Genomic DNA, 567,555 nt, shown 5'->3' on the forward strand with positions numbered 1-567,555 from the left:
CATTTTCCTTCAATTCTCATGAAAGCTTCAGAAAACACCAGAAACTACTGGAAACCAGAACTTCATGATGATTTGTGCCTTTCCCTTTCTTAAAAGGTGATTTTATGAGTCCTTGAGGGAAAAACACTGCTTAAAAACTGCCAACTGTGTTTTAGGAAGAGGTAGGGAGGATTGCAGACCATGGCCTTGATCCCATTAGGACGAAATGTCAGACGGCAACGGTAACTGTATCTCTGGACTTAGTCAGTTGCTCAAGATTTCTTTACAGGCTATCTTAAATTACTCAGTTAATAGTGTATTGGTGCTATAAAAGCAAGCACCGCCAATGCTGCTGTTGCATGTGTACCAAACATCAAAGCCCTCCGTAGGCACGGTGCCTGGAGATAGCGAGAAGGCAGCGAGATAGTGAGGGACATAAATACTCTCTTTTTTCTTTTGCTTTCCAAAACAGTTTCATCATATCATTTGCACACGAGAGGCCATGGATGGTCCCTGGGCACCTTGAGGGTAATTGCCATGTTCAATTTGCCTCAAATGAATGGCTCAGGAATGATAAATGCTCTTTTACAATCAGCATGGTACTGCTGGTACGTAGTATGGGTAGGATACCCTAGACCTTGACCCTCTGCCAGAAAGTCATCCTTCCACCTTGTGTTTCCAGAGACAAGGAATTACAAGGGCAAAGGAGGTTTATTAGCAGGCACACACCCATCTGTGGGCTGCAGCCCCATGGGCATCTTGTGTTAATACCATGCCCTCACTGTTAACCTGCTCCCGTGGCGTGACACAGAGACCCAAAGCAAGAAATTATGTCAACAGGGAGGTCCTGTGGCTGGGAAGCCTACATGGGTCAGAAGGAAACACTGGTAATTGCTGGCACAATACAAAGCTTAAAGTGAATTAGAGCTTCATGACTTCTAATGCTGGTTCAGGGAGAGTGTGGGCGATGCTGGTTGCTCCTGTAAAGCTGTTCATGCCACTGACACTGGAGGCAAACTGCAGCCTGCAGCTACCCTGGAGCTGTATGCAGGTTGGCACAGCTGCCTAGCCTCAAACACACTGCCAAAACCCTCCCTCCTCCTGCCTGCAAGGGGAACCAGGGTCTGTCCTTTCCTCAAAATGGGATGAATTTATCATTTCTTCAGAGCGCAGGCTCATGCAGTGTTTGGAAGGCCTGGGGTGGCTTGCACCGTATTCCTTCATTAAAGGCCAAGCTCTGGTTTGCCTCCCTCTTCAACTGTGCTGTCTCAGTCCTGCAGAATGGAGGTGTGTGTGCCAGGCACTTGGGGAATCTGAGCAGTCCAACTGACCTTCATAATTTATCCTTTTCTTTCCTAGAAATAAAAGAGGGAGTCAGGCCCAATTTTCTTCACAGGTACGGTAAGTTCAAATCTAAGCCAGGAATGCCGGAATAGGTGTTGTCCATCCACCGACATTCAGGGACAGTGTGCAGTAACTCCACTAGAGATCCCTATTTTAAAATAGCCTAAACTCAGCAATCTTAACTGAGCTGGCTGAAGAGCCTGTACCTCACTTCTTGTTTGATACACTTTGTCATACCGGAAAAATGCCAGTGTGGAGTGACATGATGGGGAAAGGAAACAGACATATCCTCAGGTGTAGAAGTCGCTTCTGAAGCTTTTTAAGAGAGCCACACACAGCCACTCCCCAGCATCTTTGTTAGTGATGTGGAAATAAATACAAAATCACCACTGATAAAACACCCAAAGAAAGGCAGGAGGGTAAATAAAGCAGAAAGACTGGCTGAATCACACAGCCAGCTGCACCCAGACAAGCAAAATGTGTTTTACTGCAGGCAAATGGGAAGGAAAAGCATAGTCCTGAGGGTGATATCTGGGAATGAGGCAGAACAGCAGGAAACGCATCAACCTTGAAAAAATGCTGGAGGCCATGGTGGACCTAATAAAAATTTGGTAGACTTTTTCTAAACCATGGAGAATTTCTAAAAGCTGGGATTAAACTACACAGGACAATGATGGACTGATAATTGCGGACTTCTTCTAATTAAGACGGGATGCCTTGTAGTGCTTCCAACCAGGTTGTCCAGTCTGCCATATAGGGATAACTCAGTGACATTTATATGGGAGGGTGGCTTCAGTAGATCTGATGAGCTGTAGGCTTTATTCAACTATGAAATTGCCACACTGCTTTATAATCTATTATAAATAAATAAGCAACAGACAGGGTTGAGCTCCCATAGCAAAACCTCTGCCTGCTTTGCAGGCCTTCACAGCATGAATTTGTGTTTAAAGAAAAAAAATAGCAAGACAAAGGTGACAAAGCAGACTCAAACATCGCCATTACCATAGCAACAGTGGCATTAGCCTGACACAGCAGCAAAAACCAAAATACACCCTTGCACAGAACATCATGCAAGTTAGGAAATTGCTAGCCCTGTATGGCACACAATGTAAACAACTAAATATAAATGACCACAGATCGCTCAGTGAGGTGATTAATTGCTATTCAAAAAATAGGTTTTCTGCAAATAAATAGTATCTTTACAATCTGTAAAATCAATTTCCCTTGACACTAACAGCAGAATTAAAAACAATCTCCAGTTGTGTATATTCCAACAATATGGAAAAGCATCTTTGCTGGAATCTGAACCTACTAAGGCACCAATATTGTAGGGATTGCCCTTTCTCCTCAGTTCCTGCCAGCAGTGCATTTGGTGACGTGACTGACATCTGTCACATGTGGCTTGTTCTTTCTCTCCTCTGCTCTGTGGGGAAGAACTATGTGTGCAAGGGAGTATTTTGTGTTGCAGGTTTTTTTTACATTTTCTTCCTTTAATGTACTCACCAGGCTGTATTTAAAAGGGAAAAGTTCAGGTCAAAGAAACACATGATATGCATGAATTAAAAAAATATTTCTTAGTCCCCTGTGGGATTTGGTGCTGCAGCCTCAGACACAAAGGGACTGAGGAAAGTCTCTCTATTGCCCAGATGAGTTTGGAAGAGACAGCTCACTCAGTGCGGAGTGAGCACTTGCAGAGTTCATCATGTTTAGCAACTGTCCTGATCTTGGTGCTTTTTGGGTGGGTTGAGATGATGAGTGACAGCAGTGCCTCCCAGATGTATGGACAGGGTGGCAAAAGGGACTCAGAGGCAGGTGCTGAGCCCTGGTGTCTTCACCACACTGCAGCAGCAACTCTGCCTGGGAAGATCAGGGGACCAGCACCACTGGGTACCATTCCCACACAGGCACAGTGATGTTTTTGATATAGTGGGCCAAGGCTCTAAAGATAATTCTGGAGATCTTGAGACTGACTCTTTGGTCTTTGGGACACCAAGACAGAGAAGAGTCTGATGGGTTTGCAGCAGGATGGTTTCTGAAAAAATGCTAAGCTGCAGCCCTCCATCTAGAGAGCATCCTGCAATCCATTGCCACATCCAGATGGAAGCTGCATGTACAGGATGGGCACTTAGAAAAAAAAAGTAGAAAAAAATACCAACCCAATGTAAACCAGTATGAAATAAAACTGCTTTCCATTACCTCTTCTGGAGGCTGGAGGTAGACTTTGGGAGTTGCTGACGGATCCCTGGGCATGTGGTCCCCTCATCCCAGTAGGCAAGCCAAGGGCACTGCTGTCACTCAGTGCTGGCAGGGCAACCAGGAGCTGCTCCTGTCAGCCTATAGGGCCACTTGGCCTCCTACCTACATTCCCTCCCTGCCTGACTGCTCCTGAGCCCAGGAGCTGCCCACACTGCTGCAATCCAATGTTTTCTTGTGGCAGCAGCCAAGCACACACAGGCTGGGTGCTGCAAAGAGCATGGCAAGGCACTCCCAGGAGAACGCAGTGAGGGGGATGTACTGGGGAGAGAGAATGGGTCCTATCTCCCTGGAACATTGAATGAGCCGAGAGCTGGAGCAGGCAGCCAGTCAAAAAGCAGCAGTGACACCAATAAAACCTAGAAAAAGTGGCAGTAAAGGTGGATTTTTTCCCATTTCAAATTATAAATTTGTCAGCCATCTCTAGGTGCTATTAATCACACAGTGCACACCTGAGACGTTTTCAGATGTGGTGGAATAACTGCGGCTTGCTCTGCAGGGCAGCCAGCCACTAAGATCCCTGGGGACAGAGGGCTCTCCTAATTACTTTAGAGGGATGAATAACACTTGTGCTGGTCCTGAGCCAGAAAGCCAGACTCCCGAATTTGGGCAACTCCATCACGTTCACTATAATAATGCAGACAGTACTGGGATAAATCCAGATGGGAAGAGGAGATGCTATCCAGCTGTATCTGGCTGTTATACATCCTCTTTCACAGTAGCCTTTTTCCCCACATCATGCACATGTGTATTTAAATTGGTTATAAAACAACAAATGCCCTTTCTTTTTATTTAAGTTCGGCTTCATGACTAGAGATCATTCCACTTCATGTGTGTGGCAGAGGCAGATTAAATGGGATTCAGACCTCTTAGGGGTTTATGCTGCCAGAAAGTGATGCTGAGAACAAGCTTGGCAGTGTTTGATGGACACAACACACACAACTTCTGCAAAAGAAAATAAATTCCTAATGTATAAATACCAAAGATGTTTTTCTGAGATAGTTATTAACTTCCATATACATATTGGATTTTTATTTTCTGTAAAAGTGTTAGCTTGACGTGTATTTTTATTGTAATGAGATTGCAACGTATTATTTACTTTTGCAGTTACATCCCAGTGTTGGTCAGGTGTACTTAGAAACCAGCAGCAATCCAAAGAAAAGCAGGTCATGAAAGTTGACTTGTAATATTTGCAATAAGCTCCCATTGGTCACCAGACCTGACGTCTTCAACACTTTAAAAAATTTCCATAATCAATTAATGCTGTGAAATTACTTTAAAAAAAAATAGATAAACCAGAGGCATTTTCCCTCAGGGGATATAAGTTCTTTTAAAGACTCAGCTCTGCTCAGGGGCTTATTGCAGAGTGCTGCCTGCCCGAGGAAACAAATACCATGTCCTCTTGAAAGTTATATGAAGATAATTTCAGCTTTTGGTCAGGGAATTAGGAATCAGCCTATCATAGATGTTTAAGCTGTTTCCATCTTCTTTAAGAAACATTTGTTTCTCAAGCAGATTACCACACCTGATGGAAATGCTATTTTATTTTAATAATCTAGAAAAAAAAGGAACATGAGTTGCCAAGGAAGGGAAGACGGTTGCTCTTCCCCTCATCTGCATGAAGCACAGAAATGCCTGGAAGGGCCGCTTGTGAAAAGGCAGCCAGCCTTTCCCAGAGGAGCAAAATCTACTCAGCAGGGGTGCAGCTGTAGCACAAGCCAACCTGTCAGCCAGCAGCGGCCAAAGCCACTCAGAAGTGGAAAGACTTTCAAACGAAAAGTTATTTAAATCCATGACAATTACCTATTTACTCCTTTTCTCTCCTCTGTCATATCAGAAGTTTCCCACTTGTGAATTGCCCTTTTACAGCTGCAGAGAGCACCAGGTTGGTGCTGCAGGCAGGTGGAGGGGCAAGGAGCCAGAAGCCAGCCTCCCTGGAGAAGCAGATGATTTCCACCAGCAGCTGGTTAGCACTGAGTACCTCCTTGGGCCCCACAAGCTGAGGTCACCTGTTGGAAATATATTCATGAATGCACGACCTTCTGCATTGCCTTTCCAATTACCAGGCAAAAAAACTGACCAGGAAACCAAGGTTGATTTCTTTTCCAGTTTTGTAGACACGAGTGTTGAACAGTCCAAGAAAGCTGATACTATCATGTCAATTTGGAGGCCATGGCTTTACGCCCTCTGGAGCTGTGCACAAGGAAGGGGTGGATGAGAAATGCCATATTTTGATATTTCTGCAGCTGTTCCCAAGAGAGCCTGTGAAAACCAGAGCCCACATCGAGGTCCTCCAGACAGGGCAGTGGCGGGGAGCAGTGGCAGGAACACCTCGCAGACCTGTGTCCTGGGATGCCTTCAAGGGCCCCCAGGCACCACTAGAGTGGAGGAAATATTTTCCTATTTAGGCCTTGGGAAACCCTTTCTCCAGATTTCTCAAATCTAAACCAAAACAGTACCTTGCTTGAAAACTGGGAGCACAAAGGAAAGCCATGTGCACTGCTCTCCACTTTCTGGTACAGGAGTTCAAAATCACCTCTGATATGAGAGTTTAGATTAGGAAGTAGAAATCCACATGAAAGGCTTTCTACTGGTATTACATTGTGCTCCCTACCCATGGAATAGTTTATTTGACACTAAAATCAGCTTTTTTACTGATAAAGGGAATAAAAGGTATTTCTTGGGCTCCAGACAATGAAATGCAGGGGTTTGACACACTGGATATACAGCAGTGGCACAGTACCCAGCCTGCCTTGCAAAGAAATAGGTAGAGAATTTTCTAAGTATTCCTGTTTTCTCATTCATCTGCCAGAAATGATATAAAGGAAGGAGATACATAATTTATCCTTTATATACCTTTCCTATAAACCTTTCCTTGGGGTTTCTCTTCATCATCATCATCATCGTCATGGCAAGGCTTCAGGAACGAAGATTTGGGAAGGGCTCTACCCACATTTGCTACAAGTCCGCTGGTGGCTAAAGAGACCAATGCAAGATAGACAAGATCAGTTGCAAAAGGCACAGCAGAAAGACTCCTTGGATGGTATCTGCAAGACACGATTCTTTCTGCGTTGTCTTTTCGAGGGTGATCCTGCGTGCGTTCTCAAAGGAAGCAGCAGCAGCGTTATAGATGGTGTGTCTCCAGGCCTCCTGATGGGAGGCCAGATTAGACCAGCGATGGAGATCAGTGTGGCCAAGGCTGAGATGTTGCCTCAGGGAGTCCTTGTATCTCCTCTTTGGGGCTCCTCTCTTGCGGCAGCCAGTGGCAAGTTCACCATAAAGCAGGATCTTAGGGAGGCGATGGTCCTTCATCCTGGAGATGTGTCCTGCCCAGCGCAGCTGTGTTCTCAGCAACATGGCCTCAATACTCGTAACTGCTGCCTGTTCTAGAACAGACGTATTAGTCACATAACCTGACCAGTGGATGTTTAGGATTGTGGGGTTTCCCTTAGTCTAATATTTTTTTTTTAACATTTTCACATTAATGGGCTCAGAAGGGGGACGGGCGTTTGCCACACAGTTTATTTTTCAATTATTTTCTCCCTCTTTGTGGGTTTTCACAGCTTTTAAAATGTACAAAGGCGTACATTGAAAAGGTATACAGCCTCGTAGAAAAGCAACTGAAAAAGGAATAGACAAAAGGACATTCCTTCTTACCCACAAGCTACCACTACACCTTTCCTTCCCGCACTTTACAGAGAAGAGAGACAGGGGAGCGTTATCTTCTGTTTTTCACCCACAGCCGTCCCTGGGAAAGGTCTTTTTCAGTGTCATGGCAGTAAAGAAGCCAGTGGGGTTCAGCCACCCAGCCAAGGAGGTGTGGTCACATACCTCCAGGCATTTTCTGGTGTATGGTAACACAGTGCTGCCTTCTCATTCCCAGCTTGGGTACAGGGAGGCAAGGACCAAATTGATGCTGACAGAAGAGTGGCGCCTGGCTGCTCACTGCCCTTACCATCTCGAAACCACAGCAAGTCGCCTGCCTAGTGTCTGGATCCTAATTAAACCAAGTGTTTCATTTCTCATGGGGCCATGAGATAATAATTCAGTCTGGCAGGGATCTCCAGAAGTGTCTACCCCAAAGCCAAACCAGCTCTTGGATCACACCAGGCTGCTCAGGGCTTGGTCTTCAAAATCTTCAAGAATGGAGCCAGTACAACCTCATGGAGCAACCTGCTCCACTGCCTGGCTGTCCTCATGGGTGAAAGGCTTCTCTTCACACCCAGCCTGACCCTCTTGTTTCAACTCTTGCCCTCCTACCATGCCCCACCATAAAGAGACTATCTGCATCCTGATGACCTTCCTATAGGCACTGGGGAGCTGTTGGGTCTTCCCAAAGCTGTCTCTTCTCCAGACTGTACAAGCCCAACTCCATCAGTTTTCACTTAATGCGGGGATGCAGAATACCAGCAAAATTAAGATCCAACCTATCTACAGAAACCCAGTGGTTATCCTATAGCATCTTCATCAGTGTTTTCCTAAACTGTGACGGTTACAGGTATAGTTAAACAAATAATTTTAAGCTTTCCTTGATCTGAAAACCTATGCTTCACCTTTGGATCTGTATCCTCCAACTTTCCCACTGAGCTAAGAACCACTGGCCTTGGAGGCTGTACAGCAAAGGGAGTGCACTCCTGACTCTATTACTTTCCAGACCTCATGAAGTAAGAACAGCAGAGGAGATCATACAATGCAACACCTTAACAATTTTACATTTTTCATTGAGCAGAAGTGACACAAAACTCAATTTTAGCCTGGAAATTACCAAGGCAGCCTTAAAGGGTTGGCTTTTTGAACACATGAAATTTCAATCAATCAGTTCTTGACCCAGTCATTCCAATCTCACAGAGATAAGAGGATAACACACATAAGGAGGATGGAGTAAAGAAAGTATTTTGGAAATAATCTTTAATTAAAAAAATAACCAACAACAACAGAAGTCATGTCAAGTGAACCTTTGGAAATGTATGCAAATAGATGAAAGAAGGAAAATGAGACATAGCTCTGGTAAGTGAACGAAGGGAAGTCTTTAAATGGCTTAATAATAGGACCACGTTGAGAAGCAGTGAGGTTAATACAGAAATGACATAAAGCAGTGGGGGGTCTTGGACTAGATTTATTATGCATACTAATTGGAGGACACTGAACACCAGATAATAGCTGAAGGATGGGGCTTTGGCTCTGTCAACATCCTCTTGTTCACGAAGGATGATCCGGCAGAATTTAATAGCTTCACAATATCACTGAGAGTGACACTTTAATAGGTAACAAAATGCTGTATTTCCACACTGTGCAGAGGGAAACCACAAGAAAGCAAGGGTGAAAGGGGTTGTCAGTAGAGGCCTAGCTGGCAGCCTCCAGGTCTGAAAACAGTACAATTTCCCCAGCCTTTCTCAGCCTGAAAAGAGCCCAAGTGTTTATCTGAGGTGATATTAAAGCAAGCTTTAAAATAACAGCACCAAGAACTGAGACCACATATGTCTTGTAACTCTTTTAATCCTCATAATCTTCCACTGACTGAGCGAGCTCAAGCACTAGCTCATTAAAACCTGAGAGTTAATTGGAGCAGGAAAAGCAAGCAGCTCTTACCAGTCCTTACTGCCCAAGCTGAGGTAAGTGCAGAAATTACAAAGACAGGAAACAGGTTTGCTTTTTCTGTGGTAGGGCCTTATTAGCAAATCACACAAAAAATCACGTAGCAATCAGTGATGTAGGAGAAATCATGGTGTGCGAATGTAAGCCTCAACTCTGCAGTACTCAAGCTCTGAGTTACAAGGTAGACTTCTGAAGAGGGAAACCATTTCCTTGTGAAGAAGGAAAGACCCTTAATGAATATTTTTTTTCCCTGTAGCTTTTAACTTGCCAACACAAGAATACTGTTTATAGAGGTCAAGTGGGAGTCTCTGAACAAAAGCCTGATAGTCTTAGGAAATCTCTTTCCTTAAAATCAAAGTGTGGTGGCTGAGGCAATGCTTGCACATTTGAGGCCCGGCACTGGGATGTGAGGCAGGGTGTGTGGAGGAGCAACTGCTCCATTGCTGCCACTGAAGATGCTCAGTGGGCTCGGCTGGGCTTGCAGCTATGCCACAGTGTCAGAGGAGAGAAGTGTCCACGCGTACTTGGTGGGATGTCCTGCTGCATCTGCAGTCGCTCCAGGTGCCTGCAGACAGACAACAGACCATCACTGACCCCAGAAGCTTGTGCAGAAACACCCATATTTTACCAGCTGAGTATGCCACTGGGGTCCACAGTGGTATTCTGTGGAGTCAGATGTATGCTGACTGCCATGGGAGCTGAAACTCCAGGATCACTTGTAGCCACCCATACTGTGAGCAACTTCTGGATTTCTATGGATTTCTATGTCAGAAACTGAATCCCATCTTATCCTCTGCTCCTCTGCACTTTTGTCACCCTGGTACTGAATGAATGAAATAGATATTCTTTCTGCCACAGCTACCATTTCAGTGTCAAAGAACAAGGTATACAGTTTGCTGTGAAGTGTTTATTTTTTTGAGATGCAATGCAGGGAGGCATGAGAGCATGTGTGCCTGTTGGCCTGACCTCGACAGAGCTTGGAGGTGTGCAGGGTGAGGTGTCACGTAAGTCACCATAAATAAAGAGGTGGTACCAGCCACCACCTGTCTTAAAGAGGTCAAAGCACTTGCATCTCTCCCCATCTGCCTAAGAGGGAGAATAATTTTTAAGTGATTTTTCCAGACGGTCGCACATGGTGGATCAGAGGGAGGAAGGCAACTTGGGTGGCTAAGCACCACAAGCCTCTGGCCCCTCTCTCATCCTACCTCCTCTGTGCAGCGTCATCCTTGAACCTCTTATCCGCTGATTTTTAGGCATACCTTGTTAAATAGGTGCACAGTGTTTTTCTCCTGGGGGAATCTGCAAACTGGATGTGCTCGGGGCAGCAAAGAGGAATTTTAATACAAAGTAAATTTATTGGCAAAGGATGTGTCAGTATCATGTAAAACACATTTGATAAGGTAGTTTGCTGTGCAGCTAGAAGCCATCCAGCTAAAGATGATCAGATACTTATCTACCAAGGCACATTACTAGGATAAGCTGAGCATGCAATCTAAGCAGGTGACCCCACACAGTACTTGTTTAACGGGCTCCATTTGTGTGAAAGTGTTGGAGTCAGATAATATAAGAAATGTTTCCTCTTAACTGAGATGTAATTCCCTTGATGTTCAGAGTACATCACAAAAATGGGTTTTCCTGTCAGGTTTTTGAATGAACACTGACTGCTTAGGTAACTACAGCTGTGCCCAGACCTCTAAACACAAGTGGGGAGAACACAGTGAGCTGGGGACGAATTTCTTTTGAGGATACAGAAAAAACAAAACAACTACTAGAGGAGCAGACTGAATTAAACCCAAGCCCTCAGCTGTACTCTGCAGCCTGAGGAGCATTTCTGGGTTGTTTAGGACCAGAGTACTTGAGGCAGGTGAGCACTGGGTGGCCTCTGTTTGTGACACAGGTTTTGTTCTTCAGGTCTGATTTGTCTGGCCTCACCAGAATTTTCAGTTTGATGTAAATTTGGGGGTCCAGTGGCTCACAACCTCCAGGAAGCTGGACTGGATTTTTCAATAATTGCTTCAAGTCTTACACTCTCCCATGGTTGGAAAACATCCCATAAAATCCTTATCACAGGCTTGTTGTGAGCTGGTACACTTATTACTTATTATGGAAATGGCAGCACTGATTAAATTCGCTAGGCTTGGTCCCTGAAGCTGTCTTCTATCTGTGTCAAGATCTCAGTTGTATTTTCTGTAGCTGGGATCCATCCCAAGGGCTAGGCCCTGAGAGCCAAGAGCAATACAGAGAAGGAACTGGGCCCAAAGCTTGGCTTTTCTTCCCCAGTCTGAGATGCTGACACACTCTGCCTTTTACAAAGTGCCCAACCTTCTCATGTCTCAGTCAGCTCAGCTGCCAAACTGTGTAATAGCACGATCTCACTGGGAGCCATATGTTGCTGCTGGGCTGTTTTGGGGAAAATTAAATTAAAACAATCCACAACAGTTGTTTTAATGCCATTTCTTGTTTGCTCGAGGCCTTGGTCCCAAATTACCTTTACACAATGGGAAGGTAAAGCCTATGGTTTTCTGTAACTTGAGGGGCATGCTGGACACTCAGGAACTGCTGCTGAGGGGCAGCACCGAGAGTCCCACCACTAGGAGAACTCTTGAGAAGAAAATTGGAACAAGGCAGAAAAATTCAGGAAAAACAGCAGCTTTACTTGCTTCAAAATTCAGCTAAAAGCAAAAATTGCATTGCATTACATTACCGTAGTTCTTCTCTTTCCCCTGGAAAACATCTTCAAGCCAGTGGCTAACTTCATTCCACTTCATTTTTTGCTCCCTCCCTCCCACTCCCAGTATTTCTCTGCATGTGTGGTTATCACAATTTGGGTGCATTCGATCTACAGGACTAAGCCTTACACTCAGAAAGCCAAATGTGCAGGTTATCACTGCTGTAGGACATGGAGAGCTGTCAGATTAAGTATTGAATTGAAAGCACAGACCAAACTTTCCACAGAGAAACTGGTTTCTCTTCATAATGAGAAAGTGGGTAGAGCTCTGGTGTGTTTGTCAGTTTGAGCAACAGTGTGGATGAGACACCCAAAGTGTCCCGCAATGCCAACACCAGCAGCCTTGACCCCCTGATCCTGTACTTGGCACAGGTGAGGGGGACTGGCATGTTCAGTTTTTTGCTGACAGTTAAGGCTTCAGAGCAACAGTTATAAAAAAGTACATTTAAGACAAATGGAGAGAAAACATGTTTGTTTGTTTTACGGAGACTGTGAGAACCAGACTTTGTTAACATTGGGGAGTTCTGAGAGCGCAAAGCTCTTTCCACGCTGGGTAAGAGATCTTCACTTTTAAAGCAAACCTCACACATGGTTCCTCACACATACATTTCCCTCCCATGATTTTACACTTAATACTCAAGAGAGAATGGGAAGAACCCTACGGCACATGCAGAAGCAGCTAATATATCCAGAGAAAACCTTTCTCTCTAGCGCTGTTTTATGCTCAACATCAGTCGTTTGTTTGCATCCATTGGTATTAAGATCTCATTTGTATGACACTGTTTTGTCTCTTCCCATTTATTAGCACTGAAGCTGGATTTCTAAGCAAGAGCACTTTCCTCTCGTTATTCTTGCAAGGCCCAATAATGATAATGATTTAGGTGGTGGTGGATGCTCAGGGCCCCAGCAGTGGTGGTGAGGGTTCTGTGTGGAGCAGAGCAGAGCTGACAGTGCCCAAGACAACACTCTTCTGCCCCAGAGGTGATTAAATCTGTTGGGGTGGGTGTGCTTGCTTGCACTCTTCTGGGTCTGCCCTGGGCTGTCAGCACTGGAAGGGCACTCGGCAGCCTCAAAATCCCTGGTTCAATGAGGAACCATCTGCACATCTCTGGCACATCTCAGGGACACCGCAGAGGGGCAGGGGGGAGGCATTGCCTGGCTCCTCGCTTCCTTCCTGCCAGCCTGCAGACTGGGAGTGCTGGGGCTCCATGGGGGACCCCTACACTCCCCTCTCAGGGTGTCCATGGGTGAAGAGATGCCGCTTAGGTTTGGGTCGTGTTCAGTTAGCATCTGGGAAAGTTAGAAAGGTCATTCTTTCACTTTTTATTTCCTCCCCCCAAGATTTCATCCCCACTAGAAGCTCAAGGGAGGAGACACCTCTGCACTGTCTGGTTCATAGGCCCTTTGCCTCAGAGCTGTTTCCTCAACAGTGCTCTGTCAAGGGCAGCCTTTGTCTGGGCTGGGATAAAGGCACTTCCCTAATTAAGTTAGCTTAACCACCACTTGGGAAATACAATGTTCGCTAAACTCATCCACAGCCAGGCAGTGACGAGGATCGCAGCTATTCTGTGGGAATGGAGCACACATCAATTATCCCCAGAATTTCAAAGCTGCAAAACCCAATAGTTTCCTTGGCAAAATCTGCCAGGCATGACATGACTGCTGCTCGCACTCCACACATTTCCTAATGCAAAGGACTGGACAACCTCAAATACCATTTCCAAGAATAGCAAGGGCAAATGAACTGCAAATTACTAAATTCCTTTTATTGCTGGGAGCTACAAAGTAATTTAAATTAGTTTCAGTCTGAAATGAACTGTGGGGCAAACTGGGAAAATATAATAAGTGGTGACATTTTAGGAACACCTTTTATAATCATTTAAAGAAAATATTTAATCTCACACCAAGTTATTCAGTAGTTATAAGAAAGATATATTTGTAAAAAATCTCTGTTTTCTGTACATGCATACATGCAGCACATTTAAATGCTCATTTACACATATATGTGTGTTTTACCATATAATGTAAATTTAATATTTTTCATTCACTTAGCAACTAGCCTTTGCAGGGAAAGGGACAGCAACTGACTCCAAGAAAACATATGTTGTTACAGAAAACTGCTATGAACATTAGGTTTGATTAAAGAATGCTCCTTTCCTCTTTCCAGCGTTCTCTGATGTAGGTGGGTTTACTGAGTGCATAGGTAAAATAATGATCTTGTACACTCTTCGAACAGTTTCCTGTTCCAGGAACTACTTTTGGCTCCCCGCTGTGGTTTTGATTAACATCCTACCTGTGACTTCTGCAGACCTAAGCTGTTTTGCTTCTGCAGGCAAAGTAGAGAGGGGAGTAAGCTACAGCACCTGGCACTGTATCATTGCAGCTGGAGTGGAGAAGTCATAAAATGCTCTGCCTTTTAATGAAATAGGATAGCGGGAATAGGCACTTTCCCCTCTTGCAGCATCACTATGAAAATAACTCGGTCATGCTGAGTGGCGTTAGCTGCACAAGCTCTGCATGTCACAGCTAGAGCAGACAGATAAAGACAACAATAAGGAGATTAATAATAATAATAATAAATAAAAAAGAAAATGGTTGGAAATCTTTCACACTGTTATGTTTTCTTTCAGTACAGGAAGGTTAAATCTTCAGCCAGTCAAAAAGCAAAGGATAGGATTTGTCCCCCTTACAAATAATGGATCAGTGGCTGCAAACACTGGATGCAATATGTAGTTGCAGAAAGCTTTTAGTCAAGTGGAGATAACTTCTTCATGCTACAAGGCACTTTCTGTGACCTTAATGTCCTAAATGTAAAGCAACACGCTGCTAGTGTCCTAAAAATCAGACTCTGTGGGGTGAACGGGTGAAGGGAGCAAGGGGGTAATTTCAAAGGGAACATCTGGGGTGATGGAGGTGGCAAAGACCAGCCCATGCTTTGTTGGCAGATTTTGCATGCATGTGTGTGTTCATTAATTTTGTTTTCCCTGGAGTTTTAAACTGTACTATTTCTGTGCTGTTTGTCCCAGTGTAACTTGCATGCTCCCACTGTGTGGTATCTGGGTTGTGGGCAGGTGAAGATGGAGATGGGTGGGAGGAGGTGGACCAGTACCTCCAGGGACTCCTCCTGGGAGAGGAACTGGCACAACACCCCACTCTGGAAGCAAATCTGAAACAGGTAGAGGTGATACCAGGAATGAAATGTTAGCACCTGTGTAAGGCACAGGATGGCCTCCACAGCTGTCCGGAAAGGAGATGGTGGGCGTGTGGGGCAGCTTTTCCTAGGCCATCTCTTCTGAGAGGTTAGACAGAGCTCTGGATCCTGACATTAGGGAATATCCTAGTGGAGAGGGTCACAGCTTTGGCCCTTGTCACAGGTCTAGGGCTGCTGAGCATGAAGAGGAACTATGGACAGGGAGCTTCCTTCCAGCTAGTCCTTAGTTAGCCCAAAGAAAGCCCTGCAGATCTTAATGGCCTAGGCAGAGGGTTTGGAGCTCTGAAAAAACATCTTCCCACTGCAGGTACATTCCTGACAGACAGAGGTGCAAAGGGAGAATGGTATCATATAACAGCCCGACCATATCTCCTTTGCCAGCCCTCCCTTGTTGGGAGTAATCATTTCCAAACACAGGACTGAGTCTCCAACTCCTGCCTCTTCTCTGCCTGTGTCAGCTGGTTGGAAGACTGTTTCTTGATCTGTGTGCCTGAAGAAGCCTTACTATTAGTCTATGAGCACATCAGCAGTGCTTTAGATGGGCACGCCACGAGTGGAAAACAAATGGAGTCAGGAACTGGGCATCATAAAATATACAGCTGGAGAGCACAGAGGTATGGCATCTCCCCCTCTGGCTGAGGAACATGCTAAGAGTGTTAAGGGGGTACAGTGACCCTCAGGTGGGATGTTTTTTCTCTGACACCTCTAAGTGTGACTGACCCTATGAACACAGCAGCCACTGATGACTAGAGATAGACCAAGAGGGAGAGCTCTTACGATTTCTCTGTTTTCCCTGGCTAGTGCCTGGAGAGAGGCCAGGTATTGTCAAACAAGGGCATTTTGGGAAGAGGTAAGACTAGAACAGCACAGACTGTGTAGCAGTCTTCTGGTCAGGCAGGAGAAAGTTTGATTTCCCATAGCACCTTATACTGAGAAGCAACAAATTCAGAATCTTTCCAAGTTAAGATCAAATAAATGAAACCATCACAGGGCAATATGCTCTGGACTACTCTACAGGAGGCAGAGAGGGCCTTGGATCATTGCATTATTGTAATGTATTATTACTAAGTAGTAATAATGGTAATACGCAGAGGGTCAGAGCCTCAACTTTTGCTCAGGCATGTGTCTTGAGTGAGAAGTTCATAAGGAGGCACAGATGAAGAGATGAAAGAGCTACAGGACAGATTAATGGGGAGACTGGGAGAAAGTTATGAGGAACCAAGAATCCCAGGTGAAGATGACAAGTCACTGGGATTAGTTTTGGGGAAAGGAGCGTAACTTTATTTTAGATGGAAAGGAAAATAGGGATGTTTGGATAAGAGTACAATTTTTCAAGCATACATGAGTCTCGTGCACAAACTGCTATAGAGCTGGTGTGAGAGAGATAAAAAACAATATAAATGAGCATTTTTCCTTCTCTCTGAATGGGCCTGATGCACATTCAGAACATAGAATCATGGGATTATTTATGTTGGAAAATACCTCTAATCATAGAGTCCAACTGTTACCCAGCACTGCCAAGTCCACCACTAAAACTTCATCTGAGCTACCTGCACCATAGAGGGTAATGTGAACCCACCTGAGTTACTGGCAGTCTTCATGTCTGAAATGCAGCAGACAGTTGCTGCAATAAGAGATAAGCAAGAAAAACTGAAGAGAAACATACTGGAATGTCCTTAAGGCACTGCACATGTCCTAAACCTGCATTAATCTCCACCCTGATCCCAGAGTCACCATGTGTGATGCTGTACCTGCAGACAATACTCTGCTTGTGGGTTTGAAAAGCAGCAGCTTTATTCTGCTCATTTATTCTGCTGGCAAGGACACAGAAAGGAGAGAAAAACGTTATGTGCATTTTGTCTCAAAAATACTACTGGTACATAATGTAGACCAAAGTCCTTCTGATTTCTTACCAGACAAGTAGAAAACACAAATTCTTTATGTTTTCCTGCCAACCCTATCCAGAAACACAGAGCCTTTGAACTCGCCCAGAACTGACTGCCCAGACAATCTTGCCTCTAAAAGAGTCAAATTGCACCTTACAAAAGCTTGGGCTGAGCTCAATAACCTATGAAAAACTGGGCTGATTGGAGGGAGCTATTTCACAAAGCAGCCAGTTTTCACTAACTGTTAGCTGAATTTGTGGTCACAACAGCAGAGCTGGAAAATGTCACATTACAGCTTCAATGTTTAGATCTATCTCTCTGCTGCATGCTATATTATTTGAATTTAAGCTGTTGTTCTTTTTTAAAACCTGAGGATACAGGTTTTGTTTGCGAGTGTCTGTGCACGATACCCTTCATTGAAATTCTAGTACCAAAAGTCAATCAAGAGATATGGTGGAATGATGGTGTGTTTAGTGCTGAAGAATATTAATCTACGGAGGGTAAATCCAGCTGCATGTTGGAAGAGGATACAATCAGAAGAGCCACTTCCAGCCAAAACAGACCCTTTGGAGTTGAGAAGAACGGGTGGCTGGCAATGAGTCATCTGTCTGATTGATTGAGTCTCCTGTTACTACCTGTAGATAGTGAAAGAGTGGGCTGCAGGTCCTTCAGATATACTTGATTATCTGAATGACATTGCAAATCTTAAATTCAGAGGCTCCATTGATTCCAAATGCTGTTCTGCAGGTGCTCAATATTTAAAAGCTGCAAACTGGTCATTATTACGCAGAAATTGCAGGATACTCTTTCTGATCTTCTGATTCCTGCCACATTGATATTTCAGCAGGAATTCCTGCAAATATAAAATTAATTTTTCACTTCTCCTCAGGCACATTTTTGAAACTCAGTTTCAGTAAATGTCCATGCCGAAAAAACAGTGTTATATGAATATGGAACAGAGCAAGCACAAGACAAACCATGACTTTACGTAGTTCTGTTTGAAGCAGTTAGAGAGTTATTCCTGGAAATTTTTCTCATAGTACCCACAACATTTCACATTGAAACATCTTTATTATGTTTTTATACTATTGTCTGTTTTATTGCTGTGTAGTAATGTTTATGCACAGAGGACAAGTAATTTTAGAAAGCAAGAGAGCAAGGAAAAGTCAGACATCCTGGAAAAGGTTAATGCTCTCAATGTTCATTTATTGCTATTGTGCTTGATAGAAATGTTGTGGTTTTGCTTCCCCTAACCATTGCAGCACACTCATACCAATTTGGGGTTTTTGCACCTGCAGACCAGACAGAGGCTGATATTTGTGGTGCAGCTTGGTGACGTGATTAGTGGTTCAGGTGGATTTGGGAGGCTGAGCCTTCTGCCAACTGCCCTTTTTGATGAAATCTTACTCTTCCTATTCAGGATTTTATTTTCGTGCCCACTCTGTGCCCATGGAGGACTCAGATCAGCACAGGGAAACCTGTGTGACAGTCCCCAGGGCAAGAAGGGATGGTAGGGAGGGGATGCTTGGGCAGGTGGGCTGGGCTGGGGTCCCCACCACAGGGGCAAAGCCATGGTCTGGTCAGGCTGCTTCACATGCCTTGGTGAAGTTAGTTTGTATTAGACAAACCAAGAGATAGCAGTGAAAGGGCAGGCTCAAAAGGTTGCAAATGGAGGTCTGCCCTGCTGAGCTCCTGTGCTCTGCTTCTGAATTTGAATGTCATGATAAGATAAAAGCAAAAGCAGGTTTGTATTAGGCTGAGCAAACAAAAAGAGAGCTGGACTTTTCCATTTAAAATCTCAGCCAATGCAAAGTGTCTAATTTCCCCTACCCTTTTCAGGCTACAGAACAGACCAAGCTATCTCAGCATGGTTGTTGACACCTACTGAAATAAAAATGCATGAAGTAATCTTTGTGAAGGTCACAGTGACCTTACTGCTTAGCACAAAATTCTCACTTAAGCTGGGGCTTCTGGCACATCCTTGTTTGTAGCTAGGGAACCAGGCATTTTGCTCGATAGAGACATGATCTTCCGTTGGCTTTGCTCATTCCCAGCCTGGCTTGGCTGCGCCAGAAGTACAGTTGGACCGAAGAATGGCTGCTGATCAGACAAAGTGAATTCAAGGACATGGCTCAACACAAACGCCGAGAAACTGCCGCATCACTTTTGAATGAGGGGAACAACTCGCGCTTTCCTCTTTGCCAAATTAAATAAGGACCAGTTGCAAAGAAATGAATGAAATGAATTTTTGCTTGAGTGAAGACAGTGGGGCAGCAAATAAAGGGTGATTTCTAAAAGAATCTGGAGATTTTGAATCACAGCGAGACTCTGGGAACTTAAACTCTGCAGCTCATTTCAAAAACTTTGTTGTATTTCTCCAACTGTGGTAAAAGTGGGAACAGCTACAAAATTTGACATCTCAAAACTTGGCTTCAGAACGGATTTTCCTTTAAAAATAAAGATTCATTTGGAATGGAGTGTAATAACTCTAATATTAGAGTTACCAGTACACTTAGGGCTACTCTAAAATATAAAGTACTACATGACAAAGATTGAAGTGGGCCTCTCCACTGACATGTTTTTCCACTCTTCTGTACTACTATTAAGATCCAATACTTCCAAAAAAGCTCCCAACTTCCTTTGCAGTTCTTCAAAGCAATGTTTTAGGGCAAAAGGTGTGTGCTTATGTGCAGGTTATGAAATTGCCCTTTGCTGCCTCCCACCCACATCCCTGCTCTCAGCTGCCCAAGAGCAGAGAGTTCAGGGGAGAGGGCTGAAGGATGGCAAAAGATGTGCTCAGCCTTTCCTGCATACCAAACAACACGACCTGAGAGGTGAGGGAGAGCTTATCTATTGGATTTTTCCCCTTCAAAGCAGATGAAGTATTATGAAAAGCATGTGCAACAGCTTCTTCAAACTAATGTTGGGTATGTTTAACATATTTTAAAAAAATACTACATGAAAATTAGAAACAAATGTCCCCCCAAAATCTCCATCTCTTTTTGTATATTCTTTGAATAGTGACCCCTGAGTCACATCTGCAGCTCTTCACCTTAGAAAGGAAGCGTTTAACAAAGTCACATATAAAATATAGGATACTGTGAGGTGTTACTGATGGTGATAAACTCCCATTAGAGTGACAAGCCAATATAGTGTAACAAGAGAGATGTACAGTTATTTAACACAGCCAACTAACCCTGAAACAAAAGGAAAACAGGCTTGCAAAAGGGAGCATGGTACAAATGAATACAAACAACAAATGCAGTGACGAAAACCACACGCATCAGGAAAAGCATCTCTTTCCCAGGTGCAGCATAACATGGAGGCAGCAGAAATGCTGTGCTGCAGCAGCAAGCCAAGAGCCACCTCAGGAAGGGCACTGCATCTACCAGGACCCTGGGTCAAGGCAGGGGAGTCATGTCTAGCCAAGATGTTGATTCTGATAATCAAAATGTTATTTTCCAAGTCACCAGTGTCAGTGCAGAGAGATCTGCAAGTGCAAATACCACCTGACAGCACCTTGGGATCATCTTCATAAGGATGAAACAATTATCTTCTCTGACCAGGCAAGGTTTCCCCATTGAGCCTGATGAGCCCTAGTTAAGACATGAACATCCAGGAAAAAGTATGCCATACAGACTGATAACAAGGAGTGTCTTAGGAACAAAACCCCAGACATTTTCATAATGCATAACCTGGTGCTGAAGTGCTCAGAAGACCTGACTTTTTTTCATTCTGTGAATTACTTTATCAAACTGATCGTTAATGCAATTCATTGACCAAAGCCATTGCTTCTGGTGAATGTAGAGCTATACTGCTGAGGTGAACTAAATGTGTAAGATGACATTGTTTTCAGAGGAAAAGGAGACTTTCCACACTTACAGCCAAAACCTATATTGGAAAGGAACTGAGGCATCTTGTTAGCAAAATTATCCTTTTTAGGTTTTAAAAAAATAATCTTACCAGCTACACTAATTAACATGCAATGAAGCTTGAATGGGTGCCAAAGGATCTACAGTAGCACAGTGAATGGTCAGAAAACTCAGACAAGAACTTAGTGTTCCTGCCTTGTCACGCTTCTTTCCTCCACGTAGGTGGACAGACTGAAATGGGCTGTGTGACCTCCTTCTGTCAGAAACTATTATTCATGTTATGCCACTAATGCCCCTGGCTAGCTCGTCTGCCAAATCTTACATTAGGGAAAAAAAATCATTGGGTTGTTCCTTTCATCTCTCAGGACTGGCCACTGCCATGGGCCCTGCCAAGGCTGAGAGAAATCCCATGCTCAGTGATGGGCCAGAAGGGCCAGCCCTGAGGTCCTGCTGGGGATTGCAGTGGGAATTGCAAAGGGAATGACAGTGGGCAGTGCGCTGGAAAATGCAAGGGGAACTGCAGTGGGAGTCAGAGTGGAAATTGCACTGGGAATTGCAAAGGGAATCATGAAGTGAATTTCACTGGGAGTTGCAAAGTGAATTGCGATGGGCATCACAGTGGAAATTGAACTGGGAAATGCACTGGGAATCACATTGGAAATCACACTGAGAATTGCAAAGGGAATTGCAATGGGAATTCCCTGCCTACAGCAGGGGAGCCCATAAGATCTATTGACGTGGCTCTGACTCTTTGCCTCCTCAGGGAAGGGGGCAGCACATTACTTATTGCGGCACCTTTGGTCCCAGGCTGGTGAAATCGGAGGGTAGTGGGCACCATGATGAGCACCCCTTGTTGCCAGGGCTGGCAAGGCAGTGGGGTAGCTTTGTGCAGCACCAGAAAAGCCCTCTGAGCAGGCACCCCACAGATGCTGGAGGGCAGGTGGTGCTGGCCTGTGGCCAGGACCATGAGGAGGTGAGGGGGACCCCTCCGCACAGGGGCTGGCAGCCCTCTTAAGGGCGATGCTCATGGCCCTGCATGCCTGGGCCCACATTAGCTACTGCCTGGTCATCTGCCTAAGCAATAATAAATAATTTAAAATTCAAGCTGCATATGGCTAAGCCTCCCTTTAAGCACTGTAGGTGTGGGAAATGGGGCCAGGGCAGCCTTTCAGAAGGTAGTCAGGCTGGTTATGCTACCCCTTGGTGAAGGTACATAGTCTGAGCAGGAGTTAAAAGCAAACTTTTCTCAACAGTGAGGATGTTTATGGTCTTCTATGGCATCTTGTGAAATGAAATAGAGGCCTATGTGCAGGGAAGAGATAACTTCAGCTACCACATCTGTCTAGGATAGCAGAGGGTTCCCACCTGGAGAGGTTAACTTGCTCCCACTGTTCCCAGTAAGGACATGTTTATCTTGTTTTCGTTTGGAGTCTGAATCAGGAAGGTAGTAAAAAAATAACTCTTTTGAGTGTTCTTGCACTTTGTGTGTGTTTTTACAGGAATTTACAGACACCTGAAAAGGATATTTGTAAAATGACCTATGATCCTTAACCTGCGGTACACACAATAAATCTGCCACCCTAAGCATTGCCAGCCTTTTTGAATGAAAGGCTGCATTATAACAACACATGTGTATGGCTACAGGGCTGTATATCTTACTGGACCTCATACTCCAATCAACATCTAAAAAATAAAAGAAAGCCAATATAAAACTATCTACACATAAATTGTCTTGCAATGATTTGGCTCTCCCTCCTCCTTCTCCCCTTTCCATCCTGACTGATGGCTTTATTATACAAAGGACAGTAATAAACATCGTAGCTAAGCCAACGAACTTCTTCTCTCACATGTAAATATCTCCTTGGAGGATACTAGGTATGGCCAACAGAAGAATAATGACTTTTCCCCTTCATTTGTTCAGTGTTAAGGAAATAACTGTTCATCAAAATGTAGGCTTGGATGTGGTAGATTCCCATTTTGTATCTGGACAGCAAAACAGACTTTAAGTGGGAGAGGAAACCAGTTAGCAGATCTAAAGGGAAGGATGTTGCCAAGCACTGTGAGCTTAGAGTAGTGCTATATGAGTAACTTTTGGTTAACTTTTGATTAAGCCTTTTGGTTCATCAGATGACCCTTTGCTGAGCTGAAGTCCCTTTCATATCTCTCATTTCCTAGATCTGGCGATATATCTGATGATATATCACGCACAGCTATGCCCATACTCTTCTCATGCGTATGCAGTGATACACTGAATGCCTTGATATCAAGTGTTGTAAAACTACAGCAAAGAACATAAACAGGCAAAAAGAAGCCCTTACCATCTGATTTTGTTTGGCCTCACTTGGCTGTTATGCTGGTATTTTTTATTTGAGCACAATTTTCACATAACTTCTAAAAACTAATAAACCAATGAATATTATAAATAGCCTACAGAATTTTTTGAAACATTGAAACCATTTTCCTTGGAGACCACTGATGATTTTGTTTTGACTACCTAAATATTTTGCATACTTTAGTATTTGAAATAATCACCATGTAGAGGGAGTCTTTAGCACAGCAAAAGGAGTGAAAATAGACCACAAATGGTTGTAATTTCTCAAAACATCTCAACATTTCCCTCTTGAAAAACTTGGTGGCAACAGTCAATGTTTCCTATGAAACAGTCTGCTTTAGACAAAATCTGCAATTTGTGCCAAGAAACCATGCAACCAAATTTTTCAACCAGCTGTCAAGGTCAGGTAGACTATTTCCCAGAAAAGTAAGAGAAGGAAGAAATAAAAAGAAACCAATCGTACAAACAAATGCTGCCTATATTGAGCTGTACAATCAGAAGGTTTGGCCACAGAACTGAAAAGACATTCTCACGCCCTGTCTGGGCTTCTGGTGCAGCCAAGGGCTTGCTGGCCCACCAGTTCAAGGGGTTAGTGCAATTTCTGCTGTCATGTGGAGATGAAAGCTGACAGCTGCCCTGCCTGGCTTCAGGGGGCTGCCTCAGGTCCCTGTGCAGAGGGGATCCCAGGAGGGCTTCACACCCACTTCATCTCTAGCCTTTGTCCCCTGGTGCACCACTCTTACCCTGGCATTTGCAATAGTGGACAAACGCATAAAAGGGTGGATACAGTGAAACCGCTTCTCCCCCTGCCCCCCCCATCTTGATTTCGAAATACACACCTCCAGATGGGACAGATTTCATACCAGCCCTCCTTCCACACAGGGCCGGTTAAACTCTACTCTTAAGACATTCTCTGCAAATTTTAGGGGGGTGAAGAAGGAGAAAGCAAGAGAGGGGATGGATGGTCTTGCAGCGCTGGTTGGGGGAATGCAGTGGGGGGGCCAGGCTGAGCACAGGGATGCTCCCAGCCTTTGCCAGCACCTACCTCACTTTCCCACTTTCTTAAGAGAAGAGAAATGGCTGAAGAAACATTTGATGGGAAATAAGACAGATGAATTGATTTCCTGTCTTCTCTCAGCTTTCCTCCACGATGAGACACTGAATGCTGGGCCAAGAAGGCCAGCAGCGTGTGGGGGGCTGACTGTGTGCAGCCCCTAGGGAGGGAGCACTTCTGGGCTGGGTTTCCCAGCATGCGCTGCCCAGATGTGCTGCATCGGGCATGTCAGGATGGGGCTGATTTACTGCATCTGTACAGGCCATCTGTAGGGTAGGAGAGAGCCTGTGTGATAAACATCCCAGCCACGCTGGCCTCATGGCACGTGAACGGCAGAGATGATTTATTTGCAAGGCAGTAGCCCTCTGTCCAGCATTTCTGGATATCCAGCAGAGACCTAATGCCCAGCTGGGCTGCTGGAAAAATATCCAAAATCCTTAATCCAAAATATGCACCATTTCCAGGCAGAAAAACAGCCATATGCATGGAAAGCCACTACAGTACTGCTGTCACCCTCATGCCGAGGGTGTATTGCTGGGACTCATTCTGGCAGCTCTCACTTGCATAAATGGCTTGCTCAAATCACGGAGGAACCTCACTGGAGTGTCCCCGGCTGCCGGATTTACATCCCATGTGTTTTTCTTTCCCGGCTCAAGGCATGCATAACTCACTAGTGAATGTGGCTTGACAACGGCAGACAGAAGAAACTGCTATCGGCCAGCTGTTATTCACCGTGGCCTTTGCTTCCCTCCCTAATCAGGATGAGGTAGCACCCCAAAAGGTAATGGAGCAATCCAGAGGAGATGTAGCAGGCAGCATTGGCTGTACAGATGCCTCATCCCACCGCAACGCTGAAAGGCTTTTTAAAGCAAGTGTTTTAAAAGGCTGCAGGGTCTCGGCTCTGAGTGGCCAAGGATGTATTGCTATTTATAATCGTTGGGCGGATGATTCACGGCTTTGCACTTACACCATTAAAGGTAGCATTAGCACCAGGACCCTTTATGCAGCAACATTAGCAAACGCTGAAAAACACTCCTCTGGAAGGGCTTTGTCACCTTCCCTTGATTGTGAAACGGTCTCTTACACCAAGCCTGTACATTTCAATTACCATACACTGGTGTTTCTGCCTCTTTTCCCAACTCATAAAAATCACAGCCAATAAACACAAATCACCACCTGAAGGAGTTGGTGCTTTCCTCCCACTTTAATATACTTGCCCATACTTCAAAGAAACACGGAGAGATTCTCATATCGGCAGTGCCCAGGCTGCCTAGTCCTAGGCAAGGATTAGCCACGTGTTCACTTGGAACAATCTGCTCTTAGTTTGCTTTAACATGGTTTTTATCCCTCTAAATCACACTCAGCCATTTGACCTGACAGCAGGCTAATACATGACCTGTTTCAGGGAAGCAGGGTGGGGAAGGGCAGGAGATTTTGCTCTTTTCTTGTTGAAAACAGAAGAACCCAACCCTGCATCTTGTCAGGTAAGCAAAAGAGGTTTTGGTGGGGGTTTTTTTGCCTTTTTTTTTTTTTTTGCAAGGGGAGAAGTTTTCTTCATATTTTCCCCTTTCTTTCCCAATGGTAGCTATATTTTAAGATTCCAAGATAATGGCAATGACTTTAAGGCTCTGTAATAAGAAGCTTTACTGGGAACTACCAGGGGAGAGACAGATACCACTGAAAACACATGTAACCCTGCAAAACAGAGGGCAGGTAACTGGCAGGCACTAGTAACAGGAGAGGGAATGTAAATACCTCAGTGCCAGACCTATCATCAGCCTGTCCCTGTTTTTCAGGGGCCTCTGGCTGGGTTTCCTAGGAATTGATGCAGCATTGATTTCACCTGCCTGCTGTGCTAGCAGGTGGGGAGAGATGGCAGGGAGGAGGCAAGGGAGCTTGGCAGAAGTGCTGGCTTCCCAGCTGGATTTTTCTCACTCCCTCCCAGCACGTTCCTACTGGAGTGCTGGGATTTGGACAATGGCAGTGCTGTGGAGCAGGAAAACAACAGTAGCTTTTCATTCAGGGCTCTTGTGCAAAGCAGTGGCATTTTAAAACTTTCAAAGTGTTGCATGGGACTTTAGCATGTGACTCCCATTAAAGTCAGTATGAGTCATGTGGCAAACAACCCCTGAACACTTTGAAGATATACTGCAATTTATGTTGTTCTGATCTCCTCTTTAAAAAAAAAAAAAAGAAAGCTATTGTAGGCTGGGACTTCAAGAACAGCTTTTCCTGTTTGCTCTCTTTCCCTGTTTGCTCCTAGATATAAATCATAGCAGGAGAGAACACAATCAGTTAGGCTGTTATTTGGATGGCACAGCAATGCCTGGGCAGAGGGGTAAAATAGGTGTGGAAAAGAAATGTTGGTGAAAATTATATATTGATTACTCAAGCCTTGTACGGAAGTACTGAATGCAGAGAAACCAAGGTGGATTTCAATACAACATAAAAGCTTTCCATGGAAAAGCTAAAATGTTTCACAGAAACTGGCGGGAAAGGGTGCTTCTGGGTCTGTGTCAGTGCCAACATTCCTGCAAAGATGGGCAATAAGGGGAGCTGAAGACATGTGTGTCTCACTGTCCCCTTCCCACTGTCCCTGATTGTCTCTGATTGTGATTGTCCCTGATTGTGATCAGATTTAGCAGGGCCGATTAGCTTTGGTGCCAGGTTTGGAACTGGTGGCACCCACTGCATGTGCATCCCCCCAGTAAGGATGAAACCTAGACCACATTGTGTGGCTAACTGAGAGCTTTCCATAAGTCCAGGCTTGTGGTTCAACATGAAATTGTCAGAAATTTGTTCCTCCTGGCTCCCTACTGTCACCAGGGGACTGAGGGACAATGCCCTGGTCAGAAGAGTGCTTGGGACATCACCTACACATGTTCCATGCTGCAAGACCCTCCACCTGCCATAAATCCTGTCCTCCAGCTCTGCTGTTACAGGGTCTCAGGAGAGGCAGGCAGCCCACGGTGCTGTCCCAGCTGTGACACTGTGACACACTGCTACTGACCAACACTCCCAGGTGAACATCACCTATGTGACCTCAGCCTCCACTTCTTGGCACCCCTCAAGAAATTCACCTCATAGTGCTCCTTGAAAAAAAAGTTTTTGCATCTTGCTAGCCCCTAAGGAGCCACCATAAAAGGGGATGAGGGATTTATCACTGTAGAGGCAGAACGGCAGCTCAGTGACTACTAAATAACTACAATAGAGACAGGATTTGTTTTGATGGATAGTAAGTAGAACAAATGAAAAATTCACTTTCCAGTGAGAACTATGCACTGGCTGGTGCTAGATTATATGGATAAGTGGGGAAAAATGAAGGAGAGAGACATTTTTGATACTTACTTGATATGTTTTGACAGTTTCAGAATAAATTGTTTCAATGCATTATTTTAAGAGATGTTTTCTAAAATTCACCTGAATTGAGAAATAATGAAAAAACAATAATACGTTATCCTGAGCCAAAGTGTGGGGTTTTATCTTTTTTAATTTAGTTACTGAACTATTGAAAAAAAAAAAATCCATTCAGGTAAGGCCAAGCAAAATCAAGGTTGATAAGAGACCTGATAATGTGATTGCCATTCACTCTTGTCCCTGCCCGGCATATAAAATGTTTTCAGGAAATTAAAACCTCCATAATAGCGTAAATGGAATATTGCTTCTCTGTATCCACCTCCTCTAATGTTTATTCTTCATTTTATCTTTGTTTGTCCTCGTCTCACTTTTCATCATCTGTGGGATTTTTTTACAAAAGATATTTTGTTCCCAGGCAGAAAGCACAAGGCAGGTGAGAGACAACATCCAAGAGAAAATGTAGTGCTGTACTACAGTAAATTCATTGGAATTATGTTGGATGTAGAGAAATTAAGTTGGCTAGTGAAATGCATCTGTCCAGAAAGTAAGATGCATTGATGTAGTCTCTACCTTTGATCCCAGAGTAGAGGAATTCAAGAGGCAAAATCAAGATGGGCCCACTTGTATTTTACCACCCCAGTTACACATCCGTGCACATTGAACTTCCCAACTATTTCCATGACAACAGACTGACACTTTTTTCCTCCATTGGCAGTGAATTTATAAACCAGGGATTTATGAAGTATTTTTGTTAAGAGATGCATCAGGATCAGAGAGAGACAAGCCCCGTGTTTCTGAAATAACTCACGCCTGACTGTCAGGAGGGTTGGGACTCTTTGTGAAACACCAATGCTTAACATTCACTCCACTGCATCGCTGAACGTCGCCCGCTCGCGCTGAAGCGAGTAAGTGGCGAGCAGATACAGCAGGCCATAAATCACGCGCTATAGCCTTGCTTTTATGCTTTCGTAGTTTTATTGCTTTACTTTAGCTGCTAGCTGTTGTCTCCAAATCAATTAAAAGTTTACTTATCACTTATCACCTTTGGGTAGGGACATGTGGGTACTCCCCTCCTTCCCCAGTGCTGGGATGTGGGGTAGGATGTGGGATCATCTCCTCTCCCCATACCAGCAATTTAACATCATCCTCACCCTTGACTCTCCCGCCAATGCACGCCAGGTGCTGGGCTGACATATGGGCTCCTTGGGGCTACTTCAGAACCCAAATTAATCCCAGAGTTCCTTTCTAGCTCCTGCAACTGAAAGCATAGAATGATAGAATATCCTGAGTTTGAAGGGACCCACAAGGATCACTGAAGTCCAGCTCCTGGCACTCATAGGAGAGCCCGAAGAATCACACCATCTTCCTGAAAGCATTGTCCAGACTCTTCTTGAATTTTGTCAGGCTTGATGCCATGACCTGGGAAACCTGTTCCAGTGCCCAACTGTCCTCTGGTGGAAGAAACTTTTCCTCATATCCAACCCAAACCTCCTTCCCCTGACACAACTTCATGCCATTCCCTTGGGTCCTGTCACCGGTCACCAGAGAGAACAGTGCCTGAAGCAAGCAGGAGGCAAAGTGCAGCAAGCAAATAAGGAGCAGAAGCTGTAAATCAGCCCCAAAGGCCCCCACTGAGCTGAGTCATGGCCCCAACAGCAAAGCCCTGCCATGGCACAGGAGAGGGGGAATGAGAGACTTTTGCCTGGGACTTCTCCACAAGTCACCTTGGTCCCAGCTTGGTTATACAGAGAAGCAGTTCAAAGTATGAAGGGACAGTCAACAGACATCAAGAGGAGAGGAGCCTTCTTTAAAAGCCATTTGATTTGTAGTTCAGCAAGTTCACAGGAATGATTGTTCAAAGCCAAAGGAAAGGTTAACGTGCAAACGCTTCACCCCTGAAATCTCGGGTACAGCTCCTGATTATGTCACAAGTAAAAAATTAGATTTTTTCCAATATGGGGAAATACTACTAAGACCTTTAATGAGTCCATAAAAACATTAGGATAGCTTCAGTCACTTTCTTTCAGTAACTATTTTCTTAATGTACATTTTCTTAATGGAAGTATAGAGCAAGAAAAGTGCTTCCTTATGAAGAAAAATGAGGAAATGGCTGCTAGAAGTGGAATAGTCAAGGTTGTGGAAATGTTGCTGGCTCCTCCATCAATGTGAGGAAATGTGAGGGAGAGTCAGGGGAGAGTGAATGAGACTTGAACAGGAAGGCACAGCTGAGACAGATATAAGGTACTTCAGGGGGATTACTGGATGTTTCCTTTGAAAAACTACAAACCTAACTAATGCAAAGAAACTCCATTTTTGTGGGATTTTCTCTTGCCAATGAAATGCTTATCACTTTTTCTAGGTTTATTTCTGCCTCATTACATTAATGTTAGTAACGCAGATTCTGTCTTCAGTATGAAGAGGTAACGGTCTTACTGCTAAAATCAAAGAGGTTTTTTTAATACTGTCACAGCATCCCTTGGAAAGAGTACCTTAAGTCCAGAAATATCACACTAAGGGAGATCCTTTAAACTGATTTCTGCAGTTTTCCTCCTCCCTTTTATATTCATTTTAAAGTACTTTCAATAATGCTAACTAATAAGTGAGGATGCAATTCCTAGTGTTGACAGAGCACTCATCTATACGGTGGTTGATTTTTATTTGCTCGACACCCTCTGCCTCCTGCTGTCCCTGCTATCCGCTGACCTGTTCAACAGCATGTCTGCATGAAGTGTTTCCGAGGCTTATCCACTCTGCAGCGGAGCAGCCCTTACAGCTCACTCCCCATGCAAAGAGGGACACTGGCAAGCAAAGGCTGTCTGCCACAGAAGCCAGGGGCAGAGCATTGCACTCCTGAGATAGCTTGGATGGCAGTCGGGAGTACCCAGGCTGTCCAGGTCCCCGGAATGTCCATCTAGGAGGCAAACAGAAGGAGTGACATGACCTATGGGCAAACCACCACCTTCACCAGAAGTGCAGTAACATTGTAGGAGGAAACATCATCAGTTCTCTTCCCTGCACCTTAAGAAAGATGCTGAGAGCACTCTGGGACACAGTGATATTTTCAGATCTGCTATTCCATTGTCACCTGAGCTCTTTCCACAGGGGCCCAGATGCTTTCGCTGAGCATCACTGTCGTGTCTGAACTACACATCCACAGCAGAGGTGCCTGCCACTTTCCAGAGCATTTTCCCAGCCCAAAGCCTCCCTCAGTGGCCCAGTCAAACAAGGGGAGCTGCACAGTGCCCAGGAAGCATAGCACATCCCATGACAGCCATGACAGGGATATGCTGTCCATGGTCAGGGCTGGAGGGCTGCTCATGGTAGATGAGGAGGGATCAGGGAGTCTTAAGAAAGTAAGAAAAAAAGCAGAAGCAGAGCTAGTGAAAGCCACCCAGGCAGGACGGAAGAGGTGGAGAGCTGAATGTCCCTGCTGCTGTTCCCCAACCCAGCTATTCCTGTTCTCTGAGCACTTCAGTTCAGCTGCCCCCAGCCACAGGTCCCAGTGCCCTCTGGCCCAGCCTGCCAGAGGAACAGAAGTGGAGCCAGACAGGGCTCCAGGGGCATGCTGCATGAGAGAAGTGACCATGCTCAGGGCAAAAAAGGGCAGACATGGTAAAACAACTGCCCTGAGCATGCAGGCAACGTTTGGGGTCAATCTCACTGAGCACACATATGTGTGCTGGTGTACCTTGAGGTGTCAGGCACTATCCATGGCAGCAGTCTCGCCAGCCCTGGGGTGCAGGAGCCAGCAGTACCCAGCAGCAGCAAGAGCACCTCACATCTACAGAGCTCTCACTGTACATTTCCTAGAGAAAGCTGAAGTTTCACTGGCAAGGTTGACCAGCCTCTCCTCCAAAATTTTCACTGTTTCCATCCATTACAGGAGTTATTTAAGCAATAGGAGCACTGGCAGAGACATTCAGCCCTGCATAACACCCACAGTGCTACATGTGGCCCAGGATACTCTGGAAGCCAAGTTTCTGTATCAAATCTCATTTTCTGTGCAAATCCAGGAAACAGGGAAATGACATCTCTACATGCATTTATAGAGCACTCCCTTCCTTACACTCAGTCCCTGGGAATTACCAGGGTGGGCTGCCTAAAGAGTAGGGTGCAATAGTTCACTGTTGCTTTAGCCTGTGATTCGCACCTCCAGAGCTGACCATGTCTCACCCACTCCAACAGAAGTGGGTGGGAGGGCAATGTCCATCAGCAGACACCCAGCTCTGCCAACACTTTGAATCTTTGACTTCGCAGAGAGGGCAAAGCTTGGCACTGGGTGCTGCCAGTGGCACTCGGTTCACAAGTGCCACTCGCTATACACCAAAGTCACCTTTGCCTCCTCACACTTGCTGTGCAGAGGTCATGTTAGTCTGTAAGGCCCTACCATGTTCAAGACCCCAGCTATCAAAGCCTGTCTGCCCCTACAGCATCCTTTACCCCCTCAAGACAGACAGCCCACCACCCTGTGCCAAGGATTCCGGGCAGTGAGGCACTCAAGCCTTGCAAACACAGCACCTGCAGATCTTTTAAACTTTGGCCCTGGGTCCTTGCATTCCTGCAGAGAGGTGGGATAAGCTCAGCATGCCACAAACAATTACAGGGAGGTGGAGGAGAGACAAGCATTGCTCGGCTCTGTAGCAGTCAGCAAGCAGATGGCTCTCTCAGCTTGCTTTGAAACAGAGCTCCAAGGCACGAAGGAAGGCCAAAACCCCTCCGCTTTCCTGGGGGATGGGCTTTAAAAACCTGCACTTTATTCACTACTGTAGTATAAATATTAGACTTGCTCACTTTCCTGCTTCCAGACCCCCGAGCAGAGCCGAGGCAGGCCCCTGCACACCCCTGGTACACAGAGCCCAGCTAACATGTCCCATCTGCAGCAGTGAATCAGCAAAATCCATCAGTATTTCCCAGCAGGATTTTGGCACCTGCTCACAGAGTGAGTCGACAGCCGAACCTGTTATTCCCCACTGCAATAATAATAAGCCTGCATTTTCACAATGCTTTTCAGTGGAAAGTTTCCCAAAGCATTTCACAAACAGCATGAAGCATAGAAAAGGGGGCTGTTCCTGCCAAAACCTGAAGCGCAGCCATTCTGTTCTAGAAAACAGCAACTGCTAAATAACGAAGAGAAACAACACAGAGCTTTTTAGGAAGCAAAAACAAATGGCTGGAGGAGTGTGGAAAGACATCCTGGAAACTTAGCTAGAATTAATTAAAAAAGAAAAAACTGTGGATATGTAACTGTCTTGGCTTTAATTTTCATTTCAAAAGGCTTCCTTTTATTATTTGTATGCCAGTCATAACCGGGCTCCTGCTTCTTTGGAAGACAATCAGCGATCCAATTTCTGCCTTTACTGAAAAAAATCCCAATGCTGAAGAACATTTAGATCACTTAGATGTCCTCCAGTCAGCAGAGCAAGGCAGAGTCTGACAAAGGCTGCTAGAGGTACAGAAGGGAGGTGCTGGGGTAATTTCAGAAGCCATAGCAATTATCTTTGAATGCTCACACAGGAACAGGGAAATTCCAAAGGCACAACTGGGATTGGGTCCAGATGAAGGTCTCTGATGGTAGGTCTCCACATCAGAGCTGGGTGACTGTATTTCCATCAGTGGATACCCAGTCAATGAAGGTGGGGAGCAATGTGCCTCATCCTTAAGTCGATGCCAATGGGTAGCTCAGGTGAATTCCTTTCCAGGTTATGCACTAGGATCTAAACTTGCATACCTTCTATCATTTCAGATTCCTTGGGATGTCCAGAGTGTTCATATGGGGCTGACATAGGAGACATGGCCCAGGGTGTCTTTTTGGAGTTGCAGCTGGAGGGGAGGTTTACACCTCAGGCATCCCAGGAGTCATGGGACAGCCATGTTTTCCAAACTCCTTCCCACCATGGATCCCTCCCACCTGCAATGGGAGTGCAGAAGACTCATGCCCACACAAATACCAAGTCCTGCATACCTACAGTTCACTGCCTTTGGCTCCAACTGCCTTTGGCTCCAACTGCCTTCTGCCCCTCAGGGCTGTCACAGCTAGAAACAGAAGGACCTCAGAGGACTCTAAATGAGAGGCCCTACCAGCAGGAAAGGACAAGGAATATCCAAACTTCAAATTCCCATATGTGCTTGACAGCTTGAGCTCCAAGTAGTAGTCACAGTGGTCTGACACTGACACACTTGGTGCCTTCAGAATAGAGGCACCAATGAGACACGATGGAACAGTGATTGTTGAAAATACTGCTGGGTCTGCAAGCAGTGCCTTCAAATGCAGTACAAAGCATTCAATCAGTCTATCATTATATATTTTCCAGTGAATTTAATTTCCATAATATCTCACTGCACCTTGTAGGGATTGTTCTGGGGTTTTTTTTTTTGTTTTGTTTTGTTTTTTTTTAAATTTTAGAAAGAATACTGCACCTGGATCTGTAACACTCCAGGAAGAGCCATGTGAGAAGACATATTGAATGCATTTTTGCATTTCCTAGAGATTATCAGATTATGGTTATCAAATCATGGGTTATGATTTAATTACTTTTCATTATCTGAGCTGCAGAGTTCTTGAACCTGAGAAACCTACTCCTTCAAAGACTAAACAAAAATAAATTGCTAAAAATTGGTATCCTCTATAAGCATCTCTATAAGCCTTCTGAAAAAAGACTTTCTGAAAAAAAGTCCTTGCACATCCCCAGTGCTACAAAAGGAACAAGTTTTATTGTTCAAGAAAAAAACATTAGCTTTCTGAAATAAAATTCTAAGTTTCATTTGGAGGCAGGAGCTTTATCCTGAAATGCAGAAGGGAGTTTCCATACTTCTGTGTAAATCTTTCTTATTTTAACAAGACCTTGCCTTTAATACTGCAGTAGATAAAGAAGCTGGGAAAAGCTGTTTAATAACTGACAAAATGTCAAAGTACATTTCTGCAACACAAAGAGATTTATGATGAAATGTGTTCTAGCTTTTCTTTAAAATTCTTTATTAACATGTTCAAATATTTAAACTAATCCCAGGGAAGAAAGGGAACAGAGGTTAGGTGCCAAATTAATTGATTACTTTAAAACAAAGACTACACTGAAAAAAATCCCCCTCACGTGCCGCTTTGTATGTCTGCTTAACTTGTGTAAATAATTGCAGATGCAACTAATTGGCCTAAAATACTACCAACCAATATCAGCAGCGGAATAGCAGGATTCTTCAGAGATACTGGTTTGAGATGACATCTCTTTTGCAAACTGCCTGGTTTTGATTTTGCAGAATCATACAAATGTAGGCTTAGTTTAAACCTCAGGAGGTCAGCTAATTTTAATCCATTCTCCTGTCCTCAGGCAGGAGTGAACAGCCATTACTGAATTATGTCTTGTGCAGCCCTAAAACACTCCACAGTCAGTCTCAGTAGCCCCTGCCAATTCTTAACAGTCATTACATTTAACCTAAATCTCTCATGTTGCAATTTAAACTGATAATTTCTTGTCTTGCCTTCAGTCATGATGAAGAAATGAGCAACATCCTACTTATAACAAGTTTATACACATTTTAAGACATCCGAGATCCCTGTCTTCTCTTCACTATTCATTTTCAGGAAACAAATTACTCACCCCTTCTCTCCTTCCCTTTTACTCATCCCACCCTTTCATCCATCCATCTGCCTACCCATCCATGTGTGCTGAATTTCCCAGATGTCCTAAAACTTTCTTTTTGTTCTTTGTGTTCACTGTAATGTATCTGTATCTTTCTTTACCTCAGTATTCTAGGTCTGGATAATAGTAACCAGCTGAGGCCTTGCCACTGTCAGGTAAAAATTTATAATGGTCTCCTCTGTCATGTGTTAACAAGGCTCAAGACATGGATTGTCAGAGCTAAAGAGTTGTGTTCTGTGTTGTTTTTTTCACAACAGCATCACTTGTTAACGCACAGATCACTTATCAATAATTCAAATTGTTTTCATTTAATATAGAAAATGCAAGTTTCTCCTATATGTGTGATATTTTTCATTGTCTTTGTTCAGTGCTGTCTACTGATTTAAAGTAAGCTTATTAACCAGATAAGTATCCCCTTTTCAAGGGCACCATTTTACTCATCTCTCCCTAGTGTTCTTATGCGTGTAGAAAAACAGGAAAAACTGTAAATTCCACATCTACTACAGCTACTGTGCATTTGCTGTGCCAGTCACTCTGCCAAAGAAAGCTATCAAGTGGGTTTCACGTAGTTCATTTTGAAGAGATGCCACTGATCCAAAGGCTTGCCATTGATCCCCTAGTTTTCCTCTATTCTAGCATCATGAAGTGCTTCAGAGTGTTCCAGTGCTATCTGTGTGTTGGCTTTAAGGGCACTCATGAACGACGATGAAGAGTTGGGTTTGTTAAGTCTTTGTTCTCAATTCACAAGGTTGAGGATGTTAACTTTTTTTCCCTACATCCCAGCTAGGTACTTCCACTTGATGCCTTTGGCTGTTTTGGAGGGGAAAGTGACTGTTGTTCTCCTCTATGCTAACAGAAAGGTCAGGACTGGGCAAGGTGCAGTGAGGGTAGCCACCTTCCTTGTGTGCTGGCTGGAAGAAACATGTAGCTCCATCTTTTTCTTACTGTTCAGTGTATGTCTGGCTGCTCCCTTTGTAGCTCTAAAGTGTTTCCCTTTAGGATCCTTTGTACACCATTCACCTTTAAGAAAGGGTTTGGTACCCACTTCGTGGCTGAAGGTGTCCACTGGTTAGTATCTAGATACCTGACTTTATAATACTATAGGACTTGGTTGACAGTCTTGTGAGGTCCATTTCAAATCCCACTTCAAGTGCCTTGAAGAAATAAATGCTGGAAATTGAGAACTGTGAAAAAACTTAATCCAGAAACAGGCATACAATGATGCTTTGCCAAAGAATCACACAAGCGTATCTGGGAAAAAGCAAAGTCCTAGGCAAGATCAGTATTTGCACATTGTGTACCCACTGTCATTTCTAATGGTTTACAATGCTTTGACTCGGGTGGATTTTTGTAAAAGGGAGAGGTTTAAAAAGTGGTTCCTGAGGAGAGCCTGCTGGGTTATCTAGGCCAGTTTCTGCTGAGTTACGAAGCCTTGGACCTTGTAAGAATATCCAAAGTTCAGTGTATGTAGATCTGAGATGAGAGCTACAGTGAGCATCAGGAGGCAGGTTTGCATCTTTTGGGAAGCGTGCAAGTGATAAAATGAGTCTTTACCACAACTGTCTAAGGAAAAGTGTAATTCCTTTATCACCTTCTCAAGGTCAATGTGATTCCCAGAGTGTTCAGCTTGACCCATTAAATTTTGAATTAATCTTTCTTTGTTTTTTTTTCCACTCTTGTAGGAAGAAAACATTCACCAAGTAGTCAAAAACAGAGGCAAGCTCTAAAGCATAGTTTTGTATTGCAGTCTTGATGGACTCAAATCTGTCTCCTATCAAATTCAAGCAAGCATTGAATCCTAATCATACAAAATAAAGGATTGTGAAGTGTAGGCTGTTCAGTGTTGCTGAGCAGTTTGGCTTTAGCAGGCTCAAGGGCAGCTTCACTTGCACTGTAGTGGTGAGGCACTAGATGGAAGAGCTGTGGGCTTGCTGCTCTAGGAGGGCAGGGAATTCGCCTACCCAGTCCATTAGATATGTCTATTTCAAATGAACTTTCCCATCACCTGCCTTTTTACCCTCCCCTGAAGTAGATAGCCATTAAAGCTTAAAAAGTAATGTAAGAGAGAGAGAAAGATTATGATTTAACCCCTGGAGGCACTTTTCTTCCCATGTGGTATAAAGTGCCTTGATAGTCACTTAGCCTAGACAACCACTAAAAACAGACAATGTGAATCCTATTGTTTGTGCTTTCTTTTGCATTTCCAATTAAAAACCTGATGGCATTCCACAGCCTGATAAATTTTAACAGGTCCTTTTTGCTGACTCTAGAGGCTTGAGGCAAACAGACCTGTCCCACTGAGATGGCACACAACACCTTGAGCCTGAGCCGTCAGACAGTTGATCATTGTAGAAAGGCCAGTGGGGTTTAGGATCATACTTCCTGAGTGATAAAGGTGATTTCCCTCTCCAGAGAGCCTGCAGAAACAGAGATGTGATAGTGTGGGTAGTGCCTGGGATAAGGGAGCCCAAAGTTCAGGGCCTTGATTCACTTGATTCAAACAAGAGGCTTGAAACAAAAGGTGCATCTGTGCTGCACTGTGAAAAGTGGGGTGGAAAGCCCCAGCCCAACAGGATCTACCTCCCTTCCAGAATGGGCGGGTTTTACAGCTGTGTCAATAGAAAGCTGCACCCAAACTGCTGGCCCCACTGGGCAGCAGGGCTTGCCAAGGTAGGCACTTCAAACGGGCTTGTATTTGAGTGGAAGGTGTGCCCACGGCTGCATTTCAGGCTGCGATGGTCTAACTTTAAGCACCCTCATCAAAGTGTCTAAAAGGCAGCAAAAGGCTGCCTCTAATCTAAACAGTAGTGTTTATTATCAGCTGAAATGCCATAGGTGCAGTAGGACCCCAGCTGGTGGCCCAGAAGAGCACAGGTTACCCACAGATTTGTTGCTATATCTGCCAATCTCATGTGGATCTCATCACATCTACATCATGTGGATGTCTCAACCTATGATATCTAAATGTCTTTAGACATCCCTTATTAGGCAACTCTAGCAAGCCCTGGATTGCCATTGATAGCAAAGGGGAACTTAACTGTCCAGCTCACATAGATCTATGTGACAATTTCAAACCAAATCACACCTACTGTCTCCACAGGTACCCTGGATTAGTCCCTTAAGACTGGCTTTGGTACATTCTGTAGCTCACTCCATCCTGCCAGCTAGAAATTACCTCAGTCTCACAAGCCGTTGCTCTAAACAGGCCTCTGGCTATTCTGGAGCCCCTCCACAACTTGGGCAGAAATTCCATCTCAGAAGGGGCAGATTTTACCTCTATATCTTTTGTTTCAGCAAAGCAACATGTTAGAAAACTATCATCTGGATTTCCTTGAAGATGCTTGAGAACGGCATTGATTTTTTAGAGGTTACTGCCCATGTTGAGGTTGCCGTCAGGACCAGTACTCCATCCCTTGATTGCTCCCTTCACCATGTTGTTTCAGAAAGACACAGGAGTTGGTCATAGGCCTGAGTTTATTCTTTCCAGCATCCCCTTGGCATCCCCCATGGGAGTGGGGGTAGAGACAATAGGCAGAGACACTGGCTGCTTCAGTGGGCAGGGGCCTGCCAGAGAACTGGGATGGTGGTTTGGCGGGTGGAGGGCTCAGCCAAGGGATGTGTTTGGACAAGAGCTTCTCAGAAGGGATGACGCTCATACTGGCATCCTTACTGAAACACCCAAGAAGGGTGTCCTTTCAGCTGTAACCTGAGTGTTAACATTGTTGTCTGCTAATGAACTGTATCTTTTTTAATCTTGCAGATGCTCAGATATGTAAAGCTGCTCCTTAAACTGTTCCCGGATGAATAGGTCATAGGTGGTAACTTCCTTAGCACTTTACATTCCTGAGAAACCAATTATTTTTATTTCAGAAGCCGTGAATCCTACAAAGCCTGTTCCTAGCTCAGAAATGTAGCTGAAAGCATAAGTACGCTAAATTAGGAGCATGATCTAATCGATTAGCTTTACAAAAATATGAGTTCCAAATTGAAGCAAGGTAGAAGCTTTCATTGTCTTGACTGTTTTAAAGCATGAGTGTTTCCTTTTTAACATTGCTTCTCAATAAATATTCTTTTTAATGAATTCCAGCTATGTCTTGTGCATTGCTATAATTTTATCAGGCTACGCTGAGACTTTTTTGCTTTTTTTTCCTTGAGAGGCTTACATGGGTATGCAAGGTACTTGATCTTCGGGAAGGGTGATTTGGGAGGCCATCTGATCTAATGGGCTGGGCACAAGCCTGGGATGGTGAAGACCCAGGTGCTAATCTCCATCCTGTGACCTTGGGCAAATCATTTCATCTTCCTGCATTTCTTTCCTACCTTTTATCTTTCTTTAACACTCTTAATTAAACCAGAGTGCTACAGATAATACTGATAATAACCAATTCTTCTCTTTCATGAATTAGACATGCTCCTCTTAAAATGCCACAGAGGTTGGACTGTGGTGAATATGTGCAATTACTTTTAGTGAAGAAAGTGGCTGTTGCCCACAACCTCCCTGAATTTGTATGAGCATCTGGATTAATTATATCCTGTCTTCAGTAATCCTCTGGAGAATGAAAATAATGAAGGGTAAATACCTTTTATTAATACAATTACAAAGTGTAATATGAAAAAAGCTGAATGCATCATACGGAGGACACAACCAGAACAAACACCTTGTCCTGAGACATGTTCCATGCTGAGTTTCAGCTGATAGGTCTTCTTACAGGGAAGCAGGGCTTCCCACACCACGAGCAGCACATCACCAACACCCCCCTGGTTTTGATGTGGAGACACGGCCAGGTAGTAATTGATGGGCCCTGTGATACTGAGAATGTGCTACTTGAAGCTCAAATTGTGTGCCAAGAGATGTTGTCCCTCTCCTCCCCCAATGCTGCAGATGGGGGGAGGACTGGGATCCATGAAGTCAACATGAGCAGCCACAGCAGGCTGAGTATTTCGGAGGGGCAGAGGCAACTGTCAAGCTTCCAAGCCACCATTCAGTGGCTGAGGATGTCTCTGTGGAAGGCACTTAGCCATGATTAGGAAAGTAAAACTTTCAGCAGAAAATAATATCCTGGTTAAGCACTCTTAGTGCCTGAAGTAAACAGTGGCATCTTTGTACTGAAAAAAAATCAGCAGGAGAAATCTAACCTGTGAAAGCCATCTGGATGAACACAGTGGAAAATGGATCATGACAGTCTGAGTGCAAAGAGATGTGATGAAAGGTATATTTGCGTTCAAACAGATAACGTAGATGAAATGTAAAAAATCCAGAGTCCTCTTAATGCAGCTCCAGTGTGTTTAGTTGAAGGTCACAGCAGTGGGGCACTCAAGCACTCTGAGCCCCCCAGCAATGTTAATGCAGCCTCCTTGCAGAGCCACACCACAAATGGCCAGGGTGGTCTCTCGCTAATGCCAGCTCTCAGACAGACAATGCACAATGCATGGTTATTACTTGAGAATAGCTGTAGAAGCACTTTAAAGAGCCACTTACGTAGGACATTATTATCCAGGAAAGAATTGGAAAAAAGAGGCAGTGTCTGTATAAAAGCCTCTGGAGCAGAGAGACAGTTCTGCCCCCTGTCTTGAGTGTGGCACTGCTCTGCTCTTTCATTCATTGAACATTATTTGCTGCATACAGTTCACTAGGAATATGTACAGTTTACAATATCTTAAAGAATGGCTTGAATTTCACCCTCAGAGGAATCCTTAGGACATAATAAGTTTTTCAGATTACAAAATTGGCTGTCTGCTTCTCATCCTTCTGGTAGGAAGAGAGAAAAATTAATGTATTTTGCAAATTGGTGGGGTGTGTCTTTCTTTTCTCTCAGCTTATTTACTGCTAGAGCCTAAAACCCTGCGAGGAAAGAAATACACACTTAGTATCTGAGTGTATCTTAGTATCTATAGTTGAACAAGCAGGTTGGGCCAGACAAACTCAGAGGTGTTGTCAACCTCAACTCTCCTATGATCCCGTGTAGAAGTGCACAGTCTTGCTGCCGAAGAGGTCCTACAGCTTTGCTATCCAAACACCACTATTTCCATGCAAGTGTAGCACATCAGAACCCTAGTCTAGTTATCTCTGGGAAGATATGGTGCATCTCTACCACAGAACTTGTACTGTCTTTATTTTTTGGCTTCCTATTATCTGATCAGGAATTAGGGGAAAATGAATTCACTTCAAACCAGATTGAGCTTCAATTCTTTATAAGTGAATCAAACAGACCTTCAAAGTTATGCAGACGTTTATCTCCAGCTATTGCAATGTGTGCAATTACTTTACACCCTGAGAACAGGATGTAGCAATGGGACCGCTGGCTTTTATTTTCTAAGAAGCACATGTTGCCCCCATCTCTGCATTGTTATAAACCCTCCATGTCCGTGTAATTTTTATTTTCTGCTCAATTAAGTAAAACGTAGTCCCCAGTAAAATATTCAGAATGTTTGGACTGATAACACCTTACAGAGGCAATCACAGCCTTCTGAAGATGGGGAGGAGGGGTGTTGCCTGAACATGCTTCACCTCTCTTTGCAGCAGACAGGGCTGCTTAGCGGTAGTCCTCAACTGCCTGCTTCCCGGCCCACGCTGAGGCGTCCAGCCCCTTCCAGTTATCCCTCCTGGTCTCAGTAGCCGTTCAAAACAAAATTTCCAGGTATCTCACTCTCTAAATGCCTAAGGTTGACATGATCTTCAGGGGCAAGTCACTTCCCTGCTGGGAAGGTAATGCATGTTCACACACTATCATTTTCTCCCTTAGCCCATGCTGCTATCCTCGTCAAACTCACATGAGCACACACACACAGATGAGATGCTTTTAAAAGCACAGTCAAGAATAAACCCTGTGTTCACATCAAAGAATGTAAAATACCCCTGCTTTAAAAAAACTACCAAAATCATCAATAAACTAAACTGCATATGCATCAAGGAACAGTTAAGGTATCCAAATAATCCTAATTCTTACCCTGCTGAGAGACCAACCATCTGCCATCTCTTATTTCCTGTGCAGACTGCTGAAAATACACGCCACAAAATGCTAGGTCTGTTTTTGTTTACATATATACACGCATAATCTGTCTAGCCTACAGTACTAAATGTCATCATGCCAACCTTTATATTTTTCATGTCAGTACTATAATTTTATGATCTGGACCCATGAGATCAATACACAGAGAGTAGAGCTGGCAATGCATCTAATGGCACTGGGTAATTCCCGGGAATAAGCCAGGTGCTTGGCAGCCTGGAGCAGCATACGAGGAGGAGGAGAAAGTAGTACCTGCCTCCTGGGGGACGGGTGTGAGGTTTTAAGCCATTGTCTGGCCCTACAAATAAATGCCATGAGTCCATGATCCCTGATAATGTTTCTGAATTCTCCAACAACCTTCACCTTTTCGATCAGACCAACCAGAGCTCTGTGAACTGCACACACAGCTTCAATGAAGCCATGTCTGAAATGTTTTTCAGAGTCAAAGCACCAATGGCAGAGAGAACAGATCCAGAATGATAGACAGAGGAGATAAAGAAAAGGAATCTGAAGGATAAGGATGAGGTAATAGCATATTAGAGACTCAGGTTCAAACCCATGTCCTCCATATGAGTGAGGTGACATGTCTGAAGTCATCTGCCACTGTCCCTGAGGACAAGTGCACCTCCTGTCTTCAGTGCTAACCTCTACAAAGATTTTTTGGCCACATCCTCTAACAATGAAGTCCTGCTGGACTGGTGATGTGGAGTGTAAGAGGGCTATGCCCAGAGGTCCAGGTCCTTGGACCCCCAAGTGGTAAAGGCTTTCTACCAGTACGCAGCAGGTCTGACACTAGATACGCCTCACTGCCTGTGCAGCCTCTCATAGCTGATATGAAAGCACACAGGAAAACTTTATACCAAAGGCACAGGAAGAGTGGACTTGCCACATGTCCATGAGAAGGCTGCTCTTTGCATTGCAGCATTAGCTGGGGCCCTCCATCACTTCTAAAAAAACTCTGTGCAAGTATGCAGCTGGTGACTGCATGGACAGCCTCTGGACTCTCTGATGACCATTTCTTACCCAGGTTTGTCTTGCTGAAGAAAGACCAAAACCTCCTTCTCTTCTTTCCTAGCTCAGGACCAACTGAGCTGTGCTCATCCCATATTCAAACCCACCTCCTGGAGCAGATGAAGCCTTCACTAACCTTTATACAAGGCAAGCATCACCTCAGAACAGAGCCCTATCTCCCCAGGGAAGCAGAAATACTAACAAACCATGTTAGATGTGTGTGTTACAGCCCCTGCTGAGTGTACCGAGGTCATTTCCCTTCTAATCACCTTTTTTGTGGTTAATTTCTGTGGCATGCCAGACAGGGTTCAAAGAGCTGCCAGTGGGTGCAAGCCCTGCCATAAACTGACAGAGGGAAGCTTTCTGAGTCACAATCCACTTGTCCATCTGGGTTTAGCTACTTCAGTGAAAACAAGGTTACACAGGACACGGTTAGGAGCAGTCACAGGGTCTTGCTGGATTTCACTGCTGTGCTCAGCCTTTGCTGTAATGACCTTCCACACAGGTCCTCAGAGGTTCCCTCTGGCAGATAATACCCTTATTTGGCCTCATGGTGAATAGGAGTCTACTGTGACTGTCAGAAATACTGTTGTCATTGAAAAATCTAGTAAGTGCAGGCAAGTGCAACAGAACGTCAACAAGTGTCTTCCATACTCAAATCCCTTCTTCTTCTCAAAAACTACATACAATGCTCAAGCAACAGGGCCTAAAACCTGCCACATAGCCAGAACATCTGTGCTGAAGTTTGATATTTTGGAGTCACTGGGAAGTAGTAAGTAACACCAGAGTGAGTAAGGTAGATGATTAAACTAGCACCCACATCTTCAAAATAACTGTGAACTGTAGGCTGATGCTGTTGCAGCCACATGAAGCTGTTATAGCCCATCCTGAAAGGCAGAAGTAACTTTTGTTTTTCTGCTAATAAATCCCTTGGGGTGAATTAAAGTAAATTGATACTAGATGATCAGTGTTTACATATATATGTATATGATTTGTTTTAGAACAATTTGGTTGCAAAGGAAAACAGGTATGTAGCCCTTTTGATTGTTGTTATCTATAGTAATATGGCAATATAAAAACATAAAGATATTACCCAAGAAAATGTGTAAGGGAAAATAGAGAAAGAAAGAGAGAGAAAAAGTAAGAGTTTATAGTCACCACTTGGACCTCTCCAATGAACTTGGTTCTCACTGGTGTCACTAATGCCTTGCTCCACTGGGGAGTGGTGGGGGAAAGAAGACCATGAAACATAAATTCCAATGGATTTATATAGCCTCAGAACCCTCCTGGTGCCTCCTCTGCATGTGTGTGGGGGTGCTGTTTTTGCACAGTCATGCTGGTTTTGCAGAGGCTGTATGTGCTGGTTTTTGCAAAGCATTTTAGGCTTGGGTGAGGGCAGGGGTGTGCTTTGGAGGCAACCCTGCTAAAAGTGTGGCCTTCTCCAGTTTAGTGGTGGGTGTGTGCACAGAGGGCCTCCTTTGACATGGCCTAGCTCATAGGAAATAAGCATCACACCCCCTGGGAGTCACCACTTCCCTCCTTTAGATAAACATCATCCACCCAGAGACTCGTGCCCGGGCCTTCACAAATCTAACAGTTTGTGGGCTAGGGTTTCCTCCTCTGAGCCTTTATTTTTGAATCTCCTGACTAGAGGCTTCTTTGCACAGTAGCAATGTTTTAAGACAATTAAAAAATCCAATTTCTTTACAGTAGCCAGTGAAGTGTCATCTGTTGTCAGCAAAATATGAAACCCACTCACTCTTCTGCTGTGCCCAATGCATTGCCATATACCTGCCATTAATTTTCCATATCCAAACCAGTTAAACAAAATCCATGCCAGCTTCAAAACCACTTCAAAGACACCTTTATAACTTGCATTTAATCAGTTTATCAACAGGTTGCATGGCAAGGCACTCATAGACATGGCAGTGCTTTCAGGATATGTCTGGTGAGAAAGGAATAACCCCTGTCAGTAGGAACAAAGAAATATGTTGAGCTTCTTGTTTGTTCACCCGATTTTGGTCCACTCTGTATCATGTTGCTTTTGCTGAGCAGTCTGGACCACCTGAGGGCAATACTGGCAGCCCCCATGGAGGAAAAGAGACAGAAAGAGACACCTAAATATGTGCCCAATTGCAGATGCTGACATCTATCATCAGTAAATTGTTTCTGTCCAGATCCCAAAGGCCTGAAGACACACAACACAGCAAATATGGAAGTTACTCTCTTGCTCAGTGAAATTCATGTCTGATGGAAAAGAAGGCCTCAAGCAGTCAGCATAAATTGCAGCAGCCCTGCATCAGCTCACACCAGGGAATAAGACCAAAGCATCTCGGCGTAAATCTTCCCTAAGATACGCTCCATTGCTCTTTGCTCACCAACAAGGACGAGGGCATAACCGTTTTGTTATCTGTCATTATCTGTTTTCATGTTCTCACAAACAAATGGGTAATATTCCCTCAGCAGGTAGCACTCTCCAAGGCTGGCCCCTGGGAATACATGAATGCATTCATTGCAAGGACCTTTGCATTGAAACTGAACCCTGCTGATCTCTGTGGCGCTGGGCTGCAAAGGCAGGCTAACAAACAGAAAAGGGATCAGTGAAGTTATGCCAAACATACCCTCTGCAATTGATTTCCAGATCTGGTTCACTGTTTGTATTACCAAAGATCAAAGGAAGATAAAGACTTAAAATATGATGCATGATAAAAGTATTTCTCAGTGGGATATTTTTTTAAGTTTTCTGTAAGGCATCATCTGATCTTTAAGCCTTGACTAATATTCCATTTTCACAATTTATAGCACAAATAATAATCACATTTTCTTTCTTTTAGAAGTATCCGTGCTGGTTCTTAAATAGTTGGCTATCAGTTTGATGAACAAATACCTTCTAGATGGCTCTCCTAACCCAGGCCTCAAGAGATAAGGGGATACCAACATTATGCATTAGCCCTAAGTATTCTGTCCACAGACACAGTAACTTCCCAGCACAGAGTTAGTTCACTCCAGCAACTTGCGCAGTATTTCCTGCTGTCCCTTTCCCACTTTCTCAAGAAAACTGGGATGGAACAAAACAGCTTTTGAGGCCAGAGTTGATTACCATCCCCAGATGCTTTACGTTCAACGTGCCATCTGTGTTTTGTTTTCTTGTTAAGAGGGTTTTGTAACAGTTTTTATTATCTACTGTAACTAGAAATAGCAGCAGGAAATCATGTAGTGCAAAGCAAGTATAGCAAGTGATTTGGCTTCACAATCACTGGCCATCAATCCTCCACTTGAAACCTCTCCATTGCAGGCCTTTTCCATCCTCTCTTTCACATGTTTATGTGAGAGACAGACAGTGCAAGTGTGGGGCAAAAGCATGCATGTGGCAGAAAGGCAGGAGATAGGTAAAAAAAACCCCCAGAATAAGGCGTGGCAGGACTTGATGCTGTTGCAGATATCATTTGCAGACAGCATACAAACTGTTATCTCATTGCTCATTTTTCTGAGAGAGACACAAACTTTTCTGCAGCTTTGGTCAGCCCAAGAGATTATCTGACTGCCTAATTTCCTCGGTCCTGTGCTCTCAGCAATGTGATTAACAGCTTCATTGATTAATAGTGATTAGTTTAACCAACGGGCTTAACCTCAGAATTAATGTGTGGTTGGTAATTTAAGTGACTTGTAAAAAAAATTTCATCCTGATTGCTGTCTTGCAGTCCATTTTCCATTAAATCTTTCTTTTAATTTCTAATCTTCTGCTTTCCGTACAAACCTACCATCTCACACAACTCCAGATTCAGTGTTTGTAGTCCTCTGTATACACTAAGTGGAGAAAAAAGGAGGAAGCAACATGGATTATGATATCCTAGTACAGGGTTGTTGTACAATTGCACTTGCTGCATGCCAATGAATAGGAAATTTCATCTTCAAGGGCTCCCTGGGGGGCGGAGATAAACTACAAAAGTCACAACTTGTCATAATTAAACACTCATGCCATTACACACAAAGGAAATTATGCACATTTATCTAGGTCATCGAAAAATTCATATGGCAATACTATACATGAACGTCCATTAACATCCTGTAAGAATTTAGTGGAAGTGTTCTCCCAGAAGCGATGCAAGGCTGTCTTGGATGAAGGCGTTGTAATAGCATAGAAAAGAGAGTGGGGGAGGGATGGTTAATGTATTTCCAGCAGGAATGCAAAAGTGTTTAGATGGATATACCCACCATTCCTTCTCTGCCAAGTAAAGCAAAAATATGCTAATTGGATAAGCTTTTCAGATCATTATTCTATACAGTTATCAAGCAACAGCAATGGGACCAGTTTTAAAACTGATAAACAGCAAGTGTTGTGGAGTGAGTCTGTGATTCTGTGATTCTGTGATTTGGAAGTCAGCTTGGTTCATCTAGTGAAATTTGGTGTATTGGAAGTTGGTAGCTCAGAAAATATCTCCCACCTCAACTCTCAGATGTGTATTTTGAACATCTACTTGCTGTGGGAATGTGTGTGTGGGCTAATAAATAAGAAAATATTTTGCTATAGACATCACTGTAGTCATCCATATTCCCTTTATTCCTGTCATCTCCTCGATGGTATACTGTAGTAATCTCACCTGCCCTCTGGTATTTTTCAAAAGTCAAAATTATATTTTTCCCCATTAAAAACCCAGCAAGGACTGTTAGAAACAGCCCCGATGAGTTTGGCACTAGCATCTCTTGGGGAATTAATGGTCAGGTGTCACTAATGGCTCTCAGCTTTGCGTCAACACTCCAAGTTACTCTTAATCCCCAAGACAGGTTCTGCTCTTTATTGCTTAATTAGAACACAAACAGTTCTCTGAAAATAACATCGATGGTCTGACTCAAACCCACAAAAGAAGATAAAACGCAGGACTTAAGGGTTAAAAAAAAAAAAATCCCAGAAGAACTATCATACAGCCATCTGCATAAGCAGGTTTTGTTTTACAGCAAACACTGTTAATAGAAATGGCTGAAAATATATTTTTTTCGGAATATGATCTGTAGATGTTTTGCAGCTAAAAGACCTGCATTCACTTGCTTTTATTCCTAGATTATGGTTTATGCTGTTTGGACTACTGCCAAGTATGTGACAACTCTCCTGTGAGAAAGTGGCATGAATTTTAAGAATGCATGAGTAGTCCTCCAAGTGTTTGTGCCAGAGGCACCTCATTCACTAGTGGTGTTTGTTTTTTACTTATATAAGATGTTTTATTCAACTAATCAGAAAAATCTTACCATATGACCTCTGAAATTTGTGCAACACTAAGAGTCATCATGTAGAAGAACCCACAATGTTGATATTCTATCAAGATACTGGGTAAAACTCTAAGCCAATAAACATGTCCACAGGAAATCAGTAGTTAGTCATGAACCATTTTTTAATCCAAAAGGAAGGGAGCTTGTGATAACATTTGGGGAAATTCCATTTTCTTTTTCTTTCAAAATTCTTTTCAAGCTCTGACACGTTCAATAGTTTGGTGTTTGAAGAAGTGTTCTATCCCCAGCTCTAGAGGTAGTAAGGTCAGCCTAAAGAAGAAGGCTCCTAGAAAGCCAAATCAAATTAGCCACGAGAGTTTATTCTTCAAGATTCAAACTTTATTGGCGAACTGATCTAAAGATCATTTTTATGAATATCTATATTTTTTTTCTATATGGATAAAAAAATCCAAGTTAAGCCCAGTGCTCTGTTTAAAATATATGGTTTGCAATGTATGTCTGACTGTAGGAGAAATTTCCAAACCTGAACTAGTAAGACCCATGTCTGGATATAGATTCAAACACATGATTTTGCTTAAGAAACTTTATTCCAGCTGCCAAAGAAAGAATTTTTATTCTTTAGCTATTTGTGAATCTGGATATACACCAGATACAATCTGTTGGAACATGACCTTTAGACTTTTACAGAAAACCAATGCTAAAATGCAATTCAAATTATTGTTTTACAATGCATTAAAACAACCTTTCTCTTCCAAATTAGCAGATAACTCTAGACTAAGTCATATTTCCTTCAAGAGGATGTTAGTGAAAATAAACTATTATTTTGTAGGTTTTCATTGGTGTTTGTCACATGGAAAAAAAAAAAAAAGACAATGCAGCCATCGGTATTTTGAATACATTTGGAAGATGTGCCATACCTATTAGCAGCGCTATTATCCCTGTCAGCAGCGCTGCTGTGCTTCTGCTAAGCTGCCTCGGAAGGCTCACGTATATACAATGCATCCTGTTTCCTCTAAAAAAAAAAAAATCACTTAAACTGACTTCTGTTAATCCCCCTGGCCACACAGAGTGGGCTCAGCCAGGCTGAGGAGTAGAGCCAATTTATAATCGGATCTATAGTACCTCTTGCAAGACAGAAATTCAGCTTCACATTTGGAAAAAGCGAGAGGGGGGAGAAAAAATTGGAAGGTTTTCACAGCTATGCTGGTAACAAAATCTATATAAGCTCCATACCAACAATGACAGTAATAACACAGAGCATCTACTGAGCAATGTTAGTTACTCGTGTGTAGCGAACTGAAGTATAAGTTTTATCAGTGCATATATACTAGAGACTTATGACTTTGTACATGCAGATTGAGAACTTCTGAGAGAGGTGTTGCTTCATTTCTTTCAGGCAGTTCTAGTTTTAGCCTTTTTTTAGCATGAGGTATGAATTTTACATATTGTGAAATACACCTCACATTTGCACTGTAAATTATTTCCCTGGGGTTTTCCTGGGGTAGAAGGCTTGTTTTTAATCAGGTATCAATCCAAATGTGGCTGTGAGCATTTGTCAGTCATGTTCAATTAACTGGAAACTCTTAATAGCCATGTAGGACCTGAAACTTTTGTCCAGCTTAGTCTGTTTGGCTACACTTCATATGCTGGCAAACAATTACTCTTTTGCACATATGGTACTGTGTGAAGGAAATTTCCCCAAATGAGGGGAAATAAATTAGTACCCTCATTCTATGCACTGTATTTGCCACCATTTTCTAAACATGATGTGTTAGGTGTTGATCTTACAGTAAATTTCCAAGGCAAAATAAAATTATGAATGTAGCATGGCTTGACCTACCTATGCCTCATTGAATCTACTTAGTCCAGGTTATAAGAGGAGCGAAAGGATGGTGTATGGGAATCAGGACAGCTCAGCAACCCTCACAAGACTCACCAGTGAGGCCTGAGGCCTGTTCCACTGCACCTCTGCAGCTCTTGTACATTTTTATAAGCACACCTTCATCTTCTTATGGAGAGCAACTCCTAGAAATGGAGAGAAGGAATGATTTGTTTCTCTCCTAAGACATTAGGAAATGCCACTTCCTTCTTCTTGCCTTTCATTTAAATGGATATATGTATGGATAGTATTTCCTGGAAGAAATGTGACAGAAGCATGTCTTTAGGAAAGAAGGCATCAAATCAGATAAGTAGTAAGAGCATGGTAGCCTCCTGCAGGAACACTGCACCACATTCTAAGGGCCACTGAAGAAATTATGTAGGGTGACACCCAGGGAGCTGAGTTGGGATGTGCCTGCAGGGTGAAGGCCACAGATGGGTAACATAACTCAGAAAATACAACACATGGGAAAGGGCAGGGCTGTGCAGTGCTTCAAAAGTGAGTGTAAGGCAACTCCAGCTGAGAGGAGTCAAGAGAGAGTGGTGAGGGCTGAGGCAATAAGCAAAGAGAACAAGCTTCACCACAGCATGCTTCCCAGGCTGGAAGGTGCAATGCCCAAGCTGCAAGGCAGGTGGCACTGGAACTGGGATGACCCTGGGATGAGCTGGCAGCTCTTGAGCACAGATCTGTGGGTTGCTGAAGAAGTTGCTCCTGTGTATCTGTTTTACAACAGCATTCCCTGAGAGTTAATGTGCAGTTATAACACATACACATACACGCTTTCATACATCATCAGTTGTTTAAGTTATATCTGCATAAAATGAGTGTTCAAAATACCAAGCGGCTGTGTAACCAAGAGTTGAACAGACCTAAACACTTCATGAAATGCTAACAAAATAGCTATAAATCTAAAGCTTAAAATGCCCTGCTCAATACAAGCAGAATATTTAATCTTACTTTTTCCTCAGGACACACATCATTAACTGCTAATCAACTCAAGCTTCAGAAATCCCTGAGCACTCTTCTCAGTTTTCAAAAATGCGGGCAAGAAACAAAGTACTTTTTATCCCACCCTCAGCATTGGTAACAGGTCCCAGAGGTGTCCAGGTGCAGGCGACATCACTGCATTGCACACTGAACCACGCTGTGCTGGACATACTTTGCCTGTGTTTTATAGGACTTACACAAAGCCCTCCAGGTTGACAAAAATAACTGCTCCGTGGCACATAGTGTTGCCCTGCAATTAGGCAGGGCCTGGGAAGCTGAAGCCAGCAGAACTCGCCTGAAGTCTGGGCAGGCGGATACAGGCTCGGTGGGGGCAGTGTGCTGCGCAGCTGCTCGGGTGGGTGGGAGGTGGAGGAGGCCTTGCTTTGCCGAGCTAGCTGAGCTGTGGCATCAGGCGCAGAGCAGATCCCTGTTGCTGGAAGTCTTTATTTCACTGTTGGAATCGACCTGGGAACCGTCACCCTTTGTGCACAAGGACTGAGCTCAGGCACACCCAACTGCTGTGCCCTTATTTGTAAGGGAGGGGTTGTGATTTAATTAGCCTGGTGGGATGTGCTGTACGTTTCCACAGAATGAGAGAATGCTGCTTTGTTAAAAAGCATGCTTGCAGGTGCTAACAGGAGTAATTGGTGGATTCCCCCAGAATAATGTTTCTGCTGGAGAATTTCTGCCCTGGATCCTGGAGCCTCTCACATCCCTGAATAAGTGTCCTGTACGTGCCCCTGCAGACCCAATTCTGCAGGCTCTTGTTGCAGTATTTTCCCCATCTCACTGATTCACTGAGAATATTTATACAGCATGAACACAGTCAGGAAAGTAAGTTGCCTTCATTCGAGTTCATATTGTGTGCCAGAAAGCTTGGCCGCTTCCTTCCACTTCATCCTCCTCCTGCCTTTTGTCCTCTGACTTTTCATTCCACAAATGTTATAGCAGGAGACTGCTAATTAAGGTGAAGTCTCAGGAGTCAAAATATGGCAGAGTCTACCCCATCAGGTACAAGGAGCACCAAACTGTCTGTGTGGGAGATAGATGGACACAGGATTGGATATGCAGGAGGGGCACATGCAGGGGCACTCGTACTGGACTCCTCCCAGTTCAGAATCAAGTTTGAAGAAGTTGACTTCCCACTGACAATGTGTTAATAAATCCTTCCTACTGGGCTCAGCTGCCTGAGCAGTGTATGGGTCTGAGCTGGCACTGGTGAGGCTGTACCTCAAATACTGTGTTCAGTTTTGGGCCCTTCACTTCAAGAAACATATTGAGGTGCTGAAGTGCATCCAAAGAAGGGCAACAGAGCTGGTGAAGGGTCTGGAGCATAAGTCTGATGAGGAGTGGCTGAGGGAGCTGGGATTGTTTGGCCTGAAGAAAAAGAGACTGAAGGTGGACCTCTACAACTATCTGAAAGGAGGTCATAGCAAAGTAGAGATCTGTCTCTTCTCCTAGGTGACAAGGGACAGGGCAAGAGGAAGTGACCTCAAAGTGCACAGGCGGAAGTTTAAATTAGATATTGGGAAAAATTTCTTGGGAAAGTGTGGTCAGGCATTGGAATAGGCTGGCTGTGAAGGTGACAGAATCGCTGTTCCTGGAAGTTGTTCAAAAGGCATGTGGATGTGGCATGTGGGGACATGGTTTAGTGGTGAACTTGGCAGTGCTGGGTTAACTATTGGATTTGATCATCCTAGTGATCCTTTCCAACCTGATTCTATGATTAATAATAAACCTGTCCTTCACCATAGGGATGGACAAGCTCAGGTCTCCTTGACCTCAGATATCTGTCACCTCCTCACTCTCTGCCCATCATTTTCTGGAGGGATCTCCAGTTCCTGGTGTTCCACTCAGTATATCCTTTCTCCAAAACCATAACAAGGGTGATACTGCACTGCTAAGGGCACCTGCTCTGCCAGCAGCCCCTGGCCTCCAGACCAAGTATGATACAGCATCTTCTGCCCACACTGCTCCAAGTTGGCCCTATCTGCAACACAATGGCTGAATCCACACTGTGTGTCACACCAACCTGCTCATCACAGTGTCCTTGGCTCCTGGCTATCGGGTTCAAAACGAAGGACCTAGGCTATTGAATCAGCCACCTCTGCACCAAATACTTCCCTAGTAAGGACTGCCATGATGCTCAGTGTGGAGGGGGGAGCAGGTTTTGAGGCAAATTGGACCCAAAAAATTAGTGACCTCGATGATTAGTACCGGGTACGTGAACTGAAAATTCATCTGAAGAAGGAAGGAGTGGAGGACTCTGGAGAGCTGTGCTAGTTCTGCTAAAGAGAGCTGCCTGGAGTGTAGCTCATTTCTGTATTGGTCTGTGCCTCCTAGCTGCAGGCTAGAGGACATTACCATAGCTGGCTTTTATTTTTCCATTCTACAGGGACCTTTTAATGAGGAGGCTTTGCCTCACAGACGTCCCCTCCTCTGAGTCAGTCTGGTGTAAGAGAAATAAGGATATGGCCCAGAGGGACTAATCACATAAATAAGATTTTAGGATCTGACTCAAGTAATAAATGAAAGACTAGCAATTTGGTATTATGAAACCCCAGCTGCATGAACTCTCAACTTCAGCCTAGTGCCTGTGCCAGCTTCCAGCTGGCTATCAGAAATCATTTCCACTTCAGTGAGACCAATGTTGAAATGTCCCCTTTATCCTTTTCCAAACCATGCCTACACATTCTAGCTGTATTTATTTTTACTACAATTCGAGCAGAAAAGGTGGCCTGACGTCACTCCAAGAGAAGCATAGCATTTGTTTGAATGCTTCAGACTGATGCCTGCCCTCCTTCCCATCCCAAAAGGCTCAGGGCTCTGCCACGGCCCTGTCCCTGCAGTCTTGACCCGCTCAGGCATGGTGTACAGGGGCACACAGCCCAAAACATGAATAAAAAGTGAAAACAGAATGAAGAAAAAAAAAAAAAAAAGCCTATTTCACAGGTTTTTACCACAGTTTTGCCTAGGTTTGTGAGATATGGGCCTGGCTGGGCCTTCTCACCTTTTGAATGTGTTGCAGCTCATTCATCAAGAGGAAATGGCAGGGGGCCAGGGGGTGGGTTTTGCTGAGCAGCGTTGGGTCACATTTTCTGGCTGGCCTGGGCTTTCTGGAGAGGGGGAATGAAATTCTCCACTGCTCCATTTGTGAGCTCTGATCACGACATTTCAGCTTTCTCACTGAGTGTGGCTTGAAGTAAGGAATGTGGTGCAAGCTGGGTGCATGGGTACCCACGCTGCCATGGCCTCATAGCCCAGGCAAGTGCTGCTGGAAACAGCTTTTTGTGGGAATTTTTGGGTGACAGCAGCTGCAGGACAGCTGCTCCAGAGATGGCTGTATTTCGTTGTTTGTGGGAACCATATCTATACAGAGGTGTGGGGTGTGAAACCTTGGGGAAACCCTTCAGGGCGGGCAGTAGGGCAGCTCCTATGGCCACCATGGGTGGCTGCCCTTGTACCAGTAATAATTTAATGTGTCCTTTGGCAACTGGGGGAGACACTGCCATTGGCGGGATGTGGGGAGACGTTGGTGGCCAGGGAGCATGGGAAGGTTGGCTCTGCAGGCCCCCTTTCATGGCAACTGGCCGGACAGGGCGTCTGAGGAGGGGCAGGGAGAGGGCTGCCATAGGAACCTGCTGCTGGCTTTATTTTTAAACAAGCCCCCAAACCCCTAATTTCTGATGAGGGGAGGTTCAGTGCTGCAGGGAGCAGGCTACCACGGCTCCTGCTATTGGAGGGAGCAGCCAGGCTGAGTGGGTTTGAGTCAGACCCACTCTTTCTACAGTGAGGGCCAGGATGTTTCAGAGGGACAGAGGTCCAGACCAAGCTCGGCTTGGTGAGCACAGGGCCAGGAAAGACATGCCTGCAGAGGCTGCTGACCCAGTCTGTTGGTGGGCCAGAGCTTTCCAGAGAGGAGTATGGCTGAGCGTGGTGTACCTGTGGTTCATTAGAGCACCCCGGGCATGCAGCTCTCTGCAAGCCTGGCTCATTTCTCTCCCTGGGAACTGGGGCACCCGAAATCATTAACCACTACTAAGAAACTTGGCCATCATGCATGGTCACAAATCAGCATCAGCATATCCTCAAGTGCCAGCCCTTTCCTTCCCTAACACATAGGTCATCAACAGTAGGGCTTTTGAACTTGTTTTAGTTGGTCTATCTTTTCCTTCTTTTTCTTTCTTTTGTTCTTTTTAACACCTTCCTTCCTTCCTTTTTTTTCTTTTTTCTTTTCCTCCCTTCCTCTTTCCTTTCTCTTTCTCCCTTGCTTTCTTTCCTACTCCCTCCCCTCCCCCCTTATCTTTTATTTCTTTTCTTTTTTTTTTTTTTTGGTCAAAAGAAGCAGGGTTTCCTTCAGGGACAGCAAAACTGTAAATCTGGAAATCTATTTGCAAGCCAGAAGCGTGATACACTCACAAAGTTGCCTGTGGAGAAGAATAAATGGTGAACACTCATATCATTGCTGATCTCCTTTCAATGGCTATTAAAAAAAAATCCTTCAGATAGATAGTGCTTTTTAATAAACCAACAACCCTCTCCCAAAACAACCTGAAAATAATTCAGCCTCTTACTTCTGACATGCTATCACTGCTGCGCACAGAAACCCAAACACTTGCTGCTTGTGAATGCATGGCGATGGCAGCACAGTGGCAATGGCTGGATGGCCATGCCACCTGCAGGGGTTTCTGGACTGCTGCTCAGGTTGGCCTAACTTTGTAGTAAAGCTGCCAGCAAGTTCTCCTGCCAGCTGCAGCGCAGCCCAGTTCCAAAGCTGTGCTGCAGCTCTCCTTTGAGCACTGTGACAGCTTCTCCCAAACTCTATCAAAGAATCAATGGTGTTTTAGGAATGATATTGTTTCTGCTGAGGAGAGCAATCAGCTGTTCCCCAGCACTGAGAATAGGTTCTCCTTTGCCTCATTATCCATAACACCATTAGCTACAAAGCAGTGTCTCACTAATAACTGGCTTTCGCTTATTACTATGAAATTATTCTTCTGTGCCATATGCCATCTGTATTCCTCTTCCAAAAACGTGCTAGGGACTCCATTAGCGGCATCCACTGTTTATTGGGATCACAGCAAGCACATAGTGCTTGAAATGTTCCTATTCACATGGGCATAAATATGTTAGAATTCAAAATAAACTTCAAAACATACAAAGAAACAACAGAGGAGAAAGAACATTCCCTTTGTGCATTCACATCTTTATTGACAAATGCAAATTCATTCACGGTGAGCTGCCCTGAGAAAGCACAGCCACCAAACCAAGGGCACTAACACTAAACAGACATTTCCCCTACACTCGTGACTAAGCCCTGCTAAAATCTTTAAAGACCCATAACCAAAAGCAAACCTGTAGCCATTGCAGTGCTGTCAGAGTCAATATATACTGGGCAATAAGGAGCACAAAAACATTAAAGTGATTTCATGTGGGGAAATTTAAAGAGTCAGTGGTTGAAAGTTGTGGCTCAAAGACAGACTCAATAACTAGCAAGAGAATAGTGAAATCCAGGAAGGTTCTTCCTCCTGTAGAGGAGGGCAGAGTTAGGGTGATTTTACACTACACCCTCCTTTAAACCAAGAAACAGATTAATTCCACTACAACAGTGCACAGACAGAGCTCTTACCTGCCCTATTTTTTGCTGACAGATCTCCAGGAGGAAATTATTGCGGGGATCTTTGATGCTATGTGGCATCTATACACGCTCATGTATATGGGGAAAGCAAAAGGAGTGCAACCATTGAAGTGGGAACCAAAGCAGGACAATTCCTGAATAAACCAGGGGGGAGACTGGGAGGAGGATTTGGGTGGCAGACTAAAGTAGTATATGCACTTCTTTTTAAGGCGTATGCTCACAAGCAGAGAGACATACACACACATTTATGAAAAAAGCACACTGAAAAAAACTTCAAGCATAAGCTAATGAAGGTTAGGAGGATATGACACTCAAACATATACCCCAAGGAAGAGTTTCCTCTCCTCTAAGACCTGATGAGGTGATGAGGTGGGCACACACTTCCTGAATCTCTCTCATGCTCAGTACACGCCTCCCCACACTTGACACACACCTTTAGACACCATGCTTCCTTTGCAAACTTCTGCCTATCCAGGGGCAAGTATAGTCTTCTGATGGATGAGTGAAGGAGCAGTCTGGTCCTTGGGCTTCTCAAAAGTCTTTCTGCGCATCTCACACAGCTCATAGGCAAGGGCTGACAGTAGAGCTCTGGTGCCCAGCCTGCAGTTGCTGGCCCCTAAGTAAGTTCTGGCTACAGCAGAGCAACTTGACAGATGCTTAGCTGCTAACAGAGCCAGAGCAGACATTTTGGGAACTAAATAGGCACAGAAAAGTTTGGAATATGTCTCATTTCTCCCAAATGACTTGTATACCACCTCCCTATTCCCTTATTCCCAGAGACTAGAGGTCTGGTGATGAATGGCCAAAACCCTTCCAAGGATTCCATCGTCCTGAAAGAAAATCATGTTGTTGAGGAGCATGAATGTGGTCAGAATGGGGGTCAGAAAAGCAGCTCTGTTTTTTTTACTCATCAAGCATATGGTGGGGAATTTGCAAGTGCATTTTGTGCCTAGGGTGGTAAACTTTGTGTGAGCCTTTAATACACACCAGAATGGCAGATTACTTGCTGTGAATGAGTTGTCTGGGCTCACCACTGTGTTACTTGCTCGCAACTTCTATCATCCTGCACACATACATAGGAGTACCACTATCTAACTTAACCTGAAAACTAGGTATCTCATGAGAGTCTTAGTTCCCTCCCTAAACAGTGAACAGAAACAGACACCTCCAGTAGATGACACAGATCCCCTCAAACAGGTGTTCATCAAGGAGCTGCTTTCTCTCCTTACAGTAACAATAGAGGCTATTAAATATAAATAACCAGCCCAAGTACCCAGCTTTCAGATGGCTGAAGTGGCCAAACGGGTTGAATTCCACATACAATGTATAATATTTGTATTCATTTTCTTGCTTTGTATAAGTATGTGTATCTATTATAGTGGGGGCATGTGAAAGCACACACACACACACATACACACACACATGGAGAAGAGGAACAGACTTACTGTGCAAGGCTAAGGCATCTCAAGCCTCCCTCCTCCACATAGTGCTGGCCAGGGCATCCATCAGGCATTAAGGGGCTGTTACCACCCTGTACTGCGGTGCGGACTTGGCCATGGTGGTTGAGGTGTTTTCCTGATCTGCCTGAAATTAGCTCAGGGCCTACCACAGAGACTGTAGCACTCTCGTTTTGAAGTATTTTCTTTCTTCTCATGTCTTGGTTTTGCAATTAATCAAATTATTTGGCTGTTATCTCAATCCTTCAACATTAAACAATTCATTTTAGCATTAGGATTTTATGATCAATAGAAAGCTCTTAATCAGAGCTGCCAGCAGTGCTCTTTTTATTTAAGGCTCACAAAGATTAATGAAAATGTATATGATCTCAGTTGTGCTAATTTTTGCTAGCTATGCCAGGTACTCTGAACAGCCTGTAGGGGTAACTGGCTCTAAACCACTTTATGCATCACCATGGACATGCTGACTGACACCACCCCCCCAGGCAGGGATGTATTTCCACCTCCATACTCATTCACCATGTGGGTTCAAACACCCGCTGAGGACCATGGGCTGTAGGACATTAAGTGAATCCAGGATCTGCCTGCCCCTGAGGGAACACACATTACTGAGGGTAACTCAATAAACAAAAAAAAGGAAGCTCAGGCTGGCAAACAAAGCCCAGGATGAGTTGGCACATCTGGTGAACAGAGTGGGAGTAAAAAGGAATAAAAAGACATTTTAATTGAATTTATTCATATATTCCTATGGAAGCCAGTGAGAGCCTAGAAATGTGGGACACCATGTGAAAAAAAGCATATTGTGTGAGCCCATTTCTGCCAGCTTGTGGCATGTGGCACTACTAGTATTAACAAGTAGAGGGTTCACTTACTGTACCCCAAAGTAGCAATGACCAAGTAGCTCAGAATAACTTAATACCTCCTCACTAGATTCTTTTAAGCAAAAATTCCAATTCAAATTTGACCTGTTTCTTACTGTTTTGGGGAGCAATTTGGTGAGGTCACAACCAAGGACAGAGCGAAGATGACCTTAGCACTGAGTGAAGATAATGGTGAGCAGGGCTGGTCCTGCTAAGGAGAAATCCAAGATAGGTCAGACCACAAGTTCACATACATATACTGTAGCTGATTTCAACTCCTGATGGCGTTTAATGAATTCTGTCAAAATCTATTCTGCAAAGATGAAGAAATAATCCTGTGTCCTAAGAAGCTGGTGAGCTTCAGGGAAAAAAGCATGTCTGCAGCTAATGTGTTTGTGGCTACTCACAGGTCTTCTGAGGCATTGTCAGGTTGCCAAGTTAAATCTGAGCAATTTGGTGTGCCAGCACATGGTGTTATGTACTGCTGCTGCTGCATTTCCAAGGACGCAGACACTGCCATCCATTGGTATGAGTCTATCACTTCTGTGGAGTTCCAGCCTCATTAAAAAAATTGGAATTTAAAAGACGAAGACACAAGATCCATGAATGGAACAACAATCTGGTTTCCATTTAGACATAGTAATAATAATAATTGTCATCATTGTCATCTAAAAGTCCTACAAGAAATTGAGAAAAATCATGAGGCAAAAAGTTTTAGAAATAAATGTCTGGGTAGTTACAGGACATGAGCAGATGTCACGTGATCATTCAATGAAACCACCATATAGGCTGATCTGAAAAACTGGCAGGTCTTGAAGAAAAAAATCTTCTGAAGAGAGTAACACCAGGTCTGCTAAGTGAGAGAGAAGATGGGGCTGTATAATAGGCAATGATGACAATTTTTGTATTTTTGTTTGTGTCTAGGAAAATTCATTTGTTTAGCTTATTCGCTCCACTGACTTCATAGAACAAGGAGAAAAAAATTCCCTAGTAATTCCTAAGGAAGATTTTTTCTATCAGGAAAGGTGATGATCAAATATACCAGTAGAAGCAAACGTGGTATCCATCCCTTCTGAAAAAAGAGAAATAGTCTAATGCATATAAAGATACCTTGCAATAAAGTTGTTAAAGCAAAGAGACAGAAAAATTATTCTCTTTTAAAACAGCTGGGCCACTGAGTCATTGTGTGGCCATGGGCAAGTCCTGGGACTTCTTTGCATCTCAATCACTCCAGCAATTCAACTGGATGAAAGCAGAATGGATGGCAGCATGCTCCAACATTCAATATGCTGCAGATGTCGCTGCTGAGAGAAGCATTCCTGGCTAAATAAGCTCACAATGCAAACCCAAAGAAACCAGGGATAGCTGTGAGCACCAGTGTGAACAGCAGCATTTGTGTTGGCTCTTGAAGCTTTTGCACTGTCGTAGATCTTAATGGTCACACAGACCTATGGCTCGAAGTGTAATGGACTGGATTACATGAGATTGAAAATTGCTGCTAGCATGTCTTTCAGGTAATCTTTATAATAAATCCCATATATATATAGGTAAAACAATATGAAACTCTTATTTGTTTACTTTACATATAGCCCCAGAATGTTTTGATAGCCAAACCTGCATACACGCTGCTGTCTAGAATGGTCTTGAAGTGGCTCATCAAGAGATTAACCTATTTTTAAAAATCTTTATACTTAAAACTTTATTAATTATTTCAATCACAGGATAATTCTGAAAGCTGGAATCATTAAAACAGTACATATGACATATTTTAAAGTAAAACTCTCTTCATGGAAAAATATCCTCTCAAGTAATAATTATTCAATGCACAAAACTGAGGTACACAGTAGAGAGATACATAGATTAAAATCTTATACAACAATGTTGGCTTTAGACCCAGTTCAGCACAACATTCAATTGTATGTAGGTACTTAGATCCTAATGCAGCAGAGCACTAATGGACATATTTAATTGCCACTATGAATAAATACCTAAACAGGAATGGGATTACACATTTTTATCATTCTTACTAGTTCTTCATGTTCAGCAGATGTTTAATGCTTAATGTTTTACTGAGCTGGATCTAGCCTAAATTCATTAGCAGAAAGATTTAAAATTTTTTCAAGAAGTTTCATGTACCTTCCTGAGGTCAAAGCTTTTTAATTTTTGCAAATACTGGAGATTTTGTAAATCCTGGAGATACTCTGGACTATGACTGAAAACCAAACTGTTCCACTGGTTTTTTTGATGATGTTTTTGAGGCCAGCCTGCATTGTAGCATGTGGAATCACTGCCATCTAATCACCTTTTCAGTCATGTACCAGAATGAATTAAACATCCAGGGAATGTGTACCAACACTACAAACTTGAATTTTCTTCTAGTAACTTCAGTGAGTGAATGGACACTGGGGGACAGGCTATGCACTTGTCTCAGAAGGTTAGCTTTCAGCAGACAGGATGGGATACTAGCATTGCTCTTGTGCTGTACATGTGTAGGAGGAATAATGTAGGCAATACTGGTGCAGAAACCAATAGAGCACACATATCACGGTTACTGTATGCATTTCTGGTCAGCCTTTACCAAAACGGATATAGAGGAATTAGAGAGGATAAAGAGAAGGATGAAGGAGTTGATCAGAGGCACAGGACTTCTTACATGTGAAAAAAGACAAAAGAAATGAAGTTCCCCTACAGCAGTCGCAGAGGTGATAGAGGAAATTTATGCCTGAGGGCAATATAACCACAGCTGGCATGGGGAAGGTGGTCAGGGAGCAAATTTTGTTTTCTTACCGCAAGAGTTAGGAGGCATCCCATGAAACAAACAGGCAGTAGATTTGAAAACTAACACAAAGAAGAAGCTGGTTTCATACTGTGCATAATTACAGCTGTGCAACTCATTGCCATAAATGGCTCAAAGCAACTGAAAAGGGGATTAGAAAAATTCCCAAGGGAGAGCCTATCGGTGGTCTATTAAACTGGATCACAAACATAGCCTCTGGCTCAGTAAGTCTTGCAGTAGCTGACTGGTGGAGACAGAAAAGGTGGGTGAGGACAAGGGTGATGCTCTACGAGCCTTTCTTTGCATACTCTTCCTGGGTGTCAGCTTCTGGCCATTGTGTAAGATTAGTTCTTGAACTAGATAAGCCTTTGGTCTGATACAGTATTTCAGCGAGTTATGTTCTTATGCACCTCACAGGTGAAAAGGAACCCCACCTTCACTCCCCCATTGCATAACCTTGGGTAAGCTGCCCCAAGAAATAGCAAGAGGTGGGGTAAATCCCCACAATCTCCTCTTCTTTAATAAAGCTACTCTTAAACAAAGCACTGGTTCCTCAGGCAACAGTGTCTCCCCACAGGAAAAAACCCACTATTGTATGCTCTGTGGCTTCATTGTCTTGTCTTAAGATGGAGGAAAAAGGCAAGGCATGCCAACTCATTGCCTGTTTGATGGAAAAACTGAGTTTATACAGACGAAGAGCAATAAATTAGCATGTTGTAGTCACTAACTATGGTGACTTGAACGAGAAAGCTGGTGTCAGTGACAGAGGGTCCAAGCGTCAGTCTGTAGGGGACACAACAGGTCTTCTGCATACCTTTTCATGCACAATCAGGTCTCAGAAGGACATTATCATTGTAGATGCTTTCCACTCATTTTTCTCAAAAAAGTTACCATCTGCCAGTGTTTTTTTTATCTTGCCTCCAAAGCCGAGGACTTTTGTGTGTACTGAAGAGCATTTTTGTAAAGTTGCATCAGCAAGAGCAACCCAACTATTTGGGCTGGTGCAACTAAGAAACACCAGTAGGAAAGCATACTGTGAACTCAAAAGTTAAATTCTTGCCCAGGTAACAATGCAGTAATTTTGGAGGGGAGAGATGTGGCTTCAAGTTTTAAGTCAGGGCAGAATTGGGGCAGATGGGGCATGATGGTGGGACTTGCTTACTTGTGCATTGATTTATTTGCAAAGTGCTCAAACATCCGATGTGAAGTCCCCACTCCAGTCTGGTTTCCTGCTTCTGTAGCTGCTTTGTTACCCTTTTCCCTCATTGAAGAGATGGATATTTTGTGCTCCAATGACCTGCTAAAAGACAGGACAAGAACATCACGACTGAGCAGAGTCTTCTTCCCATTGCTCAGCTCTTCCCCAAAAGAGTGTTGTGCATTAAATCTGAACGCATTTTGCTGACTGTTGCAGAGTGCATGGGTGGCTGAAGCAGGCTCATAACTTCAATTTTCAAGAAAAAGCCTACAGGAAAACCTCCTTCCATCAAGAAAGGTAACTGCATACCCTGCATCTGATTCAAGCACATCACAGGTGATTTAGTGCATGGAGGATGAGACTACTCAAACAGCTCAGGACTCACAGAAGCACCCAAACAAGTAATGCTCACACTTTTGACAGCACAGGCTTTCACAGGGACTGAGTAGGAGGGGAGTCAGCTCCCCTGGCATTTTGCCCCCCGAAAGACCAAGCCAGGGCCTGAGAGAATTCTCTCATTTGTTCAAAGGCCTGGGACCAGGTCTGATGGATATGCCTAGAAGGGACCAGACATCTTGAATCTCTAGTGCTGGTCAGAAACTTCTGTTCTTGTCTAAACCATGTTCACTGGCAGTGCAGAGTGACAGAGGTGTCTCCAGCATCTGCTGTTGGCCCTCTTACTGTCATGTGTCCTACCCACAATGCTGGGGACACCCCAAGATCAACGCTTGTATAGTCCTCTCTGTGCTGCCATGAAAAAAAGCCATTTAAATCCCCTGAATGAATACCACAGGAGCTCACTGCAAATCTATCAGCTGTTCTTTGGCAATTATACTAACAGGGCTTGGCAACAGAAAATAAAAATGATGAAACATATTCTGATGAATTGCTCTGTCCCTATCTGTAAAGGCAACAACAAAACTTTTCCATGCTGTGGGGCTTGTGCTCCTCAGACTGTGACATTCCCAGACGATGCCACTTGCAATAGGGAAGAAGGGCCTTAACTTTGCTGGTGGGCCTGAAGAGAAAGCCGTGTTTCAGGCAGTGTTATGGCAGGCAGCCCATCTTGAGGAACACATGGTGAGGCTCTCAAGCTCATGACACTGTGTTTAACACTCTGCATTCTTTCCCAGCTTTGCCCTTCACTTTATGAAGAGATATTTTCTGTCCAAATTATATTGCTAAAGGCATAACAGATGAGAGAATTCTGTAGTGGTCTTGGGCTGAAATAAAGTGCAAATGGCTTAGAAACCAAAAAACAAATGGGAAAGAGGAACCTCCCTCTTCCACTTCAAATTGGTGCACACCAGCAGTGCCATGAAAAACCAGCAAGGTGAGGATCATCAGGAGAGAAAGAGGAAAGCCTTCCTACCCACAGATCTGAGGGTGATATGGAATCAGAGCTTATTGGTATTCCTCTATGGACACACATGATCAAGCAGAAAGGCGCTGCAGGGCTGGGGGGCTGGTGTGATCATGGGGCTCTGGAAGAGCTTGTTGTGAGCTAGCAAGTGGAAATGGGGAGGGAGCATGCATCAGCTCCTAGATCTAAATCTGTTTTCAGGCAATGGAGGATCTACCTGAGTCAGGCACAAGCTGCACAGCTCCCAGGAGGAGCAAACAGAGAGCAAAGCTTGGTGAAAGGCAGGATTTTGAAGCAGCCAGGCTGCAATTTTATCAGTGTTTTCTGCTCAGCTGGCCAAGTCCACCTCCATCACAGCCCTGGATGGCAATATTTATAAGCTAAGCATGAGAAGGGGATGATCATTGAAATGGCTGCTGTGCTGCATAGTGGTGTTGGTACCGGAGGTGCCAGGATGGCAGTGGGGCTTCTCCCTCAGGGACATCCATGTGTCCTTGTTGGCACTGGAACATCTCTTCTTGTGTGGCTGTGGTCACATCTCTCCCCTGCTGATTTGCCATAAGGCCATGTGCAAACCCCATGTCTTCTCTGGGCCCCCAAGAGCTTTTCAGCTGAGCGAAGCCTGCCCACTGCCGCCCACCACAATATATTGTGACTTAGTGGGTTGTTGCAATAAAAGTCTTCAGGCTGACAGCCCAATGTGCTGTCATTAGGCTTTGGCTCTCAAAGGCAAGGGATATAAATTCCAGAAGAGAAGGTGGCTGCCTTCTGCAGGACTGCTTTTATGGGTGAGCATAGCAATCAATGGGCCTTGGCTTAGCATGAAGTGCGGAGGCCCCCTCCAGCCCAACAGAGGCTTGTATAGTTGCAGTATTTCTCACCACAGAAGGTCAGGGAAGCCTTAAGGGTGGAAAATGTTTTTCCTCTTCAAAGCATTTACTTAATAACAGCCTCATCCCCTCACATACACCCCTTAAAAGGAATACACAAAGGGAATACACACCTTCCTGTTATTTGTCCTACATGTAAATCCCACACCCTTGTATGGCATTTTGTCTGTCTGATCTGGATAGACTGGCAGAGTTTTCATACAGGACCAACATATACCCTATACCCTGTAGTACCTAATTTGCTCATTCTCTGTGTAATGCTGTGATGAACATGGGTGCATCCCAGCCTTACTTTGAACTCTTCATTCTCTTGTAGAGCTACAAGTGATGTCAGGATCCACATAGGCACAAGAAATGTGGGTGGGGACTTCCCCATGGGACCACATCACCAAACTTTTGTTTGTTTGGATTTCATAAGGTCTAGGAAAAGCATAAACAGTAAAGCCATGAGAGAAATGCTCAGATAAACCCTGTCTTTTTTTGCCCCCCAAAAGGGAGGTGAGAGGCAGGCAGTGGTTCCTCCAAAAGTCTTTCCTCCCATGCCTACAGGCACCTTGATGCTAGGAGCTGTTCAGTGGCTGATGCTACACCTGATCTGACTCCATCTGACTCCTGATCTTCTCTTCACTGTCTGTATCATTCCCTCCCAAATCATGGCCAGAAGTGCTGGAATTGCCTTTGCAATGGGTTCTTGGGCAAAGCAGACTTTGAGCTGGAAGGATCATTTTTAAGCAGCTGTTCCTCTGTCCTTAAGACTGGGAACAGTGGCATTCCTGTCAGTCCATTACTGGTGTATCTTTCCCTGGCCCAGCTGCTGCATTCAGGTCCCTGTCCTTGACCTTGTTTGATTGCTTCAAACCCACTTCCCTCAAGGATGATATATGCTCCTCTTTGCATTTATGTTAATGTTAACATGACAATGTTAAAATTGGACACTCCACATCCAAGATGCCTTTTAGAAGTGCCAAATTGCCTTCTGAAGTCTGACCAGCCCTCCTTACTAGTGTCCTGCCCTGACAACATGAGAAGCTTTAATTCTGGCTGGTGTCACCAGGCACCTGTGGCCCTGTTTTTCATCTTAGCTTGGTAGCAACCAGAGAGGCTGCTCTTATACCATGAGAGTGTGCTACCCAGGCTCTAAAAGCCATTTGGGGATGGATCTCCATCACCCTCATTTTCTCCATCCACTAAAATCACTAGCTGGATTTCATGAAAAACACATGCCTGATGTTTTTGTGCCTGTTTGACACCTGGCAGTGCTATTCAAAGGTGGGAGGATGCCTGAGCTGAGAGTAAGGGGGCTGCAGCCAGGCAGGTGATGGGCAGGCCCAGCAGGGATACCCGAGAAGAAGCTGCTCCACATGGCTGTGCCTCATCCAAACTTTGTGTGTCTCTCCTTTTAGTGAGTTCCACATTCCAGTCTAGCTGGCTGCTGTTGGGCCTGCATACTTCTTTGTGTTTAATTTTTTCCTCTTACCAGCACATACAGCTTAGGCAAAACACTTGAACATTTTGTCTTTAAGTATTTACTTCCTCATAAGCAGCCATTGTGTTACCCAGTCAGATTCCCAAAATAATCCAGTTAGGATTTAAGTAAACTGCCTTCAGGTGTTGTCCAGCTGCTTCATTGTGAAGAAGCCATGTACTCTGGACCAGGCCCTTAAAGCCAAGGAGGGACAGTACAAGACTTTATTGCTGGCCTCATGCTCTGCCCCTGCTCTGGAACAGGGGGCTGGAACAAGGCTGCCCACCTCTTCTCTTCTGACTGCCTCCTGCTGCTGCTGCCTTTTTCCACTCACACTCTGAGATCATCTCTAGCAATACTGTTTCTAAGATATTTTGCCATCTCCCCCCACCACAGACAATGGAAGAGGAAAATGAAGCAATTCACAGAGAAACCACCCTAAGCAGAGGAAGGGGGTACAGGCACAGGGGACTACAACAGAAATGTGGGAAGTCCTGTTCCCATTCAAACCAAGAGGCCTGAAAAGGGTGGGGGGGTTCATTCCTTGACCAAAGGCCAGACTTGATGTAGCTGACACTGTACAGTTTAGCCCCAAGTCTGTGTTTTCTGTAACACACTCAGGGGGTACAGCTGTAGTGGTACTGGGGCACTAGTGGTACTAGTGGCACCTAGCTGGTCTTTGGCAGAGTGGTGCTGACACTGGCTCAGGTTCTGTGCAGCTGTACCAGCCTGACCTCTTCTTGGGCTTTATCTCACATAACCCAGCACCATTCCACCAGGACTGGCAGTGCAAATTAAATCCAGGTTAAAGGAGAGCTGTAATATACTGCAAACCTGCATTCAACTACAGCTGAGCTGTAAACCTGCTCCTGCTGATGCTCATGGTAGGAAGTTGGGCCAAGGGAATAGTTTTGAGAGGTCAATCTCCAAAGCCAGTGTTTAAAAGGAACTTTTCTACATCAAATTTTACACACGCCTGTTTGTGTGTGCCTGCTATTGAAATAACACTAACCCTTTGTATTTCTACTTGAAAAAAAATGATATTTGATTTCTGTGCCTGTGCACATACACATGTGCAGTCGCACACATGGACTGGATGAGGGGCACTAGATGAAGCTGACTGCAGGAAATGTAAGAAGTAGATTCAACAATGACCCCAAATATGGACCCAAATGTTCCTTCTTCTGCTACTAATTGATCTAATGGATTTCATATTTGTAATGAGGCAGTGGTTTGTATTGTAAGTTTCTTTTTGTTTGCTGCTTTAGAAAAAATGAGAACTAATAGAATACAACACGTACCATATTTGCACATTTAATTGCCATGAAATGCCCCCCCCCCCCCCCCCGCCCCCAAAGCAATTGCCAGTAGTGGATTACTAATAGTTTGGAGCAGTTGCACTGTAATTTATGATGGCAAAATATGGGGAAGAAATCCTCAGTCACTATGCACACAAATACAAGGAAATATATGCATATTAATCTATTTTAACAGCAACAGGATTTTCTAGATCCTCAAGTGCACTGTGATGTCAGAAGGGAAAGCACAATTTGCTTTTATTCAGGTGTGGAAAAACTAAGACAACAGATCAGTGTCTGAGGTGGGTGTAGATCTGCTGTGTCACTGTCACATGCAGCTCCTGTGGTGTCTGCTCCCTCTTTGGAGGCACATCCTTGCCTTCCTTGGTTATGCTGCGCTTCATCTCTGTCCATCCACACTTTCCCCCCTGCAACTGCTCTCCCTGGTACTCCTTGTTTTCTTTTCCCCTTGGTTCCACTCAACTTTCAGTGACTCTGCAATCCTTTCCACTTGAGAGTGAAATTTGATTGAATCCCTCTCTCTTTTTTTTGAGATTGCCAGGCACAGTGGGGAAGCTAATGACATATCTGCCTGTGCCACAGTAATTCTGGCCACTTCAGTAAAAAATAAAAGGAAAAAGAAAAAAAGAATTGTATGATCTACAGCTCTCAAACTGTCACCTTTCAGGAGTGCTAAATAGTCTTAATAAGTAAATAAAATGCAGGCTATTTATCAGGGATCAGAATGACACCTTTGCAGCTGTTCCTGTCTCTTGAGGAAAAATATATAATAAGGAAGGTAGGGTGTTTTTAATTAAAAAAACACTTAATTTGGAACCACTCTTGTCTACTGAGCAAGCATAACTTCAAAATACATTTTCTCTACTGGATAGAAGAAAATTTCAGAAGGAACCTCTCTGGTTTATTGGATGGGTGTGTATTGGGATAGGTTTAAAAACATTTTAGTGTAGCTGATGGACCATGACCTTTTAGTATCAGTTAAATCCAGATATAATTTTTTAAGAGGTATGCTATTGAAAGGCACTGGCAGCCAAGTTAGAGAAGTCTGCCATAGTATTTTCACAGGATCATTCCAAGGTACTCTGTTGTTCATGCCAAGCAATAAAACCTTTCTTTTTGTGTGCATTTCTTGACACTGTTGTGCTCTCAGCACAGGCAAATTATCTCCAGAAGGTGCTATTTCATAGAGAAAACTATATTTTAAACAATGAAATTTCACTTTTCTTCATTAAGATAATGAAACAAAAAAGAGGATGGATTTACATGCATTGTACATATAAGATGAGAGATGAGGCATGTACTTAAATATTGCTTTAATTATTTTGCACTTGTATTCCTCCATATGTTTGCACTGCAGTCAGTGCAAAAGAGCTCTCCTGGGGTTAATTTTACACCTGTGAAGTCCCCTGGATACACACCAAGATTACATGGCCAAGTGCATAAAGTATCCTGCTTATCTGGCCAGTGAATTCATATGCTCCAGGGAACTGGAGAAGATGGGGAGAATATGAGGAATTCTATTATTTGTAGTCTTTAGCAGATTTTCATTACTTTTACCCTTTCCATCTCCAACACCTGAGGAAAGAAATCCCCACAGCTTCAGGTTTTCAGTGCAAACATGGGAAGAAGTCTCTGCAGTGTCTGCTCCAAGCAGGCAACAGAGGAGGATTCTGGGGCTCCCTCTGTGGTTTTTCCCCATGCTCCATACCCCGTGTGCAGGATTAGGTGAATGTGTGTGAGTGATGCCCCGACAGAGCCTGCTCCCAGCACAGCCTGGCACACTGCAGTAGGGAAAGCTACACCACAGGGACACGTCTGATTTTCGTTCAGCCCTGCCCCATCCCTTTCACACTGCTTCTAATGATCTGCCATTTATCATCATCGTTTCAAAATCCATGGAGACACTAGCATTTTTTCCCTACCAGAGTACTGGATTTTCCAGCAGAGCCTTGCAACAGGTTTCAGAGAGACCTTGTGCCAGGCACAGCGCCTGTGTTTCGGCTGCAGGACAGCAAGGCTGCCTGGCACCTGCTTCTCACCCACCAGAACTGGCATTCTGGGTGTTTCTCACCTTCTTCAACAGGCTCATACCTCTGCTGCAGTCAGTCACCACACATTACCATAATAGAAATAATTAGTGCTTCACAATCATGCAGATTTAATAAGCCTGGGAGTCTGACATTAATATATCAATAGCATAGTTTACAGTACATCATTGGTATTCTTTGGGAACCACGACCTATATTCTGATACAAAGGATCTTCAACGTTCCTTTGGAAATAAATGTTAATTAAAGCACATTTCTTCAAAAGGCCTTCTTTAAAATGATCTACAATTCCAATATTTGTTTTATGGCACACGCAGATAGGAGGGCTCCCAGTCTCACAGGAAACATTGTAGGAATGTACGAAGGAAAAAGGAAAAAACCTGTAAGTAGATTAATTCCCTTCTACAGCACATTAGAATACAGGCTACAAGAAAGCTGAAGTGAGGAAGATACCTATTACAGATGGTTGAAACATTATGCTTTTAAATGCAGAAAAGGTTTGTATCAATTTTTCTTTATGTGAAAGGGATGGCTAACACATACAAAAATGAAATGTAATGTAATTGTAACATTTGCATTGCTTTCAAAATAGAGGCCTGGACATATTTTATTTTCCCTTTCACAATTTTTTCTCTCTTAAAGAAAACTCTTACATAGTTTATTTGAGGCTGTATCTTTCTACACAGTCCTCTGCAGTATATTTTCAGTTACATTTACAATACACTTCAGAAGATGAGATCACATTGAAAATGCAATGCCTTTTGCAGACACAAAAAACGTTGCTCTTTTTGCACTGAACAATTCTTTTTTATTTCTTTTTTGCAGTTCTTCCAGTTACAAGGCCTACTAAAGCTCAGTTAGAATATACGATCTCAGTGTAATATCCCAAGACATTCCAATCACCAACAAATGTTCTTGCTTTTATTAAAAACAAAACAAAAACCAAACCCGCAGAGTCCCCGGGGAGTCAGACTCTGCTATTGTTCTTCCATTTCTGATGCAAGTCAGGAGATACCAGACAATACAGATTACTGAGTCACCACTCACTAAGCTGTATTTGCTTAAACAACAGCTCTCCCAGCTGACCTTTCCAAGTCAGCAGAAAGAATATAAAGACAAAAAAAAGTGCTCAGTGTTCAAAAACCCAAGTGCTTTTATGTAGCTAGGTATGCTGTGAAGCTGGGAAAGAAGGGAATCAGATGGACATTTCAGTGGGGAACATCTTGAGTTGGAGCTGAGTTGGATGGGTTTGTTCTGTGACAAAGTGAGGACAGAGAAGGATGGCTCATGGCTACAGGGTGTAGGCAGAAAAGGAGGAGTCAGGCCGAGGAGGCACTAGATAAAGGAAATATCTACATTGTAGCATATAGGATACTTAATCCTAAAATAAGGATAAGCAGGGCTTCACCAGTTGACAGGCACACTAGACTTGGAAATTGATTCAGGACAAGGGGTTCAGCAGCAGTCTGCTTCTTTCAGCACTTTTTCTTTAAATACTCTAGAATTCATCAAACAGAAGATAGATTATGCTTTATAATATAAGCCTCCTGAGGGGATGCTGCTAAAAGGCTGTCAGCAGGAAGAAAAAAAAAGTGCTTAAAGTGTGCACATAGGGTTAGGGACTCCACATTTCAACTCATCTGCAGCTGGAGATGAGATGCATTTGCATTTGTTCCCCTGGCTGAGAACTAATATTCATTACAACAGCTATTTCAAAATCGTTCTAGCTTAAAATTTTTTATTCACACATAACCCATGTAAAATTAAAATTTATATATATTAAACAAACATATATATATGTAAAAATTTAAAAATTCTATACAGTTACACTTCAAACAATCTTGACTCCCTCCAGTAGGATCTGCAGAGAGTACTTTCAGTTTCATTTGTGTTTGTGTCAGACCTTCAAATAAAGGCCAGAATTTACTTAATTACTGGGCTTTCTGCTCAGAAACCCTTTTGCACAAAGCATTGTGTATAGAAGCAAAAATAAAGTGACCTCTGGCTCAGAAAGCTTACTTGTCATGGTTTCAGCATCCATCTACTCTGTAAATGCATGGTTTTTGTTAATGATCACTGTCATTTTCTTGACATTTAACTGAATAGACTTTCTTTGGAGAAATTAAGACAGACAGGAGAAACATCTCTGTAATTTAAAGTACTGAAGATTATGTTTCTGCATTTTTCAAAGCAGTTAGGATTCACTGGTTGCTATTGTGACCATGTTCTTAGATCCCTGTGACAGAAGGGAAGTTGGGGCTTTGGCTCACATTCCCCCAACAGAGATTTGTTGAAGCTTCAAGTATTGTCACTCCTCTTGGTCTTTCTTTCTGCCTTCACAGAAGTCAGCAGAAGAGTATTTGGGCAGGCACCTCAGCCACTGCTGTTCAGAGTCCAGGGTCCTTGTGCAAGCTCCCATGCCAAATTAGCAACTGGGCTGGGTTACTCACACAGTTGGGATGAGGTCAATAACCCCAAGAGGAGGGAATAGCTAAATTTGCAAAGCTTGTCTGAGTGCCCACAACACTCATTTCCTACACTTGTTCCTTGCAATCATTTGATGAGTTATTATACATTTTTTTATTATTTACATGATCTTTCAAGTGTGTTTCCAAATGTTCATCTTTCCTACCTTAAGAAGCCATAAATAGAAGTTACACTCTCAAAAGCTGTTTGCAGAACTGGGCCATAGGCTTAAGTGTAATAAAATCAAAGCCAAGCAAAAGTTTGACTAGATTTCTTCCAGACTAAGCAAGACTAGGTTTTGCCCACAGTATCTGAGAAAAGGCTTTCTTAAAACAAGTGCATATTTAAAATGAAATTGAGAAAAGCCACAAAAATATGAAAGATTTCAATAGTTGGGGTGTGGTGGGCTTTTTTCCCCTTTCGCAAAGATTATGTCTTTGTTATCTTGTCATAGGAAAGGTATCTTTTACTATTTTTACAGTTGTAAGAGAGGAAAAGAAATTACATTCAAAACCAAGTTCTCCATTGGATAAACATCTCACTGGATTTTAACAGATATTTGCTTTCATTTATCAGCGAACACTGATCTACCAATGAACACTGAAGGCATAGCTCTATAGAACTACACCCTTAAAAAAAAAAAAGTGGACAAAATGTGCTCAGCTAGCACCTCCACAAGATCACACAGCAGCAAAATAATCCTCAGTTATAATCCAAATACATGCAATGATGGAAAGAATGTTTTATGGAAAACTATCCTACTGGAATGTAAGAGTTCTGCAATGTGTGGAAAACAAATATGCTTTAATACGTTGCTGCTTTCAATGACTGAATTTATTTCCAAGAAGGTCATAACCATAAAGTAGAAATCTAATTCTTCTTTCAGAGCAGTGGCAAAAGGGGAATAGAAAATAGTGACACTGAAACGTTATCTTTGACCTCTTAGAGGAAGTGGCAGAATGCTGTTGGGTTTTTTATTGTTGTTTTGCTGCATCTGTTTTGGTTATATTTTTCTTAATGTTTCTTAAAGAAAAAAAATCTGTAGTTTTCTCACTTTTCTCAGTTTGGAGTCAATGAATTATCTGCAAATACATTTAAAGAAAACCAATTATGTCAGTAATGCATTACCACTAATTTCTCAGTGTTTTCATCCTTCTCTAACAATTAGGGGGAAAATGTGCCTACCAACTTCATGTCTCAAGCACCTGACTGCTCTGTTCACTCCTTTCCTATAGGCATTAAAATAGGCATATAGGCATAGCAGTATGCAAGTCAGGAATGTAAAATATGATTCTATTCTCTGCCCCCGCCCTCCTCAGTGTCAACTTAAACAGCTTTTCCCTTTCTTTCTAAAATTTCCTGCCTGTGTAACTGGTAAGGGAAAGGAATTCTCTTGCGGATCAGAAAACTAAGCCAATCCCTTTCAGCACATTTGTTGCCAAATCTGAGTGAAGATTGATGCTCTGGACAATAAGAACCAAAGTAGGATGTAATACAAAAACTCTCAAAATCCAGCTTACTTAGATCCATTGCTTGCAAACTCCTTAACAATCTCCATGGTAATGTAGACCTCAGAAAGCAAAGTGATGCTTACTGAAACAGGCCTGCCTTTCTCATCTGCTTGTCAGCCAAGCAGATAGGCCTGCCCTAGATGATGTTATTCCAGGTCCTTTCACCAAACCTTCAGCCAGCCTTCAAAGTCAAAGCCACAGGGAGCAACTCAAGATAACACTCTGGTTTCCTGTAGGCACTCAGGGTTTGTCTGTATGCAGTTTAAAAAGTATGACATAAGCAGGCATTAACTGGGCCAAAAAGAGCATACATCAAACAAGCCCTGTTTGCAGCAATCTGAGCTTTAACTCCTTTGGCGTGAACTAACTAAAAGCATGGACAGCCTTCTGCATACTGAAAGGCAGTAGTCAGCAAATATTGGACATCTGATTTTGTTAAAGTCCATACACCACCTAAGCTAAGCAATTCATGGCATCCAATTGAAAAGACACACAGCATCCTATTTGCAGTACAGTTTTTCATCTCTGGTTAGCAACTCCCCAAAAGATCCTGCAGAATTTCGTATCTGGTCAGATCTCTTCATTTCCCCAGATCTTTTTGGCACTTACTCAGTATGCTTTCACTACCACATCATTCTGGTCTTCCCAAAGCTAGAACACCAGTTTGTTTCAGTTTCACCTGCCCAAATACTTTGGGATATAACCACCTCCCACATTTACAAATCCTCTTATTTGTGCTGGTTAGTTACTCTCTGCCATGTAATTGGAAACTTTCCTATGTCCAGCTAGGTACCCAATGATATTTTTAAATGTCTTCTGGCCTACAGTATAGTTATGCTGCCTTCTGAAACCTGACACTACAGGCAGAATGATGTCCTTCTGTACAGTCTGTGGTCGCTTCACACAGTTCTGGGAGTTTTCCAAGCCTCTGCCTGCTTGCTGATGGCTCTGGAATTCTCTTCCTCAATGGGTGTGCTGGTTTTGGCTGGGTCAGAGTTTATTTTCTTCACAGTAGCTAGTAGGGGCCTGTTTCAGATTTGTGCTGGAAACAGGCCTGATAATGCAGGCACATTTTCCCTCTGGCTGAGCAGTGTTTGCATGGTCAAGGACTTTTCTGTTCCTCACTCCACTCCACTAGCAAGAGGGCTGGGAGTGCACAAGGAGTGAGGGGGGACAGAGCCAGGACAGTTGACCCCAACTACTACAGGGATATCCCACGCTATATGGTGTCATGCTCAGCATATAGAGCTGGAAGAACAAGGAAGGAAGGAGGGGACGTTCAGAGATACAGCCCCCTGTGTTAAAGACTTACAGATAATGCTAAAAGTAACTAAAACAAAAATAGCATCTCACTGAACAAACACTCCCAACTCAAATTAGATAATTTTTAAAAGGAAAGACTTAGCTTAAAAGAATAAAACTCAGCTAAAAGTGAAATTTCAAATTTTCAGTGAGAGCATCAATCAAAGTCTCAGCACTGCGTCAGTCTGTCAGGATATTTCCTGTTTGTTTCAGCCAGGGAGGTTTTTGGTTTCTCAGAAAAACTTTTGGCTCTCGGTAGGTGGTGCTATAGCCCTTCAATCCACCCGTGAGCAAATGCCCTGCTTCCACTGCTGAAGTGAATTTCATGGAGTAGTATGATCAATGTCACCTCACCACTTGAGGGCAAAGACTGGAGCGGTAATAAAAAACTAAAAAAATCTATGCTATAGTTTTAAGTTAAATACTTACATAAGCCTGTAGTTGAGGTGGCATTTAAAGTCAGCAGTTCTCATTGCACTTCACACGCAGACGTCACTGCACCACACACTGACAAAATGGTGATTGTACAAGAGAACTACAAAATTATCACATGTCCACATCTATATAAAATACAGATAAAGAATGGCACAAATATCTATTACTTCTACAGCCTATTCTAAAATTCTATGAACACTTCCATCAAATGATCCGAATAAACACGAAGAAAATAGCAAGTATTGATATTGTTCTAGGGGATGAGTTCTGGCTACAAAAGCTGAACACATCTGCAAGATGCATTGTTTACATCCATGCTGTGAAACCTGCAAAAATTTGGATCAGAGCCCAAAGGGGGCACCAAGAGGCCCCAGGTGCCTTTAGCAACCTGGCCCCGTCCCTCTTGGCCACCCGCGCCAAGACCTACCTGCCATCACATCCCTGCAGGGCTATGCTGTGGGCTGGCTGTGCCAGCCCCGTCACTTGAACCTCCCTTTCTGGGCAAGGGAACCAGGGCATCCTGCTCATAGTCATGTCTCCAGTCCTGCTCAGCCCTGGCTTCTGCATGAAACTCAAATACACATTGCAGTGATGGCTCTGCTGCTGCCAACTGGTCACCTTGTCTCCTCTGGCCCAGGCAGTGTCCCTGCCAGCCACCAGCCCAGCCCAGCCCAGAGCACTGTTTTGGACAGGGCATGGTGCTGCTGCTTGGCCCCAGCTTGCTCTCCCTCACATTAAGCTCTCCCTGACATGAAGTGCAGTGAACAACTGCATTAATTTGTGAGCCACAAACATGCAGTGACTCACCTCACCTGGATGTGAACTCTGTTTCAAATGAACAGTTCGCCTCCCAGCCCTGCTTTATTCCTTGAATAAGGACTAACACAGAAACTGATCCCACTGTATGAATAAGGCCTCATCTACTCAGAATTCATCAGTGCAGTTTAAAGGACTTTCTTAAAAATTTTACTGAACTCCTATGCTTTTGTGGAAATCTCTGTTTTAGAGAGCTCACACACAGCTGTAAATGAGATGTCAAGTCTAGAAGAGCTTGCTTTGGTTTACTGAATCAGTTAATGTTGTCTAAATTTGGAAATCACCTCACCTCAATCAGAAGATATCTCAAAGCCCTGGGTTTTTAAAGGAGATCAGAAGAATCTTTTCAGATGAAACTGTACTTGAACTGTAGATCTACAATAACAAGAAATACTCAAGACACACATATGTAGTCAAGGAGCTATATGTGATGGTTTTATTTGTAAAATACTTCATCCTAACAGCAAAATACTGTAATTTGATCTTATAAAACTTAGCAAAAATTGATACATTTGAAACAGAAATAAGAAAACTATTTCTACTTTGATTCAATTATTCAATTCTCTTTTCAATACGGAAGCGATAGGTATGCACCACACTTTACAGATTTCAGTGCCAAACAGATCATTCAATAAATATATCATTCTAGTGAAAAGAAGTCATAAAACTACTGAAAAAATATAAGCATTTTTGGCTTTTTCTAAGGTTTTGAACTAGTAATATCTACACACACCAAAGTTCTTGGCATATACTAACTGTATAGATCAGTAACAGAAAAATTTGTTAGTAGCACACCAGAACAATCAAATTTGCAGTACATTTCCAGTAAAAAAAGAAAATCAGAAATTCAGCCTACTTCTTGATTCATACAGAGGACTTCTGCAAGGAAGTGGCAGGGGGAACTTAAATTACTAATGTCATATCTGATAAGGCCATTGCATATCCTAATTTACAGTTAAAAAGCCAGTCCTACGCTATATATAATAAATACTGCGTGTTATGAACAGAAGTGAGAATAAATAAACTTCACTGTTTTATCCTATTGCTAACAAATAAACTATGAAATCTTTGCCTAGGAGAGGACAGTTCTGCTATGTACACAGCCATAACTTTGGAAGCCACCGTTGCCTCAAATTTCAGAGGTAAAATCGGTTCTCTGTGCCAGTCTTCTGAGCAGCTTCTTTCTGTGAAGAAGTTGGACCTCTGAGACTGTGCTCAGACACGATGCAAGTGGCAAGGCAAACTCACACACCAGTCTGCCAGTACATGGACACTGGCAGGACAGTGCCTGATGCTGGAAAAACACGTAACAGAGACCGTATGGTGGAGTTCAGGATACTGAAGAAGTATTACCTTTAAATTTCATCAAGGAAAAATAGTTTCCATTGAACAACAAACCATTGAACTGTTTGTTCTGTGTGCTTTTTTTGCCCTTTCGTAGAGCTAAATCAGAGCAAAGCACTAATCCAACTGTACTTACATGGTTGTCTGCCTCTTATCCTATGGAAAAGTCTGCTACAGGAGGCAAACAGAATCATTAAGGTTGGAAAACACCCCCAATATCAAGTCCAGATACAAGTTAACTAAATGCAATTAAAAATATTTTTCCTTTCCGATATTTTTGCTTGAAATATCCAATTGTCAAAGCAAATTTCATTCCTCACACATAATTAGATAACTTAGCTGGCTATGATTCATCCTCCAAGAAGGACCATTCTTTCCTCTCCTCTTTTCCATCTGCTTCTGCTGACCTGATGCACAGTGCATCTTTTCTAATCAGATTAATCTTTCAGATTCAATGAATAACGAGAAGATGCTTTTAAGATAGAGCACATTGCAAATGCAACAAAGAACAGTGAAAGGAATTTCTGAGGAGCACAAATGCTACTTATACAAGGAGATAGGGCTTCCAAGTCTTCTGCTAACTTTGGTCTCATGAAGTGATACTATTAAGCGCTGCTGACAATTTGGTTTAATGGGACAACTCGATTTTACAGGCTTCTACACAGAATTTATAAAAACCTGATGAATTAAGATTTGAGCCAGATGTAGAGGGCTTCAATCCATGACATGATAATGCTACTTTCCATTGGCTTTACTGAAGCGGGATTCCTTGGAGGACTCTGCACTCGATGACGGCACTGCCAAGGCTCTCTGGCGGATTCCAACCGTAGCCTTTTTAAGCTCATGTCTGAGACTGCGGATTGTGCTGTTTATGGCAGCCACACATGCCTTCCAATCAAATCCACTTTCATTTAGATCAAAGGATGGAAAATTCTCTTGAAGGAAGTCTAAGAATAAACAAGTACGTAATAGTGAGTTATCAATTATTTATGCAAGCTATGTACTCTCTTTTGATGTAATTAAGCCAAAACAAGTGTGTGCTACCAAAACAGGACAGCTTCATTTTATTAACCTTCAATGCTGTAGCCTGAGAGGCAGTCGTGCCAACCTGTGGAGCTCTTAGCATGCACTGTCTGGACCTTAACAACCCTTTCAACCTCCCTAGATTCCAGACATGGAGGACGAGCAGTTCCAAGATTTGTTAGGAAATCCACGTTGCAAAAAAGTGTGATGAATCACAGAACAAATCAGAAGAGACCCATATGGCTCAGAGTGCAACTCCCTGCTTCTTGCAAAACTACCAAAGACTAAATCATATCTCCATGGTATCCTAGTATCATGTTAAGAGTGTCTTCCAGATGAAGGTAACTAGTCAAATATGCAACCTTACTAACTCACATTTCTCTCCTATTAAACCGTCTTATCTCAACCCATAAATTTTGCTGTTTTTCTTTTTTTTTTCTTCCCCAGTTCTCTCCCCCATCCCAGTGGGATGGGGAGGGAGAACACGACAGGAGGGAAGAAGGTGGGCAAGCAGCTGTGTGGTGTTCAGCTACCTGACAGGTTAAATCACAACAGTTAAATAAGTTTCACTTCAAAAGCTCTCCTTGTTTCTAATCTCCATAAACAATTTTTTGCTCCAGAGGTCAGTTATAAATTCCCTGTTTAGTCAAACTTGTCTCCCCATAGCTCTACCAGTTCTCTTGTCAGGATGGACTCTCTTGTGCTTGCAGAATGCTGTCCTTAAAGACCTATCAACTTCCCTGAGCTTCTCTCCTATTTAAAGCTGTCTCTCACAAGCTTCCACCTGAGAGTTTCTCAAGTAAGGTGAAGTCTGCTCTCCAAACCTACTCAGACCTTTTACTCTACTCAGGATCTTGAGGTCCAGGATTTTGTAGTCTCTCCAGGCAATTATTATCCACCAATTATCACACATCAAACCTTTTTATGAAGGGTATATAACTTGCTATGCATGACACCTCTGCTTGATCTACCTAGCTCCTATACTAAGAAATCATCCCAGATGTCCTCCACTGCTTCCATCTCCCACTGCACTGCCCTTTTAAGCAGATGTCATGGAAATGGAGTTTTTTCACATGAACCAGCTTTGTGATCTGGAGAATTTCTTGAGCTACTAAAATATAACTCCATCTACATCCTCTCCATCTGTTTCACTGCTGGCACTAATACCTGTCAGAATGGTTTCACAGACTAATTTCTCAAGTTTCATGCTTTGTTTATAGACTATAAAGTTAATCACTCTTGTTAATTTCCCCATATTACCATTTGAACGGAGATTTTCTTACCTCTGAGAGCATTAATTTTGTTGGAATCCAGGGGGCTCATGCCACGATCAAGACTACCATATACATTGCTTTTTACCAGCACATCTTCAGTGAACATATGACGAATTAGGTAGCGAGCTGACAGCTCTGGCCGCGTCTTCCCCTTGGCTACATAAATGACTGAGAAAGGCAACTGGACGTTGCGCCGTGGGCTCCCAAGATGTTCTAGAAAAGATGATACGGAGGGAAGAGAGATATTTTACTCAGCCAACACTGACCATGGTTCAAAGTGGCTGTATTACACCAAAACTAACACCAGAAGTTTACCCTGAAGCTACTCTACTTGCTTGGAAAGAACAGAGCAGAACCATAACACTACAGCTAATGCTAAAATGAAACATACTGCAGACAAATGTCCAAGCAGCCAGAAAACCCTGCTTTACAACCATGTAACAGTATTTCTGATATGTCTTCAGCAATGCTAGCAATGTAACCTGCATTATTGATTGTTTTCTAACTTGTTTTCATCTCACATGAAAAGATTATGCTATTCCGATCACATGAGTAAAAAAAGTTCTGCTATTTCAGTGGTGTTTAGATTCTGTAAACAGAAACAGAAAAAGAGTGAATAACTACTTCAATCTGACTTCACTACGAACACTAAAAAAAAAAAAAAGGAGATCTGTGGGATCAGACTAACAAATGTTGGGTGCAGAAGCAGATCTGATATAGACCAAAAGTGATTCTAAGCAAACAAATTATTTCCAAGGGCAACTAATCTCAGCTCATTTTCCTTGAGACTTTCTACGCCATGCTGTACATGGATTTTTTTCACAATGCATTTGTATATCGTAAAAGTATATTTTACTTTCATTAAAAATATAAAGGCAGCTTTAAGATTTTTATTGTCCTACAGAGTCAGTTTTACAGAAAGGTGTGCTTTTCTTCTGAAATTGCAATACCATTTCATAGATGTTCTGAGCTAGCTTACTCCTTTAAAGTACAATACCTACTAAATAAAACAAAAAAGCTAGGACAACTGAACAGAGTATCTGAAGATGAATTTTCCAGTCTTACAGTGGATATGCATTACAGGACACTGGTAGATGCACACAGACAAATGTTCTATTAGCAAGATAATGTTTTTATTTGCTCCCTTGAAGACTTACTATACATATACCATATGACTGCCTTAAGAGGAAGAGTCACATAGTTCAGACGATCCCTTTATTACATAATTACACCTACAGTATCATCTTTTGCCTATCATTGACCACTTAAAACGTAACAAACAATTCCAGAAAATGGAAAGTTCTTAATTTACCCATAGGTTCCAAAGACTGTTGTTTCCTGACTGAAGATGTGTGGAAAGCTTCTGGAAACTTATCCAATCCCGAATTCTGTGATGTGTCAGTTGTGGAGCCGGTCATTTTCTGAGAGTTTTGTGAATTGCCTCCACTATCTTCATTATAACTTAAATCTACACATTGAGATGTATCTGGAGCATCAGCCACTTTTTCTTTCCCCTCAGTTGTCTCCTGAAACATTAAATGAGGTTAGCATATGCAGCGGGAGAAGTCTACCAGTTTTCTAATTAGTATAAATTAGATTTCAGATATTTACAATATAGTTACTCCTGAATTTCTATCATGAAAATAACAGGTGAAACAGATAATAAATATTCAGAGATATGCAAAGAGCATTTCAGAAGCAGAGGTAAATGGAGGTGTTTTGGGAGTTATTTTTCAGTCAACATAAAGGCATGGCTGGATATATCTGAAAGAAAAGCTTGTGAAAACAGTGCTATCAGCTACATGTTTAACCTCTCAATCAAATTTGACGCTACGTCTGGGCAACATTTGCAGTGCCTTCCTTTTCATATCCTCTGCTTAAACATCTCTTAACTGAACAGTGGACACAGGAGCAGGAAGAGGCAGAGCAAGAGAAAGGCACATGCTTCCAGTATTCCCACACGGAACCAGCGCTACAGTCAGCAGGCCTGTGCTGAGCAACACAGAGACAGAACCCAAGGAATTTCCAATTAGAGCACTTGTATGATGAGAAATTCAAATAATTAATCTGAGAAAATGCACAAACTTAGTACTTAAAAAATTATCACCTTAAGAGAACTTCCTGAGTTTCTTTTTGTTTCAGAGCGTAAACAGCGGATCATAGCGTTGACATTTGTGATACAGGTTTTCCAGTCTTTTCCATGCTCACTCAAATCATAGGTTGGAAAGTTAGTTACCAGAAATTCTACAAATAAAATATAGAAAATGTTTAAAGTTTCATGACATAAAATGGCATTTAGAAGTATTCTAATTTAGAAAGAGAACGCAAGCTAAGAAATGCTTCATGTTTACTGTTTTCCATTTACAAGCTTTAGATTTCCATCTACAAATAGCAACAGTAAGCTCATGTTTTGAAGCTAAACAGCACGATGAATTCAAGATGCTCAATGATACTTTTTTGAGGTGTTGTGAATGATGTTATTATATAAAATATTTCCTGGTAGAATTAGGGGAAATGTGTGATTTATCATACTAACTTCAAAAACAACAACAACAAAAAAAGCCCACAAAGAACAGAGACAGGGTAATGCTGCAACCATTTCACATCTTATATAATCTCACTCTTTTAACCCTTTAATACATACATACCATGGGATTTGTGTAAATGGCTTGACATTTAAAAAAAATAATACCCTCCCCATCTTTACCATTTCTCAATCCAGAGAACTGAACATAAGAGAAAGAGTATTTAAAAATCACAGGTTAATGTTTGTCCCAAGTATACCCTGACCATAAAAAAACCCCAACCTAACCAACCAAAAAAACCCATCCACAAAACCCATGCCACACACAAACACAAAATAAATTGCAATGAAAAATTTAGAGAGAGTGAGTATGACTGATGAACGTGGAGCACACAAAACCAAGAGAAATTCAAATTGTTTTATCTACACTGAAGAAACATGAACGATGAGAATTATGAAGTAGGACATGCAAAACAAAAAGACACTGCAGAGTGGAGCACATCTACTACGGCATTTATCTGTTCACCCGTTGCTAGACAATGCTAGAAACATACAGAAAAGGATTTCTTGTAAGTTAAAAACTTTGTTAAGTATTAAAGAAGTAAATCTGTGCATTTTGAAAGGCAACATACCTCTTATTGCAGCAATTTTGTTTGGATCCAGTGTCCTGCGCCCTCGTGCACTCGCTCCCATAACGCTGCACAACAGTGTTTTCTTGGGGAACAGGACACGAACCAGGTAGCGTGCGGCGTACTTCGGTTTAGTCTTTTGCCGAGCCTTCACCAAATCATTTCCAAGAACTTTTACATTTCTCGCTGGGTCACCGACAAACTCTTTTGTAAAACAAAAGCATTTAAAGAAAAAAAATTAAAACTCCCAAGCAACTTGTTAAAAACAGAACACTTTTTCAAACTCTTTCTCTTGATCTCCATGGTACTCTCAGAATATGTTCTTCGCTATGGTTAATTCTACTACATATTATTACTTATCCTTGCTCTTCCAAAAGAAGCTTTAAATTGGAAAGGTAATAGAAATATCTTTTTCATTTACATTAACCACCAACATAACAAACTGAAATCAAAACACCCAAGAAGATACATTAGACACCCAGGAATCCACAATGTTCAGACTGGCCTATTTTACACAGGTGCAGATACCTTGTATGTTTTCAAGACAATGACTCATGAAGAATGGCATATCCATACATAGTATTGCTAAAACATACATTGTTTACAAATTTGTAGATAGATATCCAAGTATTTCACCTACTATTCATGCAGTTCTTCAGCTGTATGAACTTATTTTTTAGACCAAAAGCAACAAAAACTCATAGCTCAGCCTTCCACATAATTCTGGGCATTTATACTTTATAAAGACATTAGTTTTTAAGACACCGTGCTATTTTTATATCTGCATATTTATTATAATGCAATGATCTATGGAATTATTGCTTTTCTGTGGAATTAGGTATTTTAAAATAAACCAAACACTGGAGGATTTGAGTATAGAAAGGATGTTTCACTGATAAAATCCTCCACGAGAAGAAAACAGGTATTTCCTTCACACAGATCAGGTAAATTGCTTTCTTAAAATGTGCCTACAGGCATATGCCTCACTGAGCTTTAGTGGCAATCTCTTTTGCCTTTTTAAACACATGCATACATTACTTATGAATTATACAGAGGTTAAAAAAGTTTACATCAAGTGTCTCAAGAGAGAAAAAAGAGGATCTAGTCTTAAAAGAACCCAAAGCACCTCCTGTAAATCACAGGCTTGTAGTACTCTAAACAACTGTATGTGCACTGCAGAGGTTTTTCAGTGATCTCTGGTATATTAAACATTCCTGTGATGTTTGTTTCAAGAGTTTTAAGCAGTATTTATAGAAATGTGTGTCAGTCAGCCAGTTCTGCTCCTTTATTTTTGCTAAATTATGATAATGAAATTTCTTTAGGCATATCTTTTTAATATTAGCAGCAGTTTTTTAGCCTTTGTTTCTGAATATTTATCACAAAGGAACTCACCAAAGCTAGGGTCGATGAAGACTGAGGAAGACGGTAGCTCTTCACTAATATTCACATCCCCAGATGCATTTCTGTAGTTCTCCACCACAGCATTTTCTTCTTGACTGGCCTCAGACGGTGTTGGCATCGATGATGATGCCACTGGTGAAGATGCAACGTTGACAGTACTTTCCACAATACTGGGTGCAAGATTTGATTGTGGTGAAAGGTCAGGCATCTCATTAGTTGCTGTGTATGATGAATGCAATGAATGCGTTGAAACTATAGTGGGGAGTGGTGGGCTCTGCCTACCAACAGGCTGCTGTGATTCAAACTGAAAACTCTGCTGAGCATGTTTTACTGTGGAATTGACTTGAGCATGGCCATTTTGTAAAGGAACCCTTACAACTGGACTACGCCTTCCCTGGCCTGGTGAAGAGAGATGAAGACTTAAGTCCCTTTCCATGGATTTTTGTACTCTTATTTTTCCTTGGGGCAAATGACTGGAACTTCTGTATGAAAATCCAACTGGTTTCTGGAAATGTGATTCAGAAAACAATTAAAAGATTAAATTAGACATAGCTGGTCATTTTTTATTTTCTTTTTAGCAAACCAGGAAAACTAAATTTTAGCAATTATGCTATTGGCAGTATACTCTCCCTTGAAGTAGTCAATGTCATTAACTCAGAGCTGTTACTTTTTAGCCTTCCCTCTGGTTTCCTCTATTCTCACTTGTAGCTGCAACACTAAGAAATTATCTGATAAGCTTCAATGTTTCTCAATTTTTTTCCATGTGAGGTGTTGGCATAATTGCTTTCTAGACAAATATATAATGAGAAAAACTTTGTAAAGGTTCTTAAAGATGTTCTATAAAAAGGTAAATAGGCAAAATAAAATCTAAAATTTTTCAGCCATTGACCCAGTCTGATGAATTTTCAAGGGATGCCTTCACTGCCACGCTAGCTTCCTTTCAAAGAAGAAAAAAAAAATTCACTTTCTCTTCTTTCTTTACTTGCTAGCTGAAAACATTAAACATGCAGATCTCATCTACAATGGAAGATTCCAAAGAAACTAAGACAAACTGAGAGATGGGCTAAGTTTTTCACCACTTTGAGTACTTTTATCAAAAAATATACGATCCCTAAAGCGTGTATTCTACTTCAAAACACAAGTCGGTAGCCACCAAATGTAGATGACACATGTGGGTTTGTTTTTCTTATTTTGTTTAATTTTTGGTGGGTTGGTTTGCTTGTTTACAGAAATCCCATTATATTTCACCCTTGTAATATTATAAAAATCTATGACCTGAAGAAAGGCTTATGTATCTGAAAGCTTGGCTCTTTTTCCAGCTTTTGGAATTCATATAATAAAAACCCATACCTTTAGCACAAACCTTTCCTTATTTATATGCTTAGCCCTTCACAGATACAACAATGGTACAGCTATAAAAAAACCCAACAGCATTCCTGTTGGTTTTAAAGAGTTGGCAGATTGCATCCTACAAGCTTATAGTGATAAAACCCTGGAGGAAAAAAAAAAAAAAGGCAGCACAGGTCACTTTCAAGCCAAACATTAAAGCAGCTGCCATCCCACATGATCAGAGAGGAGTGTGTAAGAGCACAGAGGTCTCATAGGGTTCATGTGTAGGTGAAAAGATCAGTTTATTCCCTAGATCTCATGGTTTTGGATGTGTGGACAGTAAAAGCTTGGAGTTGAAAAAAACCCCACATCCCAAATAAAACCTAGTATCCTCCTGATAGCTGAGATGGATGAGGAATTCATTGCTTTTACCCACCCTTACAGCAACTGGCCTTACTGCTGCCTTGACATCTCCTGACAGCAGGATCACATCTGCCACATTAAAAGCTTTGCAGTATTGTTGACAAAAAAGGTCATTATGGATTTTATGACCTTCTTCAAAAATTATCTGTTATGCTTTCCTTTTAAAGAGCATTGTTAGAAGTACTAACATTGTGTCTCCTTAGTTAACAGGAACAAAATGAATAGCATGTACTCAATATCAAACCTTATTAAAAACATTGAAAAAGGTGCTTTTATTAAGAAAAATAATAAATTCTAGACTGTAATGGATATGACAACACATTGTTGAGATCTAAAAATCAGTTAGTCAATTGAACCAGCCTGACCAATGCTTAAACTTTCTTTTAACTGCAGAAACCAGTAAGACAACACATCACGTTGCAAAGATACAAGAGCAATGTACTGAAGTTTAAGATGTACCTACACAATTAATTTCTGTTCATTCCAATGCAAACAGAATTTTACAGCATCTATCACAGCATCCTGGATTTGACGGGGGCCACTACCAATCTATGACCACCAGTCAATAATAACACAGGAGACAGAAGCTGGCAAATAGTAAGAAATCTCAAGTAATTTAACTGAAGTAGATTCTAAGTCTACTACTTTGCTACTAATTTTAATCTTAGTGAAGGAATTGTTTTTTTAAATAAGCATCAGAGGAAATGAGTGAATTAAAGAAAAAATAAATGTCTTAGGTCTTTAATACTCACAGGTTTGAGCAACAGTGGCTTTACACGAGTATGCTGCATTTCTGAGACCTTTCGATGAAGCACGTCAAATTTTTTATCCAATTTCTGAATGGCATCATACATGGCCTGTTGACAAGTAAGAGTGAAAACAGTACTGTTTCACAAGAACCCAAACTAAACCTAAAGAAACCAGAAAGTTCAATTAAAAGGTAAATTCCCTCCCTAAAACTGGCTAAGATCTGTAGATAATATACACATTCTGCAATCATATTAAAAATCAATTTAGGCAAAAAATGCAATAACAGTGGTAAATATTACAGTAAAAAGAATTCTCAGAGAAGTTTACTCTTGTGACTCTAAGGCAGCTGGCACTTGAAGGCTGCTCCTACTGCTTCCAGTAGATATTTTATTTGTACCTATTTTCATGTTTTATGATACACTGACAAGTTTCTGACAAGCTCTAAGGCACATTAGGTATTATTTTAAGTCCTAATAAGTTTCCAAACACACAGGTAAAAGCCTTACCGGCAGTCACTGAAATATTGATTTCTCTAACACCAATGGGAAATATTTAGAAAAATCCTGTCTGTAAAGTCAAGTCCCAACTGGAAGGAACTGAATGTAGCCAGGGATGCCACAGACAAGAAGGGCTTCTGTAGGTATGCAGGTGACAAAAAGAGGGATAGGGCAAGTGCAAGCCCGCTGCTGAATGAGAAAGGGGACCCAGTGATAAAAGAACAGAAAAGGCTGAGTGATTCAATGCCACCTTTGCCTCAGTCTTTACTACCAAGACCAGCCTTCCAGAATCCCAGGTTCCCGAGACCAGTGGTAAGGGCTGGACCAAGGAAGGCACACTGAGTGTAAGAGGATCTGGTCAGAGAATACTAAAGCAAACTGGACACACCTAGGTCCAAGGGGCCTGATGGCATGCACTGGCAAGTGCTCAAGGAGCTGGCTGATGACATTGCAAGGCCGTGCTCGACAGCCTTTGATTGACCAAGGTGAATGGGAGAAGCGTCCGAAGACTGGATGAAAGCAAATGCCACACCTACCTTGAAGAGCAGCAAAGAAAGGGACTGAGGGAACTACAGGCCAGTCAGCCTACCTCCATCTCTGGGAATGTAATGGAGCAGCTACCCTGGAAACCATTTCTGGACATATGAATGACAAGAATACCACCAACAGTCACAGCATGGCTTCACCAAGTGGAAGTTATGCTTGATCAACCTGATAAACTTCTACCTTGAAATGACTGGCCTGCTGGATCAGAGTAGAGATGTGGACATTGTCTACCTGGATCTGAGGAAGGCCTTGAACATTATCCCCTGTAAGATCCTCAGGGACAAGCTGATGATATACAGGCTGGATGAGCAGACAGCAACACGGATGAACAGCTTGGCCAAGAGGGGGATGACCAACAGCACAAAGTCTAAATGATGGTCAGTAACTAGCAGAGTACCCAGGGGTCAGTACTGGGTTCAATCCTGTTTAACATCTCCATGAACGATTTGGATGATGGGCAGAGTATACTGTCAGCAACTCTGCAGATGACACCACACTGGCAGAAGCAGCTCATACACCACAGGGTCATGCTGCTGTCCAGAGGGACATCAACAGGCAGAAGAAATGGGTTGACAGGAGACTCATGAAGCTCTACAAGGGGAAGTGCAAAGTCCTGCACCTGGGGAGGAACAACCCCAGGCACCAGTACATGCCAGGGACCACCCAGCTGAAAAGCAGCTTGGCAAAAAAGCATCTGGGATCTCCTCATCCTTTTATGGATCCTGATTAAGTTTAATGTGAGTCAGCAACGTGCCCTTGCAACAAAGGTGGAGAATGGTACCCTGGGCTGCATTAGGCAAAGTATTGCCAGCAAGATGAGGGAGGTGATCCTTCCACTCTGCTCAGCACTGGTGAAGCCACATGTCAAAGTGCTGAGTCCAGCTCTGGTCTCCTTAGTGCAAGAGAAACATGGGCGTACTAGAGAGAGACCAGTGAAAAGCCATGAAGGAGATGAAAGGATGGGAATGTCTCTCCTATGAGAACAGGCTGAGGGAGCTGGGACTGTTGAGTCTAAACAAGAGAAAGCTCAGGAGCTCAGTACAGGTATTATAAAAAGGCTTCATGTAGCCCTAGTGTAGAGCCACTGGGAGGAGGGGATAACAGTGGAGTGAAGGAGACGGAAAGGTGCCTGTAGGCAGCAAAAGAGGCTATAGTTTCTCTTAATGCTATTTATTACTGCACACATTCCCAGACTGGCAAGACTGTTACTCACACAGTCATAGTCAACCTCCATCCACCACATTCCTGAATGTATTGCTTAAGGAGACTTATAAGACATTCACACTTGGCTAAAAGCCACTCACAAATTGACTTCCCTAAAGCACAGCTGGAACGTCTTTCACTCTAAACTGTGACCCCGTCACACAAGCGCTCACCTGCATAAATATGGGGTGCTTTTAGCTTTCAGTGCAGTTATTTTCAATCTCACATGCTACTGCTTCAGAAGTTAAAAGGAAAGAACTCATAAAAACAACACTAGTAGAATTTTGGCACACCTTTGGCAAGCAATACATACTTTCAATAGCTGGGTGTGTATCATAGTCATATCTTTCCCATTACTGTGAAGGTCCTCCCAGTAAATCACTAGAATTTATATTTTGTTTAAAAGCTTAATATTTGTAAAGTATTCTTGCCAGCTATAGTGTGAAAAGTTCAGAGAATATGAAGGAGATTAGTTTTTCATTGAAAATATTGAAGTGGGCAACTAAAAAGTGAACAATTGGAAAAGATCAAGTCACAGGTTGTCACATAAAGAATACAAATCTTCCTGAAGTTTAACTGAAGTTGTTTAAATGACATTTCAGATATAAAGAAAAAAAATACCTGGCAATAACTGAGGACCTCCATAAGTGTAATCTGTTGATATCCAGCATAGGAAGCTTCAGATACAATACTCTCCTTTTTCATAGAAATAAAACAAAACAGAGTGTAAGCTACTAATATATACACAGGCTTAGGATATCACATTAAGAAAATAAATCCCAAATTGAAATCTCACATGTTACTTCAGCCTACCCCAAAACACACATCCCAAAGCAGCTTTTCAAAGTCAGTCAAACAAAACAAAATTAACTTACACATTCATAGTCTGGTTCATACTCATAAATGACACTGTCACTATCTTCATATTCTTCTTCCCTGGTTCTCATCTGGGAAATAACATAAAGAGCATGTAATGTTTTGAATAATGAAAGTATTCAAAATATAAATTGTGGGAAGAACTTCCTAGGAATCCAACTTGGAAACTTTCAGTTGTAGTTATATTCCCTCCCCTGGCTACAGGAGAGCCCAAGCAAACAAGACTTAACACAGTCTGCTTATTTATATACTGCTGTGTTAAGGAAACTTTCCTGTCTGACCATTTGGGAACCACTCTGGCAGTCACATTCCAACACCAGAGACTTTCACTGCTGGGACTGAAGCCCCTTTGCAGCAAGTGGTTCCAGTGAGCTGATGGGGCCCGGCTTGACTCCCTGTACACCCCACTTTCACAGCCAGACAAGGCTTCCTTACCGACTTGACAATGAGCTTGTCATAGCAGAGCCTCAGACCTCTGGCTCCTTTAAGTATTTTTGGCATGGTACAACAACAGAATAACTGGAACTTGGAACTCAGCTTGAGCTGAGTATCTTGGAGGGACTCTCTGTGTGTGTGTGTGTGTCTGTGTGTGTGTGTGTGTGTGTGTGTGTGTGTGTGTGTGTGTGTGTACCCCCCCCATATATATATATATATATACACATATATATATATACACATATATATATATATACACATATATATACATATAAAATAATACGTGTTTTTATTTGGCCAGAACTTTCTCATTTAACTATACCTACTATACAGCCAGACTTACGTAATCACAGAATCATTTAGACTGGGAAAGAACTCTAATATGAGTCTAAGTTATGAGACTTCATGTATATTTTTACACTGAACAAACCATTTAAAAAAAAGTGCTTATCTCAATGGGTATAACTGCAAGCAGAACCTGTAAAAAATGTCTAGAAGAGACAATTTTCTCACTGCTTGTAAACTGTTCTTATACAGGAAGAACGGCGCCACCACCTGGACAATCCTGACATTTTTCTTTTACTGGATGGGTGCCTTTCCCATCCACCATACACCGCAGGAGTAATGAGTCTGCTGGTGGTGTTTCTGGGTTTTTTCTTCTATTTTTTAAACTAATCAGGTCTTATTTTAAAAAAGAAAAGCTGGAGGGTGTTTCTTTTGTTTTGTTTACAACAGGTAGAACTTCAGTGACCGGTAAAATCATGGAGAAGACTATCTGGGAGTTACTGAAAAACACCTGAAGGACAAAGAAGTCATCAGTCACAGCCAGCATGAGGGGAAAGTCCTGCTTGTCAGAGTTAACTTCCTTTTATTACAAGATGACTCCACGTGGCTGATGAAGGGAAGGCAGTTGACGTAATCTATTTGGATTTCAGTAAAGCTTTTGATACTGTCTCTCGCAGGATCCTTCTGGACAAAATGTCCAGCACACAGATGGATAAACACATCCTGTGGTGGGTGAGCAATTGGCTCATGCATCGAGCACAGAGAGTAACAGTGAATGGGGGAATATCAGACTGGAGACCTGTCACTAATGGGGTTCCTCAGAGCTTTGTGTGACATGTATTGGTGTCATCCTGGTGTAGAACTGGCAGAAGGTGCCCTCAGAAGGATTTTTAATTTAAATACAGCATTGCCACAGGGTGTGGTTTAACAGCCTTGTTCCTAAGAAGCTTTGGAACATGAAAGTTGTTCAATCTATCAACTGTTTTCTGCTTTTGGGAAAGGGATGTAGGACTTTGGTTAACTTCATCTTCTACCTGATCAACAAGATTTTTATTTTTTTCATTGGGCCCTGTGCTCTTCAACATCTTCATAAATGACTTGGATGCAGGACTAGAAGGAATACTAAGTTTGTTGACGAGACTACGCTAGGAGGAGCTGCTGACTCTCTTGAAGGCAGAGAGATCTGGACAAATCAGAGAGCTGGGCAATCACTAACCATATGAAGGTTAACAAGGACAAGTGTTGGATCCTGCACCTGGGACAGGGCAACCCTGAATGTGCATACAGACTGCAGAATGAGAGGCTGGAGACTTGCTAGAAGCATTCAAGCACTGCACGGATATCCAGCTTATCTTCTTCGCTGGGATGTCATCCAATGATCATACAAGAGTGAAGGAAAAGTGACATTTCAAATAACACTGAAATTGGCCTCAAAACCAAGAGCTACTGTTTGGAGAAACATACCGTATTCTGTTCCACTACAGTAGGACAAATTCGTTTTCTTTTATTACGCAAAACCATAAAATCCACTTTTTCAGGGCTGTGACCATTTCCTCTCTGCATCATTGTAGAATGGCTCATTTGTGAAGCCATTTGATCAGTTAGCACGGGTAAGCCTTCGCCTCCTGGGAAAGTGAAGAGAAAGCAAAACACAACAGCAATTTTCCCACTGCATTTAGCATTTTACTACAGTAAAAACAGGCACAGTCACCCTCTTTTTTTTTTTTAACTTTCAAACTGCTTGGCTATTTCAAATTTCTTTAGCAGCATATTTTCAAACACTTATTAATCCAATTCATTTAGATCAGAAATGATAAATTCAATTTAATATTGTTTCTTCCAAAGTCTCTACAGCCTCCATTTCATTTTGCCTTGCTTTTCCCTTGATTCTCTGTTCTAATTTCCATGTCCAATTCAAAACCCAAACACAACCAGCTCCCTGAAAATTCAGGCAATACAGCCACGATATAAAACACAGTTCCCATTTATTCAGTCCTCAGCTGTCACCCCCCTACATTTATGGGGTTCCTTCCAGTTTTGATACTGAAACACTGGGCAACAGAAAAGACCTGTTCCAGGTCAGGGATTACCAAACACAAACTATTCATAAGTGATACACAGAATGCCTCCACCTCTCCACGTGTGGGTCCAGCACAGTTAAAAAGCCATTACCAGCGTGAATTAGCTCTGTGCTAATTCTTTTGAAGTCCACACAATTGCCAGACCTGCCAGAATTGAAGAATGTTAAAGGATTTTCACAATGAAGAGAAAGGGTTCTACTGCCAAATTTGTCCGTACATCAGTTACAGGCTTCTACCTCAGATTTTCAGGAAAGGGCTATAGCAGCTCTTTTAACAAGAAATAAAACCTTCTTATGAGTGGAGGAAGGAAAAACAGACAAAAGTAACTACTTTCCCTTGAATTCTATATATTTTAGCTAGAGATGGGCCAAGCACTATATAGATAACAAGATACAGAAAAGAGAATATATTAAAACACAAATAAAGAAGCTGAACAAGACCTTGGAAATAATAAGGAGAGCATCTGGCACAAAAAGGCAACACCAAGTCCCTACCATATTATTCTGCCATGATGAAGTTTTCAGATGGCATAGGCCAAGCTGAAAGGGTATGGTGAGGAAGTTTTGTGGACAGCTACAGTAAATTCCTCCCACATAAATGGGGCTGTATGAGAAAAGTTACAAGGGTACTTCTTACAACTTTAGCAAAATAATGGAACTAATTTCATGTCCCAGTTGGAAAATAGAGCTAGTATCTCAGAAGTGAAGAGAAAACTAATCCCAGGACACTGGGACAAGCTAAGAGAAATACTGAAAAGCAAAGACAACTGCATTTCTTCTACGCAGCAGAAGAGGAAGGGCCAGGGGCAGGACAGAAAAGTACAAATATATCCAGTATCATAAGCCAGAAAAAAATTTTCCTTGCTTTAAAAGCCCAGACAAATGCAGCAGAGCTGGCAGATACAACCTAGGCAAGATCTGTGGTAGATTTAACTAGTATAGTTAACCTAATTTTGAAATCATAAACCGGGTAATAAAAATACATAAAGTGAAGATTAAAACCTATCTATCCTCCCCCAACCAGCTCCAGAATTTGGTTCCTTTCCCAGACCACCTCATGCCTCCATGCCTGTCACATAGGCCAAGCCAGCACTCATCTCCTAGCACTCAGCACCTTCAGAACGGAGAGCTCAGGACACGACAGAGAGCACTCTGTGGGACCAACACCAACAGAGGCAAGAGGACATGTTGAAAGGAGAAGGGCTGCAGGATTAACACAATGGCACAGTACAGTCCCTCAGACTTCATACACTTTCTGCAGCCAAACCAGAATGCCACTTCACCTGGAGAAACATCAGATCCCTGAAATCACATTTTAAGCATATTATGTTTATGTTAAACTAATGGTCTGCATAATGAGGTTCCCAAATTTAGATATAGGCCTGAATACAGTGACCTAAAAAAAATTGCCAGCAAAAGTGATACTGAGTTTGTGGGCATAAATAGCTAAGAAAAAAAGTGAAATAGAAGTGTTCTGCAGCCGGTGGGGAGAAATAAAGACCTAGATCTGTGTCTTAGTGATATTGAGCTTGCTCTGCCAGATATGTATCCATAGGCAAGACCAAAAAGACTAAAGGTTCTCAGAAACACCCAACAACACTAGAAAACAGATGTAACTTGCCTTTGTGAAGATAAATACTGATGAGATTCTCTCTAGAGTCAACTGGCTGAATAATAAAAAAAATCCCCCAAACTAGTAAGTGCCATCACTTAGTTACAGTCATTTTCCTCACTGGTAATACTGCCACTGGAATTACTAAATGATCGTAACAGTTATGAATGATTTTTGTCTGGGCCAGTGAAGCATGGGCTAAGATTTTTGAGAGACTTTGATCTTGCATGTTAAAATAAATACAATGAATTAGAGACAATCACCAAAGGCTACATACAGCTAATAACTTATGACCTTAAATAATCTTACTATCATTACGCATCAGTATCTCCAGTACTAAATTACACTGGGCAGTTTATCTAAAATCCTAAATTTTTAGGTTAGCTTTTTCCATTACATTTATTTTCCAAATTACTTCCTAATTCATTCCTAGGTACGTTTACTTCATAAGTCAGTAAAAAGCTGTCTTTTTAAAATGTAATATATCATATATAACATAATACGAAATATTTCAGCGGGTTGACTATATATAAAGACCTGTAAAGTAATATCTAAAAGATACCTCTTTTAAATGCATTGCCAAGCAATTTGCCTGAAGTAGTTTTCTAATAGATCATGTTTTAAAGATATGGCCAATATAGAAAGCATTCAACAGAGCAGCACTGAACACACAGCCTTAAAACTAGCCATTAACTATTACATCACAATAAAAATTATCAGTAATTACCATAGGCAAGTTGACCCACGTGGTGAACAGCACTGTTTCCTTCACAGTTTTGTTCCACTGACATGCAGCTTTGTGTAGACAGTCCATGTTCTCCATGGTCCATTATCACTGCTTCAACATCATCTTCAGACTTCACACATATGTAATCTATTAGCATATTCAGAAAGAGAAACAGGTAAAATACACCATTCTGCATTTCAGATGACAACTGTAGTGCCTGTATCACATCTAGCATTACCTCAGTTGTACCAGGGTGTTTTAAATCCAGTTACACTTTAGTGACTAAATGCAAAGTCACTTTTAAAAATATACACTGAGGTTTTAACACTCACTAGAAGGGAAGCAGCTTACTATTGCTTAGTTGGTGGGATTCCTGAAACTACTTAGTATCCAATTCTTCCTACAGTGCCCAGCTTCAAAAGTAACAATTCTAAGGCAGCAGAACTTCTACAGAGTCCACTATTTACACTTTCAAGCACATGAAAAAAAATACTAAAACTTCCAGACCAAATTAATCTTTCATAAATAAGCCTTGCTTAACACACTTGAAACAAATCAGTCTACAAATCCTGTGTATTTGGTACTGAGGTCAAACCAAACATCAGTTGTCAAGGAGATGTCATACAGGAACACCAAATGGCAAATCTGCACTACCAGATTTTTTCCAGTTAAACACACTACATCAAGAGAAAAATGTCCTCGTTTCAGAATAACTGTATTACAGTTATTATTGTTAGATCCAGTGGTTTTGACAGGGTCAGGAAAGGAGTGGAATTTTTTCTTCATGAAACAAGTTAATGGAAGTAACCATACCATGAACCACTGAAGTTAGGAAATAAAACTTAAATTCAGCCAGCATACATGCATAATGTCACTCTAATTGTATGTAACACAGGATCTCTATCCTGTTCATTGCATAGGATGGACCGAGGTCCAGGAATGAATCGGAACTGTATGAGTGTAACAGTGGTCTGGGGTTTTACTCTCCAATTCACTCCAAATCCTGCTCTCTTCCCTCTTCAGTTTCAATTAAGCTGAATTCCCCAGTTCATTCAGTTTTCATTCTGGTCAATACTCCTGTCTAATCCAAAAGAAATAAGACAGGCAGGTTTTGGATTTGGCTGTCATCAGATTAGGAAAGACTTGCCCAAACTGAGGGTCTGTTCAGAAACACCCATCTACTGCCACACAGTCGACAGCATTGTTTGTAGTTGTGAAAGAAGCCAAAAATCTACCTGGGGCAGAGCTGACCAGCACAAAGGAGTTTAGCTGAGTGGACACAAAGCAGGATATGCTGCTGAGGCTGCAACTAAGAACAGTTTTTGGACAGTTTTCATCAGCTGCATAGAAAGTAAACAACAGGACTACTCACAAACTTAATTTAAGTGCAGTTTTTAGCAAAACACCTCAGTGATTCACTGACTGAAGTTCATTGCAGGCTCGCATGAGAAGTTATTAGCAGGTGTTGAATTAACTAACTGCCTCACAGGCACAATTTTTTTTGTTGACAATCATTTAGTATTCTACCTACTTAGGAAGAGAATTAATGAAGAGTCAGGAAAAGGGCATCTGCAATGAAGCAGGAGGGATCAGAATCCTCTCTGGCAACTTCCCCAACCAGTATGCCAGATTAGTGCACGGCCTGACAAACGTCCTACTTACAGCTGGGCCCCTGATGTCCTGCAATCATCTTTCTATCCCGAAATAGAGGAGGTGACACACGTTGTATGTTATTCATGCAACCCTACAAAGTACAGACTTTATCTGTATATTCATAATCTTTGCCACAAATCTCATGCCTCACTTTGGCCAACAGGAAATAAGGCAGCCAAACAAGCCTACCTGATTAGCAACTATGCCACTCAAATCTACAGCAGACAGAGCAATGGGTATAGAAGAGGGAAAAATTCTGTGGAACCAGAACACAGCAAAGAGACAGCAAAGTCACGTATTGGCACCAACGTGCCTGTAACAAATGTGGATAAAGCCTTCCCAAATCTTCGTTCGCGAAGCCCAGCCATGATGATGATGATGATGATGATGATCAGAAGTCAAGAGTTTCTACAACTGGTTTAAACTGAACACAAAGCCCAGTCTTCCCTCTACCACTCTCCCTGACATAAGTTTTAAAATCAGAATTTCAATGGTGCAGTGGACTATGAGCAGAAAGTGTTTCCAAAGTTGGTAGCTACAGCAACTCACAGCTGGAGGGTAAATATAAACCAAACAGGAAAATACAGAAAGGTAAGCCACCTCAACTAAAAAAAAGCAAAAATCCCCAACCACATCTAAGTAATTACAACACATTTCCACAATGATGCAGAAGCAATGCAGCCACAAGCATTAGTCCCTCAAAACTTTTGACCTCTCAGATGGTGGCCAAAATCCTCCTCATCCCCAGGTCTTTTAATTTCCATTACCCAGTGCTGAACATAGCTGTTCTCATACAGATAAAGGAAATGTTAGAATGAAAGATGAATACAAACTACAACAAAAAATTGGGACATAAACACAATGGCACTACACACAGGACACTGATGGTCACAGATAGAAAGAATGATTTTTTTCTCTAAAATAATTTAAAGATTGTATTAAACATATAGAAATAGTAAAACTAAGCAAACAAACAATAAAAAAACTTGGACTCTTTCAAAAGCAGTTAAAAACAAAAACATAAAAGTCCAAAAAACCTCTGTAGCAACTATGAATTACCTACCAAAATTAATAAATCAAAGCAACCCTATTCAAATAAATAAAGAATTTAGCTGGGTTTAAACTAACCCACAGAAGGAGAGACAGCTAGCATCAACTTGGATCACAATTAGATCCTGCTCTATTTTATCGTGTGAGACTTACACTAACACACACAAAAAAGCAAAGCAACACAACAGAGACCAGGGACACCAGTGCCTTTCAGGGTTGGTATCATCCCATCACAGCTTTAGGTAATCATTTGGCTATTAACTCAATCTCACTGCAGACATACCTGAGAGTTTTAAGCAAATTTCTGCACACCACGATAATGGAAGCTACAAGCACAGAAATACAACTGGATCTGATGCATCAGCTGAAGCCTGAAGACAAGTTGACAGACTATTTTTCTTTCTCCAGGTATGTTACTAATTAAATATCTCACGTAAGCCAGCGGGATAGGGAAGGACTTGTACTGGGTCAGACATTACCAGATGAATGCTCTCACTTATTGCAGAAACAGAAATGTAGGTGACCATCAAGTATGGGATGGTAAAAGGACATGAATCAGAGAGCTGAAAGCACCAACTTGTACTAAAACCTATCGAAACCTCTACTACAGAGTTCCTGGAGGGCTGCTTGCAAAATCACCATATCAAACTTTTCACAGAAATCCAGTGTTTTTTCTTCATTTTCTAAGAGTTCAGTTAGACACATTCCTGTATATATGCAATCATGATCTCAGTAGTCCCAGATGCAACAGCCAGCCATGGAAGCTATGTGTAAGACAAACTAGATTTTACAAAGATGCTCAAATATGGCACTCAGAAAAAAAATTGACTGCGCCTACTTCAAGTCACATCCTTGAATTTAGCATACTTCTGATAGTTTTGTCCTTAATCTAGATAGACTGTCAGGGATCAGAGACATCAGAATACTCTAGCACAGATAAAAATGCTTATGAACAGCCTCTGAACACTGAAACAACAGTTAATATAGAATGCTGTTGTCGAAATTTCCATGAGTGAAATCTGCAACAAACTAAGACAACAGAACCAAATGTTAAGCAAATACAAACCATTTACTATGGAGAGATATAATAATAAAACCATACTTTCTGTGGCTTTAGGTCTTGTATTTGGATCACTGTGATGCCAAAACCACCAAAACTCAAGGTAAAACAACTCTCTCTCAGGGACCTCTGATGTTTAACAAGATTTGAGCTCATACTGCAACTTCTGACTGAAGAAAAGTATTAACGGCACATCTTTTCTATTGCCAAGAATTGGTACAGACTCAATATTTGTTAAGATTATTGAGTTACAGACAAAGCCAATCAGGAGACCAAAGGGTTGAGGACAAAGGAGAAGGATCAACAACCATGTTTGTTTAACCAGGAGCGTATCATGATTGCTATGCTCCCACCCTGCTACACCTCAGTCCTACCCCTCTACTTTATGCTGGCACTCGCATGACTGCACGGTGAACTGGCTATTTCTTAGTCAGAGAAGTTCCTTGAACCATGAAGTTACACAAGGAAACTGGGCATCTGAGCAAGACACAACTGGAACTTCTTTAGTGGGGAGGTCTCTGACAGCAACCGCAAGCTAAATGAGCTTAAACTGACGTGAGTCTGTATAAACATCACTCCTCGGAAGGGCGAGGTGCAGCACGCAACTGACAGAAACGAATCTGTTTTGACGCAAAGTACAGGAAACCCATACACCTCTGAGCATTGCATTCCAACGGGAAGCTCATTAGGTCAGGCCTTTCACTTTAGGAGCATAACCCAGGATTTCGTCACTACGTTCACCAACCACTTGAAGACTAAGGAAAGCTAAACCTTCCCCCTCCCCCCCCAACACTGACCTACACCGTGAGGCAGCCAAACTGTGGCTGGACGACCCTACTCCTGAGCACCAACTTCCCTGAGGGTCCCCGGGGAACACCCGCTCGCCAGGGGCTCCTCGGGAGCGCGCCCGGGCCCCTCCGCCCAGCGCGTCCCGCGGCCGCGCGCCCCCGCCGGCCCTGACGCGGCGGCGACGGGCAGGAGTGACAGCCAATGGCAGCGCTCGGCGCGCGGGAACGGGCGAATCGCGACGGGCGCGGTGGGCGCGGCCCGGCCGGGTCGGCAGCGGCGTTGGGGCTGCTCCGAACCATGGGGGAGCGTCCACCGCGCCCTGGCGGCGCCGCGTCCCGCCCGCTTCCCGCTGCGGGGCGACTGGCCGCCCGGGGCCCTTACCCTCCTCGGACATGGCCTGGTGGGGCGGCAGAGCGCGGGGTCCTCCTCGGGCGGGTCGGACGGCGGAGCGAGCCGCGGTTCGGGCACGGGTAGGGGCAGGTGTGGCCGGAATGCGTCGTTGGAAACGGAAGCGGCTTCTCCGACGTGAGCAACAAACTGTTTTGGAGCAGTGCGGCTGCGCGCGGGGGCGCGCTCGGCAAACGGGAGCGCGGGGGCGGCGCCGCCACCGCCTTCTCTCTCAGTAGGCGCGGTGTGAGCGCAGCACTTGGTGTGTCTGCCTGGCAGCACCTAGTCCGTCCGCTACGACCCTCCTTCAGCAGCCAATCCATACAGCACCCAGTCCGTCTGTCCGCCCGCTCCCGCACAGCAGCCCATCAGTCCCTCCGCCCGTTCCCGCAGCAGTCCTGATTTCCATAGTCTTGTGGGGCAGTGGTATTTGGAGGAACTAAGAGAAGAAAGGCATTTAAAGTAGGTCTAAGAGGAGTACAATCTTTAGGAAGTGAAGCTAAATCAAAAGGAATGATCTGATACACTAGAGGCCATAACACCTGTTCTGAGTTAAAGCACGCTGTTTTACAAAGTTTTGTCTTGAAAATAGTTTCGGTGGCTTACTAATCATCTAGAAAGCAGGTTTAGAAAAGAAAACTGAAAGGAGTGGAAATAGGTGGGAGGTTGTTGTAGGGCAGAGTCAGCTGTTAATGCATTTGAATGCAGAACACACTTTCAGAAAGAGTGAGAAAACCTGACCTCATGGCTGGGCTTCGCGAGTGAAAGATTTAGGAAGGCTCTATCCACATTTGTTACAAGCACGCTGGTGGCTAATGAGGATAGTGTGGTGGTATATATTCACGGGGATATCCCTTGTACATACTCTTTAGGTCTGTGTGCATGTGAGTGTGAATATTCTATAGCAAATGTACTGTGAAATTTGCTCTCTGAGATTCTGAAGTACTTTAGATTTGTAAGTGAGGCCTGCGAGTTACTGTTGTGCTATAGTAAATTTTAGTAATCTTCTGTTGTTTAACTTTAGCTACTGATTAAGTGCTGTTAAACCTTTGAGCCTAAATTGTCAGTCCAGTCTGGGACTAAGTTTGGCAGAGGGGTCCACTCTGAACCTTGTGGCTCAGGAGGGGGTGTCTCCCTTTATTCCTTTTTATTCTTACCCTTTCCTATCCTTATCCTTACCCCTTCCCTCCAACCCTCCCCCAACCTCCATATAGATAATTTTGGGGTTGATTTGGGGTTTAGATTGATTGATTTTAGGTTTTAGTTTGCTTTTTCTCCGTGTACTTTAACCATCTAGTAAATAGCAGAGTGAACCTTATCAACAAACTTTGTCGTGCTTTCACTTTTATATTAAACCTGACTTTTCCAATACCTTTGCTAGTGATTCTTTCAGTGACCTTAAAATACTCATGTACAACACCTACAAAGAATTAATTTTTCCTGGATCAGTTTTCACAGAAAATTTCCTGAAGTTAATTTGTTGGCCATCTTTCCTGATTCTTAGAGTTATTAGATCCAGTAAAATAAAAATATACGTTTACCTGTTTATACGTTTATCTGTTTCTGTCATGTTTCATTTTGGGTTTTGTAGTGTATTTTGTAGTGTTGGACATTTCAAATGATAAGTGAAATTGTGCATTAATGCCAGTTACACACCAGTCTTCAGGAAGCCCAAAACTTTTTTGTGCATTGAGGACAGTAACAGAAATTATAGCTTAAATTTACATTACCAGGATTTGTTTGATGGTACAGCTGGCTTGGCAAAGTAAAATGCACAGAAACGGATCACAGTATTAGGATAAAATGATTGGGTATCAGTATTGAGAGGGTATGGTCTATGTTTCATTCACATTGCTTTGGGTCAGGTCTTAAATTATCTACCAAACCCAGAAAACAGTGAAATGTGAAGCCCTATCTAGAGGTTTCATTTTTGAGGCCCTCCCATTCTTAAATGGTCATAAACCCATTTTTTTTTAATTACCTGTAATGAAGGAACTATGTAAGGGGTGTGTGACTGCTGCATAGGAAGGCTTTATTGAACACCAAAAGAAGGTACTTTCTCAAAGAACATTAAAGGATGAACACTAAATACTAGTACTAACATAATAGTCCTGTGCCAGCCTTTTAAATACATAAATCAATTTAACTGCTTAGGCATTGAATGCCATATTCTTAGAGGTTCTGAAAGTCCTTTACTCATAAAAATGGGGTTTTAGCTGATAATTTACTTTTTTTCAGTTCTAGAGGCTTGTAATAGAACTAAACCACTTGACCTAGATTCAAAGTGAGTTGTTACAGGCTGACCAAGCCATGTAACAGTCATGTTACTTAAGTGTCTCAGAACCACAGTGTGAATTTCCACAGGAAACCCATTGGGTGATTGCTTGTTTTGTAGATGCGTGGGGTTTGAGTGATAGAAAAAGAAAGCAGCCTCATGTTAAACTATCACACAACCTTTATTAGAAAGCAAGGCTTCTTTTATTTGTTCAGGTGTCATTAGCAAAAAGGCTTATTTTTCTGCCTCATTAGCAGCACCTCACTGCTCTAGGAATGGAGAATGTTGCTGGACTATGGATAAAAAGTCTCATAAAAAATTGCAATGATATGGATGAAAAGTCTATGAGTTGCTCAAGAAATGACATTTCTTTGGCCTTGTTTCTTCATTTTTTGGGACTGTGGGGGCAGATCCTGCTTCTCCTCTCACCCCAGCTAAAGATGCCAGTAAACTAAAAAGGGAGCTGCAGGGGCAGTTGTTTCCTCACGGGAAGAGCTTACGGTTTGCAGCGTTTTTGTGGAATGGCAATAGTAAGAAGTATTTATGTCAGAGCTTGATAATTTTCTGTTAAAAAAAAATAAAATTGACCTATTTAGAGGGAAAGTGCACAAGAGCTACCCCTCATGCTCATGATGCTGTCACTGCCTTTGCTGTTTTGCACAGCTTTATATTTTATCTTCCAAGAAAACAGTAAACTTCACTGAGAATGCTGAAATTTCTGAGAAACTTCACTGGGAATGCTGATAAATTTCTTTTAACATTCAGAGTGGTTTTCTGATTTTTCCAACTCTGGGGAAATTCCAATGGCAATGCTAGTGAAGCTAATGGCAAAGTCTGTATTTAGCTGCTTACCTGTTATCCTGACCTTGACCTTACGTTGGAGGATATGTATTCCTTACGAATACATTTCCTCAGTACTCTCTTTGGGAAGTACAGGTGATATGATGTGAAACCTCTCTCCCATTCACACTGAAATAGTTAGAACAGGCATCTTCAATTGGCAGAGCTGGATTACTTGCATTCAAGAAGTTAGAATAATGTGTTAAGGGATTATTATGACCCATAATGTTGGGCACTAGAAACGTTTTGGGAGAATGCTAATATGCCAGGAGGTAAAAATACAAATGGGATAAACTGGGTAATTAAAAACCTGTCACCCTGACTTTAATCCCAGGAAAATACTGTAATGCTTAATACACACTTGTGGTACGAAGTAGAGAATTAAAGGAGGGAAAAATAGGTTTATAAAAAACAAAGTCTGTCAAGGAAGTGCCTATAGAAATCCAGTGATTGGACCCATATCTGGGGAGGATCCCTTGCTTCCCAGACTGTATCTGTCTTATGCAGAGCAATGGACAGACACAACCAGCGGTGCTTCCAAGAGCAGGCACCAACACTTAGTACTTGCAATGAACATCTGTACCAGTCCCCTCTCTGAAAAAGGATTTCTGTTGTGGATCAGAGCTTCTCCATATCTAGTAAAAGTTCCAGCAATAGATAGAGGTTAAACATGCCTCCTGCTTGCTGGCTCAAGGAGGACTCCCCTGTGTTGTGTGGCCAGAGCTGCCAAGCGTTTTGACAACACTATAGGAAGAGTGTATAGGAAGATTTGTTGTATGGGGGTTAAATTCCACCCCTGGGAGAAGATGCCAGTGTTTTTGATGTGTCATTCAAGTATTAACGCCCATGTGTTTTATTATCCTTTGAAAATTCTCAAAGCCATGAGTCTTCCCATGCATGATTATATATACATTCCTTATATATATGCGTGTGTATATATATCTACACAGCATGGTGGGATGCTTTGCTGAGAACCAGGATAGTACAGCCTGAAAAAAGCTTGTATTTGCAGTCATACTACTTATAGTATTGAGATTATAGTACCACTGGATGGGCCTGATGGTTGTATGCCGTACATGCATACCCAAAGGTACACAGTGACACCTGGATTTTACAAAGGCTTACAGAAGTCACTGACTTCACATATATTGTAAAGAGTTACAATGATTTCACCTTATGTGAGAGACCTAAAACCCGAAAGAGTTAATGTCTCAAACAGTCCGCAGAAAAGGAATGCCAATGAGGAAGGTTACAGTGGCTGTGTGTGCACCCATCTTCCAGAGGAACTGGACCAGAGGTGGTGCCGGTGGTGACCCAGATCCTTTTTCACTACCCCTGTTTCCCTATCTTTCCTTCCATTTTCTCCTGAAAGGTTCAATCCGTGGGCTGTTCAGGAATTGCTGTTGTCTTGTGCTGTTCAGAAATGTTTAAATTGCTGCTACCACAGGCCGTTCAACTTATCATAAATTGTTGCTGCCATAAATAAAACTTTTGGGATTGTTTCACCTTAATTTAGCCCAAGGGTATTCTGAAGGTCAGCTACCTCAGAGCAGGTGGTCCAGGACTGCCTTCTAGGGACCCAACATTTTAAATTTGCATCAAAGACAGAATACCCTTGTTTGTGCTAGCATGACCCCTTCTCTGAGAAGAGCCATATCCCGGGGAGGAACAGTACTTGTAGGTTTTGCTAGGACCTCCCTGGGAGGTTCCCTATACTTGTAGGTTTTGCAGCTAAGGATTGTACTCCTCTCCTGGAGTGGTTAGGAGGTTACAGTGCCCAACCTTCTCCCCCTTGCATGGCTTGGGCCCGTAGCAACTAGCGTGATCCACAGGCACTGGCAGATAGGATCATCATCTTAGAGACAGAGCAAAGGCTGAGACTGGGGAAAAGCATCAGTCTGTGTCGTACTGGGGGCTCAGTTGCTGCCGAGCAGAACAGGCACATGAGCCAACAGGCAGAAAATGAAATGACTGAGTTGTTGCAAGATTTGGTTAAAGTATTACAGGAAGAACTAGGAAGTAGAGGCACAGAGCTTTTCTAATTGGCTTGCTGCTGAATGGATAACTAATCAGACTGCTGCCATGGTAGAACCATTAGAAAGGAAAAAAATACCATGGGAGCAGTTGGAGAGGCCTCATTCCCTCACTGATGAGGAGGGTAGGGTGCCTGAGTCAGCATATCCCTCCAATGACTTACCAAATATGAAGAAATTATATGAGGAGGGCGCCCTAATGCGGCCCCTGATTAAAAGAGAGACTTGATAATGGCCTGGGGGGAGCTCAGCAGGTCACCACAGCCCCCATCCCTTATTCCCCTACGAATTAGGCTAAAATACTCCCGGGGTCCCCGGGAAACTGAATTTGAATACGTGTGGAGGGTGTCCATCATTGGAGGAGGCCGTATCCTACTGAGTGAGGCGAGGGCAGGGGATTAGACCCTTTGGAGAGAGGGGGACCCTTTTCCATTCAAACGCCCACGGATGCTGGAAAGCGTGCAAAAAGTGGATGCCTTCAGCTGATGCGTAACCGCCCCCGGATCGTGCCACAATACTCTCCCATGGAGAACGCCGCGGGCCCTACAGGATTATACCCCTTAGTCGGGGAGTGTCTGATGCTCTCACGCCGCACGCTGGGCAATGGCGAACAGTCCGCGGCGCTGCGGAGGAGGCGGAGGAAGGCTCGGCTGCGCGGGCCGCCGTTCTGGGCCTCCCCTTCCGCGGGGTGTTCGCCTACAGCCCCGCCAGCTGCGGCCCGGGGGAGCGAAGCGCCCACTCAGCGCAGGGCCCGCGGCCGCCGCGGCCCCGAGGGACGGAAGGACAGACAGACCACACCTCCCGGCCGAGCACGCGCAGGCGCGGCCGCCTTGGCCCGGCGGGAGGGCGCGGGAGAGGGAACAGCGGGATGGAGGGTGGTGAAGAGGCGGAGAATAAGGCCCCGTTATACACCCGCACAGGCCCTTACGCGGCGTTTGAAGAGTGTGCTGAATGGCTTCCCTTTTGGGAACAGGACCAGGGGGGAGTTATTCGAGTGTGAGCGGGGCAAAAGGATAAATGGGAAGAGATTTTGGACACTGGAAAGCATAAGCCCACCTTGGTGCAGCCCACCAGAAGGGAAGCAATCCAGCTCACCTATTTAATAACGAGTATAAATATCTAAAGAGGGGGTGCCAAGAAGATGGAGCCAGGCTCTTCCCGATGGTGCCAATCACAAGGACACGAGGCAATGGGCAGAAACTGATGGACAGGAAGTTCCACCTGAATACAGGGAAGAATTTCAGCATGTGGGTGACCATGCACTGAACAGATTGCCCAGAGAGGATGTGGAGTCACCTTCACTGGAGATTTTCAAGAACCATCTGGATGCAATCCTGATGCCATGTGCTCTAGGATGACCCTGCCTGAGCAGGGAGGTTGAACCGAATGACCCACTGTGGTCCCTTCCAGCCTGACCCATTCTGTGGTTCTGCAAATAACCAGATGGATTCCTTAACTCTCTTGGAGGTGATGATAACAGCAGGAGAGGAGGAAGAAAAATGGGAACCTTCACTAGAGTGGTTACATGTTAAATGCAGGCACTTGGGAGTTAAAAGATCTCTTCTGAGAAACTTGAGTTGAGGGTGGCTAGTGACTCATAAACTGTACAGTATATGTCTTGATCACCACCCCCTACAAGACCTCCCACTGAATCTGAGAGATAACAAGGCTCTATGGGAGACATGGCAAATAGATTCTATAGGTCCTTTCAAGAAATCAGAAGGAAAACAGTATGTGCTGGTCCGGGTAGAAGTAGTTTCAGGTCTCATTCAGGCTGAAGCAGTAGCACAGCCTGTTGGAGAATGTACGGTAAAAGTGCTGAAGTGATGGTTCAGTTACTTGTCTAAACCCGAGTCTGTCCAATATGACAACAGTAGTCATTTTACTGCCAGGGTGGTCTAAGAATGGGATAATTTGTAGGCACAAATTTGTTGTAACCTAATGAAAGAGATTTCCTTGAAAAAATCAAGGAAATTGTAACCAGGCATATAACAGGTTTTACTTGGACTATTCTATGATTGATTGGTGGTACCCACCACTCGAGAGTGACTGTTTTGAAACAGACAACAGAATACAGTAGAATCCAAAATGGTGCATCCCGATTCCCTACAATAAAGAAAAAAATAACTCAAATCTGAACCATATGTTGCTCCCCATGAGGCAGCTTGGTCACGGAGACAAGTACTGTTAATGGAAATTGACCTTGATGATAAGGATGTAAGCAAAGTAGAAATACAAGACCCAACCCTGAATAAATTGTTTAATTGCCCACAGGTTATAAATTGCTCCACAGGTATGGGAGATCCCTTGGAAACCTAGTATATTCCATTATTCCTCTCCTGAAAAGTTCAATCCATGGGCTGTTCAGAAATTGCTGTTGCCACATGCTGTTCAGAAACGTTTAAATCATTGTTGCTACAAACCATTCAACATATCATAAGGTTTAATCATTGGTGCCATAAATAAAACTTTCTAATTGATCATTTGGCATTATTTCACCATAATTTAGCTCAAGGGTATCCTGAACGTACCTCAGAGTAGGCAGTCCAGGACTACCCTCTACAATCCCGACATTTTGCGGCTCTCCCAGAGCAGGTAACCCATGATCACCCTCTTGGGACATGACACCTTGTATATATAAAAAGCACTGGCTATATTTTATGTAGTCTAATGTTTAATCTTCTCTTCCACTGGGCATAAAAAACTACAGGTGTACAGTGGGCAGAGGAAAAACAGCTTGTGCCTGCCTCTATGGCCTAAGCTTTCCCTACAGATCTTGCTTACCTGTATTTCTGGATTGGGAAAGGCACACAAGACAACAGGGAATGATCCACATAACCGTTAACTACTTGATCACTTGGTTAAAGTGAATGTTATGCAAACTGATTCCCACTTGGAGACATCTCTAAGGCTACTACATCATCGAGGCAATCCTCATGCCATTGCAAAATATCATTGCAGTTAGCCCAGCAGCATTCCCCAAAGCCCTTCTTTTTTCCACACTCTCTAGGACACCAGACTTGTGCATTTCAGCTTTTTTTTTCCATATTTGTTTTTTAAATACCAAGTACAGTGTTCCATTCATTTTCAAAGAGACTCAGCCTCTTTGCAGGGGCTGTTGTTTTAAACACTTGGTTTCCATGTCCTGACTTCTCAAGCTCCTCATAACCAAACTATTTTAAAATAAGGTAGTGTTAGCATTTCAAAGTTTGTGTTCATAATCTATGGCCTGCCTTATGCCCAAGGCTTCCTATCCTTCCTGATAGGACCCAGTCACTGGATTTCCTATGCCTTGAGTCTGAAGTGTTACAATTTGTTTTCTTTTCCGGGTGAAGATAAAGCAGTGGTCTTACCACCATTTTTCATCCCAGCTTTCTTTCTCTTAGCTTTTTCTTACATGTAAAAGACATGGGGCGAATTCAGCAGTCTTTATATTCTGGTAAAAATGTACTGGTGGGCACTTAAAGTCAATGACAGTTTGGATACAGATTTTCCCTTTTACGGTTTATGAAAAAAATTAGGTTGAAGAGAAAGCATGATTAAATGGGTTTGAAATGTGTAAAGCCCCGAGAGTGACCTCTGGAAATAGCATACTTGTAGTCTGTAGATTAGACTTCACATCTCATTACAAGAAAGTAAAAAGGAGGTGTGATTTAATTGCAGTCACGTTTATTTGCAGTTTCTATACACACTTTCTAGGTAATCAAACTTTTCCAACACATTTTTTGAGAGGGGTTCACAATGAAACTGTCACCGTTTTTACTAAAAATAAATACAAGACTTAAAGTGTTGCACAGCTCTAAAATATACAAAGGCTTGGATTTAATGTAAACTTTGAAAACATTTTACAAAAGAAACCATATTTGCAACAATTTAAAAAGTTCATATTTACAAATATTACAAAAATACAAAATGGATGCAAGTCCATAAACCATTGTCTTTTCTGCCAGCATGAACTGGTGCTAGTACCAAAATAGTTACACTGTAACCTTCTTAAATTTTTTTTAATTCTTTAAGTCATAACCTACAGTATTTCTCTATCTGCCACCATTGCAGCAAATGCACTCAATCACTGACCTTTGGCAAAAGCAAACATATGCTTTATTTGCTACAACTATCCCATGCCCTCTACGCTGCCACAACAACAATAACAAAATGAAAAAAAAAGGAACAAAGGAGAAAAGGGGAAAATGTTTTTTTTTTCAGAACACAGCTGTATAACTTAAGAAATCATTTTCATAACATCAGTGCAAGCAACAGAACAGTAGGTTGAAATGACGGTTCAGCAGTTACCTCATGCTCGTACTGTACCCTGTCTCAAGAGGTGAGTGATGTTCCCTTTGCTCTATGGCTTGTCCTCTGTGCCTTAGTGGCATTCCTGCAGTGCTACAGGGAACCCCGCCATTCATCTTCCTCTGACTCCCACGTTTGTTATGACTCTTTTCTTCTTAGAATCTCTCTATTTGGGTTTCAGTCTGCTAAATATAAACTAGGAAATTAAGCTAAAGAAGACTGTATTTTAATGGGATTTTTCTGTGTCCATTTTGTATGTGAAATATTGCCTCACCATTCTGGTAAAAAAAAAAAAGGTGTATATATATCTATTTTTGATCTCTATTAAATTATTGATTGATAAAAAAAGTGATATCATCAAAGTCAATTTAGCTGTATTCTCTTTACAGTTTTGAATGACTGTTTAACTCAGGGCTATTAAACATATTATAAAAGTGCTCCTGGTAAAATTTTAATGGAAAATGACTGAAGACGACAAACTAAAGATTTTCTGCCCAGTATCTAAACTTCCTTTACTCATATTCTCCAGAAAGCGGTTTGTTATATGCTGAACATTTCCTCTTAAAACATTCTCATTCATTCACTTCACTTGTATTCAGACTTATCTTCTTAACTAAGCTACTAATGTGATTAGCCTTTTGTTTCCAAAACCTTGCTCCCATTACCTTCTGAAAAACTATTTTAGATGATTTTGCAGCCCTTCAACTGATGGACCACCCCTCATCCCAACACACGTACCACATGCATAGTGACTCTATCTCACCACACAAATGCAACCAGGCTACGCAGGAGGACAGTGGGAAACCCTGAATAATACGTCTTGTGGTAAGCACTAGACAAAATCGAATGTCAACCTTCTGGGGAATAATTTGAGATTTGTTAAACTGTTCTGATTTGCTTTGACTATTTAAAATTGTAACAGTTTTAGGTAGAACCTTCCTCTATAAAACATGCTCTGTCCACTTTTAAAAACTCTCAGCTTTATGCATTACATGATTAAAAGAAAACTCAGTAAAAACTGAATTCACACATCCCGCTTCCCTATTATTTACTTATGCTTAAAGCCAGCTTTTAGGTGATTTCTTTAGTACCAAAGTATGCTCTTTCTGCCATCCTATTTGACCTGTCCTACTAAACACCTCATTCCTCCTTGCACTATTTTCTCTGCACTAGCCTTTCCTCTATTCCAAACCATATCCTACGGCAACCAACACCAACTGCATCAGTTTTGGATAAAGACAGCCTTGTCCTCCAAGTAGCATGGACGGGGCTACATCAATGGAAATTGCAGTGGCCCAAAGGAGGATCAGGCCTATTGTTTTTATTTTATTTAAAATTAAAAGTATAAAGCAACTCACAGGTTCTTGTGGTTTTAAGATGAGAATATTCAAGTAACTTCAAGTAATTCAGCTTTTATCTCCCTGCCTTCATTTGTATCAAAGCAGCTACTTTTTGATTTATCTCCTTTCCCACCCCACCCCAGTCCCCCACCCTGTTCTGTGCTTCTGGTAAACCCAGACAAGATCCTTACTGTATGTGGCTGGCACAATGAACCAGAGCTTTCCTCTTCCCAGCTCAGCAATGAATATAAATAATGCATACACATACCTATTTCCCAGCTACGTTTTCACAGTGTCATTTTCGTAAATATTTAGGTAGCATGAATCTCATCAGCACAAAGAGAAAGCTTCACTGAAAACTCATTGCGGATATTTACTGATAAATCAAAAGCGCTTCTTGCATGCTTACAATTTATTTGTTTCCTTTACGAATCAGAAACTAATCGTGTTTAAAGATTATAGTTACCAGGTTATGACTGTGTTATGTATCCCAATAGCCTAATAGGAATATGAAAGTTCAGTACTGTTTTCTCTCACATCTATCCTCTCCGAAGTGATCCCTGCAAGAATAAAGGCCCAGGGGAGGCTGTGGGATGGGACCCTTTGGGACTTTGCATCAGACACAGCTTTGTTCTGTCAGAAACCCACTCGTCTTTCCCACCAATCCTCAAGGTAACCTTCCCAGCTGCACTTTCCAGTTAGCTTCTTTGGAGCTGCCTTAGAAAGACAAATGGTTACTTTAATCCCCTCACAGTCAGCCTTTCCGTTTCCTTAGCTAAGGTGGAGAATTCCCCCTTTCCACTGCTCGATGTCATCCTTCAGGCCTGTCACACTGAAAGTGGTTATCGGTGGCCATGTGGATTTTTTATGTTTGATATGAAAATGGTATTCACAGAATACAGTTATTACATTTGAATTCTTTTGTCTTCTATAAACAAAGTTGTTACGCAGTAAATTGTTTGCCACGTCCACTTTTTGATAATTCTATTTACAAATTTTTATCAAAAATATGATATTTACATATGTTTTGTTAGTTTCTTCTAAATTTTGTTTCAGCTCATTTTAGTGTAGAAAAATACCAATTCTCAAGAGCATTTTCTTTTTTTTTTTCTCCCTAGGGAAGCACTACAGTGAGGGATTTGTATCTGATGGGCAGCTCAGCTTCTGGGATAAAAAAAATACCCAAGGTCATCTTTAACTCTATGGAAAGTGTATATCCTTGAAATCTACAGTGACAATGGAAATGAGAGTGTGATAAACCAAATGAAGTCAAAAGAGAACAGAACAGACATAGCATATCTTCCTCCTTTTAGAAAATGTAATGTAATAAATAGCTACAGCTGTAGTCCTCATTTCCCCAGCGTCTTTCAAACGCAAACACATCTGAGCATTGATACTGCCCTGCAATTTTCTTCTTTTTCTTCTTCTTTTTTTTTTTTTTTTTTGGAATTGCTACAGCACTGGCCTCTTATGTTGACATCCTTACAGAGCCCAGGTGGTGTTGGCAGCCTGGCACCCACACAGCCTATGTTGAGCTCTGAGAAGACCGATCGTCGTGGGGGCTGCCATCCGAGTTCTCCGTCTCTCCTTCCGAGATGGCCTGCATGGGTGTGTTGTACAGCCTGCAGCGCACGCTGTACCGGCTGCTGCTCGCTGCTGGAGGCGCCCGCGACCGCCCCACTCTCGACGATGCCGACATGGGAAAGTTCTTGGAGGAGAATCCTTCCGTGTTAACCCTGGGGGAGCAGGGGGAGAGCGGGGACAATGTGTCGGGGCTCGTCACAGGAGGAGACTCTTCCATGCTTTGAAGGGCATCTGCCATCAGCTCTCCGGGAGACTTGGGCAAAATAGGACTTTTCAGAATTTCTGTGGCGGACATCCTGTAGCTGGAATCAGATCGACTGCCCTTTTTAAGGAGCAGTAGTTTAAACTCCTCATTGGACGTGTTGGACTTTTTGGCATTCCTGTAAATGAGCCCAGGTGACCTCTGACTGCTAATGGGAGTGCCCATGCTGCCAGCTGATGGCATGTTGCTGGTGGGCAGCGTGCTGCTGGTGATAGGCTGGCTGCTGGTCCCAGATGAAGCTCTCAATCTGTTTCTTACAGAAAGGTCTCCAGAATCCTTTCTCCCAAGAACTTTCCTTTTCGATCTGTAAAAACACAAAGGAAGACTCTTTCATACGTTATCTTTGTAGTATAAAACTTAGGGCTGGTCTGGAGTTTTACAGATTGAGTGCTCTTTCATATTAGCTAGAGTTCTCATAATCCTTCTGTCAAATACCGAAGGCTAGCAGTGACTGATGGCACTTTAAGCTGTGGTAGCTTTTGTGTAATGGATGAGATACTGAGCCACAGAGTCCCTCTCAACATTACCCAGCTCTTCCAAAACAATGTATGCACAACCAGCTCTGTGTAAAGACAACAATGCCTACAGAGTCTTAGGTAATAATAAGACTAAGTGTAACCTATGCAATATCAGAAATCTTTAATTTCAGTTGTGGTCACAAATTTCAGCTGACTACAAAATACTCTAAAATTGAAGAGATGCCTTCTCATCATTTTTGCTTCAATAACTCACACACCAGAATAGAGCTGGTGAACTGGTGGACAGAAAGCAGGAACCACTGCTGGTACTTTTCTTTGAAGACATGTATGTTTGTTAGGTAGAATGGCCTGATGTTGTCATCTGTGAAGTATATACTGTGAAGTGTGCCATTAAGATACCCAGACTACACTGCACACCATAATAAAGCATCTTTTAAAAGCTGCCTTTTAGAAAACTAAAATGAGTTAACTAAAGAAGGCAGTTTCAGGACAAAACTTAAGCATGGAATAACCTGTAACTATTGTTAGTGGGCAACTGTGCAGGGATGCATGTTACCATTTCTGTTGCTGCAAGGTTAGGTCACCTGTGAATGACTGCAAACAGATCCTCGGTAGTGCGGGGTTTGTTTGGAGACACAAAGACATCCTCAGCATCAGCCTGTGACTCCTCGCTCAGTGGAGACATGATGGACTCATCGCTTGGAGAAGACTCTTAAACAAGGAAAGAAACCATGCTATGAGTCAGACCCCACTGCACTTTGCAACAGCACTGCCAGTGCAAGGCACCAGCTCTATTCACAGCCCAGTGGCTGATACCACCATACAGACCTTACACTCTAATCTAAACATGGTGAATGTTGCATATTGGAGCCCATAAAAGGGGCACTGCGAGGCACTGAACATGGGATCTCCCATTTACTGCACAGCTGTGATACTAAGGCTCCTCTGTACCCAGGGCCAATGCTCCTCCCTTTTCTCTTTTCAGCTGAAATGCAGCACAAGGGAGGAAATAAATATCAAAGAAAAAAGGTCTGAATACATTGAAAAGGTGTAAATATCTTTGGGTTGGCTGACCAGCTAACAGACTTGGAGGGCTCTGTGCTTAAACCCACAGAGATAAGCTGATGTGCAACTTCAGCCTGCTCTGACTCCACTACTAGTCACATCCAAAGTTGCATGATACAGAAAGAGTTCACAACCGACCTTTCAGTGAAGGCTCATCTGTGCTGCCCGCTGTCTCGTCTGCCCTGCTGTCTTCAGAGGCACTTTTGGTTGGGATACCTGATGCGATACCATTTTCCTGCTTGCAACCCACTTCACCAAGTGAATTAACTGCTGCCATCTCTGCTTCATAGCCGATATTCCCAGGCACATGGTGGCTTACATCGGGTTGGTGCTTAAACTGATAGCTGATGGTTGGTCCCTCAGCCTGAGCTGGGCTTTCACCCACAGGCCCAGCTTCCAGCCTCCCCTCGCTGCCTGTGGAGAGCTCTTGATGAGCCTGCACTTGCTGAAGGTCGCACACTATTTCTGGTCCCTGGATGGGTTTCTTTGCTTCGTCGTCACCTGTGGGGACAGCTGAGCCCTTCTGAAACCCATCCCCAGAGATGGCACACGTCTGATTCAGAGACCTTTCTGGTAAGCATTCAGCAACCAGGTGCGTTTGGTCCTTTCCAGGTTCAATTTCAACCAGACTCTCACTTGCTGAAGTTACAGCTTCTTGCTCAGAGCTATTCTGCCCGCCAAAAGAGGAGCTTTTCTCTAAAGGCGGCTTTCCAGGGCCTGCTTCTGCCGGGGAAGTGTCAATGTACAGCATTACAGCCTCATCTGTAGAGTACTGGCGTGCTACTGGTTTCTTAGCTAAGAGAGGCCTCATTTTGCCTGGAGAAACATCGGTCGGTATCAAGGCAGTCTCCTGTATGCACAGCAGGTCTGGGGTACTGCCTTTATCTTTCACTCCTTCAGGCTTGTTGACTGCCCGGAGGTGGACAGACTTGAGAACGGAGGGTGTGATGGCGAGGGCGGAGGGAGGGCTGGGCTGCAGGGCTTCCCCGACTGCGCTCTGCTTGTTGTGGCTGAAGGTATGCAGCTGGTGCCTGTGAGCAAAGGGCTTACTCAAGACATTGTGAAGAGCACTTAGGTCGAGGTGAGTAGGAGGTATAATTGGAAGTTCAAGGTCTTTGCTCACCGAGGCAGTGCTGTCTTTTGAGAGTGGCTGCTGCAGTGATGACTTCCTCTCTGGTACTTTTGGCTTCCTCTTGCTCCCCCCTGGAGACAAGGGTCCCGAAAAGAAAGCTGTTGGAAAAGAAGAGGTGGGCGTCTCCGACTGGCTGGAGTACCCACTGGAAGGTGAGGCTAACCCCGCCAGCTTCTCGGGAGAGGCCAGCTTAAACTCATTATCAACAGAGGGGAGGGATGGGGTAGTAGCTCGTGACCCAGACTGAGATGTCTGGGATTCAGAGCTCTCTGGTGACTTGATGCACTCTATGACTGTAGTACCCGTAGCGGTGCTTGAATTGGACAAGGACCTGTAAGGATCACTGGATTTCAAGTCGTTCAGAAGCCAGAGGTCTGCATAGTGAGGTTGTTCAGCACCTTCATCTTTAAAGGAGGGGATATCGGTGGTGTCAAACGCAGTGTCTTTTAACCCGCCATCACCCTGGTTTGCCCAGGGAAGCTCCTGCTTGGCTGGCAGGCTGGGGCCTTCCACTCGGGAAGGTGTGTTTGAAAATTCAAGGGGCAGCTTCATCTCCCTGGCAGTGTGAGAGACATGCTGTCCGCCACCGATCTTTGGTTCTTTCTTGTCAGCAAGGTCGGTGCTGCCCTCCGATTTCCTCAAAGACGAGCTGCGTTTTGGTGGGGCTGGCTTTGCCTTTGGTTTCTTCAGTGAGAAGCTCTGTCGTCCCTGCCTCCTGTGGCTCATGCACTCCTGCCAGGTGCAGTCAGCCAGGCTGGAAGTCACGCTCCCGGTCTGGCCACTCTCGGAGCCTGGGGCTGCATAGTTGCAAATATAGCTTTTATTACCCTTGAGACCGCAGTCAAAGTGCATGGAGGTATAGTATCCTTCAGTATCCACAGAAAAGTGTGAGCTAGTGTCTGCCTTGTCAGAGGGGGTCTTTTCGAGGAAACTGTCATAGGTGGCCATGCTGGTGAAGCTGGGGCATCCCAGGCTGTCTGCCTTTGGACGCTCAGGACTGAAGTCCTGCCGACAGGAGGCGTCGTGGTGATGGTGCAGGTAGTTCCACTCGCTGTCACTTGTGTTGCTGTTGTTGGGGTCATCCAGTAAATCTGCCACAGTGGAGGTGAACGAGCTCGCCCTGTGGCCCCTGACCTTGTCTGCATGGTCACCAAACTGCTCTGTGAAGACACTGGAGTCCTCGTTGGCATTGGGAGCGGTGTTGAGCGACAGCTCAGAGTCACAGTGCGAAGAGCCCGTTAGCGGAGGAGACGCAGCAGGAGGAATGGTTTCAGATGTCTGGGAGGGACATGTTGAGCTGCTCCCACTCCAGTTGCCACTGGAGGACTGGTGGTCATCTTTCTGGTCCATGTGGCTGCTGAGCAGGACTCCTGCTGTGGAGATGGAGTGAATTGGGCTCCCGAAGGTGTCTGAGTTGGACGAAATCTCACAGCTGCCTGAATCGACCATCCTCGACAGCCGCGATCTCCCCCTCTCGCCGATGCTGTGTTCGGGGCTGTGCAGGTGCTGAGGACAAGTTAAACCAATGGGCTGGCATTCCTGTGAACCCTGCTTGATCAAGACCTCCTTTCCCTTTTTCGGGATCCTCTCCTGACCAGCTAGGAAGTGCTCTGCTTCATAGCCTCCACTCTTGGTAGTGGCATCCTGATGGCCCTCACTGGCCCGGGCTCCCTCGCGAGGAAGGCTCCGCGAGCGGATGCGGTTGCTTACAGCGGCAGCGAAGACGGCATCCCCATTGTCTGCCAGCACCAAGATGTTGCCGGCAGAGTGGGAGAGGGAGGCAACAACGCTCTGCCCCCTCTGGGCACGGATCCGTCGCCGTGAGGGAGCAGCTATTAGGATTTCTTCCGTCTGGCACTCCGAGTCCCGGGTCCCCGACCTCCTGTTGCTGGAGCCAGAGAAGTCTGGGTTTGTGTGCACAATCACATTGCGCTCTCTCGCCACTGGTGACTCGTCTGAATCTAGGACACATGGAAAGCTGGGTGAGGGGGAGAGAGTTGCACATTTCCTGGCATGAGACAACCCGCGGAGCAACCCAAGAAGCATTATCTGCTGTATTCTTTATTTTTTTAATCTTGCTGAGTGTTGGACAAAATTTAAGTTGGCTATAAATGTATATAAGGCAGACCTCATGCCAGTGAGGTAGGGAAATTCTCCTAGTCCTGCAATGTGATCTCTGTTCTCCTATTTCTGCAATGTGATCTCTTGTGGAGCTGAGCTTACTGTGGTAAATATTAAGATAAATACTAGGTTTTCAGTTTTTGTCACTCTATTTGAACTAGTTAAAGACAGTTTTCAAGAGTGGCTGCTGGACAAAACACTCCATGAGCTTCTAAAAATAATTCTATTTTGACTACCTGTCTGTTCAGAACTTCTATTATCTACTTCTTTACTGCCAAGAATATTTGCAAGGCAATAGGATCTTTCTTTCATAGGTTCTCTAGTTCCTTATTCCCTATGATAAATACATTCCTTTTCCTTCCAATGAAGTTTCATGGCAACGGACCAAGATACCAGAGCCATCTTCAGGTGTACATGAACACTAAGAAATAACAATCCTGTTAGTTTCATTTTGGGTTAATAACAATTTTACACAGAATTCACCCTCAACAGAGTTGCTCCTAATTTACCTGTTACAAAAAGTGAGGTAAGTAGATAGATTTCAGGCAAATATTCTTGGTAATAAAGAATAAAAAGAAGGAACCAAGGAGTGTGATAAATAAAATAAAGGTTTAGCAAAGCTCCTGTAGGGTACCAGCAGCTGTTTCTAAGGCGGATATCCAACCGCTCGTCTGAGTTATCCAGCTGTTGTGACAACTCATCACCACTTTGCTGAGCAACATCTGTCAGTTCTTTACCTTAAGCTCCCCTCACGCAAGAAAAAACTTTCACTTAATCTAGTTACTTTTTATGCACATAACTATGGGTTCATAACAGAAATAAAATGAAAAAAAAAAGAACTGATTAACATTTACACAATAAGAGCTGAACACGTACATCTATATTACTCAGTAAGGCCCCCGGTCCTTCAAGGCCGTATGGAGTAATATAGCTTTGCTTACTGTCGTAAATCAAAAAAACAAAACATGTCATTCCCAAACTCCAGAAGCATTTACAATTTAAAGGTTTCGTTTCTTTGGAAGGCTAGCTACCAGCTCATATCCCTGCAATTTAAGTTTGTTAGAAAGCTATCTACGGAAGATTTGTATTTATACTACACCTATTTCTTGTTGCACTCTTCTGGGGATGCCAGAGATGGTTTTCCTCCTCCTCAACTTTCGTCTCCGCTGTAGTACAGATTGTGAATGAACAAGAGAGCAGCGTATACTAGCCTCTCTGTCAAAACCAACTCCTGCAACCCACAAATAGGTCTCATTAGCCTTTAGAAATAGTAAACAAATTTTCATGGCTGGAACACAGTGGAGGTATGTGAGCTTGGATTAAGCCTGTGAATAAACATAAGGGAGCCCTTATGTAGCTCTTATGTAAATTATATCACAGTATATCACAGTTTTACATCTAATTCCAGCTCCCCCTCAGCAGCCTGGTCTGCCAAAAATAACAGAAGGCATGAAAAGGAAAAGAAAAGGAAAAGAAAAGAAAATCAGGAAGGCAAATAGAGTTGAGAGCTCTTGGTAACAGGGCATCTTTCTTATAGCTATTTATCCATCTGTCATAGGGATAATGACAGTAACTTGTCTGCAAAGCATTATCTATTCAGCTATTGCCTGACTTACTTTAAGCAACTAAGCATAAGAAGACATTTTAAGGTTATAATGCCATATTGCAGTAATTGGGCGCTTCTTAGGAGACCAATATGCCAAGGGGGCTAACATTTCAAAAAGGAAGGAGACAGCTAAAATGGGGCCAAGTCACCGTGCAAGTTTAGAGAGCATTCTCTGTAACAATGACACAAGGCCAAGAGTGACATTAACGGGGAGCTGCTATTTCTTTACATCAGTAAGTGTGCTGATTTTCACATGTGCTCAGCACATAGTGGGAGTCCACTCAGGGAATCAGTTCATGCAATCAAGATCCTCAGTTTAGATTTAGAAGCCCAAGTTCACGAGCACATTTGTTTACGACCAGATAAACTAATGTGCATAGATAGGTGAGAATCCCCTATTTTCTTTATGTTTCCATGGCATTAGCACAGGAAAGTATCTTTCACTTTGTTTTTTACACTGTGTTGTCAAAATAGAGTTAAAAGGAGGCCAACCAGAAGACCAGTGCCCATCTGAGCTGGCTTTCTGCACAAGCATACACTCACTCACGCTCTCTAAAGTTGACGTGGGACAGGTTGGAAAAAATGTGCCAGGTCCATAAAGACACTAACATAAGGATTGCCGGTACAGTGGTTTGTAATCTTAAGAAAAACAAACAAACTAAACCAAACAAAAGGAAAATAAAAATCCTGATAAGAAGCTCTATTTTAATAGCGTATAATTATAAAAAACATAATTATACACAGACATACACATACATATTACATTACGTAACAATGTAAAACATTAAAAAGTAACTTTCTTGTAAAAGTTCTTCTTGAAATCTACTAGAGTGAAATAGAGGCTTCAGACAGATGTCCTGTAACCACCAATGCCCCTGGAATAAGCAGAGGAAGAACTTTCTTTAATATGGAACAAAGGTGCTATAAACTCCAACAACAATCATTTTCAAAAAAGTGAACATTTCTCAGGGTTGGGAGAAGCTTAAAAAACAAAAACAGAGAACTGAAAGCAAACTCTTTGAAACAAAAAATCAATCAGCATCATTGCTGGTTTTCCAGCAACTGTGAATTAGCCGAACATGCTCTGTGCGCCAGATGCACGGGGGTCATCTCCGAGAGGAAAGTGGAAGAGGATATATCCTCCCCGTGACGCATACAAATTATTCCCATTAGTGCTAATGAGAATGATACACATAAACATCCAGAAGATTACATACCATTCTTGATCTGTAAAACTGATCAGTGGAAATTTGGTTCCAATGTATGGCAGGTGGAGTCTAGGCAAAAATGGCTATTACTGGAAAAGTTAACATTGGTCCCAGACCTAACTCTCCTCTGACTGCATAAGGTGACATTAGCCTTCTCAGAAAACCTACACCCTTTAGGGTCCTATACTGAATCTAGAAAGAGCATAATTTTAACACCAGCTTTACCTCATGGAAATATGCCACATTATCTATGACTTTCCATGGGGATTTGCAGTAGCAGTGCCCAACCTGCAACCTTGACCAGCCGGGTCCCAACCTCCGGCCAGCAACGTCTATGCAGGCAGTTCTGCCGGCCAGCTGCCTGTCCTCCACTCGGGCCCTGACTGGCCAGAAGAACCATCCCAGTGACAGGGTCACCCACTCCTGGCTGCCACCTCCCTGGGCAAGCAGAGCTGGTGGCACTGCAGTGTCAGATCCACTGTTGGGGCAGAGGAGAACCAAGGCTGTGTTGCTGTCACTGGGAGGATTCATGCAGCTGACACTGGAGCAGATGGGGACTGGTCACCATGGTGCTGTAAGACAGATGTGCTGCAAGTCCAAAAGCCCAGAGCCCCTTGGCTGGGGGCTGAAGTTGAACTATGGGCATACAGCCCTCCCCAGCACCATGGTGAATCCTACAGCCTGTCTTGCAGGGAGGTTGGTGCACTGCTGATAGACACGGGAAAGAACAATGGGATGTGAGGGCTGTGACCTTAGCCCAACCTCCCAGTTACTGGGAAAATAGAATTAAATACAAATATTTTCTCTGGGGAATGAAGGCTAGCTGAAAGTTCCCTGCTTTTTTTCTGATTGTTTATATTGAAGTCTATAACTGTGGAAGTCAGTCCACTTTATGCTCTTACGTTAATCAAAACTTGGTACTTGGAAATACTATTGAGGAAAACTCAGATCAACTTTATGTTTACCATAGCCCTCTGGAATGAGAGAAAGAGAAAAAGAGAAAGAGAAAACATTCTGATTTTTGATTCTGGAAATAAGTCATCTATCACATTTAATAAGTGGTATACCTGATGCTTCTATAAACAAGTTCTCCTTCAAGTAAATCTAGTCAATTGTATCCAAATGTTATAGAAACAAAAGAAAATGCCATTACTATACCTTCAGCATAGCTGCATGTAAAGAGATCTCAGAGCGATGGTTTGCATGCTACACATTCATGCCTCGCATACTTAAAGCACTGCAAATAGTAGCCTACATTCTCTAGTTTCTCTTCTCCTGCTACACATGATAATCATATGATTAATTTTGGTGGTGTTCTGCATTATTTCAGTCAGCTACATTCAAAAAGTTATTTGAGGTCTTTGTAAATACAGACTGTAGGTTATATACACAACAAAAGTACATTGTTTATGCAGAGAACCCAGGGCTATGTTACACTACATAACATGACTCTGAAAATATGGGCCAAATTAATCCTAGATGCGGCTTCAGCGACTCCAGCAGTCACGCATAAGGGATGAAATTAGCCCACTGTCTTCCAGAAACTAAATCCTCAAGCTAGGGTCTTTGTCCCCAGACTGCACAATCCCGTGACTTCAAATAAATTAAACAAAATAAGTACTTGACCTCCCTTGAACCATGCAATAAATACAAAAAGAAATAGAAGAGATTTGTACCAGTGACATTGATGGGGATAATGCAAGAAGAAATCACTTGGGCATCTTGTTTCATTTTCTCCTCTGGAGTTGGGAGAGGTAGTGCTTTACTCCAATTGGTTTGTTTATCCAGTGTAGAAGGGATATTATGTATTGGATTTTTCGGCCTCTGCCCTAACATGACATCTGTATCTTCGTCCTCTGGTGGATGGGACTGCAAATGAATACATTCAAAATCAGTGTCTCCCACTCAGGCACACGAGGTTAATTTTGAAACAAAGCAGACACAGATCAGAAATCAATTACAGGGATGCAGGAAGGAATTGTTCTAGCTAAGTCACACAGCACCAGCTATTCTCCAATGGAAACTTATCCTGCTAATAGGAGAAAAAAACCTCAACATACTGGAAGTCAGCACATTTGCAGTGACATTTAGAGGCCATCTCCTCTGTCAGAAGGGTTACGTACTGCATTCCCAGGTAGCTGTTGCAAGCGTGCCCTCAGTCACCATCAGCGTTAGACACACGTGGGCCCTCATTTGCATCCGCAACCTTTTGAACTCCTGTGTCCAGTGATTACTAGCACGTACTGGCCCCAGATAACCATTCATTCAAGCATCAGAAGACCCAAAGTTTTAAAGAAGACACTCCCTCGCGCTCATACTTCAGAAAACCATTTGTACAAACTCAGACCATGAGCAGATCATAGTACACCACCCAACAGCTATGCAGTGCGAAGTGGCAGGTGTTAACAGTGCTGGAGCTGGGGGACAGCGACCAAAGAGAAGAGTAGCCACCACCAAAAGAAATTCAAAGGGTTGTTTAGAAACCGTGCATAGTTTTACAGCATACTACAAGAAGAACTAGATGATAAAGAGAGAAAAGTAAACTGCATAGAAGAAACATAGATGGTTTGTTTTCTTTTGAAGGAAATAACAAATTTCCCAACAACACTCCATCTTGCAAAGCCACTATAATTTAATCTAGTAAAAGAGAAATAAATTAAGGGCATTTTCATGTGGTGCTGGATACCAACTCAGATTTGGGTGTCTCATTGTTTGCAAAAAAAAAGTTTCTGTTTTGTTTAGAAAAGACAGAGGGGGAAAACACTTACCTTTACCTTTTTATGCCTAATTTTCCTCCCTTTTTGCATGAATACATTCTTCTAAAAGCTGTGAAAACTGTTCGGTCAGCTCAGGACACCTGTCTGCCTCTCGTTTTTTAAAAATGAAGTACAATCCCTTTCAGGGTGCCTTTCTCTTCAGTCCTGAATTCCCAGCTGCTTAACTACCAGCCTTCCCCCTCATGCCCGCAGTTTACACTTCATTTGCCAGTTTTAGTTTCGGTAGCAAACACGACAAAGATAAAATTGTTGCTCTGCATCTCCTTGGCAAGGCATTTAACAGGTGGGTGTGGGACACCACAGGATCATGCCCCGTCTTCCATTGTACTTCTGCCATTCCTCCGCCCAAGCTCCTCACAAATCCCGGGGGAATTAACCGTCTCAGGCTTGCTAAACAGCATTTACGCCCTGGCCCCAAAAGCATTAAAGATCTTAACTCAGCATCTACTATTTAAACTGTTGGAGGGCACGCACTTACCTCGTCAGTGTCACCTCCCGCAGCACCCCCAGACCCAAGACAACGCACACTTCCTCTTCTCCCGCCCGCAGAAAACCCCTTTTTTCCCACGTAGGATTTCAGTCAAACATTGCAGCCTTCTTTCTGCCTGCAGCTTTTGTGCCGATTCCCGGCAGACGTGAATAGCTCATATAAACTTCAAGCACAAAAGACTTTGTTTCCTAGGTAACTCCCCCCACCCCCCCCCGCCCAAAGTTTGATGCATGCATGCAAAAAAACCCACCCTTGCACACACACACAGGCACGGGGACACAGACACACGGACGCGGACGCGGACACACACACACACACACACACATACACACACACACACAGACTGCATTTGTTGCCGATTCCTCCCTCGGATGACAATAAGGTGCGGGACAAAGCGGGCGAAGTGACCCCAGCTGCCAGAGCTCCTCCTCTCCAAACAGTGGCATCACCAAATGGCCAGAGAATAAATACCTGCTGTCGGTCTGGCATTGTCCGGACAATTTCTTACCATTTAGGAAACAGAGCGGGGACAGTTGCAAAACATTGCGAGAGAATTAAATGCAATCACTAATGCTATCGAGTCAATCCCAGTTCAGGCCTTTTAAAGGAGATGATAGGAGGAGGCGGCCTTACGGCCATGAGCTTCTGAAACCCATCCAAAGTGAAGAATGAAAGAGGGTAAGAAAAATGTTATTATTGTGTCTTACTGACATGAGAAAAATAGAAATGGCTCCTTTTAGCGCAGTAAAGTTAGCAAGTGAAAAGCAAGCAAGAGAAAGGGTTAGGATCTAGAAGGGAGAAGAGTGAGACAGGACTGTTAATTGAGGATTGCTTGTTTTTCCAGTACCTTTCTACTCCAGGGGGTCATGTGGCAACACTCAATTGGGGAGGGCGAACGGGTGCTGTTAAACTATAAAGGTGAAATGTAAAAAAAAAAAAAATTAAAATTAAAATTAAAAACATACACAAAACATTTCTGGTAAAAGCACATCATTTTTGTCTGAATAGATTAGCATAAGAGCCAAAACAAGCAGAGATTTCCAGCGTTTCCTACCAATGGGTTTATTCCCCACAACAGAGTGGTTTGGATCCCTGTGAAGTCTGTGCTGATTTTGCTTATTCAGATTAGACAAAACTGCAGTGAAATGGGTTCAACCTCCTTGTACAGACATGCTTAAATTGTCCCAAGAATGCCTTGTATTGATTTGGTAACTCAAACTGTGTTCTGCCTGGAGCTGAAACAGTACAAGGTATGTATCCAATTACATTATAAAAGTAAATTATTTAATAATATAAAATATTTTCTTGCATTTTTTTTAAATTTTAAGCTATAAATATATATATAAATGATGATGCTGATGGGTGATTTGTCAAATACATTGATTGCTGTGTGCTTTTGATTATATCGTTACTTCTCTGCGGTTGTGACAACAGCCAATTGGCTTTTTGTCATTTTTTGTAACACTTGAAAGGACAGTGATGGCCACAAGTGCTGGGTCTTGCTGAATCCCTACACCTCCAAAATTCTCTTTTGGCAGAAACTCTGTTTGTTTGTTGCAATGTCCTGTTTTCGAAAGCAAGAAGTGAAGGAGGACTGATTTCTTTTGAAATAGGACATAAAACAAAAAAAGGAGATAAAGAAAACAGGTTTGTTGACCACACTGGAAATCTCTAGCACATGTTTCTTTGTGGGGATTATTATGTCCCCCTGCACTGGTTATCAGACTAATAATGCCGAATAATTCTATGAATGTTTCCTCTCAATCATTATCAATCATTAGCAACACTTCTGTGACAGATTAACCACAAGCCTCAGTTTGAAAGACTTGCATTATATGGTCTACTCTCAAGAAAAAAAAGCTGTAGTCAGTCTCAAAAGGCCTAATTCTCCATCTTGTCCTACTCTCTTCTTAGATACACACCACCTCTTGCTTTGCCCTAGTTCCCACGTGCAGGACTAAAACCATGGGAAGCCTCCAGATGAGCTGCCCATAAGCCTTACAGGAGAGCAGAGAGGAGAAATCAAAAGAGGGCTGTTCCCAGTTAATATTTCCAGCTGGTTAGTTTCTACCCAGGCCGGTGGAAAAATAGTTCTTCCAAGCTGGGAAAAGTCCTTATCATAGGATGTTGGAGGATCTCTGGGAAGGGTTGAGGTAGGGGGAGACTAATGCTGACGACGTGACAAGAGTTTGCAATGTCCATGGCCTGTGATGGTCCTAGTCAGTGCACAAGGAGAAGAAGACAAGAGGGACCCCCTGCTCTGACCTCTGAGCACAGGTACATGCTCAAGCCACTCAGGGGAAAACCTCTCCAGGAGAAACAGCAGGACCTCATTTTTGGCCTCAGAGATAGCAGTGTGGGCTACAGTCGAGACAAGCAAGATCTGGTTACTGTCTGCCTGTCCTATCGGTGCAGTGCTTCCCTATGCCCCCATGTGCTGCTCTGCCAGATGCCTCCAAGAAAACACTTGTCTGGTTCCACATATCTACAGGGATCAGTTGATGTGCCAAAGCCTCAGGTCCCTGCTTGAGCATGGCAGGACAAACTTCCTAGGTAGGTTTCTATCACTAAGAGTGAGGACAAAATAGAGGTGACTGGTGAATTTTCAGCTTCTGCTGTCACAGTAGTGCTCCTGAGAAAGCTGGTGCTACCACTGCCTTGCCAAGGGGTCCTGAGGTCACCTAGTGCCTGTTCCCATGTGGTGCCTGTCGTCAGACAACTGAGGCACACTGGCATAGAACAACAGCCTTAGCATTTCAACACCTCCATTCTGGGAGAGGGAGAGAACTGCTGCTTTTCAAAAGTTCTCATTCACTCAGAAGACCAGAATATCTCTAAACGTCCTGAGTAAATACATAATTAAGCAAGAAATTATTATTATATACCCAAGGCTGTTCTGGTCTGATGGGCAAATCTGCACTTAGGCAGTTTTCAAAGTGAACTTCTTTGTGTGGGTGTGCTTGGCAAACACCAACAGTGATAATCAATCCGTTAAATACAGAGCCAGAATACTTTAAATATGCATTTTTCTTTAATGGGCTAAGATTGCTTTGAAACTAAACTGCTGTGTAATTGCTTGAATAGGGATTTATTCTGCAGTCACTGACAAATGTGAACGTTTTTATTTACTGTTATCCCATCAACCTCACTTGCAGAAGTGCCATTGTGCTCATGAAACTACCTTGCAGAAAAATTCTTGGTTGCATATGCACATGATTTGATTTCTCAGTGCTCTGCATGTCTTCAGTGTGAACTCTGGTTTCTGTGCACTACAACAAAATAGTCAGATGTCCAAGTCTGAACTGATCAACAGAGCTTCCTCTATAGAGAGAGAAAGCAGCGCTGCTGCTGAGCAATTCAGCTCATCTTCCTTCAGCAATTAACTCAGGGTGAGATGAAGCACCCCTGAACACTCTCCCCCACTTTTAGGAAGACCTTAGCATAACTTCCAGGTACCTAAGTCAGGATTCATGATTCACCCTTTTGATGAATTAAAACCTTAGAATATCATCTGTACAGTGACAAAGAAGCAAATCAGCAATTGACAAACTTGCCAGCCGGGCAATTTATGGGTCTGCCCCATTTATTGTCCTGGAGCTGGGATCTGGAGGAGGAAATGAATTGGCCAATAACAGGACAAAAATGCCACTTCAGCCCCTTTACTGTTTTCCATCCCCCAAAGCTCTGAGATGCCACTGTTGTTCAGCATCTTCAACATACAGGGAAGACTAGTTCAAGAAGCATCATTTGTATTAAACCATGTACCTAGCCTGCCTTACCTATAGTGATATCATTACAGCAGATTCTGGGATTTCATAGTTAGTGAACAGGACATAAACACAAAAATAAACAACTCATTTTTCTGCAGGTAATTAAAAATGCCTTGGTAATGCTAAAGCCTCATCAGGAGCATTTATCCTCAACATGTTTGTTAACAATTTAGGCATGGCTGAGTTGATTCCTTCCCCCTCAGCTGTATTTGAGCAGGCAGGCAAGGTGTTCCTATTACCTTGTAGGAAATATAGGTGACTGAGTCACAGCCCCCAGCAGCACAGAGCTGGTGCTGGCAGTGCTGGCACAGCCTTGGCAAGGGCAGGAGGCGATTGCTATCAGTTGCTGCACAGTGCTATTCTCCAGAGCATTATTTTTGACTCCTGCTGCCTAAAAGTTGCAGCTAACAAAAAGCATAAGGGATCAATTCTGACTTCAGGATTCTATAGCACTAGGTGGGGGAAATTTCCCTCACAGGATAACCTTAGCTATAAAGCAAGAGCATCAGCATGTAGCTTCAGCATCTTCAAGATTTATATATGTCCAGTGAAAAGAACACACATACAGTATGCTTTCATCCTGTGTGAGCGCAGAAATAAGATGGACAGTACATCCTGAGTTCTCATTTGAAAGCAATAATTCACGCACTGAAAAAGTAACATGTAGAACTAGTGTTTAATCCCACATTCATGTGAGCACACTCCTGACTCCTTCTGGGGCTCTGGTTGAAACCTCTCTGTCTCCCTCTCTCTGCCTATGAAATGGACAGCCTGCTGTTTCCTTAACTCACAGGAGTTAAGGAAAATGGTATTGATTTACATATTGAAAAAACTAAAGGCCTGGTAAAAGGAGAAGAAATAGTAACAAAAGGCTAGCAGCTTTCCTGTGTTTTCAGAGCACAGTTGACTACTTAATTAGAAATGAATATTTGTACCTATACAGCAGCTTTCCTATACGGTCAAATGATGCTGAAGAGAAAATAATGGGAATATTTCTGATGGTGTTATTTTTGCTGCCAAACACAACCCTGCTCACCTGCCTGCTCCCAACATTTATATTTCTAGATATTTCATTCTCAAGTTTTTATTTTATCTGCCTGTGGGTGTTTTCTTTTCTTTTGGAACATCACAAATGCAATCAGTTAAAGTACTGACAATCCTTTAACAGTCAATGTACTGCTCCAATGTTTTGACAAGGTAAAGACAAAAATAAGACATGTTTTGTGACAGAAGTCATACCACATGTGGCATTCCAGCAGACAAAGGTATAAAATAAACATTCCATGATACAGGGTAGTAGGTATTAAGCTCATTGCACAAACAGTGCTATACAAGTGCAGTCTGACAAATAATGTCAGGTAGGTTTTATTTCTAAATAAAAGGGATGCAGGCACAATTTGCACATAGGAAGTGCATAGCCCAACTCATGCCTGGCCCTTAAGTCACTTGTTTTTTTACTGAGACTTCATGTGGCTTCAGCACAAAACTGTGTGAAAGTTAGTTCATTCAGTTGTGCCTTCTTCCCTGTGCTGTGCAAAGCATCCTAAAGCAGACTATAAGGAACATTTGTGAAATGGCAAGGAGATGAAATAAAACTACCTGATGGATTATTTTCTGTTCACATTTGCTCTGGCGGAGGCCTCAGGGAGAGGAAAAGCCTGTCTGAAAAATAACCTCCTGCTTCTTGTTCCTCAGATTTCTGATCAGATTATAATTATGAATAAACTGACACTGAAATCTGTGCAATTTTGAATGTAAATTTCCAAACACTGAATTCCTTGCTCCATCTCCTTTGTTTTATTGTAATAACTGTACCACATGGGAATTGAGAAACTATGTCCCATAACATTCTGAACTGGAATACTAAAATTTCATAGTCTAGCTGGTTGGAATTGGGGAAACTGGAGAAAGAAAAAATGCAGAGAAATTTAAAGAGAGAGCTGAAATGCAGTTGGAATGACACAGCATCTTCACACTCAGTGACTGGCCTCAGCAGTGCTACAGGCAGGGTTGTCATGGGAACATGTGTAAAAGGTATTTTCCTCATTTTAACAAGTCCATAACTTCCTCGTACTCTCCTCAGATTATTTTTGGTTTGGGCTGGGGTTTTTGGGTTTTTTTCTTCATTGGTAAAAATGCTTGAATGAGTGATACTTGTAAATGCGTTTGGTTGTATGGTTCTTTTGTCTAGGAAGAGACTAAGTGTGCTAAAGTTTTTCAGCTTTAAAAATGAATGACTGAAATGAATAGGAAAGTACAATCATGTCTGCAAAACCATGAGGGGCATGGAAAAGGGGAATGAGGAATCAAATGCTTACTGTTTCTCATAGTCTGAGAACCAGAAGGGATATGATGAAATGATGAGGTATCAGGTTTGAAACAAACAAAACCTACATTTTCATACAGATTTTTAAAGTCATTGTCACAGGATGCTGTTGATGGTAAAGATGTAAATTTACTAAAAAAATTGGACTAAATAAATCTCAAAGTCAACACAGACAAGTTACTTGGTGGCTATTATTCTGTATTTGCTCTCTGGCTCAGGAACTCTGTAACTATTTTCTATATGAAACTGTAAGGATAAATTATGGGACAATAAACAGCATAAACCATGCCCTGTTCTTATGCTCTTTCCTGAAGGATTCCCTTCTGGCCTTTGGGCTAAGTGAACCTTTCAAGAGACAAATCAGGGCATTTCCAGTAACAAGAGTAGACACTAAAGAGCCTATGCCATTTCTAGTTCTTTACTCCTTCTCCACAACAAAACAATCTTGTAATGGAACAGTCCAAAACATCCCTCCAGACCCATCTAGGTTGGCATTACTTTCTTTGGACTTGAATTCATTTAGCCTTGGTAGGAATTTGTGGTACTTTGACATCTTCCTCCTTGTAAACGTAGTTGCACTTAAAAGCTAATCTTCATCTGTTGTGACTGATTTTCTCTAACTTTATCATAAAATACGCAAGATCTTTGGAAGAGTTCATAGCCACCTAATTGGTAGCAATAAAAACAGCAGCCAGAAGGTACAAATATGGAAATCTTGACTGGTCTTAGATATAGGTGACCTGTTTTTTCAGTAGCTTTCAGTAGCAACAGTTTTCACAGGTCTCACAATAGTAATTTGAACATTTCTCAAAATCAAGTTTCTTATTTCAGTACTGTAATACATGCATTAAACTTAGATACTCAGTTTGGAAAAGTCAGATCTGTAACTTTTAAAAATTTCCCAGCTTCCTGTTGATCCCTTCCTAATTTAGAAGAAACACAAAAAGGGGTTTTTGTTGTTTAGTATTGCTTCCTTCAGCACCTTTCCAATGCATTAGAAGAATGGAATACACAACAGACTGCTATGCTATGAATAAACATTCTTGTACATTTAACATCTTTAGTTCATTGATGTCTAGATGATACAATCAACTGGAATCAGATATCAAACATTACCAACAATCTCTGAAGCAGATATACTTTTGCAGATGTCAAAAAGCTTATGCCAAAAAGGGTGAGCTAAGCAATTACAGCATTCTCAACTTTCTCTTGTAATGGTATCATTAAATCATGAAGGCTGGCACAATATCAATTAGCTATTCATTGTTGCAGTGTCTTGTAAAAATCTCTGATTAGCCTTCTGCCAGACAGAGCATCCATGTGCAGCTTCATCTTGTCTTATTCTCTTTAATTTTTAAGTTGCCTCATGAACAAGGAGTTTTCTCAGAAATGGCTCAAGGCACTTTGAAGTATTCTGGCCTTGGTGTATTTGCAATTACCAAAGCAGAACATTGCCAGATGCTTTGAAATCGATTGAACAACAGCCCTCCAAGCAGCTCGTTTACTTCTCCTCAGGGGAATACTGAACCTGGTTAGCTTCCAAAAAAAGTCCAATATGGGTGGGCACAAAGGTTAATATTTTCCTTCTTTAAAGGAAGAAGGTGGACTTTCTGATAAAACCAAGACATCTGCATTCAGCATGACTTAATTTTGCAAACTAATACAGGACTTAGAGGGTTAGTCTCACTATTTGTTATTATTTTGTGGTCCACAGATGGAAGTAATGTCTAAAACACACTGGTTGTTTTCCAAACACAGCAAAGATTCTGGCCTTTCATCACTGTGTGTGCAATTTCAAAAGAGATGCCTCATTCTCCATCTGATACTAAGAGAGCTTTATGCTCAATAGACTGTCCAAAATCTTATCTGTAACTGATCCATAACATGGCATCACCTCCCCTTTACCTTTTAATGATCCTACAACAGCAATAGCTTTGATGATGGCTTAGAAATAGGTAAATCTGTTTCTCCTTTCTGTCTTCTAACTCTTTTCTATGCTGTCCTTTAATATCAGGATATCTTCTTTTGGTTGAATAATGAGGCCTGCAAATATAACAAGTTCAAAGCCTCCTGCAGTGATGGTGATGCTTTCCTCAAAATTATCCAGATAAGCAGTCAAAAAGCCAGAATAGTCAAACTAATCAAAACCTTATCATGCATTTCATGCTTTTAAATGAGAAACAAAACTTTTCCTATGGGCTGATTAGCTATGTTTTGGCCCATGGGCAGCTGTGATTCCTTTACATTGACTCTTCTAAACTGTGACTCCTTTATCATTATAGTATTTAAATATGGTTAATACAGTGGATTAGGATGAATGTACTTGGACTTTTTAAGCTAAGTAAGTGATGATTTTGTAGCTACATGCTTATAATGTGCTCACATCTCTGGAGATGCCAATGTCTCTGTACTGGCACATGCAGGACAGATTTATCCCTATCCCACTGAGTCCTGGCATTAGACAAATGTATCACTTAAAAGTCAAATCCAGGTCTGACTTGTGGAATTTAACCAATACAATGGCTCTTAGCACAGGGCAAAATGTAGCTACTTTTGTGGGTCAAACACCCAGAGTCACAGAAGTACCAAAGTCCAGCTGAGGCCAGTGGGAGTTACAGACCCAGTCAAAGTTGTGGATCTGACGCATTTCCTTTAACAATGATAAATACCATATCATCAACACTAATATGATTTCGAATTAGTGCAGCAGTGTGGCAAGTCAGCACAGACATACAGGACCAGATCTTCAGCTAGACTTCCCGCTTGGCTGGCTGGAAGGACACATGTGAAACATGAAGCATCTGCAAAAACTGCATGGAGATGGACACTGCAGAACAGGACTATTGCCCGCACATACAAAGAAAGTGTAGCTCCTTGTAGCAGGAGATGTGCTGCTGAACCTATCTGCATACACACAAGCCTCAAGCCAGCACTCAAAGACCTTGAGTTCTCGGCTCCTGGCAATGCTAATGCCAGGGATGAAATTACAGCACTTCCTGAAATTACAGGAGGGTCCTCAAAGTGCTACCTATAAAGCACGAGTGGAGAATGTGAAGAACTGTGGAGGAGTGTGTGAATGAGAGTGTATGTCTGTTGACCACGGGTGAAAAAAAGAGGTTTCTCAATGGAAAGGGCCACCCTGGGGCTGGCTGCTGGAAGCTGTGACCTGAGTTGTGCTGCTGATAGTCTTTAAGGTCAGCTGTGTTGCACCTGCACAGGCTTGGGGAGGGGGCACTTGTGAAACACTGCCATACTTATGTCCCACCATGCTAATAACGTGTTTGTGTGTGACAGCTGTAGTGAAAGACTTACTGGTAGCAAGTGCCGGTCCTTTATTGCTTGCCTCTTTTGACTGCAAATTGCAGGGAAGGGAGGAAAGGGGGGAGCCACCACAGCAATGGGGCCTTGGACTTTTTGCTCTCTGTTATCACCTCGGCTTCGATGTTCTGTTTTGGATGAGAAAGAAGACACGAGTCTTTCAGAGTGTTAAAAACATACAAATATCTATATTAACAGCATAACAGAGACAGGAACAGGACAGTGGATTCCAAAGATGAAGGTTTTCCTCTTCCCTACTGAGTGGTGCCTATGATCCCTGTTGCAACTGAAGGGGACAAGCAGTTACTGGACATCCATGTGCCCAGAAGCACAATGTCCATACAACACACCCCAGCATGTTCACTGAAGCTGAATTGTCCCCAAATGAGATTTATACTCTTTATCCCAAGTGACAAAGGAGCTAGTTTCTAGGCACTAGGGACCCAAGGCCTCATTCCCAATGGGAACCTGCAGCTCCTATTGCCTTGAAATGTTGAGATGCAGTAATGCCTGCACTCTACCCATATAAAATATGCCCCTCTGAGAAGAAGGAAAGAAACACAGCCCCAGATATGATTTTCTTCCCTGGCTGCATGGCAGTGCTAGATTTGGAGCAGACTCAACATCATGAAAGTTGTTGCAGCGACAGGACTGTGTTCCATCATGAAGGACATCATCTGGGAAAAGTTAAGATATCTCCACTACAGGCCCACAGGAGTCTCCCTTCACCATAGGCACACAATATCCAGTCCTCTTCCAGCATCAGTTCTAAGTCTCTGAAACCTTCCAAGTGAACAGGACAACGCTCATGGACTTCCCATCTTTAATTTTAGGTGTCAGTCAGACAAGTGCTGTTTGCCTGGTGTGCTGCTGGAAGGAGATAATATATTCACCTGATACACATAGCTAATGTCCAGCCAACAATGTTTGCTGCTAGCATAGCTGTTTTACAACCTAATGTTTAGTTTTAATTGCTCCTGGTTAAACAGATAAAGATATAATGAAATTCTGTGTTGAGACACAATAAACATGTGTAGGGTAAATTTCAGATTATAATTTCATTCCCATACATGCAGTTATTTGGAAAACATGATAAAGCAGCTTCTGTTTAATGTGCAGGATGGGACGTTGCCAAAACCGAGGTTTGTACCTTTAAAATGATGAGACATTTTCTGACAGCTGCCTTCCTGTGCTGCTGTCAGAATTTCTCCTGCCCACAAGATGGCAGGCAGAGATCAGCCTGGTCGTGGGACAATTGCAAAGCAGAGCTGCTGAGAACAGAAAAGAATTTCTGCTCTACTCCAGCACTACTGTGGTTGCAGTTTGGCTATATTGTTATCTGCAGTGCTATGAAGACATACTGCACTCACAGTATGTTCTTGAGGAAAAATCTGCAGAGACAGTCAAATGTGGTAATTAATTGGAACATTTTATCCAGATAACAGATGCTCTGCAGATCTAAGTAATCGATTATTATTATAAGCTAATAACAATAATAAATGAGCAAGGCAATTAGAGCTGTTGGTGCAAAACACTTCCAACACAGGAGGCTGCTGCTGAACATTTTAAGGGTGACCTGCATGGATTTTCTCCTTCCTTATGGCACAGAAGAAAGACAGGCTTGTTTGCTTGCTTTGACTTGCGTCCTGGAAAGAATTTTCCCTTGGTTAGGTTCCCAGTGAAAACTGACCTTTTCCCATCTTTTACCTTCTTGTAGTCCTGCTGTAAGACCATCCCAATGTTTGCATCTAGTAAAATCCCTTTATGGCAAGGATGCAGGAGCCTGACTATGAGCCTGATTGCTCCTGCTTCCTCTCTGTGTTGCAGGATTCGGTTTTGAGGCTGTAGCTCTCCAGTTTGTTAGATGATGTCAGGAAGTGTTCCCCAGTCTGGGAACGGGACACCTGCCCAACTTTTCCAAGCTGTCCACCTGGCTTTCAGCTGCCACCCCTGAAGGACACAGGTATCCTCCAATATCATGCTTGGAAACCCTGAGCAGACAGCTCAGTTTTTTGAAGACTCTGTAATACTGCTGGACTCCACTTTCAGCCCTTGGGAAGAGGGGTTGGAACTGGATGATCTTTAAGGTCCCTTCCAACCCAAACCATTCTATGATCCTATGGTTCTATGATTTCTTAGCCTGAGTACTAAGACCCAGTGTAGACCAGTGCCCACAGTTCTGTGTGCTTGTGCCTGAGCACCCTTCTACTGCCTGGAGTGGACCATGGAGATGTGTTATGTGCCTGGAGCCAGAGAGTGTGTGAGCACCTACCTCTGCGCAAGGCTCGCAGGTGCTGCTTGGCGTGATGGTGCAACTCCTCCACACAAGGCGGTCTGGTGGAGGGGAGAAAGATGTTTCTTTGCTGATGCCAAGGTGCTCGGTAATAGACACTCAGTTTGCTCTCTGCATCAAGGTTGGAGACAGCTGTAGGATAAAAACAGAGTACAAGATAAGCCTTCTAGTCTCTCTTAACATCAACCTAGCTGAAAAGCAAAGGTTCTTGCTTGGAACAGCATTGTCAAGAACAAGCACTGGGGTTGTTACAGCACCTCTCCTCCCATCAAACAGCAGTGACCATTATCTTCTCTGTGTTGTCATGTTATAGCACTTAGCATTTAGACAATGGCCTTTTGCCATATTGCAAATGTCTTTGTGGAGGCAAGCAGGTGAAATGATACTGTATTGGTGTTAAATATATGGACCAAAGGGATAATAATTTTATAGACAGCAAAACGAAAACACAAAGAAGCTACGCAACATTTCCACAGTGACATTTTGAGCAAGTGCAGTGGGAAGAATAGGTCTTCCATTTAGCCATTCTTCTGCCAATATGCTCTTTAACTACATCATGTTATGCCCAACTAGTTTCTGACACAGGCTGCTACCTCGCTGCCTTTCAGGGCGTAACGGCTGAGATTCACTGCCCGCCCTGCTGAGCGACTTTAACTGTCACCTATCAACAGAGGTTCTCTTAACAGACAGGGGCTTCTGAGGGACAGGAACTCTTCAATTCCTCTAAAGAGAAATCCCAGAAGTCTGTCTCTGAAAGTTATATGAATCAAGTCCACTAAAGGTTTGAGAGAATTTCTCAGGAGTGCCGGTACTCTTGGGAGATGTGCCCAACCTCAGTGTACACAGCAGATAGCTTTCCAAGGGGCAAAGCAGGAGCAGAAGGCCATGGGAGATGCCAGCTCTCTGCCCCAGCCAGCCACAGGGAGCAGGCTCATCCCCAGCCCATGTAATGCAGCAGACCACATGGCACATGCTCAGGTATAGCACTGGGCTTGATCCTTCTACCACAGGCAATACATACAGTCTCTCCAGTCATCCTCTCTTTTAATGCCAAGGAGATGCTGCAAGTGTTTTGCTCACAGGACAACACAGTGTAACACAGGTGGGCTAGCCTCATGCACGGGAGGAAGGGTAGTGAAGGTACCTCCTGGGGTTCCCTTACCAATCAAGAGCCAAAGAGCCAGCATACCTTGGGTTGGTCCCCTCACCAGCCACACACTCCTCTCCTTCGCACATTTCAGGGCTGTCATCCACTTTTTGTGCTTTTGCACTCTTTTGCCCTTTTTTTGAGGGGTAGCTGGTGCATCGTGTCAGAGAACAGCTCTCTGGTGGACATGCTTTGCTCTTTCTGGTTTTGTTGCTTTCTTTAATGCAAAACAATATTCACCGAGACTGAAGGCATACCAGTGCTTTGAACAGAGAAAGGAACTGGAGAAGTACAGTAGGAGAAGAAGGAGGGAGCAGACGGAAGAGGAGAAACCTAAGAACCATGCTGGATGTGTGGGATGACGACAGACTGTATCAGTTTCTTTGATTAGAAAAAAACCCCCAGTTCACAGAACTTTGTAGGTGTCAGGATGGAAGTGGTGGTATAATATGATGAGAGACCTGCTGGAGTGCAGGTTCCCAGAGCTTCAATGACACTGAAGGGACCCCAAACTCTGCATCCAATAGGCACCCTTTATTTGCTTCTCAGTGGATTTTTGTAGGTGGGGTTTCTCTCAGTTTACAGCACGTTTGCAGTGCTGTTCCATGCAACTGGCTATGATGTCAGTGCAAAGGATGGTACCGGGGGGAGAAGAAACTGATTGATAGTGGAGGGAGGTTGTAGGATGAATGACCACAACTTGATGGTGTTTGTTTATCAAGAGGATTTACTAATGAAATTACTGACATTGTAATAACATAATGTTCCCAAATTGTGGGCAGAGCTTTTGATGGCTTCTCTGTCTGTCACCACTGTAGTAGGGGAACACCTCACTCATGTGAGCTGATTTTGTATCTCCTTTACCCATTACGGAGCACTATGTCTGTTTTACATACAAGGGACTGAGACACAAAGCAACTTGCCCTGATCCTGTTCTGAGCCACACCGCCTCCTTGGGAATCTCAAGTCAAGACGAAAATTTGTAAGCAACAGTAATGATACCCCACCCATTTTTTTTGTTGCTGAGGGCATGTGATATTCATGATCACAAATTGTACCCTGGAGGCTAATGAAACAACCGGCACAAGCAGTTCCTTCCTACTCCCAGAAAAATCTGTCTAGACTGAAGCACTAGTAGTTGCCTGTGACAGATATCATTAGATGAGTGGAAAGTTTTACCTACTTATGAAATGTTCAGACATTTCATCAGACTAGAATAGATTTTTCTGCAAAATTTAGCTTGCAGAAAGCTCTTCTGACTTCGGCAACAGTGTTTGACATATAAAAGTAGGAGTTGGGTTAGTTTACATACAATTCTGCTACCCATTTACTATTGTAGACACACATTGCTGTTCACAGATAAAATAACATAACCTCTTAGCCACCCAACAAGTCTCCCTTAGCCAGCAAACCGGGCAGAGCTGTGCATAGTGCTGTCCCAGAAGAAAAATAAAGCACAAATACATTGCTTATCTTCAAATAAGAAGCTTACAGTACCCTGTGCTACAGCCCAGCCAGTGCCTGTCCGCATCTCCGATTCACAGTATCAGGGAATATGCCCCCTGACACCAAGAAAGCAGAAATATTGCACAATACTCACTGAACTGAACAATTCTTTAAAATACTCAAAAGCTGTAGCGGATTTTCTAGGATGTCCAGAATAGAAACTAAAAGTGCTGGCAAAAACAAGCTGCAAGGGGATGAATGTTCTCAGCCTTCAGTGGGGATGAAGCCCAGAGGGAGGGAGCAGCATTGGTAGGGTAGAGGACAATGCTGGCCCAAGGACAAATAAGTATAAACCCACAACGAATGCAATTAGGCTGGATGTTTGAGGAACAGCATCCCAACCTCAGAGCAGCAAAGCTCTGAAAAAGACTCCTGGAAAGGGGAAAGAGGAAAAAAGCTAACGATTGAGTGAGAGTCTTCCAAAAAAGGGACCTGCTTTCATTTCATTCCTTGCACATTGTCTTTTGCACATGTCCTCCCATGTCCTTTGCAAATTGCTTGTGCTTCTGCAATGACATTTCGCCTGGCCTTCACTGTTTGCCCCTGGGAGCTGGGCACCATTGCTGCGAGTTGAAGCCAGAGGCTGCAACCACAGGAGTGGACTGTGAGCTTTCAGGACCACTGAACATCTAATTTTCTGCACAGGGTTGAATCTCTTACTTCCAGTAAAAGAAAAAAAGCCAACCCTGTGGCGGGGTAATCCAGCAGACAAAGACCACTGGCCTGAGATCTAAAAGAAATATGCAGTCAAAGTTTAGCCATATGTTTCTGCTAAGAGCCAGCGTTAAATATTAACACTCCCTATGCCTCTGTTCTGTGAAATGAGGATAAGGTATCTCTTTCAGCCAGCACTTCCTTTACTTGGTGTTTTACACTGCAGGCTGTTTTTGCAATGCTGAGCCTGCGTGTGACTGTAGCCCCTCAGCATCATCATAAGATGCATAATAAATAAAGCAATATAGAAACTGTAAAGCCACAGTCTTTAAATGATTAGCAGCTAGATACCACAGTGAATAAGAAAAAAGGCCAATACAGATATAGGAAATGCTACATTTCAAGTATCAGATATAGACTGTTAATATATTTTTAGTGTGCGCTTTGATCACTTTAGACTATACAAGTGAATCATATAAACTATCATTTCATTTCATTCCTGAGTTAAAGTAATTGGGTTTTTTTGTCTTGTGGGATGACAAGATGACAAGAGACCATTTAAATGGATTCTCCATTACATTCTGTGGATCCATTAATGTTGGCTGGTTTCCTAACAACCAATGTCAAACAGACATATATTAATGACTGCTCTCATGAGAAGATTTTTGAAGGTTTCCAAACAGCTGCTTTATCAAAGTTGATCGTATTTATCATTTATAGACCCTTCTCTTCTTCACATCCTCTCATTTACTCCGTCTCTCTCCTTTAGCAAAGCAGAAAAAGGATCCTGCCATAGCAGAGCTGGATGTGGATGCTTGAAGGTTGTGTGGCTTTAGTGCATTCAGGCGTGGTTGTTCTAATAATAACACCACAAAGGCCAAGCAAGAAAGATTTCTGCTCTATTTATTTGATAGATCCAGGGGTTCCCCCCCCAACTCCGTCTGCTTCTCTAGACACTTACCTCCCCCCTCCCCAGCTCCTTCTGTTTCTTAACTTTCTATTATTTCTTCCTATATTATAGTTGCCATTAGCTGTGAGGGGAAGAAAAAAAAGATAATTTCCCATGCTTCCTGGTTCAAAGCAAAAACATGATTTGGTATAAGGTGTGAAAAAGTGTGCAGCCTGGAGGGAATTTGAGCAGTGAGCGAGGAAGGTGCCTACATGTTAAGGGACAGAGGCCAGAGCTGTCAGCCCTGAATTCCTGCACGAGCAGCACCAAAGTGGCAGCTGCCAAATCCTTATTAAAATATCCAGATTCCAAAAGACAAAAACCAACATTAAAAAGGATCAGACTAGCGAATAAGACTATTCCAGAGCCCAGTTACTCTTCAGAGAGGCTGTAATGACCCAAGCCCTTTGCAGGAGACTGAGGTGCTGGGGGTGCACTTAGTGAAACTCTGCCTCTTCTCCCCACCCAGACTCAGAGTGCTCTCAAAGGCTGCTGTGGCCAGCAGCACCATGCCAGGCTCTGCTTGGGAAAGCCCTTCTTCTCCAGTGTTAAGGTGGTTGACCTGTCATTTTAGCATATGCCATTTTTCCAAGCTACTTCATGTAAAAATGGTGACTTTTTTTTCTTGTGTGATTCAATGTCATAAGAAAGCTGGATGTTCATCCAGCGTTGCATAAATAGGCCTATGCCAGCAACAGCAGCAGCAGAATTCAGCGTGATCAAACTCTTCCCCAGCTACTGCTCAGGCAGCAGTGAGTTACTGCCTGCTGCGTTTGTGTGCAAAACATTGCAAGAAAATTAATTCTGAGGAAGACCAGATTATTTCAAAGAGTAGGCAGTCTGGCAGCACATCCAACTTCATCATGCAATTTAGTGCATAAATGTTTCATTGAGGCAAGTGCTGAGTCTGATGTGAATTTTATTTATAGTCCTGCATGTCTCAAATGTGTGCTTCCCCCAAGTACTCATGTCTCCATTGAAACACCCAGGGGGTTTAAGCCTACAACACTGGTAAAAATCTACAGTCACTTCTCTGCTGTACAAGTCCCACATCCATCAGCAAGCTCAGTACTTTCAGAGGAGCTCTCTCTGCGCCTGCTGCTTCACCGTGACAGCACAGAGGGTGCTGGGGCTTACCCAGCAAGGACATTGGAGCCTGGAGCTCCTCAGAGGTGGGACAATCACTCTGTTTTCAACAATTGGGCTTGCTTTCAACCATGCATGCACCCAGACATTTCCCTATTTCCCAGTGGCAAACCCCACCAACTGGAATTGCAAGTAACTATTTGGATGAGCTGCTTTCCTCTCTTATCTTTATTAACGATTGAAAAATACCCATGCAAAGGGAGTGTGTTGGCAGGGCTGCTGTTCTTTGCAAATAAGGCTACTGGCTCTTCAGCTTTTCCATCACCCAGGTAAGCAATGGCAACCTTACCATAACTTCAATAACTATATCTACAAGTATGGGTATGCACACAATTTCCTTCACACCTCTAGATAAAAAATACCAAGTGACTGGAGCTAGAAAGTCAGACGTACCCCAATGCCTTCAGAAGCCCTGGTCATCCTGGCAGGGATAGGCTGCAATGCTCTTTCCCCACCAAGTCAGGGCCAGAGCAACACCTGACAGTAATGGGTTTCTCTTCTAAAGCCCTTTTGCCAGGGGGGACACGTCAGATGATGGCAATATGACAGTTGCTCTGGTCCCTTGGCACTGCAGAGGCTGCTGAGGGCCCTTCTGCACTTCCCCATCCTCCTCTTCCCTGAGAAACTCTCTGTGGTCCAGCTCCCCCAGGAGATGTGAAAACTGAGGCAGGTCTTCACAGAGCTTTCTAATCACACTTCTCACATAAGAGAAGAGATGCTCAACTCAATGAAAGAGAAAGCTGTGTTCCAACCCCCCTGTTGCCTTGTTGCTCTAGTGCATCCTCAGGATTTTTTCAGGATCTGGATGGGATGCCCCCATCTTTGGTCACATCTTTTGTTCCTGCTTTCCTGGTGTGTTCTGATATTTGTTGGGGTGCTGTTCATAACAGACGTTTCCCCTGCAGTCTTCCCAGTGCCCACTGTCACAGGGCCATGAGTGACCGATGACCCATTTTGGGTGGTTTTCTCCTCGGCTACTTTTCTCTGGGAGCCCATACTGGAAAATATGGTTTGTAATGGCTTTGCACATCATTATTTCTTATTATTGCTATTATCAGGGCAAAAATCCAAATTATTTCTGAGGAGTGTTTGCCCTGTGCAACCTAAGTCCAGGATGGATGTGAGGGGAAATCTCCAGAGGCACAGGCCCCAAGACATGGTTTGGGCAACCGATCTGGACCTGAAGCCTGAATCATCAGATCTGCCCTGCCACCGGCGCTCGTGCATGCAAATCAAAGCCAGTGCAACTGCGTCTACGTGGGCTGCAGCTGCCCTCCAGACAAACAGGAGGGGAGATATGACAAAACAAGTTAAATCTTTAGCTACATGTGAGCAACAGCATGAGTACTATTATTATTCTGTTCTGCTTTCATGGACAATTTAGCAAATTTTTCAAACTCAAGCAAAAAGGCAGAAACCTCACCAACAGCAGACTCTGTTGAGAAAGACCACAATCTTTTGTGCTCTTTGTATTGTTTTATTTCTTGCCAATACAGTGAAACCTCTCATGTTTCAATCATAGTTTCTTAGCACATCTCTGTGGCATTTTTCTGCCTCGTATTATGCTTCACATGGAAATAACAGCTATTCAGGAGAAAAATAGACAAGTGGACAAAATCCCGTCTGTATTTGGCATTCAGATAGCAGGAGAGATTATAATACTGAAAAGCATATGATTTGGATGTCATTTCCATGAGCAGATCCTTGAATTTTGAATTTTTTTGATATTTGGTTGACTGGCACAACAGGCATAATTCAAGAGGGCTGGGAAGTGTGTGGTTCTTATACAGGTAAGAAGATTAGGCTGTTAAGCAATATGCAGTTATGTGAAGAGTACCACATGCTAATCTCATTCTTGGCTTTGCTGCTTTCAATCACTGCTGGTGGTGTTTGAACATATTTTAAACTGCTTTTCCTAACTCTGTTAAATAAGTTACAGCAGCCAGAATGGAACTTGGTATTTCAAAGTATTTCAAAGCTGTCACTGCAGGATAGACAATAACCTCTTAGAAATACAGAATATTTTATATGTTCAATCCTTCATTCCTGTGAAGTTTCTCTATCCAGCAATATCTTTCTCTCCTTTTATTCCTATTCTCTGGTCTATGTTTTACATGGCCTCCAAGAGTGCCCTGCAGGGCAACGGTAGAAAAGGCAGACAACATGGGAGTCCTGCCTGGCAAGCTTAAGGCTTCCATTAGGCCAACTATTCTGCAGGAATATTAATTTCATATTCAATTCAGATTGCTACCATGCTCCATGAGAAAACAAAAAGCTAACCATCCAGTAAAAGAGTGGATGCATAAACAGTGTTAAAGAAAAACCCCAAAGCAAACTATTTTAAGGTTACTGGACCTAATGGTAAGGATGCATTACTGTAGCAGGGCTGATATGACATCTGCACATGAACACATGGCTATGTATTTGTGTACCCATACACACACTCCAGAGCATGTAACTGAAATCAGTGTCCCAAGAGAGCCCTTTCAATCTGACATGCTTAATTAGTTGAAAGCACTTCTTTCACTTTGACACACTTTCAGTGCTTGTCAACACAGATTTCTTCCCATGTTGACCCTTCACATTACTCCTGTTCTCAATACACAGCAAGATAAAGTCTCTTATCTCCAGCAGTGTAGTGTGTGGTCTCGATAAAACACTTTGTTAGCACACTTTCAGACATCCTTTGCAATTCTCTCTCACTGCTCTGCTATTTTTCTCTTGTACTCAGCCCAAATCACTACTAAGCTTGCCCGAGTCGCTCCAGCAGGTCACTGTAACGCTCTCCCTTTTATCCCGAAGAAGTGTGCTGTTCACTGTGATGTTGCTCTCAGATCACTCACCTTGATTTCACATGCCAGCACTCAAGAACAAAGCTTTACAAAATTCACTTACTGTTCCACCTTCCTTGGTTAATGCTTACCTTCAGGATCTCATGAAAAAAACACCTTCACATTCCCCAGCCTATAGACATTTTTGTGATAGGGCAAACCTTTTTTTGGCAGCAGTTTTAGAGTGTCTTGCCTGTTCTCCTACTCAAAACATTCAATTCCCTTGAATTCCATCTGAACATTCACACCTAAAGTGGTTGTTTTCAGTAATAGCCTTTTGAGTCTCTGCTGAGGATCCTCTTTTAAAGAAGAGCAGAGGCTTGCACATTGCAGCACCTATTTACACATCAGCATCCACAATACAAACAACCTCTCCACATTTATGAACATAGAGACCATCTGTAAAACATCATGAGCCTTGAAAAAGCACATTGGAAGATGACACTCATAAGAGAATATGCTGTGCTTGCCATATTGGAAGATAAGATTCAGATTACTTATTCCAAGTACTGCAAATATATTCCTGTTTTCCTTGAAATCTTCAAAAACTATAACCTTTCATCTAAGCTCCAAGAGTTAGTCTCCATCAATGTCTGTGCCTTCTCCATTTGGCTCTCAGAAGCACCATTTAGCATCAATTTACACAGAAAGGGAATGAGCAGGACCCCTCTTCCCTTCCACTGACACTGTATGTAGGCTGAGATATCAAGCCCCTAAAAGTCAGGAACAGCAAGCCGTGTATTAAGAGTAGAGATGGTGGCTTATATTTCACACTTCTTCCTCACATCAGTCTTTTTCAGTGTGCTTGCCTAGATGCCTTAACTGCAAGTCGAGGTAGTAGCAACAGTTAACAGTTTTTTCCAATTATATTTAGTAAATTCTATGCTACTATTACAACACATGTCCCTTCAAACTACTCGCAGCCAAACAGGGGAAGACAGAAAGTCAATCATCTCAGAGGGACCAAAGGCAACTCTTTTTTTCTTCCTCTGGAGAAATATTCTTGCTGTTCTTGCAGCTCCATTAGTCTTTTCTGCAGAGGGATTGAGGGACCTGGCTCTGTCTCAGGTCTCTCTATCCCTGTCTCTTGAGGTCATGCCTGTCCTGGGAAGCTTCCTCCCCCATAATGGTAAGGCAGTGTGTTTCTTGGGGCAGCCAACAAAAATCACATGCACTACTCCACAATGTTTCTCCGGAGCAACCCTGATGGTGGCCCAGAGCTGGCTGGGCACAGAGGTGCAGTTACAGATACAACCAGTTCACTGTGTAGCTCCTCTGTGTTCTTTCAGTACAACTCTTCTCCAGTCTCAGTGAATACCCAAGTTTTCCATCACTAGCCCTTTCAGATATTTGGTTTGGCTCTGGCCTCCCAAGCGATTTACTTGAAGCCCAGTTTCAGACCATCATCTATGAACTGGGCTTGCAGAGCACCCAGCCCACGAATCATAGACCCATAGAACCGGTTTGGGTTAGAAGAGACCTTAAAGATCACCTAGTTACAACTCCCTTCCATGGACAGGAACACCTTCCATTAGACCAGATTGCTCTGGGCCAGAAGGAGGGTCCTATTTCAACACAGTTTAGCAACATCCTTCTCCAGGCCCACTTCTGACAAGACACTTGTGTAAAACATTAGAGCAAAGTGGGCTGTAGGGGTCCAGAGAGGCACACTGAGAACATGGCCATCTGAATTGCTGAGTTTCATTTGTTGAAATAATACTGAACACAGTCCTTTTTGTTTTGTAAGGGGAAGGACAGCTGCTTGAAAATAAGGATTTCTGATCTTCTATACTTTCTCAAAGGAATTGTTTGTAACAAAGAAACCTGCTTAGGATTTAGGAAACCTTTAGAATTCTTGTGTGTGCCCTCCACCCTTCCCGTGCTGCCAAGGACATGTCCCAGCTCACTGCCAGAGCTTCAGCTCCTAGCCAGGGATTGCAACCTTTACCCTCCAGGCAGTTTGGGCTTGAAATTAGCCCTTCATCCCTAAAGCCTGGAGATGTTACAATGTATGAATGGACTGTATTACTTACAATACTTTCTATACACATGTATACAAAACCACCAAGATACACTGTATTACTTTTTAAAGGAACTCATCCAGATAACATTTGGAAACTCTGTCAGTGATATTGTGTATCTAGACTGCAGGATGAATAACTGTCAAGATAAATTATTTTCCCACTCTTGTTACTATTTGAATAACATGTTCTCAGCTTACTCACCTTAGGCACTAATATTTTTTTCTGTGCACTTGCACTGTTTTTTTTCTACTGTATTCCAAGTCCTTGCTTACCTAAAATGGTCCACAAGCCTAAATGCTAGCTTGCAAATTTAACCAGGAGGTGAGCATTGTTGGCTGTATCCCCACTGCATGTCATGCAGAGGGTGCAAACCTGTAACTGTGCCAGCTAGGGAGCCCCTACAGCTGATGTCAATCCACTAATCCTCACTTTGAATTGAGACACCATGGCCAATGGCAACTAGTACATAAAATGCGGCATGAAAACATTTAAGCTAAAATAAGTTTTAAAGCATTTGTTTCTTTTAAAGTGTCGTAGGGTGTTAATGAAGATCATAACGTTGGCTATCCTTTATTATTATGGCTAATATGGCTTTATGAGCCCAAACCATATCCTATTATTTTTACTCACATTTATGCTATTTAGCCACATACTCATGTGCAAAACCTAATTGAATTCTGATGGGGTTTCTGAAAAGCCACAACTGCTGAAGAGCTACAGGGTTTGTCAGATGCTGCAGGGGTGTGGACCACTCTCTGGTGAGAGTTGTCATCCAGAACGAAGCTGCGAACAGCTAATTCCTGCACATTTGTAAACTCATCTGTCTTTGTGCATGCATCAGACTGAGTACGAGGCAGTTTTCAACACATCAGCTTTAGCACAACAAATACACAGAGTGGCAAACAATTACCCACTTAATGCACATATAAAATGATTACCTGTTTAAGTGCGGGCAGACATTTTATTATGACTGTGCACCAAGGACTGCATACGAAGAAGAAAACCAGAAGGCATGGTGAAATGGCTACATTTCACTGCATCCAGTCAAAACCAGAGCAGAAACGTCAGGTGTCAACACCTGACAATACAATAATAGGCGTGACTGCACCGCCTGCAGCACTGGGCAGGAAGCCTTCAAACTCTTGACTATAAGCAGTGATGAAAATGAAATAGTACTAAACTGCAGGAAATAAGCTGTGCAAAAAAAAAAAAAAAATCACAGGAAAAGGAATTAAACTAGGAAATACTTTCAGGAAAGGAAAAAGGAAAGGAACAAAGGAGAGTGGGGAGAAGGGCATTGGGAAAAGAGAGAATTGTCATTAGAATTATCATGCAGAAAACATAAGTTAAAAATGGGGCCATTGAGTAGCAAACAGTGTTTGACCTTAATGTATCATGTATCAAGTGGAATGGTGAATCAGGGCAGAGAGCACTCCTGGGAACTCGAATTTATTCACGAGGAGCAAAGTTGACAATATTTCCAAGCATAAAGAAGCAGACAACGGAAAGTAATCACAAAAGTAACTTTCCCCAGGGGAGATTTGTCTCCGTGGAGAATTTCTGTAGCTAACAGATAGGCTCCTCACTGATTCTGAGTACAAATAAGCCTCAGAGAGCTCTGAAGAGTCCTCTAGCAGCACCTGTCCCCCTCTGTTCACTGTGGAAAGACCTCCAGTGTGAGGACCTTGGTGCCCTTTCACCACCAGGCACCAAGAGGGGAGATATCACCTTTACAGGGGAGTAGGGCTGCCTACTTGGAAACAAATGTAAGTTCACAAAGCTATGGATGGGTTCCCACATTCAGTTGTCGAATATATTTAATGACAAAGTAAAAAAAAATTGGGCCACAGACAGGCAAGCCACCAAGGCATAAGGGGAGTTTTATCTTAAAAGGTGAAGCATCACCTGAGAAACTGAACAAAATATATTAATTTTTATGAAGAGAGGCATAAACACACTCATAAACATGACACAATAAGCTGGACCAGGTGTCAAATTTTGTTGTCCTTGCTCTGTCCTTTCTGAGTCATGGATGTGCCTGACTTCTCTAGACCCTCCAGTTGTGCCAGGACTGGCCCTAATTACCTCCCTCCCACTTCACTGCTTTCTCATGTCTGCCTCTCTTCTTTCTGTATGGATTTTACAAGTGGTGTTGAAAAAATGAAGTGCTGGAAGAGGTGCCAGACTACTCTAGAGGCTGAGATGCTATACATGCTGAACAGCGGAAGGCAGACAACACCCACGGATATAGTGCAGCCCTGATCTGGCAGGATGGTGTCTGCAGGGGGGGGAAGGTGGCAATCAGTCTTCACATCTTATCAACTCCCATAGCATCTGCCAGCACAGGCAGAGGGGAAGCCACCCCAGCCAACATTTTTTTTTATTTTGTGGATATTGTTCATAAAGTCAGAGACATTTTACATAGAAATACAGATCAGTTCCCAGCCATCTGCTTATTTCTATGTAGTGTCTAAAGTATCATAAGGGTGTTACAGAGAATATGCAAACAAGGTCTTACCTCTGCTGCTGAGATTAACATATAACCAAAAAAAAAAAAAAAAGAAAATACAGGAGTTTGTATTTATATGCAGTGAAAAGCAAAGAACTGAGAGTATTTTCAAATGGTGGTTGCCTGGGCTGCTGTTGTTTGGAGATGGAGTTTGGCCTGGTAGATGGATATGCTAGCACATCTCCGCTCTAGCCTGGGGAAAGTTACCTGCTGGCCTTCAACAGCCATCTCTTGTCCTGCCAGGGACCTCCTCACCTTTTCTGTGTTCTTTCTACTTGTGTGTCTTAAGAGCAGAAATCACCTTTTTATGCTAAGCATTTGCACATACAATAATAGGCTGTGCATTTCATGTGCTACTCCAGTAATACCACATTGGTGAGTTTCTTTAGTGTTTTACAGATAAAAGTAAGCTTTCTTATTCCTGGTAGGGCATGCTACGAACCTTTGCGGGTGAGCTGTGGTTTGTATTCCCCAGGCTGCAGTTTTGGACCCACAGGCCCCTGCAGCACAACCAAGCTTTGCCATTTACAAGCAGCTCCAAAGCACTGCACTGGATAAATAATGGGTGGTTTATTACTCAGAATTAACCTGCCATGGTCAGTATAGAAAAAAGAGCCAGCCTGGTGTCCTCGTTGATTCTCAGCAGAATCCAGTCCCACATGGCACGGAAAGACACATGAATTCACCGATCATCTGCCAGATTCATTATTGCTCAAAGTTTTTTAACTACTGCATTTAAATACAGCTAATTCTGATAAATTAAGATTGTTTCACTGACTTGCCAGTTCAATAATTTCATCTTTGTGTTTATTCACATTAGTAAGTATTGATTTCCTGTGGGATGCAGTACATTTTCTCTCAGTGAGTGAGGGTGGGATCTACTTGGCAAAGTTTTTGTTACACAGTTATTTCTGAAGTTTGGGTATTGGCCTACTTAACATACTTCGATTGTAGCCAAAAAATGGGTTTCTGTGCAACAGAACAGAAGAAAAAAATATCTAAAAAGTGAAATCACCACTTAGCTAAGAAAATGGCATTAGGCAAAGATTCATTTGAATGTTTTTCATTTGGGTTATCCTTTTTTCCATCTCTTAACACCCCGATTCTTTTTGTCTTTATAATATTTGCACAATAGCAATAGTTTACAAATACTGCAATGCTTCTCCACTCTCCAAGGGCCAGAGCGGTCTCCATACAGTTAGTACAACTCGTCCTATTTTCAGCAAACTGTTACATGTATTTCTAGGATGGAAAAGCTACAGCCAAAATTGAGCCTATCAAAAGAAAATATCTAAACTTTGAAGATTCTCATTTAGATTCATAAAACAACTTGTTTTGCAGACACTTCTACAGGACAGTGCAATAATTTTCAAGGCTTTAAGAAATCCCAGTTCTATCACTACTTAAGTTACAGACACATCCATAATGAGTTATGACTAAGGGAAATATTTGCTAAAGGGATAGCTAGAAGACAATCATCTTCCTTCCCCTTTGATGCCCTTCTGTGGACACTCATTGAGTGTAGGATTATGTTGCTCCAAACGTACTGCATCCAGAACAAATCAATGATAAACGAAGTGCCACACATCACTCACAGAAATAAGTCTTGAAAGAGGATGGTGGGCAGAAAACCCTTTCTCACCCCATTCATGAACCACTGAGACAGATATGTGCCCAAAGCTGAGCTTATTCACATAATCCCCAAGATAATTTTTGTATTCAGAAACTCTTTATTTTGATGGCAAATGAAATCAATTTGTTGCCTACCACAGAAAGCACAGCTTCACAACAGAACTATCACTGCCTAGCTAGTGATGATTCATCCCAGCAAGAGAAAAATGTCTCTTTCTCCAGCCAACTCCATGCTCAGCCCAGGCTCCCCATGAGGTGAAGCCCCATCAAACTACAGCTCTAAATTTTCCAGACCTGCTTTTCAGATGTTATCATTCCCTACCATGTTGATGGGGGCACAGATTATCAGGTAATTAATTCTCTTTTAACGTCATGAAACCAGGAAGGCTTGGGGCTAGCTGTCCATCAAGTACATATCTCAGCAGTACCTGACATTTCCAGCCAGGTGCCTATGTAACATAACAATGGGTTTAAGATTACAGCTCATAATGACCAGAGTTCATAGAATCACAGAATCACAGAATCACAGAATACGCCAAGTTGCAAGGCACCCACAAGGATCATCGAGTCCAACTCCTGGCCCTGCATAGGATCCTCCCCAGGAGTCACACCACGTACCTCAGAGTATTGTCCAAATGCTTCTGGAACTCTGTCAGGCTTGGTGCTGTGAACACTTCCCTGGGGAGCCTGTTCCAGTGCCCAACCACCCTCTGGGTGAAGAACCTTTCTCTAATATCCAACCTAAACCTCCCCTGACACAACTTCAGGCCATTCCCTTGGGTCCTGTCACTGGTCACCACAGAGAAGAGATCAGTGCCTGCCCCTCCTTTTCCCCTCACGAGGAAGTTGTAGAATGCAATGAGGTCTCCCCTCAGTCTCCTCCTCTCCAGGCAGAACAGACCAAGTGCCCTCAGCTGCTCCCCATGCAGCTTCCCCTCAAGGCCCTTCACTATCTTTGTTGCCCTCCTTTGGATGCCCTCAGTTTAATATCTTTCTTATACTGTGGTGCCCAAAACTGCACACAGTATTCAAGGTGAAGCCTCACCAGTGCAGAGCAGAGGAGGACAATCCCCTCCCTCGACTGGCTGGCGATGCTTTACCTGATGCTCCCAGGACACGGTTGGCCCTCCTGGCTGCCAGGGCACTGCTGACTCATATTCAACTTTTCATCAATCAGGACCCCCAGGTGCCTTTCCATGGCACTGTTCTCCAGCATCTCATTCCCCAGTTTGCACATCTGGGGTTGCCTCATCCAAAGTGCAGAATCCAGCACTTTCCCTTGTGGTTGGTGATTGCCCAGTTCCCTAATTTGCTGAGGTCTTTCTGCAGGGCCTCCCTGCTTTCAAGGGAGTCAACAGTTCCTCCCAGTTTTGTGTCATCTGCAAACTTGCTTAGTATCCCTTCTGTGTCCTGTGTCCAAGTCCTGTGTCCAAGTCATTTATGAAGATGTTGAAGAGCACAGGGCCCAAGATGGAGCCCTGTGGAACCTCAGTAGTGAGAGATTACCAGTCTGTGTTACCTCAGTCAGTGTTACCCTCTATGGTCAACCCCTGAGCCAATTGCTTACCCACCACATGATGTGTTTATCCAGCTGTGGGCTGGACATTTTGTCCAGAAGGATCCTCTGAGAGACAATATCGAAAGTTTTACTGAAATAAAAAAAAATTATATCAGTTGACTTCCCTTGATCAACTAGGTGGGTTACCTTGTCATAAAAGGAAATCAGGTTTGATAGGCAGGACTTTTGTAAGAGTGGTTTAGGTGGGAAGAGACCTTAGAGATCATCTAGTTCCAAACCCCCTGCCATGGACAGGTTGCTCAGAGCTCCATTCAGCCTGGCCTTGAACACTTCCAGGGATGGGGCATCTCTGGGCAACCCGTTCCAGTGTCTCAGCACCTCACAGTAAAGAATTTCTTCCTAATATCTAATCTAAACCTGTCCTCTTTCCACTTAAAACAGTTGCCCCTTGTCCTGTCATGACAGACCTTGGTATTATAAGCCCCCTTTACATACTGAAAGGCCACTATAAAGGCTTCCTGGAGCCTTTTCTTATCTGGGCAGCACAACCCCAGCTCTCTCTGCCTGTCCTGTCACGGGAGCTGTCCCAGCCCTCCCAACAGCTCCATGCCTCCTCTGGACCCACTCCCACAGCTCCATGTCTGTTGTGCTGAGGGCCCCTGGGCTGGACTGCACCGCCACTGGGGTCTCACCAATGCAGAGGACAGGAGGAAGTGGTCTGTCCTCAAGATCCTGTGAAATGTGGGCAGCACTGTTAAGTCCCACAGAGGCCTTCCTCTCCTGAAGCTGTGCTGGCTGTGACCCATGACTGTGTTTCATACTAGCAATCTTCCACTTGGACTAGATGATCATGGTAGGTCTCTTCCAACTGAAAATATTCTATTCTATTCTATTCTATTCTATTCTATTCTATTCTATTCTATTCTATTCTATTCTATTCTATTCTATTCTATTCCATTCCATTCCATTCCATTCCATTCTATTCTATTCTATTCTATTCTATTCTATTCTATTCTATTCTATTCTATTCTATTCTATTCTATTCTATTCTATAGTCTAATTCTAACTCTAATTCTGTTCTGTTCTACCCTACCCTATTCTAAGCTATTCTTTCTACCAACATGAGACAGAATGGCCACATTTCATGCCTCTAATTTTATACCTAAGCTTCAAATTCATAATATCTCACAGTCTGACAACTCACTGCATGCAGGAACTCTTTAGATAGAGTTGGGAGGTCGTGAGCTGATACAAGGCAGTGCATTGTGCGCATGAGGTAATGAACCTATGAAAATAATTCAGGGTCTAGCTAACTCTGGCTGTGTTATTTGGGGTCATTCCCTGCTCGCAAACTACAAAGCTTCTTCAGGTTTTAATGCAACAAAATGACCTCTGTCTTTACACAGTATGTTATACTGGCAAAGTGGCTGCAGCTATGCTGACAGAACTGCATTTTAGCAGTCAGTCTCCTCCTTGCACTCCCATATTCTTCAAAAAGATTATGCTGATAAATGGCAGTAATGGCTTTGTGGCTGCACAGTTTTATGGGTCAAAGATAACACTCTTTTCAGATCTTTGTCCCATACCTTTGCACAAGCAGAAATGAGTAGTGAAGAAAATGAGCTTGTGTTCATTCAGACTTGTTATGGGCAACACAACCTTTTACATTCAGACTACATGAAAGAAATTTTAAAGTGTGGGGCACTACAGTTTTTACTCTTAGCTTCATTGACTGCAATTTCTCCACCTTGAGCTTCCTCACTTGACCTACTGAGTAAATGCTTCTTCACAGGAAATAGGAGTTTTCACCCAGCAAAGCTGAAACCCTTTTCATGGGATCACAAGCTCTTCAGGGTTGCTTTGTTTGCCAAATCCTATTCTGATAGCCCACAGACTACAATTTATAATAGAAATAAAGTTTATTGCATCTCTTGGAGGTACCACCAACTGCACAGTGCCTCTGTTTAAACAGCTACCAGAATATGAAGGCAGGGCTCTGCCTGACTCCAAAGAAGTTTCCAGTAATACCATGGAGACTTAACCATGATGCTGGTATGGGAAACAACCTGGGACTCGCAGGCTGACTAGGTCATGGAATCACCTTCCTTCAGAGAGGATCAGAGACTGCAGTGAGGCCAACCCCAGGGCAGGATGACTGGTTTGGAAAACAAGCAAGGCCGACAGAAAGGATCAGGGCAGAGAAGATGGATTCCTAAAAGTTACCAGTAGGTGTTATGAAGAGACACCATAGAAAATGCAGAAGAAAAACTGCATGAAATGTAAAAATCACACATGTAGTTCAGTAGAAATGCAGTGCAAACTCAGAGAATGGGCCTGGAGTAAACCAGACTCATACATCAGCCAGCCTTTGAATAGGCTAAACACTTTATGATACATTTATGCAGTGATGTACAACTTACAGGCTTATTTATTTTTTAATTTTGCCTCATATGAATAGACACCTGGCACTGCCAAGGCAGAAAGGGACAGTCATATATTGAAATAGAACAACTCAAGACGTAAGATTTTATCAAACCTGGGAGAACCAGTTTCCCCTCAGGTATTTGCTGAACTCCTTCAACATCAAAAGAGTGATAAACTATGAAATGCAGGTTAGGATGTAAGATAGGATAGTCCTGGATTGCTCCAAAGAACCAGAACTGGGCCTTCAATAAGTGCCAGACCTGGGGATCTGAAGACACATTTCCAGGATGAAATGTGTACAGCATCCTTTTCCCAAGGCACTGCTAGACCCAGACTGTAGACACTGATCCAGTGATTGAGCCTCTGCTCTGGCAAGTCTTGAAGCTTACAGCAAATCCAAAGGTTTGGACTGGACTATAGCCTTGCAGTTGTGGAGTTGTCTGACACCAACATCACATGTCCATGCACATTACAGGAAGAGAAAGAAAGCATATTACTGTTTGTGCAAGTTGAATTTGAGGAGTCTATCATTTAAGCACTGCACACCTTATGTTTAAGTCTATTCAAGGTATTACAGTAATTTTTCTCATATTACAGCTGCAGCATTTCCAATGTACTCTGCCTTCCCAAAATGCTCATTAACCTGGGCCTCCCAAATCACATCTGCTCTTCCCTGCCATTCAAACTGTGCTGGTGCAAGTCAAGTCCCTTTCTTACAGATAATGAAAGAATATCTTGAGAATAAAATTTAGTCACCAGAAACCTGGGAGGAATTCAGTTCAGCAGGGAAGTAAAACCATTTGTTTTGATGAAACTGACATACCACCAAATCTTTTTATGTTGTTATATGACACACTCACTGTTTCACAGTTAATTGAAAAAGCTATAAAGTCACAGAATTGTTCTGATCTGTAGTAAAAATACAACCATGTGCTACAATTAAGTTCCTAAACCACTGATGAACAGGCTATAATAATTATTGCAGGCTTGGCTCAGCATTTGGAGTTAGACATTGAAAATAAAAAGGCTTTGGTAGGATGGTGCTGAGAAGGAGTCTGGGACAAATTAAGTGCAAGGGAAAATTGATCCTTCCCTTACCATCCTGCCTTACCACGCTCATATTTGAAGCAGGAAGTCTGGAGCAGAGCTATAGCAAGGTGATAGCACAAAGCACTCACTGGCCTTGCTGCTGGCCAGTGACACAGCAGAAACCCTAGGAGACAGGTATGGGATATCAGCTGGGCCAGGGCAGGCTCAGGGCTGCAGGGTATCAGGAGCACAGTAGGCAAATCCCTTCAAGGTCTGCAAGTGCTACCACAGCACAGGCAGTGGATAACACCTTATCAGCAGGCCACATTATTGAATAGCAATAACGTTCCATAATAACTAATTAATGTTACATACAGACCAGACATTTAAAAGAGAGAAAGTGCTATAGCTTTTCCTTCATCAAACTGCAGCACTGAGGTTGAGTTTTACTCATCTGCTGGACTGGCACAAGAGCCAGGACCTTCCCTTTGGCAGCTATGGGTTGAATCAAGCTGTCACCTCCCCCAGCTCTATGGTGCCATTACTTTTGTGACCATCCTGCCTGGACAGCAAGCTCTGGTGCATTTGGATATCCCACACTCAACCCTGAGATGTTATCAGCTCTTGCTCCCCAGTGGGGACCCGTCTCTGCAAAAGGTCTCAGCAGCACCCACCTTGGGCAGGGTTCACACCTCCCAGGAAAGCACTCACTCCTCCCACAAAGGCTCCTTGGCATGCCCAAGACCCTGGGAAACCTCAGGAAAAGTTTATTTTGGAAGGTTCCATAACGTGGCCATGGTCAGATCTCTACCCCTCCCACTTTTCTTCTGTACCAACAAGGGGACATATCTGTGTCACTCCATGTCAAGCATGTCGCCTTTTCATTCATAAAAGGCAGCCTGTATCTTTAATCACTTTGCCAGATAATAGGAAAGAAACAAGCACTTGATTGTCTGTGTTATCAGACACTATTGGAAAAGTCTAGATAAGGATGCTGAACAACCTTGGCTTATTAGTATTCCACATGCAAACGCTTCCCCATAATCCAGAGTCATCTGTATCCCAGCAACCCTTTAAATTTCATTCTCACTGAATTGCCAGATCTTTATCAAAATATAATTACAGTCTTAATTTGGATGATAAATTTTGATTGCTTATGCTGTGCCAAAAAAAATAAAAATCGTCAGGTACATGAGAAATGAGGTACAACTGTGAGACATGAATCTGCATATTCTGACATTGGTGCATCACCTTTCCTCTTATCAGAAATTTGTTAGCTAGCAGTGAGGTTAGGTAGGGGTAAATAGGCAGGGACATGAAAAAAAGTCTTCTGATGCCATCAAATGAAATTTGCACTAAAAACAGGGAGGAATTTGAAATCTGCAGTTGCATACGAAGATTATCACAATTACGAAGATTATACACTATTATCATTATGAGGTGAATCATATGCAGCACTGCTGTTCAAATCTGGAAGAAAACACTAGTTCTTCCTGAAACATGAAGAGATTGTGCAGAAGTCACCTTTTCTCCCACTGCCTTCTCCTTGCTGCCTTCAATCGCTGGCAGAAAACAGCACAGTGCTTTATAGTTATATCCAGATTACATAGATTTTTCCAAAACAAGTAGCCTCAAAAAAGTATCCCAGCGGACTATAACCACTGCCTGCTCCACCAAGTGAGCCCAAAGGAAAGGAGACAGCCCTGCAAACAAGCCATGGAGGTTACCTAGTTTCTGACTTAACAGACTACAGCAGTCCAAACCTACTTCAGTTTTACCCTGTTGAAATGCCAGGGGGGAAATATAATTACTCAGAAGACAATGGTATAAATGCAATTAGACATCTGACCTTAGTGTTTCTTGGTCACATGCATAGAGTTGAACTCATTGCTAAATTTGGGAAGTTCTTCTTTTCCTCCTTTCCCACAAACACACTCACACTGAGCTATTAGTGCTTTCTCAGCATCCCTGATAAGGATTCTTTCCTAGGACAGATGTGATCTCATCCCTTGAAAATTATTTCCTTGCCTCCTGTGGGAGCTTTTAGCACCCAGCCTCAGTCCTCTTTATCTACTTCTGTAACTTTGATTACGATGGCATGCACCAGAAAATGCCTCTTTGACACACCTGTTAGCTTGAATTCACTCTCATGGAGTGTATGTTGTCCTCCCCTGAGAAGACCATGAAAGATGAGAACAGCGGAAACAGTAAGTAAATTCTACCACAAAAACATACAGAAGAATTACAATGTAGATTGAAAGTCTTACTGTATCACAGTTACAGTATGAAAAATGTGCTTCCTCGTGAGCAGTGGTCGACTACATCACTCAAGTGAAGTCTACTTCCCTGATGGTTCACTGCCCCAGCCCTCTCCAAGAGACCACTCCAAACCAAATGCAGTTTTGTTCAGAGCCTGGTGTAAGCAAACACGAAGCTGGTAAGACACAAAGTTCACTGAAGTCCAGAAAGATGCCGCAACATCTGCAATCATGTCTGTGCACTGGTTCCCACTCCCTAACAATCATGTCCATCCCTGACACATCAGTAGCACTTTTGCTGACAGTTAGCAGCACAAGGTTTTACAGCTGAATGGGCTCAGGCACTGAACCGTTCTTGTCCCTTTGGTGGTAGGAGCTCAATGGGGCTAACTAATATTGCAGTAGAAATGGAGGGCAGGAAGGAACCATGAGAGAATTGTCTGGTCCATGACTTTTCCAACTCTGAAACACAGCTAAAATTAATAGCAAATTCGGCAGCCATCTCCTGACACAGAAGATGCTTCCTATAGTGAATTTTGACTGATATGTGACTGAACCTGTCCTAAAAATGCCAAAATGCAAAGCCAAGCGTAATTCCACTGCTCTAAAGTGGACTAAGTATTTTTAGTTCACCCCAATTTTATTATTCTTATTAGGCTTTAAAAAGCCTATAAGAAGGGCATCCTATAAGCTCCATAGGAGCCTGTCCCAGTGCTTTATTCCTCTTTGCACTTGGAGAGGTCTTCCTAACCTTCCCTGCTGCAAAGTCAGCTGGCTCCTAAGGGGGAAAGCTGCAGAAGCGGGCATGCCCTCTGCAGTCACATGCAGCTCCCCTCTTCTTTGGGTATCAGACTCAATCTCTAGTGCCATAAATTTGCAACTTCTCACCTCAGATGAACTGAGCTGAGACAAAAAAGCCTATTGCCATGGCCCAAAAGCCAGAACTAGTTTTCACTCCAGGTTGGGCAGTGGGAATATCTGGGCCCCTAAAAGAGGAGGATGAGTTGCTCCTTACTCCAGATGCACATTTCTTTGCCCTCCTAAAAATGCATTAATTTCCTGCTGGTGAAGGGTGCCATGCTAAAATCACAGGAAAACAAAGTTGTCTATCCACAGCAGCAGATTCAGCCTGGCACTAGAGAGATGGAAAGCTTCCATATGCCATGGTGACTAGTTCAGTACAGCCTGTTAACCATTCCCTCCACCTGCCAGGCACACTGCTCCCACATAAGTACTATCAGTGAAGGCAAGCATACATCTGGATGAAAACCACAGTGATAAGAACATGCCATTTTTAAAGCCTAGCTTTTATCTCTGAGTTACATGTTCCAACACTAAGGCTAATGTTGAGAAGACTGGCAGAAGAGGTTGCCAGATTTACTCTTCCTCTGCACCATGGCATGTTGCAGGGGGAGGAGTTCAAAATGGCCCCTGTGACGGCTGCCAGCATCTTCACAATAGCTAGTAAAAGAGGGGCTTGTTCCTCCCAGCTATTCTTCAGTAAGAGCTTTCTCAAGGGGAGCAATGGATTCCTCAACCCTTCATCAACAGCAGGAACTTCCTGAAGGAACATTTCTTATTCAGAAGATATCAAAATGTTCCATTTCTATTCAGACTCTTTCATTCTTGAGCCCAGATCCCCCATATTTGAGCTCACAGTTGTCATGACAGACTACCAGAAGGTCTGTGGCTATCACATGCACATCCCAAGTTCCTAGTAAGCAAAATTGTGGTCTGGCTTCTTCAGCTATCTTGAGTGTTTTCCTGGGTGAAAATACAAGCAAGTCTCACCACTGGGAAATGGGAGCCCATACAGAAATATTATAAGCCTTCCATAGCCAAGTGGACTCTTGGCATTACACCCTCTGCCTTTGCACCAAGCAGCATCACAACAACCACAAACCCAAACTGTACCAGTGATACCGGTAGCTGAATACTTGAAACTATAAACTGCCATTTTGGCTAAGACATTTTACCCTTGACAACCTTATTTATCTAAAAATGGCTTGATTACTTCTGCTGATTCCAGGAACCAGAGACAGAATAACCCTCTGTGGTGCTGACTGTCCACAGTGCAGTCTGGCAGCCCACTGATTTCTATGGAAGACAGCAACAGGGCAAGTGCAGGGGAGGGAGCAGCACGCAAGTGGTTAATGCATGCCATGAAGAACTATACATACATATACTGTCTCATATAGCCAGAATCTCTTATGTTGACATTTTCCATTCACTTCCACTGGAACTAAAATGCTCATAATAAAAATCTGGCAATCAAAAGCATAGAATTTGTCACCAAAGAAAAATCATTTCTAGCTATATAGTTGACCAGAAGTCTTTCTGCCTCTTACAAGCAACATTAATGCCATCCATTATAGCAACAAATGCCAGCCAAGTCTCCTTCTTTCCACCTGTGATTTTAAAAGTACATTTCCCATGCAGAATGCTGTGTGCTTGGCAACCTCTGCATCTCCCCTCCCGATGAGTAGCAGAAATGCTACATGCTAAACTCTCTCATGGATTCCCACATTAGAGAAAAATTCTCAAACTACCCAGGAAAAACTTCAAAAAAGCTGCAAGGTATTTAACAAACCAGAGGCAATAGCAAAAGTCAAACCCTCAAAACAGAGAGAAAGAGAGAGAGAAAGAAAGAGAAAGAAAAGAAATGCCCTCTGCTTGACCCAAAATAACAGAACAGTTCTGCATAGGAAAGAAAATGAATTACCATCGTGGGGACCCTCAGTCATTTAGAGTCTCCAGTCAAGGCTGAGAGCCATTCTGAGACTGCAGGTTTTCCTCTAACTTCACTCCCCAGCTCTGCGAGGAACCAGTTAAAAATGACATCACTGCTCATACTACCCTCCTCCCCCTCCCCATTCACTTGCTAAAAAAGCTGAGGCTGCTCCTCTCCCCCTGCATTGGCTCCAGATTTGGTCCTCACTTCTCCTCGACAAGTTCTCTGTCTGCAGTTGACTGTGCAGATCCGTGTCAGTGCGGGACGGAGGATGAGTTTCTATGCGCTCTTAGAGCATCCCCACTGGCACCCACTTGAGAAATAAAATAGCCTTTCCATTAAGAAATCAGAAGAGGTCTAACCTCGCGATGTATAATGCATTACACAACCAGCTCTACAGAAGGCAGACAGTCTTCCTCTTTGAAGCAGGAGGGAGAGAGAGACCCCCCAAGGGGTTCTGCATTTTGTCTCATCTTCCTCAGAGGAGAAGACCCTCTCTGTGGTTTGCTGCTGCATCCTCCTTGCATTAGGACTGCAATCTATCTTTCTTTTTTATTTCCCTCCCCCCAAGTGTGACATCATCAGACACCAACTCCACTTCTGTAATAAAAAAGGATCCCAAGCAGAGCTACCTGGTACGAGGTCATCTGGAGGACCCAGGCGATGCTGTCTCCTGAACAACTGTCGCTTCTTACAAAATACTATGCTCTTACACAGTGTTATCTGGATTTAATAACCCTGCGCTTGCTGCAGACCAGGAGACCCAGCTGCAGGGTGAGATCAGTCTCGTTTCTATCCCCTCAGGCTCCACCGGCATCACCAGCAAGCAGGTCCCTCTGGAATGCTCCCCTGGTACACACTATTCACCTCTCAACTCCGTTATTCCCCTCCTCTGACTGCTGGGAAGGATGCTGCAGCAAAATTCCTCGGCCAGCACTCCCATCCGTACAGAGCAGCCAGGCTGAGAGCACCCAGCACACACGCTTCCCAACACTCCTCCACTCTCCTCAGCCTTATCAGCATCACTGAAGGGGGCCTTCTACAGACACCCCTGCCTGGTGGCTGCAGGAGCCGGCAGCTCATGGCCAGTCGCAGCGCAGGGCCTGTGCCTTGCCAAGGGCACCCGCCACCTTATTTTCCCTTACCTGCGTTTTCTCTCCTGGGATAGTGCGGGGGCTTGTGCTGTGCCTGACCATCCCCGGCGCAGCCAGTGGGTACCAGAGCGGCTGGGGTGAGCCCCACCGCGGCCGCTGGGGCGAGGGATGGACGGCACCTCTCGGGATCGGCAGCCTTCCCTGCGCGCTCCCATGCTTGCAGCGGCAGCCAGCAGCGGCGGCAGCCACAGCACTGGCAGGAGAGAGGAGTCTGTGTGCACATGCATATGTATAACATATGCCTTCGTGTACCTGTTATATAGACACAGAGCTACATGATGGTATAAACACAGACGTGCGTTTTGGATCTCTTGCTACCAGCAATGCCGCAGACATATAAGATATTTTAAAAAAGTGAAAGGACTGATGGGATATGGAATTTAAAAGACGTGTGGATGTGGTACCTAGGGACATAGTGTAGTGATGGACCTGGCAATGGCAGGATTCAATGGTCAATGATTTGGATTCAATGATCTTAGAGGTCTTTTATAACTTAAAAGATTCCATGATCGTATGATACAACTGTATTAGCAAATGTGCTCAGAGTGGTTTGTGTGCTACCTGTCTACACAGTCTGCACACAAATATAACCCTTGCTGCAGTGTCGATTAGAGATGAGTATCTGACACAGGGCTGTAAAGGCTTCACAAAACTCATAGAAGCTCCTCTAAAAGGTGTAGTGGCATGTCACACACATGTCATGTAATGGTACTTCTTTGTAAGTTAGAAATGTCTTACATGGAGGAAGACTGGAAAAGTCAGCCATGAAACCCCATCAGCCCTCTGAATTAGGAACATGCTGGTGCATCAGGTCCCAGAGAAAATCCGTGCTAGAGACAGGAAGTCAGTGGGAAGTCAAAAGAAGTCAGTAAAAATCCTGCTTCAGGTTTTATTCATAACTCCCTCCCCCTTATTTTTCAGAGCTGTGTTTTGCACGTGGGCTGGTAACACATTCTTATCAAACACCAGAGCCCTTCTGAATGAGCCAGGGTTAAAAGCCTGACATCTCCTGTCGTCTGGGACAGAACAACTTTATACACTCATCAAAGACAGGATTTCCACTAGAGTCTCCCTCTCCATCTTTTAGCAAGTAGCCATGCAGGTCTTCCTTTCCACAGCCCTGCCAGACTGCACTCATCCTCTCTGGGCATGCAGAAGGTGCAGGTCTCTGGCACAGGAAGGTGTGAGCCTAAGACTGAGTGGACACCTGACGACTGGTGGACAGAGGTGTGGGACCATCTTTGAAGCTCTACCAGTGTGAACCTTCAGATATAGAAGAGCATGTCCTCTGCCATCACTCATTAATCAAAGCTCAGTTTTCTAACTGCTGTGGTAGGGATATCACAGTTGTTAGCAAAGGGGGATCCTACATACACATAGCAGCATCAATAACATCTCTGCAGAAACATTGATTATACATCATATAGTAGATTAAAAGACAAAAAAGAAGTGTGCCAATTCACCAGATAAATCCCTGTATTTCATTTCCAAATGAAGTGTTTGTTTAACCCAGCTTCCTAAGGAAAAAAGGCAAACTTGCTGCCACCAGTTCCCTGCATCCAATTCCCATAATTTTTGAGTTCCCTGCCCAAATTTGCCAGAATAATTTGATTATGTTCTATTTAATTAAGTACCTACAAATTTAAGGTGAAAAAAAATAAAAAACTTAATCAGTGCCACTCTCATTTAGGACAGCCAGGAAAAATTTCCACTGGGAACTCACTGGCTGACTGGCTCTGTGCTAGTGGCGGTCCCCTTGCCCTGAGAAAGGGGAAGAGTGTCCTCTGGCTTTTCTGAAAAGGTAGAAAGTGTTTCAGAGAGTAAAGAACAAGTCTACAAATCTGCAAGAAGTCCTTACTTTTTCGTTTTCTTTGGTTAATGTGACAATTTTTTTAGTGTTTCTGTTTTCCTAAGTCTTCTTGTCATGGATCCGCACTTTGGAGCTCAAATGCCAGGGATTTCATCCCCTGAAGAAACCTTTTAACATGCCCTTCTCATTTTACTTTGGTTCTCCTAAGTAATGGCATTGTTTTAATCGGCCAGGAACATTCATAGACTGCTGGCTGGTTATAACAGCTCCCAGACCTGACAAGTTCCATTCTCATTCCTGGTTGTGAGATGTTTTTTCAGGAAAGCAAACAAACTCATTCCTGTAAGAAAGAACAGGCAAGCAAAGCGTGGGATTGGGGGGTGGTGGAAAGAACCCAACAGAAATAAATTAGGGCTGAAACTACATCCAGAGCTCCAAAAACTCCCAAAGAGGCAGAAATTCTTCTAGTCAGAAGAGAGAGAAGCTTGCCCAGCTCTCCCATCATTTTCCCTCCTATTATACTGATATTATCTAACCATTCTACTTGGTGATTGCAGATTGTTTTGAGTATTTGGGAGACCGAGCTGAAGATCATTGCTCAAATTAATGAGCACCAAGTAGCAGCATTGCCCTAATATATACATATAGCTTGGGGTACCTCCAAAGCAAATGGGGCAGAATATGCTCCATATTATATGAATTGACTTGACAAATGCACCTTGTTCAGAATTTCCACTATCTTCTCTAATCTAGTACTATGCCTCCCACAAGCACAGTTCAGCAAATGTATTTTATCATATAAATGGGTGTTTCCCATTTTGAGAATCCTTCAGAGATAAGATGAGAGTCCTGGACTACTTTCCTGCTCTGACCAGTCTTTAAATGCAGTGAAGTCTGACAACAGACATGAAGAAGTCAGCAGATGAATGTCACACATCTATATCCTCTGCTATTTTTAACATTACAGAGTGTACTGAAAGGAAGAACGAAAAGTCCTCCTCTTTAATGATGTCCCTGAAATTTTTGAAAAAAATCTAAATTTCAATACTCTTCCATTGCAACCCAAACTATTACAAAGTAAATCAAGGTCACGGTTGTCTGTCACTTTCCCAGATTACTCTTGAGTAAAGACAGCCCTCAGCCAAATAATATCAGTCTAAACAGGAACTCAGCCTCTTCTGTTTCATTATCCCAGAGAGGTTTCAATTTCAAAGCTGACTTGGACCACATAAAAGTTAGCTTTTAAGCAGGAGCAGTATGAATATTTCTCCCTCCCCTCTATTTTACCTTCTCAAGGAAAGAAAGAAGAAAATAAGACCCAGTGCTGGTTCTGCTGACCTGACACAAGAGGAGGAAGCAGAACACCATGGCATTCCTCTGAGAGGAAATCTCAGTGCCATTATTTCATCATCTATTTTCCTTCCTGCTCCACTTGACTGCATGGTATCCTAAAAACAGGCTGTTCCAGCCTACTTCACCCATTTCAGAGGAGCTGGCCATCCTTGGCAGGGGCAGCTCCAAGCACCCCACCATTTGGCAACAAGAGGTGACAACTCAACTGACCCTGGAGATCCTTACTGGCATTACCTTTCTTATTCATAAGGTGCAGCTGGAGCAGGTCAAGAGGAGGGCCATGAAGATGATCTGGGGGCTGAAGCACCTCTCCTGCGAGAACAGGCTTAGAGAGTTGGGGTTGTTCAGCCCAGAGAAGAAAGAAAAGGCTCCAGGGAAACCTTCTAGCAGCCTTCCAGTACCTAAAGGGGGCGTACAAGAAAGCAGGAGAGGGACTTTTTCCAAGGGCATGTAGTGACAAGACAAGGGGGAATGTCTTTAAACTGAAAGAGGGCAGGTTCAGACTAGAAATTATTTACTATGAGGGTGATGAGGTACTGGAACAGGTTGCCCAGAGAGGTTGTGGATGTGCCATCTCTGGAAGCCTTCAAGGCCAGATTGGATGGGGCTTTGAGCAATGTGGTATAGTGGAAGGTGTCCCTTCCCAGGGTAGGGGAGTTGGAACTAGATGACCTTTAAGATCCCTTCTAGCCCAGGACATTTTTTGGTTTTATGATGATTCTATGAAATGTGAGAAATGGAGAAAAAAAGGACGAAGGAAAGAGAAATTTGGAAGGGAAAGACAAGAAAGGTACATTGCTTCCCATATACCTGCCATACATTTCAAATGGCAGACATACACTGGGCACATGATACAGCTTGCGTGTTTATCATGTCACTTTTGCTGCACTTAATTCACCACAGCTGGGTTTCATGTCCTCAGCAGGCAGTGACCTCAATGACAGTCATACGCCAAATTCCAGCCTCGAAGTCTTCATGCCAGGCTCCTTGTAATGGCTGGTTTTGACTTTAACATTCACCTTTTATGCTTTAAAACTCTTAAGGGAATAGCTCTAGCATAGGTATTCCCTTTTTCTTTTACTTGCCTGCCTGAAAGGCTGGGCTGCATTGCTGGTCTGTCCCTGTTTTGGCCTTGACAGACAGACCAAGGGCACTGCAGCCCTTTGACAAAATCTGGAAACAGAAGCAGGACAAGGAAGGGCCTATCTTGCTCTTCCCAGTTCCTCTTAACCGCAGCTTTTCCTGCCTGTTACTGCACATCCTGGTCCATGCTGTGCTGCACACTCTGGGGCTATGAAGTCAATGTTGTAAATTTAAGTAGCTCTTGGCACCAGGAAAGGAGATGCAAACTGGGGAGAAAGAGCACTAAAAAATAATTATACAATAAAAAATAATTATACTCTGATACAGAAAATTGAGTATATTTTGGATGTGCAGGGCTGAACATTTTGGAGGAGGCAGAAGGGGAAGCATCAGAGTTGGAGCAGTGGGGAGGGACAATGAAAGGCAGCAAACACACTTCAAGGTAATAATATCATCCCGAAAGCCTTTCATTTGCAGTAACTGTACTCTGGGCTGGTTTTCTAGCTGCCACCCACGTGTGATGTGCATTGCTTTATCACAAGCAACGCAGAACATATTGCAGATGCTCATAGCAATGGAAAATAAAAAAAGTAAAGTTTAAAAAAATGCAAATGAGAGTAACTAATAGCACACTCATGCCTAGAAGTGAGATTGTCAAAGCCATTCTGAAGGCTTCAGATATGTACTGCCCATCATGAAAACCACTTGGCTTTGTGAATCACAACTCCCCTCCTACTACACTAGGGTAGAGGAAGGCCTCTTGGCATTTGGGAGGTAAGTAAATTGTATTTCTAAGAGACAAAGCAGGTCATGTATTATTAAAATAATTAATAACTAGAAAGGAATGCAATACAACAAAAACAAATCTTGAGGTTTTTGGGGATAGCACTCAGCAGATGTCGCCACACAATGGAATTGGATTTTGCTATCAGGTCTCAGACCATTTCCCACACCCAGCCTCATACATAGGTGCCTTCATATGGCCAAGGACCCCCATTCTCAGTGGGTCCTCACTGAATATGATATTTAAACCAGAAAGCATCAGACTGATTGTCTTCTCATTGTGATTCTGTTTCTTATAGGGCTGCATCAAATAGCAGGCATCTTTCTCACACATCATAAAAAATATTTTTTCAAGGCTAAAATATCATTGACTCAGGGCCCTTTCATAACATCAGCTCATGAAGCACAATAATTCTGCTTGCTACAAGCCAGGCCTTTCTTCTTCAATTATATGCCCCATATACTCTCATTTCTTAAACCAGAATTAATGAGTGTCTGCTAAAAGATAAGTGCTGTTCTTCCATCAGTTTTGAAGTGTGCCTGTCATCATGGCTGAGCTCTGCCACTGGGAGGTAACTTTTGGCTGAAGCAGCTGTGAGGTGTGCTGCAAGCCTTGAGGACAACGTCACAGCTGTTCTGTCCTTCTTGGTGTCTGCTCCTTTTCTCCCCCAACACCCTCCTTTCCAGAAACAGGGCCCTAGCACACAAACCAGACAGCAAGGCTGGTTTGGGCAACCATTCTCATTTTCCCATACTTTTAGTATTTATTTCATAGAATCACAGCTTCATAGAATCATGGAATTGTTAGGGTTGGAAGGGACATTAAATATCATCTAGTTCCAAACCGGTGCTGTGGACAGGGACACCTTTCACTACACCAGGTTGCTCAAAGCCCCATCCAGTCTGGCCTTGAATGCTTCCAGGGATGTGGAGTTCACAGTTTCACTGCAGCTGTAGCAACAAAGCATTTTGGAGCTAACACTGGAAAAGCTTCCACAGCTGTGTCAGAAGATTTAAAAAAATTCCCTGGTGCTCCTTAGGCCAGTTTGGCTGCTCCAGCCTGTTATGACATGCTCACCTGAGGGAGAAAGTGGACCCTTTCTCTATACACTGCCATCCAAGCATGGGGGAATTCCATGGCAGCAGCACCATGACAGCCAGTGTCTTTTTCTCACTGCACAGAGAAGTCTTCCTGGCCCCATTCCCCTGTGCCTCCAAGCTACCTGGGTGCACAGCCCCTGGGTGGCTAATGAGAAATGACTCTCCACTCTGCCCCAGGCTGCCTAGCCACACTGGAACCAGGGGACAGGTCCCAAGTAAAGGCCACCAGAGCTACATCTGCTTGCAACTTGTTTATAACAGAGTAGGTCCTAAATATGCAGTATGTAGCTACCAATTACCAAAGTACTTGCTGGTAAAGATTATTACAGGTTTCTGCTCTTCCTATTGTGATTACAGGGTGCTGCTCAGCCACATACACACCCCATACAAGCACCTTTTAGCCTCATTTCCTACAGAAACAAGTGGGATGGAGTTACACCACCTGCTGAGTGCATGGCTGCACCTTCCTCTACCACCAGCCACCACAGCCCCCCTGGCCAACCCTGGCCAGATCCACACAGTGTAGGTTACACCAGGGTGCAAAATAACAATTCAGGACATTTATTTTTCTCACAGCTTGAAGAAAGTATGGGATTTTCCATGTCACCCTTACCTGGGAAAAAATATTCCCCCACGTCTGCAGCAGTGCAGTGACTGTAACGCTTAACCAGGAGGACAGGAGACACAGATGCAACTTTCCTCTCCTCAGAGGGATATGAAGCTGTATTTTCTACCAATGAGAACAGTGTCACCCACTGTGCAATACAGTACTGTGGCACTGGTCTTCAATACTGATCCTGGTTTGGTTTGGAGTTTCATAAACAAAGAAGAGGAAGCAAAACTTTCTACTCATCAGGACATAAAGATTCTTCCTTCTAGATTAACTAATACATCAAGCTGCGAAATAGAACTTGGATTGCCATGGAACCAAAAAATAAAATCTTGAACTGAATTTTGGGTCCTGTCCTGGGTGACACAGAAACTTCTTAACTGTTTACTATTCCCACTATCCCCTATGCTGCCCTGGAGTGACAGGGTGTGCAATCGATGCTTTGGGAGAATTAGGATGTGGTTTACAAGTCTCATAATGATAAAATATGTTGGACAAGTATCAATATATTTGTCTCGTCTTTTGTCTCCGAAAGCAGAATGAAAATGTTTTTAAATAGGAATAGGAATTGTACTAGTATAAATATTTTGGATTCATAATGTAACTTTCACTCTCAACTCAATAATTAAGAGATTTGTATATGTGGCTCCATCCATTTCTACGTAATCCAATAGTGCCTCAGCTGCTTTGCTATTTGGGTGCCAGCTGTAAAATAAGAATTGCAGAAAAGGATCCTCCCACTCACACTTCTTTTGCCCAACAGTGCACCACTCCCTTCATTTGTCTGAAGCCTTTGCTTAGCCACAGGTGACAGTGCTGGGGCTCTTAGAAGAACAGAGTTACACAAGCTTTATATTGTAACTATATTACGTTTATTGTCTCTCATTAGTGTTTCCATCCTTCCTGATCCTTTTTCACAAGATTTTCTTCTTGTTTATTTCAGAAGAACTACTGACTGTGTCATAAATATTGATGTTTGATTTAATGTATTTTGCTTTTAGCCTGGCAACTCTATATTTCTGCTTGCCAGAACTTTGCTTTTCAGACAGCTAGACACAGTTGTTATAATACAGACTAATAACTGCTGGAAAAGGCTGCAAGGTTCTGTAATGCAAATAGAAATATAAGTCACATTCAAGTAACCCAGTGCCTAAAATAGCAACCATGTCATTGTCCTAGCACAACAGGTATCTGAAAAGCCCACAAACCATCCAGCAAGAACTGCCCTATTCTGACCTATTAAAACAGGGCAGAACTGCAACAATCTCATAGTATTCATTGTGCACTTTACAGCAAGCTCTACCCATAAACCCAAATAACAACCTAGGGAACTATCACTCTGTACTGACTGCATTGGTACAAATCATTATTATTTACCTAATAATTATCACTTGATGGAAAAGAGTTGAGGAATGTAATTTTCAGTGCTTTACTTTCAGCGCTGCCTTCTTGCTTTGATATTGAGTTAAACCCTGAAGATATATCTGCTGAATTTTACTGACAAATTACATTCATCATCTATTTGCCTGTCTTGTCAAGAATCTGAGATGTAATACATATTAAGATACTACACATGAATTTCCTGTTAGAGCACTTAGCACATACTGTGCTTGATTTCCAAAATCCAAACCAACACATTTAGTGACCCTCAGGGACCAGCCAAGCTACAGGATTAGTGACCTCTATAAGCAGTGGCCACAAAACCAAGAATCCAATGGGTATTATCCCCAAGTGGGCTTGCCATCTGCTGCTCCAGGAGAACCACCCCAATTCCTTTCAACGCACACGCAATTTAAGACAATCATGAGAATTCTATACTTATTCCTCCATATCCGTATGCTTCATCCATCAGCTGTGAAGGAACAGACCATCATTTGCTTTTTGACCAGAAAAAACACCAGCACATGGTGGCAGGGCTGAGCCATCCATCTGGAGCTTATGGCTCTGCTGCAGAGGGTGGCCAAGGAGGTGGTAGGTGGAGCAAGGATGGACATGGTCATGGCAAAGGTAGGGAGAAATGAGCCTGGAAAGGATACGTGTGACCCTGTGTTTCTCAGTCTTATTGCAGTTGGCTACGTGTCTCTAAAAGCTGTGTCTGCTACTGAAATTTTCCCTCAAGACTGAAAATGAGAGGAAGAAAGCACCTGAGCATGTGCCTTTGATTGAGGGACACGGCATCTCTTCTTAAAAACTTTGGCTATCCACTGCTTTTAGCTAAAAAACTCAGTGTCTGTTCTTGCCTTGGTGACAGTGTGATGGGAGAACAGTTGTATTTTATCCCTGTCTTCATTGCTGCAGTGGGAAAATGAAGAGAGGGGTATGCATAATCAAATGGGAGAGAGAAATGAGTTGAACTGATTCCACGTGCTGCCTGTGTCGGCCACAAACAGCTCAAGAAGGGAGGAAAAGCAGAAAACCTTGAGCCTTCACGTCCTGGAAAAAATGACCACTTATTTTAGAGATAAGCAGCCTTCATAGGAAAGGGAGGCCACAGTGATTACCTCTAGCTGGAAAGAGTGCAGTGGTGAAATCCTGTCCCAGACAGAGCCAATAGCAAGATGCCCAGCAAGGGCAAGGCTGTGGACACCCCAAATGCCTTCTATATGTCAAACATTTAAATTGATGCTAAAAATGCTTAGTCTGAACGACAGGAACCTATTTGGGCAGGCTGGTGACTGAAGTAGATGTGTGCAGCAGCAGTGACAGGGCTGCAGTGAGCAGCGATGATAATCCTCTTTGTGGATCAATCTTCAAAAAGCCAAAAAAAATATGTTTTCACAGAGCTATGTGACACCATGACAACATAGAAGGGAATGTCATTGTGCAACTATTTTCCCTGAGTTTCATTAGATAGCCTTGAATTTTGTGGAAATATTGACAGGCCAAGGGAAAATCCCAAGTGCCATTTAATTTTGACAGATGGAAAAAATAATGCCTTGTACAAAGCATGATAGCTTGATGGTCGGCTTTGTCCCTTTTCATCAAGGACCAGCTCCCAGGGGCAGAAGCCTGGATAAAGCACATGTCAAATACAAGGAACCAGAATGGTAGAGAGATTTTATGATTAAATATGCACAAGGGAGAGTGGAAGTGGGGGGAGGGAAGGATGCACATACAGTATATGAAGTAAATGGTGCAGAAGAGACGGATACGGCAATACAGAACTGCCTGATGTGAAACTGAAACCCAGGCTGTCGGGGAGGCATGACCTACCTCATTTACTCACCACAGTCTACAACTGGAAGTCATCCCAACAATTTATCTCAACTCATTACTCAACCACTTTGTTATTTGATAGGAAAATAGCTTTTCCCTGCTAGCATGTGTGAGACCTGGCTAAGCTATTCAGAGTAAATCTGGGACTAATTTTATTAGAGCCCTTTCTTGGTTGTTGCACTCTTTTTGAAAAAAATATTGTGCCAACAGCTACACAGACAGTATTATTTCATAGCGACCTAGTGTCTTTTTCATTTGATATTGACAACAGTGACTGAAGTTGGTTAGACAAATGTGGTTAGGCTTTGCTGTTTGTAAATGAGAAGTGCTGCTGACTACCTACTTGCTTGCCTGTTTCTACACTTCCTCCATTTGCAAACAGCCTTGTGTGCAGCCACTTTGGCTGACTTAACATGGGCTAACACAGGCCCTGGGCCAGAGCCCCGCCAAGCCGAACCAGTCTTTGGCAATGCTGCTCCAGCTGCCTTATTCTATCTACTGTGCAAGGTTATTGCACAGTGTCCACGAGGTAGGAACACAAGGTACCATGAACGGGAATTAGAAAAGGTAAAATCATTTCTCTTTGACAGCATTTAAAATCTGCTTCCCCAGCCCTTTGAAATATGCTTCTCACCAGAGCTCCCTGTTCAAACAAAACTAGTGCACTGTACAGTGGATTGGTCACAGGCATCTTTGTTCTGCACCCACACAAAATTAGAAGTGACACTTTACTTCCATTGCAGGCCAGACATCAAGCAGAGTCGTGTCCCCAGTTATAGTTTATTTAAAGCCATAGATGGTTTTTTAGGCATCAAAGAGAAAGGGGTCTAGGAGGGGGATGCTGCTCAGGGGAAGACTGGGAGCAAACCAGTACAGTTTAGTCATACGTGTCTTTGACTGCTCCATGTTTGCTTTTTAAATTGCTGAAATGTAATGTGGCAGTGAAGTTACATGAAGCACAAGACACTGAGTAGTGGGCTATGAAGCTTTTTCAGTTTGTTAGTATTTTAGCTCTGCCGTACCTATTGCAAAGGTAAGGGATTAGACTGGTGTAAATCAGTGCTGTTCCATGAAGGACAGCCACAGCAGGAAGCCAGGCTAAAGGCTCAGAGGGCTTCACAAGCTGAGAGTAAAAGCACCATTGGGATACAAAGCACGCTGTCAGCATCCAAGCCATGGGACAGGATGTTTGGAAAGGGCACGTAGTTTTTTTATCATAACTTGGACTCTCTTTCAAAGGAATCCCATTTAAACCAGAAACAGGGCTTTGTGCACAGTCAGGCTCTCCAGAGTCAGCAGCTCACCTCTTCCTAGATCAGTACATCTGTGTTACAACCAGCTGGATGCCCCAGCCCTCTGGGGTAGCTGGGTTTCAAGTTTACAAGTATCACAAATGAGTTCATTTCCCCTCATTAACTTTCACAAGTAGTTGCTGCTCCTCTGAACTTTGCATTTCTCTGCCCCTAGGTCCCTCAGGAATCTGGGGCTGAAAAAGCCCTTCTCGACAGGAGAGATTTCGGACAGCTGCCCAAATGAGGAGAATGAAGGGGGCCTCATTAGCCCGGACATAGCACTCACAAAACGGATGGGGAGCGGGATTAAATCAAAGGAGAAACTTATAAAGCAGAAATCTGAGCAGCTTCACTTTTTTTCAGATAGTTGTTTTCACCAGGTTTCTTATTCAATACAAGCCTCATCCAAAGTAGTATGACAAACTGTTGAGCTCATGCTTCCAAATTCAGTTTATTCCTCTCTCTCCATCCCAGACCTCTAATTTTCTTACTTCTCTCAGTGGCCCACTAATTTCTCAAACCAACAGGTGAGATCCCAGGCTCTCCTCACTGTCAGCTATTTCTCTAAATATGCAGCACGGCAATCTCTGAGACCCCAGAAAGCCCTGCACTAAACGGCTGGTTTGAAAACCTGCATGCCAGAGGAACTTATGGACTGTCTTATTGGCACTTCCATCAGGTCTTCTGTCACACATGAGGCTGCTTTCCTAAACTCCACCTCCCCATGTATTTTATTTCAATCAGGGATTTCTCTTCCTCCTTTTCTGTCTCCTATGATTTTCATACTGAAGGCTCACATGAATGTTTTCTTGAATAGCAGAACAAACAACCCAAAGCAGCCCACACAGTTAGGGTGAGAACTCGGCACACAGATATTAAAACAGTATGTGCATTTTCCTCCAAAACCCAGCACTGAAGACATAATAGCATTGAGGGCTGAAACAATACAGAAAGCATAATAAGGTTAGGTGAAAAGACTTTGACTTCTTCCCTGTACACGACACACACTGTGAAGAACTGTTTGTTATCCACTGCAAAACTTTAATGACCCTTGGCTAGTCAAATTATTTAAAAATGAGGAAAAGAAAAAAGAAATAAATCCAACCAAACCCACTATGTGGATATATTCATTCTTGAGAGAGGGTAAATTCCAGTGATGAAAATGGTGGATAGACCATGAAGAGGTCTGGGCTTGGGTCCTAGTTATCACAGAGGCTTTATATATATGATCTTGAGCAAACCACTTCGGGTGGGATTCAGTTGCTTCAACAAAAGTGTCCGGTACCATTTGAGATGCCCTAGGTTATCCAACACATCTTTACAGGGCTGGCTGGTTGACACAAAATAGGACCCCGGGGTAGCAGCCGTAGGCCAGGAAGGATTTAGACACCTGTACCTTACCCTGTGCTGTGTTTTGAGTGTCTGTTATAGATACCTCATGCAGCCTTCAAAGCCTAGCAGCTTCTAAGCTGAAGTGCCCACTACCCGCCTCTCCTGAACCCTCCAGCCAGGCTCTGCACTCCCAGACCCAGGGTACTGCCCCCAACAGGCTGTGCTTTCACTGGAGGGCAGCTGGCAGGAAACATCCTACACACCACAGCCCAAAGCCAGGGACTGCAGGCAGCAGGATTCCCTCTCCCCCAAGGGCAGTGCTGCCCACAGGGTTTGCCCAGGGATCGCACTAGCACTGGAATCACTGTACTGCCAAATTCACCTTGGTCTCCTAGTCTGTCCTGTACAATACCCCTGGAGAGGTCCATGGACCACTGTATTTCATCCAGTGCATTAATCCCTCGTGACAGAAAGAGCCTCCAGACTGCCCAACACGCTCAGCAAAGTTGGCATGTCTGTTCCTGGGTATCTTTACAATGTTGGGCATATCTCCTCCCAAAATATCAAGCCCTCATTCCTTTAGCAGTTTTCCAAACTCAGCAAGGCACACATGCATGGGTGCCACCAGTCCACTAGACATCTTGAGCATCAGTACCTTTGCTTCTCTGTGTGGTCAGGACCTGCTATCATCTCCAGCCATGGGCTGGCTAACTTTGTATTCTCTGAGCCAGCTTTACAGCACAATCACATTTCAAAAATTTATCACCCAAGCCCAAACTGCCAGTGAGTCTGTCAGAGACAGAAAACTTTGGCAGCTGGGTTGTTGGTGGCCAGAGGCCATTCCCAGTGAGTATAACATAGACAGGGCATGGGCTCTCACAGTGATTTACTGTGCACTCAAGACATAAATCACCATTGCTTCCTGACTACTTGTGGATGTAATCATGTAAGAAGGGGAATGAAGCATTTCCACTGAATCTTCTTTTCTCCCAGTTTGCAAAAACATTCATTTCCTCCATCTTATCCATGTCTGACATCTGCACTTGTGCTATTGAGAAATTGCAGCTGGGTTTCAGAGTCCTCAAGTCAGGGTGATTCCTGCACATCCCTCCACTTTTGTGCTTCTGCCTTACCATGAGATGCACATGGATACCATGTCCTTTTCTGAAAGCTTTGCAGGGGTGAAGAACATACGCACAAGTACTTGGGACATCTGCCCAGAGCCACCTCTTCCCAGGTCTGATGCCACTACTGTCCACACTTCAGCCTCAGGTTTGTGCCAATCTGCATCCCTGCTTTAAGTGAGTGAAGGCTTTCCCAAATTAGGGGCTATATGAGGCATCCAAAGACCGGATACAAAGTTTCTGACAGGGGAGAAGATGACTCCATTCCTCATTTACTGCTTGGTTATGAGAGTGAGCACAGATCTGCTGGGGGTAACACTGAGAGCATATCTAGTACTCACTGGCTGGGATGCCGCAAGCCACAAGCACCAGGACAGGCACCTGGCTTCCTATTCTGCCACCTAGCATTAAGAAAGCTCCAGAGGCCATTGGGTAAGGGATGAGGAAACTGCCCCAAAGCCCCAAGAGTAAGAGGACTGCAGCTTGGGCTTCTCCAGCACAAGGAGGGCTGTAGAGACCTTCTTCCACGCTTACCTTCTTCCTGGACACCAGCAGAGCAAAGTGGTCATTCCTTCGTCCTGCCCATGCCCTGCCAAGAGTTCCACAGGCAGCACAACTGCTGCCCTGCTACCTTGACTGCGCTAACACAAAACCCACCATTACACCAGCTGCTACTAGATCCCTGCTATCTCAAAATGACCAGCATAATTGGCAACAGCAGAGTAAAGTATCAAATCAACTGTGTTTTTGAGGAACTTCATAAGAGGCCAACAAAAGCAAGGACTTTCAGAGCTCTCAGCTACGCATAGCAAGAGGTCTCAGTGGAGCATCAGATGACGAGGAACAGATTTGCTGCATTACGCAGTCATGTCAAAGGGCTGTGCCAGAGCTTTAGTGGACAGCAAGCCTGAATTTCTTTGCACTTGCTGGCTTAAGCCAGACAGAGGCCTGCTGACTTGTGTTTCATATTGTGACTTCATTTCATTGATCAAAGTCTGATAGCTCTCTCACATATCTTACTCCAGACTGGCCCCACCACTTTTGCCGTGGGGATGACGCACAACTACTGGAGGAGTAAGGGATCTCTTATGATTAAGGGATGGTCCACAGATCAAATTCCACCAATTAACATAAAGATGCGCTCTTAAATGGTTGGTAGTCATGTTAAACTGGGATGCAGTTCTTGTTTGGTTTGGAGCAAACCAATTTCAAATGCCTTTTTTGATATGGGGAATTTGATGAGCACATGGTATTTCTTTCTGGCCACTTTGTGTAGCTTCCCGAGGATTGTTGACTCCATAACAAAAGTAGATTTATCTAAGAAGCACCATGTTAACAACTTCTAAAATCACTATTTGTTCTGGAAGACAGTTCACAACAGCAGGTACTCCAGAGGAGCTATTGTCAAAATGTGGCTGTGTTTGCTACACATCAGCTCCACTTCCCCAGGAGAATTGAACCTATCCCATTCCTGCTGAACCTAAAAATGAGCTGCTAAAGGAAAATAGGAAGGTTTGTCTGTCCCAGGAGTCTGCATCCCTTTAACTTAATTGTTTTATACTTAAACCTTTATTTAGCTGAGAATGTATTTTTGACATATACAAAGAGTTCGAATTGAGTCAGTTGAATGAAAACAGTCCCTATTATACAAAACAAAACCAGCTTCACAGGCTGTTTCTAGTTAAGGGCACACCCACAATGGGCTTGTAATAACTTAGCAAGTAATATCTGCAGAGATGCTCCAGTGTGTGCACTACCATACAAATACTCATCCGTATGGTAATTAGTGACATCTATAACTCAGTGAATTGATGGACAGTAAATTCCATCTGAATATGAGGAAGAACTTTACTGTGCAGGCGACCACACACTGAAACAGACTGCCCAGTGAGGTTGTGGAGTCTCCTTCACTGGAGCTATTCAAGAACTGTCTGGACATCATTCTGTTCAATGTGCTCTAGGATGACCCTGCTTGAGCAGGGAAGTTGCACCAGATGACCCACTGTGGTTTCTTCCAGCCTGACCCATTCTGTGATTCTGTGACAGCCACTAAAAGAGGAAAGTTTTAAGCTGATGTAAATGGAGAAATGGAGACCACTGAACACAGAGATGGGGAGAGGTAGCTTTGCTGATCGGGGGGGAACCTAGTCATTTACTATAATTAGACTGTATCTCAATCTGCCCAAATCCTTTTTTTCCCTGGTCTAAGAGAGTGAGACATGCTTAAGTTGTTTATTCCAGGTCTCTAGAGTACCTGGATGTTGCTGGCAGATGGTGCACACAGTTACACCAACAGACCAGAGAGATTGCTCTCACAACACAAACCCATTAATAACAGCAGGAACATCTGGAACAGGACATTGCATTCTTGAACCACAGGATGTCGCTCTGTTTGGAGAACTTGTATCATGATGCCAAATTGTTGAAGGCATAGCTAGAAAGTACTTATTTGCTTTTCATTCTTAATAGAAGGACCCAAATATTCAGGAGAGAGAGGAATGGGATGGTGTGAAGGAAGGCATCCACAAAGCTCGATGATTTTTATAAGGCTTCATTTGCACAAAGCAAGCACTCTCATAAACCTGTCAAGGAGAAGTTCTGTATGGACTTCAGTGAAATGTTGCAGAGTGCCACTGGGAGGTGTCACTATATAGCAATAGCGTCAGGCCAAAAAAAGAGCTCTGCTGAATAGAGCAGAAGGTACATGCCTTATTTCCAGGAGGACTTTAAAAATGGGGGGTGTGGGTGTGGTGGGGATTAAGTCATTAACACTTGGATGCCTGACATTTTTATCACTGAGTGCCATCCACCCACAGTGTTTTAAAATTGCCAACCCTGGCCACAGAGTTAAGTGATTACATGTTACTGACCTCCCCTGCAATCCATCAGCATTTGCTAGTAATACAGTCTCACGTGCATGCACACACACAGCCCCCAAAGGCTTACACATTAGCGTAATCTTTACCAGGCATCAATAGATTTGACACTAACGAGGCTTAACAACAAAACCAAACCCTATCCTACCGACCCTTCAAGTCATGGAAAAAAGTGCTGAAAGAGCTAACTGCCGAGCTAAACACATCAAGCCTCACCCTGCTACTTCCACTCTTACCCTCTCCCCTATCATCTCTCTCCCTCCCTCCAAGCATTTACTTGTATCTCCCTTATTAAACTGATCATGCATCTGATGCAAAAAAAAAGTTTGACTGATTCTGCATTTTGCCTGGAGTCTTATTCATTTATTTATTTAATTTGGTGTTTCATTTGGAAAAAAAAAAAATCCTGCCCAGTCTGCAATTTTTTTTTCTCTGCAAGGAACAGACAAATAGAGCTATTTCTCTGCAGTAGCAGAACCAAACAAATCAGAAAGAGTTTACAGCAGATTTTATCACTAAATCAATTAGGTGATATTGGCGCTGTCATTTAAAAAAAAAAATGACAGAGATCCCCAGCAAAAATAAGCACAAGTGCTATCAGGTGCCCCTGAAGGCTGGCTGAATTTCAGATGATATTTCACAAAGACCAGTCTCATCTTCTTAACCATCTCATGAAGCTCTCTGGAGTGGGTGAGAGGTGCTTGCTGAAGGGCTGACACCCATCACTGACCACCAGTCCTGGGTAGGAGGCTCAGGGCCAGCGCCAAGCCCGGTAGTGCCCAAGCTCCCTGCTCCTGCCCCGCAGCCCTCGCTGGCCCTTGGGGTGCTCTGGGTACTTAATGTGTTCTCCACTAAGTCTCAAATGAAAAATAAAATAATAAAATTAAATACGCGAGTAGGTTTGCCAGCTTGCAGAAGACGAGGAAAAACACTGAGAAGCCTGAACACTCTGTAAATCAGGTTTGATAAGAAGTACATATTAGTGGAAGTTTTACTGCATTCTTTGGCTGTGGGAATGGAAAAAAGGAAAGGGAGGAGGCATCTTTAAAACGAGATGCGACTCTGAGCAGGACAGCAAGTTCTGCAGCGCTCCGCAGGGGTTTGAGGAAAGCATCCTCATCTTTCCTCCTCCCGTGGCGCCCTGAGGAGACCCCGGCAGGGAAAGGGCGGCTCTGCTTGCGGCTCCGCCTGTCGGCAAAATGCCCCCTATCCCCGGGAGGTTCCTCTGTCCCTCGTGGCACCCACCGAGCCCCGGCCACGCCGGGGGAGGAAGGGGCGAAGTGAAGCAGCCGGCACGCAGATGGCCCGGCCCGGGGCTCCGACCGCCTAATCCCCCATCGACTCCGTCCCCGCCCGGAGTGGGGAGCAGTAATCCCCCCCTCCCGCCCTCTGTGCCGGAGTTAACTCTTTCCTACCCCGCAGCAGCTCAGCTTTCTCACTTGGCTTCTGCGCCGGCTAAAGCAAAGACACGGGGAAACATTCCTGCCATGGCTGGGAGAGGAGGGAGGAAAAAAAAGAGAAAAAACACAACTGATAAAATTTGCAAGGAAGCAAAAGGAAAAAAGTCCTCAGATGTGATTAAACCAGCCATTTCTAGGCCTCATGCCCCCAGCATCTTGTCCCTCCCCAGCCCGGTGACTGTGACTTCCTGGGCATCGGGCAGATCCCAGCGACAGATGAGACCAGCTGCGTCCCTGGCTGGGACAAGGCCAGGACAGAACATGGTCACACCTTGCACTGTGCTTACAAGCCTCGGCATTGCCATGCCAGAAACACAAACTGCAGCAGAGAGGCAACCAAACAGTGCCCCTCTGTTAACACTTCCTCAGGCTTCCTGGGAATTGTCAGCTGCGTACTTCCAGCCTCTCAGTTTCCGATCCCTGTGTCTGGATGTGATGCTGTGCAGAACTGCAAGGAGGACAAAGTCATTTTCAGCTAAGGACCAGTCCCTACCACAAACCCAATGTCTGTTCAACAGGCCGCTCTATCATGTAAAGACACCTCCAATGTTATTATCACAGTGTGGCAGAGAGATATTCTCTGGCAGCATTCCTATTTTCATTTTCTGTGGGTCTCCATTTCTTCTCTTAAAAGTATTTTTTAAATTAAAAAAAAAAAAAAGCCCAAACTGCCTCTTTTGGTACACTGCATTTGATGAGGGGTAATGGTAACCAGGTTATGAAACATTGAAACCAAAAAGAGAGAAAAGGCAGGAAAAGAGATTTAGAGGGAGATTTCAAAGATTTAAAAATAACAACAATGATGGTAAAATGAGAAATTTTCTTCTCCACCAGGGGAACCAGAAAGACTGTGATTAATACTCGAGCTCCCCTGGTCAGGTTACCCACCTCAGCGATTACATGAAGAGCTGAGCGATGCAGCTTGAGTTCAGAAGGGGAGCTGAAGCATAGCAGAGGCTCTTTGAGGCATTAAGACAGCCCAAGTCAACAGCAGGTCTGGCTGTAAGGGAGGCAGCAGTCTTGGAGATCGTGACCTACATAGAGGCTTCAGCCTCCCAAGCAGCAGTGAGGGGAATCAGCAGCTTATGCAGCCACGGATGTTTCCTAAAATACTTATAATTGTGATACTTGCTGGCTGCTCCATCCCCTCCCTTTGTGTGTAAGTCCTGGCATCAAGAGGGAGCAGACAGAAAAACAGATCAAGCATTTTTACAGGGTTTTATTGAGATATGACTTATGAATGAGTATTTTCATTAATAAGAAAAAGGACAAAAGGTAAATTAATCCATACATTTATTCAAATCACATGCTCTGATCCCAAGTCTGTCACAAAGCAGTGTTTCCTTCCCAAAGCCAGCAATTTTTCCATAAAAAAATCCTCACAAATGGAAGGAAGAGGTTCTTTACATTTTATTTTCTCTAGGAAGTAATAATAATTTTTAAAGGGGTGATATACCTCCAGCCCTGTTTTTCCCTTAAAATGACCCCAAGCTGCACAGGAAAAATATTTGCTCTCAGTGCTTGAACAAACCTCAGTGAATTAAGTTTTTGTTGTTAATGGCAAGGCTGCTGTTTATCTGCAGAGAATCAAACCAGATGTGGAAAATAACTGAGGGTTTAGCGGCTCAGCAGCTCGCCCTTCAACCTTGGGTAGGAAGCCCACTGCCTAGACCTGGTCAAGGTTGCAAACAGCCCTAAAGCCTTGGAGATGCCTGTGTTTGCCTGCCATGGCCACCAGTGCATAGCTGGTTCCCAGTGGGGACTGGGGGTGAGAAGTGGGAGCCTGGATAGGCTCCAGAGGCAGAGCTGGGTGCTTTTGCACCTCCGTGCCCTCCGCAGGGAAACTTTCACACAGTGCAGCCAGTTTTGAGCTTGTAACATTATTGAGGGCTACCTAAAATTTTAAAAATCTGTTATTTCTTTGCTATCCCAGAGAAAATCATGTGTTCAAGCCAGTAAGATCAGCTGTGAAAAGCTTTTCTGCCGTTGGAAAACTCCTCCGAACTGGAAGGATTCAGTACCTGGAGAGCACTAACACGGAAACACAGCAGTGGGATGGCCCACAGCTGAGATCAGGGTGGCCACCTCCGCCACCTCCCTCCCCGGGAATTGGGCCCCTTGGCCAGGCCACTGTGGAGAGCAGGACTCTTGGTAAGGAATGATGGAAACACCAGTACCTGCACAACTCCCAAGTGGCCCTGTAGTGGTACCTCCAAAAAAAAATTTAGCTGGAGATGCATGTCAGAAAATGTTTGCTTTGTGGGTTTTAGATTTGTGTTAAAACTTTTGCAGGAAGAAAAAAAAATAGTAAACTCCCACTTGTCACAATGTTTTCTGACCAATTCTATTAAAACCTTTTAATTGTTTTGTTGACCACAGAAGCAGGAGGAAGCTGCATTTTGCAAGTGTTTTCCTTATTTTGCATGTGAGCTTTTCATCCTGTCCCAGTGAATACCCCCAGCACTAACCAGAGTCATCTGACAGAGCATGTGCAGCACAACAGGCAAGCAGGGCAAGAGCCTGAAGAGGTGACCATGGGCAGCACGTGCTAAGGTGGGGTACACAAATTCCTGTCTGAATTTCCATTCCACCATGACCTGCCTTGCTTCACCTCACCAGGCACTCACATCTCCCTAAACCAAACTCAAGCTCTGTGAAGGAAGTACCTCAGTGGTGGGGAAAGGTGGCTCTGCAGATCCATTAGCTCTTCATTTCAGTAGCCCTGCTCCCTGCAGGAGATCTACTTGACGTAGCAAACCCCATCAGGTGGAAAGCTGTCTGCAGGCACACCCTGCGGGGTGCTGGGGAGGCACAAAGGCTCTCCAATAGGTCCAGTAGCTTATTTATATTTTTCACGACACACACCTTTGAATGGGATGATTGACTGCAAATTTAGCAAAGGGCTCATCCGTCTCCCACTCTCTTCTTGTGGCTCCTTACCTATGAAGAGGTTTTATTCCTCTGAGGTTTCAGTAAAAAGTTGGGTGAAAGCCTTTTCCTCTGTTTGTCTGTTAGTGCACCACCTTTGATGCCAATCCCTGGAACACAGTCTACAGTGCACACATAAATGACTTATTCAGAGCTACTGCTACTTACTTGCTCCATCAACACACTCCTGCAGAAACAGCTCTACATTTTTTTCATGGGACAGCCAACAGGTACTGATGGTTTAATTCCACTGTTCCTTCATCCTTAAATAACAAGGCTTGTACTAAAAATATGTGATTTCTTGAAAGAAATTTTATGTTTTGGGCAAACATTCAACATGCAGAAAATGGAGGTTGGTCCTTCAACACAGTATCTTTGTGGCTGTTAAGTAGTTTTCACTGGAGTCAGCCTTGCTAGGCTTCCACATGGATGAGACAAGGATGTGTACACTTTCCAGTGAGGGACCAATCCTATCGCATGCCTGGTGAGGCAAGGACAGCAAAGGCGCATTATGCCCCATTTGATATGGGCTGTACTGAGGGTCTTGCAAAACTGAATAAACACCCTGTTGATCTAGTCAGATTCATCAGAATATACAAATTGGCATAAAAAAAAGAGGTGGGTTAAATATTGCTCCAACATTGCAAGAAAAGTGTATGCAGCTGATATGTGGATTTGCACAGGGCTGTCTCTGTGCACATGGAAGAACTGCTGACTTACAAAATCCGAATGCCTTTGCAATGTCTTGCACAGACCTCCTTCTCTCCCTTCCCTGGAGAAATCAGGATGTGAAGAAGCAAAGCTTTCTTCCTTCTTGATGTTTCCTAACTGGGCCAGATTACTTTGGAAGATGGCCAAAAGTTAATTTAATATTCACCGCTGACCTGTTTTATTCCTCTGAGGTTTCAGTAAAAAGTTGGGTGAAAGCCTTTTCCTCTGTTTGTCTGTTAGTGCGCCACCGTTGATGCCAATCCCTGAAACACAGTCTGCAGTGCACACATAAATGATTTATTCAGAGCTACTGCTGCTTACTTGCTCCATCAACACACTCCTGCAGAAACTTGCTAGCTGCTGCTCAGGTAGTATTCACTGGCAATCTCAGCAGCATCAGGAGAAAAAAAAAATAAAAAAATAAAATGCTGCCTTTTTATTTTAACGCCTTTCTTCACGTCTCTTCAGAGTCATGAAAGAGATTTGGAAAACAGGTAAGAAATACCAAACTCCCAGCTCTCCTCCTGCTGACTGCATATCACCATGCTGCTTAGAGGGGAGATTATGCAGCTGTGTAATCTGCAATGCAAAGCTGAATCCCTCCTGCTAACCATCAGTACCTGTCTGCAGTACAAAGGTGCTGTTCTGGCTACTGGAAGTAAGAGAGGATAAGGAGAGGAAACTGCAGAGGCAGAAGAGACTTTTTTTCCCTATAATAGCACATGAAAATCCAAGTTTAAGTGAAATAACGAGTGCAAATAAATTTGAAGTGAGTGAAAATGGTGATTTTTTTACTTGCAGGAAGAAGGCATTGTGATTCAGTGTTGCCCCCACCTGCCACAGATCACACCTGCCCCCACAGAAGTAATTGTTAAACTGAATTAGGAATTTACGAATACTATACTCACTTGCACGTGTTCACATGCAGGATCACTGATTACCTATGCAGCAGATTCTGCTGGACAGACAGACATAAGCTGATGGCTGTAAGTCTACAAAAACCCTACTGACTTTGGAAATTGCCTTGAATATCAAGCATATGTTATATGTCACTAATCCTCTTGGTTTCCATTTTCTACAATAGTTGTGAGTGTTGAGCTCTTTCTCAGACTTGGCTATGGAAGAGAATATATTTCTGTGCTTGCTGCTTCTTGCTCAGATACCTAATTTAAATTACTAGTTGTGATAGGGACATTGAATTTAAACTATTCTGGATTTGGTCTTTCTTCAGCAGAGGGGCAAACTGCTGTGCTGTAAATGCTGATGTCCCAACCAGTAGTCGTCATTAAAGGTCTTTATGATATATCTGACTAAATGACTACAGGTCTTTTTCTTCAAATCAAACCACCTTGGAAGAACATACCCTTTTCATTTTAATTGGAAAAATGAACTGCTCAAGTTCCTAAACTAAAACATTGTGTTTCCAATGAGTCTTGGTACCTATGCTAAATGCCTGCACTGCTACTCCTGCCTTGATGGCTTTTCAGACACAGCAGTTTTAGGCAGTGGATCATGCTGAATAAAAGCTGCTGCAGAAGGTGAGGTGACATACATAATTTGATGCTTGCAAAACTGTATCAAAGGCAGATTTTCAAACGCTTTGGAGGTGCATGCTCAAGGCTTCTGATGGATCTTTTACAGGATACAAATATGTACACACACCTATGGATAAATTCCTCCCAAAGGACAGATATTCAGCTACCCATGATTTCAGTGATGCTTAGGTAACACAGCACCTCTGAAAACATCTCAGAGGTAGGTATACCTCTACGGGACTATACCCTGTTGAAAGCCTTCTGATGGGGTGAAATTCAGCTCATCTAACACCAGTTCTCTGCAGCTGAAATGCCTACTCTAATCCAGTTGTCCAGACTCCTCTGAATCAACAGAGAGAGACAGGCAGCTTTGGAGGGCAACTCCCACAGCTTACTTTGGACATTTCTGTCACGGTGGAGTGAATACCCTCCTGGAAGCATCCACAGCTCTGTCTTGACTCTGGATCAAGTCTGGAGAACCCTAGACCAGATAACTCACTTTCAGAGATCTGCTTTTAAACAAGGTCAGTTCCATCCATGGCAATTAGCTGGAGTCTTTTCCTCTTTCTCCTTGTTTCCTGGCAGAGAAGCCTGTTGAGTAGGCTCTTAAATCTGCAAGTCCCCAGTTTAGGCTTTAGGTATGGAAATATCTGTTCCGATAGCACTAGCACCATTCCTCCCACTCCTCCTAAATCCATTTTTCTCTTCAAAAGATGAATTCAAACAGAAACATTCAATACCCAGAAGTAGCCAGGCAGCACCTCTCTGCAGGTAGAGAAACTTTTAACTTTTTTGGGGGTCTTTCCTCACAATAAATAAATAAACAAACAAATGTGGCAGGCAATTTTTACAGAATAATTGACACTGCAAACTGATGATTTGTCCCTTTTTCCTCTTGTGAAAAGACTATTCTTGATTCTGCATGCCAAAGAACACTTACCAAATAGCTCCCCTGCTACCTGAATGAGCTCTGGTCCTTGAGTGAGGGCTCCCAGCGTACACAGCCTCAGCAGTGAACTTGCTGCTGACACAGAACTCAGCTCTCCTTTGATTTACAACCCCCTTATGCCGCTGCCATGCAAACATCCTGCAGCCCAGCATTGCTGAGTAACTCGTACAATATGTCTCCTATGATTTCCATCAAAAACACTCGGCCTAACAGATTTTCATAGATCATAAATCCAAGGTTTTATCAGGATTTTTCAAATGATAGTGAGCAAGATGTTTGCACCTATGGGAGCCCGTTGAAAACTTCCATCAGCAAAAGATGGCTTTTGAAAGGAATAAAGATTTTCTTGTGATTTCAAAATCAATACCATCACTTTGGAGGAACACTAAAGGGAACGTGTTTTGCTTCCATGGAAGAAATCTCTTACTAACAAAGACATTTTGCTTTGTTCCAAATCTTCCTTGGATGAAAATCAAATTAAAAATCTCTTATGTCATCATTAGCTCATGTTTAATTAAGTAAATGATCCTGCTTTTCCTGAAAGGTAGCAATCTATGCATTTTGGACAAAAAAAAAGGTAGACATTTCAACAAATACAAAGCCAAAGCAAGAAATGGCAAACACGCAACAGCAGCTAGTGTTTGGGGTTTTTTTGTCTGTGGTGGAAACACTTCCTTTCCAGTATAAAACACTGAATTCACTTCTTAAGGTGAATAGTTCAAGTGATAAAGGCACGTAAGATAAGAAAGCAGGACAGAGAATCACGCATGCACATGTTAACTGCAAATCATCTCATGTAGTGTGACTTATTTATACTGTACATCAATAAAATAACAACTTTCAACCCACTTAGTGACTTTCTGTGTAGCAAGAGAAAATGAGTACACCTAAGTAGGCAAGAAATATTCAGGTTAAATGTACAAATTATTTATACCTTGTAGTTATTTTGGACAAAGAAGGGTTGGGGGAGGAAAGGGGAAGAAGTAGAATGTACTTCAAATAGCATTATTTATCGTTTCCTGACTAAATATAGCATGTGTCTCAGGAAAAGATTGACTTGAGCTTCCCAGTCAGTAGCAGAGGGAATTAACCCATGCTGGGTTTGGAATAAACTGGTAAATCCTTCAAATATGATTCACTCCTCAAATTAAAGTCCAAGGTGAGCTGCTGGAACTGGATGTGAGGAGAAATGTTGCCCTTTCAATGACAGTTCACCTTGAAAAAAAATGGTTTTCCCTTAAAACTTGCTAACCTCTGAATGTGGTGGGATCTCTGTGGGATGGGGACACGACCCACCCATCTCCTCCTCAGTCATCAGCCAGCTGTAAGCAGGAAACCCACATCCACACTTGCCAAGGAAACTAGCCCTGGATGATCAGTCAGCAAGCTGCAAGTCTCCAAGTTCCAAGTGACCCAGACATGGAACAGCGTGAGTTCCAGGAAAGAAACTTAAAATTTCTGAAGCTGTGAAGCTCTGCATTTGTGTAAATCCTGGATTTCCCCATTTTGTTTTGGTGGTGTCTGACCTTTGCCTTGCCTGCCTCCACAGTCTGAGTGAACAAAGTTGGCAGCACAGTTTATGGGAAGGATTTAGCAGGAGCACTATTTTGGTGTTATGTTCCAGCACTTTCCTCAAAAGCTGTGCAAATGTGCAAAATAGTATGTTCTGTTAAGTGATGAAAATTCACATGAAAATTGAAATAATGACCTCTTTAAAAAAGCAACAAATATTTCAACAAGCAAAAGCACGCTCGCCTTTGCACTTCCAGCACCACACTTATTTTACAGCCCTCAGAATTGACTCTGTCATTTATATTTTATCAGCTATAGCACACTAGGGTACTATAAACATAATCCAAAAGAAGCTGACAGCTCAGCTTCTAGAAAGCAAAAAAATCCTGCAAAACACCCATCAAACTAAAGCCCTGTTTCAAAGGGAGACACAAAGCAACCACAGGGTCTCCTCCTAATAGCAGGAGTGGGTTCCTCCCTCCTGTTGGAGACTGCAACCCTTTCCAAGGACTTAGGGATGATCACAGTGGACACAAGGTCACAGTATGGAGATTGATATGTCTGTGCTGAAAAGAGAGATAGACAGACTTCTCAACTGCCTCAACCAAAGATACTTATCTCACTTTAATCCCAAATTTATTCCTGGTCCCAGAAATCAGTGCTGCTATCCCACATATGTTATTATGAGTTATATACATCAAGCATGCTGAAATGAAAGCCTAAGGCTCCAGACAGCGTTCTTTCCAGTGCAGAAGTTGCTGACATGTTATCTGAAATAATCTGTACATTTGGTTTTCTTTTTTCTCCCCACTACCTCTCTGCCCATAAGCACCATCCATGTTTGCATTGTCATAACTTGACAGATACACAAACAAGTAGTAAAAAAAGGTCTTAAGTATTTATTTATAGTCTTCCTGTTGTTATGGTGTTATATTATCTGATCTGCCTGCCTGGAGTAAAAGGAGGGAAGGAAGGTTGAATGCCTTGGCTTATCCTAAAGTGCTATCAAGCTTTTCCTCTAAATCACCAGTTCAGATGCAAAGTCAGCAGTGACTAACCATCCTTATGACTTGCTCCAGCTGCCTTGCAGAGCTCCTGAAATGATGTTAACTCTCACAAAACAAATCTACCTCTGCAGAAATCCTGTTGCAGTGTGACTTGCAGCCATAGGCCAGAGGCTGGGCACTGAACTAGCATTTGCTACTGCCTTACTTCTAGAAGAAGCAATGGCTATCCCCTGCATAGGGACGGGGGCCCTCAGAGAGCTTCCTCTTGGACTTTATGTTAGCAAGTGGTGCATGGCAATGGGAGCTGGTCTGCAGATCCAAACATTGCTGAGGACCTTGTGTCCACAAGACTTGAAGTTTGCGGCCAAAACTCAAAAGGGGACCATGAGGAGCACCCTCCTGGACAAACACCTGGAATCTGGGACATGGGTCAGGGAGGAGCATGGCATGTCCTTGTCCCTCCTGTGCAGTCCAGCCCACTACTCCTCCCTGCTAAGCATGGGGCACATCTGGAGACTGCCAGGACAGGCAGTCTCACTGCAGCCAAACACACACCAAATCCAGGCCATGTGTGTGGCAGGTAAGGGCGGGCAGGTCTCGCCACTGTCGCTGCAACTGAGGCTCCGCCTTGTCTACAGGACCGAAGGCAACTGTCTCATGCATCTCCCAATTTTCACATGGAAACACAGTCACATATACATGGATGCCACTGCTATCCAGAATTCAGGCATAAATAGCATGCAGGCTATGGAAGGTGTGGCAGGCTGTTTTGCCATAAATAGCAGGGAAAACGGGTCACGCTGTGACTCACATGTCTGCTCACACAGGGTTCTGTCCATTGAGCCTAGAGCTGCTCTACTATTTTCAGTGGGGTAAACCAGAGATAGTATGCACCTAAGAGGCTTTATACACACTGATTTCCTTCTGTTTAAAGTGAACTGCTCCAAAAGCCCCATCTTCACTATTCCTTCTGGAAATTATTGCACAGCACAGGAAAAATCAGGATGTTTTTCTCTTTGAAGAGTTGCTGGTTACTCCTGTGACTAATCTTCTTCTGCCTTGATCTTTACATGTTCTACAGGTGGAGACTATTGAGTCTCCTTGGCTGTGGCACTGCCAAGCAAGCTAGGTTAAATTCTTGCAAAGCACAGCTGGCAGTCTAGCACCCTTCCAGCTCAGTTTCTGTTGCCCTTTACTGAACTCTAATCAAATTACCTTTATTTTTCTGGCAGCCAACAGATCAGAACCAACTTCAAACTTCCAGTTACAAACCAAGTCTCATGGAGACAAGAATTACCTCCTTCCATGGGTCCTGAAATCTGTCCATAATGTTTTATATTTTAAATCTTCTTTGAAGCCAGTCAGTGAAGTGCTGCCCACCTTCCCACGTGCTCCTTTAGCGCAACTGTGTTCCACTTCAAAACATCAAAACCATGTTTCATGTTTTTCCCTAGAGCTTAAACTTGTGTTTTAACAAGTCAAATCTTACTTGTTTATTTTCTGTGCATTTTTCCAACCTGGCAAGGCCTGCCTGTCTCCCTGTTGAGTACTGCTTATGGTTCTCATTGCATTTTCCAATTCCTTCCAAGACAGTGTCACCTCCAAATTCCTCAACTGCTGTTTGAGAAAAAAGCCTCTTTAATAATGAGAAGAGAAGAGAAGAGAAGAGAAGAGAAGAGAAGAGAAGAGAAGAGAAGAGAAGAGAAGAGAAGAGAAGAGAAGAGAAGAGAAGAGAAGAGAAGAGAAGAGAAGAGAAGAGAAGAGAAGAGAAGAGAAGAGAAGAGAAGAGAAGAGAAGAGAAGAGAAGAGAAGAGAAATACCAGATGCAATAAGACAGCAAAGCAAGTTGCAGAGCCTGTCCAAAGTGGCAGACTTTGCCATCTATGGGAGCACCAACCAGATAGAGAATAATGTGAACACAAAAGGATTATTTTTTGCCTAGAGAAAGAAATTAAACAAAGATCTCAAAACAAATGATAATGTCTCTGCTCTTTACAACAGCAGGCATTATTCAATGATCTTCCAGGGAAAAGAAGGCACAGAGATTTAAAGGGATTTGCCCAAGTCAGCATGGGAAAAAAAATTCATGGAGAGATGTCTTGATTTTTGCTCTGTAAAAGCAAGCCCACATTTAATATATAGATGCATATAGTTTGATTCTAGACTCTGGTACCAGTGTTCTCAAGAGCGTATGGCAGTTTGATGATTTTCTGTTAAACGTTCAGGAAAAATTAGTATCTCTACAACATCAGCCATAGAGAATCAACAATCAAACTCAGTTTGGTTTCAGAGGCAAGACTTCACTTGCAATGTCTCATCTTGTATCAAGTTATTTCACTTCTCTTTCTAATTGCTCTCTAGTTACACAATCCCCCCTTGTGGTTCTGAGTCCTTAGCAAGTGTTTAATTAACAAAAACAAAAATTATGATCTTTCTTCCTTCTCAGATTGCTAGTGAAATCACTTCATTGACATATTTTCATAAAATTATCTATTTCTAGTTGTCTGTGAGTAATGAAATGAGTAACTGCAAAGAATGTAAAGCAATGCTTGAGAAAAGAAATGAGTTTTGAATTTAATTAAGAAAAAAACCCAAAACCCCAACATTTCTTTTAATGTATGAAAGTAAGAGCAAATCATTTAGTTCTGGTTACTAGGGTTTGACTTAAGCTACTCTATCAAAATGAGTATAGTGTATTTCAAAATAATGGAACCAGTTTAAAAGAAAGAAATAAAACAGCCACAAAGAAAGGTGGACTTCATTCTCTCTGGACAAAATAATCAAGAAGAATGACGGCAAGAGATGATTAATATTCCAGATGGTAGCACAGTCTGTAATTAAAACATGATATGCCAAAAGATTACAGCCAAACAAGAAGCCTGCCCTCATCTGCTTCTTAGTATTACTAATTGTACAGTTATTAGGCCAAACAGTGGCTTTTCCTCATTATATTAATTCCTTTATTTGCTGTGGAGCTCCTGTCTTAAAGCCCTAGACACCAGAAAACCACTTTATGCCACAAATAGCCCAGCAGAGGCAGAGAAGGGCCCTACTGAGTGGTGGGGACAAAGATGCATGGCTGGAGGAAGAGTGTGGTGTGAAGAGCCCCTCATCACCCTTCCATTCAAATCTCCTTCTTACAGCCAAGCCAATGCTTGGCCAAAAATTAATCTCTTGGTCTTTCTCCTACTCCAGGGTTGCTTCTTCATGTAGATGGGGGTCATGGATGCCAGGTGTCTGGGATCTCGTAGGGAGGTTCCTCCTGCGAGGAGCGTATGGTCCCAGAGGAGTCTGGGTGCACAGCTAAGGGGCTTGCAGTGCCAAAAGCGCTCCTGTCAGAGGACAGCCTGCACCCTACCATGCTGGTTATCTACTGTAGTGCTCCGCTGTAGTGCTGAACTGGGTTCCATTTTGCAGCCCTGGAGAAAGCTCTGCCCTGAAAGCACACCAAAGTCCCCCGTGCACTGCACAGCAACGTAAAGCTGAATAATTCCACTCCACCATGGCAGGCCTGACCCTTCACAGATGAACCAGCTGGGACCTGCTCACTAAACATCCTTCCTACATCTCCACAGATGCACATTTGGGTTTTCAACAGGCGTAAAATGCACAAGATGAAGGATGTGGGGCAGTTTGTCCATGTGGATATCATGCACACTATTTGAATACACATTAAAAACATTTCCCCACTGGAACTTGGTGTTTCTTAACTTTAAGCACATGCTGTACTTAATCTAAACAGAGTTAGAAGAGAACGTGAAGAATTGGATGTCTTTCTAAGTCCCAACAGCCTGGCTTTTCAAATCTCAGACCACCCTTCATCTGATTATTTGTGGGCCTAATGAAGTAATTGCAGAGTGGTGGCCTGATTTCCTTGAATCGAATGTCTACAATCACCAGTCTCCAGGAGAATACACAGCTTGGTAACACAGTGACTGTAGCATGGGGGCCTGTACATGTTTTTCATTTTAGGGAGCAGATGGAAGCTGTAATTCCCTCTAGAGTGGAGGGATGCCTTTCAGCAAACAGTAGTAGATGACAGGCTCATTTCTGGAAATGTTTTCCACTTCTATCCAACAGATCAATGTGTTGTGGTGGAGAAGGAGCTGAAACAGTCACACATGGTTGGACAAAATGCTGCAGAGTGGATAGGAAATACATCTTATAACCTCCAAGTTCCTTTTTATCTGGTGCTCAGCATGGGAACTCACTGCTCTGTGATGCCAACAAATCTGGTTATGGCACACAAGCAAAGAACTCTGCAAAGCTGCTTGGCTTTCAGAAACAGAGACCTCATTAGCACTGACAGCATCATGCTATTTCTCATGAAATATGCCATTTTTCACTAGGTGGGCTTTACAGGTGATCCAACCTTTCTGTAGAGAAAACAGCACAGCCACTGTGGTCTCTTTGAATGTTTGCCTGCACTAAGAAGATCCAGAATGTTTTTTCTTGAAGTCAGAGGTTTAGCAGTCCTGCCTGCAGTAGGGTCAAGCAGCCTGTCAGCTGTCTGATTAAGGGAGGTAAACTGTAAAATACAAACCCTGGTTACTTCTTTAAAATGAAAATACCCAGGCTTGCTGTTTTTCAGTCCTCTTTCAGGCACGTCTGTTTGTTCTGCCAGCAAGGCAGCCACTGGGGAAGGCAAAGAGTACAGGGGACTTAGAGCATCCTCTGAGCTTGACAAGGAGTCTCATGAAGAAAATGCTCAGGACTTTTAATTTCAGCCTTTGCAATGCAGTGCCTGCCAAGAGTATTCCCGCCCCCCTCCCCCCCCTCCCCCGTCTTTCCCTTTCTCCTAGTAAGGAGAGACCAAAGCCTGCCTTTGGGAAAATCCATGGGTAAAATTTAGAAGAACATGAACTAGCAAAGGGAGAATAACTGGAAGACTAAGAAAATACAGAATAATGTGGCTTACAGTGGGATCTACACTGCTGTACATTTTTAAAAGGTGTACAGGTTTCTCTTTCATGATGTTGATTATATGTTCCCAAACTCCAAGGGGCTGTTTAAAATCCCATCTACTGTGTAACTTGGATATTTCCACAGTCTGAGTTTTCTGGAGTATTAATTTTAGTGCTCATGCGTGCCAACAGCCCATTTCTGAGCCATACAAGATCCCTCTGGCAAACTCTGCCACTGCCTTAGCTCTGACCTACATCTTCTCAGTTGCCTAATTCAAAGCTTCTCCTGTCTGAAGATTGGCCATCAAAGTGTAGATGCCGGTGTATATACTAAGGCGCAGAGAAGCTCTCTGTGACAGATCGAGCTGCTGTTCTCAGAGGTGAAAGGCCACCAGCTGTGGTGGTGTCTTTCCTTCCTCTCTCCTGACTGACAACCCCCAACAACCAGCCCTCTAATTCATGCTGCACCACAGGAACTAAATAAACAACTGCATAAGGCAATTACTGCAATAAATGCTTTCTTTCTTCCCTTGCTTCTACTACCAATTTGCTGTTGGAAGCAAAAGACCACCTTGCTGGAGTGGCTTAATTTTTTTAATTGCAAAATAACTACCTCACTGACAGGTGGGTTATTGTACATGTGTAAAAATCCACTGAAATAAAGTCAGACAGGCTGTAATGGAATGAAAATTTGAAAGTCTTTGCTCTCAATTCTGCCAAGCTTTTGCCTAGTTCAGTCATCCTCTACAGCCAGCAAAAGATCCTCTACCATGATGCCAAAGAGTGTGTGGGGGGGTTCCCCATTTTTATCCCATTTTTATCCTCAAACATTTAAATTTTGAAATTGACCTTGCCCAGTGTATTTAAGCACTCAGGAGTTTGCTGCTGAGGTCAGTCCAGCCTGCCCAGTGGTGAATGCAAGGAGAGGAACCTGTGATGGCAGATGTGCTATTTAACTACAGCCAGCTATATGCTGTCTGTTTAGATAGAGATTTGCCTTGCATGCAGAGGTAGATCTTTTCCATGAATGGCATTATCTGATGATTTGCTTAGAGGAATTTCACTTGAAACTGCAAAATTAAATTCTCCTGGCAGTCAAAGGCAAAATAATTCAATAAGCTGACAACACATTCTGATTTTAGAAGAGATATCCTTTGGTAAAGTTGATTTTCCTACCAATAAACTGACTTTTTTTTTTAACCTCCAGCTCACTATTTATTGAGCAATAATAATTTCACAGGTCTGCAAATCTACTGAATGTTCTTGAAACAACTGAAACATTCAAATACATGAGAAAAATGTGCAGTGGTACTGATTTATTTAGCATGAAAACAGATTTGTATCAAAGTGGATGTCTACAGCTAAAAAGTAAAAAAAATCTGCAATTTTACACTCATTTCTCTTCAGTCACATTGTAGGCACATTTAAAAATGGACTTGTGCGTGCATTTTACCTATATTTAATATAGGTGTAGTTTCTCAGTGTAAAAGTTTGTTCAGCTGTTTTCTCGTATGTGTTGAGATATCCATGGCACCGAGTATTGACAACCCCCTGTTTCACAACCCAATCATTTCTACACCTGCCACCCTGAGCTGCAAACATCAGCATGCTCTCTGCTTGGCATCTTGAGGGAAGGGCATCCCCAAATGTGGCACCCAAGCTGTGCAATGCAGTGTGCCTGAGAGGCACAGCCCCAGTGAGGTGCCTTGGCGGCAGTCACAGAGTGCTGTTACCACAGCAAGGAGCGCTAACAAGAACAAAGAGACAGATGTTTAAAAGCTCATGTCGTATGGCCATGATCTGTAGGATTGTCAGTCATATCTGCAGTGACTGGATGGCCCCTCTCCAAAGTACTGGCCTCTGCAAGTGGGTGGGTGAAGATGCAAGGCTTGTCTTTACCTCCTATTGCAATTCTCTCTTAGTGTTTTCCACCAAGCTTCGTATATAATACATGCACACGTAGGAACACAGGCAAGTCATTCAAGGGAAAAAGCAACCCCTGGAGCAGACAGAGGTTTAAAAGTCTCTGGTTTTGAAAGGCACTGCAGCAAGAGCAGGTGCTTCCACTCACACAGACAGGAGCTAATTGTAGGATCGGCTCTGGCCTACAGGCTCTCTTTTTTATGGTTATGTCCACAAAGTCTTTGACTGTTCTCTGTAGTTAGTGACCGCACACACAAAGAGGTCTTTCATTAGCAGTGCTCTATAAGAAGCCAGGGCACGGAGTAAATGACACCTTAATGTTCCCTTTCAAAGCTAGAGTGGTTTGACAATGGCGCTTGTTAGCATACCGCTGTATGTTCCTCCTGCCCGCCTTCCTCCAGTTTGCAATTAAGCTTACAGACGGCTAAGATTTAGCTTGTCTCCAAAACTTAGGCAGTAATTGCCTATAAGTTTCTTCGGGAAGATGGAGCGGAAGAACTTTGTTTCAAGAGCATGGCTTCAACTCCGTGTTATAGCAGGCGCTGATTAACCCACTGCCGCCAAGAGAGGCTCCTGCACCCAGTGCCTCCAGGGGCCAAGCCCCGCGGCTGTGCAGTGAGCAGGCAGGAAAACTCACCAAGAATTCAGGGGTCCCGTTTATTTTTAGGGCAAATAATTAACTTTTTGTTTCTGGAAAGTCCAATGGGATTTTTAATGTCCAGTCTTAGGTGCAGTGCTGGTTTAAATCTGAGGCACAAGTCAGCTCTGGCTATAGTTCTCTGTTCGCACCTGCAATATCAACATGTGTGACTTTGTGGCCCAATGGAAACGGTGTTATTCTCTCCTGTTTAATTGGCTACTGCAGCTTGCTGATTCTGTTGCAGGGATTTCTGTGTCTTTCTTTGCTCATTAAATGCAAAGCAAAGAGAGGGAAACACAACCAGCAGCTGTCACAAAATCCAGGTTTTTCCATTAACTCTGTACACTAAACTGAACTACCTTACTGACAGTTGATGGTGGAGAAGTTACAGACATTACAGCTGAAAGTATCAGTAAGTATGAAACTCAGCATTGCCCATTCTTAAAAGCAGGGGCGGTTCTTCACCATATGACCTGCTTCCCTCAAGAAAGGAATCTCTGTCTTACCCATATTAGTTAGGGCAGAGTTGTGTTTCAGTAAGTCAGTCCTATTTTTATAAGGAAGTTCTGTTTTTATAAGCACTGCACTTTTCAGAGACTTCATATCAAAATCCATCTTCCTGGGGGAGTAGAAGCAATGGACTGCATGAAAAACAGAAGGCAAGACTAACAAAAACTACACTTGCTGAGTCATGTGCAAGGCATGTTTACAACAGCAGACCAAATATATCTTGATATTTTCATCATTATTCAATTTGAGGCTCTTGTGATACATTACAAAATGCTCCTAGTTTTGACAGCTTAGATTATTAAGGGGGATTTTATGTACCCAGCCTAGTTTGAATGATGTGACTACAAATGCTTGAAAAAAAATAGGAAAAAAAAAAAGAAAAAAAGGGAAAAAGCTCATGAGTGAATGTTAAATAAACATATTTAAGTGAATACTAATTAAACATATTTAGAATCATGGAAAAAGAATGTAATTCTTTATCACTTATTCCATGGATTTTAAGTTACAGTCTATATAACTGAAATACAGGCTGATGGAAATGTGATATAAATATTTTAATTTTAGTTCTGGGGGAAAATGGTGGGGGATTGGGTTGGCTTTTTTTTTTAAGCTTCCAAAATTACCATTCACAAAGCCAGACAGCCAGGTGTTTTGTCTGTAAGAGATAAGTATCTCGTCTCTCTCCCAGCTTTGTTTGACAGATGAGCACTATCCCATCACTTTCAAGGCATATCAGCCAAATTGAGATCTTCCAGCTGCATCCTTTGGAACAGATCAGTAAAATGGTGCGTGGGAAGTATACATTAGTAAGGTAGTTGTCTAAAACATTGTTGGAGACACTTCTATTTGGAGAAAGCTAGATACAAATATATGATACAGATCATCCTAAATAAGAGCTGAACTGTAGTTACATGGCCTATTTTCTGTATCAGCAAAGTCAGCTTAGGAAACTTGCTTTTCTTTTGCCTTCCCCGCCCCCCACACTCCCCCCCCCCCCGTGTTCTCAGCAACATACATAAGGTTTTCTGACACCTTAGAAAGGCAGTAGTCATTCAGATGACTTGCCTGCACCAGGAGTCAAAGTGCCAGAGAGTTAAAACAGTTTATTGGTGATAAACCCACAGAGGAGGGAGCAAGTGCTGAGGCTGTGGTCTATTTGGCTATGCTTCTGGCAGGTCCTTCAAGGTAAGCTAGTGCTGTGTACGTCAGGCAATCAGCACTAAGACCAGCCTGTGACCTGAGCTTTAGCACCGCCAGTAGAAGCCAGCTGCCACCATTCCTCACCATTTTGCAAAAATTTTAGTGTGCACAGCTCTGTTCACAGCCTCGGGAGTAGGTGGAAAATCTGGGAGATCTACTAAGTTTCAGTAGAGAACAACAGGAATGCTTCCCAAGTATTTGTGCTCCAAGACCCATCTACAAACTGCAGAAGACAGTACTATCAGAGTCCAGATGACAGAACAGTGAGTCAGTGAGTGATTTAAGTCCATGAGAGATTAGCTTTTGATTTCACTAGTACCAGGTTTAACTGGGCTTCTGTCTTGACATAACCAGACCCAACTGTATTCCTCATATCTATCAAGTGGCTGTGCAACATTTGTCCTATTGAAAATATCCTGTCACCTCAGCCAGGAGAAGGTATATGGTCCAGTTGCGTTCTCATTTGGACAGGCTCAATACTGCTCCCTAGGATGTCCCATTCCTCTGCCTCACCCTTCATCATTGTCAGGATATTCTTCAGACCACTTTTTCCATCTTATCGTTACCCCGCAAGCCTTGCCTGAAATCTTTATCTTAACACCTCTTGACACATCTGAGCCACCATATTACTGTCAGACATCCCAGTCATTCAGAATCCATCAACTTGTGCCACATTCCTGTGAAGTGACGCATCTTTCATGTATTGCTTTGACAACTCGACACTGGGCAACTAAAGTCTATTTTGAAAAGTGCTAAAAATAATTGGGGGTTTTTTTTGCGAAAATTACGATTAAGCTGTGCTTCTATGCTAGTAACGTGTAGCGCTTCCTGGAGGGAGCTGAGGACTCACTCTTGCAAGGCTATTTTTAGAACATCCAAGACAAGTTCCATAAACATGTACTTGCTTTTGCAAGTGGAAAGCAGTGCTTTTCTGGATTAGTGCTCCTTTGCTGTTGGAACTTTCTCCACAAAAAAATGAGGAGCTGGTTGGTGGCAACAAGTTCCCCATTGCCTCTCCACCTTTTTTCCTCTGCCCATTGATGGTAAATACACTCCTCTTGCATTTTCCAAAGATATTCCAGATCTGGGAATTATAAACTCAGGGCTACTTTCTCTTGGAGTATTTCCAACAGTCTGCTCCCCTCCAGGAACATGGGCCAAAAGACAGATGCAGACTGAATGCAGCAGAAGTGACCACGCTACTCTACTAATAACCTGGCAAGCAGAGATAGCTGTGAAGCACAGGATGCTTGGCAAATGCATTTGACAGGATGGCAGGACTTTCTTTTCAAGTTATCGGTGACTGTGAGAGGAATCTTGTCTCCTCCTCCTTCCCCACATCTGACTTGTACGAAAGAAATGTCCCAGGAAAGAGCTGGAGCTGGCCACAAAAAATCTCTGCTACTCAGGGAGTGATGCTCCAAATCTCACTTTTTAGCAAGGTTGAATACAGAGCTGTACTATTTGCTCTTTCTTGAGGGAGGTATTTTAAAATTATTCCCCAAGCAGCCAGCAGCAAAAGCAGTAGCAGATTATGCTAGCCTCCGACTGGATGATTACTGTAAAACAGCCAAGAGGCTTGTCTACAAAATATTTTGGAATTAGAAGCACCCAGCAGTATGTGCAGCTTAGAATAGGACTGTTTTCCTAACAAGCTTTCCCACAGTGGTGGTGTCAGTTCTCTGTCTTTGTTTGCCCATGAATCTCCTTCAATAACTTTGGCTCCCTCATACTGCCATCCCCCCTTGATGCTGCAGGATCCAACAGGGCATCCTTGAATAACTCAGAACTTGATGATACACAGGATAAAACACCTTCATGCCATTTGCTGGTAATTTCCTTCATTACACAAGCTGTTTGCCTGGCCAGCTGGGAGTTTTTCTCTCCAACACCTGCAGTGCAAATTCTCCTGCTGATTGCAGGGCACTGAATCACACATTTCTAAAGGGTGATTTCTGCTTTTTTGACTGGCCCAAACTCTTAGGAAGGAAGCTGGTTAATCTACAAAGACAAGCCATGCATTCTGGAAACTCTCATCCCATAAAACATGAATGTTTTCCTTCTAAACTGACCTGCTAACATTACATGTGAAAGGTGAGCCACTGCTCCTAAGCAGAGACCTCATGGGTACGTCTGCGAAGAAGTGGTTTTGAAAGCTGATCATCTTCATATCTGTAGTTCCAAGTTAAAGAGATGATGAATGAGGCAGTGGAAAAGAATGGTCAGTAAACATAAACACAAATAGAGATAGCAGGATGAAAAGCAGGAACAGAGCTTAGAAATGTTCACTAAAAATTTAGTGGCATTAGGAATTGGGAGCAAATGTAGGAATCAGCAAAGCAGAGGTGGTGGAATAGTTTGTTATGGATATTTTTACTTTTGTTACTTTTAAATTACTTTTATGTGAATACAGCATCATGAATAAATTCTAACCAGTTTTCACATCCTCATGGTGCTATGGGGAAGACCAGAGCTTTGATTGTAAGCACTCACCCAGCATTTCTGGAAGGCTCCTGCTCAAGATCTGAGATACAAGTCAGAAACTTTTTCATATAGCTGCAAGGTATGTTACAGAGTCTAGGGACATCAGAGCATGGGTTACTCTGCCTGGGCAGAAAAAGCAGTTGTGTGATTCATGGAACAAGCCACTGAACTCTCAGTTTCCTCCTGTTTATTGATAAGGAATGACAGCAAACTGTGCAGCAGTACTTTGGTTCATGTTAATAAAAAGATATGCAGGAGGGCTGTTCCTAAAAACTCCATCATTTGCTCTTGCAATTTTTTTCTCCACTAGTTAAACACCTGATCCTAAATAATGCAAGGCTTGGGTTGGGATTTTTATGGTTTAGTATTTTTTTTCATGCACACCTTATTTTCATATTCTTTTTTTTTTCCTCATCCAGCTCCCTAGGTTTTTCCTTTTAACACTTCTGCCTCAACTTTTAGCAACACCTGGATCACATATTTAATTTGCTTTTTATCTCAGCAGCTTGTAAGCTTTAAACAACTGACACACTCCATCAAAGGAAGAGAAAAACCAAAACAAGAACCCTATTAACCTCTGTTACCCATATAAACTAATTAACTCTACCCCCTCCCCAATTATCCCCGGAGAGGGGAACTGCTTTTATAAGCTTCCTGCTCTTTTTTCACCCCCCTCTTCATGGCTGCTTGCCTTGTTGCTGAGGAGCGAGGTGCTGATGTGCCCCCATCTGCAGCTGCCTTCGCAGCCCTGAGGGCTCTGCAAACACTGGGCTGCTGTGAGATGCTGAGCCCTGCATCCCTGCTCGGCCACAGTCCCCTTCAGGTGCCCGCGGGAAGGGGAAGAGACTGCTTTCCACTACAGCTCTTGGTCACACCTGGTTGTTCAGTCCATGGTCAAGGGTGGTGACCCTTAGTTTCTGACCTTGGATTACATTTCAGGTTTTAAACAGGCTTCCCGTCTGCTGATTAAAGCTTGTTTGTTCAAAGCAAAAGGATTAAAAAGAGTAATTATAATCCTGCTAATTTATGTGAGTCTTCATGCTAAACCATGCCTGCATGCATAGACCTCTGTGAGCACACGTGCCTGGGATGGTTTTTGTGTACGTTTGTTTTAAACCTGTGCCAGCAGTGAAGGAGACAAAGATTGTTAACTGGCTGCTGTTAGTCCTCTCTGTGCCATATATATGTCAACACACACCATCGTTCTTCCTTTTTCATTAAGAACTACCTAAAAGCAGCGAGGTATTTCAGTATGCTGCACTCTCGGTTCTGAATTGTTATTCAACAAGTAACCTGATGCGAAAGGTGAGAGCAATTGTGGCTCAATGTAGCTTTTTTGTCATCTTTTTTATCAAACCGAGTCACAGTTACACGTTTCCAATGCACTGTATACTGAAGACATATATTGTGCATGTGTACTGATTGATTATACACAGGTGAAGGGAGTCTCAGCAAGAGTCCAATAAACCAGAGGGCAGTAAGTAGGGGAAACTCTGTTCCACACTTGCAGAAGAGATAGATTATTAATAGCAGGTCTGGGGCTGTAACCATCCCAACCAACATCACACAAAACAAGTGGATCAATTCAGAGCTCAAAGCAACAGGGAGGTACAGGGCTCTCTCGGGTCTCTTAGCCACCCTCTCTCAGTTGCTTTGTGTCAAGGAAGGTGTCAGACCAGTCCTGGAAATTGAGTTCCTCTCTGCAGCTAGATGGGGCAGACAGCTAAAATTCAAGGCATGATTAATAGTTACATAGAGGGGTTTTGGACTCAGTCCTAACTTGATCCAAAAGTTGCTTGAGGGACTTCTTAACACACTTCATGACCTGGGCCAGGAGAGTTGTTTTTGATTAGGATTTAACGAAGCTCCGTGTGGGCTAGCAACTGGACTGGGGTCTGTGGTCCCTCTCCAATAAGCACTTATGGAGCACCCAGAGCTGCAGGACACAGGTGGGGAGGGCCCAAACGGCCATGGCCAAAGCGCAGGATCTGGTCAACCTCATCCAGCAGTGTTAATCATAAAAATATCAATTTCTTTAAAATATCCAACTAGCACACTTTGAGGGGCAAACAAGTATTAAACTGTTTTTCTCCTGAAAAATACTACAGACAGGAACAGGCTCCTAGGAAGGCTCTACAGAGCCCACAGGGTTTTACTTTTGGTTTTGTTGCCTTCCCATTATCAGCTGAGCAGCAGTGCTGCAGAAACCTGCCTTGCTTCCTCTTTGTAGGGATGACTCAGGTTTATTTTATCCCAGGGTGGACAACACTCTAGTATTACCACTTAAGTAACTAAAAAAATGAGTCTAATGGGCAGGCATTACCGAAGTGGCCTGCGTTACAGGGAGTCTGGCTTTGATGTGCCATCCTGGCTACAGCAAGTCTCTCCCCACTCTGTCTGTGCTGGTGAATTTGAATGCTTCTCTTCTAAGGATGCAGAGCTGATTCAAACCCATGTGGTCCACTCAGCCCACTTGAGAGCATTTCTTCAAAAGATAGCTGCCAGCCCCTGCTCCTCTTTGTTTTCATTCTTTCCTGTCCGTGTTTCCCCTTTCCTGCCCCTCGGACCAGCCCGGTGGTGCTCAGCCCATGCTGACTGGAGGTGCTGTGGAAGCGAGCAGGGTGGCCACTGGGTGGTACTACCAGGTAGGATAACCACAGCGCCGCGGTGCCTGCCCGCACGGGGCTCCGCACGCTGCTGGTGCCGGGGTCTGGCCAAAGAAACCCCCTCTCATTCCCGCAGTGGTCTCTCTCTCAGTGCATGGGCTTTCCTAGCTTGAACCCACAAACCGAGCATCCCCATCTTTTGCTCCTCGCTCTGACTCTTGAGTGTGAGAGTGCAACAACAGCAAAATTAAGGCAGCAGATTAGAAATTCTAAAAATTTCCAGCGCTCCCTCCCCATCCTCCTCTTTGGGAAGCTGCTTTCAATCACTTTATGTACTGAAAACAAACATGAAAGGAAAAACTCTCCTCTGCCTTCAGTTGTCAGAGCAAAAACTAGAATTCCCTGAGCTCTTTTCAGAAGTGCTAATATTCTCCCCTAGGCCTTCATTATATCGCACACGGATCTGCAGTCCTCTGCACACAGGAAGGGAGGGAACAGCCTTAAAAAGTTGGGCTGCAATATTTATTTATTTATTAAAAATAAAAACAAAAATTAGCCAGCACCAGCGAACAGCAGATCAGAGTGCAATAAAAAGGGAGGTTACGGTTCCAGCACTAATCAAACAGGCAATGTTGAGTTGATGTGATGGAGACCCCTGACTCAGCTCAGAGTGAATGCAGCTGATGTGTGACTGGGCCCTCTTCCTCCAGCCTGGCACCTGTATGTCTCAAAGCAACTAAATTATGTTTCTGTAGGTATCCAGTTCTCCTTCCCTTGTTCCCAGCACAAATCTCAAACTTCTGCCTGCTGCAACTGAGAAAAATGATGTGCTCCCTGCTCCTTGTGCAAGATGCCAGACGCATAAATTTCCTTTCTGTTCTCCCTGCAAACCACTTTGATTTTGTCAATGGCACTTCTGCTCAGGCTCAGGAATACTGTTTGTTTGAAATTTGAAACTGAAATTTGTTCAAAGGGAAAAAAGAGTCTTAAAAATAAAAATTTTAATTGGGACCATTTATAATTGAGGAAACCCTGCTTTGGTAGTGAGGTACCCAAAACACAGGGTAATTGAACCCAAACACCAACCAAGGACCAGGCAATGGGATGAGCAGCCAGTGGGTGAAATTTCTCACTATTTCTCATTTCCTGTCACACACTTATGAGCCCCTGTATTGTTTTTTAGTGTATTACAATCTTGGGTATTGACTATCAGCGGGATTGCACTGGCAGCACCCTCACTACTGGAATAACTCCAGCACAGAAATGACATTTATAACACACTGCCAGCAGCCATCGACATCAGCCCCCTCAATTTCCAGATCACAGTTTACAATATATAGAGGGTTTTTGTCTCTCACTTTATTCACACTGTCTAAAGAAGAGAAAGAAAAGTTAAAAAAAAAAAAAAAGGTCTAAAACATTACTGAATTCAGCTCTTTAAAAAACCTCCACTTTGGAGTACAATTCTGTCTGGCTTTCTCAAACACCCTGGGAAGACATTAACCCTACCATACCATTGCAGGCATACAATGTGTTCGGAAATAAAGATTCATTGGGATTTCACTTGCTAGCCCAGAGCATCTTTTGGCTTTCTGCAAAGTTACGTGTGTTAGATGAGTCTAAAATGTCAGTGTCAACACTACAGCACTGGGAACAGAGACAGAACATGTGAACTGCTGGCCTGATTTGAGCCAAACTTTGCAAACAAGACACACGATAAGACAGATGCCTACACTCATATCAAGGCACCTGCATCAGGGCAATAGTAGATTTTTCCAAGCACAGAGCATCTTTCACTTGCTCTGTGGTTAAAAATTAGATCATCTGCTTTAATGTGATATATAAATGCTAGGATATCAAACTCAAAGCCCATGTTTAGGATGTACTTTCCACTCTTAAAAGTTGAAAGTATTTTTAGTATTGTGACTCTTGAATCGGTTGTGCCAGTGCTGGAAAGCTTTTGTCAATTCTGACTCTGTCCAGCTGCCACCCCAGAGGTCTGAGCCATTTGTCCACTGTCTGGGGCCCAGGATTTAAGTGGTTTAGCATATACTGCCAGCAGTTCCTCTATAACTCCTAACATATTAGAAAGGATTAGGATAAACCAACTACTTTGAAAACTGGTATTTTGCTTATTGCTTGCTGCTGAGCACCTAATAAGAGAGCCAAGTTTGTTCACTTCCCTGACTGGAGTAATCCTGAGAAAATCAATAATATAGTCAAGATACAGCCATGCCATTCATATGGAAGCCGTAGTTCAGTTAGAAGGGTAACAGTGCATCCCGCAGGCTGTTTTCCAAGGCCAAAGAATTTTTAACCATCATTACAGCACTAAATGCATGTCATGCAACACATGTAATACACCCCCACAGCCCCTTCCCTTTTCTTTTTGCTGGAGACAAAAATCACTCTGAAGCTCAACAAATAAACTATATTGTTGTCTAATCCATATGATGCCCAGAATATTAACTCTCCATCCTGAGAATGTGTTCAAGACATGAGGCATCAATAAAATAACCTGCTTTTTTTAAAGACTACTCTTTGGCATGACCACCTACCTAGAGAATTTGCCTCAAATGATCGTCAAGTACTGATTATCATTTTCTCGCTCTACTGTTAGATCAATTCTGGTTGACAACTGCTCTCAGCTGGTCTCCTTAGAGTTGATTAAGTTTGCTCTTGCAGCTGAGATACAGCAGAGGTGAGGCTCACAAGGAGAAGTAATTTTTTTTCATAGATGAAGCTGACTCCAGACTGAGGCAAAGTGGATGATCTCTGAGGACAACACACTGCTTACAGAAATGAAACAGCACCAGTCCTCCTACTTACTTTGTAGAGCCCCGGCAAGGCATAGTGGCTGCCACTTGGAAAAGCAGTGGGCAAACAGGGAAGGCATTTCCAAAGAAGGGAGTGAGACGCATCTTCTCCCACTGATGAAGCTGATTCTTGCAACCCTCCAGGCTCCACAGGAGTAGCAGATCTGCAGATCTTCCCGTCTCTTCACCCAGCTTTGGCCCAGTTTTTGCCAGAAGCCTTTACTTTTGGAGCAGCAAAAATTTTTGCATTGCTGCTGAGCAGCTTGAAACAGCAATGTTAATTAATCCCACAGACCAGATTTAGAAAAAATGGACAAGCTTTCAGGCACTCAAGTCCTTCTTATTTGATTAAGCTATTTTCTGCAAGTAGAACACATTCAAATAACAGAATAGCCTTTAAAATGGGCAACAAATCCAATTAACTGACAGGATCTAAAAGGATAGGGCGAGGAAGGGGAGATAAGGTAAAGTAATAAACTGTAAAACTGAAAAAAAGACGTGCATAAAATGAGACAGATTTGGGGGGTTCTCAGTGTGAAAGGAGTGACACAGCCAACAGGAATGGTTTCTCTACATGTTATGACCTGCTCAGTAAAAAAAACCTACTTGATATCTGTTTAACAGGTACCAGTGGCAAAGTATGTCTGTCCAACGGGTTCCCCACTACTCAGTATTCAAAATTAGAGGGGTCTACATCATCAAGGGTGGAAGAAGCTGAAGCTGGATCTGAGAGACAGTCGTCTCATAGCTCATAGAAACCACCTGATGTGCTATCACATCCCTCTGCGAGATGTGGGCAGCGCTGCCAAGGACCAGCTAAAAGGAAGATGAATAAACAATGCCTCAAATGCTGTTTTTGCAAGGTCAGCAGCATAGGGCAAGCTAGGGTGCAACATGCACAGATACTCTACTGAAATGAAAAAACAACTCACGTTTTTACTGCACATAGTACACAGCTTGCTACCCAATGGAAAGGTCAAAAGTCAAGATGTGATTGATACTCTTCAAGGATGCCACAAAGGAAAAGAGGCCCCGCTCTTGACCACAGTACCACAAGCCCAGCAAGAAGGTTTTATTTTCCTGAGGTTGAGGGTAAGATAACTGTGATGTATCCAGCTGGCAAGGCTGTCAGAGAATTTCCCCAAGGCACAGTCTGAGCCTACAGACTCCACTGGGCAAGATAAACAGATGTACCAAGCACATACCGAGATCTCCATGAGTATACTAATCATGCTTTACACCATGTCTCGGAACAATCCCACTAAGGTTTATTGCATGGATGCAATGACCTAGATACTTGCCAGCAATTCAGTAGAAGGCAGAACCTTATTCTGCTAAAGTTACTGGGAGGATGTCACAGCCCTATGAAATCACCACGTGCCAGGCATGATAAATGAGCCCGACTCTTCACCGTTAGGTATAACCTTGGTAGGGCAAAAGAAGAGGTGCAGTGAAAGGGGACAGATACAGGAGAAATACTGAAGAAATAATCTCAGCATATCATCATGTCCTCCTTATGCCAAAATTTCTGTCACCCTTCAGCATCCTCCTTCTCCCCACTGCCAGCCACCAGCAGGGATGAAATAATCAGGTTTATCAGATGAACATTATTGGCAAGAACATCTGTTTGGAAGTGTACCTTTTCAGTGAGGCTGATTGTTTCTAGGATTGAGTGCTTTTTAAAAGGAAGATGTGAATTTGACACTAAAACTGAAATTACAATAATTCACCTTTTATCATCTCTTAGTGTGACAGAAGATAGAAAAACAACAGGGTCAGCAACTGTCTTTATGCTGAAAAATTAATGTTTCCTGGTCTCTGCTTTGTACTTACATGTACCTGATAACTCTGCTCGGGGTCTGCTGAAGACAGATTATTCATCTGAAAGTTGCAATCCCTTAATTAATGCTAATAGACACCCAAGCGGATCCCATCATAATTAGTGTGGCTCTCTTAAAGTCCTGGAGAAAATAGACTGCTCCACACATAGGCTACTGTAACAACAGAGTGACAAGGAAACTGCAAAACCACTTTAAAGGAGCATAGGGCTGAATCCTGCTCCATTTCTATTTATGTCACTCTAGTGATGCTACCATGAGGTACAGTGGTGTAAGCCCCATAATTCAGTTTTGGTTAAATGCTGATTTAGTTAGATATGCTCATATTCTGCAGGGGATTCAGAACACCAGGAAAAAGGCCATTCAGCATCCCAAGAGGGCCAGCACATTCAGAATTCAGAAAGATTAAACCCAGCAGTGACAGACAGCTCCAGTGAGTATTTTTAAATGGCAGCTTGCCACGCAGATGATGAAGTGTGGATTTTATTAACTAACTTTTAGTTAATTTACTGTCCAGTGGGATTCAACAATCAAGAGACTGCACTTTTCATGTGACTTAAAATACTGCAACAGCAAAGCCTAGGTAAGCATATTCCCAGTATGTCTTTTAACAGTGTGAAATAGCTTGAGGGAAAAAAAATAGAAAAAAATTTAAAAAATAAAACAGATTCTAAGTTGTGTTAACCTTTGATGTTGTTCCTGAATCCTCCTTAAATATTGTGGCTTAAATCCTCACTCCCATGGCAGCAAGAGTAAGGGTCTTCATGGGCTCCTGGAGCCTAGATTTCACTTGGAGTGGAATTCCAGTTTGCTACCCCATCCTTCCTGCTTTTCTTGCTTAATCAGTCTGCTGTGTCCACCCCTTTTAGCTCACACATTAGTGCAATCACTTCCAAGACACTAAATCAATACAAACCTCAGAACTAACAATTTGTGTCCAAGCCTCATTGTTCATTCCTCTGCCTTGCTTCTATTCCTCTGAGCTCCTGCTTTTGTGGTTTCTCCCCTGTGGGGGATCATTTATGCCAAAGGTGCCAGATTATTATTAGAAATGGTACACAGGCTCTGTTGGGAAGAGATGAAGAACTAGTAATCTGTAAGCAAGTACCCAAATGCAGTGCAGGACTGAGGAGACAGCTGAGCTTTCCCTGGTCTATGAGCAGAAGTTCAGTCTCAAAGGAAGAAATGCTGCAGTTGTCTCATTTTCAGCCCTGCAGTAAAGATCAGCTTCCAGGTAATATGGCAATGAAGAGGTCTGTCTTACTGGCCAAAGATAAACCTCCCATTTTATCTACCAGGAGAACACAAGCATTGGTTCAGCATTTGGAGGACCTGAGATCATAGAATCATAGAATATAGCCTGAGTTGGAAGGGCCCTTAAAAACCACATACTTCCAAATCCCCTGCCATGAACAGGAACCTCTTTCACTAGACCAGGTTGCTCAGTGCTCCATCCAACCTGGCCTTAAACACTCCCTGGGACAGGACATCCACAGTTTATCTGAGCAACATGTTCCAGTGCCTCAATTACCCTCATGGAAAAAGAATTTTTTCCTAATATCTAATCTAAACCTGCTCTCTTTCAGTTTCTAGGTTCAGCTCTGGGTTTGGGGCAGATATTTTCCTAATTCCTTATGACAAGCCACAAGGCACAATTGAAGACTCCTACTTGAACTACAGATAGAAAACAACACACAGAAAGACCTAATCTAGAGAGAAAAGGGAAAATTTCTAAGTGCTTTGTCAAGTCCAGACATCACACAGAATCACAGAATATTCTGAGTTGGAAGGGACCCACAAGGATCAGAGTCCAACCCTTAGCCCTGCACAGGACCATCCCCAAGAATCACACCGTGTTTGTCAGAATATTGTCCAAATGCTTCTTGAACTCTGTCAGGCTTGGTGCTGTGAACACTTCCCCCGGGGAGCCTGTTCCATTGCCCAGCCACCTTCTGGGTGAAGAACATTTTTCTAATATCCAACCTAAATCTCCCCCAGCAAAACTCTGGCCATTCCTAGGGTCCTATCACTGGTCTCCACAAAGAAGAGATCAGTACCTACCCCTCCTCTTCCCCTCACAAGGAAGTTGTAGAATGCAATGAGGTCTCCCCTCAACCTCCTCCAGGCTGAACAGACCAAGTGACCTCAGCCACTCCTCATATGGCTTCCCCTCAAGAGTTGTCACCATCTTCGTTGCCTTCCTTTGGACACTCTAATAGCTTCATATCTTTCTTATATTGCAGTGCCCAAACCTGCACACAATATTCAAGGTGAGGCCTCACCAGTGCAGAGCAGAGGAGGACAATCCCCTCCCTCGACTGGCTGGCGATGCTTTGCCTGATGCTCCCAGGACACGGTTGGCCCTCCTGGCTGCCAGGGCACTGCTGACTCATATTCAACTTTTCATCAACCAAGACCCCCAGGTGCCTTTCCATGGCACTGTTTTCCAGCATCTCATTCCCCAGCCTGTATGTATGTATCTGGGGTTGCCCCATCCCAGGTGCAGAATCTGGCACTTGCCCTTGTTGAACTTCATGTGGTTGGTGATTGCCCAGTCCTGTAATTTGTCGAGGTCTCTCTGCAGGGCTTCCCTGACTTCAAGGGAGTCAACAGCTCCTCCCAGTTTTGTGTCATCTGCTGAGGCAATTTGACTTCCTTTAACCACTTTAAAATACTTTCTATAGTATCTATCTATCTATCTATCTATCTATCTATCTATCTATCTATCAGTAGATATAGTATATGTCTTATAGAAAAGATATATATATAATATATATACTTGAGGAACATGTTCTTAAAAAAGAGAATCAGCAACCCCACAATAAGAAGTAGATCCAAACCTCTAACTTCTAAGTTATTATTACAATGAGTGAGGAGAAACATTTTTTTAAGAAATGAAAGTCACAAAGGGTGTGCCTGTCTCATTTTTCTTCCGCTCCAGTTATACACAATGCACAGCATGTGGCGATTATTTGGCACTGAGATTCTTCAAGTTCTGTACACCACAATGGTGAGTTTGAAGGATGCAAACAGCATGGCCTCAATTCATACTTGTTTTACTAATGCCTTGTGTCTATTTTTACAGCCTATTTGAGAATTCTTTGCTCTACAATGGTGACATAGTTTTAATTTACAGCAGCCAGATTCCGAGGAACACTGCTCCCAAGAAACAAGCATTTTGACCTCTGCACTTTCAGAAAAAACAAACAAAACAAAACCCCCAAAAACCCAACAAAACAACTAAAAACCCAAAAGAATTATCACCTGCAGAAGGAAAAACTTAAGCAATGTTTATGGCTACTCTCTCTGTTCTTGTTTCGTAACACTTCTAAAAGAGATGCTGTCCTCTCTGGGTGCATCTATTTTACTGTTTTAACTCACATTAAGTGTATTGTTTGGAAGCAAATCCAGCTGTCATCTTCACTTGCCAGATTTTGGATCACATCACAGAGGGTGAGATTTTGAACTGTGCTCCATCCAACCTGGCCTTAAACACTTTCAGGGATGGGGAATATTTTCTACCCTGAAATTAATTTGGAAAATGCATCCCAAGAGTGCACTCAGTGTTCTCCAACCATGAATGGACATGCATGGTACCAAACTAGAGCTAATGCACAGTAAAATCCCAGAGTGTCCATGATGATAACATCAATTCTCAGCACCAACTGGTCCTCTCCTTTTGCTGTGTGCTACTTGATAATGTAGTCACAGCCTCTGAAACTAGTTTCTAACTTTCCTTACCTCTTCCTTGGGAAGGATCTGCTGAAATGTATAGCTCAAACAGGGTCAGAGGAACATGTCACCAAGCTCCCCATGGAATAGTTTGAGAGTTCCCAGAGCTGGCAGAGTAACCCACCATAACCATCACAAAGGGATGCTGCTAATCCTAGGAGAAACACTACAGCTGAAAACATTTGTCCTTGAGTGAAACATCTCCCAAGTCAGAGAAATGCCATTTCCATAGGGAGATGGTGACCAGGGATCTCTCCAGCAGAAAATCAAGTACTGCAGCCGCTGGCAAGAGGAGTGACTGCTTGCCTAGAGATGGGTAGAAGCCACCACCAGCTCATGCTTCAGCTCCTGTGCTACCCTGGAGGAAGCCACAAGGGATGGTTGCGCTGATCTCCCGTATTGCTAACGCTGCCGAGAGCGTGGCGGGAAACGACCCTGTAAAAGTATATGTGCAGCAGGGTACTGAGGGGAAAATGCAGATTAATTAGATCATGGACAAAAAAATAAAAAAGAATGGTGAGCTATTTGTTCAGGGTCAGCATTTTTGAGGAAGGGAAAACAAAACAGTTTTGCTTATGGTTCAGAAGAACACAATATAAAATGTATTCAAGGTTTGGGGCTAAATATCATCTAAATTCACAACAGAATTTTTACAGAGGTCAAATAAATGTTGTAGAGACAAAAAGAAAAGGTAGGTTTAAACCTTGCAGAAAACCCATCATTTTGACTAGTTACAGTAACAAGTTCTGGGCTGGCAATATCCTCCAGCCAGCTCTTTTTGTCAGAATTGATCATAAAAAGCATTTGAGATGGCCCCTCTGCAGCTTTACCAAGCCTTCGACAGAAGCTGCCTTTGTGAACTGCATAACCCATAGGACAGCACAGCTGCCTTCTGTATCAGTTGCACATTGAAATGTGAACATCACAAGACAGAAAGCTCCAAATGGCTCAAAAGCAATACAGTGAAAATAAAGGTCCTTTATCTGTATGGACAAGCAGCAGAAATGGTATCTAAAACATATTATAAATAAAAGAAACACAGAAATAAACCACATCTTCCCAGATGTACTTTCAGACAATGATTTTTACTGTCAACCATAAAGTTTTGGTTGGGTTTATTGGATGTAGTCAAGAACCTTCAGATGGATTTCTAAGTGTGTCATGATACAGCCAAGGCCTTCAGAGTGTTTTATTTACTAATTAAATGGATGCTGGTAGGCTGAGTGCCAGTCTGTGGCATTACACAATTACATTAAAAGATCTGGATGATGTAGAACTTTCATCACCCATTTGGGGTTTTAACAGGCTATTTCACTTTCTTTACTAGTATTGGCTTATTAAAGTAGGTGCTGTCATTAGTGCTCAGTCAGCCAGAGCTGAATTTTCAGCCAGTTTGACACGAGCATGTGTGGTTGTATATTAATTAGGGAAGTGCTGAGTGTACTGTGTGACCCGTTTTCTTCAGCTCTGCAATTAACAGCCTCACAAAAGCATCTTCTGAGGACCTGAACACAAGTTAATCTGCTAGGGGGAAATAGTAAAAGAAATGATCAGCAAAACATTTCAAATGGGATTTGAGATAATGCTGCCTAAATCTAAAAGGTCTCACATTTATGCAGTTGCTTTTAGGACATTGGCAAAGTACCATGCCTTTGTTTCTGGAATAAAAATTCCGGTGAAGTACATTGCCCTTTATGTTTGCATCTTTCTTTCTTTCTATGTTTTGGAAGCCACAAAATCTGACCCAGCATGTCTGCATGCCTTATTATAGCATGACATCAACCCTCCTGCCTATAATTTGGAAGAGGAAACTTGTCATTCCCAGTCAGATACCCACTGCACACACATTTGCTTCGTCAATTGTTCAAAGACTTACTGAGAGCCAACTGTCTGAAGTTTCTCCAGAAGAAACTGTTTTCCCACTGTGTTTTTGCAATATTCAAAATGCCTTTGCTACTCTGGTTGGAGCTGGAGACAAGAGGCCTTCAGACAACTTCCAGTGATGTGCCTATTTCCTGTCTCAGTAAAGGGCAGACTCCTGTACTCAGTATCTCCTGTGCCTGGTACAGACCCAGCTGGTTGGAGACTGCAGGCTCAGGGGCTCCAGCTACACTAGTCTGATTGGAATAGAACCTAAAAACTAGATTTCTCCTAACGAGCTCTTCTATGAAACTAGCTTTTAAAAGTAATTTTCTATCAATGATGAGGGAAGATGGTGAGGATCAGCTCAGGTAAGCATTACAATTTGGAGTCTCTCCAAATGAGATCAAACATCTTGAGATTCTCCTGTTGTTGAAGTCTCTATTAGCTCTTGAAATTTCTGGCAGTTGCTTAATGCCTTCTGGCACTTTCCTCTTCAGCTGCAAGCACACACTATCCTTAGGGGTTTTGTGGGAATTGCTCCTTTCTGATACACTCCCAACATTGCTATCTTTTACCCAAATGAGAAATACTGTGTGATGAACTTTTCCCTCAGTTCCAGCTGACATCACTGAGCAATGATTGAACACAAAAACAGTGCTTAAATCCAAAAGTTAAATAATCTAGCTCAAGATTTCTATAACAATTTAGTGCAAATTAGGTTGGCTCCTGATTTTATAACAGCTGGCTTGATTCCTAGATTCTACAGACACCTGTTAGCAGCCATTAGCCACATCTTTGGATTTTACTTTCAATACAATGGCATTATTCCAAAAAAAATTCTCCAGCAGGTAACACAGATGGGCAATCACCACCTACCAACCAGATCAGTGTGAATACCGTGTGTGATAACAGCTAGAATGAGGATTCACTGTGTTTATCTGATATGATATTCTACCTGACGTATCAATTTAGTTAGTCTGACACTCAGCTAACATTTCCTGCATGAGAGCTGTTTACACCAAGGATACTTAAATGACAGAAAACCCTGTCCAGATCCAGGTGGCAAGTGAAAGTTGTAGAGGGGTTTGAGTTGGAAGGGACCTTTAAAGGTCATGCAGTTCAATTCACTGCCAGGAGAGGGTGTCACCCAGATATTGTAGAGGTAACACAGTGTCCCTCAAATTCATGCAGAAAACTCCCATTTCTCACTGCTTGCATGGTCTCTGAGGAGTAGCTTCAGTCAGTCCCCACAAGCCCGGGCATGAAAGTGGCATGACCATGGGTGGAGCTAGAAGCTGCAGATTTAAACAGAGGACTTAAAAAGTCAATGGTCTTGGGGTTGGAACAGCCTGGGTGAATAGCCACACAGTGAAATCTAGGTCCCCTATTCCTTGAGAAGATCTTATTGATCATAGAATCATAGAATCAAACAGGTTGGAAACGACCTCTGGGATCATCAAGTGCAACCCTTGATCCACTACTGTCGTGGTTACTAGACCATGGCACTAAGTGCCACATCCAGTCTCATCTTAAAAACCTCTAGGGACAGAGAATCCACCACTTCCCTGGGCAGCCCATTCCAAAGCCTGACTACCCTCTCTGTAAAGAATTTCTTCCTAATGATGATATACAGGAAAACACAAACTGGTAAAACCCTTCTTCAATCTCAAATTGCTTTACAGATGTTCATTAAGACTCACTCCCCTCCTCTCACATTGGCTGTGTGCTCATTTTGCAGATGTTGGGGACTAGTGAGTCAGAGGAAGAATTATAGAATTATAGAATGTTAAGGGATTGGAATGGACCTTGAAGATCATCTAGTCCCAATCCTTCCCCCTCCCACCGCCACAGGCAGGAATACCCTCCCACAAAAAAATCCTGATCTTGAATTACTCCAGTGACTGTGTGATATTCCTTTCCCTAGGAAATCTTTGAACTTGAGCCATACAGAGGACAGAAGAATAAATTATCAGTCTTGTTATTACTTCTAGGTATAGCTCCCAAGAAAACCAACAGGAAAAAATCCTGACATTCCTTTCCTATCCACCCTGGAAACCACCACCAACATCATACTGAACTTAATGAAAACAATATTCTTTGAATTATCAGTTATGACTGTCAAAGTTGTGTTGTCATTTACAGTAGCTTTTTCTGATGTTCAGATGTGTGCCTGAGAAGAGGGACTTTTGCAGATCAGCCTGTTCAAGACATTGATGCTCTATGGTCTCTTGCATAGCCCAAGTGCTACTAAAAAACAGATAATGATCAAATAACAAATTATCTAGATCAGGAGAAGAAAAGCTATGGCTGAGGAGCAGCTCCCCTACCAACACTGCATTGTGTCTGGTCAGGAGAGTGCGTTGGTCTTGGGGCTACTTGGTAATCTGAGCCCCTTGCTGTGACCAACCTGAAGTTGATGCCACCAGGTCTTCAGCAAAGGTGCAGGATGATGTCTGTTCTCTTGCATTTGCTTTGATTGTCTATGGCAAAAACATTCATTCCCCTGCAGGCAAATGTTTGTAGATCCATTCAAGGAGTATATCTTCAAGGCAATTTGCTAGTAACCTGCATTTCCATAAACTGCAGCAAATGTCCTCACAAAGATAACAAATAAGAAAGATCTTGGATCTTCAAGATTTCTCTTTGGACCTAAGCAATTACTACTGCCACACACGGACTTCTTCAACATGTTTTATCCATACTTCCTCTTCTCTGAGATCCCTTGTTACTCCTCTTTCCTTAATACATTTCCCTTTCCTTTTGGAAAAATACTCTATCAGCTTAATTTTTAGAGATTTGGGGCACCCATAGTTATTGAAGACCAGAAATTTTAGATGTTGAGCCCTACACTGTAATGATTCTTTATAAGAAAAAAGCTGAAGTCAGTCTACCCAGCCTTCTGTCCAGCTCACCACTACTACAGCAGTGTTCTCACTAGTAAATTATGATTCCCTTAATCCACAGAGACTCTAAAAGGCATCTAAATGTAGCATTTTAAATCTATACACAGATATTTTATAATTACATAATATATATCCTGTAAATTGTAGAATTTACCAAGCAGTAAACAGTCTAGGCATCAACAAGTCTGAATACTGCATTCCCTGGTTTGGGCCATAAGGGTTTTAAGAGGAGGCCTTTTCCCAGGATGAAAAATCTCTGTGGTAGTTAGATTTAAATTTTTTTGTACCTGAATACAAAAATGAGCTTGAATTCTCAACTGGCATCTCAACTCAAGCTACCAGAAATAAGACCATCATTGCAATAAAGCAAGGACATGTGCTGGCTGAAGGGCACATTTCCAAGGACGTTAGCAGAGCTGATATTCAAATGGAATGGTCTTTACTGCCACAGCAACCACAGTTTTTTTCTTTTGAAGCGATGAAATTATTACCCTAATTGTTCTCCTTAGGAAAAGATTCTTCTAAATTCATCCAAGGGCCACCAAAGCTAACAGAAATCTTCTATTGGGTAATTGGTTTTCTTATGTCTAGGGTTTTTCAAATATGCATTGATTTGTTTACAAAAGACAGCACTCCCAGCTTTGTGGGGATAATTTCCAGTCTGCAACCTATAAGAAACAATAAATGAAATGGAAGCTTCTTCATCACCCACCATTCTCTTATTTTAAACAAAAATTTGCCTGTGCATTGTGGTTAAAATGCTATTCATCTGTGGATGGGAATGCCCCATTTTGCAGAATAACTTGTCTCAGTGACAACAGCTGTGACAAAAAATTTAAATGTTCCAGAGTGAAGGCATTTACATCAATGCTCTTCTGTTTAAAGTGACAAAAAATATTTTGTGTCATTGCTCTTGTTCTTTCTCTCTCATCTGGCTGCTAATTTGGGCTTCCCAGCAGGCCTTCAACAGAGAAAGCCAAAACAAGGGTGTAGTTTCCTCAGCCACTGGATGAGAGCTCTGCTGAAGTCACTGAAGTTGTGACAATTTACACTAGCTAAAGATCTGCGGGGTTCAAAATCCCTCCTTTCCCTTCACCACACAAACGAAATCTTATATAACTTGTATGGTAACTCAATATTATAGGGAAGAGGAGAGAACAGAAAGGGAGTTCCCCAGATTAAACATTTGCTATCTGAGGCTTGGATAGAAACCCGCAAAACTGAGCAATCAGAATGCACCACATGGAAATGATGACGGAAAACCCCAGTGAACAAACATGTCAGCAAAGCCTCTCTCTAAAGAACACATTATTGTAGGTTTTCTTTTTTTAAAAAAGAATTTGGTTCTTGCCTTTTTTTTTTTTTAATACACAATTTCTTAATCTCCTGCATTCTGCCTTTTCTTTCCATAAATTTCTTCCCTCCCTCCTTAGCCCCATATATTCAAAGGGGAGATGACACATTAGCAACAAGGCAAAGTACAACTGCAGAAGTATGCAGCCACACAGAGCAGGCTATGGGATGGACAGGACGAATGTCTCACTTTTTTTTCCTTGTGATTCACCTGATTAGCACTGAAATGGAGCTGATGTGCTAAGCCAAAAGTCCTTCTCACGTAAGGGCAAGTTATAAAGTCACCAACCAGTGTAGCAACTACAGTGCACTCAGTCAACTGTGGGCAGAGCAGCTGAGCTGCCTGTGCTGCTCCAGCATGGATCCCATGAGAATTATGGGGTAGAGACAGCACTGTGCAAACACAGCTTCCTGTCTGCAGGGTAGTGCCAGCCTCAAACCAGCTGCTGTCTTGTCAACAGTGGGACTCAGAGTAATTCCCAAAACCCTGGAAAAGTTCTCACTGCGTCCTGGGGTGAGAAATTGGAAAGCTCTCAAGTTTGGGGGGAGATGGGGGGAGGAATTTGGGAAGGAGGAAAGGAGGGAAGGAGGGAAACCCAGGCGTATATAGATGACACTCTGCAGGAGAGACACTCTGTAATCTAATGTCATTCCTACTCTGGGTTATCTGAGATCAGGACCTTTGGGTGCACCACCAAAGGAATCCTCTGCATGTAGCAGCCATGAGGAGTCCTCACCCCTATAGAGAGTTTAGGTACCACAAAACTGAGTGAGCAGAAGTGACGGCATTTATTTCACCTGCCTAAAGATTTGGCCTACTCAAGAAAAACAGCAGAGTTCATCCCACCTATTTTAGGATGGGCTGGCTCACTCTTCAGAGGTACTAGTCTTTTTCCACTGTCTCTAGAGAACATCTTATGTACTTTTAGACAGCTAAGAAAAATGAAATTATTTCCACTAAGGTGTCAAAACTGGCTCCTTTTATTCTTGCAATTTGACTAATACGACTAATCAGTGGAATGAACTGACTCAGGATAATATTGAAAAAAAAGGATTAATAGGAGTCAAGACAAGATAAAGGAATCCAAGTTCTCTCTGATGTAAAGGAATGAAATTCATGGTTACTATCTGTACCGTCATTAGCAGAACATTATATTTCTATAAAGAAAGCTTTGTATTCCAGTTCACGAGGTACAGAAAATGTGTCGATTGTGCCCAAAATGCCAGCCTAGTAATTTCCAGTCTGGTAGTTTTGACAGTCTTAATGAACAGGCTCAGCAAAAAACAAGGACTGGAATGCAGAGATAGCCAGATTAGGTGGACTGACAGGCTCTTTGAGAAAGGCTGTGTAGGACCTGCCCTAAATATTCTTAGCCATTCTGTATTAGGACTCCCTCACTTTCTTAAGCATGAAATTCACTTACATATTCTAAAGAAGAAAAAAGGGGGGCGAGGGGGGGATGAAGGAGAAATTGCCATTTTTAGTGTACAAGCATATTTACATAATCAGGGCAAAAACCTGCATTTTAAAAATGCCCTAAATACATATTTACATGAGAGAATGCAATGATTCCAAAGAGGCTGATAAAATGCATTTTAAGTATAGCTAACTACATATTTACACAACCAAGACAATAATCCCCATTAAGGATTTATTTTTTTCACATTGCCACATTAGAAAACTGAACAGTTATTAATCCATACAACTCCACATTAACTCCTAGATACTGCATGTCCTCAGGGCATTGCAGTACCAGCAAGTGTACACTGAAGCCTAGAAAATTCCTCATGAGGAAAGGAGAGGTTCCCTCTCTCTCTGGGTTTTGCTTAATTATCAGTCATCTTCCAAGAGATCTCCCAGAACCACAGTGACTCTGCTGCAAGCGGAATCCTGCTCGAGTCACTGCTGAGCTGCACCAAGGATGGGAGTAAACATTTTTTAAAAATCATGATTCAGAACAATATTTCTGAATGAATTGTGCCTACAGAGGCACATGTCTGCTCAGCATGGTTATTTCTGAGCACAAATGCATTCGAGGCAGGGAATCCCCTTTTTCCTTCTGGCAGGAAAACCCAGCCTCCTCAGAGGCAACAGCAAAGGGAGAGCATGCAGGAATGTAGTGCTTGGAGTATGACAAGGCAGGGGGATACATGGAGGTGGAGAGAACAAGAAAGGTTCTCTGCTGTCATCATCAACAAGCTCTCCTAAACAACTTTATGTAGTGAATAGATGAACATGAAAATGAAGCTTGTGTTCCCTCCTTCATAACCTGTGAATTTTCTTCATCAGAAAATCCCATCTCATTAATAAGTTTAACAGTATTTTTATATTTTTCCCCCTTCCCTTCTCCCAGCCTCAATTTCAGTGACACAGTTATCAATGAGTTTCAGGAAATAAGATATACTAGATTTTGTTTTCTGGTAATTTGCCATCTGTGATCAACACAACTTCAGTGTATCTGTGGGCACAACATTTTTTTTAAAAATAGACTAAAAATAATGAATTATGAAACATTTTAAAAATTAATGCATGCTCCACTTTAAGCAGCTGTCAAATTCATCTGCTCCTCCTCCCCACAGGAAAACATCTCTTCCCCCAAATATCAAAACCCTAAAGACAGTCAAATACAGAGCTTTTACTTGTGCAGAAAGATAAACATCTATCATCAAAAGTATTGGCTGTCTTTCACATCTTTTCTGCATTACCTCTCTTCCCCACAACTCTCAGCCCTGTCCCATCAGCAGAAGATCTGAACTCACTTCAACAACACACCAGCAGTGCACCTGCCATATGGTACATGTGCTCCATCCTCCCCCTTACCTGCTCTCAAATGGGAAAGCTGTGTAATGCAGTGAAGTGTTTTTGTAAAGTTTTGTTTTGGGGGATTATTCACATTTTCCTGTTTTCAGTCTCTAGACAAAGACAGACTTCACCAGGAAGCCTTTACAATAGATTGCACATGGGCAGAGCATGGATGGGCAGGTGGAGTTGTAACTGGTATGTGGGAACCAGCCCAGACAACTAGTTGTGACACTGTGCTTGGGAACAAGTCACATCCATGATGCTTTTACAGCACTTTTGTTTCCTGATTGAACTTCCTAAAGCATCTACTTTGCCTTAGCTGACTTTTGCTGCTGTTGTTCTGAGTCTCTCTGCTCTCACCTCACTGGTGAACTTCCAGAAAAAATTTTCCTTCTCTGACACGTGTCCATCTTTTCTTCTTCCCTTTATACTTCCCACATCCTGCTAATGTACCAGGTCTGGCTCAACAAGCCCCATCTCCGCTGATACCAGCCTTAATCAGCTGGGAGTCCAGTAGCAAAAGAAGCCCGGACATGGGAGGAGTTTCAATTTAAAGGATATTGCCTCTTCAGCAGGTGCAGCCACTGACAGGGTACAGGAGGATGCTGGGAACACAAAACAAATTCACATCCCCCACCTGAAAGCAGTATCACACTATAATAAATAGCATCACAGGCCATTGGACCATGAAAAATAGAACACTGCTGAAAGATTTTGAAGGATTTTACCTCCTTCTCAAAAGAAGTAGAGAAAAACAAGGAGTCTGATTCTCAGCGTAATCTGTGCTGCCTGGTAGGCAAACATTTTCACAAACAGTTGTGGTAATTTCTTATTCAAATTAAGCAAACAATAGCATTCACACACAAAAACGCATGAATACACACCACCTGAAGACAGCTCCAAGCTGTGGCGTTCCCTGGCCTTTGCTTGCAGACACAAAAGCTGTTGCATAGCCCTCTTACAAATATTTCTCTCTGCCACAAACCTTCTGGCCTCAGTGCAGCCAATACAATGACATCAGAATGGAGACAGCACAGAAAATAACAAGCCTCAGAAGGGTCATCAAGGGAAGAGGTTGATCAAGGAAAAAGTTAGGCAGCCAACACAAGTGGGCTGAGAAAGCTGTTGTGCTTTCAGCAGCATAAGTTCCTTGGGCCATAAGGCTGACACTGGGGCTGCACACTTGCATTCCAACCCGACACATTTATTGGAGAAGTAGAAAGCTAATCTTGGCCTATTAACAATTGCTGTCTGCTGTAAATCACTGCAGGACCTCCCTTGATGCATATTGCCTCCCATTTATCTCACTGGCATCAAGGAACCCTTTGCCCTCTTCAACTCATTGTTTGGCCATTAAATCAAAACATTGCCTTTTGGGGAGAGGACTGGTTCACAAGGGCCAGAGCAGACAGACCATTACAATGTGAGGTTCAAAACATCATTGGAGGACATACATGACTTGATCCCAATTTCCAGTGGGTTTGTTGCAAAGATTTGACTTAATTTTATTTTTCTTTCTGGAAAAAATCAGTGTTCCTAAGGTTCATCAGTGCTCTAGGAGAGAAACTATTGCAGAAACCATTGTCTCTTCAGGATACAATATATGTTCAGATTTGCTACTCTTTGAAATGTATGGGGATTCACAGTTTAGTGTCAGTTTCCTATGAGTTTCTTGGATACAATTTTTCCTGCAGAGTTAATATAGGACTAGAATGACAAAACTTAATACTATAATTATAATTTTCATAAATCTGGCTGATGCTGAAAAATTGCAAGACTGCTATTTTTTTTAACTAAAAAGCACCTTTTATATTTCCTTTAGTATTCACGGGAAGACAAACTGATAAATATTTGTAACGGGAAATAGAAAGGAAAGTGTGGAGCTGATATATTTTTATGCACTTTCTCATCATCTGGACTCTGAGGACTTAGATACATTCCCTGATAAACTCGTTCCTTCTGTGGTCAGTGTTCTCTTCTACTGACAAGGAGCAAACCTGTCCTGTTTAGTCAGACAGCAAGAAAGAGCAATAAGCAAAAAAAGCAGCAGTGAAGTTTATGTGAGAGAATACTGTGTTCACAGCTCAGAGCACAGAGCGTGTCCCATGGCAAGAGCTCACACCACTGCCCACACCATGAGAGAGGGGTGGCCCAGGTTTGTGTGTGAAAGGAGGTGAGCTCCCCTCAGTGCCAGGCAGGTGGGAATCCTGTTCTGTAAACATCGTGGGGATGTGAGCTATCACACCCTCATCCGTGTGAGAGAGGAAAAAGCCCTACAGCTCATATGAGAATGAGAAGAAGCCAAGAGCTGTGGTGTTAGTGTATGGTCTGAGGGCCCAGAGTCAGGTGTGCACTTGAGCATCTGTCTGTGCCAAGGTCCTGGGGCAGGACAGAGATGGAGCAGCCCTCCAAGAGCAGCATGTGCTGGTGCCGGCGTGGGGGTGGGTACCCACAGATGCCGTCTTCATTTACTTTCAGATTTCAAACATAAACCAGATATTTCTATATTGTGTTATTAATGTTAACCACAAAACTAGAAAAGTTCTGAGCAGCCAGTAAAGATAGCAGTGTGAAATCCAGGAGGGCCAAACCGCTAAAGAAATTGTGAAGTTGTAGAAAAAGTTAATAAATTTTGTAGGAATGTTTCAGGCTTACTGTTTCCAAGGGACCCAGAGATCCCTCTGTGTGTAGCTCATGGGTTGGCCAAAAGGGGCTTGGACAGACTTCAAGGGAAACCTCCAGTTATCTCTGTCTCTGCTGCCAGAAATTTAATGGTGCCAAGCAGCAAAGCACTGCTGTCGACTGACAAAGGGATGGAAAACCAGATCAGATGCATGCCTGCCTCCCATAAAAGGCCCTGCGGTCCAGGACAGCCTCCCTCATTTTGATAAAGCAGTTGTCCTTTCCAAAAACAGCTTCAAGTCTCTTTTATCCAAGGTGGACAAGCAACGACCTGGGCTCCCTGACCCTGTCATGCCACAGTGCTACAGATTTTCCCGTAAAATCCAGATCTTCCCACAGAACCAGTTTAAAAACAAACAAGGTAGAATGCTGTTTCTGCACCTTGAAATGATTTAGGAAACTGAGAACTTAAAACCAGCAGGTTGATATAGTCATGTTCTGCTGTGTCAGCACTATTGGTCTTGTGAAGTAGGCTTTTATTTCAACGGACCAAGTAAGTCTGAAACCTACTGTGATGGTTGCCTGTGCCATCATTGATCATGTGAGGCCCTGCTTACCTCATGTTTCCTAAGGCAGCAGATTCCAACTTCTGTCACATCAGGAAAGCATCATGTTGTACTGCCAGTGAGGTACTTGTGGAAAGGGAAGAAGAAATGAAGAGACCTGGTCACAGCTGGCCAGAGACAGGGCAGACCTGTATTTCCCTGCTCACACCAAGACTCTGGTTACTCTTTTTATGGACACTCTTTGATGCTGTGTACACTTGGCCTTGTTTTTTTAAGAATAACACTTGCATGTGCCAATGGATCTATATATCTGAGAAATTAATTACAAAGTTTAGGAGCACATGGAAACAGCACAGAATATCAGAAAGAACATTAACAAGAAAAGAAAAAAAATGCAACAATCTTAGCAAATGAAAACCAAAATGTGAGCAGAAGCCTATGCTTTTGATACTAAAAAGGGGGAAAAGCAATGATTAAAAAAAAGGAAGTTATAAATAATTTTCCTATTATTCATGCAATACAGCTGAATAAAAATTCTCTTAAAAAGGTCTTTTAAATTACTTACAATGTGCACAGCTAAAAGCTTTATTTTTTCCTTTTTAGTTTTAGATAGAAGGTTTTTTGCTGATCAGAACAATTATGCTTGTAACGAGGAATAAAAGGAATTGGTTACCTACAGATACACAAACCAGCAATGCTGAAGTCACTAAGCAGCATTCTGCTACTTAAATTGGTTTCATCTGTGCATTTTATTTCTCTGCAAAATGTATTTTTTTTTTATTAGAAGCTTTCCATTATCCTATGCAGTTAATACTTATTTTTACAAGGATGAAAGCTTTCAGTTCGGGGTGGGGGGAAGGGGGAAAGAAAAAAAATAAGAACTACAAAATATAATAGAGGATACAATTTAGAGCTAAAAAAAAACAAACAGAAAAACTAATATAGAATTTTTGGTTAAACACTGACTTTACTGTTGCTACCAATGGGAAATGCTGTTGCACGCAATGACTTGTGCTATGTTCATCTCATGCTCTGTGCTATGCCAAAAACCCACCAATATCAGTTGTTGCCAGAAAAAGGGAAGCAGATCACACGTGCTACTCACTGTCATAGTTTCTTGTATGTCTAGAAGATTTTATTCCACTGGTATGATATTGGAAAGTTCTTACACCCTGTCTATCCAGAAGGACTGCATTTTAATTATCTCTTAGAAGTCTGGCTGGAGGTTGGGTGTCTCAGTAGTTTTGCTTTCTTTTTTAACATTGCCTTATTGCTTAAGGCTGTACAGATCCCTTTGGGATAACTGAAAGCAACTAAAGAATAGAAACATCTCTTGGAAAAGTAAAAACAAATCAAGATTTGGGTACAGGATGGCTTGGCAGAGTGAATTCTTATTCATAGTCTTTACATTCTTGCTGAGGCTTCAGTTTTTTGAATTCTCGACATTTTTCTGTTGCTCTTTGATTAGTAAAACTCATTCTAGGTTTTTAGGGCACTGTTGAAGCACATGTTCTTTCAGCATCCCTGTTCAGCGGTGTTACAGCATGGGGAGAAGAAACGAGGAATGAGTATAGTAGAAGAAAGAGGGGGGCAGTACAGAGACACCAAGTCTTCCCTGGCATCTGAAGGGAAGTAAGCTCTCACAATGAGATTGTCAAAGAACTGATCAAACAGTTTTATCTGATTTCTTTGTCAAACTAGAGTCTCAGTTGCTCCTCAAGTAGCAAGAATGTAGCAGAAGAAATGAGCAGGTAGTGAGGTAGGACCACCTGCCCTGGAGTCACCTTTGACTTGGCTTTCACAGAGCGTGAGCTGCAGGAGCACTTTCTCTTTTTATACCAGATTGGTTCCCAAAATGAAAATATGACTATCCAATAGGTCTAAATAATTCATAGACTTGAGCAATTCTGGCCTGATCTCTGAGGAGAACAGCAAGCAGTATGCAACAACCAGGATCAGAGTTAGCCATGGTAACCACAGGGGCGTGTCAAAGATCTAAGCTCCTTCACTTGGTGAGACTATAACCTTCATTTTGCAAAACATATATTCCTGTTCCCCACAGTTACAATCAAAGTACTCACAAATGAGCTAAAGAATGGGTGTCTGCCTCCACCTGTAGGAAGCCTGCAAGAAATAGTTTCACCAGGTGTAAGCAGTCCCTGTCCATCTTAACCTCAACCACAGCTAATGTGTGGGGACAAGAAAGGAGCTGGGGCATAAGGGTGCCATGTGATGTACAGGGAGGGTCCCCAATGCCTTTATTAATCTGTGACTTGTCACAGCAATTTAAGTGTGGCTTCTCCAGCTCAGCTTACAACATTTAGGCATGAATACGAGGGGGCAGCGTGTACTACCACAGCCAGTACGGTAAGACCAAAAACCAGAAGACTTTAGTTTCTCTGCTGTCCATTTGGTAATTTGCATTGACACTACATTCACTTCAAAACTAATTTGAAAACAAACAGCCCAGGTAATGCTAACTTTGGTATGTTGCAGCTTATTAGAGAAGACAGAGGAAACAAAACTGTGCCATGCATAAATGGAGATCCCACAAGATGTCAAAACAGGATCCCACGGTGTCTTTTAAAGTAAATTATTAAATCAAGACTATATAAGTCACCACAGAGTTGTTAGATGATACTGTTCCCAGTTTTCAACATTCTCTCTATATTTTTGCAGACAAGTACGTACACAAGTACTCCCACAGACTCAACAGAGTTCCTGAATACACCTCTTCCCATTCCTTGCCTGCGTATGTGACTTCCACTAAAACTGGCATGCATTCAGAAAGAAAAAGAATGTATTTCTCTATGTGCCATAATGCATATAGCAGTGCTTTCTACCATTGCCATTTGTTGTTTATAAAAATGTCAGTTTATGCAAAACAATTAGGAATCCTGAAAAATGAGAGGGGAGAGAACATCAGGAACAAATATATTTGTCCATGACCTTTTGGAAAACTACCATATAGAATAAAGAACACCACCAGTCTCCATTCTGAACTCAAATGAATCCATCAGTCATCTAAAATAACAGTTAATAATATGATGAATTAAATTATTATAAGCTTATACTAGAAAATTACTTAAACACAACCACAAAATACAGAAGGCTAGGGAAAGGCTGAGGTACAGGTAAGCCAGACTTCTCAGATGAAATCCCCTCCCCATTCAGCAGCCTCCCACCAACTTCAGGGCCCTGATTTCTCTCCTGGATTTTCTACCAGGTTTTCCTCTCGACTCACTGTTCAAGATCAGAAAAATTTTCAACATCTCCATTTCTACCAAAAAGAGAAACCAATCACCAAAATCAGGCTACTGTTGGGTGTGCTAGGTCTTTGGTTCAGCACAAGGCACTGTGGTTATTTCTAAAGCAAGAGTCATCCAAGGTATTTTTTTAGCCTCTTAGAAGGATGTAAAATGCCTTTTGATGCATTTGGTTGAAGGAAGGCTTGTCTTGCTAATGAGATGCTGCATGAGAATACCTGTGACCTGAGCTGAGTCCTTTTGCCCCCATCCTGCGGGAATCACTATTAACCACTAAGGCAATGCACCTTTCTCCTGATCTTGAGACATAATGTAATTTCATACTCTGGGAAAAGAATTAAGTGACTATGGCATGCATCACCAAAATACACTCTCACATGAGGCCCTGTCATGATGTAAAAACATGAAGTAATGTTTAAACTTTTGACATCTTGCCCTTAAAGGATAAAGTCCAGATGGGTAAAATAGTGCCCTAAATACTATGGGGAGCAGAAGGAAAAAAGAGGTGGAAATGAGGAAAATGACATCTGTACCCTGAACCAGGGAGTGGGACAAAACACAGTAAAGGACCCATACAAGGGGCAGTGGCAGCAGGCAGGAACTTTGACAATACACAGGAAAAACAGACCCAGCACACTCTAGACAATCACTGTTTTTTGTTCTTACAACAGTTTCCTGAGGAGGTGAAATAATCTAGTATTTATCATCCTTGAAGAAGATTTCAGGCTGATGGACAGATAAGTGAAATTGCTGGAAATGGGATGAAGCCCAAACTAAGAGCATGAGGAGGTGTCACTTGAAGAGGTCTGCTCTGGATTTGTGCAGCCTTGCTGTCATGGCACAAGATAAGGAAACCCAAGAATGTGTCTTCTCTGACCACAGAGACCTTGTAGTTTTCATTTCCCAATATCACTCCAGAAACAATTCAGGTTTGAATCTTTATTTTTTCCCCCATAAATTCCAGCTTTCCCAGAGAACCTTGGCTTTTCAAATGGTTCCTATTTCATGCAGATTATCTCTCCCTTGTAGTGGTTTTGAAGGCATTCAGATCCAGATATGTAGCATGGTGGTTTGAAAGGTTACTTTCCGCTTTGACTGATCATTCTTGATCCACTGCCCTCCCAGCACTGCCCAGTGCAATAGTGATAAAATTCAACAAAAGTGGAAAAACAGATCACAAAACAAAACATGGATCTATCTATCTGGAGATCTGATACATAGATCTATTTTTTTTTTCATGGCTAGGTTTCGCGAACGAAGATTTGGGAAGGCACTATCCACATTTGCTACAGGCACGCTGGTGGCTTATGAGGCCAATACGTGACAGACATATCCGATTGCAAAAGGCGCAGCAGAAAGACTCCTTAGATGGTGTATTCTGCAAGACACGGTTCTTTCTGCGTTGCCTTTTTTCCTCGAGAGTGATCCTGCGTGTGTTCTCAAAGGAGACAGCTGTGTTATAGATGGCCCACACAGAAGCAGCCCTGCAGCATTTAACATCCTGCTTTGCAGATGCTGCTGAGCTCTTTGGGCTGGAAGTCAGCTTAAAGAAGACAGAGGTCCTCCATCAACCTGCAACTCAGGAAGTCCCCCATCATCCCCACATCACCATTGGCCAATCAGAGCTCAAATCAGTCCAACAGTTTAATTACCTTGGTAGCCTCATCTCCTCAGATGGTAAGATCAACGGAGAGATAGACAACAGGTTAGCAAAGGCATATAGTGCTTTTGGAAAACTCCACAAAAGAGTATGGCGTAATAAACACTTGAAGAAAAGCACCAAGATCAGTGTTTACAAAGCCATAGTGTTGTCTACTCTCCTATACGGCTCCGAATCATGGGTCATCTACCGCCACCACCTGCGTCTCCTAGAACGCTTCCATCAACGCTGCCTCTGTACAATCCTAAACATCCACTGGTCAGATTATGTGACCAATACATCTGTACTAGAGCAAGCAGCTGTCACTAGTATTGAGGCCATGTTGCTGAGAACACAGCTGCGATGGGCAGGGCACGTCTCAAGGATGAAGGACCAACCACCGCCTCCCTAAGATCCTGCTCTATGGTGAACTTGCCACTGGCTGCCACATGAGAGGAGCCCCGAAGAAAAGATACAAGGACTCCCTGAAACAACATCTCAGCCTTGGCCATATTGATCACCATAACTGGTCTACTCTGGCCTCAAATCGGGAGGCCTGGAGACACACCATCTACAGATCTATTACAAGACAAAATAACTACCAGGATAATGTGCTCCCAGACATAAATCCAATATGGACACTAGGGCAACACCCACATATAGCCCTTCTTTCTTTTGTGTGACCACGTTGGACAGACTGGACCTGGGCAAAAAAAAAAAAGAAACTCTTTTCCTATATACAGTTTCCACAAAGGTCCCCCAAGTAGAGCAGTGGGGGAACCTGAGGAGTTGTGGCCAAAGTGATGGGTGTGACTGGGGCAGGGTGTGTTCAGAGTCTCATTGCTACACACCAGATCCCATCAAAGCACACTGGCCCACTGCAGAAGTGACCTTCAGTCTCCAAAAGAAATGACAGCCACTGACATATACTGCCACCCTGCACATTTGAAGAAACATTCAGAAACTGACTGAAAACCCCATTTTGTGAACTGGGGTTTTAAGTCCAAATTCATCTGACCTAACATTGGGCATCTACCTCCTGGGCTAGAATGAGAAACACAGTCATATTAGTCGCTCCTAGATGTGAGGCACCTTGAGAAAGCAGCTGATGTCTTAAACCACAGGTGAATGTACTGCTCATTCAGGACCTTGTGTCAGGTGGGAGGAATCAATGTCTTGGTGAACACATCTCTTTGTCTAGAAGTACCTTTTGAAGATCAGAGGACATGGAAATCCTGGAAGGTGAAATTGCAGCTCTGCACCCACATATCATGAATGTCTGGGGCACAAAAAGGCTACAGTAAATCTCAAAATTTTTTGTCCCTTGATTTGTTCTTCTTGGCTATGGTCTACATTTCTTGGAAAACTCCTCATTCTCTCTGTTGGCAGATGAGTTCTACACTTGTAACATGTGTGCTGCTTTAGCAGATGAGTAACTTAATTTTCCCCACAAAGCTGTAACATGCTATACAACAAGCATTTCTGACTTTTGTAAGCAGTAAAAACTCTCTTATTCAATCTGTTTAATAGATTAAATGGTCATTTTATATTTAAAAATATCGAGTATGTTTTTCTTCCCAAACTCACTCTCTCTGTTTTAATCTGATATTTTAACAGTTTCAAGATCAGGGAAGTAGTTATTTTTGGCATAATATTTAGAAAGACAATCTTGCAATAGTGCTCTTTACCAAATAAGTGCTTAAATGAACATAGCTTATAAATTTTTAATATAATAGCAGTGAGATAACCCTGACAAATACATCTGGTGTTTGTTAACTGAAGATTATTTCTTTTAAAGTTTTAATTGGGCCATGTTAATTCGATGCTTTTGTTCAGTAGACATATTTCGTATTGCAAACTTAAGCCAGGTTTTGTTCAGTAAAACCGTAAACATGCAATTAATCACAGAAAAGCATGGACCCCTCCTTATGCTTGGAACACACGAACCCTGAAAGTAATTTTCACAAGGTTTTACTCCCTAAAATCAAGTGGACTCATATGGCTGAGGACTTGTCTAATGTTCTGAAAACTGAGTGATATCTCTGTAATTACCATGAGCCTGCACAGCACTGGCAAACCTGTTAAGAGCCCTTCTTGGTAGAAATACCCTGTGTACTTCAGCAGGAATGGCTCCATGAGAAATGGCTGACAACAACAGGATGGTGACAGGCCTAGGCTTCCCTTTCCCATCGGAGCAGAATAACACCTTTCCTGCGTAAAGGAAAGCAACAGTTCTGCTTCTGAGCCAAAGGGGGTCTGAGCCACTCAGAAATGGCTCTGCCAGTGTTTATGAGGAGTCTCTTATAGCACTGCGACCAAAGCCAGTAAGGTTTAACATAGAGAGGGCATGAGGAAATGCACTATCACATTCCCTAGATTATTCATAGAAAGATTGGAAACAACCTTTGGAAAAATACTGCCAGAAAAGCTACACAAGCCCTTTCTGCTTGGCAGCTGAGTTAGTTAATGGCATGGGGACTGTGGAAAGGGAATGGGTAAGTGCCAGTTCCATCCACTCTGAAAATGATAGTGAAATGGGAGACCTTCCCATCTACATTTTTACTGTCTGAGTTTCAGCTGTTTAGGTTATTCCTTCCTTCCTTCCTTCCTTCCTTCCTTCCTTCCTTCCTTCCTTCCTTCCTTCCTTCCTTCCTTCCTTCCTTCCTTCCTTCCTTCTTTCCTTCCTTCCTTCCTTCCTTCTTTTCTTCCTTCCTTCCTTCCTTCCTGCCTTCCTGCCTTCTTGCTTCCTTTCTGCCTTCCTTCCTGCCTGTCTCCCTTTCTCCCTCCCTCCCTCCAAACCTCTCCCTTTCTCTTGCCAAAATTAGGCAGAACTATTGTGTAAAAATGCATATATAAGGCCATTACCAAAGAACTACTCATTGATCCTTACCTATGGAGGCCTTCCAGAAGTTTCTTTCACAATGAGAGTGCACAGTGTTGTGAAAGAAGATGAGAAACCACAAAATCAATCCTATTTATAGGAATAACTTCTCCTTTTGGTTTATAGTAAGAAGAGGTTTTAATCTATAGCTGTGATGTAGAACTACATAAAATATGCATATGTGGTACTGAGATACAGACACACGCTCAGCACAGGCCAGACCACTGTCATTTTGTGGTTGACTAAAATTATGACTGTACATAAACACCTAGTGCATTGTGTAGACCTGATGATGCTTTTACATGGGAGGCTACACAGCTATATGGAGAATAGCTATATAATGTCTGTTCTCATTATGTGGTAGCTGTAAAGTTCATTTGCACTGAATTAATTAAGTTGTTCCTGTTACAGATTCATGCCAGCAGGAGTTATGATTGATTAAAAGTAGTTCCAGACATGATCTCCTTGAACGTGTCAGAGGTCTGCAGCTGAGTGCCCATGTAAATTAGAGTAATACAATTTGCCTTTCATTAGCCATCAGGTCTTGGTTTGAAATGCCCCCGAGGAAACTATGACCTACTCTGTGATCTGTAGAAAACACACTTTACTACCATAGGCCCAGTTCAGGGCAGTGTTGAGCACAAGCCTGGTTTTAGGTTAGTGGATACACTGACTTGCCTCAGCAGAATTTAAAACTGTGCTCCTGCACGTACTTGCTGAACCCAGACTGAATAGTGGATTAGCCTGAGAAACCAAATACGTGCTCCATGATCACTTTTGGACAGCCTAAGGCCTTTTTCACATTTTAACATGGGCAAAAAGACAAATGACAGACATTTTCAGGGGACTAAAATCCAGAATAACTTCATTCATGATGCACAGCATGTCTTCCAGATTTCCAGCAACAGCCAAGCTAACTGCTTGAGCACTAAGGACTTTGGAAAGTCACAGCTCTGGCAGCACCATACCAGAAACCACACAAGGACCATGGACATAGGACTTCCAGACCATGAACTGTGGGGAAGACCCAAGCCAAGAAGGAAGCTTCAGAGCCCTTGGAGACCTGGTTGAAAGGCTGGGTCTGACAGCAAGGCTTCTTACATAGTGACAGTGAAGATGCCAGTGGAGCCAGCTGGCTTGGGAGTCTGGAAACCATAAGGTGCATTTCCTTGGGGTAGAGTATTCCGTGGGGATTTCCTTGAGCTGAGGACCCCAAAAGCCTCTGCAGTACTTACTTTGATGCCATCTTTCAGGCAGTTTTCTAAGTCACTGGGGAGGTAAGCTGGCAGTAAGCCTGCAAGGTTTCTGAGGAAACCTGGCTGGCAGGAAAGTTTTGAAACTGCCGGACAGGCAAGGTCACGTTGGAGCTTGGAGAGATTGACAGAAAATCAGCTGAAAGCAGCATATTTCCATATGATGTTTTACATCTGAGAAAATCAGCATATTCTAAGATAAAATCATTCTTTTGGAAAATTTCTGTAACCTCCACTTAAAGGCTATCATCTGCCACAGTCTCGCTTAGAGCCTTGCAGAATTGGATCACCATTTGCTTGCTGCAGAAAGTCCTAATTGGAATCATTTCTACAGCAGATTGTTTCTCCAAGCAAGCTTCATTTGGCCAAGGAAAATGATATAGTATTTAGTTGCACCACAGTGGAGTCATGCTATGTCAGATCAGAAATATGATAAAAGGAAAATATTCCCATAACACAGAATAGTCTCTCTTGAAAACAAAATCTGTGGGATACGTAGGTTACACATGGTATCCAACAGCTATCAAATAACATGAGACTCTGCTTCACTTACCTAGACTTTCCTTTTTTCTCCATAGAGTTTTGCATGAAGAGCTCACCCTACCAGGTTGTAGTGGTTAAAAAACACTACTAGAAAGAAATCTGCCATCCAAATTTTAATAGGGTTTCAGCCACTTCAAAGCTGTTGGTTTCTAACAGTTTTAATCCTTTTCAGCCACTAGCTGTCTCCCCGCCAAAGTCAAGTCAATTAGTTAAGAAGTCATTAGAAAAGCCCTCAGATATGAAAGCCATGCCTTGAAGTCCAACTCTTTTGCAACCTCTCTCAAGAACCAGGGCTGCTAATTTGGCATGGTTTCAGCCCCTTGCTCTACCTGGAATATAAACATAAAATCAGCCTGACTCATCTGCTTTGTCTGGATGCATCGTCAGTCACTGGAAGAGGCTTTCTCCCAGAAAGCAGACGAGCAAGTACCAGCAGAGCAGCAGCCACAGCTTTCGGGCTGGCGACTGAATAATGAACCCATTGCTTCAGCAGACCTGCTGCAACAAAGTCATGCCAAATTATTAACGTCTTCAGTGATGCTGTTGTGCACCAGCCTTGCGCAAGAAGTCTTGGTGATCAGTGGCAAGTTCAGTCCTAGTCAATTCTCCATGGCATGAGTCAACCCTCACCCCAGGGCCAAACGATGTGTGCTGGTTCACGACTGCTCTCAATGTGGGGTCCAGAGAGTTCCCTGCCAAGAGAAATATTTGGCTTGTGTATGACTGGAGCTCTGAATGCAAACACTTATGCCTACAGCGTGGGTGAAGAGCAGAGCCGTGCCCAAGGGCAAAGCAGGGAGTGAACCAACCTGACAGCACTGAAACACCCAGTGAAATTTATTTTCATTTTTGGCCCATCTACTCCAGTGAGCTTATCTTTTGTTGCCATACAAGTTGTAACTCATGCCAAGACTCAAAATTTTCTCACTTCTAGGCTTGCTCTGAACAGAGTCAAGCATTCTGATGGCAGTGCCTGTCCTGGGGGTGCCACCATGTCCACCATGCTCCCTGGATATCCCACATCCGTGACTGCCAGCCCTGGCTGCACCAAGGACAGCTGGCACCCATGCCCCTGCCACACTCATGGCTGCCAAACAAGGGGACCCCTTCCTCAGCAGGCATGAATTGTGGCATTTGCTGCTGACATATCCCATCATCTCACTCAGCCACACCTTGGCAAACACTACAGGGGGATGCAAAATAAATCCTGTCTTCAACATGCAGCCCTACATGATGCAGAGATGGTGCATTGGAAACTGTCTACCAGATCCTTTTACCAAGCCCATTTACATCCTAAGGCAGGCTGTCATCAAACTTGGCATTGCAAAACTGAAACTGGCAGCGAACAAAGGCAAGAAGCATGTGCCTGCTGCAAGTATTTCCTCACACATTCCTGCATTTTGCATTGCAGCACAGCAGCAAACACTTTTATCAAGCAACCAAAAATCGCTCAAATTACACATACTTACCCCTACAGTAAGTCAGAATGGGCGTTGATTCACTCATCACTCCAAAGAAACTGGATGGAGTGACTAATGTGGAAATGATCATAATTTTCCCTGCCCTTAATTTTGAAACTGAATTCAAAAACATACAATCTGATGATGGGAAAACATGGGTTGTAAATATTTTGATATGGCAGCATGAAAAAGGAGGCTGAGTGTTAAAAGACAACCTAGCAAGAAGCAGGGAGGGAACTCTTACTGTACTTGCAATTTTCACATGGATTGTGCAATGTCAGAAAGATATTGTCAAAATAGAAGAAATTTGGTAAATAGCAAAATGACCCAGTGACAGGCTTAAGTGAGAAGACCAGGAGAAATACCATTTCTTATGCGGAAATGGTGTAAAGATAAATATTCAAATTGCAAGTGCTGTAATGTACACACAAAAAATAGGCTGCACCACAAGAAACAGACACAAAAATTATTCTCTACAGCCTTACTCTGCAGTTTGGGACATGCAAGAGCCAGTGTAGACAAGCAAACAGTTGCTTTTGACAGAAAAAACAGAGGAGAAATGGAGTTGGTGCAATAATCTGCCACCATGACATGGCATGGGCAAGGGTCCCCTGCTCAGCAGGGCATGGGACAGCTCTGGCTGTGCAACGTGGGTCTGACCTGGGGGACAGGGACAGCACAGCCAGAGAACACAGTCATCCCTAATCTTCTGGGCAAGCAAAAGCTGGAGAGATGCAGGGAGAGGGGCCAGAGGGGCTTTCGCTTGCTTCTTGCCTGCTCTGTTAATCAACATACCAGCTCCTCCAGCACAGCAACTGTGGCCATTTTTCCAGGAGTGATAAATCAGGGAAAAGAGAGCATGCACCCTTGTCCACCCATACCACCAGCCCCCAGTCAGGCCCTCCACACCTGTGACAGTGCACAGCCCTGCCAGGGCCCCAGTAGGCATGTTTTGGCTCCCCTCCCTTGCCTTGTGCCACAACAGCAACCCAGAGAGGGTGGCTTTGGAGGGAGGTGTGGCCCCTTGGGACAGGGATGGGTAGAAGAATGTGGGGGCAGCTGGTCTCTGGGACTGTGACACGGCACTTTTGGGCAAGAAACATACTGCACAGAGGAGCAACCTCCTTCAGGAATGGAGAGGATGCAGAAAGGATGGACCTTGCACCTGCTTTCTGGCAGCTCGATCACCAGCTGCATGACAAAGATCCATCTTCCATGTTTTGAGGGTCCACTACTAGGCTCTGGAAAGAGCTAAAACCATCCTCCCTCCCGCAAATATCCACATGATGGTATTGGCAGATTTGGAAGAGGCAGTTGAAAAATGTCCTGCATGTGGAGGTAGAAGTACCCAGCATCACTCTCTGTGTGCTGTGGATGTTTTCCAGGATTTCCTGATGTCCAAAAATGCTGGGGACAGCTGCTCATGACGAGCAGTCTGCCCCAAGGCCTGGGACAGTATATAACAACCTCAGACCCAGACCAGGATACCCTGGTGCTAGCTGATACCGAACTAATGAACATATACCAACAGTGTAACACTACAGTGATAATGTGAAAATCATCAGCCCTGTGCGCTGGCTCTGGATTATTGCACTGCTGCGGAGGTATCCTGGGAGATGACATAAGATTCCTGTCTTTCAGATGACTCTGTTATTCCAAGCAAGGCTGAGAAACAGCTATGGACAGCGTGTGACTGGGATGCCAGGTTTGCAGAAGTCTTAAAAGGCTTTGCAATGTCATCCTGACGCGTAGAGAGCCTTATGTTTCAATGCCAACTTCATTAAGTGTACCTCTGCTTCAGATAAGCCCCCAAACAATCTATTCTGTGTGTGTTTTAATTTAAGGGAAAAACATCTGGCTACTAATGATGCTGTTGTCATTGGCAGCATAATTAAGACTTTTGTTTTTATAAAATAATGGTGAGCAGTGCTCAACACCCTGAAATCTTTATGCTGTATGTATAGGAATCATGATTTTTCTAACAACTTGGCTGTTTGAAATGTGTTTATATATCTATAAAGAGAGCTAAGTAACATGTATTGATGTTAATTGCAGAGCTGACAAGTTGTTCTACCCTGTTATTACACTGCCCCCTTCCAAATGATCCTAATTCATAAGTGATCCAAAAAGTTGTTTGGTTTGGTTTTAAACAGACCTCCCTTCGTGGGGAAAAGCTCACTGTGGTCTTCAACTAACTTTGAGACAGAGCTCACCCAAGCGTGATGTTTGCTTGTGGGTTGTGTTTCAGCCTCGGAGTGGCTCTGGCATCCTGGGAGTGAAGTGGATGGGATTTCAAACCTCTTATCTACTCTGTGCAAAATCCCATTTGGAATGCCCCCCATTTCTGCAAAGGGTCAAACTCAGCTCTTTACCCAGTCCTCAGAGAAGGAAAGGAAACAGTTGGGGAGATCTGAGGTTTCTACAGATGCCATCACTGCCTGTAAAAGCAACACAAACAAGGGGGCTCTGCTCAAGCTCAGTTCCAGGGTTTCTACAAAATAGTCTCCTGACATTGCAACAACACCAGGGCTTCGAGAAGTCAGCTGGCATCTACCAGTCTTGAAAAGACAGTAGATAGTGACACCTGGGCAATACATGTATGTTTCTGGACCCACAGAGAGACTCGCATTGGGGAGGGACAGTTTGCTCATGGCCAACTCCCTCTATGGCTGTGAGTCAGATGAAGAGCATGAGCACACACAAAAATCCGAAATCTACACTCATTAGAGCGTCAGTTTGCAACAGGGAGTGGCAAATGGTCCAGCAGATAGGAATGACAGTATTGCAAATGTTTTAACTATGCTGCCAGAAAACTGGGGATTGGAAAGCATTGTAGGTTCTGCATTTCATCTGCATTCTGAAGGGCTGCAACATGCATGGTCTGTATTTCTGCATTAAAAGCTGTAAGTCTAACTTTGTCACGTAACTGCACAAGCTGGAGCATACAGACATTTTTAGTTCATTTGTAGATAGCTACAGTAAGAACTCCTGAAGTAGAAGAATAATTTTCGGGGAAAAAAAAAGATGGCAAGAAGCACAAAAGAAAGCAAAGGTTTCCACTGCTGAGGAATCAGGAAACTAAGACTTGCTGCTTTTTGCTGGACCAGAAATATCCCAACCTCTGTCTCTCTCAAAACATGGCATAACTGGTGCACTTTGTCTTGTCTCAGACATGATGTTGACAAAAAGAAGCACAGAAAAGGGGCACAGGGAAGTTCTACCCACATGTTTTTCAGGATCATAAAGGTCTCAGCTGGGGACACTGACATGTAGGTGAGATGTTCCACCAGTGGTTTATTTACTCCAGCACCTTGTCTCTGTAACACAGTTCCAGGAAGACTATCCTGCTAATACTGTAGTTTTGTTTTCTCTGGTTTGCCCAACCCCAGTACACAATAGCACATAGTCAATTATAACCACACTCTATACATAGCTTGCCCCGTACAGCTAACGGATACAGACTGAGTGGGGTTTTCCTTTTCCTTCCCTCGGAAAGGACTTATTTCAAAGGAATATTTTCTCCTTATTCCTCCTACACATGCTGGTGTCTGGGAACCACAGTTCTGGCACCAATACACATGCACTTCAGTAATGAGCATCCTTTCCCTCCATTTCTTTGCGATCCCTGAGGAAACAAACATCTCTGCTTAACACAATCAAGACAGAAGCTAACATCCATCTTGTGAGCCATCAAGGAAGTCTATCTGTTTCATCTCTTCTCCAACACAAATGCTGCAAAATACTGAGAGTAAGGTTAAGCAGATGAAACAGATCACTGTGGTCTGGCACAGTTACAGTGGAGAAAGCACTTTTATACTGTAGCCATATGTTCAAAATCTTGTGTGATAAACCCTATAAAGACAAATAACACACAAAACACTGGAAGGGCAAAGTACCTCTACCTGGTCTGAAGGAAACTGCTCTACTGATGAAGAAGCATGGAGGAGCTGGGACCTTCCTGTGGCCTTCTGGTGACTCCCTTTCAAGCTAAGCAAGCTTTAGCATGCCAGCAAGGGCATGCTCTTTTTTCCTTCTTTTGCCTTTTAGAAATGCTTAGGTGCTTTTGGGGCATTTAGGGGAACAAAAACTGGTTTCCACTCATGAAAGGAGAAGATATATTCCTCCAAAGTGATGAGCATGTTCAATTCCTACTGACAGAACTGGTTTTTTAAAGAATACACTATCTTTGCTGACTGATACATGTGCTGACAGGTTATATTATTTGAGAATAACATGTGAGGAAGTTTATTTTACCATAATCCAAATGGACAGAGTTCAGGTTAAATGCTATTTTTTGGGTTTTGAGAGATTAAGTGTAGGAATTTACCATTCTCTTGATATTTTTTTAATTTATATAATGTGTCAAACTGTAAAACATATCAATACATGCAGTCAAACAAGATACGTATACGCAAGAGCATGGTGTTACAGCTTCTGGAGAAGCTGACAGTTTCTTTTTTTGTATTCAACATTCACCCAGTAACGCAGGATAGATCTTCCATTCATTCAATCAACTCAGTTTGCAGAAATAGAGATGAATGGTGCTTAGCTATAGCCAAACTCATCCTGTCTTCTACGGCAGGATCCATAGCAACCACTTATGTACTGCCAAGGGTTTGGTTTAAAACACACACCTACGCTCTGCAGCAGAGACCCACAGTGGGAATTAACATAATAACATTCCCTCCTGCAGTCTAAGGAATAGTCTCACACATATGAGAACACGACAACGGTGGCCAACAAGGTAGCTTGACTCTAAAACTAATGAATAATGACCATGCGCATGTCGCTTTAAAGGGAGGCTTTCCACAAGCTGTGAAAGTGACGCTCCAACACACACCCTCTCCTTATGTCCACATGCTCCCCTGTCAGAAGCAGGGGTGATGGGGAATCATTTGATCAGGGCAACACCGAGGGCCCTCTGCCCTGTTTCTTCTAGGTCAGTGAGCAAGTGCTGCTGTTAAATTGGGGTTTAATACATAAACGGCCACTCAGTTGTTTCTGATTGTACAGAATGTGTCTTTGTTTAAACACATAAACCCCCATCTGGTACCCATTACCGAACTGCTTCTTCGTCTTGTGCATGGGTAACTAAACACAGAAGCCTGTGGGATGAATGAGGCTTGTCCACATGGCCCCACAGCTCCCTCAGAGAGTCAGCTGGGCAGCCACAACAGTCCACTAACCCTGTCAAGGGATCATCTCCACTGCTAAAAGGGGATCAAAAGGACTAAAAGGGGCACTCCCTTGCCCAGGAAGCCAGATCTCTGAGGTAGGATTAACAGAGAGTGTGCTTCAGATAGGCATGACAAGGAGTGATCAAAGGTAGAATGACTGAAATAGGGTGAGCCCAACCTAAAAGGGTTCAGATCCACATCCAGAAGTCCCAAATGTAATGTGTTTCACAGAAACCCACCTTTTCCTCTCTCACACATACGTCTATCGATGTCTACAGCTTGCATCATCATTATAATAAAAATCTGCATACCATATTTTGAGTTCACACTCAACCTGAATAGAGTAAAGAACTCCAGCCTCCAGTTCTGCCAGGTTCAGCAGCCTTTCCCTATCCTGTCAGATCTTGAATTTTATGTACCTGCATCAGTTACTTGTGAGTTGACACAAATCACTGTCATACCTATCTTACTTCAAGAAGTCTTTGTGGAACAAAACCCACCCAAACCCTATGTTCACAAAAACATTTATTTTCAGCCAGCACAGACGGCAAAAACACGAGCCTGTCCTGATTATGGCTCCCAAAAATGTTGGTCTGATGTAAAAGTGGCAAAATGACACAGGTCATCTCCATGCTCAAACCTATGTGTGTGCACTTTTTTTTTTTTTTTAAACACTGCATTATATATATTTGTAACCAATTGTATAAATACCTAAAATTTGTGTCCCCCTGAACTTTGAGTTGAAGCTCATGCTGTCTGTCACAGAAGGGGATGCTTCCATTTTTCTTCTGGCCACCAGTGCATGAGGAGAGCTTAGGAAAGCTGGCCACTCTGGAAGCAGTGCACTGCTGTCCCAGGCTTTGAGTTTCTGTTAGGTGATGAGGCAGCCACTCCTCTGAAAAGCACACCCCGCTTTTCACTGTGCCCCCACTTCCATTCTCCCACATCAGGAGCTGACAGAGATCCACACAAGGGCTTTTGCAGCCTAAGTCCACTCACTATTTTCAGAACTTCACAAGGCATCTTCACAGTGGGTCTGGTAAGTGGCAACTATGTTCCTACTGACGTGAAAAGAATGGCCAAGAACGAAACTACTCAGAATAATGTGATTTTAAAGATAAATGACAAAGTGCAAACCCCACATTTTTGCAGTCTGACAGCTGCTCTTCTTCTGAGATACAGGATGACCACTCTGTTAATAAATCATGTTGGGTCTACTGTGCTTTTCCCTTAGGACAAATTCAGTCAGTAAAACTCACCAATTTCTCAAGTCAAGTGAGTTTCACTAATCATCCCAATGCTGTGAATGGGGAAACTGTTAACAACTTTTAATTTTTTTTTCAAAAATCAGACACTAAGCATTCACAATATTGGCTTGAATAATTCATAATGTATCAGGATATTTCTTTCATTTAGCTTCTATTTTTTTCAGACACTGTATGCACTTTCCAAAAATTGTCTGCAACTCCAGGTGTCTAAAAAGCTAGAAGAAATCTTTGACAGCCAACATGTTAGAAGGAACAGTGTCTAAATAACGTTAATGCAAAATAGGAACATTCAGCACTAAGTGTGTTGCACAAAGTTGTGGCAAAATGTGTAAGACCAGGACCAGGGCTCTGCCTACATGTAACCAAGAGATTTCATTTGATTAGCTGTTGTACATCATTTTATAGCAAACAACTCATTTGACTTTATTTATGGTGACAAATGGACACCTATGCATCGACACTCCAGGCCTTGGCTATTAAATGGTACAAGTGTGAACACATGCCTACTCATACTCTGATGATTTTCTTAAAACACCGTTTCCTGGAGTCAGGTGATTTAAGTGACTGTCAGTGGTACATGTGAAGGAAAACAAACTGGGTTTAGCTTTCTTGGTTGCAGAAAAAAGCTCTTACCAAATAAAGCTAAGAAATCTGAAAGGAAATTGTTTTGTAAAAGGTAAGCAATAACTGTGGTAAATTTCTGGTCCTTGAATGACAGGTGTTGGCAAAACTGATGCAGCCCATCTGCTGGCAAGAATTCTGACTCCTATGATGGGTTTCATGAAACACCTATTGCCATCAAAGACTGAAGTGATAAATTTGCCTGTTAATGCCACCATGCACTTCCTATGAGATTCTACTCTCTAATTCTGCCATGTTTAAAATGCCACAGTGAGAGCAGGCACAATGCTGAAAATAGCCCAGAAAAATCTCACAGCTCCAACACTCTTATGTTCTCCCCAGTTTGTACAAAGCTGTGGCCATGTTAGACATCATATTGGCCAGAGTCTGTCCTTCAAACACCCGTGTTCCCAACTCAGCAAGGAACACACAGGAACAGGACTTTGTGTTTCTCTAACTGAAAGAAAGCTTTAATGGACCGGCTGGTTATCGAAATGGTAGGGGAAGAGGAGGGAGGGGCCACAGAAAATACTCATTTCTAATAAATTTGAGATGGTTTCACATCCCTGAGGCAGACTCATGTTGTTTTTGGCAAGCACAACATAAAAAATAACACTGAGTCTGCGACTCGTGAGCGGTTTCCTGCATGTGCCATGAATTTGCTTTGTTTTCTGTTATTATTATTGTTAATAGATGGAGGTTGTGGAAAAGACCATAAGTGCATGCAGGGGGTGAAGTAGGAAAAAGTTAATCTGTCGTGTCATCACTCTTTTAATTCAAAGCACTGAAACTCACAGGTTTTTATAGTGTGAGGTCTGATAATGATCATCCAGCACCACCTGAACAAACAGTCTGCACGGAGAGTGGGAAGCAAGTGGAAAGCGAGACCTGCTCTGTGCTCCTGCTCTGAGAACACCAGCCATGTGAGAAGGGGAATGGGGCACACATCACAGTGCCCATCCTGTCAGATGGGCCAGAGCATTTAATTGCAAGGCTTATTTGCAGTGAAAAACCTGCTTGAAAGACTTACCCGAGACCTTGCCCGCTGCCAGCCATGGGTCTCAGGGCAGCCTCCCGTTTTGGAGACAAGCTCGTGTCTGAAGAGGGACGGACCTGTTAAAAGTGTTCAATGTCTTCCTTTCATTAGTGTTTACCAAAAAAGAGTCAGTAGCAATAATGTTTCTAAAACAACTACTACCTACTAAGGGGAATGACCTCAGCTTGGGCCATGGAAAGACTAGGTTAGAAAGTACTTAAACAGACAGATGCTCTTAAATCACATGAGTCTGAGAAAATTAATCCAAAAGTACTTAGAGAATTAGCAGAAGCAATGATTAACAGGCTCATTAGTGGTCATCTCTGAGAACTTGTAGATGGCTGAAGGCTCAGAGTCTTGAAAAGGGTAAGCATTAATCCTTGCTTACAATGGGGAGGGGGGAGGGGGCGGGAAAGCAGGATCTCTTCCATGCTGGAGGAGGTTGCCCATGCCCCAGAGGACAGGAATACAATTCAAGTTGGAAAAACAGCCTGAAAATAACATACCATAATTCAGTTTGGCTAAGGAAAGCTTCTGCATGGAGACTGGAAGAAGCTGCACTAGTAGATGACAGGGAACCATCTGGGCCAACAGGATGGAACCCTATGGGTTATAGCAGAGCACAGGGACTCTTGTGTTGCTTGGCTTAACCCCAGTCTAATAGCTGATACAGGAAAGGAAACTTCAAATGGGGCAGAGATGCTCTTCTGTTCCCACAGGAAAACAATCATAGAATCACAGAATCATAGAATCAACAAGGTTGGAAAGGACCTCTGAGATCATCAAGTCCAACCCTTGATCCACTACAAGTATGGGCAGGGAGTATCAATAAATGAAGGTGGCCAAACTCACCCAGCCCAAATGGCACCCAAAGATGGACAAAGAGCCTGGGGAAAAAATGAGACAATACACTGAGAATGACAACCCTCCATCCAGAGTTTAGATGAACTATCCAGCTTGGTGTGTACAACTATGTAATTTCATTTCTCTCTCTCCAGGCTTCTCTGGAGAAGAGAAGGCTTTGTGGAGACCTCATAACAACCTTCCAGTATCTTAAGGGGCCTACAGGGAAGCCAGAGAGGGATTCTTCATCAGGAACTGTAGTGACAGGACAAGGATTAATGGGTACAAACAGAAAAAGGGGAAATTTAGGCTAAATATTAGGAAGAAGTTCTTTACTGTGAGATTGGTGAGATACTGGAGGTTGCCCAGAGAAATTGCAGATGCCCCAACCCTGGAAGCGTTCAAGGCCAGGTTGGATAAGGCCTTGAGCAACCTGATCTAGTGGGAGGTGTCCCTGCACATGGTAGGGAGGGCGGGGACCAGATGACCTTTAAGTCCCTTCCAATCTGAAACATTTCATGATTCTATGAACAAAACAGATGGGAAATTCAGTAAGCCCAGTGCAAGCTAAACAAGATGCATATTAATTTCATCTCTCCATCACCAGGTTGTTTAGGTTCAATGCTTCTTTAAATGATACATCCCTTAGCTGTTTCAATCTTTACAGCACACTCCTCAAGGCAAGTCTTTGAATTTGCCAGAAAAGCATGTTTTATGCATTTATATATCTGTACATATCAGTGACATCACTAGTGACATAATTGTCCAGACATATCATCAAATCAATACAATTAGGGATTTGAGGTTTATTTGTTAGAGAAAATAAGGAAGAAAAAGAGCACCAGACCAGAAATGAAAAAAATGCTGTGCCTTGAAGGCTTCCGTGGGTAACTTTTGTCTGTAATGAAGTATAAAGAATTAGCAGCTAAAAGAGGAATCTCAGAGGAGCAGCTGTACCCTGTCGTGGCAGCATAGCTGCTGCAGACATCTCTGCAGTGCTGGCTGAGAAATGGGCAGCTGGCACTTCAGGACTCTACAGAAGGGGCTCTGCACCATTTTATCACTTATGCTGATGTCTCCAATGTTTTAACATGAACAGGAGCAGTCGTTTCATAAATGGAGGCTACTGTATCCCAGAGACTCTACCTAGTAAATCACTGGCACTGTAAATTACCAGGGTTCTACAAGAACCACCAAACTGATCCCATTCCCTCTCTGACTGTTAAGCTCCTTGTTGCTCATCTTAGTTAAGATGGGAAGAGAGGCAATACTGAGCCAATGGGAGTGAAAAGAAATTATTTTTAGATAAAGAAAAAACAAAACGCCACTACTTCTTTAACTCAGACATTCTGCAGGTGAGGAGCCAGTGCTTCTTTCACAGAGAGTTAAAGGCTCAAATACATAATACAGTCACCCTCTAGGTCACCCCACTGGTAGATCACCATACCTTGAAACGAAACCATCAGTAGAAAAGGGTCTGGATTTGTAGAAAAGCTCTACAGAAACTTTATAGTTTGAAAGTGAACCTCACAGAGCTGAGGAGATGGGCAAGCAGCATCACAGAAGCTGAGAAACCATATAGAAAGAAACCATGATTTTGTATGAAAACCAAAAGTAATGGAGGAGATGAAAGTTCTGAAGGATTTAATGGGACACAAGGAGAACATTAAGGTACTGAAGTGTGAAAGCCCTCTAGATAAATGATAAAATTAGGTAATACAAAAAAATTAGATACTGCCCACAGATGTATGGGACTAAAGGTTTCCTCAGCTCACAGTCTTGGTGCAAACTCAGCTTAGTTTCAGTAACCCAGCAGAGAACCTTAGGTTATCGTGCCTCATCTCCTGTGCAACACAGGACAACGAAAGACATCAAGCGTCCTTAGGCTGAGTTTGCCAACTTACACCTCCGATTAAGTCAAGTCAAACCCCTAACTGTATGTCTTTCCCTCTTCCATACGAAACACAAGAGCTCTTACTACTATTGAAAATGCAGGAATGCTTTGTTCCCTGTTTCTTTACTGCTCTATGACACAACATGAAATCTGCTATTTATAGCACCATACCAACTCGAAAGTTGGTCTTCTTTATCTTGTATTTTGCATATGGATATGGATTTCCTTTAAAGACATAAGATTATTTTTATTTGGTGGGAAAGAAGCTTTTCCTATCTTCTCTCCAAAAACTGAGGAAAAGCCTTTTTTTTTCCCCAATGTATTTTCTATGCTAAAGGTGAAACAGGAGTCTTATTTCAACAAGGTATTTAAGAACATGCCTAACTTTAAGAAAATTAGTAGTTAGACTCCATTGGAATGAATCATCTTCACACTATCTCCCATAGCACACTCCCGAAAAAGCTGACAGCCCACAGCTTGGACAGGGGCACTCTGTGCTGGGTTAGGAACTGGCTGGAGGGCTGGGCCCAGAGAGTGCTGGTGAACGGAGCTGCATCCAGTTGGCAGCCGGTCACTAGTGGTGTCCCCCAGGGATCAGTGTTGGGCCCAGTTCTGTTTAATATCTTTATCGATGATCTGGATGAGGGGATTGAGTCCACCATCAGCAAATTTGCGGATGACACCAAGCTGGGGGAGGGAGTGTTGATCAGTTGGAAGGCAGGAGGGCTCTTCAGAGGGATCTGGACAGGCTGGAGAGTTGGGCTGATTCCAAAGGCATGAGGTTCAACAAGGCCAAGTGCCGGGTCATGCACTTTGGCCACAACAACCCCATGCAGCGCTACAGGCTGGGGGCAGAGTGTCTGGAGAGCAGCCAGGCAGAAAGGGACCTTGGGGTCTGAATTGACAGGAAGCTGAACATGAGCCAGCAGTGTGCCCAAGTGGCCAAGAAGGCCAATGGCATCCTGCCTGGATCAGGAACAGTGCGGCCAGCAGGACCAAGGAAGTGATTCTTCCTCTGTACTCAGCACTGGTGAGGCCACACCTTGAGTACTGTGTCCAGTTCTGGGCCTCTCAGTTCAGGAAGGATATTGAGGTGCTGGAGCAGGTCCAGAGAAGCTGGTGAAGGGACTTAAGCACAAGTCCTGTGAGGAGAGGCTGAGGGAGCTGGAGTTGTTTAGCCTGGAGAAGAGGAGGCTCAGGGGAGACCTCATCACTCTCTACAACTGCCTGAAAGGAGGTTGTAGCCAAGTGGGTGTCGGTCTCTTCTCCCAGGCAACTATCAGCAAGACAAGAGGGCATGGTCTTAAGCTCTGCCGGGGAGGTTTAGGTTGGATATTAGGAAAAAATTTTTTACAGAGAGAGTAATCAGGCATTGAAATGGGCTGCCCAGGGAGGTGGTGGATTCACCGTTCCTGGAGGTTTTTAAGATGAGACTGGATGTGGCACTTAGTGCCATGGTCTAGTAACCACAGTGGTGTTGGATCAAGGATGGGACTTGATGTGCTTGGAGGCCTTTTCCAACCCGGTTGATTCTATGATCTACACCTTGATGAACCAGCACTAGGAGGTTTATTTTGGTGGGTAACAAGTACATGCAGACAATCGGAGACAAAGTCCCTACTTTGAGAGACATGAAACAAATCAGCCATTTTCAGAATCCTGTATCTGTTGGTCAATTCACTATTGAATATTTATTTTTCTTCTTATATAAGAAAAAATCTGCAAGATCTTGCAGACTGGTTATAGCGGAAAAGAATTGAAGCACATTTTTCCATCTCATCCCAGACTTATTTAACCCAAGTATGGGTGACCCAACAGGCAACAATACAATCCTCTTGAATACCACCTATGGACTGGAGATTTTTTTCCCTTTAGTTTCTTGATGATTACGGAAGCTTATCTGTGCGCGGTCCTGCTTCTTCCACAGAAACTGTCAACTGCATTCTGCAGTTATTTCAGTTTTGATAACAGCTGCTCCTCGCCTCCCTGCTTCCCCAGCCTTTTCTAAATTGCACTAAGGTTCCTGTGGTTTACTGGTTCTTCCAGCTCTCAGAAATTGCTTTCAGTGTCACTGAGTATCGCATCTAAAATCTATCCACAAAAAAGGAGAAGGAGAAAACAGAGACTGGAAGAAAACAAGGGAGGAAAAAAAATGCAGTTGGTGATGCCTCTTAATTTGATCCTCTCAGGAAGTGTGCCGTCCTAAAAAACAAACCAAAACAGCCCAACCCAGTGAAAGAAAACATTCAGAATTCCCCAGATAAGATCACAAAATGTGGTGGAAGCTATGTTGTTCCTCAGGGCACAAGCTGCAGTCAGCTGGGAGGAGCAGGGCAGCAGATAGAAAGCAATAGATAGATAGCAATACAGGGTGTGGGTTCCACCAGAGGCTGGGGGCACAGGGTGCCTTTGCACTGAAAGCAAAGGGTGTCCTCTGCACACAGAGTTTCCCCCCCTGCACTGCTCCACAGCACATTCATCCCTGGCTGCCAGTGACAGTTTCTGCCTGAGGGGCCTCTCCGTCTTCGAAGATACCAACTTTGTGGTTTATAGGTCTGTTTCAGCTTTGAGGGCAAATCTAGGGAGAAGGCCTATTTTCTCCAATTTTTCTTGTCTTTCTCCTCTGGCTTTTGTGGACTTGGAGGGAAATCCACCCCTCCTTTCAAGGGAAAGTCAGCAGAGAAAATGATACAATCTCGAGTGACAGGATTTGAAAGACTCAGTCTTGGCCAAGAGACAGCAAGAGAGGAGAGAAGAAAATAGCTGTGCCCCTGGTTTGTGCCAATCTATGGATATTCCTATAGGGCTGAGCAGTGAATTATAAACATCTTTCCCACTGCATGCCTTCCAAGTCTTCCTACAGGAATAATGAGTGAGGTAAGGAGGTGAGGAAACTGCCACCAGAAACCTAACTAAAACTACCCTAGCCAAGTAGGAAAATTAGGCTTTCCTCTCTGCTTTTCAACTAGATGCTATTTCCAACAGGATCTAGAAACAGTCTTACAGTTTTAATGGAAATAGCTCTATTGTGGACCAGAGCACTCTGGGAGCAAGTTCACTGTCTGGATGTCACATCTGCTGTTATTTGAGTGCCAGAAGATTATCCTCTGAGAGTACACTGAGAGTACACTTCTCAGAGTTTTAAATGCCAAATTAACAACCTCTTCTCCCCTTTTCCTAAAAACACATAATTCGTAAAGCAGTGTGGTGTCCTGGGAAGTGACCCTCATATTCTATCTTGGTGATAGGCTAAATTATATGGGTGAATTACCCTTGAACATGCAACCAACAGTGTCCTCTGTGAAATGAAAGAAGTTGCCTTGAAAAATAACACTGAACATTTAAACGTGCTTAGTACTGCTGTTCTGTTTCCATTTATTCATTTCCCTGCTCTTCCTCTTACTTGTGCATGCCCATGCATGGAGCTGGCAAAACCCAGGATGGAGTCTGTTGTAATAACAGAATCAGTGCTTGCCTTCCTCCCAAATATAGAGGAGATGGTACCTCTTTTGCTATTTCTTACCCTAAAGCTACCAGAAACACACCCACTCATTGTCTCCAAACAGGGCCAAAACAGTAGTATGTAATCATATACACTGGAACTAAGTGCTCCAGGGCAAATAAACAGACAATTTGGTGCATGGCAACCTGGAAAGCAGCTGAAATTAAAAAGGACATTTGATGCTAACTTCTGGTTTTTTCCCCCTTATCAGGGCTGGCTCGTACTTCTGCTGCACCCTGGGAGAAGTAGCTGTGCACTGTGAAGATAAACTTTCGTGACAGACCAACCCACAGCACGTATTCCCAGATCCTCACACTACCATGTGAGTGCTGAGAAGGAGCACTACGTTTCTCTGCCTTTCCTCCAGCTTTTTCAGAGGAAAAGCAACTTGGAGACGGAGTTACTGGCTTGGTTTCACGCAATCTGAACATTTTTCCTAGGTCCAGTGAGGAATTAGTTTTTCATCTATCTGCTTTCCTCCAAGAGATCTATCTCAATGTCTTGTTTGCAGTTCTGTCCTGAGAGTCCCACATGCTATTAAGTCATTGAAACATATTCACAGGAAAGACGCCTTTACCATACACCTTTCATTATAACAGTGTCATCTGACTAATGTGGCTGTCTCCTCAGTTCCTACAAGTAAATGGAACCATCTCTCATGGCTTCATCTCCACCAGCTTTCAAGCCTGCAAAGCCAGCATTCTGGATCTGCTCTGATGCAGTGTCAGCTACACTCAAAACCCTTCAAAAACCTCAATAAAATCCCCGCTTGGACCCACACAAAACGCATACTCACACATGAATGCTCACAAGTGTGCTCCAAGTATTCAATATCTTAAAATTCAGTCTCATATTTGGCCAAGCTAAAACCAGCCAGTGATCTCCTCCCTCCAACTCATCAATAGCTGTGCGTACATCAAGGACAAACAGAGGTAAGGACAGAAATCAAAGCAGTGCATGTTTTAAAGACTCAGAGTCTGACACATGAAAAAAACCTGAACTTTGCATATGCTGCAGGTATCTAAACTCTGTAGGCTCTGAAATGAGTAGGCACACATAGAAAACAGAACCAGCACATTTTTTGACAGCCATGGCATTTTTTTATACCTCACTGGATCTAGAGATGGGGGGAAATGAAAAAAAGGGGACAATAGGAAGGTGGAAATAAAACAAACTACTTGTTATTTCTCTCAGGACCATCTGCAGAGCCATTCAGCAGTGCTCACATTTGCTCAGCTGCTGTGCTGCAACATGCATGACCCACATTACAGTGTCAGGTGAATGTCAGTGTTTTCTCCTCTGTGGCAGGATGGAACATGCCACCCACAGAGATCCAGGTCCTACAATTCTGGATAAGTTGGTTGAGTCAAGAGATGATCATGCAAGATTCAAGTGTGAATTTCTCTGACATCCTGTTGGCATTTTTAGGGAAATCTGCTCTTCTGTGTGTTTTTAAAAACTTCATGTGTGACCAAGAGGGGTTGCACCAATGTGTGAAATCATCCGTTTCACTGTGAGAGAAGAGTGTTGCCATCAGTAGCTCCATACCTTCACTTCCCAGTGCCAAGGAGTGCCCCACCCTGGGTCCCACCACAGACAAAGGCAATGGCACCAGGTTGCTGTCAGCAGGGCCCCTTGCATTGGATGGGTTCACAGCACGGCACCTTTGGTAATAGAGTGCTTGCATGCCATTTTTGGGCAGTTGGCAGGATAGGGAACGTAAAAAATGGTGAAAAGCAACAAATTAGAGGAAAGTCTGCACACAGAAACCCCTCTGCCAGGTGCTAGCCAACCTACCTGCAGACTGATGAAGGATGTGGATTTGTTCACAGGTGAAGTTTTTAGCCACAAAACATTTAATGGCAACATCTATGAAAAAGATGGAAGGAAACTGATCCTGTTTTGTTGCAGGCATCCACATGGAATAAAAGCTATATTGTATTGACAATGAAAGTGGAACTAAAGATTGCAAAGTCCGTGGCCGAGCTGTGGCTGCCCGTTCTTTGAGGAAAAAGCCAACATCCAGTAGCAACTGTGAAAATCATAGTATGAGAATACTCACAGGGCACAACTAAATGCAGTGAACTTCCTGGAAACCTCTGTTGTACAAGAGCAGAGAAGTCACAATTACATATATAAGCATGTGGTCAAAATCCGTGCCACAAAACTAGGCAGAATTTCCTATATCACATCCACTTACAATTTTCATGCGGTATGGATAGGAAATACGTTCAATGACCAATCTAAACATCTGTTATTAATTCAATATTCTTTCTTTACACCTTCCCCCAGCAAAAAAAAAAAAAAAAAAAAAAGATTTCATATACCACAAAATTATGCAGATTATATCTCATTAGATTAAAACCAAATCCTTTGGTTCCATTTTGGTATACCTAGTACAGTTTAAAGCCTTCTTCTATGATTTTCCAAAATTCAGATCATATATTTAAATTATCACACTGTTTCAGAATTAAAGGTTGAAAAGTTTCATTTATCAAATCTGAAAATGACATGTTGTTGTGTTCAGAAAATCACTGCAATGAAATGTTTTGACTTTGTTAAGCCTTCACTTCCTCATCTTTTCTGTCAAAAGTACTAATCAAATGTAATCCACTTTCTTGAACAATTTCAGTACATTCAAAATTACATTTTAGGCAGAATGAACTATGTATTGACACTCCTGGAGGACAGGATGCTATCCAAAGGGACCTGGACAAGCTTAAGAAGAGGGCCCATGGGAACCTCATGCAGTTTAACAAACCCACTGCAAGGTGCTGCACCTGGGTCAGGGCAACCCCTGGTATCAATAAAGGCTGGGGAACGAATGGATCAAGAGTAGCCCTGTCAAGAAAGACTTGGAGGTGCTAGTGGATGAGAGGCTGGACATGAGCCAGAAGAATGTGCTCACAGCCCAGAAAGCCAAATGTGTCCTGGGCTGCATCAAAAGCAGCGTGGGCAGCAGATCAAGGGAGGGGATTCTGCCCTTCTACTCTGCTCTGGTGAGACCCCACCTGCAGTACTGCATCCAGTAGTCAGCACAAGAAGGACATTGACTTGTTGGAGCAAGTCCAGAGGAGGGACATCAAGATAATTAGAGGGATGGAGCACCTCTCCTATGAGAACAGGCTGAGAGAACTGGGGCTGTTCAATCTGGAGAAGAGAAGGCTCCAGAATGACCTTATTGTGGCCTTTCAGTACCTAAAAGTGCTTACAGGAGAGATGGAGAGGGACCTTTTACAAAGGCATGTAGGGACAGGACAAAAGGAAATGGCTTTAAACTGAGAGTAGCTTTAGATTAGATATTACAAGGAAATCCTTTACTGTGAGGGTGGTGAGGCACTGGAACAGGTTACCCAGAGAAGCTGTGGATGTCCCATCCCTGGAAGTGTTGAAGGCCAGGTTGGATGGGGCTTTGAGCAACCTGGTTTAATGGAAGGTGTTCCAGCCTCTGGTGGGGGGTTGAAACTAAGTGATCTTTAAGGTCTCTTCCAACTCAAACCATAGTGATTCTATGATTCTATGATGTATTGATAAAACTACTCCCTACTGTATTATCACCTTTATTAAGACAGTTCTAGTAGTGATATAACAGCAGTGTACTTTGTCCATTTTTGCTGGTTTTTTGTTTTTAATTATTTTGATATTCTCTAACTTTCTGTGGTTCTTTAGAAGTGAATTTCCATCTTATTCTCACACACTATGTCTTGGTTAACACCACGGAGTGCTTTGGGAGCATGCAAACTGGATTTCTTTCATGCAAAACCAAACTGCAAGATGTACTTGAGGAACACACCTAGCATATTGCAGCAGCTAAAGGGTGTTCAGTCCATGAGGCTGGATCTGGTGAGCCCCTGCAACAGGCACACTGCAGGGACAACTTCTCAGCACTGACTTTTATTAATTTGTGTGCCTACTGCTGCTGTCCTACACTACTGATGTGCAAACAGAGCCCAGAGTCCCCCAGGGAATGTCTGTTCTAAGCTCTTGACATGTTTTACAAACCTGGCTCAGTGACACCATTCCCATTTGGCACATGGAGAAAGTGTAGCTGGCATAGTGCATTTACAGTTGGTATTTTCCCAGGTGCTTGCTAATTTTGCATACATCATAGCTAGGCAGGCACTGAGAGAAACTCATGGTAAGAATCACCCAACTGAGAGAATCTAAAAGCTAAACATCTGCATCTGAGTTGGTCAAGAAAGAGAAACAGAGATCTTCATAAACAACTCATATCTTGTCCACCTTAAACATCCAGCATACAGTAGAGGTGGCTCCTCCATAAACTGACACTGACCATAATGATCTCAGATAACCAGCTGAGATTTAAGTGTCTAATTTTTAAACATACAGCAGAAGCCAGAATGTTTTCAGACAGTCCCCCAGAAGAAAGGTTTTCTGGTACAGTGTTGACCAGCCACAGGGGACAGAAACTCTCTGGATTAGACTCACAGACAGAGGGAGATGGGGGAAGCACATCTGGGGCACATCCAGCCCAAACCCTTGCTCAGGGCAGGGGCAGCTGCAGCATGTTGCCCAGAGCCTTGTTCAGTTGGGGTTTGAGTACCTCCATGGATAGAGACTACACAACCTCTCTGGGCAACCTGCTCCAGTGTTTGATTACACTCACCATAGAAAAGCTTTTTCTTGTTTTCGGATGGAATTTCCTGTGGTTTGAGTTTGTCCTATCACAAGGTACCAATGAGAAGAGTCTGGATCCATCTTCTTCTGATAGGCAGTACATTGTTAATAAGCATAAACTGAGAAATTGATTTTTAAATTTAGGAATATACTCATTTCTTCTGGTGATCAGTAATTCCTAAATTTATACATCCCATCAGATTTTTCTGACTAGCCTATTCCATTACATGAAAAAGTCAAGTAGCCATTTTCTCAAGCCTCAGTATCAATCTCCAACTGCTTGTGTTTAGAAATTTCACAATTACAATGTTTATTATGTTTCATAACCTCAAATTCAGTGTTGAAAAATGCAATAATGCACCAATAAACTTCTATTTATGCAGTTAAATGTTTATTGCATAAACCATTCCAATTTTCATTAGATTTTTGCTCATAAATTTTTGCAATTCATTTCATCATTGATGTGTGTGCACAGAGGGAGAGAGAAAGATGACAGATAGACAGTCATTTTTATGCTTAGTCCTGTGTAAATGAAACCTAAAATTCAAGCTGACTAGATGCACGCTGTGAGATTCACGTTAGCATTGAAAATATGTATGCAAAGATCCATGAGATGGTGCAGGTGTGAAAGTGGGGTGCACCACTGGGCACACATTTTTAATTTTTATTTTCTTTCATTTTTCTTAAGAGTGTCATCAAAGTTTATGTCTGTATCCGTTCTTCCTTTGACAAACTATGATTCCATAAAAATTAATTGCGTGCGGGCATCTTCACCCCTGTTTCTCTCACATTATGATCTGAAAGCCACTTTAGAAAGCTATTCTAATGGTTATAAAAATGTTTCCTTTCCAACATGCCAGCCACCTGCCACAATGTGCTCAAATAAACTCCCTTCTCATCCATCTTCAGGAAATCCATTCAATTTCAGCCTGGACCAGGTAGGCAAGTCTTGTTTGCCAGCTGTAAATTGTACGTTGGATCAGTTCAACAATATATGGACAAAATTAAAGACCTTCTAATATGAACATTTTTTAAATGAATTAAAAGATGCAACATATCTCCTGGCTACAGTTTCTGTGAAGGGACCGAACCTGTCCCTCTTCCAGTAACAGGGCAGGCCTCATCCACCCTAAGACCATGACTCTTGCCTACTCCATGACTATGTTAAACAAATGGGTAGATTATTGACCAGACAATGGTGACACAAGACAGGTTTCCCTAAGTGTTTTCCCTAAGGCTTGATGTTGAATTGAGGCCAGGCCCCTATTTCAGTGATGCTGCCTCCCTGCTCCTAATACATCCAGATTTTAAGGGAAACCAATAGAGCTACATTTGTTAAGAGCAACTATTTATGAAAATAAAAATCACAGTAAAAATTAAAGGCTGGAGTAAGTCCACATAGGAGCTGAACTAACCCCAGTATTTCTGTGAAGTCATGTCTCATGAGCAAGAAAACCTCAGGACCAGAAATCAATCCACCAGTATTTGCACAATGAATGTTGGTCCTAGGTCTGAGCAAAAATGAGAGCAAAGACTCTTCCACTTCTTCTTAATTCTCTCTTTTCTCCTTTCATCTAAGGAAGCCCAGCTGGCTGCCCACAGTATTTAGCTGACAATTTTGTAGTGAGCTCATAACCAAAAAGACAGATAAAAGACGTCATAAACAGCTTAATGCTGGTCCTAATTTGCCAAGTCTTGGAGTGAGTGATAAGGCTGTGTTCAGTCTTCTCCCCATGCTGAGGCTGCCAGGATTCTCAGCAACAGCAACGGAAGTAGCATTTTTTTATCATTTCTATTTGCCTTTTTTCCCTCTCTTTATCTTTCAAGCAAGAATACACTTTTCCCCAAAAAAGGCAGCAGTAACTACTCCAGCTTATCTCGGGTGACTTTGCCTTCCAACAAGATGGTCTTTAATGCTATATTTAATGCTAATTCTAAGTTCCTAAACTGGATTTTCCTTGTAAACCTCCTCAGCTAAAGGAAAACAGATTGTGCTTCAGAAGCAAAATGAGATCTGTTCATACAACATCTTTCAGATGCCTTCAGTTGCTACCCTGCTTTTTATCTGTATCTTAACAATGTAGTATGGTAAAGTGAGTACTATGTGATAATGTGAAGTCTTTATAAGTCAGAGACTTTAATGGAAGTTGTTGGCAATATGCCCAAGCAGGCAGAGATTTCTGTGTTCAAATTCTGAAACCTCACTTGACCGTTAAACACCAGACCACATCAAGGACACATTAACACCTTTGACTCTGCAGACCCACCATGTTCTGTTGAAATAAGCACTGCATATCAATCAGTTGGGATGCCCTCCTTCTTCCCAATCCAATAGCTATTGAACTCCTGGCAACATTACAGGCTTGGAAGTTTGCTGGAGAGCTCGTGGAAAGTAAGAAGGTCTCTAAACAGAGTTTTTTGGGTCCTTGTTTGGTATGATCATCAGGGGAATGAAATTGGCACATTACAAGCCTTTACTTCCACTTTACAGAAGTAGATGGACCTTTCTCATGATGGGCAACTTTAGAAAGCAGCCCTTGCCTTATTGCTGAGATTAGTGATCTCAAAATGACTATCATTCTGTTTATAAGAAGACTGGGAACTAAAGTCACTGATAAAGAGTCTGGCTGTGCAAAGCTGTCATAAACATACTTGGGGAAACAGCACAAAGCCCAAGCATCCTTCTACTTGGCAAAGTCCCCTCTCCTTGACATAATTACCAATTGAACTTGTGGGTAGCCAGCAAATGGCAGAGCAGAACAGAGGCAAGAGACAAACTAGATCTTGGTCATCTCTAAGTTTCAGCATATAACAGGAGCTCATATATTTTTCCACTTGCTCAGCATCAGTGTAGGATCTCAGCTTCTACTACTGTTGCTTTTGTAAGACTTTAACATCCTGGTTTACCTCTTCAGAGACAGGATGGTTTAATTCTGGCATCCAGAAATGAGATCCTCTATAAGCTGTCTCTGCACTGAAGAGCAGATCAGGCCAGATCCCAAATGCAGGCAGATATCAGCGTCTAGTTCTTCTGGCACAGGCATTCCCAATGTCTCTCTGGGAAACTGAAGTGTGCCACAGGCTGGGTTCAGTATACTTGATACCAGTTAAACCATTGCATTGTAAAAAGAGAGATAGAAAATGCAGCATTTTTACACACTAAATAACATTAGGTGACCCTGGAGACTAGCTATGGAAGAAAATGGCCTTTGGAGCTCAGTGAGATGATAGTCAGCTTCCAAATGGAGGCACTATTAAGAAGAAGCATATCTAATGCCTGTGGAAACCAAAACGAAAGGATTCCCCTTCTGGCAGCATGGCAGTAGTTCTGAGGCACCACGGATCAGCTAGGAAGAGCTCACCTCACAGGACCAGGACAGAAAGAAGGGGCATTTCTAGTGGCTGCTACTCTTTGCTCACGAACATATTTTTATTCTATCTGCTCTCATTTTTCAACACTGCTTTAAAACAACCCCAATCCCAAATGCCCCATCATTCAAGCTGGTAATACTCTTTGCAATCAATATTTAAAAGACTAGATGGCAAAATAGCCTGTTTTCCTGCTTGCAAGCACCAGCAGCTTTCAAAGAGTAACTCTGAAACTCTGTATCCCTGAAATACCAACTTCCCTGGAAACACTTTCTTCCACTTGCTTCTCTCACAGGGGTAAAATTACTTCATCAAGTATTTCTCTGTAAGAGATGAAAAGCAGAGATCAGTGGGATTTCCAAGGCTGTATTTGGTGCCTTTTCTATATTAACTGTAGTATGTAATTTTGATTTGGGACTTTCCAAAATTACAAAGTTACTTGTGTTCTTTGATATAGTAGGGAGTAAAAAAGACAATATAGGTACGTACAAAAATGTACAACAATTCCCAGACATCACATCTGCAATAGGCACGTGTGTGTGCACTCTACACATTCATACACACATTTATGTTAGCCTAGTAGAAGTGACAAAACATACAGAGATGTATCACTATAAAATCCCACAGTCCTTTTGGGGCAATATTTCCAAGAATGTTCTTAAACTAAGCTCTAGAACACAAAAACTACTATGAACTGAGGATTTGTGAACCTGTTTAACAAGAGGAGGCTAGAAGACTTCAGCTTTACTCTTCCAAAATGAAGGCTGAGGGATTATATTTGTGCCTTCTCTAAATTCATTGTAAAGATAAAAGCCAAAACCAAAGGCAGACTATGGAAGTTGGTTCAAGAATAAATGATTATAATCTGGTCAAAATTAACTTAGGCCAAAAATTAGAAGGCCTGTAAGTTTTAGAGTAGTAAACTGGAAATTCTTCAAAGCTACTCAGAAGACTGCCTACATAGTTGCTATTTTCCTTAAAGTCATGTCCTGGCTAGGTACAGCCAGCCCTTTCACTGTCAGAGTTAAAACTCTAGTGACCGCATGACCTACTCCATCACCAGGGCAAGAGAAGATATTTTGGTGTCTTCAAAAGGAAGGATTTTGTTCCAAGAGGGAAAAAAACAATCCAACCAATACCAAGTTGGATGGGGCTTTGAGCAAGCTGGTCTAGTGGAAGGTGTTCCAGCCTTTGGCAGTGAGGTTGGAACGAGGTGATCTTTAAGATCCCTTCCAACCCAAACCATTCTGTGAAAAAGCACATTTATGAATGTCTGGGCTGGCCAGACAACAAGGCACTCCTCCACAGTGTTTGGTACCTTACTGCCCCAAGCAGACAGCTGTGTTGGGGCCTTGCCCTGGCATCTTGCTCACATACCTCTGCCCAAGATCTGTATGATTTGCCAATAAGAGGCACAGATTTGCTCCCCACATGCACTCAGTGCTTGGCTTGTAGTGACTATGTCCCTCACCTGGAGCAGAGAGAAACCAAACACTCTAACTGCGAAGATGCCTTCTCCAACTAACCCTGGTCAAAAATACAATTTTACCTCTGGGAAGAAAATCAGAAATTCCTTGGAAGCCATAGCAGAGGCACAGGATTTGCTTCAGTGACAATGGTGATCCCAGCAATTTCACTGGAACCCCACTAACCAGCGAAAACCTGCTCAGCTCATCACAAACCTTGGAAAAGCAGCTGGGCAGGTATGAGGGCAATGCCAGTCCCCATTGGGATTTGACACTTCTGAGGCTGAGAGACAGCAGGCAAGCCTGCTTTCATTCTCCCCATTTAAAATGAGGGTTGCGTTCTTCCTCTCAGCAGACCTAAGTTACTGCTAAGCCCTACTGACTCCACAGCACCCACACAGGCAGCTCCCACGGTGGCCTGGGTGCATTGTCTTTCCCCTCTCCTTTCAGCAATGTGCTGGCAGCAGCTTTACTTTTGTTTTGCTGGCTGATCCCTCCATCTGCACAGTGGCTAGGCCCATTCAGCAGCCATGTGCCTGTCTCCCACTGCTCCAAGCCCCAACCCCAGCGCAGCCATTGTCTCTGGAAAAGCAGTCAGTCTTTCCAAACAAAGGTCCCCAGAGCTGGGTAAATCCTTCTGACATCAGCCCCACAGCAAAGGCAGCTGAACTTGGACTTTCCCCCCAGCCACGGGGGGAACTTGTTCAGCGGTGCTGACCTCATGTCAAATAAGCACTGAAACAAAGAGCATCCTCACCCCAATGTGCACTTAAACGTCCCTCCTGACTCACACTGGGACCCACCAAGGAACTGGCAGAGCTCAAAAGTGCCTGAGTCCTTCTGGGCTGTCTCAGCTTGAAAATTAACATTTCTGTGGAACTGCATCCCTGCATTCCGTGCAATGATGGATCAGAGCACAGCCACACAACTTCAGTACACTCATCCTTCATTTCTACTCATCAGTATGGAAGCATGGGATGGAAAATGAAGGTCTCATTTGCAGACTAAGGATAAATGGATAGAAGTGAAAAAAAATCTAGAGAAAGAAGAGATTAAAACTTTTGACTGTCCAAAGGGATCTGGCGTGCACTTGAGAAGATAAGAGAAAAGCACTGAAAAAAAGATGCAGGAAATACTTCTTCTATATTAGAGACACCTACTTAGACTTCTTCTGTTCTTGACTGGGAATTTTTGTTAACTTCCACTGTGATATCATGCAGGGTACCTACTTATACAGGACCTACTGTACCAATCATGCACAAATATACAATGATCAAGTTGTTGCTGATCCAGAACAGAAAACTGGGAAAAAGAATGGATTTTACGGTAAGAAACAAGAATTCCTAGCCAAAATGAGCTAAGCATTAGTTCAAAATGGGGATGGTAACAGTACACAAAGACATATAATAGACATCTACATGTGCAGCAGAGTTTTGATGGAGAGAAACATTAGACTAAATCTGCCTCATCAGAATTTTCCTGCACAGATCGGGACAAATCATTTAACACTGCCACATACATACCCCTCCCCATCTCTCAGGACCTCTGAGACACAAAAGACCTTAAGAGCAGCGACATATTTGAGTGCTACAGCACCATGGGCCATGGGAAGTGCTTGGACCAGGTACAGGTCAAGACGCCAGCACAAGGCAAGTCTCTCATCACATTATGCTGGTGAAGTCTGGCCAGAAGGTTGAGGAGCTGAGCTGGCTTCCTTTTATCTACATCAGCCTGTGCCATTTAAGCTCAGCATAGACACTGATCACTCACAGATCTCAGAAAAAAAATGAGTCCTGAGGATCATCCATAGTTAGAGACGTTTAATCAGCACCTAACCAAACCATGGGATTTATTTACTTCCATCCAGATCACTGGCACTCTGAAATACTCTCTAAGTCCATTTCTACAAGAAGTCCATGAGATTTCCTATGACCACGGATACAATCACCTAGGAGCAACTCTGTAATGCCTCTGCCATTGAAGACCACCAGACCTGCTACTGCTAAATAAGGGAACTAAAAAGGCGGGAAGGCAGGCAGGAAGGCAGGCAGGAAGGCAGGAAGGCAGAAAGGTAGGAAGACAGGCAGGCAGGCAGGCAGGAAGGAAGGAAGGAAGAAAGGAAGATTAATTAAATCAGACACATTAAAAACTAGAAAGGGTCAAGACTGCTAAGTCTGTAAATACAGAGTTTGGTTTGGTTTATCTAGGTACTGCCTTCTCCCACCATAGTTACTGGGACTGTGATGTTGCTATTCAGCCACATTTATGAAGCTGTGACTGAGAGCTAGGTAATCTTCTCCAAATTAGGAGAAAAAAAAATACTACAAAAGCCTTTCACTAACCCTTCTCAGCCAAGTAAGCCTCTCCAAGCTGGTGACAGTAATAACTTGAGAATTCCAAGTATTTCATATTTACAAAGTGACAGTTTTCAAATAAGAAACTTAGAGCGCTCCAGGGGTAGAGAATAGTTAGAAATATTTCCTCAGTTAGCAAATTTAGCTTTTCTCTGACTTCCTCCCAATGCAGCCATTGTAAACTTTTCCATTTTCTGCCTTTTTTTTTCTCTTGGAGAACAACATACCTTACAACAGAAACATGAAATCCCACGATTCCAATTGCCATTGTCCCAGGGGTACTTCTGGAATCATAGAATCATTTAGGTTGGAAAAGACCTTTGAGATCATACAGTCCAACTGTTAACCCAGAACTGTCGACTCCACCACTAAACCTGTCCCTAAGTGCCACATCTACATGTCTTTTAAATATCTCCAGGGATGGTGACTCCACCACTTCCCTGCTTAGCCTATTTCAATGCTTGACGACTCTTTCAGTGTATGAAAATTCCTACAAAATTGTGGCTTTGGGTCATTAATATGCCAAGAGGTTTTTTTATTTATTTTTATAGGCAGTTCACCTTCAGGTTTCTTGGGATTTTAATGCTTTTCAAAGCCTTCAAAGAATATTAGCAGTTTCAGCACTACTTACTTCTGTGATTTGTTTTCATCCTCCATAAAGATGAGAGAGGACTTTGAGTGTTTTCTCTCTATGTCTGACAAATGTTAACAATGGGTATTTGCATAAGAAAGGCTCATGATTTATATTTTGATTTTCCATCTATAGTCAAGATAAGCCTAAGCAGAGATCATTTGGGGAAGATAAACATTTTTCTTTTGACAAGCTGGAAAATGCAGAAAATCAGAATATATTAAAAGGGAGGATGCAGCCTTCCCACACTAAATTTATAGACTACATTATCAAACCTGGCCTTCACATTTCCTCCCCTCCTCCCCTCTTCTGTGCAGAAAATCTGTAGAGCAAGGCCTTATGCTCCTTTTTTTTTAAGGCTCTTGTTGGTGGTGTCTGAATAATTAATCAAACTAAATGTATGTAAAATTTGTATATGGTTATGCATGCAGAACTATTAGTACCAGAAAAATAACCATATGGACATGCACATAAACTGTGTACACACTCTTTTGAGAGATTGCTTGGCCTATGTGTTCAGTATTGTCTTAGAAGGAATGAATATCTTAGCATTCAAAACCCCTTATGTGACAGGGGTATTGTATTAATGGTTCCACAAACCCTAAGAAGAGTTCAGACCTCACAAGAAAAAATGTGTTATGGGTAGGACGATTTTTTTTTCTCCAACATTTCCCCTGAAAAAAATAATTTTGTAAGTCTTTTTCACCTATTTCACTTCAGAGATGCTCTCAGCAGATAATGTTAGCACAGTACATATGTCCCTCTCCAAATCCTCACTCGTCTTCACTAATCATACCTGAGATTCAGATGGCTGGTCATTCCCAGCATTCATTCTGCATGGATTACTGACTCTTTGTGGAAACCGCAGCTTCAAAGTCATTGTTCCTTATGGTGTTTTTTAGCTGCTGCAGCATTTTTCCTGTGCCCACATCCTTTACCTGCAGGGCTTTTCTTAGCAATTACGATTTACGCTACTCTACTGCACAGCATTTTTAACTGTGGGATTTTGCCCTACCTCATTCCAAACCCTCAGTTCCTACTTTCATCAGTTATAACTGGTGTGCTGGCATCTCACCCAGCTCTTCATCTGACAGCCAAACTACTTACTCACTTAAGCTGGTGCACACCACTCCCAGATCATGCAGTCTGTACAATATAAACAGCCATTCATGTGAGCATCCCTTATTCCTCTTCACCTTCATCTCTGCACTCCAGCGTGAAGCTGACACTTGAGCACTATTCCCTTGGGTATAGTGCTAAAAATCCACTCTCTGTCACTTGCCTATGTGCCACAGTGGTTGTATGGAGGTTATCTGGTAGGGCATGCTCCAGCAAGTCTCAAGGGACATGAATGAGATCTGCAAAAATGATGTGTGGCTCCCACCCAGCCTGCGTGCTCCAGCTCCTTGGCACATCAGGGAATGAGAAAGAGTGGTGTGTGCTCTGGTCATGCCCCAACATGGAGTTTGGACATGGCTGAGGCACACACCCAGGCGCAGATGCTGGGAAACTCTCCTGGGTTCATCAGCATGGGCATTGCCCTGGACAAAGACTGTCATTACACTTCATAGCTACTCTTCTTGAAAACACGAGACAGTGAAGATTATCAAATGCCTCTGAAATACGTGCCACCAAGCGTGGCATTCCTTACTGGCTGCCAGGACAAACAAAGCCAACTCATCACATTAACATCTATATCCCCCAAGAGTGTTAGACATTGGCAAAGGGTGATGCTGGGAAAGGGAGGAGGAGAGGAGCTGAAGCCACAGACAGGAGGAAGGGAGAAGTCTTTCCTTACACATAGAAAAAAAAAGTAGTCTTAATCAGAGCTTGTGACTTTGTTCTTTCTGTGATTTTCTCCAGCCTGCATTTACCAAGAGCATTGCAGAAATCACTCCAATCACTATGCACTAGAGTAGAAAGTTCTCACCGGCACATAAGCATGTGCCAGAGATGCCAGAGTCACATCTTTCCAGATTAATGTAGTTCTCAAATGTGCACATCACCGCTGATAAGGGGATGAGCAGTGCAGGAGGAAAAACAGGCTCTTGCAATGCAACTCTTCAGTTTTTCATCCTGGAATAATGCAGTCTGTCTGTGGGGTACACTCCAGTAGCTCAAATGACTGTTCTTCCTGCCTCCAGTTTCCATTCCTCTCTCTTACTGTGCCTTTGAACACTCTTGCTTGATGTGCTTCTGAATTACTATCTTCTTCCTTCACAGGCAGGGGAGCACAACTCACCAGTACCCTGTTCTACAGCACCCAGCAGCTTTTGGCTGTATCACGCACTGGAAGAACAGCTGTTACCTGCTCTCACCCTCTTGCCAACCAATGCCTTTTGCTTTTCCTTTTGTTGAGCATTTGCAAGTTGGAGGACCCCCTGCAAGCTGCCTAAGTGTTGAATGCTGTGGAGCCTGGGGATGCATGATTCTGCAGAGCAGCAGACATCCCACCATGAGCGTGGGTGCATTCCTCTAGGACTCTCTAAAAGGTTGACAACTAACCTGGGAAGAGATAAGGGATCAAATTAAGTCCTTAGGTGGATTGGGTTACAACAAAGGAGAAAAGAAAGCCAAAGGTAAACAAAAAAACCAATCTTAACTGTACTCTTGCCCCATGCTCCAAAATGGAAAAAGAGATCTGCAAAAGTACAATTGTGTGAGAGGGTGTGAGGTCTTACACCAACCTCCTAGATCCCCTTTAATGTCTACTTACACTGATTATTTGGCTACATAGCAAAAAAAAAAAATGTTTAGTGGGATTTCATATTTTTATTTTTATAACAATAGTTGTTATTGATGCTGGAGAATTTCTTCATATGATGACTCTATCCTCAAGCAGAGGTATGTTTGAAAGAAAACCCCTTATCTCTGAAGGTAGGATGAGATTCAGTAAAAAGCTATCAGATACAGATAAACCTCCCAGAAAGTATAGCTGGCTATTACTTTATTTTTTAGGAGAAAAGCAGTATTAAAGAACTAAATATTTATGATGTTTTTCTATAGGTGTCTGTGAACAAGTGACATCTTGCAAGCCTTAAAAATTCTTTTCTATACAAGTAAATTTCTAAAAGATCATCTGCATACACTTATTCACTGGAAACTTGGAAATGAGGGACAAATTCAAACCGTTCGATTTTAACAACCTTATTGGAGATACTTCACAGGATTCCAACAGAGATCTGAATCTCTGTCTCTGCCACAGTGGTGGTATGAGGGGGAATCCAACGATGGAGTCCAGGTGACCTCTTTCTTCATCTGGGTTCTGCAGGGAAGTGCTATAAGTCAGGTCAAATCAACACCAGGTTCAAGTCTGCCAAGACCTATTTGAGTAATCAGTCTTGGCAAAGGTAGCAAATGCAACAGCTCCATTGAAAGCAACCAGCTGTCCTCCAAGTAACCATCCCGCTCAACCTGAGCAAGCACAGTGGGATTTAGCCAAATCTGAGCATCATTATTAAATCTTATTTACGTAAATATGAGATATTACTCGCATAAAACTTTGCAGCAACAGGCCTCTGGTTATTTTAACTTCTACCTCCTGCAATAACTTAGAAAATATTAATTTTAATACAGTACAATGAACAGCCTAGTCCTCCCTTCAGGAGGAACTCTGCATGTCAGAGCACTTCATATACTTGTTACCAACAAGCATGGGCCCTTTTAGCACAAGAAAAATACTTTGGCAATAAAAAAGCAACAGCCAGCAGCTACAGACACTATTATTTAAATAATAGTGACTTTAGAGTCATCTTTTGAAAGGTAAAATAAATAAATCCTTACTGCAAAGGCAACACAGCAAAGCATTCTGGGCTTTGCTATCTGCAACATTGCAGCAAGTTTTGAGCAATTCTGGGCTCTGGAAAATGAAGGCACTGATAGAAACAAAAGGACACCAGGCAAAAAATGAAAGTAGTTATTGTATGAACTAGCAACAGAGGGAAAATGTGGGGATTTATTTGACAATCCTTTCTACAACACTCCAGCAATCTGATAAGTGGTTGGGACTTTTCTCTGGAAGAAAGAAGGAGTCGAGTATGACTTATTTTTTAAGGATAACATGGAACTAAATCTCTTTTTCTTGCTACTGCCAAAAGCCCCATTATGAAAAAAAAAGAAGAAAAGCAATAGTTATCTGTGAAGTGCTGCAAAGATTCACTTACTCACCCACTCACTCAGAGATTTAAAAACTCTAAACTTGTTTTTGTAAGGATTCTGCAGGGATTAGCCCATATGTTCTAGGAAAGGTGGTCACACTTTTCCTTGGAAACCAACTGGTCAGCCACCCTTTTATGGCTACAGCTGCAGTAAGAGGAACAACACACCATGGCCAAATATGGAGCCTGTCTGAAGTTGCTGCAGCCATTTCTTTCATTGGACTCAAGCCACTAATTCTGCTTTTTTTATTGCATGTTGCTTTCAGCTAGCCCAGATGTTACAGAGGCATCGAGATGCAGGAACACTGTGCCTTCCCTTCAAAATACTTCCTCTGAAAGTACTGCACAGCCTAATTAAATAATGACATTTACAACAAGAAAGACAATGCAAAAATTAGAGCAGCGTTTCAGCTTGCACCACACCCCTTCTTGACAAGCAGCCCAAAGTAGTTGACAGTATGCAGAACATCACTCTGTGCTAGAAGACCTGATGTGCTCAGAAAAATAAATCCCGTCCGTAGTTTGTGCTGCAGTGGAGGAAACAGGCAAGGAGCTCTCTTGGGAGTCCCCATACGAAGTGCTCCATCACCTGGACCTGCACAGGGGTGTGCTGAGTGCCTGAATGCCTTCCAAAGGCAAGGGTACGTGGTAGTTCATGCGCTAAGAAGGAATGCTCAGAGACTTACAGGCCACCTAAGACATTACTTGGCTCCTGGGCAGCTCAGCACCAGGCCCTGACTGCAGGATGAGCACTGGGGTTCATCTGGGGCAATGAGGGGGCTTGTGGCACTGACGGGTGGCAGGTACGTAAGGGGACTACTGGAAACATGCTCAGCCAAACTTGCTAGGCATACTGGGGAAACCATTCAACAGTGAATATATGAATCCCTGGAAGCAAAATGCTGTCACTAAAAGCTCATTCAGAGATAAGCTGGCCTTTAGGTATAATACCTATCACCATACCTCCATTTCTACAATCAGGCTGAGGAAGGAAATTAAAAGCAAACAAGGAGACACAACAGCAGTACCTCTTCATCAAACAAGGAGAAGCAAGTGAGAACAAGAGGCCAAAAATGCAAGTTGTTTTTCCCCAGCCCTGCTTCTCAAAGACATCCCTTTTTCCCCCTTCAGCCCCACCTTTGCTCTGCCATGTGCTGGCACAAGCATTTGCTCAGCTCTGCAGTGAGCGGGACCAGGGGAACTAATCCAGGCTGAAACTAATCTAGCAAAAACGAATTACAGCACACGGGCAGGAATGCACAGCCAGGGCAATGGGAAGGGTAAAATCAGCCTCCCTCAGCAACAGTACCCCCAGGGGTCATCTTGAACAGAACAATGGTGTTAAGAGTCCATAACTGTGAGTGCAGACACTATTGTGGCACTGAAAAGGGTTCATATGGCCACAGGCACACAAGGACTTTAAGCTCAGTGCCTCAGATGCTTGCTAGCATTGGAGATGAGAAAGTACAGAGCTCAGCACATAGAGCAGACCCTGCCTGACGAGGTGGCTAAATATTCAAGCAGTTAGCTCTGTGCTGATGCAGCTACACAGTTAGCTGTGATTTAATGCCAGCTCTGGTGCATTTGCATCCATCACAGTCGCCACAGAGAATTAAGCACTGCAAGTATAGGTCAAGAAGTAGAGCTGGTCCCATTTCTTCAAATTCAAATTGACATTCCAAAAGCAAAAAGCAGCAGGAATTTGAACACCTTTTTCCATTTCTGCCATTTGTAAACAGCCTTTAAGAACACTGAGAGGAGCACTGCCTCCCCAGAATCAGTCACAAGAAATTATTTCCTTGTATTAGCTTTTGATCTCCCCCTCCAGACACCTCCGATTTTTAAACAGCATTTATTTATGGTATAGCCATGTTGGCTACCCAAGAATTACAGCAGAAATAAACTAGACCCACCCCTAATTAACATTGCAGTGCCTCCTTCACTCTGAAGCCTCTATGTTTGTGTCCAGCTCAGCTATAAGCCACTGTGTTTCCCCAAATCCAGGGCTAAATCTGTTGCTGGCAGAAACCAGAGCAAACTGGGGGCTGTTAATGACTGCTGACTTGCAATGACTTCTCAGGAGCCATTATGTTGCGAAGGTAGATCCAAGTGCAGCACTCTGCAGCCACTGGAATGCAGTATTCCTCGCCTTGACATGCTTCCTGCAATGGGGAAAACCAAGGGGAACTGGCATCAAACTGGGCTGGCTCTATAGCAGCCAAAAATGCCCGGAGCTAATATTCAGTTGAGCTGATAAGGGTGCATTTAACACCCTATATGCTCCTCTAGCAGTTCATGGTGACCTGCGCAAGGAAGGTCACTGCAGTAAACTTCACCCTTAACAAAGGATGGGGGAAGGAGAGGGAAAGAGGAAAAAAAAGGAAGGAAGGAAGGAAGAAAGAAAGAGGATTAGAAAAATTAATTTTCTGATCATTAGTTTGCAACATAGTGTAGGTAAATGATATTTAATCCTAAATTAATGCCACAGAGTAAAAAGGAGAGGAAAAGATAGATGAACACACTGACACACAAAGGTTTGCTGTCAACTCACAAGTTAACTCTCAGGATCTCTCTGCAGAGTCACTATGGCAGTAACAAGCAGTTCTGTGATGCAAGGGGTGGATGTTCCTGATACCTCAGAGGAGGGTTCAATTCTGCTCTCAGTTGCACCACCAGAAACTCTAAGTATCTCCCTTTATATCTGTGAAATGAGATCAAAACCAGATCCAAGGTCCCTGCTCCACAAAGCTTGCTGTGTACTGTTGACAGTTAAAATGCTGAGCAAAGACATCAAACCCCAGGGAAAGAGGGAAAAATAAAGGTGACCAAACAGCAGGAAAAGGGGGTGGGGCAGAAGAATCATTCAGAGGAAAGCAATTATAGCTTCTGTTTCATGTTTCTTTCTTTATGATTAGTGGAGACCAATGTGTCTTACTTTCAAAAGCCAGGTGTGGCAGTAGGAATGTCACACAGATGTTGTATGAGGCTCTTTTAGTGAAAGAGCACATAAAAGACTATGCAAAGGGACCTGGTCTTGTCATAGCTTGTTCCTCAAGAAATCTAAGCCTGAAAACATGAACCTAGGGGTGATCTGTACTTCCATTTTAAATTCAGCAGTCTCCTTCAGCAGGTATGAACTTCCTAATCCCAAGCAGCAGAGCTCTGCTCTTCCTATAATAAAATCGGAGCTTGTATGCACCAATGACTCAGATACATGATGGAAATTTGGTGCATATGCACACATACACATAGTTGCATGCACGCATGTGCCAGTGTTCAAATTTAATTTTGGGCAACGTCTTAACATTTCAGGCTGAACAGCAAAGTAGCCAAAATCATAAACTGCCAATCACTGGCACTAACTTTGAAAGGTAAAATATGCCCAACACCATAACTGCTGGCTTACGGTCCTGTGACTTTGGCTATAAGTAGTGAATGGGCCAGAAGTCCTCTGAAATGCATAGGGAGTGGAGCCAGTGGGGACAGCAGCCATTTGGTTTTTCCAGTAGTAGGGATACTCTCCTTCCAGTCCATTTTTGGACAGCCAGGAACTCGCCCGTGAGGGCTCTTTGGCACTGCATAAATGCAAACACACTTTACCTTTCTGCACTACACAGATCAGCAGGAAGAATAAAAGCCCAGCTCCTCACCTGCCCCCACTGCTCTCCTGGGGCTCCTCGTCTGGTAGTCCAGGGCAGGCAGGACTGAGCCAGGCTACGGGGCTCCTGGGCTGGAAGGAGTCCCTCTGCATTGCCGCCCAAGTGAAGAGCTTCCCATTTACAGGGGGGCTCCTGGGGAGTGCTGGGACCTGGCAAAATGTTTATACCTTGTGGTGCCTTTGGAGGCACAGTTGAAGTAAAATGAAGGCTCTTGGTGAATTTTTAATCAACTGAGACTGCCGCAGAAGGAGGGCTGCAGAATTCAGCGTCGCTTTACCAATATGCTGACTAATAGCCTTGATTAAAATCCTAGGGCGCTTCTTGTAGCACACAGGAGCATTCATTCCAGTTCAGTTAATTACCTGTGCCTAAAGAAATGCCACTTGCAGCTTCAGCCAGGCCTGAAATTCTTTGCCTCCCCTCTTAAAAAATGGTGCTGTATTCAAACAGACAGCTGACCCATCTTCCTGGGATCCAAGGTTCTCTCTGCCCCTTCCCAATTCACTTGGGAGGTAGGATGATGCCTGCACAGTGACTGTAGATCCACAGATGAAAGATGCGCTACAAAGGCAAAAGATACGCGCTGCCTCCATGACCTGATTTTGTCCTTTTCTATTTATCAGATGTTGGGTTTTGTAGCTTATGGCTGTTTTGGCTTCTTTTGTAAGCACTGCATTTTTAAATGGGAACTCTCAACTGCACTGCAGTGGCAGCTGCCATTTTACGTTCATGTGCAGGGAGTGAGGCAGCGAAGGAGCTCTGAAGAAAAACTCACTTCTTTTTTTCTCCTTGTTTTGTTGTTGCATTTAAATATAAAGTAAAGGTCATCCTGACTGAAAGGATAGAATTGCTCTATGGAAATATATTATGAATGTGCTGCATGTAAAAAGGGCAAATGTCCTTTAAGCAAAAACACAAATCAAATTACTTTTTCTTTAAAAAAAAAAAGCTTTTTCATCCTCAGAAAGCTTCTTTTTGTGACAACTGCAGGTTAAAACTCGAGAAATTATAAACTCAGATGAGCTGCCATAATTGCAGCAGAGGAAATACTACCACTGCACAGGACCTCTTTTCCCCTCTCAACTTTCCTAGTCACAAAGTGGAAAATTTTAGGAAATAATAAGACTGTAAAATTTGGAGAGAAAAATTACTTTTATGTATTTGACCTGTTTCATGTGCTGCTCAAACCTAAAATAATTAAGCATCTCCAGTATCACAATAAGGCATATTGCTGTGAAGTTTATCCCTATTTAAAGGCTATGGCTCTTATAGAAAGGAAATTAAACACAGCAGAATGGAAGACAGTGGTAGAAAGAGTTTCTGAGTGCTCCTGAATTCCTGCCTAGTGCCTGGTGCCCCACTGGTACAGACAATATATAAGCTGACCTAAAAAAACGATATGGCCATTTCATGTTTTCTGCCAGGTGAATTCTGCACGAGGAGGGCACAGAAGGGGGCACAACACTGGTCCCCTATTGAGCAAAGGACACACTGCAGCCATCTTTCAGCAGCTCTTCTTTGCACTGCCATGCATAGAAAAAAAAGACTATCTGGTGAGACACAGCCCAAACTTATACCACAAACCCAACGATGCTCCATTGGCAAAAATGCTGGGCTTGTAATACCTACGATGTTTGTAGCATGTTTTCCTTTCTAGACTTCCCCATCTCATTCCCTACAGAGATGTTCCCAACTAGAGCAGCAACTGCTTGTTATGAATCAGAAAACTTTGGTGGGATGCAAATTGTGGAAACTGGAGCTCTACTGGATGCAAACATGGCAAAACGTTGTTGCAGGGCAGGGGCCACTTATGAGTTGCAAAATATATTTAAGAACCTGCTTTATACGTGGACTGAGCAGAAAAGCAAACATGAAACCTGATCAGTCCAGCCACGAATCACCCTAGAGTTTAAAAATAATCCATTACAAAACTTTTGAAAACAAAGACATCTAAGCATTACTATGCAAACTGACTTTTTGCTCCACACATTATGACAGCCCTTTCAAAAGGGGATGTGTAAAGACAGGAAAATGAAGGAAATTAAAACAAATGGGAGTTTCAGGTCATAGTAAGAGGCTTGTAGGAGAAAGATCAATCCTATCTAGAAAGAGGATTTGAAGAACAGTAACAGTAACAGTTCAAACTGCATCTCTACTACCACTTTGGGGGCAAATCATTTGAACCTGTCTTATCAGTTGTTTATAATGTACCACTTTTTTCTCTATTGACATATTGTGAGGATTAGTGTTTGGTAGATTTATTTTCCATAAATATAGTTCAGTATTTATACACTCAGACCATAATCCAATTAATACAATCATGTATACACATAGTAAATGACTGGAAATTTCAAAACACAGACTATGCAGAGTTTTCTGCCCCAGGCAATGCAAAAATTATGACTTATACTTCAAGCTGGAATGAGAGCAATTTTAAAATCTCAATTAAAAAAAAAAGTTTGGGAAATTGTCTTGAGGAGATCTTAATTCACATTCTGCCTTTTGAAACTTCAGGATTCCTATTTGCCAGATTTTCACACAGCCAGGAGGATTAAAGATGCAGCCAGAATCTGAGACTGAGAACTATGTCAGGAATTTGAAATAAATCATTAATCTCCAGCAACTCTGGAAAAGGCTGAACTCAAGTGACATCCTCATTTATTTCATTTTAAATACATGTCACTCCCAGACCCCAACTGGGTTTTTGCAGACTCAATAACCCCCTGTAGGTGATTTTCCTAGTGAAAATGCAGCCTACAGCAGACACTGGACACAAGCTGTGATGTCCAAAATGTTGTCAGCGACAGTGAACTTCTGGCAAGCACCAAGGTTGGGGTTCCCAACCACACCCACACCACCTCCTGCCCCATCACTGCCTCACCCCGATACTCATTTGATCAAAGAGAGTAAATTAAAAGCAACCATGTGAATTTCCTAAAACTAATTTTCAGAGAGGAAGCATGGAAAGGTCCCTGCAGATGCTGCCACAAACTAGGATGCTCTGCTGCTGGGGCTCTGCCCTTCTATGGGCTTTAGAATCCAAACCGGGTTTTTCAGTGCACAGCAGCTTCAAGTTTGCAGGCCTTGGCTGTGGGGTGGATGTTCAGTAGGTTGTTCCATCAGTTTAAGACCTTTCCTCATGTGCCAGCACTGGCAATTTTGGCAAGGCATCTTGCTGCACACAGGGGAAACATGAATTTTGGAGCAGCCTGGAGAAAAGGTCACTTGTGGGGACTTTCAGCTTTTGAAGATTTCATCTTTTTGCCCCAAGAAGCACGAGCATGCTGCTGGCCAGGCTGCACGCAGGCAAGGGTGAACCTGTCAGATGGGTCTCTGCCCTCCTGCTGAGGTGCCTGTAAAGCTCATGCCAGCAACTAGCTGTGGTCAGGGGGACTATGAAAACATAGAAGCAGAAAATCCTTCCCATCTGTGTTTCTTATGGCGCCCTTGCAGACCATTATATTTGTCATCTTCTGCTTTGAATTCTTAGAATTTCTGCTCCCATCTTCCCCTGAGTCAAAGTCAATGTGTACAGTAAACAACCAAACAAAAATGCTACCGTAGGACCACATTTCAACTGCACATGTCACTAGCTCGGGAAGCAGTCTTTTCAGCAAGGCACTTTTCAGCAGCACTGGGTATGTAGGTAATTCTGGGATGTGGAGAATCCACAGCCTGCACTCGGCTCACGCCAACACAAAGTATGGTGTTACTACTCCAAGAACAGCTTGGGAGACAGTGCTCCCTTACCCTCCATCTTTGCATATACTATCAGAAACTTGTTAGTCAGTGCTTCCTTCAGACGCAGTCAGTATGAGCAGTGCAAAACGCACCTACTCACACACTGGAGAGAATTTTAAATTCTTCAGCATCCTCACAAGCCCTTAACTCGGCATCTGTCTGAAAGCAGGAAGATTCATTCCTTCACCTTTTTTTCAAGCTATGCTTTTTGTTTTTCCTGCCCACAAATTCCCCCAATGTCTGCATTTATCAAAGCTGAGGGGAGCTTTAGGAAAATATTACTGCTGCTATGGAACATGTAAGTTCCTTCACTGCTCCTCTTGCAGCTCTGTGTTTCTTTTCCTGGTAAGAACAACATCCTAATGGTTGGAATCAGTGATCTCAGAGGTCTTTTCCAACCTTAATGATTCTATGATGTACAGAACTGCATACTAGTGACTACACTGACCCTTGCCATTTTAACTATGGTATCTGCTGCTCTGCCAGAAGCCTCAGGGCTTGAAATCATGTGATTGCAAGAGACCCTGTTTTGATGTAAAACTAAGAATTTTTCTAGTTAATCTCACTGTAGATTAATAAAAAAGACTAGAAACTTCAGAATGTTTCAAGACCTAGAAGGAAGAGGAGAAGAAGGAGAATAACAGAAAGAAAAGGTAATTTTTGTTGTTATTACAAATCTCAGGTGACTTGGGTATGACTTCTGCACGTCTGAGGCTGACAGCAGAGTAGAAGAGCTGTCTGCATATTGTCTCCTTATGGCAAAGAGTTCCTGCAGGCCCAGGAGGCCAGAGAGCTCAGCATCATGACAATTACAACGATTAAACTTTCTTGTGAAATTGAGAACTGAACAGAGGTACAAAGAGATGTAAATAGCATCCGATGAATCATGTGAAAAAGGTAAAGCCAATCTGCAAAACATCCTCTCTCTTCTTGGCTCCCAGCCTAGGAGTTCAATCTTACCATAACAGTCCTTCACAGATTATCTAGCAGCAGAGCATATAAATCTCCTTTTATTTCAAAGCAGTAGGTAATCAATACCCTAAATAAGATAAAAACACAACTCTCTTTAGAAAACTATTTTCTTGATAGAAGACAGGAAATAAATATTCCTAATAGGTACCTACTTGCTTTTAAATAATAATGGCATTGGCTCAGTAATATGTGATGCCTCAATTAGAGCCCCATTGTGCTATGAGATGTACAAACAGGTCAAACTGGTTCAAGCTATTCTTGTGATAATTTCTGAAAATAAAGAACAGAACATGGGAAACATCGAAATGCTGAAAGCGAAACCTCCTGTCCTTCTGTCAGACATCTTGAGTTGACAAATCCCCAGCAAACAAATGAAGCAAACTACTGGGACAGGCAGTCCTTAACAAAAAAAAAAAAAAAAAAAAAAAGGGGCACTGAAAACTGATTTTACATTCATTCTTGTTTCATGGATTTCAGGGATGAAAGGCAGTAAAGAAGTGTGACTAGTGAAGTAACTCCCTCTTTTGATAAGGCACGCACATGCACACACACGCACATGCACACGCACTTGCCCTCTTCCTACATACAGTAAAGAAAATCACTCAGCTTTGATTTTCATAAGTAATCAAGTGAGTCACATCTAGATATAAATTAACATGATTAATACTGAAGAGGAATCCGCTCCTTTAAATTTGCCCACTGGCAGTTGCACACACAGATATTTTCAGTGTTTTTTTAATATAATTTCGCAAAAAAGAAACCATCTTTCATCCCTCAGTGTCTGAGGTATGAATGAGAGGTGGTTTGTGCCAGTAGTCTCCAACACTGAGAGATGGTATTTCCCAGGTCACTTTAAAAATGGGTTAGAAATATGATGACAGAAAGAATTTCCAAACCTCCCTTGATCTTCCTGCTAATTACACAGATAGTCTGACCACCTTTATTTTCTCCAAAGATAGCTTTGCATCCCCACTATGTACAGTAGGATATGTAGAGTCTTCAATACTGTACAGTTATGTACAGACTTCAACAATGGCTCCCAAGATCCTGGAGGATAAAAATACAGCAGCATATCAGGGTCCAGCTATTGTTATTATGGGAACTGATAGAAATTTTTCCTCTGGAAGACAACTATGCAGAAAACGGGGTTTCTTCTTAAGGAATACTTTCTACTAAACTTCTGTGTTCTATTAAAAAATGTCAGTACACTAAATCCCGTAGAGCAGAGGTGTTAAATGCTGCTGCAGTGAACCTGGGGAACTATTTTCATATGTTGCTCATGCTCTTGCCTTGGGTTTGTATCCTACACCCCTCACAACCCCACACTAGGTGCCTGTCTGGGATGGGCTGTGTCCCTTTGCCACGTGGGAGTCATTGGTTTGATCAGGCTAAAAAGAAGAGTGGAAGCCTGAAGTATCCATAACTATAAAAGTCACAAAGTGTTCTGGCAGTGTTTCAGAAGCAATATATTTACATTTTAGGGAATATACTTCGCAAATGCTATGTGGGGGAAAAAAATCCCTCCATTTTCAGGTCCAATTACAATCATGAGAAGCTGATGTGATAACAGTGCCAGTGCCAAGTAAGAAGCAGATAGGAGGACCTGCTCTCTGCCGGGGGGAGTTTGTGATCTAAGTATTTCACCACTGTCTGCCAAAGTAATATGCAAAGGTATGATAAGAAAGATGTAAGCAAATGCTTCAATTTGTATATCTGAAATATTACGAAGTGCTGACTCCTCTCAACCAGTGCCTCTCAGCTGTGTAATTCTATGTAGAAAACAGGGTTAAGGAGTGTCTTCAGGGCCAGGAAATGACTTTACTTACAGATCAACTGCAGATTTTACATCTAAAGTATGGATGGTAAAAGAAAAAGAAAAATCTGCAGGCAAGGTTATCAGCACCGGTGGGGCAAATGAGTCAGAGGACAGTGTGGAAGAGAAGCATGCAGAGGAGTAAGCCTCTAAGGGGACAAGGGGCTTGAGCATGAAGGGATGAAACAGAAGTAGCCATTCAAAGCAGATGGCAACATAGCTACAGAGAGGGAGAAGAAAGAAGTACTGTTATGGAAGAATAGGGGTGGGTTTTACAGAGATGGGCAAGTTCTGGGTGGAAGATAGGAGTTTGACCAAAGCTTCTATGCAGATGGTGTGAGACATGAGAACAAGAGAAGCCAAAGGTGATCAAGGGCTTTTGGCATGAGGGTCAGGGTGGTGGAGAAGCAGGATGATGAAGTACAGCCACATGTTTCCAAAACAGGTACCTTTGTCCAGTCCTCACTGCAAAACTACCTCCAGCTTTCCATACTGAGCTCAGGCAGCCTTGGCCTCTCTCCAACCACCATCTGAGCTTCATTTTAGAACAGGAATCAGACCTACAAATCCTCCTCCTGTCCTCCTGGCAGCGACCTGCCAGGAAAAGCCATGTCCTTACAGGTCTTCTGCCCAAAGGCTTATCCATCACAGGCATCCATGACAGCCAGGAACCACATGGCCAGGCAGCAGAGAGCAGCATTGCTGGGACTACTGGAGAGCAATCACCACAGGTTGGTGGCAGTATGTTCAGGAAGAAAACTCTGCATTCCACTGTGGAGATGTGCCAGGAGCACATCCAGCAGCCCTGACCTCAAGTCAAGGAAAGAAACAGACAAACTTGCAGCAGTTCTGTTCAACAAGAGGGTCTTAAATACAGAATTTAGGAGAGACTCAGGTCTGTCCTAGAAATTGAAAGGTCCAACTTTGCCATCAGTTCTAGAGAGACCACAGCAAAACAGAAGCTGGTATTTTACAGAAATCTCCTAACTCCCATGTCAATCCATGTGTGCAGTTACATAGTTCAAAGGGGGAGAATAAACACAGACACCCTCAGAGAGGAACAAAGTGACACCACCATCATGAAAAACCTTTCCTGTAAGTGACTTGGTCCTTTCCTGCTCCCAGTCTTGATCCCCAAGGAAAGGAGTGCCAAGCAGCTCTATCAGAGCAACCAGATTATAGCACAAATTTTCTCTTCAATGGCTGAATTCAGGTCACGCCTCCAAGATCATTAATCCTGGCTCTTTGCTCTCAGTACACATTTGATCTGGATCAGCCCAGGGCACATAATCACATTTAAGATGAATTAGCTAGAACACATGATACAGAGTTTATGCTGGCCTCATGCCAGCTGTGGGAGGACAAACGACACCCAATCCCGCACAAAGCCTGCCAGCACAAAGTTACCCCAGTGCTGTTTTTGGAACAAACATGAACCAGTAGAGCCACATGAGTCCCCTGGAACCAGCCCTGCACACAGACTGGTTGCTGCATTTTTGATGCAGTTATACTTAGTCAGAGGCAGACTGACTAAGTCTCACCTAATTACGAAGTCAGGGCAATCAGACTTAGTCAAATCACATTTCAGTTCTTAGAGCAGAGTTGTTCCACAAGTTCGAAGGATCCAAATTCACCTAGACTGGGTGTAAACAAACATATGGTACCTTCTTAGCTCTGTCTCCTTCCTTGCTGGGTCTGCTCAGGGCAAATCCATATTTCTCCAGTCTAAAGCAAGCAGAATCATGCTCTCACTCCTCCCTCTGCATTTTGGAAACAAACTGTCTTACCCTTTGGGGCACATAAAAGAAAATTAGAAAACTCTCTTGATACACAGCTGATTTAACCTGTGATTTTACTGTTGAGTTTTTGCACCATCAAACCAAATATTGGGAGGAGGAGGAGGTAGGATGAGAGATCTCCTATCCAGGGCTTACTATTCTATTGCACTAAAACAGTCACCATCAACTGCTATCTCTGCTTGAAAATATGTTCCCAAAATATCTGCTGTGTGTGCCAGTGCAAACCATTTTAAAATACCATATATTATATGACTTTAATTGAGTTCAACATCATAGTTAGCTCAAATATAGAAAACTGGCAAGTGTTCAAAGTGGAGTGTGTCTACAGATCGACAACACAATGCACTGTTTTCCTGCTAATGTCTAGGTGACAATATCTACACATGCCATTACAACATGAGTCTGTAGCCAAATGTTTTCATATTCAGATTAAAAATAGAATAAGTTTTCTGAAACAACTATGGTACAAGTTACCTTTTGCTAGATGCATTTAAACAGTACTCAAACTTCTTGGATTGGATCCCAAACAGATAATTAGGAGGAAAACCATAAAGTTCTAGAAAATAAAAGCCATAGGTGCCTCATATGGGGATGCTCATAGAAGTGAGATAGTTTGAGCAGGGCCCTGAACAGTAATTCTGCCATTCTCCTTGTGGCAATGAAGGGAAGAAATTGAAAAGAAAGGCAGAGAGACAACCTGGCTCATCTCCTGGCCTACTGCTTCACCTTGTCCTTTGCCTTAATCTGCTTATTCCTAGTAGGACAAATAATTTCTATTCTACATCTTGAACCACATGATTCTTTTATTTCTAAGGTGTGATAACATTTCTGTATTTCTGTCAGTTGTAAAAGAAAGCTTTCAAGAATCTCGGTGAAACATCTTCTGTTCTAGCTTAGCTGATTCATGAGATAATCTGTTCTTGATATATACAGTCCTAAGCCTGTAACACTTAAGCACAATATTTGTTCCTTGCTGTGACTCAGTGGAGGCTGCAAGAGATGGCAGAGGGGAAAAAAGAAAAGTATTTTTATAGCAGGTTATTTTTATTAGAAAATAGTGTGTTGTATAAAAACAGACTTATTGAATTGAGGTGTTCAAAGCAATTCCTGCAGAGTAAGATTATAGTGAGCAGAGTGCAGGTGAGAAGGTCAGAACTGCAAACTAAATGCAATTTATTCCACTGGTGCAGAAACCTAGGAATGTACTCCAAGGTAATCATAAACACATGTGATACAAGTATCTCACATGCACAGATGTACATCCCACCACACAAATCTTGAACTGTACTCTAAAGCAGTAACAACAACAAACATGGTAAAAAGTACAAACTTTTAGTCTCTGCAAAATCATATGTAATGGATTATGTTCAGCACAAGTGACGAGAACAACTACATGGCTTAAAAAGGCTGCACTTGTCACACGTATAAATAAAGCATTAACAGAAAAAAAGGTAAGAGTACAGGAAAAAAGGACACGTTTGGGTGTGTCCGTTTGAATCCACAGTAAAGCCCAAGACACAAAGGAGATTCAGCTTGAAAATAAAACCCAGGTGGCACATTAAGCATACACAGATGACAAAGAAATATCATGCAGTGGAAATACACAGGTATGGGGATTAAAGCCAACACAGAGGGGGAGATAAACCATCTGTAAATTGCCTAGGGGAAACAATGTATGAGATCATACTAAAACTGTAGCTGTTTGGATGCCTGGAAACCAGGTGAGCCATTTCTGCAGAAAGAATGATCTCACATTCATTAAGGACTGAGCTCTTACTGTCCAGTTGCTACCTGCTCCAAGCTTATCTCGAATTAATTGTGTCCACCATAGACGTAATCAAGCGAACGTGCAGGGAGGGAGTCTCGTAAGTTCATTTGTAGTGCTTTGAAAACAGGGGGGATGAGGATGAAGATGAGGGTGGGGAGAGCAAGAGCAGTGAAATCACCAAACCACCTAGTGCAGTCTTATGTTTAGTGTGAAGATTACACTGCTCTGAATGCCAAACCAAATGGTTCACCAGCAACTGTTTTGACCAGTGGCTTCAATTAAACTTAGCCAGCCAGAAAAAACACATTTATATGTATTGACTCCACAACAGTCACCCAAGATCAAAGCAAATGAGGGTGGAGGTGGGGGGCATGGGGAGAGGAGTCACTGGGAAAGGACGTTTGTTTCCTTTATTCTGGAAAAAGAGGTTTTCCTTCATCATAATGCAGCTCATTCTATATGTTTTCGGAGTGGCATGTTCTTGCCCCTACCAAGCTCATGACTTGTCATCTTTAGTCATGCTTAAGCCTTCCAATTTGCCAGTGGAAGTTAGATGTGCAAGTCTTGCTAGCAGAGATGCCATGCCCATCAGCAAAAGACCACACAGGCCATGTTCACTCCAGTGACATTTTATCACACTAAGATAACTGTGAGCCAAAGAAAGCTGAGAGTTAGCACAAATTTCTACTCACCTATATTTTACCCTGCTTCAAAAAGAAAGACAAAATGAAAGACTACAAAGATCAACACTGTAGAAAAAGGTCCAAAGAAACCCAAGACATGGTAGGTTTCTTGAAGGAACAATCTCTTTCTCTGAAGAGCATCTGTAGTATAGTATCTCAGTCAGAAATTGGAATTTCCTGCAATTAATCAATCTAATAAAAAAAAATTGACAGCCTTCCTTCAAATTCTCCACGTGGTTTGGTTGAATTTCTGTTTCTGTATCTTTTGATCAATCACGGAAGAAAACTGACTGGCTAGACTTGCTCTACTGAAAATGAAAGATGAACTGGGAAGCTCATTTATTTTTCTTGGAGAAAGAAACAAAGGCTGACAAACTGACCAACCAGCCAAACCAGGCCACTGGCCAAACCAATTATTTGTGTCTTGCCAGTCATTTCTGTCCACATTTGTTCCTCTAACAAAACTAAGCAGCCCGTTAATACAGTTATTTGCCTAACAACGATGAGGCAATCCAAATTCTTCTGGATTGTTTCCAAACAAATATTGAATACAATTTTATGTGCTGGTAATTTTTAAAAAGAGTTAGTTGGAGGCTTTCAGGCCTCCACGCTTACTAATATCTATTAAACAACCAGAATGAAGCTGACTCACAAGAAAAAATGTCTTCTCAGCTGATAGAGACATAAAATCTGGTATTTCTGGCTTATGGTTGGACAGGAGAGTGATTTCCTCTACAAATCATGCTTCATATGTTCCACTACCCAAACCAGAATTACACAGTAAGCACAGGTAGGGGAAGATTGAAGAACAGGACAAGATCCTACTGGACACAACTAGACAGTTTTCACTTGATTTATGATCTCACAGCTTGAGCACACCTCACTAGTGCTGCTGCTCTAGTAACGAAACAGACAGGTATGCAGGTTTGGGGAATAATGTTTGTTGAAAGAGTTATTCTCTGTTGTGTATTCCTGCTTCTGCCTCTATTTTTTTGGCATATATCTAAAGGAGATTTGTATATGAAAGCAACACATGCAAAACTGGAGGGAAAAAAGGTCTGTAAAAGCTTTATAAGAGAAGCACATAAAACTATGCAGTTAATTCCCAGAGAGTAGGAGCAAAATGTTAAGGATTATTTGGGGATCTCCTAGGCATTTCAGCCATCCTTTGGGCTTTGAAGAGCCTGACCTGGAGGCACGGTCCCATCCCCAACTCCTAGAAATATCAGCAGCTTTCTAAGTGAAGCAGCAATGAATGGGAACCAAGGGGAAGAGAGCAAGACTTGGTTTATTCAAGGCTAAGTTCATCCTATGGCACCAGTGACTCAAACCCTTACATACCCACTTTTCATTAAATGCTCCAAAAAGTCCTTGTTCATGCAGTGACAAGCAACAGCAAAACTCCCATCACTTGTATGCAAAATTATCTGTGAGCTTTTGCCCTTGTGTGGACAAAGACTAAATCCCATTTATCATGCTGACCCATGGACTGAAAAGAGTCTACTCTTTGGCCTTGATTCAACAAATCCCCTTATCCAGAAAAGATCTCCTGTACTTCATCATAGTACATGTGCTGCTGATCTGAGATCTTAAATACATCCCTTAATTATCACAACATTAAGGCTATGGAGGTTAATTGAAAAGCAAATGAGGGCACTCCATAAAGGCCATTCCAGTTGCTCTGAACTGTAAAGGCATACAAGGCTTTTGCTCTGTGTATTTAATAGACAGGGAAAGTGGTTTAGTTAAATATTATCATGACCTCTTGAAGAATATAGCATTTAGTATGGAAGCACAGGAGTATGCTTTCATTTCTTGTGGAGGTAAAATGGGCATAATCTAGTATTTCAAAAAAAGTCATGAATTTGAAAATCAGTGAAGAATGGTATTTGTCTTTAACATGTTTTATAACACATATTTTCAATTACGATATGAGATAATCAATCTGTAACTTCATTCTCTCATTTCTACTCTCTATTTCTGTAGAGCCTCAGAGAAGAGCAAGGCCCTGTCACACCTACTCACACTGATTATCTCTCTTGGCACTGATGTCTCACCCACAGTGATGAGAAATGTGAATCTTTCACTCACTGAAAAAGGTGAATGGAGATCCATGCAGCTGGTTTGTCCTTCAGTTCCTGCATTCAAGCCTCCAGCTTAAAAGTAAACCAGTGTGAAAAAAAATATTTTCATGGACTATAGTTCATTAACACAGAAGAAGAGAGGAGTTAAGAAATGGCATGGCTTTCTGGAATAGGAAATATAGATTGGAATCTCCAGTCTGGCATATAGAAAGGAGAATACTCATCACCTACAGGACAATTTATCTTATTTAACAAGAAGAAGAGTTTCTGCACTGCAGGTTTTTTATCCAAGGCCAAAACAAGGTACCAACACCATTCCTGCCATCATAACTAATGCAATTCAAAGAAATAAGCTATCTACCAACACATGTCTTTGAAAAAAACCCAAGGCACTGCATCTTGGTGCAGGAGGTCGGAGCCATTTTTTAACCTTTAGTAAATAAGGACACCGACAACATTGTTCCTTTTGAGTACATCAGTTTTGGTCTTTGGTTTTCTGGCAAAGCACCAAGGTATTCTCTCACTTATAAAAACTTATGATGCCTCTGAGACACCAACTGGTTTGAAAAGGGGAATATGGTTTAAGTGCCCATTAACTGTCAGCCCCCATTAATGAGACTGAGCAAGAATGGTGAGACAAGAGAGGGTAAGGAAGATACTATATTAAGGTACTCTGAGTCTGGCAGAAATTTTAAAGCTTAAAGTTGCACTCTGGCTTCTTTCTCCCATCCCCCAAAAAAGTCAAGAGCAAAAAAAGGAAATTATAGAGAGGTAGGATTAACATCTGGTACAGGAAAATTGTCAGGGATGTGACACGACAGCACCTGTAAAGACAGTTTGATTAAGGACATCCAGCATACATTTAGACACAGGAGGTCATGCTTAACTAACCTGCTGGATATCTTTGAAGATAATGCTGCCATGGCAGATAAGAAAAACATGACAGATGCTATACAGCACATTGAGGTTAGATTTTTCAAACAAAGTTTTGACAAGGTCCAGCGTCAGAGATGACTAATGGAGACAAACAGAGAGTTATGGATCGCAAAGTAAAAGGATGGAACAGTGGTTGTGGAGCAAGAGTTCAAATAAGATATAAAAAAGTATGTTGGGAAAAGGGTACTGAGTGCAGGGGTCAAGGGTTTGCAGATTTACAAGGGTTATCCCATCCCACTTGCCCCAAACATTTTTTCTGTGTCAGCATCTTCCAGATCAAAATGTCCACGTGACCTACACTACCTGTGATTAGGGCTCTTATATTATAGCAGCAATAAACAATGGCCTTTAGAGTTGCTTCTGGTTCACAAAACCAAGTTTGTACTTGTACACTGATGTCAATACAGAAACACTGAAAAGAATACCTTCACATGGTGTTCAAGCTCTCATCTAAGCATCAAATCTAGGCTGAGGACACTCAATGCTGAGGAATTTGGTTCAGTCAGCAAATCATAGAATCATAGAATCTTTCAGGTTGGAAAAGAGCTTTAGGATCATCAAGTCCAACCATCTAGCACTACCACCATGTTCACCATTAAACCATATCCTTGCATGCCATATCCACACTTTTTTGAACACTTCTAAGAGTGGTGACACAACCACTTCCCTGAGCAGTCTGTTCCAATGTTTTGACAACCCCTGCCATGAAAAAAATTTTCCTAATATCTAAACTAAACCTCCCCTGGTGCAACTTGAAGCTCTTTCCTCTTGCCCTGTCTCTTGTCACCTGAAAGAAGAGACTGACACCCACCTCACTACAACCTCCTTTCAGGTAGTTGTGGAGAGCCTCCTTTTCTCTGGGCTAAACAACCACAGCTCTGTCAGCCACTCCTCATAGGACTTGTGCTCCAGGCCCTTCACCAGCTCTGTTGCCCTTCTCTGGACATGCTCCAGCACCTCAAAGCCTTGTAGTGAGGGGCCTGAAACTGAGCACAGGATTCAAGGTGTGGCCTCACCAGTGCACAGGGGAATGTGCCCTGGTCATGCTGGACCCCCTATTTCTAATACAGGCCAGGATGCCATTGGCTTTCCTGGCCACTTGGGCACACTGCTGGCTCATGTTTATGCACTCCCCAAGGAGTTATAAACATGACTTTTCTGCCAAGCAGCTTTCCAGCCACTCTCCCCCAAGTCCAGAGCACTGCATGTGGCTGTCGTGATCCAAGTGCAGGACTCAGCACTTGGCTTTACTGAACCTCATACAATTGGCCCTGGCCCATCAATACAGCCTGTCCAGATCCCTCTGCAGAGCCCTCCTACCCTCCAGCAGATCAACAAACCCATCCAGTCTGGTTTGCAAGCTTGCTTAGGGTGCACTTGATCCCCTTATGCAGGTCATTGCAGAAGATATTAAACAGGGTTGGCTCTAATCCTGAGCCCTGGGCAGCACTATCTGTGACTGGTCAGAAGCTGGATGGAACTCCATTCACCACCACAAAATGTAGCTCAACACAAAAAGCACAAAATAAATTAATCTCTGAGAAAGTAATCAGGCAAAGCTGTGTATGTTAAGTACCATAACATGACACTTTGTCGAGGTAAAGGATTTTAAGGGTTGTAGTGGAACAAAAACATAATTAAAGCCACCAATATATGGCAGAACATCAGAGAAAATGAAAAAAAAAAAAGAAAGAAAAAGAGAAATGGGCTATAACTTGAGCTAGTAGAGACATGGTAATAACAACTAGAAATCAGTGGCTTGTCCTGGAGATGGAGGCTTACCAGATGCTCTCTATTAGTCACTGTATTGCAGAGAGAATATTATTGCCTCAGAGGGTACAGAAGCAGGGCAACAAAAAAGGGAAACCAAATTTTGGCTCTTACTGGGCCCTAAATTATTAGGTGGGTGAAGTGAGGGCATGTTATGCTTATTCTCATTTTTAAAGAGAATACTTTGACATAACCTAGTAGACGATTTTCAAAATCATGGTGATCAAGGTAATCTCTACCAAGCTAGGGTGGAACAGCAGGGGAAGGAAGGCAAGGTATGTCAAAACAGGCTGCAAACATTTCAAATAAAACAACTGGGAGAAAACAGGGAAGTTGTCAGGCAGAACTGATCCATCTGAAAGGTAATAAACATGTGGAAGAAGTTACCAGGAGAGGTAGCTGAAAAAAAGGCTGTATATAAACTCAAAAGACACTTGGCCTTATTTCAAGAGGAGAGAGGGATCTGGAGAATTTTGTGAAAACCAGAATCTTGGGATTAAGATGCACTGTAAAACAGTAAGTATGCCAAGCCAAGTCAGGGTGCCTAAAATTGTTCATACTATCACACACTTAAGACAGAATTCCCTGTGTCGGTGCCACAACTTTACCATGGAGCCACAGTTAAGAGAAATATCTCTGCATAGAAATCTTCCATCCTGCAGCTTCTTTTGGTCAAACCACTTAAGTCGAGAAGAGCTCTTCTCCCAAATACCTCAAGGCTACAGATAGCTGTAACAAAGGCAGAAATGAGCTGCAGGAGTGTCATAAAGTCCCAATGGCAATGACTTCCTCAAGCACAGACCGCACCTGTTGCTGCTGCCGTGTTTGCTCTGTGGCCCCCCAAAACACTGGCTGAGGTCCAAGAGGAAAGGAGCAACCAGAAACAACCCTGTGCTCACATTTCAGGGGGATCTTCTCAGGTCCTCAGTCTTTCAAGACCCGAAACAGTCATAAGGTTTATGAGTCAGGCTCCCTGCGACCCCAAAGCTGCCACAACTCCAGGCTGCCACAGACACAGCCAAAGCCTCAAATTGCAGGAGAGTGGGGGATGTAAGACTCCCTGCTGCCGAGGGTCCATTGCAGGGACCCTAACACCTGCCTGTTTGCCGGTCTTCTTTACTGCATTTTGATCTAAAATGTAAAAGAAAAAAAGTGCTGGACATGTGCACTCTAGAAGGATATGCACTCACCGTTCCCATCCCAAGGACAAGATCTGGTGCCCTCCATGTTGGGCATCAGCCCAGAGTAACATCCTGCAATACCAACAGCTATGAGATGCAGTTTTCACCAGAATCAGATCTAGGTAAGCAGGATAATTAAAAGGAGGTAATGAAGGTCTTAACTCATTCTGCTTAAATTGCCTCTTTATTTTAGAATAGCCACTTCAGAATTAGCTTCAGTTGTGTTAAGAGAAAAAAAATAGTGTTTCCCGGTTTAGAAATTTACACCCACCAGTTTAGCTTCAAGCTATTTCTTGTGAATGAGCTGTAGCATGCAGAAAGTAGGTGACTGTTTTGGAAATGTTCAAATGTTTCTTTCTAATAGAGAATTCACCACCACGGAATTTTTTATTTTTATATTTACTGTCAGTTACAAAAATATGTAACCCTGAGATTGAAACAGGTTTTCTCTTCTGATATTTCTTCTGCTATTACCCGACACCCTGATTTCTTACTCAAGCAACATCATTGGTTCCTAGCGTTTATTTCATTTTGTTATAAAAAAAAGCAAACATCAGAGCTCTGCAGAAAAGCATAAATAGCAACATAAGTATCACAACTGTGTACAAGAGGAAGAATAAAGTACAAGGAGCTGTCCTGTCAAACATGAGCATCCTGACCTAACTACAGTGATAATAAGAGAGACAGGATTTAGAAGGCGGCATGAGGTAAATGATACTTTTTTTTTTTTTTTTAATTGTGTTACTGTTCCTTCGGACACAGCTCAGCTAATGATGCTACCTTCAAATATTCCTTGGATGGGTGCATTATCCTGTTCAGCAGGCACTGAATCCAAACCACCAGTTCAAAAGCCCAGTCAGTATTCTGTTTTCCCTTGCAAACCAGGGCTGTATCTCCCAGCTTGCTTTCCTCAGGTTGTCCATAGTATTGCTCTCCAGGGGACCTGCTGTATAATCTATGTCAAGCGTGAAAGTCCATCGAGTTCTTCTAGCTTGTAAATCTCAAGCAAAGGATTCCTTATCGCTCCTGATCACATCCAGGTCCCCAGAAAATGTCTTTAACTAGCCCCAGTCATCACACCATCACTGACAGGGATAACAAACTGAGACCTCTGGGGAAAGTTAATATTATTAGGCGGGGTGTGAACACAGTTAACACTATTTGGGGTAATGACCGACCACATTCCCCACAGGCGTAAAGGGACTTTTGACCATTTATGGGAAGGTGGAGTTTGTCTTTTGGAGAGCCTGTAAACTGCCAGCCTCCTCCATGTGTGCACCAGCATTCACTGTGACACCTCAATGATGATCATCTTTATTTAGAACTGTAAGCAAATTCCTTCCAAATCCATCCATTCTTCCATTAGAAAGTTCTCATGTGAGTGGTATTATTGAGATGACCAGATTAAACACCTATGACTCCAGTCGCCTACAGAAGACAACTGGCATTACTCAGGCCAAAAGACAACTGGTAAGAAAATGAAATGACAGGTAATGTCACACACTCCTCTGCTCAAATGTGTTGCTCTAGAGTAAACCATTTCTAATAAAAATGTGTATTTTGCATTTGTTCCTGGTTTGAGACAAATTTTCTTCATGTCTGAAATTTATTTAGGATATGTCTTTTGACTGCAAGCACTGAGCGATTAATTTCAGTTTTCCTGTTTCAATTATATGCTGATAAATTATATTGATAATCATAATGACTATGCTGTGCTTTACACAACTAAGGTGTAACTTGAGAAATTATCCTTCTGTCTTTCTAGAAGTCATTCTGGAAGAGAAACACGAAGCACATATCGAGTTTAAGCACTGAGAAAATGGCACACATAAGTGGTAGAAATGTTGTAAAACAAAATGGAAAAGATTAATTATACCCCACAATGCTCTTAACAATCTTCAGATGACCTGAAAACCAGAAACAGTTTGATAAATATTTCTGTGATACATGTGTCCAAGATGGAATCTAAAATAATCAGATAATGTCCTTACCAGAATTTCCACCAGTAACAACTGCTCATTTCCAAATATGTAGAAGTATAAATGCATATATATATGTATATATATTATGCATATATATAAATGTGTGTATATATATACATATATATATATATCTAAACTATGAATCTATTTTTAAAATGAAGAGGAACAAAGTTTATTGTTCCATATTGGCACAGCAGCCGACAGAGAAACACATCATCTACTTCACATGGCAGGAGTTCATGGAGCCAACTGCTTGTGATAGAAATAGGAACAGGCAAGGAGCCCACTGAAAGGCAGCGTGAGGCTGGGAGCCTCCCCTTTCCCACCAGTCTCCCTATCATTTAGTCCCAGCAGAGTGAAGTGGGTTACATGAGGAATTTCCCCCCCCCCCTCCAAAGCAGCCTCTGCAGCTTTATCATAATGGAAATATAGCTTGGGTGAATTAGCATCACCTGGGCATACAGCAGTGCTCTGAGAAGGTGGGAAGAGTTATGGTTAAAATGAATTGTCTGCATCAAATTGTTTACTTCTCTACAGTAAGTGTCTATGAAGGGCTCTGATTTCCTTTTAAAGAAAATAAAAGTGAAGTCTGTTCTTGCTTAGATGCATGTGCAGGCTGATGGCCAAAATCAGCAGTGAGAGCAAAAGCTCCATCAAAGTTTAAAAAAAAAAAAAAAAACCAAGTAAAAAACTCTAAACAAACAAACATATCCCAAGATAGACACTTAACTGAACCCGCTGTGACACAATATCCAAGTTCCTGTCCTTTCCCACTTCCTTCACTGGTTATTTGGGGCTTGACTACACTACAGTCTTGCCAGTCCACCCAAGGGAGTCTCAAGGGATGCACTTTCCTATTCCTCTGTATAGAACTGGGAGAAAAGGTATGGGAAAAGGAAAACTGAAGCCACTGGGCCACCCCGTTACCTTACAAGTCAGCACGCAGCAAGGGCAGGAGCAGGCAAGGTAGAACCATTGCCTTCTCCAGCATGCCACCTCAAGAATTGTCTGGCCACAAGACAGGAAGCAGACACTGCACTTGGTGACACCACATCCTCCCTCTCCCTCCTACCCGCTATGGCACATGGGGAGGAGAAACAGGAGACCTCAGGATTCATCCGGCTGCCAATACCCAGCTGGGACTGTGTCTCCTGGAGTGGGAAACAGCCCTGTGTCCCCAAGGAACTGTCAGGTTTACAAGGCAGAAACCTTGTACAGCAACTGCAGCACAAGGGGTATAAATAATCAGTGTCAACAGAGGAACAGCAAGGGAAATGTTCCGTTACAGCAAATCAGCACCTATGTCCCTCATGAAAAAGGGACATATTCCCTCTTTCTTAATGAGAATAATAAAAAAGTACATTTAATTCTGCTAGAGCAGTAAAATAAGCATAAGTATTCTCTCCCCATCTTCATAGTTAGCATTTTATAGAATGATCCATGCCAGCACATCCCCTTCTCCTGCATGTCCCTAGGGATAGTTAAGAACATTTTAAAATGAGCATTTCTTCACTCATACACTGAATGCACATTCCAGTGCTGCTGTATGAATACTGTGATGCCAAGAAACAACCACACAGTTTTCTTTTTCAGGCTGCTTTTTCAAATAGAACACAGAGTTTTATCCTGAATTGTGTGCTTTTGGCTAAAATTTTCCAATTTTCATAGAAATTCACCAAAGAGGTTCTGGCATCCAGAAAATGAAACTGTTTGGTTCTGAGCTACAAAGTGAACTTTTCTATTTCAAAAAACTGACAGATACTGTTTTGTTTTGATACAAAATAAACTTTTATATTTCCTGTAACAAGATATTGTTTGGTCTTGACTCTTCCTTTAAAACAGTTTCCTCCCTTCTTTCTCACAAGAGCAGCCCAAGATTGCCTGTCTAAATATTTCAGTCTCTTTCTGTAACCCATGCCCTTTGCCTAGCTGATGCAGCTCTGATCATGTAGCAACACCATGCTATTCCTCATGCACATGCAGGCCCAACTGGAGAGCCTGGTCAGCAGGCTGGAGGATATGGGAGAGCAGATAAGCCATTACCAAAAAAGGCAGCGAGTGCAAGTGCATTAATAAATGCAAGTAAATGTTCTGATTTTCCTGACGAAAATTGCTTTTATCCCTTTAGGGAAAAAAGGGGAAGCTTTCTTTGCCTTATTGCCTCTTTCCAAATTATATCACCTCAGCCCAGAAAACAAATACACTTAGACACCTGATTAGTGGGAGTTGGACTTGCAGGTTTTTTCATGCAGCTGAGTCTATTCTCTTAAGCTCAGTTGCAGTGCCTTTATACACATCATATCATGTTGCACAGTAATGGTTTAGGAAGGGATTTCCAGATTGTCCCTGAGAAACCAATTTAGTCCTGAAGGCAAAGACACTGAATGAATTCACATTACCTCAGACTACACTAATTGCATTAAAACCAAGGACATGGTTAAGAAACAGCAAGACACAATTCAGGTCTTCATGACAAAGCTGCTCCTAGATTTCTCTGCTGTTTGTACCCTTCTTTTGTGTTATTTCACCTCTCCCTGCCTCAGTGGAGACCAGAAGCTGCCAAACAACCAAGAAGGACTTTAGTCCAGCAAGCAAGAGCTCAATTCAGCCACACAGAGTGTCCCAAGGAAGCTACTGCTCATACAGCTCACTCAACAGCTCAGCTGTCATTAGACTCATTCACAGGGAAACCTGACAAGCAGAAACGACAATGTCTAGAGAACAAGGAGGGTTCAGTGTCCCTCTCCTCCTCTTCCCCCACTTGTGTCAGGCCCTTATGTCTAGTGGTGGCAATTAGTTTCACCAGCTGCAACACACACACGGACACAGGCACTACACAAACACCATGGGAGCAACTCTTCCAACCCATATAGGGTGCTATGCCTTAGGATTTCATAAATGAGTACGACAGAACCTGCTCGAGAAAAGCGCAGAGAGGTGAACCAGCTTGCCCAAAATCACAGGGTAAACCTATGGCTTGACCAAACCTAGATACTGCTCTCCACCTCCTAATGCCTTGACCACAGTGAGACTGTACTCCCAGCAGCAAGAGAGCATTAGGACAGCGAGTATTTCATGGGACAGTGCACTCTCTTCTCTCTCAAAGCGTATTCTGTCTTTTTTAGGCCATCTTCTGCACCACAAACTCCAGGCTGGCACAACAGAATCTGGCCTTCCCCTGGCAGTGGCAGTGTGAACACAACAGCGCTCTGAGGGAGCTGTGGCTGGTCCCCAGATCAATCACAGGTAGGTCCTCTGGCAGTCACTCCAGGGTTAGCACAGAGCCATGTTGACATTTCCTTTCCTTGGTCAGGTCTTCTGACACTTGCTTGAAACCCAGGCTCATTTGGAAGACATTAGGATTTTGGGTGGAGTTGCAGATCATGTCCTGGACCGGCACCCAGAGCTTTAGCTTTTCATTTCAAACCTCCTGAAGCAAGACAGATGGGATTTTCCCACCCCTTTGTTTTCCTCATAAAAGTGCTTTCTAATGATTTTTGCAAAGCCAGCTCTGCCTGCAACATGCAGTTCCCCTCCCTCAACTATTTCAACACACAGAGAAGTTACAGCCCTTCACCTGCTCTCTGCCCTGCTGCCTGTAACATGCAGCAGGTACCAGTGGCCCTGCCCTGACGCCACATGTCTCTGGGGAGAAATGAGCAGGTTGGGAGTGGGGCAGCTGGAGATGAAGCGATGAAGAGGCCATTCTGCCTGTGCTGGGGGGCTGTGAGAAGCAGGTCAAAATCTGGCCATCGCTCACCATCTGTGTGACACCAAGGAGAGAGATGCATGAGGCTTTCAAGGCTAGTGGGTGTTGCCTTCTTAGCAGACCACAACAGCGGTGCTCTGTACAGGCTTTATTTCACAGCAGCATAAAAGCAGCAGAAGGTGGGGTTAGGAAGGAGGGTAGAAAAACAGTATGCAATCTTTTATTTACACTGAGAAAAAACATGAGAAGACCGGAGGGGAGGATCCAGCCTTCCTAACATACATGCCTTAAATCTAAGTGGGACACAGATGACCTTTCTTAGAAACACCCACCTCTTTCCAATGAATATGCAAGGAGCCCAGAGGACTGCTTCCCTGTCTTCCTAAAACAGAGTTAGGTGGGTCTATGACACTGTCACGCACTCCTTCCAAGTATAAAAGGCCTTCAGTCATATTAATCCTCCTGCACCCAAGAGTGCAACATGTCATTGTGCGAATGAAGACTGCAGCAAAACTCTCATATCTCTGTTGGCTGAAGTAAGGCTGCATGAACAACACCAGTTCTGGCATTTTCCACACACGTTTTTTTCAACTGTAATTGTATTCTTTTAATAAAGATGTTCATGAGTTTTAGAGCTTTGGGGTTTTGGAGTTTTTTCATGCATAAGATATTTAATAATGGATGCTGGACAGAAGCCTCTATGTAGTAAACCAATGGATTTTTTTTCATCCTATTCACAGAAAACCCCACCTCCTGAGCTGATGAAACCAGAATAGGCAGAGAAAACTGAAGAGCTGTTTGGTGTTCAGCAGATCCCTTCACAATAGGAGGCATAAACTTCCCAACAGGCTTTATTTGGAACTGCTGCAAAAAGTAGATCTCCTGTGAAAGCTGAAAGCTTAGTTGGAAAGGAGTTGACTTTGCTTTTGGGGAGTGGTGACATAGGGCTGAAGTGGTGACACACTGTGAAACAACCAGGTTGAAGAGTGAGATTTGCCTATGGGCCAGCACTCAATATTAGCAAACTGGTGTAAAAGGGGTTGTTGGGCTGTTCAAATAGCTGAAGAGGCACTTGGTATGTGAGATGAGTATCCTGTACTGTATCTCAATACATAATTTCCCTCACAAAACAGTTGCTTGTACAATTCTCAAGGTATTTTGTTTATTCTGTAGGTTTCCTGGGGTGACAGAAAGGGGTTGGTTTACTTTTTAAACATCATGCTTCTTATTTCTGGGTGAAGCTGGTGGCATTTATGACACTCAGTGTTCTACAGGGATTTAGCAGATTTATACAGTGCAACAGGCCAGAGAATAATTCTCACATTGCTACAAATTAAGCCACTTCAAACTCCATCACTGGTTGAACTCCTGGTGAGACTTTTGCCTCTAAAGTAATATACTTCTAAAGCAAATAATTACTTGTGCTGGAGGTTTAAAAAAAAAAAGGGCAGAAAAGAAACCTCAAATCCATCTTATTTGTTTGTAGGATATTGGTAACTCTGCCTCATTTCATAGCCATTATCTTTTCAAAAAGTAAAACAAATGAAGGAAAGTGGAATGAGGTCTAAAAGAGCTGTCTAGAACAGACTGTGTATTAAGATTATAAACAAATGTTTCTCTGACCTCCCTCTTGAACCCTGTTTTTTGGTAGCCACCTAACTTAACCTGTTTAGCATGAAAATAAGGAGTGAATTGGAGTCTTAAGCCTCCATAAATGCCTACTAATAAAAGAAAACATCAACAGTATTTCTTTTTGGCAGAAATCCTAGTATCAGGAAGACAACATAGCAATGGCATGAAGAAAACATATCAAAAGCAGAACCCCTCATCCCCCTATGCTAGAAGACAGGCTTCCAGGTTATCTCAGGTACTGCTGGTGGCTTGTAGGACAATTCCCTCCGTCCCTGAGTGCCCTGACCATTTATTCATGCACTGGTCCATCTCCATCTTGCATGACATAAACACTACTGCAACAGTTCCTCAGAAGTGTTTCTAGACCCTTGCTTCAAATAGGGTAGGATCTAACTTCAGGAGTTAAATTTCAGCATCCATGTGTTTTTGCTTACCATTCCCTGACAGAGAAGCAACATCTATTGATAGCTGAAGCATGCATCAGATCAGTGAGCGGTTTCAGACAGAGCCCACTGCAAAATGGGGTACAGCTATTAGGGTCCCAAAGATTCAACAGTGACTTTTCCTAGATTAAGGTTTACATTCCTCCCCAAATCATGCACATTAATCAAAACTGAAGAAGACAACAGAGTAACATTTGTACTGACTAGCATTTTAACCCAAAAATGACAGCAAAGTAGATTATATATTTATCCTAAAAGACAAAAATTACTTAGTAGAAGATGGGAAAAGGACTGTAAGACAATGAAAAGCTTAGAAGAGATTCAGGTAGAGGATAAAGAAGAGATAAGTTCTCTTTTCATCCCCTAAAAAGGCAGCACCATGCAGCAATTTCTACGATGCAGACCAAAGGCTCTTCTTTGCTTCACAGAGTTTGAAAGAAGGGAAGAAAGAGCCAAAGAAGAAATGGAGCTTCTCTAGTAATGTGGGTGTTATGCCAGGGTGCTTTCAAGAGCTGCAGCACTGGTATCCAAGTATTAATTCCTCTTCACCACATTGCAGAGAGCCAGTGGCATCTCAGCAGATTCCAACTTTACCTTAGCAATGCCCAGCAGAGCAGCTGCACTCCAGAGAGCATCTCGCTTGCGCGTCCCTGAGCTGTCAGTTTGCAGTACATCATTCCAGCCATCCAAATGGGAGGCCAGCAGAAAGGGGAAGGCTCACAGTGACCTGCCCAATAACATTTTCTGCAGAGTGGAAATCCCAGTCAAAGCTCATCCAGTCCCATTGTAGCCTCCCACAATCAAACCTGACAAGGAAAGCCAAGTACGGAATGCATTTCAAGCCTCACCTGATCTCCCAAGAGCAGCTCTACATGCTTGAAGCATTTTGATGGGCTTCCTCAAATGCCTGCCTGGCTACAGCAACCTACAAATACCAATGTACAGCACATCCTTTATTCCACCTGCCTCAGCTGTGGAGCCCAAGTGCTGTATTTAATGTTGGGGGGACCCCAGAACAAATCAACTCAGAATGAGGAAGTGGGTAACAGAAGAGCAGAAGAGCAGGGACCAGCTAAAAACTCTGGTGGAGGTAATTATTATCATTTGAAGGGTATGTTGATAAATATGATGGGGACTATTAATCCTTATAATGCCTCCAGAGTAGAATTGTCTTTACTCATTACCTCTATAGCTATGAACCTAAAAGAAGGAATATAAAACAACCAACTTGCAAAACTTTACTGTCTGATCACAGCAGCCAATCTCTGCTCCACCAGTGTCAAGCCCCACATGTTGGCCATGTGTGTGCCAACAAAAAGAGTAGGATGCTGTGTATACAGATCTGATCCTTAGCATACTACCTTCTGCTAATGATAAAATAAGAATCATCTGAGGACATTAAAACAGGCCAAACAAACAAAAAGCCTGGGCTGATGTTCTCAGGCACAGAAAATCAGTGCAGCTTAAGTGATACTAGTCAAGTTACAACAATTTATTCCTACTAAAGTTCTCGTCCATTAAATGCTAACACTATCCTTGGGTTTTATTTTCCCTCACTGGGTTTGGGGAAATAGGCTCATTTTTTTTGAAATAAAAACTTCCTCCTCACTGTCAAGCATCTGTATTTGAATTCAGCGAAAAGTGAGCAGCAGAAATTACTCATTTTTCAAAAACACTTTTATCACTGCACATACAAAAATAAAACAACTAAGACTGTGTACATATATGTATGGATAGATTAAAAAAATCCCATATATATGTCATATGACATATATGGCACACACCACACACACACACAGAGAATATATACATGGGCCTGCATGTTTGTATGCAGATACTTGTGGCAGAAATGTCTGGAGAAAAGGCACAGAGAAGTCTTCATGCAGTCCCGACTTTCAGGCATGGCCTCACCAGGCCCTAGGATAGATATAACTCAATGACCTCGTAGAACAGAAAATTTTCCTTTCTGAAGAATCAGGTGTTACAGAGTATGCAAGCAGGCATTTCCAACCCTTCCACATCCTCCAGTATGGTTCTCAGACAGAGCAGTTCCCTACTAAATCCTTTGCATTTTCAGAGTTCCTTCAGTGAGGCCTGACAGGTCTCACCCCATCATACCTCATTTTCCATAAGCAGCAAGAGCAGAGGAGCCATGGCAGCTCTCTCACTTTGGCGGTAGCAGGTACACCTGGGGGGTGCACCGGGGGACAGCCACAGGCCATCCTGCCCCAGTCCCAATGGACTCTGGGTCATCATTTTTGCTGGTGCCACCATCGCCACCATGATGCCTGCATGTCCCTCTGGAGTGGGGCTGAGCAAGGATAAGTGAGAGTAGACAAGTGACACAGGGGTTAACCACAAGCACAGGGCCTTACATGGAGAAGGAGAGAAAGTCCTTTGGAGAAGGATTTACTATCAGTGAATGTTTTGTTTGTGCCTTCTAACTCTTTGTGCTAACATGGCAAACCATAATTATTTGTGCATTGTCAGCTACTTTGAAAGGGAAGCAGCAGTTACAACCTGAGGAATTTCCTTTTCATTGTTAAATATGTTCTAGGAGAAGCAATGTGTTCTGTGTACGATGGAGGCTCCTCATGATGTGTGCCTGTCACATCCATATAATGGCAGCTTTCAGCATGTGTATCAAAGTCCATTCCTTGGAGCAAGAGGAAGCCAGATCCTGCATGCTTCCCTCCCCCTGAGTTACACACAACTTTAGGCATCCTCATGCTGCAGCATCCCAGTGCAACAGTGCTTAAAATGAAAAAGGCAATAAGCACAAACCAGTTGTATACAAGGAGCCTAAACTTATGCCCACATCGGAGTAGCCTTATCCTTCATGCCTAAGAGAAATGTTTTGCTCAATCAACATTTCAGAGAAATTTTTTTTCCAACAGGGAAAGAGAAGATCTGTTGCACAATTCCTCCCAGCAGCCTCCTGCAAGGAATGGCAAGAGTGCTCTGGCTGGAGCAGACCCAGGTTCCCAGGGGTGCCCCTCTTACCTCCCACACAGCAAAGCGGCAGGGGGCAGTGCCAAAAGGAGTGCCAAAGATTGCCTTTCCCTTTTTGGAATGTCAGTGCTCATTGATCACTAAATCACTTCAACAGCTTATTAAGTAGATGTCACAGAGAGTTACTGCTAGTCTTCTATTAATTTAAAAATACTAATGGAGTTTTTTTGAATGTAATTTCTTTCTGAATGAAAAATGCTCCCTGCGTTAAAATATGAACATTTTAGACCTCACTAGCCAGTGTGCAAGGCTGTTGATAACACAGAACACACATTTAGTAGAAATTTTAACACTGCAATAGGTTTATAAGGTTGCACCATATCTTTGTTGTCTTACTTTTTTTATCATTCCAAAGGATCCCTTCCATTTGTTTTTTCCATTTGCAGACAAACTGACATTCTTCTGATATATATTATTCACAGGTTCATATCAATACCAACATAAGCAGAAGCTATCAATCACTTCTCTGATGATAACAGTAAATAAATAATGCACACTTTAAACCTTCAAAGAACTGCATAAATATCAGTTTGTTTTCACAACATCCCTCTAAGCGTTGAGGAAAGTAGTTTAACCACTTCACTAGTTTGTTTAATGTTCTCTGGTAGTTTAACCATTTATATTCCTGAATGACTTAAGACCTGTAGGAGTCATTTTGTATATTACCCACAGAAGAACATACATTCTGATGCATAACCTATATTTACAAGACTAGAAAAAGCATATTTGTTCCCCCTGCCTCCCCCCCAAAAAAATGAAACTGAAGTAAACTATTTCCTATTTTAGAAGAAAGATAGAAAGCATTTCCATAACGTTTCCATGCAGCATTACCGGGTTATGCTGCCCTTCCCTTTGGATACTGAAAGCTTCTATTTCCTAACAAACACATAGGAAACAGGAGACACCACTGCATGCAATCTCCTAGTGCCTTCTTTCCCACAGGACATGAGGCTGGGCAGAGCAATACATCTTTCTGGTACCTGCAGATACATCTTAATGGCTACCTGTGCTGTGCCACTCCCACACAGGGACAGTACATGTCTGCCACAGGCAGGTATGTGTCCTGGGCACAAAATTAAATACGGGGAAAAAAGCTTTCTTGTGGTGAACGGGGTCAAACACTGGCACAGGCTGCCTGGTAAGCTTGTGGAGCCTCTGTCCTTTGAAATACTGAAAATCCAGCTGGACACGGCTCCAAGCAACCTGCTGCAGCTGCCTCTGCCTTGAGAAGGTATTGGCCTGAATACTGTCCAGAGATGCCTCCCTTCCTCAGTTGTCTGTCTTTTGCATAAAGAAGTTGGTAATCCCTCATTTGAACAGCTACATGCTCATGCGAAATAAATACCAAGGTTTGAGGATACCGAATCTGTGAGTACAGCTAGAAATGTCATGCCCATGGCTACAGATGTCATCAACTGTCCACTCCAGCAACAAATGATAAAGGGAGCCAGACACATGAAACAAAAAAGCATACACAGAGGACCAAAACTAGACATCTGATTCCAATATTCAATGCAAGGAGTGGACGGGTGTTCTTTGTGTTTGGAAGCCTTTCAGCTCTAAAATAAAACTACTGTTCATTCTCCAACAAAAGGCTGGGATCAAGTATCAAACTTTTTTCTTTTTTTTTTCTCTTCTTTTTGTTCAACAGCTACCAGCCAGACTTCGTAGCATCCTTCTCCCACAGTTTTCCTTCATAGATAAAAAAACCTTCCTGCCCATTACATCTTTGGTTATTTCACATCCATTGATCATTCTGCCTGTCCACCTAGCAGAACAGGAGTAAATAAACAAGAAAACTAAGATAAAGATAGATTTTTGTCCTGGAAAGCTGCAGCCCTGTGCTGCCTCCCCTGTGTTCTCTCCTTTTCCCCCTCCTTCCTGTATCTGCTTTCATCCCTAGAGACATTTCCAATAGCAGATAAATCAGCACTTTGAATTCTTCTTCTGATGTTGCAACAAGCTGGCAATTGGCATGACATGTTGTAGAGAGACATATGTGAATAGCTAAGTCAGAAATAATGAGATTTCTCTCTCATATTCAGCATGAAATGAGAGGCAAATGACAACACTGCTGAAAACAGGAGTGCAAGAAGAAGTGTGGGGAAGGGAGGTAGAAAGAGCGGATGTCTAATCCACTTTGCTTACTACAGTGGATTGCAGAAGAAAGAATATCTCACAGGCAGCACCCTGGGAAACACTGACTCAGAAGGATGTTGCAGAGCACAGTGTCTCAAATCTGGGCAGCTCCACCCTACATCCCAAGGACACATTCCCCACGGCCAGGCACTGCTGCGCGATGTGGCCAAATGAACCAGCCCTGCAAATAAAAACATAAAAGACAAAAGAAGGAAACAAAAGAGAAAGGGAATAAAAGGTCCCAGTAAATCAATTAATGCAAAAGTCTGCTTCAGTTTATAGACAGCACTGGTAATTGCTGTGTGTGTTGCCTGTGATGAATAGGGGCTGGTTACCGTTGCACAACTCATCCTTCTTTGCATGGCTGGGAACCGGCAGAACGCTGATCTCCACTGAAAGTCTTTAATTATTGTTAAATTAATCAGGGCAGGGTGTCAGGTCTGGGTTCATGCCTAATTGTCCCATTTTCTTGCAGCCTCAGACCCCCATCTTCCTCACTTATCCTCCCACCCCTGCCCCTGCCCTTGCATTTTTGGATTGGTGTTGTTTACACAGCAATGAGCCACACAAAGGTTTTTGAGATCCTGCACTTTCACTATACCAAGGACTTAGTGTCTTCCAAAGTCACAGTGTAACACAAAACTCTGGAAAGTAGAACTCTGGACATACTTAAAACCACAAGACAGAGAGTATTTTACCCCCAGTGCAGAATTTAGAGATACTGTTGCTGTTGTTACTACTTAACACTGCACATGCAACCACTTCCCAGTCATGATCTTCTTCTCCAGGGTGGCAGAGAACACAGGACATCACCATCTTAAACTTCTTCACTCCCACTAGGGATCACTCCACTGAACAGCTTTTGCCTAAAATGCGCATAAGCAAGATGAAAATCTGGTCCAAACTGTTTCACATTTTAGTGTTCAGAGCAGAGGTCGAGAGCCTGTCAGTGGTTGGAGATTACTTGCACATATTCAGAAGTCTTCTTCACAAAGTCTTAAGTCCCTTTTTTCTCTCTTCTCTGTCTCCCCAAAATGCTGAATGATTAGTGGGATCTGACTAAGATATTCCACACAACTTTCATGTTAAGCCACAAGTACATAAAAGATTACAGCAAGGAGAAAGAGATTGTGCTCCATGAATAGAGAAGATGGGACAAGAAATAATGGGAGCAATTAAGGAATAATTAAGTTGTAGGAGAAGACATCTAGGTTAGGTGTAAGGGAAAAAGAGTAGTAAGAGCAGGAAATTACTTGAATAAATTTCCAAGGGAGACTAGGGGATCTGTTACCAGGGGTTTTGAGGAAGAATATAGACAATCAGTTGTCAGGAATGATGCAGATGGACACAGCCTGAAGACACTGAGGTGATCTGAATAACTTCTTCCAGACCTAAAGTGGAGAATCAGTCTGGTCTAAGGGGAGAGAACTTACAGAAAAGTCAGGTAGCAGCAGGGATCCTGAGGACCTCCTCAAAATAAAACTGCAGTGACAAATGCAGTACTCAATGCTGTAGAATTCTGAAAGTCACCCATGCTTCAGTGTGGGTTCAGTCTTTACAAAGCCACATAAACATGATGGAATTTTCCATGATTCTTATAATGCAAACATAACACTTACAGCAAAGTTTGGAGGGGAAAAAAAGGTGCATTAAATTTGACAGTTTATTTATTAATCAAAAAGCATAATCATCCCAGCAGTCTGAATTCACCATTTTCCATCACTAAGCAGAAAAAGTTAGTTACTTCTATAACGCAACCTGCATGACATAATCATACTGCTCCCCTTTCTCACCCAACTGAAATGATCCACATGGCAAGGTACCGAGGGAAAGCCACAGCCAGCACAAGCAATATTTTACTATTCTTTTTTAGCATAATTTAAAGAATACTTCACAGAGATCATTCAGAAAGTTCCTTCACTATTTCTAAGTCGTTGACAGGAGCAAGTTTACTGTTTTGAAGAAAATTATCAAGAGATGCCCAATCTAAGTAATCTAATGCATCTAACGCTGTGAGGCTGCTCATAAAGAAATTGGTCATGAATCTGAGAGCAGAAGCACTTGAACTCTGAAATCTCAGGTAGAATCTCTAGTCATTCATTCCTTCATGTTACCATAAGACTCCTTTACTTTTGGCTTCTCAACAATAAATGAAAAGTCTTCAACCACTGAAGTTAGGCTATATAAGAATATGTCTTTGTATAATTACATTTGATAAAGAAGCACTTTAGATAAAATGTGCTTGTATCACTACAATGATTCTTTCTTACTTCCTAAAAATGGAGACAAATTAGCAGATTTTTATTATCCTAGAAAAAAGCATCTAGCTTTTTATTGGCGCTCCCATATTTGCTTGGCTCAGTTTTACATTCATCAGGGGTGACATCATTTACATATTTTTATTTGCATTAGAATGGCAATTTAGATCATTGTGCAACCCAGCAATATGTATCACACTGCAGAGATATGATCTCCTCACTGTTCTGGTAGTAAGGAATCTAACAACAACATAAGTGATGCAATAGTTTATCTTTAGTTAATTGAACTGCTTTCAGCTCCTGATACCTTATTTTGGGAGGGTTGGGAGAAGGGAAATTATGGGAAAGAGAAGGACAAGAAAGAAGAAGAGGGACAACAATGAGATTCACTCTCTCAAAACAAAATGTCTTGTTTTTTATTCAGACATAAAGCAGCAGAGTTTATTAGTTAAAACTGGTCTTTAAAAGATATGTTTTAGTCAACCTGTTTTTTTCCTGCTGAAGAGCAGGTATGGAATGACCTACTTCAGAGACAAATGTGTTGGGGTCACACTGTGGCAGATAGAGGGACTGTAGCAAGCACTCCCACAGCACTGTCCTATCTTTTTCTTCTCAAACCCAGAGTCATGAATTCCTTTGTTTTCTCTTCAGTCCCCAAATGGTTCTAGTCTAAGCAGGCCAGACAACTAGGCTTCGACTGGCTCATTATCTTGGATTATTTTTGTTCTAAAGGTACTTCTTCTAAAGAAGATGGGTCCCCATTCAAATACTATTATCTGTATAATAACAGATGCTCTCTCATATGTGTGCATTGTACATATCACCTAATTTTCTGAGGGTCACTAAACATCTTACCAAGAATGGCATTTGTGGGAGGGTTCTTATTTTTTTTTTACATATACTAAAAGATCTGTCTATTTCACAGAAATCTGTAGTTGAGATGTTATTGATTCCTTTTTCTCTGTGTGACACTTGCATAATAAAATCATTGGGTTCCATACTATGAGGAGAGAGTAAAAAGAAAGAGTGGGTAAAAGCAATTCTAGGCACAGTGTAAACCAAATCAGGACATCATGATTTCGCTGGCACTTATTATTCTTCTTTTCTTGTCCATTGTAAGCATCACAGCGTTATTTCTGAAAAATGTTCTTAAAGTCTTTTTCTGAGTTTGTTTACCCCTGGGGCTAGCATTTTGTACTGGAATTTTAGCTCTGCCAATAGAAGAGTCAGTTAGACAGTGTTAACCAATGCTTAAGCCCCCATGCTTTATTCCCAGATGCCTCTTTACACTGTAGCAATTCCTGTGTTATCGTTAAATAATCAGAGGTGGAGAAGATGTGAGAAGCAAGTTACATGTATTGGCTTCCACAGGCGGGAACGTAAAAGATAGTTAAACTTCTCTGAAATTGAAAATTTCTTAATTATCTATATAGATTTTCTGTCTGTCTTGCTATTGCAACCACTGCATCTCATTAGGGGTTCTTTAGCTTCAGATGGTCTCACAATTGTTGTTTCATGATGCTTTTGAAAATTACTGTAATTTGTTACTTGTGTTAAAAAAGGCTTGAATTATGAGCTTTTTCAACAAATGTTTACCAACTATTACAGAAACCATAATGAAATTTCACTCTGTAACACTTAGTGGTTTATTTTTTATTATGTTCTTTTTTTATTCATCTGAAGCATAACAACCCTACCAAACAGTTAAGCCCTAAGTAGAGTTCTTAAGAGTTAAGTTTTGGTTAGCCTAAAATACTGAAGTAGGACTTCATTAATTTGAGCAGTATGTTATTACAGCTTATACATAACAAATCATAGCCATTAGTAGCTGAAAATTATTACTTGAAGGCTAAGCAGAAACAAGATGACAATCTTGCTTGACCTTCCAGGACCGTGTGTCACATCTCCCTGCCATAAACAGGTTACACCGGATATAGCCACAAGGGAGGTCAAATCCAAAAAAAAAAAGTTTTTTCCCTCCTATGAGGGAGGGAAATGGACAAAATGTGCTTCAGCAGTTTTGCGTTTGGAGAGTGGAAAACAAGAGACACGAAAATGCCCTCTCCTGACACTATTTTTCTAAAGTGGAGACTCGAATGGTGAGTGAAGGGTCTCCTCTGCAGCACTTGTTAGCACTTAACAAGGTAACAACAGGGAACACTTTAAATGGCCCCAACTTCCTCCTTGGGCTTAAGATGTGGGATATAAACAGCCCTACTGTGAGGTGCCTGAAGGTCCATAACCCCAGACCTTTCAGCAGGGAGAACAGTTATTTGTCACATTACAATATTGCTTTTCCTTCTCAGAGTACTGTGCTCATTTTAGTTTATATATATATATATATAAAGAAATCCTTAACATGCTAGCAGGATTTAGCAAAGGTATTGCTTTTCTCCATTTTTAGTCTGTTTTCCTTGTGGACTTGACAACAGGAATCTGTGACTGGCCTTTTTCACTGCATGATGGAAGGTGCGTGTTCTCTGCAGGCTCTACAACAGGACGCTTTCCAGAAACAGCAGCAGCAAATCTGAGAGCAAAAGGCCCTCAGGAAGATGAGTAATGCAGAGAGAAAAGGAAGAGATTTCTGTGGCACGGGGCCCAAACTGCAACTCTTTATGAAGATCAATCGGGTTTGGATGTCACTAAGCCTGAACAGAGAATGCCTCTGTGTATGAAAAAAGTGCCTGCCCATCACTCATCGCTGTCCCGCAGGAGTCAATTCAGCCATTGGGCTGTCCAGTGTCTCTGCTGTAGAATTTGGTGTCAAACTACATCAGCCTGAAAATTGTATTTCTCCAGGCTAGTACTGACATTCATAGTTCAGAAGAAAGACTGCAGGCCTGATTCATCCTCATTTTATGCCACAGCAGTTCCACAGAAGTCAATGGAGCTGCACCAGCACATACCTGGAATGGGTCTGGCTCAGCAGTCATGAAAAGCTGGGCTCTCTCCCAGACAGCTTCTTGGGAAGAAAAGCTCCTGCAGGGAGTTCCCACCATGTGAGCAACAATGGTGATTCTGAAAGTCTGCACAGGATTTTTGAAAGGGAAAGATTCACCTCTGTGGGAAATATAATCCCAGTATGAGCACTTCACGTAGATATCCTGTACAGAAGAAAATATGACTGGTAGGGCACTGATTTACTTTAGATCCTCACATTGCTTCAATGCAATTGCTGCTGCATTTTGGTGATGTTGTGGTCTCTTCAAATGGCATGTTATGGGAATCATTCTCAGTGCTACTTTTCATGTTAATATTTTGAATTATTAAGCTAAGTACTTTGAAATCAGCCCTGCGGTGAGCCTCTGTGAGGCTTGACCAAGTGACCTCCAGAGGTCCTTTCCAACTTATAGTTTTCCCTGAATTTAAGATTCAAAGATTATTTGCTTCTGGTGATGCTTATTCTGCCAAGGCCTGTTTCAAACCAGACTCTAGTTAAGCTCTCCCTTTTGTAACCCTTTTATTACAAAGCACTAACTTTCTAGTTACTAACAGACTACTAATTAGAGTGTAGTCCTGCAAGATTATTTCCAATCTCACTCATCTACACCAAATCTGCTTCCAAATCTGCTTTTAACACTTACATTTCTTTGTGTATGGGAGTTCCTTGTAATTTCTCCTTTCTTAGACATTCCATACACCTGAGAAGCAACATGTTCCAGACTACCATCATCCATTTCCCCAGAGATTCCATATGGCTTTGAACATCTCGCCATTTCTGTTATCCCATGGTAAACGAAGAGAGCCTGATGACAGTCAGAATAATGAAGTAAATCTCAATTTGTTTTGTTTTTTATTTAAAAATAAATGCACTTACACACTGATCAGATATGTGGTGATGCCTCCCTGTGCTCTATTCTGTGTGTATGTCTATACACCATGTGTATGTAAAGTCTGTACAAGCAGCATTCTTTCCCAGGAAAAGTCTGTCTAAGCCGCAACCTGACACACCCTGTTCCTCTCTGGATACACCACTCAGACAGAGACGAATTAAAAATGTGAACATGCTACATCACTCCTGTTTCTCTTGGCACTTCCCAAGATTTTTTACACGGTTTGCCAGAAGTGCTTCTCTCCATCAGTATCCAGCTCCTCACCACAATGGCAAATGCCGAAGTGATAGAGTGGGCACAGATTTATCGAGGGAGGATGGCAGGAGCAAGGGGCTAGGACAGGCTTCACCCTCTCCACTAGTACTAGCTGCCTTGGTCACATTTCTCCAGTTACTCTGCTGTCCTCTCACCTTTACCCATATTCTTTTCAGCGCTGCGAACACCCTGGTGCTTTCCGAAAGAGCCACCTCTCCCTGGCGGCACTGCTGAAGAAAACCAGTTCATTCGAGCTGGTAAGCCTGTCAGTCATTATTTAAAAGATGTTCCAGTTTTGTAGTGTATAAATTAATCTTGACACTACTGCAGTAGGACCTTTACTTTTCCTGCACATCCAGTTAGACTTGATGGGAGTTAATAACTGCAGGCAACAAGAGCAAGATACTGCTTTCAGGAAAAATAGCAAGGAATAGCTTTCAGGGGACATGAAGATGTTCCTTGCAGTGCAGAATTTTAAAATTAGCTGACAGTCAAATACACCAAAACACTTACTTTTGTATCCCTTTGATCTTTGGTGCTCAGCCCTGTGGCTTGTTGGACATGGCCTCTTTACTTCTTCTGCTTGCTTTATGCAGGAGTTGTATTTCAAGGCATCAGAGTGCTGAAGGATATTAGTAGAAGGTATCATTTGTGTGGCCCTTATCCTGATTAGCTGTATTTCCACATGTCCTTTAATTCACCCAACTAATCCTAGTGATAGCGTGACCTTTATCTTTCACCTCTTTTATCACTCTCAGCTAATGAACTAGTTCCCATAACCTAGGTCAACCATCACAAATAATCAGCCAGGACTAAACTCTGTAGCTTTTGTCTGCAAAACCAAAGTACCTTTGCTTTGCCAAATTCAAAGCATAGCTACAATCTAGGAATCAGATTGTAATGTATTTGTAGGAAATATTTAATGCAAATTCTGGCACCTTTTTTTTAATTAAGTATTCAATCCGGTATTTGTCTGTTATTCTAGACTTTGACTAACTTGACTGTAAAATAATATGCTGCAGACATTTGCCACAAGTCATTGCATTATGTCTGAATACACACTAATATAAAACCAAACTGGAAGAAAGCAGTTCTGTCACAGCTGAAGACACTACTTGTGTTTGGACTGTGCAACCAAATCTAACCTATGGGGAAAAGATACAGCAACATGTCAGGAGACTCTCCCCTATTCTACTTCAGTGCACACACAGCTTATCAGCAAACAAATAGGGCAGTATTAAGCATGAGAAATGAAGACAGTGCTCAAGCCCTGAGCATACCTCCAGTGCGGAAAGAAAGCTAAAAAGGCAGAAAACCCAGCAATCTGCAAAATTGGGCATTATGTGTTTCACCTGGAAGAGTGGAGCCCAGACCTCTCTTTGGGGTAAGGAAGTAGTCAAAAGCCATCACAACAAAAATGTGAAATGCTAAGATACACAAGCAGACAGCAGGCATCCCCTCGCTGCATATAGAGTCACCAGGAGCTGCCATGCACCTGAGCAGAGGCTTCCTGGGCTCACCACCAGCAGGCTCTGGAGAGCAGCCACAGATGCAGGCTGTCTTCACCCACAAGAACTAATCCAGTCTGGAGAGTGGTCCCTTAGGAGGGGAGCAGACTTGGGCCAGGCTATCTCTGTGGATGCTTGTATATGCCCCATCGGCTCCATATATTCTGGATTTTCCCCCACAGCACCAGGAGCTTGTTTTATTGGTCTAAGCAAACTAAAAGAGCAAAACAAAAAAACACACCAACCAAAACCTCAAAAGCATCCTGCTTCTCCATATTTGCACAGCAAATTCAGTGACTAACAGTGTCACTAAGCGAGGTGGTGTCAATAGGGCCAAAGCACGCAGAGACCAGTGACCCACATCAGAAGTTACCAGCCAGCCTGGCACAGACTCTGAAGGAGGCATCCCCCCTCTCCTGCACAGCCTGGCTGCAAACAACATCCATTGTGTCTTTCCAGTGATCCATTCTGTTTGCTGAAAGCTGAAACAGGGCCAGTGGCTCTTCTGTTGGCATCCCAGCCCACTTTTCGGTTGCATGCCTTGTTCTCTCCTTCTATCCCCAGCCGACCAGCTCACTTAAACAGCCAACAGTATTCATTTGGATTTATCGTGCAGTTATGGCCCGAGTCCAGCCCCGAGCTGGCAGGATCAGTGGAGGACCAGAATCGTCCTATTCAGCTACACACAACCTACTTGTCATCCTTTTAGGAACCAGTGACTCAGATGTAACTTTATTGCGTCCTGGCAGCTGGTGGGACCGGGTGAGACATACAAAGACAATAACTCTGGCACCCATCAAGCCCTGGAGCACAGAGCAGCAAGCCTGCTTGCAACCCTCATTCAAACACTGGCATAATTAAAACAACATTACCATTCTTGGTGGCAGATTTTCACCTTCTGTAAACCCAGACTTTCTGTGAGTGTTTTGTTTTACCAATTGACTATGTCTGAAAGTCAATGGATTATAAAACAGAAGAGTAAGTTCTCTTTCTTTCTTTTGTGCTATTAGCAAAACCACTGCAGCCTACCTTTCAGGCTGTACATATGGTGGTTGCTTGACTGCACCCTTGGCAGCTACCTGGGAGACATCAAATGAATGTAAGGGTTTACTCTTTTGTGAAATTCCAGACAAGATCTTTTTTCAGGTGCTTTATCTAAGGGGGGCAAGTGAGAGACATCTTACGTTTATCATAGGCAATCTTTCCCTCTCAGGTTGTGGTTTCAGAGGAGAGCTGGGAAGCCCCATAGGCTCCCTGTGCTGCCACATTCTTTCTTCCTTGTCCACTGCCTGCTCCCACCCACTGCAGTGCCCTTCCAATCCTGCTGATAGAGCTGGTTCTATAGGCTTACTGAGACTGGACCAAGGAACTCTTCTGGATGGATGAAGAGGAGAAAAAAAGTATTAAGTCACTCTAAACTGAAAACAAATGCAGCCTGTTTGTCTCTATGCAGTGTATTATTCACAGTACCTGCTCCTTCCCAAAGGGCTACCGCCCCCACCGTAAGCACTACAACATCCCTGTAATGCCCTGCAGAGACCACGTCCTGCAGGTAGCTTTGTATATGCTCTAGCTAAAAATCCAACTCCTCTCTATTTTCTCAGTTACCAAAGGTCTAACTAGTACTAAACTACATTTATGTTTTTCCATAAATACAGATTTTAGCCCTGCCTCAACACTGCAGATACCAACAGAAGAGGATTAGGGAAGAAGAAACGTCTTCAGAGCAGTTGCAGGGGAGAAACTAAACACATCTTTTCCCTTCCCAGAATGCAAGACGATGCTGTTACTACATCCCCAGACCTGTTTAGATGGATGTGCAGCCAACGTATGCCCCATTCACCTGAGGCAATGCCCACTCCCGGTCTAGGCAACTCCAGCAGCTGATCTCCCTTCTCCTCACATTGCTGCTCACTGTCCTAACCCATCCCCCAGCTTCAATTTTTGTCTGCTCTTCTAGAGGGAATAACTCCTGCGGTTGCCTCAGCAGCTGCTCTTCGCTTTCCCAAGCAGCAGCAAGAGCTAAATTGACCTAATTCCTGCTTGTTTCCCTGCCACCCACAGAATCTGAAATAGCAGCAGTGAAAACTGCCAAGGCGCTCGTCAGCGGCCACTCTGCCACAGTGCAGGACCAGCTCACGTTCCCTCCATTTTCTGCAGGTCCCGCAAGGGTTAGAAACTTTTCAGACTGCAAGTTTTGAAACCTGCAAAAGTGGAGGACAATTATTGCAGACAGCTCTTTAGGCAGCCTCAAGGACAAGTGGATTTTTTTGTACCCTACGGCACATCCTTACCAGTGTTCTTTATACTGCAAACATCAGACATATCTATTTGTAAAAATCCATGGATATGTCTCTCAGCTGCTGTCTCACCTCCTTTTCAGCTGTAGTTTGGATCTGTAGTCAAGTTTGGACTATCAGGTTGATTTTTTTTTTTTTTTTAATGAAAGCTGGGTCAGTCACGATCAAAACTTTAGCAAGAACAGGAATTAAAGTTGTATATGTAATTCTGTAGTGAAATTAGCTGTCACCTGCCAGGTAATCTGAGGGACCTGTTACAGCTTCATCAAGAGTAACCTCCCTTTGCTGAAGTCTACAGTCTCAGATATTTTAAAAAAAAAACATACAAAAAATTATTCTTTCACGGGAACACACTGCCACAGCCCAAGCTGCCCAACTGCCCCCAGAACTTAACAGCCTACGAAGCAAGCAGGAGTGGGAGCATTTATGTTAATTAGTGTGTGGAAAGGGAGCCAAAGATATGGTAAGATTTGATATGGCATATGGGATCTGATAACATGTCATTAGAGGTAGAAAGCAACCCTTCCCAGTGTAGCTTTTCAGCTGCTTATTAAGGCTTTCTGTTCAAACATCTAAGTGCACGGGCTGAAATTTTCCATGCCATAATTGCTACTATTCTGGTAATTAAAGCTTGCTGTAGTTCAGAAACACAAGGGCATTTCCTAACTTCTGAGTGTGTGCCTCTGCAGTCTTACTCAGTTTTGTTTGTAGTAACAGCTGAAGGAGGAGGAAGGCTTAAGTCTCTCAGCCTGAACATGAGCAACGCTGGCATTCAAGTTCTCCCAGACTTGATGGGCATCAGCCAATATCACGCAGGGATGTAAACTTTACCAGAACATATTTTCTGTTCTTGCATATCCACTGGGTTTCTACTGCTCTTGAGACTCAAGGTAATCTCAAATTTAGGTGGAACTGCTGTATCAGTCAGACAAGAGACATCACAAAAAATAATGTAGAGAAGCACTCTCCGAAATATCCTCCATCCCATACCTTTGACAAAGGGAACTGTTACCAGTGGAAAAAAGCTTGTAACTTATCATAACACGAAACATCCTTTTGGATTCAAACTGAATCAAGTGACGCACTGGGCACCATCAATTAAACCTGCAAATATTTGCAGGATAGTGAGAGGGCTTCATTCTAACTAAACCTTGAATTGCTCAGATTTCAATATTTAATTGAAGTTTCTAGAGGTATCTTGCCCACTTCTGTATCGCAGCCCTCATCAGCACAGTGACCAATGAATGTCATTCACTTAAAGCTTGCCAAAGCTTCCACTATGAATTTCTGGCACTGCCTAGACTCTAAGGAAACCTCAGAGCCAAACAGCCTGTGTAATAACTATGAAAATTGTATTATTAGCTTCTAAACAGAAGCAGCATGACACTCTACAAAGGAAATATGCAGGCTGTCAGAGGCGCTGAGAGAAGGTGTCAGCTACAAATTAATGGCTATTTAAATATATTATTTGTTCCAAAGTGTTAAAAATTAGATTTTTAGCTCTGACAGCAGAAAAGGTGGTGGTGTCAGGTCCCACACTGGCATGCCATCTCTCCCAGCTGCTGCTGCCAGCATTTCAAAGCTGTTGATTGGTACCATTTAGGTACTCACATGGAGAAAGGAAGCCTCGGAAGCAAAAAGAGGCTTTATTCCTTCCCCTTGGCTTAGCTGACGTACAGACATTTCACTTTTGGCTCTGCTGACAAACATACATGATTAAAGAAAAAAAGGCAAAGGAACAGAGATCAGCTTAAGTTAACATAGATGGACAACTTGTACACAAATCTAGCTCTTCAGTGAGAAACTGAAAGTACAACTAGTTAACCAAGTGTTGGCTCAACTAAACAGTACAATGTGGCCTCTACATCCCAAATCAGGGTTCTGCAGGTTTCCAAAGAGCACAGTGAAAGCAGAAAGGCCCTCACAATCTCAAATTTTCACTGCTCTTCCCATTTTGCCCATTTAAAATTTACCGTCCCAAATATGACAGAGCCTAGGAAAATTAAACGGGAAAGTTAAAGCTGAGCCAGTGGCAGGCATAAATCTCTATATTTTCTGTAACAGGCACTGTCTTAGCTACCATGTCAGCTCTTTTTTGTGGTGTGGGTATGTAGGGGGAGGCATCTTAATCATTGCTATTGTAGATGGAATTAATTCCACATGTGCTGCCATTGAAGGTACTTGGGGACTAGAGGTTGGTACTGCTAAGTGGAATTACTACTGAAATATTTTCACAGCACTTGCAAGGAAAGCAAGCAAGTGTGATACACACTGGTACTGCACAGCACACAGGTGGAGAAAGGACCACTGATTTTAATCTATTTGAAAATGCATTTCTTGAACCTACTGCAAACATACTGATGGAGACTTGTAGGTCCAAGATAAATAATTTGCCACACTCATCCGCAAGAGTGAGTTGGCATAGTCAGTGCTTGGCATGGCATGCAATACCCATATTTCATGTCAACATTTCTTGAAAAATCTCCCTACAGCTCCCCGAGCCTTCCGGGGATGGAAATGCTCAAGGATACGGCATGTGCAGAGCTTCTGAGGAGTTAGGCTGATTTCAGAGTACTCTACCACCTGTGTCTCATTGCAGCCACAGCTCCAGTGCTGCAAGACCAGGCTACCAAGGACATAGACCTGAGAATTCCCTGCTGCTGGCTCCCAAGTGACTGCTGGCTGGGTGGGGATCTGGCAGGGAACAAGGCAGGTTTCAGATCCTGCATTGCAGAGAAAGTTTTCTTGAGAAGCTGACTGGTGCCTGTCAAAATTGCGTCATCATGAAGTCAGAGTCACAGACTTGTCTGATTTCAAGTTGGCATTGTCCAATAGAAAAAGTTTTGTATCAGAATATGCCCAACCAACACATCTGAATATAAAATGATGAAGGAATTTCACTGAGTCCACTATGTCTTGGGGCAGGCCGTCTGAAAAGGCTGGGGTAGTCCACATATTTCTCAGTGATCTTTTGAGCCTAAAATCTAACAGCAACTCCAAAACACTAGCCTTTTAAAGCCATTTCTGTCTAGAGAACTTTAGAGAAGAACTCTAGACAACTAACCAACCTTTTGTACTTATGGTACACCTTCCTTATCTGGTCAAAACCACAGAAACATCACAGTATTGGTGCATCCATAATTACATTGACACTGTCAGCTTTTGAAAAATAATAAAAAAAGGAAAATCTAAGAAAGTACCATATGAACTCAATATGCTATCTAATGCCAAATAGCAGCCATCCTAGCCTAGTTACTTACTCATTTCTCTTTTCAGTGAATTACATCTTTCTACAAAGTTGCACAAACCGCTCACATCAATCTCAGACTCTCACTAAATGTCAGTCCATACAGATCTCGGGTGCTTGGAATAGCTGAGCTGATGAAAGGATGCAATAGTCTGAAGTACAAAAAAAGGGGGCCCAGGGATAGAAAGAGAGACAAATGCAGGCAGCCTGCACTGGTAAACACTCCAGAAAGAAATCACATTGTAGAAGCAAGAAAGGGAGTTTAAATTAGAGGAGGTGCTGTTATTCTTAAGGTTTGTAATAAAGAGCCTGTGGTTCCAATTAGGAAAGCAAAGATGCCTGGCCAACACACTATTACCAGCTTTTTGGCAGGCAAAGCCATTTACAACAACCAGGCTGCCTCTCCTGCACTCAAGTATTTGTTTTTACATTCGTGCGTTCTCAGACTCGATAGCTCTTGGAACAGACTCCAGCCACACTTGTATAGGGCAAAGTCTATATCAGATGGATCATCAAGCAGAACAAAGTGTTATTACTTTCTCAAAGCTGCTATTCAGTCACACCCCTTACATTATTTCTGTGAAAATGAGGGAGTGATTTCAATTATGGAAGTATGGAAATTTCAGTTATTTGAATATGGATAGAAAGAGGCTGAAAATAGATGAGTTGTTGCTTTTTTTTTTTAACCTTCAAGGCTGAAGTTCATAGTAAAGCTCCCCAGAATAGCACAAAGCACCTTCCTTTTGCCTTCCATCTATCAGTCTTTGGAATGTGTCTGGGAGCACATCAGTGCTGTGCAAGTTGTTGAGTGTTGGAGGTGTTTGGTTATACTGGAAAAGAAACAAGGAAAGGAAGGATATTCAAAAAGACTAGCCTTTGCCTAGGGAGAACTGAGGCTCCTAAAGTCAGACTCCTGCTCTGCAGAAAGACCTCTTCTCTCTCTGTCTCTCTTTCTGCCTTGATATGTCTTGATCTTCAGTGACTTGAGTCCCTTGGGTAAGCTCCCTTTTAAGTTTCAGTCTTCCACACAGTCTCAGCCCAATGCAGAACTGCATGTGTTCAGCAGAAAATGTCCTCCACTTTTTATTCCATGCTTATTTAAAGCTCCACTTCATTATATTTACTGATATTCTGACTTTAATAAATAATAATTGCATGCTTCTTGGAGGCTCTAGGCATCTTAACGCATAATTAATCATACTATCAAACCCCATGAGCCTTCAAATCATCATTAGAAAGAAAATCTTCCAGCCAAACACCTTGCTAAAAAAGTGAGATCCTTTCCTTTAATTGGTCTGGGAAGCAGAGAAACAGCTCTTAAACTCCTCACAGTATTCTCAGATCTGGACACAGACCAAACCAGGGAAATAAATTGCAGAGATGCACAGTCCCCACAGGGGCACATCCGGCCAGCACCCATCCCTCTCTGCAGCACAGTGTGTCAGGTTGAAACGACCATGAGGAGAAGGAAGAGGGAAAGAAAAAAAGGGAGTACCTTTCCTCCTCGAGTTAAGTAAGAATAAATACATAAAGTGATACTTCAAGGAAAAAATACTACACATGGTCATGGGTGACTTTACAAAGCTGCTGTTAACTGACTCATGCTAGTCTTCTCCAAAAGGTGTAAGTGTAAGAGTAAGGCTTCAGAAGTGCTTTAGCTCTTTTTTCACCCAACACCTCCTTAAATCTGGAATTTAAGGAGGTGTTAAACCTCCTTAAATCTGATTTCCTTTATAGTAAATATCAGCCTTGATTACAGCTGGAGAGTCAGCACTTATCCCTAACAATAGCAGGAGGTTGCTTCTGGTCTATACAATAATATTAATCATAATCTAACCTAAATGAGCACCATGTCCACAGGCTGAACATTTTCTTTTGCCTGGACACAGGTCCAGGTTAGCTCTGTCCCTGTGTTCTGTGGTAGCTCAGAACTCAGGGAGAGCTTGTGAACTTGAACCTCCCTGCCAGCCTCAATAAGCAATGAAAAACTACAGCCATCTGGGAGCAGTGGCATAACGTCTCCCATGGCTTTGGAGCATGTGGTCAGGCTGCCCTTGCTGCACCTCCTATATGCCCCACTGGGCCCAGCCACAGCCACTGGCAGGTCCCCATAACACAGATGTGGTGCAAAGCTCCAGTTTTCCCAGTTTGTAACTCCCAGCTCACTTCATTCACCTGCGGTACTTGCCATTGGCACGACCCCATCACGGGGTCGCAATTCTAACAAGTAAGAGTAGACAACTTAAAAGACAGCTCATTTCCTTTGCATTATCTAAATTCCTCTTCAGTTTTCACTTCTGCTACACAATGAAGTAAGTTCTAATATGTAATGGATTACTAGCAGGGCAGAACGAGCAAATAGCTAACTTATTTGTTTTAGATGGAGTAACACAATAAAAAGCATGCAACCTACTATATTGTGCCCATGAACTTTATCCTTCTGAATAACACACAGTGTCCAAGAAAAATTTCCTGCTCTGAGAGTCTGCAACCTGGGACTGGAGCCCAAAGACTCCCAAGAAGCTCCACCAGACGGTAAACAGCTGCATGTCCTGAGGGAATGGCTAACCTGGCAGTGGTTTCCCATATACTAAATCCTTATTGCTTTAACAAGGTTGCCTGGAAGTGGCTTGAACAGAAGTAAAGGGAATGCTGCTCTGATCAAGCGACTCATAGAAAGAGGGAGGGAGGTCTTAAGATACTCTCTGGAAAGGATTTCAAAGCTGAGTATATTGTTCCAGGAAATGTTTACAGGCTGGAAAAGAGGAAGTTTTGACTTTCATTGGCCTGTTCTGTTGCAACATGGCATGTTTACCAAAAACACATAAAGAGAGGGAAAAGAAAAGCTCCCTTCTGAAGAAGAGCTGGGCAGGAGGCAAAAGAAGTGCAGCTCTGCCCACTTTAAAGTATCAGCCAACAGGAGAAAATTAACTCTGTCCTGGCTCCACAAGGCACACTCATACCTCAGCCCCAAAAACATATCAAAAAGGAACAAACCCCAGAGAAAATCAGAAGAGGTCAGAGCATGAGGAGTATACCTGTCATATACTGCTTGTTCTGCAGACACCAAAGAAGATGGTGTTCCTCCCTGGAGATGTTAGCAATGACTGGGAGATGAAGCAATTAGAGGGAGACTACATTTGGGTTTGTGGTGAGGTAGGAGTTTTTTTGTTTTTACAGATTGAACAAATTCATAACAACCAAGAGAAAAAGCAGGACTTTAGGGATGCTCCTGTGGAAGGGCTCAAGAAAATCATGTCATATTTTAGGTCAGTGGCTCCTGATTTTTTTACAGCTGAGATTACTTTGAGAAAATGTGCCTTTTTGTTTAGTCCTGTGACTGCTGCTTTGTCTCAAGTCAGCGCAATTTCATTCCCCTAATCTACTTTGGATGTCTCCTCCCATCCATCCCTTACCAAGAAGCTGCAAGATTCTCCTTTTGCTGCCATTGTTTTTTTGGCAGCAGCATAACCCCAGAGGCAGAGCTCATGCTCCTCTCTCACCTTGAAGAGGTACCAGGTCCCAGGGCTGTGAGACAGCCTCACTTCAGCTGCTCCTCACCCTGGCTGAGCACCTGACTCTCCAAGGAAGTGTTGTTCTCCCATCAAAAAGAGCTGCAAGAACAGAGGCCTCTAGAGGAACACACTTTAGCCCATCAGAAAGTAATGGCTAAAATAACAGTGCAGCTGCCCCTCAAACTGCATTGCCCCCCCCGCTATGAAGCCTCAGAGCCTCTCCTCTTTTTTTCCCCGCCCTATAAGCCTGACTCCAAAAAGGATGTGAGCACTTTCAAATAGGCCCCAGAGCTTGTTGGGAGGAAGAGCAATAAAAACGAAGGGTCATCACAGGCCATGACAGCAGAGATAATCCAATACCCATCAAAAAATGAACATCTAATGATGTTCATTTAGACTGACAAAAAGACAAGGACCTTGATCTAGGAGTGAAAGAAAGTTTGGCAAGAAGGTAAGCATTTCACTCCTGGAGATGTGTGCTGAAAGATGACAGAAGGCGCAGAAGTCATCTTCTTTATCCTTAGCTCTTTTTGCAAACCATATATATTCACTTTCTTACACTGCAAGAAACCTAATGAGGGAATTAAAAAAAAATGGTGACTTTGTTCTGCAAGCTATTTTTTTTAAGAAACAGAAGTCCTTCATATGTCAATACCTAACCTGCAGACCCCTATGTGGACTAACTTTAGCTTGGGAAACGAAGGATCCCTGCAGTTCAGTGACTTAGACATTTTGAAATCCTAACCTATTTGATGAGATATTACTCAAAAAGCAGTGCCAGAATGTGTGAATTAATAGGACCCATATGTAACTGCTTAATAGTAACCACTTGCTTAATACTGTGTAGCTAAATGGTATAACAAAAGAATTAGCCAGTGTCATCCACTTAGGAAATATGATCCAATCGATACTATGATTTCTTTTTAAGTGCTGAACTGGTTTTGACACATATAAAAATGTGGTTTCAATCAGACCAAACTGCACCACAAAAAAGCCTTGTAAAAAAACCCAGACCTGTGGGCTTTAAACAATGCACTGAAGTGAAGAACATTCACAATGGGATTGAGAGTGGGAGCATGGGGGGAAGAAATAAGTGGTCCCTCAGTCATTATTACCAGCCATGAGATCACACAGACCTTTCATCTTATATTATCAATCTCCCTTAGTGCCAGACCTACAATAAAATATGTAGTGTTGGGCAGAGCTGTAACAGGAGGAACAGTCAAATTCCCCTTGCTTTTCTCCTCCTGACTGCCCTCATTTACATTAACTCCTCAGCAAACAGTAATAGCTAATAGAGTAAGACTGTTACAGTCCTGGTTCAGTGACACTGACTAACTGGGAACACTAAAAGGATATTCAGAAACATAGACCAAAATGACAGCAACTGACACTTGGGGGGAACCAACTAAAAAAGAAATAAGAAAATAACCCCTCAGACTAAAATAGCCCCCACACCAGGGCCACTGTAGCATAACATTTTTATGAAGAAACCCCACTGATCAGAGCTGATCTAATTTTTTGTATGTCCAAAGAGGAGCTGAATGAACTTTCCTCCTGGCGATGGTCTCAGTCCAAGGCCTCAACCCACCAAGCACTGTAATTGTCTTGGCTCAGGCAAGACACGGTGCCTGAACAATGTCCCACCTGCAGTTTTAAGATGGTGTTTCATTAAACGGAATTATCTTTGTGCAAAATGTACAGATTAGCTCCCAGGCTAGCTCATATTCATAAGTATACACAAGCACCAATGAAGCCGGTCGGGTTTGATCCCTTGCAGAGACCAATGGCAAAGCTAACTAAGCCTTCACAGACCGACTGAGAGTAACACAACTGCACACAGAAAGTTGAAGAGGAAGGGCCAGAAAGAGCACACACTGAGCAGTATGTAGGGAGTGTGTGTGTGTGTTTGTCCATCCCCATATTTGTATGCTTGCATGCCTACCCTCTGACTGCACTTGCAGATGACAGAGAACAAATATGGCTATGAGCTCTGCACGCATACAGAGTGCTTAAAAATCATAAGAGCTATGGCAGTCCATGGGAAACAAGGATACTTCAGTTTAAGAGCTGAAATTATCATAAGGACCTCAAGAAATAGGCTGCCACACTTCCTCAACCAGGTCAGTACTTGTTTTACAGCTTCTGGCATTGCTGCTGTTCCCCCTGGAGCTGCCCCAATGGGTGCTGAGCCTGACACCTGAAGCCTTTGAGGGAAGCCAGCCCAAGCTGTCCTCAGGGTGCAGCTGCAACACAGTCACTGCCTTGTCACATGTACCTCCACAAGATTTATGCTAACTGGGCTTGTGTCCTTGTAGCACTCTGGGTCCATCGGGGTGCTTGAGTGAAGCCGCTTGCTGTGGTATTTGACCAGCCTTTTCAGACTCTTTTGCAGGCTGCAAAAATGAGGTTGTGGCAGGGAAACAGCTATCAATATCAGGATGGCTAAAGACTTGGCTGTATTTCAGCAGGCTCTGCAGAGCACAGATGGTGTGGTCCTTCTCCTCCATTCAAGTTAGAAGGTGCAGTCAGCACTCAGTTACTCAGACTACCAAACATTAACTTTCCCAAAGCCTGTCAGGATCAGAAAGAGATTTGTTTTAAAAAAACCTAACAAATTGCTACATTTAAAAAGCTTCAAGTTTCTTGGCTATTTCTTTTCAAAGGTCACATGGGGTAGGTTTTAAGATTCAAAGAACTGTTTTCCTTTTGGAATACTTGCCTACTAGCTTCATAGCTGAGGGAGGGTGGACAGACATAAGTGGGCTTTCTTTGATTTGCTTTCTGAAACAAATATTCATTCCCACATATCTAAGTCAAACATTAACAGTAATGCCTTACTCTAGGAGCCCATAACAACATGAAAGGTGAATGTGCAGATATAGAACAGTCATCTTCTAGAAAAAGAAAAATAAGGGTGATGCCAGCAATATCCCTGGGAGGCCTTCACCCCTTTGTACAAAAGAAATCCCAGGTCACCCAGCTCTGTACTATCTATACATAAAGAACAATTTCTTTGTTGCTTTCAACTATTCCTTTAGTTTTATTGTTCTTTATTCACATGGTTTCACTGGCCATGTCAAGATGGCAAGTTGTCCTGAGAAGGACAACATTTTGCCAGTTAGGATAACAAAACTTTCACCAGAGAAAGGATGATGAAAAGATCAGCACAGTCCAAATCAAGTCCTCCCTCTTCAGAAAAAAAAGTGTCAGGAAACTCAATGTTTCAGCAAGAAATTTTTGCCCTAGCAACTTAATGTTTCCTCCATCTTCACGAACTGCCTAGCACAAAGCTAAAGAATCCCCACAGCTCACATGGGACAAAAAGATGAGGCTGGGGTACATCTCTTCCTCTGAAGGTACAACCTCATACAAGAGGGAGAGAGGACAGAGGCTCTGCAGCTGGAGCTGCTGCATGGGCTGCTGAGATTGAGCCCACTGCACCACATCAACTTCACAAAGGAAAGCCAACATATTAATAGCTACAAATTAAAAAATACCAGCCAAATGTTTGCCAAAGCTCTCGTAAGAACCACCAACAAAGGTTATTGCACAACTAGTCCAGTCTAGGAGCAGACTGATAATCTGGTGAACTGCGAGGACAATCCCTCTGCTTCTGAGGGTGGAGTTACTAAAACTTTTGAAATCACAGAATCACAGAATCAACTAGGTTGGAAAAGACCTCTGAGATCATCGAGTCCAACCTGTGACTTCACACCACCTTGTCAACTAGATCATGGCACTCAATGCCACATCCAATCTTTTCTTAAACACCTCCAGGGATGGTGGTTCCACCACCTGCCTGGGCAGCCCATTCCAATGCCCAATCACTCTTTCCGTGAAGAACTTCTTCCTAATGTCTAGAACTACTTCCTAAGGTCTTCCTAATGACCCACTGGTGTACAGATACAGCACCACAGCAATAAAAATAGAGCAGGAATATCCAAAGAGGTGATGGATTTATTCATATTTATTTTGGGGTAAGCTAAAATCAAACAGAAATTTCAAACAGTGCCCCTCAGCTACATCTCATCACTTTTAACTCAACTCATTACAAAAATCCAAGTATACTGTAATGAGCTTAGGACTTGCATTTGCAATTCACTGGTCACTGCATTAAGATCCTAAGTGCTAGCAGGACTCAGGCGTTTTTATTTATCAATTTACACATTCAGTCACAGCCTAATGTTCAGAACAGAAATTTTCTTTTTTGTACAATGGGCTACAAACGAGGTAGGGAGACATCTTCCCCTCTGTTCAAGAGAGTGCAATAATATACCACCACCAGATCCTGCAATAGTATCCTTGAGAAAAGGCACGCTATACATGCTTGGTACCCATTTAAATGCTTGTTGACATGGGTAAGTCCTTGAACGCTAGTCTTCCCATGGATACACCTGCTTATGGGAGAGGCCCTCTACCATTGTCTTCAGACACTTGTCACTGTACTGCAGTTCCCAGACACTCTTCCTATTCCCTATTGTGCCCTGAAAGGCAAGGATCTCCCTCAATTGCTTCAGGCAAAAATCAGCTGCGTTAGTTTAAATAACTTGGTGGTTCAAGCTAAGCCAGTCCCTCTGGGTTTTAGTTCCTCTAAGACTTGTTCTACCTAAAGTCTCCATAACAGTCTGACTACTTCAGCTGGGAGTGTGATGTTTTACCTGTAAAATTGAAGTGGTAGCACAGATGTAGTCACACTGATATAAATATTTTGCAGCACAGTAATTTTTTTTTCCTTTGTGCTGTGAATACCTGCAGCAGTGGAAACACCTTTGCATTGTCACTAGAACATCGATGAACATCCCATGTGAACTTCATGAGGTTCAACAAGTCCAAGTACAAGGTGCTGCACCTGGTCAGGGCAGCCCTGCGTATCAATAACAGGCTTGAGGGATGAACAGATCAAGAGTAGCCCTGCTGAGAAGGACTTGGGGGTGCTGGTGTATGAAAAGCTGAACATGATCCAGCAATGTGCTCTTGCAACCCAGAGAGCCAACTGTGTCCTGGGCTACATCAAAAGCAGCATGGCCAGCAGGTCGAGAGAGGTGATTCTGACCCCTCTGCTCTGCTCTGGCTAGACCCCACTTGGAGTACTACATCCAGCTTTCCTCAGCACAGGAAAGACATGGACCTGTAGGAGCAGGTTCAGAAGAGAGTCACAAAGACGATCCAAGGGCTGGAGCACCTCACCTATGAAGACAGGCTGAGAATTGAGAAGTTGCTGGATGTGGTTAGTAGAGCCTGGAGTAGAGAAGGCTCTAGGCAGACCTTATACAGGTTTTCAGTACTTAAAGTGGGCCTACAGGTAAGGTGGGGAGGGGCTCTTTATGAGTGTAGTGATAGGATGAGAGCTAATGCTTTTAAGCTAAAAGGAAGACATTTTTTACAGTGAGGTTGGTGAAACTCCAGAACAGCTTGCCTGGAGAGGTGGTAGATGCCCCATCCCTGGAAACATTTGAGGTCAGGGTGGATGAGCATGCCAGTCTTGTGGAAGATGTCCTTGTTAACTGCAGGAAGGTTGGGCTAGGTGAGCTTTAATGGTCCCTTCCAACCCAAACTATTCTATGATTCTATACCAAAGAGATGATGCCATTCTAAGACTTCTGCTTTCAAACCAACATAATGAAAAGACTTTCTAAAAAAACCCCCAAAACCAACAAACAAACAAAAACAAAACCAAACAAACATACACACACACCCCCAAAACAAACAAACAAACCAAACACACTCTGCAAGCAGTCTCATTCAACTGTGTCCTGCCTCAATCATTTGTACTGGTCCCTGCTCTGTATTACAGTTCCTGTGTAACTCAGTAACTTCTGAAAATGCTCTCCCAGGTGCAGCTGCAGGTGTCACAATGCTGGAAAGGCAAAGGTGGGGGTGAGCCCAGGTGACAGAAGTCCTCACTTTGATGACCTCCACAGCTCCAAAGCAGTGGGACCAGGTCCCTGGTAGGTTTTATTCAATGCAGCCTGCCTTTGAGCATTTTCCATCATGCAGCACAAATGTGGGCAGTGTGAGTATGTAGGGAGAGAGCAAGGAAACTTTTCTCCTAGGTTCTCAGTGTCACTTCAATGGGCGATCTGTCTGGGGAGACATATGAGCACATGCTCTTTGGACCGAAGAGAAGCTGGTTGCTGTAAGCAGGGGGTGTGCACATTCAGTAAGACAAAAGCAAACCCCCCTGTCAAAAGCAGTACCAGCAGGCAGGAGACCAGCTCTGAAGAACACATTTTAACAGGGTGAGAAGATACTAATGCTCCATTTCAATCCTGGCATCCCCACCACAGCTGCCAGAAACTGCCAGATGGGACTGTGGGGAATGTGTACAAATTTTTCTGCCAATTATCCAGACAAGACCACCCATCCATTTCATTGGAGGCTTTGCAGTCATTGCTAGTGACTTGGAAAGTGAGGTTATATATCCTAAGCCATCCAGTCTAGCTTTTAGATTTTATAGTTTTTAATTTAGATTCTCTTGATTAATCCTTCCATCTTTCTTTCCTGCTGTACTGGAAACGGTAATATATCATAGGCAGAAAACAAAAGTGAGGAGGAGGGCAGGAAGGGGAAAAGAACAACAAAACTACAAAAGTGATCAGGTCAGCCAAAGCAGGCAACAAGAAGAAGAATATAAAATGTCAGCAGTAAAAGTAGAGGATGAAGGGACTGGCAAGGCAGAAAAGCCAGCAGTGGGATGTGGGGGTTTTCAGCAGAAGATAATCTTTAAAACAACAAATCCGTTCAGGGCATTGTCATAAAATACTCTCTGTACAGAGAGTAACATAACTCTCCAAACATGGGTGGGGAATAACCTCTCAAGCTATAGCTATAGTCACCCCCTAATCTTCTCTGCAAAGGACAGAGAGGGAGACTGAAGTGAACTGGCTAAATATTGGCAACAAGTCGTAACTCCACCCTGCTTTTTAGCTATTGGCAAGGAAATGTACATCCAACCGAATACAATGGATTTTTATCAGAACTATTTTTTTAATACATCTGTAATATTTAAAAAAAAATTCTATTTAAATTTTATACTGATAGAGACCACAATTTTATACTGATCAAGAGGACACCCCTCAAGAAAACCTAGTAAACACATCCGGCAACTTTATGAATTGCATATGGTGGTTTTCTTATAACCCAAGCTGCTGAAGTCAGGTGATTGAGTGGAAGCCAAGATTATCATTTAGTGAGAAGAAAGGAAAAAAAGGTATAAAAAAAATTAACCCTTATAATTGTGGAGAAGCATTAGAGGTGAGCAAATTTTCAAAATAGAGAAAAATTTGAAATAAACTAAAGTATGTGCAAAATTGATTTGGGTTTTTTAAATAAATGTCACTGTTTTAAGACTAGATTATGACTACTGGATATTGAAACTCAGTTCAAATAGACTAATAAGGTCAAACATAATGAATCTGCTTCTCTGCAATTCTTGACTGTCTGACATTTCAGAGCAACCTGCACCAATCCCAGTTTCAGAATTTAAAGCCTCTGAATTAAAAGGAAACACCAAGAACCTACTCTTTGTTCACCACCCCTCCTTATAGACTGACAGATAAGGGATCACTGTCAAACAAATATTTTCTGCAAATAGTCCAAAGAAGAGAAATGAAAAAGATGGGATGTCTAAAAAAATTATCTGGAAGTACAAAGTGAAAGAACTGGCATTGCCTAGTCTGAGGAAAAAGAGGGGATGTAGGACAACAGTTTTCAAATACATAAAGTCTATTGTGGAGAAAAGTCAATTTTCTATATTCATGACAAACAGTAAGTAGCGGGCTTATATCATGGAGAATACAATTCCAGTTGGATAGCTGGAGACACTTTCTAATGATAAAAATAGCAAAGCCCTGGAACATGCTGACCATGAAGACTTCAATATCAGAGGCTTTTCAACGTAGGTTAAACAAACACCTTCTGAGAAATGACATGGTTACAGTTGATCTGCCTCAGGGTAAGGAGATGGACTGCATGATCCTTGAAGGTCCCCTCCAGCCTGAGCTGTCTGTGACTGCATGAGTTTTAACAGCTGAACTTGATGATCTTAAAGGTCTTTTCCAACATAAATGATTCCACGATTCTATGAATTGTTTATTAAACTAAAACTACTTGCACTTTAGGAATGATGCGTTTTACTCTGCCGTATAACATGAAATAACCTCTGAAAACAAGTTAGTTTGTGGAAGAACTATCCTTTGCAAATAACTACTCTTCATTAAAAAAAAATAAATTCTAGTTTTCTTCTTTATGGTAGTAACAATATTTACTCGCTGGTCTCATTTCTGTAGCAAGGTGAAAGCCTTACAGAACATTCCTTTTAATGAGAGTGAAAGCTTAAAATTACTACTCTCTCCTTCCCTAATATTTTTTCTGTTTTTCAGATCACTTGTGGGTGTCTTACCTTCTCTCTTCTCAGATGATCCCTGTCCTCACAACAGTTATACTACAAGGGAACTCTTCCCTTAGTTTCATTTCCAACTCTCTGCTACACTGTAAATGTAAAAATATGTCCCAGTTGCATATGTAGCTGACCTTCCCCTCACTTGAGGATTGATGGCACCTCTCCCTAAAACACTCTCTCTAGATTTTGCTCACATGAACGTTAAGAGAGTAAAATACAAGCAGATCATCCATGCAGCAGTAAATGAGATTTCAGAATGGCAATATGCTAGAAACTCATCCCACTTTCAAGGAGTCAGTCAGGAAATGCCTCAGTACTCAAGCCCAGACAGTGATCCGCAACCATAATTCAGTCAAGTATGTGAGAGCGTTCGTCAACAGTACTGTGAACCGATGGCATGATGTAACAAAACCCTTCAAAGGTGGCCAAGTCTCCCTTTACAGGATTACCCCTCTGCTCCCCAAACCCTGACAAATTAATCTGAAAACTTCTCTCATTTACAAGTTCAGCCCAGCTCTGAAACATCACAGGGACTGTACCAAACTCTTTCTCTCTCTTCCACTGAGAAAGAAATGGGAGGTGCAGTAAATTCTCTCCATCACAACACATTGGTATAGGCAAGTTTTCTTCCCGGAAGTGCCACCTTTCTTTTAAACACATTTGTGATAAGCAGTAAGGGAGAGGATGCTACTTAACAGTGTGTCAGACCCAGCTCTACCCTCCCAGGCAAAGTTCTCACAGGAGACAGTAGTCAACAAGACTGCCATCAAAATGTGGGTTGCCCGAGGGCAAGGGATCAAAAAGAAAGGCCATTTGGAGAAAAATGGTTTAAGATTAGTAAGAAGAGAAGATGAGGAGCAAAAAGGTGAAGCTGTTGTGTTCCCCACCAGAGTAGAGAAATGGTAAACACCAGTACCTTCACAAGTTCATAACAAATCTCAGTCTGGGAGCAAATAGTTTGAAAGAGAGTACTTAGAGGTTACAAAAATATGGTATGATGCATGAGGGATTATAAAAGCAGGAGACCTCCCAGGCACCCACACTACCTCCTAACCAGCTAGGATTATTTCCCACAATTCATCAGTAATATGCTGCACTTACAACAAAAAACATTGTTTTGAATACTGTTATCTTTATTGTAGGGCTCCTGAATAGCTAGGTGCACAGGGGAGAGAGTGAAGAGATTTAAATAAATTAAGTGAGCAGAAACTATTATAGTGGTTTTTAATTTTTCTTAAAGACTTCTGCATCCTACTGTAATGAGCACATCTGACACTCAGGAGGTAGCTGCTGCTCTTTGGAGGACAGTGCATTTCGGACAATTGGCCTCTTGAGGGAATATTGAAACAACTAGATCTGAAACAGTTCTATTGTGTCAAAGGCTGACATATCACTGACCAGATAAACCTTAATGTTTCCAAAGAAATCATTATGTTCTCAGGTTGCTGAAGCATGCACTGAAAGTTTTCTGAACAGGACATGCCCTTTTTGGTTTTAACAGCTCTGAAGAGCCCAAAGGAAGGTCGCATGCCTTTCACTTATATTGTTGTAGCTTTTTGATTAAACTACACAGAATCATAGAACTGTTTAATTTGAAAAATACCACTAAAATCATTGAGTCCAATTGTTAACCCATGTCATGGTTTAGGAATGGTACTCCCCAATTTAGAGTTCCCACTGAGACTCTCCAAACCACGTGCTGCTTGCTTGCTCCTTCTCTCCCTCTCCACTCCCCCTGTGTGTGGCTGGAGATGAGAACTGGAAGCAGAAAAGGCAAAGATCATGGACTGAGATAAGAACAATTTACTGGAGACAGCAATGAGATAAGAAAAAAAACAGTAACAGCCCCAATATTAATAACATTAATTAAGGTGTACACAAGAGAGAGTGATTCACCTGCAAAAATGATCACCATGGAGCTAGACCTGACTGCAGCCTTGCCACCCTGATCATTCCTTCTGGCTCTGAACTGGAGCCACCCAACTGCTCCCTCCAGGTCAGAACTGGCATTATCCAACCACTCCTTCTGGGTCAGAACTGGCACCACACTTGCTCGACTGTAAGGAACCCCTTCTCCTCGGAAGAGACTCCTTTCCCCTGTCCCCAATAATGACATAAGGTGGTACAGAACAACCTCTGGGTCCTAGCCATGCCCCCTCCTGGCTACATCCAAAATCAGCCATGTCCTGGTCGGAACTAGGACAACCCGGCACTGCCAAGTCCACCAGTAAACCACGTCTCTGAGTGCCCCAACTACAAGTCTTTTAAATACCTCCAGGGATGGTGACTCAACCACTTTCCTCAGCAGCCTGTTTCAATGCCTGAAAACCCTCTTGGTGAAGAAATTTTTCTTAATGTCCAATCTAAACCTCTCTTGGTGTAACTTGAGGTCACTTCCTCTTGTCCTGTCACTTGTTACTCGTGAGAAGAGATCGACCCCACCTGGCTACAAGCTCCTTTCAGGAGCCCGAGCTCCCTCAGCTGCTCCACACGAGACTTACGCTCCAGACCCTTCATCAGCTTTGTTGCCCCTCTCTGGACACACTCCAGCACCTCAATGTCTTTCTTGTAGTGAGGAGCCCAAAACTGAACACAGGATTTAAGGTGCAGCCTCACCAGTGCCAAGTACAGAGGGACAATTGCTCCCCTAGTCCTGCTGGCCACACTATTTCTGATACAGGCCAGGATGCCATTGGCCTTCTTGGCCACCAGGGACACTGATGGCTCATGTTCATCTACTGTCAATCAACACCCCCAGCTCCTTTTCTGCCATGCAATTTTCCAGCCACTTTTCCCCAAGACAGTAGCATTGCATGGGCCTGTTGTGATTTAAGTGTAGGACCCAGCACTTGGCTTTATTGAATCTCATACAACTGGCATCATCCCATCAATCCAGCCTGTCCAGATCCCTCTGCAGAGCCTTCCTACCCTCCAGCAGATCAATACAAACTGCAAACTGACTGAGGTTGCCCTTGATGCCCTTGGCCCTATCATTGATAAAGATATAAAGCAGGACTGGCCCCAGCACTGAGCTCTGAGGAACATCACATGTGACCTGCTGCCAACCTAAGAAAATGACTAAAAAATCTTTCCCAATTAATGTCACCTGCTAGATCAGCAGCCATTACAGATTATTAAGTATTAAAACCAGACTCCTAAAAATGCAGAGTTGGCCTTACTAACCCTAGAAAATGGAGGTATGTGTGGGTGAAAATATTACTTCAGTGAAATAACAAAGCTTGGCTTTATCTTCAAGTGATTTTCCATGAAGCATTTCACCTAAGCATCTTATCTCCAGTGGCCAGGTACTGCACTGGCAAAGGTCACTTGCTCTACCCCTTGAACTGTTTCAGCCTTGTTTTTGGAAGCACTCTCTCTTGCAATGCACTTAATTAGAGACAGAGAATGCAGATGGGTGCTGTGGAGCTAATAACTAACTTCAGGGACATAGGAAGGAGAAGTACAAATTCGCAGTCTGTTTTGCTGGGTCTCCCATGTCCCTAGATCTATCTTATTAACAATCTCTCTGAGTTCTCTCTTTATGAAAAACTTCAAGCAGTTTTTCATGTCACCCACATGCACAATAACAAAATGCTACAAGCTGCACAATATGGCAAAGCTGGCACAAACCTCCTGTCTTCCTTACCCTTTTCAGCGGTTTTTCTATCTGTAAGGTGGGGAGGGGGGGAAGGCAGAAGGTTGCTCCCCTTCCTTGCTCTTGTTTTGCCCTCAACCTCCCATAAGCTACTGACAAATATCAGATTGCTGGCTCAGCTGGAGCATTCACTAAACAAGAGATAAGGATTACTTATATAGGAACTGTAAACCCATCATCAAAACACCTATAATTGCAGGAGAAACCAGCTGTCCAAAATGTGGAGGTCTCACATGAATCTTGCACACAGCCTGGGGCTCTTGCTTTCCCCTCCCCCATTTCCTCTGGTAGTCTATGTCTCCAAGAGAGCAAGCACCTGCCAATTAACTGCATTAAGACAAATACAAAATCCCAGATTTCGAAAGGCTTTCAAAAATGATGCCTCTGGTCCAAGACTTGTCTCCCTACCTACTTCTGCAGATACTGCAAAGCACTTAATCTCTATCCCTTTGCTCTGTAGCTTGGCTTCTCTAAGGTCTACCAGACACGCACACTTACAAGGAACTTTTCATTAGAAGCAGGGCTTTTGCCACAGTACACAAATATGAGAGCAGACACAAGCTATCTTTACCCCAATGTTGCCTCTCTCCATAATCCACCTTCCTTTCTTTGCACCCAACAGTGACCTAAACTGCTCACCTATAAGATCTGGAATAGTACTTCCAGCAACTCATAGAAGCCAAAGTCAGGCAATAGCCCCTCTGTTTTGGTATGTCAGAAGTGCTTGATCTCCACAGTACGCCAGCCCACCTCTGAGTAACAAGGAGTCATTTTTCATATACTTTCACAGAAAGAAGGATAAATGGAGGTTCATGCCTGATAAAGCAGCAATCTCAGCCTGTGATTGAGTCATGACGGCTTCTTCAACCATGATAGCATGGTTTTAAGGAATTCTATTTCTGTGCCCCTCTCTCTTTCCTCTGCAGTCTCATTTTATATTTTAAGCTCAGAGTTTTATTGGGTTTTATTTCTTCAGCCATTACAAAAACTATGGATCATTTGCACCTCTTGAAATTCCCAATGACAGGTACAGTTTGTACTGATCGATGTTGACTTTAAGTTGTTTTGTAGAAACTAGGCAAATGACAGACTATGAACAGAAAGGGCCAATTAAAGAGGACAGACAACCTGAAGGCTACAAAGGTGAGCACTAGTGAGACGAAAACTAAATCTCCAGGTTTAAAAACACGAATGGAAATTTACCATAAACAGTTGGTTTATGCATGACTTAGATAAGGGGTTAACAGACCACCAGTGCTATTAGTGAATTAATTATTCATTAATTATTTCACTAATTATTATTAGTTCGTGAAACTTACTTCACCTCAACTTGTCAGAAGAAAACAAGATGTCATTTCTGGCCAACATTTCACTCCTTGTGCCGTTCAAAGCAGCAGCAGACTGACAGAGCTGTGGTGAAGGTAAGCAAAGAGCAGAAAGCCATCCAGAAACAGCCAATGTCCTTATACTGTATTGTTTGCATCCATCATAGGGCAAGATAAGAAACGAAAAAGCAACTTCCTGTTCTTGTGAACAAAAATAGACATTTGAGTTCAGTTGTTACAGCTGTAGTGTTTCCCCACTCTCAGCTCTCTGCCTTTTTTTCATACCACCCACAACAGTCGGAACAGCTTCCAATTTCCTTTTTACCGAATGACCTAAATCTTTGCAGAACCTATCTTCCCCTTGAAACCTTCCTAAATCTGCCAGATTTGGCCTAGCATCTTTGCACTATTTCATGGTCCAAAACGTCATCCTAGCGCCGGCAAACTACCTGGAAGAGGGCTGTATTTCCTCACATCAAGTCCCTGTGCATTTCTGCAGTGTTGTATGCAATAGGAATCTTGAGGATAACTTCCTGCATTATGTGCCATCTTACATCACACGCTCTCTAGATTTCATTACAAAGAGCCCTAATCCTTGCACAGTCATGCCTAAATCTGTCTGCTGCTACAGCTATGACACCAGCATGGCGATGAAGCAGCTGTATGGGGGGAGTCCAAAAAAGTGCAGCAAGCTTCTTTTTTGTTCAACATGCATTTTGTCTCCCTCACACTTATGTTACTTGCAGTAAAGCAAATAATTCATGGTCTCAAATATATATATATGTTAATTTTGCTGTTAATGTTATTATTAATGTTTAATTAGTCTTTGCTCTGAAGATGAAAAACAGTGAAGCACATAAGTTAGGCTCCTGCAATTACTGTGATTGCACTCACAAAACCAGCTAATTGCACTTGCAAATTACAACTTAGCTATTTGCACATGTACTTCCGCAGTCTGCCGGCACCACCATGATAAATGTGGAGACAGACTGGAAAAAAAATAGGGTGAATTATAGTAATTCTGTGGACCATTATTGGGTCTTTATTTCCCTTCATACACACTAGGATTTTCTTATTCTGTTCACATGGCACAAGGGTTTTAAGGTGATCGCATCCTATGATGCATGTGAGACCTGGAGCTGATCCAGGGGCTGTAGGCCCCAAGAGGTGCAATTGTGGTTTCCCTCAGCCAGAATGAGCAAAAAGAGGTCATCAGGTGAGCTGATGGGCACAGGCCTTCTATGCCCACTGCGTCAGCCCTAAGGGTCATTGCTTCACCCCCTCCAGGTGTGAAGTCCAGCAGGCTCATCCCCTCCGTGATGCATCAAAGGCTGCTGGCCTTCAACCTCTGCTTTCAGTGTGCAAGTGTTTCCTAGTGCCATGGTGGCCCAAAAGCTGGGTGTGGGCTGAATGAGATTGATGAAGCTCAAAACAAAATTTGTGAGCATGTCTTCTGCAGAACTTCATATCTTGAGCTAAATGACTGTTATAAAATGGTCTTTTTGGGATACTCATACATGCTTTTCAATCCAACACAGCATGCTCAGAAACTCCACCATGTCCTTTAGGGAGGTGGGGACAACTGAGGTAGCTTTGGCTCTTTACCCCTTTCATGATACCATGCCCTCAGGAGAAACTGAGCATTTCTACAGTGCACATCTTATTGCTCAGAGCTCCCTGATGTCTCTATCTGGCAACCCTCAAATCCTTCACAGTGTCACAGCAATGCAGAAAGGACTAGACTCATCAGTAGCCTCTCTAAATGAGAACTGGAGAGCTTCTGCAGTGTCTCTGTGGCACAATTCATTCATAATTGACCACGTATTTGACAGGACATTAATATAAGAGTCAATGGTTGTTCATTTTTTCCTGATGATTCCTTATGAAATGCACATGATCTGGATGTCTGAAGGTAGCAGGAACAAAAGGGTTGATCACAATTCTTTTTCCTGATGAGCAGATTTCAATAAGTCTATTTTGCAGCCATCATGTTCCCCAACAGCAGCAGGGCCTTTGAAGCCTTTCCCTTCCCCCCTCAAAAAATTAAACATTTGTTTGTTTTTCTAATCTTGCTATAGACAGCCTCCACAGGTCACGCACAGAAATGAGGACATGATATTAAAATAAATCTGCACCGCATACTCATTTAAACAGAGAGGAAAAAACAAAGCCACAGAGCAGAACTGCAGGAGTGGAATAAAAATCAATAAAGTGCCCCCTCTCTAATTTCTCTGAAGGTCTTTCTAGAGTTTTATTCCCAACAGTGCTCCTTAGATGCCTCCGTTTGCCTGCAGAAACACTCGATATTTCTGTGGTGCAAATCAAAGTGAATTAAACATTAAAGCACTGTGATAGCATAGCAGGTCTGCTATAGGAGCAAAACTAGTTAATGTGGCACTGAAGTTTATGAAGCAGTGGACTGGACTTTCACTCTCCTCCTCCTCCTTCTTCTTCAGACATATTTACTTATTTATTAGTTCATTCATGCACCCTTCTTTGCAAAGCAGTGAAATTTTCTTCCAGTATAACTCTCTCCTTATATTGGTCTGGCACTTGGAATTTTCTGCATATTGCATGACACAGTTACATACACACAAGTTGTGGGACATGCTGCATTCTGATGTGTCCTCGCAGACAGTGCTTTCCAATACTCCCTCATTAAAAGGCAGCACATTAACTGAATCCCAAACACTGCTTGGAAGAGAAATCCCTCTTCCTGTAATGGAAGGATAAGGGGTGCATAAACACCCACTGTTTGAACATCGTTACCACCAATCTTCTTCCATCCCAGGGTATAAAAAGCATCAAAGAGGTGTGTTATTCACAGGTGAGACCCTGGAGCACCTTGTACTGACTCGCATTCTCCTATCTGACTCACAATGGGGCTGGCAAGCTGACTGGAGATGACCAGGTGTTTTCTGTAGTCAGATTTCTGCTTGGTTCCTTCTCCCCCTTTCTTGACCATAGACACTCCCTGATTGTTTTCCCTTGGTCCCTCAGGCAACTCTGCAAGATTACAAAATGGGAGAGAAGCAAGGACTTGTAAAATGTCAAGGGGAGCCGGCACTCACACTGGTACCAAAGGGTCTACAAAAACCTTCTCCACACTCAGATGTAACGAAGAAGAGTTTGGCATCTGTACACAACCACAGCAAAAGCTGGAGCTTCTGGAAAGAAATGAAAGAAGTAATTCAGGGGAGCACACTAGAGAGCCAGCAAAGAGAAATAATTCTTAAGGCCAACTAAAGGGAGAGACTCTAGCCAGGGCCTTGACTTCCATATAGTAGAACTCTGCACTTCAATTAAGCCCAGAGGAAGTTTATCCACTGGAGCTGAATAATGAAACCATCACTCAAAATGACTTCATGTAACTTTTGTTGGTTGTGGGTTTTTTTTTTCTTTTCAAGAGAGAAGCTGCAAGGCAGTTTAAAGCTCAACTGCATTAAGGTTCATGGGGGCTAGGTCATCTGGAGAAGCTTTGATTCCCTCTGGGCATTTTGATGATTCTCTCCCCTCCCACACATTTCCTCTCTCTCTCAGCATGTCACATCCATGGCTATCAAGCCCTGACCAGCAACAGCTGAGCAGGTGAACACGATTCGGATTCCATCCTTATTCTCTTTAGAAATATTTAGCAGGTTATCTAAAGATGATTTTGATTAATTATTATGTTGGACAAAATGTTCAAAGCCTCTTTCAGCACTGGTAAACCCATTCCTTGCCCTTTTTTCATACTGCAGACCTTAATTTCACAGCTTAACTTTACTTCAGAAGGATGATTTCACATAATCAAAGAGATGGCTTTACATCTTCATTATGGTCCCTCCACCATTGCAAAAAGGAGATGCAACATGTATGTGTATATATCTGTTTACATGTGTATATATATATTTATCTGGGTCAACTCCAGTTGAACACCTGAGCCAAATAATATTCAGCCATGTTCCTGAAGAAAGGACACAGTACTCATGCATAGATCCCCAATGTCACTAGGATATGACCTAACATGTACTATGTTTGGAAATAATATTTCCACATTGGAAAGGAAAGGTGGGAAGGACATAGGAATATCCCAGGTGAGTGTTTCTTTTTATTTCAACAGACAAACATACAGAACTGCACTGGAAGCCAGCCAAAAAGCTCACACATAAGCTTGATCAGAAACCGGTAGATCAGATTCCTTTTTTCCCCTATTATTATTATTTTGAGGATAAAGTCTTGGGGAGCACCAGCATTGAGGAAAATGAACATCAAATGTGTTGTTGTAGTGATACTAATCTGGAGACAGGATGACATTTTATATCTTAAGTTCATCTATTATCTTTCAAACATTCTGTATGCATTCTTCATCTTTACTTTCCTTTGAGAGCATGGCCACAGCAAGTACGCACTATCAATTATTTATGAAAATCCTTAGCTTCTTCTGCTCTAATTTCTGACTATAAACATGAATGTGCCTAATCAAGATGAATGGGTGCATCATTGATTCAAAGAATTGCTTCTTTGATTGATAAGCAGCTTAAATGGCCTTCACTGCCTGCTTAGTTTGATTTACATTAAGTGCCCAAACTCCTCACTAACATCAGAGCCTCTTTGACCCAAGTATTAGCCAATATCTATGAAAGAGACTACCTCTCTCCTAAGAGTTTCATAATCTAAACACTCATGAAAAGTTGAGATACAAAGGGGTGAACCAGACTGCCTGCCAACCAAAGCAGGCTACAAGCCAGGCATGGAACATAATCCATATCTTCTGCCTCTCGACAGGGATGGTGGCGTCTTGCCATATTGCTGCAAGCTCTGCAATAGCTTTCACCAATATACTGCTGGTGATTCAGGTTGACTCAATGAAGCTGGCTCTTCTCCACTGCATATGAGATGCTGGAGTTCTATTAACTCACAGTTTCTTTGTCCCTTTCACTGGTTGGCATTATCCCTCAAGAGAGGTTCTCCAACTAACAAAAAAAATTACTTGGTTAAACAGGCGATACAAAAATATAGAAAAGTGTATGTATAGGGATTTGAAAAGAGCTTGTTTAAGCTTACCAATCTAGGTATTTAACTTTGGTTTTGAAATGTTTTCTCAGAATGAATGCTTTTATTGACAGGAAATGTTTGGCTTTTTTCCCCTGAAAATCAATTCTGAGAAAAGTCTGTATACTCCTCAGGCAAACTGCTGACTTAGAGAGCAACAAAAGGATAATAATAATCTGACACTACCCCCTCTCAAAAAAAACTCCAACAAAACAATAAAAAAGCAAGTATCTGATTCCCCAAGACACCAGGGAAGTGTAGTGTGGCTAGTCCCCTTTTTTCACCCCTATAATCATTGCACTTCTCAGCAGAGTCAAGGACATGAATTTTTAGTAAGAACATTTCAAAAGGTGTCCTAATGTCCTACCCTCCTGAAAGGGCAGCAGCCCCCTGCACACATGGAATTTCTGCTGAAGCTCAATTCCAGCTATAGGTTTATGTGCCATTTATATGCCTGCACTGGACCTACCTCTTTTTTCCCTCAGGGAGCACACCCCAGGTTTATCCTCTTTTCTTACTGGATTCTTCCCCCCTTCCACCCCTAGCATCCTGACCTGTCACACAAGGCTCAAAGAACACCCGACTACTTTCATTTGCAGCAGTAATGTTTTGAGCACACGAAGCTGAATGGAACTAGATGGAACTGCACTTTTGCTATAACATCATGTGGGTGACTTCCATAGACCAAAGCACTCCATATGTAAATAGTGGGAAAGTACCAAGAACAACTCAGGTCCCCCTTTATCTCAGACAGGATCTGTTTTGCAACGTAGTTGTAGCACAAGTTTGAGTGTAAGATTTCTTATCCTGTTTATTTTCAGGAATTATCCAGCCATAAGGAATTTTATACTGGGAAAATCTGACTTAATAATGGACCACATGAAAGCACCTGGTTAATACAGTAAAGGCCATATTTTGATGTCAGAAGTTCAAAACTCAGTGCAGAAGGACAGAAGCCTCATTTAAACTGCCCTCTAGATAAAATTCCTCAAACTTCTTATTTAGCATGAGCATAACTGTGACACACAGACAAAGCATGTTCCATATTACAGTACCACATGAGCTAATGCAAATTACTTATAGAATCACAACACCATAGAATGCTTTGGATTGGAAGGGAGCTCAAAGATCACCTACTTCCAATCCCCCTGCCATAGGCTTTGATAGACCAGGCTGCTCGAAGCCCCATCCACCCTGGCCTTCAACACTTCCAGGGATGGGGCATTCACAACTTCTCTGGGTAACCTGTTCCAGTGCCTCACTACCCTTACAATAAAGAATTTCTTCCTAATATTTAATCTAAATCTACTTTCTTTCAGTCTGGAGACATTCCCTCTTGTCCTATCACTACAAACACTCGTAAAAAGTCCCTTTCCAGCTCTCTTGTAGACCTCTTTTAGGTACTGGAAGGCTGCTGTAAGATCTCCCCAGAGCCTTCTCTTCTTCAGGCTGAACAACTCCATCTCTCTCAGTTCGTCTTCATAGGAGAGGTGGTCCAGCCCTGTGATCACTTTTGTGGTCCTCCTCTGGACTCATTTCAACAGGGCCGTGTACTTTGCTGGGGTGATAGTGGAACTGTGTTCCATTAACAGAGTCTCTGTCACCATGGGTTTAAATGTTGCAACTCACACCTAAAAATACAAATAAAACCATAAAAGGTACTAAAACCAGGGACACTACGGCAAGGGTTTATGATTACAATGGAAAACAGGAAATACTTTCATAGGGAAAAATCTGGGAGACAGCAGAACTTAAAACTATACTTAAAACTTAAAACTATATGCACACACTTTTCAGGAATGCAGACCTTTTTAAGGCACATTTCTAGCATTCTGTTATAAAAAACCTTTTAAAATATTCAGACATGATTAGATCAAACATTTCCCTACAAAGCCCAACGAATGAGGTATGGCATTTCAGCTGTCTGAAAGACATGACTGCAGAGTGAAGCCTAGGGGAGGAGAAGAGACTTTAAGCTTCACTGACATATACTCCATATAAAAGGCATGCTAGGCAGACTTTTTGGGTCAGTGGTAATCAGCAAGAACATTAAAGACTAGCTGTACTGTAACCATGGAAAAAAATCTCTTTTTATTCTCACATAGCAGAAGCAGTCACAATGGCTGTGCTGAGCAGCCAAGTGAGAGGCCACTTACTCTCCAGCCCAGTCCTACTGAAGCCAATGGTTCTCCAACAGCTACACACCAGTGAGTGAAGTCAGCTCGCCAGAGCCTGAAGACACCATTGTGCTCCTAAGCTGCTTAGGCACACTCTGGTTTTGCACCACCTGGATAAGGAGACAGCTTAAGCAGAGATGGATCTAATGAAAATGTTCCTCCCCACCAAAACCACAGCAGTGAACATAAAAGTGAACCGATAATTGGTACTGAACTAATGCATCACCAGTCCCCTGATTTGCACACTAAGGAAAACTGTTACATTTATGAGGTGCTTCGTGTTGCTAAAATCAGATGGGAAGAGGCTCATATCCCTTGCTCAGGTTTGCATTCTTTTCTCCTTGCTCTGTTTGAATTTTTTCAGCTGAAAGCAAGACTGTCTCACTGACTGTCAAGTCATTCAAATCCCAGATTTCACTTCCTATCAAAACAGCACACAATGACAAGAAGCAGATTCTTCTTTTACTCCAGCAGAGTTTTTCCCTCAAATTAATCACTCACCCTATGAGCCATTAAAGGAACTGAAATCTATACACAGCACTTGAATAGATACTGTACTTGAGTATATGTAAATAGGCTCCACTGTTACATAGTCTACTGTTTGAATGGGATTTCAATTACCTTACAATCAATTGGAAATTGTACTTGGATGACATAGGGCCCTTTCTCAAATGCAAAACATACAACTTTAAAATAAGCCCCATTCCTTCAAAATAGACCCCAAATAACCAGATACAATCTCTTCAGAGGTTGTTCTTAGGTGTGGCTGGCTTAAAAAAGGTTTATATCTTTGCTAAACTTGCATTAACAAACAAAATCAGAACTTCACCATGAGGAAGACAGTATAGAGGCTATCAAAAACCTTCCAGCAAAATACATACATCCTTGAAAAGAGTTTGGATACTCCCTTCTCATGTTTAACCCCCTCTAATGCCTGTCTGCCTCATCACTCAGTGCTACCTTAATCAAGAGGCACAATAGGCCCAAGCAAGTTTGATTTTAAATCAAACTCAGGAGAATCAGAAGAAAACTTCATGAAGAGATCCCTTGAGTAAAACCCATGAAACCTTCCATCACATGGTGAAGACTTGCTCCCACTATGTACCCAAAGCATCTGGCTCCAAACCCTGCAAAGATCTTGCAAGACCATCTCGTACGTAGAGTCACAACTTGTGTCTTCCCCAAAGCCATCTGAAAGGATGAAGTTACAAACACGGATATTTGCTTGCTTGTTCCACAGTCTTAATGATGTGCATAGCTACTTTTAGGAGAAAAACAAGGAAGCAGTCACCTGGCACTCAGTGTGTAGGGAAATATCCAGGTAGACACACAGAGCTAAGGAATGTAGCAAATAATTCAATGCAAAAACCAGAAGCCTGGGTTTTAGCAGGTACCTGGAGCTCCCACAATTAAAATTCTAATAGCACAGGCTCAAAATACAGAAAGGCATGGAAAATAACAGAAGAGAAATGCTTTGTCTCAATCAAAGCATCTCCTAATGTTTAAGGAATGACAGAATTACCTACAGTCATTGCAATTACTGACCACCTTTCTTTTCCTCTGTTCCTGGAGCCAGAGCACCTGCACACCATTACAACATTACAGGTCTCATTTTGTGTGTGTTGTGAGCATTATTACGTTAGACTGAGCTCACCATTCCATCCTGGAAGAGCTCTCTGTTTTGGGAAGCTACTGGCTGGTGTTTTTTACCCATCAGGACCAAGGTGTCAAGCATATAATGCTGCTTTTTGAGCAAGTAAAGAGGCTCTTGCTGGCATAGAGGCAAATGAGCAGCTTTCCCAGGAGTGTTTTCACAGGACACCAGCTCAATATTTAAAAAAAATAAAAATAATTCAAGGATTATGTATGATGAACAGCTGGAGAATGTTAAACATATTTTACTTTAGGTTTGGCAGGGTTTAGTAAATCATGATTTAATCACATTCCCAGGCCATCACTGCAAGTGAACTCTGGAAATGCTCAATAAGACATAAAGAAAGGATAAACAGAAGAATGGAAAAGACACTTCACCAGGAAGGACACAGTCATTTGTTATTCACCTTTGGAGTGAAACAAATGTGAATAAGTCTCAGAAAGCAGAGATGAGAACAGCTATGAAAGAAGACCGTGTCACCTTCCTCCCTCAATCACAGGCACACTTCAGCTGCAAACCTGGCCTGGACCTCTGGGTGGGTGTCTCCACCCTGCACACACACAGTCACACTCAGAGCTGTAGGCTCCAGAATGCTTTAATGTGAACTGCCTATTCCTTACTGCAATAAGACTTCAATGTCAGGAAACGCTGCCAGCTTTTTCAATCAGCTAGGCAGTGCATAAGCCCAGATAAATTCAAATTAGTTCCATGCAAGTTTTGAGGAATACTGTCATATGCTTTCCTGAAGATTAAGGGAGAAGTCAGTGAAAGCTGTGAAACTGACTTCAGTGGCACAATGTTTAGCTGTCTGAGCACTGCATTTACCTTATTCAAGCAATTTTAATAGCTGTAATAACTAAGCCACTGCTCTGATTTATTCTTTATTAACGCCACTCGTTCATTATTTGTGGTTTCACTACCTTCTAGAAGCCAGAGGTTTATAGATTCTGGGCCAAACCCAGAAGCAAGGCTTATAAAACTGGTATTTACTTGGGTAAATTATATTCTACCAAATCGTCTTAACTCCAAAAGAAATGCGAAAACAAAATGTTAAACTGGAGGTCAAAGTGATCATGTCTGAGTTATTGCACAAACCACACCATCTTCTGCCCTCCTACTGAGCTTGAGCTCAGTCTTCAGTCCTTTGACTGGGCTTCTAGATTACAAGACATGGGCCTGTGAGACAGTGCAGAAGCTTCCTCCATCCACTCTACACAAACCTGATGTGGCAGCACCTCCCAAAAAATAAACAATGTCCCCAGAAGTCGACCAAGCCAATGTAAAAGAATGTGCCATGACTTTTCTCCAGAGCAGCCCATTTCCAGTAAGGTGCCCCTCTGGAATTTCCTGGAACAGAGCAGATGCCCCTGTATTTATCAGCGCTCAGTAGATCTCCCTTTCATCAGTGGTCCAAAAGTTGAGGTGAGGAGCTCCCCAGTTGCCCGATGATGCACTTGACATAGTTTTGAACTTGTCACTTCCTAATTTGCTTCTATGTTTCCAACATCCCTCTACTGTACCCAGCTCTTCTGGTTTCCTTCATAACAAACTACAGTAATCCAGGGTTCTAGTCAGTGGCCTAATAGTGTAATAGTGTAAATTTTATGCGGCTTTAAGTTCAATATTTCCACTGTTTTTTTTTAATTTTACATTTACATTATTTTACAAGAAAATAGCATAAAAATAAAGAATTCATTTTCCAGATCCATTTTTTCACATGCTTGTGACTTTTCACATTATAAAAAATGTTTACACCACAACGTAAACATTTTAAACCCTTGTTGTTTTTTATTCTTCATATCTCAGGTTTTTACAAGAACTTCAAAGAAATTTTGGTGTTTTCAATAACAAAACTTCCATTCTAATGGAAATTTTTGTGAAATCACTGCTTACAAATTGTGCTGATGTAAATTAAAGAAGAAAACCCTACCTAGTGTCTTTTTCCTCTGCCCTGAGACAAACTCCTCTCCCTTGCTTAATAATATGCAAGTTACAAAGAAAATAAAGTTATACAACATTTTACAATACAAAGAAGTTTGCCAAGCATTTTGTTTTAAAAGATAGCCTGAGACAAAGTGGCGAACATCAGCTCTTACCAATACAGCTAAGTCTCCCAGCAAATAGCTAGATTGTCTTCAATTAGCTTTTTTAAGCATTTATTTTTTAAAGCATTCATGCACAGCTGCTTCTAATGGTTTGGCCAGAAAGATTGTTCAAAAAAATCATAGAATTGAAGGCTTGAGGGCTTTCTTATCTATGTGAGAATGATATTTTTTTCAAGCTTACTCTTACTGAACATTTACACTCCCCAGCTCTTGAAGCAAGATGGCACAGTTGGCAGAATACAATGAAACCAATCAAGGAGGTCTGGGCGAGCACAGTTTTACAACTAACAGTTTAACACTAACAGGGACTGCAGTTGGGCCATGCTTTGAAAGTCAGATATTGAAACTTAAATACAAAGAGCTCACAAGTCAGTTGTGATGGACTTGTATGTTACCAGTTATATGACATAACAAAAATGTCATGTTCACAAAATATTATCAGTTTTGCCCCAGGAAAACACAGGTTTCTAAAAATTAACAACCAAATGAACAACTTCAACATGCGCTCAATTTGTCCTGTCTAGGGACTACTTGTGTTTAGTCAGATTCCTGCTAGGAACTGGCTGGTTTTCTGGAAGGAAGATATTAAAGACTGTGGTAGAAGTTAATCCTTTTCATTTAAGCACATTTTAAGGGCTGCTGCCAGCCACTAAGATATAAGACAACACATACCACCTCTTCAAAAGGGAAAACCAGGAAAAAAACATAATAAGGAAAGGAAAAGCCACAAATTGCAGTCCTCGTCTTAATCATTCTTTGGACAGCAGTGGCAACTAGGCTGAAACACAAAGAGTCTCCATTCAGAATTAAGTCAGTTTTTCACTTCAGAATATACACTTCAAAAATCAGTGTGCTTACCCATTATCAGGACCTAAATATGATACTTCCTGCCATTGTAAGCACTACACAAATGGCTTCAGTTCAGATACATAAGCCGAGACAGTGTGTACTAAAGGCTTTCCTCCCAGCCCTGTGGCTTGTGGTGCCTGCAGGAGCCCCAGGACAGAAAAGATGACCTCAGTGGGCAGCTGTACCCCCACCACACCCAAAGCCAGTTACCAGAGGCCCACACCAACCAACGGTAACAACAACCCTTGTGGGACCACTTATTAGTTCCTTCAGTGTGGACAATGGCCAAGACGGCATCCCCACTGAAATTAATGGTAAAACCAGGACATCATGCTGGATGCCCAGTGGAAGCTGAGACAACAGTGCCATCACTTTAGCCACCTCAGAGAGAGCAGGAGACACCAAAAAAAAATAATAATAATAAAAAAAATTAAAATTAAACCTAATGGAGGATTTTGCTGTGAAGTCTTAAACTGAAAGAAAACTCCTTCAGAGACTGATAAATATGATTCGCAGCTTTTATCTAAGCATCAGCTCAAAGTATTTCCTTCTTTTCTAGTTAAAATAGGGATTTGAGTACCAGAACAATGATCTCTAGTCAAAGACTCTCACAGACAGAGGGATCACACCAACTCATTTCCTACTGGAACAATGAAATCAAACCAAGGTTCAGGAGACCAGCGTTTGTTGCTATTATTTGAGCTGGCACCATGCGCACTCTGCAGTACTTTGATGTGGCTGCCTTAGGCAGCCCATAACAGAAGTAATAGTATTGTAAAATATAAACAATCCTAGTTAGCAGTTTGGGAAAGGATAAAAAAAAAACAAACAACAGAGCCCCTGCTTTTGGAGCAAGAACCAGTATACTGCCTTCTCCACTTGCAGGGCCTGGTAAAACTAACCCCAAATTTTAGCAGTGCCAAGACTGTGCTCCTGAACGTGATGAAATGGTATATGTGTACCAGCACAGAGACTCCCCTGAGCCAAAATGAGCAATGCAGTGCTATCCTAGAGTTACTCCAAGTGTCCCCATGACTGCCGATGAAAGGGTTCTCCTGCTGACATAGAGGCTTTAAAAACTTTAAGTTGCCAATGAAAGTGATAATCACGAAAATAAATTTAAGTGCTGAGAAAATAATGCTCACATTCCAGTGCACCCCTGACACATAGCAGTAGATAATTTTTTAACTCATTTACTGCTTTTCAAGTGCACATTGCAATGAAAGGGTAAAAAAGTGGGCACTGGAAAGAGCCACTGAGCACACCTAATAGCAGACAAACCCACACAACACATGCTACGTGACCAGCCAGGCATTCATCCTCCCAAACAAATGGAAAACAGAACAGATGTACACAATAGTAGTATTTAGGAGTACTACTACTTTCTTGATTCTGCACCAGCTCCCTTTTACCTCCTTGGACCTTCTTACCTCTCTTCTTTTCACTGCCAACCTCATCCAGTGCCTCTTGAAATCAGCAGGCTTCCTGCTACTGCTTTCAACAGCCTTCAGTCAGACTCAACAACAATTAAGGCTCTGCCATTATGAGCAAACTCCACCAAGTGAGGAATTTCCATCATGAGATGTGATATGCATGGGAAGGCATGGCCAGCAATGCTTGGAGACAAGGTCTGCCATAGCAGAGTTGAACCAGGAGGTGGAACAGAATGCCTAAAATCACAGAAATCCAGTTTAGCAAAGGAAGACATAACCTAGCCTTGAGATGGGAGGGCAAAACTGACTTTGTTTTAATAACTGCAGTTCTGTCAGAGAAAAAAAAAAGGCAGCACATGTCACAGAAGTAGAATAAATTTAATGGCATTAATGCTAAGAAGCAGAGGGCTCCAAGTGAATCCAAAGCGGTTATTGTTCTTCTACTATCAATCGCTGTGCTAAAAGCCTTTTGTATTTTAAAGCCTGAAGCCAAGCTCACAAGTCTTAAGATTCATTAGATCAAAGGAAACGGTTTATAGAAAAACAGACAGATTTAAGGACATAACCAAACATATCTATTTACAGGTTTAATCCTTCAGGCATTGGTTGTATTACTCAGTCTGTACATGGACAATAGTATTGATGGTGGTGCTGCTCCAACTCCCTTATTAAAATACATTCAGATGGAGATGTAAACATTGTGTTGTGTTTTCTAGAAGTAAATTTATAGATATCAAAACCAGACAGTATTCCTCACTTCCTTTATCACATTATTTCCAGATAGATGGAATGCATGATATGAAATGCTGGTCATAAAATATGCAACCTCTGATTAATAAAATGAAGACAGGTTTTAACTAAGTCTATTCAGTAGCTTAAGAGATTAAAAGCATTAAAGAAGAGTGTTGGGGGGAAGAATTAAAAATATGGCAGCTCCTTACCATTCATCCAGATTCCTGTAATTTAGAAATGAGTTCACAAGAGGAATGTCAAGAGAAAAATATCTGAGCACATGCATTGGCCAATTTTGAAAGAAAAATATCTCAATTCAACCAGTTTTAACTGTTATTCTTTTATAATTTTTCACTTTCTTCGCAAAAATAGAAGGTACTGTCACTGCCAGGTATCACTACCACTTCCAGATTAAACAGCAAAATCTACCAAGACCTCCCCCATAAAAATAGGGGGGAAAAAAGTACACAGTGAAAGCAGCAGCAAAAATCCTTTGAGCAGGATGGAAAACTGCCTCTTACTGCACTTACAGAAAACAGCAATATGCCTATCAGGAAGTCCTCTAGACAGACAACCCACTATTTATTTATGTTTTGGATTTATTTTAAGGTGCTGAGATCAGTTTCAAGTAAATTCACCTTAAAAGGGAGATCATATGCTAATCTCTGTCCGTTATTGCCAAGCCCAAGTATTCAGAGATCAGTAGTCAAATGTTATTGGCTCCTAAAACAGAATCCGCATACATATCATCCAGATAAAAGTGCCAGGGCTCTGTAGGTTGTTTATTAAAGGGAAGTTTAGTGCTTTTCATTTACCTTCAGGGCTGTGAACCTCTAGAGTTCAAAATACTAAGGTTTACAAATAAACTAGCTAGTAACTTGTTTCTTCTTAAACATGAAGAACTAATGTTCAAATGAACATATGATTCTAGTTTTTGGCAGTCCAAGATGGTCAATAAAATCACAAAAGTTGGTAACACTGCCCAGAGTGACAGCAAGCCTTAAACCAAGGGCAACAGTTCATCTACCATTTTACAAGGTCCCCTTCCATCAGTGTTTTTGCAAAGAGTTACTAGCAGCACCTCTCAAATAATACAGCCTATGCTAGCACAAAGTGAATAAGATTAATAAAATAGCTGTTAATGGCATTCAGGGACAATGTTGTAGCAAAAAGAGAACAAAATGCTTTGGCTTCATTTGCATGCTTAGCAAAGTGTGCATGGCACACTGCATTTTTCTTGTGCACAGCTTTCACTTACACTCAATGAAGACCTTATAGAGTGCCTCGGTTTCACTGTTTCACTCATTCTGGTCTTGCAGAGGCCACAACTTATTCCTAGGCTATCCACTTTTTCCTCACATCAGGAAGTGACAAAGTGTCCAAAACCAATCAAACTAATTTCCACACAAATGAAGCAAGCAGCACAATTACATACTTTTTTTACTGCAAAGAGATCTCTCTGAAAGCTTCAGTGTTTTAAGCACAAAACAGTGTCTCTGTTTGCAAAAAAACAAGCATACAAAAAACCCCAAGGAGGGGTCAAACCATAGGCACAGAAATATTTGAGACTGTGCCACGGGTTGTGGAACAGTCACACTGGTCCACTATGCCTGTCTCACAACAACAGACCTCTCAGGCATCTTCCTTCCCAAATGGCAGAAAAGCCCTAAGTCATGTCATGGAAAAGGGGATGCACCTCAGTACTACACTACTTACTGGGAGATGTATCACAACCCTTGCCTCTGGTCTGCCACAGAGCAGCCCTGTCTCTCATTAGAAGTTTCCTGTTAGGTGGTGTAACCCAGCTGCATCACACAGCAACCCTTTTTCACCAGACCCAGTTAATTCCAGTACATATGGTCACTCACAGGATGCCATTGAAATATGGCTGCTAGAAAGGAGCAGCAGAAGTCAAGTGTGGCGTCTTAATGTAATATAAGCACCAGTCTGCCCCAAGCTAGGCAGAAATCACACAGTGCTCTTGAACCACAGTTTCTGAAGCCAGAGTATTGAGGCTTTCTCCAAAGTAAATCCATTTATTTGTAGCTAGGAAATCTACACCTATTAGCCCTGACTCTGGGATAAAAGTAATATAAACACAGAGGTAGTAACAAAGTATGGGTACTAGGAGGTAATGAAGAACCCATTAGTTTAATGTTCTCACTTCTAAGCTAGATGACCTTAGCCATGCACACAGTACATAAAGGAGAAAAGTTAGCACCAATTTTCTCAGCAGTTCATAAGACCATAACCATGCTAGTCTTCAAGAAGAAATGCCATTCAAAGGGGCCAACTTCCAGATAACAGTGGCAACCTACATGAAACATATATAGCCCTGTGCTGAAAGGCTACTGCCGTACTTCCAAACCCCACAGAAGCTCAGTTCCAGTCCTAGCCTCACTTCAGGCCTGCACAGGGATGCAGCCCCACTCCGCACGCTTGTAACCATATTCCAAAAACAGCCATCAGCCTCCTTCCTCCACGAATATTTGCAGACGTTATCCTCACTCCTCCATCACTGCTACATGCAGCCCAAGTCTCCCAAGTGAGGTTACCCTTTGAGGGCAAACACTTCCTTCTGAAAGGCCCTGCCATGTGCCTCCTGGCATCGGAATGAGAAATCCACACACCCTGGTGACTGATAGACAGTAGGTGACTATTTTGCTATGGGACATGGGGTCTCAAAGTTGAGTTCAGGCCATTCAGGCTCTAGACAATCAATTCTCAGCTGCATACTGCAGCAAGTGGCCATATTAACATCCCTGGCATCACTTCTACCTCCATGCCAAGACAGGACAGCCACTTTCTCCCTGCGGTATATCCCAAAATGTTCCAAAAGGCAGGTCACGCTTAAGGAAATCCCCAGGAGAGCTAGAGCACCACTTTATCCAGTTCTGCATCAACATGGGGACAAGAACACAACTGTGAGAGAGTTAATTGTCCCAGTGTGGGTATTTTTCTTTATTTTTACCTTACGCGGAGTAAAAGAAAGTAATTCGGCAGCACAGGTATATGCTAACCCAGGTCCACAAGGACCAAAGCCTTTTTACCTCCAAATCATCTATTCCACAAAATTTTTTTCCACATGCTTACAGTTAAGGTGATTTGTTTGAGCTTAGTTTTTTGGTTTGGTCTTGAAATGAAAAATGTGAAACTGTAAAACTGAATGTTTAGGAAGTCGTTTATATGAAACAAAGTATCCTGCACTGTTTTAATTTTCTTGCTGACATTCACATGGGTTCCTCACAGCACATTTGTCAAACATTGCCCTTTACATTGCCCTATAAAACCATACTCACAGCCAAATTTACCTTTATAGCACTTAATATAGAGGACAGCAACAGTAGCGCGCATATGTTTTCTTAAGTTCCTGAATCGTAGCAAAAAGATGTGATTTTGAACATTTGAAGACAAAGATGTAAACATTAGCCCCTTTGATACAGATAGGAGGAGGCTTGTACCTACTGACTGAGCTCCTAACATTCAGTAAGAAAACATGTAAAATGAAGCATGTAGCCCATTTTCTCCAGAAAAGAAAGGTAACACTGTTCCCAAGCTCAGTACCACTGATTAGCAGAATATACCCTCATCTACTGCTACTGTATAGCCTAGACATACATAGGCCCTAAGTTCCATAATTAGTGTCCTCTGTTACAAAGATAGAGTATACATTCATGTCAGAATGGAGGGGAGAAGGACAGGGGTGGGGGAAGATACTTTCTCTGTATAAAAGAAGCTACTGTATTTCACTGGCTCTCTGCAGACCGGTTCTGTAGGTGGCCATTTAAAAAACAAAGGAAGTTCAAGGGTTCAAAATAGACTTCTGTTTCTTAATACACAGAAATCTGCATTTTTAAACTCAGTCTCCCTGCTGTGCAATTATGTATGAATTTAAGACCAGTCGTTTTCTTACAAGAGGCTGTGTTGTGCAAGTGGGAGACAAAATCAGGTCACTCAATCACGAGAAGTAAATTTCCCCCCACCAGCCACTGCACTCCTGAGACAAAAAGGAAAAGACAGATTTTATTTCCTGTTCAGACTAGTCCAATTTCTAATCATATCCTCTGGAATTTTGAATACCTTTTCCATTTCCCTTCAGACTCAGGTACTAACGTGGGAACCTAATTAAACCATAAGTATTGCTGTGTAAAGACCAACACTGTGTTAAGATTTGACTGAAAGAAAAGATCAGCCAAGGCTGCTGCTGTAATATATACATCCCCTGTTTAAAACAAGGCACCTGTCCTCTCTGAGACTTCTGTGTCTATTCCAACCTCATTTTCTTTCTCTTATTTGCCTTTGAACACTTCATTTAAAATTGTTTCTTTCCTCTGACACATTTTATATATCCACTCAGTATGTTCATAATGGTCCATATTCATTGAAGGTTATGCCTTTCCAGAGGAAAAAAGGCTACAGAAGAATAGACTAGTCCCAGTTGATGTGCTTTGTCCCATTCCTCACCTTTGAACCCCTCGAACTGTCAGCAGAAATTCCTCCAATTTCACAGCAGCTTTGCACAGGCAAGAGAAGTCACAGCAGCAAAGCCCGACCCATGAAGAAGTCTCCCCCACACCCGCCACCCTCTGATGAATATCCACATACAAAGAACATTAATATTTTACAACTCTCCAGAGATAAAAAAAACCAAAACAACTTATCTCCTGGTATTGAACCAGAATTCAGCATTAGTGAACCTCTCTGAGACAAAACTTCTATTGCTAAAACCAGCTGACTTCTTGTATGCTTTCATAGGGAACCAGTAATTAGGGGTAAGGCTTTTTCCAGAAAGACATGGCAAAGGAAGTACATCAAGCCTAAACTATATAACTATGTCTGTCTCCTTTGTTCCCAACACAAAGATGTGTTTGGAATAGCCAACCTGGAAAGAAATTACCTCCTTGACTACCTTTGGGGAGATAACTCTCAAGTCAGCTCTCAACAGTTGCTTCTATAGGAGAGATATGACCCAGGTCCATCAGCTTCATTTATGGCAGTTCTGCTCTGTAAACAGTTCTGATATACAGCACAAATTCAGGGTATGCTGCACTGTCTCACACAGGTTGGCTGTTCCAGGGCTGCCAAACATTGTTTTATTTCCCTTATGAGTAGTCATTTTTCAGATTCTGTATCAAAAAATAAGTACTATCAGACATTTCTATTTATTAGGCATTCAAAAACGATTTTGTTGTTGATCAAATGTCAACAGTAACTATATCTGGTTATTCAAAGCTTATTTGCAAAAGAAATTGATGCTGTACACTAGAGATTACAAAGTTAATTCTGTTTAGTTTCAACACGTGCAATATACTGCACGAGATCAAAAAGGAAAAACAAATCAGAAAATGTGTTTTCCTGCTCTGATCCTCCAACACAGCCCACAGTTTCAACCCTGACCCAGTGTAATTCAGTGCTGAAGAGCTGTGGACTAATTCATGGTTAGTGAGTCAAGAAAGAAAATCAATCACTGGATCACAATAGTATCTTTTATCTGTAAATAAGAAAAAGCCTAGGGTTTACCCTTTCTTTCCATATGTAGTGAAATACAAACTGATGCAAAGAATCTTGAAAAGAAAATTGAAATATGTGAATAAATCTAATAATTGAAGATAATATAATTTAAATATATGGATGGACAGATATTTAACCTGCATGTATGTATCTGTGGATGTTAGAAATTACAGTTAAGGTTGCCATGCTTAAACCTAGTTAAAGACCACAGTCTGACAAGCTGCCTGCTTTCCCAGTTCCCCAGTGCTTTCTCTTGCTGGGGTCATGAGACTATTTTTTGTGAAAGTGGAGAAAGTAAAAGGAAGAAGAATTTTGAAAACAATCTGTTTATTTCAGTCTGAATTGCCACTTTTCTGTCTGAAAGAGGCATCTGTGCACGGTCTACTGAAAACAATCTTTTTCTCCACTAATTTTCCTCCTAATTTGTGAAGCAAATCTTTTTCTGCCTGCACAGAGCAGGTATCATAGACTATGTTCAGAGGGAGGAGAGACCTCTGGTAGCCCTAGAAGAGCTACTAAATATCTGTGTGTGACTAGTGTTCTCCTGAAATAAGAGTAAACCTAACATTACAGGCCTGACTGCCGCTTTTTCAGCAAATATCTCTCAAGGGCAAGTTGAGGGACAACTGCTCTCTGAAACCATCATCCTCCAAGCACTTAGCAAGCCTCATTTTGAATGCACTTCAAAGTCTCCTTCCCTGGGAGGAGTTTTCCCATCAGCCCATTTTTGTAAGAAAATGCAGGTTACTTGCCAACTACATACCCATCTTTTCCAACATGATATGTCCGGCTCTTGTTGAATGCAGTTGTCCCCCCAGCAGTGACAGAGCCTCACAGGTCAGATGCAGACATTGCACAAATGAGGGGACTAAAACATTACGTTCTACCAAACCTGTGCTAGCTTTGGGACTGCAGCACAACATTCATCTCCAGATGCACAACTGGCAACATCTAGCTGTGTGTACTAATGCTGTGGTGGAGCCAGCACTCTGGCCAAAGCCACAGAGGCAGTGACAGCCTGAAGGATGAGGAAAGCATCAGTTGTGCTAGAGTCAGCTCAAGGACGGAAACGGTACAGCGAGGTGAGAAACTGGACCCAACCAGGCCCAAGATCTACTCTAAGCTGTTTTCATGTGAGGCATGTGACTGCAAAAAGATTAGATGGAAAAATTAAAAGCAAGCCCAGCATTAGGAGTTCAGATGATAAATCCTTCCAGATGGGACCCATGCACCACTGTTCTTTCTGTCGAATCTCTTGTTACAAAGGACTGAAGTCACAAAACTGCCCTCAGATCCCACACATCTATAGTGAACTACATCCTCTTTGAATTCAATTTCGGCAGGTATTAAAAGGAAGGGATTTCTCTTTCAGCTCTTGCTGGCATTTTCATCCCATTCTGGAATTTGTCTATCATTTTTATCTTTTGATTTAGAAATGTTAATAAAGATTGATGGTCTCCCTGAGGAAAAACAGGTGAGGAGATAGCACAAGTCGGATTATATCATCCCAATAAATCTTCCTTTCAAAACAAACACAGCTTTCTCTTCTTGCAAAATACTGCTCTTTAAAGACTGTACTTTGTTTTTTAATAAAGAAAAAAGTCTTTCAGCTGTTTTAATGATTAGCAAATGAATATGGCAGCTCACCAAGATGCTTAGGCCTGTACCTTCAGTCACTTATCAGATTAATACATATAAATGAAAGGTTTTGTAGTCTTCATTTACAATGGCTGAAGTCATCGGAATTAGATGGCACAGTACGGAAAGGCAACAGCACTGAGCCTGGAGAAAAAGGGAGGATAGAGAGAAACTAAGGAGAAAGGAGCTCCCAGAACACACACATAAGAATATTGCTGTCTGCAGCCTCCTTTGAGCGGTGAACGATACCGAGAAACAAAAGAGTTCCAGAAGCAGCTTATAAAAATAATTAGTGGCATGAAAAGATCTACAGATGGAAAGACACTGAAGAGGTCTGATATGTTTAATTTAGTTATAAGGACACATGGAAGAGGTACACAAAGTAATGAATAGCACAGAGAAAGAACTCCAGGATTCTTTAATCATCCAGCTTTGTAATGCAAGAACAAGTAGGTATTCAGAGAAATGAAACAAATTCCAGAGAGTTCCCAGGCAATGCACAGGTAACCTGCAGAGCTGCTGGCCATGTTTCATCACTGAGACCAAGAATTTAGAAAACACGCACACACAGCTTGCTCAATTAACAGCAGCCTGTGCAATGACAACATACAGAGTCAACAAACAACACATAAGGAGCTCATGCTTCAAAGACCTGTCAAAGCCAAGCCTTCCTTCTCTAGGATAAACCTTCATGTGTGGGCAGTTGTTACTACATTTTTACTACAGTAATTCTTACATTTTGCTTGCACCATCTGGTACCAGCCATGATTTTTCCGATCAAAACTATTTTTCTAAGTGTCTGAGAATTGCCATTAGGCTCATGGTAGAAAGAATACTCTTTCCCCCCCCCGAGCCCTCTCCCCGTGCTACCTCAGCCTGAAGTAGCCCAGGCCTGTGATGGGGGAGATCCTGTGCTGCTTCCTCCGCTGTTACAGCAGGAACACTAACATTGTCATGTGTTTGTTTCCATGGTCCTAGAACACCTCCCCAGAGGCACTTCATTCCCTCTCCAGCCACAGCAAGGCTGCATATAGCATCCCAACCTGGCTGTCATCCTCAAGCATTTTCACAACAACTGAAGAGAGTGTGCATGGACACAGCTCCACAGTTTTTCTTAAGAGCTGATAAAATGGGGAAGCTAATGTAGGTCTCCTGCCACTGGCCACAGCTACAGAGTCCTCCTCAAGCTGTAAAAGCAATTAAAAATGTCTCGGTAGACACAGGACCAGTGGTCTGGGCTCATTTTCACAACTGAAAAGAAATCCAGGTTCTCCCCAGGGAAACGGGCAAAGGGATCAATCCTACACCACATCAGCATCTGGGGAGCACAGGGCAGAAGGGGCACCCTCAGTACAACTCAGGCCATAAGCACGGGACAGCTTTTGCCTCCAGAGGGCAGAGAAACGTAAATGGAAATGATCCAGCTTGACGCGACTGCTCTGTATGCCCGGTCCTTTCAGTGAGCTCCCTCGGAGAGGGAGGGAAAGAAAACCCCAGAAGTGATTCATGAGGGAGTGAAGCTTTGTCCGCCTGAATAATGAACTAACGGTTGGCCCTGCCGACAGCCCCGCGTCCTCTACAATCGCATCAGTCTGCGCTTTGTTCTCGGCCCGTTCAGCCATCAGCTGAGGAAGTTCATCTGTCTCAGCACTATGCAGTAATGATGGCAAGGGTTAAATACCACTTACATGGAGGTACAAAAGGCCAGTATAATTTTATATGAGGCCAGACAGCTGGTTTGGGTAATTCCAGTTTTCACAGAGCTTTCTTTCCAGTAAGTCCCCGTAAAAAAGCTTTTCCCTGCGAGTTAATTCTCTCACTGGAGAAGGCCAGCACAACTCCAATTATCTGTGAGACAATCCAAAGCTAAGTTCACTGTTAAACTCAGACCCAAACTAAGGCTTTAGGAGAAAATCCATTATGAAAGACCTCACCCTGAAATCATTTGAGGACAAGGTGGAAAGTTTAGTTTGTGTTGGTTTTTTTTTCCCTAAAAATCCTCACCACTCAAGGTTTCTAAGAGTTTCCAGATAAGAACATGTGTTTTTAAATCATCTCAGTGCTGCTTTGGAGTTTCCACAGCATATAACGACACAATCAGCTGCTTTTTATTAACTTATTTGTTTGTGCAACAGCATTGGTGAATGTTCATCCATTCATCGCTTCACATCAAGCAACTGGGGCAGATCCAGTAGCAGGAGTGTTCAGTGCTTGCCAATTCTGGAACACCAGCACTAACTAGTAGCTGAATCATGCTTGCCTTGCTTGAGCAGGCACTCATTGGAGACAAACAAACACACACAGTTGCTTACTAAATCCACTTTCCTTCTTGTTTTAACAGTTAAAAAATGAACTGAAAACATAAGTCAACAGCAAGGCATTCAAGGTGCAGCTGAACCCTCCTTTCCCTTGCTACCTCATCTCCAAGATAATTCCAAACCATGAAAAAATGCCCTTCTCAGGAATACCCCTGCAATCACGAGTACAGGAAGGAGCTGATCCATCAGGAGTCCTGTAAACAGATTTTAACCTACCACGCAGAGCTCTGCAAAGCTTTGAAATACCATCCTAGAAGCTCTTGGGATTTCTCACAGTGTGAGTTAACAGTCTCTGTCTGCCAAAGAACTGAGGGGGAAAGGGGCAGAGCAAAGCAGGCTCACAATTTGATAACATGCTTTATGCCGTTTACCTCAGCGCACTACTTGAAGCCTTTGCCACATGACTCTGCTTTTGAGAACAGATGGAGGATACTAGGCATCACTCTTCAATTCACAGGACAACAGGGCAGGAGCAATAGGTGCACTCACAGGTGCAGAGTGTGCCACAGCAGCCCTCAGAGACCCAAAAAGAAGAGCTTCTTCACTTGAACAATGTGGATGTTATCACAAAAAGGAGAAAGTCCTTTTACTGCACTTGGTCTGACTGACAGGCTACTAAAGGCAGGTGGGTTCTGTCTTCCTTGCAAGTCTTCTTAATGGCTCAGAGCAGTGCAATTGGTGACTATCCTTTTAGAGGATAAATGAAAAAGCATGATCCTAGAAGCTTTTAATTAAGGCACCTCAAGCTCTTAAATGCTTCAAAGATCGGATTATAGAGGAGCACACAAAAGAACAAGAAAATCCCATAAAGTCCAGTTGGATTTCTGCAAGTATATATTCTGTAACTACCCCTTTAACAGCACTATCCTATCTGATCTGATTTTGAATTTTTGTGATGAGTAGAAGTGGACAAGCTGCTTGGATGCTGTGAAGATGCTGTGTGTGATGGAGCGAGGGGGTGTTTCAGCGAAAGGCAGGTTTCAATTTGTCCTACAGTGCCTGATGATCTTACAAGAACAGATTGCAAGCAGTTTTGAAATGTCTTGACCAAAGCACTATTGCTGTCCCTGCTGGAAACCAAAGCGCCTTATAATCATGCCACAAACCAAGAAGTTTGATAACCAGCCCTCTCCTCTACCAACCTACCACTGTAAATCCAAGAACGGGGATCTCCACCTCCACTAAAATGAAAAAAGCTGTAGATCTGGGTTTAAAAGGTAAGGGGGATCTAATTACACTTTACAAGCCACCTGCAGATCTTGAGTAAACTACTATTTAATTGAGCCATTCTTCTGAAATTTCCTCTAAAGAGAAAAAAAGATACTGACTCATTATACTTTCTTTGATCCTTTCCAACATAAGCAGCTATGTGAAGAAAGTAATTTTCCTTCCCTGGGTCCTCTCCTATTTGCTTCCTGAAGTGTCATCTTGCTGCAGGAGGCAATCCCCACTCATGCAGTAACACTGCTTATCCTGCCCACGATATCTTTTAAAGATGCAGCAGATCTGAATAAATACCATCAGCACTACTAATGAGGTAGGTCTACTGTCATGGGTGATAAGCCAAAATGATTTCTGATGTCTACCCAGGTATAGCAAAGAACTACCACATCAGGATGCTGCCTGTGACTTTCCCAGCCTCTACCAGAATTTTGGGAAAGGGCTAACTCCTAATATATCCTGTTGTGGCCACATACCCTCAGGAATAGCAATCAAACTTAATGTTGCCCCATAACATTTTATGCCGGAGCAGCTCTCTCTCCCTCTAGACTTCGTATGTAGATGATCATTTAAATATTCTTCTGCATGTGAATGGTATCTACACTCCCTCTATGCTTGCAAACTACAGAGGAAAAGGAAATATTAGTTTAATAATGCACTAAGGTGTTGGTAACAAAAGCAAAGCTACAGCTTTCCATAACGTTAGATTTATTATACGAAGCTTTTAATACTTGAAGAGATTAACAGTGACAGATTCTCTTGTAGACTAGCAAAAGCTATTGCAATTCTTGCAACTTTCACATTAATCACATTTAAACATGCTGCTAACAGATGGGCATCATGGAGCGCTAGGTCTCTCACAAGCCAGTACTAACAAAAAGCATGTCTAGGAGATCTTGTGGCTTCTACAGTTCAGAGAGATTGCATATGCAGGGACCTTGTTATTGTTTTTGTTTTATATAATCTGTGATTATTAGAAAAGCTCAAGTTAATAGATGACAGGCTTCAGCATACATGAGTGGGAAGGGAAAGGGAGTAGAGCAGAAAGAGTCAAAACAAGACCACCCACACAAAGTTCCTCTAAGTCCACATTTCACATGCATGATCCTGACTTTTCCACTACACAGGGAAAGCCTTAGGTTCTGTACTGTGAGTTTTCCTCTGACACTGCTACCCACACAAACCTTTCCCCAAGCCCGACCTGTGCAAAGCAAGCTGCCAGGCTTTAACCTGGCTGGAGAATCACAGTCTGTCCTCCCTCCCCTTTCTTTAGCAGATGTCCAGCTAAGATGGTCCTTTTTGACTGAAGTTGGGAGAGCACCTGAAGAAAACATCAGTGGTAGCACTTGGCACCCAGATAGAACATATCAGACATTTAATAAATTTCCCAGCACTGTTTTTTAATTAAACCAAGTCCCAAGGTAAAAACCTCATCTTTACATGACTGTAATTAACCAAGACACACTGTCTGTAATTTAAGAAAGCTCAATCTCCTCTATGAGCCAGGCCTCAAAAGAAAGACTGGCAATTGCAAACTCAGACCAATCTAAGTTACTCCTCACAGCGTAAGAGCTGCAAAGCTCTGTGACAAGGACTCCTGCTTGCTGAAGGAGGACTGGAGAATTCCACCAGCAGACACTGCCTCCATAGGGCACCTGGAAGTGTTTGCCCATGAAGGACAGAAGCACTCTTTATGTGGAAGGATCTCAGCCTTGCAAATTGCTTGCCATTTACAAAGCACGTCTGTGTACATGGTGTATCTATCACCACACAACCTAACTCACCCTCACTGCTTGTGTCATAACACCTCTGAGAGGAAGGGGTTGGCTGTCATTCTAACACAGAGTTGAGGAAAGGAGGTCTACAGAGACTATGGCAGTACCCACTTCACACTGTGGCAGTACCTGCTTCACACTGTGACATTCACAGAAGTTAAGGGACTCATGCAATTTAGAAACTTTCTCTGCTCAAGAGTGAAAAGACAGGTTCACCTTTGAATGGAATGGATGCCCCAAAGTTTACAGTGCTAAAACTTGGTGATCTGAATCCCACTAATAACATTCATCTAAGTTCCCATGAGAAATCAGTAGATGAATCCAAGTCTCCTAAGCACTAGTATTTCAGCTGCTGCGTCCTCCTCCTCCTCAGTTCCAGCCTGCAAAGTTGAACATTCTCAGGTGAACCCTCAGGAATTCCACACCTAGATGGGTCTGAGTCTGCTTTGCATACCTATCTGCCTTTTAAAGATAGCAGCTGAGTCCACCTAAAAGCTATCTGCTATGTTTTCTCATAAATTAAATGGTGCACACATGGACTATCGGCAGAAAAATAAACAGAAAAAATACTGTTTTCCAAACCATTGTGAGGCCAGCCACCCCAAGGGGCCAGATTGAACAGGGCTGCCTCTGAAAGGGGTTGAGGTCCCACAGCTACGGCCTGTCAGGAGTTTCTTCCAAACCATATCACACCTCAGGATACACAGGGGTTGTTCAGGACAGAAGATATAAACTCCTGTCTGGACAGTAAGATGGCAATGGAATCTTTTAGCTAAGACCTATATTGTAGACTTATTCCAAGGGCTGCAGTGATATTGAAAATATTCTTCACAGGCTCCATCCTGGCCGAGCACGGCTGCCTGCGATCAAGTTTCAGTGCTACTCTGTCTGTAGCACCCTGCTCTAACACACACCATCTTGATCATAAGGCACATGAAGGAATTCAGTGCTGCTCCACAACAGAAGACTTCCCTGGTAGTAAAAAAGGAGGCTCTGATTTCTGAATACCTCCTGAAGTGGCTCTTCTCACAGCTGCACCAAGGTTGACACTCTCTCTGTCTTTCACTCTCTCTCTAATTTATTTTTTGTTGGTAATCATCTCCCCACTATGCATACACACTACCACCCACAGTAACATTACGGAAAAATGACCCCCCCTAACTTCAAAGTTTCTTCAGCAGAAATGGAGAGCAAAGCAGAGGAGACTGATTTTAAGCCACAGTGTGTATCGCAGCTTCTACAGACACCACTTCAGTGAGTGGTCTCTCAGGATGACAGAGGCTGCTTCCTCACCCACTCCCTTCCTGCTGCCAACCCCTCTCCCATGCACCGATACCATCCTGCTGGAGGCTGCACAGCACCCAGGCAGTCACGCTGCCCACCAACATTACATGTGGGAACATGCACCCTTGTAAAACAGAAAGCTTACAAAGAGGAAGCGGAGGAGAAACCTCAGTTGCTCTGTATCCCCGAAGCTGCTAAGCGGCCTGTCAAGGAAGGGGAGAAGAAGGGAAGGTGGGAGACACAATTCATTTGCTATAAATGGCATATGTAAGCAGGAAGACAAAATGCTGCAGGATGGTAGTATGTGGTTTCCAGGCTCCTCAGACCTCAAACTCACAATGAGAGCTGCAGAGCCACATTTCAGTGTCAATAACGTGTTTGGCCAGGACCATGCTGGCATGGTCACATGACAATCACATGACAATCACAACTAAACACTATGAATCGAAAACACAGCAGAAAAAAGGCTGTACAGATATGAAAGGAACATTCAGGTGAGCTTCCGCAAGGTTGTAAAATATTCCTGTAGTGCTATCAGGACACAAAGTAGTAGAGAAAGCTCTGTATTATGTTGATGAAAATATTACTGGTATACAATTTAACATCCTCATACCCAAGGAATATGATCTGAAAGAAAAAAAAAATAATTACTTTGACACTAGAGACATAACTTGAACAAAGAAATATTGAGGTATTGGCCAAAGTTTGTCTCAGTCAGCTCCAGCCTGCAATACCAGAGCACTTAATTATGCTATCCAGCATTTAGCTTTAGGGCTCTGTCCATCTGGCTCACACCACTAGAATCCAGAAGCTACGGAAGAGCAGACTGCAGCAAACAAGGTCAATATGTGCCAACTTCTGTAGAGACATATTTAACAAGCCCAAGGTTGGACTATCTTAAAAGGGAACAAAGGCAGGGGAAACATCTCTTTGCAATAATAAATACAAGACATTCCTTCAGTGCATCTGCAAACAACACTGTAGACTTTCATCACTTTACCTTTCACTTACCCATCTGTTTTCTTGGAAGATTTAATTTCATTAACTTGGCTTTTCTGCATTTTTATTTTATTTTTCAACCCTTGCTGTAATATAGCAGAGGCAATTTATTCAAGAGCAAAGGCTTTATGCCTGCAAGTACAACCAAAGAGGAGAATTCCCACATCCCCAAGCAAGATATATCTCACTTTTGATAACCCATTACATCCAGTAGAAGAGTTTCCATCAATACTATCACAACCTCTCAAGCCCAAACCAATCTTCCACTGTGAGGAGGGGATAAGAAGGAAGTCAACTAAACTATGAGATGCTTTTGGATGAAGATACAAAGTAAAAACAAGGAAAGCACAAGATACATCAAATGCTTTCAATTTTTACCTTTGTAATGAGATCTGTAATACTGCATATTTTCTCCCTTGTTTGACCAGGTTGCTGCTAATGTGGCTGTAAATTTCTTCTCCCATTTATTAAGTTTTTCTAACCTAAGTGACAAATATTATCTTGTCCAGCCTTTCCACTGGTCTTCCTCCTTTATCTAGATATGCGTTTCTCTGTGTGTGTATAAATATATATATATATTTCAACTATAATTTATAAAGGTCTGCACAAAAATGAGCACACTTATTTTATGGTAACAGAACCTTTTAGTCTCACAGCCCAAAATGCTTCTTATCATGACAGATCTAAAGCCAAACAGGATACAGAAAGGAAATAAATAATCAACCTGAGCTGCAATATTTTGCAGTTCCCTTTCCCTCTTATTTTCTTTAACTAATTGCCATTCTGCTGGGTTCTTAGGAACAAGCAGATAAATGAAAAATACTTTTAATCTACACTAATAATTTGTGTTAAGTTCCACTTGGACAACTTCATAAATGAATAGCCACATTATAGCTGCTGAATGTAGCTGTAACCCATTCACTCATTTACAGCAGTTCTCAAATAGGGGTGTTCATTTCCACAGTGTACCTGTAGGCAGATGGTTTTATCATTGAATCTGATATAGAATTGCCCTGTAAATTTTGCATGTATTGACAGAGGTCCCTGAAATTGTTTACAGCACAAACTGGGTAAATACACTTCAAACAGTCAGCCAAGGGAAGCTGTGAGCACGGGTTCTGCAGCTCTGCCTTGGCCTCTCTCCTCCTCCTCTGTCAGACTCAGGATCAGCCTCATCTGTGGTCAGGCTCTCATCCTAGCTTTGTCCTTCTGGCTTGCAAAGGGGCAGCTTGCAGGCTCTGGGCACCAATTCACACCAGATAACAGCGATAGAGAATTAATGATAAACCTTCAGGTGAGCCTCCTACTCTCCATTAGGAGGGTTTTATCCAGAACATAGCTTATCCAACCTCTGTCTGGGCACCAAGGCTATTTATCAAGCATGTGGCAGCTGTAATAGAAGACAAAAAATATTGCTGAAGTCATGAAGTGGTGATACTTATTTTAGACTATTAGAAGAGTAATGACAAGATGATTGCCACAAAATACACTTCAGCTAGAGTGCAATTTGAAAGTGAAGGAACTTAAACCAGTGATTTTAATGTGCCAGGCAAAATAAATGCATTTACATCTATTAAAAGCAGGTTATATTTGGAGGAGGAGGATAATTACATCTTAGCAGGTTAACAGTGGTTTATTAACTGAACAAGACAGTATCACATTAAAGATAATCAATGGAGAATAAACTACAGTTGTAAAAATTAATACTCTTCATTCGCGCAATGATGGGAGTGGGGGGGCGTTGCCTTTGCCATTAAGACAGAGTTAAAAGTATAGCCCCTGTGAAGCCACCATGAAAAGATGAGTAAAGGATAGGATGGCCCAAAATGAAAGTCATTCAAGGCATAAGTTTAAAAAATAAAAAAAATTAAAATTGAAAAGAAATAATCAGTAATTATAGAGGGGAAAGAGGAATATGAATAACCAGTTTTGCAAGCAGCGGAACTAATGAAGCCTGGTTTTCTCCAGCTTTTATGTCATGCAAAGACTGACTTCCACATTGAAGTAAATGTGAGCTCCAACTGGAGTACTTTTTTTTTTTTTTTTTTATTAGTTTGGAACATTTATATGGGATTCTTTCCCCAGTGGATTTTCTAGTTTCTAATAAAGAACAAGCCCTTCCTTCAAATGCAGTAGGAATAATCTCTTCTCTCCCTTACCTGGTAGCATCTTTATGATTTCTGTATCATGGCAATGTAGTAGAAACTGTAGCTGAGTAACAGATACAAACTTTCTGAATGTCTGGTGTGAGATACACGGGCTTGCTATACACACACAGTGTGCTCTATTCCGTAATACTTGTTTTGATAAAAAAACAGGTAAAAACGGTATTGCCAAGATAATCCAGTTTATGGGGAAAATTTGTCTTTGGCATGCTAACTGTGTGCAAGACTTCAGGTAGTTTTCTGTGGAGACCAAGACTTCAGGTTCCTGCAGCAATACTAGTTGCAGGGAACAGTCCGCACAGAAGGGAAGGTGAGATCTCCTCAGCATGCTGAGATAGGAGACTCCATGATGGTGTTAATTGCTGGGGTACAGAAAGGCCAGAAGGGGTTTTGGATAAGTACAAGAAAGCCATCCCCCCCCAAAAAAAACAAGAAAAAAAAATGCTTGCACTCAAAACATGGACTGCGCAGAGCTATGTATCTTCCAGGATTAAAGCTGGCCATGTGAAAGTCAGCGGTCAATCCAAGATAGATAATTTTCTTTTTTTAGAAATGAATTATTATACATCTCTTGACTCTCCTCCTCTACACAACACTTCACCAAAAAACCACTTCACAAAAAAAAAGACCATGCATATGACAAGAACTGGCCCTCTTTTTCCTGTGAGTAAATAAAACTTACAGGGAGAAAAAATGGAGCTGGGTGGTGCCCACTCTTTGCACCCACTCTAATTTGCATGGTAAGCATTAAATCATAATTAATCTCTCATTTCACTTAAAATTAAATTGCCCCTTATCATACCTCACTAAATACTTGATGCAGTGAAATGTATACCATCTTAAAAAAAGTTTGAGCATCACAGCGAGTTACTGCTGCCTATCTTGAGTTTCATCATCCAGATCTGATTTCTGCAATCATGGACAGTCATAGGCCAATGAACAATGCTCGGTAATGCCTTTTTTGGAAAAAAGTCCAGCGACCTTGAGCATGCACAGAGAGCCCAGTTTTGCCTTTAAAGCAATCCAAAGCCTCTGGACTCACAGGAACTTTTCAATGTGCCCTGCATATTCTGCTCCTAAAAATGGCCCAATTCCAGAGACACTGATACACACAGCTTCAAGAGAAGGATTAGCACCTTTTCCCCCACAATTCATCCTCTGTCCTGGCTAAACATCATCAAGATAACAAAAAAAACCCATCAAAATAACAGAAAAAAACTTTGAGAAGGCAGGGAGAAAAGCTGCAGAGGCCTGAAGATGTTATGCATATTTATAGCACAAACACACCGCCCTATGCTCATTTGCCTTAATCACATGCACATGCTAGCAAGACTTCTCCTCCAAACTTTCTCAGGGCCTTGGTCTGAGCGGCTGTAGTTCAAAGTCCAACTGCCTTGGCAGCTGAAAAGAAAGAGAAAACCATGGTGCCTTTGTAAGAATTACAGTGATCCTATTAAAAAAAAATATGCCATTCTCTGCTGGGACTTAACATGGCAGTGCCATGCAGCACTCATTGAACTGAACAGCATTTCAAGCACACAGCTCCTGGTGTAATTAGACTACAGGCTTAATTAGGTTCCTATCACTATTGCTTTCTTCCTGCCTTCAGCCAAGAAGGTATAAGAAAAGATTGTCCAACACAGATACTGCAATTTAAAGTCTCGAGTTAAGAACACAGTGGGTGTATATCTACTACAAAATCTACCCTAAAAACATGCCAGTTGTTAAACTAAGCAGTGCATTAGAAGCAGTTAGATATAATGAGAATGTAAATGGAAAGTATTCTAGGGAGATATTTCAGCTAAAAACAGCATACACTGTATGCTATCTTTTATTTTAATCATGCTCTAAGCCCTGCTTTTTTGAACTTTTTATAAATTCTGCTATCTCCCTTTGCAGTTACTTACATATTGGTATATAAATTCAAAGACGAGAAGCAATTAGGAATGAAGCGAAGACTCCCTCTCTTGATGCTAATACATCAAAGGAAGTGAAAAAAACCTTCCCCCCTCATACACACTGGGTAACACAGAGAGTTTCTACTCTTCACAGCCTAATAACTCAAGTAGTTCCAATCGAGAGTCTGATGTCAGTCTCCGATTACATGAAGATGCCAAGTGACTGGAACGAGCAGCTTTTGAAAAATTGCAGCTCTCTGACTCAGAAGACCACACAACCCTGCAACAATACTTTTAAAATGTGTCTGTTTATTGCTCACATCAGCTGGTCCTATTTTTTCCCCGTTTTGGACATCATAACATTGCTGTTAAGAGTTCCCTGAGGGTCTCTGCTTGATTTGGGTACAACATGTCTTGGCATGTATAAAAGAAATGTGTTAGATCAGGGGCTTTTTTGAACAGCCATCACTCCCCTGCACCCAATTTCTTTTGCTCTCCAGTTTGGAGAGAGGAAGACCCAGGTACTGCCTTTAAACAGTCACACTTGAGAAGTCTGCCTTTGCCAGAACTGAGAAGGAGAGGTTGGAACTGGCTCATGGCAGGGAGCAGTAAGGGCCGGCTCCCCTCTTTTTTCCCCACCTTTGCACATCTCTGCCAGACTGGCCATAATCTGATCCTTGAAACTGAAGCCACAGAACAGGTAAATCTATGTAAGAAACGCCAACAAATCCTGATTGTGTTGATCCAGAACAGCAACTGAGTGGTACCCTTCGACTGGGTATTTATATTTCCTTCCTGCAAGTTATTCCCTCAGTTCAAGGACTTTTGAGAATTGTGTAAGAGTTTTTTAGAAACAGTCCAAGCCCTTCATCTTTCATAAAGGAAAACTACCATCTTTTATGCATCTGAATCAACAGGTGAATGACCTCCCCATGCCCTCAGTCAGTTATCAGAGTCTGCTTATTTCTTAATCTCCAGATCTCTCCTGTATCAGCGGGGGAACTAACCAAAAGCAGGAATGACTCCATTGATTTCACTGCAACATTCATTTTATGTTTCTCTATGAACACACCCATTACATTATAAAGGTTTTTAAACAGAAGTATGGAGTTTTAAAGGGGCTGTAGGAAGTATTTCTGTTAAACCATACAGTAAGTATATGTTTCTTTATGGGCCTGATTCTATCTTCTCTGCAGTTTTATTCCTATGTGAAAGAGACCTCATTGGTCTTAAAGGAACTAAAACATTTCCAGCAGAATTTCTAATAAACCCACCAGAGCCCCATGCTTGGTTCTTGAGCATGAGCCAGAAAGAAGTTCCACTAACTACTATTATATTACTCAGCTATGTAGCAGCAGTGAGGTGGGAATCAAGCACTGAATATTTTTTGGTACTGTGCCTTTTAACTGGCAGGCTCTCCATATAGCAACAAAAGCCCCAAACATTCAAACCTAGTACATTAGTTTAGGTACTATTAGCAGAACGAAAAGTAGGGAGCTGTAAAACAGGCAAAGGCCTTCTGAGCTACATCAATGGAAGATCAGCAAAACTCCAGATGATTTAAATCTGTCTAACAGGTAATGGTTTCCAAGGAAAACCACTGCTGTCTGCTCTTCATCTGTTACCAGGCTGTGCCAGGTAATGGCTAGAGAATCTACCTGAGCACTGAGTTCTCAGAGCCTTTCCACTGAGAGTCTCACTGATCTTGGCAGGACAAAAGATTTTACATTATGCTTTTATCTGCAAAGAGGCCAGTCTGCGTTCCACAAGCTAACAGGACTGAAGGTGACAACCCTAAATTCCAAAGAATTGAATACATCTCTGCCAAAGCCACCGGACAAATTCCATCCCATTACCTTCTATCACATACTAAATGCATGAGCAAAAAACACCTCAGGTCCAGCCTCTGAATGGTCATGTTCCTGTGTAAAAGGTCCTCTATCACTTTCTGTAAACAAAGATAAAGCATCTTTATCCTAAATGACAGTACTCTAGCTAATGGTGCTCTAGCTAATGTTAGGTAAGGTGGGGATGGGATCCTTAAGTGAGCAGGTTTTTCTTCCTCTGTTCCTTTGTTGTTCTGACAGCAGTAAAGGTAAGCTGGAAAGCCGATGCTTTGGCCTCCTGCTCCTTTCAACTCTGATGACTTGCCACCAGTCCTCTGCACTTAGAAGAAGCTATGCACTGAGGAAATTCTCTAACTTTCCCACACCCACAACTTGGGTTATTTGCATTCATGGACAAACTACAGGCAAGCACACCAGCAAGGTGCATTCTCTAACTCAAATGAGTATACAGTGACCAGCACAACATCAAGAAACCACACCTGGCAAGTAAGGCCTTTCTCCTTTTCCAAAAGAATAAGTGAAGAGGATGTGTCATTCCATAGGGGCAGGTGCAGGACACAAAGCTGAAGGCGATGGATTACTACATCCACTGTACAACTGCTTTTCTTTGGAGGTTTTATTCTGCACCCAGCAAGGATTTGCCAAGTCATATAATTTCAGTGTACAAAGGGAGCTCTGAATACACCCTTGTGCCTCGTATCCCTTAGGCTACATCACTGCGTACCTCTAAGAGTGTAATAACTGCTTAGAAAGGCTCATTCACTATAAAGGACTATAATACAGAGTTAAAGGAACGTAGAAATCTGTTCGGATTAGTCTCCAGCACTATCTAAGTTATTTTTGCATAAATGTATACAACCTACAGAGGTCTACAGTTGTGCCTCGGCACAATAGAATATCCATATAATGAAAATTGCACTTTAAATTCTCTAGGATTTTCAGAAGCTGAGATAAAATGCAACATTTCTCTACTCATCTTGCACTTTTTTTTTTCTTTCAAGATGGCACCTACTCTTAAGGTCTTATGTACCTACCTGAAGATCTCTGCAAGGATGCTCACCAACACTTAGCCTGGGATGGCCTTAAGAGGCAATCATATTCTGAGACGGAAGCATGAAAGTTTCTTGATTCTATTTCAACAGCAATTGAGACTTCAGCTCATTAAGTCAAGGGGGAGGAGATGCATTATCTGACAAGCTTTGGGTCCAATATATGTTTTGTAAAAATGGTAGGATCATGGCAGAAAACACATTAAAACCTTATAATGGATTAAACATTTCCCTGCAGTGCTTAAAACCCAAACAGAAGAGCATTATATCAGTGTGGTTAAAAATAAAAAAAAAAACAACCACAGTAACAAAAACCCCAAACCAAACAAAATCAAAAAAAACCACCTAAAAAGCACAATGAAAGAGACTAAAAGCAATAGTGAAACTAGCCAGGCTGTTCTCAGTAACCAACTTCAATCAAACAGAATAAATAAATGCAGAGCCTAAAATGATAAAGAATCAGTACAGAACTGTCTTTTTTATCTCAATACTGACACTTCAGGAAAGAAGAAAAACCTATAGGGAAGCTCACTGTAGAGATCCAGGGGCCTCTGAAGAGCAGAGTAACACGGGAGATCCCCACACTTCTAAGCAGCTGCATCACTAACTGCTAGCACATAGGATAATCAGGAATGGAAAAATGGAGCAATGAAGATACAGCAGGCAACTGCTGGAAACGATACAGCTTTTAGAAAGATTGGCTACTGGTAACACATTGATGCTTTCAGAAAAAAAGTCTGGAATGTGTGGAATTCTCCGGGGTGCCAGGGTGCAAAAAGGATCTCATTAGCTAGGGCTTTCAAAATCTGCTGCCCAGTCGATGCCGATTATTCAGAAAGCAAGATGGCTTACATCATCAGTTTCTGAAAAGTACAATATTCCACTTAAACTGCCAGATCTGTAGTCCCCTAGACTGAGAAATCATCTTTCCAAATAATGGAGGCACCAAGTCCCAAGTCCAGCACTTCTCCTACCTTTCTGTACTACCAAGATAATCAAGCATCTAATAATAAAACTGGGCAGTACCACACTGCTCAGTTCTCTTGCTGGCAACAAGGAAACCCTAAGCAACATTCAGACTGACAACAATCATATTATTCCCACATGGTTCTGTTTTAGAAGCAGACCCTGGAGCTGCTCATGATGAAAAGCAGTAAAGTACTTGGAGTGACAGAAGGGCAAAGTAGTTAGTTCAGGAGCTGAACAGGAAAACATTTCTCACCCTTGTTTCTTTTCCAGTCAGAGGGTGGGAAAGGATTCATATTTGCAAGATGCTAGCTGGCCAGAGGCTTAAAAGAAAGATGAAAGGACAAACAGCATCTGGGGAGGCAGAGGCAAGGGACCTTGAGTTTTTGAAGATGACCTGCTTGTGACAGCCCAGAATAAGTCCTTTATTGTGCCTAACAAGATTTTCCAATCCCACTTTCTGAACAGTGGCAAAAACAAAAGGGCAACACATAGGTAAATACCCTTACCCTTAGCTCAGCAGAGGAGTTTAAGTACTTTTCTTAATGCAAAGTATACACATTCTTGTAAATGTCCACCACCGCAATAGCAACAGAGCTGAGAATGTTAAGGCTTCGTGAAAAGGACAGTAGTAGTGATAAGCATTACTGAGAAAATGCCAGTTTTAATTAATTTTAATTCTTTGTTAATATTTCCTAAATCCAACATAGATGTTTTATTTTAATGCCATAATACATAATTTTCAATATAAAATACATTATTATGCAAAATTGTATTATATGCTATTCAAGAGATCTCCTTTCCTGCTCCACTTCCCCTCAGTATCACCCCTCTGATTGCCAAGGAATGGCATCCTGGGCAAGGAATGCCCCTCTAACCACTGGCTCCAGTAGCTCTGGAGATGGCATTAGCCCATTATTTCCTTTTCCTTACTCAGCCTGTGCCTTCACAAGCAAATCTCAGAATCGAGCTGGCTTATGAGGCATGGAGAAAAAGGTCTTCCACTGTCACCGCTCACTATCTAGGACATGTCTGATAGCATTATTCTCAAATCACTATGCTGCACTTGAAGTTGGAACATCAAGAATGTCTCACTGCAGCAAGATATCCTAGTAGTTTTAAACTGAATACTTAGAAAATGTGTGGTTGGGCTGTACTGTCATAGTGTTAATATCCCGGTACATGGTGTCTTGGCCAACGCATCAAGCATCCCAGCCCCTCCAGGCTCCTGGTATGCAGTACGCTCAATGCAACCATTACAGTGATGCCACAGGTGCAGCGGCTGCATGCCTGTCACCAATTTGTTCCTTGTGGTTGTCAGTCCAAACCTCCATCCAGTTCTGAATTATTCTCAGATGTGTCATTTGGGCTGGACAGCCAAATGACACCCCTGAGGCTATCCCATCATTCCCATGTTTGCCACAGGAGGTAGAAGTCAGTATGCCTTAATGTGATTCTGGTTAAGTCCTGGGCAGACCTGTGACCACCCACAATTGCTCTCTTGGTTTCAAAAAAACAACTGGGTGCAGTAACTTGAGTGTAATACTTTCAGGAGTGAATTGTGTAGGCACCTCATGCATGAAACAAACATTAGCATAGTCTTGCTGAAAGTAATAATGAAGGAGGAGGCGTCAGCCCAGAAAGGACAAAGCACACTATCATTATACACTACAGCAAGGATGGGCAGTTTCCTGTGAGGTAGTTTTATCTGTCCCTTGGAAACAGTGAGCAGCCTAGGGGCCAAAGGGAGGCGTTGCTGTAGGTGTATGTATATGGATTTGGGGTATGTGAGGAGGTGAGGTACAGAATGGAGTAGTTCGGCTCAGTTGAGACGTTCAGATGTAGCACTATGCAAATGCAGCTCTGCTGGTCCAGCACTGGATGGGGAATAAAAGTAGCCAGAGCATGCAAAGAAGTTGACTGCTCATGCACATTGGTTTGGTGTGACTTTCACCTTTAAAGAAATGTGGTACAGTGCTGCAAGGAAAGAAGTGGTGAGGACTGAGGGATGTGCCTGCAAGCAGCTGTACAGCTGGAGGCAAGATACACTCCTACTGGAGGATGGGTGGCAGCAAAGCCACCCATGGATGGAGGATCCTTTGGCTGACCAGACTGGGGGACATCTGCAGCTGTATCAGTGGCACTGTGCTGTATACAAGGGGGAGAGGAACAGCTGGCAGACACAGGGAAGATCATGACCAAAAGTCTCTCCCCTCCTAAGGAGAGAAGGATTTAAAAGAAAACAGAACACCAAAGAAACGGATTCTGCATTTATCATCACAGGGATAAAGCCAGACTCTCTAATTAAGCAGATGACATAACTGTGCTGTAATATCAAGATTTTGCTCTGTGATTTGCAAACAAGCTGCACTTGCACAATCCAGAAAGAAAAAAAGCTGTACGGATTAGAACGGCTAAGCTCTGCTCTCACTTACATTAGTATATACCCGCAGTTACTCAGCTCAAAAGACCTACAGATGAGAATGTGATATGAGGAGTTTCATTTCCTCAGACAGTTCCCTCACTAGCTCAGCCAAGCCTCCTTCTCACCGCAGTTTCCAATCACAGCCCAGCACTCTGCTCTGATTACACACTCATCCTGAAACCACAGAAAGTCTCTCTTGGTCTCATCTACAGTTGATGTATATTAATATATCACCAGCAAAGTCACTCCAGAGCTGCCGAGTATGTAGCTTAAATACCGTTGAATACTTAAGGCTTGATTCCATTAATCAGTACAGCTTCATTGATCCTAGAAGAGTTACTTATATTCCATACCACTCCAAAGGGGAGGAAATCCAGAACACATTTTTTAAATGGCACATTCATTAAAAACACCTAGAAGAGGAATAGTCTCATCTACCCCAGTGTAAACTCACTTTGCTGTACTCAGCGGAGGTATTCAGGATTTAAAGGGGTACAGCAGGAGGTAAAAACTAAGCCAAATTCCCCTTTTAAGCCATTGTTTTTCCTAAATCAGATAATAACAGGTCAGAATCGACATCAATCTCTGCTATTCCAGCCTTCCAATCCACAGCCCTACCTAACAAAAAATACATATCCACAAGTCTTGGGAAGCACACACATCAATGAGAGTACAAAATCACTACATTTCTGTGAACACGAGCCATATTCAGCAGAAATCAGCAGCTGTTTGGACTACGGAGCCTGTCACCGCTTTTATAGTTTGGGTGGAAAAGAAACAGGATTCAATCACTGCTCATAACACAAGTCGCATATTGCCTTGATCTTTCTCCTTCCCCTCCTCCCTTCCCCCCCCTTTCCCCTCCCGCCCGGCTCCTCAAGCCACTCTTTAAACAGAAAGATGCCATTAGTTAAACTTCCTTATTTTGTGGCCCCGAAAGTTGGGTAACGACGAAGGAGCTTTATTATTTCTACTTAAGACCTTAAAATTTCAATCGGGAAGTCAGAGTCACTTCTACGGGAAAGACATCTCTCGGGGACAGGGGACAGGCCGGCAAAGGGATAAAATCCAAAGATGCCCGGGTGTGGCGGATCATCCACATCCCATCACCCGCGGCGCCCCGCAGACAGACGTCGTCCCCCTCCCCGGCCAAACCCTTGGCTGCAAAAGATGCGCCCTGAGAGCCCCGCCAGCCAGCTCCTTACGTAAGGCACAAACCACTGACATCATCCCTCCCGCCGGCATCGCCGCGGCGCCCAGCGGCGCCCACCGACCCGACCCGATCCGCGCCCGCCTGGCCCGGCCCCTTCCCACTCCGCTGTCCCGTCGAGGTTCCCTTCCCACCGACTTTGGCCCCAAACTTCGCACGGCGGTTTGCCCGGGGTTGGCTTTCCCCGCCAGGTGCCCCGAGCTGCGGTGCGCCCCATCCATCCTGCGGTGCGCCCAATCCATCCCGCGGTGCTCCCCATCCATCTCGCATTCCGTGGTACTTACGCACTGCCTCCTGCTTGGGGTCGAGGCCGCGCACAGCTCCCTGGAGGCCGGCGATGCGGCCGTGCAGCGCCCGTACGCGGCGGTGAGTGCCCTGGATGTCAGCCTCGACCTCCTGGAAAAGGGTGCAGGCGTGCCGGGCCACGTCGGAGAGCTGTCGGAGGATCCGCGACAGGGCTACGTTGCTGACCGAGCAGAGGTCCAGCACCATCAGCACCGCCGCCGCTTCCCTCTCCCCGCCGCCAGCCGCCTCGGTGCCCTCGCCCGCCGTCCCCGGCTCCTCCGGCGGCGGGTCCCGCGGCGGCGGCTCCGCGCCCCAGCTCTCCTCCAGCACAGAGGCGGCGGGCTGCCGCCGGCACAGCCGCTGAGGCTCCACGGTCCGCTTGGCGAAGGGCATGGCCGAGCCCTCGGCCGGGGCTCTCCCGGGCTCCCGCGGGCACTGGCGGGGATCGCTGCCCTCCTCCTCCTCCTCTTCCTCCTGGCCGCCGCCGCTCCTTGCCCCGCCGCCGTCACTCGCGGGCGGCCGCCGGCGGGCGGCTCATCGCCTCGCTATCCCCCTGCGTGGGGCTCCTGGGCTGCCGAGCGGCTGCCGCGCCGCCGAGCATCCGCCGCTGCTGCTGCCGCTGACGCCGCCGCCGCCGCGGGGAGCCGGGGCGCATCCGCGCCGCCTCGCTCGCTCGCTCTCTCGCTCGCACGCCGTCCCGCTCCGGCGGCGGGTGTGAAGGGGCAGCCCGAAAGCCCGGAGAGAGGAATCCTGCGGCCGCGAGGAGGAGCGAGTCGCCGAGCCTCCCGCCCGGGAGAGCGGCGGGGCGGGGGCGGGCGCCGGGACCGGGGCGGTGCCGAGCGGCCGCCGCCGCGGGGAGGCGCTGCGGGGCCCGGCGCGGGCGCGCTGTCCCGGGGCGCGGGCGCCGGGAGGCACCGGCGGCCCCGGTCGGGCGGGGATCGCTGCGCCGGGGAGACTCTTCCTCTATGCCCCCCGGCCTGGCCTGCCTCCCGTCCGGCGGGAGCACTGCTCAGGTGCGGAGAAGAAGAAGCACAAGGAAAAGCTGCCGCCAGGAGCAAAAGGGAACCCAGGTCAGCCAAGCCCGACCACTGCGGGAGGCTGGTGCCCTTGGGGCACCGCGGAGGATGTTGCGCTCCCTAAAGTCAGGTGGATGCACTTGGTCACTGGGCTTCTGAGGAGGGAAAAGCTGGGTTTCAGTCAGACAATGAGCACTGCTTCTGACGCAAGACTGCTCAGCTTGCATACATGCGCTTCTGAAAGGTGAACGTGCCTAACAAGCAGGTGTGAAATCTGAACATAAACTCTAAATTATTGGTTGTAAATACCACTGAAGGAGCTACCATAAAAGAAGAACCAGACAGACGCAAATGCAGGTATTCCCCACTTTGGAAACATTAGCCTAAGTTTGCCCGCTTGACCTTAACTTGTCATCCTTGCACATGTGTGTTGTGGTACAGTCTGTCATTACATGACCACATTCAGGCAGCTTTCAATTACCTCTGGTCAAATAGCCTGAGCTGCAGAGGGCATCACCACCAGCCTGGTGATACGGACACCCCACATTCTGCCGAACCAACAACATGCTCCTGGGACAAGCTTAGGTCAAGAGGGCGGATACGGCTGCTTTCACAGAGATCAAAGTCTGAGCTGATAAACTGGCCCTGCTGCCAACTTTTGGCATGGACTGATTGTGTGCCTTCATGCTTTGCCTCTGGCAAGGGGAACAACCATGATACAGAGGCAGCTCATGTCTTTAGCTCAGGTTTCTAACTTGGCTTGAAATGGGCCCCAGCCCCATGCTCAGAGAATGGGGAAGGCTCAGAGCCTGCCCAAATCTCAGCATCACCTCCCTACACCTCCTAGGGAGCTTGAAGTTTAAGTGCAACCCAGTGGGAGCAAGCAGAGATGTGAGAGCTGTTGCAGGTCCGGGGCAGTGCTCAAACAGTACAAAGAGTATTTCTTGGACCCAAGATGAGCCAATGCTAAAATCACTGCAACATTTGTACCCCATGCTCCTGAGTTTCTTCTGCATCAGGGAGGCTTTTAGCTCTGGTAATGGAGCATGGACTGTGCTGCTCTTCCTACCTGTGGGAGTCATGGCACGTTATTTATAAGCCACTGAAAGGTATTTTAATATTTCACTTGAGGTTCATAAAGCAGGGGGGAATGGTTAAGTTTTAATGCTTCAGTAAGAGCAGCAGCCATCCAAACTGGTGTGGGATCACAAGAAAAGGATGAAGAAACAGGAATATAGCACTCACCAGGCAGGGCCAGGAGAGACCTCTGAGGAAATCAGCTCAGGCACTCATCCTGCCTTTCTCTCAGGCACCTGATGAGCCAGTGAATTGAGCAATACATAACAGGTAAAAGCTGCAAGAGGCAGGATTTTAGATTGTGCCTTACCACAGCCTCCCAATTGCATATACTATCTGACCAGTTCCAGTAGGACAAGAGCTGTACAGCTCTCTTCTTTCCCTTGAAACAACGTTCTGCTTCATACTGCCTTGGTTCCAGCAGTACGTCCCTCCTCAGTCTTAGCAAAGCTACCAGAAGCCAGCACTTACTCTTCATTTACTTTTCCCAGTATGTTATTACTACTATACGTTTCTGTGGACTCCATGGTCTCTCTTTTTACCCCATACCTGGAAAGGTACATCTTCCCTTGGGGATGCCACTAGTCCCATGAGAATTGTGTGACTTCAGCACAGGACACGGTGCCAAACCGTGTGTGAGTGAACTTGTTTAAAGGAGGCAGGTCCTGCCAAGTCTGTGCATCTCCACTATTGGGAGCATATCTCATTATGGAAGTCTTGTTACATTACTGACCTTCCCTCCAAGAGTTTAGATGTTGCATTTTTCTTAGTTTTTCATTGCAAACAGAACAGGCTCCATACACAGCTCATGTGAGGGGCACTGGCACTTTCCACCAGGCACGTGGAGATGACACGTTGCTTTCCTTTGATCAGAATACAGCTCCTATCACTGCAGGCACTGAGGAGTCAGGTGGCTCCAGTCATGCACGTACTACATGTTTTTCATCAGTAATATTGTGTAGTGCAAATTCAAATTCAGTAGCTTCTCAGCTGCCCCCAGGATTGCTCTTGGTATTTCTGTTTAATAGTACATGTAGTAAGAGGAGAGCAGTCCCAAAGATCAACCTCAGTCTCATGAGATGAGTCTCTGGAGTCTCTCTCTTGTAGCCAAAGGAGAGGAAAAAGTCTTCCATGGCGGATTTTGAATGTTTAACATTGGGTCTCAGCTCTGAAGTGCCCCTCAGAGGGGCTGGTCCCTCTGCACTGACTGCAGGGGGGATAGCTTCCCTCAGCTGGAGTTAAACCTCAAGACCCCAAGTATTAATTTGTGAACACATCAGCCTGGACCAAACTTCCGCATCACTAGATTTCAACAAGCCCTTGCTGACCTCAAAGATTGAGACATGTCAGAAAGAATATCAGTCATGAACAGAGATAAATATGTGAAACGATTCCTTGTGTATTTATTTACGACAGAAAAAAAATTGTGTTGAACCATACTGCTTTCTTGCATGTGCATGAGCTGTCTTTCCTGTGTTAGTTGCTGTAAATTTAGATTGGGATGCTGCTGTGGATAGCATTGGCTTTCACCTCTGGCAGTGAAACGCTGCACCGTGGTTTGCTTTAGAGACACATACAATACGAGAGTGGAAGAATGGGCTAACAGTAAAAGAAAGGTCCTGCTTAATCTCTCACTTGTGCCGCTGGTGGTAGCAGGCACCTGGTCACAGCCCACAGTAACTGCTTCACAGCTTCCCATCCCCATACCACTGCTGTACTCATCCCCTGGCTCACTTGGCTGCTGATAGCCTAGCTGAGGTGTGACTTTACACAGCTAGGGGATGATCCTGGCCTTGGAGACAGAGGGCAGAACCATTGGCAGATGAGAAGGAATTTGTTTTCCTGCTGCACTGAGCTGCAGGAAGCAGGGAGTCAGGATTAGGCAATCTCACCCGGTTTGGCAGGGCTTCTCTGGCCTGCTGCACTGTGTCTTGTTTTGCTGTGCCAGAAAGGGAGGAGAGGCTGATGAGTGCTGTAGGCTATTGTCATTTCCTCCTCTTTCCACAGCTGTCAGGAGGGTGCCTTTAGGCATCATATTAATGAAGTTGTGGCCTTTTGGCCATAATGTGGAATCTGTCATTGCTGATGTTAGCCTGCCCTAAGTATATCACTTATTTATTCTCAGCAAAGATGTCACAGGCAGAGCATTCCCAAACCTGTACCCACTTAGGCTAGCGAAATTGTCCTTTTTCAAAAAGTCCCTTCCGTGGGGACTTCTGCCATTCTGCACTCAGACCCAGCAGTGACATTCCTTCATCACATCAAGGCTACATTAAAGGTAAAAGCCCATAAGGCAGGAAAGTAGCAGTCAGGGCAGTTCCCTCTGGAACCTGTTCATTTAGGACTCTCAGTCTTGCCAGTTTGTTTCAGCAGGTAAATGTTAAAATTTTGTCCAAAACATGGGACATTAAGATTTTACTGACAAATACTTTTGCTGAAGACAGTCCCTAAGTTTGAGCGACTTAATGAGGCAAAAGGCTGGTAATTCATATTTTGACAGTATGTTCAGGATACCGAGATGACTTCCTCCTTCAGTGAAGGCCACACTACTGATGTACTGAGACACATATCTTACTTCTGGTTCCTGCTTCCCTACAACTTTATTGGCACAAACAGCTTTACGAATGTATGGAGCATATAAGAGACCACAAGTCTCTTCTGAGAGTTGCCATCACCACTAATGTTACACAGTCTGAATTTTCTCTTGTCCTCTGGGCCTGAGCACCCTATTTACTCACCTTTTCCTTCTTCTTTGAGAATGTTAGTATTTCCAGTAGAGCTGTTTCCTAACCTTCCTCACACCCCCGGGTGAAGACGTGTACAGGCATTAGAATGGTGAGTGTTTCTCTGCATTAATCTCTCTCCTGTCCAGCTGCATTTCCCCAAGCACTCATGTGCTGTCACCAGCTTACACTGATCCAGCCCGGTAATGGTCTTTCTGGTAGTTGTTAATATTTGTATTGCCATAAACCTTTTCACTCTTGAACTATGACCCCACTGATTTAATCACTAGTTTAAGTGGGGAAAATGCAGGGCCTGCAGGAGTGTGTAGCAAAAGGAATAACTGGACTACACATGGTGCTGCAAAACAGAATTAAATACATGCAAACTAACTTCCTTTCTCCAAACTCTCCTAATTATAGTTGTTAAAGAGTTTACTTGTAATCAGAGTAGGGATGGCATTTCAAACTGAAGAGTGATTATTAAATTGACACTTCCTTTAAAATGTGCCTGAAGTCAAGGCTGACATGCTAATTCAATTTTATTAGCAAGAAATGTCTGTTTTAATAGGGAAACTTCCTAATCTCTCTAGGAAGTTCGTGTTTAGTGCGTGCCTACTGAATGTTTTCCATCACTACTACCTGGCATTGGTAGTCAGAAAAAAGCCTCATTGAAGAGTTCCCCTGAGCAGCAAATGCTGTAATTTCCTTTGATATCAATATTAGTTTCATATTCATACATTCCATTGACTGCTAGCACTAGGAGATGTTGAAGAATCAAAAAAAAAACCTGTTTAAGCCTTTAAAAATAATAGTTGTTAAGACTGTGCAATAAATCCAAGATCAGATAAAAATGAAGCTGGGAATTGCTGGCAAATTTCAGGGTCCCCTAAAAAATATTAAACATTTCCAACAGATCCAATATGACAGATGTAAGTATTCATGCCATTATCCTAGAGAACACTAATGCTCGGTTTGTCATCTCAGAAGAGAGGAGTTATGTCCCAGACAGCTGGGATGCCTTTCTGAGACTCCATGCCAGAACACAACACAGCAGAGTAACTCTGTCACTGGAGCAGCCTCCAGCTCCGAGCTGGACTTTAGGAAAACTAGGTTCTACCATGTGGGCTGTGCCACTCTGTTTTGGGAAAGGGCAGGTGGGTCCTTCTTCAGAAGACAAAGGTCTTAAACTAAACTCAGGCTCTGTTCTATATAGGAGAGCTCTACTGGGGCAAAATTGCCAGTGACCTCAGCTGGAGCACTGTGATGCCTGCCTCCAGCCTATGCAGACAAATGGTTAATTCAATCTCTGCAGTCCCAAGTAGGAACATTCAGGATGACAAAAAGTTAATTCAGGAGGTTATATCTTAATAAAACACAATAAAAGAAGAAGCAGACAAAAAACCCCTGTGTTCTTTACAAAGAAATGTAGTCCATTCTAGGGAAAGCGAAGGGAGAAAGATGTTTTACTTCCAGTGTGAGATCCATCCACCCTTTTTGTTGCTCTGACTTCTTAATTGCACTTAATTTGATAACAGTGGGGGTTTAACCTACGTTGTGGAAATTTTCACTGTTCTCTTTAATTTTGCCTGCTGGCATCAGGCAGTTTGTGCACATCAAGCCAAGTCTGCAGTCTTGATTCAGGACTCATCTGACGTCAGCTGACATTTTGCCTGTATCAGGACAGTGGGAGCAATACTAGTCTAGAGAAAGGAAGATTTATTGAGAAGATGAAAACACCATCATCAACAGATGAGCGTTTTTTCAGTGTTAACAACATACGTTTTTACACATTCCAAAATAATTTGGCACGTGCAGATTGCATGCTGAACGTGTCCAAACTCTCTATCATACAGTCTAATGTGGAAGTAATTTAAAGTTTCTGTATTGTGGTGCCAATCCAGCCTGCAGTTCATGTCACCAAGTCAAGATCAGTGAAATGCCACTTCCACTCCTTATGCTTATTGTGAGGAGCTGAAGAAGGAGATACTCTGTGAAAGGCCAGGTCAGGTCTCTCTGTGAAAGGCCTCCACATTTTCTATTGCTTCTCCCAGAGGTGAGGAACTTCGGTTTGGTTGGGTGGGTGTTCACCTGCCTATACCTTTCTGTGTTGTGGCGTGACCTTATCTCACTCAGCTCTGGATGCTGCTTGGAGGGCCATGCACACTGAGCAAGTTATCTTTGCTTGTTCTGAAAGAGAAGGATTGGTCCATATCACAGGTTTCTTAGCAGCATCTCATGCCAACTGTTCCCCCAGAGTTTTAGCCAGGCTCCTGATGTTGGGCTCTTTGACATGGATTCTAGCAGAGGAAGAGCACTAGTGAATCATGTTGGTTTCACCTTTCCAAACTCATGAGGGAGAGTGCATTAGGGGATTGCAAGCTCTGGCCTAGAGTGTGCAGGCCATATTCCAGCTCAGTGTGGGAAATGTTTAATTTATTGGAAAGCTTGTGCTCCAGGGGTCCAAAATACCAAAAATGGAGCAAATCAGAATTGAATACCACTGGGGTAAGTAAATGCAAAAGCTCATGCTACCCTGCACGTAGTCTTTCCAGCTGTATGATTTCCATTATGAATAAATTTTCTCTGCCAGGAGTAACTCTTTGATTTAGAAAGAAATCAAAATAACAAAAGATACATAATTACTTTGTAGGTGGGCTAATTCCTTCTTCCATGTCTTTGTCCACAATGGAGGCAATAAGTGTAGTTTTATGCTCAGTGGCTTGGCAGTGCTTCCAACTCTCCACCAACAAGGGAAAGGCACCCTAAACATTAATATTTTAACTCTTACCATAAAGCAGCAAAGGTTGGTTCATGTCCTTGAGCAGGCTGAATAATTCCTCCACGTGGCAGTACTAGTGGTGGATGCAGGACCAATGGCCCAGCTTTTAAGAAGAATCTTCATCTGATATAAATCATTTTTAGTTGGAGACCACTTGTGGTCTCATCACGGCCAGTCAAATTGCTTCCTGTTTTGTTTAACAACAAGTAATAGTCTAAGTGCTCTGAAAGTACATCATAATAGGAGAAGTCTGATGAAGTAAGTGATTACTATTCCAAAGGAAAACAACGTTTATAGAAGCATAATTAGTCATTTTCTCTTAAACCAGAAAAATATGATAGAGAAGCTGAAAAGGTATATATGGGGTTTTAGAAACAGATACAAAAACATGTTAAATAATGTAATGTCTTCAGAGTCTGCATTAATTTTAAGGATAAACAGAGCTATTATACAGCTGCCCACCTTTATATCTACTCTGTCTGTGTTCTGCCTAATGGGGTCTCTTACTTGTGTACTGAAAAACCCAGCCCTATCCTCTTTACAGTTGAGTTGCAATATGCTGAAAATTATTACTTCGGATTTCGTACATTAAGTCTGTCTGCTGGCAAGAGGAAAACCCTCTCATATTATCTAATTATGGCTTCCAGCAGCACTAATGAAGAAGTTGAGCAGGCTGGGGCCTGTTCTCTCTTCTCTGGAGGCGTCGACAGAGAGTCTGTGGTTGTGGTCACAAAGAAGTGGGGAGGGAGATTGGGGCTGCCAGGAGCAACAGCCTTCAGAGGGAAGTTTAGCACTCAAGAACACAAGTTTGGAGTCAAGTCCACAGCCCCGATGTACAAATGCAGCCTTGATTCATGAGGCTGAGACCCCCACCAATGCTTTCTTTTCCTTCCCCCCCATCCCCAGTACCCTCAGCTGGGATGTGTCTTGGAGGCAGCCAAGCTGTGTGAGATCAGAGCCCTCCAAGCTTCAGAAAGGAGAGATGAGCAGCTGTGCCAGCACAACCACAGCACGTGCAGTGTATTCCTGGCAGTGGGCTTCAAGCCAGAGTGGGGAGAGGCTGTCCAGCTTTGGGAAAATTGTGTCTGGTTGATGGTGAGATTCAGGCATATCATATTCCCTGGAATCAAAAGAGCTACTGAGGTAAATAAAGCAAGCTCAGTGGAGACTCATGCTAGACAAGCCAGGCTATGTACTCATAGCAAGGACTGAGGCATGGCAATGGAGATCAGTGAACTTGCTAGTTTAGTATCAGCCACAACCTAGCTGTAAAACCCACTGTAAAAGCCTAACATAAAAGTCACATCTGAGTTCCCTGTTGCCACTCATTACCTGTTATAGATTCCAAAGCTAACTAGTTTAGCATCAGCTGTGCTAATTTTGTAATCTCGGTTGAAACCATGGCATGGGCATACGTGTAGTGCAGAGAATAGTACAGATGCCAAATAGAGTGAGAAGAAACTCCACTGATAGCTAGCCTACATGAAGAAAAAAGAGACTCAAACTTAGATATGAGTTAATTGGGATTTACTTCTACGTCTCATTAATCTCTGGGATGGAGAATCCAGCAAAGCTGTGATTTATTTACCATAGATGCACTCAAAGGATACTGCATAACTTAGTGTTCTGGCACTGTGAAAGTTATTTGCAATAATGAATTTTTTAAATTCTTTGGAGAAAAGTGAGTGCATATTCCCTTCCCCCGCCAAATTAAAAAAAAAAAAAAGAAAAGAAAAAAGAAATTGCAGAGTAACATTCAAAGGCTCATTAAAAGCAACCAGGGAAAATAGATTACGGAGACTTCAAAGACTCAAGATACTGGTTAAAAATCAGCTCTCTTTTTCAAAGAAAATGTTATTAGCTAATCCTTGAAATTTGGGTTTTGGCAGATGACACAGTATTTCCTGCAGGTGCAGAAACTAGACAGTGTTAAAAGAGTTTTGGTAATACATAAAAAACATCCCTGATAGACTTACGGTTCCATCTGTTCAAGTCAGCCTGAGTGCTGTCCCTGATCCCTCATACATGTACTGATATGTAGCAGTATTTCAGGAGACTGTAACTACATTAAGCTGTATGTCTTTACTGAGAAAGCAAGTCTGTTAAGATAATGGTTTCTTGCGTTTTTTTTAAGTAGGAAAAATAATGCGTTAATGCTTTCTGTTATCAGTATTATCAAAGCCAATGCAATGAACAGTGGAAACAACATCTACAACTACACAAATAAAACATCATGCACATGCAAACAAACATCACTCCACACCACCTTCCTGCTTACATCAGTATGGATATGCTTTGACATATTGTCTCTTTTAAGATCTTCTTTAAAAGGTCCCTTGTGTATGTTTTTGTCTGCTCTATCCATGGCTAATCCCAGCTCCTCCATGAGCTAGAAGTCCCTAGTTATCAAAAGAGACAAGGCCAGCCACATCTGTCTCAAATCCTTTGTTAAGTTGAGATCCTTTGGCTTTGATTTAGAACTTGACTGTCTTACAATGACAATTTTTCCACTGAGACTTCCACCTAAAATTTGGCCCAAAAGATGCCTAAAGCTAATATCTTGCTGTTTCCATGGTAACCAATTGCTTGAAGTCAAATAACTGAGCGTAAGATGCCCTTAGTAGGTAGCAACCTGAAAAGGAGCACCTGAATGAATAAGGGATGATGGACTAGCAGCAAAATTTACAAGGAAATTTATTCCCATTTTCTAGAAAACCAAGGAGTTGTTCTGTAGGTTTTAATTTTCAGATATAATCCAAACAACATCGCTTATAAAATCAATGAAGTCATTCAGGTGCATTAAATTCAAACCACAACACAACTGAAGTTCACAACTTGTAGTAAAGAGATGATGAGAGCTCATTAAGTCTAGTATTAATGGTAGAGACCTGTGTGTGCATGTATGAGGAGACATAAATGTCAGAGGGACACAGTAAAGCTTACCACTTTACTGGGTGCTTTGCACATGTCTTCTAGAAAGTATTTTGAAGAGTTTTTGAGATCTTGAGTATGTTATGTGGGCACTCGCATATGCTTGTAGGAGATAGCTTCTCCTGTTACTCACAAATCCATTTTCTGGCTTGTATTTTTTTGCCATACACAGTATCAGGTATACAGTGCCGATACCTAATATCAGAAAACTTGACACAGTTACAATTGTTAGAGCCACGTATGTATGTTCCACAAAAGAGACACAAGATATCACATTGAAAAGTTAAGCTGGTTCAAAAATGAATATTTGACTTGTATGTTTTGATTCTGCACCTAGAGTAACTACGTATTTTCCAATACATATTTTTAATTAGAGGTCCCTGAACTAGCTGGAAGAGCTGGGGCAACCCCCACCCCTCCATCCCCCCCCCCAAAAAAAAACCCAAACACAGGCACAAAACCCACATACATCCACATTTAAGCCATTGCATAAAGTGTTTTGATTTTCAAAAACATCTTTTGTTGGCCCTTATTGCTCTAGTTTTATTGACATTTGTGCAGATGTGTCAAAATGCCTGATGAAAAGTTTAATCCCATATAATACTGTTCAGAGAGCAAGAGGGCTCAGGAGATTTAATTTTTTTTGTCAGAAAAGAGTTTTAAAACAACTTGGGTGCTATGGAGTTATTGGTCAAAGAAAAATAACCTAGAAGTTAGTAAGTGAAATAAATGTTTCTGGAAATAAAAAGGCAGCATCTTGAATGCACGGCATCTGAGCAGAGCTGTAACAGTTATTAAACTTCTCATTTCTTTTGCACAGATTTATTTTTCTGCAGGTGACAATAAATGTTGGGTGTGCTGCATGATTTGCCTCTGACCCTGACGCAGACTATTCCCTGTGGGCAGAGGTCACCGAAGGCAGAGAGGGTAAGGAGGGGGGACAGAGGTTGCAGGAAAAAGCACAGTTGGGGGGGTACTCTGATCATAACATGAGTCTCCTAACTGTAATTATAAACACAAGAAAGGTATGCAGAGCCCTTGTACTCACTCTTTACTTAATGTTGTGGTACAGTGAGTTGTTCATCTTGCTACTAGCAGAATCGTGTTCTGTAAGTGGCCTTTTGTGCCCTTGGTTTATAGAAGCACTATCTTCCTAGCTTGGACATCTCAGTTTTAAACTCAGTATCAAAAGTCAGGTGGAATGAATCTGGGCCCCAATATCTCCCTTTTGATGGAGGATATGCTCACAATATACCTCAGCACTTTCTGTATTAGACTAGTGATGTCAGGGTTTCCAGTAAACTTCCTGGAGTCTCTTGCTCTTCATATCTAGAAGGTGGAGAAACAATGACCCCTGGAATATTTTGAGCGAGTATGAGCCATATGAGGGGAAATGTTAGAAAAGTAGAGTGACCACAGTGAATTATAAAAGCCACAGTGGTTATAAGTACCTTGCTAGTTTTACCCACTGTAAGTAGATAGGAAAAATAAGTAGGATAACCAGTTTAAAGGAGGTGACACTGCATCATGATTTTTGCTGCATGGAAACTTTCTTGAAGGCAGTATAACTTCTACTCATCACCCACTACATTCAACAAGGGAACACTTCCCTGTTCATTCGCTAGAATGACAGTACCTGTAAGAACTATGTTGAGATCCTTATCTTTATCCTTAGCCCATTGTACTTGAAGTATTGGTTGTGAATTTTATGTGGATTTCTCCATGGCTGCTATGGTGTCTGCTATCAATTTTAGTTTCCAAGCGATGTGTGCTTATTGCTACTTTAATAAAAACATTGCTTAGTTAGGAATATTTACTGTTTTGCACCTAGCTTGACAGCAGCCAAGGCTGTATACAGGCCAATAAAAATGTTCTGAGCATCTGAATAAGAACTGAGAGACTCCCTCTGGTTCCTTACAGTATAGTCCATGCTACTCATATAGGCTCTCTTCTGTGCAGGGGCAATGATGTTGCTGTGAGGCTGCTGACTGGAGGATGTGACAGGATGCTCTTCAAAAGAGTGGTGCAGCACCCAGAATATTAAAGACTGTGCTACTTTTGGAATTGCAAGTAATCTTTATTCAAAAAGAGCTTTGATAATCAAGAGGAAGGAGAAGCATGAGGCAAGAAGTATATTTTTTTCAACCTTGTTCTTACAACTTTACCTGTATTTGTTACTATTTTAACATTTGTCACAATACTTAAAATCTTACCACAGGCAAAATGTCTCAGCAATATTGTTTTCACTTCAAAACTAGACACAGAATTCCAGTCCTACAAGTCTGCCTTGACAGGCATACAACACTGAGCATTGTAAAGTAAAATCAAATTGAAATGGCAATTCAGAAAAATCCATGTGCAGAACACATTAAAAATTCACTGCAACATCACTGATCAAGTGTAAGGTCTTAGGTTACATGAAAAGAGTTACTAAAGCACAAATTGTTCTTGAGAGCTACTTATCTTGCTCTCCATAATTAATTTAATACCTTAGATGAGGAGAACAAAGGTTAAGGCTTACTCTCCAGTGGGGGTCACTGTTGAAGAATAGCCTCTAATTTTTCTTCTACAGAAGTTCAAACACATCCTAAAAACACAAGGCATAATCCATACAGCTCATGCAAATGTATTGGAATTTGATTGGAGTAGTTCACATCAACTGTTGAAGTGCATCCTAGGTGAAGGCAAAGTGTGTGAACTGTAGGAAGCAAATTATCAGGTAATTAACACTATATGCATAACAAAGAAGTGAAAAAAAGATGGGAAGGTGGGGACGTGTTTGACTTCAGACAAGGCTTGTCCAGAATGCTGTGGTCATGGAATAAGGAGTTACAAAAGTCAACTAGCAGCCCTTCATCCTGACAGGGTGGCATTTAGAAACCTCCAAGTCCTGGTTATCACATTTCACAGTTGCAAAACCTTTTCATCCAAACTTGCCTTTCTTTTTAGTAGAAATGGAAAAGCAGAGGACCTCCAGGGTGCAGTTTAGAGAGGACTACACACACAGCCATGGTGGGGTCCACCAAAGGAGTAATGCCCCAGAGGAAGGAGGGAAAGGTTTATGAAATGGGCTGGCATTTAAACACACACACACCTGCCCTATTGTTCTCCACCCTTCCTGGCACTAATGTTTTCCCGGTAAAAGCAAGAGCTTAATGCAGCTTGAAGCGACTGCCCATATTTGAGCTGGTGTGAACTGAAAGATGCATGGGGGGGTACATTGACACCACATTGTGTCAATGTCATGTGGCACAGCTCAAATAACTTCAGTGGTGTCAGACCCTTCCTTTCACAGAAGAACTGTTTCTAATTTCACAGAATAATCTGTGTTGGAAGGCACTCACAAGGATTATCCAGTCCAACTCTTAAGTGAACAGCCTGTACAGGGATCCAACCCATTGTCCTTGGTATTACTAGCACTATGCTTTAACCAACTGAGCCGATCTCAGGGGCATCCCAGGTGACTGTCCAAGGTCCCCTTATTACATCTTCGATATTAGGAGCTAATAGATAGCCAAAGCACTGGAGGCTTTGTCCCTGGTGGCTTAATGGATGAGTTGTTTAGTAATGACAAGCAATAAATAAAACAGGCACTATTTCCTTTCTATGTAGCCAGGCTGCTTTTGTACCAGCTGACTGACTGGCCTATTGACTCTGCTTTGTGGGAACTTTACTGTAGGTCTGTATCTTCATAAGTACCACCTGAGCCCTGAATTTAATCCCTTAAAAAATATTTACTAGTATGCACTGTTGGTACTAGATTTTTTACTAAACTTGCTTTAGTGCTTCCATTCTGGACTGAAAACTCCCATAAAACTGAAAATATCCATTGAGAGCAGAGTCAGTGTTATGTGATATGTTGTTTCTTGACAGCATGATCTTTATACCTGGTTGTATTCAGATTAAAAAGCTGTTATTACTCTTTGTTTCCAGAGGACAGCAGCAGCAGGCCTCAGACCACAGGGGACAGATAGAGTTGCAGGCAGCCCTTATGTGTACTCTTAGAGGCATGGTTTTAAGAGAACAGAATAACCATGCATTCTGGGTCAGATCTTTTGCTCCCATAAATCAGAGTGATGCCACCAGAGTTCTGCCACTTTCAGTGGCTAACATACAGCTCAGAAACTTTCAGTCTGTAAAATGGGAGCAGATGGCTCATGCCTTCACCTGACATTAGAAAAGAAGAAGGGAGGAGATATTCTAGTAGTAGTTCCAAACATAATGATGTTAATCCCTGCCTGAAGGGATTATAAACTTCAGCTTTTTACAGTTCAAGGAGCAGCCCCTATCACTGTTAATTGTCCTGAATAGCACTTCACTGGGAATAGGCTAAAAGGGCTGTTTCAGGGAGTACATACTCAGTGCTTCAAATAGTCCTACCAAAGTTGACATCTGAAATGCAGACATGACATTTCCTACTTACTACAAAGGTTTTGTATATTTTTTTAACCATTAGCATTTGTCAAGGTCAGCAACTCCTTGGCACAGAGGAGAAACCTGGAGAGCATGAAGAATACAATTCATTTGTTCCTGAGCTGGAACTGAGCTCTGCCTTCCTCACCATGCTGGTTCGGACATGTCTGCATGTGGGGCATGTCTCATCTGGTACCTGAAGAGGAGACTCTCAGCTGCAAGCACAAAAGAGATCCAGACTTCAGGAAAACACTGAGGTATTTTAAGAAATGTCATTACTCTGAGAAATTAATGCTATGAAGTATCAGAGTTAAACTGTTATTTTTAGAAGCAGATTCTCTCTTTAAGAGGAAAATTGCTGGCAAAGATCATTCAAAGAGTATGTTCATGTAGCTGAAAGCCTCATTCTTTGTTTAATGCTTGCAATCTCAGCATCTTTGCAACTGCAAAATACCAGTTCCTTCACTTCTGTGCATACCCATGTCCTTTCATGTCCATGAACCTCCTTTCTCCATTTCATCTGACACACAGAAATGTGTCAGCCAATGTGATTAACCTGTGGTTAACTCTGGTGCAAAGAGAACATTACTTGTAATACAAAGTGTTTTATCTGGAGAACTTGGATGCAGTGTAAGGAGAAGTTGTATATGACAAAGACAAAGAAAATGCTCCTTCTCAGCTGAGCAGATGTAAACCTGTGACTTCATGATATGCTTCTGTTGCACTCCATTATAAAATAAAAGTTGAACATTTTGTTCTGCTCCAATTTTATCACCATCTCAACAGATAACACAGCACTTCACAGACTTTTTGAGAATGTTTTTTTCCCCATAATGTTTATGGAAAAAGAAATTTGTCACGCTACCTTGCAAAAGGCAGTTGCTTTGTTGACCAGATGCCAAAATGAAATTCAGACATGGATGGCCAGAAATAAGATTTACTTTAATCCTACTAATCCTGTGCTGTTGATTGGTACAAGGCACCATTATAGCTGGGTAAGCTTCCCAGGCTTATCATCTGATTCGCTTTGGAGTCATGAGATCACTCTGGATTCTCAATTTTTCCCTTGTAAAGGGCAATGTTCCTGCCTCATGTTCCATTTTCTGCTATAAACAATAAGGAGCAAAAGAAATCACATATCTTTGCCAGCAGATACAGAAAACTCAAGGCATGTGTTATGCTGAGCTGGTGATATGCTTTTCCAGGGAGAGTGGAATGAGAAGACTTGTACCTGTCCTTAAGGAGGTTAGCAGTCTGCCCCAGTAATTACAGGGCCTTCTTGATCTGACTTCAGTGAAGCCCCAAGCCATCTTCAGAAGCTGAAATTGTACTTACAGAATCATAGAATCATTTAAGCTCGAAAACATCTGTAAGATCATAAATTCCAACTGTTATCCCAGCACTGCCAAGTCCATGGCTAAATCATGTCCCCAAGTGACATATATACACATCTTTTAAATACCTGCAGGGATAGTGACACCACCACTTCCCTGGGCAGTTGGTTCCAATGCTTGACAGCCCTTTTAGTGAGGAACTTTTTCCTAGTATCCAATATAAACCTCCCCTGGTACAACTTGAGGCCATTTCCTCTCAACCAAAACTCACAGGTCCTTTTCCACTGGGCAGGTTTCCAGACATTCTTCCTCAAGCCTGTAGAGTCACATGGGGTTGTTGTGACCCAAGCTCAGGACCCAGCACTGCGACTAGTTGAGCCTCATACAATTGGCCTCATCCCATCAATCTAGTCTGTCCAGACCCCCCTGCAGAGCCCTCCTACCCTCCAGCACATGAATACACGTGACCAACTTGGTGTCATCTGCAAACTGACTGAGGGTGCACTTGATCACCTTGTCCAGATGGTCAGGAAAGATGTTAAACAGGACTGAGTACTGAGCCCTGGGAAACACCACTTCTGACTGGCCACTAGCTGGCTGTAACTCCATTCACCACCACTTTCCAGGCCCAGATGTCCAGTCAGTTTTTTACTTTACATCAAAGCCATGAACAGCCAGTTTCTCCAGGAGAATACTGTGGGAAATTGTGTCAATGTTGTCAGGTAGACAACATCCACGGCCTTTCCCTCATCCACTAAGTAGGTCTCCCTCTCCTAGAGTGTCATGGTTTGAGAACCCCAAAATCCAATTTCCTAGTCCAAACCCCCTCCCACATCTCAACCCAGTGTGAGATGGGTTTTCCAGACACCACACGAGACTCAAAATGGGGGGAAGGGAATATATTACAATGACTGTACAAAATAAATACTACAATACATTATATACAATCTTAACTATCTCTACCATGACATAAAAGTATTTACAATGGATCAAATCTCTTCTCCCCTCCAAAATAAAAGTCCAGGAGGGAAGAAGGAAAAGATCCTTTCTACTCTCAGAGCAGCAATGTCTCTAGGGCAGCAGGTTCTCTCATGCAGCAGCTGTAGCTACAGCTGTAGCTGTAGCTGTCCCCCTGACGTCAGTTTAGTCAAGTAGGACATGCCTTTCACAAACCCACACTGGCTGGGCCTGATTCCCTGGTTGTCCGGTATATGTCATGTGATGGCACTCAGGAGGATCTGCTCCATGACCTTCCCTGACACTGATGTCAATCTGACAGGCCTGTAGTTACCTAGATTCTTCTTCTGGCCATTCCTGTGGGTGGGCCTACTTCTGGTAGAAAGGCTTAGCTGTGTCTTGCCTATGGGAAGAAGGTGAGAAACAGAACTACTGAACCATTTTCAGTTGGATTTGAGGACCACCAGAGAGCTGGTGGGAGCCTATTCATATTTCTCTTCCATCTGGAAGAAGCCAAGAGAGTTTCACAGTTTTACAAAATGGAAACCCACTCTAGACATGAAGCACTGACCCAGTCCCATTAGTAGCGGCAGCAGAAGAAAGAGTACTGTGCTCAAAGCCTGAATGCTCACACTACCTAGCTGAAGGATGAAGAAAGCCTTTAGAGTAAGGTTGTCTCTTGACAACAACCTGCTTCGTCTACATTTTTTAAGATACTGATTACATTTTGTGTTCCAACTTGACAGAGCTGCCTCACAGTCCAGAACACCCCATTTGGTGTGCTTTATATCTCACTGGAATATTATCTGTAAATCTGCTGCCTGCATTCAAGCTCCTCTGCAAAAATTCCTGTCCTTGAAGCTTATCGAATTGCAGGATAGCTAGAAGGACACAGATTCCAATACATCTGATGGACCCTATGTTGCAACGTTATCAAAGTAGCACCATCACATCAACAACAGTGCAATTTGGGTTGAAATAAAAAGATACATATTCAGTTTTAGGCTTAACTTTATCTAGGGGCTTGAAGATATAACTTGAAAGGACAGTAGATAAGTAACAAAAGGCTTCTGAGGCGTACTTTCACCTAGAAAGAAAAGGTGAAAGTTTTAAAGAGATGAGAACAGCTGAGTTATGTTGGCTTTCCATTTAAGAAGTCTTCAAAGATTTACACCTCAGAGTTTTTGAAGCTGTCGATTGCCTTTTTTAGTGTGCTCAAGGAATCCCTGCAATGGAGCCTGCTCTGTTTCTGAGGCTTATAGGTGCTATGGTAATACAAAAAATAGGTGGTAGTAAACAACAAAACCTCCCATGTGTAATATCTATATAAGGCAGATGATTGAAAGCACTTCTTATGATCCCTTTTAGCAGTGGATGCAACTAAGTTGTTAACATTTCCCTGTAGTCTCACAAAGAAGCTGAACAACATGGAAATATAAATCGGATAACAAATGCACATTGTTGATTCGTCTCCACTCTGAGAAGTTATCCATCATTTATACTAAACATCTTGAAACACCCTAAAAGGGAGTCTCTTCTTATGCCAGTGCACAATGTGTTCTTGAGGCCACAAGTCCTTCCAACATAATAAAATATTTCATGCCACTGTTAAGAAGTTAAGAACTGCATAACTGAGGTCAGTTGGTGTAGTGGTGGGATGTGTAACCTTGATCACCTCTGTAGTTACTGGTCTCCAGCCTAACCAGCTCTCATCACTTTCAGAGGAATTTTTAAGGGTTATTGATTTATAGAAGTATTATTTGAAAATAATATTATGAACTTGTGATTTGCAAACCTATTAGCTCAGTCTGGCTCTCCTCTCACAAATCCTACTTTCCAGGGGTAGGATGTGATGAAACTCACCTTTGGAAAGTGGTACCTGACAGAGATGTCAAATGGAAAGAAAAAATGTGAGAAGCAGTAACTCCTGACTACCCCAGAGTTCAGGATGCAGCAGGAGGTAGATATGCCTGCATCTGTGAGAAACTGCGTGGGAGGAGCAAAAGAGAGTGGCATCCTGGCCAGTACATCTTATCTCCCCAAATGCAGTGCATATCTCCACTACAGGGAGTAGGTTCCTCAGATACTGGCAGCCTTCACCTACTTGTAGGCCTAACTCTGTGCTGTTGAAGTCAGTGGAAATCTCTATGTTGTTAAGTGCAAAGTTGATTCCAGCGTTACATACTAGACAGTGTTGAAAAGACAAAGAGCTTTTTAGCTGCTGTCATTAATAGAGGAGCAACAATTTTCGCTGTTAGGAGACTGCCTTATACTGGAAGACAATCTCTGAACACCCATTTGCAAGAGTATTGCACTTACAAGGAATTATTACAGTAGGGTCAGGGAATTACTCCAGCAAGTTGACTGAATTTCTTTCAGAACTTCTCTCCTAGCAATTTTAGTGGTGAGCTCATTCTCCAGTTGGACAACAGGCATTTCTCCATCCATTTCCATGCAGACATAGGCAGCTCAAAGATCCCTCTGACTGTCCTAGCTTTTTAACTTCTGATTATATACAACTTATGGTTCTGACAGTCACATAAATAGTCTTATGTAAAGCAGACCTGATCATCTCTTAATGCTTTGCTAGGCTAAGGTTTCAAAAGAGTTTTCTCTTTAATTTAGTTTATGGCAGCACTGTATTTCACAGCTGGTTTTAATGTATTTTTGGAGTCTTTATGGAATCAGTACTTGAATTACAAGGTATGTATATCAGATGGAGACATAGCCACAGTTCCTTGGCAAACTGTTAGATCAAATGAGCTGAATCTCCTCTACTTTATTGCCTAATTAATTCTTGAATGATCACTGAATTGCAGGAGTGGGAAACCTTCCAGCTTTGGTTCCCCTCTGTATAGGGTTATGTCAGAAAGGGTTGGAAAGTGAGGGTTTTCTTTAATCTGGGTTCACAGAGGAAAACTTCTAGGTAGGTGGGCAGTGGTTTCTTTTGCCTGCTTTCACATAATAGCAAGAGGAAGAAGCTCTTCAGCCAAGGGTCAAAATCTCCAGGGAGGAGCAGATCCTGCTGGGGAGCAGAGCGATGAAAGTGCTTGCACTTCTCAGTTGCCAGCTTGCTGATAAACAGGATGGGCTTGATTACCTGCAGACAACTCTTCCTTGGATGACTAGATCTTTAGTGTTTTTTGCAAGCACTACCAGAATTGGGACAGCAGATCAGTTGGAGAGATAAGTTATGGGCTGCTGAAAATGGGGTCACAGCACAGAAAAAATGTCTGAGAACTGACCCTGAGGAATTTAAGAAACACTGTCTTAGGGAATAACATTGTTTCTGGCATGGTGATGTTAGACCCAGGATGGCAAGTGAAAAGCTTCTTTTGTTTTTCTGGACTAATACTTTCCTATTTCTGAGGCTTTATCCTGGTTTTAAGCATGGGAAGACTCTTTTAGGTATCTGGCCACATGACAGGCATGTGTGCTTACACTTCCTCCAGAAAAATACTAACTGTTTATCTTACAGCCATGGGCTTCAGGAGTACCTGACACCTTCCAGGTGTGCACAGCTGGAGGCCTCACTTCTGCACCACCTTTCTGTTGATCTTCAGGTGGTCGCCCAGAGGTTTGGGCAGCCCTGGCAGCAGGTGCTCTGTCTGGGTGAGCTGTAGCTGTGTGGGGCTGAGTAGAAGGGCTGCTTTCATCTTTGCTTTCTGTGCAAGCCAGCCTGGGCACCAGAAGTTGTCTGATACAAGTAAAAGAGCACATACTACCGTGGGTACAGGAGTGACAAGTCTGCAGTGACCATGAGTATCTCCGCACAGAGTTGCATTGAGCTGCACAAGCTGCACCTTGAACATCCCAGCAGGAAAGAAATAAGACTATATGCAAAAAACCAGTGGCATCAACCTACCACTCACCTATCCCAGTGATGTCTCCAATGGTGACAGTAGTTAGAAATGCCAGTCAGAAAGAGCATACAAACCAGTTTGCTTTCCTTTCATGCTTCCAGCATTCATTGCTGAGATTCACTGATGCCACAGGGTACTTCCCAGCTTCCTGCCTTTAGCATTTGTATGTGTAACTGCTGCCCAGTTTGTCTAAGGCGATAGAGTGGAAACATTGTTGGCAAGGATACTGTTTTATAAGATACTGTGGATGTTGCAGCTATGCTTATTCCTAGAATGAAGGATGCAGTTGAAATCTTACAAATTAATGCCACCACTTCTACTTACTGTGTAAGCTCAGGCCAGATCTAACTGTGGGTGTAACTGAGGTAAGTGACACATTGCATTTGTTTTAATGAATGGAATAAAATTGCTAAAGGCTTATAGAGAATTCAAGATATGATGAAACTTAGTGGCTGTTTTACATTTGAATGGCAGGCAATCAGCTTTCAACTACTATCTTGGCTGGACATTAGAGAGCTCTTCTTTTCCAGCAAACTGAAGGTCCTGGATAGGAGTCATTTAGAGGTGTGGGAGTTCAGCACTGCAGTAAAGACCAGAAGTGGACCCAAGGGCAAAGGCCCTGTAACAGTACTCAGGCAGACTTCATTTTTCTGTTTGCTGAGATGCTCATTGGTTCCCAAATGATCTCTCTGCAAGTATCACCATTCTTTTCCCTGGCACTTGACCTCTGTTTTCAGAGTCACAGAAACACAGAATATCCTGAGTTAGAAGGGACCCATAAGGATAATCAAGTTCAATTCCTGGCCCTGCAACCCTGCTATGGTATGTAACCCTCTGAGGATTTGATGGTGATCTCTTCAGAAGTACTGTGAAGGTTCTATGCATGTATAGAACATTCCACCTGAAGACTGGTGCTCAGAAGGCATGCAAGCAATGCCTTCCTTCCAGTGACTTGGCTCACATCTGCAGTAGTTCCCCGGGAGTCATTTTCCTTGTAAAGCTGCCTCTGGTGGGCCACCAAAGCAAGCAAACTTTTGCAATTAATATAACTCCTGAACATGACCCACTGTCTTTTTTGAGCAAAAGCCTTCATAATCCCCCCCCCAATGTAACAAAACAGCATGCCTGAACACATGCTAGCTAAGTTAGACCCCAAACAAATAAATGAAAAAGATAACACAGAACAGCATCACCTCATGCTGTCTACCACTACTGCAACAACGAACACCTCCAGTAGCTTTTCACTGCTCTCATCCCTACATGACCTCTGTGATCCAGGAAAAGCCATTGAGAAAAACAAGCCTATTTCTAAATAAGTGCCTTTTGGCCACATAGGCACTTACATCTCCACTGGTCACATACCCGGGGATCACAATCAAAGATGTTGAAACCACATCCTATTTAAACTGTGTTAAACTTGTACAAAACAGAGCTATTCCAAAAGCCACTCTGGCATTCAGGGGTGCTTATGGAGAGGGAGACTCTCTCACTGATCTGCTTCTATTTTGGCCTCTCCAAGGGCTGGAGGGAGGAGGAGACTGAGCTCCAAGTGTGAGACAGAGCCCACAGAAATGCAGATGCTCTCCAAAATGTTTTTACCTATAAGAGTGCTGTCTATGGGAGCATGAACAGAAATGTGCTTGTTCTTTCACTGTCATCATAAGAGAAGCTCATTGTATGGTGGATCTAGGAAACACTGGAGACACCCATTTCCCTTCAGTGTTTAATATGTAAATTGAAGGGAGCTGACTTGTTCTTGTTGAAATACCGACTCATCAAAATCTTCAAAACACCAACTCTTCTTGCATTTTTGAGTGCAATTGTGAAGTTTTTGCACAGAACTAATCCAGACAAGGACAACGTTAAATTAACTCTACAAAAATCACCTGTTTCTTTTCTTACCACGTATGAAGGAGAGCTTTAGGGAAATAACTATACCTCTTTAAACAGATGATAAATGAACATAATAACAATAATCATATGAATAACATAAATAATATTAATTTACAGTACTGTTTTTCTTTTTTATTTAATTTGTCCATATTTCCAGATCATTCAATAATTTCTCAGTTATTTTTACACTGCAAGTACTTAGTTGTGGATAATTTATTCTTGGAGCAAGGTATAAGGAGCCCCGGTCAGGACAAGTGTCCAGAAGGTGAGGGAGAAATGGTCAAACAGGGTGGCCAAGAGCTGCAAAGTGTGACAGTGCCCACTCTGGGTGCAAGGGACCCTGGTTTGCCATGGTGCCCCATGCTGTCCTGCAGAAAAGCAGGATGAAGAGAGGCAGGCATGTTGTGTTGTGGCAGAACAAAGAGGCAGGAGCTGCTGACCATGCAGAAGACCCTTGCCTGTAGCTCCTGCAAGAAGCTCAAGGCACCCCTCATGCTGCACAACTATGGGCACCGGTACAGCTGGTCTCATTCCAGCATCCTTGCTGGAAGTGCCCAGGATTCCGTGCCTGCCCAGTAAGCCCAGTTCTCTGTGGTTTGTGTTGTGATAAGCCTCCTTGGACAGAACCACATGAGAGTGCCGTAAGTGAGCTGGTGCACAGGGAAAGGTTTCATTCTAGGAGCATTTATTGTTTTGGCTGCAATCTCTCTCATGTGCCTGCACCACTATAGCATTCATCAATAGATGCGGATCAGTATTTGTTTGCTCAGCACCTTTCTTGCATCTGAATTTTTTCCAAACCAACAAAGTTACACAGATCTGACTGATATGCCTGAAACCTACAAACTTCCCTTTTTCTGCTCCAGCCTGTAACAGCTGGCTGCTGCTGATTAGTCTAGTAATTAGCAAGGGTGGACCAAAAAGAAGAGAAAAAAACCCCAGCTTTTAATTCAAAGACATATCCCCCAGGTACATAATTGAGGGATCACCATCTCCTAAGAGAAGTTGCTTGCCCTGCAATACATGTATTTATATTTCACATTGCGTGCCATATCCTGCACATTCTTTGCGAAGAGTTAAATGCAGCAGAAAATTATACTTAATATTTTAATAATCTTTAACTGTGAACCCCTAGCCTCACTACTCTGTAAAGGAAGAGACCCAGGAAAGAACCACTTATGGGGAAATTTAATTAGCTGTGCAACTTGCTCAAAATTATTGCAGACTTTCAGCACTTTCATGAAGATGGGCTTGTTTCCTTGGGCTTGTTCCTACAGAGCAATCTGCAGTCATAAAGCTCCAGAAGATGCAAACCCAGCAGCATCTTTTCTGCCATACACACCCTGCAGTGCCACCACAGTCTTCCTTGCACAGTCATTGTTGTGCTCAATGTGAAAGCTTTGTTTAGTTTGCAACTACTTTTTCCCACATCAGTGACCAGCCTCAAGACTTAAATTCAGGGTGAGAAGACCATCATACCTGAAAAGGATTCACGTTCCTTAATTCCATGTAGGAAGTACTCAAGATCAGACCTGTGGATTCTTCCCTTCCTTGCATGTTCTACCTAGCAGAAAATCCAACAGGAGCTTCACAGCCCTGCAGACATCATGTGAACACAGAGGCAGAAGACACACAAGCAGCAGCTATCAGCCCTGGAGGACAGCTTTGGACCCCCAGTAGGAAGGAGTTTCTTTTTCCACGGTCCTGTGGACTCTCAGAAGGACCATCCTGTGTCACCTCCTGGGCAAGGAAGTGCAACAGCTCTCCACTGAAATCTCTGACACCAGAGCACCACAACCACAGGGCTGCAGATAACCAGCCACCCACTCAGCTCAGTCCCTCCCATTTTCATTACTGTTTTGTGCCATTACAAGGCTGAGGACCCTCACAGGGATACTGCTAGGCATAAGAAGAAAAAAGATAAACATTCACAGCAACATAGCATGCAGCGTGTACTACAGTTCCATTCATCTGAGAGCTGGTGGTGCTCAAAAGGCAAATACCCAGTGCCCATCTCTAGCTCCAGGTGCTCTCTCTGCTTCAGATAGAAAAGATGCAAGTACGATTCCCATTAGTGGAGTACTCCTGGAGGACCACACAAGCACTTTCCTCTTCATCCCCTTGAGTAAAAAGTGGCCTCCAGCCTTTCACTGTGTCAGCACAAAGAGTAATTCACATGCATATGAATGCATTTGGCTAATCATAGTGTAGAGATAATTCTCTGTATATAATTACATGCAGTACTAAGCAGTTAACACTGCAGGGATGTTAAGGTCTGCTTACATGTAGGAAGGGTGATGGAAGGTTATTATGCAATGTTCACAGGGCAAACAGGCAGTTTCAGGCCTGCTCGTATATTTTGCATAGACATTGAGCCAAAATCTATATGTAACTCAGTGCAGCCCTGATTAAAACCAAAAATAGCTGTTGCTGGTAAGGTTCAATTTAAACTCCGTCCCCTTATCTTTGTCAAAAACTTATGTCTTTGCATGGGGATCTCCGTCATACTGATAGCTGAAGCTGCCTGGCTTCCTGCATTATTATTAAGTCTGGTCCTATGCACCACGCTCACTGTCTTACTTTCAGAAGTTCTGAGTAGCTGTATATCTCGCAGACAGCAAGGGATTAGCAAGTACTTAGTATCCCTGAATATCATGGCAGTTTTGTCTGGGGTTGAAGCTTTTTTGAAATCTGTGAGTGAAAGAGAAATATGAAGCCTTTTGAGTAGAAAAAAATACTATAAACCTGAAAACAGTACAGCCTTTCCCCTATTTTTTAAATATATCAAGAAAAGTACAATTCAAAACTAAAGAATAATTGTAAAAGAAAAGTAGAACAACATCCTTGAATTAGGTGTCAAGAAGAAAGGGAAGAAAGCTACTCACAACACTGGGGATAAAAGAGACAGGAAAACTCAGAAGTATGAGCAACTCAGAAGTATGAGCAACTCAACAGCAAGAGAGGCCCAAGCAGTCACAAGACATGAGACTATTTTCCGAAGCTCAGAAGTCAGGGAAGGTTTTAAAAGAATAGAAACTTCTATTCCAGTTTCTAAGCATGTAGAAGATACACCAATCTTCTTTTGTCCAAAGCTATTTTTTTGCTCTGCTGTCACCACAACTAGAAGCTTAATTCATACAAGCCAAGTTTGAAATTTGAAATTAGCCAGATTTTTAAGAAGTAGAAAATATTAACAGACTTGTGAGAAAGTCTCATGAACTAGCAAGGCTGAATCAGGAACCCCTAGTCTCAGAGCAAACCCAAACAGAGACAACATGAATTGCTGAGTGAGGCCAGGGCAAATCTCCCTATAAATCCTGCGTGAGCCAGTGATTCTCTGTGTGAACTTTGGCAAATCGTTTGGTCTTGGTTTGTTCCTCTGCCTACTCAGCTGGAAAACCAGGTTAACAGAAAAAAAAAAAAGCAAGAGCTGACTGCTGAGCATGAGCTGTCTTTTAAAGTAAATAAATTATTTATGATAACACAAAATGTTAAGTATATTTCATGTTTTATTTTATCTATTTACTACTGGACCCTAGCCCATTTATCCCAAGAGGATGTATATGGTGACAGTTGAGAGGAGAGATCTGGTGCCAAATCAATAGGGAGATCCATCAATCCTTGCAGGGTACATTGGACTGCCAAAGACAACAGCAAATCCCGCCCAGATTTCCAGCCCAGTTCATGGCTGAGGCTAAGGCCAAGGCCAAATAGTTTTCTGTTATGCAGAAAAGGACAAGGAAGCTACTGGGAGACCCAGGAAAGCCCTTGAGTTGGTCTCTGTGGGTCTGGGGAAACCCCACAGGAGCCTCATGGCAGGGTCTCCCATTGGGTTAGTTTGGATCCTGGGAACTGCTCCTGTGGTTTCTGCCAGATGACAGAAAACTTTCCTTAAATTTCCCCTCACTTCAAAATAACTCAAACTTGATAACCTTTCGGAGATACACTGCAGAAGGCATTTGTTAGAGCTAGTTTTGTGGAGAGGCTGGGGATGCATTCCAGAAGCAAGGGGGAAAAGGCTGTTGGCTTTGGGTTTTGGGTTAGGTTTGTGGTTTGTTTTGGTTGGGGGGGGGGGACGGACGATTTGTAGCTTTGATTTATTGCCAAAGTTCACTTACTAGCATTTATGTACTGCTGTTGGCAGGCTGAGCTTGCATGCTGCCTAACAGATTTATCTGTAAGACTGCTGGGTGGTCACCATTCTTTTGTTGTAAGATTAATTGTAAAGACTCCTAGGGCAATTGGTACTAGGAAGTTTAGGCTATTTAAGTAAAATAATAATGCATTTTTCTCCATGGCCCCATCCACCTGCAGTAGGGAAGTCAGGAGCTCTAAGAGACAAGTGGTACAACTCCTTAAGCCATGGGGAAGGGTAGTGGCTATCACAGCACAGACAAGGCTTGTACACCTTATCAGCTCATTCTCCAGACCCATCAGTGCTGAAAACATCCAAACCTGCCTTGCTGCTCCCTTTGTTCCTATGGGAACGCCACAGCTATGGGCTGTAAATGTTTTACTCTCATGGATTTCCAGACCTATTGGCTCTATTTAGCCACTGATGAACATGGAATAAGTCGCTGGCGTGGAAACTCATGTCTAAGTCTTCACGAGGATCTAATTCTTCTTCTTGACACCTAAATGCTATTGATTTCTCTTAGTTTGATTTGGAGGTCAGCCCAAAAATCCGTTCTGGGACCTGTGCTTAAAGCCAATATCAGTGAAAAAAAATATAGTTAACTCTAGTTGCTCTGGACTGAACTGAGCTTTTCTTATTGCCCTGACACTGTGATGAGTTCAGGAAATGTTCACAGAAAGCACTGAGTTGGCATAATTTTATCACATGTCTCCGTCTGGGTGTCAGGGGTCAGTGATTTGGGCTGGGAGGGAAATTGCTGGCTTCCACCCCTAGGCCAGACAGTGGTCACCAACAGCTGTGACATGGAAGCACAAGACTTTCAATGCCAATGACTTCTCTTATTTAGGCTGTGAACAACACCTGCAAAGCCAACAGTGACTCTTTTCATAGAGGGAGCTCCACTGGTTTCACAACCTCGTGGCAAGATCCTTACCTGCCCAGTGGCAAGACAGGGGCTATTGGAATTCCACATGTGCTCCACACTGGTGCCACCAGGGGTGAGTTTTACCAGTGAGGAGTGGTTAAGGGAGTCCCATTCCCTGGCAGGATATGTTGGAGCAGATACATACCACAGAGTTAGAGTACTGGTAATTATTGCGCTTATGGTTCTTAGAGTGAGGAGACAACTCTGTGACAGAGAATATTTTTAGACTGATACTTTTTATGGGTTTGCACTGAGTGAGAATGAACTAACTTGCCATTTCAAATATCAGTTTTTAAAAAACCTTTCAGGACTTTGCCAGGTTAAGGAACATAGGGGGCCATTTCCTGGGGTGTATAGATTGCTGGCTGGGATTTCTTTCCTATTTATACTTCAGTGACCATTTTTTGGCATTAGCATCAGCTTCTCATTTCCTTACAACTGAGTGGGCAATAACAAGAGCTTAGGTACACAGGGGCTGCTCTAAACTCATGCACACACAGCAAGCAGAAGCTTCACAGTAGATCAACTGGACTTCAGGCACCAAATAACCTCCTTCTGGGTTTCTAATGTTCCAGCTACAGTACAAAAAGGTCAAGTGCCAGATAAAACCTGCAGAAATATCCCCGTTTGTTCCTGATCCGACCCTGTGTCACGCAGTGCTTGCACAGCAGCCTGTCAAGGAGGGTGAGCAGCTGGTTTGCATCCAGTGGCTCCCGAATCAGCCAGTGCTGGGACAAGCCAGATCCCCAGGAGCTGTGAGCTCTGATGTGCCACTGAGAGGGAAGAGTTTCCCACCCTTGATCAAGCTGGTGGAGGGTTGTTAGCAAGTGAATGGCCTGTTTGCTCCTGTGCTAAACAAGTGTTCCAGCACTGGTCTTCCTTATTCTTTTCCCATAATTCCCCTTTCCAGAGACTTCTCCAGGTTTCTCTGCTCCCAATTCCTTATGTTACCCATACCTCTGCAAATTCGCCCCTCTTCTGCAGTGGTTTTGTTGCTCAGCCTTCCCAAAGGAAAAGAGACCTTGCTCACTGTCCCCACTGGTTTCGTTCTCCCATCATCAAGGCACACATGCCACCTTTGAGCAGGTTTGGTGGGTTAACCCTTCTCCTCCACAGCTGCCAGGCCAAGACCAGGGTGATAACATGAAGGTTATCACACTATACACACACTCCTTCTTTTCAAATACCTAAACCCTTTAGTATATTTCAACATCTAGGAACCCATCCATCAAAGGCACACCATGGGCAGAATGGGAGGAAGGAAGCAAAGAACTGAAGCAAATGTCCTCTCACGAGCTCTAGACCTTCATTTTTTCAGGCTGAGCAGTCCTGGATTGCGAGAGCTTTTGGAGATCCCTGAGCAGGAAAGAGAGGTGAGACCTCCAGCAGGCAGGCAAAGCCCCTCAGCAGATAGACGTACTCGGTAGCTTTTATTTGTTGGTCCATGGAAGGATCTGCCTTGTCCATTCCTGGGTCTGTGGAAGCAAATCTTTTCCGTATCCTGACAAATTGATTATGGAAATGTTCTGCTATGGGACAGATTACAAGTGTTACTTCTTAGAGGTTGGAAAGACTAATCCCTATGAAAACTTGGGCGTTAAAACTAGGTGACCTTTAAAGACCCCTTCCAAACCAAACTATTCTATGATTCTATGAAAACCCTGAGAGTCCACCCACAATAGGATGTGCTAATTGATGGACATAGACTAGCTTGCCTCAGACTGTCAGAGAAGTACTGTCCAAGAGCATCCTACAGCAGCCTCTTCTTTCCCACATAACCATGATCACCCCCTGATACTCCTGATACTGCTTCTTCCTGTGGGCAGCTCGGTCAAGAAAATAGGCTGACATGAGGCACTTTGTTCTCTCTAAGTGATGGTTAATCCCATGCAGTTAGATCCATAAGTCCTCTGGGCAGATGGAGCTCATCAGCCCTGTAAGGCCATCCATCTAAGAGAAGGTCACTCTAAACAAACCTACATCCTGAGGACCTCGCTGCCACCGTCCAAGCTCGCTCGGCCCCGGCAGATGAACCTCAGGATTAAAGGGTGGGCTCAGTTCAGCGCACACTGTGTCTCACCTAAAAACTCCACTGAGCAGGCTTGAAGGGGAAAGACCTTTCCCAATCTTCGTTTGCAAAGACTGGCCATGATGAGATACATAAGTCCCCTCCTTCTTCTGCAACTTTGGACAAAAAGGTTCAGCTTGACTGTACCATGTCAGGAACAGAGTGAATAATCAATGACAGAAATGGAAAAAAGCTTACAGAAAGTACTAGACTTTCATTTTCCCTCTCTCTTAATTACAAATTACATTGTTTGATAGTTTCTTTCATGAGTGTAACTTGCATCAATTTTAGTGGAAGTTTTGAATGAGTGAGTGTTGCCGCAGTTAATTCATGATAACCATTGACTATATAACAACATTAGTGCCAGCAAAGCTGACACTTTAATGGTAAAGTTACCAGTTCTCAGTAGAAAATTAAGTAATTTTTTCTCAAGTGCATTTGTAAATTCAATGCATGGTTAAATTTCACTCTCTGCGTTTGAGCATAGTGAGGTATAAAAGCAGATCAGAAGGTGGGGGGGGAATGCAGAATACAGCTCTGCAACAGCTCAACTCCATTCTCCTTTTCTTTTTCTCTTCTTTTTTTTTTTTAAGTAAAAGGGATAGATATTTTTCACAAGCAGAAAGTTGCTGTTGTCATTTTTTTAGCAGAAAGGCCTTTTTGCCTCTCTCAGCAAAATTGGAGCATTCTTGTCTGTAAAAATGTCACATCTTCACCTAGGGCAAATTCATGGAAATTTACAAAGATTTACAACAAGAAGCAAGTTTTAATTTTCATGAATATGCCCCAGGTGAAAATGGACATTTTTTACAGAGAGGAATGTACCATTCTCCTCAGCAAATGAGTATTTTCCTACAGAAATAGCAGTTCAATTTTAAAGCTGCCTTCCATTACATTTTTTAGAGCTACAAAAGGAAACTTTATTGTGCCCATAAGCTCCACTCCTTTCCCATTTTGCCACAAACTGGAGCTTCGCAATTATATAGAGAGTATTTTTTTTTTTGTCATTATATTTAGGATCCTTAATCATGGATCAAGATGCCATCGTGCCAGTCACTGTATAAAGAGAGAACATAAGGCTGGTTCTTGCTTCAAAGAGCTGAGCCCCCGTGGCAAGAGGCAACAGCATGGGGGAGCGTATGGAAACGAGACAACGGATTATCGGCAGAAGAGGTTTAGAAGTTGATGTACCGCAACCACTTTGCCTCGTGCTGGGAGAACGGAGTCACCACCTATCAAATCACAAAACCTTTGAATTCGAGCTGAGGATTAGGGACAGACTTTGAAGGATCTTGCTCTGCTGCAGCAGCCAGAAAAAGATGAGGTGCAATGCCATTAATGTGAAAGTCTCCATTTGTCCTGCTGTCAGCCAGATAACAAGTTGCTTATATATGAAGATAGGACTAATATAAAACACTGGGACAGAGCAACAGAAAGAAGAAAATGATTTAGGGGTGACTGTGGCATGAGAAACCAATGATGTTCTGCTACTGCAGAAATTGGAAGCATTGTGCTGGGGTACAGTACCAGGACTACCACTTATAAAACTGTTTGACATACCTTTTGTCAATTTAGTGCTGCCAAGGCCTCAGCTGGAGTATTTCATTCAGTTCTAAGCACATCTTAATTTATTTTTTTGAGGGGCTGAACAAAAGCTATGTCCCAAATACAGTTATTCAGAGTAAATCAGTTAGAGATCTAGAAAAAACAAATTATGAAGTAAGACTGAAGGAAATTATGTTGTTTAGTCTAGAAAACACAAGACTGAAGGGAGACAATATCAGTCTTTTAAATACACCTAAGTTATCTGTAAATATGGGGGAATAATTTTGATGATAGGATGGGAAATAATGGGCTTTTATAGTTGCAAAAGAGATTTAGGATAAACATGAAAAAATTCTAATAGTAAGGATGATTAAGCACTAGATCGATTGGCTGCAGAAACTGTTACATCTCTATTATTTTTTGTTTGTTTTTGAATAAGAGCTTAGGCAAACATCTGTTGTGAACAGCTTAGGTACAAGCTGATTCCTGCTGTTGGGCAGAGAAGGAATCTGATCCGTGGTAAGCCATCGAGGTGCTCTAAACCACACCAACTGCCCAGCTGAACTACATTCACCCGAGGGGTACAAAAAACCCAACCAGACTGAGTGGAGATACGGGTGAGAAACTCTAAGATGTGCTGGGCAAGACCATCTCTCTCAATCCTTTCAAAAGTAGTTTGGAAAATTTATGGCACAGAGTGCAATATATCCTGTGGCATGTATGATAGCTAGGGGCCTTCAGCACGTATGCATGATGCAGTTTAAGGAAGTCACCAGGGATTCTGAGTACTTCAAAGTTTTGTGCAATCTGCAGCTTTTTGAGAACATGATGGTCACCGGCCCTCTGGAAGCAAAAGAAAAAGCTTTCAGACATTTTAAAAGCTGCTCCTCTTGGACACACAGTCACTCATGGCCTCTGCTAATTCAAGGCACCTCTGCTCCGCAGTCTTTTCCAGACCTGTTTGGGGCAAGACTTAATCAGCATTCATAAAAAGAGATGATTGCTCTTAGTGTAGAGAAATGGGAAGCAGGAAACGTGGTTGCATTGATGAAAAGTGCAACCAGTGAGGCTTGAGTACAGCATTGAATCAAACCACGAAAGTGCACAAAAAAGGGATTCTGAAGACATGCAGAACAGCCAGGAACTTGTGCTCTCCCAAAATTTGCTCTGTGGTTTGGAGCTTTGGGTCAGACCACACAGATCAGAGGGAGCTGGAATGACAAGGGTGGGAAGCAGAGAGACCTGCACCACAGCAAATGAAACCCTAGAAGCGATTTATAGGAAGTGCCTTGGTCTCACTTGCCTAAAACCTCTTTAAAGTGGAGCTGGAGGGAGAGACTATGGCTGCCACAGCATCCTGCTGCTTCCACAGTGGTAGGTGCTGCTACACAGCTTTGAAGCAGGCATGTTGGGTTCTGAAGGCATGAGCATATGAAAAGATTACACACTACTCTGCAGCTTTATTCTATGATATGTAACTTATCCTGAAAATGGGGAAGAAGCTATTTCACTGCTGTCGGGTTAGGAGCAAACACATGGACGAGTATCAGGGTGAAAGACATGTCGTTAAGAGGTAGTCATTAAACTTTCTGACATTTCTTCACCTTACAATATGGTGGAATACTTAGTTCTACAGTGTTTGTTTCTCTTTTGAGTATTACAGCTTGACACATGAAGACTTTGTTCCTTGGAAACACAAACACTAACCTGATGGTTGAGAAGAGAGAAGGAATGGTCGAGAGACAGGTTGTGGCACAGAAACCACTTTAGTTCTTGCCCTTCCATCCTGCTGCAGCTGAAGCTGCAGCCTGCTGTGGAGTCATTTAAAAAAATAACTCATTGGCATCACATTTCTGCAGAAACACCTACTCAACTATCCTGGCATCAGAGATGCATGTGCGTCTTCACACCTATCCTGCTAATGCCATGAGATTTGCCCAGGACCAGTCCTAGAAAATGAGAGCAATGATCTCCCGTTGCCTCCATGAGGAAACAAAACATCTGGAGAACATGCACTCATCACCTCAGCCTCTCATCTGCAATGCTGCTCTTTACCATGTGTTTCTGCCCAGAGAAACAAACCATAAGAATGAGTGATACAGCCAAAACAAACAAACAAACAGGATTTCTAACCCATCTCAGACCTGTCCCACTTTGGGAAGATGCTGCCTTTCTGTCTCACACCAATGCAGCTCTGGTGACAGACAGGACAACAAGAGAAACATGACTGTTGACAACATTAGGTGAGTTTCAGAGAGTACACCCACACAGAGACCAGGTTTCCAGCAACCAAGGCATGAGGGTGTGTGCTGCATGTGAAGCTGCACTATGGATGTTGTCAAGTAGATTAGAAGAGAGTGGAAGATTTATTTCTGCATGCATTAACTGTCTGAGTTTTATTCCAAAATTTGCAGGAAAAATGTAGTTCCCTACCTCTGAGGAAAATTAATAATTTCTATAAGATGTGTGTTTTTTGTGGTTGAGTTCCCTTCTTTCACATAAAGAAGATTTTTTTTTTTTTTGGGAGGTGGTGGTGGTGGAGTAGTGCAGACCAGAAGTGACCAGGAGAGTGCTTGTCCAGTGAAGAGGAGAGGTCCCCATAGAAAATATTTTTCCAGCCAGGTGGTCTAGAAAATATGTTTCCTCCCAGGTGGTCTCCTACTTCTCAACTTTGTGAAACACTTGAAAGACCTAGATGTACCACAGGTGCACTTATGCACATGGGAGAGAAAGGTGAGCGGAAAGAAGGCAAAAGAAGATAACAAATTACTTTTGAGACAAATTTTGACAGGAAAACACTCTGGAAGTCAGGTTGCCTGCAGAGACTGACTCATTTCAGCTTGAAGCACAAATGTAGTTGCTAGCCTAATCTCCACAAAGCCACAGAGAACTTCCACTAAAGAGTTCATTAGGCTTTGACAAACTATATGCACTGGGCTGAGCATGCTTGTTGGGCTCTCCTGAGACAGTGGAAAGTATTTAATACACAGGCAAACATCTTAGAAGGGAAGGTATATTTTCCTCATATATTTCCATGTAAAATATTTTTGAAATATTTATTCAATGTAACTTCAAAACTGCCATGTAGCTCCCAGGAACAGCTCTGACCTTGGTAATGGATGGGAAATCAAGGAACTCAGCTCTGAAAACAGCCTTTCCAAGCTGCTCTCCTTTGGCGTCACAGTTTTAAGATGGAACTTCCCAGTTCAGTGGAGGGGCAAAAAAAAAAAAAAAAAAAAAAAAAGGAAAAAAGAAAAGATGTTTCTGTTCAACAGCTCAACCCTTACAAAGTATTATCATGTTTCCTTCCCAGGGAAGTGCCTAGAGAATTAAGGACTTAAGGACTACAATCTTCAGTTGTTTCCAATGATCTATTTTCATCTCCCTTCTAGGTAGTCTAATTCACTTTAGGCAGTCAGTGGTAAAAAATAGCAATCAAATTAGATCATATTATCAGCATAAGATAAAATAGTAATGGTTTTATTTTTTGAGCATTTTTATCTCAATGGCACAATTTGGAGCAAGTCCAAACATTCAGAAATTCTGTAGATTTGCTTTTAAGAGCCCAGCAGGGGGTTTTCACAGAAGACGCTCTAGTATATGAAAGAATTTTTGAACAAGATTTAATGTGGGTTTTTGCAATGTGATTTGGAGAAGTCTATGTTTCTGGTTACTACTTCCTACCGTTAGGTTTTCATTTTAAAAGCAGGAAAGTTTTCCTTTTTAAAAAAAGTTATTACACTAAATAGCAAAACAAGCAAGTCCTTAATAGGATTATTGCTCTAGGTGTAATGTTTTGAAGTTTGTGGGGAGAGAAACATCTGTTATTAGAGCTACTGACAGTCCTTGGAAAAACAGACGAGTCATTTCTTCAGGCCTGAAGCAGCTATAGTCAAAGCCCAATTCTGTTTGACCTCAGAGAGAATGATAAACTATTATTTTGATGAAAAATTTATTATCCCAGGCACAGCCATGAACTCCTGTGCACTTCTATTAGGGAGCTGTGCTCTTATAAGCTAATGAATTAATCATAGAATCATAGAATCAGACGGGTTGGAAAGGACCTCTGAGATCATCAAGTCCAACCCTTGGTCCACTACCACCACAGTTGCTAGACCATGGCACTAAGTGCCACGTCCAGCCTCATCTTAAAAACCTCCAGGGACGGAGAATCCACCACTTCCCTGGGCAGCCCATTCCAATGGCTGATTACCCTCTCTGTAAAGAATTTCTTTCTAATATTCAACCTAAACCTCCCCTGGCACAGCTTAAGGCCATACCCTCTTGTCCTACTGCTGATTGCCTGGGAGAAGAGACCAACCATTACCTGCCTACAACCTCCTCTCAAGTAGCTGTAGAGAGCGATGAGGTCTCCCCTGAGCCTTCTCTTCTCCCTTTTTAGGCTCTGATACAACTCCTCACACTTGTTTAACTTCATGAAGTATCCTCAGCTCCTGAGATGGCAAACTGAGGCTGAAGGAGCATATCAGCAATAAGAAGGAAGAGCGTTTTCAGTGATTGAGCACTATGCAAAAGCCATGTTGGCCCCCATGATGCAGGGCCATGCTCCTCTCTTAGCTTCCCACAGCTTCACAACCCACCATGCAGGCTGGATCCAACCCAGAGACATGGACATCTCGGAAATCCAGTCCAACTCATGCTATAAAAACAGACATCTAGGTGATGGAGGCATCCTGACAATGCCCTCTAAAGAAAAGGCTTTGGAGTCTCAGCTCAGCACGACAAATGCCCCATTCCCCTCTATGAGGTGGTTCAGTCCTCACTAGGAACCAAAGCATTTATGTAGTAAAGGATCCTTCACAAGCCCTGCTGCTCTCAGGAGCACAGTGCCTTCCTATGCCTATACCATGGGACTCTAATTAGGAATTAGTTCATTAGAGACCACTATCTGTAATATAACACTGTACTTGGTTTTCAAATCTGGTGTTCACACTGCCATCCAAGAAACAAGGCCTTTTTTTTGGCTCTGCCGCTGCACCCCTGAGAGCACTGCACAGGACATGGCCCCAGCAGTTTTCAAGTGCTTTTTGGCTGGAAAACAGTGGCTCATCACACTGCTGATGAGATATGTAGAGATGGTGTAGTTTTCTTAAGGACAATCAGAAAAAATGCCTTTCAATAATCTTCAGGCAGTGCAGAAAGATGGCAACAAGCACACAGGTTTGCCTCAGTCTTTAGCATCAGCTCTCTCCAGCTCTCACTAGCCTTGGAAGGGCAGAGGGAAAGATAAAATCTGTCATTCAAAACCTATCTTTTACTCTGAAAAGTATCGATAAGTATTTGTGTCTTCAGCTACCAAAACAAAATCCATTTAATCAATAGCTTACCTTAAAAACATTAGCCAGAAATATAAAAAAAAATTCACAAATAGCTTTTTATTTTGCTAGCCGTATATTTTTCCCTACCACTGCACACAGCTGAGAAAAATCTGGGCTACCCACTCACTTTCATGGCTGAGAAAATGGTCAAAGTGGTAACTTACCCTACAGAAGTTTGTAAGAAAAAGTAGAGTGCCTCCAACTTCCTCCTTTGTCACTGTGTAAAGAGCACCTTTCAGAAATCCTCCAGCATTCGTGGTCTGGTCTGCAGCCTCTCGAACACATGTGCTGACAATGCATGGTTTTTGGCACCTGTGCAATGGGGCTTTTTTGGGTCAAGGGGGAAAGGCAGAGGTTTCACCCAGCCCTCCCAGCCAGGGACCTGTTGGGTCCTTCCTAGTCCTTGCTGGCATGGGCTGGTTCTACATCTTGTGAGGGTTTAAGATGCAGCTGAGGAATTTTCAGCAATGTTTTCCAGGGTATTGATGGCCCAAGCTGCCAGGGACAATAGCCAGCTCTGCCATGCCGAGGGCCAGCTTGGCCATTTGTCAGGATCATAATCAAAGCAGTTAATTTGCATCTAAATTACTTAGGATTTTAATCAGAGATTAATAAAGAAAGGTTTTGGTAATTATCTATACAGATCACAACAATAGTTCTCCACACAACACAGCGTCAGCATCATTTGCTCTTGGGACTGCAGAAAATATGGCTGCAAAAGAAAAACCCACTGCTCCACTGGATCAAATTTTTCCACATTTGGCTTTTGCTTCAGCAGTGACTGGACCCCCACTAGGGCACAGGTTCCTCCTTTCCCTGCAGGATAGAGAGCTCTGCCTGAACTCTGCACCTGGGCATCTCTGCAGAGTCCCCAGAAGGCAGGAAGCCACCACTGCCTGCAAGCAGAGCTCAGACTTGAATCCTTTCTTACTTCTTTTCCTCCTTTTCCTCCTCATTCCAGGAGGAGACACCCTGATTTGCCAAATCCAGGAGACACCCTGATTTGGCACAGCCTCAGCGGTCTTGGGCTGCCATCCAGACTTACTGAATTGCCACACTTGGCCCCCCCAACACCAGGTGACCTTGTTAAACACCCACCCATCCTAGCAGTAACCTTTGCTACTTCTTTATATCACATCAAGAAAAAAGCACAATACATCAGTCTTCACTGGCAGAGGATCATCTGCCTACATAGTGCCCACCAGGCAGAGTGAGAGAGGGGAAACCAACTCTTCCCCACAAACACTTCACAGTGAAATACAGCTCAGGGAGATTTATACTTCTCCATGTTAGCTTTTAATCACAGATGTGTCTCTTGGTTGCTCCTGTTGATTCCCTTCTTATACACTTTCAGGTGTTTGTCTTCATACATTCATAGGCTACAGTTTGGTTAAAATATAAAAGGAGATTGGACTTCAAGTTCTTACAAAAATCTCAACCGTTTTGCTTTATGCTGCTATAGTTAGTCATACAAAAATGGAGGATTTTAAGTCAGTACTGCCTAGAAACTGTTTTTGCATACAAAAGGAAGGAAAAGGGATCTCTGTCCTTACTTAAAGAAATGCAGGACCAAAAACATTCCCTAAGCACAAAGGTGCTCTGCTCAACACAGCCACATCAGTATGCCTAGGAGAGCAAGGTCAAGACAGACTCTGTTATATAATAAAGCAGCAGCTCACTTGTCCCTGTTTAAGGAGTCACATCCTCAGGCACTGCTAAAGAAGAAATCTTCTCTAACAGGAAGGTACTGGAACTTCTCACCAGCATGAAGGACTTGAGTGTTTTTCCAAGAAACTTGATCTGAGCTTTAAGTTTCATTCTCCTCAGCAATGCTAGGCAAGAGCAGGCACAGCAAGACTATTTTAGCTTACTTTTTGTTAGTGGCTTGCAAACGGAAACTCAACAGCTTAACAGTTTAACGCAGCTGGGGGCATTCAGCTTCAATGACTAAATATGCTGAAAGATGTCATAGCTGACTTGGAGGATTTTATATTTATTCTGCCCAAAGACTTGCTGTAACACTGTTTGTCACTGCAGGTAATTAGCTCTGCTCAGTCTCTGTGTTCAACAAAGGAAGGCTCCACATTTTCTTGTCCATGGGTGAAGGAGACAGTGTTTTCCAGTTCATCTTGATGGCAGCTTTCAAGATTTCTTTTTTAAGGAGTTTGCCAGAATGGACTGATTTCTGCTCAGGGATGGTCTGGGCTGGGCACTGGTCAGCAGGTGGTGAGCAATTGTATTGTGTATCACTTGCTTCTCTTGGGTTTTATTTCTCTCTTTTTCTTTATTTTTTCCCATTAGTATTATTAGTATTTTATTTTATTTTTTGTTCTGATTCTCTTTCCTATCACACCAGGAATGAAAAGAAAAAGAAAGCACATAAGTCTGCAGCTGCTTTTGAGAAGGCCTTCCACACTGATACGGATTCACAAGGATGAGCAGAGTTGTGGACAGGAAGGGAGAAAAATTAAGAGATTTTCAGGTTTTTTCTCCCATTAGTAAGTCCTGTGCATCTCTGGCCACATAATACACATCTTTTCTCTCCTTCCCACTTGTCCTGATCTGTTGAAATTGTACCTGTCCTCATCTTTAAAAAACACCTGCCACCAGCACTGTGTTTTACTTCTGAGATGTCTTTGTCTGAGTAAGCACCTCCTGGCCTCCTCCCAACCTCCTCATCCTCCTGGGGGTGATGGCCCTTCCTCATCAGCACTCTTGGCTCCATACTGAGCACATGGTGGGTCCTGGCTCCAGTGCAGGTGAGAATCATTCCTAGTTCAAGTTAATCTGCTGAGGGAAAATCTCATTTGTCTTTTTCACTTCAATGTGCTCAAGATACTGTACAAGCACCCTCTCAAAACCTTCCTCCAGATAATAGTTTACAATCTGGTGAGATGCTTGATGAGGAGGATGGAAATAGATGGACGAGTGGAAAAGAGCAGCCAGGACCTCCGGAGAAGCTGACAGATGTGCTGCTGCCTGCTACAGTTGTGCATAAGGACACAAAGTTACATCTCTTTCTCACTGCTGAAGATGCAATTCAGTGAAAACACCCATAGTGTCTGCTTTGTGAAAAACTTTCCGGGTTATAAAATCCCCCCAAAAATCAGGTTGGAGGGGATTTAAGAGGTCCCTCTACTCAGGGCAAATCCAACTGGAAGAAGTTGCTCAGAGTTATGTCCAGTTTGGTTTTGAGTGTGTCCAAGAATGGAGAAACCACAATGCCTATGAGCAGCCTGTTCCAGTGCTCAGTCATCTCTGTGGTAATTTTTCCTTGTATGGGATCAAAACTTCTCTTGCTGCAATCTGTGTCCTTCATCTCTTGTCCTTTTTTTCCCCATGTTTCTCTGAGAGGAGCCTGGCTCCACACCCTCCCATCTGGCAGCTGCACACAGCAAATAGATCCCCCTCTTTGTGGTTTCTTTTCTAGGATAAACAAATCTTGCTTCCTCAGCTCCTGCTCATACAACAAGTACTTTTGCCCTCACTATCTACCTTCATGTCCCTCAGATAAGGTCTCTCCAGTGTGTTGACACCTCTCTAAGTTTGGGGTCCAACACTGGAGACACAGTTCATCCAACACTGGAGACACAGCTCGTCCAACACTGGAGACACATCTCATCCAACACAGTCTCTCCGTTGATGGCCTCAGAAGTGTCAATGCATCCATGGTAAGGGATCTCAACATGCTGTGCCTGAGTAGGATGCTGGAGCAAGGAGAAGGATCTGAAGACCCCAGTAGACCAGCTGCATTTACTCTTTCCTTGTTAGACCACGTCTGAAGTCTGTGTCTAGGGGTCCCTGATCCAGGGAAGTCACTGATGACCCAAAAATAGTTCAGCAGAGGGCCACTCAGCTGGAGCACCTTGTCCTGTGAAGATGTGCTGGAAAACATAGGCTTCTTCAGTCTGGAGCAGGGATAGCTTCAGGGAGACCTGCCAGTACCTACAAGGAGGTTACTGAGAAGATGGAACACTTTACTGAGCTGCACAGTGGGACAATAAGAGACAGTGGTCTAGTCCAGCAGAAGCAGGTGTCACCATCTCCCAGAGGATTCAATATGTGCCAGCGCTGGGCCTGGCACAACTGGAAGGCCTGAGAGAAAGAAAGATTACTTCTGGGACTCCTTTTACATACCCTGGCATCAAGGGTTGTTGTTTTACTCCAGGGTGAGCCATGCAAACTCCCCTTTGGCTACTGAGAGGAACATTACTCTCATGAGAGTGGGCCCTGAAAAGGGGGCAGCAGGAACAGTCTACAGCAAGCTCCTGGGCTGTCCCTTATGAACACAGCATGGCCCCCACTAGCATCTTGTGTGGCCTATGGTTCTCTTGTTCATGTCCATTATGGAGAGGAGTGACGCATCAGAAAATTTCCTGCATCCTGACTGTAAAAATAGAGTCAAAGTAGGACATTTCCTCTGCTACTTCAGGGCTCATTCTTTGTTACTGAAGCACATCATGTAACAGTTTGCAATTAAAACCATCAACAGCATGGAAGGCCATACCACAATAGCTTTGTAGTCAATTATTTGATTTATAATTAAACATGCAGAATTTCAGTTTACTGACTAGAAAGTAGGACAAGTACTTTCTGTTTGCCTGGTTCTAAAAAAAAAAAAAAGCCAGGAATTCTGACTGTAGTTTCTATAGCATGGATAATTTCTCTCCTCCAATGTGGGCTGTCTAGACAATGAGCAGGTTAGAACAAGGTAAAGGTTTTAGAATGTAAATTTTAAGTATTACCATAATAACAATTAGAAAGCCCAAAATAAACAAACAGCTGGTGGCTGCAAAAGCCCCTTAGCCATGTGGAAAGGCAAACTTGGTAAGAGAGAGAGTACTGCCACATGTGGGTCAGATTGGCGTGCTCCCTCCATGTGATGCATTCTCCTGGATTCATCAGTGCTGCCATCAGCTGAAACAGCATGGTAATTTTGAGTTAGCACTTTCAATTGACCCCAAGGATAGCAGTATCCAGCTACAGCTGCTTGTTCACTTGCACACCAATACCACATTATCCATCCCTTCATTCCCTCCCTACCTCCCCCTCAGATGACAAGGAATATTTGAAGGTTATTCTTGTGTCAAAGTCCTCCAAAGGAGCTCTTTGTGTTTGTCAGCTCTAACAGAAAAGACAGAATAAAGAAAAGACCAGTTATGTGACCAGGCTCAATCTGATTGACGCACCAAACTTTGTTTCGTCAAAACCTCCAAATGCTTGTTGTTCTGGGGCCAACCGAACACATATGGGGCTTGACCATCTCTGGTAAGCACACCAGAACCTGATATCTGTGGTAAGGTCTTGTTGGCTTCCAGTTTTTATGCACATAAAGTGCTACACAGCCTATTCCATGGGCATCCTGTGCCCAACATGCAGTGTGCTAGGGCTAAAACTAATTTTTACCCAGCTGAAGAACAGAGCACTGTACTGGATTTAGCCAGTTCATGCTGTGTTCTCTGAGAAGCAGTGAGCCTATCTTAAAGGCCATTACACTTTTCTAACCACTTCACACAATTAGTCTTGAGGGCCTTTTTAGAAAATTTCTATAAAATGTACTCTCTCCACTGCTCTCTTCTGCACCTTAGATTATGCTTTTCTCTTCCACAGCTTTGTAAGAGTCCACTAGAAACTTGCAGACTCTCCACCTCCACTGGACGTGCCACAAAGCTCATGAGGACCACCAGCTCCCAGCTCCTCAGGGATTTCCACACTCATGTAACGAGAATGAATGCTGAGCCACAGCTCATTGTTCAAGACCTCAAAACATCTGTTTGTGGGACAGAGATTCTGTGTATTCATACAATTTATTCTAAAAGTGACTTCTCTGTGAACGTAGTGTGACTTGTACTTCAGGCTTGGATGCTTTTTCTACCCACAAGCACTGGGTGAGTGCATCACTGCAGCAGCAGAAAGACTTCAGGTTGTGACTGGCCAAACATGGATATATATGTGATGTGTTTTCATACCTGGAGAGAAGAATTAGCTCACTATCTAGACAAAACTATCATTACCTTTCTCATAATCCGGGTTTTTAACATCTTCATTACTTATCCTTGAAAAACATTCACCTTTAGCATCTTGACATGACAGTGAAATAAGACCTGAATAATAAATATCTGCCTATTGCACCCCTTGACAGTAGAAATGGGGCTTTACTTGCTGATTTGTACAATGGGGCCTTTGTACACGTGCTTGCCACCCCACTTTTCTACAGTGGTGATGAACTGTTCTTCGTAGACAAGACTACCCATTGGTTCACCAGAAGAACCTACAACTTGCATGTGCTGTTTTAGGGAAGTGGAGCAGTAATGCTTACCAGGGCATTGTTTCAGGAGTCAGGTTTCAGCTTGGTCAGTAACAAGTACTCCTTCGCAGAGAAGTGGCTCCTCTCTTCTCATGAGCCTAGCCCAAGCATATTTTCCAAAGGCTTGGATTATTTGATGGGTGCACATGCAGAAGAGGCAGATTCCTATCTTGAGAAGGTTGGAATAGTTGGCCTAAGACCTTGCAAGGGTTCAGAGGAGCTCGAAGGTGTTCAGCTGATGGGTTAGGTTGCAAGACTGGAACATCAGTGACATTTAATAAATGCCAAACAAGAAATATTCTTTTTGTGTGTCAGTGGAATTAACACAATACTAAAAATACTCAGCGTGGTTACAATTTTCATACATAAAAGCAATCATGTACAGAGTAGAAATGACTGGCTTTAAATGCAAGAAAACAAATAAGAGAAGAAATTGCCACCTATAAAAACATGCATTTCACTTGATGCATTCTTCCTGCTCAAGCCCCATTCCTGAATGGACAGTCAGCAGTGGATTTTTTCCCTATTTTCATCTTCAGTACACAGAAACACATGTTCTGTAACCATAAAGATCAAATGGTAGAGTTCTAAATAAGGGTTATGTCCAGTATTTCTACATCTACCAGCAACATCAATTGTTAAAATTAAAATTAAGATAATTTTACCATATTTTCCTTGTTTCGCCATCCAGCCATTTTTCTGAAATCAGATTTTCAGCTGCACAGAGCGGCAGTTTCAGTATGAAACACCCAACTGGGATTTTTGTATGACTAAATGTTATTCTCCGGGGTCTGGGAAATGTTTGCATCAGCTGTTGCCAAATCCTGCCTTCTTCTCAGCCACCACAAGGCCATGGTCCCTTGCTGGGGAGTGGAAGATGTTCCTCTGAGCCCACTAAGCCAGGCATGAGATGACTCAGAGTGTCATAGAAAAGTCTTCTTCCTCCCAAATCATGGCACTGGCCTAACGCTGTACCAAGTGTAGTTATTTACCTCTCCACAGTGTAAAGCTGTGGTTTTGCATGCAGACTCCACTCAAAAGAGAATGAGGGGAGTTTCAAAATGTAAGGCTGCTTTTTTAAGCAGCTTACAGGAGATGCAGCCTGCACTGAAATCCAGGTCTTCTCCCCAGGCCTCTCCCTTGTGCTTCCTTGTGAGACAGGAGCATCTTATTATTTTTCAGACAAATACCCAGAACACCAGCAGAGAACAGGAGCCCCCTGGCTGGGTTTCAGTCTCCGGAAGGAGACCTCTGGCACATCTGAGCTCCTGGGAAGGCCAGCATGCTTAGGCAGACATTTCAGCCAGTAGTAAATCTCCTTGGCACCATGATGTCACAGCAGTGCTCTGTGGGGAGCATCTATCCAAGCAGCAGCCATGTGGGTTTTACTGGTACACATTCAGTATGACAAAGAAGTCAAAATGACCTTGGAGTTCACCTCCCAGCAGCAAAAATCTTCCCCAGAGTGTATTTCCAGTGCTTCATTCAGCCATGATTAAACTGTACAGTCAAAGGCATGGGACCGTGTTGGCAGGACAGAGTAGGGGTGCCCACAGCTGCTGACTGTGGCCAGTGATTCTGAATGTTACTAGCCACCACCATAGTACTGCTCTTCACCTTCCCCAGGCACCACTGCACTTCTCCCTTGTTGGCTTTAGGCTGTCTTGTTTGATAGACAGACAGGAATATTTTCTGCTCCTCCTCCTCATTAACACCCCAGCCCTCCAATGAAACACACTTCCATTCATCACATTTGCCATTTCACCAGCTGTAACCCAAATCTGTGACCACTGGCAAGTACCCATTCAGTTTCCTGTGGTCTGTTATTTCTCAGGCATGGACTCCAATTGCCACTTTGATGGTTTCCCATGTGAATCTCTAATAGAAGACCTAGTGGCAGACAGTCTCTATCTGGGACACTCTAGGAAGGCAGCAAGTGGTAGTTGACTCCTTCTCAAAGGTAGTATTTTCTTTTCTGTGGCCCAGCTCTCTCCCAGCAAGCCACTGTTCTCATTTCAAATCCAAGGAGCGATTTGTCTCTGAAAAGAAAGCCCAAGTAGTTCTCACTGATAATTGGCACCAAAAAATGATTGTCTTTTTTCCATGAAGTTTGCTAGATCTCATTACTGGAAGTTTATTTCTAACAGCCATGCTGCTGAACATTGATTGGCACATTACGAAGTATTAAAACAAATGCAGCAAGTGTCAAAGTCTAGTCCATGTCACCAAGCCTCACACTTTGCTTTTTCATCATGTTCATTCACTTGCAAAATTCACTTGCTTATTTGGAGGGAGTAAGAGAGCCATTAGGGAGAATTAAAGAGGATCTGCTGAAACTGAGAAAGAAAAGCTTAAGTATCTGCACGGAAGGAAGGGAGGGGCACTTCTGCAGGTTGGTTTAAGGCTGTGTAACTAGGACTGCACATACTCCTGGGAGAACAGAAATTGCCTGGAATACAAGCCTGTGGTCCAAAACTAACTTCATCCTGGAAATGCTGGTCTCTGCCGTGTGGTTTCTTAGCCACGGTTGGGGTAATTATACTCACAGACTCATGAGCACGGCAAAAGCAGGGAAGAATTTGCAGAAAGGAGAAAGCTGCTTACATTTTGTTATCACTCGGTGGAGGTAGTGAGGGATTTAGCCTGATTACATGCGCTGCACCTAATCTTTCATTCCCTGGCACCTGCCTCTTGCAGGGGCTCTCATCAGATAATGAGGAGTGACACACGGTGTGAAGTGCCAGCCCTATCTAATCGACGCTGTCATCGCCACTGTCACAAGGAAGCACTACGGGAGATAAATTTAAGCCTGACTGGTGTTTAGAATTTGGAAGCTGTTTATTGCTATTTTAATACAACAACTCTTCAACTCTATTCTCTAACAGAGGCAGGAGGAGAACTGCTGAGTTACTGATCATGAGAAACAATTCCAGCTAATTAGTTTTTCTGACCCATGCTAGAACAGCACGTTTCTTTTTTTTTTTTTTTTCCTTTGTGGGTGATTCTAAAATGCATCTTACAGGCTTGAGTCTGATGTAGAGGAGTTGCTACAACTGCCAGACTTAGCATCTCACTAACTGGTTTTGGGATCGACTTTGTGCAACCATTTTAACTCTTTGCATGCAGTTTCCCCAAATGAGTTTTGACTTTTTGAAGGTCAGATATAAACTCTATTTCATGACACTGTCTGAGCCCACATGAACAACTGTATGTAACAAAACAAATGCATGAGTTGGCAAATTTTTCCTGCAAGGACTGAAGTTTTATTTTGATTCTTCCAAGAGATTATTATAAATGACTGTGGGAAAATGATGGAAAAATACATACAGAGTCCTTTCATAATTCTTGCACTGAGAAATATAATAAAAGAAAAATAATTCCCCTTTTGTCTCTGTTTTCTTGCATAATCCTTGGTGTTAAAACTGTGATCATACCTCTAAGCCCTTTTCTTAACAATTGCTAATTATAATGCACCAGCCACATTTCACAGATAGTAACCTCAGACCTCATCATGCAGAAGTTTACACCTATGTTTAAACTCCTGTACAGTGAACAGCCTTCTTGGCTTAGAAGAACTGCTCCCTATACAGAAAAGTCCAGCCTGTGCTTGAAGTCCTACAGGAGGACTGGAAGTCTCAACCTCTTAAGTGGTCTCATTCAGCCCTATATTATCTGGGCAGAAACCTCCTTACTGCCTGACATTTGCAGAAGTCTACCCACACAAAACTAAATGGCAAAATTTTGGCCTCAGTCTGTGGCAACTTAAGATAAAAAGTTCAAAAACATTTTTTTCCCCAAGCCAATGAAAGGAACGTCTGACTGTCTGTAACACTAACAGTCATTAGCATTTTGAAGCATGCACAGCCTTTGCTTTGTTGGCCATGAGTGCAATTATTGTTTAAAGGACTGAGAAGTGAAATCCATGGAAGCTAAATTCTGTGGGCTCTCTCTAGACCACAGTATCCCCCCACATGTCTGTAGACCACGGTGTCATAGTGGCTGTCCAGTGGTCTCTGGTGTGGGTTGCAGTGGGATTAGCCTGTAAACAACTGGGCGAGCAGTGGGGTGCTCGCAAATGTAAGGATATTATAAACATCTCTGCTCTATTAGGAATGCCATAACTTGCAAACAAGGCACTTACCCTGTGATCAATGTTACACCGAAGAGTAGCAAAAAACCCTGCCTTTGAGCCTGGCATACTTTCCTATGGGAACCTAACAAGGTTCCCGGTAAACCTCAAATCTGAACTGCAATTTTTCTTGTAAGTAAATGAAGCATGTGCTGACCACGTGGGCTGAGGAGCAAATGAGGCTGACCTGCTCTGAGACCAACAACTATGTGGCTTCCGCAGCTACAAGTCTGAAAATCCAAAGACATTTATTTGGACTGTCAAAAATCAAACCAGACTCTTGGAATAATGAACTCTGTTGGCTGATCATAGTGGAGATTTGAAGCCATTTTCATCATCCCCACTCTCACCAGCAGCAACTGGATTATTATTCGGGATGGTGAAACCCTGCTGCTGAGGTAAGGTCCAGGTTTCTCTTTAACCAAGCCAATGTTTCAAGAGCTATTACTATTTTGTTTCGGAAGAGGAAAATAGAACAATTTGTATTTCCTGATTGTGTGTTTTCTGTTACTGCATAACACTTTTAAAGAAATATTCATACACACTAAGTTGGGTAAATCTATTACTACAGAAATTTTACATAAAAACATCATGCAAGCTCTGCTCCCACTCACCCCAATCAGTGAATTCAATGTCTGAAGACTAAACACTTATCACTAGGTCAGGACCAGCATGTGGATTTTGGTGTATTTCTTTAAAGAAATAAATTAAAATCAGATTACAATGCACAGAACTGCTAAGGCCCATAAATAGCTCCTGAGTCCCTCCCTTGAGAGAAAAGAAAAACAGAGTTTTCAGCAGACTTAAATTCCCATGCAGGAATCCCTATCCCCACAGGAAAATCCTAAAGGTTCCAGAAGCCAAAATACTTCTAAAAACCCAGCTTTATAAGGTAGGCTTGCTCTTCTCCCTTGTGTCTCTCTTTTTGTCTGGAATATGATGTTAATTACTCAGAAATAATTATAATGTCATGATGGATCCTTCTGCATGCAGAGGAGAGTGGATGGCACCATATACACTGCTACGGTTCTTCTCCCATCATCTGGGAGTCAAAACACGTTCCACATCCCATGGGGCTTACAGCACTGTGGGAGCCATGGCACCATGGGCTGCTCACTGGCAGCAAAGGACTACTTAAGACACAGAGATCCTATTCTTATGCAAATGATCCTAGTGATAAATGAGGAAGGGGGAAAAAATAATAGATCCAGATTAATATTAAATTAAATAAACTCATTTTCAAAGTTCAACATGATTTACGTGTTGGTCTCTCAGCCAACTTTATTCAAGGCCTTCTTAAAGTTTAAGTACCTCCTTTGCTACTTGTTTCACATCTTTGTACTGGAAGAAAACCTGAACTAGAAACATAGATAGGATTGCTGAAATATGACAACATATGACTGAAGTATATCCTAACATGCTTCTAAGCTTTAGGAAATCCACATTTCTTTGCATTCCCTGTGGCTTCAGATCCAGCTCCACTGTTCTTGTCCTTCATATTTTTTTCCAGCATGACTTGACATAACCATGAATGTCTGGCTATTTTTTCATTTCAGCCAAGATATTGCAGTTGATCTCCACTTGTTGGTTAGCAGGTAGTTAATTCCAGTTTAACAAAGGTGACCATATACAACTGCTCATGAAAAATTGCTCAATACTTTTCAGAGTTTACCCTCCAAATCGGACTGGACAATTAGGTCAGCACAAAGAAATGTGTCTATGACGTTGTGTAAATTGTAAGCTATGTCTTGGTCCATGTCCATGTCTCTACAGACAGAATGGCATTTGGGGAAAATGAGTCTGTAGCATATCATTTACTCCTCAGAGGAAGAAAAGCCGTTTAAGATGGAATCCATGTTCATTTGTAAATGCAGAGCTCACCAGGTGAGGAAGGCAACTAGGACTAGCATTAGGACTAGAACTTACCAAGCACTCTCCTAAAATACTCACACAGCAAAGAAATCGTCCCAGGAAGCAACCTGTTAAGAACCTACAAGCTGAAATCTGCATGTAAGATCCCTTCACGAGACATTTTAGAAGAAGCAGCAGCACTGGTTGCAGCTGGTCTTTCCCCCCACCCTCCACGCCCCCCCTCCTTTTTTTTTTGCAGTTTTTCTGAACAAGAGACTTGAACGGGCAAAGAATATGAGGAGTTGCTTTGGACAGGAGGAGATCTGTATGGTTGTCTTCTAGATATGGAGTGGAAAGGGTCACTTTTTGAAGACCACCCCAAAAATACTGGAGATCTGCATTTAGTTTGTCTTCAGACACTCTGAATCAAATTCATTCCTGTCTTGAGATGGACCATGCAGGGGGGAATGGCTTCTTCTCATCACAGAAAATTTGATGTTTATTTGGTGAGAAGAAGGAGGATCCAGGCACTGCCTAAAAAATTATCTGTAAATTTCATACAAAATCTCCATGGTGAAGAGGTTATTTTTACCTCTCTTCCTTGCCTAATTAATATTTACTGATTACATGTGAAGTAGGACAGCTTCAAGCTTGAGAGATCTTTTCTTGGAAGTACTTTCTCACTGAGTGATTGACTGAAGCCTAAATTTCTGGGAGAGGCAAGTAAAAGACCTACCCTTTCCATCAGTTTTCCCACTGGTAAAGGTATGTCATTTTTCTTATAAAAATCTGAGTCTGGAAACCGAGGGGATGGATATCAGTCAGGTGTCTCAATTCCCTAGGGAAGATCTCTGTGTGCTAGGCCTGTGATGGCCTTTTGTGCCGCATGCAGGTACTATGGGTCAGGGAGTTCCTGCTGGTGTATGTCACTGCTTAAGTCACAGTTTTAGGCAAGCCTGTTGCCTTCTCAAGCAGCCTGGAAATGGAGTTTGGACTTTCAAAGATGAAGGCGTCCTTCTCAGTGCTCAGAGGTACTTCCTGAGCTGAGGTGAGGGATGAGAGACACACAGCTCTTTGTGCATGTTAGTTATCCCATCAGTTGTCCTTTGGCCAAGTGGGCTTCTCACCACGGCACACAGTGGACTTGTAGCTTGGTAGCTGACCTCTCCAGTGCCCTGCTTTTTCTTGCTTGAATATTCACTAAAGTATCCAGCAAGGTGGCTCTTCAGGCCACATGCACTTCACCTTGATGCCTGTAGTCCAAAGCTGCCACGGGCAATAGGGAGGTTGCCTAAATCTCCAGCTCCTGATTTAAAGACCCACTTGGGGAGATACAGACTGCAGGGCAGGAGCCAGTCAATCTTCTAGGAAACTTCTCTCTTCATGGTAAAGGCAGCAAAAAGACATGGCAGCCTTGCAGTCCCCAGATGCAATGTCCTGCCACATATGTTCTTTTAATATGAGGGCTGGTTTTGGTCTTCCTTACATAAATGTCCCCACAGTGCAATCGGGTTCACAACCTAAATTGCTCTAGAGATGCTAGTGGAGAAAGGATCACAAGGAAAATGTGGGTAAATACGCAAGGTACCTACCAATGCAAATGCTGCTTTGCATATTTACTAATTCCAGTAACAACTGGACCAACTAAATGCTGCCAGATTATTTAGTAATATTTTCATATTAAAATCCTTATCTAATATTGCTTAGCATGGTGGCTGACCCTCCTTACATATGTTGCAGAAACTGCTGCAGGGAACACATCAAAACTCGGAATGATATTCATGTTAATGGGATCCACTGTGACCTTCTGCAGTGGTTTGTGCTCCTCAGTGCTCCTGCACTGTAGTTTGTGTGCCAGGCTTGGGAGGGATGACCTGTGCCCACAAAGTACCTACTTTCTCTGTTAACTGGAGCCCAGTGTGACCAGCTCACTGCAGGCTTTAGTCTTTATTCATCTTTAAGCAGATGAATTGCAGCTGTGCTTAGTTAGATACCCAGCCACTAAGCTCTTCACATACACCAACAGAGCCACCATGAAGTGTCGCATTTAACTCCAGCTGGAGTAACCACATATGCTAAACTAGACATGTGAAGAAATGGTTGCAGGGTTAAGACTTGGGAAGATAAAGCAATGTGGCCTCATTTCCCAGTGAGTTTGCTGAGCACTCAGATCTCCTGTTGAATTCAAAGGAGCTGTAGGTTCTCAGCACTTCAGAAAATCAGTTTGTACCAGATTTTTATAACAGAATGATGCCATGCTGCACTTAAAAATAAACATTTCCCCCTCCTGCCCCCTCTGTGTGTCCCATTTTAACTTACTTTTTTCACTTGACTTTCTCCATAGCTTTCTTGGCATGAGCAAAGGAAAGAAAATACCTAAGTGTTAATTAGAAAGTAATCTTTCAGCCTACAATGTAAGTAAGGCTTTTAAACCCAGGAAAAAATGTTGAAAAGCCTGTTATCCTGAGTTACAAAATAAATATGCAAACTATGTCACCATACTCTTCATAAACATCTTTCAGCTGTTCTTTTTAATAAAGAAAAATATGAACACTTCTGTATTACTCTAAATTTAAAGTAGCTCAGATGTTTGGTCTACCAACTTTGACAATGTCCCTTTAAGTTTTCTGATTTTTGTGGAAGATCTAGCCCTCAGGTTTTTTGGCTTAGACACAGTATTTGTCAAAACCCTTCAGACTCTCTTACTGAAGTGGCTGATGCTGAGTGGTTTGGATTTTTTTCCTTATTATTATTCTTATTCTTTCCCCCCCCCCCCCCGAATGACCTTATTTCCAGTTCCAATTTCATGAGAAAATGTGATCGTGTCAGAATTTTCCTTTGGAGGGAATTTTCATTTTATGGATCTGACAGATTTTCAATTTCGTGTTTTGATTTGAAGTTTCTGTGATTCTTTTCATCTTTCATTTTAATCTGACAGTCTGTGAGGCTTGGGGGGATCTAATCTTGAATGGTTTTGCAAAAGCTTTTGCATCAAGAGATCTGGATTCTGTTTCTGGTGTAATCTCCAGACTTGCTATGTAATTTCAGCAATATGAATATATGAGTTTGTACGATTGTGTTTCTGTGTGTATTTTGCTGTGTCTTGTCCTAAAAATATATAAATAGGATTTAAATAGACAACTATATGCATAAAAGGCAGTAATGCTTACCCACTGTATTTCAATTAATGTTTTTGAGTATTTTAATCTTTTTGGCTGTAAAAGGAAAAAGAAATTAATGCATGTGAGCGTTACAGTATCAGTTAAAGTGTTCTCTTCAGCAGTTGAATTTTGATGTATTTAAAACTAATGTTGATTTGCCAAAGTTTTGCATGTCTGCACATTCATGCAGTATCCTAAACATACTTTTATTTCAGCAAACAGGTAGGGAAAGCTGCAGGCTGCAGAGCTGAAAACACATGACTTTTTCGTGTGGATTTGTCTTCTGCTGAGGTGGTTCCTAAAACAAGTTTAGGCTCCCTGGTCAGTGACTGAGAGGCATCTCCCATGGAGGTTCTAGCCACTGCCAAATAAGTACCTTGAGAGCAGACAAATATTGCCAGTTTCCTATTTATCTGATGTAGAGAAATTGAGGTGCTTCTGTTCCACAGAATGTATCTGCTTGGGAGACCTTCAAAGGCATGTACTTCTCCATAGAGAAATGAGGTGGTTACTTTAAAATGACTATTTCACTAGGTGCCAAAAATGTAGATGCAAATTACATGCTTCTGTTGGCTAGATCCCTGTCACAGAGATGTGAACATCTGACTGTAGATCTTCAAGAATCCTTCATCTGCTTCTCATCTTGTGGTCATCAATATTTTTATATTTCTGTACTCATAGGGGAGGAAGTCCTCACTAAGAAGGCTATCTGAAAATTAAAAAAAAAAAAAGAAAAGGCCAGTCTAAAATGGACACCGGATCACAGACTGTTGAACAGTGAAAATACTGCTCCATGAAAATCAACTATCAGCACTGCCATCCAGGCTCAGAAACTTTGTGCTGCACTTGGAGCCTGTGTCTTGTATTTGTAGTTGAGCCCAATGTTTTCCTCTTCTAGCTGTCAAACAGAATGGGGAAGGGAATATGGAAAGCCACAATTTTGTTTTTGCAGTCCAACTATTTTCTCATTCATGAATTAGATAGGAACTATGGGACTATTTACAATTTGGTTATTACCTGAAATATGATCTGTGTAATTGGTCAAGTCATTCATATCTATCCTCTCTCAGACTAGACAATTCCAAGACCATAAAAGAGGTTTCAATCTTGTCCCACCAGCCTTGCCAATGAGAGTCCCCAGGTGATCACTATCAGATGAGTTTTCACGTTGTTTTAATTTTACAGACTTATTGGGGGGGGGGAGGGCAAGAAAAAGGAAAATTAACCTACTGGAATGCTCATGGAAAGCACATAAAAGGAGATCTGATACTATGAAAGAGAATTTGCTATTGTCTTGCAATACTGGTATTTTATCAGCTACTGTTCATTCAGAGGTGATCTGTATCCTGCTCACGCAGAGTTTATCAGATCTGATGAATGATTTGATTCGTTTTTATTCATATTCATTTGAAGGGGAATAATAAGCATGTAAGAAGAAATGTGGCTCTTCCATCTCTGGCTATACACTCAAAAGAACAGAATTTTAGGCCATGGGAGAGACTTGTTCAAATGCTGTCAGGACCTGAAGTATTGGAAGGATTTTATTCTTGGTCTTGTGAAGAGACTGTAAGTTCTTTTTGGTATATTCACACAGTATCTGCTGCAAGGGGCTGGGACATAAGGGTAAATGCACTATGAAAGTAATACTCTATAGTGAAAGGCACTGCATCTAGAAAGGTACATAAGTGGAGAGGGAAATAAACTTCGAAGAAGAGCATGCAAAATATCAATTCACAGAAAAATGCTATGTTTTAACTAAGATCACATTCACTGTTTCAATAACGCTCTCCTTTAAAAACAGATATTAAAAGTGGCTGCAACAATGATAACCTGTTGCTAATATCGGTCTCTCTGTCTCCTGGGGAAGGAGCAGATCCAGCAGCATCCTCAGCTGTTGGTAGAGACACAGAACTACAGCAGAAGCAGTGCACTGGCATAAGTATGGCCCTTAGGGGGAACTTTTTAATCCTCCATTAAGGTGAGGAAGTTTACCTTCAAGTGGGGAGGGGGATGCTATCTTGCTCTTGCCAAATTTGGCACAGGACAAGGCTACAAATACAGGTAGTCATTGAGAGCACATGTATCTTGTGTTTTTACAGTAACTTATTGCATTGTAATTTCCTGAATAGTATCCTGTATATGGTAAATGACTTGATTATGCTACTTTATTTTTCCTGAAATACAATCTTTTTCTGGTTTTGGTTGGTTTAGCAAAAGTGTGGGGGGTAGTGAGCAGGGATTGGCTTGCAGTGGGAGAGTGTCCAGTATTTTTAGGAATTTATTTCATATTGCAACTTTTTCTCAGTCAGCTATTCTTACTCCTCACTGAACTGTGTTCAAAAGGCCAGGTAAGTTGTGTGTGAAGAATTCCTGCCAGAAGCAGCGTGGCTCCCCAAGCCTTGACGTGCCTCACATGTTTAAAGCCTGAGTGCTCAGTGTTTGAACAGCACTGCTTCCTGCAAGGGACACGCTTTCCCTCCCATAGAAATGAGCTATTTAGTCTCATATGTACAGGAGACACTTACAGAGCCTTCTTTCATCCTGGCAATACAATTGCAATTTACCGGTCTCTAATAAGTCCTCAACATCCCACAGTAAAATCCAGCAGCCTTTCAATTAGAGGAATGGCAGATCAACCAGCCCTCTTTTCAGATCTCCTCCAGTTCATTCCCTGTCCTTCCTCTTCACCATTTAAACCTTGATGCCTCCATGTGCGGAAGGAGTTTATTGGGTTGGCTTTATAAAAAATGCATCTCTTCCAGGAAGGTCTGAAATCCAGTCTATACTCATTTCTCTGGAGCAGGAGTTTCTGCGGATGAAGCACTGGCTTTGTTGCCATACCAAGGACAGATATCTTATAGGTGCTATTAGTTTCAGGGGCAGTTATTTTAAGCATCAGAGAAATGCTGCTTTATTAAAGAGCATTACAATGCTGCTGGTATGGCTGCCCATGGACAACTCCTTATCCTTTTAGGTAGGAGTAGTATCATTTAATATTCACCATCAGCAAGCAGGGTGTTTGCTCTGAGGGAGCCATGTGCCCTCTCTCTGTGGTCTCTATGGAAAGATGATCATGTGAAAGGACAAGGCCCCCTTTTTGCTCCACAGAGGGGTAAGTGTCAGGGTCACAGGAGTGTTTTATGATGGGATGCTAAGGCTTGGTAATGTGAGCCTTGGAGGTATACAGGGAGAGACTATTAGATCTGCCACAATAGTGCTGTGGGACAGTCTCTGAAGATGTGGGGCAAACTGTGGCCAGCAGTGACCAGTGTTCCTCTTGAAACTCATTACAGAGGGTGTGGAAGGATCTCAGTAAGAATTACTTGGCAGTGTGGGTGAAAAGGAAACTGATTTGATAGCACAAATGCACCTCAAGTTGTCGGGATAAATGATCCTGTGAAGGCATTTGTGGCTCCAGATACAATTAAGAGAGCTATGACAGTCAGGCAGAGCTGTATGCCCTGCTTCACTGGTGTCTCAATCTTTTCCAGCCTCCACAGGTTTGATTTCTCCCCTCTTTTACTGTGTCTGCTGGGATACAAGCCAAAGCCACACAGAGTTGGATCTGCTCCTGTTGTTCATCATGTTCCCACTGTTCATCTCCAGGGCTTTGGGTTGGCCCTTCAGAGGAGCTGAGGCCAGCAGGGAAATTTGGAGCTTGATCAGCTTCCTAAAGGGGGGAGTTTTGATTCAGTGGGTTGTTTCAATCCCATCCCCACCAAAGTTTGCTAAAATAACAAAAACTCATTTCTTTCCATTAGCTCAACTTGGATTTGCTATGTTGGTGGTCTCTTTTTCTCTCCTTTAAGTCTTCCCATATAAACTTAATCAAAAAAAGTTTCCTAGATTTGCTGAGTGGTTTCATGACATTTCCTAACCACTTTCTTTCACATCTGCTTTGCCCGTTCCTCCCTATCCAAGGATCTTTAACACAACCCTCTGAACCCACCCAGCCCCAGCCCTTCAGTTTTCCCTTTATAAGGCACTGAAACAGGCTGAAGTAAGCTTGATTATTTGACAGAGCAAGGCTTCAGGGTATCCCTCTGCTGATCCAAGGGCAAAATCCCTTTCCCTGACGCTCAGCTCTGATTTACAGCTCATGTTCTACGTGACCATCAGCTCTCCATCACCTCTCCCCTCTCTTTAAGTGGCTGGTTTTCACAGTGGCTCATCATGTCTGTCTTGAGGTACCTTACAAACTAGGAAACTCATCGTGTCATGCTGATGGATGGCACCGGAGGTGGGAAATGACTGCTTCCCCGTGCCCCAAGCCCAAGTGGAGGTATGCCTGTCATTCAGAGGTCAGGGTGTAGATCCCTCTGGCATCCAGAACTTGCCCCCCAGAAAAGTCCACGCTTCCTCTTCTCCTGGCCTGGGTAACCGTGACCTACGTTTCTGCATCCTTTTACTTCTCTCTGGCTGAATGCCCTTTCTTAACCTTGCAGGAATGTGAGTGCATACTAACCAGAGGGGATGTATAAAACATGTCAGACTTGTACATAATACCATGTGAAGGCACTTACCTGGAGACACTGGGGCATGAAGACTACAGTATGCTGCCAGGGAGCAGGAATATTTATTGGTGGCTTTAGACCTGACAACCTTTGCTGGCTCTGAGTGGCAGGGAATAGAGGCAGAGACAGATTTGTGCTTCAACCCTGCCTTAACTACAAGGAATTTATTGTTCAATTATTAACATCTTATGTAGAGGCTCCGTACTCCAAAAGCTGCAGTTATTACAGGGGGAGGAAAGATCTTTCTGCTCTTTCCTTGTTTCCTCAAAAAAAAAAAAAAATCCCAAGTTATATATCCCATGTAGTGTTTGTTTTGTTTTGTTTTAAAAGACTCTGCAACAAGAGGGTAAAAAGTGTCAGAGAAAAACCAGCGGTTGCTTTGTGGTTTTCCTTGATTCATTGTGTTCCAGATGACCAGCTGCAAATATTTTTTTCATGCCTTCATTGTTGTTTTTACTGTCAGTGGTTTTATTGCTTGATTTCTAATCGGACATTTGTTGCAGGTGTACCTCCAGTGGTAAATCAAGGCTGCCCTCGGCTCTTTGATACAGGTCTTCAAAAAATGAAACCGAGCACTTATCTCTCCCTTTTATCCAGGTGGCTGCGTACTTTTCCAGTGCTAATGAGTCCAGTCTCACGGCACCGAGGAGACAAGCTGTAGGTAACTATTGTTCCCATTTAAACGAAGGTTCAGGCACAGCAAGGGAAGGCAGCAGTGCTGCCAGAGCAGCAAACCCAGCACCGGCTGCCACAGGCTTTCTAAACCGACTCCCCCTACTTTGATAGCGACACGGGGAGAGCAATAGCAAGCCCTGGCAGGTGTCATTGCTCCTTTGTAGATAGAAAGACTGGTCATAACAATGAGAATACACCATGAAGAAGCACACTTCATCTTTAAAGTGCTTTTAAAAAGTAGTTCTATAACTTCCTGGGTACATACTTTGCCCTATGATCCCTGCTCAGGCTTACTGCAACTGCTTATCTGCTGTGCTCTTACTAATTACTCTCAGAGCTTGGGACATTTTTCTCCTGGGAATTAAGGGTGTCTATAAGAGACAATGGGAGCAAGTAAAAAAAGAGAAAGGACTACATTTCCCTCTTAAAAATTTGCCCAGCCTGCTGTAGAGCATAGCCTGTGGAGAACCTGGTGCACAGCAGATAATAGCTTCACAGCTGGAGACACAGAGGGCCTAAAAGGGATGACCCATCTAAAGCTGCAGGGCAAACCAACAGGGGAAGTAGCTGTGCTGTTGGACAAGGAGCGGGTTATTTTGATGCAGCTGCCCAGGCTTGCCCACTGAAATGCTGGCTCACGAGAAATGACACAGAAGTTGATTCTTAGCGATCATATAATCTAGTAGCTGTTTCAGATCATCTGCTGACATGTTTTTCCATACTCTCCAGAATTTATAATCCCAGTTTAGAAAGAAAGGTTGTATACTCCTTGTTATAGAGCAAACTGTTCAGATATACTTAATATACTCAAGATACCTTGAGTTGAATTAATAACTCATGGGTCTGCTGTTTTGCTGGGACGAATTGGCTTATCTTGTCATCAGACAAGTGCCAGAGCTGGTGCAAAGAGAGTCAGGGAGGAGTGAGGAGTGTGTGGTGCAGACTGGAATCTGGAGGAGGGCATCGAGGGGATCCAGGGATGGAGGAAAATGGGCTCTCCCCTCCTGTAGCAGCAGGTAGCTACTGATTCAGCTCACCCATAACCAAGCCCTTACTGACCAGAGATCAGATCACAATGGTGTATGGAGACCTGAGTCACTTCTACAGCTGCAGGGGGAAATCTTCTGAAGGCTCTCATGGCAAGCTCAGTGCTTCAGGCCACCGTACTGAGGACTCAAAGAGCAACCACAAGAGAGGTGTCAGCTTGGAAGCCTCATTGCTTAGGAGAAAAAAAAAAGGCAGCTATGTTGTCAAGCTCCCGCAAAAGTATTAGTATTATAGGCTGGTATCATTCTCCCACAATAAGAGATGCAAGTTTTAATGAATACACGGTAAAAAGTAGGGAAAAAGAAGGGAAAGAAAATATGCATTAATGAGCCAAGCTGGTTCAATAAAGCAAAAAATATGTAATGATGAATTAAAAAAAAACCCCAAACATGATAAGGTGGGAGAAAATGCAAGTGCAACAGAAACAAACTGGCAGATTGTGAAATTCATAAGTGGAGTCTGAAAAGAGGGAGGTAAAGGGAGGAGCTGGTTAGAGATTTCTACTGACTTCTTTCTTTACTGTCTCATAAAACCCCACATAGCTCAAATTATTTCACTCCAAGACACACATTATAAAGACAAACCTGTTATTAATGGGATACTTAACTGATATGAAAGGCAATGTGAATTTGATCTTGTTCTTGCCATGTTTTCTGAAATGACAGCTAAAGATGGCTGACTTGCCTCCGAGTGCTAGGCAGTGGTTACTGACTAAGGAGCTTTTTTTATTGAGAAAATTATTATGTTCCTTTCCATGATAATAAAATTCTTCATGACACTCATTAAAAATGTTAAGACTTCCCAGGTAGCCACTGTGCCCTGCCGGGAATGTGGTGCTGTCCTGGAGTTCAGGCAAGCCCAAGTAATGTGTAGAGCTGGCTGTGCACATTCAACATCTTTGCAATCCTTCTTTAAGAACTTGTGATTTGAATAAGCCCAGGAGTGTCCTGATGCTTCTGAGCTGATTCTTGTGCTGCTAATCTTTGCTCCACTGTTTTTAGATAATTTTCCAATCTGCTTGCTTTTCAGTTACATACTTGCTCAAAGCGACGGCTTATTTATGTGGTCCAGGAGCGTTTGCTATTTGCCTCAGTATGTCAGTCTGAGCTCTGTAAACACTTCCTGACATAAGCAAGCTCCAACTTCTCTTATCATTTGCTCCCTGCGGTAGGAGAGATCCTTGTGGGGCACCTGACCATGGAGTGCTGCAGGAGGAAGGTAGAGTCCAGACCCCTATTTCACCTTCAGTACGTGTCCCTGTTGCCCACCAATATAATAATAATCATCATCAATAAATAGTAGTCTTCATAGTTTCAAATGTTCAAAAAGAGTAGGTGTTCCTACAGCAAAAGTGTGAGTGCATTGTCCATGTACAGTAGTGCCTCCACCCATGGCTGCAGGAGGTCCCTGTTGCATCTAGCAGGGAAGGTGCTCTGGAACAGCTACAAGCTGAGTTTTGCCACAACTCACTCAAAGACAGGCACACAGATGAGGCCAGAGGGTCCTGTGGGCCCAGACCTACTCAAATTCACATTTGTGCTGCTGTGCAATGAGCTACAGTAAGGTACCTGGTAAAAAATTACGACTTGTTTCCAAATCTGTTTTACTCCTGTGCACATCAGAATAGCTGCAAACCAAAGACTGATGGTCAGAGCCTGGTGGGTGCAGGAGCCGTCCTGGCCACCTGGTCCCATGGATGCTTTGGTGGCTGCATGGAACCCTATTCTGTTGCCAGGTGGAATAAAAATCTTCTCAAGACTAGCAAGCCACCCTGCTCCTACAGCCCTAAGGGAGGGAGTGGGGGCATGAGCCAGGGCTGAGGGGATGTCTGTTGTCCTTATCACCATCTGAAGTGCTCCCAGACCAAGAAACAAAGCTTTATTACATTCAAAGCTTTATTGCCTTAAATAGTTGAAGGGATTCAGAGCTGCCTTCTGTTTTTGAAGCATGGGCTCCTCAGGCTACAGCTGCTCAGCATGTGAACTGCCAGCAGTGGATGACATCTGTGTTGGCACTGCAAAGCAAGACTTCTATTTTGCTGTGAAAAAAAGCAACATTTCTTTATACAGGTAGGCAAGTTTCACCTTGACTTAAACTAGGACAACTCATGCAATATTTCGTGGAGGAAATACAGTGAAAACAAACCTATGATGGCAGAGAGATGGGCTTGATAGTTTTTGCCCCCATCTCTGAGTCTACAAAAGTGAGGAAATCTCACTTAAGGTCATATCTGAGCATCTCTGTGGATATTCACAAATCTGTCATGTTTTGCTCAAAAACAGCCCTGAGCTGTTCAGACGAGACAGTTCAAACTCACCCTCCTTCTCTGTTGAAGGAGCCAAGAAGCAGCAGAGGGTTAGGGGAGCGTGTTTCAGCTACAGTGCCGTGGTTTATGTTTCACACTCCCATGCAAACTGTGTGGGTTTGCACTTTTAGGAAATGGGGCTGCCCTCGAGGAAAAAAGAGAAGTTTATCTGAGCTGATGCTGTGAACAGCACTTGGTTGCTACAGCTGCCACTTTCATTTAAGACCAACATGAGCTCACATGCTTTACACAACTGCAAATGCTGTGGATGCTGCAAAAAAATCAACATATATTGCTGACAATATATCTACGGATGAGTCCAAACCCAAGCTATTCCTTGAACTTTCGACACTGAACTCCACTGAAGTGCCAAATACTATATATATAGGATACAGGCAGAATTTTAATTCTGAATACTCTTACAGCTAAAGTCTTGCTTAAAAATGGTTCCAAAGTAGTCAGTTCAAATCCCTGACTAATTTGTTTATTTGGGGTTTCTTTCTTTCACATTTGTGACTCAACAACCTGGCAGTAACAGGCCTCCGTTATTCTCATTATACAGGGCAGTGTGTTTAAAGAAATTGGACCCAATTATGTTGGTTATGTTGATCTCGCCGAACTCTCCTCTTCCAGCAAGAAACTACGTAGCCAAGGTAATTTCTGAGCGATAAATCTCTCTCATTTCCTTCCAAACCACAAGTGCCTTATGCCCAGAGAAGACTGACCAGAGCAGCAGGATGGTGAGGCCATCTCCATCCTCTGACCCAGCAGCCACCTATGTTCTTTGGCAGGCTGCCTTGGGCACCTGTCTCCATCAAGGGCACCCAGGCCACCACTTGCCAGGAGTCCATGGTGCTGAGAGAGTTATGCAGCAAGGGCTCACCACCCACTGAGACCTGACCTGCACCTGGCTGGGAGCCCCAGTTTCACAGCTGGTGAAGCAGAGGGGATAGAGCTTAGTTCACCTTCAGGACTGCTGAGTATTCAGGTACTACAGTGACAGAAGTCCCAAGAACAGATTATATGTTGAGAAAAATTTGTCTGTCTGTGGCATTACCACCTCTCTCTGCCATATGACTGAGAACAGGAGCCAGCAAGGACATGTGAAAACCTCAGTATGGTAAAAGTAAAAGCCAGTGCTTTACTGTACCAGGTCAAGGCAATATAGCAAACCCCTTCAACCAAACACAACAGGTTGAATGGCAAAACACGTTTTTCTTGGTGTGTTCTCAATGTTTTTATGTGCTTATATCAGGGCTTAATCCCCACTTGTGAAGCTGCTCACTGGAGATCACAGACTTGCAAAACAGGTTACTGCAGACCTCTTTGTTCCCATCTCCCCTTTGTTCAGACCTTAAAGCCTCCTTGCTCTTTCCCTAGTAGTCCCTTTGCCATGTAAACCTTACCAGTCTGCTCTCCCTGCTGAAATACCTCCTGCTGTCTGCTGCCACCTGCATGGCACGGAGCCTACCTCAGGGCTTTATTCCAATGGCAATGCTTCTGGCAAAGTGTGGTTGATCTGGGAAGCGCACATGGAAATGTCCCCCAGCGAGCAGAATTTTTTGGTTTCAGATTAGGAACTTGGCTTCAGAGAGGCTGAAATTCCACCCTGATAGGATGGAAATTTGTAGAAATGGGTGTGTGTTTTTAAGGATCATAGAAGCTGTTGTCATAGTTATTTCCATAATCCCATTTTAGGGTTCATTCCTCTCTTTGAGAAGGGAATCCCACTGTGGGAGATACTGTGAGCTATTGTAGAATAGAATTAGAAGAGGTCAGCTCAGCCTTGTCTCCCAAGCACCCAAAATACCCAAACAGTTTCCAGGAGGTGACTAATGTCAGGAAGGTTAGTCTTTGATGGGAAGAAGAAACATGGACCATGAGAAATTATGCTGTAAAACAGGGGCATTCAGGAGTCAGTCAAAATAAAAAACAGGAATGTAGAGAGCTGCAGAGGACAACTGCTGTCACCTGCCAATGACAGAGGTCCTCAAGCTGGTGGCACAGACAGCACACTCACGGCTGGGAAGGCATGCAGATCCCAAAAGTGCTCTGTCACAGGGTGATTGGCAGCATGGTCAGCCCTGTTTTGAAAGCACTGGAGGTTAGGAGTTGCCCTTGAGTTCACACATTGGAGCTCATTTGTTCACTGTGGGGCACAACCTACAGTGCAGATCTGTGGGGAGTGGGCAAGGGGCTGGGCAACATGGATGCAAACTTTGTTTCTGTCTGTGCAAAACAGACTCAGAGAAGGTACATAAAATGGAGATCAGGACAGAGGTGGACATTTAAAAAACTGCCAAAGGCTCAGACTGTGGATTCAGATCCAGTGCTATCTTTGATTACTGCAAATCTTTTCTCTTATAGACTCGGTACTGATGTAACTGAAAGGACAGCATCAACCATATGGCATTGCCAAGTCCTTCCTTTTTTTCCTTTTTCTCATTTCTCCCCCCTCTTCCCTCCCTTTTCTCCCTCTTCCCTTCTCTTTCCTCCCTTTCCTTTCCCTTCCCTTTCCTATGGATTTATAACTAATAAGGAAAAATGATGGAGTGCCAGGGGTGAGCAAACCCTGCCCTGTGTACATATAACTCATACAGGTAACTACTGACAGTTAATTGGGATCAGTAGGAAACAGGCAGGTGAACTGGGAGATGGCAGTGGCTCGTTTAATTGTGCGAGCTGAGGAAAATGGAAAATAATGTCAGAGAAGAGCATCAAGAATGAGAGGAAAACAAAACTGGAGCATCATTTCAAATAGGCATGACTGGGAAAAAAAAGAGTTTTTTAAAATCCCTAGTGACCTTTGGAGATATCCAAATCAAGTGCAACAGGGGGCTGGGGGCAGGTGGTGGGGCAAGATAGGAATGTGATGACAGGTTGAGGGAAAAGGAATAGCCATGAGCCTGCTGAAGATCATAAACCTCTGACTTCACCCTCCATATCTGTCTATGCAGACAAACTAAAAACCTTCAGTTTTCAAAGTCTCTCACATTCAATTCCCTTTAAGGCACCTCATAGTGAATAGGCAAAATGTGAAGAGCTAAAGTCACAGGGCACTCTAGGAATGACCAAATATACCTATTTTTAGAAAATCTTATTTTGAAATTATAACTAGTTTTATCCACTAAGGATTTTTCTAATGTTTTAAATTAGTCATGATTTGCATATTTTGGAAGAAACAGCATCAATTATCTTTATTATTTTAAATTTGGAAACAAAATGGAGCTTTCCTGGTCCTCCAGTCAGCACTAAATCAAGGAGGATTAAACAGTGCACAGTGCATTTCTCATTCATGCTCATTTGGCCTTTTTCTTTTTCCCTAGAAGGTTATGGCCTCTCATCTTCAGCTGACATTACACACCAATCATCACCACCAGTGCTGAAAGCTAGGATAACACTTGTGGCAGCAGCTACTTATCAACTAAATCCCCCTGTTTACCTTGAGAAATGCCAATCATTCTCCAGTCCCAGTACCCAGACCCTGCAGGGCTGGTTAATGGCAATGTTTACCAGCTGCAGCAAAAGCATCATATGAGCAATCTTTACCTGGATAGGCAACTGGGACAGCAATGGTAACCCACAGACCACCTTGCCTTACAGGAGCCAGGACACACAGAACCTAAGCACTGGGAGGGGGAACTATTCTAGGTCTTGAGGTACCTGATCCCCTGGAGAAGGAGAAGTTAGTGGAGGTGATACCGGTTTGATTGAGGTTCTTGGTGAAGTCTCTCATCATCTAAAGTTCATCATTGGAAGGGGAATTTAGCCCTCTGTCTCCAGAGAGTTGTAAGCTCAAACTAAATTTTCCAACAAATCCCCCAAGTTCTGCAGAGATCAAGTGTAAGAGCTGGGGAATTTGTCAGCTAGCGCACTGAAGAAAAAGAAAAAGGAAGAAAAAAAGAAAAAAAAAAAAGGCCTTTTAATAAATGAAATGCAAACCACAGTAATAAAATAAGCATGGTAGATTCAGTGTTATTTGTTTTTATACTAATTTTATGCTGCCCCCACAAACTCAATATACCACAGCTTTGTATATTAAGAAAACATGTGCAACATGGAAAGTATTAAGGACATGATGTAGAGGTTGCTTTAGAGGAGGGTCGCTACTTTTGGCTGTCTGAGAAGCTGTCTGGAGTCGAGGAATGTGTGTGTCAGCTGATTAAGACCGCAGTAGTGATTAGCTAGGGAACGAGGGAACCGTTAACAACACTGCAAGTCAATGCACATCTTGAGGTTAAGGAGTTAATTGCCTCTCTCAAAACTGTGGTTTCAAGACTTCTGTAGACCCAGGAAGAAAACCCAATGGCAGTTTGAACTTGATCCACATTTTTCTAAATTCATTACACAAATATGTCTCCTTTCAATTCCTGTAGAGCATTTTAATGCTGAGGTAAATGGCTAATTCTGTGAAGAATGAGGCAGCCATGAACTACATAAGCGTTTACCTATCACCTCCCCTGTTTGCTCCAACTCTCTATTTTCAGGGAAGCTTTTCCTTGATTTATGAAGTGCACTTCTTCAAGAGTTCAAGTGTGTGTACAACATAGCACCTTCAACAAAAGCGCTGATGTGTAGCATCCCCTTCAAAATGCCCTTCCTGCCCCTGGGAACAAGCACTTGCCATTCCTCCCATCAAATAAATCATCCTCTTCCCGCCCCTTACATGTAAGCCTGAAGGAATAAATTTTGTCCAAAATTGAACAGATCAAGATTTTATAGATTAAGGGAAGAGAAAGAACTCTTGTTGAAAATGCTTTGGTGTCTTCATCTACATGAGAAGCTGCAGTACTTCCACTTGGCAGCACTGCCTGGGCCCACCCTGGGGGCCAATGGACACCCTCCAGCCCAGCAGATGTGACACGGAGAGCTGTCCTGGGGGGCCTGAGTGCCTGATCTCCCACCTGGTCCCCAAACTGACTGCAGTGCTCACACCCACGCCACTGCTCATCAGCTGAAACACTGAAAGGTCACCCCATGAGAAAACTAGGTGGTCTTCCATGACAAGGGATCCCCGGCCATTTTCAGCTTTTAGAGATCCTCTAGATCTGTCCTCAGCCAAAACATGGAAATCAGGGGTGAGACACAGGTATTTTCCAGACAAGATGTACCCACACAAGGCAACTGCTGCCTACTGTCCCCCACTGCTGCTGCTGGGAGGACTGCACCGTGCTAACCCAGTCTCAGGGTGTGGAGGTATTGCTCACTGCACCACAGTCTGCAAGCAAATTAAAACCAACAAAAGCCCCAGCCGAGCAGAGGAAAAGTAAACATTTGTTCAGGTCAGCTGCTCTGATCTGTTCACATTTTGCTCAGCTCCCCATACAAGCCAGAGAGATACATGATAGACATAATCTAGAATCAAGTGCGTCTTTTCCTATCACTAACATGCAGGCACAGTCAATCCTACCTTGGCCGAGGCCAGCTGGCTCTGGGTGAAGCCTTGCCATCAGCCAGCCTTGAGTAAATAACCTTCCCCTGTAGCTCTGGGTCTGTAAACCCTGGTGCGTGCCCCTGCACTGGCTCACAAGCTGGGAAGGAACAGGGCAAGCTAACAAGCTCAGTCAGTGCCTGAAGAGAATCCATCTTCTTAAATGATAGATGCCGGGAGCGATGGCCATGGCTGCAGATACTTTGTGTCCCTGCCAATTGCTGCTTAACACAATTACAAGCTGCTTGCAAGTTATGCACCACGAGCTTTAAACAATGGGCAAGGTCCTTTGTGACCTCAGCTTTAACCTGGGAAAGGGAGAGCAGCTTTAATCTGCACAAGCACCTGCAGATTCAGATGTTTATTTCAGTTGTTTGGTTTTGGGTTTTTTTAACAGCTGGGGTTGTCTTCTCTAGGTATGAGTTTTTCTTGAGATAGTCTGCATTTAATTATCAGCTGGGATAGGAGGCTTGCAAGCACAGCTGTTATTGCAACATTTCAGTGCTTTGACTTTCAGGCCCAGATGGAGTGAGCTCTGCAAAAATGACGAATCAAAAGTAAAGCAAACTTTCTCAAACTTTCAAAGCAACACGATGTGAGAAACAGACTGGGATGGATTAAGAGTGCACATGGACCAGCTGAGCTGATGAGTCAGAATGCTGCACTGATGTGATACCACACCACAGTACCCTGCCTCTGCAGAAATGCCGAAGAAAGGGCTCCTCCACAATGTGCTGCTGGAAATATCTCTGCTGTGCTGGGTAAGGATTTGGCTCTGCCCTTATTTGGTCAAATAGCCTTAATTCTTTTCCAGGAGCCCATCACAGATGATGGTCTTGTTTGCAGAAGAAGGTATTTGGCTTTTGAGTGTACACATGGGTGACAGTACAGGCTCCTTGGCGTGGCTGATGACCCTTTCACCAGCCCCGGCTGCTGAGTCACTGCCCCTGGTCAGGCATTGAGCTGTGCCAGAGGTGATCAGAGAATCATAGAACATGCTGAGTTGGAAGGGACCCATCAGGATTGTCTGAGACCCAACTTCTGGGCCTGCACAGGACAATCCAAGAATCACATCATGTGCCTGAAAGCATCCAAACGCTTCTTGAACTCAGACTTGGTGCTGTGATCACTTCCCTGGGGAGCCAGTACTCAACCATCCTCTGGGTGGAAAACATTTTCTTGATATCTAACCTAAACCTCCCCTGTCTCAGCTTCATGCCATTTCCTCGAGTCCTGTCACCAACCACAAGGGTAAAGAAATCAGCACTTGCCCCCTCATTCCCCCTCGTGAGGATGTTGAAGACAGCAATAAGGTCTCCTTTCAGTCTCTTCTTATCCAGGCTGAAGAAATCAAGTGACTTCAGCCACTCCTCATAATGCTTTCCCTCCAGATCCTTCACCATCCTTGTGGCCCTCCTTTGGAAACTTTCTAATAGCTTAATGTCTTTTTTATATTGCAGTGCCTAAACCTGCACACAATATTCAAGGTGAGGCCTCACCAGTGCAGAGCAGAGCAGGACAATCCTCTCCCTCGACTGGCTGGCGATGCTTTGCCTGATGCCCCCCAGGCCACAGTTGGTCCTCCTGGCTGCCAGGGCACTGCTGACTCATATTCAGCTGGTTAACCAGGACCTCCAGGTCTCTTTTCATAGCGCTGCTTTCCAGCATCTCATTCCCCAGTCTATACACACAACCAGGGTTACCCATTGCCCATCCCAGGTGCAGAATCTGGCCCTTGCTGGGTATGAGGTTGTCAGGTTTGGATTTCCAGCCAGTAGGGAAGGTTTTGCTAATGATGGTTTTGGTGCCATCCTTCACCTGCAGTGACTTGTTCAGAGGAATTCCCAGTCTGGGTTGGAATTTCCTACCCCATCCTTAGGGCACTTGTCCATCTGGGGCCTGCCTCCCCCATGCCAGGGGCAAGACCCATCTCTCAAGTCCACATGCAGAAGGAAGTGCTCTGGGCCAACACAGAAAGGCTGATGATAGGACTCACCTCCCCTCATGCCCACCAGTTAAAAAACAGGCATCTATTTAACATCTCAATTTCTGGCAGTCCTGCTCCCCACATGCCCGCCATCTCTACCTTGTTTGCCACCTCTGCTGTCCCGGTGACAGCATCGGTGGCCTCATAGCAAGCCAAAGGAGAGAATTAGTTTAAGGCAACATGTTTTTTGCCATATTGGTGTTAACTCATTTTTGTCCCTTGGCTGGGGTGCCAACAGGGCTCACAGGGTATTGCCCCGGTGGGAAGGAGCAGCTGTGGGGCTGGGAAGGCAGGAGGGCAGTGCTGCTGCAGTGTGGTTTAAGGCACAACTATGATGGGCCACAGTGAGGTGCTGGCAGCAACCTTTCAGAAGTGCTCTTCTCTCCCTGTGAAAGCAGAGGGAGCCCTGGCAACTAGATGATACCAGAGCTTTTAATTCTTACCCAGGTGCAATTAAGCAAGGCTAACTCCATCTCTAACAACTTCCCCAGGCCACAGCAAAGGATCTGAATCCAGATTTCCGTGGGTCATGCTCTAACACCCAGGCAATCTTTCCTGTCTGGATGCGGGCATCTGAGAGCCAGACTCTCGTCTGCAGTGTCAGTGGCAATTAATCAAACACCATGACAGCAAAGACAGCCTCAAGCACTTTTTCTCTCAGAATTAATCAGATTATTTCCTCAGGATAATATTTTATTAATATAACTGTAACCCATCCCATTACTACCTATATTTACGAGTGGCTGCTTGTCAGGGTCTCCCACTGCCTCTCACCATGCGGGATGTCGGCTGGCAATGTTTAACATCTGGCACCAGTCAGTAGCATCAGTTGAGGTTTTCCAGTTCTCTTCATGCTAATGCTAAATAAAAGTCCAGGTCTCTATTTCCTTGTCAGCTGGTTACACATAAGGGGAAAGGCGTTCTGCCTTTCTTTGGGGGGGCCAAAGAATCCAGTCCACAAGCTTAAAGGAGCGGATTTCTAGGAAGGTAGGATTTCAGACAGCTTTGTGGAGCTCTCCTATTGCCTGTACAAGAAAATAATCTCTTTGGCTGGCTCATCCCATATTAGCTTCCTGATTCATCCCCCATACTCTTGAGCCAGGGCCATCCATACTTCATTAGTTTGCTGAGCCCTGTTGCACCTGCCACAAACATGTTATCAGGTCACTGCTGATTAAATATTTCAGTTTCTCTGAAAAATTACAGTCCTCAAAAAAAGTGGGTTATGTGCTGAGGCCAATCCTGTTTGCCTCAAGGAAGGGTGGTGGTACTGGCCAATGCTGTTGGGTTGAGAGAGATTTTGATGGAGAAGGAACTGCAGTAACAAATTGGCTCTGTCAGGAATATAGGCTGTGATTGCCCCCAGAGTATTTTCAGAACAAAGATCATTGCTCTCCTACCTCTCCAGGGCACAGAAACAAGGATTCAGTTTCATTAATTTTCCCTAAAGAAACACTCAGCTAAATTATGATCAGCTGCTGCGTAAACATGAGATACATGCAGGGTACAATTCATAAGCAAAATACAGCAAGGAATGTCTTCTAATTTCTTTTATAAAGCTGGATATGGTCGTCACTTCATATGGGATGTTCCCAATTCTAATGGGACAATAGTGATGTTGTTTTATCATAGAATCACAGACTGGTCGAGGTTGGAAAGGATCTCTGGAAATCACCTGGTCCAACACCCCTGCTCAAGCAGGGCCACCTAGAGCTGGTTGCCCATGTCCAAATGGCTTTTGAATATCTCCAAGAAGGGAGCCTCTACAACCTCCCTGGGCAACCTGTGCTAGCACTTGGCCACCCTCACAGTGAAAAAGAGTTTGTAGCAACAGGAAATGCACATCCAGGGTGTGACATCTGGCACCTTTCACACTCTGCACCTGACAGCAGACAGGACAGGCCTGAGTAAAGTATTATTTGACACTTCAGATATTTTGATTTAGAACAAATAAAACTGCAAAATAATTATGTACTCTCTGAAACTTTTTCTATTTATTTTGGAGAATGAAAAGGATAACACCGAAGCTGTTTGAGGGGTTTTTCTATATGGCTATTACTTATACATTGGATATGATGCTTTAGGATGGGAGCAATGCTGTTACATGAGTATCAACAGCTGAACAGAACTGCTGCCTATTTGCTCTCTCCCAGTATTGACTGTGTTTCTTAAAGCTCCAACTGTTGGAAGCAAGGGATTAAAAAAAGAGTAAGCTTAGCTTTAATTCTGAAAAATCTGTGGTCAAGAATTAAAAAGGGGCCCTGAATAAAAATTCAGGAGCCAGAAGTCACAGTAAGCAAAATTCCCATTTAATTTATGGTTCTCACCATTTTTAAGCTTGCCCTGTGATTTTGAAAGCTGGATTCATAAATTTCAGTCACTGGGGCTTGTAACACCTTGGCCAACATGACACAAGGAAGTGAAAATTAAACCATTTTAGATAAAGTTGGTTTTCACACTAATTTCTTAAGTTCCTAAAGAATTCTAAAATTTAATCTAATTTTGCCACTTTGTGATGTGTATTGACTTATGCAATTTACTCAACTCAGAAAATGAAAAAAGACCAGTCTTTCTGAGTACTGTGGCTACCCTTGACCTGCATAATTACTGCTTTAAACCTAAAGCACTTGCCTACAGCAAACTTACACATGCAGCAAACAAGTTCACATTCCCCTATGTGTCACCCACTTCCTATTGCAGTAAAAGATGCATAATGAAACTGTCACAAAATAACAGCTACAAACACATACATCTAGGTTAAGGATTAACATAAATAACTTGTGCCCTTCTAACAGATGAGGGGATTATATGGTATCCTATTGTGTAGGCAGTACATAATCAACCTCATTTCTTTTAGACAAAAGCTAAATTTGAGGCCTGAATTATTACTTCTTCCCTAAAGATAAAAGACAGCTGCATAAGGCAAAATAGGCAGTGATGTCTGAGTACAAAAATGAGTGCAACTCTCAAAAGGCTTTGCAAAATTCAAAGAGGAGCAATAAATACTCCTGTGTAAGGGAAATAAAAATTGAGACATCTATTACTTTTATTAGAACTGATTTTGTTATCTCACTCCTCCCCTGCCTTTGGATCCTGCTTCTTCTTCCTAGACTAAACAGATTTGTCTGCTAATGAGACACCTCAGGATGCAAAATTACCTGCAAAAATGGTCCTTCTCCCTGGGAGCTTCCCAAGCCCATGCTAAGAGTCACCATTACCATAAGCTCCAGAACAAATCCTGAGCTTGGGATTCAGGAGATGCACACAGTGATGCTGTTATCTGATGGAGTGGAAATCAAGTGCACAAGGTCAGAGGACAATTTTATGCACCTGAAGAGACACTTTTTCAGCACTGTTTTTCAGGAAGATATAGACTTTCAATTAGGTAAGGCCTGAGGTTTTCTCTCTAGGTCATACAGAAACTTTCCCATGCAGTCCCCTGAACAATGCAGTTACAGAGCGTACCTGCTATGAGGCAGGGTGGCTCACACACATCTGATGGTTTATGAAAAATATTATTACTTTAAAATAATGTCTCAGGTGTGATGCAAACATCAAGAAAAGAGAGTGAGAGACAGAGATTCACACCTTCTTTTACAAATTTGTACAATGTTGTTTACAAATTTATCATTCACTAGTATGATCCCACCCTTTCAGGATGCCAGCTCATGTTGCAGGGCCACTAGATACAGGGGAAAGAAAAGAAAATAAGTATAAACCCCTGGGTGTTATGATGCTCTCTTTTACAGAATCACTGCTTCAGAAATGAGATGACAACAAAGTAGATTCAGTTTTGGCTACCCTATTATCAAAAAAAAAAAAAAAAGTCCCCAAAAAAACAGAGAAGCAAAAAAAACAACTAGAGACAAAGAAATGTCTGGAAGAAGAGAGGCTGAACATACGGAATTCCTCTGTCTATACCGAAGAAACCAGGAAATTCTAAAAAAAAATACATATCAAATAACAAATTGCAAAAGGAAAAGTAAAGCAGAAACTTCTGTAAATGTGTCTGTACAGAGGTTATACTGCTGAGTGTGCATTACAGGTATTCCTTGCTCTCCATTTAAGGCAGAGAGAAATGGCTGTGGTCAGAAGTGAAGCAGATGTTGGCGTCCAGCAACCTACAGCAGTCCATGCTTCAGGTTCCAGAGATGCCAGAAGAAACACCAGCATGTCAGCCAAGGCAGTGGTTACCCAAACTATTTACTGATTGTTTTGACAACTTTGTAGCTCTTTCTTTTTCCTCTAACTCTTTGGAGCACTGTCCAATGTCAGAATGACATCTTGAATGAGATTGGCCAACCTGGAGCTACAGCTCTGCGTGTCATGTGCTGGTGCCGCTATTACTCTCAAATATTATTTCTGTAACTTTTCCCAAACTCTGTCAAGCAGGTTTCTGTGCATAGTTTGAGCCAAGTGCAGGTTTCCACTGACCGTTTCAATATCCAGCTTGCAGAGCTCCAAGTCCAAGATAAGACCATGTCCATCCAGATGATATGCCATGAAGAGGCCCCTGTGCTGCATCACCTGCAGCCAAAGCCACTTCCAGAATCAACTAAACCAGAGCAGTGATGTAAACTCAGCCATACATTTGTACCCAGAGCAAAAGCATGCCAAGTCCCCCAAGCTATGGGCTGAAATTAGGACAAGCCAGTAAGCACCTGCACTCTGCTCAGCCTTCCTAGTTTGTGCAAAACCAAGGAAGTGCGGGTTGCCAAATCTAGAAAACAAGATAATGAATCAACTAGAGGGAAGAGTAATAGTATAGCTGAGGATTCAACTCATTAAAATATGAATTAAGCTAAGTTAGATTTCTAACTAAGGTGGGGGAAATCAAGCTGTGTTTTTATTCTTCAAATTAGAGTTTACCTATGGTGACAAAATTCAGAGGAGGAAGAAGATGCTGCTGGCCTGCCTCTGCCTCAGCTCCTGCAGTCCAGCAGTAGCTCTGTCTGCAGTCCAGCACTGCCTGCCACACTCAACCCAAACACCCAAACTTATTTGCTCTCACTCTGACATTGTTTCAAGTGCACTTAATGGCCAGCTCTAATTGGAGGATGACATACCTGCAGCAGCAGTTTGAAAGGCTGTAAGAATAAATGGGCTTAAAAATAGGTGCTACTATTTCCTCTACTGTGAGTGGGGGAGTGCTTTTGGTTTTGTTTAATTTTTTTGTTTTGTTTTGTCTATCGTACCAAGCATTGGAAACAAACTTTTTCCCAAGGAGAGCTTTTTAATCCCAGAAGACATTTTGACTGATAGCTTCAAGTGACTGATGACTCTGGCAGCACTGGTCTCTTTAGCATCCAAGTTTAGACACCCGAAAGTGAGTTGATTTTCTGTTGGCAGAGAATGGCACTTCCCAGTATGACCCACCAGGAAGGTTAATCACTTTTGGAAGTGTACACCTCCTTCCCCCAGTGTGATTACTCTGAAGGGAAATTGCTCTAAGAACTCATTAACTGAACAGGAAGCCACTATTTCTGACTGAGTATACAGTGTCCTTTAGGAACAGCACGGAACAGAAACAAGACCCAGGTGAGATCATGTGCTGGCCTTTTCCTTTCAGATAAGAGCCTGAAAACTGTAGTAAACAATGCATGCTCTGTATTGGTCTGCTGACACCAGTATCGCTGGCTTAAGGCAACTGAAACCTGTGGCAGACAGCATGACTACTGAATTCCTTAAATTACTTTGGAAGGGAACAGCTCATGTACCAATTGGCAGCCCTATGTCCAAGCTTCCTGATAGTGAGGTGTCCAGCAGAGCTTTTTTGAGCATGTTATTCTTTTGTATGGGGTCTAAGCAAGGTGGTGGAAGTACACTGACTCCCCTCCACCTCAGAAGCATGATTACTTGAGTCACGTTTTCCCTCCATCCTGGTCCTACGAGAGCTAACATATCGCTTCCTTCTCCTCTTTCCTCCTTGCTGGGCTCTGCAGGCCATTTGCTGTCACAGGGCTGGACACACTATCACTGCTCCACTCCTGCTCATCTCTGGAGGGCAATGAGACCCTGGTGGAGGGGCCTGGGCAGTGAGGCATTACCTACACATTTGCCAGCTGTTATAACCATGTTTCATGGAAAACCACAGCACACTGATGAGTGAGTTCCCTACACGAACCAAGGATGGCACATAAAAAGATGATATGTCTTGTGGGATCAGCCCAGCTAAGGAAAGAAATCCCCTCTCCCTCCCTCCCCAAAAAAAACCCAGACTAGATGGCAATATACAGCCTTAGTCTTGTCTAGCCCACCACATTTCTGATGCATAAGCATCCTCAAAATGTCCTCAGATAAGACATTCTTTCTACCTCATGCTATTTAAGTTAACAATCAATAAACATAAACCCATTCAGGATTTAACTGGGAATACCAATTCAGAATTTAGCAGGGGGACTACTGGGGTGACACATCTGGGAAACAGCTAATGCCACTGCTTGCAGATGGATGACCAAAATGGTGGGTCCTGAGGCAATACTGAGGACTTGAGAACCTGCTGCAAGCTGGTTCCAAGGCCTCCCACTCCAAGGTGCATTTGAGGGCACAGTAAAACAGGAGGAGCAATGAGATCACTAGGTGAAAGAGCTCTGATTTGGCTATGGGCTACAGATACCCAGGGATTCCACTTCTTTGTTAATATTCCTTTATTCTGCTTTGCTGCAGAAACCATGTAAGCATCCCACCAAATGAGGCACGCTTGTGAAGCAGCACTAGTTCAAAAAGCAGATATAAAATGGCTTTTGAAGCTTCTCCTACTTCTCTTCTTTCCCCCTTCAACTAAGAACTTTTTTCTAGAGTGGGAAGCTGCATTTTTAAGATAGATTATTTGGAACGTGAATTTAAATACAGAGAGCCAATCTAGATTTGCATAAAGGCACCCCAGAGTATCATCTAATTGTAAAAACTAAGAATTGAGGAGCCATCTAAATCCATCCCATTGCCAATGGAGAACAGCTCCCCACAGGATATTTACAAGTTTTTAATGCCTTGGCCTTGTGCCTCACGTGCACCAGAGACATACTTTTAGGCCAATAAAACATCCCTTGTCATGGCTTAATGCTGGAAGAATTAATTTATCACTCATTATTTCCTCTTTTAAAGCGCTGCTCTTTGGACAGCTGTGACATAATTCTTAAAAATCACACTAGTTAAAGAGCAGCTGCCTGCCAGCTCCCTGCCCACAAAGGCCAGCTATTCAAATGGTTTCCTTTTCCCAGTTTAATTTCAGCTCTTGCAGCTGATGAGGGACCAAGAACACTGATCGCAGGAGTGCTGGGGGGAACAGCTTGAATCCTCTTGCAGGTCCTGCCTAGGCACCCTCCAACCAAGGGTCTGACAGAAGCTGGGAACACCTTTTCCTTCATGGTGGTGAAAGGGTGTTCCTCTCTGGGCTAAACCACAGAGTTCAGTCCGAATTCAGACAAAGTGAGGCTTGACAAAGTAAAGATGAAGTTTTGACTTAACTGAAGCCTAAGGAAATATGATTTCACTTTAAATAAGTCTCTCTCTGTCTCTATCGTGCACACACAATCCCAATGTAAGTGATTTCATCTTTCATAGCTGAAGGTCAGGCATTTCAACACGGTACTTTTTCCACAGCGAGTCACAGTCTCTGCTCTCCTGGCAGGTCTGCACCATCAACATCTTAAATAAACCACAAAAGCAAGGCAGTTTGACGTTATTGGATGCTTTTATTTTAATGTAGCACCCAGCTTCATATCACATACATTTTCCAAAATTAGATGGGCATAGTATAGAACACTATACATTTTGCAGCTTACCATGGGGATAGTCTGCAGCTGTGAAAACAAATTACTTAAATCTGGCTAACTAATTTATAAATTAAAATTCAAATATTTAATAGCCTCGGGGTATTTTTTTTAGATTAACAATGACAATGCTTGCAATACAATTTTTATATCAAAAATCAGTAACAGAGTAAAACATAATGCATATGTTCATAGCACATTATCATGAAGACAGCTGAAAAAAGCTTCAAAATACATCACCTCTTCTCAAAGACACTGCATCACTTAGATTTATTTTTTTTCCTGAAAAAATACTCTTTAGTCAATAAAATATGCAGCTTCATAAGCCCATGTATTTTCTTGTCAAGGACTGTGTATGCTGAAGGCTGAAGGTACTGGGAAATGGACATCTCTCATTCCCCAGCTAGCAACTTCTACAGGCTCTCTTCCTCCTGGTGATATAAACATTACCAGATCCATAAAGAAATACAAAATCAAAAGGAAGACACGAGTGCACACTTACACCCACACTGAGGAAGATCCTTATCTACTCTGCCTAGTCCTGTTCTCCAGATAAAAATATTTAATTGTCCAGATGAAGACTGGGAATGGGGCATGGGGCTCATGGTCAGCACATCCTCTCAGATGCAAGGATGCCGAGCTCCACCTCCTGTTCCCATTTATTCTCTGTTGCTGGGCATGTTCTCTGCCCAGTACATACAGAAACCATGAACTGAGGACAGTGAGAGCTTATGTATGGGAATCTGCTCTCTCTCCTTGGTCAGGCTGGAAGCTGGGACAGGCAGACCCTAGTTACTGTTCTGGTCAGGCATGTCAGGGGCTTAAAGCTGATCACTCACCTGGAGGTCAAGCAAAATGCCTGTGATGTCTCCCTTTCTGATTTTGAATTTAGGAGCATCTCCCATCCAAAGTTTGAGAAAGCAAAGGTTTCTGCAAGAAATTATGATTTGCTACACCCACATTTTTCTAAAGGGAAAATAATTTTGAGAAAATCTGTGATCCTGGATTTAGATGTGAACTTGGACAAGGCCTGTTAACAGTAGCCATGAGCATGGCTGCATGGAGCAACTGCCAGAAGCACTGTCTAGCGCTTCGTGATGCCTTCTCCTCTCTTCAAAATGCTAACAGCTTCCCAAGACTAGACACACTTTTTATTTTGCACAGGCTATCACAATGCTTAACCGTTGAGACACACAGAAGAGTAACTTCTGCACCATATGTAAAACACACCAACATTTCTCCTTGAATATTTCACTTTACTCTTTATGTGAACTAGTGTATCACCATCACAGCCGACATTTACCAAAAAGAATACAAATCAACTCACATTACAGTCATTGAAGCTGAGCAGGGCATTTGAACTGCAACTCTAAAAATGCAGAGATGGTTAAATATTTTATTTATTAAGTCCAGTGGTAAAGTAACAATCAAGTAAGTATTTCATTGTTGGCTAAGCATGTGTCATAATTTCCAGTGAATGAAAAAACTTTCCATATTTTAGAAGGGAGACATTTGAAAAAGACACTGTAAGCAGACTCTTCCATAATTCCTTAGAACAGCATCTACTCCATGAATAACTCAAGTGAAATAAATGCAGGATTATTCCAAAGGAAGCTCCTATCAAACATGAAAAAGTCCTCCACTGCACACTTCTTTGTAATAATTGAAAAGCTTTCCTTAAAATATCACCCATATAAGAAAAAATAAGTGTGCCATACGATTATTTTCTATCAAATAGTAACGGTTTATTAACCAAATGACAACGTAAGAACTAAAAAGCAAAGAGAGAGAGCACTTAGCCTCATTAAATCTCCAGAATGACTCTAATACTACGAACAAATTAAATAAATGATGATAAATTGGAAAAATATCACTATGAGCAAGAGGGCAGTGGCTCTTTTGCAGCTTCCCAGAAATGTTTGCATTCCTCACATTTGTCACTGACCAGGAATGACTGTCTGACCTCGGCTATGCAATAGTCACACAAGAGAAGTCTCAAATCCAGAGAAAACAGTGATGTTTAGTTGAATCAAAACTAATGTATCACAAAAACACTTTCAGTAGCAATTCTGCAAATGGCAATTTTCACTTTCAGACTTCTGGATTCATGTTCCACATCCACATTCCTTCCAGCAAAAGTAGACTGTTTCCTCATCAGTTTAAACGTTCTCATTGATGCCCTTATCTCCCAACAAAACTTTTGGCTGCTCTGGTGCCCTCTGATATGCCATGGCAGCCATTCCACGATACACCCTGAAGAGAGGCTACCCAGCTGCTTCAAACCTGCTTCTCCTTCCTCTCAGCCCCAGGGCCATCCTATAGCTACAGGGAGAAAGTGTCACACCAACAACAGGGACAAAATTTTTGCACTGTTTCTGCCAGGCAGTGAGCAACAGGATATGAAACATGTGCATGTTTAAGGTGGATAACAGGTAGGTGACATTCCCTTGCAGCGAAGCACATCATACCCATGGTGGGAGCAGGGCTGATATTATTATGTCTGAACTCATGCAATCTAAGAGTATTGCCTGAAAAAAATACAGCAATATTAGTTAGCCAGCTTCCATTGCAAGAACTGAGACCAAAGCCACTGACCAGTGCATCCATGGAAAAATCCCCACGGGATTCAGTTGGCCCTGGATCAAACGCAGGTTAAAAATTCATCTTTGCTTCTTCATTTAGAAAATAGATGGGCATTAGCAGCTTTATCCTATCAGTAGCATCTCCACTGATGTGCAAAGGAACCTTAACAAAAGCCTGCTGTAAAAGGCAATTACTTCCATCACACATTTTATAGCCTCATACATAGCACTTTGCTATCTTTCTTCTTTTGGAAATACAGTTCTTGTACACATCCTTAAAAATATCAGCAGCTGTTAAGACAACAAAGCAGCCTAATACAGATGCACATAGAATAGCTTCTATAAAAATGCCCTGAATGCATTTTTAACCTGTTGTTAGAAATACACTGTTGGTTTAAAAAAAAAAAAAGAAGGAAAAAGCTATAAACCAGTGATCTCAAATACGCCAGAAGAATGCACAGACACTGGCAGTTGCAAGCAAGTGATCAAACACTGGTGATAAGAAACAACTGTAGTTCAAAAAAAGATATTTTTTCCTAATTTCCAAAATAACTAAATTTTAGTATTTTTTACTGTTCTCTCATATGCCTTGAACTTCTAAAATACAAGTTCTCTAACATTAAAATACATCCATGATTGCATAATAAACAGTACTAAGAAAATAATTATTTGACATGTGATTGAGGATAAGGATTCTGTACATCTTGTGAGCTTTATTCCTATGGTATGTTAAACCCAGGGGTACTCTACCATGATACAATCCTACAGGAATCAGTAACATCCAGAAGCACACCTCAGCAGATGAGTTTTCAATTTAAGCAGGAATTCAGGAATGCTGTACCTCTTAATGAGCGGGGCAGGAGGTGCTGCCAAAATGCATATAAATCAGGAATTCTTTACATAAATAAAATACTCTTAGGTTATTCATTTCAGTGATAAACTGCTTTTACACATTAGGCTGGGAAGAGGGAAGAAAGAAGGCAAAGCATACCCCACTCAGAAATATCTGGCAGTCAGGTATTTGTTTTCTGTCTCTTCCTCACCTGCAAAGGCAAACGCGTGTAGTGGGGTGAAGGGAGACCTGCCAAGGCTGGTCCTCCCCACTGCCTTGGCAGAAACCCTGCTCAGCCACACCCAGGTCCTCTCCTTGCAAGGCTGTCGGGACACGTGCTCTGCTCCGGCTGCAGCACAGCGGTGCGGGAAGTCACAAGACGGTGACAGGACGTAGCTGCTCCAGCTGCGTTTCCAAGGCAATTCGTTCCTTGTGAACCTCCTGCAGGAGGGAGAGATGTGTGTTCTAACTTTTGGGATGCTCGAAAGCACCACCCTGCTCTGGCAAAGGGCAGCCAGGCAAACCACTTGCATTGACTCAAGGCTTGGGGCTCTGCTGTTTAAGTAACCGTCCTTGTGGTCTCAAAACACAGCACCAATTCCATACAACCCCCTGCACAGCTTCTGCTGCCTCCTCCTTACAGGGGGGCAACACAGAGGTTTAACCACGTGCTTGGGTGACCACAGAGAGGAGCAGTCATCCACTGGCCAGTGGAACAGCTGGGGCTGCAGCAAAGATAGCTTCAAATGACCACTTTTACCAAAGAAAATCAGGCTATTTTGAAATACGGTTTCCTTCAAAACTGCTTTTTGATAGTTTTTTGTTCTACAACCAGCCTCTTTCCTTTGGGAAATGAACAAGACTTAGATTTTGCAATCTACTTCTGTGGCTGCTGCAGCAGGAAGATCATCAGTCTCAGTCAGAAACTAAGCATGAAGGCTTTGGGGACCAGTGATTTTGGGAAAGCTCTCCTTGTCTCAAGGCTACCCCTGTATGGTGAGGCACCCAGCTCTCGCTGACGTCCCATCAAAGGGCTCCCTGCCAGTGTGGGAGCTGGGCTGAACTATGCCTCCTCCAGGCTTTGGTTCCCCCTTTGGCTCAGAGCCCCAGCAGGGGAGTGCACTTGAACCATCCCCATCCTCAGTGTAAGATGTGCCTGAGAAGTACCCATCAAGTCTTCTGGTCTCCATAAAAACAGCAGAGCCCTGCTCTATCAGAAAGTTTCCAGGCAGCAACACAGCTTAAAGGACAAGCTCTTGTGTGAACTTAGGCAAACCTCTATGTCTTTTCCTGCTGTAAAACACAGGTAACAGCACTGGCCGGCTGAAGATGGGAGCAGGTAAGACCTGAGTCAAGGAATGATGGCAATGTGCTGTCATTAAAAGCTTTCATCTCTATGCTTATTTCAATTACTGTTCTATATTTTGCTCTGATTTCAGTACAGAGCATCCCCCCTCAATCTCTCTTGGGAGATCCTTGAAAGCCAGTTAAGAAATTACGTTAAGCAAAGTTGAACATGCAATCAAACTTTCCCCCGACCGAAAAAAAAAGTGCATCTGCAGGTTCACCACCCTTTCCAGACAAGCGTGTTCATAACATGCAAGGACGAAAAAGCTGTAGGAGATGAAAACCTGAAGTCTGTACTACATTTGGACTAAGACAATGGAAAAATGAAGAACTGATATTTATAAGAAAACAGTCCCTTGGGAACACATTAAAGGAAAATCAGCAGACATTAAAAATCAGTGTTAGATGCTCACATAAAACATGGTCCATGTATCTCAAATGCCTGACTCCAGGAAACAATTATGTAGCATAACTGATCAGAAGACAAGAAAGCTTGGCTCGAGTTGGTCTTCTGCAGCAGGTGACACCATCACATCAAACTTTTCAGAAAGATGAAGTTCATTCTTTAGACTTATGCTGCCAGCGGAGCTGTAGGCTCATAGGTTGTAATTTTTCACAGGAAGCACCATCCTACCCACATATACAATACAACTGTATATTTCCCTTCTTGAAAGCAGGAAGGAATGAAATAGGTCTCATCTGAGGGGATGAACAAGATTCTCTGCTGGAGGTGACACATAACTGATTACAAGGAGTTTTGTCACTGATTTGCAATGCATTCCTTACCTTCAGCTGCTGCTGGAGCTCACTGTTCAACCTGGCGAGCACAGCGTTGGCTTCTTTGTTTTTTCGTATGGCAGTCTGAATAGCCCTTTTCTGCTTGGAAGACTGTCTGCCAGACAGATACAAAACATTTCAATTAAGAACCTCAACAGTGGCTGATGCCAGAAGACCAGCCATCCATTTTGCATGACTGTACTCTATACACGCTGGACTATGCTTCAAAGACAAGGTACAAACTACGGATTCAAGAGAAGAAAAAGGCAACACTTGAAATTAGATGCCTGAATCAGGTAGAGTTTTTGAAAGTAAAACAGCCACAACCTGTTAACCTGAATGACAGAAACATTTTAGGCTGTCTCGATTATTTCAATATCACTGCATTCTCATTGAGCTTAAGAATAATCCCTGCATAGCTGTGGTTATTGCAGCATCTTTGCACTAGCTGTTTCCAGACACTTGTAGAGTTTAGAGAGTCAGAAGTGGCTACTGCAAAATATAAAAATCATTCTATACAGAAATAAAGGACATAGGCATGAAAATGCTGTCTCAGATTTTTGGAGCACTGCTGATTCTGATGTTTTTTTACTTCAAAAATTAATCTTTCTTTCATTCAAAGCAGTCATTTCCACCCAAACCGCCTGATATTACAAACAGGAACAGAGAGATGGCTTATGGACTTTCCTCATCTGTTTTGCTGCTCATTATTATTACTTCATAGCCTGTGGTAACTGATCTGGAGGAAATGACAGCTAGGCAGGTACAAAAAGAGACAGCTCTGTATGTAAGAACCATCCTATTCCAAGAAATGGAGATAACAACAGGAAAAAGGAAAGAAAATACAGAATATACTGGCTAAATATCCAATCCCTTGTCCAAAAAGATTATTTTAAAGTTTTACATGAGGCTAAAAGAGCTCTTTAATGCCAAATTTGATCTAAAACAGATGCCCTATTTAAATACAGTCCACAGTGGCACACAGTCCCCATTAGCTCTTCTGTCTTAACACAGCTGATGGCACTGATCTTTGCAATAGAATCTTTTTCACAGCACAGCAACAGGATTTTATGCTGTTATCTTCCAATGAACTGTCAGTTTTCTGCTTCACTATTTTGGTTCAAACTACTCTCCACAGACTATAAAGTAATAGATGATGCAAAAAAAAATAAAAGCAGGGCAATATATGTCTGTGGCCATTTAAACATTTTAGGAAAGATACAGACAAGACGGGATTGAGATGTTAACAAATGCTGTTATCTCTGAACCACTATGGAATACGCACTCCCAAAACACAAAATAGCACTTTAAGAGCATCCTAGGAGTCTTATTACTTATTCTAATCTCCAATTATGCAGCACAGATTCAGTCTACTGATAAACAGTTTGCCAAGAAACGCTCAATTGCTTTGGGCAGCTTGGTTTTGTTTCAAGCTGAATCAGATGTCTTTGCAAGGCTCTGGGTGACGGTGGGGTATAATGTTTGCACAGTCTTTCAGTTGAGGGAGATGCACAGATCCAATAGGGCTTCAAGTGCCTTTGTTTACCATTTGTACAGCCCCTTCTCCACTGCTATTAAATACACACACAAGTCTTTGCTGCTGACAGCTTTGACAGTTGTATTTATGAGAGCAAACAACACATGTTGGGTTTGGCCATTACTGGATTATTACAAGTGGCTCAACTCACACCAGTGGCAAGCTCATTTCCAACGTGCCTTGCAATAAAAAAGGATATAACCAACATCAAGAACTTCATGACTCAGTTTCCCAGGCATTTATTTGGTCATATCTGTCCAAATGAACGACCAAAATTCCAGAAGATATGCACAAGGCAAAAACATACACCCTCACATATGAAAGGAGTTGTGTTAGAGATGTTGGTTGAACAGCTAGGCTTGCTCTTCAGACATGTCTACCAGGTACAGAAGTAAGACACCTTTGAAGAGGTTATCTATCAATCAAATACCACCAACAGTCACTACAGGCTTAGTCTGCATTCGAGAAGACCAATGTACATTTCAGAGACCTGTATCAAGTGAAGCACTCTCAAAAGCAGAACTATTAAGCACAGAATTATGCAAAGAGGAAACCCTGCCACATCAGATCTCATGGTGCAGTTTGGCATGCTAAGTACAGGTTTTTACTTTTGAACTGGGAGATGAGCCTTGGCTGCTGGCTGGGAAGAAGTCACATTTATAGTGGGAGAAAGCTCAGGGGTCTCCAGCCCTTGTGCCTCTGTCCGGAGCTTCCTGCGGGCAGGTTTGGAGGGCGGCTGAGCAAGAACAACCTCCTGAAAGGAAGAAGCACAGCAACATTAAGTCAGGCCATATGTGTCCCATCATTAGGTTGGGGAATATTTGTGACACATAAATTGCTGACAGCTGGACTAAGATTTCATAATTTAAAGAGGTACAGAGCTTAATTCAAATTTGATAATAGCTTCTCACTTTTCTGACTTTGAAAAAGGAACAATAACTCCTGTAGTCCCTTAATGAATTAAATGATTATACCAGTGTTTTGTCTTCATCTGGGCGACAGGCTCTTCAGAAGTGTATTGTGTAGCTCTATGTGCAATGGGCGAAGGTGGAGGGAGGGGTATAAATACATTTACTGGCTCCCAGTTGACCCAAAAGCATTAAAACCAAAGCAAGATTTAATTTTGATTATGCTCAGTTGGTAAGAATCAATAATGAATCAATCACTTGTATCCCATCTTACTGCCTCACACATCTGGCGTGGAGTTTCTCCCTTCTCCCCTCCTCTCTTACATGAAGCAACATGTAAGATAGCTTAGAAATACAAATATATAAAATTATCCATGCAAAATTAACGTGTTGGAAGTATAGAAGGCCAGTTATTTCTCTTGATAAATTACATCAAATAAATAGTGTGGGTTTTCTAGGTCAAACAGAGTCTTGGATTTTTATGACTTCAGTGGTAAGAAGAGTTTTAATTATTTTAAATTAAGACATTTCTTTAGCAATGAGAACAGTTTTAATGCCTTATAGCTGTTTTAAATATGAAATATAAATATATAATTTTCAGTGTATTTTATTATTGGATTTGTTTTACAAGGGATATAATTATTACTGCCTCATTTCATGAATGAGAAAGCTAAGACTCAAAAGTTGAAGGGGCTTGAGAAAGTTTTTTTTTTAGCACCACAGACAAAACCAGAGACCAAATTTTCTTATTGAACAGTTTACTGGGCTAGAGTACATGCATTACTAAGTTTTGACCAAATGTTAGTAAAATAAGAAAAAAATAAACGGGGAAATATTTAATGACACAGCAATTATGAGAAAAAAACCAACACTGTAATAAGCAGCCTGACACAAGAAGAGACCACTATGAGTGATACAAAATGAAACCAGCATAAAACCATCAATCATTAGTATTAGAAGGATTGCAATTATTAAAGGAATTTGAATTATAAGGAAAAAAGGGTTTCAACATTAAAAAACAGTTCTATCATTACTGGAAAAAAAAAATCTAAAAATATTATGAGATGTTCTGATCAGGACATCAGCACATCATGACTGCACGGGTCTCTGGTAATACCATGCTCTGAAATCCTGTGCACATGTACAGGTCCCTACAAACACCACATGTGGCAAGTGAGGAACTTGTGTATGCCTTCTAGAAGTATAAACTGGTGGGATGCTAGACACACAATCCCAGTCTACCTTAAACTGCCCAAACCCTACCAAATCCACAGGATAAATCCCTCTGCCATTTCAAACACAATACTGTAAGCAATAATCCAATACGTAAAAGCAGATCCCTGTGCACAGGTTCTTTGGCTGCCTGTTGCTGCACAAGGCTTTGGAAGGTGGGTCAGAACCATAACAACAACCTGCCTCCCACACCCCACAGCCTGGGGCTTCACTGCATTTTTAAGGATCCAGGTGGGATAAGGGTGAGCATGAAGTAGGTGGATTACGAGGACTTCATTTCCCCAGCAGGGCTACAAAGCAGAGCAAAGAAGAAGCCGGGCCAGGCTAGAAGTAGCATGTGATGAACACTAGAAGAACAAGGACACTACCTGGAAAGCCCTATCACATACAGAAAATGATGACACTGGACATTTGTCTGTGCCTCCCGTTAGCGTAAGAAGGGTGATGGTGCTCCCTGGGCAAGGTACACACTACACATAGCACCTGCAAACAGCTCTTGGCTGGGCTAAGCAAAGGTCTTGCAGGTGCTCTCTGGCTGCAGGAGGGGCCAGAGGGGCGAGAATCTGCATTTGCCCCCTGTCAAAACCTGTTCTGGCTGGAGCTGGTGGAAGGAGGTGGTGGGAGCATGATCAGGAGAGGGGAAATGCTCACAGCCACTGCTAAGGCCAGTCCATCCCTAAGCAAGGCCCTTTGAAGAGTGCCATTGCAACTTCAGTGCTTACTATATACAATGATACGCTCATACAAAACCATATCAGAAACTGCACATCTTGAGCAAATCTCTCCCAGTCTATGTACATTTAGTGGTAGATCCTGACCTCTAGCAAACAGGTGTGTTTACATCAAAATTAAATCCTCAATAACTGAAACCAAGAAGTGCAAGAACTACACCGAGACAAGGGTCGAGTACAACCAAACTCTTTTTTGTCTTCCCTAAGGCTCCACAAGGCTCCCTAAGGCTCTCCTATTGATTTTGAAATAAATGGCAAGCTGCCTCTCTCAAAGTACGTGCATCAATGTGTATTATGAAGAGCTTCTTAATGATTTATCTGAGTTGATGTCACACACGATCCCAGTTCTCTCCAGTGTCTTGACCTCCACAGAAGGTAAACATGTGAAAACATAACCCTAACCCTCTGTTTAATTGCTTTAAAACTTAAAACAACCACATCTGTTGATGAAGGCAAATCACTCCATAATGGTACAATGTGTGCAGGTCTCACCTTTTTTGCTGAACTGTTTTCTTCTGCCTGAGATGGGGGTCTATTCATCTGAGGATGTAAATCAACCTCAGATGGTTGCTCTGTCTGCAACAACAAATCAGTCAGTGCTACACCCAGTCACATACAATAAAGTCAATGAAAGGAAATGTTACACACAAAAGAAAAGTTACTTTACAATTCAACAGTAGGGAAAATGGAGATCTCGGGTGACAGCTGAATGGATGACATATGTCTTTTGCAGATTTTTAATGAAACCATTTTCTTGCATTTTACTGTGCTTGGAAAACAGAAGAAAACTTTGTGAAGCATTAGGAACTGATAAATGTAAACAATCTAGTACTCATAATTTCTTCTAGAGTTACCCATATGGCCTAGATACTTAGAGAAAAACTAAGGAGGGTGGATAAAAGCTAGAAAGATCTTGGATGTACCCTGTCACCTTATTATCACCTGAAACCGCTGAAAATTCACTGGAGTAAACCCCTGTCTTTGAAGTTTGCAAGGCTGAAGTGAGAAAGCATGAATCATACCAAAAATTCCAGCAAAGTTACTGAAAACACAAGTCATAAAAGCAGACAAATAAATCTTCCCTCCTCTCTTCTCATGTTTCAAACAGAAACTGGGATGAACACTCACCACCCAGGTCTACACATCTGCAAAACAAAACACCCTCCCGCCAACATATCTGACTGAGCAGCAAATTAAAACAGAGGGTTAATCCCTTGCTTTACCTTTTGTGAAACCTCTCTGCATCTTTTGACAGGGCACAACATAGGGAAGGGTGGCAGGATTTGGAGCTGCCTGGCCGTGGGCACGCGGCAGCAAACATGGTATAAACACAGTGCGGCTGTTTTCTGTCCAGAAAGTACGGGCTGGCTCTCCAAGATGGGGAAGGCAGGTAGAAGCAGAAGGCTGAGGGCACTTGGCACCAGCAGACAGTCTCTTCTCCTCTTTCCCAGCTTCTGCCAAGTGGGAGCCACACTGGTAAGAGCCCCAAGGCAGAAGGGGCAACCTGCCATTCTGCTCCCTCCACAAGAAAGGCTCGTTTCTATACAAGTGAAAAACCAAGCCTGAGGTAAACCTCAAACTTTCAAGGGACCAGAATTTTAGCCATAATAACTTGTTGCACACTGAAGAACCTAACTCACTGTTGCCAAGAGGTTTCTGCATAGGCCCACCAAGCTCTGTAGCAGTCACAAGTTTACCAGTGTTTAACTGTAAGTTAAACAAAAATGACAGAAAGCACAGATTTTGGTATATTTAAAAAGGAGGAATTTTTTCATACCACTTTCATTTTTTCCATAACAGACACAATAAGAGCTGTACAGGAAGGTACAGGGAAAATGTGGTTCTGTCAGGTTACTGCTGTTCTCCAACCATATGGTGTCAAACGTGTGCACAGAGGAGGGAAATTTGGAATTTATTTTTTTAAAACACATGTGAAATCCCCCAGGAGAGAGGGAAAAGGTATTTTCACTGACAAGATCTCTCTCCCACCCTCTTTCAAGTGTGGTACAACTGTAGTGTTACTTGATGGTTAAAAAAACCCAAAAACCCCTCACGCTGTAATATTCCAGTATCTGAATAATAATATCTTGATTTTTAAAAATTTTAATCACTACTGAATACTAACACTTGAATTCTGAAAAGCTGTTTATGTATTGAAGAGCTTCCTCTCTAACTGTAGATTTCTGGTCCAATGAGAGTGAAATGGTAAAAAACTAATCTTTTTTCTGTCTATAAAAAAGTCCATTGAATGCAACAGAGCATTTTTTATATCAGCAAAGCTGAGTAGCCCATAACCTCTCTGATTTCTACAACCACTTTTTCTGTGTTTGAAAGAAATGAAGGCTCTAAGCACTGGTAACAGCAGCCTGGCAAAGTCCGCAAGGCTTTCATGAATGCTTTGGGGATAGAAAAGCTCAAATAACAAACAGAACCACATCGTAAATTTGGTCCACATCACTTTGACAAATCTTTCATTCACTTAAGGACAGCAAGAGTAAACCCAGCCTTTCAGAGAGCCATGTAATATGCATACTATAAATTCCTCATGGTATAGCTTTGCTGCACAGCCCAGAACAGTGACAAGGTACATGAGAGACAGCTCTTAATGACCCTTCCTGGACAGGAAGTCCTAGAACCCTCCCTAACCTGGCCAGGCTGGAAGTTTCCGGTGCACACGCTCTTGTTGGAGCATACAGTAAAACTTGCATCAAAAGCATGAATATTCTGACTTATTTCACATAATGAATTAAAAAAAAAATAAATGAGACCAACACCATGTTATTTATGTATAGATAAAAAAAAAATGCAGCTTTTGAAGAACCAGTGTGTTCAAACGTTGTAGGAGAAATTGAATAGACCAGTACTCTACAATGTCAGTTGCAAAGAAGTGGAAAAAGTCATGGTAAGATAAAGGGCCTGGAAGGGAAGAAAAAATACCAAAAAACAAACCTCAAACTTTAGCAAAAATCCCCTTTTTTCTTTTTCCTCTCTTCCCTTTTTTTTTTATTTCTTTTTATTTATTTTTTTTAATAGTGTCATTGCAGAAGAATACTGCTTTAAACTGAAGAGAACTGAAAAAAAGAAAAAAAGGGTAAACTTTGCACTCTCTAAAAGCAAATATAAATTGCAGGGATGATGCCGAAATTTCCAACAGTTTGGTATCGCCGTTCCTAGTGATGCAAGACACATTTTTTGTGAGCTGAGGGCTGTGATGTGGCTGTGGCAGCTGTGCTGCAGGGCTGCGGTACCCGCTGCCTGAGGCTGGGTCACTGGTCTGGCCACTTCTCCCTGCTGCCAGGATAGAGGATGGCAAAGCTCAGCAGCCAACGGAGCAGGGGCTGGTAAAAATAAAGAAATATCTGACCAAAAAAAAAAAAAAAAAAAGGGGGAAAACCCCCAAAGAGACAACTAGTTCTGGTGATGCAGCTCATGCATAATGAACGAAACCGAGCGACTGCCATGTCCCTAAAGTGCCACCTAGTGGCATGTGGGACAGGCCATTTCTGAGTACTTTGCTCGGAGGAAAGTACCAAAAAAAAAAAGGTGTCTGCATCACTAGGAGCCTGCAGATTGAGCCTGCCCCACGGATATGCTACCACTGGGCATGCTGAGCCATGCAGGTTCTTCCCAAAGTCACCTTTCCCTCTCACGCAGAAACCAGCTCTACACATGAATTATCTGCTGTCAGAGTTACAAGCTCTCCTCTAGAAAGACCTCCACTCCTCAGGGCAATGACTCTGACACAAGAGCCCAAGCGTAAAAACAGATCTGTGTGCTGCTGCAGGGGATTTTGTTCAGGGACAGACAGCATTTAACCCAGGCAAAAATCTTTTAATTCCAGCAAAAATTTGTTGTTAACTGTATCATGCATCAATGCAAAGAAGGTTGGCTGATGCAGCTAACACAACAGTCTTCTCTGAGAAGCTTTACAAATACATCTGCAAGTTGATGTTTTCCCCACATTGTCCCGACACAGATTCTAAAGGAAAAATAACTCCTGCTTTTTCTTTTGGCAGAGGGATTCCTTGCAGATTTCCTTCCCTTCACTGATTTGGATATAGGGTGAAAGCCGGTAGTAGTAGCCTTCTAGTATGGGCAGAGTGAGCCTGGCTCAACAGTACTCTGGTCCAAGCTCCTGCAGTGGAATACAAGGAAAAGGTGATCCTCCAGGAGCAGTTGAGGTGGGTTCTCTTTAGGTCTTCATCATTTTAATACCATGCTTAGTATAGTCTCTGGGCAACTAATCTCATTCTGAAACACAGCCATAAACTACCTCCTTCCACCACAGAAATGTCTTAGAATTTTCCCACATGTTGGAAACTTAGCATATTTATATTTAAATACTTCACCATTGGTACATAAAACTGAAAGATTATACAATATGGTCTTTCAAAGGAAATTTCAGTTATAGTAGTGGAGAAGTGCTTCAATGGAGATGTCTCACTCACATCCACAGAACAGAATAAGCTATTGACACTATAAGTGCTGCTGTGCTGGCTGGTACAGTTGGGAACACACCCAGGGTTACAGTAGATGAGCAAAGAATATCCTGCTCATCTGCATTACCAGCAGTGCAAACAGAGGCTGCAGATCAGGCCTAAGAGTATCTTGATTTTGGGAAGCAGAGTAAGTGACCACAGAAAAGGGCAAGACAGTGCCCTATTCCAAACCTCCTGAAGAGATTCTCTTTGCAGAGACCAGTGTGTTATTAGTAGATAGTATCTACTTTTTCCTCAGCACAGTCTTGAATCTTCTGGGAAGAGCCATAGCCTTCCCATTCTTCCAGGTAAAAGGTAAAACTGGCCAACAAATTTTCTGTGCGACAGCCACAGCCAGAGCCCAACCTGTGGCGTACAGCCAACACTGAGCATTAGGACAGATAATTCCTCATCATTAAGGACAGCATTAGGAATTGCAAATGCTCATTATTTCATCACATGAGCCTTGACCAGACATTCATAATCTCCTCACTGCTCCATGTGATGATACTTAACAGCACCTTTCTAAAAGAATATGTAACACTCACTTAAGCACTAAGTGTTTGAAAGCCTTAGATAAAAGATTTTCATAACTGTAAAAGAACACAGCATCTTAACAACTGGGTCTTTGCTTATATTTCCAGTTCTGTTGTTTTGCAATGCTGGATTATACGTAGATTTCACACTCTCATTTCAAGATAATCCATAACTGATCTTCCAGAACAGAAGGTCTACATGGACCTTTCATATTTCTGTTACCTGAGACGCTTTTTGTAAGAGGTGAAATATATATTCAGTCTTTCCCACAATTCAATTTTGCCCACACTTGTGCTCCAGGTTAACTTTACATATGGAAATAGTCCCATTGTAGTCAATGGCACTACTCACAGAAATGAAATTATCTCTGTGCATTCACTGAAGTAGCCTATAATCATTACCTACACAGTGCCACTGCTTAGCTTTGTAAAAAAAGTATTGAGAATAGCTTATCTGTAAAAAAAAGTAGGATACTACATATACTTAACACTCTGTATGTGCCCATTGCAATCTTCTATCATCTCTACGTAAGTTCATTTAATAGGTATTTTGCTCCTTTCTAAACATTCATATTTTTGTGCTTAAAGCCAATTTCTGAGAAGTCAAGACATCTCAATTCCAGTTTCTGTGAGTCTTCTGCATCCCACACTGAATCATCAATTCTTTTTATTGCTTGTTACAAAAACTGAAAATGGTAAGACAGGAAAAAACCCACAGGGATGCAAATGCAACAAGCTGCCAGGGTCTTAGTGTGCTGACTGCTTTCTCAGCACTGTGCAGCCCTGAAGTTTTGATAAGCTTTTTCTTTCCCTGAGCTATCTGAGAGCTGGTGATAAGGTTGAGGAGAAAGGCAGTAAATACAAACAAATTGCTGCAATGTTCAGCTCATTCGCAAGGAAAGAATAGGACCCAGATGGAAGCATTAACAATCTGTTTTAATGCTTCAACTTCCACAAAACCAGATTAACGTAAGCTAGAAAGGGCTATGTGAATTCCACTACAGATACAGGCATTGGGTTCTTAGCTTCTTTTTATTGTTGTTTTTATGATAAATGTGAAGCCAAGTTAAAAAATTATTACAACATATTTTAATTAAGATACTCTCCCAAAAACCTCTTTAGAAAGGATTTTATAGCATCCATCAACTACTCCTCAAATTCAATTTTAACTGTGCTACTTTTCCACCACTTCTTAAACCATAATTTATTTTGTCTGGCCATCTTAGATTTAATATATAATTTTCATGAGAGGAAGATAATCCACTTATATTAAAGTGGCAGATGGCAAAATCTTTCATGTTATGGAACACTTTCAGTTTCATTACTGTTACAGCCTTCTTCAGTACTTATTGCACTGCTTATACAAGGTATGTTATTCTGCAGCCAAAACCATGGAGATGATCAAAAAACCCACCCTCTTCTAGCACAGTGATTATAAATGCAAGCTAACAAGTATCCTTCGGTTTAATATAAAATGGTTGTTTGGGAGAATACCATCGTATATACAAATAGTAGGATGCTAAAAGCAAAATCTTACTTTTTTGGAGGGTAATTTTTATTTATATAACAAAAATGTTTCTTCCTGTAAAACTCCAGGTGTCCTGCCAGCACTTGAAATTCCTCACATAATTTTAGAGAGTAAAGGAATTCCTCAGTGGGCTGACTATTTTCTCCAAACAACTTGGTAACAGAGATTAGCAAACCTGTATCTCTGCTTTACCCAAAGATGCTGGTAGTGGGGGGATGCCTGGACCACCTCACAGCACAGAGTCTGAACATGGCCAGCCTGCTTAGGAGGCTGAGAGGTCTCAGCAGGACAGACAGGAGTCCTGCCCCATCTCTTGGCCTCAGCATCACACACCAGCATGGGCATGATGGTTACAAATCCAGCCTGAGCATACCCCACACTCGTGGCTCTCCATGGATTCAGCAGAACGTGAAGGCATGTTAGTAGAGACAACTTCTTGAACTGGGTCCCAGTTTTCACTTGAAATTCGGGATGATAAATGGCCAAAAAGCTTCAAGGAATTATGAAGTATCGAGTAACATTTGGAGAGCAGAACATACAATATGTTAAAAAGAATAATATCTTAGCTTTCCAACACCACCAGATGCCTGTGACTGGGCAGGGTGACCCACCCATCATCCCTCACAGTGCTTCATTTCCACGATTTCACCAAATCAATAACATCTAATGGTAATGATGGCTACTAAACTGACAGTTGAATTCTGAGCTCACATAATACAGTGAGATTTTAATCTTCAGAGCTGCACTGTAGTCAGGATATTTCAATTTGATAATGTTAACAGCTGCCTATGTATTCCACTTCGCTTGAACGCTTTTCCTTCACCCATAAATTTTCAGTGCCTGCCAAAGCTGCCAGCATGGAACCGGTGGGAAAAACACATCCCAAGGTCTCCAGAAACAAAAGTCCAGCACAAACCAGTGTGAATTTACAAAACCAACAGGCTTAAAATTTTGACTCTGGGAAAAGAGACTAGGAACATCAGTTTTTTCAGCCAAGATATACAGAGTTTTCTTCCAGTTCCACTGTTTTCAAATCCCCTTATGCAGCACAGACAGGACTGAAGATATGCCTTCATTACTGGACAGGAAGGTACTGAAACAGAGTAATTTAAATAAAGGAATGTTGATCTAATTGGCCAACACTGCAGATAGTTAGCTGATGTTGGATAAAATCCTAAAGTTATAGCTGTTCTACACTGTTCATCTGTAATTCCTATTAACATAAATATGTTACTAAATCTCCCACAGAAAGCAGCTGTGGTAAATGACTTCTGTAGCTTTAAAAGCCAACAGTAATAAAGTATTATTTCCATTAAAAAAACAACAACAGAGGCTTGTATGAGATGAGCATAAACCTTTGGTTTCAGTGGAACATTATTCATGAGCACCCAAAGTTATTTCCTATCTGAAATATGTGTCACTGCAAAACAGCTATATAGCTACTGCCTTCCTACCATGATTCTTGCACCTCCAAGTTACACCAATTTTCTCTGTACAGCCCTGGATCTGCTCAAAAGTTTTGGGGCCACCTTTATGCCACTCCTCTTCAATGACTTAAGTTTACTATCAAGTTAGGAACAAAGGATCAGGAAAACTTACTCAAGCCACTGAATTCTGTTCTCTACAAGCCCAGAAATAAACTACAGTAGGTATTTCAACAAGCTACAGGTTATTTGTTCTATTACACTATCACTTCAGGTGAGGGGATGATGATGAGGATGACACAAAAAACACACCTAAAAATTTTTTAAAAACAACAAAAAATTAAAAGTAATAAATAAAAAAGGCAGAAAAACCATAACTATAGCATGCCATGGGAAGTTAGCAGAGAGGTAAGGCCTTGCCCATGTCCTAAGTCTTTACAATAGCTTGCAGCATATTAAATACTTATGGTCCAAAGAAATTGAGAAACTGATACAGATAAAATTATCCTTAAATCCAAGCCAGCTACTTTAGACTTGATAAAAGGTGACAAGTGCTACTAGGGATTAAGAGGGTGTCAGTGAAGATACACACAGGCTTATACACAAAAGTAAAACACTTCAAATAACATATTATCAAAAAAACCCCTCCTAGTCTTTGTATAAGCCTGTTTCTATACGTAATCTTTCCAAGTACTCTTTACATAAATGAGGCAAAATTTGAATTTCTTTCTTTTTTTTTTCATAGGAAAGTAGTATGAATTGATGATTCTAATAAAACATTTCATACTGCAGCTCACAATGTCTTACTGAAAACATCAATTCAAAATGACTTGCAGTGCGGAGAGGTATGGGCTGGAATTTGGGTTAAAAGATCATAAACTGGAGATAATGGTGTATCCACATTATTTAAACTTGCCTTCTGTTCATCTTTATTTATAGTCACCATAGGGACCTCAGATAAAAGCACCACTGCATCAGAGGAGCATCCGGTGAAAGCTCTGAGGAAAACTTAAGTACAGTTCACAGACTGATACAAAGCTGATAAAATGCTGACTTTGGCAAGTGAGAAACACTCCGAGGAGAAGGAGCTTTTAGAGGCCATCAAGAAGAAAGAAACACAGAGTTAAATCCACCAACTCTAAAAGCTGTTGGTAGATGTAAAAACAGATGCAGCCACCACCTGTAAAGGTGTCTGCCCACCAGAGGTGTGGAACAGCATGGGCTGGCAGCAGCAACCCAGAGCAGAGGCAGCCCCGCTGCTATTTCCCCATAAACTGGCCAAGTCCTCACAGCATCCCAAGACTTGAGCCTCTCACAGTAAGCCTGTGATTCCACTGAGCTGTGGAGTCGAGACCACTCCACTTAAGCAGCATTAGCTCTAAGTGTTACCTCGTCCTATGCTCACCCAGAAATACAGTCCTTTTCCTTCGTTATTCAGCTGACTGCACTATGGAGGCAGAGTTGGATGTGGACTTAATTTAGTAAGTTTGTGATATGACTAGAGATGTTTGGCACACTCTGAACAACCAGTGATTCAGTAACTCACCAAGGCTGATTACCTTGGAGGCTCTGACAGGAAAAATAATGTTTTCCTAAAGGCTGAAGTAAATTCTACTAAAAAAACTAGCAACATAGGACTGAAGTCAAGATGCCATTTCTGTATTGCTATTGATTAAGCTCACAGCAGGACTTCTGCTCCACTGAAATGTAATACCTACCCCTTGGTACCTCTCTTTTATGCACTTTGGTCTTTACATCCCATGAGCCCTTTACTCTCACTCTGAAGAGGTAGCTGGTTCAGGCTTCTCAGCCATCCATAGAAAACTGTAGTCCTCAGAAAGAAATTATTTCCCCTCTGTCAACTGATTTCCAAAGCTGAGCCAAAATAATCACACCACGAGCATACTTATAAGGTGCACGGCCACCTGAAATATGCAGGGTTTGCTTCATTTCCAAGCTACATTTGTCATTCACAGTGCTTAACTGCAGGCATATAGCAAAATGTTATGATAATAAAAAAGGAGTTTCAATAGCATTGTTGAAAAATAAGTTAAAGCAGAAATTTAAGAAGAATTTGATAAATCTTGAAACAGGAAAAAGCTGAATGTGCAATTTCAGCATCATGGCTTTTCTTTAGTTCTTGATCCTGCCTCAGCTTTGAAAGCAGATCCCTCTCTCCAACTTCTTCATGCTCTTTAAATCAAGGGCCCCCCTGGACTAATGTAATCCATATGCTTACTGTTGCTTACATGGTATTTGCAAGGGTCAGCTCAGCTGAATTATGACCCCATCACACATAGTTCCCTACTGTCGGTTACCTCTATCACAGAAAGGCATATTTGGAGATAAAATAAACAATGTGATGAGTGTGAAGTTTATTATGTTTTCAAGAACTGGTTTTATGTACATTTTTGACAGACATCAAAACAGTAGTATTTTGATGAGATATTTGATTTAATATCTTTAAATATAATCAGAAATAAATTAAGTAAATGTGACACATATTAGTAAAGCATCAGTTGCATATTCATTACTGAGCAGACACAGAAGAAACTCTTTTTTTCCCTTTTAGAAATCAGACTTTTGTATTGGAGGGGACTGGATCAAGAATCACATGAGGATCTTCTTGTGTTTACCATTTTAGAAAGGTCCTACATTCTACATGGCCTAGTGTAGGACGAGCAGTTTGTTCAGTATTTGCTAAGGAAGATGCTGGACATGCATAAACAAATTAAGTTCTCACTCTCCCGCTAAGGAAACGCAAACTGATTACAGGACAAGAAAATGAACAATTAACAGAACCGTGCTTGAAACCAATGTTTTTTTTGTCTAAGAACAGGATTTGTTGTATTTATTGTGTCTCCCAATGACAGTAAGAGGGCTTGCACTGCACAGAGCCAGTGCTGTGGGAAATTGGAGCATCGGCAGGAGACTGGATTGCAACAGCAGCTGCTGCAAGCATACAACTGTGAGGTAGGGAGCTGTGCTGCCCAGATCAGGGGAAGCCAGAGGGAAACACTGCTCTCCAGGATGTGTTAGACAAAGCGGGAATGCGACGGGTGCCCTAAGGAGCATGTGCCATAATGACGGGGAGAAAGCGTGCAAGCTCAACCAGGATGCTCCACAGTCCTTGAGGCAGAGACTGACTGCACTCAGGTGTTAAGAAGGGCTGGGGAGAGGAAGAGAGAAACAAGCCGCTGGTGGAGCTGGGGATGGCAACAAGCTTTTAATCATTTATATCATAAGTACTGTGCAGTAGGTGTTCAACAGCACACTTAAGAGCAGATTCAAAACTCAAGTGATGACCATTTCTGGCCCAAGGAAGGTATCTCACCAACTACCCTGTGGACTTGTTTTCTACTATACATTTCACCTAAAGGACTAATATATGAAGCATACTGCTCCCTAAGACTTAACACAGCCAACAACATAAAAAGAACAAGATGCTGATCCTCCATCATTTCCTAAAACATGAAGAAGTATCTGGATGCAGACATGCATGATTTTGTCAATTTGTGTTGTGCTGTGGTTGTATGACACTCTAAAAAAACAAAAACCAAAGACCTGTCATAAAAGCAAGTCACTAATGTTTTGAAACTTAACAACTTCAGTGGCATTGCATTTGCTTCCTTTTAGCATTATTTTTTAAACCCACGGGTGAAATACACTCTTACGTGCCGCGGTTCCCTTAGCAGACGTCCTCTGAGCATTTGTAGTTTGAGAAGCAAATAGCACATATCAAACCCATGCCTTCACATATGAAACTTTTTAGTAGACTAGCCTTGCTAGCCTTTAATTTGCAGTTAGGTCTACTGGGTGCATGTCAGCTCCACTACAAAGAGATTTAATTAGTCTGTAATTTGATGCTGCAACACACCAGTTAGACAGACCAGTGAAGGAGGACATGGAACCACAGAGCAAACAGAAGATTTGCATGAACCTGGAAGCAAGGACAACTGCTGTGTCCAAGTCAACTAGTGCTAATCACTGCAGTGGCAATATAAATAAGCAAATAATACAGAGAAAAGGGTTAAAGCTTTGTCCATACCTGAGACACAGAAGGTCGAGGGGGCAGTGCAGGTGGTGGCGGGGGCAGCCAGCCGGACCTCACAGCTGAACAGCGGGAAAAGAAGAAGATGATGATAAAAAAAACCCGCAACCAAACAAAACTACAGTAATTCAATTCCAAGTAAAACCAGAATTAATTTCCACGAGAAGTTGGAATTCCTCCTAGTGAAGGGGCAGTATATAACTTTAATAACAGAAACCAAAGTTGATCTTTACTGAGCAAAACCTTGTTTGAAATCACTTCATGAGTAGTGAAGGAGTAGTGATTTAATTGCTGAAAAACCCCCAGTGTTATGATAAAAAGCTGAGATAGAAGCCAGTCAGCCATAAAAGCTGTAGCTAAAACAATCCAATTCCAGTTAAAGAAACCCAGAAACAGGGCCCTCTTGTCCTCAGGACTTTGTTCTTTGTCATTAACAATATTGCCCTTCTTAAAAATGATATTTTAGCATCCAGTGTAGACACTGGCATTCACTTCAGATAAAAAACATATAGTACAGCCTTAGAAAGAAAACATCTGCCATGGAATTAACAGGACAAAAGCCTAAATGAACCAGAAACAAATCCATTTCTTTGGCTTCATGTTTTGTATTTGCATGTTACTACTCAGTGGAGATATTTCAGAGGGAGGAGGAAGACAAATCCTAGTAGTTAGTTGAGGTCCCTTTAACACAGTGCAATGTGAGCATTGAATTTGAATCAACACAAAGGGAGGGTACTAATCGTGTAGGTTCAACCACTGTATTTCTCAGTTTTCTTAAAATACCCAAAACCCTTCACAGGACAAAACTACAGGACAGATGATGGCTTCCAAAGGCAGCTGCAGAGAGGAAGACTAGGCTAGCACAGAGACACCAACCAGGACTAGTGAGATTCCTTAGGTGGGTTACTCTCCCCAAGCTCCGGTTGCACTGAGTGCTCAGGACTTGCACTGGCAAAGATACCCGACAGTCCATCTTGCACTGGTGTATTTTTGTATAACAAAAAAACCTCCAACAATAATAAACTTAGAAACTTAGAAACCTTTTGCCACAATAATGCTAAGCAAGCAATTACATTAATACACTTTTTATTTCCACACATATTTTAAAAAGCCACAAAGACCCTTAAGAGCCTTGTTATAGCTTAGTCATTTATATATTTTTTACACCAACGCTAAAAATGTCTGCCTGGTTGAAAATACGAAGAAAAAAGGTATCAACCATTAAGAATAATTGTGACATGAGAATAAAAATGTGTGTGTGAAAACACTGGGAACAGTCATATTGACTATATAAGCTCCAAAGAGGCTTATAATACATTGATAATTTTTCCATCCTCTGTGTCATCATCTCCTGAATCAAAATGAAGCCTAGTATTGCTGCACATAATGGCAAGGAGAGAGTTAGAACAACTAAAACAGAACTGAAGCTATGCAAGGGAGCCACTAACACACCTACAGGTGTAAGACAGATTTGAAAAAACATGGTCATTAGGATGCTTTCTCTTGCATTTCATTAGTTCAGTTTATAAGACCACTGCAATAACAGCATGATGTCATCACTACATTCTCCATCTATCCTGTGCAACCAATCTTGAGAAAAGAACAGTGGAGTAAGAAACCTTCCTTTCCTTTAGTCTGAACTTCAGGTTATTACTTCATTTATCTGAGTCCTGGCAGTGGCTCTGTACGTCCATCAGCTGCACGCTGTTACAGTGGAACAGTACATATGTTCAGTGTGGTATGTTTAGCTTCAGGAAACCTTGTGGAAGCTGTGCTGTGGTGCTCCATGAAAAGCCCTGTGTGCACCTTAGGGAATCATCTCTGCTCTCAGAACAGCTCTAACGTTTTGGGGAGTATGAATCACACATACTTCTTAACAAGCCTGTGGCTGCCCAGACTATGGAGTGCCCTGTCACCATGAGCACAGAGGTCCCTGGGAAGGGACACGTGGGGCCGAGGTCTGTGGTGCTGTGGGCAGGCACTAGACCCAGAGGTCCCCTCAGCCCTTCTGAGCCCCCTCTAGGGCCCATTGTTTTTGTCTTTGCTGGTTTATGCTCCAGCAGGCCCTCAAAAGCTCTACTGCAAGAGCTGCATGCGTTGAGAACTCAAATTTCAGCTGTGAGGATACAGCACTTGCCATCCTCACTCTCTCATTCTTCAAACCCAGTAATATACCTTGGAAAGCAGCAGTGTAGTCTTTGTGCAGAAATGTGCTGGGCTTGCTGAAAAGCAACTCGTGAAGTGGTTGGACAGACTGTGAAAATCCACGAGTCTCCTGGGATTTGGCCCACAAAATTCCAAAGCAAAAAATAATTTTTTCCATAAAATAGTCAAATGAAGAAACCACACCACACCAAAAAAACCACCACAAAAAACCTGCTTCTTCAGCTTTCAAATACAACATATATGAATCTAGCATTAAAGAAGTTAGATGCTTACACCACGTGCATTTGACCCAGTTTCCTCTTTTTAATCCTGCAAATTCTAACTTAATCTACTCATGAAATATTAATAAAATTCCTGCTGTTGCAGAAGATCTTTGTCCTGTTGTTAGAAAGAAATCATGCCTATGTGAGCACAATTACTAGTCAAAGTTAGTTGACTTCTGAGGACTCATAACAACTTATTACAAAAACCCCATGTTTCAGCCTTCTCTAGTGTCACTACTCTAAAGAGGACAGTATTAACAGATACTCATAGGTTTTCATGTGTACTGGCAGGTGAACTGTTTTATTATTAGGCTATTCCATAATACCTTCCTTCCTGGGAGAGTACCCTGCAAGATCAGTTCTTGTTGTTAAAGATGGCATCATTAGTTAGTTCTCAAAGCAAACATAAATACAGAGAAAGGTCTGTTTCCAAAATAAAAGCAAGTACCCTGGGTCCGAGCAGCAAACAGACAAATGTCACACCTCCAGGTGCACACCTCAGAGCTTGGTTAAAGCTGCTTGCCCCTGCTCTTTGAAATAAAGTCTTCACACCCTGTGGAAAAGCTGAGGGAGCTGGATGGACCTCACACAGGTCCTCTTGCTACTGAGCAATGTGGTGACATTCAAACCAGGCTGAGCTGCAGAATCATAGAACAGTTGGGCTGGAAGGGGCCTTAAAGATCAGCTTGATCCAACCCCTCTGCAACATGCAGGGACACCTTCCCCTAGATCAGGTTGCTCAAAGCCCCATCATGTAAAGCAAATCCCACAGATAGCACTGTGGAAAGCACATACAGGTACCAGTAAAACAGATTTAAGTGTCCATATCATATGTCTTCCTGTAAGTGACAGCACTTTCATGCACTAGTTACTCCCACAAGAACAGAGATAAGGCTTTCAGTTCAAAAATCATGGCTTTTTACTCAGCATGTTTACCCTTTAAGACAGATTATCTGCATGGAAACCTCCCAGGTCCTATTCTGGCAATCACAAAGGTCTGATAGTATTAAAATGACACCACACTAGATTAAAAAAACAAGTTTTCCAATCCGAAGCTAGATTAACATTTTAAAACAAACACCAGGCTGTAATTGTAGACGGTGAGAACTGGTCATGCCATCTTATCTGGCCACACTGCTGCTCTGCCTCTAGCCTCCCTAGCAGACAACACAAACCCTCAGCACTTTCATTACTTGCAGTAGTGAAAAATACCTATCATAGTAACCACTCGAATAGCTCCTTTACTTGACTTATTTGATCTAGGAAGAGGAGACGAAGGAAAAACGTAAGTTATGACAGCCCGGTCAAACCTATGGGAAATAGGTCTTTAGCTCACCAGGCACAGCAGCAGTGGAGGATGCCAAAATTAGGATGGAAGAAATCTAGGCCCATGGGATCCTTTAGAGTAACCTAAGAGCAAGGTACTGTACTTCTCTCACTCAATAACAGTCACTTGTCCTCTTGTTTTTCAGTATTGAAGAAAACTGTCATAATACACTGAGCTTCTGGATGTCTGTTATTTTTTTAAATTAGTTAATACTGTAACAGCAGCATATACAACTACACTTCCTGAAACATTTCCATGTCAGGTGTTTATTTAATATTCATTCTTTACATGTGGTTGACATCTTGGTTTTGATGTCTATCACATCAGACAAGTTGGGTGGAAAAATGTACTTCCCATCTGAATTGAATACTTATATAAGCAGTGTCCTGAAAGAAAGGTGGTTTTCCTGGGTCAAGGGTCACTTTGTCCCTTGCTAGCCAAAGTAAAACTAGATACTGCCTACCAAAAGAGACTGACCTCATCTCGGGTCAAAAGCCTATACACCCTTCAACTCATGATGAAAAGGGCACCCAGAGTTTGTTGGTCTGCATTTCTCAGCTCATATAAAGGATGCAGGCCTAACCAAACACAGCTTAAATCCAGGCTGACCTGGATCCAGATGGCTTAAATCCTGGTTCTTGCCTCTGTTGTGCTTCCCCACCATGACCTTCCGCAATTGCACAGGGACCATTCAGGGACTTAAAACTGGGGAAAAAACTCTGATAGGGTCCCTCAGTAGAGTCTGGCTGATGTATTTGGTATTTTCCAAGTGGATGCTACAGCACTGTTGGATCAAGGGAGAGACTGGTTGCACAGCAGATTTACATAAGTTTATGCTACTTAAGAGTCCTTAGCTTCTAGATCAGGTTTAACAAAAGACCAATCATTTTATCAGGGAGCAAAGGGTCTGCAATACTGAAATCAGTTCAAAAAAGATAAGCTAACAGAAGGAATTATTCTTTACTTCCCACAACTACCTAAGGTTTTGGTTCCTCAGGGAAGCCAGCACTTTCACCCTTCCGCTCTGACAGTATTTCAGAGAGCTTTTTGAGATACTCTTCCTGCTTCTGTTGCCAAGGGCACACCACAGAAAAGTTCTCTGTTTAAGTTGGTTTCTGTTTACCTCATTCTTACAAAACTTCCATTCTTGTTCACTGAAACTGCTACTTGGTTATCCCATAACACTGATACCATTCTTTACACTTCATTTACTTACATTCCAACAACAGCATTAGTAAGGTGATTGTGAAATAATTGTTTCTCAAGAGATCTGATTTATTAATTCTCAAACCTACATCTACAAAAAAAACCCACCAAACTGTAAAGCTGTAGCCAGGAATAGAAATTTAATGAAGGCTTCTAGTAATATAGTTGCAAAATACCTATTGATCCACGGATCTGTTTCAATAATTCTTACTAATGTCTCCTCAGAAGGTAACAGCAATGCAAAAAAGATGTTTTAGACTCCTGATATTAATTTTGTTACCAGGTTTATAGAAATGTTGTAGGAAGCACTGTCTGTGGCAGAAGAACCCCTCTTCTAACAGTAAGTTTTGGGAACCTGCTCAGCAGGCAAAGCTTCATTTATCACAGCAAGTGATACATATACCTGATGTCACAAACACACACTTGTTACAGCTCTGTTTCACCTGCTAATCATATAAAACATCATTTGTACCTCAACTGAATGGAAAATTATCCATGCACTTTCCAAGTAATTAGGAAGTGATACAGCCAGACCTTAAGTAATTAATGCTTCTGCACCATGAACTCACAGGTGTGATCATATAGGACACTGGTATGCTAACATATTCAATGGGTCACTTACAAATCAAACAAGCAAAACATTATTACAGGTGTTTTTTATGATGCCTGTTTTTAATGTCCTATCCATGAGTTTCAGCATGTTTTATGTAAAATCTGTAAAAGAGATTTTTTTTAAACATCTATTTTCTGTTTTGCATCATATGCCCACAACATCTGTATTTTTATCTTCCTGTCCCTTATTTTCTCTAAACCATTTAATTTTCTAGTTACTGTTTACTCTACCCTTTCCTTTCCTGCGTGTTTCTATTTGAGGACTGTTTCTGCCTTCTCCCTTCCCCCCTAAACAAAACTATTCAAGATTTTGTTGTCTCACTCTGCATTTAGCTTCATTCTCCACCCACAGGGAGGCACAGTCCCTCCACCTACGCTCCCACAGATCCCTGCTGCCAGAGCTTCTCACCTCTGGAGACTGGGGTAGTAAGTGCTGGAGGCTCTGGCACTTACTGCCTGTGACCATTTCCAACATGGATACAGTCAGAACAAGTACACAGGAGCCAGGAACACCACTGGGCTACCAGCCATCACCCCTCTGGTCCCACGTGTGGCACATACACTTTTTGGAGACATCTGCATCTCCACAAGGGAGGCAGCTTGACCACTGTTCCATATGAGAAATAGCAGATCCTCTCTTCTTTAACCTATAAAGCTGTTCTACAATGGACCAACATTTTTTTCATGGAACAGAGTAACCCACGTGGGATCATGAAAAAGGTCTATGGGGCTGATAGGGTCAGTCAAGAACATTTCAACCTTTACAATTTTCTGTAGAAGAGTTTTTTGATTAAAATTTAATTTTTAACAACCTGCAACAGAATGGAAACAGACTTCAAATCATTCCTCAATTCCTGAAAGAGCTAAGATTAGATAAATGGGAAAATATAATTTTTAAAATGTTCAATTTATTTACACAAATTGTAAAGGAACAGCTACACTTGAAAGGTTGGTATGATTTACCCCAGTAAAGTACTCTCTGGATTCACCTCTTACAGATAGACATAAAAATTTAAAAATCTAAAAATGCAATATAAGTTACCCCATCAGATTCCTATCACGTAAGAACCATTCATCTATTAATGCTGTCACTATTTTCTCCATCTTATTCAACCTTAATTATGTTCTTATCCAGCTGGGCAAAGAAATAAGTTACATAGTTGTAAACACATAAATCCTTCATAAAAACTTCTGATAGACTGAGAGGCATAAAACTCTTCCATTCAAATCAGAAAGAAGACATTAACAGTTTATTCAGAATAAGCTCAGTTCAGTGATCACATATTCTGAAGGGGAATAGGACTAGAAGAAAACAGCAGCTCCAGTAACAGATCAGGAACTGTGTCCCAGAAAAAAAAAAAAATCTATTCTCCAATTCAAAAAAATATTTTTGCAACAATTATTTTTAAAAAGTGTTTCATAGCCAGAGAAAAATATGATAAGCAGCCCAATTTTGTGTTCTCTGCGTTTTATGCATAAGACATTTTTAATTTAAATTTGTAACAACCCTTACAATCAAAGTCACGAACTTGACTCTACACTTCTCACTTGACAAAGCTTGCAACATTACAGCTCTTGTACACTATGCAAACAATATTCATGAAATGGCATGTCTTGCTGATGGTATTTGTTATTATTCTAAAATAAAGGTCCTTCAGAATTGTCATCTTCCTAATTTAATGTTTAATGGTCTCATTAATAAACTCAACACAGTAACATGCAAGACAGTACAGTACTACAGCATGAGCAAAATTCAAGAAAGTAGCTGGATTTTACTAAACCAAGACTAATATAAAAGCAATGAGACAAAGAAGTCTTGAAAATTAATTACTTAATTAAATTCATTTTGATATAAATTCAGCCTTAAAAAAAGAACATTACTATTCTGAGTTCCTCCATATCACTTTGGTTTTCAAATAAAATTTTAGTTAAGAAATTTGTATTTATGGTCAACACAAAAACATAATTCCTTGAATCACCCCTTAAAAGCTTGTCTTTAGTAACTGTCTTGAAGATAGCTAACCTCAGTGAACACATACATTTCCTAGCAAATACAATTAAGCATAAAAGAATACAGAAGATAATACAGTAATCATACTTATCTCGGTTAGATTTCACAGGTTTTTTGGTACCAGTTCCACATGTACAAAAGGGAAAGCCACCTGCATTTGGCTCACTAAGCTAAAAAGACAATCTAGTTGAAGAGATATTCCTGAAAACAACTGGAAAAACTGTATTATGGTAACTATTTGTATCAAAACATATGTAACTTTGTATCAAAACATATGACACCAGAGCAACCATCGTTTTAATTCTCAAAATCCTCTTTCCTACAAAATTACAGAATGGTTTTATTTGACGTGTAGATTTAAACAATTCAGAATTACAAAGAATTTGACTGTAGTTAGGCAAATACGGAAAAACAAAGACATCTCGACATACGTTTAACTATTGACAAATCTCCACATTTGGCAAATAAAACCCACCAAGCCTGTATGCTCAAGGAAAGGATGTTCTAACTGAATGAAATAATGAGAGTTTGAGGGAGTAAAGGAAGTAATGAAGACTCTTTTTCAAAGGTATGAAAAAGAAAAAATAGATGCTGAACACAGTTTTCCCCTAGCACTAATGAAAATGAAAGGGTGCAGAAAGAAGATTGTTGTGAGTTTTAACAATAAAAGTACCACTTAAAACTGCATGAGAAACCTGTATATGAAGGAGTACAGAAGTGATGTGCAGACACATTTATATCACTTATGGGAATGCTGATGCCCACCAATAAATCTCTTCCTTTGTTTCTATACTGTGAACACTGTTTAGAGCAAAAGGGATGTTTTCTTGTTTGGCAGCCATCACTAGCGCAGCAATGCTAAGCAGAGGATACAGATCTGACTGTAACCAGGAAAACATCATCTGTAACAGAAAATACTGCACTTAATGCTTGTTGTGCTTCCCCCGACTAAGTGTGGAACTTAACATCTCATATTTTAAAAGGGAGAAAAATCCCCCAAAATTAGCCCCACGTTGCTGGCTGAAACCAACACCCCAGAAGGAGCAAATCCAGGTTACACTGAGTGTTTGCTTAAGAGCCAATGTAAAAAATGGTGCCTGCATTCCACACGTTCCTCACTGCAGGGACAGCCACAGCAGGAGGTGAGTTTCAAAAGCAAATGAGTGCTGAAAATCTTCAGTCAAAAATTCATCTGTAAATAGTTATATGGCTGTTTTGTTGAATTACACAGCAATATTCAACCTGCTTCCAGAACAACACAAAACTACATTGTTTATGACAATTCTGTTGTTTCATCAAAGAAAATGGTCTTTTCCCAACAAGTATCCTTTGTTCAACAGAATTGTTAATTAAAAGTGGTTATGTGATTCAGAAATGAAACTAAATGGAAATAAAATGTATTTCAGAGGCATCTGTATGAATCTAACAAGACCCAGACTGCTGTCACTGGCTATTAATTGCCCAGAAGTAAATTCTTTAAGTAGTTGTCATGGGCAGAAAACGTAACTGAGCAAAACACCAGAAGACAATGGATGCATTTTTGGGTTTTAATACTTAAGCTGAAACTTGCCCCAGCCCCAGAGTTACCTCAAGAACAGGCTCTAGCTTACTGCTGAGGGCTCTGCTGCAGGACTGCCAGGCTCTGAGCTGCCCCAGTTTTGGCCTTCTCAATACCCAGGTCTTATTCTGGAAGCGCTTGGCTTGTAAATGACTAGAGTGGGCTAGAGAAGAAATGAAGATGTAAACTAGGTCAAGTATGCATTTAAACTGACATTTTTGTTTCTACTTAAAGCCTGCTGTTGTCCTTCCAGGAACGCATACACTCTCACCAAGTATTTTCTTAATACATACACAGCCCAAATGCCAGAGATTACATATTCAAAAAAAAAGAAATACATAAAGAATCTAGCAGTACGGAATTTTTCTCAGATGCTCAGATGCTAACATAAAGACTACATGAATTTAAAAAAAAAAAAAAGTAAGAGGTTTCTGTCTCTTAACATCTCCTAACAGAAAATCATATATGGATATTTGAGAAAGTGGGACCTTTCAATAAGTTCTCTTGCTTTTTTTATGTTTTTCCAAGGTAACACTAGTTACAGCATCCCAGAGGAGTGCAGCTATGAAGTATGAATGAAGATGTCTCTTTCAAGTCCAGTTACATCCCAATTCAACAATTTTAAAGCACAGTTTCTGTGGTTAATGCATTGCTGGACATCCCAGCCATCATGGATAAATGTTCTGTGTGTATACTTGCCAGGAGAGAGGCATAATAAGATTGTGACAAACATGATATAGCAGTAGTAAATGAGTAACAAAAAAACCCAAGACAAAAAAACACTGCAAAAACCCCCCACCATTGCCCACAACGAGTATCTGCCACAGTCTTTGACTGAATTTACTTGAAGATATTTCTCTTTTTCTGCCCTTTAAAAAAGGAATAAACAAAATAAATGCTCCAAACTACAGACAGTTTTACAATTAAAGAAGTGATAGCTATAGATCAACATGACCTGTGTGGAACTGAAAACAGAGCTCAATATTACTGAGCACTCCTTTGTAGGTCTGGAAGCAGATTATTCACCAAACTCCCCAAATAGGAATTATTTGTGAACTAGAACTAGTAGGACAAAAACTAATATGCCAAAATAGAACTATTTTAATCATGTTGGACACATACAGACTCACAGAATATCCCGAGTTGGAAGGGACACAAATGGATCACCGAAGCCCTGCACTGGACACCCCAAGAATCACGTCATGTGCCTGAGAGTGTTATGTTACTTCAAAAATAATAGTGACTTTCAAAATGATCCATTGCAAAAGTGAAATGTTAATTTTCATTCACAGAATGACTTCTTTGAGAATTCACATTCTTCTTTTGTGTTCCAAGCAAAACTTAAATCCAAGTTTATTTCCTTCCAGTTAAACCTGTTATCTGGATTCTGAGAAGATTATTTGCCTTAGAAATTGTGTACTTGGCTCTGTTTGGGGTTTTATTTTGATGTATAACGAAATCAAAATTGGAGGCAACACATCCCTCAACAGGAACCATAGTCAAAGATAAGGAACTACTTCTCCATGTAAGGCGAAAAAAAAAAAAACAAACAAAAAAAACCCCAAAACCCCAAACAATTTTATTCCTATTGAATAGGAATAATAGGGTTCAGCACACAGAGGGACTCTTGAATTCTCTTTAGTGTTTGTACAAAGAAAGTCCCACATAGCAAGAAGTAGAACACTTCTACTTCAAAACCACATTACAGAGCCCAGTTAAACATTCCTTGACACAGTCAAACCTTGGCTTTCTTCTGAAGCATAAGCATGACCATGTTTAACCTGGTCCTTGAGTCAGATGATTGGTGTGCCCCATATAAACCTCTTACGTGGTTCAAGGACACTGCTGAAGCACAGCAATGCTGGATGACTGCTGCCCTGGACAAACAGCTCCTCTTTTCACTGCTCACTGTGCAAGGCAAGAGGCACACTTGAACAGTAACATGATGAAAAGCCATTTTCTTTCAGTTCACCCCAGCTACTATTCTACATTTTCTTTCTCTCCCCTTAACATGCACCTGTATCAAAAGAAATTACCCTTTCTTTTTACTCAGAAAGTGTTTTGATTGTCCGTACGCATGTGGTAGACTTTAACATCTAAAATGTTTGCTTTCTTTCTCCCAGTTTAAACATTAAGGGTTTTCTTACTGCTTCTGAACTACAAAAAAATAAATTGTAATAAAAATCAATTATATTGCAGTTACTGATGAGAGCTGTCTAAACAGCCAGCCTAGTTATAAACAGTCAGTGATGACAGACTACCATATGTTAAGCTTCCCATTACTGTGCCAGAAAACATTATAATCACCTTAATTACAGCAACAGTGATTTTTCCCTTCAGTGGTGACGTAACGCAAGTGCAACTACTCCTCTTCTGTAGTGCATTACTGTCTACAGCAAAGGCCAGCATGTGCACATATTGTCAAGCATTTGTGCAAACAGATCAAGTTGCCAAGCATGCAGCTAACCTAAAAGGCCTCAAAAATAGGAAAGAAAGCAAACTTTACCTTGTGTATTTTGCTGAAATATTTTGTTCAGATCCAAAGAGGAAGCTCTGGAATGCGACTTCTGAGGCCTTGGAGGTGGAGTAGGGGGCTCTTCTCCCTTTTTCATGGCATCTTCTATTGATGTGCTAGAATAAGACCTAAGGAAAAACAGGTAGGGGAAAAGTAGAAAATGTTTTATTTCAAAAATTAATTTTACACAGCTACAATGATTAGTACCTAAAAATACATTGACCTGAACTCAGGTTCATGGTGGAAATTCCTCGCCCTAATGACTGAAAGTTCCCCCTTATAACAAGATAGATTTATTTGGCAACAGAGGGACCCAAGTGTCTGGAGAAAGGAACGAGTCATGCTTACAGGGCTAGTATTTTTTAAGGTCTTTTGTAACACAGTTTCAGGCCTTCTTATGTAACTTTGTCAACATAAGAACTGCAGCAACTATTTTGAAGAAAATCCAAATAAAACTCCCCATACACACACCCCTTAGAGTTTCTGTTGCCTTTCCCAACTGCAAGGGGAGTGTTTATACAGCTATAGCTTCAACATACCTCTTGCAAGCACACATTTTGTAATTTATAAAAATTCTATTAGAAAAAAATTTTCATAGCATACAGTCACCAAATTCCACAAAATCCAGAAAAACTGAATAGCTCCGAAATGACCAAAACTGGTCAAATACATGGCTCAGTACATCTTCCAGGCCCTCACACATCAATTAATCCCAATTAAGGGCGGTGCATTTGCTAAGAATTTTGATTTTGCTGAATACTGTCCGATAGATACTTTTCAGCTGTTGTAGTTACAGTTCTCCTGCAAGGAGGAGACTTTGTTCAAAGTGAGCACTGACAATGTGACATGTTATACTCACTGTAACACATTATGCATGTCAGGGCAAGACCAAAAGCACATTTGAGTAAAACAGAAATAACTCCCACTAATGGGAAATGGATAATATTTTTTGCCAAACAGGCTCCTTATATCCAGCGCTGACTGTCCAATAAAAAGCTGAACATTTCACTCTCCAAGTCCAAGTCTGTCCATTTAAGAGCCACTTCACATAACCACTCAAAAAAGGTGATGGAGATTCCGTGTCTCCTTGCTTTACCTCATACAACTGTGTCAACAAGACACAGGTTTTTCCACTCCATTCTGAATTCCATATAAAATCAACATTTGATATACTTTTATTCTTTTTAATCCAACATCTTCATTCAGATCCCATTCAGGATCTTCTTCAGGGAAAAGTTCATCAAGATGTGGTATTCCCGATTTTCTGATCTAGCCCGTCAATTCCCCCCCCCCCCCAGTCCTTCCTTTTCTTTTTCTAAAACTGCTCTTTTTTGCTACATAAATACACAAATATTGTAACAAAGCTTGTGTACCTCCCCAGATGGGGTTATGTGTCATCATCACAGACTTAATACTACTATATGTCCCATCAGCATTGTTACAATAAGATCCAACATTCTGTTTCCAAGGCAATAAATCAGAGTTAGTAAACAGTACATGCACACAGAATGCTTTCCCAGCAGGTCCCACAGCTTGTCTTAAAGGAGCCTTAATCACTCCATCTTCTTCCCCTAGTTCTGCTAGACACAGGACTTCCTGATTTACTTCTTTCTCTAACATTGCCTGACATAGGACTGTCAGATTCCCCCTCACTCGCTGAATCAGTTTTTAGGACCTCCTGGAGGAGTCACCAACAATTCTATTTGTTTATCATCATCACCAAGTTTATTAGATTTACTATTCACACCACAAATTCTTTCAATGTTTTTACCTCTTTTCTCAGTTACTGAATATATTTTAATCAGGTGTTTAAAGTCTATTAATACACTTATTTTTAACATTTCAATCATTCTTTAAAGAGAAAAATAAATTGAGCTGTGATATTTCATCCCATTTTTCAACAAGCACAAGAGGTCTGAGTTCAAGGATGTGCTGAGGCATCTTTAGTCTCAACTTCTGCATTGAACCAGTGACATACAGTCAGATGGAGACAGTCATTCATATGTGACAGTCACATTTAAGTGACTTTTTATGAACTTAAGCATTTGCTATTTTATGCATTTTTGCACATTTTTTGAGCATTTGCAATTCAGTAACAAAGCAAAAAAATTTAAAACCGTGTTAAAACTGAAAAGCTTTGGCTAGCAGCAGAAAAACAGGCATGTAAGGCAGTTCAGCCTTCCCAAATGTAGGTCCTAGGAAGACAGGATTTCAATCTTCAGTCATTCTGCTTATAGTTGACCCTCTCTTACTAGCAGACTTTGACAAGCTTGTAAGCAGGGAGCTCCTGTTTATACTATCATTACCCAAGCAAAAAAAAAATTAAAAAAAAAATTGAATCCTCTAACTGGCACCAAAGAAGAAAACTCTGAAGGTGAATTAACAATATGGCTATACACCAGTAGGTGAACAGCCTAACCCAAGATGCAATCCATTTATATACAATATTTTCTGGCACAGGTTTCCCTTTTCTTTCAAACATCCAAGTTCAGCGTGTGTCACTTCTGGCACCCAACAGTGTCAGTCCCTAAGTCCTTCCATCACACATCAACCAACTGTAGCCAAGTACACACATGCCAACAAAAGGATTCACTCACCTACACCAGAGAGCTGAGCTACTACTGTTGTTTCTGTGGCAATGTGCAGTGTCTCCCTCCATATGAAACCACCCTGCAGGTTTCAAGAGCATCAAAATGTTGAGGATGTTCCCTGCAATGGGGTGGTCCCAGCTGTCCTGCCAGGAAGCCTCTGGGGCTGGGTTGGAGGTAGTCACCACCCTGATAAGAGAGCAGGGCTGGGCAGACAGGAAAAACTTCCAGCACCATATGACCAGAGATCATGGGGTCCCAGAGCAGTACTTATGTAGGGTCTATAGCTTACAGATTCCTCCTGGTAAATCTGTCTGATCTGAGCTGTACTTACAGCACCACATCAATTAAAAAAAAAAAAAATCCAACACCAGTTCTTATGCTCTGTGTCTAACACCAGAGGTGTGTATTTCTCCTGAAATAGAAGTGAAAGCAGTACCTGGATCGTGGTCTGGCTTTAAGTGCATTAGATTCCTGAGCAGCTGGAACAGAAAAGAAAAAAGAACTGCTAAAACATCATATTTTAAACAAATGCCTTTAGCTGCAGAATCAGTGTTCATTAAAAATGTGAGTGTTGCAAATGTGGATGTGAGAGTGTGCTCATTTCACATGAGTAAGGGGGATTGTTTTCACTTCTCCTTTGCTTTTGTAGCGTGTGAATGTCCTAAGAATTCAAAAGCCCACATACAGGCAGAGCTTCATCTTTTTAATATGCTTACCACAATACAGGAAAAGCAGTAGGTCTGGCAGCTCTGACCTGTACTCACAGATGTAGCTGTGACCAAGCAACATAAGGAACAGCATAAACTTTTTACAGAAAAAATCTTCTTCTTAGTTAGGATATCTATTAGTTCTCTTGCTTCCAAAAGCAGAAAGGTTTGTCCTTCCTAAATACTTTAATTAGTATAAATGTACATTATCTCATCACCCATTAAAAAAAAATTAACACATTGGGTTGAGACCATTTGGACATTGGGAAGGAATGATATTTGAAGGTAGAAAGCTTTCAAGTCTAAATGCTGATCAAATACATTTCTATCAATGTAAAAATGTGGGGTTTTTTTTATTTGGATGAATTCTAAATATCCTGCCACAGGCAGGTCTTACGTGACAGGAAAACAACAGTGCTGATTTATCTTCTCTGGGTAATTCCTTGAGGCTGTTGCTTGGTTTACATTGTCTTTTCTGTAACTCGCCTTACTAACATCAGATAATTATGAGAAAATGTATCTGCATGATTGCTTTCAAATTCATCCCACTGAGACATCCTCAAGGTATTACAGCAGCATCAATGATCCCAATGCACACACAAAGCAAATCCCTTTACTTTTCCCCATCTGCTAATCAAGGTACAACACTTAAGAGAAATAAGTATGTTAGGGAAAAAAATAATTCTCAGTTTCCAGCTTCCTTCAGATATATGTCTACTTTCAAGTCAGACATTTATCACCAGCTTCTATACAGCACTACCTGAGTATACGACAGATCCTCCAAAACACAAGAACAGGAACTACCAGTGGTAGCAATTGGTAAATACCGAGTTTTTAGTAGCTTGCACTGTAGTACTGCACAGACTCTCCATAGGAGGCTTTAGGCTCACAAAACACAAGTAAGAGCATATGGCACATGTACAGTCACACTCTAGATCTTCATAAAAGAAACTGCTTTTAAGGTAACACAGTGCTAGTTGGTGCTTTGGATGGAATAAACCCAAATGCAGTTGGCAGTGACACAAATGACCACTTAGAAACCAAGATTATTGTCATGACCAAACTGACTCACTGTCATTCCAGATTTCTGTGCAACAAACTCTTCCTAGCAACTAAGGAGGGAGAGAGAATTAATATTAAAATATGCAGTGGTGATAATCCTCCTCCTTCTCTCTGTGTCAAACTCCCAGAGAATACAACTTCAGACACTGCTTCCCTACAGCCACATGACCCAATTTTCCAATGCTGAAATTGCTGATTATTAAATTACATGCAAAATTATTAAATATGCCGCTTAGAAATAGAAGTATAAATCCTTTCCAAGCTAAACCATGTTTAAGAACCTTCAGATTTTCCTTTTCTTATGGAGACTAATTCTGCTTATACTTTTAGAAAGTCTTTCATATAAAAACCCATAGGTAAAACTGACATTCAAACTCTCCAAGGACATCCTGTTGAGGTAAAGAGGAAAGCACATAAGGAAGAGAGAATCCCAAAATGACTACTAATAAAAAATTATAGCAACAGAATACTGGTGCCAAGGATTTTCTTTTAAGCTTTTAAAAAACTAGGAAATTCAAGGCTACAATTACAGAATACCTAGACTTAGCTTTACCTTTCAGAAGAAGTAGTGAAATATAAAAAATACTATAAAGCAGGTAGTTCATTATTAGGACATACAAATAATTGTGGCAGGATTTCCATAAAATATGCAGTTATTTTGGTATGTTCAGTCTGTGCATATTTAGTGTTTGAGGTGCAGGTTTATACACATACATGACATAACCATGCAAGACAATACAAAACTATTTATCCAGCTCATGAGTTTTCCATATATCTATTGTTATGGATACATAAGCCTAACTTTCATGAAATGGATAAATTAAAACTATTGAGTAAATAATTTACATTGATTATTCAAAAGTTTGTACGACTCCTGGAGTAATAGAACCCGGTGAACAGCTTGGTCTGCAGTAACTAAAGTCACGTACAATCACAAACTGTATTTATTCATTCAAAGGAGAGTGTGAAGGTTCCCATTTTGGGTGTAGATCTGCTCCTACACCCTTCCTACAACGCAACTTCATTTTAACTTTCCTGAGGATGCCAGTTCAGTAACTTTTGGCTGTAGCCTAATACCTTATACTCAACAGGTGCCTCCTTGCTTTACAGGAAATCTGTGCCATAAAAAGTGCAAGTATGCCATGTGGCTGAAGAAAAAAAACAAAGCATTCCCCACTAGTCTAAATCAACCTCACTAACTCATCTCTTACTGGTGGCCTAGGGAGAAATGTTTAAACACAGTTTAAACACTCACAATTTTGGCCCTCAATACTTAAAAAAGTCTAAGCTCAACAATTATCTTGCACTTCGGAGCCTAAATAAACTGGTCAGATATTCAGAGATGCTGAATTTATAAAGTTCTTGCTGATTTCAAATTTCTAGACCTTCTGATGGCAAAGAAAACTTTCACATAATGAAGCACAGCACTATTTTCTTTCCTGAGTTTACATAAACAGCCCAAATAACCAAGAGGCATGTAAAATTTCTCCCACTTCATCCCGACTGAGTTTTCATGCTGAAGGTTAATGATTACAGTGACCTTTCAGAGTGGTGACTGATTCTGAAATTACCTCTCAATTACTGTGCTGCATCTAGTCCACTGGAGAAACATTTTTACTTCTCACATCAGTTGTAGCATGCAACCTGAGAATGTGCTTTCTCAAATCCTCAATGTGGGAAGAATCCCCACAGCGGTAGGAGCCACGATGATGGAATGAAACTCTGCCCTCTGCCCTCGTCTCCCTTGGTATACACTGCTGGAGCAGCACAGAGGCATCAGGAAGACCTCACTGACTAGCAGACAAAGGACACTGTGGAAAAGAGGTTGGTGGCAAAGGAGACATGCAGGTGACAGTAGGTTTTTTTACCTAAGTGTAGTGAAGATGTACTTGATGAACTGAAAATAAAACTCCCCTGTAATGCTCCTGGGCAAAACTGGGGGGAAGGAGAACAGAACTGAAAGTCCTGCAACCACCCTCCCCTTCCCCTGAGAGGGAAGTGCAAGAGTGTGTGTGTGTGAAGGAGAAGCAGCAATCACTGAAGAATAGGAGCTGAAGATAGGAAATCTGGCAGCTGCCAAGTGTTTGGGAAGAAGCCAGGAAAAAAAAAAAAAAAAAGAGTTGGGAAATGAGGCATGCAGCTGTTGAGAAGCCATGAATAAATCGAGCTGTAAGACAAAACCATTGTGACAGACATGTGGGGTCCATTTTCTTAATCAAGGATATCTTCATGAGTAAAATCATCTATGCAAAAGGAAAAGAAAGTAAGTCCAAATTTTAGCTTGGCTGGGACCAGGGAGGGCTTACAAACATTCTTACCACACTAGGAAAGAGACTAACAAAGAGCAAGGCAAGGGAGGTCAGTGGAACTGAACTGAATGCAGGGGAAGTTTCTGGAGCAACTAAGTAATTTTGACATATGCTGTTCCAAAAATAACATTTTCCAGAATGATAGGAACAAGAAGTGTATGTTGGAGCTGGAGAGAAAAATCAGGGTTGGATTCAACAAAGAAACATTCCCTGAATCAAAAGGTTTCGTCAGTGTCTTAAGTGCCTCCAGGTCCGCGTTTCCAAAAGGCTCTCCTGTCTTTTAACTCCTTAACACAAAGTATGAAAGCTCAGCTTTCACAAAGGAACAGGCCATTTCAGAATGTTTCCTGAAACTTTACATAGTCACTCTATACTTTAGATGAGATTTTTACAAAAAGGTACAATATTCACACCCTTGCATCTTGTTTGTAGCACAGAAAAACTTCAGACTCCTTAAAATCGCTATGTTAAAATATTTCCCACGGATGAAGAACCCATACAGTAACAATGAGGGAAAGAAAGCAAGAAAACCTTTTGACAATCTGAAGTAGTAATTAATATTCATCTTGCAAGTCGTAGTCATTATGAGGTAAAAGCTAATTTCAGTAGTAAAATGAGAGCAAGAGGTTCTTCCAAAAATTAATCTAGGCTTACTGTGATATAAAAATGTTTAGTCAAGATTCTAGAGCAAGTAACACATGGCATTTTTTTCTTACCTGTTTTCACAGTCAAGTGCTGAAATTCCTTTGGTATAGTTTTGAAAGTAGTGCTTACTTTAAGAGCTTAAGAAAAAAAAAGAGAATAAAAAGATAATTACTCTAAGTATGTGTAGGTAAAATCTACAGGTATCAGCTCTAAGAAAGGAGAACCTAAACTAGTATTAGAACATCTAATATCACCAAACATACTTGAAAAGTAGCCAAATACCCTCAGAAAACCCAAGCACTCAAACAAGTAACAATTTCTAAAGTCAAGAATAGAAAGACCTATGACCAAGTTGCCAAATAACCTTAAATTCTGATAATTTGGGGGGGTTGAGTGCTTATTCCCATTCCACTGAACCCTATGCATCCTTTCTGGTGACTTTTTAAAGAAGTTTTTAATGCTCCATAGTGTAATTAAACGTACTGTAATACATTTACTATACTGTAAACAGTGTTAAATGACCACTTGGAAGGAAATCTCTCATGCTCTGTGATGACCCTGAGCACTGGGATGAGCCTCCTTGGGCAGGGAGGTTGGATCAGACGACCCATTGTGGTCCCTTCCAACCTTACCCACTCTGGGATTCTGTGATCCGCCTTTATCAAACAAAACATGTGAGAAAAGTCTGGTTCTCATGACCCAGTTCAATTTACATGATCTTCCACATTTAACTACATTATAATCTGACAAAGTAAAGCTAATTTACATATATACTTTTGAAAATGCAGGAAAATTTGCTTCTACAGTCCTACAGATCCTTGACTTCCAGGGAGATCCCCTCAGTCAGGAGAGTGATCTGCTCTGGTATTTGTCAGAATAGCAATAAATGGTAGAACAAAAGCATTTGTTCTTTGGCTGAAAAGGTAAGAATCTGTGCCATAAATACAGCAAATTTTCAGTCCTGAAGGACTGCATGTCTCAAAACAGGTTCCCATGTGACTTAACATGTCAGCTACAAAAATCAAAGCACAAGTTTTTCACCTAAACAGGGGGGAAAAAAACCTTCTTAGTACAAAGTAAAGCTTCCCTAGACATTTCAAAGCCATAACCTTGAAGGTTCAAGTCCTCCTATGGTTCATTATGCATTTTACAACAAAACAAACCTTGTCAACAAAACACTAATTTCTTGGAATATGCTGACTTGTCAAAATGTTTTACAAACACACGTGAACCTTGATAACCTTCCTTTGAAACAGGGACACTGGGAATCTGTCAAACTTAGTGATTCAGGAATGTGTGGACTACCTGGTCTCACACTTCTGATGCAACCTTAATGTGTAGACACCTGGGAGGTCAAGATATTTTTTATTTTAATTAATACATAATGTGCAGCTCTGAGAATCAGGCAACAAAATACCCACAACTGTTTTGTTTCCACAATTGAAAGACAGCAAGTAAGAACCTGAAAGGTTGGTAAAAGGGAATATAAAAGGGAATGAATGACTGTGTAATGAGCCTGTGCCAATTCTGGAAGCCATAGAAGCTACTGCTTGGAAAAAGACCATTTCAATTTCTCATGGCTTTCTGCTGACAGATTTCAAGTGAAATGAATGGATGAAGTTTTTTCATTCCAGTTTGACTAAAATTTTTGTTTTGCAAGAAAATATATGTTTTAGTCTTTTTCAAATAGGAATAAAAACTAATTTTGAAGTGTTGCTGTTTCCTGCAAAAAGGGAAATGCAAAATTGGACCCAACATAATCTTTACTCTTACAAAATTCCTGATAACAACTAGAATTTTGTTTAAATAAGAAATGCAACACTAACTGCCTTAGAACTAGACATATTTTAGACAGTGCATTTCATATCATTCACATATAACTAATTTTGAAGCAAATCCCTCCATTTATTTGTCTTTAACTCAGCTGCTGTCAGCGAGTTGTCTCTTTAAACCTACAGCAACACACAGACAGCTTAGAAATTAAACGTACCATTGCTTCTGTCAGTAAATTTAGGGGCTTAATAAAAACACACAGAATTTAACCCCTAATGGAAAAAAAATAGTTATTTATTTGAATACCTTGTTTGTCATCTTTCTTTCCGTCTTGTAACAGGGCAGAGTTATCAGTTATCTCTTCAGCTGATGACTTCTTAAAGAAAAAAGATCTGTTTATTTATAATGATTAGTATAGTTCACACCTTTCCACAGTCAAATATTTAAAAATACTAATCAACACAAATAATGGTGACATTTGCCCTTGCACCACAATTTGCTCTGTCAGGTAAGGAAACATAAAGGACCTACAGAAAGACAATATAAATCTGCTTTTCAAGGTACAGCAGTTCCACACCTGAAATTAGTTAGAGAAGCAGTTCAACAGTAAATCACAAGGAGGTAAGGACTATATGTAAGGAGAGACTTCTCCCAACAGAGCCATGTGTAACACCTGTATTTAGGGTTGATGAAACCTTCTCCAGCTCCTTCACAAGAGTCAGTCTCCATGAGAAAATTCTCTCTAGCCAAAACTCCAGCCATACTGCAGAGCCTGATACTTATGCTTTAAAGGCTTCCGGCTGGTGTGGCTGATCCTTGAACCACTCTTTCATTTCACTAGTATGCCTGCTGGATGCCCATTCAGGCCTCTGATAGGAAAACAGAGAACTTCTTCCCAGTCTTATTCCTTAACTTTCTGTTACTTCAGCAACTGTGTAGCCTACAAGAAGGAAACAGGAACAAATTCTACCTTCATTATCTGTAAGAACGAGGATACACTCTGCAACCAAAAAACCAGTAAAGAAATGTCAGAAACCCTAACCTTCTCTAAATATTAAGTGATGCTGGATTTTCCCCAGGAAGCATGGAAGAGGTATGACCTAAAATAAACTGGGCCTAAACAAATGAATTGAGAAACCTAGATATTGTAGGCATTTTTAAGAGACCACAAAAATCTTAAGTCTGTAGTTCAAAAAGGAAAACTCCCAGAATAAAGGTCTGTTAGATCTGTTTTATAAAGTTGCTGAGGAATGGGATACCCTAATACTTCTGAGAAAGTGACACAGCAAAAATATAGCTTGAAGACTGAAAATGTATGAGCAAAAGATTTCACATCCATAGCTAGCCCTGACACTCTCAAGTGAAGAGCATGAGACTAAAGACCTAAGTCAGTGCCTGCTTTAATCAATGGAATGACTTTCACAAATTTCAGTGAACTTTCTGAGGGAGTTCAGAGCAACCCCAGTCAGTCATTTTGTGCATATAGTGTGAAATCTCATGTTTTATCTTTAAGGTTTTGGCAGTGAGAAAGCTTGTAAAAAAGAACCAAAAGAGAGGGGTAGATAAAAACTTGAGAAAAAAAATTGGGAAGACAAAACTTCCTTGGTAAACAAAAATCAGTCACCCTTGTCCTTCTCAAGCATAGTATCAGCAGTCTTGCTGTGTTTTGTAGTTCAACAAAGCCTAGCATCCAGGGGACATGTCTCCTGCCATTATTTTCTTTACAGATGCATTCAAGAAATGTTTCCATTTTATTGCAGTACTGTAGTTCAGCAGTCACAGTAAAAATGGCCTTCTGAAATTAAATTAATGAATGGGTAATAAGTGGAAAGAGATAAAGTCATGGAGATAATGCAGAACAGATTGCACTGATAATATTTTTAATGTAGGGATCAAGTCTCTAAACTATACTACCTCAACTAGCCAAGATACAAATTATATTGCAACAGTGAATTACTGCACTGCCCACAGAGGGAGATGAATGGGAGATAAATTACTGACCTTCCAAATGATACTCGTTCAGTGTATTAATTCTGAACAGAAAAACATAAGTTGAACAGAAAAAAAATCAATTCAAAGTGATTCTCAAATCAGTTTTGAGAAGAGATTTTAAAGTCCATTAATCTCGGACAACATAAACTGAAGCTTTTTAATTATGTGTATAAAAGATACATAATTATATATTTGTTTATATTTTAAATATAATTTAATTCTATATTATACCTATATCCTCTTTTATACATTAGGTTCCAAGCCACCTATAAGGTCATAAGCAAGGGACTAGGCTCTTCTGGCAAAGGACCTGCCTAAACTGCCAACATAACAGCAGCCTGCACTACCAGACCAGCAGCACTGCTTTCAAAACCCAGTGTGACTGCTGTGCTTTGGCCAAACTGCTGTAAGATGAGCAACTTCTCCCAGGGATACTGCATATATTTTAACAGTTCTACACTGGATGCTCAAAACGTTCGCTGCAGCATTGTCCAAAGTGAACACCGTACTCAACTGAAGCTTAGGATCGTCTTTGGTGATACCACTACCAAGATGGATTTGATGAGGAAGCAGCTGGGTTCTGATCCAGGAACTCCCCGGAGCAAGGCATTGGGAGAAAATAATTGGAGAACAGCCTTGCTGAGCTGCCATGACATCCCATTACTTTCAAACTTGGAAGCAGTGCCAGAAGGGCCAGTTCCTGCAGTCAGTCTACCATTTGATTAACTACCTTAAAAACTAAACCCTTAAATCCCAGAGTATATATATTCGGAGCTGCAATATTCAGGCACCACTTGGTGGCCATGATTAATTCAGCTTCACAGGGTCTTCAAAATTTCATGTCTTAACCTCAGTGTTAAACTCTTCTGCTTAATTTAGTTTTTCTTGCATCAGTCTTCACGGACTCATAGAATGGTTGGGGTTGCAAGGGACCTCTGCAGATCCAGTCCAAACCCCTTGCTCCATCCAACTGAACCTACTGTGTTCAGCTCTGAGCCCTTCACTGCAAGTAAGGACACTGGAGCATGTCCAAAGAAGGACAGCGGAGCTGGTGGAAGGTCTGGAGCACAAGTCTTATGAGGAGCGGCTAAGGGAGCTGTGGTTGTTTAGCCTGGAGAAAAGGAAGGTCAGGGGAGACCTTATTGCTCTCTACAACTACCTGAAAGGAAGCAGTGCTGGATTAACAGAGTTGATGACCTTGGAAATCTTTTCCAAACTAAATGATTTTATGATTCTAGTGCTGTGCCAGAAGCCTCACATTTTCAATCAATTCAGACTCAGGAGAATTGCTCAGGACACGTGAGTACTGCCTGTGTGCCACACTGCCCCTCCTGCAGCACAGGCTCTGCCCCTCACCACTGGCTCCCAACACTGCGGGGGCAAACCACAGCCCCGCAGCACACGAGCAGGTTAGGTCTAGTCTGCAGACTCCAACATTGCCCAAGTCCCTCGGTGACTACTGTGAACTCTTATGTGGGAATATCTTTCAAAAAGCCTGTAAGCCCTTCTCACAGAAAATAAATGGCTGAGAGAGGGGTTTAAGATGGCTTAACAGGAGGCCTGGAGACTCCTAAAGTCCTCTCAGAGACTTGCAGTTCTGCTGCTACACAGAGCACAGTCACTGTGAGGTGGTGTATTCCCCTCCACTCTGCAAGGTAAGCACCCTGCTTAAGCTTCCTCACCTCGGTCCGACTGAAGTCCCGGGTCTGCTGACTGCCTGGCAATGGCTCAGAATAAGAATCATACAGGGCACAGTCAAGCATGGGCTTCAAAGAAGCTGCAGGGGAAAGAAAAAGAAAGGAAAAACAACCAAAACAAAAAATGGAAACAAACCAAAACAAACAAACCAAAAAAACCCACAGAGACATGTTAAGTCTTTGGTTAATACACACTTCTCAAAAACCTGGTTTAGCATAATTTTGCCCTTCATTTCTACATATCAGACCTGATCCATAAGATGTGCAATGACAAACACCATGAAGAAAATCTTTCTATCTTGCATTTTAAATTAGTCAATGTCATGAAAGAGATAATGTCTTATTTCTGTTGTAGAAATAATTATGAGATTTGCAAGAATTATTTTTAGTAAACATTAAGTACCAAACACTGCTTATGCACATTTTTCCTCCTTCCAATTCAGTATCAACTTAGCTGATCTTACAGCTGATACCTTGCTCTCCTTGGAATGTTAAGGGTACTTACAAAACCTTCAGCTGCAATTTTGACGTTTTGAAGACTGAAAAGTATAGCAGAACCTACACTAGAATCAAAGGCCAACAAAAAAACAGGACACTAAACACGGTGGATGCTGTAGTATATAACATCTTTAACCAAATAACATTGATAGGAGGGGAAGAAAAAAAAAAGGGAAAAAAATATCAACTCTAACTTCTCAAAGGGATATTCACAACAAGCTACCTTCTATCCCACAAACTCAAGTCCTTCTCCTAGCATCACTCTGGGTTAGTCCCTCTGAGACACATCTGTCTTAATAGCTAGAAAACATCTTTTTTTAACATCAATATATCAAAAGGCAGAATAACCACATTTCTATTTTTTTGGCTAGTATCTATTTTATCTCAATAAATAAAGCTCTTGGAAATCGATCCTAATTTACAATACCATAGTTTACATACAGGGCAAATAGCTTCCCAGATTCTGCAAATTAATTTTAATAAAAACTTTCTGAAAGCAAGGTGGTGGGTCAAATGGTCAATGGAGCTGTGCCAGGATAGCATTTGGACTTGTGCTTGTAGTTTATAGTACAAGTTATAAAACTAGCTAGATTAATGCATTCTTAAATGCTCTTTCACTCCAAATCATTTTATTTGAAGCTTTAACAACACTCTTATCAGATGCTCTGAAACTAATACAACAACCTAATGAAGAACAGTTTCCAGTAACCTTCACTGGGTTCCTAACAAGCCAAAAAAAAAAAAAAAAGAAAAAACCTACAAATTTTGCAGAAATCAAATTACAAAAACATGAAAACACAAGGTTTCTCTTGAACATTTCTTTTGACATTTTAGGTAATTGTATGAGGCACTTGCTTACTTCTCAATGCTTTTATTTCAGAAGCAACACAGCCAGGGCTCTATGCTTTCTTGTGACTCACAGTGATACAGTGTGTTGAGATGGTCTACTTTTGATTAATGCAAAACTTTCAAAAGACAGATTTCTGAATCCTGACTAGGTAGCAGAATAAACACAAGATATTTTCAGACCCTCAGGTTAACCAGAAGTAGTATATTAGCTGAGATATTTAAAGTATCCACAAGAAATAATTAGTCCTTTCACTTCTTCCACATAGATTAGCTTGAAATGCTTGATTTCATGCAACACCAGAAAACAATAGTCATCAAAGAAAATGGTAGGTCTAAGTGCTGAAAGGGACAAACAGAAGAAAAGAGGACTCCCAGGGAACTAAGCTTACCATTGACACAATGATTCCCTACTACTAGAGAGAGTTATTTCGATTGCAGTTTTACCCAAAAAGGTTTAATGTGAAGACACACCAAGAAGAACCTGCATGATTGAGTTTACAAGCCAATAGTGAACAAAGTTCTGGTCCTGGAGGGAAAAGGGTAGTTGTAATTATGACAAGGGAATGTAATTAGAGAGACTAAAAGTGATGAAGACTTGGAAGTGCAGGTTTTCCAGGAGCTTATTGCTTTGGATATGAAGATAGTGGATTACAGGGAACATGACTCCATCAGAAATTACTTCACAAATCTGATACAGGTCAACATTTAATTTTCCTAACTGCAGCTTGATTTACTCTTTTCCTGCCTTTTAATATATTCAGTGTCATCAAATTTAATGGAGATTTTATTAGGTCTTAAATATTATCCCTTAGCACTGTAATTATCATCTGTGATTAATCCTCCTTGCCCTAGAGAGGCATGCACGTTTTTTAGATGGAACAGTACATATTTCAGTGTTAATTTATAATTAAAAGAGACATAACTGAAGAGAACAAATGAAAGGGCAGGTCTCTCACTCCACATTGTTATGAGGTGTGTTATATTTTGGATTAATTCACCCTTGTGCTACACAAACTGTTGTAATTCCCATCATTAATGTAAAGTATTTATGGAAGAATCTGTGGATAACATGAAATTAATTACAAAAAAATTCAGCCTTTGATACAATCAGTAACTGCATCTAACAAATACATTAGCATATTAAGTTCTAAAGCAGTCCAGTATCATTTTCAACAAATCTTCAAGAGACAGATACTTAAAGAAAAAATTATCAAAAGAATTAAAAGCTGTATCATAGATTCATACAATGTTTTGGATTGGAAGGGACCTTAAAGATCATCTAGTTCCAATCCCATGTCATGGGCAGGGGCACCTTCCACTATACCAGGTTGCTCAAAACCCCATCCAACCTGGGCTTGAACACTTCCCAGTGGGGGGGGATCCACAGCTTCTCTGGGCAACCTGTTACAGTGACTCACTGCCCTCACAGTAAAGAATTTCTTCCTAAAATCTGATATAAACTTGCCCTCTTTCAGTTTAAAGCCATTGCTGGATTATCTTTGCTAAAGGTAATCATCTGCCACTTCAGCTGTAATGACACCTGAAGCACACTGGAGCAAAGAGGCAGACATTGACAGGCAGGAAACTGCTACACTTTACATCCCTACTTTTGTGCTTTGATATATTACACTTCTTCAGCAATTAACAACAGCATGCTTTAAAAAGCAGCCAGAGAACCACTACACAGTATAGAAGCCCATTCCAGGAAGGAAAGTGAACCTGTCTTACACAGATGCTGGATTTCTGAGATGGCTACAGGGACATGACCTGCCGCAGGAGCATTACCTGCTTGGAGGTACTCGGGCAGCAGCGTCTCCGGCAGTGTCTCAGGCAGCTGGTAACCATTCTTCCTCGCAACTACAAGGTGGAAAGCAGCACAAAATTCCGGGAGTGTCAGCGCCCCGTCACAATCCACGTCACTCAGCTCCCTGTGGATACAACAGGCACAGCACATGTTTTCCAAGCTGTTACCTCAGGGAAACGTACGTGTGCCATCACAAGGGAGACAAAAAAGCAACTCTGAGAAGGGATATTTTAACACAAGACAAGCATCTCTGTCATTTGCACTTGACCCTGATTTGCACATTGGTATCAGAGAAGATGAAGCCAGCTAATTTTCTAATACTGAATTGCCACTTCTTTCTTTTTCAGTAAAGTACATTTTTTTTACACATCATACCATTCAGTATGATGGTATGTATATAGCAGAACATGAAATACACGACCTATACTTAGAGAATTAGAGAGTGATTAGGGTTGGAAGGGACTTTAAAGATCATCTAGTTCTACCCCTCTGCCATGGGCAGGGACACCTTCTACCAGACCAGGTTACTCAGAGCCCATTAAGCCTGGTCTTGAATGCTTCCAGGGATGGGGAATCCACAACCTCTCTGATCAACCTGTTCCAGTGCCTCACTATGCTCATAGTAAAGAATTTCTTCCTAATGTCTAATCTAAACCTGCCCTCCCCTTTAGCTTACAGCCAATCTCCCTTGTCCTATCACTACATGCCCTTGTGAAAAGTCCCTCTCCAGCCTTCTTGTGGACTATGTTTAGATACTGGAGGGCTGCTATAAGATCTCTCTGAAGCCTTCTCTTCTTCAAGCTGAACAGCCCCAACTCTCTCAGACTCTCCTCATAGGAGAGATGCTCGAGCCCTGTGATCAACTCAGTGGCCCTCCTCTGGACTTCGTTCCAACAGATCCACGTCTTTCTTTCTTGTGTTGGGGACCCCAGAGCTGGATGTAGTACTCCAGGTGGGGTCTCACCAGAGCAGAGCAGAGGTGCGAAATCCACTCCCTTCTGATGTAGCCCAGGATATGGCTGGCCGCCTGAGCTGCAAGCGCACATTCTTCCAAGAGTGAAATCAACATTTCAATGGTTGGAAGCACTTTTGGCCAATTCATGCAGGATCTTAAACCAGTTCAAGCAGAAAAAGTTCAATATGGATTTCAGCAATGGTCACTTAGCACCACTGGCTAGTCTTAAGAAAAGGGCTAAATTAATGCTCGTGACAAGTTTAAATATTATTGTTAGCTTCTCACTGAAGCAGTTCTCTCTAAATCTAAAACACTTCACAAACACTAAAGCTGGACTTCAGAAGTTCAAGAACTCAATTTTATAAATTAACTCTTTGCAAGAATTGAGTCATATTTTATCTTGAGCCTATGGTCTAAAATTAACATAACTTCTTGCTCTTTGAAAGTAACAAGCACTTTTCAAGCTGTTGAGCTTACAGTGACAAAGACTGAGACATACCATGTGTTTAACACAGCAAGACAACCTATAAATCACATTGTCACAAAATATACTTATCTACTAGAAAGGAATACTTTTCTTGAAATTCTGCACAGAAAACAAATTGCGTCAGCAATAAAAATAAAATGCGTTTCGTTAACATATTGGGTTAATCCATTCTTTTTAAGTAATCTCAAATTCCAATATTCACTTCCCCCAACACTATGTTTCTTCAATTGTTTTTTTATTTTCACAACTGACAATCCGCTTTGAAAAGATTCCAGACATATCCTTTGACCCTGACAGATGTTTAGGCTCTTGCAAGCTTTTCTTCTCATCTCTCTTCAAAAAAGCATATATAAAAATAAAACCTCTATCAGCATTTCTGATCCATGTTTAAAACTGTTTATTCTTCCTATCAGAGATGCAAGGATGACACTGAATTACAAAGCACCATGTTGTTTATGAAAATATAATAGAATCCTTGTCAAATTTTATCATGTACAGTTCCATCCACAATTGTTTCTCAATAAGCTCATCAAAAGTAAGTGTACTGGTTCATTAGAAAAGCACTGATGAATTATGCAGTTGTTTAATTAGGCCTCCTCTGAACAAACGGGGACAGAAACATAAAGCCATCAACACATCTAAAACATTCCAGAGGTGCTTCTCCTCCGTGTCATTTCATGGAAAACGTCAGTTCTTTGAGATAATGACACTGCTTACAATACACTTAAGAACAGCACTCATTTATTTCGCTGTTCAACCTTCCCAGTCCTGCTGAGTAGGCCAACATCTCTCCAGAAAACAAGTGCGTCAGGAAGATCAATGAGCACCCTGCTGCTTGGGCCTCAAAGTGATTCTGGAGATAAGAGAAATAATTATAATTGCAGGCACTTTTAAAATTTAACAAGAACTCTTGTCTTTTAAAAAACCAGGATACACATCCCCAACACTATTACAGTCCTTACCAGATGTGAGAAAGTTCTGGGATGGGCAGCTTTGATTTAGTGAAGAAATTCTTTGCTACGGAACCTGTTGAGAAAGCATGCCTTATCAGCCACTAGAAATTAATTCACCAAATTTTTACCTTTTACCAGGTCTGCTGTACCAGAAGCAGAACGTTAATTTACATCCGAGAGACACTCAGATCAACCAAATGCTAATATAACTGTTGTCTCCTTCTGAATAAATAACAGAGAAAGCCAGACAGAGCTGTTGACCTCATTTCTCCATTCCCTCCATATGGGAAAAATAAATAAAGGAAAATCTGCTTTAGTACTAGTAATTCTAACCAGCATAATTAGTATGTCACCAGTGATGAACTAATAGACACAAACAGCCCTGCTTCACCCAGAACTCACAGGTATTGCAGTACAATGCTGTAGCATCTGCACTGTTCTCCCAAGATGCTGTTTCAACCATGACTCTTCCCTGCTGTGGCTCAAATTTTATGGTGGAAAAAAAAAAGAAAGAAACAAAGAAAGAAAAAAAAATAAAACAAAAAAAACCCACGGAAGATTCAGATAGCACATAGCTCCTGTCCTACTGCAGGCATCCTCACTCACCCTGCCATAGCAGCCCTTCTCATACTTCTAATTAACAAATCCACTTATTCACCATCCCATATGCACAGGCTCTCAGGAGTATCCTGAAAGCCCTTCCTGGATATGGGCTCACAAAACATAAGGAAACAAAAGTACAGACTTGCAGGACTATAGTCCTCTTCCCCTTGGACAACCATCAGGGGAAGAACTAACATTGAAAAACCATTTGTTCTTTGAAGCAAACTGCATGAAGGAGACTTAACTGAGGCTAGATCCAAGCCTCCTGAACCTCAGTGATACATGAGGGCCTCCTGAACCCCAGTGATACAGCATAGCTCATTAAAACTTCCACAAGTTAAAACCTGTGACATCTTCCTTGCCACACCAATTGTCTGTACCCAGCAGTGACCTCTCACCAGCAGCCTGATCCTTCTATTCAAGACAGAAATGCCATCTCAACATGCTCTTAACAATACTTCTACTATGCATGTGCTCTCCAGGATTGGTTTTTAATTACCTAAAAGTCAAAATCTCAGCCCCTCAGAGCCATAAACCTCAGGCCTGAACACAGAGGACAGTGAACTGCATGCTTCACTGTCATCACATAGACACTACACTTGCTGGGAAAGCAAGCACAACCCTCAAGGGTGTTTCAACTCAATATACACTGCAGGTGTGATCCAAAAATACAGTGCACCAAATACAGAAAGCTCATTTTAATTTTTACCAAATCACTAACACTTCTCCCTTAGATGTAATTATTTCTCTAAAATCATGATATTTAGGAAAAAAAGTGTAATGGCCACATTAATGGTTTGCTCTTTGAGTAGTCTGCCTTCAAAAAGGAAACACAACCAACTCTTATAAACCCACTGCTAGAAAGAAAAAAGAATTTATCTACTTAACACTTCTCACCTCCCAGCCTGGTCCCCCTACCTGACATGCACCGTGTTTGGTAAAAATTACCTGAAATAAAGGCGTTCAGGTCGGGCTGCAGGGACCTGAACTGGTTAATGTAGTAATCCCGCTGCTCCTCTGTTATCCTCCAAGGGTCATCTGAGTAGTGGGTGCTGCTATCCTGCTGCTCCCGCTCCACTGAAAGAGACTGAAGGGAGGGACACTGGCACCGGCCACAGGCAGGGGACCAAAAGGGCACTGGGAACCTCAAGAATTCACACTCTTCTAGTTTTTATTTTTAGAAGACAAGAAGCAGAAATGGTCATACTAATTACCATCCCGCTACTTATTTGTTAAAACTGAGGCTAGTATTCTGTATTTAAGGCTGGATGATAATACTCACTAAGAGTGAGGGCAAGAATGAACAACAACCAGGCTCCAATGAGCTCTGAAACCCTTTCTCTGACATATCTATTTCCTAAGAATCAAATGCAAAACACCAGTTCTGAAAGACATCAAAAGATCCCCGAAACAAGAATCACCATAAAGCTGTAAACTAATTTTCATTTCAAAGTGCTACACAAATACACCCAATTTCAACTCAAGTTAGCATAAATTATATGACACTACCTGTAGATCTTTTCCGGAGGCTTGGATGACATTTTATTGTGAGTGTGAAGTGCTAAGCACTGAGGAAAAAGCAGAGTCTGAGTCTCACTTATTCAGGAAAAGCTCTAGTTCAGGAGAGCTTTGCCCTTCCTTAGGGCAAACTACCTGCTTGCATAATAAATGCACAGCAGGCACACTGAAACATAGAAAGATCTGCTTTTGCAACCAGCAGGAAAACATAAGACCCATCTCACAAAAGCAAACAAATGCCCAGAAATTAATCTATTCTGTTTGAGATGCAATTTAACATCTGCGGTAAGAAACCAAAATATGAAGAATGTTAGGCCATAATTCTGTGCAAGTGTTACAGACAGTATTCTAAATCAAGCAGGAATCTCTGTGAAACCTCATGTATCTTAAATGAAAATGTTTTATTATGACTTACCTTTAGCAATTTAATTGATTATTTATTTTAATTTCTTCATCCCATCAGCTCTTTTTTTCCTCATATACTAAAAAAGCATACTTCAGTCTCTACTCTAAAAACACCATGGAGAACACTTTCCATTTTCAAAGTGAGAGTTCTTCTGGTTTTGTTATTTTTTTTTAATTTCTCTATTGTTTTATTAGTAGCACTACTAAGGAAAAATGTGCAATTCATTACCCGTTTAGGAGTTGAACAGGTGAGTGAAGATTTGGCTCCATAATTCCCTGATGATGGTCCATCTTGCTGGTGAGTAGAGTGCCTGACTTCATAAGGAGCTACAGCCATTTAAAATAAGTATATAAATGAAAGGATAATCAAAAAAATTCTACTAGGCTAAAAGAAATAATTAAATACCTCAAGGTCAAGAATGCAGCTTGTGAACACAGTATCAGAGCATCAAAGTCCATTTTGTCAAGCATCTATCCAGCAAACCTAATATCACAGTATCAAAGCCCATTTTGTCTTCTGCAACAAAATTCCAGCTACATATTTGTCTTTTACGTTGCATCATTCTTCTCCATACATTACTGAGACATTGTCATTTATATACTACTGGGTAACAGAAATTGCTGTTCATCATGTTGAAATACATATTTATATAGCCTGTTTTTGCATTTATACTTTTTATATACTTGTAGCCATATAAAGCACAAGAATGCACTACCAATAAGAACAAATAATTCAATCGAGCTGCCAAAAAAATATGCTTTGACAATGCTATCAAGTAGCAAATCACTATTTTTCCACATATACTTCCTCTCCCTTCCCTAATCAAAATACATGACTCATCACTTCACCTATTTGAAGTAAAGTTAGTGAACAAAAGTAACAATTACTTCTTTTCTTAAAATAAGTTGCTTAAGCTTCACCGCAGCAAATATGGTAAGTGGTGACACAACAGCACGTTTAGGAACAATGTTTTAAAAATAGGGCAAGTATGCAAACAAAAAGACATCTCACTTGCAAACCCTTGCAGACCTGAGAACTTCTGCTGCCACCCTATTTAAAATTTACCACAAAGACAGTCTGCATTAGATAGTCAGAACCTTAAAGACTCATGATGAAAAAGGAGACCAAAAAATCTTGAATATTTTGAGCTCAGGCTGACCTTAAAAATTACACCGTAACTCCCTTGTTTTCCTAAGTGGTCTTATCCTGTATTGGTATCTATTTTTATTTCTGTACAAGTAACTACTAATTTCAGAACAAAAAAAAAAAAAAAGGAAGGAAAGTTGGAAACATACAGACGTTCTTGGAGAGGAGATTTAAGCACAAGGCCACACTGCTCTGTGTTTGCTAGCACGAAACACTTCCAAAACTATCAAGAAAAACATATATAGTCATGGTTGCAGTGCAAAGGGCTGCCCTTCAGACATGCTGTCCAATTTTAGGGGCAGACTTGCAGTACAGTCCAGCCCAGCCTTGTGGCACAGCACTTCTCATGCATATGCTACGCAGAAACTTCCAGTCCTGTCCTTTGGAGTGCTCTTCAGGAAACTGGAAGGGTCTTAATGTTAAAGGCCAGGAAGAGCCAGTAGTTCTTGCACTAAACTGTCACTTGGGACAGCAAGGTTGAATAGCTCTGTTTTTCCACTGATGTATAATATAAACAAGGACAAAAGCTGAAGGACTAGCATGCTCCACTCTTCACTCACTGCAAACACTAACCTAAAGCAGGACGGATGAGGGAGGGTCAGTATTCACCAATGCCTACTTCTGCCACCAACTTGGTTACCATATGTTGCAATTAGGAGTTCACAGATGCCTACTATTAATAGGAGCTTCTAAAGACATAGTGAAAACGTTCTGCCTCATTACTCTCTTATTAGAATGTTTTGCCACCCCCTCTGATGGCAGCAAAATGAAGGACTGCGCAACTATGCAGTGCCTTTTGTCTGTATTGCCTAAGTTGCACTGATTTTATATTCATGTCCTATTATTATTTCTGTTACAAAACCAGAGCCATTATTATCCTTTCCTGCAAAGGAAGGTTCACTTTCAATCTGAAAATTAACATGTGGTTATTGAAATGAGGTTTTCTTTCCCTCTAATGAAACCAAAAGCATCATGCACTCTGACAATACTTTCAAGCTCTCTGCCAGTGGGATATATTGCACATAGTCTTGTCAGAGATTAGGTAGTAGCATTTGTGAGAAGTCACACATATCTAATTTAATAGAAAGGAAATAGGAAGACAGCATCGAACAGACAAAATAAGTAGATCAAATCATTTTCCAAAACAAAAGTCTAATTAAATTTTAAAATCATTAGGCTGATTGTCAGTTGCATTTGGAATATAGCTACTTCTGATAAAGAAAAAAAAAAGGCAAAAAGAATTGCATACAGTGTGCATTGCAGTTTTTATCCTACCTCCATGCTGCTGCTCCAGCCCACTTCTTGCTTTACCATATCCATAACTTAGGGGTATTCTCTGGTAAGTAGATGGAGAAGCAGGAGGTGAGCAGATTGGAGACATTGGAGGAGACTTGGGTTCCTATTTCAAAAACACACCAACACAAAATGAGATGTAAGAAACAACAAAATCCTGCTGCACAGCAATCCAAAGGTGTACAACATGATGGACAAAGAAGAGGCAAATGCTGTGGTATTCTCAGGCCCTTTATTTCCAAGAACAGGTATCATAAAATAGGAAAGACAGACTTTGGTACTGAGTCTTCTGGGAGTAAAGCATGGTAGTGCTATAGCAAAGCTTTACAATGACCAGCTCAAGATATTTTAATTCTAAAGATGTCTCAAGAAGTACACGTAGAAGGCTCAATGTGAGTGGGCATCTTTGAATTTACGTATTTAGTTAGTGTGAGTGCCTTCGTTGTGCAGATCATTTTTCATATAAAAAATATACAAAAAATTAAAAATAAATCTCTGAATAGGTATTTTAAACACTGTGGATCAGTAGGTATCACTGGGTAAACTATCCTAAAACTTTCTCTTTCCTTTGACTTACTCAGATTGCTCGAGAAGAGGATGTAATCCTGAAAGAGTTTACTGAATAAAGAGGAAAATAAAACACAACACAAACAATACAGATGGAGCCAAGGGTTTGAGGGTAGTGTTCTGCTTCAGTGTCAGTACACACAGATAGATAGGCACACATGTTCTTCTTCCTCATCCTGTTATTCCACCTGTGTATCTTGTCATCAGCTCACTCCTGCTGGTTGACCTCAGGGAACGCTGTTACTGACGCCAACGCACCGTGTGGTAAATGTGTGTGCACGTTTCGGGAAGATAAAGTGCTCCTACCAGACACTTACAACATGACCTGATACAGTACCAGAGGAGAAAGTGTTGGGCCTGGGGAAAATTATACAAATCAATATTTATGAAAATTATGCAGCACTGTGAAGCTGGTAGTACCTGAACAAGCGTTCTCAACTCTGCTAAGTACAGGCCATACTAACCTCTCTTGGACAGCTTTATGAAACTGCCAACTTAGAACAAGAGATGCTGGGAAAATGTTTCACTGAGGACAAAAGAAAAGCAGATTTCTTCTGGACTACTCTTTGGGGACATTAGAATGAAAGAAAACCTGGGGGCCTTATCCCACCCCAAAATAGTGGCTCATGATTCAACATCTCTTCTCCAGCTGAGTATTTCTGTAGTGACTAAGGACTGTACTGGCCATGGAATATCACTCACTTTCCTGTTCTGTTTCACAGACAGACTTCTATTTGCTGCTCCTCCCTGGTCCTCTGCAAGAAACAGCGCTGGATTAAGTAGGAGAACAACACTGAAAGAATTTACACAGAATATTTACAGGGTTGACAGGTTTATACAAGTTCATACAGAGAATTTTCTTCAGGGAAGTAAACGGGATGCATCAAAACCAGAATACAGACACGATGGTGATCATTTGTACACAAGGAGTTCATTTCATTTCTCATTCAAAAACTGGTGAAAAACAACGTGAGTGTAACCATTTACAGGACCTGACCCAAAAGGAGGATGCATAATGATATATCGGCCTGAAGAAGACAAGCCTGTTACCTGTTTGTCCCCTTCATCTGTTCTTTTGTAGGAATTTTTTTCCAAAGTTGCATGTGGAACCTGAAATTTAACTCCATGGAGTTCTGCTGGAGTCCCATAACGTATTTCAGTGTCATTTTTCAGCGCCATAAATCGTGGCAAAGGCAATTCTTTATTAAAAGAGAGAAAAATTCAATTGAGACTACAAAACATGAGAACCACTTTAAGCAGTATCGTCTTGCAAAACCAATGAAAAATTTATCTGTAAAAGACTACTGTTTATATTTTGTAACATTATTAAGTTTGGAACTCCTTTGATTATTTTATGTCTTAATAAAAATGTGAATGTTACACAAAACTACATTCTTAATGTACAGCTTAATATATAATCTCTTTATACAAAGAGAAAGAAGTAAGCCTTGTGCACATTATTAAAGCAAGAGGCAAACTCATTTCCTGCCTTCAAAACCTTGCCTGTAATGAAAAGAATAGTTTCCCACAGAAACTGTGGGACTGATGAATTAATCAGTCAGGATCACAGAATCCTGAACACTGCCATCATGAAAGGAACAAATTAAAAATGGTAGGGTTCAGAGATCACACCAAGGCCTAGTGAGACGACCATGTCAAAAGGTCCCATGTTGTGTCTGCTGTGCAGAGCAGGAGAGTGACACTTTGTCACTCTTTAAGACAATTCCTAATTATTTTGAAGAAACACCATTTATTTTTGTGCACAGTCACCCTGAAAGATCAATACAATTAAAATTAACGGAAAGCTCAAAACCAAGCAAAGCCATTCATCACCTCTGTAATCATTTATACCTACAGCTACTACTAGGAAGAGAAAGAAATCAGTTGGAGTTTGGTACATGTTACTCACCCCACTCTAAAGGCACTCATATATTTTTAGAGAAAATGTAATTAGCACTGGAAGCATTTTTACTGAAATTGTACTGAAACAGTAAGTAAGCAGGATATCAATACAAGGACTGCAAGTACCCCTTTTCACTCAAATTTGTGGATTATTTGCAGATGTTGGACTTGTAAAACATAGACAGTAAACCTCACTTAGTTCAGGTTTCTAATTTAGTTGCGGGGGGAGGTTGGTTTTGGTTTTTGCCTTTTTTTTTTTTTTTTTTTAATTAACATCCTTAAAAAGGACAGTAATGAAATAAGAGAGCGCACAAGATGCCTGTAAGGAAAATTGACAGACAAATCCCGCCTGCTCCTCTTCACCCTTGGTTTAAACTCCTGTTCCAGCAAGGCACTGAACTGAACTGCACCAGCTGCATCTGATCCTCTCCACTTGGTCGGGAACTCGGCACTGCAGGAGCTCAGCTCACACAGGTCTGCATGTGCTTGCCATTCTGCCTTTCCCTCCTTGGGATGCGGCAGACCTGGGAACCCCCTCCCTGTGCCCTGTAATGAACGTGAGTTTTACATTTTGTTGCCCTTACCAGGGACAGCAGAGCAGAAACTGCTGGGAGCAGTGACCTGATTGCAAGGCTGTGGGTAGGTCCTTCCTTTCCAACCATCCCTCTCATCTCGAACCAGTTGCACCCCTCTTTCAGCAGGATGGTGGCACACCCTGTAGTCCAGAGCACAGCCTCAGGGCACGGTTTGAATGCCCACTTGAGATATGGGAGCTGAGGGTTCCAACCTGTTCAAGCTCAGGTAAATAGCCACATGCTTTGACACTGAGCCCTGCTGAGGCAGAGCATGCATCACCAGGGCAAGAATATGAAGTTCCTTCCATTTAGTTGCCACCAAGGTTCTGCAGCTAAAAGGATCCTGCTTTGTCTCTTCATCACTTGAGTTTGATAAGCCTCTTTCAAAAAAGGTCTTCTTCATCAAAAATGGTACATTTAATATTATTGCCAATTCATTGGGAAGAAAAAAGATGTTTTAAAATACACTTAATACACATTTTCATACCTACTCATACAAAGAAACATGATTTTGTCACCATTATCCATTTATTTCTGCAAGATTATTTGCTAAAACAGGTGAGTGTTACAGGCTGCCCTGTACAGAGGGACTCCTTGATCTGCCCATATCCCCAACATGCCTCCACTCAAAGCAGCTATCTGCTCTCACTCTGGACAGCTGTCAAGATCAGAAGCTGAAAGTGAGAAAGAAATGCATCTCCAGTACTGTTATCAGCTGTCATTTGTGCAACTCCTTTGCAATGCCTTTTCCAGAGAGGGATGCTGTTTCAGCTCTGCCATACATGTAAATTCACTGCAATTTTCTACCAGTCACTTAGAGCATGTAACATTACCTTCTACTCTTTCTCTGTTCCTTAAAATTGTTCATAGACACGTAATAAAAAGTTAACCACCATGGAGAGCTGGCAAGCATTAAAGAAAGTGAGAAACAACTGCACAGTGCTGCAAGCAAAATTTGCTACTTACCATTCTTAATGCTCTCAATCCGTACCGGGAACCCTGACTGTGCTGCTGCAATTAACTTCAAAGCAATATAAAATTGAGCAGGACCAAAATAACCCACATGCTTAGCTCCACAAACTTCTGTAATCTAAAAGAGAAGAGACACATTGTTGGTTAAATGCATTTCACACTTCCAGGGAATGTCAACACCTCTACATAAACAAGAGGAAAAACACTTTAAAAAGACAAAATGCTTGTTGTAGTTGAAGTTTTCTTTGTTTCGATTTTTGTTTTGACTCAGGACATTGGTATACCAGGGACAGGACAGTAGTTATGCTTTTCAGAAGCACTGCTGGGTAATACTGCTATCCTAAAACAAGTTATGGAGTTTTATACTATGTAAGATTCTAACAGCAGATGAAATGATAACTTCTTAAGTAGCCTCTCCAGTAAAACATTTCCACTGCGGAAGCTATGGTATCTTTAGAAAACTGTGCTTAATATTAGCCCTTACAACAACAATTTAGACAATTACTGTAACTGGAACATAAGCACAACATAACAAAATACCCCAGCACACCACTCCAACAAACACTTCTTTGTGCTAACAATTAACATGGTCTGAAGTTTAACTTCTATGTATACTTCACTATTTGCTTCACTCAGCCACCTCTGTGAGCAAGCAGTTCTGTGTTCACAACACTCAGACAACAGCTAAACAAACAATCGCTATCAGCAGGTTTAAAGCACAGGCACCAGTTCTCCCATGCCTGGAGCTCGAGAGATGTTCACAAACAAACAAATCTCAGACGGGCACTGAGGTTAGAACAAAACGCCACTTGCCCCAGACATAAAGGGAAGGCTCAAATTGTTTTCCTGAATATACACTTTGATTAGCAATGTCTCCTGGCTGGCAAGGTGCAGCCTGCATGCAGGACAGTAGAACTGTCATGGTTCTCCATGGGCAAGTGCTGCTCTCAGAAATGCTCCCAAGCTACAACAGCATGACAGAAAGTAGCCCCATATTGTACATAAGCAAAGAGCACAAATGAATAGTCTATTTTTTCTGATTTATTTTTATATGTGTGTATATATATATACACACACACATACACACATTGGCAAAAGTCAGGTGAAACAATTACTGAAAAAAACCAAATGTTTTGGAACAGTAATGTTTACTAATCAAAGAAAACTATCTTCAAGCAAACTCCTTCTTCCCTGGATGTGGTCTCTGCTTTAACTGAATGAGCTCTGGCTACCTTCTCTTCCTGCAAGTTTCAGACTTGATCACAAGATGCATCAAGCAGTTTTTTCTCTTATTGTTAAATGAAAAGGGAGATTGAGTCTCCTGTATAAGGTCAGATCCAATTAACCAGCAGCATTTGCCATTCTCTTTCCTCTACTTATTTTCTTTCTTTAGTCACTCTGGCCTTTTTTTAATCCCACTCTTCCCTCTATCACTGGCCTTGCTTCTTTTATTTTCTGGTGGGAATGTAAGGTACCTGGGATGCACCCTAAATGGATGGTGCTGAAACGTAATTAAAAATGGGAGTGTGCCCAGGAGGAAAAGGTGGAGTGGAATTTCTTGGAAGAGAGCTGCACTCCACCGAGGGCACGGGAAGGAGCCCAGCACGTTGCATCACCTCAGTGGATAGCACGGAAAGCACCATAGAGACCCCAGCACTGCAGAGTGCTCCCCACCAGCACAGGGAGTAGCACTGTCCACTGTAGGGTTGGTCCTGCTGCATCAGCGAGTCCCCCAACAGCAGATGTTCACAGACCTTACGAGGGTCCCATGGCAGGAACTGACACCACAGGTGGATGCCCATGGTGCTGTGGGAGCAGCACCTGGCTGTCTGCCTAGAGCACGGGTGTGCTGTCACAACAGCACCTTCATAGCACCTTCCCTGGTTTGGGAGGTCTGGGCAGAGCCCCGATACCCTTTCTGAGCTCCAAAGCAGATTTCTTTCCTTTGTCCCTGGAAGCTTCCAATTCACTCAGTCCTGCTGCCCACACCACCTACTGCTGCACAGTTCCTTCCCAACCAGCAGCCCTGGATCTGCCTGATGCAGTGGTGTGGAGCACAGATGACTGGACTTGAATCTGGACACGGAATATGCACAGCAGCTACAGTTGACACTGCCCCTCGCGGGTACAACAGTCCAGGCACAACAGATCCCAACAGCTCTGGGGACAACACTGTTGTGGCAGGTATGGGGGAAGCCACTGGTTTATTCAACAACCTGGGGCAAAGCAGATGGACAAGGGACACAACTAAGTTGAAATTCAACCCGGATACACAGCTCTGGTCTGTTATGGGAGGCATTTATTAAACAAAGGCCGGTGCTGAATAAGGTAGTTGGCAACAGCTGGGCACTCACTGGCACTCAGGTCCTCCTGTTGAGGGTGTGGTTGCTCCCCTCCTGCATGACAGTGCCTGGGATGGCACCTTCTGTGGTGCGGAAATGGCACATAAAATCCATGGGTGTACCGGTGTGTACCCTATAGGGATTTTTCTCCTCTCGGGCTCTTTTCCTGCCATGGCTACAGTTCCTGCTGTGCCTACACTTGCTGACACGGAGCAACAGCATTACCGTGATCTGCGCTTCCTCTTGCTGGCTGCTGGAAAAAGGCAATACTGAGCAACTGGGATTTTCAAATAGGGATTCCAGATGCTACTATCTTCCTAAAGAGAGTTAATTTTCCATATTTACTTATTATATATTTTCCATGTATCAGATACAGAGAGTCAATTTTCCTTGTACTTTCTATACTTTGAAATATTAAGGTTGTTGAATGCTGTAAATGCTCTGCTTGCTCCTCATATGGAAACATGAACATTTTATTCTGAATAAGAACATTAAAAATTTTTACCAAGGGCATAACACCCCTCAAAAATACAGTGTTGATTCTCAAGCACACTTATAGCCAACCAGCCTTAAACTGCCTCTCCATAGTTCTGCTTTTTGATGGCAACAACATGAATTAATTTTGTAGATATAAGCGCCTCTGTTATTTGTGCAGCCAGATTCTGAGCTCTTTGCTAAGGGTCCAGAGCAAAAAAAGGAAGCTGACAGAGTAGTCAAATTTATTACACAATTAATTGTAGGTATTTATATAGATTAATTGCAGGTATAGGCATTTACTCTCATCAGGTTGCCTGTACAGTTAAAAGAGAGGGTCTTGGGTTCCTTCCAGACAGCATTTTATACTATCTGGAGCAGGACCTTGCTCAGAGCTGCAAAGAGGACCAGGCCTTCTCTCCAGCAACCACAGAGGCTGGTGGCAAATTAGCATTTATCTACAAGTAATTCTTCAGAACATGTTGCCTGCTCAAATTTCCACAGCAGCTTAAACTGAACACTGCACTATTTTTTTGTTTCCTGGTTTTACCTTTCACAGGGTCAGTGCTCATAGCTTTTTGATGGGCAGATTACATTTAGTGATATGCAATTCTTAAATTAGGCTAGTTTGTGCAACATACTAATAGGAATCTCCACGATCCATCCGAATTAAAGGTATTGCATGTGATATAGAAATTTTTAATTTAAATCCTTTCCTGTTATCAGTTTGGATTGCATAATTTTCAGCAAGCTAGCAAGGAAAGAACTGGTATTTTCTGCTCATGCACTGCTAAACAGACACACATATAAATCAAAACAACTTGCACACCTTGATACTTCAAGGGATTTTGATACAGAATTACTGATGTTCAATATATATTGCAATTTTTCCTTTAAGTCTTCAGCAGAAAATTGCAATCCTCTAGTTGCAGCCAAATATTGAAGGAAGTATTTGGAAATAATTGAAGAAAAGTATTGGAAATAATTTTTCATGGTGGCAGGTTACAGATGTTGCTTGCCAAATCTAACCTCAGGATGATAAACAGAATTGATCCAAAAATCACACAATCACAGAGTGGTTGGGGTTGGAAGTGACCTCTGGAGATCATCTAGTCTCATCTCCTTGCTACAGCTTCACCTAGAGCAGGTTTCACAGGATTGTGCCCAGGTGGGTTTCAAATATCTCCAGAGAAGATGTTCCAATTCTCTGTCATCCTCACAGTAAAGAAGTTTTTCCTGATATTCCGATAGAACTCTGTTTCAGTTTGTGCCTGTTGTCCTGTTACTGGGCACCATTGAGAAGCCTCGGTCCATCCTCTTAACACCACCCTTCAGATACTTACATATATGGATAAAGTCCCCTCTCCATCTTCTCTTCTCCAAGGTAAACAGGCCCAGCTCACTCAACCTTTCCTCCTAATAGATGCCCCGGTTTCCTAGTCATCTTTGGAGAAGTGATGCTTGAACATTAACCACTTGGACCCACCACCTCCCTTCCAGAGCGAGCTTCAACCCATGGGATTCCTCCAAGTAGGTCCTTGAAGAGGCCAACGTTTGTTCTGAAATCCAGGGCTGGGATCCTACTTATTGTCCTGCTTCTTCCACACAGGATCCTGAGCTCCACCATCACACGGTCACTGCAGTCAAGGCTGTCCCCAACCTTCACATCCCAAATGAGTCCTTCTTTGTTTATTAGTACAAGGGCCAGCAGCACACCTCTCCTCCACCACCTGTATCAAAAAGTTATCACCAGTGTTCTGCAGGAATCTCCTGGACTGCGTGTGCCCAACTGTGCTGTCTTCCCAGTAGATGTCAGGGTGGTTGAAGAAGGTGGTGGATGAGAGCCAAGGCTTGTGATCGTGAGGCTACTGTAAGCAGCCTTGACTTCCTTTTCCTGATCAGGTGGTCTGCCATAAACACCCACCCACAACAGTGTCACCCATTAGCCTGCCCCTCAGTTCTGACCCATACAGTCTCAACTTGTTCTTCATCCATAGCTCTGGACAGAGTTCAGTACATTCCAGTTGTTCTCTCACATTAAAACCAACTCCACCTCTTCATCTTGCTGGCCTGTCTTTCCTATAAAATACACAGCCATCCATGACAGTACTCCAGTTGTGGAAAACTGATCTGTTCAAAAGTTTGAGAGGCAAGAACATTGTTGCCGAGTGGACTGAGTTTACACTTACTGTAAGATGTAACTGCTTATATGAAACAATTTCACAGGTCATATACCAATTAAGAGAAAAGGTTCATTTCACACAACATGTGAAAAAAAACATTTCTCAGAGAAGGATGAAAATCTATAACGTCTAATCTTATGTTTGTTCTCAGTCAGTCCTGGAACAGCAACTCTCATTTCAATGGGATTTCAGCAGGTAGCCTTAACGTACAGGTTCTGTACATGAATCACGCCACCTTCCCTATCAAGCATCCATAAGAAGGAGAGAAAGAGCAAGATCTAGATGCCTGTCCACCTTCTGACAGGTCAGTAGTTTTTCTATCATTGTAAAAAAAAAAAAACAAACAGATTTCCAATTCATAAATCACAGAAGGGTAGCTGTCTCAAACTACTGTTCTCCATGTAAACTTGTAATAGAAAAGCTTTACATCTTCAGGTACTGGAATACAAACCAGTTTTTTGTAATTTTATTCACTCACTTCTCTGGTTGACAGTAAGTGTTATTTTTATAATTGCTCCTTGAAGACATTCCACATGAAGCAGCTTTTCCCAGCACAAACTGAAATTGTTCCAGCTCTCTCCAGTTCTCTCCAAACAAGTTTCCACTGCATTCTCCAAGAGCACTGACCTTGCAAACATGCTGGGCAGGTCTAATTCAGATTGCAAGAGCTAAACTTCAGGACTGGAGTATAAGCCTAGAACTGAAGTCTGTTTTCCATAAGTAGAAAAAGAAGTAAAATCAGAAATAATGACACCATAATCTTATGGACAGGCTGAGATGGTCATCCTGCAGCCTCGAGGGAAAGGTTTTTCACTGTGAGGTGAAGGTACACCTGGGATTTTTGCTTTTCCATTTAGCCATTAACGCTGCTGTGGCATCCTCTGTATGAAGCTGGTACACAGTTTTTGTCTGTTCTCTGCCACCTTGTTGCTACCTGCCACATGGATGGTCACTGCTTGTCATTTGTGGGCAAACCTAGCTCAAAGGTGCTCCTATCTCAATGTGGGTTGTGAGACTCTGTGAGAACACACGTAAACCGAATCACGTAAACTGAGCACAAGTCAACTCATTTGAAAGGAAAAAGAAAACGCGCGTCACTGGCTCCTATGTTGAAGGAAATTTTCTCACTGCATTTTCCATCTCACCCTAGCCCCAGAAAGCGCAGTTTGTTCACTCGTCCTTGCTCAATCTATAACGAGGTAGAAATATTTTCCAGTTCATCAGCTGCCTCTGACTTCTAAGGAACATGTTGATAACCTTCTGCCGTTGGCCCGTGCACGCCTCACCCAGCGCTCTGCGGAGGACAGCCAGCTGTGACACCACCACTCAGACCTCAACCACAGAGTGACCTCAGGCTCCCTTCTGGGTCAACCACCAGCTTATAACATTGTTTCAGAGACAAATATTTGCAGCAGTGGCTTATCAACAGCTTATCTCAAAATTGTGTCATGCATCTGACCCACTTTACCCTTTTTATTTTTTTATTTGCGTTTACAGACTCTTTGATCTGCTTGTTACGGACAAGTTTTGCTACATTCTTAAACAGGTATTTCTCTCTGAACAGATCATTGTTCAGACATTTGTAAAACTATTTGGAGCCCAGGGCTATATATCTATTTCTTTATTATTTTCAGCAAAGTACGAAACAACACATTCTGGATCCAGTAGGATTAATGCCTGGGAAGGCAAAAGGTAAAGGAATATATTGGAGCTGTTACATACCCAGCTGTACATAGGAAGAGACTCTGCTATGGATTACATTCCTTACCTCTCCTTCATATAAGTGCTATTTGTGTAACTATTTATTTTACTCTGTCATCTTGTCTTTTAAAAGACATGGTTTAAGCTCTGCACAATCATCACTTGACATTCAAGAACACATGCTGCAAAGTAAGCTATTACTAAATTGCCAGAGTTTATCAACTTCACTTAACAGAGTGGTAAAAGCAACAGAGAGCAACCCCATCAGTCAGGCAAAAACCATCAGAGTTTCCTTAAACTCCCTGCTCCCACCACAACTCAGAACCACTCCCATCTGCCTGCATCAGTGCTCCATGTGCCATCGCACCTTTGCACATCTCTGAGGAAAGCACTTCACTTCAGGAACAGGGTAACACTTTTCCATCAGCTCCAAGTAGAACATTTTATGCCAGCATCGAGAACTGCAAGGCTTACGACTCAGTGCCTGTTTGTGTGCACACACGTGCACAGCCTCCACGTGAACTGCACAAAACAAACACTAAAACCGGTTTCAAACAACTCTAAGTCTTATATTGAAGCTTAACAGTAGAAGTATTTTATGTACTAGAAAAAGTTGACTCCTGAGCAGAGGTTAAAAAAGCCCCAACCTGAAACACAACTGTTTTCAATCAGTAAAGAGCCTTGTGAGCAGGGCAGGAGCAAGGCAGTCACACTTGGTCAGTGCAAGGGTCTGTCCAGTCCTCTCTCCTCTGTAACAGTGAGCTGCAGATGCCTATGGAAACTCAAGCATATGAATCATGCAGTACTCCTCTTCAAGTAGGAAGATTAGTAATGCCAGCATACTGCACATCACAAAAATATTGATCTGAATTGTGCAGCTACCAGGACACATGAGTCAGCATTGATAATCAAAAGATTTCAATTATTAAGGAGTGTTGGTAAGAAAAAGTCTGCCAGGGAATAAAGGTTGCTGATGCATGCTAATATTTACAACCACTGAAATATACTTGCAAGAAATGCCATCTCCCATGCTCAACCTTTTGTCTTTAATATGCAAAGGCGACTCAATCATTTACCTGCATGTGATGTGGAAAAGGTGGACATTTTCATCTCATGTCAGTCTTACTGGGGAGTTTAAGAATCTCCATTCCTGAGAAGTATCTGCCAGTCACCACACTAAGTAAATAATTTTCACGATAGCAGTGCCTACAGCATTAGGTCAGAGGTTGTTTTATACATTTGCTGATACTTCACAATCTGTCTTCCCTTTGAAAGAAAAAGCACCACCTTCACTAAAGACATGCTTTTAGGAGTATGTGAAAATTCTGCAGGGGTGAAAGAGATGAAGTAAATTATTTTCAAAACCTCCTTGCCTTTTTCTTCTCACTATTTAGAAAACAAATGCTCCAAGAACAGCATTTATCCACCTAAAATTGTTCTGTGTTTCATATGCACTAGTCTGTATCAAATTCATATTAAAAAGGTCGATAAATACAGCATGTTTCAATAAATGTGTGTAGGAGTGTGAGTGAAATTTTAGTTAAGCTTGAAACACAAATATTGCAAGTCTGAAAACAGGTTACTCCATTTTTAAGAACTTGGCATAAGGATACCAACAAGCAGTACAGATTTTTCATAAAAGTATGAGTCCACTTATTCACTGGACTGCTTCACATTCTTTTATAGGTAATCAGTTCCTCAGCATCTGGATATGGCAAAGCAGATATTCAGCAGGTCACTCTCTTAAATGCTGCATGCACAGCCTTGCCAAAAATCACTATTAAAACCTGAAAACCCACAGAAATCTGCAAAGTACACAGAATTGTTATGGATGCTTTATCTGCTTTTCAAATCTTATTGTGGAAGTATGAGAGTAAGCCCAATGTATTAAGTAAAATGGCAAGTACAGAGCTATCACACCATCCCATCCTAACAAGTAGATTGCACGAAGTTTGCCCAGAGGTTATCCAAATTTCTTCTGATGCATGTCTCTGCCAAGAGCATTTCATTCTCTTGCACATGAGTTTCGTAAAGCCCATCCTACAGATAGTTAACACTATACATTTTAAACATTGCAAATATGGTTCTTCAAAGGCACTGGTCATCCAAGGACTTCTGTTCATTTTACTGCTCACCTCTTCCCTTCCAAGACCTAGGGGCACAACACAGTAAGCTCCAGAACATGAGAGAAGAGAACCCAGACCCTCCAACTCTTGCCCACTCAGCAGAGACATTACCCCGAACCCTATTACCCACAAGCAACTGACATAGCAAAAGGACCTTGACGGAGGCAGGAAAGAACTATCTACACTGGAATTTGGACAGGGCTGGCACTGGGCCAGCTGAAATACCCATCTGTTCCTAAAACTTTCATTTTCTGGAGGCTGAACTGAAAATAGTATCTAAACCTTACTAGTAGTGAGACTGAATGGGGAGTTCCTTTTTAACTCAAGTGGAAATGCCATGTTTTGCACAGGAGCTGCACCAGCATCCTTTGGGAATGAAAATACAGGATGATCAGATGAACATTAAAGGACAACACTATTTTTATCAGGGGAAGTGTATATCCTTGTGTTTCTGGCATTTTAGACCACTTCAGCAACCAAGTTGTTAATTATTTCAAGGAATACTTTACATAAGCAGCATATCCATTAACATATTTTGATCTTGAGAGTACATTTTCACTGACTTAAAATACAGCACTCATTTATAAGCTTGAGTTCATTATTTAGAATTACATTTATCATGCACTCCAATGTATTTCAAAATGCTTATTTTGTAAAATTTATTCAAAATGCTGTGTGTGTATATATATATGTAAAATTGAAATTAAATGTAACTTGAAACTCAATCTTAAAAAAAAAAAATCAGACCTTTACAGGAAAGGTTTATGTGATCTGAGACTTTTTATAAAAGGAAAAATGGTCCCTCCATTGCTGCAGTTCAGATATGAATTAGAAGACAGACCTTGAGGGGTTTTTTTTTAAAAAAACCCTGAAAACACTGACATATTATAATAGAGCATGAAGCCAATTATAACGTGAGACACTCCAAGCCTGCACAAAACCATGTAACTGAATCTCGCAATTTTGTTATTCATACAAAGAATCCTTATCCTACCTTTGTCAAATTTCAGTCTCTTAAGAGTGCACCACTGAGAAATCATAGATTTTTCCAAAGGGAAAAAAAATTCCCCATTGCTTGGGTTGATGTCTTTTCTTTTTTTTTTTTGGTTGAAGTCAACATTCAGTTTGGGTATTACTCATACAAAACAAATGTGTTACAGAAAATTCCACTTCACTTTGACACAGCATGAAGTGTTGTTAGACAGGGTTTACCTTACCATTTGAAGAAGCAAACATCAATTCTTTGTTGCAATTTACTCTTCAGTAAATGAGTTAACTTAGGAAGCTCAGCAATACAATTCTGTTTTGTTCTCATGTTAAAATATCATCACAAAAAGCTTCAGTATAAATAACAGTTTGTGAAATATTGCTCCATCGCTCATAAAGAAGATTGCCAAACTCACCTAAGGTTCAAAGAGTAACTTGAAAACAGCTGAAAAAGTGAGAAGTTTTTAGCAGCAAGGAGATAACATCTCCTATTATGTTTTATGAATAGGCAATCAAAATATCTTCTCAAATTCAGAGACCCTTTTAGCACCTAAGGAAAAACAATGGAAACAACTACTAGATAAACACTGAAGTCAAAGTACAAGAAGGAAAATGGGCAGAAAGGCACATAATCTTTGCAAATATATGAAAATTAACTGCTATCAGAAATTTCTTCTGACACTTTCAAAGTTAAACTCAAGCCAAGGTTACCCAAAACATGTACCTTTTACAGTCAAATGTTTCCTCTCAGTTGCTGTCCCAGTAACTGCATTGCTAGGGGTGAACCCTGGAAAACAAAGCTGTTTTAACTTCACCACTGAGAGGTCTCCAGGACTGCCTACAGACGGTACCGCAGTATGCTCCTGCTGCCTCTACAACAGCTGCCTTATTATTTCCACATTTCTTTGCAACTACAAGGAAATACCTCAGGAGTTTCACTCTCAGATGCTATGCCAGGATAACTTTACGATCTGTTCCATTTGTAGGCGTTTCACAGCTGAAAGCATACCAAGAGTGACCAACAGCAAAACTCATGACAATTACTATTATCTTTACATTTCTCTACTTATTCTGGAAGACAAACAGCCTTTGATTCTCAGTGTGTGCTTGATGGGATGCACTCCAGTCACCACTGCAGCCCTGATGCACCCAATCACCCATCTCATCCAAATTAGATGTAAATAAATTCATCATCTTGGACCATAATCAAATAAGGCACCTCGCTCACTTCTCCTCTGCACCTGGATAAGATGCTCAGATGCTGAGCCACACAGGCAATAGCTTAATTGTGTGGGAAAAAAAGTGGTTGTAGATGACAAAACACAGAGGATATCTAAAGTTATTTAGAAAGATTATAGAAGAACATCCAACGTTTACCCTTCTACATTTTAGTGACAGCTTGCATAACTGCAGTACAAGGCCTGTGAGGAAACTCTGAATCTTTTGAAGCTTCTGCATAAACATGAGTTTCTGCCGTTGGAGTTCTAATATGCAGAATTTTACCCAAATAATGAGGTAGTCTGGGAAACTAAAAGCCACAGGCAGAGATGGCTCAGACAAAGTCACTCCGGTCACTCGCAGAGGCAGTAATCAAAACTCCCCTTTCAGCTATCATCAGGATTTTACTCATTTTGCCAAGCTCCTCTGACCACAAGCAGCATTAGCACCACCAACTGCAAGCACATTGAAGGAACCCCCAGAGCATGCACCTAGGAAACATTCCCAGACCCCACAAAATAGAGTGACCCAAACCCACTGGTGACTGATACATAGCAGAGCAGGCCAAAAAAATACAGCAGCAAAGTTATCATCTGCAGGTTTCTGGATTTCACTGCAGAAAGCCTGGTACATGGATCAAAGCAGGAAGGTCTCTCCCATACCAAGTTCATAGTAAGATTTTTCTACACAACAAAACTCAAGTTAATCCCTCTGGATCTGTTTTCAGTGGGCCCTGGTTCCAGTAAAGAAATATAAGAATAAAGCTTTCTGTATGCATTTTTGTCTAACATTTATATCACCAGATTTTTTTCTCTCTGGTCAGTGCAATGTAGATGAGTGCTTAAACATTCAGATCAGCAACACCTTTATGCTTGTTTCCATTAGCCTTTCCTCCCTAATTTTTAATTGCTTAAAACAACTGTAAGATCCAAATGTCACAATATACAAAAATAACTCATACCTCATTTAAGAACCCCAACTCTCTTGCAAAATCTTCCCCAGCACTACACAAAGAGATTAATGTCCAGAATTAAATTGGAGCAACATGAGTTTTAAGATTCAGCCAACTATCCAGCAAACTTTTTTTAAGCATGTCCAAAAATTAAATTCTGTACATTAAAAAAGGAGACCAAAAGTGTTTTAAATTATGTCTTTTCCAAAGCCCCAAAGGGAACAACTTGATGAAGACTTGTTTTCCAAGTCTTGATAGCAGAGTGAAGATTTGTGTAGTTTAAAATTAATTGACATGTTATTAGGAGCATTGCACTCAATTGAAATGGGCATAATTCACTGACAAAGGGGTAAGTCAGGAATGAAATTCTGTGAAAGGATTTTCTAACCACCAGGTCAGTGGCAATTTGTGTGAAACAGCTGAGACTGGTTCACTCTGGAACAAAAAAAGTCACTAATGGCACAGTCTATTTCTCAGCTCTCAGAGATGCTGCACGATCCATCACACATCACTGCCAAGTCATTTCTGCCCAACTTTTTGCTCCTGTCATCCAATAAAGATAATGATGGCATAACTTGCACTTGCAAGAGACTGTCAAAAATTGCTCTGGACATCAGCCCTTCTCCACACAGGGCATCTGCTGCACTGCACCACAGAACTCACACTCCTGCATAGCTGAAGGGAGCAACTCAATGGCTGAGATTTGCAATAGGTATGCAAATCTGTTTAATTTCTCAATTCTTGGCACAACTTTCAACAAACATTTATGGCTCAAAATAGCAAATTAATAAGGAAGAAATTAAAACATTGGGCAGAGAAAAGACGCTGATTTATTTGACTCTGAAGAGATGGGTAAAATGGAGAGTGATCTCTGACCTATGTTGCATGCTGATTTTGGATCTCCAAAGGCACTAACTGCAGGAAACGTACTGTTTCTGCAAAGCAAGAAGGAAAGGTTCAGTCTAGTCTTGGTGATTTTATAATGATATGAGCATAGCTATTTGTGATCCAGGTTTCATTTGACACAGAAATAACAGAATTTTGCGAATTCTGTGTCAAATGAAACCTGGATCAAAACCAGCTATGCTCATATCTATTTGCGATTGACACAAAGTACATGAGCTAGGACTTATCCCTAAGCCTATAAAAAAATTCTTCTGCAATCACATGGGACAATTCAGAAACCAAGCATCTCCCATGTTTGGGTAATAACCCAAAAACAGGGCAATAAATCTGCATTTGCCTTAGGAAGACAACTCATGCTTGTCTTCACAAAGCCTGTTGTGCTGCATACACAGTATTTACAATCTGCTCTAATAATTACTATATTAAGCAATTATTTTGCATTGTTCCATCATTCGAGAAAAAGGAGCTCAGGGGAGATGCACTGGGAAAGAGCAACTGTGTACCAATTCCACTCATGGCTGTTGCTGAAATACCTTCTGCTCTTGGCACACTGGTCTGTGCAAGAGGAGCTCACAACGTACTTGAAATGTAAAATTATTCAGAGTCTCTCACTTCTTTGGTCTTAATGCAACAATTAACAACATGCTTATTTTAATACACCTCCACTATTAGGACAAAACACAGCAGGCAAAGTATTTAAGAATATTAGCTGCAAGGCTTTTATGACTTTTACAAGACTTTCTAGAGTTAATCTAGAAAAACAAAAAGACATCTGTACATATTACTACATATCAGAATAAAAATTATTTGTAAAAGCTTGTCACGTGCAGCTTTTCAAAATATCTGTTCATTTTTAGCATTACTTTGCTTCAGTACTGAAAATTAAGCCTATGCACCAGGACAGTAAATGAACTAGTTAGCAATCATTTTGCCTTTCAATTGCTCTATTTTCTTTCTTGTTCTTTAACACTGGGAAGTTTTATATTTAGGCAAAAGTCTCTAGGCAAATTATTGCTTAAAGTAAACGAAAGCTAAATACCAAAACCCAAGCTTGCGTTGCATGCCAATTCATGTCTTAAAGGCAGCAGCCTCTCTTCCTTCTCCTAACCCTCTGTCTTATACTTTGCACAATTTCTGCACTAAATGAAACAAGGAGTCTTGCAGAGCAAACAGTTTATCATGCAATTAAACCCCACATGTTCACAAAAGGGGCCAAAGTGCATCAGCTTTAAAAAAAAAAAAAAAAAAAAAAGGCAAAACCACAGAAGACTTAATAATTTACATTTTAGTAAGCACATACTCTTTGAATGACTGAGCTAGAAATTCTTTTCTTCTATATTTCTCTCTCTCAGATTCACATCAAAACAGTCCCATGTGAATTCACTAGGAAAACTCACAGGTTGAACACTCCCAAGTTTCTTAACTGCTTGTTAGTTTGAAGCCTGAGAACAAGCAAAAGCATTAGTACTTAACAAATATATACTCTTTCCCCTATTTTCCTTGACTAAACCATTTAAACTCCTCAGAGTTTAAGCTTTTAATTCCCTCAGTGCTTTTGCACAGGAATCTGTTGGCTTAGGAGACTTACAACAACCACTTTGTTAGGCATGAGAAGCCACATAACAAGCAAAGTCCTATTCCCAACACTCCCCTTCACTCCAGTCCTACCTAACAAATATTGCTCTACCTCCTAAGCTGCTGCCCAGCAAGACCGCTACTACAGAAAGTCCCGTCAACTTGGGATGTCTCAAGTTTTATTTTACAGTAAGAAATTAAATTTCACATGTTCTTATTACTGACAGCTTAGTGAAAGCAAGTCTAAATGGAACAGGAAAACATTTGAATAAAACAGAAAACATTATTGCTACATTTCTTCATTTGTAATTTTTCATCTGTGGCTTAGTTTTATTCTGCTGTCGAAACTGTGTCTTCAGTCAGAAAACCAGGAGTGGTTTTTCCGTGTGTGAATACTTAAAACAGATCTAGACTGCATTTCATCATTGGGTTTGAGGGTAGGCTGACAGGAGGAAAGAAGAGGTGATGCAAGATATTGTTTGGTTGGTTGTTTTGTTTGGGGTTTTTTTTGGGAGGGCAGTGCTTACAAGTTGCTGGGGCTTGCACAGGCGCAGGGGAAAAATGTCAGTTTTACCTCTGCTCTCCCACTGACCCATCCACCAACTAATCAAAAAAAGCATCTCCACTGGTGACCTGCCTCCCATCACAGTTGTTCACAAGTGTGAACAATTTTGTCCTTCTACAACTCCTGAGCCATACCATCTTTTTAAGTTGTTCTAAAGCATGTGCACAGAGCATATTCAACCTCTAGAAACAATTGTTTTAAGTGGAAAAAAAGATCAACACTGTAACCCACAAGCACGTTTTCCTCTGAAAACTAATCAGTGTATACATGTTTTGCAAAACTATCTAGACTCTTAGATTTTATGAAAAATAATACATCAACATAAAATTATTTTTAAAATAATCTGTGCCATGACATTAGTTCTGAACTAAAACAACTTGCCTGCCCTAACTAATGACAAGAAATTAAAGGCAGCACTGTCCATTAAACAATTAAAAAAATGTAAACTTCCTAATTCTCAGAAAGATTTCTGGTGAGTACAAATTCCTAACATATCTGAGGGAAAACAAATAAAATAAAAGCCTTTTCTCAATATGTACAGCAGATACACTGCATTAACTCACTACAATTTCAAAATCATGTTTGGGACTGATGGCACATATAATTCTGAATCTGAGCACTGTACGTACCTCACTAGCACAAAGGAGGTATTTAACACTGACAGATAAAATACAGCTTTGAGGAACTTTATGCCTGTAGATGCTGGTGATTTTGAGGTACGTACAAAACCAGGCTGATTTTAATTCTGATAAATGACAGCAAACTGTGTTGCCTTTTTCTCTCAAATAAACAGTGAGAAATACACAAATCTACTGATAATTTGGACCCTCCTACGCAAAGAATCACAAAAAAATTGTGACAATTGCAAATGTTCCATTAAGCAGCAAAAAGTATGCAAAATGCCACATAAATAATACAAACAGTTTGAGAACAGTAATTAAAAAAATTATTTTTCAGAAAGATGACTCTGACTTCTTAAAATAGCCATGTCCTTTTAGAAATCTATTTGCTTACCTGTACGTTTCATCCTTCCAGATTCAGAAATACAGAAAACGTTTTGTTCACAATTAACAAGTCATGCAAAATGATCCAATTAAACTACAGTTTATAACAGAATTTATTTGTATTATGCACCTTTTTTTAATGTCACAATATTTGGGCACCATACCCAGGCTTTTACTGTTTTAAAGCCCTTAGAACTGCTTTCATAATAATAATTCCCACAACACTGAAAATCTCTGGCACCATACTTCAATGTCAAAAGGAATTAACTCAAACTGAAAGAATACAAAACCTTTTGTCCTTTTAAATATGAAATTTTAATGAGGTATATAATTGTACTTATTGCACACCAAGAGTACAAATTTAATTCAGATTACATAATAAAACCAGATTTTTTTTTTCCAGCTTGCTAAAAAAAGCTGGACACACTTCCACAGAGTATTAGCCTTAAAAAATCTTGACACTCCCCACCGGAAACTGATTTTCTACAAAAACTTTGTGAACGATTCAACTTTGATTCCTGTGCAAGATATTTACAGTCCACTTAGATCCAAACCTACAACATAGCCCATAGGTGAGACTGCAGCATATAAAAAACCAACACACAGAACAAGCTCACATCAAATGCAACTTTGAGAATAGAAGTCCCAGAGGAGCAGAATGGAAGGTACCAAAACAAACAATTCAGGAGTTTAATATTTTTTCTAAGTCTCCTTCTTAAGCATTCCTGTAATGAAACTGTTTTCACAGTAATTGCTGATTTTCTCTAAGTCTTGACAGATATATAACATGGCAACCATGCAACTTATTTTGCCCCCATGAGCTTCATATACGGCTTGTTTTTAAAGGAATTAATAAGAAATATTTCCTACTCAACAAGGCATTTACTGTGAACTCATTCCCTTACAGAGGGACTACTTTTCTGAGGTTTGTGTGGGTTTTAATTTTTGTTTTGTTTTTTTTTCATTTTGGTGCCAGTATTGCCAACCAAGGGCCCTTTGAACACTGGACTCCAATATGAGGCTCTTCTTTTCTGGTCCACAACCAAGATTATTTCAGGGGCAAAGAGTGTACGTGACCATATGAGGAAGTCACTAGCAGTAGAAACCATGTTTTTAAAACTAGAATTCAAAGCAAAAACAGACACAGGCAAACACCATGCAATACAATTCACCATTTCAGAGCATCTGCAGGAACTCTAATTTCAAGCCTGCCTTGGTGGAAACTATGATCCTTTCATGAATCTCAAAATCTTCATGAATTCTTTATGGATTAGCCTGTTGGGTCAAGGAGACCGTTTGGGGGCAGGCAATAATCCCAGACACAATTCACTGATGGACAGTAAAGATCCTGCAGTTGGTTGATGCAGTTTAACTGTCTTGAGGGCTGTGATCAGTGGTACTATCCAGGCACACAGCAGACCTATAAATGGGTGGCACAACCTGGTCCATAGGGAGGACCTCTCCTGGCACCACAGCTCTCCAGGGGACTTTGAAAACATGTTGGTGTGGCTAAGGCACAAGGGAGCCCTCACTCAAAGCCCAGAGGAAAGCCACAGTGAAATTCCCACTTCTCTGAACAATTACTCCCATATGGTCTTTATTCTTATATCCAGTGTGACCATTTACACCGTTTTCTGTCTTACTAGCCAATGCTACCTCAAGATTCTCAAAAAAAACCCCAAAAACAAGAAACCAAAAAACAAACAACTTTCTCTACTTCCATTTTTCCAAGACTTGCTGCAGAAATGTCCAAACATATAAATGTCAGTCTGCAGCACTAAGCTAAAAGGAGGGTAACAGTTGGCTTGAAAAGGGAGAGGAACAATCTACTCTTTATATCCTCCATAGACAGGCTAAAAACATCAGGCTTAAAAACAACCTTCTTAAATCTAAAGACAAGGCAGCAGTAGAGGACATTACCTATAAAAGTTATAGAGTTAGCACCAGGGATTAACAAATGGCTGAATACACAGAAATGGGATTTTGCTGTGGACAGGAGAGAGAATGTAGGGATGGCCCCAGGTCCTTTTTCAGCCTCCTTTAAAGATGTGGCCAATGCGATCACACCACACTGAATACTTTGCCCAATACTTATCATAGCCCATTAGCTTCAGTGTCCATTTGGTTTGAAAGAAGGGCACATGTGTCGGAGAAAAGCATTTTCCAAACCATGATTTTCACAGGTCTTATCAGTACCGCTGATGCAGCTCAGCCCCTTCTCTGTGCTGACACAGCCATCAGGTGTCACGGGTTGTTTCTGAACCAGTTAATGTTTCTGCTACCACTGGGCCATGAAAAGTGCTACACTGTGCTCACACTGCCACTTGCTTTTTTCCCATGAACAGGCAGTGTGCAAGGCCAGGAGCAAGTGACAGCAACTCAAGTCCTAAGTACTGCAAGACAAGACCACGTCCACTGGTCTCTACCTCAATAGTCATTTCATTAAAAAACTACAGAAATACCACTCATTTTCAGTGACAACTAATAGCCATAAAAACCTCAGACATGCTTTTACTGATTATCCTTTCTTTTTTTCCACGTCACACTTTGAAAAGTAAAAATGACAGCTAAAGTCCCATCTTACTGGGCAGCCTCTCTTACTAATGGTGAAACCCTCTTCCTTCTGTATGTTAAAGAGATCCATGATCACTCCAGATTCACTAGTGTTCTTCCCTACCAGTTTTGTGCTCTGAAAGCAGCAGTCAGTAATGAAGCAAAGAGCAGAGAGACGTTCAGACCTAGCTGAGCAGAGCTACAGGGATGAAGATGTGCACAGCCCATTGATCACATCCTGCTTTGCAGAGGAAGCTCAGCCCTGGCATTTTCAGAATATGCACAAAAGCCTAGATTGGGAAAGCTGGTTAAACAGAAGCATATAGGATTTCACATCCTTTGAAATTATTTTGCATTCCAAATAGTCTTTCAAACAAACCATATCACAAACATTTTGTGTAGCTCAAGACCTAGAACACATTTACAAAGTCGAAAGGTACATAGTCAAGGAAAGTTTGAGTCATAATTAGATATTTGCTGATAATTAGTATCAATAAAAATGCTTTTGCTATGAAATGAATGGCGAAGTTTGCTATTTTTAAATTCCACTGGACACAGCTCTGCAGGTTTTGCACAAGAAAGTATTTTCCCGTAATGTTTATACTTAAATATTTCTATAATGAAAGTTTAAAAATAAGATATATCTTCCTTCCAAGTTCAAAAAAACAGAGGGAAGTCTATTACTTATTTTTACTCATAATAAAAACCAGTGAATTTTTTTAAAGATAAATAAACAAAACCTGCAAATACTTTCAGAAAGTTACACAATTCTCTTAATTAAGAATGAAATAGATATTAACATAATTCATGAGATATATCCATCACAAAAGAAATGTTCTGTATTAAGACAATCGTGCTGCAAAGAAGACTTAAGCACACAGGAGAATCTCCTGCAGGCCAGCAAAACCAGGGCAGTTCCCTCACCACAGGCAGTGAAAATTCCTGCAGGGAAACCACTGCTAAATAATCTAGACTTGTCAGACATGGATGAAGAAATTAATGCCTCCTCACAAAAACCAATGAGGAAGGAGCAAATGGCAATGAACTTGGGTATTTAATTTAGAGGCAGCCATCAAATGCAACATGCTGAGCTGGCCCACTGAGTGTGAAGGGCTCACCTGCTTGTTGTGCCATGGATAATCCACCTGTTCATTTGAATCCCCGATATAACATGAGACATCTCTTGGGGTCACAGGGAACCTGGGCCTAAGTACAATTTAAAAAAAATTGGGGGAAAAAAAGGAATAGAAATGTTCTCTCCAGCTCCCAGGCAGATGGCAGTCACAAAGGTTGGAAACACTAGGAGAAAGAACTGTCACAAAAGGAGCAAAAATAGTGCTGGGGCACATTGCCTTCAGCTTCACAGGGAGTTAGAGGGAATTTATAGGACAGAGAAGCAGACAGTTCCCAAAGTCCTGCAGGGATCAAAGGGGGGCTGCAGGTGCAGGTTACCCTACAAAGTACTCCATGGACAAGGGGTGCCCCCAAACAAAACTCCTGGCAAGCCCTTAGGGGGCTCCATTACACCTCTCAATGGTGGCAGCCTATTTACTACCTGAATATATGAGAATCCCTCTCCACCGCATCAATGTTGAAGCACTTGCATTTTTCTTAATGCCAGGGAACTAAGGAAACCAAGAAGGCGACAGGATTCGGCTCTAGCTTCAAGGAAATTTTCTCACAGTAATACATTTTTGCAAGACATACAATTGAAAAAAAAGCCCTAAGTAAAGCTGACAAAAAGAGCTAGAACACATCCCTTCTGTTTCTCTTCCCACTATTTATTTATTTCCTGGCAGATGCAGAGAAGTGCTGAACCAGCAGCTCTCTTGGCTGGTGGAAGTCGCCAGCTGGAGACAAGGGGAACAAAGAGCAGTGCAGGTGGAACTGCTTGGGAAGAGATGGGGGGAGCAAAGAGGGGCACAAAAATAGCGACACAGAGCAGATACGGAGACTCTCCACTCATCATCACAGTAATTTTTAAAATGTTATTCTATGGTCATCTTTTATCTCATGCCCACACCACTATTTAGAATCACAGAATCATTTAGGTTGGAAAAAAACCTTAAGATCATTGACTCCAACTGTTAACCCAGCACTGTTCCAGTGACTCAACCACTTCCCTGGCCAGCCTACATCAGTTCTAAGAAGTTGTCTATGAGCAGCAGAACAGACAAACCCCAACTTTCTCTAGATCCTTGTCTTCAGTTGACATTCCTCTATGGATTCTTTAATGTTTAGTATGGGTTGACTTCATTGTGGGACCTTCCTCTCAGCAGGAAAATGGGTTTTATTCTAGCAAATTACTTAGGTCTTTCACATAACTTCAGGAACTCTTCAAAGTCTTTCAATGTTCTTGAAATTCTGTTGAATAGTTAACAAGTTCAGAAGTTATTGCTGGGATGAATTAATATCATCATTGCACAAGAGTCACCTCTTTCGAAAACCAGACCAAAGAAACCCCAGCCTGTGACATGGGAAATTGGTAAATTTTAGATGACAGTAAGAAAGATGAAGTGGACTAAGTAGTAATAAAAGATACCACCTCATTTTTGTGCTCATTTTTGAGCTGAAATCACACAGCTATACAGGAAATGGCAAGATCTTTCAGGAATATAAGTTTGTGGTTAGCAATACAAAAGAACAAAAAGACCATTAGTTGGTAAGTCAGTAAGCTGGCAGGCAGTAAAACCTTGAACTGAATAAAAAGCAGAGTGACATGTTAAGCAAGCCCCTAATGCAGAATCAGATGAAGGATACCTTCCCTGTAGTATACATTCCACATTCAGAAACTCAAAGGTGTCTTAGCCATTTGACTATTTAATGGTTAATGAGGCTGATGGGTGTGCACACAAGGATATAAATAGCCAGCACATTCTGCTTGCAACCTTGGTAATAAATGCGCTACTGCTGCTACAGAGGGGTAGATTGAATGTTCCTATTGCAAATGAGTACTTCTAGCATCATGTTTGCAGCAGTTTTAGATGGACCACAAGAAAAGGGCAACTCAACAGGAAGTGAAACTATCATAACAAGTTATTAAAAGCATTGACAGAGAAAATTCAAGCAGAACAGAAACATAAGCAGCAAAGGAAAAGACACATTTTATATTACATGGGACTGAAAAGCCATTTTAGGTTAAAATTTTTTAAGTGTTTAAATTTGGGAAGTGGTTTACTGTGGCTATGTGTATTAGCTTATGATTCAAACACACCTTTCCTTGGAACTCCCGTATGCTCTTTCATTATAAAACTATAGCCCTGGACATCTTACAGCACTGGTGACCTGTTTTCAAAATGGCTTAATGCTCTTCTACAAATGAAAATTGCTGTACAATGTTTCTTGCAAGATATTGTATTGCAAAAGTCATCAGGAAGCAAAGACAAATTTCAAGTATTTAGAGATGGCACAAGTAATTTCACTGCTCCAAACAAAGTTCCTCTCCCTACAGTCACATATCACCCATGCCATTCAACTAGACAGTGCTGTGAAAACTGTAGAAATGCTGCTCTCAGCCAACACCAATCTGATCACAGGACAGTCCCACAACTATCTATTTAGGGCTCTACATATTACCAGAATTCTCCATATGGAAGGGAATTGGGAACACAGAAAGCTAAGTATCACCACTCATCCACTTCGTTAAATGTATTTCACGTCTCCAACCCTTGACACATTGCTCCTCTTTCTCTTCATTAAAATGTCAAACACTCATGTTTTGAAACTTAACTTGCCATGAGTGACCAAGCTACTAGAAGAACAATACAAGTATTACCATGCCCAAGTATTAATTTAATTGTTACTAATATCTGTACCTATATATTGCCAAATAATTTTAACTATAAAATTTAAACTATGTAGTGAGGAAAAAAGAAACCCAGAAAGATTCACAAACCTATCCCCTGCTTGTGCCCTTTTGGATGTTTCCTTTACTCATAGATATTTACTTTAAGGTCTGTCCTTCAGTACCTGAATAGAAGACCTTCATTCCATGTCCAGAGTGACCTATTTTGTTGCAGGGATTAAATTCAGTAGTTATACTAAAACACAGTGCCTTGCTACACTTAAAGCTTTACCTCTTGCACACATCCCCTGCAATCAAATACATGCACAGTAAGTAATGCAGTCTAAAAACAGCTAATGAGTATTTCCTATGGAAAAATATTCCTTTGGAGAATATCTTCCTCAAGGACAGTCCTGATTTAGACTAGATCAAATAAAAGATATAATTACTATCATACAGCTGTGGGAGGAGGAAGGAGTTGAGAGAGAGAGAAGGAAAATAAGGGACTGATAACTTGATGTAAATAACACTGAATTATTCTCCTGCTGACATCAGCACTGCCCAGTGCTGCTCTTTTCTGTCCTGAAACATTTCCTCTGGCCAGTGAACCTGGGACTTGTCACACTGTGAGGTAGCAGGTGTTGTAACATCGTCACCTCCAGGCTCCCCCATCCCAGTTCCTTCCTGTTACAACACTCAAAACATGTTTTGACAGGCATGACTTCACAGCTGTATTATTTTAGAGGTATACTGTATCTCCAGAATAATGATCTACTGCTGTTTTTAAAAAGAAATCCCTGGTTAAGCGAGGGTAACAGCAGGACACAATAAAAGTGCAAAAAACCCCTCAAGCATACTATTTGTCACAGTGGTACAGCTCCATCATATATCAGGTGGAGAAAAAAAGGTGAGGCTCTCTTCATTTCTAACCTTGGTAGCACTTCGTAAGAAACAACCTGAAACTGGGTAAGACTCTGGCACTGAAATTTGCCTTGTTTTGAGAAGGTTTGGGGGGGTTATTTATTTGGTTTGGGTTTGGTCTTTCTCTTGTTATTGACAGGCTTTCCATGGGACTACCCAAGGACTCTGTCGGAAGCTTCAGATCTCAGCGTAATTTTAAACCTTACGTTATCGCTTTTTAAAGGTTACCAGGTTCAAGCGTCTTCCACCTTCCATCTGCAGCAGACATTTATATTTATAACCTGCTCATCCCCATGATATCTAAAGCATCTAATAAAAACCAGAAACAAGCATCTTCCTGGATCCTGCCTTTTATTACTCAACAACAGAGAGCACCTGTTAACAACATAATGGGGATTTATTTATTTTTGCCTTCTGATCTCCTCCCAAGCCAGACATCCCCCAATACACATACTGGCCACCTGGATGACTCTTCCTAGTTTCTCCTCAAATCTCTTTAACATCCACTGCTTTTAATGAGATTGACTGCTGTCCTGCTTCTACTTACCTCCCAGCTCCCTCAGCCTTAGGTAAGTCTTAACCTATCTGTTCTTCATGCTTCCTACTAGAACCACATGGGATCTCATATAAGTACGAGAAGTACAAAAAGCTGCTGTGTCATGAATGTCACAGGTACCAAGCCCAGAAAGCACCCCAGGCAGTAATCCACAAGTCAGCCCACAATGACCTTCAAAAACATACAGTCACTTCGGAAAAGGCTTCTATTCAGTTTCTCCCGCTTACTCTTTTTAAGAAGGGAATTACTATATTTTCAGCCCAAAGGAAAATTTTTTTACCATTAATACTGAATTCAGACTTTACAGAAGAGCAGACAGCCTGGACATATGGGACATGTCCACATAGCTAAATAAGAGAACATTTCTAGCAGCTACAGTTATCTAGGTCTTCCACAACTTTCAACGACGATAGAAAAACCCACCCTTCAGAGATTTGAACATTTGCTTCCCACTTCTCAGAATGAGAATCAATTATGGTCAGGTCTGCATGGCAAATCTGACAGCTGGCATCTCCTTCATTCTGAAAGCAGTGACAGAAAGCACTTCAAGTTGCTAAAAAACACAGGAGTTAGTATCCAAGAAGTGACAACCACCACATGGAAAACCTGACAAATCCTCTCCAGCTAGATGGCAGCCACCAGCTCTAGTCATCCTGAACTAGACTACTTGAAAATCTTGCAACATCTTGAATCTCTTCCTGAAAAAAAAAAAACCAAAACCAAAAACCCCAACATTACAATTCCAATGAGCCTTTCAAATTTCTGCCAGGAAATAAAATGGCTTTTTCCAGGTCACCTTAATACAAAGGTACCATAGAGTCCTGTGGAAGCTGTTTTGATGTTTCAAACCTTGTGGTTACTCAGGAGGTGACATTTCTGAGGCACCACAGTCTCCCTTCTGAACAAGCTGCCTGGCCACCATCACTGCTATCCGTATAGGCAGAATTAGTCTAAGGAAAGAAAAGGAACAAGAGATGATGCACATGAACAACCTTCTTCCCAAAATTTATGTGTTTAAGATGTCACAGTGCTTCAACATCCAAGCAGTTCAAAACAAAGTGTTTTAATTCAACAAATTACAAGTTTTTAAACATTTTCAAAGAAATTTCTCTTGCAAACATTTCTCATCATTTACTTTGCCCTAGAAGACCAGAAGAAATTCTGGCATTTCCCATAAAAATGCAGTTCTGGGTTTTGTTCCACTTTTAGACAAGATGAGACTTAACTCATACAGAAGAAAACAGAAACTCGGGGACATATGACACATTTTTACCACAAACAAATCCCTTATAGCCTTATCTCCCATTCCATCAAAATTCCATCAAAATTTTCTAAAATAAGCTTCTTTCTTCCATAGTTATTGTAATATCAATTTTTAGACTGGTTACCCCAAAACAACCCTTGATGCTTCCTGTACCCCTCCTTTTTTATCACTTTCGGCACGTTTCCTGAGTTCATTTCCCCAGTGCTTACAACTACAGCAGGTCTTTTTAAAGGCAATGCAGTAAACACTCAAAACACTACCTTCTACAGTCATGCTCTTATCTTAATCAATAACATATTAAAAACCTTTAGTTGAGAATTATGGACTATTTTTATAAGACTGTAGAGTTGTCTACAGTCTTCTAAACTGAAGGCATACCCTTATAGGTAATTCCATTGCACACAGTGTATGTAGAAGACACTTCCTGCCCTTCCTTGATCTTATATCCCATGTACCTCCAGTTGGAATCAACACGTCACTTGGAAAAGCAGGTCAAATTCTTTCTCTTCTACAGCACTAAACACAGCACTAAGATTATCACTATTTCACCCAATATGCTTATGTGCAGAAATGCATCATTCAGTCAGCAAGAACCTACTTGTTTGGGTCCAAATCAAGTGTCTGTCCTCAATTCAGCTGAAGAGCACGGAACTGCAAAGCAGCAACATCAGCGTCAAAGACGACATCATCTCCAGTGCCCATGCACAGTACACCAGGATTTTACAGCACATTTTATATCAAGACCTGTATTTGCATTTCTATCTGTACACAGTAAAGGAAAAGCAGCCTATGGTTATTAAAACAAAGATGCTATTCCAAAGGCAGCAATTATTCAGAGGAGGGAAAGCAAAAAAAAATTTTTTTAAATGAATACAGACTCACACTATTGAGTTTTGGCCTCCTTCCCCTTTTATTTTTATTTCAGGCATTTGGAACCTCAAAGTTCTTCACCTTTTACTGTTCCACTGGTATTACTGTTCATAACAAAATAATTCTGACTCTAATTGTTAGCCCACAGCAGTCACTCTGTTTTGCAAATGATTAGACACGTTGTTTTATTCTGAAATACCATCATCTTGGCTTCCATAGGACATCACTGTGTAAATTATGCCAGAAGTAAATAATGCATGAAATGTGAAATGTTGCCCATGCCAAAGCTGATCTAATGTTTCTTAGTGTGGAAAGAAAGACACTTTAAGAAAAAGAAAGGATTAAAAAAAAAAAAAGTAAATGAATTTGAAAGGCTCATGCCAAAAAAACACTTGAAATTTATATTCATAATAATAATGTTACAGACATTTGGTATTGAAAGTAGAGTTCAGCTTCATGACTCATACTTTAGTGAGCAAACAGACACCATGGCCATGCTCAGACACTTCGAATTCAAGCTCAGTCAAGTGTTTCCCATCAGGTGACTCTACATTTTCAGTGCCACTAAGCCAGTGGGGTTTGCGAGTCCTAAATCCAGCGTTTCAATATGGCCCTGCTCAAGGCAGTACCTCCCCACCACCCTCTGCCAGAGAAAGGGAGCAATCAAGTACTGCACATTGAGCCTGTAGGACTACACAGAGGCAGGGGTAAGATACTAGAACCAACATTCACAGCTTTTTTGAATGGGGAAAGACTGCTGAGGGTAGAAAAAAATCCCACAGACACAGAAAAATAAAGCAACAGAAGAAAACACTGAAGATGTGCTCTGGTAGTCAAGCTATCAAAGTTTCTCAAGACGCTCCTCCCTCCCTTTTTTTTTTTTGAAGGCATTTGCTAATCACGCTGCTGGATGTGGGGCACTCCTGTAGCTCTGCTCAGTGATCTGTGCTCATTATGAAGGCCTGAGTGGCTCAAACAGGTACAAGAGACGACTTGACAGGCAGCCAGTGTGCAACCTTGGGGTAGTTGTAAGCAGTCTTGTTGCTAACAGAGAGCACCCACAGCACACCACAGGTGTGCTCTGTGCAGGTGACACCACTTGTCAGAGGCAGCATCTTCACCATGTACCACCCACTCTGAAACGACTGGCAGCATGAAGCATCCTAACTTTCATGTCTGCAAGGCAGATTCTTGGGAAAAATAAGCTATTTAAAATACTATTTAAATTCCAAGAGGTAAGACCTTAACTTCATATTTTTCTAGATAAAGATCTGTCTCATTAGTTGGTCATCATTAAAACAAGATTCTTACTCTTTTTAAATAGGTATGGTAACATTTTTGGTTTTACCCCCAAGTAATAATTTAAAACACATTTAAGCAACCACATCACTTAATATACATTTTAATACTTACTTTATCAGAAATTTAATATACATCTCAGTCACTATAAGATATTAAATTTTCTTGATTAATAAGAGACACACCTACTTGTGTAGGCACATGTGATATGTGCAAAGTCAAATTTAGCTGAAAACTGGAATCCATTTAAAAATACACAGCCAGCCTTCCTCTACTAAAAAAACCCAAAAGCCATATATTTCTTATATATACAAAGATTTGGAAGTTTATAAACACACGTTTTGTCTTTTAGACACTTTGATAAATAAACTAAATATAATTTGCAGTTACTGATTTAGCCAGTTATTTCTGGTCACTGTGTCCTACTAGTCCACAGAATGGATCTCATCCCACCACATCTTTCCACCTCATCATCATATCTAAATGGCAGGAATAAAAAATAAAAATGGAATAAAATAACAATAACAATAAACAAAGAAAAAATTATTCCCAACAGAGTTCTCAATTTTATGCAGTGGTCACCAAATAATGCTGCTGAATACACTGGAAAAAGAAAATATTCCCCCTGCTCAGGAAGAGGGGATTACTATTTGTCCACAGTTGATTTTCTACTCCAGCAACCTTTTCCAGTTAATTATCCACTAACTCAGCTGTTCAACTGTTTCACTGTCTTCAAAAGTTGAACTAGCACATATGGTTCATTAATGTTTTATTTTACCATACTGTTGGCATGTTTAGATGTTAATACATCAAAGAATCTTGCTTTACAAATATTATATCAGTTGTATTTCTCAAATCATAGTATTTTAAATTTAAATAGGTTATTTATCCTGATTCCTTGTCACAGATTCATGAAAGATGGAACAAGCATTTCTATCTTGACTAAGTTTTTCAGCTCAGCTAAATTCATGTGTTCAGAGCTTATACCATCCCTCTTTCGCAGGGGTGTGTTTCCACCAGATTCAGCCACTGAAGTGAATTCTCTGTTCAACATCTCCTTTGCAAAACAGACTGTGTCAACATCATCAGTGTATAAACATCATGATACTGACAGCATATTGCTGTAGATACAGGCAAGAGCAGAAGGGGTTATATCAAATGTTTAGTGAACCCCACTGCACGTACGTAAGTCCCATGACAAAACCACTTACTTAAAACATAAAAATGAAACCTGTTCTTCATCATTTGTGCTTCATACTAAACAACCTCTCACGAAGAAAGCTACTCTTTATGCAAATGGAACTTTTTTCTCCATCCCTCTTGCAGAGTTATTTTAAATCACTGGCACAGCAATGCATTATTTACTTGGAAAATGGAATAATTAACTGACACTTGGCTGTTATGAGGGTTAATTACTGAAGGCTGCAGGCCCCGACCAGGCTAATTCTGACCACCCTATTGGATACCTGTAACAAGCAGGTCTAAGAGTCTCTGGTTTTACAGCGTGACTTGAAACACACTTGGGAAGGAACGGCTCCTACAAATCACTTACTGTGTATCTCAATGCTGAGGCACTTGAAACTTCTAATCTTGAAGCAGAGATTATGAAGTGATAGTTTAAATGCTAAAAAATAGTTTAAAGATGTACTAGGACCTCAATATTTCTTTTTTTTTTTTTTTGGAACACATCAAGATTGCTTCAGGTGAATCTTTACCTTCTACCTTGTTACAGTTTATAATTTTTTTTAATACTACTACTACTATGGTTTTTGCATATGGGTTATTCATTTTCCTACTTACATAAACATAAGTTTGCTTGTAACTCTAGAAAGGCAATGACACCTTAGGAGATTGTGGCCAGAAGTACTGATTCTGAAATATCAGTTTTCCTTTCCTCTTGCTGCATCACTTACATAAAGTTGTACCCTGCTTTTGTTTCTTCCTGGCTCAAAGATGTCAGTAGGATGCCACTTCTCTCTAACACCAGTTTTTGATGGACCTGCTGTTCAGTCACCTAAATCACACTGCCAGCACTACCATAATGCCACATTCTGTCAACGGCTACAACAGAGTGAATTTTATCTTTGGTAAAGTACCATTAAATCCAGATTTTCTTCACTTAAACAGCTCGTACTGCAACTGCCACAGTTCTTGTTCTTTTCTTCCTGTTTGAGGCAGAAAGTTAATCCCACCCCAGTTATCACGTAGGTAGTAATTTATCCTTATGGAATTAAAAAGAAAAATTATATAGAAAGCCAATCCTTACTGGCATTTTTCCAAAGAAATATCAACTTAATTTTTTTTTAGTCTATTCTCACTTCTCCTTTTTGAACACAAAAATACAGTTAAACTGCAGAGTTGTAACTATAGAGACAAGGCACAATAAACAGAAATTAACTCAAGAAGCCTGGGGAAGAAAGGCACGATCGTTGGTCTGTGTTCCCTATTCACACAGTGCTGGAAGGAGAGTCCCAGCTAAAAAATGCAGTGCCTGTACAGCTCCAGTATCACACAATTAGTACTTGTCATCCTCAGAGCTCAAAATAACACTGTGCAGTGTGTTCATTTGCAGAGGAAAGAACACATTTTATTAAGAAAATCGGATCTCTGTGCTGATAGTGCCACATCCACAAATAAGAATAAGGTTTATAAAGCTGAGAATTAAAGATAACATCAGACAACCAAGCAAGAATTAAGCAAATAAGTCAGAAACTAATGAAAAGAAATAAGCATTTAAGTGTAAATCTTGAGTCCAATTCTGCTCCTTAATTTCTTAGGATGAAATATTCAGAGACCACGGGAATATCAACAAACAGCAAAACTAGCACAAGGTACCTTTCCTTTGCTGATCAGTGGGCACTGACTCTGCAATACACTATTTTATCTGAAATCCCTGCAGATATCACCCCGTTGGTACCCATAACAAATGCACTTTGGGGTCCCAGACGCAGGAGCAGAGGCTGGAAGGCTGTATGTACTCATTGGCAGCCAATTTCAAAAGAGGGTCAAGAATCAACTACCCAAATTGAGACAAGGCAAACCAGCCATTGTCAGCACCTGCAGTATATCATACAGTGTGGAGTATTGACATTTCAATGCACTCAAGGAACATAACCAAACAGATTCTTCCAAGGAATGTGCCGGAAACCCCAGAGGGAGTTTGCCCTCCTGGGCACACAAACCCGTTGTTGTCATCTACTGATGGCCATCAGCAGTGCCTCCTGCTCTGAGCTGCCCTCACCCATCCCTGTAAGAAGGGCTACCAACACTGATCTATGTGACAAAGTATGCTGTGGGATCACCTTCACTTCAGCAATATTTTTGTGCCCCAGTGACTTTAAAACAGTTTTTTTCAAGATTTATTTTTTTCTTTGCATAAATTCAGTTCTCGAGGCATAGGGAACACCATCTTCAACCTGAACAACATGGATGTGTGTGTATATATACATATACACACAGCTGATGCTGTTGAGTTTCTTCTAATTCTGACAGTCTACAGAACTGCATGGTGAATGACTAGTCTGCTCTTTCCTGCTTCTACATAAATATTGTAAAAAATAAAAATAAAAACAACCCCAGTACAGATCTTTCAGGCAAGAAATTATAGACATTTTACAGAGTTACTTTAAAAGCCCCTGGTAAAAGATCTTGCCACAGGTTTTGTGCAAGTCTAAATAAAATCTTTTTAATCATATAATATAGCTAGCCAAAGACTTTCAGTACACTGGAGGAGTATGATTATACAGTCCACAAAAACCATGCCATCCTGTCCCTGTCATGCCCTTCTCTGTCCTGTGAAGTGTCTGACATTTTTAATTTTAGTGCTAACTTGAACCTTTTTTCCTGGACTAACTCTTGACAAGTTCCTTGTTCAATCTCGGCTCTAAGTGAAATCAGTACAACCTCTGCTGTACCCTACTGCCCAGCAAAATTGCTGGCTTTAATGAGCCTGGATGTGATGAATCTATGTTCAATCACCTCATTCTTAGCAAGGCCCAGGACTCTCAGGTGCACACCATCTGCTCCTACCGACCCGACTGCTCTTGGATTTTTTTCCATTTATTTCAGCATTTCCTCTTCTGGCACATGCTCTCACATTCCCTACCTGCTCTCTGTTACCCAGCCTCTTTCATCTATATAACTTCACAGATTAAGCCAAGTAGCCTTTAAAGCAAACCCAACCCTTGTCTGTTCACTGGGAGTGCATGCCACTGCTTTTCCCACAGGAACTGACATACTCAACAGCAGTACTCCAGCCAGGATGCACCACCAGATTTTTGTCTAGACAGCAAACCCTGCCATTACAGTTAAGGAACGTAGAAGGAGATTTCCCATGATGCTTAAAAGAAATCTCAATCAAAGACTGCATAAGGAAAGGCTGCTTCTTTCTTGAAGAGTCATCCCACTTATTACAGAAGTACAACTGAAGACAACAGCACAGGTTTGAGAGTGCTATGGCACTAAATGCCAGTTCTGGAAGCATCTCGATCTGCAAAACCACTCCTCAATGAATGCCTTGAGAATAAAAAGCTGTAAATTGCACATTGCTTACAAAACCATCCATAGCTGCCTCTTGTTATAGCCCATGCAAGGGCCAAGGAAAGGTGTTAAGTATCTTCTGGACTGTGCAAGCTCTGCTTAGCAGAAATCTAGAACTGGTTTCCAATTCAAATCTCCCTATTTCTGACATGAACAAACTCAGCATGACCATTTCTCAGTCAGTCAGTAGGGATGCCTGTACGTGAAGCACTGACAGATGGTGATTTTAAAAAGTATTAAAAAAACCAACCAAACAAAAAACCAAACTTTCATGGTCAACAATTATTTCAAAGAAGACACATTATCTTAAACCAAACAACCTGCCTCTGCCTAAAAGAAGTGTTTCCTGTACTAGCGGAAAACATACACCATGAACCTCTGCACCCTGCTCCTAAAACTGTTACAATAGTACAATTTTTTGAAGAGAAAATATTAAATTGCATCTTCAGAGGATAATAAAAAGTACCAGAAAAATATCTTAAACAATGTTGTGGGATTTTCTCTATCAAAAGACCCACCTTTCCTTTTTTTTTTTTTTTTTAATTCATTACATTTTTTTTCACATCTCGGTAAACATAAGAATACCTGGCTGCAGTGGGTTTTGAGGACAGACACTCCAGTCACAGAGCAGAATGCCACTGTGATTAGTGCTGTATAAACAAGAGGGGGAGGGATGGAAGAAGGAAGAGAAACAGACCCAGATCCCACAGGCCTTATTATCTGAATATTCCTGAAGCCAATTACAGGCTTGTTTCCCAGTAATGTTCTCTTCACAGCATAAATATACCTGGAAATAATTTTAAAAACAAAGAAACCCACCCCACCATTTCCAGGCTTACATCACACATTATAATCAAAATGACCCCAAAAACAGACTATGATAATAATATGATCATAAGTTTCACTTAAATGATAGGGTAAGAAACCTCATAGTGGAAATAAGAGGGTTCTTTCTATACTTCTTTGGAAAATGAAATAACTGTGCCATAGCAAGTTTCTTAAATATGCCTTCTTATTCGAAATCCTCTCTGCAAAAGACCCACTCTTGGTGCTAGATCTATGTGAAATCACTACTTTCACCACTCAAAATTCACCTGCAAGACCGAGGTCACAGTGTGGCTCACTATAAGGTAGTAATAGTGCTTGGTAAGATTTTAGTTTTACTGATCTGGTAAAGAGCACAAGCAAGAAGAAAAACATCCTTGAAATACCACAATTTTTGTTCAGGTTCATATTGTGTAATATGAATTCATATAGGCCATTAAGAGGTGGCCAAACAGCTATCAGGAAAGCAGTAAATGAGTTAAGTACTCTCAGGTGGTGCCCAGGAACAACTATATATCAGTTCCACTTCAACATAACTTTTTTCTGCTTGATAAGTAAAAGCTACTGAAAAACAGGATTCCTGTAAATAAATAAACAGGAATATCCCATCTCTGTTCAGTTTATTGTCAGAAGTATTATGCAACTACAGTGCATTAGTCAAATTACTAATCCGCAGGTGGAGAAAACAAGTCTGATTCCTCCCTGTCCCTGGAAAATGGCTGGCACAAGCCATCTCCCACCCCGGACAAACTTCTCCTCAAAACTAGGAGGGTTCTGCCTCACAGCCCCTGTTGAGGACCACTTTTGTGGCTCTGCTGCTCTGATGGGGCGAGACCCTCGCACTTCGCACCTTGATGTGTTCGTGCTCAAAAACTGGCATAAAACCCGCAGCATCATTTTAACCTACAGATTTTTTTTTTTTCCACTGAAACAACACGCAGAAAAAAAAAATAATCTCAGAGTTAAACCAGGAGTTTAACACATCTCACGTCCTTACAACTCTGCGGACACAACTGCTTTTATAACTTTTAGGGCCCTTTTAAGGAAGGTGACGGCAGCAGCCACCTGACCGGGAGAGCCCGCACTCAGCGCCCGGGGCTCACGGTGCCCGGCCCGGCACAGGGCACGCACCGGCGGCACGGGGTGCCCCTCACCGCCCGCACCCGGAGCAGGGAACCGCACGGATGGCGCACACCAGCACTGTCAGCAGCCCGTCTGGAGGGAGAAAGCGGTCACGGCGCAGCCCCAGCAGGGAGGAGACCTGCCCGAGGAGGGGACCCTTGTCCCGGCCCCGCGGGCAGCGCAGGGGCACCGGCCCGCCCGCAGCCCCCAACTCTGCGGTGCAGGCAGCGCCAGCCCCTGTCCCGCAGCGCTGCGGGAGCGGGTCCCGTCCGGCACCCCCCTAAACCACCCGCAGCTCCGGGGGGAGTTGGAGCCGGACCCACCTGGTGCAGAGTGTCCGGGGGCAGCTGGGAGGCCCGGAACAGCTCGCCCACGCTGCTGCCCCCGGCGGCCGCCTCGGGGGGCGGGCAGCACCGCGAGAAGAGCTCGGAGTAGCGCTGCTGCTCGGTCTCGCTCAGGGGCAGGAGCAGACCCCCGGTGCCAGCAGCAGCAGCAGCAGCAGCAGCGGCGGCGGCGGCGGCGGCGGCGGCGGCAGCGGCGCTGGATCCCCCCGCCGGCCCCTGCTCCATGGCGGGGCGGCGCAGGCAGAGCCGCGGCGGGGCAGCGGGTGCCGCGCTACCGGGGTAGCGGAGCGAGGGGACGGGCGGGGGGCCGGAGGTGTGGCGGGGGCCGGGGGCGGCGCCGCTCTGCGGAGGGGAAGGTGCAGTCCCCGCCCGGTGAGCGCCGCGCCGGCTCCGCAGTGCCCCGGCCGCTGCCGCCGGCCCCGCCTCTGCCCTTCCCGCGGCCCCGCCCGGCGGCCAAACCCCGCCAGCCCCGCTGGGCTTCACCCTCGTGCCCCGCCGCGGGACCCAGCTCGGAGGGCTGAGACGCACGCAGATTTCTCCCAAGATCGTAGAATCGCAGAATGGCTTCGGTTGGAAGAGACTTGAAAGAGCAACTCTTTCCAACCCCCCTGCCATGGGCAGGGACATTTCCCACTAGACCAGGTTGCTCAGTGCCCCTCCAGCCTGGCCTTGAACACTTCCAGGGATGGGGCATCCCTCTCCAGCAGTGTTTGCAAAGTACCGCCTGCTGCTGAAGGTGCCGCTGCGGTAAGGAAATGCCATAATGAAGTGAACCCCAGTGGATCGGCCATGACGGTGTGACAGAGGAGCATCTCACTATGTTCTCCGTAGTCTCTGCTTTAACATGAAGGGCAAAGAGCCCCTTGTTCGTGAGACGGGATTCCCGTCAGCAGTGATGGTGTAAATGTTTCCTTTACAGGTTGAGCAACACCTCAAAAGTCAGGCAGGTCACGACTGAGGCGGAAGGCCTCTAAGTCAGGAAGTTGGTTGTGTGGCTCACCCTGGTTTTCGGAGCCTTTCTTCCTAGCAGTTCTTTGGGGAATTTCAAGGAATAAGCTAGTCAAACTGAAGGTGGTCCTTGCAAATATCTGTGACCCGCTGAAGAGTCAACAGTTTTTCTTCACAGCAGCTTTGGTGCTAAGATGTGGCTTGGCCAAGGAGAAATCAGATGACCCGCTATTTGCTTTCAAGTCTGTACCATTAGCAATGGGTGGCTATTGTTGCCCATGTTCCTCAACACAAAACCAGTTGGGAAGTCAATGTGGTTTAATTTTATATGCATATTTACTGTTAATTCTGAAAAAATATAAAATCCATATATAATAATTTTACATAACATTTTTACTAGAAAATAGGAGGTTAGGGTTATTTCCATTAAAATTGCCATCAGTTTAATTTATGGTCTGTAAAGTCAAAAAAATAATTACCAGTTCATCACCTCTGTCCTTGGTAACCAAAACCATTATCTGTTTTTTAAATCTTTTCTTGAACTACTTTTATCTTCTCCACATCATGCATCTGTGCCTCCTTCTCACCTGCACAAAACATGCAAAACTTTAGTTCCTCTAATCAGAAATTAAGATCTGTGCCTGCCTTCTTAGTGTGTGGAATGCTGAATGGGTTGTTAGATGCAGTTATTAGCATGTGAATAATTGGTGCTCATGTTAAAGGATGGAGTGTTATGGAGAAATCTTTGTTACTTTAGGGACAGGAGATTGTCATGACATTTTCTTATTTTAAAACATATTGTTTCAAAGGAGGGCCAAGACTATTCCAGCAACTGAATCTTGTACCCCAACTTAAGTATCTATAGCAGTTCAGGTCCTCTTGAGAAGGCTCTACAGAGCAGAGAGAGAATGACCTCTCCACTGCAAGGTTTGTCTCCTGGAGAGTCACAAGATGTTACTGGCCTTTTTCTGTATCTTCACTCAGGTACAATGTACTGCTCAGAGGAGATGGTACCAGCCATGTGGAGAGGATGGAGGGCTCTACCTAACTGTTGCCATATTTAACTGTATGACTCTCATGATAATAGACTAATCTTCAAATTAGCTTATGAAAGAACAGCTGTCTTCCAGCTGAACTGGAACAGGAGAGATGTTATCTTAACAAGCAAATGGAAATGCTGTCAACAATTTGTGCTAATTATGCATTTTCCTGTGCCTGGAGATGCTCATTTATAACTGACCAACTCAATGCTCGCAATGCTCGTTTCTCATCGTAATAAATACTCCCTTTGCCAGCCTTTCAGCAGACATTATTTGACCTTTGTTGATGTGTCAGCCTTGATTCTTCAAAGTTTTTCTAAGGCGGACCATGGCAGGAAGATTTTGGAAACACACACTGTTCCAAAACACAATAGTCTCTCTCACCAGCCACACCTCTTACTGCAAACACACACAGCTGCTTTTTTTTTTTCCTTTGGACAATTTTCTCTTCTTCCTTGACCTTTAAAACTTGCATTCCACTCTCCGTACAGCCCACTCTCATCAGAAATGACACAGTGGCTGTGTTCACAACCAGTCTACCCCAGTGTTGTAATCTCCACCATGTGTCGTCTACAAGATATGACAGAAGTGAACCCCCTCAGGCTGAGGGAGGAGGCAGGGAAATCCATGCCTCTTATTTCCGCAAAATAAGTGTGAGCTTTTAGGTGTAACAGGTGTGAGCTGACCGCCCCCTGGGCATGAGCACACCTCTGGGCAATACAGGGTTAGGGTTTGAATTGCAGGTGTCCTTCAGCACTCAGCAGTGCCAACCACACCGATGTACTCTGCTGCATCCGATGCTTACAGGGAGCTTTAAACCAGCCCATGTGCCAGAGCCACTTTCTGTACAGTCCAGCGTGCCTTGTGCAATGGTATTGACGGCCCTTGTGTGCTTCTCATGAGGGTACATTAGTTCAGAGTAAGAGGCACTTCATGATAACAAAAGCCATACAAGTATAGTAGGAAGAAAGATTCAATCTTCCTGTTTACATGGAAGTTGTGATGTCATTACAGGTTACAAAGCTTCCCTATAACTAAAAAATGCTACATGTCAGTAAATCAAAACAATTCAAGTATTTATTTTTTGCTGGAAAAAAATAAAGTCAGTAATGTAAACTGGATTGTAATCTAACTTATCAAACTATGGTCTAGATCTGTGTGTGGTCCTCTTTGTCTCCCCACTCAACTAATAACGCAATGACTTACTCTGAACTCAGCCAGCAGCAGTCCTGCAAACAGTTGTGTGATCGGGGTGGGAGGGAGACCAAGGTCATGGTAAAAAAAGAAAACAAAACAGAAATAAATACTACTCCCAAAGATGTGCTAGTGGGAATAGTAGTAATATGTATGATAGGTATACATATTACATATTTTATTCAGGATACAAATTGGTATAAATTGTCATGTATAATATGACATAATACATAATCTCCAGTAAAAAGTTCCTCCCGATATTTTAATATTTAGGAGATCCTGGGAATTTTTACTTGAGCAGTACAACCAAAGACTAGTCACTTAAATTCATGTTATTTCACTAGTCTTAGGGTTTAGAACATGTCAGATTTGTTCTGGCCCAAAAGACATGAGATCTGGCTGGCAGCTGCTTCCCATTGACAGTGGAAACACTGCACATATCGCCAAGTAAAGCTTTGGAAACACATGCAAATGGTTGGCTGGAAAACTGTGATTTAGCTTTTCCCAACCCAGCTCAAGTGAATCTCACCCATTGTTCCTCATAACAATTCTTTTTATTTACCTTTGTTGCAAAATCAAAGAAGACTTTGATGACAAGCAACTGGTGGGGCAGGTTTTCTGGCCATGGTATCAGGCATGCTTGGACTATAATTCACAAGCTTGTCATTTTGTGTATAGATTCATGTGAAGACTCTTATTATTCTTTGCATTGCTGCTTGCATGAAGATATTCCATCTCTAAGAAAACAGGAGAAATGTAAATGTGAACTGTAAATGTGAAATGTAAATGTGAACTGTAAAATTTCATTCCCTGTTCTCCAGCTTGTTAAGATCTTTAATGCATGAAAACTCCTGAGAAGTTGTTACTGTTTTCTAGCTCTGACCAATAATTGTTTTCATAATTTAGATGGCATCATAGGTGAAAACTGCCTTCTCTGTGCACATTGTGGAAGACACAGTTCCTGACAGGTTTTTCTCTGTAAGCAACTGAGTACGTAATAGAGAATTAGCATTGGTGTCGTGAAATAGTTGAAAAATATCCATACATTAATTAGTTGTAAGGGGAGGGAAGGAGGACCACACAGAGATCTAAACTATACTTTCATAAGTCAAATTTCAACCCAGTTTACATGACTGATATTATTTTTTCTAGCAAACAATAAATACTTTAATTGTTTTGATTTACTGGTATGTACAGTTTCTTACGCTGTCTTCATACAATCCTAAACATCCACTGGTCAGATTATGTGACTAATACACCTGTTCTAGAACAAGCAGCAGTCACAAGTATTGAAGCCATGTTGATGAGAACACAGCTGCGCTGGGCAGGACACGTCTCAAGCATGAAGGACCACCGCCTCCCTAAGATCCTGCTTTATGGTGAACTTGCCACCGGCTGCTGCAAGAGAGGAGCCCCGAAGAGAAGATACAAGGACTCTCTGAAACAATATCTCAGCCTTGGCCATATTGATCATCATCACCGGTCTACTCTGGCCTCCAATTGGGAGGTCTGGAGACACACTGCTGCTTCCTTTGAGAACGCACGCAGGATCACTGTAGAGGAGAAAAGACAATGCAGAAAGAATCGTGTCTTGCCGATACCATCCAAGGAGTCTTTCTGCTGTGCCTTTTGCAACCAGACTTGTCTATCTCGTATTGGTCTTTTTAGCCACCAGTGCGCTTGTAGCAAATGTGGGTAGAGCCCTTCCCAAATCTTCGTTCACGAAGCCCAGCCGTGATGACAGTTTCTTAGTTCCAGGAAAGTTTTGTAATTTATAATGATATCACAACTAGTTGTATTTAGAAGGGTCTTTTTATAAAGTCCTTTCATAAAGATTAATGCATTTAGTGTGAGCTTAAGTGGCATAAGGCAAAGCCCATGCACACATCTTTGGAAGAGCAAGGATAAAAATAGTACACTGCTTTTTAGGTAACATTCCAGGAAAGTACAGCCTGATTTCCATCACAGTCCCTGGCAGTTTATTTCCTTTAAAATAATGGCTTCATGTGAAATTGGGAAAAAAAATTAGGTGCATGTTTGTTATTTTTTTAGTTTTATTTTTGAAATATTATCCACATTTTTATTTGGCAGATGCAAAAGGTCACTCAACAAACCAAGCATTAGAAAATGTTGTTCCTCTATCATGTCCTTTCACTTAGGAATTTCACAAAGCCTTCAGCCACTATCCAAACACCCGGTTTCAACTAGAATACAGCAAACCTTACTGTATTGAAGGGTGATGGTTCCTAAAGGTCATATCATCAGATACTTGAAAGCTGAGCCCAGAAATGCTGCCAGGGAAAGATCTACATGTTCCTGGAAGTCACATCACACAGAGAAAAAGTAAAAATTAAAAAATAAGTAAACAAATAAAATAAAAGAGGGATCTATGATTGTCTTCTCCCACCTACACAAGTTAAAAGGTAGAACTTGCAATATATTCTGAAAGTTAACTCTATTCTTGTGGACAAGGAGGGAAATGCATGTTAGGCAAAAAGGACTATTACAAGAGATTAAAATTAAAGAAAATTTTTTAGTGCTTTGTGAGATGACTGATATACCAACACTTGTTTCTTTTAACACTGTTACTGGTAACCACACTCTTAAGTGAAAAATAATCACAGAAAGGCACAGAGACATTAATCATTACAATGAAGCCATTAATGCAAAGCAAATGTATGCTTTCCATTTTAAGAAATAACAATTAAGTAAAAAATCACTGTATGTTCACTCATCTGTGCGTCCTGTGGCTAATTTGCCTCTCAAAAATTTTGCCTTCAGACTTGGAAGCAAATTCTACTAAGTGTTAAATTATGAGATAATCTATTGATCAAAAAGGGCTTTCAGTACTGCTACTGCAATCTCAAGCTTCCTATGCAGTTTTGACATAAATAAATTCCCTTTCAGGCAAATAGTTTGTCCTTATGCCATTTTCCTAGTTACATTTTAACATAGCAAATTGTTCACCTTTTTCTCTAGTTAGTTTATGAACTCAATATAAACCACAAACAAATCAGCTACAATGTGCTCTGGCTTCTGCTGTCAGTACAGACAGTGGAGATACACCAACAATAAATTCTATTTATGACTCATTTTCCCCGACCAGAAACAGCTACAACAATGCCATTGCAGCTGCAGAAAGTATCATGGCAAGCTCTTACAGCAGCAGCATGGACTGTGCCACAACACTTGTAACCTGCTCGTGGCAAAGCTTTTCATTCGGCATCAGCCTGAGAAGGGCTGTACCGTCACTGGGTGGGTCTTCATGCAAAAGGCACTGTAACAGCAGCTGGGCCTGCAATGTGATAGCAACCTCCAGCTCTCAGATCCCACATGGGGAGATGGAGGAAGACACAGCCGGTTCATATTCCCCAGCAGCCAGAGCTGCATGTCCCTCACCATGCTATGGCCTTGCTGCCTCTTCACAACCTCTCTCCCAAGGCAGGGTTTGTCAGAGCTGGGCAGCTGTGCCTGGCACAGCGCTCAGGCAGCAGGGACAGGCTGGTGGAACAGCTTGGGGATGTGCCAGCCACAGCCTGGCTGCTCAGCCACTGTGACACCATCACGTGAGAACCTCCCTTCCCTTCTCCCCACCCCTCCAAGCTTAGAACAGGTACTTGGGATATCATTTTCAAAGATAAGAAACCTGAGACACCCGAGTGGTGTTACTTTGGATGAGGCACTGTTTGTCAGCAGCACAGAAGGTCTTCTTGTTTTCTGGAAAAGCCCTCCTAGCAGAGACAGCCTCAGACCATCAGAGCCCGTGTGGCCACAAACAGGAGATGGACGGGAAAAATAGCACAGACCACAGCTGGGCTCTCAATGTCACTGCCAGCCCAGACATCACTAGCCTGTTTGTGCACAGCAGTCAGCAAGCAGGGGAGGGTCCACAGAGCTAATTCATTGCCTCTCTCTCATGTAGAAGACAGAGCTGTAGAGCTGAACACGAGAGGTTCCACATAGATTACACAGTAAAGACAGAACACAAGATGGTTTACAGCATGGTCCCAGGAACTGCTTTCCCCTTGGAGCCTCTTGCAGCATAGAGCAAGATGCTCTACCCAAACATCTGTTCAAGCTTTGTTTCCTGCTTGCAGACTTCAGGAGAGAATAGGGCTGGCTGACCCCCTCCTCACAGAGTACTTCCAGCTTGCTTCCTCACTCCATAGCCTTTGCTGGTGCCACAGCAGCTTCACCAAAATTATTCTTTGTTTACAGCAGTGTGAGAAAAGAAATGGCTGTTGAGGTATCTGAAGCCAGAATTTAAAATAGGAATAGGATCATGCCTAAAATAAAGTCTGTGCATATATACTTTTTCTGTTATTGAGCCAACATAATTTCAATTATTATAAAATCTTATGTTTTTAGTTATATGTGTTCTTACTGCCAGTATTGACTGGCAAAGACTAAATATTGTTAGAGTACAATTTGCTTTGTCATTTATATACATTCACCATTTTTTCTCCCAGTGTAAGAATTCCAGGCAGTTGACAGCTGGCATATTATTATTCAGTACAGAGATTAGATAATAAATCTCATCATGGTGGAGAAGAAAGGTGCATGTAAGGAAGATAAATTAGTCTTGTGACTGAGGAGTGTATCTTAGTGAGATTCAGAAAAATCTGGTACTGCTCCTTCCTTTGCTACATTTGCTGTGCATCCTTGCAGACATTCTTTGGCAGAAGTACAAAGAAAATATTTTCTAATCATACAGCAGTCTTGTGAGATACAGGCCATATCTTGTGAGGTTGTTGGACATTAAGATGTTCCGAAAGGGTGAAGAGGAGCAAATAAATTCATGGTAGGCCTAGCAATCTAGAGGTTAATCCTGACTGACTTTGGAGCAATGTCAGGTGTAATGACAATGACTAATAGGAAATCAGTTGGTGAAAAGAGGGTTTGATTAAATGGCTCACAAGTTATCTCATGTATCAGTGCAGACAACCAGGCTCCACAATACAGTTAAGTTCAGAGATCCCATGAGAAGCCTGACCCACTGGCTTGCAAATCAAGATGGTACAGCTGCCCCTGCCTAAGCTGGTAAGCTCAGGTGAAGACTAATGGCTAAGGCACCTTCTGGAGTCAAAACCATCATCTATGAACAGCACTGGGCTGTTGTGACATACCAGCTCTTTGGTGCTACAGGATTTCCAGTATTCCTCAGCAGAGTGTCATGTACATGTGCATCAGGAGAAGTCTGCACATGGGAGAAGCTTCCCAGAGAGGGATGGGAACACATCTACAAGGAAAACTCAAGATGTAAGAACAGTCAGTGGCACAGTGAAAAACAGAGGTAGGTTTTAGAAGCATCTTTCAAATAAAAGAAGTAAAGAGCATCTCCCAAGATGCCCCTGCCTTATTTCATCTCCCTCCTTTGATTAATCCTACACTTTCCTGCCCTGGCTGTGGATTACCTGTGACCTTTCCTATCATCCTTCTCTCATCTTCCTTGCCAATGACTTACCACTGTGTTGCCTATCTTCTCTTGCTGGACCTACCCCCACAAGGCATCTCCCTTCCTCTCCCCTCTCTTTGCAAGTGCTGAGGACTCTCCTCATTTCACAGAGGATACAGTCCTTTAGATTAGAAAATCCTGCTTCTGTGCTTGAGTGCATAATTTGAAACCTATGGCTGATGTCACCTTTGAATATTCAGCTCTAAATTGCAGCAAATTTGTAACATTGGAGATCAGCTGGGGCAGGAAAGAAAGAAGGAAAGAAGGAGAAAGAGAAGGGAAAGGAAGGGGAAGGGGAGGGGAGGGAAGGGGAAGGAGAGGGGAGGGGAGGAAGGAAGGAAGGAAAGGAAGGAAGGAGAAGAAAGAAATGAAAGAAAGAAAGAAAGAAAGAACAGATATCTGTGCATAGAAGTGTAGGCAGAGTTTAAGCTCTCTGCACTGGTACAACCTGTCTCCTCTTTGAGCATAGCACTGAAGAGCTTGGGTGTGCGTACATGGATCTGCCTGGAGATATCCTATGTCTTCCCTTTCCTGCATAGATCTGCCTGGGCATATCCCATCTCTCCTCTTGCCTATATGGATCCTCCTGGACATATCCTGTGTCTCCCCTTGTCACGTGGCACTGCAGGACAAAGCAAGAGATGTAGCCTTTCCTGTTTACTAACCTGGGTGTGGTACATCAACTGCTGCTGGCCCTAATATTAGAAAAACAATTGGAATTGGGCCACAGGATGTGTAGCTACTCTCTGTGCTTGGTCAGTTAGATGTTTACAAATATTTCCTGCAATATCACTCTAATTCAGCTCATAACCGCTATTTCAATCCCCCCTGTTCAGGTGCAGGAACACTGCAGTGAATATTTACCCTCTTTCTTAGCAAGCAGACAAGCAATTTTGAATAGTTGTATTTTTGAACACTGTTGTACTTTGCACTCAGTTTAAATAATAAACATTTGTCAAGTCTCGCTGTGTCTAAAACCATGGATAGTTTAAGGGAGGAACATTTCCAATGTTTTGATTATCATTTAATGAGCATATTTACTTACAGTGTAATCAATTTGAAGGAGTAAGAATTGCTCAGACATCTGTTTTTGAGGGTTTTTTCAAGATTTTTGGTTGCTAATTTATTTTTCTTTTGGTCTTTCAAGGTAAACAAGAAATACTTTTATGAAATGTATATCCTAATATAATTACAGAAAAGTGTACTCATTTCTAGAAAAGCTTATGTTGTCAATGTCATATTTATTAGCTGGTAATATTGGGATAAATCAATATGAAAAAGTTCATACAGTATAAAGATCTACAGTCAAAACCAGAGTATGGGAGTTTAGGGGGGGTGGAATTTTACTATGCTTTGTAGCATAACTACTTGTGCTTTGTTGGTGCTTAAGCACAGTCAGGTAATCCTGTATCCTGAGGGTACTTTGCACTCACTTTTAAAATCCATGAAAGAATACTGAATTTACAGAGGGCTACACACAGAGCTGCAAAGTTAAGCATGTGCAGGTTAATGGTCTGAAAATTTACTGTAAGATAGATAGCTCTGTAAAGATTTGTAATAAATGAGCGTGCCAGATAAGGCCTGATCTCAAATGTTAAATATGATTTTCTATTTTAGTGAATTGTCATTGAGCCTTTCATGGAAGAGTACATCCCGAGCAGGCATCTAAATGAAAAGTCATCATCTAAAAAGTCAAACAACTTTTCCAGTTATAAGAAATGCCATAGAAAGAAAATGAAATAAAAATAAAAGAGAAAGCAAAAAAGAATGGCTAAGCAAGATCACTGGATATGAGTTTTGCAAAATCTTCAATATTTAAAAAATGTGTAGGAATTAAAAAATATATAGGTAATTATCAGCTTTCAGATAAGTATATTTCATCTAAGATATCCACATTAAAAACATTTCAGCAAGGAGAGCAAAGACGCTTGTACTGCAGGGTAATATTGGAGATGCTTGAAATTAGCAATACAATACCAATCTTTCTTGGACATTCAGTGAACAGATGTTCAGAGAGTCTGCTGCTTGGAGTAGTTACAAATCAAAACCATGTGAGAAATATTATAGTTGCTCATGTCTGCAGGAAGGACAGATTCTCCTTTGTGGATTTTTTTTAAATGTCAGCTCTAGTAATCCTTGATCCTGTAGATTCAGGAAAATCCTAATATCTTACCCTGAGAAAACTCAGCAGAGATATGCCAATGGAAAGTAATTTAGTTATCAGCATTCCTACTGTAAAAAAAATAGAAAAGAAAACAAAACCAACCAACCAACCAAAACCTCCAAAAAAACCCCAAAATTTTGAGAAGCAGAATTTCTGAAATGTGTCTCTCCCACATTTCTCTCTTTTCTGGATACTTGGGTGCCCACAGACTGTCCCCTCTGGGAGCACTAATTTTGGTCTGTCTCTACCTTCACAACAGTGACAGAAATCCTTAGTAAAAAAGTTCTTCTCCTCTGAAGGCTTGAAGGCATTGGCATTAGCTTTTACTTGGTGCAGTCACTCAAGCCAGTGCACAGCAATCTCATAACAGTATTGAAACATTTTTTTCTTCCTTCATAGATCTATCAGGGTGTTTTTTCTTGCTTTCTGCAGTCCAGTGGTTACTGATGGAAAAGAATCCTTCGTTCTGTTGATCCTTTGTTCTCTTCTGGAAGTTCTGTTCTGAGCTATGTTTTTCTCAAATAGAAAACTACTTGCTTGTAGCTTCTCTGGATCATCTGTATAATTCAGGATTGTATATTACTGGGATACAAAGCACTATAGCTGCCATAGCAGCTATTAGTCAAACCCTATGTTATCAGTTAAATTAAAACTGAGAAAAATCTTTATGCTCAGGAGGATGAAATTACATCCAGTTGGCAAGGCAGCTGTATTAAACCAGATACCAATCTCAGCAGAACCAGAATTAATTAGGAGTAATCGAAATCTACTTCTGCACTGAAGAGTGTGATTTTTTTTATGATTATATATTTTCTTATCTTTATGTTTGAGCCTTTAAGATTATGATCACTTTTTAAATGTTACTTTGGTTTGATAACTGAATATTATATCTGAGGATAGATGCCATTGTACTAGAGCTGTTCTGGATAACACATCTTACACAAAAATAAATATTGAGACTAAGAAATAAAGTGCCTCAAAATTAGGAAATGTCACAAGCAAGAAGCCTACACAACATTATTTCTGTCCTGTTATATGCACAGAGGCTGAAAAGAGAAAGGTAAAAATAAATTCCTTAATATTCAGCTATATTTGCTAAATAGTGGTGGAATGTACCAGATTATCTGCTGTGTGGTAAATGTGACCTAACTCTGTAAAAATATGCATGGACACAGAGCTGCACTTTCTTTATGATTAAATGATTATGAGAAAACTCTTAACAATAAGAAGAGGTGAAAGTATAAATCATGGTAACTCATCTTTTAAACCAGAACTCTCCCCACAAGGTTGCAGGATATAGTTGGTGAAATAAAGGCCAAAAGTTTGCAGTGTGTCTGCTCTCACAAACCTCTAGAGTGCTGTAGTAGGTTCAGCAAGCAGCTTATATACAGTCTGGTCTGACTTCTAAGGGTATGGTGGTTTTTTAACCATATGCCTAAATACAGCTTACTCATACTTCCAGGATACTAAAATATCAGCAAGGGGGAAAAAAATCATCTTTTCTTTTGCAACACTTTTGCACATCTGTGCAAATTTAAATAACCATGTAGCCAGTGAGGTAAGAATAAGGGCCACAGTTGCTGCAGCAAACTCTACTCTGTAATTGAATCAGTGTATGTGGATCTTAGCTCTGAAATTAGACGAAATGCAGACTTCTGTATAGCTGTGCTGACTATATTGGTTTCCTTGTGAGTAAATACCAGCATACTGCAGTAATGACAGGGATGGTCTGTAATGAAATTCCTCACAGTAAAGAACAGTTCTATGTTAAAGAAAGGGGAATATAGAGGGGGGAAAAGCTCAGCTGCTTTGTTTTTTTTAATACTGCTTAAGATATTAATTGCAGAAAATGAGGCACCTAAAAATATCTGAATATTGATTTCCTCACAGTGCTGATGTTATCAGTTATGCTCATTTCTCTCCAGGGTGTCTGTTTGCCCAGTTCTGTTGGCCTTTTACTTCTGCTGCTTCACAGCAGAAGCTGAGGGTGTTACTGCCTTCCAGTATTAGTTGGTAAACAGATGCTTTTCAAAGCAACAGCTGCACTTCCACAAAACCTTTAATTTTCATTTACAATTTTACAGTGAGATGAAGCAGCTGGAATGCTATGGAGACAAAGGAGCTCATGAAAAATTCACTTGACACCTTTATACTGAAGTACGTGTGTCTTCATTAAATAAAATTGCCTTCTGTCAAGGGCAGTGAGAGGGTTTTTGGAGGAAGGCAAAGTTGTTTCCACTTGAGACCCCAGAGAATGACAGTTGGTGGCAAGGTGGAAATTAATGTCAGTATCATTTTGCAACTTTTTGTTTATCATTAGCCTTTAGATAATTTCAATATAAAAATCACTTCAATACTCTGGAAAGTAATGCAAAGTAAAAAAAAATTCAGCAGGTATGTAGATTACAAATGTTTATGGCCAGTGAAAAAGAACAGATAATGCCTGTTTACACATATGGCTAAAATCACATACTGCAGCATACAAGGTATTTAATCCATTTTTTAGTATGAGGTGGTGCTGGATGCTTTCCTGAATGATGACTGGGGTTTCTCCCAGAGCAGGTTCAGCAGGGTCAGTGCCCTGGGGTGGTTCAGCTCCTTATCTGTGGGTTTCCAGCACCTGCTGGAGCAGAGTTTTGTTAGGATCCAGCCAGATCTTTGGCATTCTTGCCCCCCAACACACTCACATACAAGACAGAGCATAAACTGCAGGCACTTAACATCCTTGTGCTCTCTCACTGGCAGCATCATGAGAGATGCCACTTCAGTTAATTGCTGCAGAGCAGGAGTGCCAATTTGGCTCTGGCTGGCACAGGATGAGGATGGAAGTGTGGAGTCTTTCTCTGGAAGGTAGAGAAGGCTGCGGGGATCTGAAGTGAGGTCAGAGCCTGCAGCTCTCCTCCAAAATACCTGCCTGCTCAGACCCAGTAATGTCTCAGCTTTCAAGCAAGCTCCTGAAGCTCATATAGCACGTAAATATTACTGTTGGCAGGTGTAAGGGAGCAGGGAAATGTCTTAATTGGGTAGTAAATGTTGCATTTAGTAAATTGCACAGGCAGAAAAGCTGGGACAGGGCCTGCAGCAAAGAAGAACCTGAATTACCAACAGAAGAGACACAGACCTTCAGTCAGGGTCTGCCAAGAGGGAGAATGTGAAAGAAGTCATATCAAGGTGTTCTAAAAGAAATGGAAAAGTTTTCAGGAGCAGTTTGAGAAGTAACAGGGAACTACCTCCTTCCACCTGGGGAAGCTGCAAACAAATCTGTAGTAAAACAGGGTGAAAATCTGCAGGCTAGTTCTTCAGGGGAACTCTATGTGTGCACAACAATTACTACAGAAATAGGAATGTTTTGTTAATGTTTTATTACTCACCAGCAAAGCTGAATATACTAAAAGGCAGTCTTTTTCCACACATCATTTGAGAATAATCCTGTGTCAGTAGGTCCCCCAGGGAGAGGATGTAAAATCCACCTTACCAAATAGTTTCTGATATCCAGTTATCCCTGATGAACATGTAGAGAGCTTGACCACTAAAAGTACTGAATAAAATAGAGTATGTGTCTGTACTGCAATTGGGATGTGACTGCAGCTTGCAGGGACAGTCTGCAGTGAATTTTTGGGCAGATGATTTGGAGAAAGATCTTTCAGCATCTCAGTATGGCCAGCCACAACTGTTTACCTGGATTCTTAAATGAACTTTGCAGCCTGTAGTGACCTACACATATCCCTTCTTATGGTGTCCCTAGCCAGCCTCAAGCTGGCTTCAGTGTATCTATTTAGGTTATATTATGTCTTTGCCGTTAGAGTGGAGATGTCATGAGCCCTGTGACCACAGATGGTCCCACAGCTGGCAAAGGAAAGGCGAATACTGTGGATGCTGTGACTATAGCACCACTAAAAATTTCCCACAAAGTATTTTTTCACATTTCCAGCCTCAGTGGTGTGTACTTGTGAATATTACAAATAGCTGCAGCCTTCTAGACAAAGCTACTGTATTAAAAAGAGAAATTACTCTCTACCCCAGCTAGATACAAGAAGCAGAGCTGTTCACACCTGAGAAGCTTTTGGCCAGCTTTAATGAGAGCTCTTCTGCTTGCAGACACTTTTTGATTACAGTGCATCACTGCTATTTTGAGTCAGCCTGAGTTTGGTGCACTGTGAAGAATTTTGCTCACAGTGATTCAGCTGCAGTGTTGTTAGCAGCTTTAGCATGGACAGTGCTGCCAGCAGAAACCTCAGGAGCAAGGATAACTGGCACAATACTGAGAGCAATACAAAGCTGTTGACAAATACAGCTTTTAGTACCACTGACTGTGCTAAGCAAGGATGGAACACCTCCTGCAGCTTGCACTCAAGCACAAGTGCAAAGTCATTCCTTGGGTTTTCAGATTGTCTGGCTGAAGGAAAGAACACTCTGGGAGGCTGCTGAGTGATGCTGTCTGGCTATGTTCCCATGCTAAAAATACAGTGGAAGATAACTGCTAGTCTTTTCAGAGTTTTCCTCCTCAGTTTTCTGTGGCTTTTATGCTGTGCATATATAGTGCTGAATGGGAAAGAGAGCACCTCATTTTTTCACTGAACCTCAAAATTTATTTGGTCTAGTGCCTTTTTGTGGTGATTGTTTTTGCTCCTAGCTACATTTCTGTGAAGGTGTTTCATGGACCTAACATGGTATCAATTACAATTTATTAAATCCTAGGGAATACTTTACACATTCTTATATCTCTCATTGAGAAAAACTGACAATTTATGGGACAAAAAATTAGCACCTGTTAAATTTTGGAATCAGTAAACTTCCAGCTTTGCATCTCCATGCAGACCTTCTGACTCAACATTTTGAAAGCTGCATTTCAAGGCAAAAATCAAATAGTTAATCCTTTTCGGTATGGAAGAAAAGCCAAACTTCTCCCTAAACTATCTCCTGAGTGACTAATGGCCATACTTCTGGAACAGATGTAAGTGAGCAGCACATCTATTCTGAACACTCTTATCAGCACTTCCAGGGGGTTTTGTAAAGGATGACAAAAAGCTGTGGTACAGTAATTACTGTGATGGCAGATTAGAATTCCAAGGCTTGTGTGCTTTTTCATTTCAGAAACAGTTGCAGTGATTTAAGAGGCTGCCAGTCCTTACTCTCCTCACTACCCAGACCCAGTTATGTTTTCCAAACCTCTTACAGGTAATGTCTATGTGACTCTAAGCCAATATCATGAAATCTAGAAGCTCAGCATCAACTGCCTCTCACAGTAATTTGAGCTCTGTTACTAAACTACTACATTTCACAGCAAACTGGATGAAGGACCATTTTGCTTTACTGATTCCATAGAGGAGGACATGGAAAATGTGGTTGTGTTCACCTCTGGCAAAAGGACAATAACAAAGAGTTGGTCAATAACAATTTATATTGTTGCATGTGTATTGTTGAATGTGTATCTGAGACCTACTCTACAACCTTGCAAAACAGAAGGGAATAAATGCAGAGTTAAACTCTGCAGCTGGTCACCAAGTTAGTTACTGCACAAACATTTTATAAGTGCTGTGTAACTTTAGTGATTACTAACTGTTTGCAAGCCACTTAAACCTAATCAAATAAACCAAACCTTTGTAAGAGTCATAAAAGAAAAACTACTCCCTTTGGCTCCACAGTCCTTCATTACTTGGCTAGATGCATTTGTTGAGAACAGAGCTCCAAGCCAGGATAAAAAAACATTCCAGATGACAAAATATTTTCCATCAGGCTATGTTTCAGAGGTAGATCTCTTTCATATTGACGATTTCTGTCTTGTGACTAAAATTTGTTGGAATTTGAACTGAGTACTCTTTATTTTCAGAGACAATGAGTGTCAGTTTGAAATGGTGAATAACCTATAATAACGGAAAAAGTGTCAAAACCTAGTGTGCTTAATGTTAGGAGAAAATAATGAAGTATAGATTTTAAAGGGTCATTATCAAAATTTCTTCGTGTGCACTAAAAGTGGAGAACTTGGTATGAAAGATTTCATTTTATTCTGCAGCTGACCTAACATCTGCACCCTGATTATATCCAGCAAGAAGAAACAGTTTGGAATATGTATTTGCAAGGCTTACATTATTCATCATTAAAGTGTTTTTGTACCCTGAGTGACCTGCTGAAAGAATTCTGAGTTTGAATGCTTCTTTTTGAGGGGCTTGTTGTTTTTTTTTTTTCAGTTTTGCCAATAAAAAGTAATACTTCTTCATATAAGCTTTGTATCTTCATATAAGGTGAGAGACATTCACTCACCTTGTTCTTTGGGATACTGAGAGAAACACTGGTTAGAAAGCAGGCGTAGTAGCCTCGGGTCAAAGGCAAGTATCCAGGCATGAGAAAAAACCTTCAGTTGACTTCATTGCAGAGTGATAATTAGTTACACTCAAATGATGGCCCTTGAGGTAATGCACTGGAGAGTAACTCTGGCATGCAGTGCCAAGTTTTCTGGGGCCATCCATAGCCCTGGATCCTCAGTCTAGTATGCTCATATGTACTGTGAGTTTCTTTACAGTGAATGGCAGAGAAACTTTTTTTGCAATTTCAGTGGCTGTGTAACAGAAACATTAGAATTGGTCTGGATGGAAATGTGCACATAAAAGCACCAGTAGAAACAATGGAGCAAAGCAGCAAAACTGTAGCACAGTGGAAGAGCCATTCCTCTTCCAGTTATCTCAGCATTGAGAGAGACCATAGTCATAAAGATATGTGAAATGAAGAAACAAACAGAACAGGCTGCAATCTTGTTGACGATTTATGGAGGATAAAATAAACAAGGTTGTGAGGCAAAAATATTGACCTATAATAACTGTTGATGCCTAGAGAGTATAAAAACTTGTCCAAACAAAATTTATCATCTCTAATGAAGAGGAACCCAAGAGATGTAGTGAGGACCTGAAAGCTATTTGCTGTTGCCATCCATATGACATACAGGTGATCCTGGCAAAATTGATCAGGCGTGCATGTGTCTTAGTGCTTGAAAGTATGGGGGCATGAGAGTGTGAATGGGTACAATCAGCTTACTTAGGAGATTGTAAATTAAAATAATGTTCTGCCTGCCAAAGGTCTTTTGTTGTACTAAAAATCTACAAGGACTGTGTATCTCCTGTTGTGTAATACTTTGCTATGGACTTACTGAGCAGGTTTGCTGTTGTCTTGAGCTGAATGGTCCAGAAATTCTGATTCTGTTTTCACAACACTTCATTCAGATATTTCAGATTGGGGTAATTGTGAGCAAATGGAGGTTTCCCAATATAAACAGCAAGTCAAACTTAGTTAATGGTTTTGAAAGTGAAATCTGATGAGTTTGGGTGGAAATGTATGGCATGATTGCTTATACAGAGTAAGAGTTGGCTCTGGTAACTCTGTTAATCCCTTGCAAATCAATATCCTGAATTGGTGTGGTCAGTTCAGATGATATCCTACAGCTGTGCATAGCAGAATGGCACAGAAATTATTTCACAGTTCATCCTTCAGCAAACAAACTGTAACTCAGGACATCACAAGAAACAGCATCTATTAGCTATGAAATGTGTTTTTTCCATGTTCCTTTGCTTATTCTTTTCATTTCTGCTTCTTTTTGGGGAGAAAAGGACAATTTTGGTGGAAGGCAATGTGCACACATACCCAAATATTTCCTATCTTTAAAAAATATCTAGAAATGTAGCCAATTTCCCACTTCCACAGAACTCCACAGCATTTTCTGGAGTAAAGCTTGGTTAGATATGGCTTCACCCAGCTGCCAGTGCAGATATACTCTGAGTGCTTCTGGCCTTCACTTTCCCATGACAAAAACAGTTTGCAGAATGCTGTAACCCTTATGAGTATTTCAGCATTACTCTATGCAATCAACCACATGTCAGTTGCTGTCCAGTTTATTCACTAATTTTTGTAAGGAGTCTTCTTTTCTTTTAGCTCAGCAGCAACACCTGTGCCAAAAAGAAGTTTGTTTTTCCTTCTCTTTTAACACAAATGCTCTCTGCTAGTAAGAATTTCTGAAGTGATCAAACATGATCCTGTTAGCAGGAGACTGGTCAAAGACCCATTGGAAGTCTGTGCCTTATGCAGAAAGATCACTTAGTAGGCATTACCAAGGTCCTGCTGCATTCTAAACACAAAGAAATGAGAATCCTGAATAGCATTGCACCTTCTGGTATGGCACCAACTCCCATATCAGCTCACTGCCCAGCACTTGCAAGATTTCAGTATCAGCAGATGATTGCTCGCTTTCCTCTGAGACAGCATGTACTATGGCACTACTTCAGGCTTCCTGCAAGCTGCTGTTATCCCAGAAAAAAGAGGGACAAGCTGATGTCTGAAAAAAACCAGGCATCATGGCATATTATTACATGCTGCCCTACCCCACTCAGAAACAGTCTTTACACAGACTTAATTTTGTATTGTTATGTGAACAACACACACATGCCATTATCAGTTACTTAGAAAAATACTACTTAAATATAACGTATTTTGAGTATTCTCTTATATTAAAATAGCTTTATTGTCTTCACGGCACATTTTTAAGTCCTTCTAAGAATGAATTACAAGTGTGGTGTGAATCCTGTGAAATGGTGTTTAGTGTTCTTTTATCCCTTCTTAAGAGGAGGGTTCTGTGCTTTTAATTGTGGCATTACTTTTTTGTTTTTCCTTGCTACTAAATGCCCACATTGCTACTTATTTGTATTGTATTACAAAAGCTTTGTTGAATAAATGTGCCTGGGATTTGTGGTAAAAGGTGGTGAAATTTATTGCCCTTAATTCTTGTGGGAGTTCAGTCCCAATGAAACTGGCATTATTCTGTGACCACCCTCTCTGACCACCTACCATCTCCTACATTTATAAGCCTTAAGACACAGCACTACAGGAGAGGCTGTGGGTAACTGTACCAGTCCAAGGAAAAGTCTGAGGGAAGAACCAGGTTTCACCTCTCTGGGGCCCTCTTTTTCCTTGTGGTTGATTGTCAGAGTGCTACATTACCCTTTAACAACTCGTGGTAAATTCCTCCCTTCCCTTTCCCTGAGTGTGTGGAGACAGCGGAATGTTTCCACATTTCAGTCCACCAGCTCGGCTCTTTGTGTTCCCCATGATAACAGAATATTTCTCTTCTGAACTCTTCTGTGGGATCTGAGAGCGTGCTAGGCCTTAATAAAACACACACAAGATCAACAGTATACTGCCCCTAGATATTTCCATTGCGGAGCCAATTAAGTGCGGCGGACAAACTGATGAATGACTCCATGGCCACACATGGGAAAGAAGGAAAAGTGTTTCCAAATGTTCAGTTCAAACCTGTAGCATATTTTTTAAAACTCTCACATTTCAATTCAAAATCCCCTGAGATAGAATTTCTGACCTTCACTGTCTTTAACTGTGTGCTTCCATATGTCCCGCTGCCAAAATGCTGAGTAGGCATCTGAGATTTACCTTCAATACATCATTTTAGCTTACAAAATGCTTACTGTGGATCCAGAAATTTTGTCCTGAAATATGTGCAATTTCACTGGAAATACTAAGCAAAGTCTATAATGCTACCTGAGCAAATGCCACTGAAGCATTACAGATAATTGGATATGAACATGTTTAAGAAACAGAAGCAAACAGCACTTGAAAGTCTACCCAAAAGCTGTATTCCTTTCAGCAAAAAAAATCAAAGTAACAAGTTAATTTATGTCTACCACTAGCAAGTAATACCATGCAATAGGAGTGGATCTGTAGAGTAAAACAATTGGTTTTGAGGACTTTGACTCCATGCTAAATATATTTGCGGGAATGGTAATTATTTTAGATTATCTTTTATCTGGTTCTGTACATCTACCCCCTTCACTAGCAGATGGAACATATTTCTGATTTAGTTTCACTCAAGAAGGATCCAGTTCATGTGCTCAGTGACCAGTCTGCGTTGTAAACCAATGTGCTCCAAGTGGGGACAATCAGAAGGCTTGCTTCAAAAGCTCACTCCTGGTCCAAACTGAAATGTTGATGTTAGCTCCAGAAGACTTACAGTCAGGGTTCTGAAGTAACTCTTTTGGGAGGTAGCTAATTAAAAAAAAAAAAAAAAATATCTGAAAAGTTATCTATCCTTTTTTTTTTTTTCTTACTGACTTGTTTCATCTAGGCACAGCTCTCCCATAAGCATTCACAAAGCCACTTTGTGTCTCTTTCCAATTCAAATTTCAGATTCAAATTCTCTATTTTCTCTGCTGCCAGGGAGGTTGCAACCATGAGAACTTGTTATTTTGCTCATCGATAATTATCATCTTGCACAGTCCCGTCTTCCTGTATCCAGCTATCTTGTTCTCAGAATCTAAGAGTAAGACAAATCTCCAGGTCAGTAACTGGCATCTTCCTACAGTGCAGAGCGCTGGCAGAATGGGGTGCTGACCTATGGCTGTGGTATGCAGATGTAACAGTAACACACAACTAATAACAGAGCCATTCTGGCATCCAACATCTGCAACTGTGTCACTCCTCCAAAAAAGAAACCGGGTTATTCACACCCTCCTTAACCTCCCATGTGCAATGGGCTCTTAAAACGAGAGAGAGCCAAAAATGACTTCTCATATGGTATCATGTGGTTTGTACTTGTATCCCTAAGCTTCAGCAAAAAACAGGTCCTTCTTAAGAACCAGGGCAGCAGTGTTATGTTAAAAGTCATCAGTGCTTTACTGTTCCCCCACTGCACCTCACAGCAGAGAATCAAGGAAAAACACAAAACAGTAAAGCCAAACGTTAGCATTCTGGGCATTTGGCTAGAAACCTGAGCTCGTATTAGCAGTCATCAGTTCTGATTCCCTAAATTACTTTGGCCAAGTTGCTTAGGCACTGTTTACATTAGATTTCCAGCTGTATGGAGAAACAGTTCAAATATGAATGCTTAGATTTTTCTAAAGCCCCTAGTGTTAGGGATTTCCTCAGTTGATGGATGCTTTGTCTCAGATACCTTTTAAAGAGGCTCTCTGCAGTATCTCAAATCACAAGATGCTTTTAAAATTCAGGTTTTATTTAATTTGATCCAGTTGTGCTGCCTGTCAGCAAAGGAACAATTTTGTTAAAACCTTTTCCTTTAAAAAAACTCTTTGAAAAATATTTTCAATGCATGTCAAATAAGGTCTTAATGGTGTCCCATGACACTGGGAGTTCCTGTACTCCTATTTACCTCAGTTGTCTCCCCCTGAAGTCCTAATTATATATCCTGCTTATACCAGTAACTAAGTAGAAATTTTAAATCTTTCCTCCCATGCCAGTAAATGAAAGCATGTGAATGGAGTTTTCACCTTCTTTCTCAGATTCTTCATCTGCAGGAGACACACAAGTGGCAGAGAGGCAATACTACTATCTGGCTGTTCAGGGAACGCTCCAGATGCAGCAGTGAACCAGCAGTAGAGTGCAAACATTGACTTGCCATGGCCTGTGGTGCAGTCTCACGATTGGTGCAAACTAATCTGAAACCAGAACCTCAATGGAGCCATCCCTGCTCTTGCCCATGGCCATGTGCTCCCCTTGGCACAGGTTTAAGACCAGGAAGACATGCAATGCGTACGCTCAGCTTGATCCTCGGAGGCTGAAAAACAACTCTGCTAAAAAAAAAATAAATCATCTAGACTGGGGATCTGACTCAGCTGCCCACTGACCTTGTGGTTGTTAGGGCTGGGCAAGGCAGGGACAGAGAGTGGCGAGCAAGAGGGGAGACCAGGTCTACTCCTTTTAACATTTTTATGGTCTTAGATTGGTTTAAACTGTTCATTAAAACACACTCTGAAACGTATTGCAAAATGGCATTAATAGTATTGAAATGGCCCCCGAGGGATACCAGACAGACTGCTAATTGCAAGGTATGTTCAAGTACAGTACTGACTTGACAGGGCAGTGCCATTATCTTTTTTTCTCCTATTTCTGAACACATGGCTATGCCACTTTAGCTGCAGATACTGCTGGAGTAACTAGCAGAAAGAGCAGCAAAGTTTATTTTTTTGGTACAGTAAGATGCTTGGGTACCCACCAGTTTTAAAACTGACTGCAGAAATGTAAACAGGCACCAACCTGTTCTCAGCAGATCCTCTATCTACCTGCTCCTTCTTTCCTTACACGATGTCTGTAACATGCTGTGAACCCACAGTTCCTCTGGCCCCAGCCTCTGCCTCCCAAAGTAAAAAGCTGCACAGACGTCTGACGTAGCATATACCCAGTAATACACATTCTGCAGGACTGTGGTTCTCAGTATTTAAAACCTTTGGAAAGAAGACAACATATAAAAATCAAGATCTCTAGAGCTTCCAAAGACTACACATGAGGGTGTTCTGCCCTAACCACTGAGTAAATCAAACAGCACAAACAAAAATCTTCATTACCACAGAAACTGATCAGTGAGCTGACACAGCTTGGCATGGTTCCTGTCTCAGTGGATTCACCTCTGAGATATCCAGAACCTTGAAGATAATGCCGTTATTAATTGCTTCAAGTCTCAAAAGAGTTAAGAGTGAAGAACAAAAAAGGAAACCATATGGTGACCTCTCAGAGAAGTCTCTGAAAAAGAAGGCCAGGCAGTTCAGGTGGGGCGAGACATTCCTGAAGATTAGAAGGCAAGAGAAGAGATCGTTTTCCTTCATTGAATACTTGAAGAGGCTTTTAAGCCCTAGAGTGGAAGTTGAAGAGGAAATGGATTATAATAAACAACTCCCTTTCACCTTCTTTGGCACAGAAGGCTTAGGCTTTCCTGTGCTTCACGATGCTTCAGCACATCAGTGAGAGCAGCAGTTTGCCTCGACTCCTTTCTATATAACTGAAAACAGCAGCTTCTGGATTACAGTTTCCTCTGATTCCTGTGACCCACAAACAGGCTTGGAACTATCAAATTCCTGCTCCCCAAGTTCCTCCAAGATCACAAGGAGGGAGGCCAGGGCAACAAGCAATGAGAAGCTCCATTGAGCTAAATCCTGGAAGCTTCAGAAGTCCAATGTCTCCTTCCATTTTATTGAAAATCTCCCTGTTGGTACTCATTTAAGTGTTTGTACTTCTAAGAAAATAAATTGTTTGTTGTACAGATTTGCACATCTGCAACTTCTATCAAAAAGCCAAATTATTTTCTGCCGAGCAAAATACTCTCTGCCATTAATTTTAACATCCCTACAGGTCTGCAAACTCCACATATGGGCAATAACCTGTCCAGGCCAGAGCCTGCTGAACTACAGCAGGCTATACAATGACAACACACATTGGAAATACATAGCATGCAAACCAGCACATATTGCAGCACTGTTTCATAAGATGACCTGTTGAAAACTACTCACACATTCCCCTGGCCTTCTGTAATTCAACCAGCTCCTCTACTCTGTGCAAAATTAATAAAAGTGTGCCAAGAAAGTTATGCAAATGTTGATATCTATTTCTCAAATAATTTACAGGCCATTCTATATGGCATTATTTTTAAAAAAGCATAGAAAATGCTAAAGAAATGCCACGCAGCACAGAAATAGCCCAGCAAGCCCAGTTGTTGAAGGAATATTGCCCTGTCCATGCAAACAACAAAAAAGTATTCAGCAGGCTTGGATTTATTAGTCTTTGCTTAGTGCAGTGTTAATGTTACCTCCGGAGGGGAAGGAGGGGTTTGTTGTATGAGAACAAGCTTAGTTTGTACCTTACAGCATCAAAGGTAAAACATTGTATATTTCTGAATATTGAAGGAATGTACAAGACTGCTATAGGATTTCTTCTCCTTTGCAGCATGAAGTTCAATGCAATCTGCAGTGGTTAGCTGGAAGTGTGACAAACAGTGCTAGTTATCCGAAACTTCCAGCTCGTGATTTCCTGCTACAGCATCTCAATGTGGGAACAATCTCACCTAGAAGGTGCAAGTGGAGTATTTATCTACAATGCTGGATAAAATCCCAGTGTGTCATGCCTTCCCTTAAGTACTGACAGTCCTACAAATGCACTGTCTTCATTGCAAAGTGAAAGATGTCATTTGCACATGGCTATGCAGCCCACAGATGTTGCACATCAGGATAAAACACAGCCACGGCTATTTAGAAGTGAACCATCAGAGACGTGCTGTCATTAGACAGATCCCAAACTGCGTGTCACAGAGAACAAGTCTGAGAGCTACAGCTCAAGATTTTTTGTGACAGCAGAGTATTGGTTGGGTGTTATTGATACCGGGGAGATGATAATTGCTGGGTACATACAAAGAAATATTGGGCGAGCAGTGGGGAAAATAAACATGGTCATATCTCAAGAAATTCTGAGTGGATGTTTGCATCAGCTAAACTGAGGTGTGCTTTTCTTATCTACGTTTGATGAAAATGATGCTTTATTCCAAATAGGCTACTGAGACTATGCAATGATAGCAGATATATTGGAGAATAATAAATGTTGAAGCTGCTACTTTACTTTTGCAATGGGCAATTTTGAGTTTTTGTGCAAACTTGATTTCCTTTATACAGTTTTCTGACTGAGATGGTCATTCACAGTAATACCTACATCTATTTGCTGAGTTGTGCTACAAACATCCATCAGCTCTGCATAATGTGTAAAAGACATAAGTAACAGCAAGCCAGCTGATTCTTTGCAGAGTAATAAATCAGCATACTTGTCTTCAAGCTGAAATTAACAAGTGCATATAATTCTTCATAAGTATATCTGGCAGTTTGAAGCATGATGCAGCACATACAATTGAGGATGCAGGACGTGGTGGTTTGTTACCGAAATGAAAATGCAATATTTCATGCTTAGGTTTGAAAGAAGTATAGCTTAACAAAAATAAAGCTTATGATTCAAGTCACTCTTTTACTTCAAAACTAATTTGTGGTACATTTTACAAATACTGCAAGTGATGAACAACAGCCTTGGATAATTGCTTTCCTTAAAGAGTGTGGGAATCAAAGGATATGTTTTAGATGTGTGGTCACAGATGTGACCAGGCTGATGAATTGCAAATAACCAACATAAGAGACGATGATGTGCTGTCTTTGATAGATGTAGTGTTATAAATTATCTTTTCCATGACAATCTCAACAGGAGAAGAGCACTTAATAACAAGATTTTTGGTGCACAGATTTAAATGAAAAGAAAATGTGGTTGCATGCAAATGTAATCGTTAACAAGGAGAAGAGAACTGTGCTGGTCACTTAACCAGCTATTTTGACAGCTAGGCATGACAGGTTTTGTTCACCAAAGCTAGTACTAGTTCTGGAAGCCTATTATAATCCAGCTCGACTTCCAGATCCTAAATAGAGTCTGCAAAAATTTGTGGAGGGTTGGGGAGCAATTCTTCACTTATAGTTCAGCTAAGCCCTACATGACATCATTGAAGGGTAATTTCATCCACCATTTTTCAAAATTAATTCACATTTTCCCCATCATATTCCAGGTAAGCTGTGGTTACAAGTACTGTTTACAGCAAAAGGACTAACAGCATCCCATCCAAACGTTCACACATGCTTCATCTTTGAAGGGGCCATGTAATCACCCTTCAGGGAGAGCTAACAGAGGTCACTTAAAGCCAGGAAGCATGACAGAGATTTCCTTTGTCCAGTATCTGAGGTTTAAGTGATCAACTCCCCGTAAAAACATACATGCTCCAGAAGGTTCTGTCTTCACTCTCAAATGTTTTAGAAAGGCCTCAGCACTTTGTAGGAGTAGACGCATACTTGGCAGCAAATTCAAAAGCAACTAAGTAAGCATTGCCAAAGGGAAGCTGGTGCCACATCTGGCATGACCAAGGCCCTGTGTCTGTGTTAACACACTAAGTTGTGTATTCCTATGGAGCTGATTCTTGTACAGCTCCCAAGTAATTAGGATTCTCATTTTGAATAGGTAAGCCATGCATAGGTTTAATTGTAATTTGTGCAGGTTAAGGACAAGATTAATATATAGTTATTTAACTTCACTGAATGATTTCTATTTTTTAACATGCCGGCCAGAAAAGCAATGTTGGGGAAAGCTTCCTGTTGGAGGAGCTGGCTGCCTTCCTCAGCCTTCTTTCCCAATTCCCATGCTACAGCCTTTGGCTGCTATTGCCAGCCTCAGATTCTCCTACACATAAACATTTCCCATAACTGGATTCCTTGTTTGAAAAACTGGACCAGACTAGACCCTAGAAGGCTCAGCCCATGAAGAGTGATCTCACAGAGGGGAAATTAAAATTTAATGCCAGCTATTATTTGGCTGTTTCCCTCTCTCTCCTGCCACTATCTCTAGCTGAGCACAGTAAGCTCCACTACAGAGCTGCTTTCCTTCCCTTCCGGGACTCCAGGCATATGAGCCTCAGTGATACAGGATTCATCTCGGTCAGTTTAATACTGAAACAAGAGTTCATTTTAAGACTGTAAGTCACAATATGGCAAGAAAACACTTGCAGTTTGGAGACAAAAAGTTCCG

General features: G+C 42.3%; 3 protein-coding genes across 11 annotated transcripts; all 3 read right to left on the minus strand.

The window, feature by feature from the left end:
* Window positions 1-77,306: 77,306 nt before the first annotated feature.
* Window positions 77,307-101,025, minus strand: BEND2 (BEN domain containing 2). The gene is made up of 12 exons (XM_032680532.1): window positions 100,790-101,025; window positions 95,857-96,003; window positions 92,902-93,062; window positions 90,717-90,788; window positions 90,463-90,537; window positions 87,598-87,702; window positions 85,085-85,598; window positions 83,696-83,896; window positions 82,647-82,783; window positions 81,852-82,065; window positions 80,549-80,752; window positions 77,307-79,189 (listed from the first exon to the last, which is right to left on the minus strand). Exons 1-12 carry the CDS (start codon window positions 100,800-100,802, stop codon window positions 78,978-78,980), a joined length of 2,055 nt encoding a protein of 684 aa, XP_032536423.1. The 5' UTR covers window positions 100,803-101,025; the 3' UTR covers window positions 77,307-78,977.
* An 8,570-nt stretch (window positions 101,026-109,595) lies between these two features.
* NHS (NHS actin remodeling regulator) lies at window positions 109,596-369,775 on the minus strand. Of its 6 annotated transcripts, none has more exons than XM_032678917.1 (9): window positions 369,161-369,775; window positions 135,987-136,139; window positions 133,709-133,842; window positions 125,148-125,210; window positions 122,710-122,902; window positions 119,319-119,450; window positions 115,105-118,059; window positions 114,486-114,612; window positions 109,596-113,726 (listed from the first exon to the last, which is right to left on the minus strand). In XM_032678917.1, the coding sequence occupies exons 1-9, from the start codon at window positions 369,552-369,554 to the stop codon at window positions 113,102-113,104; spliced, it is 4,776 nt and encodes a 1,591-aa protein (XP_032534808.1). In that variant the 5' UTR covers window positions 369,555-369,775; the 3' UTR covers window positions 109,596-113,101. The 6 variants fall into 6 exon arrangements, with proteins under 6 accessions (XP_032534808.1, XP_032534812.1, XP_032534813.1 ...); XM_032678921.1 differs by lacking the exon at window positions 369,161-369,775 and adding an exon at window positions 160,358-160,454; XM_032678922.1 differs by lacking the exon at window positions 369,161-369,775 and adding an exon at window positions 136,531-136,625 and having other exon boundaries at window positions 135,987-136,140.
* A 77,949-nt stretch (window positions 369,776-447,724) lies between these two features.
* Window positions 447,725-540,622, minus strand: REPS2 (RALBP1 associated Eps domain containing 2). 4 transcript variants are annotated; one of them, XM_032678911.1, is made up of 18 exons: window positions 540,354-540,622; window positions 506,259-506,382; window positions 503,866-504,014; window positions 502,231-502,354; window positions 500,038-500,135; window positions 498,834-498,972; window positions 497,292-497,355; window positions 494,869-495,011; window positions 491,722-491,816; window positions 488,354-488,420; window positions 486,346-486,411; window positions 481,988-482,030; window positions 478,952-479,088; window positions 467,300-467,364; window positions 455,778-455,861; window positions 453,022-453,167; window positions 450,886-450,991; window positions 447,725-449,193 (listed from the first exon to the last, which is right to left on the minus strand). In XM_032678911.1, the coding sequence occupies exons 1-18, from the start codon at window positions 540,597-540,599 to the stop codon at window positions 449,125-449,127; spliced, it is 1,965 nt and encodes a 654-aa protein (XP_032534802.1). In that variant the 5' UTR covers window positions 540,600-540,622; the 3' UTR covers window positions 447,725-449,124. The 4 variants fall into 4 exon arrangements, with proteins under 4 accessions (XP_032534802.1, XP_032534801.1, XP_032534804.1 ...); XM_032678910.1 differs by having other exon boundaries at window positions 488,354-488,423; XM_032678913.1 differs by lacking the exon at window positions 540,354-540,622 and adding an exon at window positions 508,619-508,637 and having other exon boundaries at window positions 488,354-488,423.
* Between the last annotated feature and the right edge of the window lie 26,933 nt (window positions 540,623-567,555).

The sequence above is a fragment of the Chiroxiphia lanceolata genome, chromosome 2 (assembly GCF_009829145.1).
Source record: "Chiroxiphia lanceolata isolate bChiLan1 chromosome 2, bChiLan1.pri, whole genome shotgun sequence".
Lineage (NCBI taxonomy): Eukaryota > Metazoa > Chordata > Aves > Passeriformes > Pipridae > Chiroxiphia > Chiroxiphia lanceolata.

Excerpts from the sequence above, each read along its gene's own strand:
- BEND2 (XM_032680532.1), bottom strand. Across the intron at positions 85,599-87,597 it reads AGCCACTGTTGCTCAAACCT|AAACCAGTTGGATTTTCATA; the intron begins GTGAGTATTAAA and ends TCACATTTCCAG. Across the intron at positions 80,753-81,851 it reads ACAGTCTTTGGAACCTATGG|AACATCTTGGGAGCCCACGG; the intron begins GTAAATTAAGAA and ends CATCTTTTCTAG.
- NHS (XM_032678917.1), bottom strand. The coding sequence starts at position 369,554 with ATGCCCTTCGCCAAGCGGACCGTGGAGCCTCAGCGGCTGTGCCGGCGG. Across the intron at positions 133,843-135,986 it reads CCTGCGAGCCTTGCGCAGAG|AACATCGAAGCCGAGGTGAT; the intron begins GTAGGTGCTCAC and ends CATCCAAAACAG. Across the intron at positions 113,727-114,485 it reads CTGTTTGCAGTCATTCACAG|ATCGAAAAGGAAAGTTCTTG; the intron begins GTGACCTAACCT and ends GTGTTTTTACAG.
- REPS2 (XM_032678910.1), bottom strand. The coding sequence starts at position 540,599 with ATGGAGCAGGGGCCGGCGGGGGGATCCAGCGCCGCTGCCGCCGCCGCC. Across the intron at positions 495,012-497,291 it reads CCAGAACTTTCTCACATCTG|GGAGCTGAGTGACGTGGATT; the intron begins GTAAGGACTGTA and ends TTGTATCCACAG. Across the intron at positions 488,424-491,721 it reads GGGACTTCAGTCGGACCGAG|AAGTCATCAGCTGAAGAGAT; the intron begins GTGAGGAAGCTT and ends TTTTTCTTTAAG.